Genomic DNA, 576716 nt, shown 5'->3' with positions numbered 1-576716 from the left:
AGGGTACACCCGTCAAGCCCTGTGACTCTCATGAAGCATCACCCCAACATAGCTGGAGGTGTGGAGAAGTCCCCGCATGGCAGGTTGGGGACACAGCACACTGACCTTCTCTCCAAACAATTCCTCACTACCAGCCTTTGGCCTCTGTGATGGCTTTGAACTACATTTTCCAGAATTCCCTTCCCTGTATGGTTCTGGGCTAGGGTTGGCCACATGACACAACTTGCACAAGATACAGACGGTGGAAATGAAGCAGCAGCCATCATTTCTGTGTCCTGAAGGCGCCCTGGCTGTGCATGTAGGCAGCTCTCCGATCTGCTCTCTCCCTAGCTGCCGCGGGGCGACAGCCACATGTGCAGCTTCTCCAGTTCCCAGGAGATCCCGGTTGGCTTCTCTGAGTCACGGGCCAAGAGGGCGTGCTGCTCCACAGCAGAGGGCGCCTGCTTTTCCTGCACTGAGCTGGAGCTGGGGAGCCAGACGCCTGGGCCCGTTTGGCAGGATTCAGGTTTCTTTCGGGGTCCCAGTGCATCCCGAGGGTTTCGTTTTCTCTTGGTTCTCATCCACGTCCACACTCCAACAACTGCCAGTCTGGCGGATCCTCCGCAACGTCAGGCACAACGGCAGATAAGGGGCAAGAGCGAGCGGAGGCTACCTCAGCAGCTCCCACAGCTGCATGACATCTAGCCCGCCACGCACCCCTAAATCCTTCACAGCAGTTCCGCTCCTCTGAACGACCCCTGACCAAGACACCTCCCAGTTAATTTCCCCTCCCCTCATGCAGCTTGAAGCAGGTGGGCAGTGGGCCAGTGCTGGTAGGACCTATATGTTCACACTCCCTTTTTGCAAGTCCTACCTCGTTGATCTAGCACCTCACTTCAGAATGTGGGTGCACATGACAACTAATGTTTGTTCTCGGCCTTTGGGGCTTCAGCTGAAACTCAGAGATGAAAGAATGTTAAACACAATTCTTCCCAGGTGCTAACTGATAGATGACAGATTAGATCTAGATTGATAGATACATACATATTCAATACATCCCTGGAGCTTCTCTATCATACTGTCCTGAGAACTCAGGCCATGGGGCTACGTAAAAGTCACAGAGAATAATGAGGTCCCTGCCATTACAAACTCCCTTGGTTCAGATCTTATTATGGGAAATATGAGACAAACCCATTTTAAGCTAATCTCCCCCTACATTGAGTAATATAATACTATAATACTAAGTATAAAAACATTCCAAACATGATTCAATTAAACTTTAAACATTGTTTTTAATTTTAAAAAATGGAATTCATTCTTGGAATGTTTTTTCCTACCAATATGTTAACATTTAGATATTCACCTTACTTTAAAAAATTATTTGTTTAATAAATTTGAGTACTTTTATAGATTAAATTGCATTTTCTTTTGGGGGATTTTGCTATTTAATTTTACATATCAATTTAATTTTAAGTACATAAGATGCTTATAGTATAACAGTATATAAAATGCTTCTTGTTTTGGAAATTAAGTAAATATTTAAAGATTATCTTGACAAAAGCATATGCCCAACAGAACAGCATTTCCCAAGTTGAGTTTTATAGAATAGAATATTAAAAAGTGTTAATTAAACCAATAAACAATTTTTCTTGGTCAAGTAGATTTGGAATAAATACATTGGGTTAAAAAAATTTCAAATTGGTTTCTTTACCTCAAAACTCATCAGTGAGTTTTGTATGCTGACATGCTTAACTTCACCAAAAAGAGGTATAAGATGCAGGATTTTCCAAATTTATTTACCAGTGGAAACATTTTTGGTAAAATATCTTGAGGAACCAGAATACTAAGGAACACCCTTTGGGAAAGTGTCACAGGGAAGTTATACAATATCTCAAAATAACTGATAACTTTTAAATATATTTCTATTATGTTATACATACAAGTTTTAAGTCATAAACTGGCTATAGGTCTTGACTATGATTTATTGAAATCACTATTTTATCATGACATCTCCATATTATTACTCCAGTCATACAGAATAGTAATAGTACCTAAGCACATTCTAAGATTATGCATAATTAACTAATGGGGGGGGGTGTTTCACTTCTCATAACACAGTAATTTGTACAGAGCTGACTGACAGTAATATGATTTTGGACTTTATTTACCAAATATTTCTCTCTAACCTAAATGACATTATAAGGCAGGAGTTCAACACTGACACGTAAAAAACAATAGTAATAATCCTATTTCTAGCTATAAGATGGAATAAACAACCTGAAAACCCTCCACTTTAAAAATGCTCTCAAATGCAGATGAAGTATAGCAAATATTCTGTAAGATGCACAGCTGAACTTACAATAAAGTAAAGGAACTCCTCAAGGGCTAGAAAAGAACAAGGAATTAGAAATCAGAAAGTTAAGGTCATCTGTGCTGGACCAGGAGTTGCTTCAACCAAACCAAGAGTCTTGGGTTATAATGTCTCACAGGCATAGACAATGAGACCTTAGCACCAGCAAGACTGAAAGTTAGAACTGAGACCCCAAAATGAAGCCAAGACTTTCAAACGACTACATTCCCAGTGAAAGGATGAATTGGGGGGCAGGGGGAAATTCATCCACTGGCCCAGAGAAACATCAAGGAAGCTTTTCATAATTGACCCGAGCTTTGACTTCAAAAAGACTATGCTGAGAATCTGCAACAATGGACATGCTTTCACTCCAGTTTTTGGGTTAAATTTATAGGTTCACATGATCCAGAAACCTTCATGCCAAGAAATTAAGATGAAAATGTTTCCAAAATGCTAACATCTTTAAGATGTCTGGCAGAAGCAAACTCAAAACTACCCTGAAGGAGTGCATCCCAAATTCAGGCCACAAGGAAATTCACAGATAACCCCACGAAAGATATGCACATAATCTAGAATTTAAAGATATGTGAGGAACTAATCCATTATGGGGGGGAAGGTCAACAAGCACAAAAAAACAGCATCATTAATCCCCCAAGAACTTTATTTATTTTTAAACAGCCTTATTGGAGTATAATTGCTTTACAATGGTGTTAGTTTCTGCTTTATAACAAAGAGAATCAGCTATACATATACATATATTCCCATATCTCCTCCCTCTTGCATCTCCCTCCCACCCTCCCTATCCCACCCCTCTAGGTGGTCACAAAGCACGGAGCTGATCTCCCTGTGCTCTGCGGCTGCTTCCCACTAGCTATCTATTTCACATTTGGTAGTGTATATATGTCCATGCCACTGTCTCACTTCATCCTAGCTTACCCTTCCCCCTCCCCGTGTCCTCAAGTCCATTCTCTACATCTGTGTCTTTATTCTGTCCTGCCTCTAGGTTCTTCAGGACCATTTTTTTTTTTTTTTTAGATTCCATATATATGTGTTAGCATACAGTATTCATTTTTCTCTTTCTGACTTACTTCACTCTGTATGACAGACTCTAGGTCCATCCACCTCACTACAAATAACTCAATTTCGTTTCTTTTTATGGCTGAGTAATATTCCATTGTATGTATGTGCCACAACTTCTTTATCCATTCATCTGTCGATGGACACTTAGGTTGCTTCCATGTCCTGGCTATTGTAAATAGAGCTGCAACGAACATTGTGGTACATGACTCTTTTTGAATTATGGTTTTCTCAGGGTATATGCCCAGTAGTGGGATTGCTGGGTCGTATGGTAGTTCTATTTTTAGTTTTTTAAGGAACCTCCATACTGTTCTCCATAGTGGCTGTATCAATTTACATTCCCACCAACAGTGCAAGAGGGTTCCCTTTTCTCCACACCCTCTCCAGTGTTTATTGTTTGTAGATTTTTTGATGATGGCCATTCTGACCAGTGTGAGATGATACCTCATTGTAGTTCTGATTTGCATTTCTCTAGTGATTAGTGATGTTGAGCATTCTTTCATGGGTTTGTTGGCTATCTGTATATCTTCTTTGGAAAAATGTCTATTTAGGTCTTCTGCACATTTTTGGATTGGGTTGTTTGTTTTTTTGATATTGAGCTGCATGAGCTACTTGTAAATTTTGGAGATTAATCCTCTGTCAGTTGCTTCATTTGCAAATATTTTCTCCCATTCTGAGGGTTGTCTTTTCATCTTGTTTATGGTTTCTTTTGCTGTGAAAAAGCTTTTAAGTTTCATTAGGCCCCTTTTGTTTATTTTTGTTTTTATTTCCATTTCTCTAGGAGGTGGGTCAAAACAGATCTTGTAGTGATTTTTGTCATAGAGTGTTCTGCCTATGTTTTCCTCTAAGAGTTTTATAGTGTCTGGCCTTATATTTAGGTCTTTAATCCATTTTGAGTTTATTTTTGTGTATGGTGTTAGGGAGTGTTCTAATTTCATTCTTTTACATGTAGCTGTCCAGTTTTCCCAGCACCACTTATTGAAGAGGCTGTCTTTTCTCCATTGTATATTCTTACCTCCTTTATCAAAAATAAGGTGACCATATTTGCATGGGTTTATCTCTGGGCTTTCTATCCTGTTCCATTTATCTATATTTCTGTTTTTGTGCCAGTACCATACTGTCTTGATGACTGTAGCTTTGTAGTATAGTCTGAAATCCAGAAGCCTGATTCCTCCAGCTCCGTTTTTCTTTCTCAAGATTGCTTTAGCTATTCGGGGTCTTTTGTGTTTCCATACAAATTGTGAAATTTTTTGTTCTAGTTCTATGAAAAATCTCATTGGTAGTTTGATAGGGATTGCAATGAATCTGTAGATTGCTTTGGGTAGTATAGTCATTTTCACAATGTTGATTTTTCGAATCCAAGAACATGGTATATCTCTCCATCTGTTTGTATCATCTTTAATTTCTTTCATCATTGTCTTATAGTTTTCTGCATACAGGTCTTTTGTCTCCTTAGGTAGGTTTATTCCTAGGTATTTTATTCTTTCTGTTGCAATGGTAAATGGGAGTGTTTCCTTAATTTCTCCTTCAGATTTTCCATCATTTGTCTATAGGAATGCAAGAGATTTCTGTGCATTAATTTTGTATCCTGCTACTTTACCAGATTCATTGATTAGCTCTAGTAGTTTTCTGGTAGCATCTTTAGGATTCTCTATGTATAGTATCATGTCATCTGCAAACAGTGACAGGTTTACTTCTTCTTTTCCTATTTGGATTCCTTTTCTTTCTTTTTCTTCTCTGACACAAATCAATCAACGTGATACCCCATATTAACAGACTGAAGGATAAAAACCATATGATCATCTCAATAGATGCAGAAAAAGCTTTCAACAAAATTCATCACCCATTTATGATAAAAAACCTCCAGAAAGTAGGCACAGAGGGAACTTACCTCAACATAATAAAGGCCAAATATGACAAACCCACAGCCAACATCATTCTCAATGGTGAAAAACTGAAACCATTTCCACTAAGATCAGGAACAAGACAAGGTTGCCTACTCTCACCACTATTATTCAACATAGTTTTGGAAGTTTTAGCCCCAAGAACTTTGGATGACAGAACAATTAGATAGAGATTCTATGAATGAGTATATTTAAAATCATTACTCATAAAAGGAGACAAAGACATAAGAACAACAAACAATGAAAAATAACAAACATTTAAAAAACTATCCAAATAGAGCTTTTAGAAATGAAAAACATAGTCATTTTGATTTAAAACTCAATGGATAGATTAGATAGCAAATTAGACACAGCTGAAGAAAGGAACTGGTGAATTGGGAGGTATTTCTATGAAAATTACCCAGAATGAATCACAGAGAGATAAAGAAATGGAAAATACTTTAATTTGAGTAACACTGAGGATAAAATGAGAAGATCCAACAAACTTCCAAAAGAAGGTTCAGAGAGAAATAATACAAAGGTGAGGAAGCAATATTTCCAGAATTGAAGAAAGATAGGAATTGTATAATTTAGGAATAACTTCAAATATCAAGCAAAATAAGTATATATCCACATTTAACACATTGTAGGGAAAGACTGAAAAATACTAAAGACAAAGAGAAAGTTTTTACATGAAGAATGGGGAAAGCACAGATTGTGCACAAAGAAACAGTAAATAAGTTGACAACCAACTTCTTAACTGCAGTAACAGAACCCAGAAAACAATGTGGTAAGTTTTCAGAGGGCTAAGAGAAAAAACTGTCATTTTAGAATTCTAAAACCAGCCAAACTATAACTGAAGAATGAGGACAAAAAAGGACATTTTCAGACAAACTAAGATAGACACTTTTTATTAGCAAAACTTCACTTGAAAAAAAATACAATTAAAGTGTTATTCAGCAAAGGAAGAAATTGAACATAGAAAGATTGAGATGCAAGAAAGCTGAGCAAAGATATTAGTAAATATGTGGGTATTTATAAAGAAACTAGTATAAAACAGTGATAATAATGACATATGGGGCGAAAATAAGGTAAAACTAAAATACTGGACATAAATATCATGAAAGATGAGAGGGGTAATTGAAGTTAAAACAGTCTAAGGTATTTATTAGTCAGGCATTAAGTTATTAGTCAGGAAGTATGTAAATATAATGCTTAACACGAATATTAAGTATCATGTTACATTGTTAACCAGTAAAGCAGTAAGGTAACCAATAACAAAAATAGGAATAAGATGCCTAGCTTCCAAAGAAATTGAGGTGTAGGGAGGAAGAAAATTAAGAAAACTAAATTAACCAATAAAGTGGAAGATACGAAAGTTAAAGCAAAGAAAAATAAAAGGGCAAGTAAAAAATAAAAGTAAATCTTTAATCACAATAGATATAGATCTACCAGGGAAAAGAAAGTTTCTCAGATAACTGTTTAAAAATCAAAACCTGGGGACTTCCCTGGAGGTCCAGTGGTTAAGACTTCGCCTTCCAAGTGAAGGCGAAGGGGGTGAGGGTTTAATCCCTGGTCGGGGAGCTAAGATCCCACATGCCTTGTGGCCAAGAAACCAAATATAAAACAGAAGCAATATTGTAACAAATTCAATAAAGACTTTAAAAAATGGTCCATATCAAAAAAAATTAAATTTTAAAAAATCAAAATCTGGCTAAATATGTTTTTATAATAGTTATGCTTAGAACATAATATTACAGAATGGTTAGAAATATAAGAATAAAGAAAGGATATACCATAAAAACACACACCACATGAAAGCTGGTACAGCTACATAAAATGAGACAAAACAAACTTCAAATCAAAAGGCATTCACAGGTGAAAATATGGTCGCTATACTGTGATAAAGAAAAAGTTTACCAGAAAGATACTATAATGATAGACTATATTTATTTAATAACATGGCTTCAAAATATATAGAATTATTTAAGTTACAGTGAGAGACAAACTAATTCACAAACATGTGGGTGAATCTAGCACATGTCTCTGAATGTTTGAGCAGAATAAAAAATGAAAAGATGTAGAAGATCTTTAGAGAAGGATGGAGAGGAAAGCTAGAGAACAACACAATTACCAAGAAAAAAATATGTATATATACATATATAGGTTTAGCTGAGGTCATGAGGGTGGTGCCCATGACACAACTAGTGTTCTATAAGAAGAGAAAGACACAGGGGGGAGAAGGGGAGGGTGGGACGAATTGAGAGAGTAGCACTGACAATATACACTACCATGTGTAAAAATAGATAGCTGGGGGAAGCTGCTGTATAGCACAGGGAGCTCAGCTCGCTGCTCTGTGATGAGCTAGAGGGGTGGGATGGGGAGTGGGGTGGGAGGGAGGCTCAAAAGGGAGGGGATATATGTGTACATATAGCTGACTCACTTTGTTCTACAGCAGAAACTAACACAACATTGTAAAGCAATTATACTCCAGTAAAAAAAAAAAAAAAGAAGAGAAGAGAAAGAGACCAGAGGCTTTTCTCTCTCTGCCGTGTGTGAACACAGCAAGAAGACAGCTGTCTGCAAAGCAGGACGAGAGCTCTTACCAGACACCAAATCTGCTAGCACCTTGATCTTGGACTTCCCAGCCTCCAGCACTGTGAGAAATAAATGTTGGTTCTTTAGGTACCCAGTCTATGGTATCTGTCACAGCAACCGGAGCTGGCTAAGACAGTAATATAACTAAGACATAAATGTACTGGGATTCTGAGGTTCTCTTCTGACTCTAAACAGCATGTGTCAGACTTTTATTAGAAGCATCACATTCTGTTCAGGATACCCAATTAGAGACAAGGAATGAGAACGCTGGAGAGCTACAGTAAAGGAAAAAAGGACACATCAAAGTTTTAGAACTACTTAAATTCAAACCAGTGGCCGTGAGCTTATACAGGTTTACAATTAAAGGGACTAAGATGAGCATTCATTTACACTTCAGAAAGAGGTAATAGGATATGGTAAGAGTATTCTCACTCAACAGTGAGTCTCACTGAGGTAAGCTCAAGTACAAGGGAGAGAATTTAAAGTAAGGTTACAGAAATGTCTCTCAGAAGCGAAGAGGTCATGTACAGTTGGATTCATGGTATCCTTGGAAACTGGGCCACTCTCTCCACCTCTCAGGAGCCCCATGGCTTTCAGCCACTTCCGGTCTGCATGCCTGCTCCCTTCTCCTCTCCCTGAAGACCACTTCCTACATGCATCCATCAGCCTGCCAGGGCCCCAAGACAGCCACTCCAGACGCTAAGTCTACATGGCCTGCACACTGGCGGCAGTCTCTCTCATTTTCATAATTTCAAGTTACAGAAAAGAGCCAAGCCATACAAGACCTATGTCCCCACACAGCACGGAGCCAGGAGCCTACTACCCCTCTGGATCATCCAAGGCCAGGAGAAGTGGCTGATTCTATGGGGACATGGCCTTTTAGAGCAGGAAAGCCTGTGGGCAGAGAAGCCATAACAGAACTACCCTATACAATGAGAACGACTCTACTCAATTTCCAACTGAGTAGAAGAAAACAAGGATGTAATTTGTAAGAGGAAACATTAAGGTTGATAAATAAGAGCTTATCAAGTGGAGGAACTGTGATCTCTTGGATATTCATTCAACAGGTGTTTATTAAACACCATGGGCCAGGAACTGAACCGGCCCATGTGAAACAAAGGTATGAAGCTCCATCTGCAAAGAACTCTCAAGGTAATGGAGTACGTTATTAAGAAAAGCTGTGCCGTTTGCTCCTCTAGAAAATTTAAAGAGTGAACCTTCTGGAGAACTTTGAATACAGTAGAGCCCAAGGCACTCAGACTATTCTTGGATGTCCTCTAGATGATATTCAGCCCTTGCTTGCACAATACTCTATGCGTTAGCTTTAGGTTTCTTGTTACTTCTGGGAATATCCACTTCATCTTAGGAAGTCTCTTGTAAAAGGCAGCTAGAAATGAGTCAATCACCTCTGCGTTTTGTTGTGTTTTTTTTAATCAAGTTCAGGTACTATCCAGTCAGTTTTCTCTTCCAGCATATAGAGACCCAGGATTTACCAGCACATGGAATCAGAAGTAGACAGTCAGGTGTCTCCAGCGTGAGGCTGCATTGTTACCACTATGGCCATGTGTTCTGCAGACACAGTGCTGCTGGGTTTACACAGTAGCCCCTTGCTCTGGGCTGCTCAGAGAACATCACAAACATATTAGTCCTGATGCACTACTACATTTCTACAAGGAAATAAAATACTATTCCCTGGTGGGAAAGTTAAAGCTCGGTAAGAGTACTTAACCCGCTGCACAGAATTAGCGATGAGAGAATCCTGAGCTCCTAATTCCCAGTCTCATGTGGGAAACAGAAAACCCACAGCCCAGCAGTTGGAACTCTCCAGGCACGATCCCAGAATCACCTGTTTCTAATTATCCCTGTTTGTGTGATGAGTTCCTGATTAGGGTCAGAGTCAGGAGAACAGAACCAGGAGCAAGCAGAAGTCATCAATTTCTTTTTCTTTAAAGGGCCTGCAGGGCACTCGGGGCCAGTCCTGCAGGACCCCCGGCGATGACAGTCCCTTCTCCATGGATAAGCGAGGCTGCCTTGGAGGCACCTCCGGACAGCATTAGCCAGAACCGGACTCACTTGGGCCTCAGGTTCTTGGCCATGGAAATCCCTCCAGGTGGCTTTTTTGCTTGTCATGTCTCTTTGATTGGCTGAGAGCAGTTAAGGGAGCTCAGTAGGGAAAGATAACCGGGGCTTAATACAAATTCACTAGGGCTTTGGGGCATCAGCCTGCTGAAGTGGGAAACCCAATCTAACCCCAGCCCGCACTGGCTCCCTTCCAGGGAGGTTTCGTTACCAAAAGCAGCAGAAGAGCCACTTTCTAACAGGGCTCCTATATAATCCAGCCCTGCCTGGGGGCCTGACGTCAGCGGTGTAAGGATCCCTGGACAGAGGCTTGGGTGAAGTACCACGTGCTTTTCCATGAGAAAGACCCTCCTCAGAGTCAGTGGTTTTGAGTATGACTTTATTTCCACTGTTCTGTTCCTAGAACTCGTCATTGTGAGGGATTTTTCCCCCAAAATAAATGGATCACACTGGATGCAGCATTACATGAAATGAAGTCCATCGACCTTTCTAATATTTTTTTCTAAGAACAGCTAACATGCATCTGTCCAACCACCTTTCTACCCAGGAAGGTCAGTAAAAGTGCCCTGAAACTCTACCATGTTGCGGTCCCACCGTACATTTTACACTTGTTACCTGTGGGACCTTGGGGAAATTACATAATTTATGTAAGCCTGTTTCCCCATCTGTAATGTAAGCAAGCATGACAACACTCCCTGTGTCGTGGTTGTAAAGATTAAACGAGAAAATGTAACCATTTGGCCACCATCATAGTAATAATTGTTTCAAGTGAAGAATCATCAACCAAGATGCTAAAATTAGTGGCTGAAAGTATAAGAAACAGGATATATACATAGTCTCAAAGAATCTACATCACATGCCTCCCGATAAACAGGACTGAGAACACATCAGCGCAACCGCCCACCAAAATCTCATAACCTGAGTCTAGTCATGTGGAAACACCAGACAAATCCAAACAAGAGATAGACTACATAGAACTGGCCTGTATTCTTCAAAAATGTCAAAGTTATAGGAGTAGGCAGAATAATTCTCTCACCCTCCCCCCCAAACTACCTGGAAATTGTGAACAGGTTACCTTGCATGGCCAAAGGGTCTTTCAAGGTGTAGAGATTATCCTGGATGAACTGGGTGGGCCCAATCTAATCACATGGGGCCTGAAAGCAGAGACTGCCCTCCCCAGCTGTGGTCAGATGTGACGAAAGATACATCAGTGGTGCAACCATTTGAGAGAGACTCAACCCAACTGGGCATTGCTGGCTTTGAAGACAAGGAAGGGACCACACCCCCAAGGAATGCAGGAAGCGTCTAGATGCTGGAAAAGGCGAGAAGACAAGTTATCCCTTAGAGCCTCCAGAAAGGAGCACAGCCCTGGTGACACCTTAATTTTAGCCCAGTGAGACCATGTCAGACTTCTGACCTACACAACTGTAAGACAATACACTTGTGTTGTTAAAGCCACTAATTTCATGGTAAACTGTTACAGCAGAGTGGAAAACTTAATACAGTCGTGAAAGAAAACAAAGAAGGAGGATCTGCTGCAGCATAAAGGAAACTAAAGAGGCATGAAAAACACATGCAATATATGATCCTGGATTGAATCCTGGACCAAAAATAGAATATTGGTTGTACAGTTGAAAACTCTGAGTGAGATCTGTAGTGTAGGTAGTATTATTGTATCAGTGTTAATTTTCTGATTGGGGTCATTGTGCTAATCATGGAAGAGAATGATCTTTTTTTAGGAAATACATACTGAAGAATTGAAAGGGGCATCATATCTGCAACTTATTATCAAGTGTTTCAGAAAAAAATATGTGTGTGTGAGATATAGATAGATGATACATAGATAATAGATAGATGATAGATAATAGGTAGGTTGATAGAGAGATAAAGATATATGGAGAGAGAGAGATAGATAGATTAGATAGATAGATATGTACAGAGAGAGAAAAAGAGACAAGTGTGATAAAATGTTAGCATTTGGTGAATTTGTGTTGTGAAGAGTATACAGAAATTCTTTGTACCATTACTACAACTTCTTTATATGTCTAAAATTTTTCAAAGTTAGAAATTTGAAATACTGAAAAGTGAAAAATGTATGTAATGTACTCAGCTCTCAGCTGGCACTCAGAATATTTCTAGTGAATCTAGACTTTTCTTATTCTTTCTGGGTCTAGCATCAGCGCCCTCCTTGTCCATGGTAGGAGAGAATGAATGGGGTTCAGTGGTTAGGAGCACAGACCCTGGAGCCAGATTAGGTTTGAATCCTGGCTTTGACACTGACTAGGTGTGTGACTTTGGACAAGTCACTTAACCACTCTGGTCCGCAATTTTCTCATGTATAAAAAGGGGGTAATACCTACACCAGGCTTGAATGATGTATATAAAGTACACAGAACAGTCCTAGGCACGTAGTAAGCTCTACATAAGTTGGGCTGCCACATAGCGGGGTCTGAGAGGGTATCAGAAGGACCCTTGTCTAAAGAGTCATCTGCAGACTTCTCCAGCCTGCAGTTGAGGTTCTACCACTAGAGTTTATCATTCCAGCTTAGAATTTATTTATTGCCTAAATTCACTGAGTCTTATCCATTATTTAGAGATTTGTATGTAAATATATCAGCCAGAGCTTTTACCAAGAGCAGATCCCTATGAAAATATCAATAGAAAGACAGCACACAACAAATAACAAGTGTTGGCAAGGATGCAGAGAAAACTAAACTCTCATGCACTAATGGTGGGAATGTAAATTGGTGCAGCCACTGTAGAAAACAGTATGGAAACTCCTCAAAAAATTAAAAATAGAACTACCATATGACCCAGCAATTCTGCTCCTGGGTATTTATCCAAAGAAAATGAAAACAATAATTTGAAAGGATATATGCACCACTATGCTCACTGCAGCATTATTTACAATAGCCAAGCTATGGAAGCAACCTAAGTGCCCATCAATAGATGAAGAGATAAAGAAGGTGTGGTGTGTGTATATATATATATGAATATATATATGACTATATATATATGAATATATATATGACTATATATATATGAATATTACTCAGCCATGAAATATTGCCATTTGCAACAACATGGATGGACCTAGAGGGTATTATACTTAGTGAAATAAATAAGAGAGAGAAAGACAAATACCACAAATACCATGTGATTTCACTTATATGTGGAATCTAAAAATCAAAACAAATGAACAAACATAACAAAACAGAAACAGAGTCATAGAGAACAAACAGGTGGATGCCAGAGAGGAGGGTTGTGGGGGGATGAGAGAAACAGGTGAGGGAGGTTAAGAGGTATGAGCTTCCAGTTGCAAAATAAATGAGCCAAGGGTATGAAATGTGCAGTGTGAAGCACAGAGTCAATAACTATGTAACATCTTTGTATGGTGACAGATTGTAACTAGACTTATCGTGAAATGTACAGAAATACTGAATCACTATGTCATATAACAGGAATGAACATAGTATTGAAGGTCAATTACACTTCAAAGGCATGCAAACAAACAGACCCACAGAAAAAGAGATCATATTTGTGGTTACCAGAAGTGAGGGGTGGGAGGAGGGGGAATTGGATGAAGGCCATCAAAAGGTACAAACTTCCAGTTATAAAATCAATAAGTACTAGGGATGTCATGTACAACATGATGAATATAATGAACACTGCTTGATGTTATATATGAAAGTTGTTAACAGGGTAAATCCTAAGAGTTCTCATCACAAGGAAAAAAATTTTTTCTATTTCTTTAATTTTATATCTATATGAGATGATGGATGCTCACTAAACTTACTGTGGTCATCATTTCACGATGTATGAAAGTCAAATCAGTATGCTGTACATCTTAAACTTATACAGTGCTGTATGTCAGTGATATCTCAACAAAATGGGAAGAAAAAAAAATGAAAGACAGCACAAAGGGACCAAACCTAAGGAGTATGTTTCACCTCAAAGAGAGTAACACTGAAAAGGTAAATGCCAGAATGAGAGATAAACTGATGACTATAAATCAATTCAATTTTATTATCTGAGGGCATAACACTCAGAGACGATCACATATAAAAGAACCAGAATCACACTGACATCAGACTTCTCAACAGCAACAATGAGTTCAAGAAGACAATGGAGTAACAGTTTTAAAGTGTTTGAAAGAAAAGAGCTTTGAACCTATTACCTTCTAATCATCTGACTTGTCATTTAAATGTAAAGGTGTAAAAAAAAAGTATTCTTAGAAATACACCACCTGAAAGATTTGTCACACACACAAAAAATCCATATTGAAAACATTTTCAGAGAAAGAACTCAAATATGAAAAGAAATAAGACCAAGAGAACCTGCAAAAATTATAGAGAGGAAGGATCATCAAAGTTTATTGATATCTTAAATATTTTAAATTAAGGCCAGGGCTAAATAAGAGAAAAAAAGAATATATATCCATTAAAAAAATGAAAATCCTAGTCAATACTTTCATGAGTAGCCTTTTAAAATAGGAATATAGAAGTTGGTTGCTTTAAGAAACCAATAGGGATAAACAGAAATATGATCTTAAGTTAAAGACAAACAACAGGAGAACAAAAATAGAATGCAAAATCCTTAAGGTGCAGAAGAAACGTCAATCCATTCAGTGGAAACTAGGAAGAGAAGAATATAGGAAAATAAATGAAAAATACAAGATAGCAAAAATAAATCTTATTGTAATAGTAACTATATTAAATCTAAATGAGTTAAACTACTGAATAAAAAAGACAGTCTTGGGACTTCCCTGGTGATCCAGTGGTAAAGAATCCACCTTACAATGCAGGGGACACGGGTTCGATCCCTGGTCAGGGAACTAAGATCCCACATGCCGTGGGGCAACTAAGCCCATGCGCCACAACTACTGAGCTTGTGCACCTCAACTAGAGAGCCCGGTAGAGCCCACGTGCCGCAAACTACAGAGCCCACGTGCGCTGGAGTCCATGCGCCACAACTGGAGGGGAGAAAACCCACACACTACAACTAGAGAGAAGCCCGCACACCACAACGAAAGATCCCACACACCTCAGCGAAGATCCCACATGCCACAACTAAGACCCGACGCAGCCAAAAAACAGTAAATTAAAAAATAAATAAATAATAAATAAATCTTAAAAAAAAAAAAGTCTTACTGACTTAAAAATCTAAGGTCCAACTACCCATTGCCTACATTGACAAGCTTAAAACAAAAAGTTTTTGTTTGTCACAGAAAGGTTGACAGTAAAATAATCACTCTTTATTGCTTTATATATAAATACTTTTTTAATGCTTATTTTAAACTTTTGTTCCATCTGTTCTAATAATTCTACTTCAGATGGTTATATGTAGCCCAGTTTTTTGAGGTGTTGTATTCCCCCGGTATCTAGTCATCTTAACTTCTAAGTTCATGTTTCCTGGAAATATCAACTACTCAGTAGGGTGATTTATGGTGGGGAGAGGGAATGGTTGTGGCCAAAGGTAGGCCCCCATCTGGGTGGAAGTAGACCTAGGCCCAGGAGAGAGGCCCAGGCACCAAAAAATCACTTGGATCACCTGTTTTCTACCACTCCCTGGGCAAATGCTCAGGTTAGGACTTCACTTGCAAATGGTAGGGAGAAGCAGTCTGAGGAGAATATGACTTCCCTGGGTGACTGTCTCTCACCCAGCCACACAATGGAATCACCTGGGGAGCCATTAAACATCCTAAAACCTTGGTCCTACACCCAGAGATTCTGACTGGTTCATTGGTCTGGGGTGAGGTCTGAGAGATGGGTTTGAAAGCTCCCTGGTGATTCTAAAGTACAGCCAAGGGTGAAAGCCATCCGCACGGGTGTCACCCACCAGTCCTGAGGGTATAGAGCAGCAGGTGGCCCAAGGCCTGAGGTCACTCCACACAGGTGTTCTCAAGCCCTCTCCCAGCAGAGTTCAGACCCTAACAGGTATCCTGCTAACACCTGCATCTGCTGCCTGGGCTGGTTCCCAGTTAAGGGATTGACAATGATGGTCCCAAAGTCATACTTTATCTTATCCTCTCCCTGATGTCCCAGCCACACCCCACTCCAGCCTAAGATACACTCATACCCACAGTCTCCCTCAAGGCTTTCTCTTGTCAGGGTTTTGTTTTTATTTTTGTAGTGTTTGTCATTGTTGTTGTTTAGTCCCTGGATTCCATGTTCTTCTATAGTTTCTTCAGAGTTGATTTTGGAGAAAGGAGCCAATAGCCCACGTAAGTTTGCCATCTGGCAAAATCCCAAAGTCTGAAGGCCAAAGGGTTGTTTGCTTGTGTGATTTTTTTAAAGACAAACGCACAGGGAGGGAGAACAGAAAAACTGCTGGAAACAGAAATATAAGAGATAACTGCCCTAGCACACCTGGAGAAGCCCAATCCTAAGGTAATGGCGGGAAAGCTAAAAACCAATGAGATTTGCACTGCAGGCACCTTAAAAGGCTCAGAATTTGTCAACACCAGAGTCCTCCAGAACTGGGGAGGGAAGGGGAGGTGGCTGAAATCCACAGAACTGGGTGAGAGCTGTTTGGGAAGCAGTCAGAGTCCTAGACCCGCTTCCCCAGTCTATATAGATGAGCAGCAGCCCCTTACCCATTCTGGTGGCACACCAGGCGCTCACTCTCTGTGGAGGAGAAAACCTGGCCTGGAAGCTGAGCAGCACAGTTTAGGACACAAGCTCTGTAACAAAACTCCGGGGATTAAGTGAGCCCATACAAACTCAGTGTTGCAAGTGAGTGTAATAGGAGTGCCAGCCCTCTCCCCGCTCAGTTCCAAAGCCAGACCTCTACTCTCCAGGCAAGAGACTAGCAACTTTCTCTCTAAGAAGTCTGACCCACCAAGAGGAAAGGTCTAGGCTCTGATTTCAGGTTCCCTAACAAACAGCCATCCTATAGTGAAGCTCAAAATTGACAAGCCCTACCCAAGCAGCTTTGCAATCCTCACTTTTCATCATGATCAGACAAGCCAGGACGACAGGACTTCCAAATAAAGTCTCTAATGCAGAAGATGGAGGCCACCAAATAAACAGGAGGCAGCCGCTTGAAAGAAACAAACAAAAGACAGGGAGAAGAAACTTTTTAAAATATAACTATCATTCATATACTCAGAGAAATAAGAAAAGATATTGCATCCAAGGCATAAGTCTGTATTTTTTCAAAGGAGGAAGAGGGCATTCCGAGAAAAAAAAAAAAATTAGAAATTAAAGCATAACCTGAAAAAAATAGCTTCAGAAAGAATAAAATACTTAGGAATTTTATTTCATTTTATTTATTATAGAACACTTAGGAGACAAAAGATTGTACACTGAAATCTATGAAACACTGGTGAAAGAAATTTTAAAAGACGTAAGTAAATGGAAGACATCTCATGTTCACGGACGAAGACTTAACATTGCTAAGATATACAGATGGTAAGACATACATCTACCCAAAATGATGTACAGATTCAACATAATCTCTATCAAAACCCCAACACTGATTTTTTCAGAAATAGAAACACCTGTTCTAAAATTCATATGGAATCTCAAGGGATCTAAAACAATAGCCAAAGCAATCTAGAAAAAGGACAAAGTGGGAGGAGTCACACTTCCTAATTTCAAAACTGATTACAAAGTTACAGTAATTAAAACAGTGTAGGAACTTCCCTGGTGGTGCAGTTGTTAAGAATCCTCCTGCCAATGCGGGGGACATGGGTTCAATCCCTGGTCTGGGAAGATCCCACATGCCGCGGAGCAACTAAGCCCGTGCGCCACAACTACTGAGCCTGCGCTCTACAGCCCACAAGCCACAACTACTGAGCCTGCCCTCTAGAGCCCACAAGCCACAACTACTGAGCCTGCGCTCTAGAGCCCGCGAGCCACAACAACTGAAGCCCGCGCACCTAGAGCCTGTGCTCGGCAACAAGAGAAGCCACCGCAATGAGAAGCCCGTGCACCACAACAAAGAGTAGCCCCCACTCGCTGCAACTAGAGAAAGCCCACATGCAGCAACAAAGACCTGATGCAGCCAAAAATAAATTGATTAATTAATTTTTAAAAAAGCAGTGTAGTACTAGCATAAGGACAAATACAACAATAGAATAGAAGAGAGCCCAGAAATAAACCCTCACATATATGATCAATTGATTTTCGACAAGGGTGCCAAGACCATTCAATGGGGAAAGGACAGTTTTTCAACAAATGGTGCTGGGTACACTGGCTATCCACATGCAAAAGGATGAAGTTGGACCCTTACCTAAAATCATGTGTAAAATTTATTCAAAACAGATCAAAGAACTAAATTTACAAGCTTTACAAAAACTGTAAAACTCTTAGAAGAAACCATAGGGAAAATTTTCATGGCACTGGATTTGGCAATGATTTCTTGGATATGACACCAAGAGCACAGGCAACAAAAGAAAAAGTAGATAAACTGGACTTCATCAAAATTAAACCTTTTGGGAATTCCCTGGCGGTCCAGTGGTTAGGACGTGGCGCTTTCACTGCCGTGGGCTGTGGGCCGTGGGCCGGAATTTGATCCCTGGTTGGGGAACTAAGATCCTGCAAGCCACACGGTGCTGCCAAAAACAAAAAAAATTAAAACCTTTTGTTCATCAAAGAATACTATCCACAGAGAAAAAAAGGAAACTCAAAGAACAGGAGAAAATATTTGCAAGTCATATATCTGAGAAGGGATTAACATCCAGAATATATCAATGACCCCTAAAACTCAAGAGCAATAACATAAACAATTTAATTGAAAAATGGGCAAATGACTGAATAGCCATTTCTCCAAAGAACATATAAAAATGGCCAATAAGCAAAGGAAAAGTTGTTCAACATCATTAATCATTAGGGAAATGGAAATCAAAATCACAGTGAGATACTACTTCACACCTATTAGGATGGTCATTATTTTTTTAATGGAAAATAACAAGGATTGGTGAGGAGGTAGAGAAATTAGGAACTTCATGCATTGCTGGTGGGAATGCAAAATAGTTCAGCCACTGTGGAAAACAGTTTGATGTTTCCTCAAAAAAGTTAAAAAAAAATGTTAAATGTAGAAAAGTTAAATATAGAATTACCATATGATTCAGCAATTCCATTCCTAGGTACATACCCAGAAGAATTGAAAGCAGGACTCAAACAGATAATTGTACACCATGTTCATAGCAGCATTATTTCCAATAGCCAACAGGTAGAAACAAAACAAACAACAGATGAATGGATAAGTGTAAAATATACATACAATGGGATATTATTCAGTCACAAAAAAGAATAAACTTATGATACATCCTGCAAAATGGATGAACCTTAAAAATGTTATGCTAAGTTAAATAAGCTAGACAACAAAGGACAACTGTTATATGATTTCATTTATATGAGGTACCTAGAATAGGCAAATTCATAGAGACAGAAAGTAGAGCGATGATTACCAGGGCCTGGGAGGAGGGGGAAATGAGGAGTTAATACTGTTTAATGGGTACAGAGTTTCTGTTTGAGATGATGAAAAAGTTCTGGAAATAGATAGTAGTGATGGTTGCACAACGTTGTAAGTGTACTTAACGCCACTGAGTTGTACACTTAAAAATGGCTAAAACGCTCAATTTTATGATATATATAGTTTACCACAATAAAAATAAATAAATAAAATCCCGACAGAAACCAGAATACTCAATAGAGGGCTGACAGATAAAATCAAGAAAATAGAACAAAAGAACAAAGACAAAACAGGCAAGAAAAAAAAAACAGGAAAAATGAGAATCAGAACAGAAGATCAATATCCAAACAATAGGAAATCCAGAAAACGAGAATAGGAAAAATGGTGTAAAGAGGGGGTGAAATCCAATGAAATCATTCAAGAAAATTTCCCTAAATTGACGGATATGAATTTCTACATTGAAAGCACCCACCAAATATCCAGCAAGCTGGCTACAGACAGACCACATCAAGGATTATCACAGTGAAAGTTCAGAACCAGGAGGCAAGGGATCAAGAAACTGAGCAACCTAGGGACTGAATCTCCTTGGAATCACCAGAATGATGACGAGAGTGATGAAGAGAGGGCTGCACTGTGGGATCCCATGCTCAGTCCCAGTGCCTAGGGAGTGCCTGGTACAGGCTGAATGCATGAATGGGCAAAGGAATATGTGCCATGAGGCACGTCAGAGTTCACAAGTCTTCACAGGAAGGCAAGATCACAAACATGGGGAGGACGGGTCATCTCAATAAACATTCTGAGTGACATTCAAAGTGGTCCTTGCATGACGAGTAGAATTTCAACAAGCACAGACTGAGCAGCAATATGAATTGAGAGGCATTTATTGGGCCAAAACAGAAGCAAGTCTGGGGTCCCTAATCAGCCCAGGATGACTGGAGTGGAGGGAGGGCAGAAGTGGGAGACATGGCTGGACAGGTGGCTTGGAGGTGATGGAGAAGAGAGAGTCCAGTCGAGGTGCCTGGGTCTATGCCAGTGCCCCACACTGGCATCTGAGCAAGAAAGCAGAACATATAAGCAAGGCAAGGATCCCCAGATTCTATCCAGTTCACTCAGATTCCAGATTTCAACATCCTGCCTTTCCTTATCGTGTGTGTCCACACACGTGTGTTTAATGACTATGAATTCAGTGCCACTTTGCACAGATTGCTGAATCAAGCACCATGCATGGATACCTGTGAGTAATAAATGATCCTTGCCCTCAAGATTCTAGTGGAGAAGACTCAGATTCTAGTGGAGAAGACAGGCATCCTTTTCAGTAACAACAGAATAAACCAGAGCTGAGAGGAGAGTGGAGAGCTGAAACAAAGTTAGCAGCCTCACATTCTCAAGACAAAACACATGATTAACAGCTCAGCATCCTCGGCATACAAGAGGTTGGACTCATTGATTCTTAGAAGCAGAAAACAGACTGGCTACACCAGAAAAGAAGCACTTAGTTGTAAATCCCTTACCAGTATCAGGGCTGTGCCAGGAATCATTCCTGGTTTCTGTTTTAAGATATTCATTCCATAAACTGGAAAAAAGGGGGGTCCTCCCCTCACCTTCCAGGCAAGGAACTAAATATTTCACCTTTTGCATCCCTCTTTACAGTGCTCAGCCCTCCAAATGTGTTCATTATGTGATAAACTCTGAGTGTTTCTGAAAAGACAGACAGACCATAAACAATCTCAGGCAATATGTTGAGCTAAAGATACTGCAGCCTCTTCACTGTGAATGATCAATTATAATCTATTAGTTCAACAATTCTCATCCCATCAAAATTAAAAAATTAAACAATTATACATGACTAATGAGCTACTCTGCTTCACTGGGTCATAATCTGCATTTTAAAGTATCTATATTCACAACTGCAGGGTAAACTGAACCTCACTGGTGTTATTGTTACTGACTTTCTGATAATTAATGGGAATTTTTCAAATTGTCTGAATCTCTATTTAAATGATTTATATAATGGACCTTCAGAGTTGCCGTTACAATCTATCACACTGTAATGAAGTAACTTAGGTGTGTTTATTACCAATTTACAGCGAATATGGCAGACTGGAGGTGATAAAACTTTTTTTTCCTCCTGCTTTCCTTGTAGTCCTAACATTCTGTGTTAGAACGTAACACATGACACATCTTAACACGTGAGACATTTGTAGTTTGAAGCCATAGATATTTTATTTGGGGTTCTGGCCAATCTCTGGTGATTTATGACATTATTTCATTACAAATTGCTGTAAGGACAACCATTGCTCAACCACGAGGTGTTGTGCATTTACTCATAAATTTTCAGGAATGAGACAGTGTGTGTGCCAGGAATGATGGAACACTGTTTACTTTTCCCTCCTCCAACTCTCTTAAAACAAAAGGATGTTTTAGGAAATGGGGTTTAGGAGTCCAGCCTGAGTCCAAGCTAGCATGTGCATATCTTAGGTGTAAGCCAAAGCAGAGACATCACGATCTCTGCTTAACTTTAACTAAAAGAGGAACAATATTCACCCCATCTCTCTATCAATATGGCAGGACATCTACAGTAACAAAGCAGAGTTCTTACAGAAATATAAGCTCCTCTAAGGCCAATAAAACCTTATTCAAATCTGTTATTCCCTAACTCTATTGAGTTCAATGCCTGGCAAATGGCAGTTGCTCAATAAACATAGAATTTTAGTTAATCTACATAAGTCTTTAAGTTGTGAAATACATATTTGAAAAATAAAATCAATGTCCAAGAAATCTTTATTTGAAGGGTGCATGCAATAGGGTGGTCTCTTGTAATTATAAGATATTTGTAATATGATTTGAGGTCTTGAGCATAATACCATTTTTCATTCTTGATCTTTTAATTATCTTTCACATTTCTTAAATATTATAAGTATGCAAAATGATGATTTTTTTCATCTGACTCATTTTGAAAGAACATAAAGGAAATAACCTTTTTAAAAAGAAAGAATGCTACGTAATAATTAACAAATGCAGGTATTTCCTAATTCAGCAAGTTCAAATGTATGAAAGTACAGATTTTTCCAGATATATAGGCATTCTCTATACCAATATTTCTATTTTTGTGCATTGTAATTTTTATAATAAAAATGTTTTAAGTGAGAACTATTGAGTTTTACTAGTTGGTCATGTTACACAAAGATTCACCCAGAATTATGAGACCCTCAAAGCATTTTTTTCATTGAACCTTTAAATTTCTTATAATATGTTCTCCCCTTTTGTGTTCATTTGTTTTCTTTCATCCAAAGCATTTTACGAGTTTTTTTTTATCAAGGCTTCAAATTTAAGTTTTCTTTGTGTGTCTGAAAATGTGTTTTTTTTCCGTATTAGATTTCTTTAGGAATAATTTGTATACAACAAACTGCATTCATTTAGATGTTTCATTATATGTAAATACTCATAACACTTCCACTACAGTCAAGGTACAGACATTTCCATCACCCCCAGAAGATTATCTGTGACCCTTTGCAGTCCACCCCTACCTCTGTCCCAGCTCTAGGAAACTACAGATCTACTTTATGTCACTATCAATTATTTTACAGTTTATATAAATGGAAAAATATAGTTCATACTCTTTGTATCTGACTTCCTTCATTCAGAATGATTTAAAGATCTATGTTGCTGTATGCTTCCATAGTTTGTTCCTCTGTACTGCTCAGCAAGACTCCACATATTGGATACACCACATATTATCTATTTACCAGTTGATGGATATTTTGGATTATTTCCAGGTTTTCGCTATTGTGATTAAAGCTACTATGAACATTTCTGCATAAATATTAGTATGTATATGTGTTTTCAGTTTTGGTTGGTAAATACCTAAGAGTGGAATGCCTGGATCTTATGGTGAGTATATGTATAACTTTGTTAAGAGACTAACAAACAGATTTCCAAAGTGGTTGTACCACTGTATTCTCAAAAGCAGTTCATAAGAGTTCTACTTGCTCTACATCCTTGACAACATTTGGTATTGCCAGTCTTTTAATTTCAGCACTTCTGTAAGTAAATAGTGGTTTCTCATTATAGTTTTTGTTTGGTTTGGTTTGTTTTTGCATTTCCCTGATGGCTAATCATGTTAAGCATCTTTTCATGTGTTCATTGACCATTCTTTATCTTCCTTTGAAAAGTATTTGTTCAAATATTTGTTTCTTTTGTATTGGGTTGTTTCTCTTTTTATTATTGAATTGTAAGAGTTCTTTATATATTCTGGATACAGCCTTTTGTCAGATATATGGGTAGCAAATATTCCATTCTCCAGCTTTTCTTTTTCTTAATGGTATCTTTTGAGAGAAGAAGTTTTTAATTTTGATAAAGTTCAATTTATCAATTTTTTTTCTTTCATGTTCATGTTTATCTGTGTCCTATCAGAGCAATTTTGTCTTTCCTAAGGTCAAAAAGGTTTTCTCTTATGTTTCCTTCTAGTTTTATTGTTTTAGCTTTCCTATTTTGTTTGTGTTTGTTTTGGGTTTTGTTTTTTACACGTATTCTGAAAAGATGATTTAACCAGCTGTAGGAATCTAGCATGGCAGCTGTTTTCTCTCAGCAATTTTAAGGTATTATTCCATCATCTGGTATCTCCTGTTACTAATGAAAAATCTGCTATCAGTCTAACTGCTGCTCCTTTTAAGTAATCTGTATTTCTCTCAGATCCTTATATTTCTTTATTCTTGCCACTCTGTAGTTTCACTAAGTTTATCTAGGTGTGAGGGGTTTTTTGCTCTGCTTAACAATTAGGATGCCTTTTTCATCCCAGGATTCGTGTCCACCTTTGATCCTAGAAAAGTCTTATCCATTACCTTTTTCAAATATTGCTTCTCTCCCATTTTTGCTATACTCTTTCAAGAATACCTACTAGTAACTACTTACAATTTCCCAACTTACCGTCCATGGCCCTCTTAAATTTCCTGCATCCCAGGTGATTTGCAAAGTTCTGCCTTCCATCTCACTTCCTTCAACTATGTCAAGTTCAATATCTCATTTATAGGGGTTGCTATTTTTTTATTTCAATGACTATATTTTCCATTTCCAAGATTTCTGACTCATTTTTATTTACATTCATCTATTCTTAATGTAGTTGCCTACTTAGTTCATGTTTTGTAGTTGTTTCATTTTACTAAACAACTGTAAATGGATTGATTTTACAGTAATTTTCAGATTCCTCTATTATTTAGTTTCTCAGGTATGAGTCCCTCCAATTTTGTTTGACAATTCATACTGCATGGGAGTTGCCTACCTAACAGCCACTCCCTCTCCCCTTCTCTGCTAATAAAACCCAATTTTATCTTGAGTGGCAATGTGTCCAGCCAATAGATCTAATTGGTCTAAGTCAGTTGTGAATATTTCTTTCCCTTTACCAGACATTCAATGTCCCAGTCTCCCCTGGAGCCAAGGCAAGCCATGTGACCCAGTTCTGCCTAAAAAGATATAATGGAAATTCTGCTCGGGCGCTTCTGGGAAGGCACGAATTGTGATATCTGGAGCTGCAGCAGCCATCTTACAACCGTAAAGCAAAACACCGCAAACCCAGTAGAAAGAAGAAAGACAGACCTTGGATCCTTGATGGCATCGTTGAGCTGCTAGACCATCCTGAGACAGCCTGACTCCAGTTCTCATTATTAAGAAAGATAATAAATGTCTATATGGTTTAGGGTACAATTACTTGCTGCTAAAATTATTCCAAACTGGTAGAGGAGGCTTTCCCCCTCCCCGTGGTGGTAGGATGCCTCAGCCTAGCTCCTAGGAGAGCTTCAGCTCAGAAGTACAGCCTCCCCTAGCTGGGTGTTCCTTGTTCCTGACGCCAAGCCAGGATAGAACTTGGTCCACCTCCCAGTCATGCAGGTACCTTGCTTCTGCCCTCTGCTGCAGGTGAGTAGCTTATTACCTGCTAAAACTCCAGATGGGTTGGTTGGAATGTTCTCAGCTTCCAGTCACAGGCATGGAAGCACACTGCCAGCATTGGTTTCATGACAGGAGGCTCAAGCAAGACTCACCACTCACCCATCTCTGTCCCCCTCTTACTTTTAAATCCTTGATCCCAAATTCACTTCCTTCATCCCCACCTCCCACAGGCCTCCAGCCTCAGCCAACCTCACTGCTTCCAGACACTGCTCCCTCCAGGTCCTGGGAGGTTTTCCTCCTTTCCTTTAGCTCAGCTATGCAGTTCTAACTTTTGTTTATAAGTCATCCATAATTTCTGTACGTGTGGAAAAGAAATTTCCACATCTACTCACTTTGCCACCTTGCCTAAAGTCCATCCCAGTGCATTTTTTAATTGTTGTATTGTTGTAAGAGAGTCTTACAAATAGGCTTACTCTTGTAAATATTTGGAAATGCAAAAAATATAAAAGTAAAAATGAACATTAACCTACCACCACTGTTAACATTTTGATACATTTCCCTCCAATATTTTTTCTGTGCATATTTGTGAACATATTGTTTTATAAGATTGTGGGACTAATGTAATACACAGGGTTATAACTTGCCTTTTTCTATTTAATATATTATGGACATTTTCATATATATATATATATATATATATAAAACATGTTTATAAAGTATATAGTATGTTTAAAACAAAACAAAACTCATAGATACCGAAAAAAGAATGGTGGCTGCCAGAGAGCTGGGCAAAATGGGTGAAGGGAGTTGATAGGTACAAACTTCCAGTTTTAAAATAAATAAGTCATGGGGATGTAATATTGAGCATGGTGACTAGAGTCAATAATATTGCAGCGCATCCTTGAAAGTTTCCCAAAGAGTAAATCTTAAAAGTTTTCAACACAAGAAAAAAATAATTTTTTGTAACTTTGTAGGGTGATGGATGGTAACTAGACTTATTGTGGTAATCATTTTGTAGTGTATACAAATATTGAATTATTATGTTGTACACCTGAAATTAATATAATGTTATATGTCAATCATACCTCAATAAAAAAATAATAAACCACATATAATGTTTATTAAATACATAAACTATGTAAATAATATTCTATTATAGATGTTTATATATCATATATAACATAGAGATCTACCATAATTTCCCTACTCCCTTATTATGGATATTTTGTTGTTTTTAATTTGAACCTACTATACATAATGTTGCATCATAAATATTTCAATATTTCCTTAGGAAAGAGTCCTAGAAATAGGATTACTGAGACAAAAGATATGAACATTTTAAAAATATATATACATACTGCCGAAGCGCTTTCCCAACACATGTTCATCCTCTCAGACTCTGAGTGTAAAACTGTTTTAATCTTGCCAATTTGAAAGATAAAAAAGTCTCAGTGTTCTTTTAATTTACATTTCTTTGATACTCATAAATTTGAACATTTTTCATATGTTAATTAGCCATTTGTCTTTCCTTCCAGTGCATTTTAAATAAGATTGTATTTACTTACAACTTTGCAAAAACAGTTATTTCACAAATCAAATCAAAATACCTGATTTTAATGTATAAACCCGCCTCGAAAGACATAATGGAGAATTGGGAGTCTGCGATTAGCAGATGCAAACTATTATATATAATGTAGAATTATATATAATATAGAATGGATAAACAACAAGGTCCTATTGTATAGCACAGGGAACTATATTCAATACCCTGTGATAAACCATAATGGAAAAGAATATGAGAAAGAATGTATATATGTATAACTGAGTCACTTTGCTGTACAGCAGAAATTAACACAACATTGTAAATCAACTATACTTTAAAAAAATAAATTTTTTAATATATTTTTAAAAAGAGATAATGGATATCTCTCTTGTACAAGTTGAAATGTTGTCTTCATTGTATTTCAGGTACAAATTATAATTGCCTTAGTCTTTAGGTAATTTACAATCATGGGTGTAGGAGTGGAAAGAAGACTTGCATATAAACACAAGTGACCAAATTTTATACACATATATATATATGGACTTATCTATATGTCTATATAGGTATAAATATACATACTTATATTAAGTGTATATTTATACACTTATAATTTGTATGTATAATTAACCACAGGTGGAGATGATTTTTGATCTGTAAACTTCAATATAATTATATATTTCCATAACCTCTCGTCATGGACAAACTTGTTTTGAAATCCATTAAAAATTGTAGTTGGGACTTCCCTGGTGGCACAGTGGTTAAGAATCCACCTGCCAATGCAGGGGACACGGGTTCGAGTCCTGTTCCGGGAAGATCCCACATGCCACGGAACAACTAAGCCCGCGTGCCACAACTACTGAAGCCCACGCACCTAGAGCCTGTGCTCCACAACAAGAGAAGCCACCGCAATGAGAAGCCTGTGCACCGCAACGAAGAGCAGTCCCCACTCACCGCAACTAGAGAAAGCCTGCGTGCAGCAACGAAGACCCAACATAGCCAAAAATAAATAAATTTTTTTAAATTGCAGTTGATATGCCCATTTGAGAATTTTACCAGCCACCATTTTGTCTCACAAACCACAAAAAACTTAACAAGTCTTATAATGAGCTAAAGACAAATGCTATGTGGTTGATTTAAAAGTCACCACTGCATACTCTCATTGAGAAAGCAATAGGCGTTAAACAGTGTTTATGGAAACTGAAATGCTAAAGTATTCAGGGAGTTTATTGGGGGAAGTAAGTCTGACTGCAGGTAGATTTTGAGCAGCATTGAGAAGATGGGGTACTCTTCTGAGGAGAGGAACAAGAAAGGCCTTATGTCTGGAAAGACAGTAGAGGGTGATTTAAGTTATGCGTGGGGCTTGGGAGACCCTGGGTCCAAATCCTGGCTCTGCCACACACTGGGATGTCCTTGCACACAGCACTAGACCCTCTGCCCTCATCGCCTCATAGTTTTACTTTCAGGATTTACTAGCAACTTGCCCAATGTCCATCCCACATAGGGTAGGTACTCAACAGATGTAGCTCTCATTATTATTACAATGGCAAAGCATGATAGCCAGGAGGCTGGACACAGTGACACTCAGGAGGAAACGTGGCGGGGATGGTGTGGAGCTGACGAGTGGGGTCTAGGGTCACAGGAGGGCAACTGGAGGTAGGGCCAAGGCTCGTGATCACAAAAGAGCTTTAGAGTGACCATGAGGCAGCTGAGTCCCTTCAAGGTCCATGGTGCATGATATGATGAAAACAAATCAAGAGACTCTCCTGTCGCTGTAATGAAAACAGCCTGCTGGGAAGTATTTTACTGCATAATGAAAAATCACCTGGCACCGCACAGGGGACTGTGACCTCACAGGAAAAACAGGACCCGAGTGCCCAGCTCCAGGTGGGGAGCCAAACTCAGCCTGCGGCAAATGGCTGCAGAACCAAGGTCTTTGCTAAGATGTGACTTCTATGGTGACTTACTTAGGTTTGAGGTAGGCTGCTAGGCAGAGACAGGACATAATAATAATGTTCTGCGTGCTCAGACCAGAGCTGTACATTTCTGGATTTGGTCCTACGCTTATCACAAATAATTAGGCATCATTGTCTCTGCATATGATCGTGACACTGGCTCTTCAGATGACATATTTCTACATGATGGTACCAGTCAACCTCTGCAGCATTTCCAAATTTCAAGGCAGCCTGTTTCTCTCATATTTTCTTAAGAAGGCTTATGAGGACTCACACATGAGTCTACTAAGTACCTAGAAGAATACTTTAAGTTAAAACACCTTCAATTATAATAGTTTTTTAGAAGTCTATGACACTCCCCCTGGTAAGCAGAGAAACCCTGCTATGTGGTCCCCCACCCAAGTCTGCTAATCATAACTTGCCTCCCATTTGCCACATCTAAGGGAAGGTCTTATATTAATTCAGAGTTAGGGAAAATGCTGTACCAGGTTTCGTTGGTTTATTATTTGAAATAATTTTTAAATCCCTTCTTTCCTCTTGTAGTCTGCTCCTTTCTGCTTTTGTACACACCAAAATACATAAACATTCATACTATGGGCTCATTTCTTAACATATAACTTTTTCTTCCTCAATAAAGACCTGGAAAAATTACACCAAAGAGTGAAGACAAAAATTTGATCTGAGGGGCTTCCCTGGTGGCGCAGTGGTTGGGGGTCTGCCTGCCAATGCAGGGGACGCAGGTTCGAGCCCTGGTCTGGGAGGATCCCACATGCCGCGGAGCGGCTAGGCCCGTGCGCCACAACTGCTGAGGCTGAGCGCTGGAGCCTTCGAGCCACAGCTACTGAAGCCCACGTGCCTGGAGCCCATGCTCCGCAACGGGAGAGGCCACCGCAATGAGAAGCCCGCACACAGCAGCGAAGACCCAATGCAGCCATAAATTAATTAATTTATTTATTTATTCTTTAAAAAAATTTTGATCTGATATTTCAACCACTATTCTAAATGCATCCCTTGATCATTACCAAACTATTTCACTAAAGAATCAACCCAAGGAAACCAGAGTTATTCCTTCCATCTTTTTTGAAAAAAGCTTAAATAATAATAGTTTCTTCAGGTGTTTCCTCATGTCTTCAGTATAAATTACAAATTCTCCATCAAGATAGTCTTGTAGGGCTTCCCTGGTGGCGCAGTAGTTGAGAATCTGCCTGCTAATGCAGGGGACACAGGTTCGTGCCCTGGTCTGGGAGGATCCCACATGCCGCGGAGCAACTAGGCCCGTGAGCCACAACTACTGAGCCTGCACGTCTGGAGCCTGTGCTCCGCAACACGAGAGGCCGCGATAGTGAGAGGCCCGCGCACCGCGATGAAGAGTGGCCCCCACTTGCCGCAACTGGAGAAAGCCCTCGCACAGAAACGAAGACCCAACACAGACAAAAATAAATAAATAAATAAATAAATAAAATTTATTAAAAAAAAAAAAAAAAGATAGTCTTGTATATCTCAGACCTGATTAAGTGGAAGGGCAGGATGTCTGTCTATCTCAAGACCGTCTTAATCATTTGTAGTTTGCATTTTTGTTAGTAAAACTTAGCTTAGATGTTTCTTAAATAGGGAGGAATCATTATGGGGTCTGGGAAGGAACTAGGTGTGAAATGTACAAAAGTTAAATCTTGGAACCTAACTTGCCTCACCAACAAGAAGGGATTAATAATAATACTTGCTTCATATGATTTTGTCAAGACTAATATTACATATATTATATGTTACATTTATTATATAATATACAATATTACATATTGTATAATACTGTTTTACATACAATATGTATTTAGATACATATATATATACACACATATGACAGAGAGGCTCATTGCCTAACACCCAGTAAGCATGTGATCACTGTTGTCCCCCTATTTTTTCATCATTGGGACATACTTTTCTGAAACAAGAACATGGAAGTTTTCATCAGAGGGCCCTGAAAATTCACCATCTCTATGGGCACCTACTAACACCACCCCCCATCCCCCATCTCCACTCCAGGACTCCTCCCTGAACCTCAGCTCTCCAACCTTGTAAGGACTCAGAGGCTTACAGGCAGAGGTACTTAATAAATATTTATTGATGATGAGCCAATATCTGTCATATCATAGCAGCTTTAAATAGACCTGCCTCACTCACAAAAACAAGGGCTAGAGTATGTAAAATAACTGTCAGAGGCTCTGACACCCCATCTCTGGATTTCAATCAGACCACCACCCACCCGGCACAAATTCTTTTCTGGTTGCATCTCACACCCATCTTGTGTGGTTCTCTGAGCATTCTTTGCGGATGTGCCCCAGTTCCCTATGCACAGTCAGGGTCTGCTTGTTTTCGTGGCCCATTTAGTACCTGCCACTCTCGCTCTACCTCAGACTTCTCCCTGCATATGATCCTGGTATTGCCCTCTAGTCTCAAACTGCTACCACACATAAGACCCCCCTCCTCCTACTCCCCCCTGCTGGGGAGGGAGACCAGACACTCAAGACACTGCAGGGCAGGTGTGGTTCAGCCAAGTAATACACAGTGTAACTTTTAGAAAGACTGAATGCAAGAGCACACCCCGGATGTGCCAGAACAAGGTCATCCTGTGGAGGAGCAAAGGGCTGGGGTCAGTACGCCAAACCAAAGTCACGGGTGGTTAAGTGAAGAGCTGGCACACGGGGCCAAGCGCCCAAAGATGGTCCCAAACTGGCAAGCGTCTTTAGTCAAAGCTACGTACTTGCTTTCCGCCAAAGATCTGGACCCCAGTCTACCCAAAGGTTTACCTTAGACAAGAAGAGGTTATCCCAGGGAGTTCAAGTACACCTGCAGGTGAGGAGGAAGGAGACAACGCAGGAAGGCGATGTCGGGCGGCGGCAACGTCGCGCGGCTAGAGACGTCACGCGGCTGGAGACGTCGTGCGGCTGGAGACGCGATGCCGCGCGGAAGGAGACGGCGCGAGAAGACGACCACGCGGAAGGAGACAGCGCAGGTGGAGACGGCGCTGCGCTGCGTCGCGCGAAACTAGGCAGAGGGGGCTGAGAGGTCCCAGGGGCTGGTGTCGGACGAGAACCTGGGCGCCGAGGCAGCCACCGACTGTTCGTTATCAGGCACAAGGCCGTAGTTAGAGAACCAAGGACAGAGCCAGGGCAGGTCTTCTCAGAGCCTCCCGCCCACGAAAGGACTGGTTCAGAGCTGAAGGCCGAGGCGAAGCTGCAGCTTCCGGGTTCCGCGCGTTGGAGCTGAACCAGGCGCCAGGCAGCGCCCTGCGTCCAGGCCAGGCCTGGCGTCGGCAGCTCGCGCGGTCCTCCCTAAACGGCTTCTTCTGATGCGCCTAGTGTCCGCCTGTCGGAGGAAGCAAAAGGTCGGGCAAGCTGAGTAAACGAGGCCCCAAGGCCTGGAAGCCCTGGGATTTCGGCCAGAGCAGGTGAGGAGAGGGTGAGGAGGGCTGGTGGGGAAAATCCAGGGAGCGTGCATGGGCCACCGCCGTCGGGGCGGCGGGCAGGCAGGTCTGTGTGGACCACACGACCTCAGGGCGGGCCGCTCCAGTTTTCACAGGCCTCTCGCAGGAGTCTGGACTGGCCAGAAACACCTCGGCAGCCTGGTCAGACACAAAACATGATCAGAGGTGGCGAGGGAAGTGGATCAGCCCCGAGCTCGCCAGGCTTGATGGTAGTGGAGACCATAAAACTCCCTTAGGGAACTTGTTCTTGTTTTCCCCCCTAAAGCCGTCCACACCCGGCGAGAATGGTGCTAAATAATGTGCTTTCAGGTGCCCGTTTTGGGGCAGATTGTAATAGCTGTGTGACCATTGCTGGCCCACACTTGGTCACTGCGTGCTCGCCACCTGCCTCAGGGGGTGCACCGCTCAGTGCGCGGTTCTTATTTGGCTCTTTATTCTTAGCTGTTCTTGACTCAGTGACCATCTGCTGCTCGATTTTCCACCGAGATGGGTGATGGCCACTGTTTGTTCAGTTACCCCCATCTCCTGGGCTTTGACAGTACAAAACTTGCATCTAGCCTTTTAACTAAAGTTAGATTCAGCTTGTGTCTTGGCTCTTTTAAGATTTTGACAAGTTGGCCGCCCTTGCTTGAACTTCTATCTCGGCAAACACAAGGTCTATGGGAAGTCTGGAGTTGTCACTTTTTTCCCCTGGGCAATCAACTCTACAATCACAAGGAGTGCTTCCTATTGCCATTACTGTAACTCTGGGGACACAGACACCATATAACTCTGCCAAGTTAAAAAAAAAAAAAAGAAGAAGAAAAACTCATAAATTAGGCTGCCAGGGTTTCAAGTGTGGCCTTCAGGAGCCCAGGACTGCTGAGCTACTAACATCTGAAATGCTTGGGTCTGAAAAGAGACGTAAGGTGTATTGGCATTATCAGCAAAAGCGCTTGAGCCAACTCTTTTCATATTCCTCAACCCAAATTCCTTTGAAAATGAAAGTAAAAATAAAGCGATACTCCTCATTTCCTCCAGACCTTGGAGTCTGGATTAAAGAAAATCTGCTGATTTTGCTGACCTTCACAAAGGTGCGATTGGGGTGAGGAGAGGGAGTTGTTGCATCTGGGGCTGGTGTGGGTCCTAATAGCTGAGCTTAGCTTGTGCTTTAGATATTTCCTTTCAAACTTGCTTTTTGCTGTTGCAGCTGGGCTTGTCAGTTTTCAGTACTAATGGGTTGTGATGGGGTGTCAGGGGAAGTCAACAATCAATGCTTGGGAAAAAAATGGTAGGGGGAGTGCGGGCGGGGGATATCACTGCTGACATGGCCAGGAACGGAAGTACAGTGGCATCTTTTGTAGAAAAATAGACAAGAAATCCTGTGCTCTGTTTTGCTTTTAAGATTAGTATAGATTTTTGTCCTTTGATGACTGGGCTGTCTGCTTTTCCCCACTTTAAACTTGCCCATCAAAAACATATATTCTGGTTTTTAAATAACCACTTTACAATATAGTTAAAATTGTAATTCATGTTGTGAGTTGTAGTTATTTCTTGCAGGGAGATAAAACAAGATAGGGAAATGTCTGCTGAAACAGAAGCATGAGAGAGATGGTGTGAAATGGCTGGGGCTACCTCGTGAAGGAGGCCTCTTTTAGGAAAAACTCATTTTGGCCCCAATGTTGTGTGACATGAGAATGCCATTACAGTAACACTCAGTGCGATGATGCTAATGTGAAAATATCAGTGCCTCACTGCAGTTTGCATCCAGGGCCAGACATCTCATTGAAAGTGGTTTTTTTTTTTTTTTACTAATAATTCAGTAGAACCCTATTATGACACTGGTGTCAGAATGCAAGAATAATATTTGCTTCATGGGTTGTTTTATTCAAGTCATACATCAGGGAGTATGTACGGGAAGTGATTTGATCAACAGTCAAGTGTAATATAATCTACGATAGCCAAGCACTTTCTAAACAAAGGTTTACTGTACTTGTTTACATGAATTATATTTATGCCAAGAATCTCAACGTGGTTACCAAGTGAAAATATTCCAAGTTGACCTTATATAACACATGAGTTCCTGCGAAGTTTTGTGTGATTCAGAGTAAAACCCAGTCACATCCTGATTTATTTACTTTGTAAATCCAATTCTACATGTCCCAGGTTTTCTTAAATTTCCTTTAAGTCCGTCTATATTCATCTTTCTTTTTAAAATTGAAAAATTTAGTTACAGGGAAAAGTGTGGACAGAAAGTGTCTAAAGTTGTAGTGAAATGAAAAGAACCTTTGCTAGTCTCATATCCCTACCCTGTACTGTGTTTTCTTCCTTCACCATACTTCACAATCTTACACAGTCCAATTATTACTTTCAACTTCAGCCCTTCTGTATCATCAGGAATTTAATAAGCATATAGTATTTTAATAATCAGAGAAAAATAACACACCCAGTTTAATCTTTAAAAAATTTTATTATCCACCAGGAAGGAGTAGATGTACTTTTCCTATTTCTCCTGCTAATTACAACTGAAAAGTCTGAATGGCAATATATATATATAACGTTAGTAAATATATATTTATTATTAATGTATTCATTATATATTATTTGTTAACTTATGTAAACATTAAATTTACGTATCATATATACATATATAAATCAAAATCAAAGACTCTGAAAAGTAGAGGGAAGGAGCCAGACTGACTAGGGACCTTGGGACTTGAGGATCCAGACAGTGGTGAGTTCCCTGGGTTTTCCTTTTGTCTTATATGTCACAGACCTGGAACTGGAGAAGCTGGCAACCCTGAAATGCCAACAGATGCTGACCAAAAAAGTCCCAACAAAAGCCTGCCCTCTCTAACCAAACGACCAAGAAGGAGGCAGCTTAACAAGACAGAAAACATTTGGACAATGACCTCTCCACTCCAGCCAAACACCACAGATAAAACTGTAGCCCCATTTACACCAGCAGAGGTTGAGTGGGAGCCTACACCTCCACCCTCATGAGGCTGTAAGGAGGAACCCAGCATTCCCATCAGGGAGCAATCAAAGACCAAATAAGGAGCCAGGACATGCATCCCCACCAGCTGATAGTCAGACCCACCTGCCCCATCGCCCATGGAGTGGTGTCAGTGTAGATCATGTGGGGAGCCAGAACTCCCACCTCTGCCCAGCAACATTGTGGCAGTGCCTCCACTTCCCTTGCCACAGCAGTGACAAAGAAAGCCAGCAAACGCAGAAGGTTTAAATAAGATCCAGAGTCTCATAGCATAATATGAATATGCCCAGCTTTCAATTGGAAATAACCCATCATCCCCCAAAATCAGGATGATCTCAAACTAAATGAAGAAAGACAATCAGTAATGCCAACAGCAAGATGATAAGAGATGTTGAATTATCTGACAACGATTTTATTTATTTATTTATTTTTGGCTGTGTTGGGTCTTCGTTTCTATACGAGGGCTTTCTCCAGTTGTGGCAAGCCGGGGCCACTCCTCATCGCGGTGCGCGGGCCTCTCACTATCGCGGCCTCTCTTGTTGCGGAGCACAGGCTCCAGACGCACAGGCTCAGTAGCTGTGGCTCACGGGCCCAGTCGCTCCGCGGCATGTGGGATCTAACCAGACCAGGGCTCGAACCCGTGTCCCCTGCATTGGCAGGCAGACCCCCAACCACTGCGCCACCAGGGAAGCCCCCTGACAACGATTTTAAAGCAGTTGTGACAGAAGTGCTTCAACAAGCAATTATAATCATGCTTGAAACAAATGAAAAAATAGAAAACCTCAATAAAGGTAACAAAGGAATACAACTCTATATTCATAAACTTAAAAACTTAAATGAAATGGACCACTTCCTCAAAAAAAAAACACACTATCAGAATTCACCCAAAATTAAATGATAATTTGAATAGCTGTATAACTATTCAGAAAATTGAATTCATAATGATTTAATTCCCAAAAAAGATATCTCTAGGCCCAGATGGTTTCATTGGAGAATTGTACTAAACATTTAAATGAGAACTAACACCAATTTTATATAATCTCTTCCAGAAAATAGAAGAGGAGGGAACACTTCTGTTTATCTTATGAAACTATTGTTACCCTAATACCAAAATGAGAAAAAGACAGTACAAATAAAGAGAATACTTCGGACCAGTATCCTTCATGAATAGAGATCTAAAAATCCTTAATAATATAATAGCAAATAGAATTCTGCAATATATTAAAAATTTTCATATACCATGACCAAGTGGGGTTTATCCTTGGAATGCAGGACTGGTTCAGTGTTCAAAAATCAATCAGTGTAATCCACCATATTAAACTAAGGAAGAAAAGGCACATGATCATATCAATCAATGCAGAAAAATCTTTTGAAAAAATTCCACACCCATTGATGATAAAATATCTTAGGGAAAAAACATCCCACTCATTCTTCCATGACCAAATAAACTCCTCCACTGACTGGTATAATCTTGGGCAAATTATTTACTCTTTCTAATTATTTAATCTCTCATCTAAAGAAAAGGGGGGATAATGATGATATCTAACTCATGGGGTTGTGTGAATTATTCTTATATATACTAATTAGTAGTAATTAGACAGAAGCAAGCTTGGTGAACAATGTTCTGTGAAATGGCTTCTTTCCTGGTTTTGTACACTCCGAGCATCAGAACTTAGCCTTCGAAGTTGGATAGACCCTCTTAGTTCAAGTGTCTACCTACTACAATGCCTAAAAGTGCTCTTTAATTCAGAACATTACCAGCATACCTTGGAGATATTACAGGTGCAGTTACAGACTACAGCAATAAAGCAAATATCACAATAAAGCAATCACATGAATTTTTTGGTTTCCCGGTGTATATAATAATGTTTATACTACACTGTAGTCTATAAAGTGTGCAATACCATTATGTCCAAAAAAAAATAATGTGCCTACCTTAATTAAAAATACTTTATTGCTAAAAAAAAAAAAAAATGCTAACCATCATCTAACAATGCAGGGTTGCCACAAACCTTCAATTTGTAAAAAACACAGTATCTGTGAAACACAGTAAAGCAAAACGTGACAAAACAAGGTATGCCTGTATATACAGCACAGAAATGTAAATTGTGGGTAAAGTGAAAATAAAATGAGTATCATGCGTATTTTACTATTCGGCTAATTTAGGCAACATTATATACAATAAAGTAGAAATGCTTTATAATGATGCTCTAGTATAAACTTCTAATCACTCCTCAATAAAGGATTGTTGAAAACCTTTAACCAACATAGGTAATATTAATAATAATAATAACAATGACAGTAATAAAAGGATCTCTCCTGGTCCACATTTCCCTTTTCCTCGTATTTTTTTCCAAATTCTGCTAATCCTCTGCTGTGTATCCAGTGCAGTTCCTTTCCATGTCAAGTTGTTCAGGGGTAGACTCTTCCTTGTCTCATTGCCCTTATTCCTATTTGCAAAAAATTCTTAGTCATTGCAGGTTAGCTTATTACACATGTATTTTTTTTAATTTATTTGTTTTATTTATTTATTATTTTTGGCTGTGTTGGGTCTCTGTTGCTGCACGTGAGCTTTCTCTAGTTGCAGTGAGCGGGGGCTACTCTTCGTTGCAGGGCGCAGGCTTCTCATTGCGGTGGCTTTTCTTGTTGCAGAGCACAGGCTCTAGGTGCGCAGGCTTCAGTAGTTGTGGCGCATGGGCTTCAGTAATTGTGGCGCACCGGCTTAGTTGCTCCGCGGCATGTGGGATCTTCCCGGACCAAAGCTCGAACCCGTGTCCCCTGCATTGGCAGGCGGATTCTTAACCACTGCGCCACCAGGGGAGCCCTACATGTGTATTTAAATACTGATTAACAATGCCGCCTCTCCACAGCCTGCGCTATCCTTCAATACACATCACAAATGCCTGTCTGTTATTACTTAATGATGGAAAATGGCTTCTCTCCTGTCCAGTTTGTGGTGCTCTGGGCCTGCTCTGAAACCTCAGTGCTCAGAGTTCTGTTCTACCGTCTCTGTGCTCTGGCCCTAGCTGCTCCACAACAGTGCAGCCTTAGGAGAAGCTGATTCTCCAGCTTTGGCAGAAAGAGAACCTTGTCATTTGGGGTCCAAGCTAAAAATGGAGCCCATTGCCCTAGCTGAACAGCAACATCTATATCTTGCATAATGTATATTATGATTAAATGCCTTCCCCTAGTTGCAGGAGTTCAGAAGATTTACTATTTAGTCATTTTGGTCTTATCATTGTGCAGACCATGAATGCTCAAAAAATACTGAATGAATAAATAAATCTCTCTTGGCACCGCAGGCCAAACTGACCTGAAAGAACACACACACACTCCAAACACATGAAAACGCTGGATAAACTATTTTTCTAATACATAGCCAAACTCAAAACCAAGAAAAGGAAATCCCCAGATGTCAGATATGAAGAACAACTCAAAGAAAAAGGAGGGAGTGGGAGCTGAAGCCAAACACATGACAGGAATATCGTATACAGATACAGCCTCGTAGGCTGGGGACTCCCGTTTTAGTGCCTGAATTGGGACAGGAGACAAAACCTTGGGCCCAGGAAAGGCAGGGAGGAGAAGCTAAGCTCCTGTATAAAACTGGGGGTGGTGAGGCTTTGCCTGAACTGTGACAGTGAATTTACAAACTCAGCGCATCGGTTTAGGGATTCAGCAAAGAAGATTGCCATCAGCTTAGGGCAGTCACTGGGAAAAGGTACCCTTAGCAAGTTGGAATGAGGTACCTTCTATGCGAATCTGCACTGTTTTCATGGTGAGAGAATCCCAGCTGAGAAATTCATACAATCACTAGTACAGCAATTCCATTTCTTGGTATTTATCCTAAAGAATTGTAAACAGGGTCTTGAAGAGATAATTGTATGCCCATGCTCATGGCAGCATTATCCACAATAGCCAAAATGTGGAAGCAATCCAAATGTCCATCAGCAGATGAACGGATAAACAAAATGTGGTATGTACATACAAAGAATATTAGTCCACCTCAAAAAGGAAGGAAATTTTTCCATATGCTATAACAGAGATGAAACTGGAGGACATTATGCTAAGTGAAATAAGCCAATCACAAAAAGACATATACTGTATGATTCCACTTACCTGAGGTACCTAGAGTAGTCAAACTCATAAAGACAGAAAGTAGAAAGTGGGGGGATGGAGGATGAGGGGAGAAGGATGTGGGGAGTCATTGTTTAATGAGCATAGAATTTTAGTTTTGCAAGATGAGAAAGTTCTGGATATTACTTGCACAGTACTGTGAATATACCTAACACTACTGAACGATACACTTAAAAAATGGTTAGGATGGTAAATTTTATGTTATGTGTATCTTACCACAATTTAAAAGTTTTTATGAAAACATGGTACATAACCACTGAAACCCTTTGGGCCCCAGCAGGGCAGTGGATAACAAGACTGTCTAGATGAGAGCACAGTCAGGCACCTGTGTCACCCCAGAAATGAGCTCACACTCAAAGATGGCAGACAGCGTGGGGAAACGAGTCACCATGGAATCGTGAGCAGAGGCAACAAATGGAAAATTTTTTTTCCAAGAGATGGAGACTGCAGAATCTGAGAGAATAAAGAACAAATATTTCTACCAAAGATATAAAAAATTATAAGCTATAATGAAAGAACAGAAAAGGGGATTGTGGGAGAAGGGAAGGAAGAGGTAGCATTAAAACATAAACTAAATAGGAATTCTGGAAATAAGAAGTATACTGTCATTATAATTTTCTTTAAAAAATCATTGGATTGATTAAATACTGGTCTAATTGATACTGCTACTGAATCCAGAGCAAGGGGAAAAAGCAACATGTTTTATTCAGACCTGAACCTTTAACAAGCCAATTGCATGATTTAAGAGCCATGATACAATACCTATTCTACATCCAGAACCAAACATCAGGCATCCCTTCTGTTCATTTTCAGGTAGTCAGACTTTGGGTCAGGCACTGTTCTAAGGCCTGGAGACATTATTATGAATAAGACAGACAAGGTTCTTCCTCTTCTGGTTCTTGCAATCTCATAGTTTGCTGTCTGGAAGACAATAATTAGGCATAAATATAATAATTTCAGATATTTTGATAAGTATAATGAAAAAGTTAGTACAGAACAATAACATAGGGAGTAATGGGGAGTGTCAGTGGGGCCACTTAAGATGGGGTGTTCAGAGAAGGCCTTTGTAAAGAGGTGGCATTTAACCTGAGCTTGGACAAGAAGGCACCAACCACACCAAGATCTGAGAAAAGAGTAACCTAAGGACAAAAAGGCTCTGAGACAAGGAAGAAGCAAAAGCCTCTGATGTCATTTAGGATAGACCTAGGTAGAAAGAAAGGCCAGTGATGTTTCCTGTCAAACACAGTAGATAAGATACCATGGTAGATACACCTGGTCATTTGCATTGCCAGAGCACCACTGGTCCCCTTAAAGTTCAAATTGTAACTGAGTTCTAGGATATAGTCTGTTTGGGAGAATCAAAGCCAGGCCCTGAGCTTCAGCCAGAATTATACTGCCAGGGACAGACATAGAGATATATTCTCTCAGAAGTCCATCGATGTCTTTTATACTTCATATTGCCCCCATCTAAGTGAACAAATGAATTGAGTGCATATTGTATGCTAAACATCTGGTACCCCTCAAGCTCCATCCATTTTCTAAACCAAAGGTGGCCACCTTTTTCTGTAAAGAGCCAGACTGTACATAGTTTAGGCTTTGAAGATCATACCATTTCTGTTGCAGCTGCACAACTCTGCCATTGCAGTACAAAAGCAGCCAAAGACAAGACATAGACAAACCAGGTAGCTGTGTTTAATAACGCTGCATTTATAAAAACAGGCAGTATTTTGCTAACCACTATTCTAAAACAGTGATCCCCAAAGTGAATTGAATCCAAGATGAGCTGTAGGGTGTGGAAAAAAGTATCACAACTTTTGTTTTTTATCACCAAAACAAGCCAGTAAGAAATTAATCTATTAATATTTAATATCAGGTTGACATTGGTGCCCTCATTCAGTCCAGTATCAGAGCATAAGAGGTCACATACAGGATGGAAGGAACTGCAAGGGAAGAAGGGGTGTCCCAAATGCAGCAGTGTTGACAGTGGGTCCTCACTCTTGCATTTGCTTTCAGTGTATTGTAATACATCACAGTTTGTATGTGACACCCACGATACAGGCAAGCAGCTTACAAGAGTTCTACAAAGAAACCTCAGAATGAAGACATTACCTATAACCCAAACACAAATTAATAACATGAAAATGGCAGAACCAACACTTCCCCATCTCCTAGTGTGAACATTTGCTAGTCACATACAAGACAAAAACAATGAAAAGTTAATCATATCTGGAAAGCAGTCTGGAAAAATATTCAAATCTGTATTAGTTATCTATTGCTGTGTAACGAATCACCCCAAAACTTAGTGACATGAGACAGTAATAAAAATTTAACATTTCATACAGTTTCCTTTGTTCAGAAATTTGGGGGCAGGTTACCTGGATGATTTTGGCTTAGGGTCTTACATGAGATGTTGGCCAGGGCTACGGTCATCTGAAGTCTTGACTGGGGCTGGAGGATCTACTTCCTCGATGGCTCACTCTTAGCTGGCTACTGAGTGCTGGCTGTTGGGAAGAAGTCTCAATTCCTCACCATATGGACCTCTCTGTTAGGTTTGAGTTTCCTCACAACTTAGCAGCTGACTCCCCGAACACTGAGTGATCTCAGAGAGCAAGGAAAAAGTGGCAAAATCTCTTATGGCATAGCGTCTGAAGCCACTCACCATCACTTGCACCGTATTCTACTGGTCTCGTAAACCAACCCCAATGTGCTGTAAGAGGGGACTGAACAGGTTTGAATACCAGGAGGCAAAGATCATGGGGGCCACTTTGGAGGCTGGCTACTATAGTCCACCCTCTGACTCCTAATAATTGTTATCCCTCCTACATGCAAAATATGCTCACTCCCTCTTCAGTGCCCCCAAAGTCTCATCATATCACAGCCTGAACTCAAAATCTAGAATCTCACCATTTATATCAGGTCCAGGTGCAAATAAGACTCCTCAAGGCCAATGAACTTTACCCCAGTGATATTTTCAGATTTTGAGATATTTTAATGAGAGCAAAAATGACATAACATTATGTTAAAATGTTAGACCAGGTTCTCCAGAGAAATAGAAGCAATAGGAGATGTATGTATAGATATACATATGGAATTTGTTGTTTGCTTTATTATAAGGAATTTGCTAATATAATTATAGAAGCTCAGAAGTCCCACGACCTGCCATCTGCAAGCTAGAGACCCAGGAAAGCCAGTGTATAAGTTTCAGCCCAAGTCTAAAGGCCTGAGAACCAGGAGAGTCGCTGGTGTAACTCCCGGTCTCAGGGCAGGAGAAGACCAATGTCCTAGCTCAATCAGTCAGGCAGAGAGAGCAAATTCTCCTTTACTTGGCCTTTTGCTCTATTCCAGCCTCAACAATTTTGATGCAGCCTACTCACATTCATCTTATAATTGAAAGTTCGTACCATTTAACCAACCTCTCCCTATTTCTCCCACCCAATTCAAATGTTTATCTCATCCAGAAACACCTTCACAGACACACCCAAAATAATGTTTAACCAGGTATCTGGGCATACCATGTCTCAGTCATGTTGATATACAAAATTAATCATCACAACCATTAAAATAAAATAAATTTATGTTTAAATATTATTTAATATTTTTCATCCCATTTGGTTTGTATTTTTGCTTATGTTACTGATATGCATAATGTAATTACATACAAGTGTGTGTATATATATGTCTATATATCACATACATGTACACCATGTGCTTACAACATTCTTTTTAATAAACAGAGGCACAGAATCAAAAAAAAGTTTGGAGACAAAGGGTCTGAAGAGGCTGAAACTGAAATAAAATCCTTGCCCATTGTTAGTTTCTATTTTCAGTAATCATTTGTCAGGGCATCTATCTGGTGGTTGGTAAATAGTATCAAAATATAGTTACCAGTTTGACTGCCTTAAGAGAAGTGGCAGAAAATGATGTGGTTTTGAGGGGAAGTAAGTGTAAAAATCACACTGAGCAAGATGAGGTGGTAGCTGTCTCAAGCATTTGGCCTGTTCTTGAAGACAAACAATATTTAGAGTCAAGGACAAACTTCAATTTTAAACGCCAATAAGTACCCGATCCATGTAAAGGTTAAAGCAATGAATACCTAAGAAAAGTACCTAGGGAAGATTTTAAGAGGGGAAAAGTTTATCCTTTGCTGTAAAAAAAAAATGTGTCTTGTTTTTAAAAGGGAGAGGGAATGTAGAGATTTGGTAGGAAGAAGGAAGGGAGGGAGGGACATTATTAGCATCTACCACCATGAGCTGCCAGCTCCTTACCCAAAATATTTTACTCTCTTCTCCCTTTGCTGCTGCCTTTCATTGAAACTGTCTGTTTACAGAATCAAACACCACAAGAACAAATACACTGCAATCCTTTGTCAGTAGGACCCTCCACTGTGGGAGCTCAACCAACACCTAGATGCAGTCATCATAGACCGCTGAGAGCCCTGTTCTCATGAACCTATTTATACCCAGTTAGCCACTGTGGACCAATGCAGAATGTCCCAATCAAATGTTCCTCCAGAGGCCGTCTTACCATAGCCTGGACACACAGCTAAGAGTACGTGTATGTATAGCGCACATTGTGCAGCTACATGTTAGCACCAAAATGTCTGCATAACTGAAAGAGGTCTTGGTTAAGTCAGTATTACTAAGATTTACAGTCTAGGCCATAAATAACATTAATTAAGTCCTTGTTTTGAGCTAAACACTCTGCATAAATGATTTAATACATTATGTCATTTCATCCTCACAGCAATCCTAGGAGGTAGATATTCCTACTATTCTTCATTTAACAGAAGAGGAAACCAAGGCTCAAGTAATTACCACAGGCCAAATAAATGACAGAGGCAAAGTTTGACTCCAGAGACTGCCCTCTCAAATACTATACCAGTAGTTCTCAAATGTTTATGTAAGAATCACATGAAATATTGCTTAAAGTGCAGATTCCTGGACCTCACCCCAAAGATTCTGACTCAGCAGCCCTGATGTTTGCCCTGGGAATATGCTTTTCTCCTAAAATACCCCAGGTGATGCTAATTTGAGAAGTTAGTGGCTTTCTGGGATACACATTGTACTATACATTGTATTATGTCTCTTAAATTGGTATTCTGCTATAACTAAATAAATTGAACTATATCTCAGAGGTTAGTGGTTACTTTATAAGTAACTATCTTCTCTGATGTTATGAATTAAGGGAGAAGCATACACACACACATATACATACACACACACACACATACATATATACACATACATTCAGATTTACAAAACTGAAAAACCAGAGGTTATGGTTTGCATTACAAAATTAATTTTCAGTTTACAAAAAGATTCTTTGCAGTGAGAAATTTCCAAATCAAGGTGCTACATAGCACTGCCTATAAGTTGAACTGTTTGGCCACTAAAACTGAAAAAAAATTAATGGCATAATTCCCAATGCATAGAAAAACAGACTAGTGAATATAATTTTAACTGTTTTAATTTTGTCTACCCTATATTTTTCTTAAACATCTAATGTTTGTACTACTAATCTGCTCTTGAGGGAGAGTTGACAACAAAGCAAATAAACATGTACCAAAAATGGTTAAAGACTCAGAAAGAACTAATTGTGTCACATTTGACAGCCTGCTCTTCTTTGAGGATTTTATGCTTGTGATTTTATATTGTACTTATATGGCATAGTCATACCTCCTGCTGGTAAAATTGTGCCTGGATCATGTGATATTGCTGAATATGTCTCCTTATCATGGGTTTGTGCTGGAAAGAGTATCAAGACCTCCAGGTACTCTGCCATCTGAATGGGGCTGTGAACAACTGGCCTAACTCCCTGTCAACATGATTCTGTTTATACCATTTCAATTATATATTTTTCAGGATCACATTTATTATGTAGTACAGTATGTGAAAGAAAGCCTTTTTTTTATAAATTTATTTTATTATTTATTTATTTATTTTTGGCTGCGTTGGGTCTTTGTTGCTGTGCACGGGCTTTCTCTAGTTGCGGCGAGCAGGGGCTACTCTTCGTTGTGGTGCGCGGGCTTCTCGTTGCAGTGGTTTCACTTGTTGCAGAGCACGGGCTCTAGGCGCACGGGCTTCAGTAGTTGTGGCACGTGGGCTCATTAGTTGTGGCTCACAGGCTCTAGAGCGCAGGCTCAATAGTTGTGGCGCACGGGCTTAGTTGCTCAGCCGCATGTGGGATCTTCCCGGACCAGGGCTCGAACCCGTGTCCCCTGCATTGGCAGGCGGATTCTTAACCACTGCGCCACCAGGGAAGTCCTAAGAAAGCCTTTTCTTATTGTTAAAATTGTTGTTCTCATAGTTATTTTCCCGTTGCAAAGCAGTAGTGATGCAACGCAGGAAGGCCACATCCCTAAGAGATGTGGAGAGGAGTCATGCAAGAGGACTCCTGCCCTGGGCTGCTGTGTGTCACCACCTCTGCTCTGCAGAGCAAGGACATCTCTCAGCAACAGAAGGGCAGTTAGTGGGAGGAGCCCGGGCAGGTGGGGAGGGTGCTTGCTGGAAACAAAGCCAGACCTCTGCTCCTGGCTGTTGTCGGAGTGAATGGAATGTAAAGAGGATCCAGTGATGACTAAATGCAGATTCTAGTTGGAAGTTAAGAAACGGAGCTTCACTTCTGGAGAGAGTCGACTTCAACCACCAATTGTGCATCAAGGACAATAGTCTAAGGAAATGGCTCAGGAGTGAAGAGTGGGCCTTGAGTGAAAGGAGCAGACACCTCCCAGAGGGCAAAGGAGGCACATGGCAGGTGAATGCAGGGCTGGATAAAGCCCATCGTGATCTCCATCATGTGGATGGAGATGGGCTGTCCCTAGGAGCCATAGTGCCCACTCCTCTTCCACTCCCGTGGAGCCCTGTGCATGTTAGACTCTGCCTCCCCTCCCACATGGGTGGATTACAAGTCTGTCCTCATGTTTCATTCTATGCATCCCAGACCAGTATGTCCAGAAAGAGGCTGGGTGGTTTGGATGGGCTTTTAGATGCCTTGACTTGATTAAGCCCATGGGTGCAAGCCCACATTCACCTCTAAGAACACCTGACAAAGCAGCCAGCCTACAAATGGAAATTGCCACAGGACAAACAGCACATGAAGCTGAGAGGATGCTAATAATGCAGGTTGGGTCAAAAGAGAAAGGAAGCTTTCCTGAGGAACATCAGCTTGAATTGGCAAAAGATAATGGACAAGTTTTTGGGGCAAGGTTCTGGAAGGAGAAGAGAGAGAGGCTGCCCCACTCTCATGCTTCCATGGATTTATACCCTCCCCTGATCAGCTAGGGCAGCACTGCCAGGTCCTGAGTAAACTGTATTAGATTTGTGTTGGAGAAAATATTCGTCAAAGTCTTTAAAGTGTTCTATGCACATGTGCCAATTTCATCCCTATTGCACCATTGTGGTTATGACTGCTGTAATTCCTCACTTAGAATAAGGATAGCTCACATTTATTGGACACTTTCTATGTGCCACACACCATGCTAACATCACGTACATTATTTCATCTAATTCTCACATCAGCCAACAAGGGAGACACTGCGATCTCTCTTTTACAGATAAGGAAGTTAAAAGTGAAAAAGGTAAAGTAATTTGCACTAACTCAGAATGAGCAGTCCTGGGGAGCGCAGTGGCCTGTAAGGGCCTTAGGAGCACCCTATTTTATAGCACAGCATAAGCGGTGCATATAAAAATGCCCCCCAAATCACTGAGATAAGCTTACATCATGCTCGTGGAAGCTATTCATGAAAACAGGTGTTTAACACATTTTAGAAAGGTTGCTATTCAAAATGATGAAAACAAACTAAATTTGGGTGCTCAGAGAAGTGGGGTTCAGTCAGCTGGAAAACAGAGTGGGGGGCAGCTCATCCCTGATGGTGCTGGATAAATGAGGTGTCACCATATTAGTAATAGGAGGAGGAGCAGCACGGAGGCGATTAATAATATTAGTCAAGCTGCAGTGGTTGGACAGACTGGGGCAGGAGAGAAAGAATTAGGGGAACATGTGGGAAGTTATCTGTGAAACAGCCTCAGAACTCCCACGCTTTCCCACCACCATCACCGATTGCTCAAGTGTAATGATGTATCCAGGTAACATATTTTTTCCTTACAACAAACACTTGGCTATTCTCTCATTTTGAACCCCCTGCTTCTGGGTTCCTTTGTACTTTGGCACTGGCAACATTAGGGAATATATATGTGCTGCAGCCCTTGTGCACAGTAAAAGGCTGTAGTGAAAGCAAATGGATTCTCCTCAGCTGGTATATTGATACCGTGCAGCAGAAAGCCAATAAGAGCATGACCTTGTTCCATACACAAATACGTTCTTTTAACAGGCTTTTCCTCTTAAGGCAGCAAGTCTGCACTGGCAGGGAGAAGAGAATGAATTTTCATTTTAAGAAATGTGTAAGATGGTACTCGTTTTCTCCAGCCTCTCTTTTCGCCTTTTATTTTCTTCATTTCATAAAACACATGTAAAAGTGTATCCTTTTTGCACATAATGATATTGGCTAAGCCATCTTGCTGAACAGTGTTCCTCCCCAGGCTGCTGCTTGGTTCTATCCGGTGCTGGAAATGGACCCCAGCCACAAAGATTCATGCCAACTCAGATTCTTATCACTCCCATTAAAGGCACCATATTTCTGCCTGTATTCCTGTCTTACCTCTTGACTATATTAGACTTGTGGAAGTATGGTTGGACAGAAAAACAATAAGATGCTACAGGTCAATAACTGCTTTCAAACCAAAGTTATAATTAAGAAAGCACAGGTTTGATTTTCCTGCTCCTACATAAGTTTTCTTTGGGGTTGTGCAAAGTTGAGACTGATTTGTGCCACAGCACACCATGAATAAAGCTTTCAAAGTAGAAGTGTAGCCACAAGTGTTGTGTTCAGTTTACATATATATTAATAGGTACTTAGCATACATGTGATTGTTCCTAAGGACTGCATAGGATCTAGCATCTCAACATTCTTCATTCTATACGTCCCAGACACCTACTACGTTCCGGGTGCTGAGCATTCAAAGATGAATAGTAGAAAAAAAACACCTGCAACCAAAGGGGCAGTGCCACGCAGTAAGGATTCATGAACACCATTTTTAAAACTGTTTCCACACTGTTCTAAGTTTCAAACTGAAAACTACCCCTTTCTCCCTCTACCCATGAATCAGTCAAGAACAAAAGGAAATATTTCTGAATTTTTTTCCTTGCTTTCCAAGCACCTTGGGAAGAGCCAGGCATGGAGCCAAAAAGGAGGGAGATGTTACCAAGGGAAAAAAACCACCCTGTTTGGCTTTGATGGGGAAAAAAAAAAAAAAAAAAAGGAAAGAAGCAACTGCATCATGTATGGAGGCTTGAATGATGTGTATAGGAAAAGGGTATTTTTATGGATAACTGCCATGGGCAAAACAGCAGATGTAATCAGAAGCACTACACACGTGGATGTTCCCCGCCTCTGGCAGAAGGGAACTCTTACAACAGCTTGGTTTCTAAGTTTTTTTTCTTCAATTCAGCAGAGGGTAGACAGCCTTACAATGCATAAAATATTCCAAACAACCTCCCTGTCCTCCAGGGGAAAAAAAAGAGGACTCATCACTAAGACAAACCATTAATTCCAAATTAATTCCAAACTAATAAAATTCTCTTATCTCCATCATACAGGTGAGTTGTGGTGTGAATATCCATACGGTTCCATACATATGAGCAGCCACAAATTGTCACTGCTATCCTCTCTCCCGGCCGAGGAGCACAGGAACGGAGTATTGGCTTTGGGAAACAAAAATGCCAAGATAAATTATCCCCTCATCTTCTCTCTACCCTCGCCGCCATTCCCCCATTTTGTTTTCCATCAGAGGCTGATTATGCCTAGATAAACCCACCCAAAGAATAAGCAGTAGCTAGGAGGCCGCCGCAGTTCTCGCCCTCTAGAGGGCGCTGTACACTCCAGACTCAGGAAGCCTAAGGAAGGTCACCTGCGCGGTGTCTGCTCTTCATATACAGTTTTCGGAAAGTCTGATAAGCAGTGAACAAGGCTGAACAGGCAGGAGTGGGAGAGGGAGCTGTGAGAGGAGGCAGGGCCTGGGCAGTGCAGAGGCCGAGGGAGGAGCGGTGCTCTCCTAGGGAGAGCTTCCGACGGCAGAAGATGATTGTGCTAATTGGCTCCGTGTTCTGCAGGGTACCTGGCATGCAGCAAGTGCACCATCACTATTAGCCATTGTTGTCAGATTATTTGGTCAAGGGAGAATTGGAAAATAGTTGCGTATGGATCTGTCTTAAAACATCCATTTGTGGGTTTAGTAAAGAAGTTTCCTGGTGGATTTGGTATCTTTTATCGGATCTTCCAATACTCGTAATTCTTCTTGGGCAGGGCTGTGTTTAATCGTACAGATTCTCCCACTTTCTGTTTTTGTCTTGGTTTCTTTTCTATTGTTTTCCATCACATAGGGCAGAACTGCAGCAGCCTCCTAGCTACTGCTTATTTCTTGGTAGAAATAAGGCTTGTGTGAAAAGTTAGTGAACCCCGCTTGGAAAAATAAAATATAAGTTAAGGCTAGGAAGTCAATTTCCAAAAATTGTGCTAAGACCCAACAACCAGGATATTCCATAGATTTTTGCTCCAGTTTGAGCCCACTGCAGACTATGAGAACCAGCCCAGGCTGGTTCCACCTCCCCTTAGAAAGGCGCTCTCAGCTTCCTGCTGCTTCATCTTCACCAATCCCTTAAGACTCCAGTCCTATCCCTCTGGTCTGAATCTAGTTCCCTCAGACTCATTTGCTCCCCACTTTACTGAGACGCTCAAGACCCTCCTACATGACTCTCCTTCAGTTCTTCTCTCTTCATCTTGACTATGCTATATCTCCCCTCTTTGGGTTTTTTCCTTCTCTTTTAGCAAAAGATGTGATTCCTCCTTTCCAAAGCTAACATCTCCTGCCTACTCAAACACCTTGAATCAACAATTATCCCCCCTTGCACTTTCTTCTGTTCTACTCTGCTTACAAACCTGTGGTATTCTCTCATCCTAATAATTGCAATAAATTATGAGGAAAAACTTTTAACCCTTCCAGGGACTTCCCTGGTGGTGCAGTGGTTAAGAATTTGCCTGCCAGTGCAGGGGACACGGGTTCCAGCCCTGGTCCGGGAAGATCCCCCATGCCGTGGAGCATCTAAGCCCATGCGCCACAACTACTGAAGCCCGCACGCCTAGAGCCCGTGCTGCACAAGAGAAGCCACCACAATGAGAAGCCCGTGCACCGCAAGGAAGAGTAGCCCCCGCTTGCTGCAACTAGAGAAAGACCGCGCGCAGCAGCGAAGACACAACGCAGCCAAAAATAGGTATAAATAAATAGATTTTTTAAAAGTTTTTTTTAATCCCTTTACCCATGCGCCTGTCTGTAACAAGGTTTACACAACTTGTAGCCAGAAGAGCCACCTGGACCCTTGTTAATTATGCAGATTCCCAGGCACTTTCCCCTAGATATCAACCCAGCAGGTCTGAGACAGGCATGGGAAGCTGTGTGATTGGGCAGGTTTGGGAAACACCTTCTGGCTCTCCCTTCTGTGTCCGCAGGCACTGAAATGTGCGACTACAGCTGTTACCTGCTTCCTCACCTCCCACTCACTCTTAAGCATATTGTAAAGCTCCCACCCTAACGGTAGCTCTCCTGTGGGAATTTTGTAATGGGACAGCATAGCCAAGTTGAACCACAAGTCCCCGAATTTCCTAACCTGCATGGTGCCAGGTGACGGCCGCTCGGAGAGATCTGCATGAAATTTGTGAGTTGGGAGTGAAGCCACAGGCTGATGTGCTGATGGAGGTCTGTGGGGGCCCAGAGCCTGCTGGCTCAGTGTGTTGGCACGAGGTGCGCTTGGGCCCAGAGCTTCGCCTCCTGTGGGATCCGCTTCAGCTTTTTTGAGTCCTGGGTTTACAGGTCCATGGCAAAGGACAGTAGTTTGTGCAGGTCACCTGTGTCATTCTTCAGAGTTGGAGGTGGTAAGAGACAGGTGCAGGTTGCAGTTTGTCCTTGTGGATTTAGTTTGTCCTCAGTTCCCCCTGCTCATATCCAATTTTTCTTCTCAACTTCTGGCCCCCACCAATAATGGCCCTGTCACCAGTGGCAAAGAGGAGTCTGGTAGCCTGTGATGTGCCATGGCAAAATAGTCACTAATTTGTCACCTGTAACAAGTGTCTAGAAAATAAGACTTTGCGTGATCAAGTAGGTACTGCTATAATTTTGGTGCAAATAAAGAGTATAATGGAGTTGGTTGCTTTTAAGAGTGCTAGAGAACTTAGCAAAAGAAAATGGTAAATTTGGGGCCTCTAATTCCAAGTTTTAGGCCTGTGGAAAGGACGACAAAGCTTCTAGGACTGCCCACAAGGAGCTCTTGTCTCCCGTAGCCAAGATTTCTGCAAAAAACAAACAAACAAACAAAAAAACCCCGAAGTCCAGTCCTAAGAATTGCTGAATGATAAAATGGAATTCACAAAACTTGCAGGATCTCTTATGTGAAAATCATAAAATCTCTTAATTTTAATTATGTTAAATTTAAAGTTAATTATGTTAAATTTAAATTTTGTGTGTGTTACCACAATAAAAATTTTTTGTAAAAAGAACTACATAATCGAATGGGTCCCTCTTCAAACTGTGATTCTCAAACTTTTTGAATTGGAGGAACCTTTTTAACTTTATGAATTTCACCCCTCATTTTCCTGCCAACACACACATAGAAACACATGATGGTGATTGTACTTTTAGTGTCTTTTGAAGGGGAAAATAAATAGGAAACGTAATATAAAAAAGAAAAGAAAATACTATCAGGGCATTTATTGGGACCCTGAAAACTTGAGACAGTTTCTGCCAAACCTTATTTGTCAGTGGAAGCAGCCCTTCTTTCTTGTCTGAGTTTTCTCTTTCTGAGCTCTTGCTGTGCCTGAGGAGCCTGCGATGGTCTCCACTGAGGCAGTGGCCTCACAGGGGATTGCTCATTCTCCCCAGGACCTACCCACATGCCTTTCATTGCTTCTTGACCAGACTCAAGTCCTGACCGGCCTCCACAGCTAAGTACCAAGTGTGACCCATTAGGAGGTGCCATACACACCAAAAGCACTGAAAGAGTTTGTAAACTTATATCAACATTCCTGGGAAATGTGTTTAGGAATGGATCCTACAGGTACTGGATCAGGGTAGAAGGAAACCACTGGATTGGGCCAAATTTGTTAATATGTGTGCACTGAGCAGAGACTCTGGATTCAGTGTGTTAATTCAAGCAGCTGGAAGTGGCTCTAAAAGTTTGTGTCATTGGTTTCCTGAAACATAGAAACAAATGCGTGAATGGAGTTGAAATGCCTGAACTAATAAACTTTAAAAGAAGACATCCGGAGACTACAGGGGATCAGAATTGTAGAGGAGATGTATTTCGTAAGACCTGTTCTCCCACTCCCTAACTGTGCTTGCTGGGAAGGTTCTGGGCCCACCCTTCACCAAGACTGTGAGAAACGAATTTCTGAGAAGCGCCCAGGCAGCCTTGAAGAGCTCTTTGGTGGTCCTTCTCTGCAGGCCAGGAATGACAATGGGAACTGCTGCCATCAAACTACCGAATTCATTGGGGTTAAGGGGTCCCAGGTGGCAAAAGGGCCTTAATCACAGAGACAAGATTGGACAGGTTGCCATAATGGGCAAGAGAGCCAAAGCAGTAATCAGAATAGTTGAATCATCAAAATCTTTGGTGTTGACTAATTGATCTTGGTATCCCTGGAACTGAAGTAGATGTATGACCTACTGGATCTCATGACAAGTCTGACTTGAATCATCATTTGAGCAGGTTCACCAGCCCAGAGCCCCTTGAATGAGTGGCTGGTTTCCCCTTGAGAAAGATCCCAGCTACAGTAGCTAATGATTAACTGATACATCTCCCAAAAGTCTGCCATGACTCCTAATTGTCAAAATTCTTGACTATGGACTACAGCCCTTAACACCATGGACCACCTACCCCTTGAAACTTCCAATTCTTTTTTTTTTTTTTCCACACACACACACACACACACACACTGTATTTTATTTTTACAAGAGATAGACTGACACCAAGCATTGTACATGGATGACCACAACAAAAGCAACAATGATTGCAATTACCAAACATGAAACACGCTCATACTATGTCATAATATTGACCTTCAGTCCAGTAATCCTCCACTGTAACAGCTCCTTTACTTTGCAGTGAAAATTGATTTGTATATTCTTTGCCTCTGAGTCCTTGTGGGATTTTTTTTTTTTAATTCAAACAAAGTCACAAAAATTATACTCATCCTCATCAGTTCACTCAGTCCCATGTAATTAATTTTTTTTTTCATCTTGATCTTTTGTTAGCACTTTTATGAGTTCATCAGTTTTTCATTAGAGTTCTGAAAATGCTTATTCATTCAGTTCAGCAGTACAGTCAGTTACCAGAAACCTGTACTTGTCAGAGTCTTTTCCATGAATTTCTTGAAGATGAAACCCTTCTATAGGAACATATTTGCAAAAGCATCAGAGTACACCCAGAACTGTCTGTAAATGACAAAAGACTTAAAAATGACCATGGTTAAAGATTTGATGAAAGTTCATAATAATGCAGTTGACACGATAATTAGTTATTTCTGAGATATACATTTTAAAGTAATAACTAGGATTATGACTTGTAACATTATACCAGAACATATAAGATTTTTAGAAATTTCATGTAATGTCTGAAACATTTATATTAACATATTTCCGTACAAATAACCCAATGAAAGTTTAGTATTAGTTGTTTTGTTTGTTTGTTTATACTGCAGGTTCTTATTAGTCATCAATTTTATACACATCAGTGTATACATGTCAATCCCAATCGCCCAATTCAGCACACCACCATCCCCACCCCACCGCAGTTTTCCCCCCTTGGTGTCCATATGTCTGTTCTCTACATCTGTGTCTCAACTTCTGCCCTGCAAACCAGCTCATCTGTACCATTTTTCTAGGTTCCACATACATGCATTAGTGTACGATATTTGTTTTTCTCTTTCTGACTTAACTTCACTCTGTATGACAGTCTCTAGATCCATCCATGTCTCAACAGATGACTCAATTTCGTTCCTTTTTATGGCTGAGTAATATTCCATTGTATATATGTACCACAACTTCTTTATCCATTCGTCTGTTGATGGGCATTTAGGTTGCTTCCATGACCTGGCTATTCTAAATAGTGCTGCAATGAACATTCGGGTGCATGTGTCTTTTTGAATTACAGTTTTCTCTGGGTTATATGCCCAGTAGTGGGATTGCTGGGTCATATGGTTCTTGATATCCCTGGTACCATACGTTTCTGCTCCTTCTGCTGAAACTCTATCCCAGGTTGTCCTTTCTAGTCTCTAAATATGAGCATCCCTATGTTTCTATCCTGGTCCCTTTTTTCATTTTCCTAAAACACTTACTTCATTAGTTCCAAATATTTGTATCTCCTCTACGTAGAGACTCCAAACTTGCCTTTCTGGTCCCAATTTTTTCCTCTGTGCATCACCCCTGCTTTTCAGTTAGCTAAACACCAAACATCTGGATATACTATTGCCACCTCAAAATCATTCCGTATCTGCTATGGACTGAATGTTTTTGTCCCCCCAAAGTTCATGTGTTGAAGTCCTAACCCCCAATGTGGTGATTTTAGGAGGTAGGGCCTCGGGAGGTAATTAGCTCATTTGGGCAGAGCCTTCATGAATGGGATTAGTGCCCTTATAACAAGGGCCCCAAAGAGCTCTGCTGCCCTCTTTCCACCATGTGAGGCTACAACAAGGAGGTGGCATTCAGCAACGGGGAAGGGGGCTTCACCAGATCCCGACCATGCTGGCACCCTAATCTTGGACTTCCAGAGTCCAGAACCATGAGAATTAAATCTCTGTTGTTTACAAACCACCTAGTCCATGGTATTTTGTTACAGCAGCCCAAAGTGACCAAGGCAGTATCATTTTTCCTCCTGTTGCCCTATCAGTAATACCATGATCTTCCCAGTCAGTCAGACTGGGAACATTAGGCACCCTTGGTCCCACCTTCTTCTTCCCTTCCCACATCTAATCAGTGACAAAATACTAGAAATCTTATTTCAGTCTCAACTTTCTATTACTAGAAACACAAGCCAAGCTCAAATCCATGTTATCACTGGAAAAAATATAACAGCCTTCCACTTCCATTCTCTCTCCCAACCATTCAGCCTACTCTTCTTAATGTATGTGCTGTTTCAGTGTGTGCAGTTTCACTATTCGAACACCCCCCATGATTCCTACTTGCCTACAAAATAAAGTCCAAGCTTCAGAATTTAATATTTTTGCCTTTTATTAACAGGCCCTCAACCTAAATTTTTCACATCATGACATTTGCAGGGCTTCTACATAACCAGTATTCCAACCAAACACTACCACTCCCTGAATAGGACCTGCACGTTCCCACCTCTACATCTTCACTCACAGCGTTCCCTCTGTCTGCCATGTCTGCCTCATCTCCACCTGTTCACTTATTCCACAGATACTACTGAACATCTCTCATGTGTAAGGCCTTGTGCATATCAGGGCATTACACTTCCCTTTTGTTGCTTAGAATCTAGCCTGTTGAAATCCTATGAATCCTACAAGGCTGGTCCATATTGCCACCACCTCCATCAACTCCTCCTTGGTCTCCTAGCCAGAGGTGACCACCTGACCATTGCACTGCTCACCTCACGCATGGTATTTATCAACGCCAGATGCTAGTTATTCATTCCTTAGGGCCTTTGTAATTGCTGTTCTTTCTTCCCCTTGTGCTCTTCCCAGACTCCTTATAGTCATCTCCTTTACTTCCTTCAGTCTCTGCTCAAATTTCACACCCTCAGAAAGTGTTCTCTAGCCACCCTACCTAAAATATCCTCCCTACTTCAGTTTTCTTTCTTGAAATTATCAGTACTTTAAGAGAGAGAGAGCATGTGTGTGTAGAGAGAGCATGTGTGTGTGTGTGTGTGTGTGTGTGTGTAATTTGTTGTTTGTGTATTGTACATGTACGTCTCCCCCAGTGGGCTATACGTTCTATAAAAACAGGGATATTGTGATATTTTATCCTAGAATTTTCCTTTCAAAACAGCAATCACCTTTCCCTAATCATCCCTCTTAACTTCACAAAGAACACACAACTACAGAATTGTAGTTTATATGTTCTTTGGGCTGGATCAAATTCTTAGATGAGACTTCCTTTCCCCAATAATTATATCCGCAATCAGAAAGGGAGACATTCATGAATTTATTCTCTCCTGTCCAGCTCATTACTTTTGATTTTTTTTCCTGGTTATATCTAAAACAACCACTGCCCTCTCCCTAAGCTTAGCAGAGTATAAAGTAAGAACTTGATAAATGTCTCTTGTATGAATTCCCCTCCCCAAGAAACAACCTCTTGTATATCTTCTCCACTGATCAGTATCCTCCAGGTGGTCTGAAATGTTGATGGGGCTAACCACTGACCACAGTTCTCTTTTGGGGCAGCTGCCTTCAACGGGGACTCCCACAGTCCCTTCCCACAGCACAGCCAAGGGACCCGGGAGCTGCAAAAGCAGAGAACCCTAGAAGCAGGAACAAAGATGCTCAGCCCCACATCTGCCTGGCTTCAAGTCGGAACCATCCCTTGGTGTCTCATTAGCTCTGGAAGGAAAAAACATTGGAAAGGGGCCTCTGCCACCTCCCTGGGTTCTCCAGGGCCTTTATCCTTTAATTTTGTGTGCCACTTGGAGTCAGTATTTTTTTAACCATCACTGACTGGGTAAGGGGGCTCTGTTGGAGCTTCAGTTGTCCTAGGGAGAAGTGATAGCTCGTTCTTCCACGATGCACCTGTCGGAGAACAGTGGATTGGTAGCAAAGGTGTTTTGTCCATTCCTTTTCCCTGGTATGATTGTGAGCACCAGCAGAAAAAGGAAGCCTTGACTTTTTTAATGCAATGGTATGGCCCCTACTGAAAGACCAAGCTCAGAAAAGCCCCTCATGCAGAGGAAGAAGCACCCCCAGCCTGACACTATTGGGACCCCCAGAGCAGAGCATGTCAAGACAATGGGCTCTGCCACCCAGGCTTTCCACCAAACAGCAAAGCCAGGACAATTCCTTTCCGTGACCCTGCAACGTCAATCATTTTCAACCCCTTTATTCGTGGTTCATCAGAAAGCCCTTTGTTATGTATTTGTGGTCTCCATGGGGTGTGGGTTTCCGTGGTATACACCTCTGTAGCCTTCATTACCAGTCTTCATCAGCCACGTAAGTCCCCTCCACTTCTCTAAGATTTGGGTCATATCTATGACTTAATTACCTAACCTCAATTCATTTAATTCACCACAGAATCAGGCCAACTGAAAACTGTCAACGCAAAGAAATTTTCTGCAGCTCCTCTGATGTATTTCTAAAGGGAATAACAGCCTGTCACTTTTAGACAAGTCGCCTGATTTCTTTGGGCCTGTATTCCCTCATGAATAAAATGAGGCAGGTGACTCTGACGCTGGCTGCATATTAGAATCATCTGGGGAACTTGCAAACCAACCATGGGGCCTGGGCCTCTCCTTCCCAGACCAATTAAGTTAGAATCTGTGGGGAGGGATGGAGGCCCAAGCCCCAGTATTTTTTAAAAGCCCCCCAGGGGAGCTTTTAACATGCAGTAAACATTGGGGAACATGCAGTCAACATTGGGGAACAACCACCAGATTGGATGATCCCTCGGAACGCTTCAGTGCCAACCTCACTTCACTCTGCAAGGCCCCATGATGCGCCATGAGCAGCTGTTTGGGTGACTGGGTGTGAGAACCGCGTCTAACAGTGGCTCGCTCTGGAGTGAAAGGAAGCCACAAGATTACTTACCCACACAGTGATGTCTGATAGTCCAAAGTAAAAGGCTCAGTTATGATCAGAATGGCCTCCTCAGAGGCTTAACGTGTCCGTGGGGAAGAAGGGCCCTAGGTCTTTAGGATTCTCCCTGGACCTTCATCTCGCCAAGCAGTGCCCAGAAGAGACAGTCATGGACCCAACGTGTAAGGCAGCCCTGCCTCTCATAGGTCACCTCACACCCTCACTACAAAGCCACCCTAAGTCCCGCCTCTTCTTATCTGCTCCCTCCCTGGTCTGTCTTATTCACTCATCCAACAAATATCTACTCTGTGCCAACTCACAAATCAGGCACTGTTCTGGGCCCTGGGGATATATTCGTAAAGAGAGCAGACAAGAAATAAAAGAGGGCTGGGTGAGGGTGAGGAGACGTGCCAGGGAAAGCAGGAGGGAGTTAGGGTGAAATAATAAAAGGTGGTCAGGCTAGGCATCATTGACAAGGTGAAATCTGCGCAAAAATGTGAAAGATGTAAACTACCCAATCAAAAAATGGGCAGAATAGATAGCTAGTGGGAAGCAGCCGCCTAGCACAGGGAGATCAGCTCAGTGCTTTGTGACCGCCTGGGGGGGTGGGATGGGGAGGGTGGGAGGGAAGGAGATGCAGGAGGGAGGAGATATGGGAACGTGTGTATATGTGTAGCTGATTCACTTTGTTATAAAGCAGAAACTAACACACCATTGTGAAGCAATTATACTTCAATAAAGATGTTAAAAAAAAAAAAAAAATGGGCAGAAGACCTAAATAGACATTTCTCCAAAGAAGATATAGAGACGGCCAATAGGCACATGAAAAGATGCTCAATATTGCTAATTATTAGAGAAATGCAAATCAAAACTACAATGAGGTATCACCGCACACTAGTTAGAATGACCATCATTAAAAAGTCTGCAAATAACAAATGCTGAGAGGGTGTGGAGAAAAGGGAACCCTCCTACACTGTTGGTGGAAATGTAAACTGGTGTAGCCACTATGGAAAACAGTATGGATGTTCCTTGAACACTAAAAATAGAGTTGCCATATGATCCAGCAATCCCACTCCTGGGCATATATCCAGAGAAAATTCTAATTCAAAAAGAAACATGCACCCCAGTGTTCATAGCAACACTATTTACAATAGCCAAAACGTGGAAGCAACCTCAATGTCCATCAACAGATAAATGGATAAAGAAGATATCATATATATATATATATATATATATATATATATATATATACACATGGAATAATAGCCATAAAAAGAAATGAAATAATGCCATTTGCAGCAATATGGATGGACCTAGAGATTATCATATTAAGTGAAGTAAGTCAGAGAAAGACAAATCTAATATGATATTCACTTATATGTGGAATTTTTTTAATGATACAAATGAACTTATTTACAAAACAGAAATACTGTCACACACATAGAAAACAAACTTATGGTTACCAAAGGGGACAGTGGGGCATGGTGGGGGGAGAGATAAATTAGTAGTTTGGGATTAACATAGACACAGTACTATATATAAAATAGATAAACAACAAGGACCTACTGTGTAGCACAGGGAACTCTATTCAATATCTTGTAATAACCTATGATGGAAAAGAATCTGAAAAAGAATATATATATGAACTGAATCACTTTGCTGTACACCTGAAACTAGCACAACATTGTAAATTAACTATACTTCAATTTTTTTTAATTGGTTATAAATAAAACTAAAAAAAAAAAAAACTCAAAAGATGTCACCTTTCCTCTTGACTCTGTTCTACAGCTCTGTTCCACACAGAATTATATATGGCGTCATAATGTGGTTATTCCATATGTTAGTCATTTCCTCCACTAAATTTTCTGAATCTTCCTTCTCAGGACAGACCATGTAGTAGGCACTGTGGAAAAAAGCAGAGATAAGGTAAAAGGAGTGTCTTCTCTTATTATCTGTAATACAGTCCACTTCTCTCTCATGCACACACCCTAAAGTTTCTCAGTTCCACTTTTAGGTCAAATGGGCTTAAGTGTATAAAATCATAGTATTTTAGAATAGAAAGAGCCCTTACAAATCATCCAATCCAAATCTCCTGTTTTACAGGCAGTAAGTCTGTGGCCTGAAGGTCAGGGGTTCTCCCAAGTGAGCGAGTGGCAGACATTCCCCCAAAGGTCACACTGCAGCTGAATGAGCTGTCACTGCCACTTAGGAGCACCAGGCAGGCCACCTGTGCCCCTTCAGTGACTACTTAAACACCTACCTACAGGGCCACTCGGATCCAGGGGCAACACAAATGGTCTCCCATACTCCCCTGTGCTCTCCACAGCACCACAGCTCCCTCCAATTCCCTTCAAATCCAGAAATTTGTCCAAATCAATTTATAGAGCAGAATTTTTCAGTGTGCTGTGTAATGAACCTCCCTGCCCCTTGGCTTCTCTCTCGAAGACGTAGAGTACCAGTCACCTTAAATGAGCGGTGAATTTATGATAAAACTGAAACCTGTCATAGTCTTTCCAGCCTTTGTTAACCCATGCTCTCTCTGATAAGCACAAAGTCACATACTCCTTCAGTGGTCATTAAAGTTGCAAAATAAACAAACCATGGCTAAACACAAAATGGTAATTTTGTAAATGAGTTTTTTATCTTGAAAGATGCTTTAACTTAAAAATCATGTAAATATTAATATGACACTGAACCTGCTTGCCTACTTGTTCCCTAGCTTGTGTAGGAGGAAAAAGTCAGATTTTTTTTTTCATTTTCCAAATATAAAATACCATAATATTGACAGTGCTTTTCCAAAACTACATAGAGTCTTATTATTCTGTGTTAACAGGAGACGGCAAAGCTGTATTTTAAACTATGATGACCTAAGAGTTAAATGATGCCAGAAAACATATCAGTTTTTGGAATGAGCACACAGCTTGGAACCAGGCACCATGTTTTTTAATTCAGATAATAGGGTTGCTTGGCAGGAACAGCTTTGCCAAATCTACCTGATTTGACTCTACAATCACAAGCTCTGAAACCTCAACTTAATTCCCAAAATTAGCGAGATCTTAAGGTCTGTCCTCAGCATCATCGTGACCTGAGTGGAATAAAGATGAATGGAAACTGAGGACCATGTGTGTAGCCTCAAAAAAGAAAAAGTTTATGTGCCTGCACTCTGCCAGAGGCTTATAATAGAACCTCAAATAATAGCCAAGCAAGGATATAGGCAGGGGCCTGCAGTTTCATCCCCTGGAGGAAGAAATCATAATATTGTCAAGTAGTGAGAAAAATAAAAAATTGAAAATGTTACCAACAAGAATGTTGCACTGAACAGCAGCCTGTATTACACTTGGTTGTCCTTTGTATTCAAAGATAATGTGCCCGACAGTGATTGTTCTCTGAGTCTTAGAATGTGGCTGAATACCAATGGGAAACTCAAGAGTCTTTTCCATGCTCCATAAATTTTTCCATGATTTGCTGCTGCCTTGTCACTGTTTGTTGCTTTGCCACTGTTTGTCCAAGGGGAAGGAGCTCTTGCCTTCCTGCCCACAGTAGGATGAGGGGCTCATGCCTGTGGTTTAATAGAAGTTGATGCTACAGAGACTAGCTTGGGGAGCAACTCTTGCTGTAGGAGAAACATAACTCCCCGCCCCGCCCCCAAAACCCAGGAAACAATGGACTAGGATAATGATGGTAAAACGGCATTGAGGAGAAAGCATGAGCCAAGCATCCAGTCCCACAGCCCTGCCCAAGTGAAATGCCTGTGCTTCAGAGAAGAGAGTCACCTCTGGCACAGCTGCCATTGTCAAGCACCTATACTAGATTTACATACCTTACCTGATTTAATTCTCACAACAACCATGTCATATGAGGATTATAATCTTCATTTACAAAGGAGGCTGAGGTCCAGAACAATTAAGGTATTTGTCAAAGATCAAAAGTTAATACGGAAGAATTCCAGTTTCCAGTCCAGCATATAAGTAACTTAAAGTCACCACTCTGTTCTGACAATTAAAAAGCTAAAATGAAAAATCAACACCTCTTCTAAGACCCATCAAAGAAATGAGGTTACACAGCAAACTGTTGCCCCCCAAATTGGTGAGACAGACAAGCAAATACCAAGACTCACAACTTAGAGCAGCAAACACCCGTGAGCAAAAATCTCCATGAAAACCAGAGCCAGGGCAGGAAAATCTGAGCTGTAATTGAGGAAGAGCTGGAAGCTCAGTGTGGACAAATCTTAAAGTTAAAAACTCCAGGAGGACCCAGTCATAAGGGTGAACATTTCTGAGTTTTACTTCCAGGAGCTGAACCAGATCCTCACGATGAATATCAAAGACAAATCCCCTTGTGCTTCCAGCAGGAAGAAGAGAAAAAGAACCATTTTGAAATACACCAGAGCATTCTATTCTTAACAAGACTTGCTCTCAGGAGACTATTTTACCAGCGCCTAAACCACTTGGGGGAAGGGAAATAGCCAACTCCAGCCTCCTATAGACATCCTGTCCCACTTAAGGGGGAAGAAAAAAACCTGAGATTTACTGGTGAAGTTCATGGGCCAGGGACAAAGATTCACCAAAAAACTGAGACCTAATCATAGGACTATAGAATGCTTCTGTCCCCCACACCTTACCACCACATTACTAAATGCCTATTTACCACAGTCCTTTATCCCAGTACATCATGTCTGCCTTTCAGCAAAAAACTACAAGGCACACTGAAAGGCAAAAGCACAGACTGAAGAGATTGAACAAGCCTCAGACCCAGAGTCTGATAAGAATGTTGGAATTATCAGACCAGGAATTTTTTAAAACTGTGATTAATATGCTAAGGGATTAAACATAAAATGTAGACAACATGAAAGGACAGATAGATAATGTAAACAGAGAAATGGAAATTCTAAGAAAGAATCAAAAAGATGCTGGAGATCAAAAACACTGTAATAGAAATGAAGAATGCCATTGATGGGCTGATTACTGGACTGCACACAGCTGAGGAAAAAATCTCTGAGCTTGAGGGTATGACAAGAGAAACGGAAAAGCAAAGAGAAAGAAATGAATAAAAACAACAGAATATCCAAAAACCATGGGACAACTACAAAAGGTATAATATATGCATAATGGGAACATCAGAAGGAGAAGGAGAAAGAAACAGAAGCAATATTTGAAGCAATAATGACCGAAAGTTTCCCCAAACTAATGTCAGACGCCAAAACACAGATCCAAGAATCTCAACGACACCTAGCAGAATAAATGGAAACACACACACACACACACACACACACACACACACCCCAAAACAAAAAACCTACACCTAGGTATATCATATTCAAAGTTGGGAAAAATCAAAGAAAAAGAAAAACTTTGAATGAAGCCCAAGGAAGAAAACACCAGAGGAGTAAAGATAAGAATTACATCTGACTTCTCAGAAACGAGGCAAGCAAGAAGGAAGTGAAGTGAAATATTTAAAGTGTTAAGAAAAAAATCCTACCACCTAGATTCTATTATCCGTGAATTTTTCCTTTAAAAGTGAAGGAGAAATACTTTCTCAAATAAAAATTGAGGAAATTTGTTGTCAGTAGACCCACCTTGCAAGAAATGTTTTTAAAAGTTTGTCAGAGAAGGAAAATGATGTAGGTCAGAAATTCACATCTATATAAAGAAAGGAAGAGCACTGGAGAATGAATGAGTAAAGGTAAAACAAAAACTTTTCTTTTTATTATTTGTAATTAATCTGACAAATAACAGTTTGTTCAGAATAACAGAAACAGTGTGCTAGATTACGTGTGCTTATGAATGAATGAAATGAGTGACAGCAATGATATAAGAGATGGGAGGGAGGATTTAGGAATATTTTGTTATTACGAGGTACTTGCACTACTCATGAAACAGTATAGTGTTATTTGAAAGTGACTTGGATTAGTGGTAACTGTATGTAACAAGCTTTAGAGAAACCACTAAAAAAGGTTTTTATAAAAGAAGTATAATTGCTATGCTTAGAAAGAAGCAAAAATGGGACCATATAAAATGCTCAATTAAAACCACAGAAGACAAAAAGTGTGGAAGTCAAATAAAGAAACAAAAGAACAAGGGGAAAAAATAGATGATAGTAACAAATATGGTAGATTAAAAAACAACTATGTCAATAATCACTTTAAATGTCAATGGTATGTATACCAATTAAAAGACAGAGATTGTCAGAATGGATCAAAAACCAAGACCCAAATATATCTTGTGTACAAAAAACCCACTTTAAATATAAAGACACATGTAGTATAAAAGTAAATGAATGGGGAAAGATATACCATGCCAACACCAATCAAAAGAAAATAGAAGCAGCTATATTAATTTCAAACAGAGCAGACTTCAGAGCAAGGAAAGTTATCAGGGGTAAAGAAGAGCATCACATGCAAATCAAAACTACAATGAGGTATCACCTCACACCAGTCAGAATGGCCATCATCAAAAAAGTCTACAAATAATAAATGCTGGAGAGGGTGTGGAGAAAAGGGAACCCTTCTACACTGTTGGTGGGAATGTAAATTGGTGCAGCCACTGTGGAAAACAGTATGGAGGTTCCTTAAAACACTAAAAATAGAGTTGCCACATGATCCAGCAATCCCACTCCTGGGGATGTATCCAGAGAAAACTCTAATTCAAAAAGAAACATGCACCCCAAAGTTTATAGCAACACTATTTACAATAGCCAAGACATAGAAACAGCCTAAATGTCCATCAACAGATGAATAGATAAAGATGTGGTATATATATATACAATGGAATATTACTCGGCCATAAAAAAGAATGAAACATTGACATTTGCAACAACATGGATGAACCTAGAGATGATCATACTAAGTGAAGTAAGTCAGGCAAAGAAAGACAAATATTATATCACTTACATGTGGAATCTAAAAAGAAAAGTCAACGTATTTTCAAAACAGAAACAGACGCATAGCAAACCAACTTATAGTTACCGAGGGGAACGGGGAGAAGGAGGGATAAATTAGAAGTATGGGAGTAATAGATACACACCACTATATATAACATAGGATTTACTGTAGAGCACATGGAACTATATTCAAAATCTTGTAATAACCTATAATGGAAAGGAATCTGAAGATGTACACCTGAAACTAACACAATATTATAAATCAACTATAGTTAAATACAGAAATAAATAAAAAGAAGAGCATTACATGATGATAAAGGAGTCAATTTTCCAAGAAGACATAACAATCCTTAATGTGTATGTATCTAACAGAGCATCAAAATACGTGAGGCAGGACTTCCCTGGTGGTGCAGTGGTTAAGAATCTGCCTGCCAATGCAGGGGACACAGGTTCCAGCCCTGGTCTGGGAAGATCCCACATGCTACAGAGCAACTAAGCCCATGAGCCACAACTACTGAGCCTGCGCTCTAGAGCCCGCGAGCCACAAATACTGAGCCCGTGTGCCACACTGCTGAAGCCTGTGTGCCTAGAGCCCGTGCTCCGCAACAAGAGAAGCCACCACAATGAGAAGCCCACGCACCGTAATGAAGAGTAGCCCCCACTCACCGCAACTAGAGAAAGCCCATGCACAGCAACAAAGACCCAACGCAGCCAAAAATAAATAAAAAACAAAACTTTAAGAAAAAAATGTGAGGCAAAAACTGATAGAATTGCAAAGAGAAATAGATGAATTCACTATTATATTTGGAGACATTACCACCTCTTTATCAGAAATACACCGATCTAGCAGGCAGAAAATCAATAAGGACATAGTTGAACTCCACAGCACCTTCAATCAACTGGGTATAATTGACACTACAGACTACTTAATCATTCAACAGCAGATTGCATGTTCTGCTCAAGATTACATGTAACATTTACCAGACAGACCACATACTGGGCCATAAAACACACCCTAGCAAATTTAGAAGAAGAAAAACCATACAGTGTATGCTCTCAGACCACATGCAATTAAACTAGAAGTCAATTTTTTAAAAGATAGGTGGAAAAATCCAAAATGCATGAAGAGTAAACAACATGACGAAATAACACATGCATCAAAAAAGAAATGTCAAGAGAAATTTTAAAATATTCTGAACTAAGTGAAAATGAAAATATAACTTATCAAAATGTGTGGGATGCAGTGAAAGCAGTGCTTAGAGGGAAATTTATACCACTGATTGAACTCATTAGAAACTAAAATCTAAAATCAACAATCCGAGACTTCCCTGGTGGCGCAGTGGTTAAGAATCCGCCTGCCAATGCAGGGGACACGGGTTTGAGCCCTGGTCCGGGAATATCCCACATGCCGCGGAGCACCTATGTCCGTGCGCCACAACTACTGAGCCTGCACTCTAGAGCCCGTGAGCCACAACTGCTGAGCCCACATGCCACAACTACCGAAGCCTGCATGCCTAGAGCCCTTGCTCCGCAACAAGAGAAGCCACCACAGTGAGAAGCCTGCGCACCACAATGAAGAGTAGCCCCCGCTCGCCACAACTAGAGGAAGCCTGCGCACAGCAATGAAGACCCAATGCAGCCAAAAATTAATTAAAATCAATAATCCAAGCTCCACCCTTAGTAAACTAGAAAAAAAAAAAACTAAATACGAAGTAAACAGGAGAAAAATAAGAATTAGAGCAGAAATCAATGAAACTGAAAACAGGAAATCAATAGAAAAAATCAACAAAGCAAAGGTGGTTCTTGGAAAAGATCAAAAAATTGATAATCTTCTAGCCAGGCTAACTAAGAAAGAGAAAGAGAAGACACAAATTACTAAATGAAAGGGAACATCACTACAGATTCCATGGACATTAAAAGGATAATGGAGGATTATTATGAACAACTCTATGCCCACAAATTTGATAACCTAGATGAAATGACCAACTCCTTGAAAGATACAATCTGCCAAAATTCACATAAGAAGAAATAATCTGTACAGACTTATGTCTATTTAAGAAATTAAATCAATAATTAAGAATCTTCCAAAACAGAAAGCACCAGGCTGGAATGGGTTCACCAGTGAATTCTACCGAACATTGAATATACCAGTTCTCAAAGTCTCAAAGCATAGATAATACTTCCTAATTCATTCTATGAATCCAGCATTACCCTAATACCAAAACCAGGCAAGGACATTACAAGAAAACTACAGACCAATATCTTTCATAAACATAGATGCAAAAATCATCAACAAAGTATTAGCAAATCTAATAACTGTATAAAAAGCACAACCAAGTGGAATTAATCCTAAGTATGCAATCAATTGAAAATCAATTAATATAATTCACATCAACCGACTATAAAAGAAAAACCACATGATCATATTAATAAATGCAGGAAAAGCACTTGACAAAATCCAACACCTATTTATGAAAAAAACTCTCGGTAAACCAAGAATAGAGGGGAACTTCCTCACCTTGATAAAGAATACCTACCAAAAAAAATATACAGCTAACATCATACTTAATGGTGAGAAAGTCAAAGATTTCCAACAAATACCAAAATAAGGTTAGGATGTCCCCTCTCACCACTGCTTTTCAACATCATACTGGAAATAGTAGCTAATGCAATGAGGCAAGGAAAGAAATAAAAGGTATACAAACAGAGAATGAAGGATTAAAGCCGACCTTGTTCACAGATGACATGATGATCTATGTAGAAAATCCTAAAGAATCAACAAAAAAATTCCTTGGACTAATAAGCGGTTATAGCAATGTTGTAAAATATAAGGTCAATACACAAAAACCAATCACTTTCCTATATACCAATAATGAACAAGTGAAATTTAAAATTAAAAACATAATACCACTTATATTAGCACCCCTCAAAAATGAAATACTTAGGTATAAGTCTAACAAAATATGTATAAGATCTATATAAGGAAAACTGCAAAAACTCTGATGAATTAAATCAAAGAGGAGCTAAATAAATGGAGAGATATTCCATGTTCATGAGGAAGACAATATTGTCAAGACAGTTCTTCCCAACTTGATCTATAGATTCAAGGCAGTCTAGAATCTGGCAGTTTATCTTGTGACAAATTTATTCTAAAGTTTAAATATAGAGGTAAAAGATCCAAAATAGCCAACACAATATTGAAAGAGAAGAACGAAGTTAAAGGACTGACACTATCTGACTTCAAGACTTACAGTAATCAAGACAGTGTGATATTGGCCAAAGAAGAGACAAATAGATTGGTGGAACAGAAGGGAGAGTGCAGAAATTAACCCACAGAAATATAGTCAACTAATATTTGACAAAAAAGCAAAGACAATGCAACAGAGCAAAGATAGTTATTTCAACAAATGGTGCTGGAAAAACTGGGTATCCACATGCAACAAAAAAAAATGAATCTAGACACAGACTTTACACCCTTCACAAAAATTAACTCAAAATGGAGCACAGATCTAAATGTAAAATGAAAAATTATAAAACTATTAGAAGCTAACATAAAAGAGATGACCTTGGGCATGGCGATAACTTTTTGGATGTAACACCAAAGGCAGCATCCAGGAAAGAAATAATTGATAAGCTGAACTTCATTAAATTAAAAATTTCCACTCTGTAGCAGACAATGTCAAGAGAATGAAAAGACAGGCCAAAGTCTGGGAGAAAATATTTGCAAAAGACACATCTGATAGAAGGACTGATTCAAAATAAAGAACTCTTGAAATTCAGCAAGAAGAAAATGAACAACCCAATTTAAAAATGGGCAAAAGACCTGAACAGACACCTCACCAAAGAAGATATACAGATGCCAAGGAAGTATATGAAAGATGTCCCGCATCATGTGTCATCAGGGGAATGTAAATTAAAACAAAAATGAGATACTGCTACACACCTATTAGAATGCCTAAAATCCAAAACACTGACAACACAAAATTCTGGCAAGAATGTAGAGCCCATGTTGGTGGGAATGCAAGATGGTACAGTCACTTTGGAAGACAGTTTGTCAGTTTCTAACAAAACTAAACATACTCTTACCCTGTCTTCTAATAATAATCTAATAATCATGCTCCTTGCTGTTTACACAAATGAACTGAACACTTTTCTCACAAAAACCTACATATGGATATTTACAGCAGCTTTATACATAATTGCCAAAACTTGGAAGTAACCAAGATGTCCTTTAGTAAGTGAATGGATAAATAAACTGTGGTACATCTGACAATGGAATATTATTCAGCACTAAAAAGAAATAAGCCATCTAGCTATAAAAAAAAGCGCACATTAATATATTCAGAAACAATCTGAAGAAGTTATGTAACTGTATGATTCCAACTATATAACATTCTAGAAAAGCAAAACTGTGGAGAGAGTAAAAAGATTAGTGGTTGCCAGAGGAGTGGTAATGGGGAGGAAATGTTGAACAGGTGGTATGGAACACAAAAGATTTTTAGGGCAGCGAAACTACTCTATATCATACTGTGCTGGTGGATATGTATCATTATTCATTTGTCAAAACCCATAGAATGTAAAATACCAAGAGTGAACCCTAATGTAAACTATGGACTTTGAGTGATAATGCTGTGTCGATATAGGTTCATTGATTGGGTCAAATGTACCACTGTGGTGTGAAGTGTGGATAGTAGGGGAAGCTGTGGATAGTGGGGACAAGGATATATGGGAAATCTTTGTACTTTCCACTCAGTTGTCTTGAGAACCTAAAGTAAAGTTTATTAATTTATTTTTTTTAAAATCTTTATTGGAGTATAATTGCTTTACAATGGTACGTTAGTTTCTGCTTTATAACAAAGTGAATCAGCCATACATATACATATATACCCATATCTCCTCCCTCTTTCGTCTCCCTCCCACCCTCCCCCTCCCACTGCTCTAGGTGGTCACAAAGCACCTAGCTGATCTCCCTGTGCTATGCGGCTGCTTCCCACTAGCTATCTATTTTACATTTGGTAGTATATATTAGTCCATGCCACTCTCTCACTTCGTCCCAGCTTACCCTTCCCCCTCCCCGTGTCCTCAAGTCCATTCTCTACATCTGTGTTTTTATTCCTGTCCTGCCCCTAGGTTCTTCAGAACCTTTTTTTTTTTTTAAGATTCCATATATATGTGTTAGCATACGGTATTCGTTTTTCTCTTTCTGACTTACTTCACTCTGTATGACAGACTCTAAGTCCATCCACCTCACTACAAATAACTCAATTTCGTTTCTTTGTATGGCTGAGTAATATTCCATTGTATATATGTGCCACATCTTCTTTATCCATTCATCTGTCGATGGACACTTAGATTGTTTCCATGTCCTGGCTATTGTAAATAGTGCTGCAATGAACATTGTAGTACATGACTCTTTTTGAATTATGGTTTTCTTAGGATATTTGCCCAGTAGTAGGATTGCTGGGTTCTATTTTTAGTTTTTGAGGAACCTCCATACTGTTCTCCATAGTGGCTGTATCAGTTTACATTCCCACCAACAGTGCAAGAGGGTTCCCTTTTCACCACACCCTCTCCAGCATTTATTGTTTGTAGATTTTTTGATGATGGCCATTCCGACTGGTGTGAGGTGATACCTCATTGTAGTTTTGATTTGTATTTCTCTAATGATTAGTGATGTTGAGCATTCTTTCATGTGTTTGTTGGCTGTCTGTATATCTTCTTTGGAAAAATGTCTATTTAGGTCTTCTGCCCATTTTTGGATTGGGTTGTCTGTTTTTTTGATATTGAGCTGCATGGGCTGCTTGTAAATTTTGGAGATTAATCCTTTGTCAGTTGCTTCATTTGCAAATATTTTCTCCCATTCTGAGGGTTGTCTTTTTGTCTTGTTTATGGTTTCCTTTGCAGTGCAAAAGCTTTTAAGTTTCATTAGGTCCCATTTTTTAATTTTTGTTTTTATTTCCATTTCTCTAGGAGGTGAGTCAAAAAGGATCTTGCTGTGATTTATGTCATAGAGTGTTCTGCCTGTGTTTTCCTCTAAGAGTTTTATAGTGTCTGGCCTTATTACATTTAGGTCTTTAATCCATTTTGAGTTTATTTTTCTGTATGGTGTTAAGGAGTGTTCTAATTTCATTCTTTTACATATAGCTGTCCAGTTTTCCCAGCACCACTTATTGAAGAGGCTGTCTTTTCTCCATTGTATATTCTTGCCTCCTTTGTCAAAAATAAGGTGACCATATGTGTGTGGGTTTATCTCTGGGCTTTCTATCCTGTTCCATTGATCTATATTTCTGTTTTTATGCCAGTACCATACTGTCTTGATGACTGTAGCTTTGTAGTATAGTCTGAAGTCAGGGAGCCTGATTCCTCCAGCTTTGTTTTTCTTTCTCAAGATTGCTTTGGCTATTCGGGGGTCTTTGTGTTTCCATACAAATTGTGCAATTTTTTGTTCTAGTTCTGTGAAAAAGTTTATTAATTTAAAAAATTAATAAGTGCTGGAGCTAGAATTTGATCTCAAGTAAATTTAACTGTAAAAGCTTTGCTTAATTTGGTGATGTAACAGGTCTCTAAGATTAAAGTAGCAGTTCCCAAGCAGCTGAATTGGGCCCTGTAACACTCCGTATTTCTTTGGCCCTTTCTTCTTAAGTTTTCCCAGTTTTAACTTTAAACAGTCATGGGAATTTTACTGTCACCCAAGACACACAGTGAGGAGTATACTACTACTACAAGGAAAAATCTTTAAGGAAATCCTTTAGTCACACTAATCAGTACTAAATTCTAATTTATCAGTTTTATACTGCTATCCAACAAACCACCCCAAAGCCTAGTGGTTCAAAACAACAGTTTATTATTCCACATGATTCTGTGGGTTGGCCAGGCAGATCTTCTCCTGCTGTCCTTTATGCCAACTCATACAACCATATTAGTTGATGGACCAGCTGTGCTCAGCCAAGATGGCTGAGATAGCTGAGCCTCTCTCATAGTCATTTATGCTGGGATTATTAACATGGTAGTCTCAGGATTACAAGAGAGCAAAAGTGGAGGCTACAAAGCCTCTAGGAGCCTAGGCTCAGAAGGCACTCAGTGTAAATTCTGCCTTATTCTATTGGTCAAATCAAGTCATAAGGCAAGCCCATAGTCGAAGGATGGAGAAATGTACTCCACGACTTGATTGAAGGAGTAGCAAAAGGACACAAATACAGGGGAGTGTAGTTCAGTAGGGGCTATTATTATAACAGTCTACCACATAATATATATTTTTATATATGGAAATATGTGAATATATGCACAAAATGATTTTTTTACATCTGAATTTGAAATCATGATATCTGCTTTACTAGTTTGTGTGTATAAATGTAGTTGAGTCATAATACTTTATGATAGTCAGCTAGTGAATGGCCTGTAGTATATTTGGCAAAAGTAATGAATTCTTAGTGATTTGAGATTTGCCTAGAGCTCCCGGCTATAAAATGTTTCCTGTGAAGTAAAATGATATTGCTGAGGAATTTTTGTGGAAATTATAGGGTTTATGGATTAGCAGAGTGAGAATTAATGAGGTTCCTCTGTCTTTACTGCAGCTTAAGAACTGGAATTCCTGTAAAGAAATTAGTTCTAAGAGTGAAGGCCTTTTTTAAATCATCCTGGCCAAGATGACATCATATTGAAAGCAAAAAGCTGTAAACGCTTAAATTTTGCTATTATAGAGATTATTTTTATTGCAATGTATAATTTTTATCAATTAAATTTTCACATGGATAACTTGGCAATAAAATTATTTATAATCTGAGAGTATGTCTCTAATCTTACTGTGTAATATATTTTTTACAAAGGTTTGAGTTGATGTAAGCTATAGTTTCCTATCTTTATTTCTCAGAGTCAGTTTTACTATTTAAATTGACATTTTTATACATTAGAATATAAAGTGTTATTTCTTAGATGTTTGTGAGTGAAATAAAATGTTATTTTTACTCTATTCAGAAATGTGTAAAATAAGTGATTATAAAAATATATCGTATTATCAATCATCTTTCATATATTAAGGGAGTTAATAACAAATTTGTTCTGCGGAATAGTGAATAAGATTGTTTTAGCTGGAGGACACTTAATTTTACATACAGAAGCAAGATCCAATCAAATTAGATGAGATAGGATCTCATGACTTAATTTATAGTACTATCCAAATTGTTCAATAGTCTTTATCAGGCTAAAAGATTCGACCCCATGGATGATGACATGAGACACAATGATATAGTCAGTTTCAGAATAAATTACACATACACGGAAAATTAAAAATCCGTGTGCAGAACACTTAAATGTATTAAAGATTTCAGTAATTCATCTTGTAAAATCTTTCTCCATCATCATTGCAAGTCTGACAGCCATTCTGCCAAAAAGCTTAAAATGTAAAATGATTATATGGGGTACCTAGAGTAGTCAAATTCACAGAGACGAAATAGTTTCCAGAGGAGGGAGGAAGGGGAGAAAAGGGAGTTACTGGAGATGGATGGTATGATCATTGCCCAGCCATGTGAATGTACTTAATGCCACTGAACTGTACACTTAGAAATGGTTAAAATGGTAAATTTTATGTTATATAGATATTTCACCATAATAAAAAAAAATGTAAAATGAAGTTAAAATACTGTAACTACAAAATAAGTACAAACACTTCAGAATATCTGTAGGTACAAAAGTAAGCAACTAGAATAACAATATAATCAACATCAACACGATATTAAGGGAAAATAATCATAAAAGTAAAAGAAAAAAATCACTTTTCAAAAATGGCAGCTACTACCACTATTTCAGATGAAACTCTTTAAAAGGATCAGTCACATTCAAGAGAAGTCTTTGCTGAAAGATGTAAGGAAAAGTGAGTTCACTTAGTCTGAAAAACAGCTCTCGTAGCTTGAAAGGTGAGTACGTGATAACGTTTTACATTTATCACTATTTAAATTTTTTTAATGTCAGGACTGGCTTAAACATTTCTGTGTCTAGGTATATTTACAGAGCTCAGTGCAAAATTAGTAACCTCCACCCAACATTTCAAAGACTTACAATTCCAATCTCCCTTCTTTTTTTAAATTCATTTTATTCAAGTATAGTTGATTTACAACGTTATGTTCATTTCTGCTGTACAGCAAAGTGTCCAATCTCCCTTCCTACTACATTTTCACATGCCCTGGCCTTCACCTGGCTGATCCCCAGACATTTTTCTAGGTCAGACTCTCTGAGTTTTCCCCCTTCCTTCTCCATTCCCTGACTACTGTCCTTGGAGTTTTCATAATTGCTCCAGTCTCCCCATCAACATTTATCTGATTACCTGCAGGTCTTTCCAACAAACCTGGAAGCTGTCGGAAGGCTCATCTCTGTATCCCCAGGCCCTAAACAGTGTGTGGCCCACAGTAGACAGATAATACTTGTTTATTGAATGAATAAATGAGGAAGGAAGAATTGAAGAAGAAAAGGAAGGATTGAAGGAAGAATTAAATGGATGGTACACCCTTTTCAAGCTTATGAAAAGGGCCCCATTTCAAGAACCAGCCTCAACCCCAAGAACACTGATCTTGGGACCCAACCATCTGATGAGAATGAAGCATGAAAAGCTACCATGAAGATGATGCAAACCAAGCCAGAGATAGCAGCAAGGGATGGGATGCAACTTTGGCCAGCACCTTATGAGATGATATTACACTTTCCAACTTTGCATTTCAGAAAGCAGTTTCCATTCCAGCAGGTTGTTGTTAACTCTTGCATTCAGAATAAAACATCTGAAGGAACTGTGAAGATCTGTGAAGAGTAGTGGCTCACCTGTTTGCTCCTGAAAAATGTTTTTCACCAGACTCATTATGTGTATGTATACATATGTATATCAACCAGATCAAAAAAATTTTTTAAATTTTTAATCTATTTAAACATTTTATAGTAAGTTAAGAAAAAACAGAAACATTGTAAGTACAAATTAAGTTGTACTTTACTGATTTGTGAGCCTGAATTGACTTCCTGCCCACACCTCTCCTTCCCTCATACCCTTCTTGGGTGGAATTAACCGCGATGGAAGAGAAGCGTCTGGTGACCACTGCGGCCCTGGGAAATGAAGCCCATGGTAGGTGCGGCAAGTTTCAGAGAAAAGGGGGCCATGCTCAAGCTCTATTCCTTCCACACGAAAGCCATTGCTTACTCAACCAACAGCCAAGGGCACTGACTATATCACACATGGGAGGGTGTATATTCCCAAGTGAACATTCAGTATTATAAATACTAAAATAAAATAAGACCCCAGATCTGCTCATTTTGGTGCCTCCTAAATTGGAAAATATTTGTCCTCCTGAACTCTTAACATTTTGAAAATCCCAGGAAAGGTAGAACTGCACCAGAAAGAAGCTGAAGGGAAAAAAAAAAAATCCCTACGAGCAAAGGCCAGCTCAGCTCAAACCCTAGATAGCTTCCCCCCTCCTAAGTGCATGTTATAGAAAATAAACAATATTTTCATTTAACAACAGATGGTTCAACACTCGTTGCTATGCCAGGACCTAGCACTGCATAAGTGGCTCTCCTTCTTGGAAACAGCATCTTCTCTTCCCAGTTGGACTCTAAGCCCCCAGAGGAAAGGGCTTACAAAATTCTGTGTCTTTACGGTGCCAGTACCCAGCTTAATAGCCTTCAGGAATAAGGGCTAACATGATATTGTGGGTGGTGAAAAATAACCCAGGGACAGAAGGAAGGGGGCAAGGAAGAGACTGTCAAGCTGCTAGCTTCTTTCATTTATGTTTATTATAACAACAGGCAGATTTAGTACCTACTATAAAATTAAGATGTTAATAAAAGCTATCATTTGCTCATTTTATACACTTATTTATTATTTATTATCTCTCATGGTTCTGTGGGGTGACTGGGCTCAGCTGGGTACTCTTTGCTTCAGGTCTTTCATGCAATTACAGTGAGAAAGCAGCTGGGGCTGAAGTCGTCAGAAGGTTCAACAGGACTGGACTTCCAAGATGGCTAATTCACTTGGCGGGCAGTTGATGTTATCTGTTGTCTGGGAACTCATAGCTGGGAGCAATTCCATGTTATCAAGCTGAGCACTACAGGTGACCTGGCCTCCACATGCTTCTTGAAGAATACAGCTGGGTTCTGAGAGAGAGTGTCCCAGGAAGGAGCATTCCAAGAGACCCAGGTATAGAAGCAGCAAGATTCTTATGATCTAGCCTTGGAAGTCATAGAATGTCACTTCAGCTCAGAGACTACACATGAGTGTGAATAAAGGAGGCATGGCTCCTGGGTGGGGGCATCTTTGGAGAAGGAAAACATTTATATAAATATGTATATAAATATCTCACAGCGTGCTTTACATATATTATTTCATTCACAGAAGCCCTGATGGGTAGATACAAGCATCCCTCATCTTACAGATGAGGCACTGGAAGCTCAGAGAAGCTAAGTCACTTGTCTGGACTTAACCCAGCAATAATCTTCCTTTTTGAATGGATTTCAGAGTGTGATCAGTGTGTGATCTGCTACTATTAAGTCTCACTCAGCTCTCTCTGCTGGTTCCTAGGTGCGAGGTTGTGTTCTCAGGAACACTGTTGGGAATATGAATGAGAAAGGAGATGAACCCTCTTCCTCCGAGGATTTTATCATCTAGTGGAGCCAGAAATCATTGCGGTAAGAGGAGCTGTTGCTGAGCAAAGAAATCTCAATTTTGACAGATGCTGCTCTGTCCAAACTGCTGCAGTTAAATATTGGGAACCCCCGAGGGAAGTTGCCCTGAAAACTCTCCTTGCTCCTTTTTATGTTCTCTAGAGAGACTAAAAAGGTGCGAACAAGGAAGACGGGAAAGGGGCAAAGACTGGAATGCCCAGCCGGTTGAGGAGCCTCTAAGAGACCGTGGAAAGGAAGGGTCCACCACCCTTGCCAGCTCAATTCCCTCACAGTAATGAAGGAACTTTGCTTGTTAAATGTGTCAACATTTAAACGCTATTGATTCCTCTCCAAGAGGCCATGCAGACAGGGTGTATACTTGTGTTTTTTGTGTTAAAGAGTGGGTTTAAAAGGCCTTTCTCCCTTTTCCACTGCAGTAGGTAAATAGCCATATAACCCTCAACCGCTTTTATCACATTGTTGATCACTTTCTCTACCTACAGGGCAATAATTTTCCACTCCGCAGCCCAATCAATATGCTATCTACCACTGTTCACTCCCCACTCTACCCTTCTCTTCACATTCACAGATATCAGATATTTTTTATATTACAACTTTTAAGTTTCAGACAATTTAAGTCTGTGGTAACTTCCAAAGCTATTAGTTTAGTTTCAGCTGAAGAAAGAAAAAAAAAAAAAAAAAAGCAAGTGTATATGCTCTAGCTCTCAACTGTTAAAAGCCCAAGAGTTTAGTTTTAAGAACTTGAGTCACAGCACACCTTATTTGTCCCCTTGTGTCTCGTTGCTGCAGCCCTAGGTGTTTTGTATAATGCATGAGTGAACCCCGCTTAGAAATAGAAATGCATTTTCAGTAAGCATTTATTATGTTGTTCTGCGCATACAGCTTTAAATTTGCCTGCTGCAGCTTGAAGCATTACACAAACTGTTGGTCCGCTGACTGCCTCTCTGGCAGCAGCACACACAGAAAATAGATTGCTACGGGTTTTTCCCCTCCTCCCCCTCTCCTCTCTCTCTCTCTCTCTTCCTCTCTCTTTTTTTAAACCAGTCGTGAACATTTTTTAATCTTGTGGCATTTTTAATCAACACGTATTTCCTTCCAGGACCTATGATCCTCTATTGATTCCCATTAAAATGCTTTTCTTTTCTGTGCCCCCTCTGCTGATCGAATTTCAGATCAGCCACAGGATATGCAACTAACCTTCCGGCACTACTGAACCCAACCGAGCGAGGGTGATCAAAAGGCTTGATGCATTCATTAAACATTCCCTTCGCCCGGGCTGGAGCTCTAATGGAAGCTATCTCTTTGCCTTGCAATTTTTTCCCCTTTTTGTCTCTCCCCCCACCTCCGAAAAATGTTTTTTGCCTTTGATCGCAGGGGAGGGGGGGGAGAACATGAGAACAAAAGAGACCTATCTTTTTCCCCGGGGCTGACGTCAGTTCGATTTTACTGACAACTATTCGAGCGTGTGTAGCAGTTGGAAGCGGCCCCTTGCCCGCCCCCGCCCCCCACACCTTCCACTTTGGGGAGAAAACAAGACTTTCAGCGGCTCCGGAGACGCGCCCTGAAAATGGCCCGCTCGGGCCCAGCGCTCGATGCCCTCCCGCCCGCTCGGCAAAGGGCATTCGAGGCTTATTTGTGTGGCACGATCTTTACTGGGGCGGAAAACACGCGGCGGGGGAGGAGCGGGAACTGGCCCGGGCCGGGCGGGGAGAGCAGGAATGTTCCCTCCCGGCCGCGGGAGGAGGACTCGTGCGGGGAACTGCGTCCCCGCCGGCACGGCCACGCGGGCTCCGGTTACCGGGCGGATCCCGGCGGCGGCGGGTGGGGCGACGGCCCGAGGGCCCCGGGCGTGCGGAGTCAGGGCGCAGGGACCCGCCACCCCCGCGGGCGCGCGTGCGCGGCGCTGCCCCCACGCCCGGGCCGCCGCGGCCTCGGCGGCGCCAGCTCCCGGATCGGCTAGCGCGGCGGCGGCGGCGGCGGGCTGCCGGCAAGACCCGGGCCGGAGCCGGCGCGGACTGGATCGGGCGGCGCGGCCGCCGCTGAGGTGGGGGCGGCGCGGGGCGGCGGGAAGAGCCGGAGAAGAGGCGCCGGCTCCCAGGCGCGCGGCGCGAGGAGGCTCGTCTCCGGGATCGCGCACGTGGCCTGCGGGCTGAGGTGCGGGGCGAGCGGGGTCCCGGAGAAATTCCCGGTCGGATCTCGGAGCAAACACACCCAGCGAGGGCGCAGCTCGTCCTACAGTAGCCAGGAGCCGAAGATCTATAACCGACCCAAACCATTTCTGGAAAAGTCATATTTTCCAGGCTTTCGAGGAAGAGTCATTACTTCTATTCTAAATCCGGAGGGGAATGTGCGTCCATTTCAGGGAGAAAGAAAGATGTGAAAAGTACACTGATTCCGGGGAGTATGGGTAATGGGCTTGGACCTGCGCCCGGTGACCACCTACACTGGTCCCTTCTCCTGAGCACACCTGTGACACTGGTTCATTAAGGTCACGCACCTCAGGCTCTTACTATCAACAAATTTGGCCGGACCAAAGGCGAATTTGAAAATGGGTCCCTTACATCAGGATCTTGACTTTTATTAAGGCAGAACATGCAGCAAATAAAAGTGCACCAGTGCCGGCTGGGCCCTGTTATTCTCGTGGCGCCTCGCACCTACCCCCACTTTTGCATTCACCGCAAGGGGCTGAGACGATGTGTTTACCCATCCACCTCCCCAGGGGCGGAAGACTCCTAGAGTGGATGCCAAGGCTAGTTCTGTGTATCTGCCCCAGCACTCCAGAGCATACCACCGGCGCTGAGTAAATGTTTTCCTGAATAAGTGCAAAATGGAGGTAACAGTAAAGCGCTGCGACGCACAGAGGAAAGAACAACTAATTTTGACTAAGGACAGGGGCCAGGGAAGGCTTCCTGAAAGAGGCGTTTGAGCTGGACTCTGAAGACCAACCACAGATGACAGTAGAGACCATTCCATGACGAGAGAGCGCCACCAGCACAGGAGGGCCGTGTAGTGGGTGGGGATGTGGTGGATCTGAACGGGGTAACTTGGAGGCATAGAAAAGGGAGCACCATGTCTAGAGCTGGAAAGCGCGGAATGTCTCACTGTAGAGGGAACAGCGGGCACAGACATTTTATTTAAGGGATCTAGAATAAGGACATGCAAATGTAAAATAAAATGAGGAGCATGGATATACAGGAAGGAAGGAGGGAGGGAGAGAGAGAGGGAGGAAAAGAAAGAAGGAAGGAAGGGGGAGGGAGGGAGGAAGATAAGGAAAGCAGTTTATGTGGGCATTTCAGAAAAATTATATGAAAACAAAAAGAAATGCCAAGAAAAACCCCTGGCTTGAGACTCTAGGGAAAAAAAATTTCTTTTAAACATAGCATTTGAGGGGAGTCCCTGTGGAAGAGGGAGAGAAAGGTTTTGATTAATGATCTTTGACCATTAGAGTGTTTCTCATCGGTGAAGGCATGAATTGGTTAAGAAAAAAAGGAAAAGCTATTAGACATCACTATTCAGAAAGAAATGGAACTCAAAACAAGAGATCAATGATACACTGAAAACAAGATAAATGTTGTTTATCATTTATATTGTAAATCATTAGGGAATTCTAACTAAATTGTGGCACAGTCAATAGAATATTATGCAGCCATTAAAAATGAAGTATATTTATTGGAAAGATGTTCCCAATACACTGTTATGTGAAGAAGCAAATTATAAGTCAGCACCTCTGGAAGGGTGTATCTAAAATGTTAGCAGGGTTCCCTCTAGATGTTGATTATTAATCATTTTTCACTTTCTTCAAAACTGTAAGCATTGTCTGAATCTTAACAATGAGCAATTATTACCTTTTTAATTAGAAAATAAACACATGATTAACTAAAGTTTTAATCTTTTAAAAATGTATATGGCTTTTTTCTTGTGAAACTAAAGTGACATCCGTGGCATTGGGAATCCTCATGGATGTCTTTGGAGTCAGGCTGACCTGAATGCTGCACAAGGCACCTTTTTTTCCCTGTGCCATCTGACTCAAGCTATTTCAAGACTTTTTTGGGCCTTGAACTATGAAGTGAAGATAATATCTCCCTAATAGTGTTGTGGTGAGGACTGAAAATAATATCTGTAAAGCCTGGCCCCCAGGAGGTGCTCAGTGAGTGGAAGCGTTCATGAAAGGGTAAAGGGCACAGGCTTAAGAAAATATTTTTCTTCTCAGATGCTCCCTCTGCCCACAAATATTCCTCCTTTCCCTCCCAGATGGTTAAGACTGTACTTCCTCGTCTATTTGCAGTTAGGAGTGGCCATGTGACAGACTCTGGCCAACAAAATGAACAGAAGGAACATGTGTCACCAGTGAGCACTTTGCCATGTTCTTTTTCCATCTGCCATGATAACCAGCAACTCCCAAGGAGGGGCTTCTCTGTCTGCCCCGATTCCAGAGTGAGGAGAAGCAGAGCTTCCCGCCCCTCCATAGACATGGAGCATGAGTGAGGATAAACCTTTGTTGTTGTCAGCCACTAAGATTTGGGGGCTGTTTGTCACAAAGCCTAGTTTAACTCATGCTGACTGACACAGCCACTGACTTGTTTTGTGACCTTGGGAAAGTTAGTTAACCTCTCTAGGTTTCCATTTCTTCCTCTGTAAAATGTGGATGTTAATATTCCCACTCCATAGGTTGATGGAGAGAACGAGTTAATGTGTAAAGCACTTGGCCCCTGTACCTGGCACCTGGGAAGTACACATTAAATGATAGGGACTATTGTAATCTCACCAGGAGGGCTTATCATCCCCATCTATGAAATGGGAGCAGGCGTCTATGCCGAGGGGATCAGTTGACGCTTGCACGTTGTCTTTCTACCATTGGATATGCTCTTACTGAAGCCATTCAAATAAAGATACGCATAAATAAGAGATAGAGTCGATGTAGGTAAGAAAACTCACTCAAATATTATTGATAATCTCCTTTCCATCCTTGGAAGAAATGCCAAATGGTAAGTCCTAGTAGAGTCTCAGCCACATGGCCACTAAGTCATGTCTCTCCCATGATAGCCAAGAGAGTCCTCTGGGGGTTAAGAACATCGAAAGTTTCCAGTGACTCTGGGTCACAGATAGAGTCACTCATGTGAATGTGATTTAGAGAAATGACTATAAAGATAGTGACGACCCCCCCGCCCCCAGTTTCTTATCCTCTCAGAGTCTTAAAAACACAATGGTCTCTAATGCAAGAGAGAAAAAAAGAAAGTTGTGTGTCTGGATTGTTCTGATGCTCTGCGTGCTTCCCAGCTTAGACCGGGGAGTGAGGAGAGCATGTGGCCGTAAAAAATATTTGCTTTTCAGAGCACAGAAAAGCTTTGTTTCCATTGCTACACAATCAGGAAGCCTCACGATTCTGACAGAAAATGAACAGTCCTCTGAGGGTTTTTGGGCACGAGGCCAGACACCTCAGAGGATCCAGAAGGAATGTGAAGAGTGGCTCTTCTCCCTGGGGGAGCTCAGCAGGGGGTCTTGTAGCACCTTCCCAGTTTGGAAAGGGATGTAAGCCCAGTGAAATTCTCAGGCAACATACAATGGAGCTTTTATTACCTGGATTCCAGTTACTCAAGGCTAACGTTGAATGAGGCACTCAGAAAACCTCTTCACTTGCTCTAAGAAAGAGTAGTGTGCCACAGTAGAGTAATGAAGAGTCCTGTCTTTCCGTTTGCAGGGTGCTTTATATTAAACCAAGTGGTTCCCCATACATTTACTCATTCCATCCTTACAATGAAAGGATCAACCAAACAATAGGGAAATGTTGCCCCTATTGTACCTCTACTTGACCAACTTGAAAAGCACGGTGTCTTTCTGGACTTTAAGTATTCCACCAACATAAAAGGCATGGCAGAAGTGGAGCCAAGGCAGGGAGTTAGTTCTGGGCCTGGGCGGCCTACCTGAAAAGATCATCGAGCAGATGGCACAAGGTTTAACTGTAATACAGGCCTGTGATTTCTATGTCCATCACAACCGACAAACAGCCGCCTCTCCATTTCCAAAGCCGTTACACTGATCCACTCACTGACCACACCCTTGGATTGCTTCCTACCTCCTGGTTCTGCAAACATCCTCCCATCCTCCGTATTGACGCCCAACGAATCTTCCTAAGCATCACTTTCATCATGTCACTGGCTCACACAAAAGTCTCGAGTACCTAAGTACAAGCTCCTCGACCCATAAGTGCAGGTCCTCTGTAGGCCCACCCTACTGAGTCGTTAGTTTAGTCAGAAGTCCATTCCCAAGTTGCTTCCACTCTGGCTAGTATGCCCTTCCTTCTCCTTGCCACAAATCAAAATCCTACACACAAGGCCAGCAGATGTCATAACCTCCATGAAAATGTCATCAGCACCTCCGGCTGACAAAAGTTCTTCCACATCCCAGAATTTCAGTAAGTTTTCTACAGTTCAGCACAGTCATCTTCAAAGTAGGTACACTTACTCCTCTGGGGCTGAGTAAGGCTTTCCAAAGGAGCATGCGGACAAGAATATTTTGAAGGAAAGCAACATACAGATCTTGAATTCAGTATCCGCTCTTTATTAAATATCCCCGCCCCCCTTTTGCAGTGGCCCTCCCCTCACTTTACAAAAGAAAGGTGCCCCTCTCACTCTTCCCAATCTTTCTAGGGTTCACTGCTCTGGAGTTTAACACAGCCCACCCCCCGCCCCAGCACCAAATAAAGGAAAAAATGAAAATGTTGGTGTTAGTGTAAGTGTAGGGGAGGTGAATGGCTCTAGGAACTGTGTACCAGTTTGTTAGCATTGCTGTAACAAACTACCACAAACCGGTGGCATGAACCGCAGAAATGTATTGCCTCGCAGTTCTGGAGGCTAGAAGTCCAAAATCTAGGTGTGGGCAGGTTTCCTTCCTTCTGAGGGCTGTGAGGGAAGGTTCTGTTCCAGGTCTCTCTACTTGGCTGGTGGATGGCCGGCTTCTCCCAGTGTCTTTACATCCTCCTCCCTCTGTGAATGTCTGTCTCTGTGTCCAAATTTCCCCTTTTTATAAGGACACCAATCATAGTGGATTAGGGTCCACTCTAATGACCTCATCTTAACTAATTATATCTGCAACAACATTATTTCCAAACACGATCACATTTGGAGGTACCAGTGGTTAGGATTTCATATGAACTTTGGTGGGTACACAACTTGACCCATAAGAGACTGGATAACAAATCCCTTGCAAGTCAGTCAGTTTTGCTTTCAAAACTGAGGGAAAAAATAGTGCAGTCGTCAGGTCATTAGAACTATCATTTGATAATGGATTATCATGTGATTTGGGGCAAATAAGTCAGGAGTTTCAAAAATTGAAGGACATTTTTATAACAAAACTCCATTCCCATCTCTTTATTTTTAAGAACAAGGATTCTTCGTCTCTAAAAAATGAAAAATAGAATGGTTGCTAAACACTTTGTTATTCTAACAATAAGTAAAATTTATCCATACTAATAATGTTTGAAAAAAGGACAGCATCATCTATCTTATTAAGAAGTGCAAACTTCCAGTAAAACTTTACTTTTCATGTTAGCATTTATGAGAATGTTCTATTCATTTAGGTTGTTTTGATCAATTGTGTAATACTAGTAATTGTAATGATAACTCAATCCAGAAATCACTTAGACCCTATGGTTACAGGAATTTTAAAGTGCATAAATTTTAACTTTTATACAAATGTTTGATAGATAGAAGTATGATAGGATACTCAGTAAAAGATGTTCAATCATAAACATATTACATTAGCATAAAATTTTGAAGGGGAAGTAGAATGGAAATAAAATTTCAAACATAGAAGGCATGGCAGAAGTGGAGGCAAGGCAGGGAGTTATATTTAATTTTTGCTTGCTAAAGACGAGCTTATTTGTGTATTTCTTAAATGAATGATGGTGGATAACAAACTATTACAGGATTTAGATTCCATTTGGATACATTTAAAACAATGATGTAACCATTTTATTCTAAAATGTCAATATTTATGATATGCTACAAATTATTTGCACCTGTTTAAATTTATGATAAAGTTATAAATATCAATTTTTAAATGTGTAAAGAAGAGCATAGTTTTCTAAACTATTTTAGGGTCCTTGAGCAAAACCTTTAAAGATTAACTCTTATACAGTGCCAAATTTTGTATTGTTCTTTAGGTGTCTTAGGGGATATTCAGAATGTGGTCTGCTGTAGCTCACTGTTAATCCAGGGAAATTAACTTGAGTTTGGGTCTTAACCTAGTGTTGCCACCATTTCCACCCACAGATGGAATGGTGGAATTGGATGCATGCTGGCAATCTTGGATTCCTTTCTGAGAGACGGCATGACGGCATGAAAAGTGCATGGTCTTCAACCACAATGAGATACCACTTTACACCCATTAGGATGGCTATTATCAGAGAGGAAGAAAGAAAGAGAGGGAGGGAGTGAGGAAAAGGAAAAGGAAAGAAAGGAAAGAAAAAAACGAAAGGAAAGTGTTGACGAGGATGTGGAGAAATTAGAAGTCTTGTGCAGTGCTGTTGGGAGTGTAAAATGGTGCAATCGCTGTGGAAAACAGTATGGCAATTCCTCAGAAAATTAAAAATAGGACTACCATATGATCTAGCAATTACACCTCTGGGTATATACCCAAAAGAATTGAAAGCAGGGATTCAAACAGATATTTGTATACCAATGTTCCTAGCATTCTTCACAATAGCCAGGAAGTGGAAGCAACACATATGCCTATCAACAGAAGAATAGATAGACAAAATGTAGTAGATACATACAAAGGAGTGTTTTCAGACTGAAAGAAAAAGAAGGAAATTCTGACACATTACAACATGGATGAACTTTGAAGTCATTACGCTACGTAAAATAAGCCAGTCACAAAATGACAAATATTGTGTGATTCCACTTATATGAAGTACTTAGAATAGTCAAATTCACAGAGACAGAAAGTAGAAGGATGGTTTCCAGGGGCTGGAGAGAGAGAAAAATGGGGAGTAATTGTTTGATATTAGTATTTTTATAGTATGTTATTGTTTAATGGGTACAGAGGTTCAGTTTTGCAAGATGGAAAGAGTTCTAGAGATGGATGGTGGTGATGGTTATATGATATTAATGTACTTAATGCCACTGAACTATACACTTAAAACTGGCTAAAATGATCAGTTTTATGTCATGTATATTTTACCACATTTTTTAAAATTACGTTCATTGGACTCAGAGGACCCTAAGTTCAAATGCAACATCTTCTAGGTGTGTGACCTTGAACAAGTTTATTAAACTTCCTGAGTCTCAGAAAGGATATAAAAATGCCGAAGTTGGAGGATTGTTATGAGAATTAAAACATAAACAGATTTGTAGTGACCCTGAGGTGTGCCACCGAGATCCCCTCTTCAGGACTGAGGTGTCATTGCCCCAGATGCTGGGGTGGTGACTGCTGTGGCCCACAGACGCAAACCCCTTCAAGCATCACCCCCGAAGGGAGCTGCCTCACCCAAAGTTTGTAACCCTTCTCGGGAGACAGCAGCTGATGCCCACTTACAATGTCTAGCCCTTCACCTCAATCTGGGAACACTCTGAAGGGTCATTGCAACCCCACAGCTTCCAGCAGGATCCAGTGAGGTTTCTTCTGAGCAAACACACGTTCTGCCTCTACCCAGTCCTGCTTCTCTCACCTTCTTACAGTCGTGGGACAGTAAGTCTCCTGCCTGCAGAGCTCCATCTCAGAGTCTGTTTCCAGGTAGCACTCCTCTGCCCAAAATTTCCTGAGAGCTTCCCATGTCCTCAGAATGAAACCTGAAATGCGTATCATTTGCCTGTCTCTCCTGCTGCTTCTCCCTCAGCCCATCCCAGCCACACTGGGCCTCGAGTGTACATGCCACACTCATCTCTCCCAGGCGCCTGTACACTTGCTGTTCTCTCTGCCTGGGACACCTGTCCTCCTGGCTGGCATAGCTCAGTCCACCCCTCCAGGTGATATCTTCAGAGAGGCCTGCCCTACAATATCCCCTGCATACACCCGAATCCCTCTCTATCCCTTTACCCTGCTTTGCTGTTCTTCATAGCATTTACCATAATGTGAAATGATATTATATACTCACTTGCTTATAAGCACTAGAATGTAGGTTCCCCAAAGACAGGGCCCGCCTCCTCCTTCAGGCCTGAGGTGTTCCCAGCAACCAGAATGCCTGGCACATAACAGGCACTTTGTGGAAAGCATTCATGGATTAGAGATAATGTACACTGAACGTATCACTCAGGGCATAGCGCAGGTCAGGGGCTCAACAGATGGTGCCTATTATTTTATTATATTTCTTGTCTGTCCAACTCAGACAGTGAATGTCAGATAGGGTCCTTCTTTTGTACACCTTTTTATAGTGCTAGGCACAAAATCACTCAATAAATAAATTCTTTTTAACTGGACTGGACTTGTTCTAAAGCCAATAGTGAGGGGGAACTGAGATTATTTTTGTCCAAGCTGGCTGGCTGGCTCTACTTCATTTGAATGGCCAAGATTCTAGCACATCATGTCAGGTCTTTATTAAAATTAATTATAATCAGACTCCATCCATCGCTTCCAAGGGAGAGAAGAAAGCAGCTTCCCACAAAAGTCGTCCTGGCCACTCTCGGAGGCAAGAGGGTTACTATGAGGCCCTATGTGACATCTCTTCACTCTAATCACCAAATGTCGTAAATATTATCCAATAATCTTCTAGAAACTACAAAAAAAGGAGGTAATAGATATGATCTCTGCCCCCAAATCACTTAAAATCGAAACTTGTCAGAGCAGAAGAGAGAGGCCCTGTTATTTTTCCCCTGTTCCCTATCCAGTCTCAGCAATGTCCCCTCCCCCCTGTGCTCCGCTCACCTCAAGGTCTGACAGGAACATACTGCCTGGCATTCCAACCTGTTTGACATCCCATGTTCTTGGCCGCATTATGAGAGTGCATTTTATGGATTATATGGCACACAGTGTCTCCTGCTTTGCCATATTCAGGGAGCAGCAAATACATATGTACAGTTTAAGTGCCCTGTTTCCTTGCTATACAGTTATCATATATCTCTGTACAGTGAAACCAGCCTTCAGAATGCTGTGTAGAAGGTGGTGATAATTCTTGGCTCTTCTCCTTTTTGCAGATGCAAAACAATCTAAGAAAGGGAAGCCATCCCTCACCACCAGGAGTGCATGTAAAGGAGGGCTGCCTGCCAGGCACGGTATTCAGGAAATTCAATTCATTTTGTAATTTAACCCCAGCGCAACACTCCAAGGCAGGTGGTGTTATCCTCCATTTACAGATGAAGGAAGAGGTTAGAGAGATTAAGTAATGTATAGTAGGTCACCCAGATGTTAAGTAATAAACCAGGATTTGAACTAAGCTTTCTCTGATTCCAAAGTCTCTTCTAAGACTATGCTATACCGCCGTGCACCCTTGGGCTGTTTACTGACATCTTTGGGCCCAAGCTTGGTTGTCCTCCTTAATAGCTCCCACTCTACCCTGGATACTATTTTTAAAAAACTATAAAAAGTTGCCCAACCGAATTAAAAATATTACAAAGCTACAACAGTTATAAAGTTAAAACAGAATAGTAAGCAGAGAAACAGTAGAGTTCAGAAATAAACTTAGGTATATGATAAAGGGAGCATTTCAAGTCATTTCAAATGGAAGAAAAATGGATTATTCTACAAATGGTATTGGGAAACCTGGTTAGCAAAACAATTAGTAGGTGCCCAATAAGTGACTGTAATTTGTACATTGTGCAGTTATGATATAACATGTTGTCCAGCTCCCGCGTGACTGCTGAGACAAGAGATTCGGGATAACTTTTTGAGTTCTGGAATTTTTAAGTCCCTGGTCTATACAGTATTCTGATCTTCTTAATCCCTCACACAATCTCCCACAATACTTTCAATTTACAGAGTGTTTTCACTACCCTATTAGTGCAGGGCAGGTGCTATTATTCCCACTTTCTATATAAAGGCACTGAGGCTCGGAGAGGTTAAGTTCACAGCTGGCATGGCGTGTGAAACTTAAACACCCGCTTACTGATTCTTTGTGTTACTGTCTTACTATCAGACTCAAAACACAGGCTCTCCATCACATTCACACCCACACAATTTAAACAATGAAAAACAACGTCACTACATTAACACAATAACTATGTTAATTTCTCTGGATTCCTGATCAGTCTTTGTCCATAATACACATATTTAACATAAGTGCAATATAGTTGAATTACAAGTTAGTGGCCCGTTTTTCCACTTCACATTGTATCCTAATTCGCCAATACTGTTCACAGTTTTGCAGCAAATGACTGATGTACATCTTGACTGTCTCTTACACGCTCCTTTTCTTTAAACTCATCTGTGTAAATCTCCATTTCTTTTTTTTAATTTATTTATTTTTATTTTTATTTATTTTTGGCTTCGTTGGGTCTTTGTTGCTGCGCGAGAGCTTTCTCAAGTTGTGGTGAGCGGGGGCTACTCTTCGTTGAGGTGCGCAGGCTTCTCATTGCGGTGGCTTCTCGTTGCGGAGCACGGGCTCTAGGCACACGGGCTTCTGTAGTTGTGGCTCGCGGGCTCTAGAGCGCAGGCTCAGTAGTTGTGGCGCACGGGCTTAGGCGCTCCGCGGCATGTGGGATCTTCCCGGACCAGGGCTGGAACCTGTATCCCCTGCATTGGCAGGCGGATTCTTAACCACTGCACCACCAGGGAAGCCCTAAATCTCCATTTCTAATCCAACTGCTCTTAAATGAATTTCTTTCACAGGAGTGAATGCATGCAGTTGTGTTCCTCAAACAGGCAGCCATTTGTCTCCCTTCCCTCAAGGAGAAGTCCTGTGTCTTTTCCGAGTCCATGGGTAACTCTACACGTACAGTGTGTTTGGTTTCCTCTGCTTTCAGAGTTTCTCTCCAGGAACTCTTCTTCTGAAGATTCTTGCCTGGGTGTAAGCAGCGGAAGGGGGCATCAGTTGCCTTCTCGGAGTTGATGACCATTGCATTCCTGTTAAGGATTCCCTCCCCACTCCTTTTTTAACCTGTGGCTTCCCAATTTAGCTTCCTCAGGACAGTCATCACTAAAACCATGATTCACCCCCATGGTTTCCTCCCTGGCCAGGGAGAAATTTCAAACTGAACATTTTCATCACCCTTATGCATACAGTATGATTCATGGAGAACAGACTCTGCTTAGAGAATTAAATAAGTCATTGTTTTCAATCATCCATGGTGGTTGTTTAAAGAGAGACACATCTCCCATACTTACTGTTCTATTCTCCCCATTTCAGGAGATGAAAATGACCTCATGGAAACACACTCTGACCTGACTGGTCTCTGTTTAAAAACAAGTATATAAAGAGAGACATGGAAAAAAAAATACATTTTTTGGTCAGTGCCTGTCCTAAATATTCCATAAGGTCAAGTTCAGTCTACTTAAAATAAGGAGTTATGAGGTCTTAACAAGGCACTGCTCGAATAGGCTGTCAACAAACACCTGTGGAATGTCTGTGCATGAGTCTGTTAGATCTCAGAAGGACATACACAGTCTCTGCCCTCAAGAGGTTGATTCTCTACACCCAGTTGTCTGGCAGACACACACACTGACAAAATCTGCCAAAAGAGGGTGAGATAATAAGAGGGTTGTAATATTTCTGCAAAAGGTTGATTTAGATCAGGGTTATAACTATGAAGTGCTTTTACTTAATTGAAATGGAGAGTATTAAGCTACAGAATAATAACAATAATAATAACTGGGAAAGATGCTATTATGATTTGGTTTTGCATTCAGACAGCTAATTGCAAAACATTTGTGCAAGAGGAAGAGTAAGATTTTTTTTTTTTTTCCCCTAAGAATGTATGCTATCTATCAACAAAGGCAACTATTTTCTTTTTCACCATTAAGGAGCCTTTCCTGGGGAAAGAAGCTCTAATTCCATTCTGGGAGCAAAGAAAGAAAATTTATGATTTAGTACATCCCAGGTTGATTGTAACTTTTCATGACTCAGCAAAGATGGGTTAGGAATGTCCAAACATATTTGAATGTTATACCTTTGTGAGGTATGGGCATTGCCAGTAGTTGAAAGTTATGGTAGCTGTGATTCAACAGGGGAACAGCAACCTCTATCTGAGAAAAATATAGTACTATAGTAACAAGCCAAATTGCTGGCGTTGTCAGTAGCTGTGATTTCACTTTATTGATTGTCTCCTGTGAAACATGAGGCTCTTTATTTGAATCATTTGTATAGGTGTCATATCAGGTTAATTGCAAAGCAGTTGGATTTAATAATAATATAACTGTGTATCCATGTCCATCGATTCCTAGAATCGTGAGATGTGAATTGCACTTGACTGTGAGGTCGTGCGATCCTATGCGATGGGATGAGCCAGTCCCAGGCTGATCATGTAAATTTCAGCTGCCCAGAGTGAGCTTTAACTTATATGCCAGTTTGGATTGTTACTGAAATGTTTTATAGGTCTGGAACATGATTGGTTATAAATTGGATGCCCTTGAATTGTTTTAAAAAGCATAGCTTTATGTTGAGTTAACAGCATAACGTTAAGATTGGTACCAATGTAAATACAGAGGATGAAGGCTTTCTGTTGGCCACGCTTTCTTGCAAATTTTCACAGTTGCTTAAATTATTTCACTCTTAGTTGGGCTGCTTTGTCTTTGTTAGTCCATTGAGTAAGGAATGTAAGGTGGTTCTCAACGTGGACAGAAGTTCCCTGAAAAGCAAGGACACATACCAGATAAACATATCAATGACCAAGTTCATCATTCCATAACAGCTAAAGAAACAACATCATTATATATTTGCATAATTTACATTTATGTTTAAAATTCATGGATATTTTCCACTTTTTCAGTCAAAGGACATTCGTTTCCAAGAGGGTTGAAACAGGGGAAAAAACAAGTTTTGTGGGAAAATATCACATCCATATGGTGAAGAAAAACTAAAGAAAACATTCAAGACAAATCTAAGCAGGAAAATTTAAGAGGTCTCAGAGATAGAAGGAAAAGGAGGAGGAGAAGGAAGAGGAGAATGAGGAAAGGAAGAGTTATAAAATGAGAAGATGGAGTACCACAGTAAATACGGGCTGGCCCAATAACAGCACTCAATAAAGGTTTTTGAATCAGTGACTCATTTAACCAAATTTTTAAAAAGTTGTGAAGAAAGTTAGTAATGAATCAAAATATATTGCCTAGATTGCTGTCTTTGATGAATCTAAAAAGGAGCAACAGACATTTTTGTTTAGGCCAAACTTTGCTACGTGAATTTATACTAAAATATTGTCTTCACCAGTTATATTTACATTGTCTATCATTTTAACTAGCACAATTGCCATAACATTTTCTCCATATCATTTGGCTTCATGGTCACTTTGGAGAGATCACTGGGAGAATCACTGACTTCTACAGTTCATCCAAACCCAGAATGTAAAATCATTCCCCTAAACCTAAATGCTTCTCACTTCCCTTCTGCTTTGGTTAAGCTGACTTTCTCACCAACTTAAAGACAATTTTTTTTGAGGGGTGGATAGGTACCAAATCCAAAATAAAACTAAATACACTTAATAAGCATATTTATCTAGTAAGATATAAGCTATGTTTATTAGTGCCCCACAGGTTGATCTTCCTATGAGCCCAAACCCTACAAGGTGGTTTTTAACCATTTTTCAAAAACATGTTTGAATGTGTTAATGGCTGAGATGCAGGCCCTGTCTAAACGCTAATGAATTATGTGACCATGTGTTCAGAGCTGCTCTGGCCCACAGTTGACAGCTGAGTCAACTGAAAGGAACAGCAGTGACAGGAGACAAGAAAAGAAGCTACTTTTATCTTTTACAGATCTTTATTTGGTATGAATACAGTGATAATATTGCAGACTTAGGAGGACTATAGGAACCTAGACAATTTTAAAGGGAGGTGTAAGTGAGATTACACACACTATCAAGAAGAAAACTTCATATTTATGAATAAAGTTAAGTGCATAGTGTTTTCTAGTGTAATGAGGATACCAGGAATCACTATCCTTCTGTTATGCCTACAGTTCCATCTATTTGGCCTTGTGATTTCACCATGTAGTCACCAGACACTGGATTTTCTTAATTAAAGCGAGACTCTTGTTAAGTGAAAACAGTAAAATGAAGAGATTCAAGTAAGAATCAACAAAAGAAAAATGACACTAAAACAATGAACCTTGCCTTACTATTCATATTTTTATGTAGCTCCTCATAAACACTCCTATTGTATAAAAAGTACAGCGATTTTCAACTATTAGGATGAATTTTGGACCCAAGACCGAAGAAAAGTTAAAAACGATAAAATGTTCTTCTCATTCTAAGGACATGCTTCCTCTGAATGGATTCATGTTTTTATATTTTATGTATTTCATAGGCACCTTTCTCTTTGTTCATAAACATTTTATTCATAGCCTGGAAAGACAAAAAACAAAAAGCAACAACAACAACAAAACCCTGACAATCCAATTTGCTTTTAGTTCTACCTACTCTGAGTCCCACCCTCCATTTTTCTACCTTATTTCTAGTGCCTTGTCATTATAATAGTGAAGGAAAACAAAAAGCCTACAGTGTTTGAGCAAAACCTCACCAAACTGCTTTGCCCTCCAAAACCTGTGTCCTGTGCCCCAGGGGCAGACACCAGCTGGAAAATGGGGCTGGGGAGGTGGAGCCGGGGAGGGGAGAATAGCAAAATGTGACCTGGCAGCACACTGCTGGGAAATGGTGCTCAGGGTCTCTCTTAAGCTAGACTTTCTATCTTATAAAAGATTTGAAATGTTTATACTGTCACAGAACAGATTAGAACCATGACTATTGTTTCACAATCTATGCAGCCGATTGCACGTACTGATTGCATGTTTCTTGTTCTATCACATTTCCAACAGTTGCAAATGTTTCTTCCCCTGGGACCGTCAGGATGTCATATTGGTTTACTGGGGGGTGGGGGTGGGATAAGGGAGGACCTTAGAGCATGGAGAGGTAGCTGTCGATTGGATGCTGGAAGATGACGCATACTTGCTGTTCCACCCACCCCCATTATGTGCTCTGATCAGGCACTGATTCACTTGACTCATCGCTTAGGCATCCCCTATTTCATTTCCATGCACTTGTCCATGCCCACACTGACCGTATTTCAAACCCCAAAGTGGGGCACCAGCTCTAGCAATTATGACCATACTTGCAGGACCATGGTCAGGTTTGAAATAAAAACTGCCTCAGAAGATCTAGACCATGAGACGGTCATATCCACTGCATTTCTTCCAGTTCATCCATCTATAAAAATCTACCCCATTTATTAGGGACTCATTTAAGTGCTCCTCATTCAAAAAAACTTTTTTTTAAACTATTCTAGTGTAATGTGACTCTTTCTGAATTAATAGTTTGTAAAATGTTGCCTTATATTTATTACAATGGTGATTTACATCTATAGAACATAACATTATAACCTCATCCATACTTTTTTAAAACATGTAATATAAGCCATGCATCTGTTATTCTGATAAAAATGTAAAAAAGGGGAGTTTTTTTCGAAGTATGCTACATGTGGGCTTCCCTGATGGCACAATGGTTAAGAATCCGCCTGCCAATGCAGGGGACACAGGTTCGAGCCCTGGACCGGGAAGATCTCACATGCCACGGAGCAACTAAGCCCATGCACAACAACTACTGAGCCTGCGCTCTAGAGCCCGCAAGCCACAACTACTGAGCCCGTGTGCCACAACTACTGAAGACCATGTACCTAGAGCCCGTGCTCCGCAGCAAGAGAAGCCACCACAATGAGAAGCCCGCGCACTGCAAGGAAGAGTAGCCCCCGCTCACCGCAACTAGAGAAAGCCCACGCACAGCAGCAAAGACCCAACGCAGCCGAAAATAAATAAATAATGTTTAAAAATAAATAAATGAATAAAGTATGCTACATGTATGTTATATATATAATAACATTAGAAAAGGCAATTAACACATAGCTTTCATGTTATGTGTAAATGTTAACCATTACTTAAGCACTATTCAAGCATGGCATGCTATATAGTGTTGGAATTTTTAGTTTTCTAAGGCTGTTTCTGTTTATAAACTACTTTGCCTACTCCCTTGGCCCTCCAAAAGAGACACATTTATAATCAATTTATTTAAGCAATTATAGATGAAGGTATAGATTGGGGAGGATCTACCTAAAGATCCTCTGTGACAAGTCTTAGAAATCTCAAGCCAAGATAGGAACATTAGTACTGCACCTATTGCCTGTGCCACTCTAAAGGCACAGTTATATTACCTTATAATTGATGCCTTGTATTTTATTTTCTTGCCTCCTTGTTTACTAACTCTATGTTTTCTAATAGAACTATGCAACTTTGGAGTTTGGGGATCAAATATCTGCCTCTCTTCCATTACCGCTGCTATCTAGATTGTCTATTGACATTTTCTACACCTGGTCATCTGGTCTTTACTTGAACGAATACAATGAACATACCATTTCTAATACTGATACTCACTTTATCAGAAAGGTTATTCTTACAGTGAAGTGAAATCTGATTCGTTGCCTCTTACTTCCTTTTTTTATTGAAGTATAGTTGATTTACAATGTTGTGCTAGTTTCAGATGTACAGCAAAGTGATTCAGAGTCTTTTCCACTATAAGTTATTATAAAATATTGACTATAGTTCCCTATGCTATATAGTGGGTCCTTGTTGTTTATCTGTTTTATAGATAGTAGTGTGTATATGTTAATCCATAACTCCTAATTTATCTCTCCCCCAAACCTGCCCCACTATCCCCTTTGGTAACCATAAGTTTGTTTTCTATGTCTGTGACTCTGTATCTGTTTTGTAAATGTGTCTCTTTTAGAGAAGGTTCAAAGAATGAAAGAATAATGTGGTTAAAGTACAGGCAATGAGGGGTAGGGAGGTAAGAGGTGAAGTTGGAGAGTTCAAACAGCACCAGAAACCTTGGAGGCCTGATAAGTTTTCTCCTCAAAACAATAAGAAGTCCCTGAAGAGTGTGGTAAACTGCATTCTCGGTCACCAAATATTCTGGCTTCACTTCCTCCAGTGTTTCTCCCTGTGAGAAGATTATGCATCCCTCCATACTGAGCTCAGAGGAGACTTTGTGACCTGCTCTGGCCAATGAAGTGTGGGCAGCAATGACATGTGTCCCTTCCAGGCAGAAGCTTTAAGAGCCAGCGTGCGGATCACACTTTCTCTTTGGTCATGGTCATTGCTACCATGGCCGGCAACGTTCCACAAAGAGGCTGCTCCATCAGCTTGAATCCCAAGGTGGAATTTCAGTGGAGCAAAGCCACAGACATGCTACGAATAAGCAGTAAGCTGCTGGTGTTGAAAACTAAAGAGATTTCTGGGGTTGTTTGTTACTACAGTATTACCTAGCTTATTCTGACAGATACAAAGGATTTGATGAGTCCTGAGGGAACATGACCAAATTCGTGTTTGGAAAAGATGAGCAACTACTATTCAGAAAGTAGATTACTGAAAAGAAACTAAAGTAGGTTCTGGAAAACAAATTAGGCAGTTATTACATTAATCCAAGTAATTGAACAATGGTGAACACAGAGATACAAAGACGTAGATATAGCCAAAAGCTATTTAGGAGGTAAAGTTTTCAGGGTTTTGGGATAGACTTGGATCCTTGGTGGAAGAGGGGAATGGAGAAATGGGGGTTTTGGGGAGGATGCCTAAGTTTCTGGCTATAGGCTTCAGATGAACACCGGTGACTTAAGATGAAATGGGTAAAACTAAAAGAGGACAATACTTGAGAGAAAAGATCACGAAGTTTAGAACATGCTGAATCTGGAGCGCCTTTGAGACAGCCAAAGGATGTTGAGTGGGCAGTTGGCTATAGGTCTGGGACCCAAAAGAAAGGTCAGGTTAGAGAGAGAAATTTAGGAATCACTGGTATATAGATGGTAACCATGGGTAGCAGTGAGTTTGCTAGGTAGAGAGTAAATAGTAAAAACCATAAGAGCAAGAGAGCAAAAGAGAAAAAGATTTTAGGCCTAAATGTTGAGAAGCTCCAAAACTTAACATCTGGGTGACAAACTTACGCTTATTAAGAAGGATTAACCGGAGAGGAGGGAAGAGAATCAGGAGGATATGGTGCCTCAGAAGCCAAAAGGAAAGAGTGTTTTTCAAAAAGTAGGGAGTGATTCAGTGTCAAGGCTGTTCAGAACTCAAGAAAGATGAGACCAAGAAATCTCCACTGGGTTGAGCAGGAGGAAGGTCACCGGGGGCCTTTGCCACAGCCAGTTGTTACCAAAATGGTGAGGTGCCACACAGTATCCCTGCTGGCTGTCACACAAGGACATGAGTGAGGCCAGCATCCCTACAGGAGGGACAAGCTCTATGTATCAGTCCTGCTGACAGGGTCTCACGAACATTCACTAACACGCTCCCTGTGCTACCCCGTAGTGTGTCCTGCCCCCTTTCTCCACCCTCTGCAGAGGTTAAGAAAAAAAGTATAGCTCCAAACCATGATAAAACCATTATTTAACATCATTTTGTGGGTATTTTGGAGAACAGGATTAACTACACATGCCATGCTATTCAGTTACAAAATTAAACATACTCTTAAAAAGTTTATTCACATTAATTTAATGTAATTAAAAGAAAATACGAAAACCCACATGCAGTGTTAAAACAAAAAACTTTCTGCTGATTAAAAAATACATATGTTCTTTTGAATTAGAGTAGTTTTTCTTTTTTGGCAGGGGGAGGGTGTAGGAGGTGGGGATAAAGAAAGAATCCTCCGTTCTTATTTTCTTTTGTTTAATTTATTTAAATTTATTTTTTATTGTAGTTAATTTACAGTGTTGTGTTAGTTTCAGGTGTGCAGCAAAGTGATTCAGTTATACATATATATCTGTTCTTTGTCAGATTCTTTTCCATTATAGGTTATTACAAGGTATTACATACAGTTCCCTATGCTAATCAGTAGGACCTTGTTGATTATCTATTTTATATATATATAGTAGTGTGTATCTGTTAATCCCAAACTCCTAATTTATCCTTCCCCCCAACCCTCTTCCCCTTTGGTAACCATTTCTTATTTTTCTTAATTTCTGGTCCAGATTGCTCCTACAAATATTGTGACTACATACTTCTAGCTTATTCATTTATAAAATAATCTAATTTTTTTTGTCTTTTGAACTGTCCCTCAGGCCCGGCCTTTTCTTTTCTCACCCATTTCTGCCACTTCTTGCTTCTGTCTTTCCCCCCCACCAATTCATTTTGCATAAGTGCCTACCTGCCAGAATCCTATTCTTAAAATCCCATTTTAATCATTTCTCTGCCATCAGAGAAATGTAAAGTCTCTGAAACTTTACGTCACGTGAAATGTAAAGTTCTCCACTTAGAACACAATCTGTCCTCATCTGACTACCCCCCACCCCAGGTACAACTTCTGCTCCACTAAGGCTCATCAGAACCAGGGCTCACACTCCTATTTGCCTTTTCTCTGTACTTTGGGACCGACCTCCCCTTTGGCTGAAATGCCCTCTGCTAGCCCCTTCACATAACCAGATCTGACCCATCTTTCGAGGCCCTGTAGGAAAAATCTGCACGTAGAAATTGCTTACCTTCTACAAGAAATTTGGTAGTAAAAAAATGAATTTTATGGAGATTTTACTATGCTCTTTACGTGAATTATGTCATGGAATACTCAGAATAGCCCCTTGAGATAGACAACATTTTGCATATGATGAAAGTAGGGATTAAGTTCATCCGTGGAAAAGCACTTAGCACAGTGTCTCCCCATGATAAGGATTCGGTAAATGCTGACTGTCATTATGCTTACTAGAGAGATTTAGTAATTCTTCCGGGTCACACAGCAGTAAGTGAAAGAGCTAGAACTCAAACTCTGGCTTTGCCGCCCACTCTTACTTTGACAAGAGCAGCAATACTCTGCACTGCTGCTACTTTGCCAACCTTCTTCAGCTGTTGCAGTCAACAGTGATTTCTGCTGCCTGAATTCCTTAGCAGTTGGAGTACCTGTACTAGGCTGGTTTGCACTTGATGGCTATCTTACTTGGACTTTTACTTTTTCTTCAGTATATGTCTTATCTCAAGACATAAAGATGTGTCTTAATGTTTACTAGAGTAAAGACTAGTGGTGTGCGGACAAATGTCTACCAATCAGCTCTCAAGGAGGGGAAGGGGCTGATTCATACTATTTGCTGATTTCAGTGGTATAAATACTGCTACAATGGTCAACTTAAAGATGCCAAAGTGAAGTCAACCAATTCATAAATTCTTGAAAGTTTAACAATTGGTTCCTGCAAATTGGTGAAAGCTGGCTACAGCATACCACTGGTACTAAAGATTAGATATTGTACTGTATTCTCTTGTTTTGCTTAGTGCCAAGCTTGGTGCTGAGCAAATAGGATGCATGACCACATTTTTGGAGCTTCTGGTTCAAGGCTGCAAATTGCATATAAACATTTACTCGGCCCACTTCCCAAAATCCCATTGAAATGATGATACACAAAAACTAATACTTCCATAATAGTGCTTAAACAAGAAAAGGTGCCAATAGTCAATTAGAAAATTTGACAAATTTATGAAAGACAAGAAAGCAGATGGATTCCTATTGATGGATAAGCCAAAGGAAACCACAAATTGAAACCAGCACCAGTGAGGCTGCTATGGAGATTGGAACCATTCTTCCCAGGAGGACTCTGAGCTCAGCAGTTATGGATAGCTTAAGTAGACAGTGGAGCAAATAATCAGGGCACTTCATTAAAGGCTAAGGAATACCTGAGTCAGTCTGCCCACTGCCTCTTGTACATATTGTGAGCATTGTGTCCCCAGCTACAGGTCTCAGAATTGCTTTTAAAACCAAGTACAATGTTTCTCTGGGAAGGAACCCCCCCCCCCCAGCCACGCCCCGCCACTCCGCAATGTGGATATTTGAGGCTGAAGAAATAAGATCAGAGGCTGTGAGATCTCTGACCTTCGAAAAGACTCAGAGGGAAAAACTGGGTATAATAAACAAAAATGTGTTTTAACGGCCAAGCTGTAGAGGAAGGGGAAGGAAATCTCCAAGTGGCACAAATGAAGAGAAACATCAAAGGCAAGGGGTTAAGTACAAGCTGTGCGGCCCACCTCCCTTGCAGCTGGGGGTGACCATGTGATACAGATCCAGCCAACAAGACGTAAGCAGAAGTGGGCTAGGGATTTCAGGGAAAGTTTGGTTTTCCTGATCTGGGAACCATTCCTTCCTCCTTGTTGCTTTCTTCTCCCTTTTCCTGCCTGAACTGTGGCCGTGAGGCCAGGAGTGGAATAGCCAGCTTGCCACCATAAAACAAGCAGAAGGATAAAAGCTACTCTTCAAGGGTGGAGGGGCAGGAAGATACAAGGAGCTTGAGAAAAAGGACATGGATGACAGTATTGCTTCCCTGCTCTGCCTATTTCCAACCTTCTTATATGTTAGAAAAATAAAACCCTTCCGAGTTAGGCCACTATAGTAAAGTTTGGTTGCATCCCTAAATGGTGTCTTGTATGTCTGGGATCTTGGATGGGAGAAAAACACCTTTGAGAAATGGAAACTCCAGGCCTGAGCTGAATTTATACTACTTGCTTGACTCAGGAATCCCAAGTTGAGAAATTAAATTTAAAAATCAAGCCAGGACATCTGAAACCTCTAGAGCCCTAGCAGTAAAAATGTACATTCACTCCATGGGAACACTTTCACATCTCCTGGGAAGGAAAAAAAAATTAAAGATAAGTTCATAGTCAAAAATTACAAGGTCTATGAAAGAATAAACTACCATGGGTGAGTCAACAAATATAGCAAAGGGAAGAATCAGCATTCAGAGAACTGCATCTAAAAGAACACTCTGAAAGAGACTATGAAATGCCTACAACATGACCAAAGATATAAACAAAGGCACAGGAACCATAATAAGAAAAAGAAGACTACATGAAAACAGAATAAACAACTTTATAAAAGAACCAAATTGAGTCTCTATAAATGAAAAACATAGTCACTAAAATTAAAAACTCAATGAAAAGGGTAATGAATAGTTAAGACAAAAATGAAGAAAGAATCCATAAACCAGAAGATAGATTTGAGGAAATTTCTCAGAATGTGGGACAGAAAAACTATGAAATTGTGGCTAAGAGCCGTGAAAAATAGATTGAGAAGTTTCAATATATATCAGTTAGACATTCCAGACAGAACAAAGAATAGAGAAAGGGGGGAAGAGATAATACTTAAGAAAATAACACCTGAGAATTTTCTAGAAATAAAGTAAAACATAAATGAGTCTTCAGATTTCAGAAGCATGCAAACATCCCAGCAGTATAATTTTTTAAATTCACAATTTGATATACAATACTATGGTGAAACTTCAGAATGTCAATGATGAGGAGAAAAATCTTAAAAGCAACCAAAGCAGATATCCTAAAAACAAAAAGCAAAAAAAAGTCCAATTAGACCATCATAAAAGTTGTCATCAGTCATCATAGATGTCTATGGGAAATAAATGGCATCTTTATGCTGCTAAGAGAAATAATTCTCATCCTAGAATTCTATACCCAGCTAAATTTTTATTTCAGACTGAGAGTGAAACAGACATTTCAAACCAACAAATATTGGGAGTTTATCACTCAATGACTCTTCCTAAAAGATCTACTATGGGGTTTACTTCAGTAAGATAAACAGCTGAATCCAGAAGGAAGAAGTGGAGAGCAAAACATAAGGATGAATAAAGAATTTGGTAAACACATTGTCAAAATTAAGTAATGATTTACTGTAAATAATAAAACTGAGGGCTAATGTGAGAGGACTTTAAAAAATAAGGTAATACTAAGATACCAGTCAACAATTACACAAGACATTGTAAAGGAAGATCTGAGTTAAATGGTCATGAAGCCCTGTATGCGTTTGAAGGAGAACAGACATGTTGATTAACTTTACATTCTGTTAAGAATTTCTAAGAATAAACAGTAAAGAAATAGAAATACAACTTTTAAACCAAAGAGGACAAAGAAGGAAATTAAAAGAAAAAGAGAACTTGAGATATTGACAATCCAATAAAAGGCAAGAAATGAAGGGGATGGGGAAAAAACCAGAAATACAAAATCTAAATAAATTCTAAATAGAAAATCTAAAAACAATGCTGAGTGATACATACATTATATGAATATAAATGTATATTTTAAAACATGAATCAATATAAAATATTGCTAACGGACAGATACATGAAGAAAAAATATAAAAACAAGGCTAGGAAAGACAGTCACCAATTTCAGAGTAGTGGCTACCTTTGGAGGGGAAGGGAGGAAACTGGGACTGAAAATGGGTACAAAGGCTTAAATGTATGTTCACATTTTTTCCCTATACTGTAAAGGAAGGAAGGAAGGAAGGGAGGGGGGAGGAAAAATGATGAGTCATTCAATCCAAGGGTAATTCTACACAAATAGGCAACACATGAAAACTGCCCCCTTAACAAATTAAAAAGTAGAACAGATATAGCATGAATAAATAGGAAATAAAACCTATGGAGGTTGATTTGATAACAGCTTGTCTTCGGTTACTGGTATTGGCATTAGTGTTCTATCTGCAAAGGTTTCTGGGAGAGAAAATGAATTTAATTTGCAAAAGAAAAGATTGATATTAGAGTGAAGGAAGGATTATGTGACTCTAAGGCTGTTTCAACCTTTAATAGATGTTAGTATATCCATTGTAGAAGAGTCTTGTTTCCTTAAAATATTTACAAATAAGAATGATTTGACTTAAAAAAAATCTCTTTCTGAAGGCAAAATGGTACACTAGATCACTGTTCTCCAACGTGTTGGTGTGCAAACATCTGGGTAAAAGAACTGCAAATGGTAAAAGCCCTCCTTGGGATGCTTCCAATTCATAAAGTCTCAAACTAAGGAAGTTCCTGGACCCACTGCTGTTTGCCACAATTCTGAAGAGGAGAAGAAGAGAAGGACAAGGAAAGGGAAGGGGAAAGGGAGGAGGAGGTGGGGAGATCAGAGGTAAAACTGCATAAACGACTCACCTCCTTTTACCTACTTGTTCCCTGTTTCTCACTCAGGCAAAGGGTTGGATGCAAAGAGAACTGGAATAAACTCCGAATGTGATCACTTTCTACATTTCCTCTTCCTGCAATTTTCCAGACAGCTGGCCTCCCTTACCTCAGCCAGAGTAGAGAGAAAGTAGGGTCTAATTACATCTCTTCCAATTCAAGCTGGCCATGGGGACAGTATCAGTGGGAACATTTGTTCATGGGTTTTATTGTTAAGTTTATGGCAGCTAAAAATATAGGCCCTGCCCTTCTGTCTTTTCTCACAGTGATGGCAAAGATTTTCACCCAGACACCAAGACCACCAGAAATGACATCCTGGGTCAGTCCTGCAGACCCTTCACCGCTTCTTGGAGGGTCCCGTGAATAATTTGAGGACTACCAGTTGATATAATCTCTGCCACCCCAGCCAGAAGGATGACTCTGAAATGTCATTTCCCCCACAATTCTCTTTTCTTCATTGAGGTATAATTTATATATTATGAAATGCACATATTTTAAATTAATTCTATTAACTTTGATAAAATTATGCTCCCATCCCAATCAAGGTACTGCATAAAATCACTTTTAAAGGAAAATTATTTTCTGGATGAAGCCAATAGCAATGAAACACAATAGCTTCTATTTCCAAATCTTACACTTGCAATTTTAGAAATAGTATCCAAGACTTGAAGATAATGAGATACAGTGTAGTAAAGAGTACATTTTACCCCATCTGTAAGAATAGTTCTATTTTCCATAGTCATTTAGATAAGAAACAGAAAATGCTATAAATCACTGTAAAGTGATTTGTACTTTAAAATACAAATCTTAACATTCGTATGCTGAAAAATGATTAATCATACTTTATATTCTTTTCATATTTTCTTACACTGCCACATGAATAAGCTGATATACCTTATCTTATTTCCTAGCTGAAACAATCTGGATTAACAGTCTAGGCTGAATTCCATGCTAGAAACGGGGATACAGAGCTACAAATGGTTCTCTTTAAGTCAAAGGAAAATAAGAACAAGTACAGGAACACCTTACTCTGGAGTTTCTTTATTTGGGTTTAAACCTCTCTTCACAGGCTTTTTTCAAGTCTTTGAAGCATTATTAAATGATCCTACTATTGATTTTCCGTGCCTCAGTCCTGGTGAAAATGGAGTGACTTGGACCACTAATGACTGAAGTCCACTCATCGTCTAAAGGACAATCACAAAGGCTGGAGCTCATTCCTGCAAGCATCCTCATAACTTAGAGATTTCAGCGCCTGGAAATAGGACAGGTGGGAAATAGGACACAGAATTCAACTCATCTCTCTTACTTAAATATAGCACTGCTGCTATTTCTGTTACTTATCTTGGGAAATTTTATAAGTATTGGTATATTTTGCTATTCAGCATGAAGCTGTATGCCTCATTTCTACCTTTGAAATCCAAATTTCCAAGTAATCACTTTTGGGAAAGCATTCCTCTATTTCCAGCTTCATTCTCCATGGGCCATTTATTTGTGATGCCGAGCCACTGAGTAACTTGAAGTTACAGTTAAGAATTTGTGATGCCAGTTTCCATCGTAAAAAGAAAAGAGTTTCAGACAAACAAACCAATTTTTTTTTAAATGGGTAAAAGAAATGAACAGGCATTTCACATAAGAGAGGGGAAAAATAATGGTCTCATAAGTTCAACCTCATAAATAATCAGGAAAATGCAAATTGAAACCACAGTGAGACACCATTTCAACACCCCTTCAGATCAGCAAAAAACTGTAGTCTGACAGTACCAAGTGTTGATGAGGATGTAAAACTACAGAAACTCTCGTACAAATTGGTGAGCCTATGCACATTATATTTATATTATGTGGATGTTATGTGACTGTATGTCATGTGACTGTTAGGTGATATTAAATTAGTGTTAGTTTTCTTAGGTATGGTAATTCTGAAGTATTTGGGAGTGAAATGTCAAGATGTCTACAAATATAAAATGGTTCAGTATAAAGGATGAGCAGAGAGAAAGCAAGTATGATCAAATGTCTTCTTAAAAGTAGGGGGCAGGCTCTGGGGGCAGAGTCTGTAAGTCTGAATTGTGGCTTGGCCACTTACTGATTGTAGTCTGGGTAATTAATCTCTCTGTACCTCAGTTTAATGATCTGTGAAATGGGAGTAATGCTGGTATATATTCACTAGAGATGTTGTGAGCATTAAATGAGGTAATTCATGTAAAGTACTTAGAGCAGTCGCTGCTTTGGCATAAGCCTTCAATAAATGTTACTACCTCTGTTGGCTCCATTTTGTAGATGATGTAAGTTGAGACTCAGAAAGGTGATGTAACTTGTTCAGTCACATAACTGGCTATTGGTGGTTGGAGCTAAAAGAGCTGGAGCTGTCAGGAAGCTCTCCTACTAGTAAACGGCAACACACACACAGCAGCCCTGTTTACAAGAGCAAAAATTTGAGACAACCCAAGTGCCCATCTACTGTAGAATAGATCACTAAATTGTGTTACATTTCCCTACTAGAACCCTATACAGCCAGGGAAACGAATAAGACAAATTAACATGAAGAGTATCAAAAAAGTGAAATAAGTTAAAAGCTTTTATTTTATCCTTAAAGATTTTAGCTGCTCCAGCAACAAAAGGACTGATTAACCCACTAAAACTACCATGAAGAAGATAAATCAAAAAATGCTTTGGTTTAGAAACACTTTGTACTTCATCACAGCATTTTCTGTAAGAGCAAGAAATTGTTATCTAAATGTTTAACAGGTGAGTAGTTATATAAACCAAAGCATTACTCCTACAATGAACTAATTTGCAGCCATTAAAGATGTGTCTTTAAATGAATATTTAGTGATATGGTGGAATGCTCACTATATAATGCTGAATTAAAAAATATAGAATTGCAAAGGGCAGACAGCAGAAGCAAGAAGAACTACAATCCTGCAGCCTGTGGAACAAAAACCACAATCACAGAAAGATAGACAAGATGAAAAGGCAGAGGGCTATGTACCAGATGAAGGAACAAGATAAAACCCCAGAAAAACAACTAAATAAAGTGGAGATAGGAAACCGTCCAGAAAAAGAATTCAGAATAATGATAGTGAAGATGACCCAGGACTTCGGAAAAAGAATGGAAGCAAAGATCGAGAAGATGCAGGAAATGTTTAACAAAGACCTAGAAGAATTAAAGAACAAATACCTAGAAAAATTAAAGAACAAACAGAGATGAACAATACAATAACTGAAATGAAAAATACACTAGAAGGAATCAATAGCAGAATAATTGAGGCAGAAGAACGGATAAGTGACCTGGAAGACAGAATGGTGGAATTCACTGCCGTGGAACAGAATAAAGAAGAAAAGAATGAAAAGAAATGAAGACAGCCTAAGAGACCTCTGGGACAATATTAAACTCAACAACATTCGCATTATAAGGGTCCCAGAAGGAGAAGAGAGAGAGAAAGGACCCAAGAAAATATTTGAAGAGATTATAGTCAAAAACTTGCCTAACATGGGAAACGAAATAGCCACCCAAGTCCAGGAAGCGCAGAGTCCCAGGCAGGATAAACCCAAGGAGAAACATGCCGAGACACATAGTAATCAAATTGACAAAAACTAAAGACAAAGAAAAATTAATGAAAGAAACAAGGGAAAAACAACAAATAACATACAAGGGAACTCCCATAAGGTTAACAGCTGATTTCTCAGCAGAAACTCTACCAGCCAGAAGGGAGTGGCACAATATATTTAAAGTGATGGAAGGGAAGAACCTACAACCAATATTACTCTACCCAGCAAGGATCTCATTCAGATTCTGTGGAGAAATCAGAAGCTTTACAGACAAGCAAAAGTTAAGAGAATTCAGCACCACCAAACCAGCTCTACAACAAATGCTAAAGGAACTTCTCTAAGTGGGAAACATAAGAGAAGAAAAGGACCTACAAAAAACAAACCCAAAACAATTAAGAACATTGTCACAGGAACATACATATCGATAATTACCTTAAACGTGAATGGATTAAATGCTCCAACAAACAGACACAGGTTTGCTGAATGGATACGAAAACAAGACCCATCTATATGCTGTCTACAAGAGACCCACTTCAGACCTAGGGACACATACAGACTGAAAGTGAAGGGATGGAAAAAGATATTCCATGCAAATGGAAATCAAAAGAAAGCTGGAGTAGCAATAATCATATCAGATAAAATAGACTTTAAAATAAAGAATGTTACAAGAGACAAGGAAGGACACTATATAATGATCAAGGGATCAATCCAAGAAGAAGATATAACAATTATAAATACTATATGCACCCAACATAGGAGCACCTCAATACATAAGGCAACTGCTAACAACCCTAAAAGAGGAAATCGACAGTAACACAATAATAGTGGGGGACTTCAACACCTCACTTACACCAATGGACAGATCATCCAAACAGAATATTAATAAGGAAACACAAGCTTTAAATGACACAATAGACCAGATAGATTTAATTGATATTTATAGGACATTCCATCCAAAAACAGCAGATTACACTTTCTTCTCAAGTGCACATGGAACATTCTCCAGGATAGATCACATCTTGGGTCAAAAATCAAGCTCAGTAAATTTAAGAAAACTGAAATTATATCAAGCATCTTTTCTGACCACAACGCTATGGGATTAGAAATCAATTAAAGGGAAAAAAACGTAAAAAACACAAACACATGGAGGCTAAACAATACGTTACTAAATAACCAAGAGACCACTGAAGAAATCAAAGAGGAAATCAAAAAATACCTAGAGACAAATGACAACGAAAACAGGACGATCCAAAACCTATGGGATGCAGCAAAAGCAGTTCTAAGAGGGAAGTTTATAGCAATACAAGCCTACCTCAAGAAACAAGAAAAACCTCAAATAAACAATCTAACCTTACACCTAAAGGAACTAGAGAAAGAAGAACAAACAAAACCAAAAGTTAGCAGAAGGAAAGAAATCATAAAGATAAGAGCAGAAATAAATGAAATAGAAACAAAGAAAACAACAGCAAAGATCAATAAAACTAAAAGCTGGTTCTTTGAGAAGATAAACAAAATTGATAAACCATTAGCCAGACTCATCAAGAAAAAGAGGGAGAGGACTCAAATCAATAAAATTAGAAATGAAAAAGGAGACGTTACAACAGACACTGCAGAAATACAAAGCATCCTCAGAGACTACTACAAGCAACTCTATGCCAATAAAATGGACAAACTGGAAGAAATGGACAAATTCTTAGAAAGGTATAACCTTCCAAGACTGAACCAGGAAGAAATAGAAAATATAAACAGACCAATCACAAGTAATGAAATTGAAACTGTGATTTAAAATCTTCCAACAAACAAAAGTCCAGGACCAGATGGCTTCACAGGTGAATTCTGTCAAACATTTAGAGAAGTACTAATACCCATCCTTCTGAAACTCTTCCAAAAAACTGCAGAGGAAGGAACACTCCCAAACTCATTCTATGAGGCCACCATCACCCCGATACCAAAACCAGACAAAGATACTACAAAAAAAGAAAATTACAGACCAATATCACTGATGAATATAGATGCAAAAATCCTCAACCAAATAATTGCAAACAGAATCCAACAACACATTAAAAGGATCATACACCATCATCAAGTGGAATTTATCTCAGGGATGCAAGGATTCTTCAATATACACAAATCGATCAATGTGATACACCATATTCACAAATTGAAGGAGAAAAACCATATGATCATCTCAATAGATGCAGAAAAAGCTTTTGACAAAATTCAACACGCATTTATGATAAACACTCTCCAGAAAGTGGGCATAGAGGGAACCTACCTCAACATAATAAAGGCCATATATGACAAACCCACAGCAACATCATCCTCAGTGGTGAAAAACTGAAAGCATTTCCTCTAAGATCAGGAACAAGACAAGGATGTCCACTCTCACCACTATTATTCAACATAGTTTTGGAAGTCCTAGCCATGGCCATCAGAGAAGAAAAAGAAATAAAAGGAATACGAATTGGAGAAGAAGAAGTAAAACTGTCACTGTTTGCACATGACATGATACTATACATAGAGAATCTGAAAGATGCCACCAGAAAACTACTAGAGCTAATCAATGAATTTGGTAAAGTTGCAGGATACAAAATTAATGCACAGAAATCTCTTGCATTCCTATATACTAATGATGAAAAATCTGAAAGGGAAATTAAGGAAACACTCCCATTTACCACTGCAACAAAAAGAATAAAATACCTAGGAATAAACCTACCAAGGGAGACAAAAGACCTGTATGCAGAAAACTATGACACTGATGAAAGAAATTAAAGATGATACAAACTGATGGAGAGATATACCATGTTCTTGGATTAGAAGAATCAATATTGTGAAAATGACTATACTACCCAAAGCAATCTACAGATTCAATGCAATCCCTATCAAATTACCAATGGCATTTTTTTTGCGGAACTAGAACAAAAAATCTTAAAATTTGTATGGAGACACAAAAGACCCCAAATAGTCAAAGCGGTCTTGAGGGAAAAAAACGGAGCTGGAGGAATCAGACTCCCTGACTTCAGACTATACTACAAAGCTACAGTCATCAAGACAATGTGGTACTGGCACAAAAACAGAAATATAGATCAATGGAATAGGTTAGAAAGCCCAGAGATAAACCCACGCACCTATGGTCAACTAATCTATGACAAAGGAGGCAAGGATATACAATGGAGAAAAGACAGTCTCTTCAATAAGTGGTGCTGGGAAAACTGGATAGCTACATGTAAAAGAATGAAATTAGAACACTCCCTAACACCATACACAAAAATAAACTCAAAATGGATTAGAGACCTAAATGTAAGAACGGACACTATAAAACTCTTAGAGGAAAACACAGGAAGAACACTCTTTGACATAAATCACAGCAAGATCTTTTTTGATCCACCTCCTAGAGTAATGGAAATAAAAACAAAAATAAACAAATGGGACCTAATGAAACTTAAAAGCTTTTGCACAGCAAAGGAAACCATAAACAAGACGAAAAAACAACCCTCAGAATGGGAGAAAATATTTGCAAACGAATCAACAGACAAAGGATTAATCTCCAAAATATATAAACAGCTCATATAGCTCGATATTAAAAAAACAAACAACCCCATCCAAAACTGGGTAGAAGAGCTAAATAGACATTTCTCCAAAGAAGACATACAGATAGCCAAGAAGCACATGAAAAGCTGCTCATCATCACTAACTATTAGAGAAATGCAAATCAAAACTACAATGAGGTATCACCTCACACCAGTTAGAATGGGCATCATCAGAAAATCTACAAACAACAAATGCTGGAGAGGGTGTGGAGAAAAGGGGACCCTCTTGCACTGTTGGTGGGAATGTAAATTGATACAGCCACTATGGAGAACAGTATGGAGGTTCCTTAAAAAACTAAAAATAGAATTACCATATGACCCAGCAATCCCACTACTGGGCATATACCCAGAGAAAACCATAATTCAGAAAGACACATGCACCCCAATGTTCATTGCAGCACTATTTACAATAGCCAGGTCATGGAAGCAACCTAAATGCCCATCGACAGACGAATGGATAAAGAAAAAGTAGTACATATATACACTGGAATATTACTCAGCCATAAAAAGGAACGAAATTGGGTCATTTGTAGGGACGTGGATGGATCTAGAGACTGTCATACAGAGTGAATTAAGTCAGAAAGAGAAAAACAAATATCGTATATTAACGCATGTATGTGGAACCTAGAAAAATGGTACAGATGAACCGGTTTGCAGGCAGAAATAGAGGCACAGATGTAGAGAACAAACGTATGGACACCTGAATTGGGAGACTGGGATTGACATGTATACACTGATGTGTATAAAATTGATGACTAATAAGAACCTGCTGTATAAAAATAAAATAAAATTCAAAAATTCAAAAAAAAAAGTTACATTTCACATGGGTCTTAAAAATATATATATATATGTAGAATCCCCAAACATTAAATATAAATATACAATTGACCCTTGAACAACTCTGGGGTTAGGGAGACAACCTGACCACCAACCCCCTGCAGTCGAAAATCCATATAACTTTATAGTTGGCCCTCTGTATCCTCAGTTCCACATCCATAGATTCAACCAACTACAGATAGCCTAGCACTGTAGTATTTATTGAAAACAATCTGCATATAAGTGGACACATGCAGTTCAAACTCATATTATTCAAGGGTCAAATATATATACATATATATTTGTATGCATATGTATATAATAATGTATATGTATACCATATATTTATATATATTCACATATGACATATAAAAATACATGTATCTCACAGAAGAGTAAGCATGGAACTTTATGCACCAAAACAAAGTTTTTTAAGTTAAAAGTGGGTTTCTTTGGATAGAGAGATGGGATACTCTCCTTTTTGTTCTCATCTGTAATCTTGATTTTCTTTTATTTCTACAGTGACAATGTAAAAGTGGTGACTCAGGAGAGTAATTAGGCAGCATCTAATAAAGTCATGGACTTTGTCCCTAGAATCCTGAAACATTTCCACTCCCGGGTGAAATTCTTCACACGTGCACAAGGAGACATATATAAGAAGGTCCATAGCAACATTGTTTACGACAGAGAAAAAGTAGAAACAACGGACATCTATCAACAGAAGCATAGGTATCTAGACGTGGATATCTAGGCAGCAGTTAAAAGGAAGGAGGCAGAGCTACTGTACTCAAGCTGGGTATATCACAAAAATACAATGTGGAGTGCCTTATCTGCAAATTGCAGAAATGTAGGTGCAGTATGATACCGTTTATATAAAGATTAAGAACATGCAAAATCACATTATATAATGTCTTATTTATGTGTATATACATATGTAGCAAAAAAGATTTTTAATGCATGGTCATGATAAATATCAGTTTATATGAGGAATGTGAGGGGACTGAGATGAAGAAGGGGGACACGTGGTATGAGGGGGCTTCAGTTACACCTGAAATGGTTTATCTCTTGGGCTGAGTAGTAGAATACAGACGTTTGTTATATAATTCTCTTTGGGTTTGTTGTATGCCTGAAATGTTTCACAATGAAATAGAACTCATATAATGAAGTAAAAATTTAAAGTCAAGTGTATCTCTAGAAATGAAATTAATTTCATTTCTGGAAGGTGCAATCATGGACTTTTGCACTAATTTCTTAAAATATTTTTACATCTTTATTTTTGGCAAAACTGACATTTCCAAACCAGAATATTTGTTTTCTGCTAAAATAGAAATGGCTTTTAATGAGCATATTTGATTATAATCATTACCCAATTTTGTTCAAAATGCAAACTATCTTCACTGGGGTAAAAATTAAAACATACGACTCCCTCCCTTAAAAATACATATTTAAAAGAGGGGGTTTAGAGAAAGGCAGTGAATCTGAAAAAAGTAGTAGTCCTTCGATTCTTTCCGCATATTCTAAATTTAGGGGGAACTCTATGCTCAGAGCAGCCCCTCGGTGTCTAAGCCGTGCTTCCAGCCTTGGCATGGCCGGTGATCCCAATCCTGGCCAATTTTGTCAGGAGGCAGACTTACACATTTGCACATGGTTACACAGTTTCGTCAGCGAAACAGATTTAAACTAGCTTTAAAAGAAGGAAAAGAAAACATTCGGTGCATTCCACGTTTTCCCTTAAGTATACTGTACCGTCCAGTCATGCTGCATTTTGCATTCCTCAGAGCCCCAAAAAGCTATTTAAACTTTGCACATAAATCACTCCATCCCTTGTGAAATACAGCTGTCTCCTGCAAGAGCACTACGGGGCGACCGGTCCCAAGTGGCTACACCCGGGGGTGAGGAGCCCAGCTCAAAGAGAATCAAAGGCAGGTGACTTGAAGGGACGCGCATCCTGCCTGGAAGGCTGGAGAGCCTCGGGGAAGTTCTCATTTTTTCTGTTCCGCCTCCACCACAGTCTTTGGGTTAAAAGCTCATGTGTTTAAAGCTGGTAAATTCTACCTCCTGACGACACGCTCTCAGCAGTTCCAGCAGGTGGGAAATGGAGGGTTACAAGGGCGGAAAGGATCATCAAAAAAGAGGACGGAAGAAGCAGAGCGAAGCTGGAAAAGGTGACGACCACCAAAAATTAACAGTGATATAAATGGGGGGAGGAAGGAGTATACTTCCAGCAAAGAGGCTTTCCTTGTACCAAAGAATCCACCGCGCGGTGCCTGTTAACTCACAGACGCGACTTGATTGACAACAGTTCTGTTTACACACCACACGGCCTCGGGGAGTCGTCCAGCGTTCGCAAGTCGGTGCCTGCGTTCTGTTCTAGATGCTTCCTCTGGAAAGGAGCGGCCCGCGCGGGGCGAGGCGGGGCGCTGGGAAGGCCGGGCTCTCCCCACCCGGTCCCCACTCGTTGGGGAGGAGGGAAGCCGGTTCCCGCACCAGCCTACCCAGGATCTGGCAGAGGAGGGCCGGGCGGTGCTCGGGACGAGTCTGTGAAAACACAGGGCATCTGCCTGGCACGTCCCAGGGCCTTCCTCCCAGCGCACCGACTCTTTCTGCACTGCTGATGAGGGTCCCTGAGAACAGAGGCAGTCTCCGACCCAAACCCTGCCCAAAGCCCGGCTCGGGCGCGCGGACACACACACACACACACACACGTGCGCGCACACTCACACCCACGCACTCACCTGCGCAAGCGCACTCACACACGCACCCACTGCGCAGGTAGGTATTGCCAACAGGGGCCCCTTCTTTCTATCGAAGGTGCTTTGTAGCTGAATTCAGCGGGAAGGAATCATCCCAAGGCAGCCCTTGCTCCAGGCCCTCCCTAAAGAAGTGAGAGAAGTCGCTTCTAGAAAACCCTGGAAGCTTCGACTTCCCAGGGCAAGGGAGGAAAGTCCACTTCACCTTTAGCTGGCCAAAAATCGTTCCTTCCTTTTTGGGCCTGGCTTCTCCTGTAACTAAAAGGGCTACATCTAACGTGAACTATCACTCAATTGCTTTCTCTTTTTGTGGAATAGTGGGATCTTAGGTTCAGAGTTAAATTCATCCCCTTTCATGACATGGCACCACGCTAGGCACCTGCACGGAAGTCAACTCACCTTGTCCTTACGCAAGGGTATAGGGTTGCTGTTAATATCTGCCTAGTAACGTAAGGAAAAAGGGTTTAGTAGGTCGTGCTATTTGTATAAAGTCATACAGACTAGTTCAGACTTGCAGGCCTAGCTTTTTAAACTCCAAGTTTCAATACTACGTAACTTAGAAGTGACTTCATCCTTGACCTATTATTTTTCTCTACAACCATCTCTCACGAGCTGTCTTTATTTCCTCCTTTCCTCCTTCTCTCGTCCTTGTCTTTCTTCTCCCGTCCCCGCCATGGTCACTTTTTTCTAGACTCTGGATGGCTGGAGAGGAGGAGGATTAAAGGGCTGTAAGCAGAGGAAATCCTATCCATCAGAAAAGGATGAGGGCAGAGCCGGGGACTTCTGGTCCTGCTGCCAAATTAATATGGTACGAGAACCAGCCGGGTCGGGTCTGGACACGCTTTTCTATTTTGCAGCTCACAGAATTTTTTTTGTCACTTCAACTTCAGTGATCTTTGGTGCCCCCGAAGGCAAGTAGCACACCTGAATCATAAAGCTTCAGATGAGTTGAGTTCAAAGTTTTATTTTCTCCTTTTAAAGCCCTCAATAAATTAGGGCAAAGGTAGTTTGGAATCCACCCTCCTGCCTTGGCGTTCCTCTGGGATTATTAAGGTTGGCTAAGCAATACGGTCTTGAGAAACCAGGTGTAACGAGACCTGGGCGGAGGGATCTGGGGGTTGTTTGTGGAACTTTCTCCCCTTCTGTGGCATATGCCAGAGTCTTTCTGGAGCAATCCTGCGAGCTGGCCGCCGTCGCTACGTGGTGCAGTCGTGGCGGACACACGAGTGAGGAAAGGGGTCACTGAATTCTGGGCTGCAGGCTCAGTACACCTCTTCACGCCCTCCACCCCCTGACCTTCTCCCCCATCATCTTTAGAAGCCTAGTTTGCTAATATTCAAAGAGAAGTAATGCTTCAGAGCTCTGCCACCGAGTTGACTCGAGTTCTGAGGGTTAAAGTGATATAATACAGTCAAAATGAACATTCTGTACAAATCTAAGTTGATCCTAAAGGAAGCAATTAATTCTCACTGTTCTCTGTTTCCCTTATCTTTATGTGGAATCATATTTTGTCCTCGCTGTCTAATGTTTTTACATTTCCAGCAAAATAATTGATTCTTTCTAAGGCTCTTTTTAAAATTATAGTGTCGGGGTAGTCAGCAATTCCTGTTTCTTCTCTGAGCATGTGTACCTGCAAATCTCCTCCTGCTGTAGCGACTAACGTGCTTTTTGAATCCAAGCCTGCAGAGATGCCATTTGCTATAATTTTCCAGGTTGTGCTGTTTCCTCAGGGAAAACTCAGAGACCCTGCGACATGTATGTACGTTGAGACAGGACGGGAACTTAGAGCAGCAGAAGGAATGTGGCATAAGGTGGCTTCATTCCAAGCCCCTAGGATGCCCCCTCAATCACGCCAAAATCCTGTTCTGGAAGATCCGCCCCACTCAAATCCGGTTCCCAGCAAAAACAAGTGACAAAAGTAGGTGGGAGTGGGAACTGTGGAAGGATCAGCCCCCCGTGGAATGAGCTTGCTGATCTTACAAATGCCTTCCTTTCGAATAGAGTGGAACTTAGAAAAACAGAGGCTCTCTTGCAGGAGGAAAACAAAACGAGAAAGTGAACTCCTTATCAAAGATAAAGGAAATCTTTTTCACTCTGCTTTGTACTGTGATCTAAACCTACTGGAAGTCAGACCCAAAAGAGCTACAACCCCAAATTGGCAAGAATATCATGCTGTCAGCTCCATGGGGTTTGAAAAAAGCTGAGAAGTGATTCCATTCCTCACGACCCTCCAGGACATTCTCCAGGGATCTTCATGGTGATACCAGCTGCTTCTCTACCTCTGGTTATTTACTAGAGGGTGTTCTGCATGGAGAAAAAGGACCCCTTTCTACTTTATTCCAGTGTAGTGGTCATTTTTATAGCCCTTTATCTCCGTGGTCCCCAAAGCATTTTACAGAGGAATCTAAATCTATTATTATGGGGAAAATACAGACTTTTAGGGAACTGAAATGAGAAAACCCTTTGGCTAGAATAACTTATCCTTTATTTCACACAGGCTCTCAGTAACATAGAACCTATCTAAGCGGTAAATAGATTCAAAGTCATAGAGAAAATGACCCAACGATTATTTTTTTGTTTTTACTCTTTGGTTATGTTCTTTGAGTCAATTTAGAAAGTTAATGATTTTCAAAGTGGGGTAGTCTTTTACTTAAACCTTTACAAATCAACATTGACACATGTCCTTAAATAAAATTAAAAACCAACTCCTAATCATTTAAATCATGGTGCAAAAAAAGAGTTTGTTATAACCAGCAGACCAAGGGACCATTTATAGAGTAAAAGGTAGATGAATTAGACGAAAGGGGAGGTATGGGAGATTAACCTAAATTACTGATTGTTCCTTTTCTCAAAATTCTTTTTGGCAAAGATTAAATTATACCAAATATCAATCAGTTTTTTGATGATAAGACTATCAAACTTGTTTCATTAAACACTCTACCTTCTCTTACAACTGTCTAAACAGGCTTTTCCCATTTAGCTCCCTATCAATCCAGAGTTATGATTATGCTGTAACTTGGGAGATCCCTCATATCAAATATTAATATTTGTATAGTTATTAAAGTATTTGATGATTTGTACAGGGACTCTCAAATTAAATATAGCATGTCATTTATAGTCTTTCCTTAGGAAATTATTTTCTAACCTTTGGTCTTTGCTGGAACAACTTGTAGGATGATTTATACTTTAAGTGGTATATATAATAATGAAATGCTTTTAAAAAGTACAGCATTTAAGCAAAATCTTTTACATTATGTAATGCAGTGGTTTTTCAGACTGCATTTACCCAAGGACTCTTTAAAAATATATATATATATATATATGGATTTATATATTTAAATATATATAAATATATATATAAAAATATATTTATATATTTAAATATTTATATATTTATATAAATTTATAAATTTATATAAATATATATATATATAAAATAGAAGCCAGTGGTTTTTCAGACTGCATTTACCCAAGGACTCTTTAAATATATATATATATATATATATATATATATATATATGGATTTATATATTTAAATATATATAAATATATATATAAATATATTTATATATTTAAATATATATAAATATATATATAAATATATTTATATATTTAAATATATATATATTTATATAAATTTATAAATTTATATAAATATATATATATATAAAATAAAAGCCAAATAAATAAAACAGATAGAAACAGAGTGTTGGGGGCAGGCAGTGGAGAAACAGGTTTTAATACTTTTAACCTTTTCAAGGGCCACAGAAGCACCTTTGAGGAACACTGGAGCTCTAGGGAAGTGTGAAAGCCAGTGTAGTATAAGTAGACTTATAAAAAAGAAAAAAATAAAGGGCACTGTTGGAGATGACATACCTCTTCCTTGCAGCTGTATGTATGTGTGTCTGTGTCTGTATGTGTGTTTGTGAAATCTCACTCAATTAATATCTGGCTCCTGTATTTATCATTCTTGCTCTCAGGCTGCAACTTTTGTGACATTTTATGATAGCCCAATTGGATTCTGTGTCTATGAGTTTCAAATTCTTACTTTTTTTTTTTTATCCTAGCAGTACAGAAAAGGTCAGAGGATATGTTAGGGCAAAATATATGTGACCTCCATGAAATTATTTACATAAATATTTCTATTTTATAGAATAACAGTAACATCTCAAGAAATGATTGTCAAATTATGATTAGGACTTTAGAGACTATTTCACCCCAAGATTCTGATTTTTTTTTTTTTTCAGTTGAGAGGACTGAGGTCCTGGAAGTTGAGAGACCTCACCATGGTTACAGGGGTAAATTCCAGATCCAGACACGATTTTCTTGCCCTTGAGTCACATGGTTTTTCAACTACTCTATGAGCTGCATTATATAAATTAATATGAAACTTTTACAATTTGAAAATATCAGAATTAACTGTTGACTGAAATCAGTTGAATATTTCTACATTTGTTTAGACTAATCCAGTCTGGTTCACGTTCAGTCACAGTCAAGAAACACAGCTTGTGTTAGATCAAAGATCATGGAAATATCCTTAAGCAACACATGTCTCCTGCAAAAGGATTTCAGGAGGTCGTACAGGGAGACAAAGCATACTAACATACACAAAGCATTCATGCCTTCCTTGGAAAGCAGAGGTTGCATAAGCATGTAACGGAGACAGATTAGCAAATCTGAGGCTGAGATTGGAAGGCTGAAACTTTGGTTTGGAAGAGTCTGGCCCTTTTCCACCATTGAGAGCTCCTTTCATGCCTAACTCCTTGAGCAGGAAGTGGGGAGAGATTGATCCAGAGGCTGACCTTCTCATAAACCCAGAGCATGAAATTTGGGGCTAGATGAGAAAGTCTGTGATTTTTGTCCTGTCTTGTGTATGTACTATCAAAATAAGTGAGGTTCGTGTGGTTTTTAACTAGTCTAGGGGTATTTGTGCATATGCCACATTTTCAAATTACATAATTGGACACTTTATTTAGAAGTCACATTTCTTTAAGCATGCCATTCTCTGCTTCAGGCTAAGTTGGAATTGTTTAAGTTCCTTTTGAGCTTTCAAGAGAAATAGTAGAGACGGATTTGCTATGAACCAAATAAATACACTAGGTTCCATTCTTGTTTTTTGGCAGCTATGTTTCTGCCAGTGAATATTAGCTCCTGTAATGTTAGCTATTGTGTGCCTAATTGTATATACAATTATATTACATGCATTTCAGTATTTATAAATGCAAATGCTTTAGAGTGAACAACTACCATAGGCTTCAATGGGACAGCTGGACAAGGGGGCGGGTCTGTAGGTGAGGTTGTTCAGCCAAGTATATCGAAGGCAATCCATAATGAATCTCCAGCTGGGGGCTTACCTGTTGTTTAGAATAGTTGGGTAAATGGAAGATTCTTGTCTTTTCAAAAGCATCTGGGGTACTTGAGGCAATGATAATGTTTGTTATCTGGTTTATTCAGATTACATTATCCAGGTTGGCCTTGATTTTTAAATCATATGCTCTATTCAGTATTTAAAGTTTCCTCAGAGCAAAGCTAAAAGGAAAAAGAAAAGTGCTTATTGTCTATGATTCAATACTTATGCACCCTATCTCACGGGATTAGTGTGAAAAGCAAATAAATTTGAAAACTGCGAGGGACGTTGCAAACTGTGAAGAATTCTTCACATCTGTTGATATAGATACATATTTGAATTACATCTCAGCACTGAAGTAAAGATAAAAAGTTCAGATGACCACTTCGACCCACTCCTATAAAAACATATGACACTTACTGGGTTTTCCTTTAACGGCTTTATTGCAGTATAATTTACATACCGTAGAATCCACTCACTGTAAGTATACAGCTTACTGAATTTTAGTAAATGGATGCAGTTGTGCAGCCATCACTAGAACCCAGTTTTAGAACATTGCCATGACCCCAAAAAGTTCCCTCCTGCCCATTAGCAGTTAATCCCTTTTCTAGCTCCCAGCCCCAAGAAATCACTGGTGTGCTTACTGTCTCTGTAAATTTGCCTTTTCTGGATATTTTATATAAATGGAGTCATACAAATATGGTCTTTTCCAACTGGCTTCTTTCATTTAGCATATGTTTTTGAGATTCATCCATGTTGTAACATGTATCAGTACTTGGGTCCTTTTTATTGCTGAGTAGAATTCCATTGTATGGGTATACCACATTTTATTTACCCATTCATCAGCTGACAGACATTTGGGTTGTTTCAAGTTTGGGGCTACTATGGAAAATACCACTATGAACATTCACATATATACCTTTGGACATATGTTTTCATTTCTCCTGAGTGGATTTACACGAGTGAATTGTTGTATTTCCTGGTAAGTTTGTATTTAGCTTGTTAGGAAAATGCCAATCTATTATCCAAAGTGGCTATATCATTTTATTTTTCCATCAGCAATGTATGGGGGTTTCAGGTTCTCCACATCCTTGTCAGCACTTTATATTGTCTTCTTTTTTATTATAGTCATCCTAGTGGGTGTGTAGTGATATCTCATTGCAGTTTGGATTTGCATTTCCCTAATTACTAATGATATTGAGCATCTTTCTGTGTGCTTATTAGACATTAGTACATCTTCCTTGTTGAAATGTCTATTCAGATCTTTTGCCCATTTTTAAAAACTAGGTTGATTGGTTTACTATTGAGTTGGATACCACTTGTTTTTTTACCATTAATTACCACTTCATCTTACACTCACTTGTGGCTCTTGTATTCTGCTGTCTTCCACTGTTACTAAACTTCTATACTGCTATTTAACTTTTCGTGTGAATGCATTTTTTTTCTCCAAACTTGTTTATTTTTCAGTTTTTAAATTGAGGTGTAATTGACATGTAACATCATTTTAGTTTCAGATGTACAACATAATGATTCGATATTTGTATATATTGCAAAATGGTCACCACAGTAAGTCTAGTTAACACCTGTTGCCATACATAGTTAGAAAAACCTTTTTTCTTGTGATGAGAACTTTTAAGATTTACTCTTTTAGCAACTTTCAAATATGCACTACAGTATTATTAACTATAGCCACCATACTGTACATTACATCCCCAGGACTTACTTATTTTATAAGTGAAAGTTTGTACTTTTTGACCTCCTTCATTTTACCACCTCCCACCCCCAGCCTCTGGCAACCACCAACCTGTTGTTCATATGAATGAGCTTTTTTTTTTTTTTTTAGATTCCATATATAAGTGAGATCATATGGTATTTGTCTTTCTCTGACTTATTTCACTTAGCATAATGCCCTCAAGGTCCATCCATGTTGTCACAAATGGCAAGATTTCCTTTTTATGGCTGAATAATATTCCATTATATGTATACATACACACTTTCTTTATCTATTCATCCATCAATGGACAGTTTCTCCAAACTTGATTTTTAAACTCTCTCAAGAAGATGAGCACTTTCACCTTCTGTACTTTTTTTTTTTTTTTTTTCACAAACCAGGCCTAGCAAAATACTCTGAAAATAATACATCCTCAATAAGTTTTTCTCACATATATGATAAAAAGCTCATCATCTTTATAGAAATAGCATCAGCATACCTGGTATCATAATTTGGTAAGTCGAATTGAATTTTGTTTCTTTATTACTTGTTTTGCACATCAGAGGTTTCAGTTTTTTTTTTTTTTTTGGTTTCAGTTTTAAAACCATTTTTGAAAGGAAGGAGTGCGTCAGAGTATAAACTTAGACAAATTTAATTATCAGAGGAAAATTAAAAGGGCTTCTGAGGAAACATTAAAATGTTACGGTAATTAATATGTTTAAATAAAATAAATTCAAAATTTTAGGTATTTTTTTCTGCAAATGTCCCTAAGTACCTTAACAAAAGTAGCAAAAACATAATCAATCACAAATAGTCAATGCTCTCAAGTGTACCCACAAGTAAGTAGAAAGCAACCAAATACCTCAACTATTGCCAGTACCGTGGACCCAAAATAAAAGATTTCAAGTTATAAATATAAACTTACTTATGTATAAGCCTGAATGTAAAACAAAAACAACTTCCCCTATAACTGGTAAATAACAGGGGGAAAAAAAAAACTTTTGAGCCTTGCCTGGAAGGATGCCAAAGATATACACTTGAGAATATTTTAAGGTAATTAGCATTTTTGTCTCTGTGTCAGTAAAAATAGGCTTTTGCCTGCTACTAATTTTCTTTGGGTTAGTGAGACCATTGTATGAATGAAGGGCTGTTAAAGGCCATTTATATTGTGCAAACAGAGGCACAAATTAGAGAGGGCATGTTAATAAGGAAAGGGGGCTTATGAGTGCTCAATTATGAGCCCAGAACCTGTTTCTATTTTAGGGGGATAGAAAACACATCAATCTTGCTTTTAGAATATTTTCAATTAAAATGAACAGCACATGGCACACGAAGAAGCAGAAAAGTCTGCGGCCATGTGGATTTTGAATAATTCTTACGTACCATCTTAGTATCAAAACTGAATACATATAATGGGCTGAAATATAATTTGAGATCCCAGAAGATGGAAGTCCTTGAGCTGCATAAGGAATTCTAAAGGAAAAGAAGTATAAAACTGGACCATCTGTTTCACTTTTCAGCATGCAACCTTTAGAGTAGAATATTTGGAGGAGGGTGCCGTTTAAAACCTGAACAGGGATGAAATGTAGTGCGTACACTCGCAAAATATCGTTAACCTCCCCTCTCCTAAGTATAATCAATAGCGTCTGCAAGCCGAGTTCTGCACGTTAAAAGCAAAGTACAGTGTTAGCTGCACAGAGGTTCACTTCTCCCCACACCACGACAATAGTGAGTAGGTTACTCTCCGGCCCTACTCAGCGCCTCCTGCCTAATTGGGGCGAGCAGGCGGAGGCATCCACTCTGCACAGGCAAGTGTTTGGGAAACCTAATTACAGTTTGCGTATGCAACTATATGCATAAGGGGCATATCAATTTTTGTCCCTGTTTTAGCCACTACTTCCGATTGCCTAATAACATGTTTTCTTATATATATTTATGAAAACATTTCAAGATGCCCCCAAAGCTAGCTTTTCCCCTATATAGAATACCTCTTTTGGAATTACAGTTAACAGGTCACCAGGGTTCACATAGTGGTCATGGAGTGGAAAACACTAAATAACAGAGCAAAGGGTGACAAGAATGAACGCCTTTGGTCTCAAAGTAGAGAAACCATTACCCCCCAAGGCTATTCAGTAAGTCCAATGCTGAACTTCTGCAAACCATGATTGTATTGGATTTTTGGCCTTTCTTTTTCAGGTGGCTCTAGTCCTCTCTCTTGAAACCTTTGTAACTATTAAGACTAAAGTGCCATTTAAAGAAAAAGAAAGGCAAAGAAATGAGCTAAAGGAAGCCATGGTGAGTTGTTTGTCAATGTATCCTTTCTTGAGCTCATTGGGGAAGCAGGCTTCACGATGGCGAGATCATAGGCTTTATTTTGAATTTGTCTGTTATAACCTTAAAGCTTTCTTCAAGGGAGATACATAGGGTTCATGCCTGATACACAATGTCTGTTGCTATGGAAAGGTTTGTACTTAATCATATTACAGTGTTCTGTTAGGAGCAGGGAAACCGGGATATCAGTTCATCTCTTTTTAAAAACCTTATGTTTTATGGGATAAAACAAAACAAAACAAAAACATGCACAGCACATACTTCTGACATTAGAGAACAATTTTAAAGGCTTTCTTTACATTGTGTGTATCAAGAAGTTATTCTGCATCCTAAGATCCATAGTAGGCTCTTGCTACAGGAGTTAGTAATAAATAATGTTATACATGGCAATTGCTCACAGTATATTATCTAATCTCCTCTGATGTTTCCATCTCTAAATTCATTTCCTTGTGGCATTTCTCATTTCTACCTGAATATCTGCTGTTGGGTCCACAAGACAGCTCTCCTTTTGGCAGGCTATCTAGTGCTCCATTCTTGGTGAACAGTTTCAACGTGGTACGATTGTACCATGAACGCTCACTGCCCATGAGTCTTCTGTTCAAAATGGAAAGGTGGAGGCTGCTCTAGTATTAAGATCTTGGCTTTTCTAGAAAAAAGCAACATTGCTTAAGCAATACAAAAATGTGCATTTTTCTTTGTATCAAAGATTGCAAAGTATTGTTTCATGTTTTAAAAGTAATATATTGTATGATGCTAACTCCTACACTTGTAGGAAAACATGTTGGTTCAGAGCATGGCGTCTAGAGCCAGACTGCTAGGGTGGGCATCCAGTACGCCATTTGTAGCCTGTGTGATCTTGGGCAGGCTTCTGAACCTCCCTTTGCCTGTTTCCACATCTATGTCACTGGGTTAATAATAGTATCTATTTCATGGGGTTGAAGATAGTTCTGGTTAAGCTTAAAATAGTGCCTGGCATGTAGTAAGTATGACGTAAGTGTTCGTTTATTATATTGGTGAATGTCTTCATCATCCTACAATTTTGAATCTCACCTTTTTCCATGAATATACAACCACTTCCCTTAACTCAGAAAATTTTTAAATGGTAGAATCTGGAGCAGTGTGCCAGGATGTTTGAAAAATATGTGGGATCGGGGGACTTTCCTGTGTCCCCAAAATAATACTAAGAATATAATTGACAGCTTCCCCATACCCATAAGGACAACTTTGCCTTTCAGTCTACAATAACTATGATTCCCTCTTTGCCCATTGTCCTGCTGAAAGCTCCTTTTTGGTTCTAGATAATATAAATTTAAAAACAGTTTCTCTAGAGGTATATGTGTTACATATATCCTTAGAATTTGTTCACATCACGGCTTTATTAACAATCTTTATATGTTATTAAATGTGGAAAGAGGTTTAAAATAACTTTGATAATTTAACCCTACATATGCAAGGCTTTACCACTATTCCAAGTAGAATAAATGTAGACATATAGAAAAAGACAAAGAGCTCATTTTGTGCATATTCAAACTGATGCCTGAGTTTTCAGCCCAGACCTGGAATTCATTGTCAGTACTTGGCATTTATCCACAACCAGCAGAACCACTGTTAGTAGGCCTGTTTTCTTTACTCAGAACATAATTTGGTACTGTCAAGTCAATCTAGCTACAAATGAATGGAATTTTTTATCTTTAAAGTTTTTTTTTCACATTTCATTTATATACTATCTCTAGTGAGGTCAAATCCCCCTGTAAATATTATCTAATTTATTTTCATAACATGTCTAAGAGATCAGGTTCATTTGTCTTTATTATTAGCATCTGGTTATCGGAGATTCACATTTACTTTGTTGGGAATCACCAGGAATAAATCTCATGTAGACACTAATGAAAAATATAATAGGAGATAAATACAGGTATGTCTGCAAACGAAGATATTTTCCCACCTTTGATATCTGTTGACTAAAAAGATAGAAAGTGGATCAACTTACAATGATTAAATAGTAATAAAAAGCAGCATTTAATCTAAATCTCTCCTTCCCATGATTACAGCATGCTAAATATTACTCAATACTAGAGAGTCTGCTGATGAGCTCTGTAAATGTTTTCCAATAAAATTAAATAGATAAGATTTGGAAAGCAAATGTTAATGTTTCTAAGCCTTTAAAAGTCTTCTTTTAAAACTTTCCTGAAAAATACAAGTCAAGACTATGTCACCGTGTCATCAGTCCAAGCAGGGTGAACATCATTGTTTGCACGGGGACAGACTAGGCAGAGGCAACCATCATGTTCGAGAAGTTCTTGTCATCTGTGATCCTTTATTGTTAATTCTCTTCATGTATTTTGCCTGCTGCTTTGTTTTGGCTGTCAAAATTTGTTACTGAGACAAGACTAAGATCATCCTACTCTGACAGCCGCAGATTGAGTCAGCATGACGCACCATGAGGTGAGTCTAATTGCTGTTAATATTGGAAGGATGAATAATCCTATTAAAAAGAAGAACAGTTATAAAAAAATAAATAAGTGGAGGCAAGTCTAAATTACATGAAAGAAGGACAGCTTGATGAGGGGAAACCCATTAACCTGAAAGGAAACAGTTCTTTGCTTCCAATTGAGCAGTTGTGAACAAGACCACATTCATACTAAATCAAAATGGAAACAATTTTTCTGATTCATTCATAGACTTAAATGCTAGGTTTCCTTATATGTGGAAAAAGAGACCCTACTGTGATTCTGAATTGTTAATAGAATATCAAAATGCCACATTAGGTAGGTTTATGGGAAAACCTTCACCTTGTTCCTTAGTTATTAATGAGTTAGAAGAGGTAACTCTTAGGTGGAGAGCGCAGTACTCTAAACCATTGCTTCCCAGACACGAATGTGCACTTGGCATCATCTGGGTTCTTGATAAAGTGCAGATTCTGATTCAGCAGCTCTGTGTCCAAGATGCTGCATTGGAGAAGCTCCCAGGAGACTCCCATGGAGCGGAATCAGGACCACTCTTGCAGAAGTCAGGCTCCAGACAACTATGTTAAAAAGAAATACAGTTTAACTTGCTTTGTCATCATTTCAGGAAATTGAAGGCATTGAGATAACAAGCCCCAAACCACTTGCTTTGTAAATGGAAATGGAGAGAAAGGGCCAATGCAAAGCATCAAGGACTCTTTTAAGGACAATCTGAATTACTGGTAAAGTTGAAGCTATAATGGAACAGTCTGGAAAGGCAGAACGTCTCCTGGTTCCTACTGGAGCTTCATTTGTTGCCTCCTTCAGTCCCTCCTTTCCCATGGTCATAGTCATTAGACGGCTACAGGAAATGCAGAAGTATTCCCGCTAAAGGATAGACTTCACTGCTTGAATTCATGATGCCTTACTAAGAGAGAGCACTATGCATTTCTTCCTTTCATCCTCCTATAAACCAAGGTGTTAAGAGAACACCACGAGGGTCTCACAGCATGCACATTTCACCCCTGCAGTCTCTGCCGAGGATATGCAGTTTACTGCTGGTTACGTTCTGGTAAGATCATCTGACACCCCCCAGCTCGAAGTCTAGTGTTGTAGGCTCTTGAATGCATTAATCTTAATCAAACCTCAAACAGCTGAATAAGAGGGAGAACACAGAATTACTTTGAATAACTAAGAGTGCATTTGAGTCAGGAGAGCTTTAAATGGGGAAAATGAGTTTCAGAAACTTGACTGCCTGTTAAATACACTTAATTTTGGGTGATCACAAACTTTCATTTATTACTTATCTAGTAAGTATGTAGGGACAGCACAAATCTGAAAAACAGATGGTAGGAAAGCAGATTACACCTATCTGAACAGTGTGTGCATGTATTAGTCTGCTCAGGCTGTTACAACAAAATATCATAAACAACAGACATTTAGTCTAAGATCAAGGTGCTACCAACTCAGATCCTAGTGTGCAGACAGCTACTAATCCCATCATGAGTACCCCACCCTCATGACTTCATCTAATCTCAGTTATCTCCGGAAGGCCTCATCGCCAAATGCCGTCACATTAGAATAGAGCTTCAACATATAAGTTTGGTCCACAGCAGTGCATTAAAGGCCAATGAAGATAGTCACTTTGCAATTATAATACAAGCACAAAGACGAAGACTTTTATTCTTACTTTTCAACTTATAATTATATATATATTCTTTACAATTGTCTCGAAAACCTTAAGTTTATATGTATATCATACTGATGTCAAGTCTGGAAATAAGGTTCCTGATGATAGTTTCATCACAGTATTGAAGCTTATTTGTTCTAAAATTAATTTATTCTCCTACCCGCATAGAACCTTTTAAAAATAGAGTTGTGACAAATATACTGACGACTAATTCACATAATCCTACCCTACAAGGACAAATTTGATCCAACTCTATGAGGGCAAATATACTTCTAGCGTGTTAGAAAAAATATCTTACACTTTCTAGTATATGCGATTAGAAAGTGAGCGTGGTGGACAAATGGGACACGGAAAGACTCCCTTCCTAGTACAAATTCATGGAAGTGACGGATAGAATGAAGCAACAAAACTCCCCGGATATCAGAAATAAACAGGAAACCAAAGCCAAAGCAATAAGTACAAGCTGATGCTACAGGGACCTATGGGGTTTTAGTCCTGGATAAAGACTCTTAGAGATGAGGATGGGACAGGAAATAAGGCCTTAGATTTACTGGGTTGGGAGGCTGAAGCCAGTCCCCTGCAGAAAGTCTAGAGCCTCAGAAAGAGAGCTAGCAAAACATACCGCTTGGCCTGTAGAAGGAGCAAGGAAGTTTGCTGTTATCGATCCCTAGAGTGAGCACGGGTCAAGGAAGGGACATCTTTTGAAAGAAACTAACACCAGCCTGGGTCACATATTGAGAGGTCTGAATTTATACTATTTGTTTAGAATGCTAGCCCTAAGTCCATTTTCTTGGAATGGACTCTCTAAGCCAATAAATTAACATAAAAATAGGGCCAGAGCCTTGAACACCTAGGAATCTGATAGAAGCAAGTGCAAAAGCACTCTGTGAGGTTACATTCACAACCTAGGGTTCAGAAGCTGTCTTAGTCTGTTCAGGCTGCCGTAACAAAAACCACAGACTGGGTGGTTTAAATAACAGAATATATATATATATTTTCTCAGTTCTGGAGGCTGGAAGTCCAAGATCAAGGTGTTGGCAGGTTTGGTTTTTCCTGAGGCCTTTCACCTTGGCTTGCAGACAGCTGCCTTCTTGCTGCATCTTCACGTGGCCTTTACTCCGTGTATGACATCCCTGGTGTCTCTTCCAATTCCTATAAGGAAACTAGTCATATTGGATTAGGACCCCATCCTTATGACCTTATTTAATGTTAATTAGCTCTTTAAAGGCCCTATGTCCAAATATAGTCCCACTGGGGGTTAGGGCTATAATGTATGAATTTAAGGGTGGGTACAGAATTCAGTTCATAACAGAAGCCTCTCTGAAAAACAGCTGAACCCACTGAAGATGAATTCACAACAACAACAAAACGTTATAAAGTACACAAGGAATACTACTCTAAAGGAGAGCCATCAGAGGCAAAAATCAAGAGAAGAAGCACCAAAACAACTATAGATGGCAGAACGAAATCAAAGACACTCTAAAATAAATAAAAGAGCAAAGAAATTTTAAAAAAAGAATTGAAAACATCATGAAACAATAGGACACCATGAAAATAAAGAACAGGCAAATTTGAAATGAAACAAATAGAATGTCTAGAAATGGAAATTATAGTCATTAAAATCTCACCAGATAAGTTAAACAGCATATTAGACACATCCAAAGAGAAAATTAACCAACTGGAAGATATATTTGAGGAAACCACTTAGAATGAAGTACAGAGAGAAAGAGATGGATGGTTCAGAGATGTGGAAGATAAAATGAGAAGGTCCAATGAATATGTATCATGAGACATAGGGAGAGAGTAAGAAATGGGAGACAGGCAACATTCAGAAAGAAAGACAGTAAAATTTTCTATAATGAAATGCAAGGGTCTAAAAATGGAAGTACACTGATTCCCAAGGAGGAAAAACAAAAGCAAGTATATATCTAGTTGGAGAAAAATCCAACAATTCTAAAGTTTCCCATGAAGGAAATCTCAATAAATAACAAAAAATTGGTTTCATATAGAACATATTCTCTGATCATAATGCAGTAAAATTAGAAATTACTAACAAAATAATGGCTGCTAGGAAAATGAAAATGACCATAGTATCAATAAAAAGGGTCTGGATAACACAAACTATATTAAAACATGAATTGAATCTTTTAAATGATTTCATTACCTCAATACATAGAAGAAAACAAATTTTTAAGGTATTTGGTATATACTTGTGCCTGATTATTTATAATTCTGGTTTCATGAGCAAGTAATTTTCCTTTGCCTCATGGCTATCCCTGAGACTATTTTGTTAGCCTCTGTTTGACCCTGACATTAGAGGACTATATTTTGTTGGAACTTTACAGAGTACTTTCACACACATCCTATCAGCATCTAATCTCTCCTTCTTGGTGATACAAGTCAGAGATGTATTTGCAACATCCTTAACTAGCATGCAAATCACTTACCAATATGCAAATGAACAAATACTACTGCAGTCAGAAATTTCTTGCCAAGTGATTTTACTTCCTTTCACAGCACATAGAGACCTCATCAAGTATGCCCAGTGAGCAGAGCTTTACAGAGGAAAATTACTGACATTAAGGACTGAGGAGCTTGAAGACAGTACTCTCCCACCAATAGTAAATATTAGATACAAGTTATAATAGATTTGTTGTTTAATTGATCTAATTCCAAATAGCCTTAAAATATTTTATAATGGAGCAGAGACAGTGTAAATAGAAAAACTTATTTTTCATTTAAAACCTGACTATGAAAATTAAATAGATCATTTTTGGAAAAAAAATTTTTGACTGACTTTTAAAACATGACCGCTTTGACTTTAGGCTCCCTTAAGACCTAAAATTCTGTTGAAGATTATGTTCATGTAATTTCTTTAATAAATCACCCATAGAGGCCTGCTTTGGGAGGTTTTTGTCTCTGAATGTGTTGCTAGTGAATTCTGATTGCTATTCCAGAGGGGCAGGGCACTGAGTCTTGAGAAACGTTGCACAGGCCCAGTAGCATTCAGAACCCCAGACACAACCAAATGGCAAAGCATTTGACATAAAATTCTCTCGGTGCTTATTTATTTATTTTTGGTATATGTTACTAAGATGTCTGCTCTCCTTTTCAGCTATGTTGTGCTGACCGTTCACTTTGACATGAACTCTTTCTATTCACTGGCTTCCACACGAAATCCAACCAGTCCAATAGTCTAAAAGATTTACTGAAGATTTGTGGTGGCATAATGTAGTGAAGAGTTACATCCCACACTGTGCTCACCTTCACCCCACAACCCCATGACCATGTCTTACCCCATCCCTGACCCTGGGTCCCCAGCCATCAGAAGTCCCGTTTCCTCACACAGTCTCCAGCACAGCCTCCACTGGAGCCTCGCTCTTTCCTCCAGGATTTTCTCAATGTAAACTCGTTTGCCACCTGCCCACCCCACCGCCCCGCTGCCTAGTAAGCAGGGTAATTCAGTCATCAAGTCCAAGTCCCCTAGCTTATCCAGAACCTAGTAAACTGACAGCTACAAGAATTTATCCTCAGAGAGAAATGAGGGATACAACCAACAAGAATTCCGTTACGTATAAACGTAAATGCTTTATTAAACTAGCGATACTGACATTTTTTTCCCCAAAAACACGTTTGTCTTATGAATAAATTAAAATGCAATATAAAGTAATTTTTAAAGAAATGCAGTCATCTAACAACAGGTTGGTTATATTTCCACATTATTACTAATATACCATAACTAAAATTTGAGTTTATTTTGGGGTAGACAGACACTTCTGGATTAAAGCCACATGGACCTGGCTTTTACAAAGGCTTTTACAAAGTCTAGATAGCCCTTGACTCAGACTTCAAATGCTTTTAATTCAGTTCTCATCCAAATTAATCTCAACAGGTGCTCAGTAAATATCGGTTTAATGAATGGAAGGGACTGTAAATACTACAGCTTCCAGATTCCTTGGGTCAAAAGTCTGCCTGTCTTCTGATATGTCTTCTCTTTTTTTCCCTTACTTAGTCAAAAACAAAAACAAAATACACTAGTCTCCCTTGCCCAAACCAAAAAAGAAACAAAAAAAGGAAAAATAAATGTTAATAAATTAGAATAAAATAAATTAATTAAATGTTATAACAAATATTCTTAAGATAGTAAATAAAATAATTTTTAAATAAACTTTACTTCATTCATATTTAAAAGTAAACTAAAAATGCTTACCTACCAACATATTTTAATTATATCAGATTTTAATTTAGTCACTTCATTACAATGCCTGCAATTTTATAGGCTCTTTAGTACAAGGGATAATTCATTTCTTAACATTAGTCAATTGATTAAAAAAATAAACCATTGAGCATCAAAAACAATCTGGAACCTGAAATAATGGTTTGCAAACATAGGTAGTTACTTCCACATAAAATCCTAGAATTGTGAGTTCATAGAATTTTAGAGGTTAAACTGTAGAATAATATGATTCTCAGAGATTTAGAAATATTAAAGAATTTCATTTACAAAAACCTGCCTTTAGCATTTAGGTTACTTCATCTAGCATCGATGTTCTAATTTTCCAGTGATAACACTTTGATGAGCATTAGTTAAATCAAGCAGGTTAAAACACTGCTACTGATAAACCATAAGCCCAGTGGTCTGAGCTTTAGACAATGCTCTTTCTATAAAATTGTGTATGGAATCTAACAGTGATTAACTTTTAAATCAATCCTATTTCCCTCAAAATATATAAAATTTCAGAAGATATGTGAGATAATTTGGGAAAGAGAGTATGGATAAAAAGAGGGAGTTTGAAATATGTTCCCCAAAGAGGGAATTGCAATAGAAATGATAAAGAAAAAATTTGGCAAAGTAATTAAGGAGAAAGTTCTGAGCCAGGCTTGAAATCCTCATGAATGTTCTATGCTTTATATTCTTAATTTATTTTATTCTAAAGATTTTATGAAAATGAAGATGGTCATCGTTATTCTTTGGCTTTTCATTGTTCTTTCCTAATGTTTTCCTTCTTTCTGAAACATAAATCTACCTTTGAGGTAATGATTATGTATTAAAGTTACATCAAACAACTATCTTAAGATTAAATCAAATAGAAGAATGCATTTTCTTTGGAAAATTGATTAAATCAAGGCTCCCTAGTGAGAGATATAAATAGAAATGATTTTAAATCAAATTCACTCTGGATAAGGCATCTACTGGTAAAATTAGGAATATCCTTTTAAAGCAGAATGTTTATTACACATTCTTGGAAAAACATTTTTAATACATATGAGAATGTGTTAATTTCCTTAATATCCAAATATTCTTACATATCAATAAAAAGTAAACAAGTTAACTTTAAAACAATAGATAAACAGTTTGCAGGGAAAAAAACTGATAAACATATACAAAGTTCAAGTTCAGTTATAGTTGAAGAAATGAAAATTTCTAAAATTGAAAAATGAATTTTATTTTTTCATATTGCCTGGGATGAAAATATTTGTTGTGGGTGTGGGAAACTGCAGTCTCAGATCCATCAGTAGGAGTGTAAATTGATACAAACTTTTTGGAGAGCAATTTGGCAGGATGTGTTAATTATTTTTTTTTTTAATTAATTAATTAATTAATTAATTTATGGCTGTGTTGGGTCTTCGTTTCTGTGCGAGGGCTTTCTCTAGTTGCGGCAAGCGGGGGCCACTCTTCATCGCGGTGCGCGGGCCTCTCACTGTCGCGGCCTCTCTTGCTGCGGAGCACAGGCTCCAGACGCGCACGCTCAGTAGTTGTGGCTCACGGGCCTAGTTGCTCCGTGGCCTGTGGGATCTTCCCGGACCGGGGCACGAACCCTTGTCCTCTGCATTGGCAGGCGGATTCCTAACCACTGCGCCACCAGGGAAGCCCCAGGATGTGTTAAATTTTAACACATGAGTTTTACTTTTAAATTTAAATAACACATCCTTTGATCTTACAATTCCATTTAGAAATTTACCCTATAGTTTTTTACACAGATGAACAACAATAATCATTGTCATGTTATTTGTAAATAGCCAAAAAAAACCCAAAAAAACAAAAAGCTGAAGATCCATCAATAAGGATCTACTTCTCCTAAAAGTTATGGCACATCTGTGCTTGCATGCAGATGTTTAAAGGGAGGAAATAGAGCTATATATGCTACTAGAAAGAAGTCCAAGATAAATCGTTCCATGTAGAAAAGAAAAGGCAAGTTAGAGAACATATATTGTAATCCCATTTGTCTGAAGTAAATATTTTATGTATATTCTCTGGAAAAAACACTGAGAAGTAGGAGTGTGAGAAGTACTTTTTCTTTGTACATTATTCTGTACTGTACCATGTCTTTTATTTTCTTTCTTTTTTGTTTTCTTGTTGTTCTATTTATTTGTTTGCTTGTTTGTTGCCATGAGCATGTATTATTTTTATAAAAACGTATAGCTAATGGTGAAAGTCATTTTTACCTATATTAAATATTTTGTTTAATGTCCCGAAATCGGCTGGGAGCCACAACATCTGGATTTTTTCCAAGAACAGGAACAAGATTAAGAATGTTATCAGCCCCTTTTCCTCTTGTCCCCCTCATAGCATCCCTGGTGGAGAGACTCTTCTTTAATTGTTGACTACAGAGAAAAAGGTGCCTCTGAGGCCAGAAGATGCTTAGGGACATGTGCACACCAGGTCGAAGGGGAAAGTGGGCTTTAAAAACAAGAGTTAAATGTGCTTTTGTAAAGAACCTATACTTATGTGTGGCCCTTCTTCACCTCCTCTCATACTGTCTCACTTAGCAGCTATTAATTACAAGTAAAGGAAAGTGGAGTGGAATTAAAGGCACGAAATGAAGCAAATATTTTGAAGCTCTCTTTGGTAGGAGAGATCCAATTCCAAATAACTCTTCCAATTCTAAATAGCAGCACCAAAAAGAACCAGGATTGCTTCACATCATGTAGACATCAGTTATGTGTGGAGAAAAAAAATAAAATATTCGTGCTACAGGAGAGTGACTTTTGCAGACTGAAAAGCAACTGTGATACACATACAAATGCTTATTTCAGTGAGATTTTCTGCCATTGGACTCAATGCACTGGGGGAAAAAAAATGGAAGGAGAGAAATAGGCTGTCCTAATAGCTGTTTTATTTATTTCTCTTATTTCCTCAAATTTTCTTGCAAACTCCTTTGCAGGTAAAAGTTTGTTTTATTAGGCAGTACCTTGGTTGAAGCTGCTTTTCAGAGGAGGAGGATGGATGAATCTGTCCTCTTCCTAATTGCTTTGTGAAGCCTTCCCTTCTCCCTAATCTCACTGTATTTTCTCAAGAAATGAGGCACTTACATATCCCAAGGGGTTAAATGGAGATTTCTGCTGCAGAGGGTAAAGTAGGGAGTTTGCTGCATTAATCATTGAATAACATCAATCAAGCATCCACTTGGGCAGTTAAATTTCTGTTGAACAAAGTACAGAAGTACCTGGGGAATGTCTCCCTCTTTGTAAATGGTATCATTAGACATCTGTCATGAAGGCCTTGTGAAAATAGATTTTGGGATGCAAACAAAGTCATTTCAATGATAACACAATTATAGGCACATAATGAGTAATATTCTATAAAAAATTATTGAATTAATAAATAAAATTGTAAAATAAATTATTGCACCAATTTCCTAAACAAACTATTAGTTACTTTCTTACTCCAAATTTGTGTGCTCATTGCAGCAAGAAGTACCTTCCTTAAGTGTCATTTTGATTTTTCAGACTCATTTTCAGAAACTGTAATAGGTCCAAATTTTTGCTCTCATAAAATCCATTTTGCTGACCCATGTTGAAATGTTTTTTAACAATTAGTTATCTTCTCCCTAATTTCCCTTTTTAAAAATTATTGTATATTTATATTATCTTTGCCAGCCTAGAACACACGTGAATCTGCCTCATAATTTGCTTTCTCCAGCCCAAATGCTACTTTTGCCATCTGCAATGCCTTTCACCCTCTCCTTTACCATTCCAGATCAATTCTATTCTGCTCTTATTGCCATTTGTCATTGCAGCCAGATTTGCAGGGTATAAGTACAGAGCAGTGTATTTACAATAATAAAGTTATGGAGCATTTTATTTCTGTTTTATACGGCTTCATGTCAACTCAATGCAGTCTTATTTATCTTTAGTGGAATATGAGCACATTGGAGGCAAAGTCCGCTTTCATGACTTTCTTACTCTTATCAAAATGTCTAACATATACGAGAGGCTTTATAGCCTAATGTCAAGGATCTGATAGCATCTCAGAAAAAGGTCAAAGTGACTTCATTTGAAAATAAAAAGAAATATCATATTGATGAGTCAGTAGTAAAAAAAAAAAGTGTCAAATATTTGCAAATCAATCTAAAACTATAATGAAATTCCAAATAAAGTCCCAGCTGTGGTAGATCTATGGGTTTTTTGTTTTGTTTTGTTGGAATATATTTCTAAAAGCATTCTAAGATTCATCATGGGAAATTTTTAAAAATTTATTAGGGAGAATATACCACATCAGTTATTTGCAAATATTTAAAAGCTAGAATGATTAAAGCTATGGCACTGGTAGAGAAATAGATATATAGATCAATAGAACATAACTGAGGGATCAAAATGATCCATGTACATAAGGGGAATTTAGTTTTCCCTGGAGATAATATTTTGTATCAGGGGATAAAGAATAACTTTTTCAACAACTGTTGAAATATTTGGTTATCCTCTTGGAAAAGTAAAAACTTAGATCTCTATCATATAGCAAAATAAGTACCAGATGGATTAACAGTTTCAAAGTAAGTTTAATGAAAACAAAACAACACATAAAAGTATTAGTGGATATTGTAGGCAAATATTTCTATATTATGTAAGAAGAGAGAACTTTCTGAAAAATGATACCAAAGAGAAAATAAAAAGAGAAATCCTAATAAAGTCTTAAAATCCTGCATAAAAATACCATAAACAATGTTTAACAGCAATGAACTGTCTGAAAAAAAATTAATGCTATGTAAGACAAAGGGTTAAATACTCAATGTATAAAGAGTCTTTTAAAATCAATATGAAAAAGAATGCCTTAATAGAAAAATGATCAAGGAACTTGAAAAAGCAACATATAAAAGAATAAACACTTCCTACTGTATAGCACAGGAAACTATACTCAATATCCTGAGATGAACAATAATATATATATATATATATATATACAACTGAATCACTATGCTGTACAGAAGAAATTAACACATTTTAAATCAACTATACTTCAATTTAAAAAAAGAACACAAATAGCAAACAAATTTTTAAAAATGTTTAACCATCCTAGTAATCAAAAAATGCAATCAGGGGCTTCCCTGGTGGCGCAGTGGTTGAGAATCTGCCTGCCAATGCAGAGGACACGGGTTCGAGCCCTGGTCTGGGAAGATCCCACATGCCGCGGAGCGACTGGGCCTGTGAGCCACAATTACTGAGCCTGCGCGTCTGGAGCCTGTGCTCCGCAACAAGAGAGGCCGCGATAGTGAGAGGCCCGCGCACCGCGATGAAGAGTGGCCCCCGCTCGCTGCAACTGGAGAAGGCCCTCGCATAGAAACGAAGACCCAGCGCAGCCATAAATAAATAAATAAATATTTTTTTAAAAAATCATTAAATTGTAACATCATAAACTCAGATGTAACATAAATTTAAAAGATAAGGAAATGCTTTTAATTAACTTTATGCTAATAAAATTGAAAATTTAGAAGAAAACATGCAAATTTCCAGGAAAAAATGTATATTAATTTTGCATCTATCTTGCTAAACTCTCTTATTAATTTTAATAATTTCTGTGTGGATAATTCTGGGTTTTTTACATAAAACAATCATGCAACATGTAAATTGTAACAGTATTTTTCTTCTCCCACTATCTCTTTGAATGTCTCTACAACTTTTTCTCTGGAATGCCTCTTAGAAGTATATTGAAACTTCTCATTCTGTCTTCCATGTCTCATAACCTCTCTTTATATTTCCATCTTGTTATCTCTGTGTTGCATTATGGGTGATTTATTCCGATCTATTTCTCAGTTGACTATTTTACATGATGATTCATTGAGTTTTTAATTTGAATGAATTAATCTTTTATTTCCAGGAGTCCAATTTTGTTCTGTTTCAAATCTCCTTATTCTCTGCTCATATTGTTCCTTTGTTTCATTATTTCAATTCCTTCTTTTACTTGTTTAATCATTTTAAACGTAACAATGTTTATAGTCCCTTTCAGAGTGTTCAGTATTCTGTGGTTCTTTGGGTACTAATTTTGTTAATTATTGAGACTTTTGATTGATCCTCATTTCCTCATATGGTTTATAATTTTATATTGTGAGCTCATCTTAAGCAGTGATGGTTCTTCTGTGTGAGTCCTACATACCCCAAATTATGGATTTGCCCCCTGTAATGAGGATTTACATTTGGTTCCTGGAGTTTTCATGGACCAAATTTGTGGGGTTTTTCCCAACTTTTTCATTAATCAGCTGAGAATTCTCATGCTGTAAGACCAGAATAAAATTAGATCCTACACTCAGGCTTGGGGTTTTAATTTCTTAGATGTTTCTTTTTCACTCATACTCACACTTGATTAGTACAAGATTCCTTGCTCTTTTTCATTGCTGGAGCTCTTTTTAGTGCCATTTTTATGGACTAAGCAACTTTGCAAGAGCCTGTCCTTAATTCAGCCTTTTAATTCCGGATATTCATCTTAAGTGGACCCAAGGCCATGTCTCTTGTCTCCATGTGAGGTTTATATTCCAACTCCATTCTCTAGGTGCTGGTTCTATCAGTCCAACCTTATAGCTTGAGCTACTAGAGGATTTTCCTTTCTTCCTTCCTGGCCCAATTATCTACTTTTAGAAACACAGTTTATTTGTTTATCAGTAATTTATTGTATTGATTATATTTTACCCCAAATATCTATGTGTTTATTACAGGAGTGTGTCTGCATCAGTCCCTCAGGTTGCTGAACCAGAAGTAGAAAAAAAGGCTTGATTTACACCCAAATTTACACCATATTTAAATAAATAGTCTCTGTTGAATGGGATTACAGGTGATTTTGATCTTCTATTAAAGTCTTACTTTTATTGTCTAGACTTTATACAATGACTATGCAATAGTTTTATTAGTTGAAAATATTATTAAATGATTTCAATTTTGAAAAGAAAGTTTAATGAAAGCTAGATTAGGGTATCATATTACTGTATAGTTCAGAAATTATTTTACTCTTTATCTATGTGAAGCAGGGAGAGAAGTCACACAAAATTCTAAAATTATCTTATGTCTGACTTCAGAATACATTACAAATGAAACATCACTATTTCAGGCTAAATGAGGAAAATGAATCTAAGTTAGTCTAAAGCCTGAATATTTTTAATGCTTTTTAAATTTCTTCAAGTAAATGCAATAAATGGAACAAGGAATGGTGTTATTAGGAAAGGTTCTATGTTTTATAACAAATATTAGTTGTTTTATGCTTTTAAGTAGAAAAATATTTCCCACTCCCATCTCTACTCCTCAATCCTTGTATTTACTAGTTACCATTAGAGTCATGTATCCTTGAGGTTGTTGGACTGATAACTTTAAATGTATTTATTTATTTATTTTTGTTGGGTCTTCGTTTCTGTGCGAGGGCTTTCTCTAGTTGCGGCGAGCGGGGGCCACTCTTCATCGCGGTGCGCGGGCCTCTCACTGTCGCGGCCTCTCTTGTTGCGGAGCACAGGCTCCAGACATGCAGGCTCAGTAGTTGTGGCTCACGGGCCTAGTTGCTCCGTGGCATGTGGGATCTTCCCAGACCAGGGCTCGAACCCGTGTCCCCTGCATTGGCAGGCAGATTCTCAACCACTGCGCCACCAGGGAAGCCCTGATAACTTTAAATGCCTATAGTTTCAATTTCCTAATGATATTTTTGTATGTTTGTTTCTGGGTATATCTGGGGATGTGGGATGTGTCCCAGAGTGTGAGGGCATGTATGTATGTTTGAGGGAGACTGTTGGGGGTGTCTGTGCCTGATGATTTTTACTTTCCCTTTTACTCTTTCAATGAATACACTTACTTTTAACCTTGTCCCCATTCAAATGATCTCTAATTCTAAATTATTGAGGCTCAAATAATGTTTTTCTCTAAATTATTTTCCAATATGTATGTACAGAAATTGTCTTAATTCAAGGGTTTTTAAAAATCTAAATCCTAAAGGAGTGGAAAATATAAAATATCCTCCACAAATGGCATATCAAAACATCACACAGTATAATATCTGAACATTTTGTTCACGGCCCCTGCTTCCTTCAGAAAGCCTTTACAATGAATTTTATTAAAACAAATTCTGTACAGAATAAAAGATTGCCAGTATAACAAAATGTGTTAGACAGTTTCTCACAACAGACTTTCAATGGAATATAAACCTCTAGATGTTATAGCTTTCCTAAGACCTTAGAAAAATTTTAAAGGTTTTCTTAGAGAAGGAAGGAAAAAAGAAAGAAGGAAGAGAGGAAGCAAGGAAGGAATGAAGGGGGGGGGGAGGAAGAGAATGGTAAAAAAACTAATAAAGTTTTACCAAGTATAAATATATTTGTTTATAAATGTAGCATTTCCCATTCCAAATCATCGGTGGTCATGAGCTAGAAGAAGTAAGGAAAATGGTTCCTATGTTGCGGGTTAGGTGTGCATGGAAGGGCTAACTACGGGAGACTAGAACAGCTAGGCAGTGTCTATTGTGACCCATCTGTTAAGTTGGATAGAAACTAACAGAACTAAATTCAGCCCAGGAAACTGGGAGAGGTGCAGCAGTTCAGGCTTCCCCTTGGTCCGGAGAGCATGGCCACTGGCCGTAGGACTTCCCTAACTAGCTAAACTAGCTGAAGATTCCTCCAGTTTAGAGTCAGACATACCTCTGTCCAATCCCAGATTCTCCCTTTACTGGTTTCATGAGTTTAAGCAAGTTATTTTACTTCACCTTTTTTTTCAGGATCCTTATCCATGTACCTACTTCCTAGGATCTTCATGAAGATCAAATGAGATGATGCCTGTGGAGCCCTTTGCACCATGCCCTGTCACACAGCAAGCACTCATTGTCACAGTTTGTACAGTTACTCTAGTACTTCTGGTAAGCAGTAGGTGTCAGGGAGTGTTCAGTAAGGAGGAAGCTGATATTTGGCAATCCAGGCAGTCAGACAGCATCAGATACAGTTGTCGATGGGTACCAAGCCCACAGCCATGAGCCAAGAGTGAAGGGATCAGACTTCAGTGCCAAGGGAGGATGGAAGGATAAAACTGCCATAGTGGTAGGAGGAAAGCAGAGCTCCCAGCTCAGGATAGAATAAGAGGCAGGATTCAATGGCTGGGACCCAATCCCAGGAAACAAGACAAGGATGTGGTTAGCAAAACTGTTGGACAAAATGAAGACTGATCTCAGCTACAAAGCACAGCATAGCCCTGGAGGACCAGGAGCAAAGGGGAATGGATGTCCAGTCTAAAACTTCTGACCATAGCTTTTGAAACCTGCCATACCCCTCACCCCGCCCCAATTAGCTAATGACTGGTCCTTGAGCCAGAGGGGGCTATACCTGCTGGAGAAGATTAATGGAATTTTTTCAGCTTTATTAATTAATTAATTTTTTATTGGCTTGCTTTTATTTGTTTTTATTGGAGTATAGTTGCTTTACAATGTTGTGTTTCTACTGTACAGCAAAGTGAATCAGCTATACATATACATATAATCCCCTCTTTTTTGGATTTCTTTCCCATTTAGGTCACGACATAGCATTTTTTCAGCTTTAGTTTTACTTATTTGTGAACATATATTTATGATTTGGAAGTCAAAACTGTATAGAAAGGTACACACGGCAAGTCTCACTTCCACTGTCTTCTCCATTCCATTCTCTTCCACCCCCTACAGATAACCACCCCCTACAGATAACCAACCCCTACAGATAGTTATCCTTTCAGTGTTTCTTTTTATAAATATAAACAAATACGTGTACATATTCTTACTCCCCTTGCCTGTTATACAAAAGGTAGCACACTGTATAACCTTGGGTTTTTTTACTTAACAAAATACCTTATAGACTTCTCCACACTGGAAGATGGAAAACTTTGTTCTATTTTATGGCTGCATAGTACTCCGCTGTGTGGATGCGCCACAGTTATTTTGAACAAATTTCCTATCATTGCTGAGTAATTGGGTTGTTTCTAATCTTTTGCTGTTAGAAACAGTGTCACAAGGCATGATCCTGGCTATATGTTATTTTGTACTTTTACAAGGTTATCAATAGGATGGATGATTAGAAGTGCAGTGGCTGCTCAAAGGTAAGTTCATTGATAATTTTGCTCATTATTACCAAATCTTTCCAAAAGAACTGTTCCATTTTTCACTAATACTAGCAATATATGAGAATTCCTGTTCCTCCACAGCCTCAGCACATTATGTTGTCAAACTTTTAGACTGTTGCCAAGCTGGTGGGAAGATTGTAATTTTGGAGTCTAATGAAAGGTGAATTGTACTTTCATAAAAGCCACACTAAGTAATGTTTTATTATTTGGAGTGGTCCTTCTTCCTTCCTTCTTTTCCTTTTTCCTTTAAATGCCATAGACCCAAATATTTTGTGTTTAGTTATGTGGGCTTAGTTATGTATTCCAAAACCTGAAGTGTTCTGTCTATGATGAATTAGACTGGCTGGTGTAGGTGAGAAAGATGAAGAATTTAAAATCCTGACTGGGGAATTCCCTGGCGGTCCAGTGGTTGGGACTCCGCGCTTTCACTGCTGAGGGCGTGGGTTCAATCCCTGGTCAGGGAACTAAGATCCCGAAAGCTGCACAGCACGGGAAAACAAACCAGAACAAAACTCCTGACTGATGTCTGGGTCCTGAACAGCACATGAACTTCTCCCTCCCCTTGGGTCATCCTGGCTCCTGGCCACCCTCCTGCCCCTGCACACCAATACAAGCTAGGTCCCCCCAACACTGGGCTGACCTCCCAGCCTTGGCTGAGCGGCATCTCTGCATGCATTCTCTCACAGCCTGCAGCCCTCTGGCTACTGCCTCACACATACTAGTACCTGTGGCACGTAGGAGGCAGTGGGAAGAATTCTGGAAGCCTTGCATGCAGTACAATTAGCAGACTAAGAACAAGAATAACCTTGAGAGTTGTGACACAGAGGCCTCAGCCAGGGTGACAGGTTTGTGGAGGAGCACATGTTATTTCCAATGCGTTTTATTTTCAGTGAGAGTGGGTCTGGAAAGATACATCTTTTTCTACCTTGTATTTTTCTAATTTGGACTCTAGGCATTAAAAATGGCTTTGAGTAAATTTCTGGAGCAGGCCTAAGGGTTTTTATGGACAAAGGGGACACTCTTGGTGCCCAGGGCTGGAAGAACAGATGCCAACAGAGAGTCCTGCGTGTGCTGGCACGCCTGCCTCTCCGTCCTGGAGGAGATGCTCCCACTTCTGCAAGGCCCCTGCTGCCAAACGCGGGGCCACCTTCACTGGGGAATTTTCATACGAGGCTGCCAGAAGCCAAATTAACACTCTTCTGAGACTGTGAAACAGATAAATATATTTCCCCCCAAACTCTGGAATATAAAACTATTCAAAACAAAGAAATAAAATCAGATTCTGCCAGAATAATACACGGCCAAGACTGTCATATCATAGCTAACATCTTATACTGGGACGAAAAAAATTAGAAGTTAAACCAAAGTATCTGGAAAAAACATCTCCACTCAGCTATGATTAGCCTCATTTTAGATCAATCATGCTAATAATTTTATTTTTTGTAGTACAAAGAAATATCTAGTATCTGTATCTAATAATTGTAATAATCTTGAGCTCTTCGGAATTATACTGACAAAGATTTTGCAGCAGTATATTTTAGTTATAGCACCTTTTAAAAAAATGCTAAGTCTACAGGTGGCCAAAAAGTCTTTTTTCATGCTAGTTAGAAGTTATATGTATGGTCCTCTCCACGAAAATCTTATTTCCCCCATGTTCTTCCAGATATCTCCTCCGATACTGCCGACTGAAAATTATTGAAACATCCATGATAGCTGTTCCTCCGTCTTTGACTCTTGTTACACGGAGTGGGGAACTTTTCTTTCATATTGTCCCAAGGCAAAACTCCCCATTTGTTAAGGAGGGACCCTGAGGAGGTCATGCCATGGGAAGTTCTCCATCTCCAGGAGAGAATGCTGATGCTCTGTCTTGTTGCAGGAGGGAGGTTGTCTCACTTTCTCTTTCCTGCACCAACCACCATGAAGTGCATCTGGATGAGCAGAGTGGCTGGCACTTGTCTTGCAATAATATGGTTCTACTGGGCGATCTTCTGAAATTGCTGCTCATATTCTGACATGGGAAGGATTCTGCTTAATTTCCTTAGAATAATGAATTGATTACTAAAGATACATTCTCATGCGTAGGGACTTCGTGACTGTTCAGGAAGTGTCAGAGGAGCTCAGGTATATCAGTCACATTGGTACCATGCTGGGGGAGGAGGTGATGTTGCCCTCTTATCACACTGACAGGTTGCAGAGGTCATTCATTCATTCCACAAACACTAATGGAAGACCAGGTCCTACATTAGGCCCTGGATATTAAAAAAAAAAATGTGGGGTGCCTTCCTGGAGCACTCAGTCTAGGGGTGGAGATGTAAAAATGCACAAAAATTTACAGTATAATATAATAAGGGCTAAAACAGCGATGTCCACAGTTGGTTTCGTAGCTCACAGGTGACTGTTCCACTAGGTGTGTGGGAACCGTGATCAGGAAGACTTCACAACGGGAGTGACATTTGGGCTGAACTTTGGAAGACCAGAGCTCTTGACCAAGCAGTGGGAAAGAGACTAGAAAGTAGCAAATGTAAAGGCAGAGAGGTGTGAGAGAGTCTGGTGGGGCAAGTGATTAGAAATGTAATCCATCAGGGACAACATCTCAGAGCAGGTGAGCAGTGAGCCAGACTCTGGAGGAAGTGGCTGGACATTGAGAGGAATTAAGCGCACAGAGAGAGGAATCAGCAAAAGTGTATCAGGGCAGAGAGGGTGCCATCTTGGCCAGGGCAGGGCTGTCCCCAGGGTCACCGTTCCCTGCGCTTCTCCCTTCCCTCTGGCTTTGATACCAGTGTTCTTCTGTAGTGGAGCCGGTTCACTGTGCTTCATTATCTCCTCCAAAGTAAAAGTGTTCCACATCATCCACTGTCCTCTCCAGCCACAGAATCATGGAATGATCTTTGGCCTGGAAACACACCCCCATTCTGCCTCCCCGTCCTTCTCCCTCTCCCCATCAGTGCCTACCTTGATCTGCCAAAGGTCAACCGTAACACAGCAATGACAAATCCTGGGATTCCAGCCTTTAGGAAATGCTTGAGGATCCGCAAGCCTGAGCTCTTAGGATGGAAAGCAAAACTTCTTCAATATTTAGATATGCTTTCCTTTTCATACTTTCAGCCCATTAATATGTTACATTGTTTCTGAGGGTAACAGAATTCTCCAGTAAACAGAATTTGTCCCTGCCATCTCAGCCTCCCATCCACCGCAGTCACTCCTCTTCCTCTCACCTTCCCTCTGGTACCCACATCCTGCTTCTCATCCCCTCTTCCGCATCAAAGCAGGCCTTCAGGCATAGATCCAGAGTATATTCACCATAAGGTGTAAATGACTGATAGAAGCTTAAGGTATTCCTCGTTATAAGCATGTTTGTATTTTGACAGGGCTCAAAGCCTTTAGAGAAAGGAACAAATCCATAAAGATTTAATGGAGAAATTTTAATTAGGCAACAGGAGGCATGTTTGGGGTTGAGGGGAATATACCTGGTTTTCCTGAAGTCACATGCCAGACAACTATTCTATTTAGAGATTCGAATACATACACACACACATACCCTACTTACCTGTTTAATTCCAGGTAATATGTTAAATGCTTCACAAATACTCTCTCATTTAATTCTTACACCCCAAATCCTGCAAAGCAGACATTTAGCGTTTCACATACATTCTGCCTCACGACAACAAGGTTAAGAAAATTGCCAAACATGCACAGCCCATAAATAAGGAACTGGGATGTGAATCCAGCTTCTTTCTACAGATCAGGAAGCCCCTCGAGGTAACACTCTTTTCATGTGGTGGGAAGCAGTCTTCCTGCTTGCCTCCTGGGTTGCTGAGTTAACGAACATATAGAGCTTTAAAAATCTTTTCCAATAAGTCATCTTAAAAAGCGCCCTTAATCATCTTTGTTTTTCTCTGAACTCCCCAGACTTTGTGTATGTCATCCTCATAATGATGTGCCCCGAATAAAACATAGTGGCCTGTTCTATTTTCATTTTTCAGCCTGTGCAGGATATAAAAAATAAACAGCATATGGTGAAAAGTTAATGTGATTAAAAAAAAATAAGTTCACTTAAAATAATCCACGGGCTTTTCTACATGGGTTCTTGGTCTGGTTTCAAAAACCACAGGAGTTTTACTATGCTTTAGAAAAGGGTGAATATTTGCATTGTTTCTGTTGGGGTCAGTGGAAAACCAATCTCATAGAATCGGCACTAATAATCATGTTGTTTATAAACAAGTGCCACGCTAAACTAGTACAGACCAAGACTACTGTGATGTGCTCCAGCATTAAACACACTCAAAGCAACACTGTAACTCTCTCTCCAGTTATAAATCTCATGCCAACACAATGTTTCTTTAGCCAACAAGAATAATGAAGTCTTACCTAGAGAATAAGATGGGACATCAGACAAATAGGTAGACCTGACCTTTTAAGAAAAACTTCCTATACCTTGAGGCAAATAAAAAATGAATTTAGGAATCCTGTCTTTATTTTAAAAGTGTAACTACATAAAAGGTCATTGTTGCTTAAGCTACATCAGTTCTCAGCACTGAAAGAAACAAGTAATTTGAAAAGGCACATAAATTTTATTGGCACATTTGTGTTCAGCCACAAAGTTCTCTCAACAATTAAGTGCAGAGCCCACTGTGGGTCCAGGATTGTTCTGAGCATTGTGGAAGATGGAAGAGAAACTGAAGATAGGGACTTTATCCTTCAGGAATTGATGATCCAGCTACAGAGGTGTTAGGTCCTTAATAAAATAAAGAATAGTATCAAACACTTCCCTTGTGCCAGGCACTGTGCTCAGAGATCTGCAGGGATTATTTCCTCTAGTCCTCAGAAGCCCAGAGAAGTAGGTACTATTATTTTACACAGGAGGAAATCAAGGCTTAAGAGGTTAACTGAACTCTCAAAGGGTTGTGAGAATTATATAAGAAACCATAACGCACTATATCAGTCTGGTGTAGATTTTGTTTCCTACTGAAAAAAAAGAAAAAAGAAAAGAAAAAAAACCCAAACCAAACAAAGCAAAAAAAAAAAAAAAAAAAAAATCAGTAGCTTAAACAGTTAGAGATTTATTTTTCTCTCTCATAAACCAAGTCCGGAGGTAGATAGTAACTAAGCCAGCACCACAGCTCTCCTTCAACACAGGGACACACCTACCTCCAAGGCATCTGGGAAATGTGCAGACATTTTTTTCTTACAAGTGGTCATGTGCCCCGTTGAAAAGTGGGGCTTCTCTTACTACAGGTGAGGAGAACAGATATTAGGTTAGGCAACTTGCATCTCTGCCACATGTTCGCAGAGTGCTGGGCCCAGGACAGACACAACAAAGGTTAAGTGATAATAATTATAAAACTCAAAGCAGCCCGGAAGTGGCTTGGTTTATTGATTAAGTACAACTATGTCTGCCCGAGGTTTTCCCTTTTCCAGACTCCTGCCCTATCCCTAAATAGGCATGTGAGTGAGAGGAAGGGAGTGCGTGCTGGGTGCTCCAAACGCTGCCTCCTGGGAGCACCGACTCCCAGGCCTGGCCTCTCCATTTCCTCCTCCAGACACTAGAGGTGGTTTGCCCCAACGTTTGCACCTGTGGAAAGGTGGCAGAAAGCCAGGTCATGACACAAAATAAGGACAATGCCCAGCCTTGGGCATTTCCCAACCTGGGCTCCTGCTTTCTTCCCATGCCCACTTTCAGGGACTGCAAACGACAGCTCTGGCCTCTCGCAAATGCAGAAGGAACAGGGCAGTCACACTGCGTTAACTCCAGGGGATAAGCAGCCACCCTGGACAGAGGTGTCCTTTAGATCAGTGACACCAAGCATGGCACTCCTTGGTGCTGTGCAGACAGGAGGCTCTGGGAAGGGGGCAAACTGTAACTTATGGGTTGAGTGTCAACTCATTTGGTTTATTTGTTTCAAAGAGTTTTCCATGGACCATCTCAATCTCACAAATTCCTAGGTAAGAGAGAAGGCTCTCACATTGCAAAATATTCGCACCGTGTGGATCTGAGGAGTTTCCCTCAGCTTCTTAAAACTTCTAAGTTGTTTTTAGGTTTAAGATTCTATGACGGACAGAGTTGGCTTATCATAACGGTTGGGGTGTGGTACAGAGAAAACTGGGTAGGATAGATGGATAGGGTGAAGTGAACAGGACGGTAGGGATAAAAACGGGAGTTTCCAGCTGGTTCATCATCGGTTTGGACCAGGAAGGGGGGCGATGGAAAAAGAAGTGAGAGGTAGGAACTTGATCCTTCCATTTGCTCACCCCCATATCTAATCTATTACCAAGTTCTGTGTTATTTCCTTGCCCTCCCTTCCATGGAGGGCCACTGCAAGCATGCACGATGCTTTGTGCAAATTAGAAAAAGACACCCCATCCTCCAGCTGACTCAGTCCTGTGCCAGGACTCAATGGGCAGCAAGTAAGGCTCTGGCTGAACTGCAACCCCCATTCACATCCTTGGTTGGAAGCCCTTGCTCAGTGAAGAATCTGCAGATTCTTAAGTGGTGGACTCAAGTGGTGGACTCTTCAGTGGTGGAATCAGTTCACTTACCTCCATCCCCACGGTCCCTCCTGCCTCCTTCCGGCTCCATCATCTCTCATCTCTCACGTGGACGCTCATGACGCTCCGTCATGACAGGTAACTGGGAGAGGGTGTACGAAGGGTCTCAAATTCAGGCTTGGTGTGGTTGCCAAGTAAGGTTATTCATACAAGGACTAGACGAAAAGGTGTTCATCCTATTATTTGTTTTTAGACTTGTGATCGATTTAACAGACCACCCAGCCTGTGGGGCACGGCACTGTGAATTAATCAAACATAGATGAATCTTAGAGTTATTCTGTGAAAAACACACTTGTATCACCTTCTATTTTTGAGGCCGAGTATGTTTTAAAGGAACCAGTGAACATTAAAATAGACTCATCTTACGATGCTCTTTTATTATCCCTTAGCATCGCAGAGTACCGGGAGGCGCCCCGCACGAGCGCGGCCGGCCAGGGCCGAGCCGCGGGAGCCTGGACTCCCGGGACCGGCCCCACGCGCACGCCCACCCGCCCTGGCCCCGCCTCTCTTCCCAGCAGCCCGTGGGTCCCGTGACCACTCCGGGCCCCGGCTCGGCCCCCGGCTCGGAGGCTGCAGCTACCTCGCGCGGCTCTCGGATCGCGAGCCCAGCGCAGGGGCCCCTCCTCCGCGGCCGCGGCGGCGCTCCTGCCCGTCTCCGCCCCCAGCCCCGCTGGCCTCCTGCTGTCTGCGACGCTCTTTCCCTTCCTTCCCGGGTTCATTTCTCCTCACTTTTCGGTGGTCAGTCCCAGCCACGTTTCCTCCGGGAAGCCTTCCCTCGGGCCCCAGTCTACGTCAGCTTCCTCGTTTATTTCCCGCATAGAACCCTGGCATCTTTCCTTCCGAGCACGTTATCTCTGTGCAATTTGACACTTATTGGTGGGATCATTTGATTAATGTTGAGCTGGTAGACGGCGCAGGAAGTTCCTCCCCACCCCCCACCCCCCCGCCTCCCTCAGTGTAGTGGCCGCAGAGCCTAGCACAGGGCCGGTGCAGAGTTAGGCAGGGCTCGGCAATGATTTGCTGGCTGGCTGGCTGGCTGGCTGGCTGAATGAATGAATGAATGGGGTTGAGCCAAGAAGCTACCTTCTCAGCAGCTCCTTGTGGGTTATGCTTTGGGAGGGAAACCTATATCCCACATGGTCCCTGAGAAAGCAGAGCAGGTCACAGCACCACAGAGAGACGTACAGCTTCAGAGGAGACGTCTGGGGGTCAGAGAAGGGGCCAGATATAGGCCCCTGAATTTTAAGTCCTATAGTAACATACTACAATGTGGAAATTTCCTTTAAGTAAGGGAGAGAAAAAAATATTTATGCTTAACCACTTGGGCATTTCTAGAGGAATGCATTGATAAGCAAATTCCCCAATGAAATTATATCATTTGGTATAACAGCAGCATATCACCAAGCCCTTTGGCCCTTAGAACAATCGGATGACTGTCAGTAATTTGCCCTTAAAGATGCCTACTGATTCCCTTAATGAATTAGGGACAAAGCAATCGAAGATAAGGAGGGTGAAATAAATATCACGAATGCACTACATTAATGCACATGAGGTATTGTTTGGAATTTATTGTGCTTGATAAGTAGTTTTATTTTAGAAGGTTATATGTACTATGAAGCAATCAATCACATATGACAAAGACTCAGAAGGCCTTCAGATAGGTCGCTAAAATCTTTCCATAAAATTGAGGTATTAACTCTCCAAATGATTTCCCTTATATTCTTGATTATTACAAAATGACCTCAAATATGTTTACTTCCCAAGTATTTATTTATGAGGAACTAGAGTGGTGTTATCAATAAAGTGCCTTTATCCAAGCAGCAGGTTATCAGTGACAGAAGCCATATAGATGAGTATATGTCACGATGTAATCATAGGTGCTCAATAAGTGATTCTGATGATGGCAAAATGAGGACAATCTTGGGAATCAAGTGAAAGAAATGCCATTGAACACACATTTGTCTAAAAGTTATAGAACATTTCTAAACTAGGCTGTAATAAAAAAAATTTTATTACACATCATTCAAAATATGGACAGTCCTGTATAAGATACATAGTACAGTGTTCCAAAATGTATTAAGGAAATAAATGTAATTTATTTCACTGCTGTCACTATGTTTCTAGGGACTTTGGCGAGAAATTATAGTAGCCTAATGGTAAACCTGACTTAGGGCTCTGGAAGTCTAGCTCCAACATTGGTGGGTTCCCAGCATCATGTCAAAGCCGTGCCAGACTGAGTATTAGGGCGAGGTGCCCGGCTGATGGCAGCCAACAGGGCAGACCTGCAGGGAATGTTGTTAGGTGGGGAAGCCTGAACTTACTTCTTTCCTGGCCAGATCCTCCAAGATGTTTCAGGGCAGCCCTAAGTATGTTTTAGATAATAGTTTATCTCCCCTGTTGAGGACAGGACGAAGGTAATATTTATCTTTTTATTCTCAGGGAATGTCACAAAGTAGATTCTAGATAAGTTTGTTGAAAAAAAAAAAGTGTAGTTTATCCCTATCCCCATCGAGGTTTACTATCCCCACTATAATATTCTTAGTAAATATAGTAGCGCTATTGTTAGGGTCCCCAGATTTATTTAAATTTTTTCTTGCCTAGATTTTTTTCAAATCCTAATTGTTTTGCATCCTAAACTTATGGGCCACTATTAAATTTGCATAGTTGTTTCAAGCCAAATGCTACATCCCGTATCTTGCGTTTACTTAGTTATTCACTGCCAACGTCTAAATCAGAGACGTGAAAAGGACAATTGTTTAGTGCTCTTTAAAGTCGCTGACCAAGATTAGTAGGGAAATCCCATTAGCTCCATTCATCGCATTTCTCATAAATCTAAAAGGAAAGCAAGTATCCAAAGCCTTATTCTTTAATAGTTCTTACTTGTAAAACCTTGACAGGGCTTTATTCTAAATTGCTTCCAAATGATGTAAAGAATACTGAGAAATATGATGGGTAGTGAATCGTGATAGTTTCAGTTATCGAATAAATAACCAGAACAGTAAAAGGGGACTAATCTTAAAGCAAACAGGATGATGGGCTACGATGAGGCAACAAGAACAGAACCGTGGCATTCTTAAACTACCATCTGGCTCAATCCTCTTTAAGTGGGCAAGTTTGAAGAGCCTTTTTATTCACTGCCCTAAAACTTATTCAAAGGGTATTGTATTTGAATATTAATTTTTCATATAGTTAAAAAAACCTCACCAAACCCAACCCCATTTTTGTAGCCAAAAAGTAATGTTTAACAAAGTAATGGGTGATCCTCTGGCCAAACACGAAGGCGTGGGGCAACCTTCGAGCCTTCGAGCGGCAGTTTGGCTGCAGGCGTGGCGAGGCCACTCTGCAGCTTTTGGGCCTTCACTTCCTGGGCTCCTTCGTGGCTAGAGTAACTTATTAAAGTTGTCACCACGGTTTGAAATTTAGGCAAGAGGTGTAAAAATAAAAAATTCCTTAGGAAAAGAGGACGCGGTGATTTCTAGTATTTTATTTTCCATTAAAAAAAATACTGTAGAATTGCCATATAGGATAATTGAGGCAACTGACACAATAGAAACCATAATTTATAGTTCAAGTCATGCTTTTGTGAAATTGTGAACCTATTTCATCACTTTCTAACAGACCCCTGACAACTGTGATTTCATTTAAGTCCTGGATTTTTAAATGAAACTGTTAAGAGGCTTTTATTTTGTTTTTCCGAGAAGGTGTGTTTGAGAAGCCTAAGTTGAATAAACAGGAGCCCACTACTTATCTTCAGCAAGAAGCTTTTAAAAAGGTATTTTAGCATTCTCTGTGGTTTAAGAGACAAAACCAAGTCCTGCTGGCTTTGTGTGTTGTGCTTCTCGTACAGACTGCAGTGCCTTCTGTCTGCTTTAGGGTGTGGCATCTGCCATTGGGGAGGAGAAACTGGCATGTGTCGCCTTTTATAGCAGACTGATTTCATTGTGCTGGGGGCCTCTATTTCATAGCCTCTTGGCTCCAATCTTCTAGTTGACTTGCTGAAGCAAAAGGAATTAAAAGAGATTTCAACCTACATACCTAATTTTTTTTTAAGTTTCATGATTTTTCTATATGAAAAAAAATTTTTTTAAAAGGGCCAGAGGTGAACTTGGTGACTCATTTTCCCTTTTTAGGATTAGCTGTGAAAATAAGCCACAAAATACAGCTACACTTGTACGAACTGACTTTGATATATTTTATCAGTTTGAAAAAATGCATTTTTATGATTATATGTATATATTTAGTTTGACTATAAATGTTTAAAAGCATACATATGTAATGGATTTTAGAATATATGTATAAACACATATACACAAAACACTTATATTTATATTTGCATATGAAAAACTTAAAAAATTCAACTTATGTGGTATAATCATATAATTAGTATGTATTTGAATATATAAAGGGAGAAAATGCAGGAGAAAATGTCAAAGAGGCACACTAACAAAGATGTAGTATCCTCTTGGCAAAAACTGATGAATGATTTGGCATGAATTTACCTTACGGTTCTGTTATTCTCTCTTACACATGATGATATAACTCCTGTTTTCCAGTTGTTTGCAATTTGTTGAATGCAAATTTGTGGTTTCTACACTCTATAATGACCCTTGGGTGTGCACCTGATTCCCCTTCCCCCAATCAGTCACCAGTTTTTCACATCTATCATTTTCTATTTAGTCATGTAACATATTTACACTCGGTCAAGCAAACAAAAATAACCACTGCAGTTGAAATAAACTAAAACAGCCTTTATGGAAAGCTGAAGAATGAGATGATTTTAGAAAGCTACATTCTACCAAAATCATATATATCATTTCAGCTAGCAGGACTTCTTGAAAGCTCTGGTTTCAAGTGCTTTCTCTCCGTGAAAACTGAGTCCACACTAGTACACTAGTACAACTGAGCTATTGTTCAGGTTAAGAAGTCCTGCTTTTGAAGATATTCAAGATGTTACCAGGTGACAAATTCACAATAATAAAAACATTTAAAGCATCAAAAAGTGATAGAACAATGGATAGTATTTAAAAAAAAAAAACAAAGCGTGAACGTTTTTGCTCTAGGATTAGATTTGACGGATTTATTATCATTATTGATCTTATGTTTATTAAATATAACATGTATTTCTTTCAGTTTTGTTTCACATCACTTAGAAATGAACCCATATCAAGAGGGTTAATTGTGCACATAACCTCTGAAATAGGGTGAAAGGCGTCATACAGATGTATGAAGAGATAAACCTTAGCTATTATGGCGCCAATAGTTAAATTTTCACGTGCAAGTTGTTGGGAGCATAAGGCATCACTCTACATATTTGAGGACGTTCCCTTCAGAGAGCAGACAGACAAGTGCATTGCAGGAAAAATGCTCCTTTGGGACTACTTCGTGTTTTCATTGATAAGCCTACGTACACATATAAGACGCCTTAAAAAGAAGTTATATCAACGTTATCTTTGGGCAGGTGCAGTCAATAATAAGCATATAGTGAGTACCTGCTGTGTACAGGGCACAGCGCTCCTGGAATGTGCTAACCTTCACTTAAACGCTTTCCTAATTTTGCAGTTTGAAGAAGTTGTGGGAAATACGCTGATGGCCCGAAATCAAGTGAGAGAGGCTAGCATTCTGAAAAATTACATAACTCTTGGGAGAGGCAGTACTTTTGCACAGATTGCCCAAATATTTTCTTTCTCCGCCGGCTCCTCGTAACCTTTGAGGCCAGCGGACAACTTTGTTCCTCAGTCCTTCTGCCTCTTTTGTCTGCTCGTCAGACTCGTTTTCCACCTTTGTATCGGGCCTTTTAGACGTGAAAACAAACACGCGAACGCCCGGTTGGCAAGGAGACGGAGGCACGAGGGGAAAGTGCAGGCTCCAGTTGCCCCACGCCGCCGCCGCGCTCCGGGCGCCTGCGGCGCCGCCCGAGCCCCCGGCCCGGGGCCGCCGGTGCCCGCGAGGGTGCGCCCGGGCGGGCGCAGGGCCCGGCGGGCGAGCGGCGGCGGCGGCGGCGGCCGCGACCCGGGCCGACTCCAGTCCGCGTTTTGCGAGTGCGCGCGAGTAATCAGAGAGAAGTGGATAATAGTTGCTCGGGCTCGCTCGGCTCCCTCTCATGCCATGCTGGGCCCGATAGGCTCAGTCAGTCGTGTATTTACCCATATCCGGGTTAGAGAGGAAAAGAGAAAAGTTTCATTTAAACCTGAACTAAAAACTTTCACCATGAAATCACACAGCGAGAACAGGCCCAGACCGTAAGGCGTGACTCCCGGTTCGGCTCCGGCGGGGCCTGTGGAGGGGGAGGGGGCTCGCTCGATTCCCGTCGGGGCGTGTGGATGCGCACAGGAGGGGCTGCTGACTAAAAAGTGGGTTTTATTGTCTCCCCCCCCCGCCCCCCGCCCGGCCTCGCCACGCCGCGGCGATCATGGCCGCGCGGGCAGCAGCGGCGGCGGCGGCGGCGGCGCGGGCGCGGGCTGGCAGCGGCGAGCGGCGGGCGCCCCCCGGGCCGCGGCCGGCGCCCGGGGCCCGGGACCTGGAGGCGGGGGCGCGCGGCGCGGCGGCGGCGGCGGCACCGGGACCCATGCTGGGGGGCGGCGGCGACGGCAGCGGCCTGAATAACGTGCACCACCACCCCCCGCACCCCCGTCACGAACTGAACATGGCCCATAACGCGAGCGCGGCGGCCACGGCCGCCGCCGCCGCCGCCAGCGCTAACAGCGCCAAGAGCGGCGGCTCCGAGACGGCTCTCAAGGAGGGTGGAAGCGCCGCCGCGCTCTCCTCCTCCTCCTCCTCCTCCGCGGCGGCGTCCTCCTCTTCCTCCTCGGCGGGCCCGGGCTCGGCCATGGAGACGGGGCTGCTCCCCAACCACAAACTGAAAACCGTTGGCGAAGCCCCCGCCGCACCGCCCCACCAGCAGCACCACCACCACCACCATGCCCACCACCTGCACCACCATGCCCACCACCTCCACCGCCACCACCACGCACTACAACAGCAGCTAAGCCAGTTCCAGCAGCAGCAGCAGCAGCAGCGGCAGCATCCCATTCCCAACAACAGCCTCAGCGGCGCGGGCAGTGGCACGGCTCAGCCCGGTCCCGACATGGAGCAGCCGCAACATGGAGGGGCCAAGGACAGTGCCGGGGGCAGCCAGGCCGACCCCCCGGGCCAGCCTCTGCTGAGCAAGCCGGGCGACGAGGACGACGCGCCGCCCAAGATGGGGGAGCCGGCGGGCAGCCGCTACGAGCAGCCGGGCCTGGGCGCCCTGGGCGCGCAGCAGCAGCCGGTCGCCGTGCCCGGGGGCGGCGGCGGCGTCGGCGGCGGCGGCGGCGGCGGCGGTGGCGGCGGCGGCCCGGCGGCCGTCTCGGAGTTTAATAATTACTATGGCAGCGCTGCCCCAGCTAGCGGCGGCCCCGGCGGCCGCGCTGGGCCTTGCTTTGATCAACATGGCGGACAACAAAGCCCCGGGATGGGGATGATGCACTCCGCCTCAGCTGCCGCCGGAGCCCCCAACAGCATGGACCCCCTGCAGAACTCCCACGAAGGGTACCCCAACAGCCAGTACAACCATTATCCGGGCTACAGCCGGCCCAGCGCGGGCGGCGGCGGCGGCGGCGGTGGAGGAGGAGGAGGAGGAGGAGGAGGCAGCGGGAGGAGGAGGAGGAGGAGGAGGAGCAGGAGCGGGAGCTGTGGCGGCGGCGGCCGCGGCGGCGGCGGCAGCAGCAGCAGGAGGCGGCGGCGGCGGCGGCTATGGGGGCTCGTCCTCGGGGTACGGGGTGCTGAGCTCCCCCCGGCAGCAGGGCGGCGGCATGATGATGGGCCCCGGGGGCGGCGGGGCCGCGAGCCTCAGCAAGGCGGCCGCCGGCGCGGCGGCGGGGGGCTTCCAGCGCTTCGCCGGGCAGAACCAGCACCCGTCGGGGGCCACCCCGACCCTCAACCAGCTGCTCACCTCGCCCAGCCCCATGATGAGGAGCTACGGCGGCAGCTACCCGGACTACAGCAGCCCCAGCGCGCCGCCGCCGCCGCCGCCGTCGCAGCCCCAGTCCCAGGCGGCGGCGGCGGGGGCGGCGGCGGGCGGCCAGCAGGCGGCCGCGGGCATGGGCTTGGGCAAGGACATGGGCGCCCAGTACGCCGCTGCCAGCCCGGGCTGGGCGGCCGCGCAACAAAGGAGCCACCCGGCGATGAGCCCCGGCACCCCCGGCCCGACCATGGGCAGATCCCAGGTAACCCCCGCGCCGGCCGGGCCTGCTTCCGCCGCGGCGGCCTCGCCGCGCGCCGCGAACCCTAGTTTCTTTCTTTCCGCGTACTTTTTCTGCGTCTTCTGCCGGGGGAGGCGGGGGCGAGGCGCCCAAAGCCATTTTAACTCGCGGCTGCCTCCCTCCGAGGCCGGGCGGCGCACAGGGTCGGACGGCGCGGCGCGGGGGCCGGGGCCTGGGGAGGGGGTCTCTCCGAGGCCCGGGACGCGCGCCGCGATTGCCGGTCGCCGGGCACCCGCCTCGCCACCCCGCCCCGGGCGCCGAGCCGCGCGTGCAGGAGTCGGGGCCCGCGCCGCGGGGAAGCCGTGCGGGCGCTGGGGACTGTTCGGGCAGCTCTTTCAACAAAATAGGCGCTCCCGGCCAGTAGGGTCTGGGGAGGAATATTGACCCCCTCGTCTCGGTTAGCGCCAACAATGAGCGAGAACTGGGAAAAGAATGAGGAACTTTGTCCTCCCTCCGGCCACACTGCGTTGCCTCTTAGCTCACAAGGTGAAGGCAGGAAAAATAGGTTAGCTTTGTGGCAGCCTGGTGCGTGTTTCGTAGTTGTGCCTAGCCATTCGGGGATATTCGGTGCGGGCTTTGAGTTAGAGCGTTTAGTAGCAGCAGTAGTACCCACATTTACAACGATGTGGAGCTCAAAAAATCCAAAAATATATCGATCCCTTCCTAAGAATAGCCGGGAAATCCATTATTTGGCTTGCAGGCTGCTTGAAAGGAGTCACCTTCAACAGACAGGCTGTGTTAAAGGAACACATTCCGGTTGAATTGAACTTATTTTGATCGTGGATTAGGCGTACATTTTATTCAGCGAACCCACGGAAGTAGCAAACCAGTGCAAATTGATCTTTTTGGATCGGATTTATTTGGATTTTTAATTTCCTGTCACCCAAGTCCTGCAGCGTTGTTAGGAAGTGTCCTGCACTCTTGCTGTTTCTTGCTCGTAGGCTGAGCCTAAAGACTTGATCTCCTTTGCAAGGTTTGGAATTTGAATTGTGGAGGTAAACTGGCTGTAATAGTCTCCAGACAGCTGCCTCTGAGTTGACATCTAATCTGCCATCTGATTGGCTCCCCTCTCACCATTGGGCATTTAGCACTGCTGATGTAAATAGAAGTGCTGAGCGGTACAGTCACAAAAATTCTTGCCACAAATAATAACTGAGCTCTATTACAAGCAGATGTAAGGTTGGATATTATTTAAAGCTTAAACTATTATACATCATAGTTATTAATAAGAGGATTAAATACATGCAAACATTATGCTGGTGTCCAGGATTGGGCATTTACAAAATTCAGCTCTTTGACAGTCTCAGCATGGCCATTCACTTTAATTGTAAGGTGAGGATATGGCAATTGAAAAATAACTAAACCAAGAATTTTACTAATTTTTGGATTTGTAAAGCTTTTATTAAAAGTATCCTTTATGGATTAAACCATGGAAAAAATTTGAATTATGTCATCACATGTGGTTTAATGTAAAATTAAAATTTATAGCATTAAAAATGTCAAGATTCTGATATCCAACATCTTTTAGTAGTATTTAATTAGCTTTATAACAAGAGTAAATCTATGTTTCTAGTAAGTTGTGTTTTAACAATTCTGATTGTTTTAAGCTGTTTGTAGATGAGGAGTTTTAGTTAGAATTGACATTATGTTTAAGAAAACATGAAGTGAGGAAACTATATAATAATTTTTGCAGACAGCAGTTAGTTAAAAGGGAAGAAATGGATGTTCTTGCAAAATTTTAAAAATCATTTTATATTTGCTTCTGCTTTGGAAGCAAATGCCCCAGGAATCTTTTTTTCCCCCCTTGATTATTTTTCCCCCTAGGTTAGGTAATGTGAACCTTATTTGAACTGCTCACACAGTGTTTTAGGGAAACTATATTACATGCAAGTTGTGCTGGGTATGTTTCTTCCAAATAATTTTTCTTTCATAGACATTACAATTTTTTAAACTTTCATAGCATTAAAATATGTTAGAAAGGAATAATGGCGGTTGTAATATATATTTTTACTCAGCTCATTTATTTTAGGAAGGTGTATTTTAGTAATAACCATACCTTAGATGAGAGACTTGTCAGAGTGAATGCAGTACTGAATTTAACAGATAATCATGTGAATCCCAGGCTGAGGACATTGGTGTCCACTCCTTTCTAATCTTTAGTTAGTTTAGTGGAATTTTACTTTTAATAATAATATGTTTTCCTATTCTTCATAGAAAACTTGGGATTTCAGTTTTTATTTTTTGATTTGTACAGGTAAAAACATACAAAAACCTTGTGTAAATAAACCCATGCAATTTTAAAAAGATTTGCTTTGTCAGCTTCCTTTTAAAGGGACAGTTTAGAATTCACATCTCTGTAAACTAGAAACCAGGATGATAGAGGCAGATGTAGGTCGGTATTGCTTTACGGTATTCTTTCGTAATGGAACCAATCATTTTAAGTATGTTGTTTTCTTGGAATGAGAGTGAATCCATTATGTCCTCAGTATGACCCTCGGGAATAGCTTTTTTATTTTTGAGGGGGAAGAAAAATGATGGGCATGTGACCTAGATTCACAGATTTCTTTTAGGTACCTTACCGTTTAACATGTGGAATGTGTCTCTTTTTTATATTTTTTCTTTTTGGAAGGCTGGTATTATTTAGTATTTGTTGTGACAATTATCCTAAGGAACAGTCGTTTGTCCAGAATATTAAATTACTACATAACTATAGGTCATAAAATACTATTAAGTTTTCTTGTGGCTTTTAACACATTTAGTTTCATTTTTGATTTTAGGAATGGTTTACATTGGGTGGCAAATGTTTTTGTAATTGAGAACAAAACATGTGCATATATTGTAACGGGAGGGTCTTTTTAAAAAGCGAAATAAGGCATTTTACGATACAGTTTGTTAGTGGGTTTCTGTGAGATAAAGTATTCAGATAAAGCAATCTCAAAAGAAATACTGAGGTCTGCTCACGTAACTAAGATTTTATGATGTCCACATTTGTGCTAAATTTCATTAATGCTATTTTAACTTTAGTTTTATATAATGTAATACAATGTAATTTAAAAAAAGCTTTATTTACCATTAAAAGAAAAGTGATTAGCTGACTTACAAAGCAGGAAGTTACAGGCTGGTTCCTGATTACCTTAAAATTTGTATAAGATACATTATAGCACTCCCCACTTCCCCCCCCCCCCCTCAGTGCAGTCTTACCCTATGTGATATGGTAAATCTTGTAAACAAATATTTGTGGCCTAAATTGATATATTTGCCAAGGTAGGGCTGGCCAGCTGCTCCATCGTCAGAAGAGGTGGAATTGACAACTGTTTCATAGAAAAGGCTTACCATTTTAAAAACAAAGAAAATATAACAAAAATGTCTATAGTTGTCTGATTTTCTGGATTATTTGGAATGAAATTATGCATAGCTTAAAATTGTTTTCATTGGTGATCTTGATTTCTGTGTACTTACTTTTGGCAATTTGTTGTTGTTGTTTTTTAATGGCAACTACTCTGTAAGACAGCTATCACTTAAATTTACGTTTATATTAACACAAAATCGATACGTTTATTCCAGGGAGCAACATATTACCTTGCATCTATGATGAGAAACCCTATTCCCTCGTTTTTCTTTGGTTTTGTTTTTTATCTGTATTTAGGAATGAATTTTTGGCAAAGCTTTTTATACTTGTTCCATTTTTTCCCCATGCCATGTTGTATCAGAAGTATTAGAATTGTGTTGTGGATATGGAAATATTCCAAATCACACTTAGACACTTGTAGTAATGAACAAGCCTCTAAATATCGTTTTTTTTTTCATTAGAACTGAGAGAGTAACATCTTCACTCTGGTATAAAAATAGTATTAATTCTGGCTTGAGAACCGATTTAAAAAAATGTAAGACAATGTAGAGGAAGTCTCTTAATATAAAACTCACTTGGTAGTTTTATTAGACATAGACACATTTTAAGGAAAACAGGTGTAACAATGTGGTTGAATTTTCGATTCTATTTCTTATTAATGGACTTTATTACTTTATAATTTGGAGCAGGGTGTATCTAAAACAATGACTTCTGATGTAATAGGAACTTACTAATTTCCCTAGGATAAATACCAGTGTGACAGGCAAACCAAAAAGATGATCATTTCATTTATTTAACCCCATCCTCTCCTAGGAAGAAAGTAGTTTCGTTTAAAGTTTTTGGGGGTTCTATGAAATTTTGCTACTTATGTTGAAAACTGACTTGGAAATGTAAATTTTGGATGTATTGGCATAGGAAAATGTATTAGCTTTTTGCCTAGTGTCCTAAATTGAGAGGTTTTTCTTCCTACTCTACAGGAGACTGATACTGCTCGGTTAATGGATCTGCGTGCTTTGATCCATATTTGAGGAAAAGGAACTAGAATTTCACTTGTGTCACTTTCATTTTGGGCTGTGTGTAGATGTATGAATTTGAGTCTTATATTTGTGTTTGAAAGAACTCTTGTGTGTTACTTAAAACAACAGATTTATGGAGGCTCAAAACGAGTATTAATAAACCTCAAGTTCCATGAATATTTTTGCAATATTTAGGTTTTCAAAATGGATGTTACAAAAATTTATGACATTTTACAACCTTCTTTATATACTTAAGGACCACATCCACATCCTAGGCCTTGTTGGAATTGGGTAGATTTTGATCATATGCCTTTTTCAGAGGTGTCCTTTCTTTATCAGGATATCGGCGCAGATTCTCTGTGGCTGTGTAAAGGAGAGCTGCGCAGTTCCTGTGTATGCATGCTTGAGGCTGAGGAACCCCAAGTCCTAGTTCCCTGTGGTGTTGGGGGAAACTACCAGGCAAAACTGCTCATCCACCAAGGGTATATTTATGTAGATGTAGAACTATTACACAGTATTGCTTTTTCCAGTTTGGAGGCTGTTTACGTAAGACTTAAGTGGCCCTTTTTGGTTTAATTGAGTGGTTGAGTGAATTAATTTTGATCTAAAATCTTGGTATATGTTAGTGACTTTTTCTCTTAGAAATCTGATGAAAAGAAAATGACTTAGGTATAATTACATAAGTATCATTTATTGTCCACTTATTTTGCCTTATGCCATTGGAGTGAATGGAATTGTTGATATACGCATACAATAGTTTTAACAATTCACGTTAATTGAATGACTGAGTGAATTTATCAAAGTAAAATATGTGTTTCCACAGTAAATTTTCAACAGATATGTTCTATTTCCAAGTCTTTAACTTGGAGTAATTCTAAGAAAACTGTTTCCTTAGATGTACTTAATTGAATAGGAAGGATCCAGTAGCCGGTTTTTTTTAAAACCACTTCTGAATGGGTCAGTGCCAAGGATATTAGAAGGCTACTGAGTTTGACAGGTGAACTAATGATGAAATTGATTTGTTTCTTGAATGATATTTATTGCTAGGAAAGAGACTAAAGCCTTAAAATCTTAAGTATATCTGATTTACCCGTAGACTCTTATTTTTGGTAGATGGCAGCAGAATCTGGAGTACATCTGTCACAGCAGGGCAGTCCTTTTGAATTGAACTAGATTTGGCCTCTTTAACTACATTCTGTAGGATGCACTTCTCAGTGTCTCCTTGGGCCTTGATGAAAGATGAAACTTGAGAATCAGACGAGAAGTCATTCCTTATTAGGTGACTCTGGAAGGGAAGCCATATTTGATGAAATCCAGGAGAAAATTCTAGGCCATGTTTTTTTTTTTCTTCTGTATGGGATGCTAAAAAAGTTATATATATGTGTATTTTTTTGATTGTGGCAAAATATACATAAAATAAAATTTACCAGTTTAGGTGTAAAGTTCAGTGGCGTTAAGTACATTCACATTGCTGTGCACCCCATCCATTTCCAGGACATTTTCATCCTCCCAAATTGAAATTAAAAAAAAAATGTTTTTCTTCCCTTTCTTTGTGTCAGAATTTAAAATCGTTAGTTATTAACATGTAAGTAAAATAAGCTTATTTTTATAACCATTAATCTTGCCACTTCATAGTTTATGAGTAAATCCTTCCTCAGAGGAACACTAATGGTGTTTTTGGTTTGTTTGTTTTTACTTCATTACTTCCAATTCTAACTTTAGGGTTGTCTTCCCAGGTTTTGTCAATTTGGAAATGTGCATTGTGTAGGTTAGTTGTTTCATTGTCAGTTATGTCATTAACAGCTGAAAAGCAGCTTTTTGAAGGCTTTCTGTTTAAAGGTTTGAGATACTTTGTTGAGAGAAGACTGGGACTTTGTTAGATAATAGGATATGGAAATGAACTGTTAGCATGATCATTTTCCCCTTATTTCTCTCATCTTTTGCATTGTTAGCCTCTTTAAAAAATTATTGGTTTTATCTTTCTACTATTAGTGGAAATCCATTGTAATGATAATTTTTTAAAAAAGTGTATTTTAAGTTTTGGGGCATCTCACCCCCCCAACCCAGAGCAAACAACCAATCCACGTGATGCTGTGTCCTTTTTCCTAGTGTTCTGTGCCCCAAATTTATGCTTCCCCCCTCATGTTTTTAATTTGTAGTCCTCTGCAAAACTGCAAAAATTCTTTGCAGGTGGAAAAATTCCTAAATTAAGATGATTGGTCTCTTAATTAAATTTTCGAGGCAGCTGCAAAGGGATACTTCTTGGAATCTGGTTAGTCTTTCTCGTGAACAGGCTTTTTGTGTGTAAAATATTGGGATCGTATTTTAGTTACTATTGATGCTGATATGCAGTCACATCTTTTTTTTTTTTCTTTTTAAGATTGATTGATTGATTGATTGATTGCTATGTTGGGTCTTCGTTTATGTGCGAGGGCTTTCTCTAGTTGCGGCAAGTGGGGGCCACTCTTCCTCACGGTGCGCGGGCCTCTCACTATCGCGGCCTCTCTTGTTGCGGAGCACAGGCTCCAGACGCACAGGCTCAGTAGTTGTGGCTCACGGGCCCAGTTGCTCCGTGGCATGTGGACTCTTCCCAGCCCAGGGCTCGAACCCGTGTCCCCTGCATTAGCAGGCAGATTCTCAGCCGCTGCGCCACCAGGGAAGCCCCAGTCACATCTTTATATGACCAGTTATGTACTTTAACACCAGGTTCCATAGAGGGCACAGAGAAAGTGAACTGTGGTTTAAGAGCTTGTGCCGGGAAGCAACAATTACTTCTAAAGGTGTAAGCATTTAGCATTTGTGTATGCTGTGAGGTGGATGTTAGGTAAATATCTACTCCAGACTATCAATTGGCAAATATTTATTGAGCACCCATTCTCTTAATCAGCCGTGTGCCAGACCCAGTTGATAGCCGGGGTGTTGGGGATCACTGCTGCTCCTGTGTGCAGTTCAGGCCAGAGACATCCTGCCAAAGCCTGCTCTCCCTGTACCTGGGCTTGGTATTTTTGGCATGGTGGTTGACTTAGAACTGGCTCATTTAAACAAAGTGCAAATAGCAACCATGTGGGTCAGCAGTCTTCTTGGGTAGGGGAGTAGATTTTGGCAAAACAAATAATTGTAGATTGTTGTGATATAGTTGAGGTGAGCTAGTGACTCTTCTGTTGCTACCAATCAATTGCTGGCTCGGTGCCAGAGCAAAATAGAGATCTACTACAGAAAATGATAACTAAAAGAAGGGAAATATGATCTCTTTGAAATTTATGTAGAGTGGTTCTTTTTCTTTTTCTCAGCTTTCTACATTATCCAGGCTCTTGGGGAAAAAAAGTTAAAACAGTCTGCTCAGATTTAGGAAGATACTTAGATTGCTAGAGTATTTTTGGTAACTGTTTAAATAATGTATGCTGGCTGAGGAGTAAATTCAGCTACTGCTTCTGGGTCCTGAAATAAACCTTGCAGAAAGCAAGGCATTGGTGATTAGTGGAGGATGTTCCAGAATTCTTAGTATCTCCTGTTTCTTTTTGTGATGAGCATCTGAGAAATGAAACCACTCACCATACTTCATAGTCTAATTTTGAAATGCTTGGTAATTCTAGAATTTGTCTAGAATTTGGCATATAATTTCTGAAATTTTAAGAAGCAAATTTTAAGATTCAGTGACCATGTATTTATATGTACAAGCTATAAACGCATTTTACTATCCTTTAACGTATCTGCTTCCTGTTTGTATTTTTAATAATAAGTTTACTTTACCCAATGAATTATAACTGACCTTGGAAATAGAAATGTAAAACATTGCTACTGCTGAGTAAGTATCTTTCTGAAGAAGCAGACAAATTCCTAAGGGAGCTGACATGCCTTGTTGTTTATTAGTTTATTTCTGTGATTATGAGAATTTATGAGAGAATATGAATATATTGCCAGGTGTCCTGATGTAAGGGAAAGATTGTGGGCTTGGAGTTGGGCAGACCCTTTGATTGATTTGTAGGCTTCAGTGCTCATTTTCCCTGAGATCTGGCAGGGGCTCAGCTTTCTTATCTGTACTGTGGCCTGCTGGGCGGGGTTGTCACTGAGGTCATCTCTGTAAATCCTGTAGCATCCTTACGTGGCACCTCTTCTTTCCCCACCTGTCTGTCCACTGGTGTAGTGAAGCGGGCCTGGGTTCTTCTTGTTGTCTGTCTGGCCCTGCTGCGCTTCAGGGTGTGGTTGAGGACAAGTCCCTGCCTCCATCAGATAGTGACCCCTGGTCCCTCCCAGCTACAGAATTCTGTGCAGCTTTGAATTTAAAAGAAAATATACTGCCTAATCAGTTATGCACCACTGAATATCTTATTAAACTACACTAGATCCCAGACATGTTCAGAGAATATCAACTGAGACCTGTGCAGATGTATAGATTTTGTGAATTCCACTGTAATTTCCCTCAGAAATGTAGTTATGTACTGATTGGGACTCTTGTAAACAGTTACATGAATTGGTTTTGGTTTACCAATAGAGCCTATGGGGGACTGATGCCATAGGAACTAAGCCGCTGACCCATTCAATATTCCATCCTATATATTAGTAAGTTCTGTTCTCGGGCCAAGAGTCATTCCTTTCTTTGGCCTCTTAGACCTTTCCACTTTCATGATCCTCAAAAACGACTGGCTTTTTAGGGGAGGTACTTTTTGCAAAGGAACAAAGTTTCAAAACTTTAAAAATAGGCTTCTTTGAGCTTCTGGGTGGTAGACTTTGGTCTCTCATTAGTTAAGTAACTTGCTTCTGTATCTGCTTCAACTTCACTGAATAAATGGTTCAGATTTGGTCCTTAGCAAGATTATAATTTACTCTGCATATCATGGAAGTTTAGGTCTGCTCTCAAACCGGCAAAACAGGGAATGTAAAACCTGAGAATGCCAAGGGCTTGTCTCAAATATGTAGAAAAGAACAGTTTTTCTTTTTTATGCTAAGATTTTAAAAAGTATCAGGGACAAAATTTAATTCTGTTATGAACAAATACTTACTGAGTGCCACTTGGTGCTAAGATACAAAGAGTAAATATAACATATGATCCATAATTTTCCCTGTTGAATTATCATAGACTCCTGGTGTTTTTACAAAGTGGAAATTAAATTGAATGGCTACATTATTCCTCTGCAGTTCTATGCAGAAAGACTATATCCATCAAAGTGCATCATCTAACAATCTGAAGAGTAGATGATAATGTATCGAAACTGAAAATTTCCTGATGAGTGTTGTTATATATTTCACTAATTTATGTGGAAGGTCAGGGTACTTGAAGGTTGTTCTTAGGTGCTGTAACGTTGATGAGAAAGTGATCTTAATTTGGATTTTATTTTGGGTATCATACAGTGCTTTTTCTCCTAAAGAAATGACTTTATAATATCAGTATCATGAAGGATTTAAAATTCAGTTCACTTACCTTCACTGTATTGAACAGCCTTCGGAATGTCAGGGCTTTGGGACTATAGATTTATGTCAGGGTAGCGAGACCTGGAGCATCAGGCAGATGTTTGTGGAGAGCCTACTGTGTGCTTGGCCGTTTGTTGGCTGATGGATCCCTTGATGAGAAGTCCTGCCCTTTGAGTAATTGACGGTGCAGAGACTAAGGACAGGTAGGCATGCTGCACGATACAGTGTAAACAGTTTAGGTGGGACAAGTTTAGATGTTAGAGGGACACCTCACGGAGACCGGGGTGGGGTAGGAGTAGGAAGGCTGTGTAGTACAGCAGGTCGAAAAAGCCAAGACCTGCTTGAGGAGCAGAAGTTGACCACGTGAAGAGGCTTGGGGATTAAAACAAGGGCAAAGGCAAGAGCTGAAGGTGTGCAGGTTAGAGAACCTGAAGGCTGGGCATTTACTACCTGTGTGACCCTGGGCAAGTCGCTTCCCCTCTCTGAGGTTTGTAGCTTCCTCATTTCAAAGGGATGGGAAAGAATGCTTAACTCATGGAATTCTTGTGAGAAGTAGATTTGATAAAGTACTGGTATACTACCTGGCAAGGAAGGGGATGTGTGATAAGGAATTGAAATGAGTTAGGTGTGATTCTGTATTAGTTAATTTAACAGCCTATTAGTCTTTCCTCTCAGAACAAACAGGTTAATATTCAAAGCTTATTTCGAATCCAGACAGTGTCAGTTTTTATTGCCCAGTATGTCTTTATCTTGCCAGGTGTTTAGGAAAAGTTATGGAGCAATTTATCACATTTCTAAAATGTCTCCTGTGTTTTCCAATTTCTTTTAACAGTCATGTTTTTTAACTGGTAAGGAAAAATAAATTCAGAAGATCGATAATTAGAACATTTAATTTCACCACCATCAACAAACATTAGTGACCTTGGTGTAGTGACCTACAGGGACACTGTATTAGGTAAAAAGATATCCAGAGAATATTGGAAAATTGTTAAACATCGTGGTGTTCATTGTTTAGCGCAGAGGAATATTCTTAGATTGCTAAGTGAACATTGGCAGTTAACATAAATATAGACAGTTTGTGGGATATTTTTATTTTACTTACGGTTCCATTTAATTAGAAATATGGATTGAATAACTCTGACCTCATAAGCAATCTGAAATTTGAGTTGAAGGAAATTGGTGGTAGCCAGACAGTTTGCAAGTTGATGAAATGGATCTTTTGCTTCCAATTAATTTTTGCCGTATACTAAACAAGTAGTTTATTATTGTTAACTGCTGGAAGTTTTTAAAATTGTAGTAATGTTTGTTGCGATGTTGCTGGGTTTGAAACCCTTCCTTTTCCCCACTCTTGGTGCCAACTCCCTTTCACTTCATTTGTCTGGATAGAGACAACTCAGGAAATGCCATGCCACCAGCAGGCAGAGGCGTGCTTTATGAACGGCTTGGTTTCTCCCCTGGTATCCATTGTGAGTGGCAAGACTGTCCTTTCTCCTCCACTGAGATGTTTGTCAGAAGTATGAGCACTTTAAAGCAGGAGTGTTTTACTTTTATTCAACCATTCATTAGTGAAAATAGAATGTGAAAAGCAATTTTGTGTTTTGTCTTTTACTGTGCATTAAGTTCCTGTAATTTTCCATATTGCTATATTATTAGTGAAGAGAGAGAGGAGAATGCAGGGAGAAGATGAATTTTATTTAAGACAGTTATACTCAGATAACTTGAAGGAATGTGCTTTTTTAGTGTAAATACCTTTTCTTGGTGTTTCACGGTTCTTTGAAAAACTAATGCAAAAAAGTTGTAATCAGCTATTAAGATATTTGAGCCAATTGGTTGTCAAAATGTTGAAGTTTTATTCTCGGTGCATCTAGAAATTTCATATAAACGCATTTTGTGAAGAGGGAGATGTGCTAGCCTGGCTAAACTGGTAAAGCTGAAATCTGAATTTGATTTGCATATGTGGTATTTTTTAGGGACTCTCAAAGTTTCACACATGAAATGAACTAGGTAGTGTGTATGGCATCACATGATCAAAATATTTTTCCCCTTGCTGCTGCCAGAAGCTATCTATTGCTTTTCAACAATCTTACTTGTTGGGCATCATGCCAAGATGTTTAAGACAACCCCTTACGTGAGCGGTTCCATTCTTAACTTCTTTGACTGAAGTGCCGTGACCTTCACATATGTAGATTAGCCATGTGCTCTGTGAATTGAAACTTGCTGCCTCAGGAAGAAAGGGTTTTTCTTTTTATTCCACTGGGAATTTGACAGCCATTCATCCCTGACCTGGGCAGAGGTAATGCAAGGAAATTGGATTCAAATGGAACGTGGACAGATAACACAGAGAGGCAGGCAAGCTTACCTCCTTGTCGGGGATGAAACTATCTGTGGTGTGGATAATGTGCTGATGTGAAGGATCTGAGAAGCAATAGGTACACGGGGCGGGGGCGACGGGGTAGGGAGAGAGAAAGCAGTGTAGGAGTTATGGAACAATGTCCTTTTAGAAAAGGAAAGCGTCATTATGGGCATTTCTAATTAGTTTTGACTCCACTCTTTCTCTCCTAACCTAAATTTTTGAAGTCTTTTTTGAATTTTTGTTTATTCTTTAATACTACTCGAGAATTAAATAATTTTAATATTGTGGGCAAGCATGGGCTTAAATACATTTAATTTAGACGAGTCTTTCAAAAGTAGAAGTCACTAAAAGGTTGGGGAGATGAATGTATCGCCCGTGTCTGGAGGAATCAGCGTGTTTGTCTTTGCATTACAGAATCTTGAGATGAATTGATAGTCATGGACCTAGCTTTACTCATGTGAGAGTCCTTACTCAGTTTTGTAGTGGTTAATAAAAGTAATGAACAGTGAATTTGGGGATTTTTATGAGACAAAACTAGATTTAAAGAATGTTTACCTTTGCTCTGTTAGTAAACATACTTGAAATTAAAGTAAAGTTCAGTATAAATAATAGTTGTGACACTTGATTAGGTTGCTGTGATAGAGTGTTGAGAAGGAAAGTTCTTATAAGAATCCTGCAACTGAAGTGGCACTCCAGCCAGTTTCTTAGAAGGAGGGGATGATGAGGGCAGTCTGAAATTTATGAGCGCTTTTGTGTGGCTTTCAGAGCCCAGCCTTTCCTGTGTACATTAGGGCTTGTGAAATATTATGGGTCAGAGCATCCGTTACGGGCTCTGTGGGAGGCCTTGTTGATGCCCAGCTCTCTCTCTGTGGGGTGCAGAAGAGGACGTCTGTGTGGGGAACATGCTTCATGGATACAGTAGACTAAGAGGGAAGGAAAATTATCCTTAACTTGAGGAAGACTTGTTTCTTTACCATATGAGGATTAACAAAAAAATTGGAAAAAGTACCTGGTCATGATCACACAGAACATGGGGCCCTTCCTGGATTTCTGTTAACGTAGCAGACGTTAGGCGTGATGGTCCACAGGCGGCAGGACTGATGCCTGACCGACATCTCTGCGTGCAGTTGGGAAGATGGAGCAGCACGTGCGCCCGCAGAATTACATTAACGCAGGGGTGGAGGAGAGGGGGAGCGGCCTGCCCCCCGAAGACGGAGTAATTCTGCCATTGGAGGAGTAGCAGGGCAGGCACGTGACTGAGGTCTGAGCGGACAAGTGCGAGTGGCCTTGCTGGGGAGCGGCCAGCTGGGTGCGGACGAGGCGGGAAAGTGGCAAGGTGGTAGTGAGTCAGCAACCAAACCTTGAGTGATTTCTCCTTTTTTTAAAGGGTGGCCTGTGTAAGACTGTAGCGTGGCGACACATGAAGCCCTTACGAATAAACTGCTTTCCATTCTCCGCCTCCCAAATAGAGAAATGCAGATTCAGAGAAAAATTTTTAGAAGAGTCCTAAATAATAGTGAGCTACTAAGATCACTCCTCTTACTGAACACCGACTCTGTGTGCCAGGCACACTGCACGGAGTAATTGCAGTCCTCTCAGCAGTCTTGCCAGACAAGTGTCCCTATTTCCTAGACAAGTAAACTGGTAGAATTAAGAAAGTTCTTCAATACCCAGGTCTGTCTGATGCTCAAGCCTACATCCTCTCCGCTAAAGGAGTGGTTCTCAAACCTGGTTGCCTGTCAGATTCACCCAGGGAGGTGGGCAGGGTCCCCAGGCCCCTCCCCCAGGATTCAGATGCTCAGGCTGTGGAATGGCCTGTATGCCCACCTTTCTGCCACCCACAGAGGTCGTTGACAAGCTAGAGGTAAAGTTTAAATAAATAGACTTTGTGTAATCATTAAGACATGTAGAATTACGTTCTTGTAATTGAGCTTTTGGTGTATTTTGGCCCCATAGTCATACCAGACAAAGGAGAGGAAAGAATCTGCTCCAAGGGCATGAAGGTGGCTATTGGATTTTTCTGATAGTGTCACTGAACATTAATTTACATCCGCCTGTTGGGGGAAACTCTGTCCCATGATCTGGGTCACTGCTTTAAGTTGAGTTGTCAAGGGAGGCTGTGAAACAGTCTGTTGATGTTTCAAGAGGAGCACAGGTTCTCTTCTGTTTGGGGTTATTATTTGCACGTGGCTGTAACTGAAGTTTCTGGGATGGGGAGGCGATGGACCGGCATGTAGAACAGTGTCTACTAATATGTGCTTAATATGTTTGGATGAGAGAATAGATGAATGTACTGGACAGCATCTCAAGGTCACTTGGTGTTAGGAGTCCAGAAATCTGTAAGTCCAAGAATGTAGAGGAGAGGACAAGTGACAATCAGGGACCAGAAGACTGGAGAGAAGGGAGGATACGGGCAACTGGAAGAGAGAATTTCGGAGTGAAAAATCAGCAAAATAAAAGTGAATGTCATTATGTGCCCAGAGTGAACTCCTGTGGTGGTAAAAGTTGTAAGACAAACCCCCAAATTAGCATATCTTAATCAGGGTGTTAATATACAGTTAAAAGAACAAATGTAAGGCAGAAAAATCCTCTAATTCTTTGGTGAGGTCATTTCATGACGTTATAGTCATGATTATTTCCTTTTTTGCTGTTGCCACATGGCGCTTCTGGAGTCGAGTCAGTGGTGTTGGGAAGATAGGAAGAGCACTCCATCACTGGAACTAGTCAAATTCCTCATTTTAATTTGCTACCTACTTAGCTGAGGAACTTCTAGGCTGGCCAGGCCAAAGGATGTTGGGATGGGTCCTGAGACCCTTTCAGTCTTTTCTCCTGCTGATTATGTCTAGTGGTAAGGTACAGTACTGGGAAATTTCCCTTTTATGTCCCCACCTATTTTTCTCTTTTAAAATTTGTCAATCAAACCAAATCTCACAGCTTGGAAAAAAGAATCAATTTGGCTCATAACCTTGTTTTAGACAAGTGATGTAAGTTAAATTCCATTTAACCAATGCTGCAGAAGTGTTTGAGCATTAGGAAAGTTCACAGTACTGGCTCTGTTCATGTCTCTTTCCTGGGTTTTGAGCTTGTGTTTTCCTCACCTCCTGCTTGATCCTAAATTTGAGGCTGAGAATATTTACAAATGACCTGCCTCTACAATGCTGTTTTTAGCTTAGAATTAAATGAAGGCTTTCCTGTCTCTTGTTTCCTATTTTCTAATGATATTTGATTTCATTTTATTCTTTATAATAATATATCACTACTAAAGTAATCATGGATTTACAGTTTTTGAAGTTAATGCTGACTATACCTAATCCATCTCAAGCAAATAAATTAACAGCCTATTTGTAGGAACCCACAGAAGGAGAAAAACGAAGCAAAACTGGTAGCCTGTTGTTTAGGCCTGTTGCCATGTGTTACAGGCACGTCCTTTTCTCTAAGACCCGACCTTTAATTTTGTTTGGTTCTTCAAACTTCTGAAGGGATGGGTGCAGCCACATTTTAATCTTGTTTGTTATGATATAAGGTATGTCTTGCCTAGAAAGCTAACACCTGTCTACCTGTGCTAGTCCTTTCAGAGAATTTCTGCAGGAATGTATCATTCACCTAGTGCTATGGTTTTCAACAGTGCAGCCTTAACATTCTGAAACAGCTGAGAAAGCCCTAAGAAAATACCTGTCAAAATGCTCATGAACTTAACTCTGTCAGAGAAGAATAAAGCCATTGCCTCCTTTTTCAGGCTTAGATGATAGTTACTTTGTTCCTCGTGGTAACTTTCCTTTTGGCCATATTATAAGTACAAAGTGGAGAAGTTGGTCGAGCAGCTGTGGGGAGCAGGTTCGAAGTGAGGCACCCGTGGAAGCAGACAGGTGAGATGCCACGAGTTCTGCCAAAACACAGGGAGGAAGCAAGCTGTGCTGGCTGGTCCCTTGTGACCTTCTGAGGGAATCGGGGGAGAAGCAGGTCAAGCCTTACGTGCCTTGCGTCTTTGAGAGCCTCGGACACCAGTCTGCAGGAGAGACAGTGAGTCAGTGATATGGGGACATTTTGAGGGATACTTTCCATGCCCCAAAAGACCCTGCGAAAGAAGAGTGGGAAGCCAGCGTTGGAGCAGGTGGAAGACCTAAGTGGATCGCCAGCTACCGTGCTACTTTATGTGCGTACTTGACTCGTTCGGCAAATAGCTATTGCTATCTATCTAGATACTGATAGCTATTTAGCACCTACTGTGTGACAATAGTGTTAGGTGCTAGGGATAAAACAATGAATAAAACCCAGGCCCTGCTTTCATAGGGTCTACCTTCCAGTGAAATTTAATCCTAGAGATAGCGGAACCACCCATCTACAGGGCGGCGGTAGCTTTTACGGTAGGATGGCCAGCAGCACAGGGGAGTGCAGAAGAATCGAACATTTTCATAGGAATGAGGCCATATAAGAATATATATAGGGGCTTCCCTGGTGGCACAGTGGTTGAGAATCTGCCTGCCAATGCAGGGGACACGGGTTCGAGCCCTGGTCTGGGAAGATCCCACATGCCGCGGAGCACCTGGGCCCGTGAGCCACAACTACTGAGCCTGCGCGTCTGGAGCCTGTGCTCCACAACAAGAGAGGCCGCGACAGTGAGAGGCCCGCGCACCGCAATGAAGAGTGGCCGCCGCTTGCTGCAACTAGAGAAAGCCCTCGCACAGAAACAAAGTACCAACACAGCCAAAAATAAATAAATAAATAAATAAATAAAGAATATATATAAAAGTCAGTTTGTAAAGGAGCCATCGTGGTTACTTCTATCGTCTCTTACAAATGCTTGGCACGCACCCCTCGTGTCACAGGGCAGTGATCAAACGTAGCGTTTTCACTGCCAGTGGTTGAAATGGCCCACGGCAGCCCCAGTGCTGTCCTCATTCCCTCCAAGCTGGGAGGAAGAGGTGGTGCAAACCCAGAGTTCTGGGTCTGACTCCACAGGGAGAAATCACATGGGATGGTAACTTTTTGAAGGTGTTCAGTTGCTTTTGAATCATCCTGTATATTTAGTAACAGGCTGTGGTTTTGGACGTGTTGGGTTTGAGATGTGTTCCAAACAGCTAAATGGAGATGCTTGTAGGCAGATGGAAAATAGGGATCTGGAGTAGAGGAGGGTGATCTGGGCCCCGAATATAAATGTGGGTTCTCAGCATGGGGTGTCAGTTGAGAGTGGGTTTCATGAGATTGCCCTTGGGAGCACGCGTGTGAAGAGAGGGGTGCTAAGGACTTTTAGGGGGCATTAGCATTGAAGGAGTGAAAAGGAGCCAGCCAAAGAGTTGTAAAAGGAGGTGGAAAATGTGGGGCAAGCTCCACAGAAGCCACGGAGGACAGAGGTTTCTGGAAGAAAGACCTGCACAGCTGTGGTAAGCACTGAGGAATGGTTAGGTAAGAGTGGGAGTTGGCATCTGGGTCATTTGGTCACTGGTGACCTTTGGAAGAGCGGTCAGGAAGGGGGCAAGCAGGAGGCTGAGGAGTGAATAGGAAATGAGAAAGAGGCTTTGAGATGGTTGGGAAAGGGGTGGGGTTGTTTTGTTTGTTTAAAAATTGGAAAAAAAATTAACTGGAAGAGAGGTAGAGAAGTCACATTTGCTGTGCTGCCTTCTTTGTGCCCAGGCACTGTGCTGGGTGCCCCCGAAATGTCAGTTGACCTTTTTCCTCTCCCAGTGGACCGGGCACTGCTCTGCTGGGGACAGGAGGGCCGTCCTCTTCCTTGTATCCCCAGTGCCCGATGCGTCCCCATTGGCGGGACTCAATGTTTGCTTATTGAGGGCCACACATGTTGCACGAGGCCTCGGATTTAATCCTTGCAACATGACTACGTGACAGATTTTGCCATCCTCATTTTATAGATTCTAAGGAAACGTCGAATCAGAGGGGCACGTGTACTTTGACCAAGGGCATCAAGTGTTGGCCCCAGGAGTTGAACCTGAGTCAAGTTCACGCGAAGCCCATGCTGCCCTGGTCTTTGTTAAGGGTGGAGGATATTTCATTAGATTTGTAGGCTGAGGGGAAGGAGCCGCATTTTTATAAAGATTATTTACAGACATTTTCAGAAAATAAGTTTTGTGATATATTGAACTACCAGTGTGTTTTGGGTGCTTTTGCCACCTTTGGTGCGCTGGGCTGTGAACATGAAGTAGTGAGTCAGCTGGTGTGATGGAGACATCTTTGATGTGTGGAGAGACCTCTTAAAACAGAGGTGATTGCATTTGGGAAATTAGCTGTGGCTTTGGCAGTCATCTTAGGCTAAGGCAGTGGTCAGAAGGAGTATAAGTTGTTCAACGTTTTCTCGTTATTCCCTCTGAAAACTTGTGTTTGAGAGCTGGCATTCAGGATTGGCCACTAAAAATTCTGAAACAGTTTGCTCTGTGTGTATAAGTTACTCTCTGATGTTAAAATTGTTACTGTAAGACAGGTATATGTTTTCTACCACATACTTGTGACACCATTCTTTAAGTTACAACTCACATACACATCCCCTTTTGAGTATTACAGATTATAGGTGAGAGTCCCGCCTGGTGCCTAAAACCTCAAAGGGAACCTCATTTGTTTTTCCATTGTACTGAAATATTAAGTATTGAATAATTAGTAATATATGCTTTCTTGAACAGTTACTAGGTGTCAAGCACTGTGCTAAGAACCGTATATGCATTATCTATGAATTTGGTAGTATTATTGTATACATTTTACAAATGCGTAAACGAAGGCACAATCTAGATAAGCTTAAGGCACATATCTAGGAAGTGGCACAGGCTCAGCGCGAACCCGGACATCTGTCTCCATTGCCTTCTCAGATACTGTGCTGTCTGTATTTGCGCTCAGCAGTTACTGGCATGCGTAGATTTAGGTGAGTGGCCTGAATTTATATTTTGGAAGCTGTCATTACAGTAGCAATTTTTTTCTTGCTTTTTGCTTTCACATCATTTGATATTCTATGAGGATATTGAAAAAGTTGATGAAGAAAGATACCTCCTTTCCATAGATCGGATATTATTTGGTTAGAGAGATAGAGAAAATAGAATCTTCCAAGAAGCCGCACAGTAAGTGGTAGGAGTCCCAGCCACTGGGTGAGACTGGAGGAGTTGTGTCCTTGGTGTCCGAGACTGGGACTCCCTCCTTTCCCTGTGGCAGACGTTTTTCTTATCCATGTCCCTTCTGCCCCACCAGAAAGGAAGCAGATTTGAACTCAAGGGTATTTCTTTTTTGATGAGAACGTGAAGGGGATCTTTATACTTGGTTTAGCTTTCATTACCATTCCCCCTTCCAAAGAGAAAACTCAGCATCAGGATACATAACATGACTGAAGGATCTTTTTTCCAGCAGACAGCCTTTTTAGCATTAAAAGTACTCTCTAGAACTGCTCTGTCCAGTTTGGTAGCCAGTAGCCACATGTGGCTATTAAAATTAGTTAAAATTAAATAAAATTAAAAATTTAGTTCTGCAGTTGGGCTAGTCACAGTTTAAGTGCTTAAAAGCAAATACAGGGGCTTCCCTGGTGGCGCAGTGGTTGAGAATCTGCCTGCCAATACAGGGGACACGGGTTCGAGCCCTGGTCCGGGAAGATCCCACATGCTGCGGAGTGACTAGGCCCGTGAGCCACAACTACTGAGCCTGCGCGTCTGGAGCCCGTGCTCCGCAACGGGAGAGGCCGCGACAGTGAGAGGCCCACACACTGCGATGAAGAGTGGCCCCCGCTCGCCGCAACTAGAGAAAGCCCTCGCACAGAAACGAAGACCCAACGCAGCCAAAAATAAATAAATAAATATATTTAAAAAAAAACCAATTTAAACATATGATCGCTGTGCACTGCTCTTAGTAAGTACGAAACATGAGCTATTTGAATTCTGGATGGCTATAAATAGGAAAGGGTCTTGAATAATCATTTTCGAAACTATCTTTGTCATCAACAGTACAGATGTATTGTGATGATCCAAAATTAAAAGGAATAATGAAAAGTCCGATGAAACAATATTATAAGAAAGAATTTCTTTCTCTGTTTTGGAGTGTTCTGCCCAGGCTTCTGCCAGGTTTTCTGAGGACCATGGGCACAGGGAGGGCATCTGTGTCATCCACTGTTTTTAATAGGAGAGAAGATGTTGCTGCTGTTTGTACCCAAGCATGCGGGGAGGCTTTTTAACTTGATTTTGTTTTATATCCACTGCAAATAAATGTAAGACTAGTTAGTGTTTTTTTCTTCTGCAACATTTGAAAGGAAGTACTTGATTTCTGTCTGTGTCGCAGTTTGAACTTTAACCGGTGGCCTGGTAGTTGGAACAGGTTATGCATTTTGCTGTGGAAAAAAATCAGATTGCTTTCTCAAGGTTGACTGAAATGTTTTAACTCTTCATAGCAAATGAGGCGTGAAACAAATTGTCAAAAGGATGGAGACAAAATTATCGCAGTACCGGGTGTTTAACTGGCTGGTGCTGCGCCACTGAAGGTGTGAGCTGGGCAGATAAATGTGTAAGCGGCACCTTTCTCTTTTTCTCCTACCCGATTTCTCGCAGCTTGTCTTCACTAAAGGACCTAAATCTGTGTCAGAAAGATCACAGCCCTTCTGGGAGTGTTAGATTATAGTGTTGCTAGGAGGAATAATTAAGAAGTACTATAGGCTATGGATTAGAAGAAATACACTTCCTGTTTCCAAACATTTTACTTCACATCATCATTAGATGAAGCAAAAATAAATCTTTAGTGTCTGAAAGCTTGATTATGTGTAAAGTATGTCAGTGGTTCTCTGTGCCCATATACTTCGCTATTCATGTGTTGTGCATTGCTGTACTCAGAATAACTAACACCCTTTTTAGGATTTAGGATTTTAAGATTTAGTTGTTTGAATAATAATGCTTGAACGGAAAGATAATGAAGTGTTTAAAACATGGACTTTTTACTTTTAGAATATCAATGTTAATTTAAGGAATGGCTAGAGGTTTAGTTTACTAGGCGGCACTTTATATTTTTGGCTACTCCTCCTTCACTTTTCATTTTGAAGCTCCTCTTTAGGTCCTTAGGATTTATTAAGAGATAGCAAATAGAAGGTTACAGCTCTCCTAGCTTACTGGGGCTTTTAATTTTGAACACAGATCATAGAATGGCTGCAATAGATGTTTCATACAAAGTGCGAGGGGAGAAGTATTAAATTAAGAGAAAGATCATGCATTGGCCTTGTTTTTCTGTGGCTAAGTATAAGTTATTTTTATATTTTTGAGTATTTTTAGCATCTTAAAAGCAAAGGGGTATATGAATATATGTGTACATATATGTTCATGAGTATGTGTCTTATGTATACTTACGTATGTGTGTATGTATTTGATATTGGGTTGGCCAAAAAGTTCGTTCGGTTAAGGAATACGTTGTTCAATAAAGTTCTTGGTGAAAATGAAAAAAGGTCTCTTATTTTTACTTGAAACCGAATGAACATTTTGGCCAACCCAATATAACTACAAATATGGACAACAGTGAAAAGTATAATCCTATCACACTGGCACAGCTGATAGTACTTTGGCATCTTTCCCTCTGCTTGTTACTTCTGATGGATATATATTTGAGTACGACCACTATTTTCATCCTCTGTTTTACTTACTGCCATGGTAGTATATATATGTAAGGGGTATTATCAATTGATTATGCAGCTTCCAAGCAACCGTGTTTCCTTTTTATCAGGCTAACTCCAATATGCAGAGATGATTGAGTTTTTTTGCTTGTGATTTTGTCCATTTATTAAAAGTCTTTCAGTGAAGATGTAAGAGCCAGCATTTTATTTATGGAATGTAGTCCACCTTTATAAATTTATATAATAGAAATGCATGTATATTTCCTGTGGGTTTTCACATATAGAGGAGTAGTAGGTCTTCAAAGATTGTAGTGGATGCAACTTACCTTTTTAAGAGGGAACCAAAATATTTTCCTTTCCCTTCCCTTTGATTGACTTTCATCTTTGAGCTAACTAGCAGTCTGTCTGTCTGTCTACCTATTTATCTATATCTACTGTCATCTGTCATCTTCATCCCTCTGTGTCATATCTGTCTCGTATTTACCTAGACTTATCTTTGCTTTTGTTTTTGCATTTCTTTATGAGCTGTCTACCTCCCACGTCAAGTGAATTCTCCAGTTGCTTTCACAGCGTGCTCTTTCTTGCTTTCATTTTGTCTTTTTCTTTTTTTTTCCTTTTCCTTTTCTTGATCAGTTCTTCCTGTCCCTCCTCAGCTCCTCACATTATAAGCTTCAAATTCCATATCCTGCCCTGAGTGGGCATTCATGTAAAATTTTTCCTGTGTCTGTTGTTACTTTTTGCCAATGTGTATTAAAGATCTGGCCCTTTTTATTTCTTAATGTCCCTGGTTTTTTTCCTCCTAAAACTGTAAATTTAAGATTAGGCAATATTACTAATTGCCAGTATTTATAAAGAGGCATGCAATTAGAACAAGAGTTTAACAAATGCAAACGTCTTGCTAAAGTTCTCTACTCGCTGACCTTTGACTGTTTAACCAATAATTGCATATTATAACTGTATTTGTTTGCTTTTGGAACCAACATCCCTCAACTTACCCTGAGTCTACGTCTTAGATGCTTTTTCTGGGGTGTGGTGTTGGCTCCTTGGATTTGAATCTGAAGGCAGATTTAGCATAAACACTTGACTCTCTCCTGTCTCTTGCTGGGCAGTACGCTTAGCGAGGAAGGGAGTGGATAGAATGAATAGTCCAGCAAGTAAGGGATTCGGTTTGAGCTCTGCCGCTCATAAGGTGATAAAGTACCTAAGTGCTGGGTGGTTAAATGAGGTAGTATACATAAAGCATATAGAAAGTGTCTTTAAGTGTTGGCTGTTCCTTATTACCGTTGCCATTATGGAGGAAGCAGGTCTATACTTAATCGAAGATTGGGCGTTGATTTGCCTGTAGGAATACTCTCTGCTCGTAGAGCTCTTACCAGAAAACTTTTTCTCTATCCAGTGGACACCTTTGCATAGAAAGAGTTTTTTTCTATCCACAGGCCACCGTTGGTTTTATTTTCTTTCTTTTTCACACCTGGATGGAAGAATAAAGTAGGAAAAAGAGTTACATACATTTTGCGACTTTGAAACCTTGTCATGCGATTGTTTTCCAGTTGGAAAGCTCATTCCTAATTTATATAATGGCTACTTTGCCTCTATCACATTCACTAAATTAAGTTTGATGCTGCACCCCAGAATCTTAACCATAAACCTTCTGTGCCCTTATCAGTAAAATGGGGATTATGTGAACTGCCGTGAGGTCCTCGGTAAATGATAAACGCATGTACAGTGTATCTCAATAAACCTTTAAAGCGTTTCTTTTTTTTTTTTTAAAGATTATGGTCTTCAAAAAGTGCTTGTAGTTTCTGAAGTTGAGACACTGTGCCTTAGTATGCCACTCAGCTGATGAACGGGCCCCGTCGATGGCTTTCATGATTTCACCAGAGCTGGCTTAGAGGTGTTCCTGCTCTCCAGTTGTCCTTTGTTCTAAAAACACATTTCCCATAAAAATGTATTTCACAAGTTTTTCTGCACCACATTTTCAACCAAAGTTTAAATGTGGATTGCTTGATTTTACTTAGTAATAACAACTTTGCGGATCACTTAATAATTTCCAAAGTGCTTTTCTTAACCTGGTTCTCACAGTAATCTTGTGAGGTTTGGTTAATATCCCTGTTTTATAGATGCAGAGGCTGAATCACAGTGACTTGGTTAAGGACGCACTTGGATCTCACCTAGATTTTGTGCCCCGATCTGAGCTTTGGCACTGCACACCATCACTGTGGTGTGTATGGTATTTGTTCGACTTAGGGACACACTCAGCGTTTAGAGCAGGGGTGGGCAAACTTTTCCTATAACGCGCCAGGTAGTAACTATTTCTGGCTTTATGGGCATGGTCTTTGACTTTCTGCTGAGGTCCCTCTAAAGTAGGCACAGACAGTCTGTGAATGAAGGGGGAGGTTGTGTGTCCGTAACAATATGGACACAGACATTTGAATTTCACGTAATTTTACATGTTGTAAAATATACTTCTTTTGATTTTTTTCCAACTGTTTAAAAATGTAGAAAGCATTCTTAGCACACTGGTCCTACAAAAACAGGTGGTGGACCAGATTTGGCCCATGGGCTGTAGTTTGCCAACCTCTGGTTTAGATCATGATAAGGACAAGGATACACTTTTCCATTTCAGATTCCATCCAGATCTGTCACCTTCCCCCCAGTTAGCCGTCTTTATTTACACAACTCTCTATTCCCTGGGATTTTGGCTCAAGCAGCAGTACTTAGCTGGCATGGAGCTGGGAAGATTTTATGTCTTTCAGATGAGACTGAGGTCCAGAGGGAGTAAAGGGATCACCCAGGGTTGGAAATCCCATTAGCAATAGAGCCTGTGCATATTAAACCAGGGTTCTTGATTCTCCATACAGTGGTTTATTTTGTTTTATTTTTTACTGGCTGTGATTTAATTGTGTTTCTTCATGTTCTAGGCAGTCTGTCAATTCCTTAATTTTCCCCCCAACATTTTGAGTTTTAGTCTGAAGTTATTTTTTTTTTTAATTACTAAAGTGTAGTGCATGAATACATTCTTATGTAGAAGATTCAGACACTGGCAACATGTACATTGAATGTTTAAATTTCCTTTTACTGCTTCTACTTCCCAAAAGTATACCCTCGTAAGTTCAGTGTATTTTTTCTAATCTATTTTTTCTTTAAAAATACTGCATATGGGCTTCCCTGGTGGCGCAGTGGTTGAGAATCCGCCTGCCAATGCAGGGGACACGGGTTCGAGCCCTGGTCCGGGAAGATCCCACATGCCGCGGAGCAACTGGGCCCGTGAGCCGCAACTACTGAGCCTGCGCATCTGGAGCCTGTGCTCCGCAACAAGAGAGGCCGCGATAGTGAGAGGCCCGCGCACCGCGATGAAGAGTGGCCTCCGCTTGCCGCAACAAGAGAAAGCCCTCGCACAGAAACGAAGACCCAACACAGCCATAAATAAATAAATAAATAAAAATTAAAATGGAGATTTCTTTAAAAAAATACTGCATATGAACATATACAATTATATAAACATAAACATCCATGTATAAATCATACTATACATATTCTTGGACTGGCCTTTTGCCCCATTGAAGCCTCTTTCAGACACATCACAGCGTGTCTGGGTAAGTGTGTGTGTGTGTGTGTGTGTGTGTAGAGGTTCTCTTATTGTTTAAGCAGTCACTGAAAAAAACAAAATATCGTTTCTGCTGTGGGCCACTGAGCCGTTTTGGAATGTCGCTGTCTGCTGAGGGAGTTGGCCAGGAGGATTTGCCTGGAAGGACCACGAAGGGTCTTTAGGCAGCAACCCTGCGTCACTTTCTCTTCTGACACCCTCAGATGCTGTCCTAAGCCTCCTGTGTCACTGTGTGCTGTCCATAACAAAAGTTTCGCACAAAGAGTGTGTTATAAAAATGCAACCTCTTCATCGCTCTGTTAACCCTTGATGCTTTAACTCTATTGTATTCCAAAGCTGAGGCAGAGGGAGACATTTCAAAGTAATAGAATTTAGTAATTGAAATTTCAAAAGTAATTGAGAGAAGATGAGAGCATTTCCTATTTGGAAGGCATCAGCTGGATTTTTTTCCTTAAGTTATTTTCATTGTATCTAGTTAGCTTCAGAAATAAGAGTGGGGAGAACAGAAAGCAGAACGTGTAATGGTGTGTACCGTGGATCTTGGAATACCTCGAAGTTCTCATTCCTTTTCAGGTACGCTACTAAATAGATATCCTACTCAGATGTAGGTCATAACTTTGTAATTAAAATCTCTAGAAAAAAAAGGGAGCCTTCATTGTGTTCTTGGCAGGCGATCACGTGGTGTTCTTGTGAGCGTGGGCTCTGGCCAAAATTGACTGTGACCCAGAGCAGCCCTGGTGCTGAAGTAAATACTTGGAATTCTCTGTAGTCCCCGTACCACAGATTGCCGTGGAGTCATACCTTTTCCCCTTTCATTCTCTTTCATACTTGATTTTTTTTCAGTTTAGCTGAAATTAAAAAATACACCAAAGTACGCTGAATCTCCGTGGTTAATGAAAATTGAAAATAAAAACATCTGTGTTGTTTATTAATAAGGATTTATTCATTAGTTGTGCCAATTCTTTATTTGTTGATCTGGTTTTAAAATATAAATGAATATCCCTCTTGTTTTTGCTTGATAAAAGAAACTTGAAAATAAAATTTAGAGCTACTAACATCTCTGATTAAAAAAAGTGTGAATGGTTTTAATTTCCTTGGACTTTGGGGAGACTGTTTTGAAGTTTGTACACAGAAGTTTGTTTTATCTGTGTGACTAATTAAAGTTAATCAAAGTCACATGGCTGAGCAGATCTCTGAACTATTACTTTTTGGAGATTTTTATTCATTGTATCTGATTTACTCAGTTGATTTGCTGTTATTCTGTTAAAAGTAAAACACCAGTAACCTAATGTAAGAAAGCATTGGCCATCTTATTTTTGGGCTCCTTTACGTTGTTTATTCTGTGCACCAAGCTGGTGCATAAAGGCTCAGTGTGTTTTGGCTCTGGACTGCTGAATAGCGTCATGTCATGACTGACCTCCTGACTGTAGAGAAATCAGCACGAGACCCACAGTGAGTCTTTTGGTCTTTGCTTCATAGGCTTTGTGAAAGATGTGGCCGTTTTGTACGCAAGATGTTGTAATGGGGTATTGACATTTTATTGACCCAGAAACCTGTGTATAAATTCAGCTGCCTTTCTTCTTAGAAAGAAATTTTACAGTTGTAAAATTTTAGCCCTATTCTAATTTTGAAATCTAGATGAAACATAATCCCTGGAGTGCTCTTTCACTGTTGCAGTATAATCTTTTCATATGATACCTGATTTAGTTGGAAACAAATTAGTAACTATGCATGCTTAAAGGAAGCAATTTAATAAACAGGATTTTAGAGAAACCTAATCAGAATTGTAAAATGATACTAGCGAATCAATTGCATTATACAGAATTACTAGGTTAGATGCAGCTTTTAGATAAGTGTGGGCAAATCTGAGGCTTCTGTACCACCATCGTCAAGAGCATTTAAAAATTTGCCTCTCACTTAAAAAAAGAGGGAGGAGGAGAACTCTCCTTTCCCCTAAATTTATTGGTTCATGCAAAAATGGTTCACAAATAACCATCTCAGATCACTTGGGCTGAGGCCAACGAGACAATACATCTGGCTACAGCTGTGACACGGTCTCTCAAATTAAGTTCAGCGTGCTGGGCAAGGCTTGCCGTTTGGAGTTGGGCAGGGTGTATTATGTGGTAAGGTAACATGAAAAAGATAAAGAGGTACAGTCCTAAACCTGAGGATTTAAGCGGTCATCTGGGAAACCTGTATGGCTCAAAGCCAAGGAATCAGATTTAGGAGTGAGGTGAAGACTGGCAGGTGCCACAGGCTCTAACCCAGAGACATTTGGCTACCCTTACATATGAGGTATAGGCAATGAGGAGTAAACAACTCCCATTTTAAATCATTTACATCCCTTGTCAGCATATATGTATATACTATTAATAGTTGCCATTAGTTTTAACCACTTATTTCTAATTCGCAATTTTGTACACATTTTCTTACATTGGTATCACTGCTAGTACTTGTTTTTTGAGTTAGACTTTACGTCGACCTTTCAATCATATTTTAATTGTCTTATTCAGTCTACAGGCATGTATTGTGCTGGGCTCTGGGCATAAAAATTTAGTACCTACTTGCAAACTATTCTGTTTTATAGATGAGGAAATTGAGGCCTAGAGAAATTGAGTGACTTGCCTCATTTCAGGTCCTCTCGCTGGTGAACGAGAATTGGATTCCTGTTCCAGTTCTGTCTAGATTACAGTGTGAGGGGTGTTTTCTTTTATCTTTGTAAACTCGAAGTTCTCTTAGACTATGGAAGAGACTGTTTTTATTCTTTCTGATGATTTCAAAACAAACTTGATGGGGAAGTTGATCCTTGAATCCAGGTTTGAAGGATGAGTAGGAGTTTGCCCAGAAATCAGGGAAGTAAAGAGCCCCCAATAACTTCTGGGACTGTATGTTTTAGGGCTTCCTGTCAGTGAAATCATACAGCACCAACACAAATATTTTGAGCAGTAGCAGGTCCTGCCTGGGAGTAGGTTAGGAGCAGCAGTCTGCTTGAACGTGGAAGTGAGGAGGAGCTATGTGGAAAACATTCTTCTCACTAAGCTGTGGATTAGTATTCTTTTGCTGCATAACAAATTGAATGGCTTAAAACAACACATTTATTATCTCAGAGTTTCTGTGGGTAGGGAGTCCAGGCATGACTTAGCTGTGTCCTCTATTCAGGGTCTCAGGTAGTCAGCTGGGCTGCATTCTCATCTGGAGGCTTGGCTGGGGAAGGCTCCTTCAGACTGTTGGCAGAATTCATTTCCTCGTGGCTGTGGAATTCAGAGCAGCTTGCTTCCCAGTGCCACCACAGAGAGAGTCTCTGCTCCTGGGAGTCTCTTACTTCTGGGGAGGCCTGGACCTTCTTTTAAAGGGCCCGTATGATCATCATGTCAGGCCCATGGGATTATTCTCAATCTTGATTAACTCAAAGTCAACTGATTAGGGATTTTAATTACCTCTGCAAAATCCCTTCACCTTTGCTATAATCTCTGGGTTAGATGCAGGTCACAGGTCTTGCCCATACTCCAGAGGAGGGGATTGCACAGGAGTATGGATACTGGGGCGGGGGGGTGGGGCAGGAATCCCAGGGAGCCCTCTCAGAATTCAGGTTGTATGCTAAAAATCAATAAAAGTAGCAGTGGTGTGTCTTAGTCTGTGGTACTAAACTACTGTAGAGTGAGTGGCTTAAACAACAGAAATTTATTTCTCACGGTTCTGGAGTTCTGATGTCTAAGATCAAGGTGCCAGCAAGATAGGTTCCATTCTGAGGTGTCTTCTCTTTGCTTGTACACCTTGCTGTGTGCTCTCATGACCTCTTTGTGTGTGCCTGGGGACAGAGACAGAATGCCCTGGGCTTTCATCTTGTTACGAGGACACCAATTCTGTGAGATTGGGACCTACCCTTATGACCTCATTTAACCTTTGTTACCTGCTTATAGGCCCCATGTCCAGATAGTTACACTAGGGGGTTAGAGCTTCAGCGTAATTTGGGGGGACACAATTCAGGTTAAAAGAATTTTCTTTTCACAGTTCTTTCATATCAAGGAATATTAATCGGAGTAGCTTGGAGGGGAATCTAATGGCTGTTCTAGTCTTCTTCCCCAAAGAGCACCAGTCAGACCTGGGGAAGTCCTGGCTCCATCATATTGTAGGGTGATCTTGGGCAAGTTACCTTATCTAGGAGTTGGTTTCCTTCAACTAAAATTGGTTTGTAGTATTAACTACTTTGCGGGATTTTTGTTAGGATTGGTCATGTTGTTTGTGAAGCACCTAGCACAGTGCTCAGCTCGTAGTAGGCACTCATTAAATGGTGGCTGTTATTATCATATTTGTGCCTTGATATTTCTGTATATTTTCTTCATCTTTTATTATCTACCTTAAATGATAAATTTCCCATGAATCCTTCCATTTCTTGCAACTGGAAGTTACTACCGTCAGCTGAACTCTCATAGGACTTTCTTTTCCTCTGTCCTGTGGCATTTACAAGTGTATTTATACCTTGTATTATTTATATACATCTTTTATCTCCTCTGTTATGATGTATGTTTCTTAAAGTCAAGGACTGTCTTACACATCTACTTATCTTTCATGGTGCCTTACACATTAATGTTTTTTCAGTTTAAATAATGTTAAATGAATGAGTGGATATGGTCTCTGACTAATTTCTTGCCTCTTTTATCTAACTCTTTGTTTCTTAACCGTTTCTAACTCATGCCTCCTTTTGATAAGCATAAATTTCCTGACACCTCTTCCAGCATTCAGATATATCCTCTCAAAAGACCAAGTCCCTACTCCCTACCTCCCTTGGAAAGACGGCTAGATTTTTCCTGCAAATCTTCAACGATTAATATAGATATATATTTAAAATTAATTAATTAATTAATTAATTAATTTTTGGCTGTGTGGGTCTTCATTTCTGTGCGAGGGCTTTCTCTAGTTGCGAGCGGGGGCCACTCTTCATCGCGGTGCGCGGGCCTTTCACTGTCGCGGCCTCTCTTGTTGCGGAGCACAGGCTCCAGACGCGCAGGCTCAGTAGTTGTGGCTCACAGGCCCAGTTGCTCCACGGCATGTGGGATCTTCCCAGACCAGGGCTCGAACCCTTGTCCCCTGCATTGGCAGGCAGATTCTCAACCACTGCGCCACCAGGGAGGCCCCAATGATTAATATTATTTTTACCAAACTTTACTTTTACATAGTACGTTATATAGATAATACTTCCCTCCCTTTCCAAATGGAACATTATAATCCTGAATATACATTTTCAACTGCACCTTCCCGTCAGCTTCATTCTTGTTTATATAGCATTCGTCCATTTTCACTTCTGTGAGTTACTGCTCTAAACCATTCCTGACATACTGTAGAATCCTGTCATAGGTAGTAGTGATGCTAGCATTAAATGTTTAGGTGAAGTCTCCACCCTCTTTGCACAGGCTTAAGAGAGTCTCTGTGTTGTCCCCCACCTCCCACCCCATTTCAGTTCTTTTGTAATGAAGGGTGTTAAACTGATACGTATTTGAATTTGTGAATCTTATTTTCCAAAACAGTTACATTGTGTGCAGCTTAAGGAGTGATCCTAGGCATCCATTATGCTTTCATAATGCCTTTCTTTCCAGAATTAAAGCACATTGTAGACATGACCTTGGCAACACTTAGGGCATTCCTAAGAGCTAAGTAAAAATTAGAGACCATTGCTCTTATTCTGCCGGGGAGTAAAATGTGGCCGAGAGGTCAAGGAGGGGCCTGCCCTTCTAAGGCCCCCTGCCCCTCCCCTGGTGTGTGTGCTGGAAAGACTTTGCCTTTACGTTCTCCAACCATGAATTTGTTCTTTCAGCCGGCAATGGGAGAGTGGGTACAGTGTGCCAATTAGCTCTCTTTACCAAGCCAGCAAATAAAACACACGTCGGTCACAAGATAATAGAGCATATTTATGAGGTGATCTTCCTTTTGAAAGGAAATCTGTGGCTGTACATAGGAATCAAAAGTCACTGTACTGAAAGGGAAGTAAATTACCTCTGGTCTCCTGAGGAGGCCTCTTTTAAATTCAAAGTGACCCTTTTAAAGAGGCCTTATTTGGAATTGGATTGCATTGAATGGGGATTGTTTTAAATGAGTCCCCATCTATACTATGGAAATTATTTTATGCCTTTGAAAACAACTTGGTGCCACGTGGTCCACCTTGCTTTTATGGAACGTTGAGGATGTGGGAGATGTACCTGTGAGCTTGGAGGGTGCACGATTTAGGGTGCTTTTGCAGAATTGGGCATTCTTTCTGAAAAGGAAAGTTAATGGTAAAGAAAAATAGAATCTTTGTCAGGTTTCATGCTCACATGGGTCTGTTTGAAAATATGACAAAGGTAATGTGGTCTCACTTTTAGTGACACTCAATAACTTAAAAATTCCCTCTTTCCTCCCTTGTTCTGTACGTGTCTTTTCCTTTTCTTTTACAGGGAAAGTATTTTTTAGCCTAAATTTTATTAATTAATGGTGATGACAGGTTTTTAGGTGAAGACCCATCAATTACCAATAGACTACTAAATATTAAATAGTGAGCAATAACTTAAATATAAAAAGTGTGTAACAATACTAGATACTGTTTTTGAAAGACCGAATGAATGCATGCTTTTGTGTGTTTTGCATATGCTTAAAATATATTTTGGTATTAGTCATAGACTCCTAAAATTTCTGGTCGTGCCTTTTTTATTAGAAAGTGTGAGAAAGGCAGAGTATGGGAAATTGCAATGGTTAGCAGTAGACAAGTAGTCTGCCAGACTAATTTAGTGCTGTTCTTTATCTGTCTGTCTATATCAAGATACATATTTTATAACATAGGTTAAAATTTAACTCTAGTGGTGAACCTGTGCTTTTACATTCTAGTTATTATTTTAAGATAGTAAAAATCCTTCATGCCCTGAACCCTAGATTTGTATGTTAATTAATTTAGCAGAAGGGTATTGATATAGTGTAATTAGCATGAAACACTTTCAACTTTCTTTCAGGCTGAAGGGGGTAATGTAACTTCTTTGGTTTTCCTCTTTTATCCCTTTCTCCCCTCACCCATTTTTAAAATAGCAGTGCTTTTCATACTGTCAGAATTTCATGTTGTGACACCCTACTCAGAAGTTATGACAGCAGGGTAATGACAGCAACTGCCTCCTGAGAATCAATCAGGCAATTAATTTTGTAAATGAAATGCTGATTATACAAAGCTTCACATGAGAGGCCCAGTGATTAAAATCAATTTAACAAATTGTTTCAGGTGGGGCTTGATTAATAATTTGCCATAAATGCTAAGGATATATGACCAGCATACCTTGTTGTTACTCTTACTATCCAGCTGTATATAAAAATATCTTGTCGTTGCTCTGACTACCCGACTGTATATAAATATCTACAGGTAAGCTAAGCACTGTGTTGTCCTCTCACACTTCCTACAATGGAAAGCTTGCATGCACACACACACTCACGCACGCTCTTTGGTTGTCTACCTACATAGACCCAGCTAACAACGAAAATGGAATGCATTATTACATTTTTTATATCATGCTAGTTTATGTTTTCCTGTTCTACTTAACAAAACGAAACAAAACAAAACAGAAAACTTGCCCAGACGGCTTTGGGTATGACCAAGTTAAATAGGTTTTTTTTTTTTTTCTGTGTAGGATGTTTTAGACTTCTCTTATGCTGACATATATTATGTATCTTAAAGAGTGGTATGTACTTTATAGACATCTTTCACTCTTAATTACAGTAACAGCTATAAACATAGTTTGGGAAATGATGTTCTAAGGCTGTTAAGAATGGTGACAGTGTAGCCTGGATATAAAAATGCCTGTTTGGAGCATTATAATCTGAATCCAGGAGAAGTCACGCTTGGAATAGGAGATACAGTTGGATGTCTTTCTCACATTCATATATCAAACATTTATTAAGTGCCCATTGCAAGCCAGACTCGGGATCGGGTTTCATAGTTTTTATTACTTGTCATTGACACATCTAGGAAGGCAGTACAATATTATTTAGGAGAGGATAGCTCGGAGAGGTAAGGGTTAAGGTGCACTTGAATTCTTTTATTTTGGTTTTTTATTAATGAAATAACAGCAACAGTAATTGTTCACCGTGTATAAGTTGGGTCTCTGAGGAGAATTGGGATGAGGAAGACACCATTTCTGCCCTTAAGGAGCTTGTTGAGGAGGGAGACTGACATAAGCAAAGAGTTGCAGTTGGTTGTAATAAATGTTGAACATCTGTTAAATAAGAGAGTCTCAATAGATGGTGGGAGCCCTGAGAAGGCAGAATACTTTATCTGGTGGTACTTTATCTGGTGGAGTAGGAAGAGTTTCTCCAGCTTACAGGTGGCCAAGTTATGTGGGGTGAAGGGCTTTCTAGATGGGGATGTTCCTTAGTGCAGGGGCCTGGAGGTGTGTAAGAGGGCTGTCCAGGTTTAGTGTGGGTGAAGACTTGACAGGTGGCAGGTGTGTCACCTTAAGGCGAGTGTTGATTGTTTGGATGTTGAACTTCTCGGGTTTGAATTCTTTAGACTCCTTTATAGCACTCTCTCTACCCTTTGACCTTCAGGGCAGTTTATTGATAAGATTTCTGGTCAAAGAATGAGACAGAAAGGAGAAATATCCCTAACGGTTCACATTCCTTTTGACATTTTACCATGACATTGGAAGTTCTGGTGGATGATTCTAGAACTATAGAATGCTAGTACGGGAAGAGACTTACTGTAAGAGTTCATTTCTCAGTCCCTCACTTTACATGTGAGGAGTCATGAGGCTCAGAGGAGTGAAATTATACAGTAGTAATCACCTCTGACATGATAATTGAGCACTTAACTATGTGCCAGCCACTGTTCTGTGTGTTTTGTGTCTACCATGTTATTTAAGACTTACAACCATGCTCTGAGGTGGGTACTGTTATTATCCTAACTTTTCAGAGGAGGAAGCTGAAGTTAAGAGAATTTATGAGATCTGCCTAAGATCACACAGTACGTGGTGAGCCAGGCTGTAGGCCAGGCGGCCTTAACGCCAGAGTCTGTGTACTTGACCTCGCTCCACTGTACCGAGCTTCTTAAGGTCCTAAGGCTGGATAGTTGGAGAGTTAGGCTCCCTCTGCAGAGCGAGCACTTAAACTGTTAATTAGTTGTCAGTCTCTGAACCCTGTTTCCTGCAACTGAAGCCTTTGTCGACCACAGTTTTGGGATATTTCTCTTTTTTATTTATACTAAGATTTAAAAATCCCAGATATGTTTTCATTTGGGTAGTTGCTTTCCTTATTTTAAACCTGAGAACTTGATGGAGGCACTGCTAGGGGAGCTGGTCTGCTTATACCCTTTGTAGAGAAGAGGCAGGAGCAGGGTGACATGTGAAAAGTGGTGGTTATAAAAGCACTTTCTGAAACTTATAAAAACAAACAAGGAAGGGTTCTGGGTTAAAAGATGGCACAGCTCGCATCTTTCAGGGTTGGGCTGAGATCTTTTAAAAAGCCTTGTAAGAAACCTGAGGGGGCAGAAGCCTCATTACATCTTGAGGATTGAGGCTGATAACCTGCAAAGGCGATTTGTGAGAAAGGGTCTCTACCAGAGCAGGGTTTTAACCTGGGGGATCCTTTTTTATTTCTTTAGATTAAGTTTTTTTGTGGAATGGAAGCTTCCTGAGAATTTTTAGGAAAAAGTATTTAAAAGTTTGCATTCATTATGTGTTTTGCCAACTTGAGTACTTTTAGGAATAGTGCAGCAACCTCTACCCCTTCCCAGCTCCACCTTATCACGCCCTCTTCTTTCTTCCATCCGTCGTGCTCTCTCTCCTAGTTTTTTGACATTTCCTTTGCCCTGTAGTCCTCCCCACACCGCCCGCCCCTGAGCCTGCCAGAGACCCCTGACATTGCACAGCCATTGGTGTCTCTTGGTTCTGAGCAGCTGCAGACCTCCTTGCAGACCCCTTGTGAGGGGTAGTGATTATTTTGTTTGGTTTTCAGTTATCCTTGTCTTTCCTTTTTGCCCCCTCTCCTGTTTTAGCTTTTATTTTGAAGCAATTTCAAATTTATAGGAAAGTTACAAGAATGGTACAGAGAAATCCCATATACCTTTTACTCTTATACATCAAATTTCAACATTTTGCTATTTATTTTATCTGTTAATCTACCCGCCTCCCTATCTGTCTGCAGTGTTATTTTCCCAGAATCATTTGAGAGTAGGTTGCATACATAGTGCCCCTTTTACTCCTTAGTGTCTCTGAGCCCTGTGTATTTCCTAGGAACGAGGTTTTTCTTTCATATACCCCAGTGCAATCATCACTGTTCCGATGCTTAACTTTGAAGCAGTGCTTTAACCTACAGTCCATATTTTAATTTTGTCTACTCTCCTGATAGCGTCTGTATAGTAATCTTCTTTCCTTTGTTACAGTACCCTGTCTAGGCCTTATATGTTGTGTTTAGCTGCCTTGTCTTTTTCAGTATATAAGATTTGACTATATATGAGTCATGTTAACTTTTTTCTTTGAATAATCGCATTACAGTAAGAGTCAGTATATGCTTTCACTTCATTATGGCTCTGATAAAGTAGATCTTAAATAGGGCCACGTCTCTGAAAAGCACATTTACACCAGGGGGCTGTAGCCTGTGTATCTGCACAGCAGGCATTCTCTGTCCAGCGGTAGGTAAGTCAATTGCTAACATTCATCATATTTTAATGCATTTTCTTTAATGCCAGTTTAAAGTTGTTACTTTACAAAAATTAATAAAATACTTTGAAAGAGGCACGATGGCAACCATGGAGATTGCTGGAGAAATCAGTACCTTGTCTGTCTGTCTTTAGGTTCGGCTCTGACATGTCTGTGGCATTGTTTATCCATGCAAACCACACATCAGATATCTTTAGAATGATTGTCTTTTTGAGGGCAGTATTATCTTCACTTGAAAGATGGGAAAACGAAGGCTTGGGGCACTGGCTAATTCACCCAGCATATTTCATGGCCAGTCAGAAGCAGGAGAGGGATATGAACTCAGGTCTACCCAATGTCAAACTTTATGTATTTCCATTGTACTGCAGAGAGCAAATTGGATTCTGTTTGCAAAATCTGATAATTCGTAGTGGCTGCATGCCACTCCACAGGGTGAAAGGTTCTGAGGCTTACTGGACTTTGGGAAAATGAATGCTAGGATTGATGAGCAATGCTTGTCTTATGCACATTAGGGGAGGAGTAGAGGGTATCCATGCCTCATAGTGATTATTCTGGAGTAATACCTCCATATAATAATGATGATGATAAAATCTATCCCTGTTAAAAGGCTGTCGTGTCGAAACTTGACTGTATTATCTCTAATTCTCTAACAACTCTATAGTGATAGTGGTAGTATTCTTGGTATGTAGCTGAGTTAACTGAGATGCAGAGAAGTTAAGAGGTGAATTGTTTTAGCATCACACAGCTTTAAAAGTGGTGGGGTTGACATTTGACTTATTCTCACAAAAGCTTCCTTTGTTGATTTGAATCTATTTATATGGGAAATATACCATATTATTTCCATTTCTTAAATAAGAGCCTGCTACTAGGTTGTCAGTAGTGATACATGGATATGAACAGTATTGCGTACTTAGAGATGTAAATTTTAGAAATTGTCAACACCATGATAATAGTTTTACAGTTGTTTTGGATGGTGAGAATAACAAATCTGAGGAAAACAGAAATATATTCAATTACTATTTTGATATTCCTTTTAGATCTAATTTACTCTTGAAACAAAAAAATACGTATACACTTTGATTTGTTCATAAAATTACTATGTTTGCTAAATTACATTTAAAAGTATAGTTTAGGGCTTCCCTGGTGGCAGTGGTTGGGAGTTGCCTGCCAATGCAGGGGATACAGGTTCGAGCCCTGGTCCGGGAAGATTCCGCATGCCGTGGAACAACTAAGCCTGTGCGCCACAACTACTGAGCCTGCACTCTAGAGCCTGCGAGCCACAACTACTGAGCCTGCGAGCCACAACTACTGAGCCCGTGTGCCACAACTACTGAAGCCCATGTGCCTAGAGCCCATGCTCCGCAACAAGAGAAGCCACCGCAATGAGAAGCCCGTGCGCCTCAACGAAGAGTAGCCCCCGCTCGCTGCAACTAGGGAAAGCCTGTGCGCAGCAACGAAGACCCAACAAGCCAAAAAAAAAAAGTGTAGTTTAGTCAGACAGTAATTTACTCATTGAATTGACTTACAAGTTGCTGAGCTTGGGGGATTAGGCAAATAATAGGTTTTGCCAATTTATAAAAATCAGGTAAAAACCAGGAAACCAAAACAGCCTTATATTCTTTTGTACCTAGACGATAGCTACAAATGGGTTTAATATTTGTCTTCTTCACTTCCTGTTCCTTTTCCTGTGGGACAATCTAGTTGGGGATATTTATCAGGTAGTCACAGATATTCTTACGGACTTTGATGAGTGCTATGAAGGAAAAGCACAGTGGTTTTGGAGAGGATCCTGCCTCAGTCTGGAGCTCAGGGAGGGTTTCTCTGAGGACAGGGCTGTAGCGCTGAGTTCTGCAGGAGAGCAGAGCTCCTTCTTCGTGAGGGAACAGCATAGTTGAAGGCCCAGTGGTGGGAAAGTATGTGGATTTTCTAGAGGCCCACAGAGGCCAGTATGGTTGGAGGGGGAGATTTCCTGTTGGCCACGGTGATGTGTCCAGCTGACCAGACTTGGTGAGCGGTCGGCTGTGGTGGAGAGGAGAGAGGGGAGTCAGGAACATCCCTGGACCCTGTTTTGTGCATCTGGATGGGGGTGTCTTTCACTGAGATCACAAACGGAAGGGGAGGATCCTAGGTATCCAGGCAGGAATGTTGGGTGGCAGTTGGAAATAGAATTCTGAAGCTGAGAGAAACCAGCCAAGGGTGACACCTTTGGGGGGGCACAGACATGAGGAGGTAATGGAAGCTGTGGCTTATGTGAACTTGGGAAAAGTGAAGCTTTGTCTGCCGTGATGCATGATTCTTTGCCTCTTGTACCTATTGGCCATCAGAGGCCTACAGTCTGATAGAGCCCTGCTGTTTAACCAGCGATGCGGTGTTGAGGAAGTCATTGCTCTTTCTGTTCAGCAAATGTTAATCATGCCAGGCATTCTACTGAGTGCTAGGTATGCAAAGATGAATAAGGCAGAGTTTCCACCTTTAATTAACAGTATGCTGGGGAGACAAGAAAATAAATGGATTAAATTACTGAGTGATTGTTTGCTGTGACTTCAATTTGCTAATTTGTTGAAAGGAAAAGAAAAAAGGTTTAGGAACCTCCCACTGTGTGATAAATCCTGTGGTACCTCATTTAATCAGTCCCCCAGCAACACCAGAGGTGAACACAACCGTGCTGTGTTAAATGTGAGCCTAATTTTACGTAGCTAATAAGTAGTATAGGCAGGATTCACACCCAGGTTTGTCTGAGTCTAAGCCACCTCCCTTTCCATTGTACCTTTTTGTCTCAAATTCTAAGTGTTTTTTCTAAACTTTGGACTATCTATTTTATATATTAGGAAAGATGGAGGAATTTGAAGTGGGCAGGAGGTTGTCATCCAAAGGCAGATACGGACTTGGGCGTGCATCATGAGCATAGTGAGTGAATCGGAAGAGTGCTGTGGATGAGTGGAGTGGAAAGGGTTTTCCTAAGGTTTCTAATGAAGACCTTCTTCCAAGAACTCTGATGCCTGGATTTATGTCAGGCCTTATGAATGGCACTAGTAGTTAGCCAAGGCTCTGTCCTCTCCCTTGACCTCTTCAGTATTTTTATCAGTGCCATGGAGGGAGGCATGAATGAAATGGCATGCTGATTTAATTGGTGGTTGACGTCAAGATAGGAAATGCAGTTAATATGTTAGATGTCAGGCCAGAATAATGACCAGAAACAAGCAAAATGAAAATAAGCAGAGATAAAAATTTCTGCCACTTGAGTCAGCTCACCAACTGTATAATAGGAGATGGGGGAGGTAGGGTTCCGTCACAGCTGATGGGGCGGATCAAGGGCGTGATGGGTCTGTCAAATAATGCAGGTCTGAGGCCAGATTTGTACTAATGTAGGATCTGGAGAAGAAGCAGAGTCCTCCGCATGATATGTTTTGTGTTAAGAGGACTAAAAACTGGCATATTTCGCTCAGAAAAGGGAAATAGATATAGCTATCTTCAAATATTCTACGAAAGGATCAAAGTGACAAAACCAATGGGTGTAAATTACAAGTAACAGATTTTTGTTATATAGAAGGAAGAAATTCATAACATTCATGGTTGCAGACACTTTTAGGGGATTCATACGTACATCATGTATGGACCTATGAGGTTCTTTTCAGTTCTCAGATTCTGTGTTTCATTGATAAATCCTTTTATCAGGGTGCCTTAAGAATTGTGTGATCAAATGATAATGTATTAAAGTGCTTTGGAAATCATGGTAGATGTTGGTCATTATATGATTATGCAGGTCAGGAGGGTCTTTGGATGGGTTTCTAGAGGATATTACACGAACCTCTGACACTATATGCTAAATTTGAGATGTATATACATCCGGGATGTATTTTTTTTAAAAAAAGAGTGTCCTTAAGAGTTTAAGAATCACAGCATCTGATTGCTACTTTCTATGGGTAGTTTATGGAAGTTAGTTTATATACATAGGTAACAACATATTAATATTTTATTTCTAATTTTAATAATTCTGAAAAGTAAAAATCCAGTGATATTTTAGATTTTTAGATTAGGGATAACAGTTAAAATGTGGTTAGGAAAAAATATTGTGCCTTCTACTCCTGTTTTGTTTAATGATGTATATGTGAAAAACAAACTTCTTTATTTAAAACTGTAAATCAAAACATGTTTATTTCAGATAAAAACTGCTCTAATAAAAGTTGTCTATAATCCCACCTTTACAAAAAAAAATTTTTATCATCCCCTTGCCCCCTTCCTTCAGATTTCATTTTGTGGCTCCACAAATATGTATGTTCCCTGTAACTTGCCTTAAGGAAACCAAACGAAAAACAGAAATATTGACAATGGTCCTCTTTCCAAGTCAGTATGTGAGTATTTCGGTTCCTCCCTGCCCCTCCTCTCATGTTGTGAATGGCATCATGGTTAGAGGGCATCAGTAATTTGATAGTTCTTAGAGCCAAGAACAAAACAGCCTTTCCTGCCTTGTCTGATGTCTTGGAATTCCAGTTCTTGATCCTTCCTGTACCGTTGTAGAATGTGGCAAATATTCCTGACTGACCAGAGGAGAACCTACAGTGTATTGATAACCAAAGTTGAAGTTTCAGTGTTTTAGTTCGAGTCTTAATAAACAGGCACTATTTTGCCATTAATAGAAGTAAAAAAAAAAAAGTGGTTTTAGATGCTGGGTTGCATTTTTTTTCTACTTGATTCCCACGATTGTACACAGAGGCGTGATACAGCAGAAGGAAATGTGGACCTGAGTAAGGAGGCCTGCACTAGTACTGCAGCCCTGGGCCAGTCCCCGCAGCTCCAAGCCTCCATTACGTCATCTTCGGTAATTGGATTCTGTGGTAGTAGTGACAGTGGTAACTGAGAATCTTGGTATTTTCTGGCTTGAAGGGAATATGAATGAAGTGAGGGGAGACTATTTAGTGCCCCGCGCCTGTTTTTGACTTAAACGGATTTTAATGCCATTAGGAGAAGAACTTGACTACTAATGTTGCATTATATATTATCTTTGACTTTACATGCATCTTCTGCATGTGTGTACAGATATTGGTTAGTGAGTTTCACTTTTTATTTTCGAGAACACTTTATGTGATCAGTCCTCATTCCCAGGCAGTTATGAGGCACCATGATCATCCTGAGTCATTTGTGCTATATGCTGAGTGAGACATAAAAAAGTACAAAGCATGGATGTTGCCATTTTAGTCTCCTTGGGAGTTAAGAAGTAACACATAAAAATGAAAAAAACGGTACATGAGTTAAATATCAATATAAGGCAACCCAGAAGTCGGTTACAGCCTGCATAGGAGAGATTCTGGCAGGCCCCACAGATAGTGTTACTGGGGTGTGGTGAAGGGGAAAGCTCTCTGGTCCTTGATCCGGGGCTTGAGTGCGCTTGGGTGTAGACAGGCAAAGAGAAGAGCAAGAGCGTCCTCCTGCTTGTGTGTGCTGGAAGTGCGAGTGTAGGTGCGGGGATGGAGGCGGCCAAACATGGGACAGCTGTGTCCCGTCCACCCCCGTCCCCCAGCAAGCCATGGTAGTGTTTGTAGGATGCCTGGGAAAAAACAGGCATTTCATAGTTATATTTAGACATCATCACAGAAAAGTCAACATAGATTGCTTCGCGATATGACAGCCACTACTTACAGGTCACTCTGGCTGGCCCTGATCGTTATCAGCTGAGTTTTCACACAGCTGTAATTCATGCACATCACTCTTAAACATTTGACATTGTTTTATACGTACTTTTCCATGTCCCTGTCCATTCCACTATGCTGATATATTATGGCTCATTCTCATATTCTATAAACCTTGAATAGTTGGGTTGTTTCAGTTTTCTTCTTTGAACAACTAGTCGCTCTGAGATCCTTTTAGTTCTCACTAATTCAATTTTCATTATAATTGTGAGGCAGGTATTCTTTCTCGCATTTAGTGAGTGAGAAAACTAAGAAATAAGCACCAATATTCAGAGTCACACAGTGGTAGTAAGTGTTGGGATAAGGGTGTGGACCCTCTCTGAGTCCAGAGTCCATGCTTTCCCCACAGGACAGACCGTGCTTTCTCCCTTCAGTATTAGAAATCATGTAGCTGCAGACAAATTTGGATAAATAGCACCCCTGCCCCATTCAAGAGGGTATTATAGTTGGAACAAGATATAATTTTTGAAGCTTTTGATTAAAGCTTCTTGTCATAATGGGCTTCCCTGGTGGCGCAGTGGTTAAGAATCTGCCTGCCAATGCAGGGGACACGGGTTCAATCCCTAGCCTGGGAAGATCCCACATTCCGTGGAGCAGCTAAGCCCGTGAGCCACAACTACTGAGCCCACGTGCTACAACTACTGAGCCCGTGTGCCACAACTGCTGAAGCCAATGTGCCTAGAGCCCGTGCTCCGCAACAAGAGAAGCCACCGCAATGAGAAGCCTGAGCACCGCAACGAAGAGTAGCCCCTGCTCGCCACAACTAGAGAAAGCCCACGTGCAGCAATGAAGACCCAACAGAGCCCAAAAATAAATAAATAAAATAAAAATTAAAAGAAAAAAAAGGTTCTTGTCACATTATCCTTCAGAAAGAGTTTACCACTGCTTTATACATACTAGTTCAAATACTCATTTATTCACATTGGGTTTTATTATTTTTGTCATTTATTATTTTTGTCATTTCATACGTAATGGAATATTACTTCAAAAGTTTTCTTTAGTTGCTGGTAAGACAGAACATTTTCCCAAATAATGATTCAAAAGGGGGAGAGTTTTTCTTTCCTTGAGCTCTTGTTTAATCCAGATATATAGATATGATTATAGATCAAGAACATGTGATAGTTCTTCTTTCTGTGGGTTTTTCAATGCCTTTCTTCAACTTGTGGTTTAAGGAATTTGGCTGAAAAAATTGTGAAATATTATATTCAAAGAAACTACTAATAAGATATCCCCTTAACTTGATATTTAGGAGTGAATACAGTTACGTAGATATCTTTATTATAAATACTTGTGTACGCATACTCTGAAAGAGTGATAATGGGGGAATATCTAAGTATAAAAAGCATCAAGTATATCTAAAGGATGCTAAAAATATATAGGGACTTGTTCTTTAACTTGGATAATCTTTAAAGGGTAGGTGGATTTCCAGGCCAGCCTCTGAAAACCTATTTAACCTATAATACAGCCTAACTGTGCTACCTAATATGTCTAGAATCTATATTCAAGTATATATTTAAAAAATATACTTCGTACTCCTTCTTATTTAGTCGTCCCAGGGATGGGAAACCTTCTGAGACTTTAGAGGATGTAGGCAGCAGTGGCAGCTTGCCAGAAGGAGATCCAGGAAAGGGTGTGTGTGTGTGTGTGTGTGTGTGTGTGTGTGTGTGTGTGTGTGTGAGAGAGAGAGGGAGAGAGGGAGGGGGAGGGGGAGGGAGAGAGAGAGAGTTATAACTCATACATACATAACTACATATCTAAAAACTTATTTGAATAAGGAAGAGTTACAAGAAAGTCTTATCAAGTAATAAAATTCATTAGAAGCTGAGTAACTAAACATAGACTAGTTATGTTAACACCTCTTTGAAAATGGGCTGGACACCATTGTGACTCTAAAAGCACTTGTCTTATTTTATGGAATTGAAGTCCAAATTGCAGCAGTTGTGGAATGGTAACTAGAAAGGAAAAATGTGCTTGGAATAACATATTTAGAGAAATATTTGAGGACAATTCTTAATGTGGTTGTCTCTGATATAACACAAATTATATGTGAGAATTGAAAATGGTGATACTGTAGAATCAATAGAAGGGTAGATGATAAAAATACAAAGTTGTTTTGGGTTAGATGTAACTATGAGAAGTGAATTGTTTTTTGGAAAAGTCTTAGATTTGATCTGGGTTTTGGTTTCTTTAAGGAGAGAGTAGTAAAAAGCAGGGGTTGAGATCCTGCAGTGGTACATATTTAGTGTTAAAAATAGCCATAGTACACAGTGGGATGAATTTGGATTGTGGTTGAATATTTAATAATAGGCCATAAGTAGAGAAGGTTAAAATTAAATAATTTGCACTGTGTAAGTATCTTGTTTTCATATCTGAATCTCACTGAAAGGCATTTGATGCATTTTGAGAGGTAGAGATAATCTGTATTTCATGCTTTTGATTTTCAGAAATCTCAGGGTTAAGCTAACATTTTGACATGGGTGCAAATTAACTGAATTTTAAGTAGGGCTGTGAGAGTTTATGGCAGTGATGAGAAAGATACTACAAAACAGTTTCAGTCACTGATAAGATGAATTTGCTGCACTGTTATCTATAGCATTAAAATATAGACATTCCAATCATTTTCCCATTTTAAATTTCTGCTTTAATTAAACCAGTTTGGGTCGTGCACTATTTAAAGTCAAGTAAGCAGACCTTTCCTATGCCCTGGCTAATTCAGATTGAATGTGAAGATAGGGCTGCCTCGGGCCTCATATTGGAAATTTAGCCTGAAATCTGATTTACTCTCTGTGGGCCATTCATTCACTCTGAGGATTCTAGCATCACCAGCTCAGCCTTGATTTTCACACTTTCATAGAAAGTTTTATTTTATCTTTTGAAAGAAAGTGTGGAAAATCATTACATTTTGCTTTTCTTAGGCATAAGTTCTAATTTAAATCATTCTGAGAAAACTTAATTCTTAGTTTTCAATTTTAGTTTCATTACGTGAGGTCACCATGTATGTTTGTATGTTGAATTGTGAAGTCAGCACACAGTTTGTGTAACATCAGTATATTGTTTGAGCAATTTCTGTCATAGTAAGTAAACGTTTTTCTTGACTGGTGAAAGTAGCACAGTTAAAATTCCATGAAATTGTGAATTTTGAGCAGAACTGTTTGGCCTACACATATCTTCATTCAGGTGAGATCAGTTCCTGGCAAATTCCTATGAACCCCTCAGGACTAAGCTCAGGTATTTCTGTAGGTAGGCTTTGTTAAAACTCACACCCACTGGCATGCTCTCTCCTCACGGTCCCTTCAGGATGTCTGCTGGGTTGCTCTGGCGTCTTTGTTCGGGCTGTTCATCTCTCCAGGACAGCCGCCGACACTTGTGCACTGTTTGCTTCCAGTGCCCTGCGTAGTGCACACGGTAGATGCTTAGTAAATGTGTGATGAGTGGATTACTCAAGTCACTGAAATGAGCACCAGGGTACCCCTAAGAAGGAGGGAGGGCAGAGACTGCGGGCAGCCTTGGGGGATGTGTAGGAGGAGGGAGGACTGGGGGTTCTTGTAGCTTTCCCACCTTGGGTTTGGGGTCTACACTCCTGGCTCCCCCTCACCTCCTATTCATGCTCAGCTCCCGGTCTTCCAGGAGCTGCCCTCACCTCTGCAACAAGACTGCCCTCGCCCAGCTCAGCAGTCACCTCCCAGTCATGAGGCGTAGCCAGAGCTTTAGCCCTCACCTGTTGGACTCCTGGGCTGCAGTTGGCATGTTGCTACACCTGCTCCCTTCTCCTCCAGAGCACCATGCTCTCTACAACCTCTAACTACATTTTCTGACCATTCTTTTGGCCTCGTTGCGGCCTCCTTTTCCCATCTTCCTTCTACCCATTGTTCTCTTTTCATACATTCTTCCTGGGTAGAGTCCTTGAGTTTTATGTGCTTCATATTGATTAATTCATCCAGTATTTATTGAGGATTTTCTGTGTGCCAGGTGCCTGTTTGACTTGTGTCCTGGAGATATAATGTGAGTGAGTAAAACAGAAATCGCTGCCCTCCAGGAGCATATATTCTCTGTATGCTGACTTCCCTATTTATGATTCTAGGTCAGACCTTACTCCCCAAGCTGGAAACTCACGGTGGCTCTTCCTTCTGGATATTTTCACCTGGATTTCCTTATAGGAACCTCGATTTTAATATGCAGAATAGTGAAGGCTTCCGCCCCCTGGGGAGGGTTGATCTGCTTCTACTGCTGCATGCTGTCTCACCTGGCGTCTTATCATCTGTTAAGCCACCCTTGACACCTGTCTTCCATCACTCACAAGTCGTGCTGTGTTTCCATTCTCTTACTTGAATCTGGGCTTGCTTTTTGCCCAGCACTGCTACCAGCCCAGGACCTCAGCTCGCCTGCCTCTGTGGCAGCCCACCCTGGCTCCAGGCAGCTGCCAAGAGAGTGGTCCTTCCAGAAGGCGGATCTGACTCTAGCTCTCTGTTAAAATCACCCGGTGGTTTATCCCCAAGGTACAATCTGAAGCCTTTAAAATGGCATGTAAGGCTCACCCATCTACTGGCTTCTGCCTGCTCCAGCTGCTGCTTTGCTTCGTCTGGATCTAAACTGTGTATGTTTCCTCACACGTGCCAGGCAGCTCAGCTCCCTTGAGCCTGTGCTTTATGCTGTTTCTTCTGCTCTGTGGTACTCTGTGCCCTGGCCCTCCCCACCTTGAATGTGGCTTCTTCCATTTACCCTGCTAATCTTCAAGCCTTCCTGAGAGTCCCCGTGTACTCAGTGTGAACATAGAGTCTGGCACACAGTAGGCATCAGTATATGGTTTTGGAAGGAAGGAAGGAGGTATCTGTAGGCCTTTGTAGCACCGCGGTGAGGGACTTCCGCCACCACCGCTTTGCTCCTTTGAAGCACCCAGGGCATGAAAGCGCAGACTGAGGCTCCAGTTCGGCTCTCCTGAATGGCCTTGGCCCTGAGGCCCATGGGCTGACTCACCAAGCCAAAAATAAAACTCAAAGTCTAGTTTTGAACTGGTTATGTTTGGTAAGACGCTTACTTGCATAGAGAAGGTGCCTTGTGACTCAGTCTGGGTGCTTATTCATGTGCACTAGTGATCTTTGAACATTTTTACCCTAGACTTTCTGTGTTATCTAAAATCTATCCTTTCACTTTCTAATGAGCACTCAGATGCGTTAATGTTTGATCAGGACTTGCAGACTCAGGTCTAAAATAAAGTAATTGTTCTAAGAATACTTTGAAGTCAGAAAGGGTTCCTAACCACTCGCTGTGCTTTGCCTTTGTTACTAGTAAGCTGAAAGGAGCTGGGTGAGGTTAACTCTCATGCCCGTTTCCTAGACGCATAGTAGAATTTTAGATGGATGCAAAATCTTTCCTTATATTGTTTGCTCCAGATCCCTCTTAATTATTAAAGCCTTGCTAAAAGTAAAAAAAATTAAATGTCTTATATCCACCTAGGTTTTTTTCTTAATGTTTTTCTGGGTTTTATTTGTCAGGTCATCGTTTTTAATATTTTCAAAAGAAAGGATAGTTGCGTTTTTAATGTATATGTTAGCATAGCAAACTTTCTGCCTTTGTAATAATGACTTAATAAGCCTACTTCTTCATGTATTTCTTCACAGGGCAGCCCGATGGATCCCATGGTGATGAAGAGACCTCAGCTGTATGGGATGGGCAGTAACCCTCATTCTCAGCCACAGCAGAGCAGCCCTTACCCGGCAGGTTCCTACGGCCCCCCAGGCCCACAGCGGTATCCAATTGGCATTCAAGGTCGGACCCCAGGGGCCATGGGAGGAATGCAGTACTCACAGCAGCAGGTTTGTGCTAGTTTTTACTCCACTTCCCCACACAATTGGTCCTAGTTTTGTCTTTGTCTTTTACTGTCTACCGAAGATTAGTTTTGAGAGTATTGGGGGGCATTTCACTGATTTTTCTCTACTCTTTAAAAAATTTTCATAGTTTCTTGAAATAATCACAGGTACAATTTTTCCCCCCTCTCTTTTAAAGAAAGAAAAGTGACCTTCTTAGAGCAAAGTGGACAGAATTCCTGTTTGGTAGAAAGCCTGTGTTACCAGCTATATTTGAAAGATTGACTGTGTCATCATTTTGCAGCAAATTATATAGATCTAAGCCCCAAAGTGAACTTGGTGTTCTAATATTTCTGATGTCAGACAGTGTCAGATTTTGAGCTGTGAATAAACTTCTTAGGGTGAAGTTTTAAGTCATTTAAAGGTCTTTCTCATAAAGATGGCATCAGCTTAAAATTTTTTTAGTCTCCCCAAAAGTTATTTTGCTTTTATTTCTTGACGTATTTCTTATAAGAGAATTTGATGTGTATCAGTTTTCTTAGGTTTGATGGGTTTTGTGTTTTTACATAAACAAAAAAGAGTTTTTCTACTTTTAAAAAAATATATTCTTCTCCTTTTTCTCTAGAATCAAGTAGTTGGAGTTACCTTAAATGACCATCTACCTTCTGGCAGTAGTAAGCCTGTACAGTCTCTTGGATACTGGAGAGTATATCCCTGTAATGTTGCCATGAGGAGATTCAGACTTGTTTTAGGGTATTTAGTTTCTAGGAGCACCAGAAAGGCTGATTTATAAATTCCCACACCATGCCTTTAACCTGGTGGTGCATCGGGCTGATACCCTGGTTGTTTTCCTGCCCCCAGATAGGTTATTCCACAGTGTTGCCAAGCAACCCGTTCCAGAGTTTCACAGTACTTCCTCTCAGGAAATTCTTCCCGATGTTTGACCAAAAATCACTGTGGAAAAAAGATTGGATAGAACTTTTGTTCTCTCTAAAGTGAATGTGGAGAATGATATATCATACTTTATATGCTCCATAGCTGTGTCCTGAAAGTTCACAGATAAATGGCACTTGAGCCCTGTCTTTTTAGAGACTGAAAATGGTCTTTCCTCTTTATCTTAGTTTGTCCTTTGGCGATATTTTTACTAAGGCAGTTGTAAGGAAAGATAGAAGCCGCTCAGCCTTTGAATCCCAGCTGTTGGTTCTTTAAATGGCCTTCGTTATTGTCAGAAGTTCTCACCCCTTGTTTACTAAAGATTGGCCACTCAGAATTTTAGCAGTCAGTTGCATACTTAATTGTATTGTAATTTTATTCAACATTACTCCTTTCTTCCAGTAATACTTTGCTGCCTAGGGTAAAATTCTTTAGTTGAGGCTGCTAATTATGAGAGGGAGATAATTTGTAAATGATTGAAAAGTAAGATGAGAGTTGTGATTTTTTTTTTTCCCTCTCTCTTTCTCTCTTCCTTTTATTTTATTTTATTTATTTTTAGGTTTTAAAGCTAATTTTCCCTTAGTTGAGGGGAAGAAGGCCCAGGCAGCCAGCTGAATAAAGTCCTGATTCTACTCTACAGCTGATTTCATTTGGGGGCTGACAGTTCTGTATGATACTCTGGCCACAGGAAGAGAGTAGAGACAGAAGGGCAGTGAGAAATAGCAGGACGGGTGGAGGGAAGTAGATGCCGCCACTCCCTGTTCCTGCACCTTCCTTTGCACCATGTTTTCCTGAAGGGAAATTTGAGAGTCATTTCAAAAGGAGCTGTTCATGGCAAGCTACTGGATGAACCTTTACCTTTTTCTCTGAATGAGTTAAAGTCTTTTTCGAAGTTTAAGACGTTGGTTTACTTTGCAGTCCCAAAGTGGGAATCTAACAAATGGAGATGTGTGAAGAATGATTACCTAGGAATATTTTTTTCATTATTTTCTTCCCACATATGTAAGGCTAAAAGTAGAGGACATACACAGTTACATAGAATAACCTTAGTTTTCTTGTTTTATTTAATCCTGGTGGATTTTACATACTTTCAAAATCCAGTAACTCTCGGATTTATTTGAAGGGACAAATTGATAAAGGTTACCCACCAAGTATTTTAGCAAATTTTTAATTAAGATTTTAGATTAGGTATTTTACTGTTAACCCCCCAAAATGCCTAATTCTGATTAAGCACAGATCTTTCTGATAATGAAAGAAAAATAAGGTATCTGGTAAGAAATTGAATGCCCTGGCTGTCAAACTTCCATACTGAGTTAATCATAATCAAACGTTCTAAATAATCTTTATTGCTTTTTTACTTTTTCATTTAGTTATAATACGACCTTGAAGTATTGTTTTTTGTTTTGAAACCTAAAAGGCTAAAAAGAACTGCTAATGCATTTTTGAATGTGTGTAACATTTTAAAGGGGACACACAGCATAGTACCAAGTTCATGTGATCAGTTAGGTGTAGGCTAATTAATAGCTTTGGAAAGGAAAAAAAATAATGCGGGTTTTGGTAAAGGTTATTAGAACACATTTATTTTGTTAGCTTTAGTCTGTGTCCTTTGGTGAGGAATTTTCGGTGAGTTGCTTCATTTGCGGATTTTGGATGATTATAAATTTGGTCCACAAACAAGGTCCTGGCACAGTGATTGGCTGCCAGTCCTATCCATCTTCTCTTAGTGCTGATGTAATTGGCTAAGCATTGTTGTGGTCATGGCTGCTAATGTTCTTCAGGGAAAAAGTTGGAAGATAATAATGACATTGAGTTTTTATTGAGTGGCCATCACCACCTAGGCATGACTTGACTTTGGATGGCCTCCAAAGCTTTCTGTGCTTGGTTTGTGAACCTCTAATGAGCTGAATCCAGTTCATTTAATATTGCTCATATATTTCTGCAAAGGATTAAAATGTAGGAATTCAAGTTTGTATATTGAGTTGCCCACTTACTAGCTGAGTGGTAAGTTGTCTTTGGCTCAGGGGTCACAGTTTGATTCCTGGCTGGCGTTCTACTCCTGTGACAGGAATTTTAAATGAGTATTCTGTTAGAAAGAACCACAGTGCTTATATGAAATTTAACATGCATAGTATCACTGCTTACTTTTTGTCTCGGAGAGTTAGGGGGAACTGGCCACTGAGTGTTTGATTTTAGTATTAACCTGGGGATTCTTGATTTGTATGGTGATAATTTTATTTTTGAAATATACTCATGACTGGGTCTTTGAAGCATGATGTGATAATAGTACGTCATTTTGGTATTTATTAACTGGAACTAGACTTGTGGTCTTTCACTTGCTGATTCTCTCACATCATCAGGCAAATACATGGTAAACAGATTAGTTTTGCACGATGTCCTAAAAACTAGTCTACTTGGGTTTTTATTGAGCTGAGAGGGGAAATGAATTTTCTGTGCCTCTGTGGAGAATGTTCTGCCTCTAGGCTCCTGGAATTCAAACCTGGGGATGGTTAACAGAAGTACACTGGTTGATTTCATCTAATACGGAGCTACACAGAGGATGTATAATCTTTAAGGTTACTAGAATCTGACTCTGACTTTTTTAGATTTTGTTTTTTTAAACTTAGACACCAATGTATCCTTTGCTTGATCAGGGATGTGGGTGAGCAAATGTTTTATTTCAGTTTTCTTGTCCTTTGTGATCATAAATCTATACATAGGCCTATGCTGACTTGCTTTAAAAAAGATTTGTCATATAAAAGAAATAACACCGAGAAGAAATAGGTTACAGAAGCGAAGTTATATTTATCTGTGTCAAGGTGATTTCAATTATGTGGTCTGAGATTTTTCTCGAGTTATCAAGGGTTATTGGACTGATATTTTAACTCTCCATATCTTGTTGCAGATGTTTGTATAACCTGATACCTGTTGGAATTATAGAACCAGGGAAGGAGAAAAAGGGCGAAGTGAGAGATGTATAAGTTCATGAGTGCCTTTGCAATGGGAAAACATGACTTTTTAGTTTTTAAAAACATCTGTATTGCGAAGACCTTTACAACAACAAGAATATGGAATATAATTATTGCTTTGAAAGATATCATGGCAAAATTAAATAGAACTTGTTATTTTTGTTAAGGTGACCCATCTGAACTTATCACTTTCAATCTAAATAACAACTGAATTCAACACTGAGGTTGTTTTGAAAAAGACTTTAAAAATGAATAGGTGTTTTAATTTGTGCCTTTATCTTCTACACCCTTTGGATGTGTCTATTTTGCTGTGTGCTTTTTGAGTAAAATATTTATTTCAGAACATAAGCATTTTATTTGGTACCATCTTAACAGCCAAAACACTTCTTCCAATGCACATATTTATTTTGGCAGCAGATGTTTCTAAAAGGAGACAAACATTACAATTGTTTGGCTAAAATAAATGTTTTCTTTGGGGTTATTAAGGAGCCAAGTGAATTCTAGGATTCCCACCTGTGTTACTTTATATGGTTAGTCTATTCTGGAAAAAAAAAATTGCTTTTTAAAATACAGTTAAAATTATGTTTCGATATAGTTTTAACAATGTTTCTGAAAAGTAAGGAAGAATGGAGTGAGAAGGACTGGTTAAAAGAGTTTTTTGACATGAAATGTTTGTTTAGACTGAATCCTAAGTGTGAATTCAATAGTCAGGGCTTAATTTTAGTTTTCTCTAAAAAAGAGCTGAGCCTTCCTATTTAAGGAGCATAATAGGGTGTGATAGGATGAGAAAGGAAGGCTTAACATAATGGAGAGGAATGGGTGCCTAGTGTCTGTTTTACATTCAGAGTCTTAAGTTTTTGATAGTTTATATTCACTCAGAGACACCTACCTGTACTAAATAATATACTAAACATGTATTTTACATGTATATAGATATTATACACATATAAACAAACAAATCAATAAGATGAAGGTAAGCTTTTTGGCCAATAACATAGTGAATGCTTTGAGATTTCTTTTGCTGTGTTATTCATAGCATTTTTATATACGCATGTTCTGTTCTAAGAGACTTGGAGCCAAGCTGCTCTGCTTGTATACCTGAAACGTTTGGAGTTTTTTCAGCTGGTTGCAGATTTGTATAAATAATGGCCTTTTGTTGGCCACATTTTGTCTTGATTTCCTCACTTGTTCTTCATCAGTGAATATGAAGGTGTATAAGCTTTACACCTCACATTTCTGCTTCCAAGTAGATAGCAGATGCTACTGTCTTTGATGCCAAAGTTCCCTGTAGATGGAGTTTTGTACCAAGAAAATATTTTTGAAAAGATCTGTAGATATGGTAATTTTTAGTTGTGCTTTAAAATTTAAATTTCTGGACTATTTAACTGGTTTTATTTACTTCTTATATTGTAGTTGAATTTCAACATATTTTGAAGCATTCAGTGTGACATTCTTAACAGAGGTGTGTTAGAAGAGATCACATTTTAGGTTAAATATCGAGTTTTAAATCTTTAGCCTTTTTTCTTAAAAATGAGGTAAGACCAGGTTTTATACTTGAAAGTTTAATGAGAAAATGTGAAATGATCTCTCGTAGTTTGGAAAGCTACTTTTTTTTTTTTTTAATTTTATTTATTTATTTTATTTTTGGCTGCGTTGGGTCTTCGTTGCTAAGTGCGGGCTTTCTCTAATTGTGGCGAACGGGGGCTACTCTTCGTTGTGGTGCACGGGCTTCTCATTGCAGTGGCTTCTCTTGTTGCGGAGCATGGGCTCTAGGCGCGCGGGCTTCAGTAGTTGTGGCACGCGGGCTCTAGAGCGCAGGCTCAGTAATTGTGGCGCATGGACTTAGTTGCTCCGTGGCATGTGGGATCTTCCCAGACCAGGGCTCGAACCTGCATCCCCTGCATTGGCAGGCGGATTCTTAACCACTGCGCCACTAGGGAAGTCCTGGAAAGCTACTTTTATATTAGGAAGTTTATGCTGATGTATGTATGTATGTGTGTGTGTGTGTGTGTGTGTGTGTGAATATATATAATTATTATTATTTTTTAATCTGGACATTTACATTGCCCTAGAAATTCTAAAGGTTACATACAGTGTACAGTGCCTATTCTCTGCTGGTAGCTTATTCTGTTTTGTCATTTACATATGAGTTCTATGTATTTTACATATATAGACATTCAACCTAAAATATCTGTTAAGCTTTTCTATTATATTTTTATTTTTGAAATGTAAAACTCAAGTATATGTTTTAGGTAGCATTATAATCACTTGAATATATTTTAAATAAATTTGGTTTATTTGCGTTCATCAAAGAAACATTTAGTGTGACATTTATGTTAAAATTTAAACCATTCAGTTAAAGCTAACAGTTGATAACAGTAAAAATCAACCAACCACATTCCTTCACAGCTCCCTGAAAAACAAACAGTAAAAACAAAAATACCAGAAGATAAATTGAAAGTTAAACTAAGTGGCGTAGCTTAGGCCAGTGGTTCTCAAACTTTGCCAAAGGTTAGACTCTCCTGCAGTGCTTTGGTGCCTCCCAGATGGATGCCCATATCAATGGCATCTGAATGTAAAAGCGTCCCTCTTTCTAAGCTCCACAGGTGACTCTCCTGTGCAGCTAGGGTTAACAACCAGGTGTCGGAGATAGACACAGAGGCAGCTTCCCGACCTGCAGCCGTACACCCTGGGCGCTTGCTCTCCAGCCCTCCTCCGGTGAGTTAGAAGCTCACCACGGCTTAAAGGGAAGAAATGTGGCCAGATCCAGGAGTTGGGACAGTTCAGTCCTTGTCGGTTAATGCTTCATCTATGTGCAATATTGGAAAAATCTGTATCTCACTCTGCTCATCTGCTAAATGAGTTTGACTGTAAGATCTCCCAGCTTGGATTTTTCCCTTTAAGATAATAGTAAGTTAATGTCTTTTTATTTTAGTTTTAGAGTTTAGAGTCTTGTCATTTCAAATACAGTCTTGTGAAATTTAAGGGTTAACGCTTGACAGGTTGTATTCGTACAGCTACTAACCCAAATTCTTTAAAATTCTTTCTAAAGGGGAAAGAGGTTAGCTCAAAGATTAGCAAATTGTTGTAATCAGTACAATAAATTATCTTCTAACTTTTTTTTTCCAATAAATTTATTTATTTATTTTTGGCTGCGTCGGGTCTTCGTTGCTGAGCGCGGGTTTTCTCTAGTTGCAGCGAGCGGGGGCTACTCTTCATGGTGGTGCGCGGGCTTCTCATTGCGGTGGCTCCTCTTGTTGCAGAGCACGGGCTCTAGGTGCACGGGCTCAGTAGTTGTGGCTCGCAGGCTCTAGAGCACAGGCTCAGTAGTTGTGGTGCACGGGCTTAGTTGCTCCGCGGCATGTGGGATCTTCCTGGCCCAGGGCTCGAACCCGTGTCCCCTGCGTTGCAGGGGGATTCTCAACCACTGCGCCACCAGGGAAGTCCCCTAACTTACTATTTATAAAGTGAAAATTTTCTCAGAGAACCTCTTTTTCCTGAATACCTGATGTGTGTTAGATATGTAGAATGTTATTTTTTTTCTTAATATGTAGAAAATCTTAAGTTTGAGGTGCTAACTTTACTTGGAGTCACAAAAAGAATCAAAGAGAGCAAGTAATTACACATTTTACACATTATTACTTTCTAAGTAGTTCTGAAAATAGTATACACTGTACAACATTGGGATAAACTGTGTACAGTGAATTCTTAATGGAAATAATAAGTTTTAAAAGATTTGTCCTGTGCCGTTACTTCAACTCCTCTTTTACCTCCACAAAGAAGAGTTGGATGCTTTGTTTTTGTATTTTAAAACAGGTTTTTTCCTAAGGGTAAAAGAAGTCTCTTCTTTTATGTTAGTGGAAGAAAGTTAAATTCTTTCTGGTAGTAAGTTGTTTATGGCAGTTTGATTATTTTTATATGCAACAAATCTATTAAGGCCATTTGCCCTAATAGTTTTGAAAATAGCTATAAAAGTTAAAACTGTAGTTGTGAATGGAATTCGAAAAACACTTTAGTGGAGAGGGAGAAGAGAAAGAAGGTAGGTGGGAGCATGAAGGGAAGAGGGGATTACAAGGAGAAAAAGCAGGAAGCCTCAGCAGCCTTGCTTTTCTCAGTGGGGCTGTGTGGACGCCTCACTAGCACTGGGGACCTTGCTCAGTCCAGGTTTCTGTGACCTCAAGAGGAACTCCCTACGTGGAGCCAGGTGTTAGAAAGTTCCTGGAAATTCTGGAGCTGAGACTTGAGTGTGGTTAGTGTGTGTGTATAACATGACATCCCTTGCCTACTAACAAAGTCCGAAACCCAAGGTTAGTAACTGTCTACAGCAGCAGGCATTACGCAGCTTCCCATTTCCTACAAAAAAGTGTGTTTAATCTAGAAAACAGATTGTTCCAAAGATTTAAGCAAATTGGTCTCCCTTTATTGGTATTAAGTCATTAAGAGTATACTTTTTTTTTCTTTTAAATAACTACCAAACAGACCAATGGAATTGGCTCTTCAGGGTTAGTCAAAGGCACTGCCTTTGTTCTAGACAACATCAAACATTCAGAAACAAAAAGTAAGATGAATATCAATAGCAAAAAAGAAAAAAAAAAGCCCCCAAAAACAAACAAACCAACCCAGAAAGTACTGGAATAAAAATGCAAAAAAATCTATCATTGCTGAGGTAATTAAGTTTTACTTAATGGTCCTGAGACTGAAAAAATCTAGTTCTACCTGGATGGTTGTAGGAGCTGGTCCCAAGGAGGGCTGGGGAGATGTCTGCTGGGAAGGGAACACCAATTTGAGATGTTTCCACAGAAAAGACAGCCAAGCAGGGACGGTTTCCCAACACTGAAAGTAAAAAGTTCCTTTTTAATCAATATCATCATCATCATTGCTGCCAGAGAGAACTGGGGAAGAGGTAAGGGTCAGAATAATTGTTGGTCTGTGGGCTTCAGAATATTTCCTTAAAACAGTCAGCCAGAAAGGAGACTTCCCTTTCCTTTAATTACTATGTTACCTTGAAATTTCCAATAAAATCTTGAGATAGCCCAATAATCTAGGTATCTTAGGCGTTTTACATCTTTGGAGGGTCTCCTCAGTGTTTTGGGCTTCATACAGAAACATGACTTTCCTTCTCTACTTCCTACCTGTATGTCCCTTGCCACTTGTCAGGGTCTCAGAGATGAGAGGATCTTATTCCCCGGTAGTTGGCCAAATTCTGATAGTTGGAGAGAAGAGGAGAGACCAGAATTCCCTTCCAAGTGCACTGGGCTGCCGGAGAGAGAGCTCTCTTCCTTGTCCACTGTTGTCTGCGGCTGAGTTCTCCCCTGTTCTTCTTCCTCGTTGGCTTAAAAAATAAAGGGTGGAAGGAGTGATAACGTGTGACATCACTGGCCCTGTCTTCACGACATCAGGTGTATCACAGTACCTGTAGAGAACATCCCAGAATGACAGTTAAAGGACATTTTACTACACACATGCAGCAGGTCACAAGAGTAATAAAGTACGGAATGAACAATGAAGCAGAGGGATCCGGGGGGATTCCAGTTCTGACCACTGCTGCTAAAAGCTGCAGAAATGGGGCAACGAGCAACATGGCAGCGTGTGTAGTTCCAAGTCAGGTTCGGCTATGGTCAGTCTAACTGGAAGAATTTAAGTCATCTGAATGCATCCTAGCTGCAAGGGAGGCTATGAATTTGAGTTCTGAATTCATAACTGGCGGGGGTGGGGGACGGGGTGCTTTTGGTTACTAAATCTTTGTAGAGAACACTTGACGGTTCCCAAGTTTCTCCTGTGTAAAAAACACCTGCTCCGTTTCCTCCTCCAGTTTTCCTCACTCCATAAATGGCAGCTTCATGCTTCTGCTTTGCTTGCCCAGGCCCAGACCTCACAGTCATCCTCTCTTTCTCAGCCTTTCAATCTGTTAAATAATCCCATTGCCCCTTTTTTTCAAAATAGATCCCGAAACTGAGTACTTCTCACCACCTTGACGGATACCACCCTGGCCAAGCCCCCATCTCCCATGTAGATTATCACAGTGGACTCCAGAATGGTCCTTTTAGAGGGTGTACGTCAGGCCCTGGCCTTGCCTCTTTGAGTCCCCCCTTCACTCAGGGTCCCCGGGGCTCCACCACTAACCCTCACCCCTCAAAATACCGTCTTTCTTCCTCTGTGCCTTCGTGTCTGTCCTTGCTGTGCCTCTGAGGCTTTGGCCAGGTCTTTGTAAGTCTTGCTTTGTAAGTCTTACTACTTCTAGCTTTCTGTTCAAAGGAGTGTTAATTTGAGGTGCCACCTCCGACTTCCTCAAGCAGAAGCACACACCTCCTGCCCGGGCACTCTTCCTTCCTCTGCTGCGCTTACCGCCTGCCTGGGCTTGCTCCTGTTCAGACATAAGCTCCGGGCAGCAGGCACTTGGTCTTGCCCCGCTGCAGCCCATCATCTAGAGCAGTACGTGACACTTCACGAACATTTTCAAACAAGCGAAGGAAAGAATTTGCAGAATTGTAGACTCTGGCCAGTGAGATCCATGGACCCCAGTGCAGAGAGGTCCGAGTGTGTTAGCGGCGCGTCTGGCATCTGTGCTCGGCCGAGGGCAGGCTCTTTCACCGTTGCCTCCTTAGATTCCAGTTGAACTCAGCGCCCAGCTCCTTTGCTGACCTGTAGGAAGCCTGCTGACGTCTCTGAGCTGTACTTTTAACCCTGTTTTTAGACCTCTGAGGAGTTTCTGGTACCTGAGGTGGTTACAGCAGGCTGGTTTTCCGCTGTTGCTTATTTCAGCGTGTGTAGTGCAGGGGCCTGTATTCCTTCTGGCTGGTGCTAACCCCATTGCCGAGGTTGGAGACAGCTGCTCCCTGACTGCCTGGCCGGTGGTGCTTCTCTGGATTTGCTTGTATTTAGTGTAGCGCTCTAAGTAGGGAGAGGGGCTAAGATTCTAGCTCAGAGCTGAATCAGATTTGGTGCCAGTGTGCTGCGAGCTCAGCTCTCTGTCCTAACACCGGTCATCTGACGTCGCTTACTGTAGACCACCCCTGCCCTCCACCCCCCAGTAGTTAGGAGGCCGTTTATAGAAAGACGGTTTTCCGGTAGGGATTTACTGCCGGAGGGAAGAGAATTCCTTCCCAGTGGAGGCAGAGCTCTGCCGTGTGTGGTGGAAGTATGGGGGCTGTGAAATGATGGGGGAACATTTTACATCCATGCTCATACTGGAATTGTGTAAAAGTCAGTGTTTATTTATGGAGAAAACCGTTAAGTGTGACATTTTAGTTCTCTGTAAGTGGAATTGATAAGTTGAGCTCACTATTCTGAGTAGGCATGCTTTATGGGGCCAGAGCACTTCTCTGAAGCTTAGCTTTTAGAAAGGGTATATTGCGGACAGAGATTTGGAACTGTAGCCTTTACACCCACACTGCACTGTAGCTTGTTTCCAGAAGTGGAGGTCATGGCTACACCTAGGATGAAAGTACACCTAGGAGTAGAGAAAGGTGATTTAGCTTGAATCTTAAAAAATTACTGCCGTGTGGTTTATTCCCGTTGAGGATGTATGGTAGGTAAGTACTTCTCACTTTCCAGGAAGGACAGGAATTACCGGCCCCCTCCTCCCCCTACAGTGTCCTTGTCGTCTTCCTGGGCCCGTTTTCCTAGTACTCTTATGAGAGGCGGTCACTAGATGACAAAGTACAGTCGTGGTGCCAGGTGTTATACTAAGTACTTTTGCATTACACTCATTTAATTCTTGCCACGCTATTTATCTCCATTTTAAATTATTATTAATAATAATAGCTAGCGTTTGTTAGGGCTTATTCTCTGTCAGGCACTGTTTTTCTTGCTTTACGTGGATTAACTCAGTCCTCACGATGGCCTTCTGAGGTAGGCGTTAGGATCCTCACTTTATAGATGAGGAAAGTGAGGCGAGAGAGGTTAATCAGGTTGTTCAAATTTACACGCTTACTAAGTGGCAGAGCAAGGACTTCAGATTCTTGGCACTTTAACTCGGGGCCCGTGCGAGCACTACGTTTTATGATTCTGGTAAAATTGGAACGCTTCTCATCACTGAGACTAGGATTCATTTGAGTTCTTAAATAATAAGACTGATTATAATTAAGGTAGCCTCATTTTGACATTGCATATTAGTTTCATGGAAAGTCCTCTGTGACTTTTACCAAGTTGAAAACCGAATGTTACCATGTTTATCACGCTTAGAGTTTTTTTTTAATTGAGGTGAAATTCACATAACATAAAATTAACCACTTAAAAGTGTACAATTCAGTGACATTTAGTACATTCACAGTATTGCGTAACTATCACCTCTATCTAGTTCCAAAATTTCTTTGTCACCACCAAATGAGACCCCTGTACCCGTTAAGCACTCACTTCCTAGTTCCTCCTCCCCCTAGGTCCGCTCCCCCTGGCAACCACTAATCTGCTTTCTGTCTCTATGGATTTACCTATTCTGGATATTTCATATAAATGGAATCATATAATATGGGACCTTTTGTGTCTGGCTGCTTTCAGGGTTCATCCCTGTGGTAGCATATATCAGTGCTTCATTCCTTTTTTTTGTCTGAACATTATTCCATTATGTGGATAATACCACATTTTATTTATCCATTCATCTGTTGATGGACGTTGGGTCATTTCCACTTTTTAGCTATTGTGATATGGAAATATATAAAGAAGCTAAGTTTTGAATAAAAACTTAAACATTGTTCATTTCCCCCTTAAATGAGTTTACTAGTTGACTTTTATGTTCGTCTCTGACCTCTGCTTTTATAAATAGGAGTGTAAAAAACTGCACCTCTCATCAGTTTTTCTGATTATTGCCAGTTTTATCTGTTATTATTGCCCCTGATAACATATTTTAGGGCATCTTTTCCTTTTTTTTTTTTTTTTATTAGTATTCATTACATTGTTTTTAATATTAATGACAAGATGTGAGCCTGGCATTATATGATTATTAAAAATTAGTTACATGGAAATCCAGAGCCACACACGAATTAAGTCAAATGATTTCTTTTCAAGGTAAAGATGTAAGGGATGACTTAGCTTGTTTTAAGTTGATTACCTTATTCTTATAATTCTGAGTAAGGAAGGTCGCAAATCCTTCCTTACTAGTGGCTCACCTGCCATTTGGGAACCTGAATTTGAACTTACGTTTTGATTGCTTTGCCGAATATGCACACTTTAATCATTCCTACAGATAACATATGGTTGCAATATCCAGCAAGTTAATTATAAAGATTAGATTAAAAAGGACACCAGTGTCAGTGTCAGTATTCGCAAATTTTCCCTTGTTGCCATTACTGTCATACTTTGCTTAGTTTGGTTCTGGCGCATGGACCACAGGGGTCAGTCTGATTGGCTGGGCGATGCAGCTGAGCCCAACAGTCTCTTCTTAATGAATTATCATATTCATTCTGAAGGATCTTTCCTCTTTGTATTTAAAAAAGAGAGCGTACTTTAAAAAATATCACAGATATTTAATGTTGGTTGGACATCTGGCTACAGATGACCAGTATTAAAGAGGGTCTGCGGTATGTTCCTCACTCAGTATAAAGGACTTGCCACTGAGAGGCTCACAGTCTAGTGGAGGAGACATGTAAATTGAAAAGTTAAAAAAAGTTTCCTCAGTATGTGTACGCAGTTTAAAAAATAGTATTACAAGGCTTCTTGAGAAAAATACCAGTTCCTACTCCATCTTTCCTTGCCCGTGAGTTCCATTTCCTGAAGGCATCCATTTTCAACTCATAATAATTTATTCTGGTACTTAAATCCATTTCTAAATGACATGATTATGTTGCTATTTTTTTTTTTCAAATTTAGACTGTATCTATTAATTCTACTATGTAAAAGTTAACTCTTTTTACGCTGTCCTGCCTTACAGTTCCTTTTCCCTTTCTTGTCCCATTAAGGCTAAATCAACATTCAGTGTTTACATTAATAGGGCTGTATAAAGTAACTGTCTTTAGTTGAGACATGAACTATGAATATATTTCTTTAATATACAACTTTTTGTTTTCTTGGTGTTGATAATTGCCTCACTGTTTTACTTTTGAAAAATGTAAATATCACCACTTTATCTTCATCCTCTGATAGAACTGTACAGGCCCTCTCAATAAGGTGGAACCCATCAATTAATCAGCTCTAGTCAATGTTTTTCATGTTCTTGGATGCCCACCCTCTGTTGAATAGCTGTTTTATGTTTGGAGAAATGCCCACGTTTAAAAGCTCTGCCTCTGCAGTTCAGAACTCAAATTCATAGGCTCCCTTGCAGCTAGGATGCATTCAGATGACTTAAATTCTTTCAGTTAGGCTGACCACGGCAGATTTTGATCTGGAATGAAACATGTTGCATGTTTCCAAATTTCTGTGGCTTTCGGCAAGCAGTGGTTGAGTCCCCAGTAAGAACTGGAATCCCTCTTCCTCTTTTTCTGCATTCTGAACTCCGTTACTCTCGTGTCTTGCTGCATATGTGTAGTAAAATTTCCCTTAACCATCATTTTAGAATTACTTTGGCTTCAAACTCAATTTTCTGAATCTATGTCTTCATGTATTCCCTCATTTTAGTGGGGTATATTCTCTAGTAGCTCCTTAAGAAGGGTGCAGGAGAGGAAGGTTTCCCTGCATGTCAGAAAGATGTCATTTCTACCATTACACTTGATTAGTTGTTTGGTTGAGTATAGAATTCTAGATTGGAAATAATTTTCCTTCAGAAGTTACTGTTCGATTGTTCTCTAAGCTTCTGTTGAGAAATCCAGTGCCTCATCCTTTTTATGCCACCTATTTTTTCCTCTCTGGTGACTTTAGAAGCTTTTTATTTCTCTGATTCTAAAATATTGATGAACCTTGCAGGTGGTATTTTTCTGGGCCAATCCAGTGTGAAACTCAATTGTGGGAATTTTTTGGAAGGGAGGGCTGTCATTTCTTTGATAATTTCCTCATCTTGATTTTTCTCCTCTCGTACTACCTGGAACTATTATTAGTCCGATGTTAGAAGTTCTGGACTTGTTTGTTTGTTTATTATTTAATTCTTTATTCTTTAAACCTTTTGTTCTATCCTTTTTTCATCCCTTTGTCTTTTTTATTCCATTTCCTGGTAGATAGTTTGTTTTCCAGCTCTTCTGGTGAATTTTTTGTTTCTGCTCTCATAGTTTCACTTTCCGTGAACTTGTTTTTGTCTAAATTGCCTTTTAAAAAATACTATCTTATTCTTTTTCTCATGGATACGGTAGTTTATCTCGCTGATGATCATTTTAGGATCTTTGTTTTTGAAGATTTGCTCCACAGTGTTCTCCTTCTGCTTCCTTTGAGTCCTTACTCTCCCCTCACCCTTTACTGTCTCATGTTGGAGGCTTTCTTGAAATGTCTGTTGTAACAGTTTGGTGCACATGGACAGAAAGCTAAAAACTGACAGAAAGCTCTGTGTACTCCGACAGGCATGTCCACTGCTGGGCCTGCGTGATGGGGAGGGGATCAGACCATTTTGTTTGAGACCCCTCAAATGTTATCTGTGTTCTCCCTTCCCCACAGTTACTCATCCAGAGAGGAAGTCAGGGCATCTGGAAGCTGAATATATGTGTGTACGTGTATGTGCATATGTGTGCGTGCGTGCGTGTGTGTGTGTGTGTGTGTGTGTGTGTGTTTCCATTTAATGCTCTCTTTTCCAGCCCCTCTCTACTGCCAACCCCTCCAGATGGTAATCCTCTTGACTTCTGACAGGATTGGGGTGGGGATTAGGAAGGGGGGCTCTGAATAACTACTAACATATTTCACCCACCCCCTGCCACCCTCTGATTCCTGAGTCTTTGGGGTTCTGAGCTTTAATTAGTTTGCTTCTTATCCTCTCACCTAGAACAAATTAAAACTTTAATTATCACTTGTCTATCTGCTTTACTCCTTCCAAAAATTTTTGACCTCCCTTATCTGCTATCATCTCATCTTCGGTTTTCTTTGTCCTTGTGGGTTTATAGTTTAAAACAGTTCCTTTACTTTTATTTGAATGGGGTTCTATGAGGGAGTAGAGATAAACATGATTATTTAATCTGACATGTTTACTGGAAATCTCTACAGAGACATCTTTAATAAAGCAGTTTTTTTTCTTACCAATCTGTTGGGAACTTAAGAGGTTTTCACAGTGTGCTACCTGGTAATACCCTAGACTTTCCAGTGGCTCAAGGAATTCGAAGACCAAGAGTCAGCCTATGAATAAATGAACTGAACAGCACAACTGGAGTGTCCTCTGGTTGGCAGGGCGCCTGGCCTGAGGAGGCTGTGTGAGGCGGGGGTGGCCTTTGTTTAGAGTAGCCAGGAAAAGCCTCCTGGAATTCAGGAAGTGCTGCTCAGGGGAAAATGACCTCCCCAGCTGTGTTTAGGATGGAGCCAAGGGGAGGTCGGAAGTAGGAAGGCCAATAAGGCTCTCTTACCAGCCAGAGGAGAGATCAGTGTCCCGTCAGGATCAAAGTTCCCCACTGAAGAGGAACCGGGAGGGAGAGTCTAGTTGAGAGAGGTGATACAACGGGGGAAAAAAAAGTTGGAGGTTAATGGCATTGGCATATGAGAGCAGACATTTTAATGACATTTAGGTCGAAGATGATCCTCATGTTTTCAGTTTTAAGGATGTGCTGGATGTGGCTACATTCTGTAATAAAATGATTTAATGCAAATCTACAAGTAGGTGTAACATTTTTCTGGTTGCCTTTTGCTTTTAAGAGGAAAAAAAAGGGCAAGTTAAGTAAGCTTCTGTAAGCTTACATTTAAATAGAAAGGAGTTCCTGACTGTCGCCCTGGGCCTGCTGTCCGCGCACGCACCCTGGGAGCCGGCGGAGGACCCAGTCCATCCAGCAGTCAGAGAGCAGCGGCTGTGCTTCCGGCCGCGCTTACCCGCCTCCGCCCCGTCCTGTCACCGCACACCTCTGCTTTCAAGGTTGAGCGTGAGAATCATGACAGAGAGGTCTGAGAACCTTCAGTTCTCCAAGAAACATGAAATGATGTTCATCTACGGCAGAAAATTTTACTCGTGTCGATGTTTACATGGAATTTTTAACAATAAAGGCTGAAACCAAAAGAAAGCTCTGATTAATACTTATTTATCCAGAAAATTACATTAACCATAGCAGCATAATCCTTGAGCGCTTCAGCATTCAGCTGTTGTGTGATCTTTGCTGCACTGGAGTTCTGTCTGAGGGGGCAGCTTCATGGTATCTGAATGTGTGGCCCAGCGCCAAGACCAGTGGGAAACTAAGAACAACAACGGCAAACTGTTAAGAGTAATTACAACAAAAGTCAAGATTGTAGCCTTACGTGTCAGGAATAAATAAGAGTCCAATTTATTTGGCCAGTGTTTGATGTTCACATTGCCGTTTATGTAACTGTACATATGGTCTTTCAAAGTGATTGTGCTTTTTCACAATGAAGTACCTGCCCACTTTTATCAGCTTTCACGAATGTTATCTTTTTATGCCTCCATCACAATTAAAACACTGATCGGTAATCGGAATACTTCAGGAAAAAAATCTGATGTAGTAAAACACTGATCGGTAATCAGAATACTTCAGGAAAAAAATCTGATGTAATAAAACACTGATCGGTAATCAGAATACTTCAGGAAAAAAATCTGATGTATCGACCACCATCCTGGCTGGAGGTGGCGGTTATTCTTCCCGGAACATTTTGGTGCGCTGGTGTTGGCCTCATCCTCAGGCCCCCTGAAGTTAAAAATACCTGGTGTGTGGTCTTGCCAGCTGGCCAGAGGCCAGGCTTTTTATAGCGTTGTCTGGCCTGGGAATGGAACTTAGCACTAAGGGGCGGTGCAGGAGTGGCCCTGTGGGTAGGGTCTTCTCTGGCTTGGGGGGCCCTGCTGCCACCCTGTCCTAACTCTGTCACCCTAAATAAAATACAAGAGTAATCTGATGCCAGTCCCCACTTCCCCGTATCTTTTGGTAAGATGTTTGTTAAACTAACCAAGGAGACAACTTGAAGTAAATTTTCCCATTATTTTTGCAGCCTGTTGTACCATCTGCTAGGGAGAAACTTTGCTGCCTAAGTACATATACTTGTACTAATTAATTGAGCACCAGGTTCCTAGCGAAACATGTTTATTAAATGTCAACAACTTGGGGACATTTAGTCTTCATTTTTGGTCTTCTGCGTCCAGAAGCATTTCTCCTAAATTATGTCCAGAATTTCCTTGGGATTATGCATGCTGCTTTTTATTCTAAATTGTTGCTTTGTTTTTTCTGAAGTTTTCATTTGTTTCCGCGGTTCTTCCCCTTCCTCCCAACAATACCTAGAAAATTATTTTTATCTTCTTTTCCCCCTACCGTCTTTCCTGGGTCCTGTTTCATACACTAAAACCATAGGATTAAAGTTAAAAAAATGCCATTCACACTTTGTATAGTTATTAAATTTGGTGAAGTGAGGTATGATGATACAGAATTTTCATTAGAAATAATTTTCAAGCCATGCACTTCAGTCAGTCATTACCTGTGACCCACTGCTAAGACTTCAGTTAACATTCTGCTATTTAATATTTTTAATTCATAGAACCTTCTGCATTTATATCGTTTAGAAGAGTCAAATTTAAACACCTCTTTGCGTAAACTCTTCCTTTCATTGTATGCTCTTCTGTCCTGAAGAGCAGACAATCACATTAATTCTCTCCCTCCTCTCTTACCACTTGATGGAAGGGGGGAAAGAAGAAGAAGACAAATATTTGTGTGGGTGTGGGGAGGGATGAGGTTTTTTGTCTTGTTGTTGTTTTTTTTTTTTTTAAAGCTCTTAAGGAGCGTGATTGGTAAGCCAATTTTAACCGTTTGTGTGGACCCTGAGGAAGGGAAACCGTGTCATTGGCCCTGACGCTGATGATTGAAGGACAGTTGTTCACTTTCTCTTGCGGATTAAAAATGCATGAGAGTACTTCTTGACACTGAGTTTGCTAAAATATCACTGCTGTCTTTTTTTGTAATACTCCTGTGGATGTTTTTGTACGAAGTGGCGTCTGTCAGAACTTGAAGTATCTTTGCAGAGCTGTTTTTGAACAGGTAGCACTGAACAGGTTTTAGCACCTACCTAGTTCCTCGACACAGGGCTGCCTATCACTGGGAGAGAATGTCTTGCTTGCATGTCTCTGAGTTGAAGGGCAGAGAACTCTGCCAGTTTACATACTGCACTGTATGTAACTGCCACGTTCCCATTTCAAATCATTTCTTTTTTTGAAAATAGAAAAAATGGGACACAGTCGTGGAAAACCTTCAGAATGCTGGAACAATTTATGATTAGATTGGAGAGGCTTGTTTTTGCTGGTCAATATGAACTTAGGTATTTTGATTATGATAGTTCTGGTGATTTTGAACTCCCAACATTCTTATTCAGGACTGAATTTTCACCACAAGACACTGCATAAATATTTTTCTTTTGGAGGAACTGTTTCTAAAGTACAAGTGGCTTTTGTAAATTCATATCGTGAATTCTTAATTTTGTAGGATGGGAAATCCATAAAAGCAATCCTATTTTTAATGTCCTTTATATTCATAATTTCAAGAGGTTCAGTAGGCTGAATGAATTAAGACCATTTCCAGTCTTGTTGCTGCATATGGTATTAGTGTTCAGTAAATGAGGTACATATAACTACAAATGGATATGTTTTATTTCCGGGGAAACGACGAACTTCAAATTTGGGGTGAATGGGGCAGTAGTTTTAATTTCCTGACTACAAATTACTTTTGTAGAAGATTAAAACATTTTTTGAAATGCTTACTGCAGAAAATAAATGGCTAAAAATCCTCTGAAATCTCACATCTCGGAGATCAGTCTGGTATATGTACTTTTTTTTAATTTCTTAATTTATTTATTTTTGGCTGTGTTGGGTCTTGTTGCTGCGTGCGGGCTTTTCTCTAGTTGTGGCGAGCCGGGGCTGCTCTTCATTGAGGTACGTGGGCTTCTCATTGCGGTGGCTTCTCTCGTTTGTGGAGCATGGGCTGTAGGCGTGCGGGCTTCAGTAGTTGTGGCGCGCGGGCTCAGTCGTTGTGGCTCGCAGGCTCTAGAGCGCAGGCTCAGTCGTTGTGGCGCACGGGCTCAGTTGCTCCGCGGTGCGTGGGATCTTCCCGGACCAGGGCTCGAACCCGTGTCCCCTGCGTTGGCAGGCGGATTCTTAACCACTGCGCCACCAGGGTAAGTACCTGGTATATGTACTTCTAAGTAAAGTTTTAAAAGGGTAGAATATTATACATATTCTTCTACCACGTGCTTGCCTTGCTTAATATATCTTAGACATTTTCTACCTGTTTCCGTTATCCATATATTTTTTTTAAAATTAATTAATTAATTTATTTTTGGCTGTGTTGGGTCTTCGTTTCTGTGCGAGGGCTTTCTCTAGTTGCAGCAAGCGGGGGCCACTCTTCATTGCAGTGCGCGGGCCTCTCACTATCGCGGCCTCTCTTGTTGCGGAGCACAGGCTCCAGACGCGCAGGCTCAGTAGTTGTGGCTCACGGGCCTAGTTGCTCTGCGGCATGTGGGATCTTCCCAGACCAGGGCTCGAACCCGTGTCCGCTGCATTGGCAGGCGGATTCTTAACCACTGCGCCACCAGGGAAGCCCCGTTATCCATATTTAGATAATGCTGCACAGTATTCCTTAGAATAGATATATCTTCATTTATTTAACCATATTTCTGATTGAGGAATATTTGGGTTGATTCCGATATTTAGCTATGACAAATGATGTTGCAAAGAATGCTCTCTTACAGTTGTATGCTTGTGAGATTATTTCTTTAAGATAAATTTCTAGAAGTAAAATTGGAGGGTCAGAGAGTCAGGGTTACTTTTCTTGTAATAGTAGGATAACAGTCAAAACCCAAGAATTCAACTTTGGCTGGTCGTCTGCTTTTTAAAAAAGTATTCTTTTACTATATCATCAAAACTTAGGACTCTAGGGAAACTGCATTTGGAAGAGGAAAATCTCTCAGGATTAATTTTTATTTGGAAATGGAATTTTTGTTATTTAACTTTCTCAGATAGTCTTTGATCTGCAATTCAACAGCCTTTCTTTACAGGAAATGAGTTTTAGAATATTGAAATTTTGCTTGCATTTTGTAACAGATGACTCGTAAAATGATATGTATAGTCTGTTTGGTGTGAACATTGTTTCCTCCTGTTTTATGATCTGCACCAAATACTGTAATGTTAGGAAACTTCTTTGAGCTTATTCGTTGCCTTTGAGGTTTTTTTCGATTCTATAGTCAAAATGATAGCTAAAGTCTAGAAAGTGGATAATGTTTCTTGGTCAGTAATTTATTGAACACTGTTCTGTGCAAAGTGTTCAACAAAGTGTGAGAAAGTTTCTGTCCTTAGGCAGGTGGGGATTTGATTGGAGTTACAAGACATAAAAGCCTAAAAGGATGAAAAGTAATGTGAGGTGGAATAGGCTAGATGGAAACACTATAATAAACCCTGAGACTAAACGTACAGCATTTTTAATAATCACAAAGTGGCTCCTCATTGTAATTAGTACAGTTCCACAGATAAATACTTAACGTACAAGAAGTTTAAGTGATTTTTTTCCTCTCTGAAAATTAAAGTTAGACCTAGTATTTCACAATTCTTCTGTGTAGAAAGAATTGTGTAGTTCAGTTACCCCTTAAGGCACATGACAGATAAGTAGTTTTGCTGGTCGTTGCAACTGTTCTTTTTTTTTTTTTTTTTTTTTTTTTTTTAATGATCTGGGGCTCAGTAGACATGTTTGAAAGCCACTGACCTGGTTGAAGATGTTAAACTTGCTTATCGTCCCTTCTTTGAAGCCACACTGAATTAAAAATTAAAAAGGAAAATGGTTATTTATTTATTTTTTATGACAAGAGAAATGATAGGTGTCTTCTGTAAAATGTCCAGGTAATGTGAAAAATATAAAGACATAGCAATTCTGCGGTAATCCTTCCACCCACAGATAACGGGTTAACAAGGCGTTGTATGAATCTCTACAACTTTGCATATTTGTTTAACAAATACTTATTAACAACACTGGGCACTATTTTGTACACATTCTGTGTGGTCATATAGTTTATTACCATGTTGGAGTTGGAATGGACAGGCCCTGGTGTTTGAGTGCTCCTGTTACACACGGAACGAGTCAGTTACTTTGGGCTCTGTGTTTGCCAGAGCCCAGCAGCAGGGGCTGTTCCCAGGCCTTCAGAACCTGGAATGGGGATACAGAACTTTTGACTCTGAGGAGGAGGAGTTACCCCCTCTTTGTTATTAAGGGGGGTTCAGCTTGTTCTTTGTTATTTTGCAGCTTCTGTTTTCCAGTTTGCTTTTGGCACTCCCGTATTTCAGTAGTATATGTAAGAAATAACAATAAAGAGTATTTTTTAAAGAAGAATATATTTTGGAAGGGATTTTTCTTCTTTTGACAGTGAATTAGTCTCCTTCTGAGGCTCTGGATCTAGGTTATTGCAGGGTTTGCCTTCTCTAAGCTGGAACTGTCCAACTGTTATGCTGTTTCAGACCTGGCCCATCTCTCACTTTCAAGCTCCAGAGATAATTTATAGCTGTAGGGTGTTAGGAGTGGGTTTGAATTGGGCCTGCACAGTGTAACATGAAATTTTGCAAAGATTGCTAAAAATTACTATTTCAGCATTCAAATGACCAAGTACAGTAAACGTCTTACACAGTTAATTTATTTGAATATTTATTGATTGAGTGCTTCATGTAGAATACTAAAATAATGAAAAAAACCCCAGCACATGTTCAGAGCTGATTTGGCTTTTTTAAAAAAGTCTGGGCTTGAATATAGCTATCTAAATGATCTTTAGCAAAATTGTCAGTAAATGGATCCCTGTGGTCTGGGATCAGCTGCTTATTCTTTAAGGGTATTACAGAGGTATTGTTATCTTTTAGTATTAGGTCGGTCTAGAAAAGGGACATTTTCAGTTGTACAGATACTTGTTATTTACGTTTTTCCTTTCTAATTGGGGAAAGTTATATTTCTGCTCTTTATCTCTGGAATAAGCATATAGGGACTTTGAATCAGGATATTTTGTTTGTTCAATCTGTAGTAGCTTTCATAAATTTGTTTCTGTGTTTAAGTCTCCTTTAACTTAAAAAAAAATTGAGAGCCAGTAATTGGACTTCGTTAATATAATGTTTTCATAAAAATTAGTCTCCTAAGACTGTGACTCTTTTCCAACCAGAAGGATGTGATTTTTCCCTCTCAGAACCAAAAATTTTACCATTAGCAGATGTTTTTCCAAAACTGACCACAAGGAAACCTGTCAAGACTAACTCAGGATTATACAGAAGATTACACTATGATTTAATTACAACAGTTGACTCTCTGGCTCTATTAATAGCTAATGACTTATATTTTCCTGTGCCTGTGAGCTGTGCTTTACTGTGTTATAGAGCTTTCAGATATAATCATTAGTGTACCCAGAGACAAGACTTCCCAGAGATAAGATTCTTTCTTTTCATTTATGATTTAGTTTTTATACTTAATGTTTCTTCCTCCCCATTTAATTGGGGAGCAGAGGAAGAGAAGTTTACCAAACAAATTTAGGCTTGAAAACCCAAACCTCCTTATGCCTTTGTGAGCTTGCTGTAAAATGCAGGGGATCCTGTTACAATGCTGATAGGAGGGATAGTGTCCAGAAACTTTTAGTGTTACCTTGAGGAATGTACCATGCACATCATTTGCACGTAGGCAATCTATTTGACAGGTGGAATTACCAGGACCATGGTATAGAGTGGTACTTTATAATCTTATAGAGTTTAAAGACTGGATTAGGAATTAGAACTTCAGAATTCCAGGCTTAGCTCTGTGCTTTAAGTCCTAATTAACCCACTGGAATTATAGTCCTTAAATCAGCCTGTGTTGTAATGTGTTGTGAGACTAGATGAAAGTCTATGTGAAAGTGATTTGAAATACTTTGATATATTCTTTAAGACAGTCTTGTCATTTTAAAATTCAGAGTCCTGAGAGTGTCTAAGGATGACCTTTATTTCTGCCCTGGGCATAATAATGGGCCCTGACGGTAGATCCCTAAGTTGGTCAATTTGGGGCCCAAGCTTCCTTTCCAGGGAGGCCTTGGTTTACGTCCAGGTCACCCTGTGGGTGGAGGTAGGGCACAGCTGGAGCCTGTTGGAAGCCTGCTTCTTTCTTCTTCCACTTGGGCATTTTGTGGTGGAAGGAATGTCTGACTTCTTGTTTCTCCTCATTTGCCAGCACAGTTGTTCTTGTTTTATATTGTGTCACTGAAAAACTTTTTTTTTTTTTTTTTGGTGAAAAACGTTGTTATGAATGTTTTCACAAAACATATGGTTCTTCAGTGAGTTTTGAATTGACATTAACAATTTTCTTTTATGAACCAAAGGTAGCTTATAACTAGTACCCTATTCTCCCTCTTTCTTCTTTTCTTTCTTTTTTTGTCGGCTAAGGATTGAACACGATTGCCATAATGAGCTAAAATGAACTTGAAACGGCTGTTTTCTTTGGGTTTGAGTCATTATTGATTTTTATTTGGGGATTCTCCATGGAATTCAGAAAATTAAGAATCCTTACCACCCATACCTGAGGCAGTTGAAGGACCCTTTGAGAGGGTAGGAGGCAGGGGTCTGGGCGGATGGGGCAGCAGAGCGCGCTTGAAGACTTGAGTGTCTGGTTCATTTGTCCAGGCTTATTAAATAGCCGCTTCAGACCCAAGGCAGGTGTTGGGAGAGATGTCAGAATGGACCAGATTGTCTCAGGATTGAGAAACTCTAGGCTATGCTATTCCCTGTGCTTTAGATCTTACTGATATAAATGGTTGAGGAGTCACTCCCCCTCCTCCCTTCGAGCTGGTTAATGTGGAGTGCTTTCAGACTCTGGAAATCAGCTAATGCAGTGCAGTCTGGCTGCTGTGTTGAGTGTGCTGGGCATGGATGAAATGTTGAAAGATTTGGGAAGGTTTTATTATATTGAGGGTTCATTTCTTTTGTGAAAATGTTACAACACATTAACTGCTATAATTACCATAAATAATTAAAACAAAAACATGATCACTAGAATAAATGAACAAAATGTGTTAGGTGGTAACATGGGCTTCTGTTTCTTTCACTGCTTTGTCCTGTTAACTTCCAGTTCACCGCTAGACGGTTTTTGTCCATTTGGGCCACTTTGATAAGGCTTTTGTGATAAACTACTAGCTCAGGGCAGGAGGGGGTTGGGTGGATGCTTCTCATATGGAATGGAATTATGTGTTAAAGTTGAAATCCATGCTGTAGGGGCTGCCCTCGTGGCGCAGTGGTTAGGAGTCTGCCTGCCAATGCAGGGGACACGGGTTCGAGCCCTGGTCCTGGAAGATCCCACATGCTGCGGAGCAGCTAAGCCCGTGCGCCACAACTACTAAGTCTGCGCTCTAGAGCCTGCAAGCCATAACTACTGAGCCCACGTGCCACAACTACTGAAGCCCGTGTGCCTAGAGCCCGTGCTCTGCAACAAGAGAAGCCACCGCAATGAGAAGCCCGCACACCGCAACGAAGAGTAGCCCCCGCTCACCACAACTAGAGAAAGCCTGTGCCCAGCTACAAAGACCCAGTGCAGCCAAAAATAATAATAAATAAATAAATTTATAAAAAAAAATCCATGCTGTAATAACACTACCAGTGTCAGCTTAATTTAACATGAAGGGATGAATGAATATAGGTCAGAGAGACTGGGAATAATGTTCAATTTTGGAAGAACAAGTTTATAATATTATCTAAGTTATATTAAGAATTAGCAGTAAGTTTTCAAGGGGAGTGCATGATACTTTAAAAGCAAGTTAATGAGGAAATTGCTCTTTGATTTTCAAAAGCTGGGCATTCAACAGAATTTACACTGAGAGTGAACTTTAGCTACAAAAACATTAATGTATACAAGTGCATCCAAGTTTACCTTCTGTAGAATATAGGCTATTTCTTTTGTGGAAGTGTATGTTAAAATAGAAGCATGAGATTGTAGCACGCAAAGTATAGCAGACCTGTATCTTCACTTCTGTGTGTTTCATTTGTCCTTGTTTAACTGGTATTTATTTCACAAATGCATAATCATTTGATCGAACTACAAGTTTACTATTATTTTTAGTTCCTCTGTTTTGACAAATATCACATATTTTAGGCAGTGTTTCTGATAAAAGTTGTAAAATAATCTTTTATAATTATATTAAGAGGAAATATTAATAATCAAGCCAAGCAATAAGTTAGCTATATGAAAACGATGAAGCTTTAAGTTCATCAAAACAGTTCATTGTTTTGAATGGAGCCCTAAACCTGCGGGGGTGTGTGTGTGTGTGTGTGTGTGTGTGTGTATTGTTTAAAATACCACAGTTAGAGATGGGAGTATGTAATCCACTGATTTATATCAGAGAAATTAAAATTGACTATAATATAGGAAGTAGCTGACTGCTCTCTTATTCATGGGATCCTTAGAGATGCTGTAGTACTCTTATGAAAAAGAGTTGCTGAAAATACCAGTATGAAAGTAAAGACTGTAGTGGTTTGTTCTCTGTTACCAAATTCATAAGGAAAAATTTTGGTTATGCAACCTACTGTTTTCATGTAGTGTGATTATAACTGTGTTCATGTAAACTGGTGGCCAGTAGTGGAAAAGATAGTGGGTTCAGGAGTCATTCTGCACCTCAGTTTCCTTGTAGGGTTGTTATGAGGATTAAACATGTTCATATATTATTGAGTTCTTTGAACAGTGCTCGGCATAGGGTAAACACTCAGTATGTGTTGACCTAATGTTAACCCAAGTGAACTTACTGTAGATACCATATGGAAAGATGTGTGTATGCTTAAACAAATCCATTCAAATTCAGTTGACCCTTGAACAACACGGATTTGAAATCCCAGGTCCATGTACATGCAGATTTTTTTCACTAAATATGTACTATGGTACTGTGCGCTTCACGGTTGGTTGAACCCTTGGATGCAGAGCTGCGGATTCAGAGGGCTGACTGTAAGTTACACATGGAGTTTTGATGCGCCAACCCTCGTGTTGCTCAAAGGTCACCTGTATCTGAATGCACAGAACCATATATACATGTGTATATGATGATCTTATAACCTACGCTTTTCAGGACACATTGTATGATGTTAATATAAACACTTAACATCCCCCAGTATATGCCATATGCTATTTCTAGCATTTTATCATGCATAACTCATTAAACTTCACAGCAATTCTTTGAGGTATATACTGTCTCATTTTACAGATGACGAAACTAAGGCACGGAGAGATTAATAAGTAACTTTCCCCGTACCTGCAGTGAAGAAGCTGGAATTCATTCCACTCAGCGCTACTCCAGACTCTTCACCACTAAGCCATGCTGCCCCCTCAGCATCACACACGGGGTTTTGTGTGTAGATTGGATTCTTACATTTGGCTCACTCTCTCACAGCCATAGGGGTGTGTGTGTGTGTGTGTGTGTGTGTGTGTCTGTACATACACACATATATGTCATAGCCCATATGTACACATATATGCACACACACATATCTATATCATAGCTCATTTGTTGCGTTGTATATATATTATGTGTGTTTCTATGTGTGTGTGTGTATTCTCACACACGAAAATAAATGTCAGCTCTTCAAAATGCTTAGGTCTAGTAAACCCCATTGCTTAAAAATACACTGCTTTGCTTAAATGTAAAATGTATCAATCATTTTGTGGAAACTATGGCATAAAATGTAAAGGGAAGGGCTTCCCTGGTGGCGCAGTGGTTGAGAATCTGCCTGCCAATGCAGGGGACACGGGTTCAATCCCTGGTCCGGGAAGATCCCGCATGCCGCGGAGCGGCTGGGCCCGTGAGCCAAAATTACTGAGCCTGCGCATCTGGAGCCTGTGCTCCGCAACAGGAGAGGCCGCGATAGTGAGAGGCCCGCGCACCGCGATGAAGAGTGGACCCCGCTTGCCACGACTGGAAAAAGCCCTCGCACAGAAACGAAGACCCAACACAGCCATAAATAAAAATAAATAAATAAATAATTAAAAAAAAATAAAAATAAAAAAAATGTAAAGGGAAGACACTTGGGGGAAAAGCTAGAAAAATGATTGATGCATTATCTAAACTGAGCAGTTGAGAGACTGAAGTACTGGTGATGTAAGGTTAGGGTGGCGTCTCTGACTTCACTAATTCATTCCAAGGTTGTAATGACCCAGAAAGGCCTATGGTTGAATTTACGGGTATCCTGTGGTGACAGCTGTGATTGAGGGAAACTTACATTTCCCACTATGGAAAAGTATTACAACAACTAGAACATCAACTTAGTAAGGTTTGTACAGCTTGTTAAGTGCTTTTAAACCAGTAATCTCACTTGAACCTCATAAGAGCCCTGTTAAGTAGTACCTGGAGTATTACTATTCTCCAGATGAGGAAATGGAGGTTTAGGTTAAGTAACATTCCCAAGGTTATACAGTTTTGAAGTGTCAAAAGTTGAACCTAGGTTTTCTGAAGACAAAAGTATGTTGTTTTCCTGCCACGCACATTTTGGAGAATGTCAGAACCCTGCCCTCCCCATGTAGAGGCAGTTTGTAGGCCCTCTGAAGCTTAAATACCAGGCATAAGCCACTTGAAATTAAAGGACAGGTGGCCCAGTGGATAGAAGGAGAGGCCCTGGTGTGGCCATGGCCTGGGTCCAGATTTCTGGTGTAGGGCTCCGCCAAGCTCTCCTGCTCGCGAGCACTGTTATTTATTTGCGCCCCTGGGCTCAGTTTCAGGGAGGGCTTTTTTCTGAAATTTCTGTTTAACTGGAAATTGAAGGTGGAGCTGGAGATGAGAGAGGGGCTAAAGAGCCATGACCAAGGTGCTGGTCACCTGTTCTGGAACTGCTTTCATTTTCATTTTTCTTTTTTAGTTTGGCTTGAAGAGAAAAAGAGGCCAATAGCTTTCTAATCCTTAATCATTACTGTAGTCAGTTTTGCGTTTGAAATATAAATGAATCAACAGTGTCTAATTTATTCCTTTCTCTGTTATCCTTTAAACTTTTTGGCCTTAAACCTGATGTGATGATGTGCCGGAGATCAGTACTGCTATTGATGCCGTTGGCATTGCCACCCATTGCCTGACTTATTTTGGCCGTAATGGGATTCAGAGCAGGGAAGCGCTATCCTTCCCTTAAGAGTTAGTATTGTTTGGTGACTTAAGTAATATTTAGATTTTAGTTTTTCGGTTGTTTTTTCTTAAACATTCCAGTGTTTAACTGGCATGTTGTAGTGCAAACGTGAAAGGGAAACTGTTGAAAATGTATTTTATAATTTATACACCAGCGTTTTATATGGAGCCATGCGTATGGCAGCTTTTCTGTTTGTGTTAACTGGGACTAAAGCTTTTCTAGATTAAAAACTGTAGGTTGCAAAACATGTGGTTTTTTCCATGTGCAGTTATTTCTTTATCACTGAGTCGTCCTTCCAAGCCTGGTCTAAATGTGCTTGAAAATTACCATCTGCTCCCTGCAGTTTGCGGAGGGCACAGAAAGACTAAGGTGGAAAGCTGTCACTTCTAATATTTTCATTCAGACTTTCGCACCCTTCTTGTCTAGTTGTATAATTGCATGCAGCAGGAGTTGTTGTTTCAACCGTTTGGTGCTATTCTACTTTTTAAAGGGTGGGGGGGGGCACAGAGAAAGACTGTTTTTTAACACAGTACTGATGCAGATTTGAGAATCTGATAAACCGTAAAAGGATTGAGAATTTAACCTCTCTGCTCAGTGAGTTAGTGGCTAAGTGCATTGCATAAGTGAGATGAATGTGAATAAAAACACTTATGGATACATTTTCTTATGCAGAATTTGCTTTCTTACCAATTTTTAATGCTATATTCTCAAATTTCATTTTCTGAAGTTGGTATAGCATAGATTTAATGATTTAATAGTTCTTTTATAATCTTATTTAATGCTCAGAGTTTATTATAGATAATATTGGAAGGATTTTAGATTGCTTGCATAATTTATTTTTTAATGTCCCTTTTTTTAATCTTAAAAATTGATCGATTTTGGTTTTGATTGGGATGAACAGCCACAATAGGATTTGGAAGTGAAACATGACGGAAGCCTGTTAGTGTAAACTGCCAATAATTTCTAATAGTCAGGAACAAGAAGACCATTAAAAAAATGGGATTTATGCCAATAAAAAGGTAGTAAGATAAAATGATAGTATTGCTGTAGTCCAGAGCTGTAAATTTTGCTCTTCCTGCAAGTTAATTATCTAACATCTGTGCCAAGATGAAGACAATAGTTTTACCCTTTCATTTTCTTGGGAATTATTGTAAGGGAAAAAAAGAACTTCAGTCTTCAGTTGGCAAAATGATAGTTTTAACTTCCATTTAATGGAGTCTTCAGTCACTCCCACAAAACATATTTAGTTAAGATGTCAATAACTGATTTTTGAGGAACAGCATTCTGTATTTCTCATAATTAGAATAGAGAACTTAAAACAGAAATCCTCTTTTTTTTCCCCTGCTATTTTGTTTCTAGACTGTGACAGTCTGAGTCGCTTTAGAAAAAAGCCTTTGGTCTATTTAAGACACCCCCTTTGTGCCAAGGTATTTGCCTTTTGTGCAACCAACATTTTATAATTTCTCTAATGTAACAAAAACTTGGTTTGGAAAAAGATATACATTCTAGGCCCTTAGAGAACACTTGAAGAGCCATAGAGCAGGTATGTCAACAACCTCATACAGTGTGTTAATTAGTATCATAGAGGTTTATAAAAAGAGCTATGGGAATCAGAGGTGAGGGAGATATTGATTCTATGAAAGCTAGAGTGGGAAGGCTTTACAAGAAAGGAAGGTAACATTTGAAGCAGGTTTAGTGAGAATAACAGGAGTGTGTGTGTGTATGTGTTTCATATTCTTGACAGTGGAAATGTTTTATAATCCTAAACTTGATTGGTATGTTGATGAAGAGTAATCTGATTCTCACAGGGCTAAAGATGTTGGAGAATGTGACAGAAGTTTGGATTGGGAAAGTAGATTAGAGAAAGGCTGTGAATATGAGTGGTATTATGCACCATTCCAAGGAATTTGAACTTTACCATGTCTAAATAAGAGAGCTTTCTCTTTTTGTAGGAAGTTTTACCTGGGGAGTAACTATAAATCTGTGTCTAGAAAGGTGATTGCTGGTGGTGTGGAGGGTAGACTAGACAGGGAGCCTGGAAGAAGGGTGAATGATAAGGAAGTTACCCTACTTAGGGCTTGAGGGGTAGGGGCTGCTTAAGATGTATTTAATAGGTTGAACACATGGATCTTAGTAACTGAGTATCAGGTAAGGCAAGGGAAAGGTTCTCCAGTGTGTAGCTTGGGCACCCACGTAGGTGTCAGTATAGAGATAAAGGAATCCGGGAGGAGGAGCAGATCTGAGGGAAGATATCAACTTTGGTTTTATGGAGGGAGTGTGCAGGAAACAGAAGTGTTCAGTGGGCATTTGGAAATATGGGTCAGGGGGTTGTGGATGTTGAAGAAATTTGAGGTTCCATTCTAAAGTTAATGTGTGGCTCAGTGCTTCTGAGCCCTGGCATTCCTTTAGAATCAAGTGGGGAATTTTAACAAGTGTCCATGGTGAATACTTCCCCAGAGAGTTTATTTTACTTGATCTGGAGTGGGTCCTAGACCCTGTGTAACCTGGGTTGAGAATCGCAATGGTAGGTCCATTGTAGAAACCATAGGAAAAGAGGTGCATTGCCAAAGGAATAGAAGAGGGAAGGGGACTGAGGACAAACCAAGGGGAAAACAAGCACTTAAGAGGTGAGTGGCAAAGGAGGAGACCGAAGGTACAGTACAGAAGACAAAGCGGTGAGAAGAGTATCAGTGTTATGAAAGAGATGGGTATCTGTTACAGAGTAGTACAGAGTGGCCAGCAATACCACATGCTGCAGAAGGGTCAAGAAGAAACAAGGATCATGAAGTGGCTAGAGATTTTTTCCTGTGATTTAGTAAAAGCTAAATTGCGGTGGTTTGAGGAGTGAATGAAGAAAGGGGCAGTGAATGTAGACTGTTCTTTGAGTCAGCATGTTTTGTTCTGTAAGATCCATGAGTGCTTCTGCATTATTGCAGGCCCACTCTGTGTCTACCTGGGTGCTGGACCCTGGCAGGGTGAAGTTGTGACTAAATTACTTCCCAACCTTGATGAGCTTATTATAGCCTTGTAAGGTGATGATTTTAATCAGATCATCAGCCAAGTTTTATAAGATGAATAAGAGTCATTAAAAAAAAAGAAAAGTAGGACTTGTGTCTTAGGCAGAAAGAATAGCACACGGGTGGGTGGGAGGTGGTGCGTGGTGCCAGCCAGTCTTGCTTGCTGTAGGGACCTTTGCTTAGTTGCTTGTGGGTAGCTTGCTTGGGATGATACTGGAGGGGTGCTGGGTCATGGAGAACTCTTAATGCCAAGTTGGGAAGCTTGACGTGATCCTTTAAAGCAATATGGAGACTTTCTAGTTCTAAGGAGTAGGAGGGGGTGGCCCTTTGAATTTAGCGTTTTAGGTAAGCCATTTTCTGCCTGCTGCTTTGTGGGAAAGAAGGATTTAAAGGAAAAAAATCTGGAGACAGGGAATGATCTGTTCTGAGTTTTGCCACACAAAGACCAAAATAAAGTAGGGTCCCAGTGGATTAGTATAGTGGTGGTAAGGATAAAAAGGAAAGGGGTGGGACTGAGTGTTTTTGTCTCCCCATAATTCATATGTTGAAACCACTGTGATGTTATTAGGAGGTGGGACCTTTGGGAGGTGATTAGGTCATGAGGGCAGAGCCCTCATGAATGGGGTTAGTGCCCTTATAAAAAAAGACCCCAGAAGGGCAGAGTCAAGATGGCCGTGTGGGAAGACACCGAGTCAGCGTCTCCCCACAACTAGGGCACCTGCCAGCCACTGGTAGGGGATCCTGACGCCCAGGGAGACAGGAAGAACCCCCAAGTGAACCGCCACCCCACGCAGCTTGTGGGATCTTGGTTCACGAGCTTGGGGTCGGGCCGAAGCTCCTGTGGTGGGAGCTCCAAGTCCGAACCACTGGACTAACAGAGAATCTCAGACGCCAGGGAATATTCATCGGAGTGAGGTCTCACAGAGGTCCTCATCTCTACCCAGCAGCCTACAAACTCCAGTGTTGGAAGCGTCAGGCCAAACAAGCAGTAAGACAGGAACACAATCCCACTCATAAAAAGAAAAAAAAAATTGAGACAGCAAAAAATTATGTCACAGGTGAAGGAGAAAGGTAAAAACCTACAAGACCAAAGAAATGAAGAGGAAATAGGCGATCTACCTGAAAAAGAATTCGGAGTAATGATCGTAAAGATGATCCAGAATCTTGGAAATAGAATGGAGTCATGGAGTGAGAAAATACAAGAAATGTTTAACAAACATCTAGAAGAACTAAAGAACAAACGAACAGAGATGAACAACACAATAACTGAAATGAAAAATACACTAGAAGGAATCAATAACAGAATAACTGAGGCAGAAGAACGAATAAGTGAGCCGGAAGACAAAATGGTGGAAATAACTGCTGAGGAGGAGAATAAAGAAAAAAGAATGAAAACAATTGAAGACAATCTCAGAGACCTCTGGGACAACACTAAACACAGCAACATTCGAATTATAGGGGTCCCAGAAGGAAAAGAGAAAAAGAAAGGGTCTGAGAAAATATTTAAAGAGATTATAGTCAAAAACTTCCCTAATATGGGAAAGGAGATAGTCACCCAAGTCAAGGAAGCACAGAGAGTCCCATACAGGATAAACCCTAGGAAAAACACACCAAGACACATACTAATCAAATTAACAAAAAAGAAATTCAAAGAAAAAATATTAAAAGCAGCAAGGGAAAAACAAAAAAATAACATACAAGGGGAATCCCCATAAGGTTATCAGCTGATTTTTCAACAGAAACTCTGCAGGCCAGAAGGGAGTGGCAGGATATACTTGAAGTGATGAAAGAGAAAAACCTACAACCAAGATTACTCTTCCCAGCAAGGATCTCCTTCAGATTTGATGGAGAAATCAAAAGCTTTTCAGACAAGCAAAAGCTAAGAGAATTCAGTACCACCAAACCAGCTTTACAACAAATGCTAAAGAAACTTCTCTAGGCGGGAAACACAACAGAAGAAAAAGACCCACAAAAACAAACCCCAAACCGTTAAGAAAATGGTAATAGGAACATACATATTGATAATAACCTTGAATGTAAATGGATTAAATGCCCCAACCAAAAGACACAGACTGGCTGAATGGATCCAAAAACAAGACCCATGTATATGCTGTCTACAAGAGACCCACTTCAGACCTAGGGACACATACAGACTGAAAGTGAAGGGATGGAAAAAGATATTCCTTGCAAATGGAAATCAAAAGAAAGGTGGAGTAGCAACACTTGTATTAGATAAAATAGACTTTGAAATAAAGACTGTTACAAGAGATAAGGAGGAACACTACATAATGATCAAAGGATCAATCCAAGAAGAAGATATAACAATTATAAATGTTTATGCACCCAACATAGGAGCACCTCAATACATAAGGCAAATGCTAACAACCATGAAAGGAGAAATCGACAGTAACACAATAATAGTAGGGGACTTTAACACCCCACTTAAACCAATGGACAGATCATCCAAACAGAAAATAAATAAGGAAACACAAGCTTTAAATGACACAATAGACCAGATAGATTTAATTCATATTTGTAGAACATTCCACCCAAAAGTGGCAGAATATACTTCCTTCTCAAGTGCACATGGAACATCCTCCAGGATAGATCACATCTTGGGTCACAAATCAAGCCTCAGTAAATTTAAGAAAGTTGAAATCATATCAAGCATCTTTTCTGACCACAGTGCTATGAGATTGGAAATCAATTACAGGAAAAGAATGTAAAAAACACAAGTATATGGAGGCTAAACAGTGCGCTACTAAATAACCAAGAGATCACTGAAGAAATCAAAGTAGAAATAAAAAAATACATAGAAATAACTGAAGTGAAAACACGAAGACCCAAAACCTGTGGGATGCAGCAAAAGCAGTTCTAAGAGGGAAGTTTATAGCAATTCAGTCTCACCTCAAGAAACAAGAAAAATCTCAAATAAACAATCTAACACTACACTTAAAACAACTAGAGAAAGAAGAACAAAGAAAACCGGAAGTCAGTAGAAGGAAAGAAATCATAAAGATCAGAGCAGAAATAAATGAAATAGAAACGAAGAAAACAATAGCAAAGGTCAATAAAACTAAAAGCTGGTTCTTTGAGAAGATAAACAAAATAGATAAACCCTTAACCAGACTCATCAAGAAAAAAAGGGAGAGCTCACAAATCAATAAAATTAGAAATGAAAAAGGAGAAATCACAACTGACATTGCAGAAATACAAAGGATTATAAGAGACTACTACAAACAACTATATGCCAATAAAATGGACAACCACGACGAAATGGGCAAATTCTTGGAAAAGTACAATTTTCCAAGACTGAACCAGGAAGAATTAGAAAATATAAACAGACCTATCACAAGTAATGAAATTGAAACCGTAATTAAAAATCTTCCAGCAAACAAAAGTCCAGGACCAGATGGCTTCACAGGTGAATTCTATCAAACATTTAGAGAAGAGCTAACACCGATTCTTCTCAAACTCTTCCAAAAAATTGCAGAGGGAGAAACACTCCCAAATTCATTCTACGAAGCCACTATCACCCTGATACCAAAATCAGAAAAAGATATCACAAAAAAAGAAAGTTATGGACCTATATCACTGATGAACATAGATGCAAAAATCCTGAACAAAATACTAGCAAACAGAATCCAACAGCACATTAAAAGGATCATACACCATGATCAAGTGGTATTTATCACAGGGATGTAAGGATTCTTCAATATATGCAAATCAATCAATGTGATACACCACATTAACAAATTAAGGAATAAGAACCATATGATCATCTCAATAGATACAGACAAAGCTTTTGACAAAATTCAACACCGATTTATCATAAAAACACTCCAGATAAGGGGCATAGAGGGAACCTACCTCAACATAATAAATGCCATATATGACAAACCCACAGCAAGCATCATACTCAGTGGTGAAAAACTGAAAGCATTTCCACTAAGATCAGGAACAAGACAAGGATGTCCACTTTCACCACTCTTATTCAACATAGTTTTGGAAGACCTAGCCATGGCAATCAGAGAAGAAAAAGAAATAAAAGGAGTACAAGTTGGAAAAGAAGTAAAACTGTCACTGTTTGCAGACGACATGATACCATACATAGAAAACCCTAATGTGCCACCAGAAAACTACTAGAGCTAATTAATGAATTTGGTAAGGTTGCAGGATACAAAATTAATGCACAGAAATCTCTTGCATTCCTATACACTAATGATGAAAAATCTGAAAGAGAAATTCAGGAAACAGTCCCATTTACCATTGCAAAAAAAGAATAAAATACCTAGGAATAAACGTGCCTGCCTAAGGAGGCGAAAGGCTTGTACTCAGAAAACTATAAAACACTGATGAAAGAAATCAAAGATGACATAAACAGATGGAGAAATATACCATGTTCTTGGATTGGAAGGATCAATATCGTGAAAATGACTATACTACCCAAAGCAATTTACAGATTCAATGCAATCCCTATCAAACTACCAATGGCATTCTTCACATCATTAGAACAAAAATTTTACAATTCGTATGAAAACGCAAAAGACCCCGAATAGCCAAAGCAATCTTGAGAAAGAAAAATGGAGCTGGAGGAATCAGGCTGCCCGACTTCAAACTATACCACAAAGCTACAGTAGTCGGGACAGTATAGTCCTGGCACAAAAACAGAAATATAGATCAGTGGAGCAGGATAGAAAGCCCAGAGATAAACTCACACACATACGGTCACCTAATTTACCACAAAGGAGGCAAGAGCATACAGTGGAGAAAAGCCAGCGTCTTCAATAAGTGGTGCTGGGAAAACTGGACAGCTGCATTTGAAAGAATGAAATTAGAACACTCCCTAACACCATATGCAAAAATAAACTCCAAATGGATTAAAGACTGAAATGTAAGACCAGACACTATAAAACTCTTAGAGCAAAACATAGGAAAAACACTCTTTGACATAAACTACAGCAAGATCTTTTTTGACCCACCTCCTAGAGTAACGGAAATAAAAACCAAAATAAACAGATGGGACCAGCAAAGGAAACCATAAGCCAGACAAAAAGGCAACCCTCAGAATGGGAGAAAATATTTGCAAATGAAACAACAGACAAAGGATTAATCTCCAAAATATACAAATAGCTCATGCAGCTCAATATCAAAAAAAAAACAAACAATCCAGTTAAAAAATGGGCAGAAGACCGAAATAGACATTTCACCAGGGAAGACATACAGATGGCCAAGAGGCACATGAAAAGCTGCTCAACATCACTAATTATTAGAGAATTGCAAATCAAAACTACAATGAGGTATCACCTCATGTCGGTCAGAATGGCCATCATCAAAAAATCTAGAAACCATAAATGCTGGCAAGGGTGTGGTGAAAAGGGAAGCCTCCTGCACTGTTGGTGGGAATGTAAATTGATACAGCCACTATGGAGAACAGTATGGAGGTTCTTAAAAAACTAAAAATAGAACTACCATATGACCCAGCAATCCCACTACTGGGCATGTACCCTGAGAAAACCACAATTCAAAAAGAGTCATGTACCACAATGTTCATTGCAGCACTATTTGCAATACCCAGGACATGGAACCAAACTAAATGTCCATCGACATATGAATGGATAAAGAAGATGTGGCACATATATCCAATGGAATATTACTCAGCCATAAAAAGAAACGAAATTGAGTTATTTGTAGTGAGGTGGATGGACCTAGCGTCTGTCATACAGAGTGAAGTAAGTCAGAAAGAGAAAAACGAACACCGTATGGTAACACATACACATGGAATCGAAAAAAAAAAAAAGGTTCTGAAAAACCTAGGGGCAGGACAGGAATAAAGATGCAGACGTAGAGAATGGACTTGAGGACACGGGGATGGGGAAGGGTAAGCTGGGACGAAGTGAGCGAGTGGCATGGACATATATACGCTACCAAATGTAAAATAGATAGCTAGTGGGAAGCAGCCGCATAGCACAGGGAGATCAGCTCCGTGCTTTGCGATGACCTAGAGGGGTGGGATAGGGAGGGTGGGAGGGGATATGGGGACATGTGTATGCATATGGCTGATTCACTTTGTTGTACAGCAGAAACGAACACAGTATTGTGAAGCAATTATACTCCAATAAAGATCTATTTAAAAAAAAAAAAAAAAAAGACCCCAGAGAGCTCCTTTGTCCTTTTTACCATGCGAGGACACAGCGAAAAGGTGGCTGTCTATGAACCAGGAAGTGGGCTCTCACCAGATATCAAATGTGCCGGTGCTTTGGCTTGACTGTGAGAAATAACTTACTGTTGTTTATAAGCCACCTGGTTTATGGTATTTCTGTTATAGCTTGAAGAGGTTAAGACAAAATCTGTATGGAAGGTAAACTAGGTAGGGCATCGAGATTGATTATATTGAGGTACGAAGGTGCAGGATGTTAGAGGAGGGAGTGTTAGATGATCCAGGTTCCCTGGTTTGAGTGGAAGAGAAGATTTTGGGGCCATTAACCCAGAGCCTGAATACAGAAGGAGAGTCAAGTTTTGAGGAGGAGGCTGATGAGTCTGATTTTAGATATATTGAGTTTGGGATGATTGTATTCATTGTATATAGCGAGGATAGTAGAGAGAGTATTTTGGATTTCTTTTTTCCTTTAAGAATCTTAAATGTATTCATTCCGCTTTCATAAACTTTCCTCTGAAATATATTTTACAGATGGGAAAGTTGAAGCAATTAAAATATTAAGTGACTTACCAAAAGTATAAAACAGGAAGTGGAACCTAGGTTTATGAATACCCCAGTTTTGTGATATAATTACATATAGTAATTACCAAAAGTGTGTTTTAAATTGTTAATGGATAAGTGAATCATTTTGACCTCATGATTCTGCACACAGCCCCTGAGTGCTTTGGTTGGTCACTGAACCTCTCTGAGCCCTGGGCGCTTCATCTGCAGAATTGGATGCATGGGGCATGAAGAGGGGAGAAGAGATTCTGTGACCTCTTAGTTCCTGTCAAGCTCAAACATTCTGTGTTTCTAGATCTTCAGTTCCATCATCTTGAATTTTTCTTTGAAGTAACTAAAAAAATAGTGTTCCACCCCAACAGATGATTTATTTTCTATCCTCTTTTTCTTCAAGTAGAGAGTGGAAAAATTATGTCTGTAGAACACAGTAGTCTAGAAATGTCTTGTGAGAACTAGTTCTATATTTTCTTAAAATTAATCTTTTCCCTCATAGCAAAGCCTCATGTACTTAAAGTAATTGAAAGGGCTGCAGGGTGTACTGGGAATTGTAGTTTTCCACTTCTTTGTGTTCTGAAGATTAATAATCTTGCAGCCCTCTGAGGGAGATAAGGAGAGGACGCTCTCTGACAAATTGTTATCTTGTCTTTCAGAAGTGTGCTCTGAGCAGTGAGTATACCCTCAACACCTCCCCTGGGCTTTTAGCTTAATTCTAAGTAATGGTAATATAGAAAGGATGGCTTTTAAATTTGTTTGGCGTATGATACTGTACATCTTTTCCACTGGTGTCTTTAATCTTTTAGCCTAGTTTTAAAAAAGTTTTTATTTGTATCAAGGTTATAGATGTAAATGGTTTACAAAGTCAGTGGTTCTACAATATTTGCCATCAGAAACAGTAGTAGCTGCCCTCCTTCCCCCATTTCCCTTCCCCAGAGGCAGCTACTTTGAACTCTGCTAGCTGATTGTTCCAGGATGCCTCCATATTTTTGAATAATGTACTTGAATTGCTACTTTCAGTTTTAAGATTTATCTGTTGATTTCTCCTGCAAGCTGACCATTTAATTCCCTTTTCTTACCATGTCCTCACCACAAGCATGAATCCTTCATATCAGCTCATCCTGCCAATATGGATGTGTTATGATTTTGATTTGATCACTGTTCTATTTACGTTATTGAGACGGGGGAAACTGTTCAGAAATGAGCTGTGTAGTAAACTACTGTTTTCCTTTTCTACACAGTTCTTTGTTTTTCTTAGAGTTAATAATTGATTTTTCTTTAATTTTCTACATGCACTTATCACTCCATTTAAAAGTTTTTATCAGTTACAGTTGTCCATTTTTGTTGTAAGATGTTCAGATCCAACAGGTATATTATCAGTTTTATCTCCTAGAGATATCTCTGCTAGAACCTCTACCTTATACCAATCTCTCAGGGTACCCTCTATGTCTAACGCACACGTGTTATCCAGGGTCTCCCTTTACTGTCATCGTGGAGTTTCCCTCCACCTCTTTGGGTCTTTGGCTTCCTAGATTCTGCATCTTTCTCATTTTGGTGAAGCCCATCCTCCAGCAGCTTTCTCGAGATGGTTCAGGCAAGTAAAATTTTAAGATCTTGCATTCTGAAAATGTCTTCATTTTACCCTCATACATGTCTTAAAGATTGACTGAGAGTAGAATTCTGGAAATCATTTTCCTTCAGAATTTTGAAACAGTTGCTCACCTGTCATTTAGCTCCCAGTGCTGTGGTTCTGAAGTCTGAAGCCATTCTTCTTGCTTCCTGATCCTCTGTAGATACTCTCTCCACTCCCTGATGTCTGTGGGGCCTTCTTTTCCCCCAGTGTCCTTAAGTTTCATCTGGGTCCCTTTTTATCCACTGCCCTGTGCATTCTTTCAGTCATGGAAAATTGAATTACTTCTTTATCTCCCTTCCCCTCCTTTTTATTCTTCTCCCTTTCTAGAACTTTTTTCATCTGATACTGGACTTATTGGACTTCTTACTTTCTTATCTTTTCTACTATTTTCTATATCATTTTCTTTTTGTTACCATTTCTGGAAGAGTTCTTCATTCCTTTATATTTTTAATTTCCAAGGCTCTTTCTAGTCCTCTCAGAGTCCCTCCCTTCCTCCCTCCCTTTTTCCTCCTGTTTCCTATTTCTTCCTTTTCATTTCCTAATTCTTTTTTGTTTTGTTTTAATAGAATCCTGTTCTTGTTTCATGGTGTTTTCTTTTATCTCTTTGAGATATTAATGATTGTACTCTGTTTTGCAGCATTTCATTGTCTTCTAGTTCATCTTTTTTTTTTTTTTTTTTGCTTGTTTTGGTCTCTAGTTCATGTCGAAGGTTTTCCTCAGCTATCAGTAATCCTTGGTTGTCTGAATGCCTTGGCAGGGCTTGCTAACCATAAGTTCTACTGTGGGGTGCCTGGGTGGGCTGTTGAGGGGAATTTGGGACACCCCTTCTCCTACCCCAGTACATAGTTAGATCTTTCCTATTGGTCTGGCCTCAAATTTACCAAGGGAAGAGTACTGTTTGGCAGGGTTGTATGAGGGTATCTCAACATTCAGTAGATATTGCTGTAGTACTGCTCCAGCAGTGGTTCTGGAACCACTCTTTGTCCTCTTCTGGGAGTACTCTGGGCTTCTGTTAGGTTGAGGGAAGTGCTGTGCTTATTGGGAGAGGTGCTGCTGCTTAGTCAACTTTTAAGTATTCCTCCTTGTTTTAGGCACCGGCTCACTCCCCCTCTTGCCCTGCCCCCGTCCCCCCAGCACACCACCCCTTTGCTCTCAGAGGTATCTGGTACCACCAGTTTCTGAGCCTTGTGAAGATTCTGCCTTGTCAACTGTGTTGGCTAAGTTAGTTACTACTTGTCCATCTGTTTTTGCCTTCACAATTTTGTTGCTGTTCCTATTCTTGTGAATTTGTTTTATAAAAACAAACGAACAAAAAAACAAATGAAAAGCAAACTGTACTGTTGATTTTGTTTTTAGGAGAGGATGACACTAGATGTTAGCATTGAATCTGCCATGTTTATCCAGAATCTCTCTGTAGGTTATAAATATGTACATTTAATTTGTAGGTCTGACCCAAGTGTGCTACTTTATAAGTATCTTTGTAATTTATGTGAATATGTACATAACTGTGGGTTACAGTCTGTCCAATACATAAACAGAATTGTCATAGACATTAAAATGTAATTAACAGCTACAAGAACTGTCTACACTCTGTGATCTCTTGTGAGTGGTTTATTTGCAAGTTAAATGCAGTTGATTTTGCAAGCATCATGGAAGTCACTTCATTTAAATGTGGTTTCGTGCATTTTATTTTCTGTACAGACATCTGAAAATGACTTGTGACCATGGTCTTCCCCTGTACATGAATAGCCCATTCAGTGTGGCCTGGCACAGTCCTCACTTGCTATAATGATATTTGTTTCTGATGTACCTGGGTGCTACCATTGTATCATTATAACATTAGGATAAATATTTAGGGTCTAAACATAATATGATGAAGAAATGACTTTAGAAAACAGAAATGCTGCAAAGCTTTAAGGCAAAACAAAACAAAATAATAAATTAAATATTCACACACCAAACCATTCAGGACTGTAAATGATGTCTCTTTAGAAATAGAATCTAGAGACAACTTTTTTTTTTTTTTTTTAATAAATTTATTTATTTATTTATTTTTGGCTGTGTTGGGTCTTCGTTTCTGTGCGAGGGCTTTCTCCAGTTGCGGCGAGCGGGGGCCACTCTTCATCGCGGTGCGCGGGCCTCTCACTGTCGCGGCCTCTCTTGTTGCGGAGCACAGGCTCCAGGCGCACAGGCTCAGTAGTTGTGGCTCACGGGCTTAGTTGCTCCGCGGCATGTGGGATCTGCCCGGACCAGGGCTCGAACCCGTGTCCCCTGCATTGGCAGGCGGACTCTTAACCACTGTGCCACCAGGGAAGCCCTAGAGACAACTTTTAATTTCACTTTTTAAGTATGGTATTTTCTGTTTTATCAGTGTGAAATTGAAAGGTTTTTGATGAGGAATTCAGCAAAATCATTATAAAAGAGATGATGGACTGGTGAAGACTAGTGATTATTGGAATATCAAATTTTACTCAGGGTATCTAATTTTAACTGGTTGAGGGAGAGACATATGATGGTTTATAAAACTTTTCTGATTTAAACAATAAATTTAGCCTTTTCTCCTTGAATGCATTAAATTATCTATGTTATCAATTGAGATTTTTAATTTTATTTTAATTGATGTACTTTGTATATACTGTGTATGTATTTTTTTCAAGAAGAATTTGAAGATTTGGAAATCCATATTCAAATTTGTTTCAGAGTGGCCAAATTCTCAGATTTAATAATTTTAGCTTTTTTTCTGAATGATAATTCTTACAAAGGTAAGAGACTAAAAAAATATCTTTGTGTTTTTCTTATAGGTCATCTTCTTTCTTTGGTATAATTCATTCATCTTCCATTGCTTCAGCATCTGGCTATAAAAAGTGAATAATAGTATTTATTTGAAATTTGTACCTACATTTTTGGATGAAAAATCTCTATTATTAGAAGATAAACATTGAGGAGCACAACTGTCCTATAAATATTAATGAAATTTTATACTCAAATTAATTTTTAAGCTGTTACTCTGCACGAATTTGATTTATCTGAAAATAGAAAATTAAAGAAGGAAAGTGATGTATATTAACTACTCCAAGGGGTTGGGGCATATAAAGATCTAATTTTATGCTATTTTTCCTTGCATTAATTTAGTAGGCTTGCAGGCATGCCAAGAGTCAGATAATATGTGAAGAGATGGATTTGTCTAGAGTGAAGTATAAAGTGAATTTCTTTGTGCCCATTGAAATTCTTAAAAAAAAAAAAAAGTGATGCATTCCTATGGGGGAAAATTGATTCTGAGAACTAGTAGTAAACTCATACTTAAGAGCTTTAGACATCTGTTAAAAATGCATATTTAAATATCTTTTCCAATATTCATTGTACAAGATAGAGCAGTTGATAATTATAGATATTACTGATTTCCCTGGTGAATGTTCCCTACACAGCAGGGACCAGTGGGAGTGGGACAGCAGGGGAGGGCAGCCAGTCAGGTTGTTGTCTGCTTTTTCCAGTCATCTTGCTGGTCTGGTTGGGTCAGGACTCTGCTTCTCCTGTCACTCCTACTTGCTTTCTTCATTCCAGACAGTCCTAGCTCTGTAACATCCTGGATTACAGTGTCTGAAGAAGTTGAAAAGCCAGTGGCTGAAATGCCTACTCCTGGCCTTGCCTTGTAAATGGAGATGACCATCCTGCATTCTGTTGGGTGATAATGGGAGAGGCTGGAGAGAGCTCCCGGTTTCACTGGGAATTTCAGTAAATCTCCCTTCTTTCTCCCAACTACATGCATTTATCATATGGTAGCAAGTCCCCGTTCTGAGCCCCACTCCTGGCTTGCGTTAAGAGACAGGACTCTGGCAGGGAGTTCCAGCTGGCATTCTAATGGTTGTTTATAGCTAGACCCTGCCTGACCCTGAACGCAGTGCATCCAGCCTGGTGCCAGAGGCCAAGGACACCTGGAAATGTCCTAACTTCAGGGCTTAGGATAACATGGAGTAAATATATTTGCCATTAAACAAATTATCTAGGTTAAATTTCATTCATTGTCTTTTATATATCTGTAGTTTAAAAGGTTTCCTGTGCTTTAGTGGCTATGTATTGAAGAGCTTGCTTTGAACTAAATTCTGTCAAAGACTGTGTGGTAACTTAGAAGTTATGATGGGAAAAGTGTGGATTCTGTGTTTTGCCGGGAAAAATAGAAATACTTTTCAAGCAGTACTTAAAATGGTAGTGTATATCTTCATAAACTTCGTATCTTCAAATTCTGTCAAAGACTGTGTGGTAACTTAGAAGTTATGATGGGAAAAGTGTGGATTCTGTGTTTTGCCGGGAAAAATAGAAATACTTTTCAAGCAGTACTTAAAATGGTAGTGTATATCTTCATAAACTGGGAAAAGAGCTGCTAAGTATATTATATTTGAACATTTTACATATGTTTAAATATTTTAAAAAATTGTGTCACATTGGACTCTAGACCCAGAGTTAGAATATTTTACTAAACATCACTTTTTTTTTTTTTAAACATCACTTTCTTGTGACAATGTTTAGTGATGATTCTCTATTCAAAAATTCCCTAATAGCATCTCACAAACAACCATAATAAGTCTGAACCTGTTTTATATTTGTGATTTTCATTCTTGTTTTGTGATACCTAGGACCTCTGGGTTTCCTAGCATTATATCTGAAAGGGCTTTAGTGCTTATCTCATTAAGTTTTGTAACTCTAATTTAAGTGGTTTTTTTCACTTGTCATTAATCTGGAAAAAAGAAAGACACCCATTGATGAAGATGTATAAGCAGATTTGAAACTAAGCCCGCTTTCATAGTTTCTTCTGTATTGTGCAGTCTTTGTTTCTTATAAATACCCATATAAACTATAGTCTGTGGGGTAGAAAAGTGAAACTTCTGGAGAGCAGGGCTTAGTCATCTCCTGTGTTTATCAGCACCTAGCTGGTGTAGTGCCCGACATGTAGGAGATGATAAATGTTTGTTAAGTGAAGCTGTAACAGAATGTCGAGGGAACCCCACTGAATGGTCTTGCTTACTTATGTAATGGACAGTATAAAAAATGGTCCTCGATAGACTAGAAATCAAAGTTCTTGCATAATCCTCTTGAACACTGTATAAGGTGTAGTGGAGAAGGCCTGACAGAGATGGGGAACTAAGATTTTCTTAGAGCGGGTAAGTTGCTCAAGGTCACCTAATTACGGGACAGAGCCACCATTAGAGTCCTGCTCTGACTGACTCCAGCCACACTGTTGTCAGTAACTACTTTATCCTGCTTTTGTGAATTTGTAAGTGCTGTGTGGAAGGACGTGTTCTGGTTTGAGAGTATCTTTTTCTTCTTACATGCTCTCTCTGTAGGGAGAGCCAGCATGTCTGCAATCTCCCCTCTGTGGCATGAGGTTATGGGAGCCTCACCATGGAGGGGTCGTGTCCTATGTATGATGATGCCAGTACCTTCCAGGGCCACTTGAGACTGACAGGGCTCAATAGGAGTTACAGGAGCAGTCACTTCTTTTTTCCCCTCTTGAGGAATCACTGTGTGCTTTTTTTCTGATGGCTTCTTGGTGTTTGAATAGTTTATGTATTCTTAAAGGCTCAATTTTTTCTTTCTGTTTTTATTCATGTTTTTAGATTTGAAAAAATAACAAATGAATAAATGCTTCTATAATATGGTATCAAGACATATATGATCCCAGAGTGCTGTATTAGGGGGAGGGTGGAGTGGGGTCTGTGGAATAAAATAAACCTGGATCTAAGCAACGGGTGCGTGATCTAGAGCAAGCTGCTTAAATAGTCAATGCCCTCCTCATTAAAAGAGAGTTGTAATTACTAAATGAGATTTTGTGTGTAAAAGCTGGTAGTCTCGGACCCGGCACTAAGGGCCTAAGAAACGTTCCTTCCTCCATTTCATCCTTTCTTGGAGTCATAGCTGATCTGATTAACCCATAGTTCTTAGTCTGTCTTGTTTCATGGCTTGATAAACACTCCTTGATCATTTTCATTCAGCAAGATAGAGCCTTCTCAGAGACTGGTAAGGGGAAATAGGTATTTAGGAAATAACAAGACCACTTAATGCTTCCTCCCTAACTGTGACGGTCTCACTGTTGATGTTCCATGAACCTGCTGCTGTGGTTATCCTTACACATTCTCTTGTTTCTTGGCTCTTTGTTTTTCTACATGCTGTTTCTTGACTGGAACTCCCACCCATCTACCCAGCTATACTGTGTGATGGGTGGGCTCCTCCTGCTCCAGGACTTCTCTGCTCAGTGAAGCCTTTACTTTCCCTTCTTCTGCCACTCTTCCCATGACTGCAGGCTGAGCTCCAGTGTGGCCATGTTCACACCTGGCATTTAGTGTTTCTTTTTTTTTCTCCTCCCTCTGTGATACTTTATTCCCCACCCCCAACTTTATTGAGGAATAATTGACAGATAGAATTGTATTTACCTAAAGTGTTCAGTCTGATGGTTTGTTATACATTGTGGAATAATTACCAAGATCAAAATAATTAACACATTCATCACCCTCACATAGTTAACTTTTTTTTTTTTTCCGTGAGGACATTTGAGATCTATTCTCAGCAGCTTTCAACTCTACAAAACCGTATTATTAACTACAGTTACCATGCTGAGCATGAGCTCCTCGGAATTCTTTCTTATAACTGAAAGTGTGTACACTTTGTGTATTTCCTCTTTTCTCCCTACCCTAACCCCTAGCGATCACCATTCTGTTCTGTTTCTGTGAAGTTGGCTTTTTTTGTTTTTTCTTTTTTTTAAGGTTCCACATAAGTGATATCATATAGTATTTGTCTTTGTCTTCCAGGTTCATCCATGTTGTCACAAATGGCAGGATTTCCTTCTTTTTAATGGCCGAATAATATTACTCTGTGTGTGTGTGATTTTCTTTATCCATTCATTCATCAAAGGACATTTAGGCTGTTTCCATGTCTCGACTATTGTGAATAAAACTGCAGTGGACATGGGGGTGCAGATCCTCTTCAAGATCCTGATTTCATTTTCTTCACATGTGTACCCAGCAGAGGAATTGATGTATTATATGGTAGTTCTATTTTTAACTTTTTGAGGAAAACTCCATACTGTTTTCCATAATGGCTGTACTAATTTACATTCCTGCCAGCAGTTACCAGGGTTCCCTTTTCTCAGTATCCTTGCCAACATTTGATATCTTTTTTTTTTCTTCAAATAATAGCCATCCTAACAATTATGAGGTGATATTGTGGTTTCGATTTGCATTTCCCTGCTGATTGGTGATGTTGAGCACCTTTTCACCTACTTATTGGCCATTTGTATGTCTTCTTTGGGAACATGTCTATTCGGGTCCTTTGCACCTTTTAAAAATTGGATTATTTGCTTTTTTGCTGTTGAGTTGAATGAGACCTTTACATATTTTGGATATTAACCCCTTATCAAATATATGGTTTGCAAATGTTTTCTCTCATTTTGTAGGTTGCCTTTCCAATTTATTGTTTTGTTTTGTTTTTTTGCTCTGCAGAAGCCCTTTAGTTTGATGGAGTCTCACTTATTTATTTTTGACTTTGTTGCCTTTGCTTTTGGTGTCTTAGCCAAGAAATCATTGTCAAAACCAGTGTCAAGGAGCTTTTCCCCCTTTGTTTTCTTCTAGGAGTTTCATGGTATCAGGTCTTACATTTAAGTCTTTAATCCATTTTGAGTTAATTTTTGTGTTTGGTATAAGGTACAGGTCCACTTTCATCTTTTGCACATGGATATCCAGTTTTCCCAACACCATTTACTGAAGAAACTATCCTTTCCCCATTGTGTGTTCTTGACATTCTTGTCAAAAATTAATTGACTGTATATGCATGGGTTTATTTCTGGGCTCTATATTCTATTCTACTGGTCTATGTGCCTGTTTTTATGGCAATACCATGCTGTTTTGATTACTACAGCTTTGCAGCATAGTTTGAAATCAGGAAATATGATGCTTCCAGCTTCGTTTTTCTTTCTCAAGATTGCTTTGGCTGTTTGAGGTGTTTTGTGGTTGCATACAAAGTATAGGGTAGTTTTTTTCTATTTCTGTGGAAAATGCCATTGAAATTTTGTTTCCGTCTAACTGCATCACAAGCCAGGGTGCATGGCTTTTCTTGTTTTTGTTCCTGACACCTCACACAATGCCTTACAAATAGGAGGGCTTCAGGGAAAGTGTGTTGAATAAATGGGGCCAGAGCACACATTTTGGTATTCATGTAAAATTAACTTGTAGATTAATGGTTAGAAAATTCTGGGTTAGGCCACTTGTATAAAATTTTCTATCACTATAATTGTATAATGGTTCAACTCACGATACTGATATATAAGTTCAAGGTAAGTAGTTTCTTTTCTCTTAGAAAACATCCTTCTTGTGAAGAAATTATACTTTGAGGGGAAGGTAACTAATACTAGTCTATTTTTACTGCTTTAAACGTAAATTTAGACATGTATATTTTTGTGAACTTTGGTGTAAAATTTAGAGACTGATTTTTGAAAGGGAGAAACAGTATTTCCCAGGGTAGGTGAAAATATGTCATTGAAGATCCAGAACCATTTATTTGAAATCTATAAACCATCTGCTTTGGTAGAGTCTGTGTCTTTACAGTTGGTTTGTAGATTAGAGCTATAATATGCAATGCAAATTATTTAGCAGATGAAGTGGAATCTTGTACAGTGCTTTACTGTAATACTTCAAGCACTTTGAGGATTTTTCTTTTTCTTTTTTTAAAAATAAATAAATTTATTTATTTATTTAATTTATTTTGGCTCTGTTGGGTCTTCGTTGCTGCACACGGGCTTTCTCTAGTTGCAGCGAGTGGAGGCTACTCTTCGTTGCAGTGCGCGGGCTTTTCATTGCAGTGGCTTCTCTTGTTGTGGAGCACGAGCTCTAGGCGCGTGAGCTTCAGTAGTTGTGGCTCGTGGGCTTTAGAGCACAGGCTCAGTAGTTGTGGCGCACGGGCTTAGTTGCTCTGCGGCATGTGGGATCTTCCTGGCCCAGGACTTGAACCCGAGTCCCCTGCTTTGGCAGGCGGATTCTTAACCACTGCGCCACCAGGGAAGCCCGAGGATTCTTCTTAATTTAGATGTGTTTGCCTGATTGTATCCTGAAGGATAAACCTGGTTTTCCATCCTCTTGTCTGTGTACAGCCCCTTTGTTGATAGTCTTAGGCCTCAGTTAGCTTCAGCTATCCCCTTGAGGCCATGACTCCTAGCTCTCACCTACTCCCATCTCCAAGCTTGCCTTTTCAACTGCCTGCTAAGAAGTTTCCCAAGTCTCCTCAGAAACAGCTATTCCTCCACCTGTTTATCTATTTCTCTAACAAAACCATGGTATTCTCAGTCCCATGGGGGCAATACCAAAGAGTCATATTTCATTTTGCCCTGGATTCCTATATTGGTTAACTTCTAAAGTTGAGTTCATTTTAATGTATTACAGTAGGGGCCCTGGCCCCAGGTATTCTAGATTTCTAGTCTGGCTTATTTATTTATTAGGTGTGTGATGTTCAAATCACTCACCTAGGTAGCCTTGGTCTCCTTATCTATAAAGTGAGGATGATGCCCTCTACCTCATCAGGTTGTTGAGAGAGTGAAGCGACATGGCCCAGGGCCTAGCATATAGGTCCAGTGACCAGCATATAGTAGACCTTCAGATTGGAATTCCATCTCCCACCCCTGTCACTTGTTAGATAATTCTTTGAGACTTATTCCGCGCACAGGAACTCTCTGTGCTGGCCCACCCCTCATCTTCTTCCGTCCTTGTCTCTCATTCCCCTTCTTACACACACCCTGCCTTCTTAGATATGCCCCGCACTTTATTTATTTATTATTTATTTATTTGGCTGCACTGTGTCTTAGTTGTGGCCTGTGGGATGTTTAGTTGAAGCATGCAGGATCTAGTTTCCTGACCAGGGATTGAACCTTGGCCCCCTGCATTGGGAGCCTTAACCACTGGACCAATAGGGAAGTCCCTGCCCTGTACCTTTTATTGTGCCATTATTTTTTTTTTGAATTTCTTTATTTATTTTTTACACAGAAGGTTCTTATTAGTGTATACATGTCAATCCCAATCTCCCAGTTCATCCCACCCCCCACCCACCCCATTTTCCCCCCTTGGTGTCCATACGTTTGTTCTCTACATCTCTGTCTCTATTTCTGCCTTGCAGACTGGTTCATCTGTACCATTTTTCTAGATTCCACATATATGCGTTAATATACGATATTTGTTTTTCTCTTTCTGACTTAACTTCACTCTGTATGACAGTCTCTAGGTCCATCCACATCTCTACAAATGACCCAATTTCGTTCCTTTTTATGGCTGAGTAATATTCCATTGTGTATATGTACCACATCTTTTTTATCCATTTGTCTGTTGATGGGCATTTAGGTTGCTTCCATGACCTGGCTATTGTAAATAGTGCTGCAATGAACATTGGGGTGCATGTGTCTTTTTGAATTATGGTTTTCTCTGGGTATATGCCCAGTAGTGAGATTGTTGGGTCCTATGGTAATTCTATTTTTAGTTTTTTAAGGAACCTCCATACTGTTCTCTATAGTGGCTGTATCAATTTACATTCCTACCAACAGTGCAAGAGGGTTCCCTTTTTTCCACACCCTCTCCAGCATTTGTTGTTTGTAGATTTTCTGATGAAGCTCATTTTAACTGGTGTGAGGTGATACCTCATTGTAGTTTTGATTTGCATTTCTTTAATAATTAGTGATGTTGAGCAGCTTTTCATGTGCCCATTGGCCATCTGTATGTCTTCTTTGGAGAAATGTCTATTTAGGTCTTCTGCCCATTTCTTGCTTGAGTTGTTTGTTTTTTTAATATTGAGCTGCATGAGCTGTTTATATATTTTGGAGATTAATCCTTTGTCTGTTGATTCGTTTGCATATATTTTCTCCTGTTCTGAGGGTTGTCTTTTTGTCTTGTTTATAGTTTCCTTTGCTGTGCAAAAGCTTTTGAGTTTCATTAGGTCCCATTTATTTATTTTTGTTTTTATTTCCATTACTCTAGGAGGTGCGTCAAAAAAGATCTTGCTGTGATTTATGTCAGAGTGTTCTTCCTATGTTTTCCTCTAAGAGTTTTATAGTATCTGGCCTTACATTTAAGGTCTTTAATCCATTTTGAGTTTATTTTTGTGTATGGTGTTAGGGAGTGTTCTAATTTCATTCTTTTACATGTAGCTGTCCAGTTTTCCCAGCACCACTTATTGAAGAGGCTGTCTTTTCTCCACTGTATATCCTTGCCTCTTTTGTCATAGATTAGTTGACCATAGGCGCATGAGTTTATCTCTGGGCTTTCTATCCTGTTCCATTTTTCTATATTTCTGTTTTTGTGCCAGTACCATATTGTCTTGATTACTGTAGCTTTGTAGTATAGTCTGAAGTCAGGGCGTCTGATTCCTCCAACTCCATTTTTCTTTCTCAAGATTGCTTTAGCTATTCAGGGTCTTTTGTGTCTCCATACAAATTTTAAAATTTTTTGGTTCTAGTTCTGTAAAAAATGCCATTGGTAATTTGATAGGGATTGCATTGAATCTGTAGATTGCTGTGGGTAGTATAGTCATTTTCACAATATTGATTCTTCCAATCCAAGAGCATGGTATATCTCTCCATCTGTTTGTGTCATCTTGGATTTCTTTCATCAGTGTCTTATAGTTTTCTGAGTACAGGTCTTTTACCTCCTTAGGTAGGTTTATTCCTAGGTATTTTATTCTTTGTGTTGCATTGGTGAATGGGATTGTTTCCTTAATTTCTCTTTTTGATCTTTCGTTGTCAGTGTATAGGAATGCAAGAGATTTGTGTGCATTAATTTTGTATCCTGCAACTTTACCAAATTCATTGATTAACTCTTGTAGTTTTCTGATGGCGTCTTTAGGATTCTCTGTATAGTATCATGCTATCTGCAAACAATGACAGTTTTACTTCTTCTTTTCCTATTTGTATTCCTCTTATTTCTTTTTCTTCTCTGATGGCCATGGCTAGGACTTCCAAAACTATGTTGAATAATAGTGGTGAGAGTGGACATCCTTGACTTGTTCTTGATCTTAGAGGAGATGCTTTCAGTTTTTCACCATTGAGAATGATGTTTGCTGTGGGTTTGTCATATATGGCCTTTATTATGTTGAGGTAGGTTCCCTCTGTGCCCAGTTTCTGGAGAGTTTTTATCATAAATCGCTGTTGAATTTTGTCAAAAGCTTTTCTGCATCTATTGAGATGATAATATGGTTTTTATTCTTCAGTTTGTTAATATGGTGTATCACATTGATTGATTTGCATATATTGAAGAATCCTTGCATCCCTGGGATAAATCCCACTTGATCATGGTGTATGATCCTTTTAATGTGTTGTTGGATTTTGTTTGCTAGTATTTTGTTGAGGATTTTTGCATCTATATTCATCAGTGATATTGGTCTGTAATTTTCTTTTTTTGTAGTATCTTTGTCTGGTTTTGGTATCAGGGTGATGTTGGCCTCATAGAATGAGTTTGGGAGTGTTCTTTCCTCTGCAGTTTTTTGGAAGAATTTGAGAAGGATGGGTGTTAGCTCTTCTCTAAATGTTTGATAGAATTCACCTGTGAAGCCATCTGGTCCTGGACTTTTGTTTGTTGGAAGATTTTAAATCACAGTTTCAATTTCATTACTTATGAGTGGTCTGTTCATATTTTCTATTTCTTCCCGTTTCAGTCTTGGAAAGTTATACCTTTCTAAGAATTTGTCCATTTCTTCCAGGTTGTCCATTTTATTGGCATAAAGTTGCTTGTAGTAGTCTCTTAGGATGCTTTGTATTTCTGCGGTGTTTGTTGTAACTTCTCCTTTTTCATTTCTCATTTTATTGATTTGAGTCCTCTCTCTCTTTTTCTTGATGAGTCTGGCTAAAGGTTTATCAATTTTGTTTATGTTCTCAAAGAGCCAGCTTTTAGTTTTATTGATCTTTGCTATTGTTTCCTTTGTTTCTATTTCATTTACTTCTGCTCTGATCTTTATGATTTCTTTCCTTCTACTAACTTTGGGTTTTGTTTGTTCTTCTTTCTCTAGTTCCTTTACATGTAAGGTTAGATTGATTATTTGAGATGTTTCTTGTTTCTTGAGGTAGGCTTGTATTGCTATAAACTTCCCTCTTAGAACTGCTTTTGCTGCATCTCGTAGGTTTTGGATCGTCATTTCGTTGTCTGTGCCATTATTTTTGATTTGGAAGTTCTGATTTCTTTACCTGTTTATCTCTGTCTGCTGAACCTTGGGCCATTCCTCAAAGTTCAGTTCCATTCTCCTTTGTGGAGCATGTTTTTGTTTCCAGAATATGCCATAAGTGTGTTTCATCATGGTCATAGATACTGAATCTTGACGTACAGTACTTTGAGTACTGGTCCTTTCTCCTTTGGTTCCTTAAGAGCAGGAGCCACATCTTGACTTAATTGCTGTGGCATAATGTATAATAGCCTGCGTGTAGTAACTGGTCAGTTAAATATTTGAATTTAATTGACATATAATATTTTATTTTACCTGCTAAAATTGACCATGTACTTTGAAAGACCATCTTTAAATTACCTATTTGAGTGTATAGATCGAGTGGTATCTAGTTAATATTTGAGACTGATAAGCATTTATTCATTGTTATTGTTCCCTCATTCCATCATTGCATTGACATTAAGTACCACTGCACTTCAGTATGTCATGTAGCAGAAAACACATTATGTAGAGGAAAGAATTCTTTAGTCTTTTAGGAAATGGTTGTGAGTATGTATGTACTGCATGATCAGATTTCAGAACTTTAGAAATTGTTAATTGAGTGCCATAAACTTTCTTCATATCTGTGTCCATCTTTCAGTCTAGTTAGTGACATCTATACTTTATTCCCTAGGAAAGTATAGAACCATTTGCCATTTCTTCAAAATTAATTGTGTTTATAATTCTCAATGTTAAAAGCTGAGTGAAGTGATAAAGAGATATATGACCATTCAGAACTATGTTCTGGATTAATGTTTTTGTTATTTCTATTTCATACCCTGCATTTTAGTGTGAGAATAATGGAACCTTTAAAATTATTATAGTTTTTCTCCTGCCAACTTCTCCTCACAAAGTAGAGACACCAGACTTTGCCCAAATTTCAACAGTATCATGCTTTTGCCAGGAAGCTATTGTTTAAAATGATTTCCTTAGGGGAAAAAAAAATCACAAAGAAAGCTGTACTTATTGAGAATGTTTTCTTTTTCTTAGTAGAAGGATGGCTTACTGCCACGTTTTGTTGTTGTTTAATATTATAGAGGTTTTACTGCAGCTCTGTTGGTGATTACAAGAGTGCTACATTTTGGCTAACAAATAGAGTAAATGTGATGAAAATCCCCTATTTTGTACGTTTCTCCGAATAACATGTTTATATAACATGCTAAATACTTCTGTTGAAAAAATTGCTTTTCTGAAAGGAGGTTGCAAATTCCTTTTTAGGTTTTTAGTGTTACTGAAGTGTATCGTTGACTATTCCGAATTATATGGGTATTTAAAAAGCATTCTTAAAATTTTTATTTGCACACACTATCCTTTTTGAAGTCGTGGCTCTGAAAAAATTGAGAATTGTATCTCTGGATAATAATGTTGATTTTCTTATTGTACCTACGGGCCACTGAATGGAGTTATTTAAAGGTTTTATATTTTTTTGGAGTAGATAGCACTAATGTGACCATGCAGACAAATCACATGCACAAACTAGTACGTTTGTGTTTCTGTTTATAAAATGACATTGTGGTGGCGGTCTGACTCTGAACCGAGGCCCTCCTAGCCTCACCCCTTCTGTGGACTTCATGCTGAGTCCTGCCTTCCCTTTGTGGTCTCTGGCCTGCCTCGTATCCTCCAGACCCTGCCACATCTAGCTGTTTCATGTAGCTTCTGCTGTTCCATGTTGGTCCAATGACTCTACCCTGGACTATGGGCTGCTCAGTTTGAGACTCTGATTTCTGATTGCCAGGTGGGCATCTCCGCCTGGATGTATCCCTGGAAACTCCGTTCTGAGTATCCCATTGACTTGTCTTTTCCTGAGTCCATTTGTCCCATAAAATCATGGTACAGCTCATTCATTTAAGTCATCCCTCTAGAAGTCATGCTTGCTGTTCCTCCCTCACTACCCGCATCCAGCTGATCACTCATTCCTGCAACTTACGTCACACCTTTTCTGTTCTCTCTCTTCGTGGCCTTCTTCACCTTAGTTGAGTTCTTTGCCATCACTGGTGTGGGCAGTTGCTCTTGCCTGTCACCCAGTGTCTTTGCCAGTTGTCTCTCTCCTGCTTCTCGGTCATTCTTACTTTGAGGTCCTGGGACCCCTGAGTGTTCACAGATGGACTTCAGAAGGGTGTGGGTTCTTTGAAATTCAATATTAAGATTTCTATGTGTGTGTGTAGGTGCAATTTCTGGTCATTATATTCTCAAAGGATCTATGAATCTGGAATGGTTAAGAACAATTTTTGTGTAATTATTTCTTCATGTGGAATCTTCACAGTAATCTCTCTAAAAATAAAATGTAAATCTGATAAGTTGCTCTCCGGCTTACAGTTCTTTAGTGAAATCCTGTTTTATGTAAAATCCAAACTTGTTAGCCTAATGGCATGGCCCTTCTGAACTTTCCCACCTTATCTTCTACCAGCCCTCCCTCCTGTGTCTGTGCATCAGTCTACTGAAGTATTTGCAGTTTGAGTATATACCATGCTTTGTTTCCCACTGTTCCTTCTGTCCGAGATTACCCATTCCGCCTTCCCCCTTCCCCCTTCCCTCTTCCCTGGTTGCTTTAGGTGTCACTTTCTCTGTGAGTGAAGTCTTCCTTGCTCACTGGCCCCCAACTACATTTAGGCAACTTCTGTTTCAATTAAAACTTCTTTCTGTATATTAAAATTATTGGTTTATATTGAACATGTCCACTACTGAACTTGTAATCTTCATGTAGTACATTAGAACTTCCTGCCTCTGAAATCTCATTACATGTGACTTGTGAACCTTCTCACATAACCATATTTATTTTTGACTTTTGATTAGTTAGCTAAAATCTTATGAAGGACTTGGTTCTTTTCTTGTTCTTGACTTAAGCAACTGCCCTTCATCATGTGTATCATGACAGCTGTGTATCATGTTGTGTCTTCTCTTTCTGCTCTGCTGTGCTACACATTTTGAAGTTCTCTTGTACCTTCTCTACTTATCTTTTCTACCATTTCAGAAATTGCTTCTATCAGCCAGAATTCTTGGTTGTAAGCAGTGAAAACCAAGTTTGGCATATCCACGCAGAAAAGGAAGTATTGACAGGCTAGTGGGCAGCTGGAGAATTGCCAGAAAGGATGAAGAACTGGGCCAGCAAGAAGGGAAGGCACATGGGCCACCACACTGTGAGGACAATGCCAAGGCCAGGTCATGAGGACAGAGAAGGCATCCACAGTCACTTAGCAGACGGCACTACAGTGTTTCCTTCACCGTCACCCCCACTGGTATCTTGGAAACATGCACCTGTGACACACACCTGAAATTGAGTATTGCTGTTCTTCTTTGTTTGTGTTACTAGCTATTGAGTCAAAGAGCAGAGCATGTGCATCTGATTGGCTGATCCTGGGTCACATGCCAATACCCTAGTTGCCAGTGAGTTTGGTAAAGCCAGTGTCTGGCATTTTCAGCCTCTCTATTAGGAGGCAGAGTCTATCTCTACAATCCTGACTAATTACAGCGTCTGTTTTTTTCCCACACCACTAAGCAATTCTCAGATACCAGTTGGGTGTCGTACAGTTTAACTCAATTCTGACACTGTCTACCTGGACATAGCATTAGATCCCACAGGTTAAGGGCTCAGTCCTACAATACAGCCCCCAATCCCCACTTCAGATGGCAGTCACAAATCCAGGTTGTCATCTGTGCTTCAATTGACTGGCTATAGATCCAGAAGTTCCACCAGCCCTTTCCTCGGGTTCCATTAATTTGCTAGCGCAGCTCACAGAACTCAGAGAAGCATTTCACGTACCAGATTACTGGTTTGTTATAAAAAGATGTAACTCAGGAATAGCCAGATGGAAGAGATGAGTAGGGCAAGGGCGGGGAGCTTCCCTGCTCTCTGAGTGCTCCACTCTCCCAGCACTTCCACATGTTCAGCCACCTGGAAGCTCTCTGAACCTGCCCTTTTGAGTTTTATGGAGGCTTCGTTACATAAGCACGATTGATTAAATCATTGCTCATTGGCGACTGATTCAACCTCCAAACACTGTCCCCTCCCAGAAATCAAGGGCTAGGACTGAAAGGTTGACCCTCTAATCACTTGGTTGGTCCTCCTGGCAACCAGCCCCCATCCTTAGGTGAGTTTTGAAAGTGTCATTAACATAACAAAAGACACCTTTTAGGCTCTCAACATTTAGGAAATTCCAAGGGTTTTTGGAGCTCAGTGCCAGAAATGGGGACAAAGACCAAATATGTATTTCTCACTCTAAATCACCATATCACAGCCTCCTATCACACTCAGTGAGGAATTATCCAAATACCAGAAGTGTTCATAGCCTGGGCAACCAAACGGACGGACAGATGTTTACCACACTGCTGCTTTACCACTCGGACTAGATGTACTTCAGGGAGTTTTTATTGGTGAGATATGTGTTATTATCTTGTGACTGTTTACAAAGTGGTTGACCATTTCGGAAGTTTTCACGTCAGCATCTCATTCAGTGAGGTGGGGGGAGTATTGTAGTACTATTACCTAAGGAACCTGGTGGGCGAAGAAGTAATGCAGTCTGACAAAGGACATGTAGCTGTTCAGGGCAGAACTGGAGCTTGACCTTGCACTTCCGACTTCAGGGTCCGCGCAGCCTGTTCCCACTGCACCAGCCCGCAAGACACAGTGCCCTGGTGCAGTGCCGAGAGGGGCTCAGGGAGGTGTGTTCACAATGGAGCCTCTTCCAAGGACAGCGACGCGCACTAGCAACTCTGGTTCTGCGAGGGCCACGTTAGCATTTTCTATTCTCGTTCTGTCTACTTGTGCTGTTCAGTGTTGTAACATCTCTCTGGTTGACTGAAGCCATATGTCATTCAAATGGAACCTGGACTTCGGCATTGGCCTGGCAACCCCTTGGCTGTGGAGTACAGCAATAAAAATTATGAAAACTGTATCTGTTCATTAAGCCAGTGGAATTTACAGGCACTTCTGTGGCTGTGCCCCACACCTGTGCACTCTGGCAAATGATAGTACAGCAGGTTAAGCCTTCACACTCTTTTTCCTCTCTGTGAATCGTGTATTTGCTTCCCTTTTGTGGATTGTTGTAGAAGCCAGGTAGATGAGCACTTTAAAGGATTATAACATGGGCAAATATATTTTGGGAATGACTACCTCAAAACAAGTAGTATGAGAAGTGTTCAAGTTGATTTTTTTTCATATCGTATTAAATACTTCTGCTTATATCATATTAAACACTTCTTAAATTCTTAAGAATTTTAAGAATATTAGGTAATTTTTCTGTTATAGGGACAGAGGGTTTGTATCTTACTGTTTTTTATAAAGTAGGACATCAATTCTTGCTGTGAGTTAAGATATTAACTTGATACATGCATGTATACGCATGCGAGGTGGAGGGTATATATGTTAAGCTTAATGTTCCTGTGTTTTAGAGTAGGGAATCTCTCATATCTTGTAGGAAAAGCTGAGTCAACTCTTTCACAATGATGGGAGGAAAACAAAGCAAAAACAGCAGCAACAAAAATCTCAAACCCTCTCTGCATCAGTAGATGGCAAAGTATCACCAGAGTGGAAGAACCCTTCCAACATTGGAAGGGTCCCCCTTGGTGTATTTGAGGCGTGAGGTGGGGGCCAGGTGGTAAGAGAGTGCAGGTTATTGTCGCCAAGGGGAGAGGAGGCTGAGAGGGCAAGTCTGGGAATTAGAAGAAGTATATTTTCTGGGGAGGGGGACATCATAAAGTGAAGAATAACCCTGTCATTAGTCAGGAGAGTCAGAGGGAAAGAGGGATGTGATTGGAGAGAGAAGGGAGGGGGTAGAAACTGGACTGCTGGTAATGAAGGATAAAGGGAGAAAACCAGGGAGAATGTCATATGATTGTGTAGAAGCTTACTCCAGAGCCTTTGCAGGGGAGTTGATAAGTTGGTGTAGTGTTTAAATTGTCAAACATAATGCTTTATATAGAATAAGAAAATTTTGTAATTATTTAATAAATATCTTGTGTAAGATTTGCATAAGAAAAAATACTGATGGCTTTTGGTGGGTGGTAGTTACTAAGCTTTTATTATTTTAGAAAATACTCGTTAATTTTGTATAGGAAACATATTTTACTTTGACAACAGTTTGTGTAGTTGTTTTCTCATATTTCTAATGTAGAGAAAAAGGCCAAAGAGAAGCGTTTGGAAGCCTGATAGATAGAGACGGTCTTGTTGGCTCGGTAGAGGTTAGAAGGGATTTAAAATGCAGGAGCCCGTGTGCCTGTGCAGCTGCGCTGTTGCAGTGTGTTGCCCTGGGCCTGCCGGACTTTCCACAGCTCTGCCAGGTGACTAACTTGTAACTGGGCCCGAGTGAGCCACCCCTAACCCCCAACTGCTCCCCTCTCGCCTCCCTCCCAACCCTCACCTTGGCTGTGAGGTCCGGAACAGCCTCTCTGTGGGCCCTCCTGTGACCGCAGCAGGCTGATTTCAGTTATTTAGTACCAGGGTAACCCTATAGTTGCTTACCTGGATCCAGATTGAGGTCTGATATGTGGTATTTGAAAATTTGGATGTATCAGATTTGAAATTCATGATATGCCAAAAGAAATTGGAAGAAATTAGATAATTTTTAGTAGTTTTGTTTTTCAAATAAACAAATATGTATGTATATAGGTAGTGTCACCTATACCATATTCAGGTGCTTTCTCTTACTGTGTGCACGTGTGGTATCTCGTCTTCAGCTCTGTATCACTCACTTTTCAGGGAGTCTGAGGATTGCATGGGTTTGTGGACCTCAGTGTTTGACTACTTTCATCACCCATTATTGGAATTTTAGTCTAAGTAGTACCCATTAGGGCATGCTCAGTGTTTGTTCATGTTGATTAAAGGGGAGCAATTATAGCAATGATTTCCAAATGGTAGGTATTCTTTAAAAATTATTGCATGGTTTTGGAATGCAGTATTTGATTTCAGAGAGCAGAAAGTTTACCTCCTTACCAATGGCTTATTTGGGTTACCATGAAAAAGATGTGTTCTTGGCCAGTAATGTAAGGAGGCGTCCTGAAGGTGTGTGTGACAAGGGGGAAAGCCTTCATGGGCTTAAAATTTTTCCAAGGACAATTCGCAATTGATATTTGAGAGTTAACTGTAACCCATTAGCTTGGGTGGTAACTCATAAGTTTATGTTTTAAAATGAAGTGTACTAATTTATTGCAGAGTCAACCATTCATACAGCCTGTGTTGGTTTTTGTTTTTTGGTTTTTTTGGTTTGTTTCTTTGTTTAAGCATCTGCTGTGTGCATAATGTGGCCTGGGCATTAATCAAAATTCTTCTCTATCATTACCTCACACTGCACTGAACTGTTTATTCCTCATACCCTTAATGTGTTCCTGTCTTCCCCACCCGGGTTTCTGTTACTCAACAGGGATTCCTCTTTTTTCTCTTCTCTGCCAGTTGAGAGTCAAGTCTTCCCTCCAGGCCTAGGGCCAGTACTTCTGGTCTGAGCAGCATTTCCTAACGCTCTAGGGCTCGTTTCCGCAACTCTTCAAATGGAATTTACCTGCTTCCTTCTCTCCTGTCCTTCTGTTACTGCTCAAAATCTTCCTGTTTATTCTGAACTGTAAACATGTATTATCTCTCTTTTCTGCTTGTAAGCTGCTATGTGCAGGGATTTTGTCTTATTCGTATTTCTGTCTTCTGTAGCGACTAGGATGATTCTTTCGATACTTTATTGCTTAATAAAATGTTGAATCAGTACATGTGATATAATGGAATGTATAGAGAAGTTCAAAATCCATTTGTGAAAACAAAGCACAGATACAGATACTGACTTTAAGGGAGCCTTGCCATATCTTTCTCTTTCAATACTGCAGTCTGTTTGAATCAGGAGACCAGCCATCTATCACTGATTCTGTCACCAATTGGCCACATACTCTTAGAACCTTCACAGAGAAGGTTCTCTGTGAAAGGAGACTAACTCTACCCTTTTTCATAGAATTATCACAGAGTTAAATGAGATCATCTGTGTGAAAGAAGTTTAAAAGTGCTTTGTACATATGAAGTATTGATATTGTCATGAATTGGGGGGGTGGTTAGCTGATAACAATGAACAATTTTTATGATGACATCTTTCTGGTAGTTACTGTAGTAAATTGTTTTGGAGAAAAGAATCAGAGCTGATTAGTCTTATACTCTAATTTGTGGTATAGGGTATTTCATATTGAGGTCTCGGGGTAGAGAACAAAGTAAGGTTATGATAAAAGAGTACAGGGGAAACGTGACAAGAGGGAGAGTTCCATAGCTTAATTTCTGTATTTTCTAAAGGTGCAAACTCAATGAACACAACTGCCTTCAGTTTCTTTTGTTTTCCAGTGTTGGTTGTTCAGGGAACATTTGCGAGACACCTTCAGGCTCCCTGTTCTTGTAGCGTCTTACCCAGTGCCTCTCTACCTATAATGTCTTTCTTGTGAGCGTTCACTTTTTCGATTATATGTTAACTTTCCTTATTCTTCTTAACATTACTGCAAATTTCAGGTAGTCATAGTCATACTTTTTTAAAAACTTACTTTGTTTTTAGTTTATTTATTTTTGTCTGTGTTGGGTCTTCGTTGCTGTGCACGGGCTTTCTCTAGTTGCGGTGGGCAGGGACTACTCTTCATTGCAGTGCGCGGGCTTCTCATTGCAGTGGCTTTCTTGTTGCGGAGCAGGGGCTCTAGGTGTGTGGGCTTCAGTAGTTGTGGCACGTGGGCTCAGTAGTTGTGGCACTCGGGCTCTAGAGTGCAGGCTCAGTAGTTGTGGCTCGTGGGCTGTAGAGCACAGGCTCAGTAGTTGTGGAGCACGGGCTTAGTTGCTGCGCAGCATGTGGGATCTTCCCAGACCAGGGCTCGAACCTGTGTCCCCTGCACTGGCAGGCGGATTCTTAACCACTGCGCCACCAGGGAAGTCCCATGGTTACAGTTTTTTTCCAGGTATTTCTCCCAGAGAGATTATTTGCCTGAATATTCATATAAACCTGACAAAACACTTATTGCTAGGGAGCCTCAATTGCCCCAGGGACGTAGTGGTCAGGATTTCCACAGTTAAGGTCCTCCCTGCTCTCCCCACCCCTAGACAAATATATTGCCTTGTCCCTATGAGGTTTTACTTTTCTTCTTTTGGGATCTATGTGGAAAATCAGAAGAAGTCATAGCCCTTTCTCTTTACTCTTTATATTTAAAAATTTACTCCCATCTCATTTTCCTTGCTTCGCCTCCTTTGGAATTCAATCCATTCCATGCTTTTAATCTCATTTCTTTCCTCCATCGGTAATACGTTTGATATGTACCATCTCTGGCACTGGCCTATTGTTCACCATCGCACGCCCTCATTCTCCCGGTTCTCTGCTCAGGACCATTACCTGGCTGCTCCAGCCTCCTGTCTCTCCTTCACCCATTCTTGCTGATTCCTTCCAGGAGCTGCTGTCTCCTCTCTGAGCAGTAGGCCCTGTCGGTGGCTTGTTACCCTGCTCTGTTGGAGTTTGCCTTCTCTCTCTTTGACGGTTGTCTCCAGTTGAACTGCTCCAGCTGTTCAACCTACTCAAGTCAGCAGTGGTTTTGTTCTCTGGCAGTGGCATTGAGTATCGATGGCAGCTGCAGGTCAGGGGAAAGGAACTTTAAGAACCAATATCCATGGACCCCGATTGATTCTGATACAATATCACTTGGAACAGCTTTCCCTGAGATGCTCTGAAAGAAATCATCCTCGAATGCAGTGTTTTTTAAACCATTCATTGTAATCTGTTAGTGGGAGCATGAAAGCAATGTATTAAGCTGCAACCAGAAATTTTTAAAAAGGGAATTTGAATATAAACAAAATATGAATGCATCACATGTTAGTAAGGATGTCATGTGTGTTCAAGGTTGTGATATAAAACATAATTCTTCTTTTGATTTGGAATCAAAACATTTGAAAGCCATTGCTCTGATTAACCTTCAGTATTTTTCGCTCCTTTGATTCCTCACCCCTTTTCTTTCTAATGGAAATTTAAGATTTTTTTTTTTTTGTAGTTGAGATAAAGTAGAATTAGAGTATGGCCTATTTGCAGGACAACTTGATGGAAAATTGAAAGCACAGTTACTTGATTTACCAGTTGCAGGGCAGGTCACTTACCCTCCACATCAGCTCCACGTCAGGGTGTGGCCAGCTAAGCAGCCTGTGTCCCAGCAGAAGCCCCCTGAAGAAGCCTGCAGTGAAGGCGCACCACCTGGAGGCTCTCCTGAAGGTGGAGAGTTTCATTCAGGAGGATTAGAACCTGTTCAGGGTGGCACGTCCAGACCCTAACAATTGATTTGTCTGGGACGTATGGGGTAATCATAGTCTGCTAAGGGGGTGCAGGGATTTCTAGGTTTATTAGGCTCCCACCAGTCTGGGGAGTGGAGGATGTTGGAAAGAGATTTTAGGAAACACCAAATGGCTAGATACTAGTGTTGTTACTTCTTTTCTCTGGCAGTAAGAAATAGCTGTAGGTTTTAAGAGATTGTGATGATTATTGAATGTAATATCTCTGGTTAGAAAATGACCATTCTTCACTAATTCCTCATACCTGGTCTTGATTCGGGGAGGCTTCCTGACCTCAGTGTTGCTGTGCTACTCTGATGGACTTCCTCTGGTCTTCTAAGCAACGTTCTTGAAAGGAAACTAAATATGTCAAATGAATAGTTGGAAATCGCCCCCCTCCCCCAATAATATGTATAACGCATCTTTTAAATTTAAAGGATTTATTAAAATGAAAATTATTTTGGTATGCTGTTTGAAGTCTGGCTTTTTCCTTCTAAAGGTAATGAAGAAATTGGTTTTTTGTAGTTAAAGTAAGATTAGAATATGGTCTAATGAGACACATTTTGACCCAGTTATCTTTATTTGCCATTGGATTGGAGGACTGTATCTTAGGACAGTTATTTTGTACCCCTTCATGTTTTAGCAAAATAGTTAAATGGCTTTTGTATTATCCCAAAGTCTACTGACTTCCCTGCAGAGGTGCTTAGAATGGACAGTCTGAGAACACATCTGTGATCAAGTATAGTTTTGTGAGGGATAATTATAATTTTGATTATTTGTTGTGTTTCAAAATGAATGGGTTATAGAATGTCTAATTTTAATGATTTAAAATAAATTATTAAATATAAATAGAAGAGACGGTAGAGAAAGAAGTGAAACATTTAATTTGTTGGTAATTCTATATTAGGTAAAGCTTCCTCTGTCCACCCCCAAGTGTCTATCTGTTAATGATTTTAAAATGTCAACATCCTATATTTTTTCCTGACCAATCTTTTGGGACTATTTGGTACGTGTGTTCCATCTGATGAAATAAAAAAAAAATTGCAGATCTCAAGGGAAATAATTAAATGATTTTCTCTTCTTATATAAACATTTGCTTTGAAATATATTTATATTTCAAGGGCTTTGATATTTTTATCTAAAGCATCATTTCCTCATACTGTCTCAACCTCAAAATGAAACTCCTCTTTAAACTGTTACCCAGTATCACAAGTTTATCATATAGGTTTAATTTATGTGCCAAATGACTAAAAATGAAGGGCCTCCCCCCCTCCTCGCTTTTGCCTTGAGTATAAGATATCTGTGTTGGTAGAAATTTTATATCCTAATTCTTTCTAATTTCAGTGTTTAAAACAAAAAAATGTGTGTACATTTCTCATTTGTGGCCATGGTGTTTTTACTCACCTAGCTCCGTTTTTTCAACCCCTTCCCACTCCAGCTGCTTCCCTTAGGTTCTTTGGGCTCCCCAATACTCTTGTCTGTTCTTAGATTGCTCTCTGCTAGAACAGAGCAGGGTGTCCAGAGTGTCCTTTGCTCTTCCTGTCCCAGCCTGAGTGTCCTCCATGCTTCGCTTACATGCTACTCCGCAGTCCTTCCATTCAATGACTGAGCGCCCTGGGAGAGCGGAATGAGCCCTGGGTGGGGAGGGGGTGTGCGCAGAGAGTTGAGTTCCGATTGAGACTCCAGCTGGGTGAAATTGCGCGGGTTTCCTAACCCTTGACCCTACCTTCTTGATCTTAATAGGGACAGGGTTGAACCAGTGATCTCTGAAATCTCTACCAGTTCTAATAGCGGATGATAAAATAATTTACAATAAAGTGTAATTAGGCTTAGCCTTCTGAGGATGGGGGAGTGAGTGTGTATTTTCAGTTTAAAACAATAGCTTATTGATCCAAATATGTGATTGTGTGTGTTGCATATATTTTTGAGCATTTCCACCCGGCCCCCCAACTCAGACTATGATCCAGGGAATAAAATGCAAGGAGTCAGTTTTTCAGCCACTAATGTGCATATATATTTCCTCTAGTCTTACCTTTGCAGGTGGGGTTCAGGGGAGATATCACTGATTTGTGAGAGAGGGTGGGTTACTGGTAGGAATACCTCCCAGTGCAAAAGGACTCCTTTATTTTCACTCCTCATTATTTGTTATGAGTTCATTCTGAAAGGGCAAAAAATAAAATGACCAGCTAATTATGGTAATTTGAAGGCTGTTGTGTCCCTGGGTAGCACAGGACAAAGCCTGCAGCTGTCTCCCCACCCTCCGAGTCAGTGTCAGTGCCTTACTCAGGGGGGATGCCGGTAAAGGTCCCCATACTGGTTCGTCCCCTGGGAGTGTCTATTCTTAGATTCTTCAGTCTACTGAATTCTCAAAGTCTCAGAGGAAGCCAGGTTTGGGTTTTGTCCGTGTTACATGGAGAAGTCTGACCCATTTGCATTACCATCGCTACTATTTTTCTTCATTCATACGGTTTTCACCATATACATTATTTACGTTTAGGGGTGGATAGATAAATGAGTACAAGTTTCTTCTTTAAAAGGTATCTTATAGAACACTTAGACTGTATATTTTTAAAGGATCACATTTTAACACAATATAGTTTTTGAAATATCCATTTTTGAGGGGCTTGGTGGTTTTTTTTACTCACATTTTTATAAACTCAGTTACTAAAATCATTCCCTCCGTCCTCCCTCCCTCTCTCTTTTTTTTTTTTTTGTGAACAGGAGAGAGAGGATATAGAAGCAACTAGGCACCTTACCCTCAAAGGATGAACTTTAGACTCTTGGAAAAGTGTAATCACATAGTTCCCCGCTTTGACTCTTTAATTAAAGAAAGAAAAAAGAAACAACTTCAAAACTGCATTAACAAATCTCACACACACAGTCGCGCGCACACACGCACACGGAATTTAAATGCATGGTATAAAATCCCCAAGGTAGAAAGATCCTGCCGTGAATGGTCTCTCTCCTCATGTCCCCCCACCATCAAGTTCCCCTCCATAGAAGATACCAGTTGCTTGTCTCTCCATTGGCTATTTTAAAATTCTAGTCTGATTCTGTTAAATCCCTGTTTTCTCTGTTTTCCCCCACTCCATAGTTATCTGCAGTAGAACAGTCTTTTCAATCTAGCATTCACTGCACATGTTCCAGTCATGCGGTTACAAAGTTGACCCTGCAGCCTCAGCAAAGGTTATCTCTTTAAAATTCTCTGAAACGCCCTTTTGGCACATCCATTTTGGCAGCTGGGTTTATGTGGGAGAGTGGCAAAGCTCTTGGCTCCTCTTTCTGTGCTTTATGAAATCTGGCCAGGAGGGCAGCTAGGCAAGAAGTTCCCATCAGTTGCACTGCTGAGTATTTTCCATTTTTTACCTGTAGTAAACAATAGTGTTCTTACCATGTGTGTGTAGACCAAGTGGGTGGTTTTTAAAAACATGAACGTACTGTAGCCTCACACTTATTTTAAAGTCCTATTAGAAAACTCCTGTTCTAATATGTGTGTGAGGTACTGTTGTACTGTTCGGACTTTTGATTTTGTAATCTTTTTATATATTTTTTAAAGAATTGAAACAACTCAAAGATTATATTCACCAGTTAGAACTACCTGTTGCAGCTTGGCCAGTAATATAACAAGAAAGATGGAAACTCCAAGTTGCTTTTCAGTGAGATGTATTCATTACATACAACATCACGTGCCTGTTTTCTTGGTAAAGTGCTTTCTTGAATGGAGACAACTGAGTCCCTGTGAGGCAGCTCAGGCCTTTTCTTCCTCCCTCCCTCCCTCCCTCTTTCCTTCCTTCCTTTTTAAAAATTTTTTTTTATTTTTAAGTCGCTTTTTCTAAGAAAATGTTGCTTCTGTTAGCAGAGTTGACCTATTTATTTCTATAGATGGCCTTCAGAGCCCTTCTTTTCTTTCTGTACATACAGTGAGCTCCACAGAAGTAGGGCTTCATGCAAACCATGTTGATGCATTTCCATAGTTATGATTCTCTAATTTAAAAATGACTGCGTGTGTTTGGTATGGAAAATACTTATTTTTCATTTTGTTTTAAGTGTAAATACTAGTAACCTAGATGTCAAAGCTTCTGCGTTAGAAATGAGCAAGGCTCCTTTTACTATTAAGTTTTTTTCTTGCTTGTATTATTGTATTAGTAAGGCTTGCAGACTCATAGGTGAATTTTTCTCCCCATGATGATTTATGAAAGATTTTAGACCACTTGCTTTGGTATGCTGGTTCTGGTTGCTTCAAGAACAGGTAGTAAGAATTCATCTTTTACTCTTAGGTAGACCCCTCACCCATTCATATACATTGGAAATATGCTCTTTTTCTAGCTAAAATTTTTAGAATGAGATTTATCATCATGTACATTGCATGCATACTTTCCTTCTGAAGCTGCAGGTTTTTTTTTCTTGTTATGCTTCTATTTTGTCAAAGAAGTGCACTGTAGACCTCATAGATCTGTGATATCAAATGCCTTCGATGGATCCTTGGGAAGAAAGTGTTTTAAAGTGCATAATTAGGGCACTTGAGCATAAAACTACAATTATACACTTGTGTGTTAATTTTGTGTACAGTAAGACTTTAGTTCAACACTGGTTGTAAATGAGAGGAAGCATTTTACTGCCAGTGAATGCCTGCATTTTATGAATACTTAAAATCTCCTCTAATTGGCTGACCTGGAAAAAAAGGTGAAAACATCTGTAGTTAAGAGGTAGAGCAGAATACAAAATGTGTACTAGAGGTTTCTTTTTAAAAGTAAGTAGAAAAGTGATTTTACTTTTGTGTACAGCCATGGTTGCTGTGCCTTTGGAATCATTTATGCTGTTTTAGCTGCTCTTCCACAGTAAAGACTAACAGTGAAAGCAGTTTAGATAAGGCGGTGAAAATAATCAAGGCACTGACTGGGGGCAGAAAGCAGTTGACAAGGAATCTCTGATCTGGTAGAATAAAGGCCTTGGCTGGCATTGATTGACCGTGCATGTGTTAATCAAGTTCCATGTACTAGCATTAGGGGGCACTCCTTGAAGTTTGGAGTTAATTTTATGGAAACTAAAGGATGTACCACTTTACAAAATGGATAGTAATGTTCCAGAACTTGTTACCCTCTAGAGACTAGAAATATAAATTAATTTAAGAAGGGTATAAATAAATTTGTGGGTAATAGAATGACAGTGATTATGAAGAGGAAATAAAGACTGTTCAGGACATATCACCGACTTTTGGAGATTGAGGTCATGAAAGGCACTACCATTTAGTTCCCACAGCCATGTAGAGTATTCACTCTGCAGAACGTTGGTCTGACATAGTATTCGCTTAAGCTGTGATTTGCTAAATATAGAGCAGTTGGACTTAGAATAAGCAGTGAAATTTTGTAGGCAATTAATAATTATAAAGAAATCCAAGAGAGATTATATGTATATTATTTTCACTGTTTATGATCTTATAAACATAAAGTGTGTACCTGATAAGGAAGTTTTAGAAAGCAAAATTTGTCGTGAGAAAAGATTTATTGCTGATGACAAATGAGAACTTTTCAATTTAGTTTCACAAATCAAAAAGTAAAGCTATTTTCTGTTATGAATTAAAAAAATTTTTTTAAGCTAAGGGAGTGGGCTAAAGTAGCCCAGATATGTTGGTTATTTTTCAGCCTGTTAAACAACAGCAGTGTTTATGGCCCGGAAGTTATCTGTTAGGTACAAGGGCATAGACAAAAATGGAAGTGGGCTCCGTAGCAACGAGAGCTGAGTAACTAGCTTGTTTGTGTGGTTGGTCACCAGGCCTGTTCTGGAGTTTAGACGCTGCTTGACCCTTGACTTCTTTGCTGACTCCTCCAAGCCCACGTTGTCTTTTTTCTGTTACTCAAGGGAAGCTGGACAAAATTTGAAGGAACTTACGGCTTTAGTATACAGTGCATACAGTAAGCACTCAGTATACATTCGTTGATTGTTGCTCAGTTTTCAAGCATGAAGAAGTAATTTCAGGAAGTTACGGAGTTTTTTTCCCCCCCCCTTAGACAAGCTTAAGGACAAGATTTATTTTTCTTTTTAAAATAAGAAAGTGAATTTAAAAAACACCTAAATTGTTTAAAAGTCTCAGTTGGGAACTTAGCTTAAGGGACTATAGATTGTGGAGCATTTGTAGGATTTTGACCTTGTAAACTTTATTTATTACCTTCTAACACATTATTTTTGACTGGACATGTTGACATAATAAAATTTCCTCCTGCAGTTGGTTCAGCCACACATCGACTTAGCATCTGAATTCCTTGCTGTGGGGAATTTTCAGTCTGTCTCTTATGCATGAAAAATAGCATTTACTCTTTCTGTAAAATCAGAAGCCAGCAGAATATGCCACAGTAATGACTAAAATGTAGCTGTTGTGAACTCATTTTTCCTATGCTTTTTGTCTTCCTTTTTTGGTAGAATTTATCTGGAAGGACTCAAATTTATGATGAAAAACAAACAAATAAAAATTAAGCTTTCTGCTGTTAAATATAAATTGTTATAATATACTTTTTGATAATTCTTAGAAAGACAGCAATAATTAATCCAAAATAAATTGCATTTAGTTATAGATTCATGAAAAACTCAGAGTTGGTTTAAGAAATGATACATAACATTTGATGTATATTCTTCTGGGGTATTAATTCTTTACTCAACACGCATACACAGATTTTCATATTAAAAAATATATATATGGTTTTGTAACCTGCTACCCCTTAAGTCCCACCTCAAAAATCCAGGGACAGACTTTCTTGCTATTCAATACATATTATCTACAATTAGAATCATTCATTTTAATGACTCTGTGATATTTTATTGAATAAAATATCATTACCCTGCCCCTTTTAAACCAATCTCTATGGAGGCACATTTAACCGTTTAGGCTGCTTCCCTGTTTTTGAGTGGGGGTGGTATCAGGGGCGTGCAGTGACCTCCTTGCTACACATATCTTTGCACACTTGTTTTATATTTTTCCTTAAGATAAATTCCCAAAAGCAGAATTCTGGGTTGAAGGGATATTGTTCCTATACATATTGTGACTTGCGTTAAATATTTGAATTTACATACTCATTATGATTGTTTCAGTATTAATTGCTGTGTAATATTTTGGAATTATGTAAATTGAAAGTATGAAAACTCCCTGTTAAGCACCTAGAAACAGTTACTATTTTATTATCAAATAGGAAACTTCCATCTAGGTGTAAGTAAGGCCGTAATGGTTTGACATAAATACATTAGAAAAAAATGTGAGGTCAAAAGTTTAGATACCTTCTTCGTTATTAAGTGTATATACATACTTTTAAAGTTATAATATACATACAATGAAATGCTCAGATCTTAAGTGTACAGTTCGATGAGTTTTGACAAATAAGGTACACCTATGAACCAACCATCCCAGTTAAGATACAGAATATTTTCATCACCCCAGAAGTTTCCTCACCCCTGTTTCTTGCCAGCCCCCATATCCCACAAGCACTGTTTTGATTACTATCACTATAAATTAGTTTTGCCTGTTTTTGAACTTCATATAAACAGATTATACAGTGGGTTGAATGTGTGTTGTATTCGTTTAATACAGTTCTAGAGGGAAGTGTAGATATCAAACCAAACTGTTCTTCTTAGAACAAAAGGATCTGAAGCTGATACGAAAATTATATACTAGAGTAAGAACAACAGGTCTTTCAAAAGAAGGAAGTTGGACCCTTACCTTACACTATGTGCAAAAATTAACTCAAAATGGGTCAGACCTAAAAACATAAGAGCTAAAGCTGTAAAGCTCTTAGAAGGAAACCTAGGGGAAAGCTTCATGACATTAAATTTGGCGGTGATTTATTGGACATGGAAACCAAATGCACAGACAACAAAAGAAAAGATAGATAAATTGGAGTATATCAAAATTTAAAACTTTTGTGCATCAAAGGACACTATCACGAGAACAAAAAGGCCACCCACAAAAGAGGAGAAAATATTTGCAAATCATATATCATATAAGGGATTAATACACAGAATATATAAAGCATTCCTACAACTCAACAACAAAAACCTAACAACCCAATTAAAAAATGGGCAAAAGACTTTAATACATTTTTCCAAGTAAGATAAACAAATGACTGATAAGCATGCAAAAGATGCTCAACATCACTAATCATTAGGGAAATGAAAATCAAACCCATAATGAGTGTGATACCACTTCACACCCATTAGGATGGCTATTACAAAAACAAACAGAAAATAGCAGGTGTTGTCAAGGATGTGGAGAAATTAGAACCCTTGTGCACAGCTGGCAGGAATTAAAAAATGGTATTGCTGCTGTGAAAAACAGTATGGCGGTTTCTCAAAAAATTAAACATAGAACTACCGTATGATCCAGCAGTTCCACTTATGGGCTGGGTATATTTCCAAAAGAAGTGAAAGAAAAGGCTTGAACAGATATTTGTATGCCTATTTTCGTAGCAGTATTATTCACAGTAACCAAAAGGTAGAAACAACCCACCCATTGCCCACGATGGGACAAAATATTGTGTATACTTAAAATGGAAATATTTTTAGCCTTAGAAAGGAATGAAATTCTGATTCATGCTGTAACATGGATGAACCTTGAAGGCATTAGGCTAAGTGAAATAAGCCCGACACAAAAGGACAAATGGTGTATGATTATACTTATATGAGGTAACTAGAATACCCAAATTCATGGAGACAGAAAGCAGAATAGTCGTTCCCAGGGGCTGTGGTGGGGGATAGGAATGGGGAGTTACTGTTTAATGGAAATAGAATTTCATTTTGGGATGGTGAGGTTCTGAAGATGGATAGTTGTGATGGTTGCACAACAATGTGAATCTACTTAATGCCACTAAACTGTACACTTTATGGTTAGAATTCCACGTATGACTATAGCAAAATCTATTTTTCCCATTTACTTACTGTGTTGGAATTAGATTGCTTCCTCTTTCTGGCTCTTGTAAATAGTGTTGGATGGAATATTCTTCCTGGGACACATGTGAGTGTTTCATGGGTATGTATTTACAAGGGGAGTTGCTGGGTCATAGGGCAGTGCACCTTGAAACTTAGTGGAGAAACTGCTTTCTCAAACTTCTTTAGATAGGAAAAGGATGAGACTATAAACCTGATCATTTCTTCAGTTTTGAAGTATGAGCTGAGCAAAGAGTTCAAGGTAAAGTAAAATGAAAAATGGGGCCTGGAATTTTGCACATTTAACATGACACAGAGATTTGAAAGTTAACACTCACGTCCTTTATCAGAGTAGTTTCCTAAAATAAATACTTAAAGTAAATGAATCATTTTTAGCTATAGTTTCCCTCTCCAGTAATGTTTGCAAGCATTCACGTTTCTTTGAAAATTGGAATAAAACTTTTTGTTACTGTGTGTGCTCATGTTCCCCTTGAAGATCCTCTTTATTTAGAAATGAGAGAAAATTTTGTTTTTCTTACTTTTAAATAACAAATCGAAAATCCCTGATCTTAGGCATTTTCTGGAGATTTCCATTTGGTTTAGTTTAGTGATCAATGTCCAGCGCATTTGCTGGGCAGTAATGACCTCGAGGGTTAGCCGGTAATAGCCGAGGGTACTCTGCTGCTGTCAATGTGAGGTTTGGGGTTTTTGGCTATTGGTTGAAGCTGAATCAAAGACTTGGATGGTATAAGTCATTTCAGTTTTATAATGTGTTCCATCATTAGTTTAAAGTTTTATATAATAATAACTTGATTTAATAATCCATCGAACAACATTCATTATCCATCCAACAAACATTTCAGTGGCAGGCCCTCTTCCAGGAGGCATACCATGGGTGTAGGAGTGTGTAGTCTAGTGATGGGGACAAACAGTAAACACATGAACACATAATTAAAGGGTTAACTGACTAAATCTAATTATCTCCCCTGTGGTAAAATCAAATCAGAAATGGCATGAGAATGATGGTGGGTTAGGCCGGTTAGGGAAGGGGTGGTATGTGAGACAGAAGTGCTTTGTATCCTGAATTCTCAGCACTTGGTTCCTGAAACTCAGTAACTCTTGGTTAAATTTCAACAGTTTGGTAACTGTTGAACTGTTGAACAGTTGAATTCAACAGTTTGGTAATCTTATTTACCCTGAATATGGTTAAGAACTAAGAGATAAACAAAAAGACTCTTAGTAGCCAAAATTGATTTCACAAAACTTGAGACAATAAAAGCTCATACGCTTCCCTCATGGCTTAGTCCTTTGGGTCTTCGTAACAGTGTAGTGGGTTTCTCAGTCCTCAGCAGATGCTGTTAAAGATGGAGGTCGGAGTGAGGAGCAGTGGCTGAGGGCCTTGATGGCATGTGAGAAGCCGGCAGTGCGAGACCACAGTTACTCTGGGGTTTGTGCAGACAACTTTCGGCAGTGGGCTCTGGGGCATTCCATGTATTATGGCTCCACCCTTCCATTTATGTTTCTTAATAATGATTGTTTGGTTTAAGATGTCAGAAAATCATATAATAGAACTTTGAAAGCCCTACCTCTAAATTGATTAAAGCAAAAACATTATTGACCATTAAAGAATTGACATTAGTTCCTGACAGCTGAGGTGTATTGTATTTAGAAATTGCTTTTTAAAGATAACACTTAGTTAATAATTAATATTTTAGAGGTAGCACTACAACTTAGTTTAATAAGTAATAATAGAATCTGTGTAGAATTCCAGGTAGGATTATAATATTGCTGGTTATAATATTAATAGGAATTAATAGAGGAGGTAGCCCCATTTTGCAGATGGAGATGTAAGACATATCATTATGTGATTGATCATATTTACACAACTGAGGTACAGGAGGGCTTGGATTTAGATTTCATACGTTTCTAGTACAGAGATTCTTTAGGTGGACTAGAATTTACTAATCTCTGTTTTGTCATGGCTCCCACGTAAGGACAATAGACCAAATGCAGTTGATTGGCTCCAGGCCCTGTCAGTTATCCCAGGGTCTCAGAAGGTTAGTTAGCCAGTTAGTACCAAATAATTAGACCATGTATTTTAAAGGACAACAAGTAGGTTTTTAATTGTGGAAGACAGTGATGAAATCTCCCAAGCAGATGCTTTTGATGGTTCCCCCTCTGACGTTTGCTCTGTTCTGCAGATTGTTGCTATGGATCCATTGAAGATTTGCTTACACTCCCACCCATCCTACCTGCCTCCCCTGCATCCGACTTGCTTCCCCACTTTTCGGAGTTGGAATAGATAGTACAAGAATCTAGTAAGTTCATGGCTGCTCTAGTGTTAGGAGACTCCTGCAATATGTCCTCTTGTTGTCTTGCTTAGAAAATAGAACCCCCCCCCCCACTTCCATATTGTGTGTAAGGGTTTCTGTAAACCAGAAAGTCAACATATTAAAGTGCAAGTCACAGGGGAGTTGCTGGCTGTGTTGACTGAGCTTTACAGTCATTTTAACACTGGCAAAGTGTTATCCTAACTGCTTCAAATCAAACTGCAAAGATGCTTGTGTGAAATGCAGTATTAGATATCAAATCAAACATATGGGTGTTGAACGGAAGGGTATGTGTTGTGGTAGTATATGGTATTCTAGCATGTGGAGTTGTATTTTATGGAAATTCTTTGGCTTGGCTTATGTCAGGGACATACATTCATTATGAGATATCAAGCTGTAAAATAAATAAAAGCAAAGAATTCAACTGTGCTGTTGAATGGTTTTCAATACAGACTTGTCTGTTCTACTAGCTTAGGGTCTGCGAAATGAGAGGCATTTGTAAGCCATCGTGGCCAAATGTTTTGTCAGCGTTGCTGGCAGCTTGAAAATAATCTAGATCGGGTCAAAAGGAATATGAACTTTAGCTTTCTGCATTTTTTTCCTTTTACTTCATTGAATATGTTGCCAATTACTGTGCTAATTGATCTTAGAGGCAAAGTGTTTAATATTTTCCTCCTCACTCTTTTTTTCCTCATTCAGTATTCTATAGTCAATTTGTTTTTTAAGTGTATACGTGGGACTGATGACTGAATTCTTAAGTATGTGTGCTTGTGGGGATCAAGTTCTTGGAGTTCTCAAATGGACCATATTGTGGTATTAACAGTGACTTCACCATTCTCCTTCCAGGAGTGCTTTTTGCCGTCCTGATATCTTGTTTTTCTTTTCCTCTCCTGTTCTTTCTCTCAATTAGGAAAAAAAAAATGTCAATAGATTTCTCACTTGAAAGAACATCAGAAAATGTCATCAGTGGTGTATTTACTGAATGAGGAAGGACTTTTCTTTGAACAGTGATTTCAAGATTTTTTAGGCTCATGTAAATTAGAAATGGAGAAGACTGACTTCAGGTCATTTTGTCTGTAACTCGGGTATTGGTAGCACAGTACACTTTGCTTTATATCAGTAGCTGTTTTATCAACTAGGAAAATACTATTCTTGTATAGCTATGACTATCTTTCCATGAAGAACTCATGTTGATAGTTATATTGTTTGATATACATAGTATTGTTTTCTAAATGGGTTTCATTTTATTATAAAGCAACGTTGTTTCTTTTTAGCCAAAATAGTATCAGGTAATGGAATTGCTGCTGTAACTGGTATCTGCTAAAATGTAATTGAGGCATTCTGACCTTAGTTGAAACAAACATGTCCCCAAACCACAAGCATCCTACAAAGTATTAGTGAGCTGGGACTGAAGTTCATTTTCATCTGAGTGTCGCATGAGAATGGATTAGCATAATGCTGCTTTGACTTTCTAGCAGAAACAATTTTTTGACGTCAGTATTAGGAACTCCCCCCGACCCCGCCACTGGATTTTTGTGAAATTATCAATTTTTGATGTCTGATAATTTAACTCTGCTTCAAAAAATACTTTGTCTTTTGTCTTCATTGATAGTATGTGAGTAGAAGGCAGTATGCCAATTTATCTAATGGAGAGAATATTAAAAATATCGAATTCAATTGCTTAGCAAAGAACCCACTTCCTGTTGCTGAATTGAAACCATATTTGATTTCGCTGAATGGCACGTCTTGACTTTCTCACTTGCCCTGCTTGACTTCGTGACAGGTGCCGCCTCAGTATGGCCAGCCAGGTGTGAGCGGTTACTGCCAGCAGGGCCAGCAGACTTACTACAGCCAGCAGCCGCAGGCGCAGTATCTGCCGTCCCAGCCCCAGCAGAGGTACCAGCCGCAGCAGGTGAGCACAGCCCTGGTCCCCAGGCCTCTGTTCTGAGATGTCTTCCTGGCCCATTTAAAACATTTCTGTTCTCAGTGGGAAAAATGGAAGTTTTGAGAAAATGCAGAACTATAATCTAAACTCTTTGTTTACAAATGGATGTTTGAGATTGAAGGGTGGGAAGAATGACTAGTTTAATAGCTTCTTACATTACTCGTTAGTGACAGCAGAAAATGTCACTCATTTCATGTTCTTTGTCATTTGTGTTCTGAATCTTTCCAGAAAGTACTCTGTCACTTCGTTGAGGCTTATTCAGGAAAATGGTTTTATCGATCATTTAATCTTTCTCGTTGGCACGTACGTGGTGTTTTTATGTTGAGCCTTCTTTTGATTTGTTTTTGTTTTAGTGGTAAGTGCTACTGGGTCAAAACATTGTTGCCTTTGGCAGTGTTATTCTTCCTAAACTAGCTTATAGACAGATAATCACTTCAATTACAATGTATTAAAATACTAAAGGGAATCATGTACCTTTAAGTATGTTAAACACTTTCTAGTTAAATTAGCCTCATTAAATACTCTTTTAGGTTATTGGACTATGTATTTCAGCTTACATGATTTGTAGGAAAATAGTACATATGCATTTGGTACAGTGATTCAGTTTCATCTTGTTTTAGAGATTGTCGCTGAGTGATATTAAAAGGTATCATGAGCTCAGGACCTGTACTCTAAATTCAAATAGAGCTTTCATAGCACTTTCAGTCATAAGCATCAAAATGTAACTTTGCATTTTATATTTTCCTCTCTTCTTTCGTTTTTGTGGGTTGGGGTGGTGAAGAGAGGGGAAGACAGTGACATTGACTATTCAGTTTTTAAAGTGCTACGTACACAGCTTGGAGAGATTGTTGATGCTAAGCAAAATATATAAATATATGAAGCTTAATTTTAATAAATTCAGCCGATTTCTTAAGTATTTTCTTGGGTTCTTTGAAGTCTTTTCCCATGTGACTTTTATTCGAGTTCCAAAAAGAGTTTATGACTTCAAAGAAAACATGTTAAAACAACAGCTGAGATTGAAGATCTGTAGAATCTTTTTTGCATATATGTTTTCAAAATTTTGGTTATATAAAGCAATTTATAGAGGTAGGAATGTACATTACTTCAAAGTTATTTAGTCTGGTCTTTTATTAAAATGTGGGAAAATTAAATAACCTTTCAATACCATTTCTTTTTAAGTGAGAGAGACTGATATCTGGGTTTATGATATATAAAGTTACAGGCTTTTTCATGAGCTTTCAGAGCCTTATTGAGCTTCTCTGTAGACAGAATGTTTTGTCATGTCATCAGAGTTTAAGAAGGACTCAACAGAGAGATTATGTTACTCATTTTCCTTCAGTGAGCTAAAATGAATCTCTGATTGTAAAACCAATTTGATTAAGGATTCTGAGTGCCTGTCATTTCCTTCAAGACCAAGTTCAAAATTTACTTCCTTTATGAAGCATTCACTGATGACTTCTTCCACATGGCAATTAGTTATTAATATCCTTCATATTTAAATATTTAAAGCATACTACAGGTAAAATCTTATTTTAATGAATACTATTTTAATGTGCTTAGTTTAGGTCTATTTTATGCTTTGAACGATACTGCTGTTATTTTATTGACTTGAATACAATAAATTATATGTCAGGAAATACTATATAAAAATGATTCCTTAATGTGAATACTGTCATTTTTTGTATATTCTGAGGAAAAACAAATATTTCTCAAAGTATATTGGAAATTTTTTCTTGTTTTCATACTCCCTAACTATAGAATGTCTAAATATTTTTTTTTTTTTTTAAACATCTTTATTGAAGTATAATTGCCTTACAATGGTGTGTTAGCTAAATATTTTTTAAGTTTCAGTAAACTCTTCTGGGACAAAGAAGTGGAAATCAGAGACATTTAGGTAGCCTGAGACATTTAGGTAGCCTAATTAGAGGGTCTGGTTTGACAGGAACAGTTTTAGTTTTTAGGGAATTTGATGTTCAGACAGATTTGGAAAGTTTATCTAGGAAATGAAATCTAGCATTTTAGATATAGTTAGCACCTCCAAAACCAGAATAATCCCCCCAAATCTATCCCAAAACAAAGTAAAAATAACCACTAGAATATTTTCAAAATCAAGCCAAATTTTAATAAGACTTTATAATACTGAATTCACATGCATTTAAAAAACAAAGGAGCTCAACTGTATTTAATATAAGAAGCCAGTGTTTTGTAACAGACAGAACATTCCTTCCTATAGACTTTGCTTTTGTTCCCAGATATAGCATGCACAGTCTGTTGATTTTTGTATTAGGAGATAATCAGCAAGTATAACGTTGTGTCTTTTGTTAATGTGATTGATACAAAAGGTAATTTTAGCGTTCCATTAAGATACCTCACTTTGTATCTTTAACATTTTTTAATGTGTAATGTTTTGGATAATCAATACATTCATATGTTTCAAAAATTAAAAAGTACGAGGAAAGGATACAGATTCCATTCTCCACAATAGTTCCTCTTGCCTAGCTCACCACCCACCTCACCCTTTGCTAGATAACCACTTCATTAGTTTATTGTATGTTTCTTTATATAAAGAAGCAAAATACCATATTTTAATTGTTGGCTCTATTTTTACATAAATGTTGGTACACTGTAACATACTGTAAACATTCTTCTGTCCTCTGTCATTCCCCTTTCCCTACCCACTTAAATATATTTTCTGTGCTTCTTTCCACAGGAGTACATAAAGCAATCCTCCATTCTTTTTTATAGCTTCATTCCATTTTATGGACATATCATAATGTATTTAACCAGTTCTCTTTTGATGGGCATTTAGATTATTTTTAGTTATTTGCAATTCAAACAATACTGCCATGATGCTCTGTATATGTGTCATTTCATAAATGTCCAAGTGTATCTGTAGGATAAATTCCTGGCTGTGTCAGTGGGTATATGCAGTTGTAATTCTGGTAAATATTGCTAGATTGTTCCTCTTAGGGGTTGTGCCAGTTTATACTCCCACCATTGATGTGTGAGAGTACCTACCATGTGCCAGTAGCATGGTTTTAAGAAGCTTCTGGATTTTTACCAATCTGATAATGTAGTTTTAATTTACATTTTTCTTGTTATGAGTGATTTTGAACATCTTATATATTTAAAAATGTTTACGTTTCCTTTTTTCCTGGACTGTCAATTCATATCTTTTTATCTTGAATTTTTCTATTCAGTTGTTTGTCTCTTAAAAATTGATTTATATAATAAAAACTAGGTATATTAGGGAGACTAGACCTCTGTCCATGATATGAATTACTCACTTCCCATCTTATCGTTTGTCTTTTGACATTAATTGTGGTACCTTTTTTTGTCATGCAGAAGGGCTTTTTGAATTTAAAAAAATGTTTATGTAGTCAGAATTAGCAGTCTTTTCTTTTATGATATCTGGATTTTATTTTTAGTGAGATTATGAGCCTTCCATACTCTGAAGTTACAAAGGAACTGTCCCCTGTTATTTTGTAGTATTTTCATAGAGTGATTTCTACATTTCACTTATCCTAATCTATGGAGAGAGGTATGATCCAACATAATTTTTTTTTTCTCTAGATGACCACTTGGTTAAGTAACTTTTCTTGTATTAGGTCTTGCCAGAGACCTAGCCTATTGGTTAGGATAAAGATATTTTATTTTAAGGAATTGACTCCGTTATGGAAGCTGGAAAGTCCAAAATCTGGTGTGGACCAGCAGGCTGACACCCAGGAGAGCTGATGGCGAAGATGAAGCCTGAAGGCAGTCTGCTGGAGAACTCCCTCTTGCTTGGGGGGCTGGTCTTTTTGTTCTATTTCGGCCTTCAACTGATTGGATGAGGCCCACCCACATTATGGAGGGTAATCTACTTTACTCAAGGTCACTGATTTAAATGTTAATTTCATCACCAAATACTGTCTAACTTGACACATAAAATTAACCATTACTGTTATCTTTCCCTTTAAACTTTTAAAATTTTCCTTTAGGTATAGTGTTTGAGGTTATTCTGGGACTTTTATTCTTTTCCATTGGTCCTCTGTTAGTGCACCAGTACTGTACTGTTTTTCTCATTTTTTGATATCTGGTAGGGTTAATACATCTTCATTACTCTTCTCAGAGCTCTCTTGGCAATTTGTGTTTGCTTATTTTTCATATAAACTTTTCATTTCTTACCATGCTTTTTCCTAAGAATTTTGTCTTTTTTGTTGTTATTATAATGGGATTTTTTTTTCATTGTACCTCTTTTGTTTTTTGTGAAATAGGTGATACTTATAAAATAATAAGAGTTAAAAAAAAAAGTACCTCATTTGAACAATTAACAACACACTTGTAGTAAAACGAGCTGGGTTTACTTGGCTTGGGTTGCTACGGGCCAGGGAGAGCACGCTCCTGGAGCCTCACGGAATGTGTGGACTTGGGAGGTTTATAGGGTTGGGGTGTGTGCTGGATGGTTCTAAGAGGTATTAGGGGAGTGAGGGTCAGTCTGGACTGGCTACGTTAAAGAAGCTGTGAGCATTTGGTGATTAAGTGTCTTAATTTTGAGCCATGAGGCAAGACTTAAGTGTGTCCGTGCTTTGTCATTGGTAAAGAAGCACCAGTCACTTAGAGAAAGACAATGTTAGTAAGAAGAGGCAGATGTTTAGTCATTTTTGTTGTCAAAAAGTGGCCTTGTCCAAATCTGCTTTCAGCACTGCTTATGTGCTATGGGTGGTGCTCTGGTCTGCTTGTTCTCAGGGCTGATTTTCCTTTTCTTCTCACATTCCTACCCCACTGTCCCTCCTCTTCCTGAATGACTTCTCTCTCCATTTCTTCTTTTGTTTAGATAGTTTTAAATTTCTTTTATAATATTCTTCAAAAAGAACTGTTATACTTTTTGGTTAGAATTATTCCTATATACCTTATATTTTTGTTGGTATTGTAAACATAGATTTTATATTTTTATTATATTACATTTTCTCATTGTTTCAAGTATATACAAATATAATGAACTTGGTGTATTAAATTTTATTGTACATTGACCCTTTTAAGTTCTTGTGAATTCTACTAACTCTAATCATTTATAGACTCTCTTAGGTTTTCCAAATTTTTTTTTTAATTGCTTAAAAAAAAAAAACACTCCCATCTCCCCTCCTTTTGTCCTTCAGACAGCTTCTTCAATGCATTATTTGAAAGGACTGTTTTTGTATTATCTCTGATTTAAAAGAAGGCTTTCAGCATTTCATCATTAAATATAATGTTTACTCTTTCTTTCTTGTCTTTTCTTTGTAGCTGCCCATTGTTGGATAAGGAAGTTCCCTTCTTTTTCTAGTTTGCTAAGAATTTATCATGAATGGATGCTGAATTTTATCTTATGTGTTTTTTTTGTGTCTTTTGGGAAGATCACTTTGTTTTTCCTCTTATAATCTGTTATTGGGGTATATTACATTTTTTTTAAGTATTATGCCAAACACGCATTCTAGAATAAACCTAGCCTCGTGATATATTCTCTTTTTGCACATCACTGAATTCAGTTTGCTGACATTTATTTAGGTTTCTTGAATCACTGTTCATAAAAGGGATTGGACTGTAATTATCCTCGTGTGGTTTTGGTATCTGTATTATGAAGTTTTGCAGAATGAGTTAGACACTAGTCCCCGCCCCCGCCACTTTTTTTTATTTTTGGCCACACTGCTGCGTGACTTGCGGAATCTCAGTTCCCCCACCAGGGATTGAACCCAGGCCACGGCAGTGAAAGCCCAGGATCCTAACCATTAGGCCACCAGGGAACTCCCATACTAGTCCCTTTTTAAACTTACTGGAAGACTTTCTATTAAAGTTTGGAATTACCTGCTTTTGGAGTATTTGGTAGAAGCATCTGTAAAGTCATAAAGGACTGTGTAGCCCTTGATGTTTTAGCTTTTGTCCCATTCCTGATTTTTGACTTTTGATCTTATTTCTTTTGTGAATATAGGCATATCAAGTTATTGAATTCTTCTTGAGTCAGCTTTTTACTTATATATATTCCTATATACGTATCCATTTCATCAAGGTTTTCAAGTTTATTAACCTGAAGTTCATAATAGTCTTTATTTCTTTAATTTTTATAACATCCAGAGTTAAGCATTTTAATTAATAATGTTATTCCTTCTTTTATTGATTAATGTTGCCAGTGGTTTGTCTTTCCAAAACAAGTTTGGTCACTGTCCTCATTATTACATGTTCTTTTTTATAAGTTTAATTAAATTCTGTTCTTACTTTGATTATATCTTGCTTTTTGTCTGATAAAGCCAAATAAATATAAGACTAAAACATTTCCTCCTAAGTACTACTTTGGCTAAATCTCTCAAATTTTGATATGCATTATTTTTGTTCTCTTTTAGTTCTAAGAACTTTCTTACTTCCCTTCATTCATTTTTTTAAAGACAGTTTTATTGAGGCTTGGGTTTGTGATCCGTTCCCTCAGAAGGATTGGTGTATGCTTTTGCCAGCTGCTTGTGGGCACTAGTCATCAGGAATCATATTTCATATTTTAGTTTGTAAAGTTTTATTATTTAGAAAGTTCTTAATAGGCTGACAAACAGGATGATAGAATGAGCATTCACATGCCACCATAAGTTCTTTTCATTTACTAACCTAGCCATATTCGGATATCCCCAGTTGTCATCAGAATGCCTTATTTATAGTTCATTTGTTTCAAGCAGAATTCAAACAAGGTTACTACATTGATTTGGTCCTTAAGTCTTTTTATCTGGAACAGTTCTCTTTTACCCCACCCCCATTCATGCCTTTGGCATATTGAAAAAACTGAGTCAGTTGTCCTATGAAATGGCTTTGTCTGATTATTTTCCCTTGATGTGGCTTAATTTGTTCATCTAGCCCCTCTATTTCCTGTAAATTGCAAGTTTGATCCAAAGGCTTGAAGTTAAACATTTTTGTTTGTGATTGTTGTAAATCATGTCCCCAACGTTTAGGTCACTGCTTCTGTTTAGTGGAGGGGTCTGTGACCCTCCCTTTGAGTGAAGAAGCCTCCAAATGGTTCCAGCCCCAGGCCGTCTGGTGACCATCAGCTGTCTTCCAGCTGAGGCTGTAGAGACATTGTGATGAAGATAGGCTTTCCCTTTTGTACTCTGTCCGAATTCCTCACCCACAGAATCTGTGAGCATAATACATGCTGGTGGCTTTAGGCCACTAAGTTTGGGGTGGCTTGTTACACATCATTACTGACTGATGTGGTTTGTATACTTCATAGGTGATGAAGTGAGGGTGTTACATCAGGATGTTAACATCCTAATATTTCGTTGTCCTACAACAAGTGGTATTAAGATTGATCAGTGCGTTCAGGTCATATGGCCTCTGGGACCATTTTAAATAGAATTCTCTTCTTGAGGTTTTACAGAGCACACCATTAAGTGTTAATTTTGACCAGAAACTCTGGTGATGGTTAGCCTGTGGTTGCTAATTCTCAAAGGAGTCATTTCTTAATTCCTCCCACCTCTCAGTATCAAGTTCAAGACAGGTATTTTTCCTTTCTCTTTAGCAAGTTTTCATGCTCTTAAATGATGGATATAGCCCTTCTTAGTCCCTAATTTATTTGAGAGGTATTGTCTCATATTTTACTCCCTTTTGGTAGGCCCTAGATTCCTCCTTTCCCCTGTTCCCTGTATAGTCATCAAATGGAAAGTTAAAACCCATAACAGAAGTCAGTTTCTATTGCTCTCTTACTTTCCATGTTCTTGGTTTACTTTCTGTGTTCTTCGTTTCAGTCACATTCACGCCAAGTTTGTGATCCATTTAAAAAGGCATGTTATCAAGTATTTTAGATATTTCAATTATAGGCACTTAGAGTATCCAATCTGCCATACTCCTGGAACTGGTACTGTCTTCTATTTTCTAGTTGTTTATTTGATATATTTTATACAGTTTAAAACTATATAAACATGTAATATAATAGATAATTTAGAACATACAGTACATTCCTATTTTATAATGAAACTTTTTAAAAATAAATTTATTTGTTTATTTGTTTATATTTTTGGCCGTGTTGGGTCTTCATTGCTGCGCGCGGGATTTCTCTAGTTGTGGCGAGAGGGGGCTACTCTTCGTTGCAGTGTGTGGGCTTCTCATTGCAGTGGCTTCTCTTTGTTGTGGAGCACGGGCTCTAGGCACGCAGGCTTCAGTAGCTGTGGCACACGGGCTCAGTAGTTGTGGGTCATGGTCTCTAGAACACAGGCTCAGTAGTTGTGGCGCATGGGCTTAGTTGCTCTGCGGCATGTGGGATCTTCCCGGACCAGGACTCAAACCCGTGTCTCCTGCATTGGCAGGCGGATTCTTAACCACTGCACCACCAGGGAAGTCCCTATAATGAAACTTTTCTACTGCCTCCTTTATTCTTTTGAAATAAATTCATAGATACTATGTTACCTACACAAAATTCATAGATACTGTATGTTACTACACAACATTTTAGACAGTTCTTAATAATGCACTAACTGTACATGAAAAAGTGAAAGGAAAGTGTTATATAATAAAATATTGTATATTTAACTAAATAAATGCTCGGGCATGACTCCATTGAAGGCTTGTGAAACGAATGCTTGCGTGCATACATGGGATCAATGTGGGCCTGGCAGCTACCCAGTGAGGCTGATGCAGGAGTGTGGTATCAGCCTCTCAGATGTCTTAGGCAGGGTTGTCAGTGCAGATGTCATCTTTTAAGATTATGAGCAGCTCTTGGTCAGAGTCCGACCAAAACAAAATACAATCTTCCCTCAGTATACATGGTAGTTTTATTCCTAGAAAATTCAGTATATTAATAAAGTTGTTTTAACAATATTTTGTTCTTACATGCAGAATGGAGTTGGGTTCTAGGCTTAGACAAATAGTTAGCTTTTTGTTTGTTTTTAAATCTAAATGAATGCTGGGACTTGTGAAATGAATGTGTGATGTGGTATGATGATCTGTTGGATCAATCTCTTATACATCATAGGACAATCTAGCATTCCTACCTTACACCCTTAAATTTCATTGCATTTCCTTATCCTTGTGACAACTAACTGCCCCCTTGAAATCTTATCAATATGAGTAACTTAGGCTTCCTTATTTTTTCCTGAAATAAAATTCATACATAATGAGTTACCTATATACAAAGTTTCAAACATCAGTATAATGCCATAAATGTAATAGAAAGGACAGAAAGTTTATAATAAAATATTGTTCAGATGTGTCTACATTAGAAGACTTGTGAAATAGTCAGAGGCTTGCATCTGTGTGTGTAATAACGATGAACTCCACTGGTACAAATGAGAGTGATAGAGTTATATTGTGTGAACAGCTCAAAATTGTGAACAGCGTTTGAATCCATGCGATTTATTACCATATAACAGCAATTATATACAATGAAAATATTGAACATTTTAAATAACATGCTCACAGAATTGTTTAACAGAAAAAGTAAGGTACCCCAAAGTGTGGAGATATCCTAAGTTTGTAAATAAAGTGTACACACACACACACACACACACACACACACACACACACACAGTAAAAATCAGTAAGTAACAATAGGCCTGGTTTATTCTTCCTATTGTAAACCAAGAGATTAACTAATACAACAGGGAAATGAACTGTCCAGTCACCAAACATTTTATTTACTCAACATGCTGACATTTCCTTCTTTTAAAAGGTGTTAATTTTAAAATTCTTTTAAAATTAATTCTTGTTTAAAAAAAAAAGCTATTTGAAGAGGTTGCTTCCATTTGGAAGCATTTTTGTATCCTAGCTTACTTGCTCAAACTCCTTCACCTGAGATTTAATAATTCACTACAGTAGAGAAAACCTCCCTTAATGCCGTAAGTTTTCATTGTTTTATTGTTTGTTTTAAAGTTTCCATTTTGTCATTCTTGGGTCACAAAGTATTATCATATGTAGGTTTGTTTCCTGGTTCACTGCAATGAGAGCAAACTCTCGTTACCTTCCTCTCCTCCTTGCACCTATAGACTCGTCGTCTTTTTCCTTTTACCTCTCAACTCCTGTCCTACTTCAGTTCCACTCTCATGAGATGCTGGAGAAGAGATCATGTTTCTCTTGTGGCACACGTTTCTCCCAGACCTTCTACCCACTGCTCCTAACGGAAGCAGCTGCTAGGTGTCAAGGGCAGTGTTCCAAGAATCGAGTAACCTGAAGGGAGTTGCCTGGTATGGAAACCAGACTGTCTGTCAATACCCTTTCCTTTGACATTGGTCTTGTGCTGATTCAGCTTCCCTTCCAGGACTGTGACAGTTGGCCGCCTTGCAGAACACTCTGTTTTCATGGCTTTAAACGACACTGTTGTTTCCATAGCTAGAAAAAAATCTTTCTTTCCTTAGAGAAAATTTGTAGGAGGTAACTCCATTCAAGTAAGTCTCAGTTTAAAGAGGATACATCAGGATCTTAAAACAGCAACAGCAACAACAAAACTCTAGTTTAAAGCAGTGAGAGAATTTCAGACTTTGCCTTTTTAGGTATAGTTTTTTTCCAGCCGATAGAATTATCTCAGATTCTTGAGAGAAATATTGGGTATTATGAATGTATACTTCTCAAGGTACAACTTTTATCTTTTTAATATTTTTTTTAACCTCAGGCTTATTGGAAAAAGTTGCAGAAGACAGGAAAAGCAAAACATAAACTACTTATTGAATCCCTTTGTGCTTGGGAATGTTCTATATGTTGGGAATCCAGTGATTAATAAGACATTGTGTCTGAAGTGAGGGAATTCCCAGTTGAATAGAAGGGTCAACATGGGCAGATGACAGTACAGTAGGAGAGGTGTGTTTTCGAGCTATGACTAGATACTAGTAAAAGTGTCCCAGAGGAGGTCTTGAAGAATGAGTAAGAGTTTGCTGGTGAGAGAAAAAAATGATCTTGGGGGAGGACTAACTCTTTGTTAGTGAGAACAGAGGTAATGCCCAGCCCTGAATGATACTGAACTAGACTCTTAAGTTTGGTTCAATAGTCAAGGTCATTTAGAAGGAACATATTAATTATGCTTGGAACTGGTGAATTTCATTGCTTTTCCTCAATGATTAAGAATGAAGTAAAAGGTTATTTTTCAATAATTTTTTAAAGCAGAAAATAGTTCTAGCTCAGCAGTTCACTTGTAACAGTGGATCGCTCAATAGTTAAGCCAACTGGAAGTCTAAGTCTGTTTACATGTGCGTTGGTAGAAACAAGTGTTTAAATTATATTTTCTAAAATACCACTTTATTTGGACATCTTTGTGGACAGAATTTTTCAAAAGGAGATCCAGTAAACAAAGTATTTGGAAAATGGGCATCATTTTGAAAGGAAGGTGATAGCATTGGAAATGAGGGTAAAATACTTCAGAATTAATAACTTGCCACTGAAGTCTCTGAAGGAGTTCAGATGTTACATAAAGTGTATTGACGGTGGTACCTTGTGGCACGGACATTTCTTTATTGTTATTGTTAATTATTTATTCTAATCTTTGTTTCTTATTATTTATATAACAGAATGTTAATTTATAAGCCACTCGTATTCTGCAGCTTTTAGAGGAAATTCGGCATAGAAGGCCTGTGTTAAGTTACTGAAGTGCTCATATCATTTGCTTTATAAGATTCTGTTGTCAGAGCAGACAAGGACATTTATAGTTTGCTGCCATTAATTGCCCAGCATTTAGATATTAACACAGGAGTCTGTTAATTAACTTGATAATAAAAACTTTTGGAATGTCAGTTGATAAAAGGTATTATTTGTTTTAAAGGAGATTGCTAGTGAAGCCTGAGGTTTCCTTTGCATTTGACTCTCTTTCCTTCTTGCTGACCAGGCTTGCAGTTGTCTTAGGCTTTGAACCAGGGCTGGGGATTTCCTTTTATGTTTAAAGAGCTTGTGAGCATCTGAGGAGAAAACATTTAAGTTGCTTTCAGGTCTGAGCAAGGCCCACTCCTAGACTGATTTCTGCTTGTTCGCTTGGGTAACCAACCACGTAACTGCTTCTAGACTTGGGTTGGAGACGCTCCTGGGAGCTCAGGTGGTGCTCAGGGCCTGCTTGGCAAGGCTCTTGGCTGGGGGGGGAGGGTAGGGGTCAGAGGTTAGGAGGACAGGAATGAGAAAGTGGCAGCTTTTCCTCTCCTACTTTTTTCTCCCTTGGGAGACAGAGCAGTATATTAAAAATGCAGCACTAATTTTGAATATACTATAGATGTTAATTTGCTGCCGTAAAAGTTTCAGTTCATGTAGAATGGTCAGTTCCGTGTGTATATTTGTGTGTGTGTTTTGTTTTCGTTCTTGTTATTCCTGAAAGCTTCTGAAATAAGCAAATAGAAAAAACTACTGGAGAATGAAGAAAAACTTTTTGATAATGTTAAAATTTGATATGAATGTTTTGTTTTTAATTGCTATAAAAATCAGGGTGGTCCTATGCAACTATGCCTGCCTGAGTCTTTGCTTTTATTTTATTAAAAGTGGAGAAAAGAAGGAGAAAAGTCTTACATCTTGCACAGATTGTTTTCCAGTAATAAAGCATTTTTGGCTCTCTGATGGAAAACTTTCAATAGTTATTCTTTTTATGTTTTGGCTTGTAACTGGGACTCTTAACTGCATTGGATTATAATTTGATAATGCTGTTCATATTCATGTTCAGAATATTTTTAAAATTATTTTTTTCCTTTCAAGTCCCAGAATTAAAGGGAAACGAAGCCAGGAAGTGAGGAATTATATAGCAATAACAAGATTTTCAATACTTAATTTACTTTTGGAAAGGTGATGGAAGCTTCCTCCTGAGAAGAGGAAAGCCCCAGACAGGCCTGGGGTGTGCGTGCAGCCTGGCTCCGGGTTAGGCTGTGCTCCAGCCTGTCTCGCAGGCTGCTCGTCAGAGTAGCAGGCTTCCTTAGAAATGTGCAGAAGATCACATCAGCTGGCTGGGACTGTCTGCTGTGGTGATAGAAGAGGAAAACCTTACACCGTTTAAGATAACGTTTTATGAAAAGCTGAAGAAAAATCTCAAACACAAGAGCAGGATTTGATCTAAAAATCATTTAAGCTCCACACCATTCCCTGTTTCTAACGTAGCTGTAATAGTGGGTGAGCTTTTTTAAGTTTTTTTCCTCACTTTTTTCTTTCCCCTCTCCCCCATCTCCATCTCCGTCTCCAGTAGAGATGGAACCATGGGATTGAACTGGATGCCCGGACACTTGGGTACGCTCGGGACTAGTTCTCTAGCTCTTTATCCTAGTTGCCCAGACTCAGCGAGCAGGTGGAGGAGGAAACCTTTCCTCTGTAGAGGGGGATATCGTGAGGAACTGGCACTCACACCTGATGTGGTTCTCTTCGTACCCCTTCAACTTTCTCTCTTCTCTGACGCCCCATTGGGATTGAGGGATGAAGTTGAGGATAGAATAGGTTATGCAGTTAGAAGCATCATCGAGGCTCTTTATATTTATTCATACAATTCTTTTTTTTGATATTTAAATTCTGACACTAGGGAGATTGAGGAATTTTTATTTTTCCTGGACTGTTTTTTGCTACTCTCAGCTGTCTTCCTTTGTCTTTAAATGCTCATTTCAATTTGTTGAAGTATAGAAAATAAAGTAAAACATAACTTACATATATAACATTAAAATTCTTCCTTCATCGATTTCTTTGATTTTTAAAAATTCTTAGAGTAACAAGCTCTATGTGTATGTGTTCCAGAAGATGATTATCTGCAGATGTTTGAAACATAGGGTTACTTTTAGAATTGCATTGCTAGTGTGGGCAGTGACCACCTTTTTTCCTGGACGGATAGCAGAACCAGCTCCAGTTCACTGACTGATTTTCCTTAGAGTGCTAGACTTTGGGGAGAGGAGTGGATGCACGTCTCTTTGCATTAGCCTTGGGAGGTGAAGGAAAGATGGAGATCGAAGTAGGGTAAGGCGAAGCCATTGGAGAAGTGTACGGCTGTGGTTTCCCAAAAAGAAAAAAAAGGGATTGTCTGCATCAGAATCACCTGGAATGTTTGCTCAAGTAAGTTCTCTTACTCAAAAACTGTTTGGGGGGGTGGGGAGTACCTGGGGATCTGCATTTAACTCCAACCGGCAATTCTGATGCCTTCCAAAGTTTGAGAGGCACTGGAGAGCAGAAATACTAACCAGTGCTTTCCAATCTTGTACTCTAGCATGGTGGATGGATGTTACCTCATATATTATGTTAATAATGACCCTCAGAGGTCATACAGCAAGTTATGCCTGAATGTGGTGGGGCTTGGTTTTGATCCCAACTCTGTTTTATTTTATTTATTTTTTATTGAAGTATAGTTGAATTACAGTGTGTTAATTACTGCTGTACAGGAAAGTGACTCAGTTATACAAATATATACATTCTTTTTCATATTCTTTTCCATTATGGCTTATCACAGGATGTTGAATATAGTTCCCTAGGGTTTACTGTCTTCTTTATTGTTGTTTACAGTAGAGATGCATTTTGTTTCAGAGATAGGCTGATATTCAGGCCTTAAGGCCGCTGATACGGGCCTTTGCAGTTGTTAACCCAGGGTTTTTCCAATTTTAGTGAGCACTAGAATCTCCTGGAAGGCCTGTTAAAACACACGTTGTTGAACTGTACACCCAGAGTTTCTGACTCTGTAGTTTGGACTTTGGGCGAGTTTCTCAACCTCTGTGCCTCAGTTTCTTCATCTGAAAATAGTACTTATTTCGTGGAGTTGATGTCGAGACCATAAGCGTTTATTCAGTGAGTAAAGTACTCTCAAGAGTGCCTGGTGAAGAGTAAATGTTACATAATTGTTAGCTGCTGCTGTCAGCAACATCGTGGTCACAGGATGAAGTCCCAGTGGTTCAGTGAAAATTTTGATTCTTATTCTTAAATGTGGTTTTAGATAATGTAAATAACAATAGCTGACATTTATTGAACATTTAAATGCGTCATGCACAGTGCTCATTGCTTAGTCCCTCCTTTAAACATTAATATAACTTTTGGAGATAAGTTCCTGTATCTTGTTTTTATGGATGAGGAAATTCTTTAAGTGATAAGTTACAGAGCTGGGTTTTCTTTTTGCTCTGTATATTATTATTATTATTATTATTATTATATACACTATTTTTCCCTATAAAAAGCACAGCTGAACATTTACTGTGGCTCATTTGCTTTGTGAGTTTAATAAAATTAATCTATTAAAAATCTTAATTACTTTAGTCCTTAGCTCTATGAGTATCTTCATATTTCTCTTTAGTATTTTAGGAGAAGTGAAATTTAGGTAACCATGTAGCTTCCCTTGTCACTCTGGACCCCTTGTTAGTTTAGGAAGAAGTTCTTGCAAAAACCAAAGTAAAATAAAGGATTTTCTTAAGTCTTGAATGCCAGAGTAGTGGCCTCCAGGGTCCTAACTTGATTAACGTAGGAGAGGCAGCTGCTATTGCTGGTGGGCCTCTCTCTAATCTCCAGTCCTCTCATGGTTTCTCTTCACTGCAGGCGTAGGGGCAGCTGCAGCCTCAGGTATACTGGTAAGTCCTGTGTCATAGTGACATTCTTGTTGATGGCAGGCTACAGTGGTAGCGAGGGGTCTATTATCAATATTAATGAGACTCATCAGAAAGAAAATAACAAAGTAGTTTGGATAAGCCTGTTCTTTTTCTAGAATGGTTTTTTTTTAATGGAAATAATTATTCCTTTCAGTTAATAGAAAATAAACAATATTCTGAATCTAGCCTTTGGACTCATCAGTATATCTAGTGTATTACAGATAATAAGGCTTTAATATAAGCTTAGAGTCTGCCTATGGAATCAGTAGCAGTAAAAAAAACCATATGAGCTTTGGTCCTGTGATTTTTTAATCTAATATAAAAGATTTTTGGCGCAAGGGTGAAGGAAGATGCAGGGGAAAGTACTGATAGAATTAAAGTGACTTACCATTATCCTAAAAGATAGCAATCGTGATATATAAAAAACCCCATTCAGCCCCTATTCTTGAAGGACCATGTGCCTAAGCTACAGAGGCACTGGGAGGGAGGGAGGCGCTGCACCCTGAACCTTCTCAGCGCTGCTCAATCTGATATAGTTTCCAGAGTAGGAAACGACTCAGGAAAATTTGTTCAGGGTTGCACAGCTAGTGAATAGCCCAGAAGTTGGAATTTGAGCTTGGGTTGGTTTGACTCAAGTGTTTTGTGGTCTCTGGCGAGATCTGTGGCTGGAAAAGGCATCTTGGAGTCAGTGAAATTGGACACTGGGCCTTTAAGAGGCTGAGCCAAAGTAAGTGTAAGAGTGTCAGATTTAGGCAAGGAGGGCATCTTGATTAGGAGATGAGGTCCAGAAAGGGTCAGAGTCAATATAAGGAGGTTTTACCTGCGAATCTAGGGGAAAATGAAACTGGGAAGGTTAATTATTAGATTAAGATTATGGAGGGATTTTTTTTTTTAATGCTTTTAAGGATTTATTTTTATTTATTAATTTTTAAAATTTATTTATTTTATTTATTTTTGGCTGCGTTGGGTCTTCATTGCTGCAAGCGGGCTTTCTCTAGTTGCGGCGAGCGGGGGTGGGGGGCTACTCTTCGTTGCGGTGCGTGGTCTTCTCATTGCGGTGGCTTCTCTTGTTGTGGAGCAGGGGCTCTAGGCGTGCGGGCTTCAGGAGTTGTGGCTCGTGGGCTCCAGAGCACAGGCTCAGTAGTTGTGGAGCACGGGCTTAGTTGCTGCGCAGCATGTGGGATCTTCCCAGACCAGGGCTCGAACCCGTATCCCCTGCATTGGCAGGCGGATTCTTAACCACTGCGCCACCAGCGAAGTCCGATTTTTTTTTTTTAAGACAGTTAAGTGTTAGGATTAAATAGTACAGCAAACAAAGATAAAATGGGGAGAGGTTAAGAAACTGTGAAAGAGTAAATGGTCAATGCATAGTGGGCTTTCTTGGGAGATTGAGGATTGAAGGCAAGGGACCAATTCAGAAGTTTTGTGGTCTTGCAGGTGTAAGCCGGAGTCAGTACCACAGCCTCAGTCCCAGTTCTGGATTCCTGAATTCGTCTTTCATACCATTAACTCCATTTTACTTTAAATGGACATTTTCAAACAATGAACAGAAGTAGACAAAAATATAACGAGCCCCACACACCCATCCCTCAGCCTTCAACGATTATATGGCCAGTGTTGTTGTGTGTACACTTGCTCTTCCTTCACCCCCCCCAATCCCCGCCCTCAATATTATTTTGAAGTAAATCCCAGATATTGTATCATTTAATCTGTCAATATTTCAGTATATAGCTCTAAAAAATAAAGGGCTTAAAAAGAGAAGCACAAACATAATACAGTTATCACATTTAAAGAATATTTTTTCATACCAATTATCCAGTGTTCAAATTTCCAGTAGTTTCATAAATGGATTACATGTTTCTGTTTAATTTACATTGTGGGGTAGTTTGAGTCAAGATCCAAATAAAATCCACTCTCATAATTGGTTGATACCTTTTCATCTCTATGGTTTTCCTCTTTCTTCATCTCTCCCTCTCTTCCTCTCTCCTTTCCTTTTTGCTGTTACAACTTATTTGTTGAAGAAACTAGGTCATTTTTCTAGTAGAGGTTCCCACAGTTTGAGATTTGCTGATTGATTTGCTATGGTTTAATGTATTCCTCAGCCCTTTTTAATTTCCTATAAATTGGTAGTTAGATATACAGGCTTTATCAAACTCGTTATCAGATTTTTTTTTTTTTTTCTGCAAGAATATCTCATTGCTGTTTTGATCATTAGGAGGTAAAGGATGTCTTGATTTTTCTTGTTTTTGATGGCACCACTGATGCTCACAATAGTCTTTTTCCTCCCTCTCAATTTTTGTTTGTTTTTTTTACTACATTCTTTTATAGTCATCTTTTTGCCTTAAGACTGCCAGTAACAAACAGCAAAATGTGTTTTGTAGCATATTGCTACCAGGCAGTGTAGCTGTTACCATGATAAATATTCTTGGACATGAGCCCAAGTTTTGTTCAGTTTTATGTTTGTCCTCATACATTTATTTTGTATTGCTGTGTCTAATTCTAAGTGTAAGCTCTTGGAAGGCATTCAGTCAGTAATTCACCAGGCCTTTGAGTACCTGTTGGTGCTCAGCGCTGGGCACCCAAGAGGAAGTAAGAGTCCAGTTCAGGAGATACACAAACAAATAGTTTAAGAATTTATAATGCTGTATTTTAAGAATACATCTGAAGTTGACGTGAGGTAGTTGTTTGGGGGAATGGAGGAGCTAATTTCTAGCAGGATCTTGAAGACAGCAATGCTTCGCAGACACAGAAGGAAGGGCATCCACCTGGACTGAGAGCTGCACGTGCAGACAGGTAGGTGGCCCTGTGGAAGCCTGTGAGCAGTCAAGTGCGTGAAGCTGAGGACTTGCGGTGGGCCCGGGGGAAGGCCAAGATGAAGCTGGGGTGGCAGCTGGAGGTTGTTTGATGAGCTTTTCTGTGCCAGAGCAAGGACTGTGGACCTCATTCTGTAGGCACCGCGGAAGAGTCCTTTCCAGGCAGTAGCACACCATGGCCATTTGTATTTTAGCAAGTCTGCTCTGGTGGCGTGGCGGGCAAGAGGCTGTAGTGTAAAGGAGCTGACAGCTGGAGGGAAGATGAAGGGGATGGACCTGACAGTGATTTTAGGTTTGCTCATGTGTCAGATCTATATGGATGGTGAAAGAGGTAGGGGGTGTGGAATGGCTCTGAGAAGTCCATGTGGCTGGTGATGCCCTTGACCAGGTGGCCCTTGAAGGAAGGGGATCAGATTTGAGGAGGACAGTTAAGAGAGTCGTTTCTTGACATACAAGGGACTCCTTGAGTACAAGGGACTCCTTCATAATGCAGTGAAAATATATGGGACTTGAAGTAGAGAGATTCGGGAATCATCACCATCCAGGAGTCTGCGTGGAGTCCTTGGAGGGAAAGAGAGGAACCAGCAGAGGATCCTTAAGCGAACATAATCTGAGGAGGCAAGATGGGTCTCTTTATCTTGTTTTCCATCAGCCTGTGGACCTTAAATGACTATTTGATGATGACGAGTTGTAGGTAGAGTGGCCTTGTATTCAGATTTCTGGGAGTTTGAAGTTTTAATACTTTTTAATTCATAATATTATAATTGAATGTTTTGGAAGTATCCTACATACAAAATATTTAAGATTCATAATTTTTGAAAAGGGAATTTAGGAGAATAGGTGGAAGCTAGCATAATACCTTAAAAACTTAAAATTACGTCAAATCCTTATGATAGTGCTTGAAGCTTCCAGTTGTCTGTAGAGTACAGTTAAGGTGGAAATGAAGATTTGTCCATCACGTTGAGATGCTAGCAATGTGCTCAGACACTAGCTGTGCAAATTGCTTAAGATTTTGTTTCCTCATGGTAAAGAACAAGATGCTAGATAATAGGGACCATCTCCTGGGGTTATTGGAAAGGTAGAGTGTGCACAGCACCTGTCACGGAGCCCTGCCTGCAGTGTCGGCTGTCCTAGTTAGTACTGTTTCCATTAGGGCGTTCCTGAGGAGGCAGGCGGGTGATTGGTCCATTCTCGAAGTGGATACTTTATAGGTTTATATTGTTTTCTTTTTGGAAAGGATATTTTAAATTTATGTATCTACAAACTAAAACAGGTCAGTAGCACGGGAAGTTTCTCGGGCAGAGTGATGAGTTCATGTGACTGGCAGCCCTGTGTGGCCAGCAGGCATTTTCTCTGTGGAGTTGATCGCACTCTCCTCTCCACTACAGTGTCTTACGTGCCAGGACCCTATCTGTTTCCCGTTAGTATTTGGGGTTGATGATAGGAGTTTCCAAAGCAGGAAGAGAAAAGGAGCGAGAAATTATTCTGACCTAGATATTGTGAGATGTTATGAGGCTACTCAAATCCTTGTCACCCCACTTTAGATTATTGCAGTTGTAATAAGTACCATCATCCTTCTCTTTCTAGTACATCTGTACTTCATGTGATTATTGGAAAAACCTTTCTTAAATAACGTGAGAATCATCACATTCTAGATCTGGAAGCCACAGTGGCTCCCTGTTGCCTTTGTTTCACATCTGAAGCTCTCTCTGCAGGACTCTAAAGACAGCCAGTGTTTGCTAGCTTCTTGGCTTATCCTGCCCAGCCTCTTAGTACCACAGCTGTTTGTCTGTCTAAATTGTTTTTTTCTGTTACAATCTACCAGTCCTCCCACCTCTCCCCTGGTCTGAGTTGGCTGCCTTTTGTGCTGTGGGTGGGCAAACCCTGACGCGAAGGTAAACATCTTGAGCCAGGTGATGGAGTGCGAGTGTTAATTGACACTTCTTTGGCTGAGAGCACTTTGCCAGCCTCCATCAAAATTGTAAATGTACCAACCCTTTGGCAGAAGTTCCCCTCGTGGAGAGTTATGCTACAGAAATATTTCAGCTGAAGATGTATGCACAAGGATGTTTATTATAGTGCTGTATGAAGTAGGGAAAGACTGGGAACAACCTAAATGTCCATCAATAGGGGACTGGTTAAATAAGTCCCAGAACTGACTAATACAATACTGCATAGCAAAAAAAAAGAGAATAAGGTAGATGTTTAGGTGCAGATATAGAAGGAGATATATAATGTATTGTTAAGGGACCACAAAATAGACTGTGTACAGCAAATACGCTCCAGTTGTTTTTAAAGGAAAAAGGATTTGAATTCACATTTATACTTGGTTGTGCATTGAATGATTGTGGAAAGATAAATAACCTATTAGCAGTAAGCTTTGTGGAGGGGATCCTGGCAAGTAGGAGACAGTCTTTCTTTTCATTGTTTATCTCTTTGTATCTTTTGAACTCATACCATGGGAATATTTTTCCTTTTCAAATTTTTTATAAGTGTCCTTGACGTTACTTACTTACTTATTTATTTTGGCTGCGTTGGGTCTTTGTTGCTGCGTGTGGGCTTTCTCTAGTTGAGGCGAGCGGGGGCTACTCTTTCTTTGTTGCGGTGCGCGGGCTAGTTTTGATCTTATCCTTCCTCACAATAGCACAGTATAACTAGTGTTTCCTTCCTGGTCGTCCTTCACACTGTAAGATGTTAAGCACCCAGTGAAGGGACTGGTCCATACAAGGTATTCAATAAATGTTTAGACATTTTTAAAAATAAATTTAGTTATTTATATTTATTTTTGGCTGCGTTGGGTCTTCATTGCTGCATGCGGGCTTTCTCTAGTTGCGGCGAGCGGGGGCTACTCTTCGTTGCGGTGCGCAGGCTTCTCATTGCGGTGGTTTCTCTTGTTGCGGAGCATGGGCTCTAGGCACGTGGGCTTCAGTAGTTGTGGCACACGGGCTCAGTAGTTGTGGCTCGTGGGCTCAATAGTTGTGGCTTGCAGGCTCTAGAGCGCAGGCTCAGCAGATGTGGCACGCGGGCTTAGTTGCTCCGCGGCATGTGCGATCTTCCCGGACCAGGGATCAAACCCGTGTGCCCTGCATTGGCAGGCGGATTCTTAACCACTGTGCCACCAGGGAAGTCCCTAGACATTTGTTAAAAGTAATATCTAAGTGAAAACTTCTGAAACAAATGTGTACATGCCCCTATCTCAAGCTCTTTTCACACTTTTTTTTGTTTTGTGAGTCAGCCTCCGTTTTACCTTTGATCTATAACATAAAGATGGTTAAAACCAGAATCAGTCAGTGGTGAAAAGCTTGTGAGTGAGATGAAGAAAAATAATACTGATAAAGGACTCTGAAAGGATAAACCACACTTCCCTTGTGTGGCTCCTTTGCGTTGTAGCATTATCACAGTGTGATGCTCTCTTAAATAGTCACAGCTGTGTATTTGTCACAGTGACAATCTGTGCATGTGAACTAGTGTGCAAGCTAGTGTGCAGTGGTTTAAACTTTTGAATATCAGAGACTGCAGTGATGTGTTAAACATGAAGGCTGTGCTTAGTTGTTGTTTATAAAATATGGTGCTGAACGAATTTCTTATTTTCTAATACAGACATTGCCCTCTGATTGTCTGTTAAATTACTTATTCCTACTTACTTTTCCTGAGATGAAAATAAGTACCTACCAGAAAATAAACATAGCTCTGAAGGGGAAAAAGCTCAGGTTTGTTATGATATATAACTTTTATATCTTTATTAAAGCTGCCAAATGTAGACTTTATAGTCCCAGTGTAAGTTATATATAGATGATGGTTGTTTTAGGTTAAAACTTGGTACCTTTTCTGTGTTCTCTCAGTTAAATTAATCCTTATGTTCAAACATAAATTGAAGCAGAACAAGTTCCATTTTCAGTGATTCTCACTAAATTTTGTTTTGGTTTTATTTCCAGCTGTGTTTAATAACTGAAAGCCTCTTGTGGTTAAGAATAGTGTTTGAGATTTTGGTGGAATCTAACTATTTAAAAATTTTAAGCCTTAAAAAATGAAATGTAAAGTCATAGTAAAATTTCCTGATGGCTTTCATAGTCTTAGTTCAGTGTTGCTTATTTTAGAGGGGACAGTATCCACATTAAAATGTGTATTTACTGTAGTTGTAACGGTCTTTTTCAGCTCGTTTAAAAATCAGTTCATTTAGCTACAAAGAGAAAACCAAAGGAAATTTAACAGGCTTATAAGCATAGGGCATGTGAGCCTCTTCCTGTTTCTTAACAGTTTACTAAAACAAGTGTCTAAGCACCGCCCGTAAACCTTGTGTGCACATGTGTGTGTTTGAGGCACAGGTGGGGATCTGCTCGTTTGTTTGCCCATTGCGAGGCTGTTCTGCTCCTTCATGGGGGGGGGTTTTGTAACACGGTGAAGGTCCCTGAATGGAGGCCTTGTTCCTGGCTTGATTTTGAAGTCCTCGCTGTTAATCTAAAGGAACCTGCAGGACATGCTGCTGGAAGTCCGTGTGACAAGTGAAAGTCTGGGATCCAGAGCAAGTAGTGTGTGTGTGTGTGTGTGTGTGTGTGTGTGTGTGTGTGTGAGAGAGAGAGAGAGAGAGAGAGAGGGAGATTTTGCCCCCCCCCCCCAGTCTAATTGTCACCCTCTGCCAGCAGCCAGACTGAGGAGCTACCCTTTTAAATATCCCTGGGCTGCCTGTGCTCGGAGACCTCACCTAAATGTTATCAGGTAAAAACCTGGACAGCTGGGTGTAATTCTCTCACTAAAGTATAGTGCTGACTGGGCATTCTGCACTGCTGTTAGAGGTTAGATACCTTGATTGGTTGTTTGGGGGTTTATGTAAAAGGAAGAAGAGTTGCTTGGGAAACGCTGGACTGTTGGCATGCTGTTTGCTTCAGAGCCTGTTTAAAGGCAGGTCGCACCAACACTTGGCTAGTTAAGTCTAGTTTGTACAGCTTGTGTACTTTCAGTACCAGCTATTGGTCCAAAGTTTCTTGGCTTAAGAAGCTGTGTCATTTTAAGTGTATACTGTATGAGAAAGGGGTGGGGCAGCAGAAGCTTTTTATAGGGTTTCAACTCATTAAGTTTTAAAGTAATATTTTGAGAATTTAACAGGGGAAGTAGAACTTGTATATTATATTTCTTTAATTCTAACACATATTTAAACTGACAGGGAAGAAGGAGAGAATTTTATTTTTAAGTGATATTTTCCATTCTTTTTTTTTCTTCCCGATCAGAAACTGGTTCTTCAACTTTCAGTGCCAATTAAGACATGCTATAATAAGCATTTTACACTCTGTCCTGCTGTTTGACTTCGGGTGTAAATGGGGGTAGAATGTTTAGTAACTGAGCATACATAGTTAAACAGCTAGAGATCGGACATACAGTAAGTTTGTTGTGGTATTTGGTTTATATTTCAGCATAATATTGAAACCATGCAGAATTCCTCCTGGACCAAGTGTTCAACAGGAGGCCAGAAAGGCCATGTTACTGATAAGTTTCTCTACTTCAGTAGGTTTTTTTTAGTGTGTTTTGTTCCCCACTGCTGTTTTATTCTTCATTGTGGTTCTTTGGTAACTGTGCCACGTGAACATGAAATTCTATACGTGAGTGTTTATTGGTTTTGTAGAAACCCCAGGATACTGTCAGCTTAATAACTGTGTTGTTTTTTTTTTTTTTTTTTTTTTTTTTTTTAACTGTGTTGTTTTGTGGGTTGCTGAGAGGGCATATTAAAAGTCAGTTGATAATAAAGTTTTCATTAATTATTTTAGCATTTTCAAGGTAATATTAAAGATGGTTCAACCAAAATCAGAATTAAACAACAACATGAGCTTTTGGTTTGCTCTGGTTTAAGAGAGTTTGGTTATAGCTGGCTTTCTTTCCCTTCTTTTACTTGACTGTCACCTTCCTGCAGAACTCAAATATGGTCTTTAGGTTGTATGGTTGCATAATAAATTTAATTGTTAATTATATGTATTTTTGCTCTTGATGAGTCACTACCTTTTTGTATTTTATTTTTGCTTTTGAGAAAGTGTTACAGAAATGATAATTATAACATAGATGTCTGCTTAAATGTAAGATGAGTTGGTACTTTGTGATAAGCCTTTGCTTCATCTTGATTACCAAAGAAGCTTATAACTCATTGAAATATTTCTTTATATTTGTGTTTGTTTAGGATATGTCTCAGGAAGGCTATGGAACTAGGTCTCAACCTCCTCTGGCTCCTGGAAAACCTAACCATGAAGACTTGAACTTAATACAACAAGAAAGACCATCAAGTTTACCAGTAAGACTGTTAATGTACTGATTTGGAAAGTCAATGAGTTACAGATTTCTAAAAAGAGCGTTTGTTTTTGTTTATTCTACTTTATATTGAGACTTGGGGGAGAAGCTTATGGATTTCAGATATATTTGTGATTTATTAATTTTTATTTTACAGTTTCCTTCTCGAAGGAGCTGTGTAGTCCTGAATAAGTCTGTGTCATTTGTAGGTGTCTCCGAGTCCAGTGTTGTAGGTATCTCTAAGTCCAATTGGAAGCTTTTATTTGGCTGATAGGTTTTGTGGCAGAAAGGTGTTTCTGTTGTACAGTTGTGCTTTGCATAGCCTGTTGCTTTCTGGTAGTGATTCAGAACAGAGGTATCTATATAGGAGTTACATGTAAAGGAAATTCCCATTTGGCAAAGAATGAGATAAAGCATCCAGTGGTAGTTTGAATTTCTTCTGGGACTTCATGTAACGAGAAGTCACCCAATCTTTTTTCACCCAAAAGAAAGTATTTGAGTTTAAAATCGGAAAATACAGCTTATAAGTATTTCCATTAGCAAATTATTGGGTATATATTGACTAGAGTAGTAGCTAAATTATAGGTTACATGTTAATGCCCTTAAATAGTTCATCTGTGCTTAATCTTCTTTTTTTTATCCCCCCATGGGCAACCTCATTTAAATGAGATATTCCTTATAAATTCAAAGAATATATTTGTGCAAACAAATTTTTATATATATTTTCTTGTTAAAATATTTTGATTTGAAGACATTGTTATTGCTTAATCTCTATTAAGAAGTCGTATTTAAGACAGGAACTCAGACTAGCCATGATTTTAATTTGAATCTCAAACATGTTTACATTAAGTAAGATTTATTATGTTACTTCTAAACATCTGAGAACCGGCATTTGTAAAGAATGTTATACATGACATTTGGCACATACCATACCCATTTTTAAGTTATATGTAGCTGTAGAGTAGAAGGTAAGTGATGGCTACAGGATGTGTAATATCTCTGAATCTGATGCACATGTATTTGAAACCCTAATTTTTACAGCTTTTATTTCTATGGTGGGAAATGGGTAAAATTTACTGTGGTCATTTTTTAGTCACATTGGAATATTTATTATCTAGTTATTTGGTTTTTGAAGGAATGAAAAAGGTAATGGACTCTGTGTTCTAAGCTGTAAGCATTTTTCTTCAGATAATTCACAGCTTGGTGAGCATGGTGTGTGTGTGTGTGTGTGTGTGTGTGTGTGCGCGCGCACGCGCGCGCGTGCGTGCACCTGCATCTGCAAATGCACGTGAATGCTGTTGATAAATGGAACATTTGCTGAACATTTGGAAATTGACTTGTGGTTTTAGGAAATTTAAATTGACTCATGGGAAGGTGGGCAGTGGTTGACAGTGAATTCTACTTTTTTACCACAGGATTTTTAGTGTTTTAGGTAAGCCCAACTTTTTAGGTTTGTCATTGGCTGGTGATGTGTACTGTTTTACAGGTTGGAGAATTTGTTATAGATTGATACCGATTTTCTACATAGCTATAAGAATAGTTTGCAGCGTACTGCTTTTTTCATATCCATTTGAACTTCTGTGTCACCTACTAGGCTGTGCTTCTTTTCATTGCTCTGCTTTGGAATCAATGGTTGACATTCAGCTAACTGTACAGCATAATTGTGGGGGAATGAAGTGTGGTAGTCCCAGAAAACTGAAGAGTTCTGCTTTGGGATGGTGCAAAGTTGATTACTGGAAAAGGAGCTCAGAGTATTTTAGGAAGTGAACCAATATATTCTTCAACAGTTTAAGTCTTTTGGATTGTTCTATTTGTATACATATAATGGCTAACTTTCTTCTTTAATGTTTATCTTACTTCCTTCCCTAGGGGATTTAAGGTTGCTCATAATATAAATTTTCTTACGAAGCTATTAAAAAAAGAAACGCCCTAATTGGTGGTTTCTTTTTGTTTTTGTAACTCACAGATAAATAGCATGCTGATTTTAATTTGAATTTCAAACATGTTTACATTAAGTAAGATTTATTATGTTACTTCTAAACATTTGAGAACCGGCATTTGTAAAGAATGTTATACATGACATTTGGCGCATACCATACCCATATACTCAATAACATTTCAATAATCTTTTTTTAGAGAGGAAGGTTTCCAGGTTTTATGTTGAGTGCGTAGAAGCATCAGTTACTGAATAAAGGACAAATTGTAGATTGGTTGGTTGTACCTACCTAAACCTCCTGCCCCCAATCTGTTAAGATGAAAATTGGCTTTGTTTAAATAAATTTTAGTGCTCCACTTTGCTTTCAACAGGTTTTGTTTGTGTAGAAAGTTTTTCTGTATAGAGTTTACAAATATATTTTTATTTATATAGACACTGCATCAATATGTTATATAAAACAAAGGTAATTACAGTTTTGGGGAGAGATTTGTTGGTATTCTGTATGGCTCTAATATGTATTTTTACTCTAACTTGGATAAATTGATTGTACAAGTACCATGAAACTGTATTTGTTATCACATCTGAATTTATTAGGTCTTTCGTAGATTTCTGCTGTGTTTTTTCCTTTTCAAGTGTTAGTGATACAAATTTTGTCCTTTTTACTTAAGGTTAAAGGCAATCCATCATATTTGTAATCTCTTGTTTTGTAATTTTGAACCAAGGAAATTGTGGGTCTTATCTGTACGTTTAAAAATATATGGTAAAAATGATTCTAATGTATAATCAAGTCTTTATCCATTATGTATGTGACTATAAGAAGGAAACTTCCTAAGTGGTTGTTTCTTAATTTTTTGCTTAAGTTGAGTTAGATTGATAGAGTTTGTAATGTTTTTCTGCATGTGGGGGATTTTCTGTAGTGTATTTTTGTTATACAGTTAACTTTCCATTACAAGAAATCAAGGCATTTTCTTTTTTTTTTTTTTTTTAAACATCTTTATTGAAGTATAATTGCCTTACAATGGTGTGTTAGCTTCTGCTTTATAACAAAGTGAATCAGTTATACATATACAACATGTTCCCATTTCTCTTCCCTCTTGCATCTCCCTCCCTCCCACCCTCCCCGTCCCACCCCTCTAGGTGGTCACAAAGCACCGAGCTGATCTCCCTGTGCTATGCGGCTGCTTCCCACTAGTTATAAGGCATTTTCTTATGCTAGATCTAGAATTTGATTCTCTCAGCAAGTTGTCCTCTCACCATTGTTTAAATTGATATTTGTCTATATTTGCATTTCCTTAAGTTCTTGGTGATCTTCAGTAGCTAATGCAGTTGTGTTTTCCATCTGACCGAGCTCTTCAGGTCATCCACATAAAGCCAATGACTGATAACTTAATATTTGTCGTCTTGTTGTCTTGGTGCCATGACCAGTAATATTTACTTTTCATTTAATGCACTCAGACCTAAGCTCAGAACAAATCTTCCTTAATAATGTCTACTGCTTTCTATACCTCTTAATCATATAGCCTTCTCCCTGTTGAGGTTCATTAGCTTACATATCCTTGGTGTTACCATTACTAACAAATCTTAGCATATAGCATGTGATATAAAAATTAGCTTGAAGAACTGACTCTGTCTCCTTGGAATATTATCACTTAAAATTTGAGCACATTCTATAGTTTTTTTCTATCTCTAATATTGATATGAAGTGAAGCCATCATTAAGTAAAATATACAGTGGAAGGTCTAAACAAATGCTATAGCTTATCAACTCCTTTATATTATAAACATTGAGTATATCTCAGTTTACACTCTAACCCCCAAAATATGATTTAATACATTTTTTGTTGAGTCTTTTTTAACTTTTTCATCTCTTATGGCATTTACTAGTCATCCTTTTATTGCAGTTACTTTTATAGTTGTCTTGCCTCTCCCTCTCACCCTCAACAGACTAGGATCTTTTCACAGTATTTATTATGTTTTATTCAGTAATTATTTTCCTAATAGAATTTATGTAAGAATTTTTAAGTACATTCTTCCCCTAATTGCAGAATTTTCTTTTAATTGCTTACAGGATCTTTTCCAAGGTATTGAATGGACATCAGGAGAGCCTATGTTCTCCATATGCTACTGATACTAAAGGATCATAGGAATGTGGTATCTGTATTGGCAGGGTGGTTTTATTCTTAAAACTATTTTCTTTTATTATAAAATGACATTTGAGTTTTACTTTGGTAACCTTAAGCTTCAAGAGAAGAAAAAGTGGGCACTTTTGTATAATCAATCTAAAAGTAGTGTGAAACATTCTTTTCTTAGTAATGTATATTTTTTAAGAAAAATATTTATTTATTTAGGCTGCGCTGGGTCTTAGTTGTGGCACGCAGGATCTTCACTGTGGCATGCGGGATCTTTTAGTTGCGGCATGCGTGCTCACAGTTGTGGCACGCGTGCGGGATCTAGTTTCGCAACCAGGGGTCGAACCTGGGCCCCCTGTATTGGGAGCACAGAGTCTTATGCGCTGGACCACCATAATGTATATTTTTAATTGTAAAAGTAAATAAATTGACAAACAGTAATCATGATTTCAGTGAATACAGTAAATACATGTTTATACATATTATAAACATGTATAAAAAAGTAAACAAAAAAAGGGTTTGAATTTCTATTTTCCTTGTTCTAAGCAAATAGTGCTTTCTCCTCCAGGGATCTGAAGAGTTGCTGATACTCCTCAGTTTAGAAATAACTTATTTGTTTTTTTCTTCAGAGAGACCTGCCACTGGTTTGTATTTCAGATAGCAGGTCCATTATTCTGTTTACCTAAGATACAGAGTATGATCAGTCATATTCTAAAGGCCTTTGCGAAGGCCCATCAGGTCATTAAAAACCTCTTTCTGACCCTTTCTTTCTTAAATAGGAAACATTTAAAGAGGTTGACATGAAAAGGGTTTGATCTGTCCAAGTTTAGTAAAAACCCTAAATGTCCTGTGGAATAGTGTTTATGGCACTTTTGTTGAGTTTGCAATTAGAAGGAAGTATTGAGGTTTAGATAAAACGTATTCTTTTTCCCCTTTGTGAAAGGAAGGAGGTAGTATATGCTGGTTGTTCTTTGAAATAGAGGGTGTTAAACAGGATATTGGAAGCCTGAAAGAGAATGGTTGAGAAACTGTTATTACCAAGAATATTCTTTGGGGGTTAGGTATTAGCAACAGAGCATGCAATGATTTCCCTTTACTGAAAAAGAATACTTCTGTGTGTGTGTTTGTTTTATTAATCTTTAATGACACATGTTGGGTTAGGGGTAAATGGTCATGTACTTTGGAAGCATGTATGAAAAATGATATGTTAATAGGGACATTTTAAGTGTGTGGATTTGATAATATAGTTCCTCTGAACCGTTAGAAACTATTGGAAAAGCTAGGTGGAGCAGTTTTTAACTGGGTTTTGCATTTACCAAGTTCTCAAGCCATCTAAGAATACAAATTGTTAAGATGATCTTAACCTGTTAGTTGTCAGGTTTTTGCAAAAGTTAAAATCTACCAGGTAAGAATTAGATGTTTGGCTGCTGAATGAACTTTATCCAAACTTTTTTTTATTTGTATCTTGAGCTTGAATTAAGTGGTTGTCATTAAAAGGTTAAGAGTGTAACTGTCTTCTGTTGATTGATCGTTCTCAAATCATCCTGAACATTTAAAAAATTCTAAGTTAATAAAAGAGAAATTTAATCTGTTGTCCCCTTCTCTCAGTGTTCAAGCGGTGATAATCCCCGTGTGCAGCTGAAGACATCAGCTGTCTGTTATCAGTGTTTCCTAAATGTTATTAGGGTATGTTGAGTCTTGAAGTCATGGAAGTCTTAAAAAGTGGGCACCCGGTGAATGGAGCAGGAGGTTCTCTGAAGGATGTGCCTTGTCAGCGAGAGCATCTGCAGACACAGTTAACCATTTGCATAATTTTGAAACTGAAGGTACAGACACACTTTGATATCTTGGAGAAGTGTTAAATGGAGCGTACAACATTCCGTTTCTTACCTAGGATTTACCGTAATTTGCAAATGTAATTTTAGTCTCTGGTCTATTCTATATGGAGACGACAGTTCTTTTTGGATTCAGTTTGAGAGAAATATGAAAAGACCTTACTTGAAAGTCCTAATTTAGGAAAAGTGATAGTGACTCTGGCAGATGTTTATTTTCCAACATGGATTATTTCTTTAAGATGTGAAATTCTGTAATTTTATCCCCCAGAGTATTTTTGTGATATTTTGAAAATAGAGGAACTACTTGAACCTTGAGCAAGGTAAGAAGTCGTAGGAAGTGGGAAGGTATGTTTCTCCCTCTTTCAAAACAAGCTTCCACTTAAATGTTTGTTCTGTAAATGAATGTTCAATAAAACCTTACCAGTTTGGAAAAAAAACAAAAAACAAAAAAAAAAAACCTTACCAGTTTGGATTTCTTCCAGGTTGCAGCAGGCTAAATATATGGAAAGCTTGAATAAATTAATATTTAAAAAGAACTATAGTTTGTTTTTAAATAACTCGAATGTTTGTGTGCAGAGTGTTTCTAAATTGAGATCTTTCAGTCCTTTTGAAATAAATGGATAATTCTAAATTCATCATAGCTGAGATATTTGCTTAGTGGTGATGCATTATTTTCAAAAATTCATTTAATTTTTAAAAGCACATTTTAACTAAGCATACCTCCTGCAGACCTTTTTACATAATATTCTGAAGCTTTCCATTTAAAATATGGGGGAAATGAATTTTAACCCATTTTATGGGACTGTCAATTCCAAAAAAAAAATAATGAAGGAGTACTATAAAAAATAGACACTAGATAAAATTGGAGATGAAGAGAGGCTGAAACATAACTGATTTTCAGGATATTGGTTTTGATAATAGAAGGATAACTATGATCTATAGTTGATAAATGAGGCTCATTAAGTAAGCAATGACAAATGCAGATATTCCTGGCTAATAGGAAAGTCAGCATACAAATTTTGCTGTAACAAACGGGAGACTGGAAGGTTTTGACCAGCCTTTCGGCTCTTCAGATGACCTGTGTGAGGCCACGGAGCCTCCTCTGTGGCCTCACAGGCTGGGGTGCACGTAACTCTCAGGTCTGAATGCAAATAGCCGCAGAACCATGCCTGGACATAAGCCTCTTTTACCAGAGGGGCCGTCTCTGAGCACAAGGGGTGCGCAGCAGTGCTGGGCTTTAGTACAAACCACAAAGAGCAGTGTGTGTGAGGGATTCTCACATGTGGGCATGGGGGCTCCAGTAGGACAGTTATCAGCGGCATAGCTCCTTCGAGTTTTAATTTTAATTTTAATTTTTTATGCTAGAATGAAAAAACGAGTGATGTTCAAGAGGTGCCTTTTCATATTTTAACCTGCCGTTTCTATTTCTACAAATGGCAGTTCTTGGCATGTTGAGCCAGAAAGCCTCCTCCTTTTCTTCCTAGTGCTTGTCCTATTCACTGGTATCTAGAAGGGGTAGCGAGCTTCCTCCCGATGTATAAGGCATAGCCATTGTAAGACGTTGAGTTGAATGCATTTTACTTTACATTAGCCAAGTTAGCTGGGAAGTAAATTTTAGTTTGCAGATTTCCACTTTGTATGTAACTGAAGGCACACATCTGTAGTATGTTGCAAGAGATATATAACCAACAGGAGCTCATAGTAGCATTTGTGGACTGGTTAATTGCTTTTATTTTTCTTTTGAACTGGAAGGAACTATTTTGAATATTAACTGTCAGTTTAGGAGAGGAAATAAATACATGTAGAGAAGGTTCTTACCTGAGAGCAAAAATTTCTATTTTTCCTTCACAGTGTAAAATTTTAGAGGTGTCTCTCTCTTTCTCATCTTTTTTCTTTGCCTTTGCTAAATTGTAAAATAACTGAATGGTCTTGTTTTCCTTTGTTTGGGTCAAGAAATTTTAGCTGAAAATTGTTACTGTGTGAAAGAAGATTATTGACTCAACAAGCCTTCAATTTTCCGTGAATAACACTCCCACCCCCTAGCTTCAGGAACATGCCGTGCATGCATTCTATTTTAAAATACAGACTGTAATTTAAAACAGGCAGTTTGATGCCCCACTGAACTTTGTTTAAGCCTGGAATAAAAGAGGGGAAAAAAGCTTTAAGCCACAAAAAAGTGACTAAGCTTTCTCAACCACTTTTCTTCATAATGCATTCTATTAAAAAAAAAAGTTTCCAGGTACTATTGTTGTCTCTTCCCATATGACCTGCATTTTATCCAATGTTAGATTGTGGTGTGTGCGTTTTTTCCCTTTATTTCATTACCGGGCTGTCATTGACTTTTTAAAGTGTTCAGAGTGGTGTTCGTTTGCAGTGGGATCTGCGTGCTGTGTGCCTCTGTGCATGTTGTCCACATTCAGCGTGTGTGAGAACATTAATTCTAAAATTAAACCCATAGTTTTTAGTATTCACTTATTGATAGCTAATTTTCTAGAGTTCTCTTGTTTTAAATAGTACCTGATTATTAGACTGGACTTATATAAGTAGTTAACTATAACATTTTTTACTATCAGATCATTATAAAAATGACTCATTAGAAGCATTTTATATCACTTGCCTTTTTCTCCCCCTTCTCACAGAAATGAAAGTGAACAGCTTATAATGACTTGTATGGAAGGAATGATGACTTTGTTTTGATAAAATGATATATATTGACCTGGAGACCTGTTGTAATGATGATGGTGTATGGCAGGCAGGACTAAGTCTCAGCCAAGGTTCTGGTCTTGAGCAATTCATGTCACTTCTCAGGACGTGTGTGTCCTTGTCTGAAAAATGAATGTTAGAGCATGTTCCGACTCCTAGATTTTACATTAAAGGCTTTCTTTGTTAGTGTGTAAGAAAAGCACTGATAAAATGAACTCTTTGCTTTCAGGAAGAGGTTGAATGAGAGAAGTGCAGCCATCTTGAAATCTTCAGTAATGGCTTGTGTATGCCCTTGGTGGCCCCTCTCCCATATTCTTAGGAGCCATTTGCTTTTGAACATATTTAAGGATTTGGGGTTGCCTAATTGAGTGCCTAGCCTTATTCTTTAGGTCATGCCGGAGCCGTGGGCCTTCTTGTGGACTCCGTCTCTAACATCTCAGGGATTGCAGAGGTTCCCCTCTCTCCCCATGTGATCAGTTTGGGAGTCTGATGTATATGAGTCAGGGAAGTCTGGGGAGAAGAAAAGTCCATGTGAGAACTTGAAAAGTACATATTCCAGGTATCTTTATGACCTCCTGCTAAAGTGGGGGGTAGAAAAGACAAACAAATAAGGAAGCTGCAGGACAATGAAATCTTGTCTTTGTAATGCACAGTCTAATGCCTTTTCCTACTGGACCAGTGGGAACCCAGCAGGGACAGTTTTCTGAACCAAGATGATCAGGTGTGAGTGGATTTTAATTTCATGCTGGTGGAAGGAAGGCCCTGATGGTCTATACCTGAGGTCTCTATTTACTTCTGACACTCCAGGTTTACATTTGTATATTGTAAAGTAATTGAGTAATAATTCTTTGCTTTTTAAACTGAAATTTACCACCAGTGGAAATATTAGCAACCCAGGGACATAAAAACCACCATTTCTTTTTAATGAACCCAAACCAGTTTTAATGCCCCCTGCATTTCTGCAGTTTGTTTCTGTGTGCCTTTTGTTTTAAGTCTTTGGAGCTCGCTGTCTTGATTTTGGGTAGAATGCTATGTGACAAGTCTTACTTTTACTTGTTATTTTACTTCTCTTACTATCAAAGCACAAAATGGTGTTCATTGAGGCGGTGGCATAGACTATACCTGATCCACAGGTAAATGTCTTCTCTCAAAGTAGGCCAGAATGAGTGAACCTGGAGGCCACTGAGTGACAGGGACAGTACAGCAGTATCCTGCCCCCATCTGAAACCTGCCCTGATACCAATACTCTTTCTTCTTTTTCAGAGTTTTCTAATGTAAGTAGGGATCTTCATTAGTCTTTATTTTCCCCATGGGTTTGGGTGGTTGAGTGCAGTGAGCCACTTAGTACCTTCTGACACTAAAAATATGTGGTTGGTCTTTTGTAAGTATCTGTATCTGGAGAAAATTTGGCTTCAAAATAATAATATATTTATTATATATATAATAATTTATTTGGTACCATTATAAAATGTCTTGTTTTCTATAAATAAAATTTTCAGTTAATTTATACTAGAAACTGCTAGTAAAAGAGGAATAAATATGCCCAGAGTACGATTTTTAGTGAATATCCTAGGTAAAGTACATGAACTTTAAAGACAGGACTTCCTGACATCTGTTTTGCCTGCTCAAAGCCACATCCCACCCCATTCTTCTATTTTTGAACGTCTGGGACTTTTAGGTTACCAAGACAAGTGAATTGTACCATGCCTTTTAGTTCTGAAAAGCTTTCATTTTTCAAAATGCCTTTATTACTGCTGGAGACAGGGAGACAAGTTTAGAGCTATTGTATTATCTCAATAATGAGGTTGAGTCAGATTATTAAAAAGTGATAGCAGTGAGAACGCAGAAGGAGGAAGTTGTGGAAATAAAGGGAGGGATGAATGGTAGACGCTTTTAAGTTTTTAAACTAAATGACCAGGAGGTATGGTGGTGTTGGTGACAAACACAGGGAAATGGTGGTGGGGAGTTGGTTTGGGGAGAAAAGAATACCCAGAGATTTTATGAGATTAAAAGGCAAGTCCTGAATAACTGTGCTGGAATTCTAAAACTCCTAAAAGGAAGCAATTCATCTTTGCTACCAAAGCCTTATTTTTTGTATAGTTATTTACATGAGTTAAAATATTGTCATAAATAGGAATTGATGTTAAAAGAATGATTGCATTGGCTATAACTTTACATTTCATTTAAATTCTTGGAGATGATTTGAAGAATATCATAGCAGAGTTTGTATAAACAACTTAGCAGATCATTCCCGAGAGTTTCTAACTCTAATTGGAATAAGACAAGAGTACAGTCTCAAGAAATAGAAGAAATTTTATTATTATTTTTTTTCAATTGGCATTCGTGGCTGGTCTCATTTTCTTTGCTTTTAAGGTAGTGCAGTAAGTTTATATCCTAAAATGTTCCTTTCCTTGGGTAGGGACGGGTTACTCTATATTGTGTTGTTTGGTTTACTTTTGAATGATTTAGACTTTGTTCTTGTTGTACCAATTCGTTTTGGAGGAACATTCCTTAGTTATCTCATAATTTCTTCTTTTCTGAAACTTATTTTGAGTATATGGGTTTGTGAGCCTAGTATACAAATTTATGTCTTGTGTGGGGGGGGGGGTTTTTTTTTTTTCCTTCTTTTACGGTGACTGTGGGAGGGGGCAGGGAACCTAGTTTTGACATGCTGTTTTTGAAAGATGTTCTCTTTTATTTTAGAAATGGTTTACCCCTTTGAGCACCATGAATTTCTGTGATACATTTGAATCCCAGCAGAGGAAATGGGACCTCAGGGAGATTACCGTCCACTCTGAAGGGATACTCTTGTTTGTTTGTTTGTTTTTAAATCAAGCCCCTCCCCACTTTTTTCTTCCATTTTTAAAGTGCAGTCATTTCACTTCCTACATGCAGAGCAAAAGTTTAATATAAATGAGTTCTTAAAATGTGTGTATTTTTACGTATTTAATTTGATTCAGATTTTTAAAAATTCTGTTTCCCAGATGTGAAAATAGAGACTCAAAAATGTCAGGAAACTTGCCTCAAAGTTCAACAGCAGTGGAGTTACAGTGAGTCTGTAGCTCATTCCATTATAGCAGCTGCCTGCATAGACCTGTTCCTGCATACACCTCAGTGTCCTTGTAAACTTTGGTTGTTAAACCTAAAGTCCTTCTTTTTTTTAAAAAAATAAAACTGTTCTACCAATTTTGATTAAAATCATGAGTGGCCTTGAATAAATATGAATGTGTTCAAATTTCCCCAAGTGTTCTTACTTTTCATAGTTACTACATTTAGGCTTTTCTGAGCTAGCATGCCTAAATGTTGATATCCTCTATAAAGGCACAAGATTTCACTTTATACAGAAAATTTCAATTACATTTAACAATCATTTATTGATTGCCTCCTTTGTTTAAAATTTTATATTAGCTGTAATAAAATAAAAATAAAATTTTAATTATTTCACTAGCTTATTAGTGTTTGTTCTTTCCTATAACAATTCAGCAATAAGAGGTCAACAAGAAAACACATCTGTGTTCAGGATGCCTGTTATTTAAAATACTTTAACATATTATCTCATTTTACCTTCAGAGAACCATCTATAGAATCTGCAGAATTCATACTTTCAGCATGTGTTATTTCAAGGGAATGATTTGTCATTTTCTGGAAGTCTTAAATATTTGAAAGTATAAGAGCAGTGATGGCTATATCAAAATTATATTCACCTTTTATACAAGACATTCAAGTGGCTTTTAATCACATATTGTCAGTGCTAGTGGTTTTAGAAGAAGGGGAACACTGTTTGCCAGCACTTTTGTGATCACTTGGCTTGAGAGAGTAACGATCACGCTGGCTTTCTTGAGTGCCTTCATGAGGAATGTTATTATTTTTACTACTTTTTTCCTGACTTAATTTGCGCTTTCTATTTTTATAGGGACGAAGACAAAATAATAAAGTTCTAGTCATCTTTGACTAGACTTTGGCCCTGTTTTGAGGTATCAGATTTTGAAAAGTGTACCTAATTATGCATGTTATGGTTGACACAGCACGTTCACACTTGCCATCAATTCAGTGTGACTGCCTGGTACTTCCCTTGACCCCTTTGCATCACCAGAGATATAACACATATAAAACCTCTTGTATAGTACTTGCGACCTATGTAGGTGCTCAATAAATGTCAATTTCTTAGCCTTTGTTTGCCCTCCTTCTGCTTTGAAATCGCATTTAGCTGCCGAGGCCTGTTAAGGTTGCTGGTCCACCAAACTTCCCTGAGTTTCAGCATCCTTTCCTATGGGTGTAGGGAACCAGAACAGGGACATTGGAGAGGCACAGAGGTTGTGGCAGCAGATGCTCGGCTAAAACTTTATCTCATCGACTCCTTTCCTGTCACTCCATTGTTGAACCCCAGTACTACTGGCCTCTTTGGACAGAGATGTTGGTGTGAACACCGCTGGGATTCTTCTGCATCCATTTTGATTTTATATTCTTCGTTTTTATTTACCACATAACAGAAGAACACCGATATGAGAAAACTATATTAACATACACTGTAATTTAAAACAATTTCCCCAGTATTGTGCTGTAATTTTTGGTTTAAGTACTGCAGACTGAATTATTGGGGAAGGGCTAGGATGGGGATGAAGAGGCAAAATCCTCTAGGGTTCATCTCATGGCTAACTACTTAGGAAAAATTAGAGATGAATAGTTTAGACAATTGAAGTATATTGATAATTCAAAAATGTAATGGTGGTCACTGGTTTTATACGGTTTTTTTAAGTTAACTATAACAATATAGTTAACTAAACAGCTGCAGTGATTGGAGTTTACTTTTTCCGTGCTCCTTCCAGCTTGTGGTACTATCAGTGAGTAATAAAATCACCTGAAAGAAGAGAGAGAAAAGAAAAAGAAGGCATAAGCAAAGGCATGGGTAGAAATCTACTTAGCTAGCAGTGAAGTCTGCTTTTTAAAACTCTTTAGATTTCACAAAGGATTTTCAGATTTCTGAGACATAACTGTATGAACCCTAGTAGTCATCCAGGAAAAACCAGGTGTGACAGATGACACATCTTTAGTGGGTGACTGCAGGTAAAATAACAAGATATCCTTTTAAGTCAAATATATGCACACACCCTATCTCTCTATCTATCTAGACATGCCTAAATAATTATATTGATGTAGGAAATAATACCTTTTTGAATTCTGCCTTTTTTCATCTCAACTGATTTCAGCTATGTTAAATAAATATGTTGTTTTGAGTCAGGTGGTATTTTGTAGGGGAGAAACACCCGGTTTTTTAGTGTTGCTCTTTTAGACAGTTGTATTAATTGATGTTTAAAGTACATATCCTAAATAGGGCACTTCTGCAAATGGTTAATTCATAAGTCAACTATATTTAGGCAGCAATGGAAGCTAGTGAAAAGGTACCTGGACAAATCATAGAGGAAATGAATATGACTTTACAGTTGTAAATAGATTAGATATTTTCCTTTTTCCAACATTTTATTGACTGTCTTGTCATATCCTTTGTGTATTATACTGACCATCACCAGTTTTACTTCTGAATTTACCTATAAACATTACAAACATAGTTTCTTATTAAAATATATAAAGTTTAATGTAATTAATACATTTTTTGGCCTTTGACTGAATTTTTTTATACTGTGGCATTCCAATATAAAGTATGACCCAGATACTGTATAACTTAATGGCCAAATTTAAGAATATGGATTTTTTTCATCTACAAAAGTGTTTTAAAAAAGAGCTTGGATGTCTTTCAACATGTGTCCCTATGAATTATAAATAAATTTGTTTACTTTTAAATATACCAATGGCCACTTTTAACTCAAAGAGTCCTGTTGTGACAGAAGGTTTTCATTTCCTCTGATATTTTTATATAGAATTTATAACCTGGCTGCTTCTAAAAAGGGTTTGAGCTGACCTACAGTAAAACATTTGTATAAACTGAGACTACTCAAAGCGGAATACAAATCTTTAAAAAACGTTTTTAAAAGGTAGACACAAGCAAACCATGATAATGCAGTACCAGAAATAACGATTAAATTTAAGGCTGCATTCCTTACTATCAAGATAGGAGGGAGAAATGAGGTTATGTAATTATTAAATAATGCAAAAAACATTTATTAAAGAAGGAATATCACTTTTCCCCTATTATTTTGTAAAAGGAAATATTCTATAAAGGAACATATACTCCTGAGGAAATAATGAATAATGATGCCAAATTATGGGTTTTCTGGGTTTTTATAATGTTAAAGAAGTTTTTTCATGTTACTTGGGATGATTATCCAGGGCCTAAATTAGGCATCCTGTTACACAAATGAATGATTGGCTATTTTTTTCTATAACTTGCTCAAATGTCACAATTATAAATTCAGCAATTTTGTCCAAATGAGTAGCTTATTGAACCATTTTCATTTCACAGTAATTTTTAAAAATAATTATTTTGCAAGCATATTATATATTGTAGGATGAAAGTCATTTAGTAAGCAAATAGTTCAGTTGTAAAGAGAGTATATTTTATCAATTTATTATTATATTTTTGTTTTGAGGAATAAATGACATTTTGTTTTGTAATTTGGCATTTTCCTGTTGTTTGTTTTCATGGGAGAAGATTGCTAATCTTTGGGTTATAAGATTTGGATTTAAGTTTAATTGGTGAGATTGGTGATGGCCTAAATTTTACAATGCAAACATTAACACTAAATGACTTAATAATTATAGCCACTCCAATTTATCTCTTGTGGCAAAATTTATGCGATTTGTTTTTCTTGTACCTCTTGGCTTGAGTACATTATAAAATTGGAGATGTGTTTTTCAGGAGAAAAAGGATAAATCCATAATCTGTCTAGTTCTTCAGAGTGTTAGTGGGGAGGAACACTAAAGGTGGTGTGATATATCTATATATCCTACCCCAAGCCCTCAGGACTAGCCATGGAAAAAACTTAGACTTAAGCTATATTTTGGTGGTTGTACCTTATGCTTTAGAGAGAGTGGGTGTGGGCCAGTGACCCAATAGGGGGTAAGGATCTTGACACCAGCCTTGATTTGAGTCCACAGCTATCTTTCCCTTTTGGCCATTCATCAACCTTTTCAGGGAAGGGGAACAGGGTGTGGCCTTCAAATCTGTTGAAAAGGGGCAGCTGTGTTGTGATCCTGTTGTTGTTAGGGAATGGGACTTTTTTGAGCCCTAAACCATACAACAGAATTTAACAAAAAGAAAATTTAACATATATTTATTCTTATAAAACAACAATAGCATTATAATATAACTACCTCTGTTCATCTGTTGGCCAGTCTAGTCATTTACAACTTCCTTCAAGTAAAAGCAAGTCCTAGTAGTTTGGTAGTTCCGCCTTGTAGAGAATCTTCAAAAAGACTTTAACTCCAGCGTTTGGTATTTCATTACCTGTAGGAAAATTACTCGCTCAGGATTTTGTGGCTCTCTCAACTATAAGGGCTTGTGCTTTTAAAAACTGTTCAGCTGCAAAATCATGAAACAACACTGTATGTCAGCTTTATTTATGGTATTTTTCTTTTTACGACACAAAAACCTGTAAATTGGCAAATTGTTTTTCAGGATTTTCCCTTCAGAGGGCTTAAAAAAATATCTTGAGTATGCTGGGATTAGATTGGGTGGCTGGGAAAAAAGCTCCAAGAGTTAGGGTAGCTGTTCTCCAGTAGCTGAAGTGCACAAATCAGTTTTGCTCCCTTAGCTGGCTGCTCGTGCTTAAAACAATTTTTGACAAATGCTGGAGTTTTCACAAACGTAGGAGTAGCAGTTATGGAGGTGGTTTGCACGTCCCTTGGAACCGCCGTGCACACTTCAGTCACTCTTAATTTGAATGAGAAAGGGGATGGTAGAAGCTATTTTTATTTTCTCATGGGAGCAAGAGAAAAGGAAGGCAGAAGTCTGTACCATGTAATTTTAAAAAAGGAAAAAATCAAATTCCATTGAGATTCTTTCTTGTTTACTTTTTGTTTTACTCTTGCTGTCTCCCAGTGTGTTTGACTAATGTAAGTCTTCCCCCGGGAATATGAGAATATATGGTACAGTCCGCCTCATAACCTTCCTGGATATTTTTATAATTTATCATCAGCTGACACCGCCTGGGTAGAATATTCTTACCACTCCCTCTGGCTGCTGGAAGTCTGAAATTACATCTTTGTCTTTGAAGTCAGGCATACTGTTAGCGTTGCTATGGCGACAGGGTGGGTAATGGCGTCCACAGACAGGAGATTGGTATTTAGCGTTTAAATGCTGCTGTACACAAGGCCTTGATTTTTAGAGTGGTTACTGAACTATCCCCTTTTAGTAAATGTTTAAAAATTACATTTTTACATGGTCTTACTAGATTAATAGTCATGGTTTATTTCATTTTAACTGCAAGGATAAAAGCATTATTCCATTAAATGGGTAGCTTTTTTTCTCTTTTGGTTTATGCATTATTAACACTGGCTTTCCTGTTTTGCTTGTAACATTTTATAGGCTTTTTCAAACATGCAGTCAGATTTGCTCTGTTGCTTCTTTATTTTTTGGACTTAACCCATTGTGGGACTGACCTTGCAAGATTTCAGAGAAGACAAAGTTCTAAGAAGGAACTAAGCTTTTAAAATATTAAAAATGAATGACATATTTTTTTAAACTCTGAATATGACAGTGATAATTGATCAGTCTTTCGCTGTGAATTGCAGCAGTAACTTTATTTTAAATGTTTCTTTTGTTTCAGGTTTCTGTTTAGTCCCTCTCTTATACTATACCCTCACATAGGGATATTAAAGGAGAGACTCTTCACAGTTGTGGGGAACTGTAGGACATTTTGTAAAGGTTCTAGTGAATGTAACTTTTGAAGTTTTAATAAGTAATATTCTCTCACTTATTAAATGTGTTTGGTCTGAAACCAGCTACTTATATTTACATATGATTTGTTGATTCTTGATTATTTTGTCATTAGAATAATGGTGAATCTTAAAAGTTCACATAATATATACATGTCCCTCCCTATCTGATATATGAATTGCTTCTAAAATATAATTTTGAATGCCTTTTGCAGTGGAACTTACCACTTCATAAAGTATTTTATTTCTGGTAATTGTTAGGAAATTCTTCCTTATATTAACTTGAAATGTTTTCTTGTATTTGTATTCTACTTCTGCGTTCTTAAATCTAAATCTGTCTTCTATATCATGGCTATTCAAATATTTGAAGATAGTTTTTACTTTACCTGAGTTTTCACGAGACTAACTAGTTGCTTTAAGTATTTCACCAATTATGTGGTTTCAAGTCCCTCTACTACCATGTTCTTAACTCTTTGATAAACTTCATTTTTGGGTAAGCACCTTCAAATACAAATCCACAACTAAACTGAATACTCCAAAGTTATGGCCAGTATAGACCCAGCCTGCCACCCGCTTTGTTCTGGACTGTCATGATACTAGGGGGCCAGGTTTTATAACAGCTGCATCCCATTCTGGCACTCTGATGTGAACTACTTCTAAGGCTTATGTCTCATCTGTCCTGTACCTGAACCCAAGTACAGTTTTCACATTTACCCTTTCTGAATGTGGTCTTGTTTGGGTCCATTGTTCAAGCCTGCTAATGTGTGTTTGGATCCTGTTATCATCCATTGTATTTAGTGTAATTTCTACTTTTTTTGTCATCTGTAAATTTTATCTCATGACAGGTCTTAATATAAAAAGTTAAACAGACCAAATGCAGAACTTTTTGACATTCTGGTTTTGCCATTCATCCAAGTATAATAAATCTGGAGCTGCTATATGTTGTAGGTCATACCCTACATGTTAACCACAATACTATCCTAAGAGACTTGGTCAGTGGCTAGGTGGGTATCCAGGACAATTAGGACTCTATTCCTATTACGTATGCTCTAGTACTATTTTTCAAAATTGTTGTGGATTATACATGACTTTTACAATGAAATAATACATATAAAAGCTTTATAATATTGAAAGTTATACATAATATGCTACTGAGATAATTTTATTTTCATCAATCCTAAGTTTTCTGTATGAGAGAAGAAAATCTATCAATACTTTGTAGACCAGTTAATATTGCTGCATCCGATTATATGCATTGGCTTCTTCTCTATATCCAGGAGGAATATTCAAGATAAACATGAAGAAAAGGTAGAACAACCTGTGTTCATCCCCAGAAGGGCCTAGAAACAGATCCCTGAATGTCATGCGTCCAAGGCAGAAGATAGTCTCCCTGGTCTTGGGACCTTAGAAATGAAGCCGTCCCATTTGAGGGGCCTAAGATTTCAGGTAATGAGACACAGAAGCCATGGCCTATCCCGTCAGGATGGTCACTGGAGAGAGCAGGTAGCGGATGCAAGGGCCTCCTCTACTTCTTCCATATTTCTTCATATTCAGCTGTGTTATCTGACACATGCCTCAAGCTTTACTTTTCATCCACAGCTGTCCAGGACTGAGGGGGTTCTGGGTACTAGGGAAGTTAAAACTGGTGTAGCCTTTTCCAAGCATCCAAACCTTGAGGAAGACATGCACTGAGAGCCTGGTATTGGGGAAGAGACCAGGGCACCCACTTCTGTAGTACAGGGGGCTTTGCCTCCTTGCTCACCACTGCCTGTGCAAGGGGAGAGGGAAGGGTGAGCCTAGTGGGTGAGTAACAAAAATAAACATTCATTTTTGAATGTGTCCCAGGCCCTTTCATGTATTCGTGGCGGGTAGGTACACAGTTTCTGCTTAGACTTGTAATAAGCCATCTGCTGCCTCCCCAACTCACACCCACACCTTCTGTCTCTGCCGAAGCCAGTGCTCAAATTCTAGAGATAGGCACCTGGGAGGCAGAACGCTTACAAATGAAAAGTCTGGGGGCTTCCCTGGTGGCGCAGTGGTTGAGAATCTGCCCGCCAATGCAGGGGACACGGGTTCGAGCCCTGGTCTGGGAAGATCCCACATGCCACGGAGCAACTGGGCCCGTGAGCCACAATTACTGAGCCTGCGCGTCTGGAGCCTGTGCTCCACAACAAGAGGCCACGATGGTGAGAGGCCCGCGCAGCGCGATGAAGAGTGGTCCCCACTTGCCACAACTAGAGAAAGCCCTCGCAGAGAAACGAAGAGCCAACACAGTCATAAATAAATAAATAAATAAATAAATAAATAAATAAATTAAAAAAAAAAAAAAAAAAGAACGTGAATTTCTTAAAAAAAGAGTCTGACAGTAAGTTTCATAGGCTGGAAAACAAAAGTTGCTCCAGACCAGTGCTGGTTCGCTGGTGGGAAGTGATCCTCTAGAGGTGGTCTCTAGGGGCAGCATTCTCTCCTCCATCATTCAGTAGGCGCTGTTATGACTGGTGACCATTTAAGCTTCTCCAATTGACGGGCAGTTTGGGCTTGAATTTGGAGTGAGGCATGGGCAGATTCTCACTCCACTGAAACACTTGATGAGATTTTCATTAAATGAATCTCCCCCAAAAGGAAAAGTGTGAGTGAGTTTGGGGTCTGAATATTGCCCTCTTTACAGCATTTGTAGCAGAAAGTTATAAGAACTTTTAGGTATTCGAGATCAGCACTGTCCAATAGAACTTTCTGCAGTGTTGGAAATATTCCATACCTGTGCTGTCCAATAAGTTAGCCACTAGCCATATGTTGCTATGCAGCACTTGAAATACGGCTAGTGTGAGTAATTGAATTTTAAATTTTAATTAAATTTAAATAACCACACGTGGCTAATAGCTACCATATTAGGCAGAGCAGTTTTAGATTGTGGATGCTGTGTTGTCATGTTTTTACTACAAAGTGGATTTTGATGAAAATAACAATGTGCTTATTTACATTAAGCCTTTCAGGTTCTTGGCATATAAATCATTGATGTGCAGTGCATTCCGAACTAGCATTTAAGCTTAACTCATTCATACATGTGTATAGATCACAGGTATATATATATATATATATATATATATATATATATATATGTGTGTGTATATATATATATATATTTATATATATAAAATATAAATATATAAATGTATATATATTTTAGATGTAGAGTTTATCTGTTGCATGGTTTTGGCATATAGGTTGAAAATCAAGATTTCAGGAGTAAGGACAATTGGACATTAGTGAATGAATGCTGTGCACTTGAGTACTGTTTTAGAAGTTAGAAAGCTGAAGTGCCTACATGTCTTTCGACTTGCCTGTTTCTCTGAGTTTTCAATTATCTATATTTACTGGAAATAGTTATTACAGAGGTGGTTACATTAAGGATGTTTTCTGGGTGCACCCTCCTCCCTCCCACATACACACCAGTATCAAGGTTAGCTTCGGCTGTGAGGAGTCTGGGCCCCTGGGCACAGACTTTAGGTCGAGCAGTGGTGTGACGCACGGGGAGCGGAGCGTATCACGTGGAGTTCCAGGATTCTGGTTGCCCGCACGCACCATTGTGCAGGTCTGAGCTGGGATGTGGAGTGTAAAATATCTTAAGGCCTATCACTGGGCATCTTTCTCATAACTTGGATGTCATGTGTGACACATAGGTTAGGGTTGAGCCTGTGGTGTTGTAAATAATTTCCCTTGAATGTGTACAGATAGTGTCTACTGATACTTAGGATTGTTTTCCTTCTGTTTAATTGTAAAGGGCAATGAGGTGTTTTCTTCCATGAGTCTCGGATAATTTTATATTTAGAGCATGAGAGTAGGTGGCAACTTCAGGGCAGGATAGGAAATGTTCAGACTCTTGATTTTTTAAATCTAATTTCCTCATTTGCCAGGTGATGATGGAGATGATGATGCCAGTGAAACCTGGATGTCGAGCCCATATCACAGCCACTTCCAAGTCCCCCAAACAGCTGGATTTTTGTATCTGTTAGAGAATTTGTGTGTAACAATGCCTTCGCCTTAGATTTAAAAGCAACTACTTCATTCCCTTTTTAAGTGCTCTGCATGTTTAGAACTTTCATAAAAATTATATTTCACATCCAAAATAATGTAGTTGAGTAGTTTGAATAATATGTTCCAGGATTTCCAATTCACTTGTCACCGCCTTCAGAATTCAACTTTTGCTTGTTGTCTACATTCATTTCACTAAACACTGCATTTTAGCAGTCATGGCACAGTCAATGTGATGTGTCTTTTTCCTGATATCAAAGGGTTAAAATATCGACTTTTTTTTTTTCATCGTGGTTATCTGACACCTGGGAGCATCTTTTTGTTTTTAAACTGTTTACCTGCCCCCACCCTCCACCAAGAGGAGGAAAACCCCAGGAATGAATAATAATAATTTCTCAATATTTGTTTGATTCTGTGGCGTACTGTACACTTCAGCATCAGAAGTCGATGGATGGGTTATTATTGCTAGTTGTTCTTACTCATTCAGTCTATAAACCTAATTTGTTTTATTTATGATGGGAGAAGGGGAATTTATGAATTCATTTTACTAAGCAATTCTTGAGTCTTTGTAGTATGCCATTATGATGGATACATTCCTGTTTTGAAGAAAAATGAAGAAATACAGAGTCCCTGAGATTACGAAGCACCTTTCGGCAAGCATGTTTTGTTGTGATATACGTACATTTACCCATCTTGTTGTGGGGTATTTAAATGTTCTCCAGATGTCTTCAGTATTTCTTTTGAATAATCAGTATTTTTTATTACAGTTTGGATTTCTCTTTCCTGTTTTGACAAATAATAGTTCTCTCTCCCCCCGCCCCCACCTTTTGGAAAAGTCAGTAATCTGGGTAATTTCTATTAAGGAAGCTCTATTAAACCCAAGGAGCGATTGCAGTCCAGTTAATGAAGCAAAGCACGAAAGAAGATGAGGACAGGAGCGATAGGGAGATAGTTCACTAATGAAGCAAAGTAGTTTGAAAGGTAAGGAAAAATAAAGAAAGCCCCCTTGCCTTTCTTCCAGCCTGGTTCTTATCTGGAATTTTTACTTAGATAAAATCATAAACTACTTATATGTGCCTCAAACGAAACACAAAACCCCAAACACAGTTTAATTATCAAATTTTTGTTAATAAGGTTATGGGAAGGTTATTAAACAAGTCTGTGAGACTTGCATAGGAAAGATGCTCTGCAAAAATGGAATTCTTTCTTCTACTAATAAGAATACTTGGCTTGTGTTCTTTTTAATGGTTGAGTGTCATATTCTGCTTTTTTAGTCTAGTCTGTGAAGGGTGAAAGCAAGAAAATGACCATTACTTCACTTAGCTGGAAAGGTCTTACCTAATTTGAATTGTTTGTTGTTACAGGGTGTAGGGTTTCATTCTTAAAACCTCTTCAAAGAGTGGATGTATATTGTCTTATTATCAAGACATTTTCAGTAAAATTTTATCAATTTACTGAAATTTTACAAGAAGTCTTTCAAAAGAAACTGTAACAGTTGTAGAGTTGAGTTGTTGACTACATTGTCTGAGTCAGTCCTTTTAAATATATCATCAGTTTTAAAAATATGGATCCTTCCTCACGTTCCCCCAGTAAGTAAATAATATTTAAAGCTTTAGATTTCTCCTGCTGTAGTTTTCTTTGTAAATAGTTTAGTTGGGTGAAATCTGTAAGAGCACTGCTCAAAGTGAGAAGTGATTCAAGGGATATGTGTGAGGCATTTGGCTATTAAGGTTTTGTTTCTGCTGAGAAAGCACCAAGGTATGAGTTTAGAATGGGGGTGGGGAGAGTGTGACTAATGCTTTCTGCTTGTGATAGCTCTTTGTTGATCTAAAGGGCATTTAAAGAGAGCTAGGTCACTCTAGTTGTTAGAAGAGCATTTTGTTTTCTCAAATCAGGATGGAAACAGTCTACCTTTTGAATGAGTTGGAATTGCATCGACTTCCTTGGCCCCACCCGGGCCCTTCTTTAATCTGTTACTGGCACGTGAGAAGTCTGCACACCACGCCTCTTTCTCTGGTTTGCTCTGTGGCTGCCCACATTTCCCGGTTAAATTTTCATTCCGAATTGTCTTTGAAGATCATCCGCTTCTTGATTTAACCGAGAACATTATGTTCGTCTTAAACTACTGTTGAGATTTTTTTAAAAGCAGTGTTTCCATTTAACTTTACAATTCCTAAATTTCTTTGCTTAAAAATAAAACAGTAATTTTTGTTTTCCGATGGAGGAGTTGGGCCTTCTACATGTGTGATGTGGCATCTGTTTGTATGACAGATGTCCTTTACTGACTCGCTGTAAGTTCCCTGTGCATTGATATAATGGAATTATTGTTCTTAAAATAATTTATCCTAATTTGTAGTAAACAAAAATTTTCATTTGGTAATTATATTCAATCAGCAAGAAATAATATGCATAAACCTTGTTTTATTGACAAAATGTTGCCCTTAAAAGTACTATTTTTGTTTATGAGCAGTTGTGTTTAGTTTGTGTGGGTTTGGTGCACATTCCTTTGAGTCGGCGTCCATAGGGCAGCTATTGACTAAAGCCTTACAAATTAGAGCAACGATTTCACTTCTAGTCTTTGCATTTATTTTTATGTACTTCCAGGGCAGAGAACCCCAAATTACTCTCGGGGGCGGGGGGGGAAAGCCTGGTAAACTAGGATAGCATTTGGATTTAGCAAAGTTACAGGGTTTTAGAGTTATAGGCACACAAGACTGTCCTGTATTTTTTTAAGGCTTGAATTTAGAGGTGATTTTGTTCAGTGAAAAAGCGGAATTATTCCCTGAGCATTTTATGAAAAAGAGCACCAGTAATTCTAGAGAGCAGACCTCACTGTGTTTTCTTGTACATAGTGTGGGGTGCCACTCTGAAAAACCATGGCAAAATGGGCCACCTTTTTACTTTGTTAAAGAGGAACAAAGAGTTGTAACATGGAACATTGACTTCTCAATTTGAAGTTTTCTGTGTTCTCACAGGAAAGGTGAGAAATCGCCCTCCTGGAAGTCCAGGAAAGAGGCCCCAAGCCCCTCAGCTCTTGCAGGGGTGTCTTGGTCTCTAAGAGAGGACAGAGCCCGGCGCAGGAGGCGTGTGGGCCTGTGCACGCTGCGTGGCTGAGCGCCCCTGCGGTGGGGCGGCTTCATCGAGACCAGGAACTTTCTACGTTCAGTCGTCCTCCTTTCAGTGTCAGATTTCAAGCCAAACCACATTTTGAAAGTGTGATGCTATTCCGTACAACGGAGGTGTGTGTTTTGGAGACTGAAATGAAAGAAGTGACCAGCGAGGCCCTTTGGGAGGTGGTGAACGCTGACCTGGAAAATTGTGACTTCGGCTCTTCCATGTGGAGCTGAGGTGACTTCTTTGCACAGCCTCAGGTCCAGCCCTTCAGCTGCTTGCTGGCTGTTGCCAGTTGGCACGTATTGCACCTCCGAGCCTGTGTCCTCGTCTGGGGTAACGGGCTTGGAGCCGTTCCAGGAGCTCGTGTGCTGGGCCCTTCACCTGCTCCTGCTCCCTATCTCAGGGCCACCCTTTGAGCGGCCTCTTGACAGAAGCCTGGTGGTCAGCAGCGTTCCTGGAAATACTTGAAATTAGGCGTGAAGGGCAAGGTCACTGTATGCATAGCTCTTATCTCCTGTTGAATGTGAAATCCATACACGGGTAATATTCGCTGGTTGTTTGTTGAACTAGAAATAAATGGGCACGCGAGGCTGAAGAACAGCTCCCTGTCTGATCTTATACGGCTGAGGTTTTGTTGACTGAGGAATACATTTTTGAAAAGAAAATTTATTTTATTTCTATATATTCCAAAATAAAGTAGGAAATATCATGTGGGGGGAGCAGCCTGCCAGTTTTTTTCCTTATAAAAAATAAGTCAACAGTTTTTACTAAAAGGGATGGATATACTGATTTATTTCCTAGAGTAATTTTATACACACACACACACACACAAATACTCTTTTCAGAATACTACAAAAGGTTAAATGGCAATTCAGCAGTAAATCCAAATTTCCTTTCCCCTCCTTAATTAAACAGTTCTTTCTAAAATTTCAAAATAAAACCAGGGTAAAATGCACCTCAGTGTTTCTTAATTTTGTTTTTATTTTTTACTTTCAGAAGGTAGTGTTTCAGAAATCTGTGCCTGTGTCAGTTTCTTTAGTTTATGGTTGGCATAACTTATTTTGAAAGGTTCTGTTTGTCTTAGTGTGTTTAAAAACCACCCTTTGTTTTACTTACAGTTTATTTAACTGTGTTAAATTCTTGCATGCAAAAAGGAATGTGGAGTTAGATTAGAAAATAAGATAGAAGCCTACAGCTCAGTGATGAAAGTTTTCTTTGTTGAAAAATAGCTTTACTGGTTATTTTAATGATGTAGGTAATATATATATATATATGCATTATAAAGTTGAGATGACTATTTTCTATATCTTAGATTCTTTTTCTCTGTGTACATTCATGGTAATTAATTTCTTTTAGAGAACAGGGTCCTATCATCTATGTACTGTTTTATATATAACCTGCTTAGAAAACGTAACATAATTTCTTGTCAAATATAGTTATGTACCATCATTTTAAATGATTGCATAGCATCCATATGGAATGATGAATGAGCACATTTAAGAAAATATGAAGCCTAATTCCTATACACTAATGATGAAAAACCTGAAAGTGAAATTAAGAAAACACTCCCATTTACCATTGCAACAAAAAGAATAATATATCTAGGAATAAACCTACCTAAGGAGACAAAAGACCTGTATGCAGAAAATTATAAGACACTGATGAAAGAAATTAAAGATGATACAAATAGATGGAGAGATATGCCATGTTCTTGGATTGGAAGAATCAATATTGTGAAAATGACTCTACTACCCAAAGCAATCTACAGATTCAGTGCAATCCCTATCAAACTACCAGTGGCATTTTTCACAGAACTGGAACAAAACAATTCACAATTTGTATGGAAACACAAAAGACCCCGAATAGCCAAAGCAATCTTGAGAAAGAAAAACGGAGCTGGAGGAATCAGGCTCCTGGACTTCAGCCTGTACCACAAAGCTACAGTCATCAAGACAGTATGGAACTGGCACAAAAACAGAAATATAGATCAATGGAACAGGATAGAAAGCCCACGCTTTAGAGATAAACCCACGCACATATGGTCACCTTATCTTTGATAAAGGAGGCAAGAATGTACAGTGGAGAAAAGACAGCCTCTTCAGTAAGTGGTGCTGGGAAAACTGGACAGCTCCATGTAAAAGAATGAAATTAGAACACTCCCAAACACCATACACAAAAATAAATTCAAAATGGATTAAAGACCTAAATGTAAGGCCAGACACTATCAAACTCTTAGAGGAAAACATAGGCAAGAACACTCTATGACATAAATCACAGCAAGATCCTTTTTGACCCACCTCCTAGAGAAATGGAAATAAAAACAAAAATAAACAAATGGGACCTAATGAAACTGAAAAGCTTTTGCACAGCAAAGGAAACGATAAACAAGACGAAAAGACAACCCTCAGATTGGGAGAAAATATTTGCAAATGAAGCAACTGACAAAGGATTAATCTCCAAAATATACAAGCAGCTCATGCAGCTCAGTATCAAAAAAACAAACAACCCAATCCCAAAAAAGGGCAGAGGATCTAAATAGACATTTCTCCAAAGAAGATATACAGATTGCCAACAAACCCATGAAAGAATGCTCAACATCATTAATCATTAGAGAAATGCAAATCAAAACTGCAATGAGATATCACCTCACACCGGTCAGGATGGCCATTATCAAAAAATCTACACACAAGAAATGCTGGAGAAGGTGTGGAGAAAAGGGAACCCTCTTGCACTGTTGGTGGGAATGTAAATTGATACAGCCACTATGGAGAACAGTATGGAGGTTCCTTAAAAAACTACAAATAGAACTACCATATGACCCAGCAATCCCACTACTGGCCATATACCCTGAGAAAACCATAATTCAAAAAGAGTCATGTACCCCAATGTTCATTGCAGCTCTATTTACAATAGCCAGGGCATGGAAGCAACCTAAGTGCCCATCGACAGATGAATGGGTAAAGAAGACGTGGCACGTATATACAATGGAATATTACTCAGCCATAGAAAGAAACGAAATTGGGTCATTTGTAGAGATGTGGATGGACCTAGAGACTGTCATACAGAGTGAAGTAAGTCAGAAAGAGAAGAACAAATACCATATGCTAACACATATATATGGAATCTAAAAAAAAAAAGTCATGAAGAACCTAGGGGCAAGACGGGAATAAAGACACTGACCTACTAGAGAATGAACTTGAGGATACGGGGAGGGGGAAGGGTAAGCTGGGACAAAGCGAGAGAGTGGCATGGACATATATACACTACCAAACGTAAAATAGATAGCTAGTGGGAAGCAGCCGCACAGCACAGGGAGATTAGCTCGGTGCTTTGTGACCACCTAGAGGGGTGGGATAGGGAGGGTGGGAGGGAGCGAGACGCAAGAGGGAAGAGATATGGGGACATATGTATATGTATAACTGATTCACTTTGTTATAAAGCAGAAACTAACACACCATTGTAAAGCAATTATACTCCAATAAAGATGTTTAAAAAAAAAATGAAGCCTAAATATACTGTATAATTAAGCATTGCATATTTGAGTTGTCTTCCTTGTTATACTGATCTTTAGTGTTTAAAATGATACTTAGACTTTTTTAAAAATTCTGAGCGGTATTTACTAACAATGATCAGATGCTACTTTAAATCAAGACCATGGAAGAGTTTGTTGTATAAACAAACAGAATTCCTCGAAACAGACTTTTCCTTTCGATGTATTTATTTGAGATTCTCCTTGTTTACAGGAATTGTATCATGTTTATTTTGAAAAGAGAGAAATTTAATGTGCTTATGAGGGTAGCAGTCTGAGAGGGATGACAGATAATCTGTAGCATGAACTACGCATGACGCAAGTCTGGGTTCTGAGACAGTTTTCTGTTCCCTCTGTCTTCAGAATAAACCTGTGCTTGCCAAGCGGGGAAAGAAGCTCTCATTGATAACACTTGAATGAGAACTTCTTGCGTACCATGCTTTTGTTGCCATTTCAGAATCTCTTCTGTCTTGGGGAGAAGTCGTAGCGATTCTGCATTCTGGCTTACTGTTGTGGGAGCCCTCTGTGTCCCATTCTCTCCCTCCAAGCCTGGCCTTGTCTTGGACCCAGCTGCATGCCTTATTAACTCGTCTTGTAACCTTTGGCTCCTCAGGGCTAGGAGCTGTGAAGGCTCCCTGTGACATCAGTAGTAGGCGACTTGCACGGATGTACTGCATATGCTGAATCAGCTTTTTTTTTTTTTTTTTTTTTTGTTCCCTTCCCAATGAGAAAAGCAGGCACTAAGTCTCATTTTGAGAATTTATTGCTATCTGTTGGGGACACTTTAGAGACCACTCTGCTTATTTGACTAATAAGCCAAATGGAAGCTAATAGTCTGTTTTGACCATTGAAGCTTAAAATCCTACTAATTTCTTCCCCTGACAAAAAAAATCTCTTCATGCTTATATGCTGAGACTGCAGACTGGCTCATTTGATACTTTGTGTAGGGAAAATTAGGATAGGATTATTTGTGTGATTTATGGTTTTCAATTCTTTTTTGATAGCGTAACCATATGTGTATACTCAGGTCATAGAAGGTTGTGTGTATGTGTTTGTGTGTTTCTGTGCTTGTAAAAACTGTAAATTTGGAGTTAATGATTTTGCAAGAAAGAAGATATGTTTTTAAACAGCTTAACCTCAATTGAAGTATGATTCTCATATTTGAAAAGGCTTATTTTTCATATTTTAGGAAAACTTACTAAGGTTTATGTGGTCTGTAAATGTTTTGTTTCAGATATTTGGAGAGAATCATTCTTTAGTTCTTTTTTATTTTAGCCTGTAGGAATTGAAAAATATACGAACAATCAAAATATTAACATGGATGAGGTGCTAAATAGTAACAAGTACCAGAGGACATAAGAATGTATTAATCTCAAAGCTGCGTGATGATTTTCGTGTTGTGAAAGGTTAGCTTTTAAATTGCAATACTTAATTACTTTTCAAATGAATATTTCATAACAGTTAGTTTTTCATTGAATATACATCTACATACGTATTCTATTCCCCATGTGGTAGACATTGGTTAGCAGCAGTTTGAAATTCAGTTATCCACCACCCCCCGCCTTTTTTTTGCACGGAGCAGCTGTGATTGAGTTTCTTATTTTAAAAAAAAATTATGGTTCAAAGTAATAAAATTCAGCAGTGCTTTCACACGTTGAATGTGACTGCATGGTTTATTTTCTAAATTTTTTCTAGGCTTGTCCCTGTTAAGAATATGACACCCACCGGTGTTTTCCACCTTCACACAGGCACTCCTGTTCATCTCGATGAGGCTATCTTTCTTACTCAGTCTCCCTTCTACTTTATCTTAGTCGTGTGGAAAGTGTTTGTCATTTAAGAAAAATTACTGTTGATTATTCCCTGTCTGTTTTTCTAGGAATAAACTAAATTTGCACTTCTATTCATGAATATATATTAATAGTTGTAGAAAGCTTAGAATACTTAACATTAAGTTTAAAAACTTAGTGGTTTCAATGTAGGGAAAAAGCTTTGTTATATAAATATGGATAACTTTATAGCTTGCTAATTATCTTTGGGGGGAATTTGTGAACAGTAAAAAATGTTTTTGTTGTTAGCTTGATTATCCAGAAGTCATATTTAAATGTACATTCGGAGTTTATTGCAGATTATGCAAAAATTCAGTAATCTTTACTAAGGTCTGAGAATTTTCAGATTAGGCTTATTTAATTTCGTCTTTAAGATGTTAAGTGGTTATATAGCTTTTGTGTTTTAATTACTGAGATGTAGTCTATGTAAAGTCTTACATGCTTTGCTTTTATTTTATTTACTGCTTGCTGATGCAGTACTAGCAGAACTAGATGGTACCTCTGATTGGCCTCAGCAGAGAGACCACAACTTCTCATAGTATCTGAGATATTTAGGGTATGCTGCCCATTTTCTGTCCAGTAAATGGAATGAGTCTCCATTTGTATATACTGTTAATATTCAACAGGTAGACCTACAGCCAAACGAATTGTAGTTAACCATTTCTTGCTTAACTGGAAATTCATGTTAAGACTTCAGAGTGGGCAAATAATATTTTGTTATTTATTGGTATATTGCTGTACACAATACACCAAGACTTTAAAATCTTGTTAGTCTTCTTATTTTGATAGTGTAAATGCTTAGAAGGAGTAGTTTCAACTTGTGGAAAAAGTTATTAGAGCACAAATATAGGTAACTTTTAATAGCCTCTTTTTCTAGCTCTTTTAATAACTTAGTCCATTTCCTTTTTCTCTGTATTTGCTCTTTGTTAATGGTGATGATGTTGTCCGACTTTTAAATTAGAGATTTCATCTCAACCATCATTAGAGATACATAAACCTATTCTTTTGCGGGACTTTGAAAGGGTCATAGTATTCTTTTTTTTTAATTTTTATTTATTTTTGGCTGCATTAGGTCTTTGTTGCTGTGGGCGGGCTTTCTCTAGTTTCGGCGAGCGGGGGCTGCTCTTCGTTGAGGTGCACGGGCTCTAGGCGCGCAGGCTTCAGTAATTGTGACACGAGGGCTCAGTAGTTGTGGCTCGCAGGCTCTAGAGCCACAGGCTCAGTAGTTGTGGCGCACGGACTTAGTTGCTCTGTGGCATGTGGGGTCTTCCCGGACCAGGGCTCGAACCCGTGTCCCCTGCATTGGCAGGCTGATTCTTAACCACTGCGCCACCAGGGAAGCCCAGGGTCATAGTATTCTTGCTATTTTTCAAAATATACCTTACATTTGAACATTTGAAGATAAGCGTTACTGAATACAAATTAGTTTCGTACGTACATATGTACATGTATATACACATACACTTTTTAGATAAGAATAGTCACAGTATTAAGACAAGAATCACCATAGGAAATACCATTAAACAGGTATGAAAAAGTCATGAAGGTAAGTCAGCTGTCATCAGTGAGGTTAATGATTAATTTGGAAATGGGATTTTTTTTTTTTTTCTTCCTCTTGATGCTTCCCTCTTTTCATTGGTTTTCACTGCTCTCTGAATGATGAATAAGAAAAAGAAAGAGAGAGGAGGAGAGAAAGAATGTGTATATTTGTGCGATTGGTGCATAAAATTTATTTTAATGCTTTAAAATATAGTAATATTAATTTACCTTATGTATTTCATTTGAAATAAAAATTTCTAATCTGCCATTATGGGTTAAAGCATATGTTGTATTTGTTATTATTATCATAGTGAAAATCTAAATTTTAGACTTTTCTGAATGTGTTTAATATTATTTGAATTGATCAGTGAGTTGAAATTATCTTTTCTTATAACATCAACTTATAACATCAACTTGAAACATAAATATTGTATGAACCTCATTTTGGGGGACTTGCGGTTATTTTGACAGTGATGGAGGTAAGATTCACAAAGAACTTTGATTCATTCAATAGGGAGCTCAGTTACAAAATTTATTTTTCAGTTAAGTAAATCTTTGCAGTAGATATATGCAGAATTCACATGCGTGTAGATTTTTGCGCGCTGAATTTGTTTCCTCTTCATTATGTCCTAGGAAAGGATTGTCCTTTCTTTCACCTTAGGTCACCAGTGACCTTTCCCAGTCCCTGTCTGTTCACGCTCTTTGCCCGCTGGGTCGGAGTGCGGGGCTGCCGGTGTGCCACAGAGCCCGTCTTTCCCGTGTTGTTAGCTAGATGCCCTTAAACACCGTATCTGGATGTTGTCCATAACCTGGAAATGATTCTGTTAAACTGTTGTTATTGGTAATGCTGCTTGGTAGCCAGTATTTTAATTTCAGTTACTGAGTATTGTAAGTTGAAACAAATATTTGAATATTTTGCTCATTTTGCCCTTACAGTACAAACATTTTACAAAAATGAGAGTAAAATGGGAAATTGAGAATGATAATATTAGTGATGAGAAATGTGTCTGAAAAATGTAATACAAAGATGTGAAACATTTGGAGAGGATAAATGTAGAGAATATTTTGTCCTAACTGATTATTCATTGCCCCTTAGCAAAAAAGTAAATCCTCCTTGGAGATTATGTTTTAGAAGGAAAAGTATAAATTAATCATTTCTTCTCTTCTCCCACGTCATTTTCATGCTCATCCTCATCTTCATCACCATAACTCTGTCTGGTGTAGAAGCCCCACTGGGATTACCTTTGCTCTTGGGTCTTGTACATGTTTTTAGAAATCTCCTGTGTGAGTGTAGGATTACCTCTAATCTCAAAACTCTTGTCACCTCCAGTGGTTGTAAGAATAGAGTCTGCTGCGGTTAGTTGGATCTGCATTTGAATCTCACTACCACCACGTCTGGCCCTGTGATCTGAGCAATTTCTTGGACTTTTCACCTGTTTTTGTTTTGCTGAAAATGGGAATGAGTTCTTTTTCACAAGGTTACTGTCAGGATTACTTAAGATCATGTAAGTACAGCCAGCACCTCAGTAAGTGGTAGCTCATTTTTGTTGTTAATGGTTAATTCTGGCTTGAGGTTCTTTGCTGCCTGCTTGGAGTGAAGGAATGGGAACAGATCTCTTACAACTTGTGAGTAGAACCCGGACACACAGAGTAGGGCCCCTCAGCCTGCAGCCAGCTAGCTGACTTTTGCTCCAGAGGGAAGCACTGTTGTAAAGAATGGTTAGCTTCCGGTAACACTGGTTCTGTTTGTGAGTTGAAATTTTTCTTGGGCTGAGAAATTTAACTTCAGTTTAGTGTGCTTCTGGAATGCATTCCAGGTTCCAAACAACTTGACTTAGAGATGAACTTTAGTGTAACTTATTTGTAAATTATTTCAATAATGGTCACCAAGTAAAAACATACCCTGCTATTAATATCTCAGTTGATTTTATTTGTGTTTGTGTGTGTTTGTGTCAACAGAATTATCCAGTAAATATTCAATATGAATGTAAATCTCTATTCAAAATAAGTTTGTTGGTGTAGGCTAAAACTGTATCCCCTTCCAGCCCAAGGGTGGGTGGTGGTTAGATTTGTACTGTTCATGTCTTGCTCAAGCTGCCTGCCTGTCCTTTGTTGGACCTGGTTCTCTCTCAGCCTTGTGTTGACCGTCCTGCCTACTCCTGGATCTCTAGTGGAGAAAGATAATTTTGCCCCAGTGTGTGTCTTGTGTGGAAGTGTAGATGGCTGATTTTCTCTGGGTGCTGACTTTTCTCTCTGCTGCTGGTTTCCTTAGCTGGGGAAGCTCTGACGCTAGTCATACAAACAAACGACAGACTGCTGTGTCCTCTTTCACCCTCATGTATCCTAAAATTCACTGCGGATGACATTTGTAGAAATTTACTTCTAATTAAGAATTATTATCACAGAGTAAAAACAGAAATTTTGGGGGGATTTTTGGGCTTAGGATTCAAATAGTTTGAATTCAGACATTCCTGTTTCTGCTTCTACTTGCCTGTGATCTTGAAAAAATTATGACTTCTCTGAAATTGCAATGTCTTCGGTAAAATGAGCCTCCTATCCTTATTGATAGTAGATTACATGAGCTACCTAATGTAAAGAGCTAACAGATTCCTTCCTACATACAGTAGGACTTAGTTTATTCCCATGTCATTTAGCCTCAAGCTCCATATCTTTAAAACGGGGAGAATAACATGTAGCATAATTTAACACAGAGTTAATTGAGAAAAGGGGGTGTGTGTATCCAGAGAAAATTTCTGGATGAGATATATCAATCAGTAAACAATCAAAGAGCTTGGGAATGTGTTAGTTTCCTATTACCATGTAATAAATTACCAGTAATTTAGAGGCTTAAAACAATGCCATTTATTATGTCATGGTTTCCATGGGTCAGCAATCTGGGCACGGTGTAGCCAAGTCCTCTGCTCAGGGTATCAGTTGGGGCCAGGGTATCATCTGAGGTGTGGGGTTCTCTTCCAAGCTCATGTGGTTGTTGGCAGAATTTATTTCCTGCAGCTGTAGAACTTAGGGCAGCTTGCTTCTTCAAGGCCAGCTGGAGGGAGTTGCTGACCCTATTAAAAGGGCTCTCCTGATTAGGTCAGGCCCACCCAAGATAATCTCCCTTTTGATTAACTCAATCAATTAGTGACCTTAATTTCATCTGCAAAGTCCCTGACCTTTGCCATATAATGTAACTTAATCATGGGTTTAACATCCCAACATATTCACAGGCCCTTGCTGTGCTCATGGGGAGAGGATTATACAGGGTATGTACATCAGGGGCCAGGCATCTTGGGAGCCATCTGAGAATTCTGCCTACCACCAAGTGGGAATGGATTGGGAAAGATTTACATTCCTTAGTTCGTAGAGCTCTGAACTTTAAAAATTTTTAAATAGTAACAATTCAAAAGCCCAAGACAATTTTTTAAAATTCACTTGACAGGAGAGTGCCTCGAGAACTTCTAAGTAAAAATTATGAAATTGAAATTCTAGAAGGAATTTTAGCTCATATCTATGAAGTCAGCAATAGCAGGTCTGAAATTTTATTGAGCACTTAACAGTCTCTGAGGGACTGACAACCAGAAATAAGAAGTTAATGGTCCAGTGGAGCCCGGTGGTTTGCTCAGTGTCACAGCACCAGTGAGTGAGGGCTGGCAGTGAGCTGCCCATTTTACCTGGTGCCCTCACCTTTGTCTCTCTGAGTATAAAATTATACAAATCTACACTATTAAAAAATTTTCCTTAGTAACCAGTGGAAGATGAACGTTTAGTAAGCAGGTAAACCTAAACTTGAGTACTGTAGTTTGAAGTCAGTCCGCTAAGCTGAGAGGCTTACCCACTGTTTGTTAAAATAGGAGGCTGTCTCTGCCACATCTTTTCAGGTAGACCCTTGCTCTCTCCTTAGTAACCCTTTAGGACTCAGGTGAGCAATTGAATTATAACAGTCTCTTCATGTTCAACTGGATCTAGCCAGAGGAACCTAGAGAGATCAGACATGGAATTGGCTGTGGTTCAGAGATACTTCTCTTTAAAACAATCTTCTATCAAAGCACCCACCAAAAAGGTTATCCTAGGAATTCTGGTAAAAATAATTCTGTTAAAAAGACACTTTAAACTTACAGGAGTTTTTTGGTATTTTGATTCTTTTGAAGGAAATAAATAGAAAAATCATGGAAGTAAGTCATAGTTCATGTGCTTGGCATCTCTTCATATTGCATTGTTGTAGTCTCACATTATATCATATAAGTGAGAAGTGCCAGTCTAAGGTGTGCTGTGCAGTAGCCTTTGGATACATGTGGCTGTTGAGCACTTGAAGTGCGGCTAGTACAATTGAGGAGCTGAATTTGAAATTTTATTTAATTTTAATGAATTTAAAGTTAAATAGATACACGTGGTTAGTGGTTGTCATAATGACAGCACAGAATATAGAACGTTTGTCTTGTCATAGCAAGTTCATTTGAGCAGTGCTGGTGTAAGTGAATGTAGTTTATAAGTTCATGTAATAAAGAGCCAACTAAATGAGTTTTAATATCCATTCTGGTTCTCAAATTCTGTGCTTTATTGTTTCCTATAAATTACTTTAAAATGCATTTTAATAAGATATGCAGGTTTATTTTATTAGTGAGTGTCTAAGTTGCTCATCTTCCTGCATATATATTTTTACTTTTATGCAGTGAAACCAATTTTTATGTTGTTTTAAAAGGAACTTAGTTTTTTTTAAGCATCACAGAATTCCCACTATTAAATAAAGAAGCTAGAGGCACATGAAATTCATAAAGAATATTCCATTTAGTTTATATTTTTAACTCTCCAAAACCATTCCTCGAATGCGCCTGCCCCCCGCCCCCATGAACACATTTATTTTGGGTTCAGTTTGATTTACTAATTTATCTCAATAGCTATAGCATCAGATTTATTTAAAAATTCCCTCATAACTATTTCGTGACAATTCTTTACTCTGATTATGAATAGAAAGCAAGAAAATATTGAGATGTATATCTGTGGTTATAATGAAAACATGTGTTGTGGTTCTGTGTCTTTTTGTTTTATTTCCAACTCCCAGACTTCTTGGCTATTCTGGTTAGTTTTTACATGGCTTAAACAGAGGTTTTCTGTGTATCTCAAAAGTTTTCCTTATGGAACGTTTTTCTACAACAGTTTGCTCGATTAATTTAGATGTGGTTTCCCAAAGGGCACCTGACTTGAAAAAATTATTTTATTCATTCAGAGGTTGACAATGCCCAGATTTTAGGAGAACAAAAAAACCCCAGAGAGTGTGGGGAGGAGTGAAATAAAAACTGTAGTTTTGAATTTTGAGTTTTCACTGTGGGTATATTTCAAAGCTATCTATGTACATTTTACTTTTAATATTCTGGATAAAGATGTGCAATCTAAACAAGTTCAGATTGACTACAGTTCACGGTTTTAAAGCATTTAAACTCTTTGGGGAGCTTTAGTTTTATAAACCTTGTAATAACAAAGTCATATGAGTCCTACAATCATTATTCATACTTCTTAGTTTCTCACAAGGGAAGCATTATTGACTCTTCTTTCTGCAGAGCATACCTCATTTTAAAACACATTGAATTATGGTTATCAAATAGTGTTATAGTAAATACTCGTTTGGTTAATGTACATGAAAGGCTAATCGTGTGGAGATAGAGAGCAAAGTGTTGCAATTTTGCCTAAGATTGGAGAGGGTAAAAGTTAAATTGTTCCTTGAAAACGTAAAAACACAGAACAGAAAACAACCCTCAATACTGTTTTCTGCCACCTTCTTCACACAAGACATATTATTATGTCAGTGAAATTCAGATAACTAAAAAGCCAAGTGAAAGCCGGTATAAAACTCTCCTATCTTTTCGTTTACCTTTTGTTAGATATTGGCAGGTTTGTTACAACTCAGTGGGTGGCGTCACCTGGAACGTAGAATGTATTGGCTGTGATTTGTTGTGTTGTTTTAGCTGTAGCTTCAGGGTTTCAAATATACATTTTTACTTATCACAGCCTATCTTCAACTTTTATTATACCACTTCACAGATAGTACAAGAACCTTACAGCAATGTACTGTTTTCTCCCCTTGGGCCTTTTTGCTATTATTATCACAGGTTTAATTAACCACTTATACATTTTATTTACCCACCATTTGATGGATATTTGGGTTGTTTCACTTTTTGGTTATTATGAATACTTCTGCCAGGAACAGTCACGTGTGAGTCTTTCTGTAGACATAATGTTTTCATTTCTCTTGAGTAGTTACCTACTAGTGGAATTTTGCTAGGACATGTGGTAAATTTCTGTTAAACAATTTAAGAAAGTGCTAAGCTGCTTTCCGAAGTGGCTGTACCATCTTACATTCCTGCCAGCAATGTTCCTCTCCACACCCTCACCAATATTTATCTTCTTTCTCTTCTTTGTTAGCCATTCTTGTGGATGTGACTGGGGTTTTAATTTGCATTTCCCTAATAGCTAATGATATTGAACATCTTTTCATGTGGCATTCACCATTTGTATACCTTCTTTAGGGGAAATGTCTATTCAAATCTTCTGTCCATTTTTAAATTGAAATATTTTCTCTTCTTCTTATTGAGTTTTTAAGAGTTCTGTATATATCCTGCCTACAAATTCTTTATCAGATATAATTGGCAGATATTTTCTCATAGTCTGTGGCTTATCTTTTCACTTTCTTAAAGGTATCTTTTGAAGCCTTACTCCCCCAAAGCCTTTAATTTTACTGAAGTTCAGTTTATCATTTTTAAAACCACATCTGATTTTTGTGTGAAGTGTATGATTGCTTCATTTTTGAAAGATATTTTCACTGAATATAGAATTTTAGTTTGACAGTATTTTTCTTTCAGTACTCTAAAGATTTTGCTCCATTGTCTTCTGGTTTTCTGTTTCTGACAAGAAGTCTGTCTTGTTCTTTGCGTAATGTGTTATGTGCACCCACCGCCCTTAAAATTATCACTGGTTTTAGGCAATTTGATCATTATATGCCTGTAGTCATATGTATAGCTGTGTGGCTATAGTTTTCTTTGTCTTTTGCTTGGAGTTCATTGACTGTTTTGGATCTGTGTATTTATAGATCATCAAATTTGGAAATTTTTCAGCCATTTTTTTTTCTTCAAAACTGATATTGAGAGAATATTATTTCTTCCATAAATTTTGTTATTGCCTTTGAGTTTTACTGTGTAAACGTGTGCTAGACATCATTTTAGTGTTGTTTTGAAAGAAACATGGAAGTCCCAGTATATGGTACAGAATCCATTTCTTCACCATGAAGAACCTTTGTTCTTCTGCAATACAAATTATTAAAGACTGTGTGTCATTATGTAAAAAGTTATTTTCACTGTGCTACTTTATTAGATGGATCTTTACTTAAAAACCTATTTAGTTCCATGGTAGGAGTATCTTCATTAATATAATCCAAAAAAGAATTTAATTTGAGAGTTTTGTTAGTTTAAAAAAGAACTATTTCCTTTGGAGAATCATAAGTTCTACCTTGCAGTAGGATATATTTAAATGTGATATATTACTTTTTCCAGCTACATATTTTTTTCCAGGCTTCCTTATTATAGCAGAATCAAACTGTTATTCTGTTTGTTCCAGATCTCTTTCCATTTTTTATCCAGATGGCAGCTGACTCAAGTGTACATGATAGTACGTTTACATTTTTGAGTTAAAAGTAATAAACCTGTTTTTTTGTTTGATTTTTGTTCTGTTTGTTTTTTTTTGGTGTGTTTTGGTTTTGTTTTGTTTTTTGCTGTTGAATTGCTTAATGAATGAAAGAAGATTTAAATGTCTTCGGTGCTTATGTCTCCGTTTGTAAAATGAATAATCCTGAAAGTACTAGTAGTGTAGATAATGCTACCTGATTGTGATTTAAGAATTTTACTTTCTGTCATCAGTTTGCATATTTTTCTGCTTACAGTGTCATTGAAAATTCTCAATTTACAGAGATTCCACCTTTGCAAAGATAAGTATATAGTGTATCATGTTATAATAAAATACCCATCTAAAGTAACTGCTGAAATGCCTAGTTGGAAACTTTTATCCTTTCTAGGTCAAGTTCCCGTGTTTCCCGTGTACAGAATAAGGCAAACTGACTCAGCCGTAAACTCTCCATATCCTGCCATGGGGAGAAATTACCCACCCCAGTGACAGGTGTGGGAGGCTGGGAGGACAGGACGCTGCTGCTCATTTTCTTTGCTGCTGAGGGTATTAGAAATGACTACTTGCTCTACCTGAATTTGCACCTGGTAATGGTCCAGGAACATTAGAGGTTTGCATGAAATACACACATGAATTATTTTTAGTCAGTTCGTTCTTCCTTTTAAATGCTGAATGCAAGGTGGCTTTTCTTTCTTTTTTTTTTTAAACCACACAATTTAAAAGACTCTAAAGAAAGTGTCTTTAAAAGTTTAGTATTTCTCATTAAACATTCATCAAAATTTCTAATAAGGCTTAGATCCATAATTATAGTGTTATAATTTGATTAGTATATCTGGAAAAGAATTGAGTTCCTTTCTATGTGCCAGGCAGTGTGCTGACTATTGGGGATACAGAGTTGAAATTCATGGTGCCTTCTCCTGAGGGGGTGTCTGATCGAGTGGCAGAGGCACTGCATGAAGCGGTGCCATGGAATGAACTCTTGTGTTGTCAGCTGAGGCCCTGTAGGAGACCCAGTGAGGGTTGCAGCTGAGGGAAGACCTTTCAGGCCGTGGAGAGGGTCTGTCCTGTGCAGCCGTGTGGAGACTGTACATTGCAGAGGGGGCAGTCGTTTTCCATGTGCCAGGAGCTGAGATTTTAGCTTGAAGCATTGAAGAGCCTTCGACATACAAAGTAGTGCATAGATCTTGGTGGGTGTTTTTGGAGATAACCCCTTTCAATCATTTTCATTCACTGCAAGAAACAATTTCATGGTAAATCTACTCAGTATTTATTTTGATACTTGCATTTTGGTATAGATCTCTGTCATCCTGGCAGTTGTGTGAAACCACTGTTCTTTTTTTTAAAAAATACATTTATTTATTTATTTGTTTTTATTTTTGGCTGCGTTGGGTCTTCATCGCTGTGTGCGGCTTTCTCTAGTTGCGGCGAGCGGGAGCTACTCTTTGCGGTGCGCGGGCTTCTCATTGCGGTGGCTTCTCTTGTTGCGGAGCACGGGCTCTAGGCTCGTGGGCTTCAGTAGTTGTGGCACGCAGGCTCTAGGTGCGCGGGCTTCAGTAGTTGTGGTGCACGGGCTTAGTTGCTCCGCGGCATGTGGGATCTTCCCGGACCAGGGCTCGAACCCGTGAACCCTGCATTGGCAGGCGGATTCTTAACCACTGCGCCACCAGGGAAGCCCCACTGTTCTTGTTTAATTCATGACTTGGCGAGAAAAACAAAAGGTGTCGTATTTCTTGAGACTTCTAGCAAGCATCATCCCTTGTCTAATTCTACGTGTGATACCAGTGCTGTCCCGACTGTGAGAAGGCACCGTGAGTCTCTTTCTCTAAGATTGCCCGCACGCTCACATTAGCTGTGGATGCACAGGGCAGATGAGGTTTGGTTTGGTTTTATTGAGGGGTGGTAGTAAAGCAGGGAATGGGAGGTAATTAATGGCCTAGTTAACTGAAATTGGGAAATGGAGAGTGTCTGCCTTTCTTCATGTCTAGTGTATAGAATCAAACATGGGAAAACAAAAAATGGGTTAAAGGCACATAGTCCCTTTTTAAGTTTTCAAAACTAGATAAAATTTAGAAAAGTGTAATTCATCGGTGATACTAAAACATCAAACGAAACTGTCTTTTTTATATAAAATATTGGTATGTCTATATATCCTTAAATGCGCATTCATACAATCATTATTATATGTTATTTTTTAAATTCCTCAATTTGGTATTTTTTGATGACCTTTGAGTAGATGAGGATTATAGCTTGCTTTCCACCATCCTCCCAATGTAATTATATCTCAACTTTTGGTTAAGCCTATATTACTATTTTCATTATTGTATCATTTAAAGTATTGTTCATATTAATGTAAGTAGTATACAGTACTATAATTACACTTCCTTTCTTGGGTAACTTTTAGTTTTGCCTGGAGTTAAAATTTGCCTCATTTTTTTCTCATGGTTTGTTTTCTTTGAACTTCCCACTAGCTCTTCCCACACCCTTCAACAGCTCAGCATTAAGACAGTTTTTCATACTGTCCTACCTATCAGATACTTTGTTTCAATGCTATTTTTTTCCTCTTAAGAGACATACTTTCTGAATTTCCAGAGTCTCCTATCCCAATTTGGAGTGGTGGTTATTTTTAGATGTATACAGCTGTATCCTGGGGTGTCGCTTCATTATTTTTCTGACTCTTAGCCTCTTATTTACGGATCTTCTGTTTCCTAAATCACTTATTTGATTGTGCACAATCTTCAGTAGCTTCATGAGAAAGTGTGCTTGGGAGGTAAATTGTTTAGACCTTGTATTTTTCAGATACCTTCAGTATACGCTCACATTTACATAGCTTGGCTAGGCTAGACAGAATAATCTATGATGGAAATAATTTTCTCTAAGAATTAAAAAAATAAAACCTTCCAACTTCTGATATTCTTGCCTTCAAACATTTCGTGTTGCTGTTGAGAAATTAGATGCCGTTTTGCTGAGTGGTCCTTTCTTAATATGTGACCTACTCCCCCATCCCTTCTAGGAGCTATTAGGATTTTTCACCCATGTTCTAAGATAATGAAGTGGGTTTCTTTGGATTTTTTGTTGTTGTTGTTCTTCAGCAACACAGTTGTTGAATTGTGTGCTGGGCACTAAGTTTATACTAGTCTTCATTTCTGGGCAATTACGAGATTTATTTGATAATTTCTTTCTCTCCCTTTATCTACTCCTATTCTGAAACTCCTGTTGGTTGGATTTGGAAACTGGATCGATCTTTTCTTTCCTCTACTAATTTTTCCATTCCTTTATTATTTTCTAAGTGATAATGTTGACTTTATCTTACAACCTGATTATTATTTTATTTTTCTTTTTATATTTTTTATTTCAAAGCGTTTATACTCTGTTCCTTTTTATAGCATCCTTTATTTGCTTCATGGATGCAATATCTTTTTTTCCTCTTTGAAACAGAATGTTATTTTTAAAAAATGTTTCTTCTATTCCTTGCGTCGTCTCTGTTTCTTCTGAGTTATTCTTTTTACTTTTTATAATCTCTCTTATGCCAGAGGCTTTGCTCAAGAGTGTTCTTATACGAGTGTGAAGCACTGAACTACTGATGGGAAGCTCTCCATGTGAGCCGGACTTGTGGACTGACAGGCGTTTCTTTAGGGCCATCATGTTGTCAGCCAGCTTTCTCACTGGGGACTTCCTCAGGTTGATGTCTGAAAATCTTTTTCTCTGGAGTTCGTAGTTTATTTTTTTCCAGAGGAGGTACCTGTAGCCGCCTTCTGCTAGGAGAGATGGTGAGTGATGTTTACGCTTGGCTGCTGACATTCTGGAGCTGGATTAGGGAAGGGGGTTTCAGGTCTCAGTGCTCACTACTTATCTCATTACAGCCTGTTGCCATCTCCTGGGCTGTCTCCTCCCTGGGAGCCCTGAACATTTCTGGTTCCATGTCTACAGAGAATCCCCCTTATCTAATAGGGATGGTAGTGGTCTGATGCTTTGGTTTTACAGACTTTCATTTAATTCCCTTGATTTTAGTCTGGCGATCCCCAGCTCTTGAGCTTTCCAGGTTATGCAGGCTGTCTTGGTTTGTTCCTTATTGATATCCTGTGTCTTGTGCCCCTCAGACATTTAGGATTGGCCTTCCTTCTCTCTGAGTTGTTTCTCATCCTTCCATTTCCTTTTACATCTGCATATATTCTTAGTAGTATTGTTTCAGTTAACAGATAACCTCAAAACCTCATTTTATTAAAGCAATCATTTTATTATCTCTCCCTGTTTCTTTGGGTCAGGAATTCAGGAAAGGTGAGGTTTTGGCCAGCCATCTCTCACACGGTTGCAGACAAGACATTGTCTGGAGTTGGGAGGAGGGCAGAGAGCAGCTGGCAATTGGCTGGTCATCTCTTCTTGATGTATCAGAGCAAAAGCTTAGAGACAGAAAACAGTGTAGCATGGTCTTGTGCTGCAGCGGTAGTACGGCCTAGCTCCAGAAATAGGAGTAAGCCATGGGAGATGGACCCATTAGCTTCATAATCACCGGAACTAATTCTCTTTTCAGCTTTCCCTTGGGTCTTTTCAAATTTCTACTTAAATCTTTTCTCAAAATACAATTTTCAGATCCTTATTTTTATCCCACAGGGCTCTTATTCTGCTGTTTTAAAGGTACCTGAACATGACTGTGGAAGAAAAGGACTTCTGGATACATGCGCCAAAGCAGTTATTTTCCAAATAGGGATTTGGATCTCCTTGGACCTGTTTGGTGTCTGCTGGCATTTTAGGAATTTTCGAGGGGTGTGTCATAATGATGTGACGTTACTGGAAAGTAAAGTGAGGAAAAGCAGCTCTCTCTGAATGCTTTGGAGAAGGTTCCAGGGAGGGAAGCCGTGGGTGGTGCAGGTGCTAGGTGGAAGCGGCTGTGGCTGAATCTCCAGCACAGATCTGGAAAGAAATCAGAAGATTTCGCTCGGCTAAACAGAGTGTATTTCAGAAACTGTTTTTGCAAGTAAAGACTTTCATTTCCAGATAAACACGGGAGATTATTATTAAACACTGCTTTATTTTTTAAAAAGTTCTTATGGAAAGAAAGCTTCAGTGTATTTTAAACATTTTGAGATGCTTTCAGGCTGTGGCTCTTAAGAGCAGCCCATGACATAGTTTATTGATAGCAGTCTTTGAAGGAAAAAAGGGTAAAGAGTAGCGAGAATATTGTGTTCTGTAAAAATTACTAAAATGATTTTAAATCGATAGTAGTTTTTGGATTGTCCCTTTCTAAAATCAATGTAATAATATCCCCAGCTTTGAGAAACTTAGCTGGCAGAGTCTTCTTTAGTGTTTGTGTATAGAGTGTAAAGAAAGGTTTTTAATTCAGAGAAAATGTTCATGTTCAAAAGACAGTACATGAATCTGGAAGAAGGAAATCTTTAAATTTGAATTGTAAGGCCGTCTGCTCATATTTAATTGACCCATGTTTAAACATGGGTTGCAATGGATCATTTGCTATTTAACGGGCATTAACAACCTCAGTTAGCTCCTGTTTTTATATTACCTTGGCTGTTTATTTTTTGTTAATTTACTTTAGTATTCAGCTTCCTATAGACAAAGTTTTTCTTTTTATAAGTATAAAAAACTACTGTGTCTTGAATCTTTCTTTTTATTAAAACTTTTATACAAATATTGGGTTTAATTGCATATGCTTTTTATATAGTCCGAGAACCATATTGATAATAAAGCTTAAACATCTGCACATTGTTGCAAAACTTAATTCTGCAAGAAAACTCACACTGAAGTGTCATGATACTGTCCAAATCGTCTTTAGAAAGTTGATTGTGCCCTGCCTTTCACCTTGGATCAGCCTGCAGGAACTGATAGGCTCACTGAAGCAAAGCCAAAACAGAACCTTCCCAACTTTCATTTTGAGAGATGTTCCGTTGTACGAGGTAATTTTCACTAATATTCTTACCTCCTGCTATTTTTCTGTCAATTTTTATCAATTTCTACCAAATTTCCTTTGCTTGGAAGGCTTTTGTCTTGTTTTAAATTAATTAATTAATTAATTAATTAACTAACTAACTAACTTATTTTTGGCTTCATTGGGTCTTCATTGCTGCGTGCGGGCTTTCTCTAGTTGAGGCGAGCGGGGGCTACTCTTCGTTGCGGTGCGTGGGCTTCTCATTGCGGTGGCTTCTCTTGTTGCGGAGCACGGGCTCTAGGCGCACGGGCTTCAGTAGTTGTGGCACTCGGGCTCAGTAGTTGTGGCTCGTGGGCTCTAGAGCACAGGCTCAGTAGTTGTGGTGCACAGGCTTAGTTGCTCTGCGGCATGTGGGATCTTCCCAGACCAGGGCTCGAACCTGTGTCCCCTGCATTGGCAGGCAGATTCTTAACCACTGTGCCACCAGGGAAGCCCTCTCATTCTTTTTTTAAATTTTATTTTTAATAAGGCGTGCCCAGGCTAGGAATGAGTATTACGGCACCATTCCATGGCAGTTTAAATTAGGAAGAACACATTTTTATAGCTCTCTTAATAGTCCTTCAGAACTTAGTACACATTTAATTTCTAAGGGTATTTTCTTAATGCCATATAATAAGGAAACAGAACGTAGGGGTTAAAAACTTGGCTGAGCACCTACTATATTCTACGTTATTTTAAAAAGATCTCATTGCAGCAGCCTAGCAAAGCAGGTTGAAATTGTCTCCTTTTTCAGGTGAAGAAACTGCTGCTCAGAGGCCTAGGGCCCTGTTCATACATCTCATAGTAGCAGAGCCAGGATTTGAAATCAGAGTTCAGGGTCCCTCCCAGTCTACATGGATAAATGATACGTGCTCCAGGTTTCATGTGAACCATTTTTTAACCAGCTGCAGATGGCTATGAGGTTCTGGGTTATTTTGCACATTAAAAAAAATATTTTTTTTGGTAAAGCAATTATACTCCAATAAAGATGTTAAAAAAATTTTTTTTTTTTTTATTTTGCACATTTTATCTGAGGTTGCTTATGCTTCTCTAGAAAGAACAGGTCTTCCTTCTGGTGTCGGGTAGCCTAAGAGACTGACCATGAGAACCAGCTACCTTATGATCCCTGTTTTAAGTTTTTGAAGGTTATTGAAGTTTGTATTCTTGAGTATTTAACAATTTAATAATCTTGCGTATTAAACAAAGCCAGGAAGCCTTGTTTGATATTTTATGCAGTACTACATCTGAAGTATATTTGGATTTTTGTTTAGATTGGCAGAAAAAGCAAACAAACAGGGAAGGTGGAAGTATTTGTATTTCTGAGTTTATGAGCACCTAAATGCTAGCTGTGAACAGGACACTGCTACTGTCCTTGGCCGGTTGACTCATCATTACGTTAGCACCTCTGTTCTAAGAAGGTGGATCCTGCAAAAGCTAGTGACAATTGGGTGAGATGACGCTGGCTCCCGGGGTCCCTCTTGAATTCCTCCTGAAGGGAGAGGAGCTTTGGCACCAGGTAGCAGTACACCTTACCAACAGAGACCTGTCTCCTGGAGTGTTTGAGGATGGGAAGGGTGTCTCTAAGTATTTACGAGGTGTTCACATGAATGAAAATGTGTCCATAGGTGTTTAGCTTTAGCTTTTTTTTAATATTTTATTTTGTGTGTGTTTTGTGCAGGACTTCATTTGGGAAAGCCATTTGGTACAGTGGCAGTTCCCGTTGCCCCTTTCTAATTTTGCATGTTCAAGGGAAAAAAATCTGACTAAACAAAAATGTTATATATTAGCATCTCATCATGTTTTAAATGCTCCTTCCAACTTGTTTAAAATCATTAAAAGATCATAATTATAAAAAATGAAAATCCAATTACTTTTGTTTCATTTTCACAGCCATAGGATATAGAATATGGTTAGTTTGTTGTCAGCGATTCTCCAGCTTTGTTCTAAATATGTTTTCCATTTTGGTGTGCCTCTTTGTGCTTCCTCTGTTTGTTTTCCATATCAGAAAATGAGCCCGGTGAACAGAAGGACAGAAGGCCAGCACCAGGGCCTTGCCTTCTGGAGCGGGAGGTTTTCAGCGTGGGCTCCCATCTGTTGGGCCTGTTCACTGATAAAAGCTTGCAGGAGCTGCCCTGGCTCCCCAGACGTGTCCTGTTCTGCTCACATGCCACTGGACCTTGGAGAGTCGGCTCAGCTGTAGAGAAGTCCCGTTGGGCTTCTAGGCACCACAGTGATGCAGTGGCACAAAGGTTGGCAAGCAGGTATGGGACTTGAGTGAGCCACCAGCTACAGAAAGGATTGTGGGTGCAGCGACGCAGTGTCTTTCTTCTGGGGGCCAAGTTTATGTTTTGGATTTAAAAAGAAAACTAACCATGATCAAGAAAACAGTATTCAGTGAACTAAAAGGCACACCTTATTAATAGGTCTAAAATTCAAATGCCTCCTGTAGAGGATTGAGATTTACTCAGTGGTGGGTATTCTAACTGTAACAAGGGATAAGGGAAATTTCTTTTTATCAGATTTTTAGCAGAAGTATTCTGTTGGACACACAGTGTAGTGATTCTGGCACACAAACATTTCCTATTTTGCGAGATGTTTGTATTACTCCATTTTATATTAGTTTGTAGATAGGCGTGTTGCTTGGATATAAAATATTTTAGATCTTTAGGGTCTTAATATTGTATTTTAAAAAATTCTCTAAAATACTTTTTCTTCCAAGTGGCCATCATGAAGTTGTATATCTAATGACAATACCAAGGCTGCTTTTGTACAGCTGTCTTAACTTTCAAAATTTTCTGAGTGCGGTAGAAATAATACTTGTTCTGTCGACAAGCATTGATTGGAACCATTGCTGTTTCATAAAGGGTAGAAACAAAAAGTGTTGTTTTTTTTGAAACAGTCTAGTGACTTGTGATGATTAACTTTTGAATTTCTGTTGATAAACATATGGACAATACATTCTAAAATTTATAAAAATCAAATGCAAATTTTGAAAGTTATCTCTTTGTTAAATATTTCCTGTACCAAATCATTACTGAATAGCTAATGTTATTATTGAATGACACTTACTCAAATTATAAAATCAATATTTATTGAATGTCCCAGGCTGACAAAAGGCCACTGTACCATGATAACAAAGATAACAAAGGAATGTGAAGTTTGTTGTGTAGAAAAAGAGATACACATTTCCACTTTGGGGAAATTTTTGTTCATGGATTTCTGTGTTTGCTTTCTCCAGAAGTATTATTTGATAATATTTGACACAGTGACAGTGGAAGTAGTGACTTATTTTAATTATTTTTTTCCTTTATGAGTCATTCGACTTAAGGGATTGAACGGCTCATTTGTTTAAAGTAACGTCAATACCGGCACTCTGCTCATCATGTATGTTGGTCCACGTTCTCTTTTGTAGCTAGCTATTTATTTATGTATGTATGTATGTATGTATATATGTATGTATTTATTTTTGGCTGCGTTGGGTCTTCGTTGCTGCACGTGGGCTTTCTGTAGTTGCGACGAGTGGGCTTCTCATTGCGGTGGCTTCTCTCGTTGCGGAACACGGGCTCTAGGCGCGCGGGCTTCAGTAGTTGTGGCACACGGGCTCAGTAGTCGGGGCTCGCGGGCTCTAGAGCGTGGGCTCAGTAGTTGTGGTTCGCGGGCTCTAGAGCGCAGGCTCAGTAGTTGTGGCGCACGGGCTTAGTTGCTCTGCGGCACGTGGGATCTTCCCGGACCAGGGCTCGAACCCACGTCCCCTGCGTTGGCAGGCAGACTCTTAACCACGTTCTCTTTTAATAACAGATCTGACTTACACATAGGTGATAGGTGGGCTTAATGCAGAATGCTCCAGTGGCTTAAACATGTGATTATAGCAGTTTGACTCCAAAGAATGCCATTTGATTGTGAGGTACATTTATTGATTTACTCCCTCCAAAGGAGGAAATGATATTTAAACAAACACACAAACAAACAAAAATATAGTAATAAAATGCTTTTCCCAAGTAAAAACTCACACTCATACTTGGATAATCAAAAACAGCTTTTGTTGTTGTCCTTTAAAATTTTTTAAAGTCATTGAGTAAGGATAGCTACATGCCTGTTATTTCTAACAACTACTGTCATTGTTAGCTATTTGGGGTCACCTTACGTGCTCTATTTCTAATCCTCAGACCAGTCCCTCCCACTTCAGTGAAGTTTAGTGACCTGACCAAGACCATACGGCTGTTGAGAGATAGAAAATTGCTTCCAGGATTTGTCCTCCACCATTTCCTCTTGTTACAAGACATTGCTACCCTCTCCTCTCTGTGCCCTGGATTTCTCTCTCTCTGTCTCTGTCTCTGTGTCTCCTTGGAGAGGTTCTTTACCCTGAGCACCAAGCCCCCACCTGGCCAGCCATGTGTGGGTGAACCAAGCGGCAGAGAAGTCAGGGCACACGGACTTTTCAGTGAGTGCTCCCTGAGACACCCCTCTGCTGGGCAGGATTGTGAACGGGAGGTCGCTGAACTTCGCAGTTGAGTCGCTCTCCAAAGAGAGCCCAGGAAGTACCAGAGGAGGGGGCAGTACCCTGTTCTCCCGGGCTTGGGGCTTCTAAGCGCACCCGTTGTCTATTGAGGTAGTAGGAAGCCAGTGCCTCCCAGGATGGGCGGAGATGTTTTACAAAAAAGTTCCTGAAAAATTAATTTCATTTTCCTTTCTCCTTTAATTTTTTCTTACCACAAAGAACTCTGGGTGCACCTAAGGTACAAAAAGGGCCAAGAAAAAGGAAGAGATTGTAAATAGCTAACCTAAACCCTATTCTGCAGATGGATTTAGGAACCAGCTGATGAGGTGCTTTACGGACAGAGATTGTCTTAAATTAAGTAGCAGAGTTTTGGTAACTCTTCACACAGGCTGCATTACAAGGGTTAAGTGTTTGTTGATAAGTAATATATGATCCTGTAGTGTGGTGCGTCTGCCTTGTGCTGAGCCTAGGGCGCTGTACTAGGAACTGAACAGCTTGAGAGTCTCCTTTATAACCTTTCTGAGCCTCAGTTTTCACTTTTGTGGCTAGTGCATAGTTCTTGTGAAAATGTGCTCAGTGACAGAGTGCTGGAGGATGAAATTATAGTTAATGCTGCACTAGCTACTATTAAGCTGTCACCAGATTAGCTGGACAACCTGCTTGCAATCTAGTAATCTGTAACCGTGTCATGGATGTGTGAGTAGAGCTGCCAGATAAAACACAGGACAAATTTGAATTTCAGATAAGCAATGAATAATTTTTTAGCGTAAGTAGGTACTATATATTGCGTGGGACACGTTACACAGAACATACTATTATGTCTGGCAATCCCGTATGGAAGAAGAATTCACTCTGGCAATGAGAAGAGGCCTCTCCGTGAGTTCAGCTGCTGAAAACCTCTGGACCACCCATCAGTTGGAATTCTTCATTTTTAGCTCCCCTGCATCTTTAAGCTTTTCTAAAGTCAGGACTAAATCCTTTAACCCTGCATCAAACTCAAGTACTGTGCGAATAATAGGAATACCTTCTATCCACAAAAATCTTAATTTTCATTAATTTTGTCCAGAAGCTTGGTTGATGTTGAGTAGTCTAAGCAGAATCTGGATGCCATTACTGTTCTCTGCTAGTGGTACAAAACCCAAGAGGAACATCTGCACGGCCGAGCTGTAACCCAGGTACAGATTTCCTCTTCCTGCGGTGAGAAGTGTCTTGATGAGATTCTGGGACAACCAGAAGGGGCTGAGTGTTCTAAGAATTCCCCAAAGCCTCAGAAAGGTGATCTTACAAACCCATCACCAACAACTCACCACCTTCATGGTACCTGGTTAGAGACAGGAGGATGAAATGAAAGAGTGCTGAACTTTAGGAGCCAATGCCCAAGCCTTCACTGTCAGAGCTGGACTTAATTTTTTATTTCTCTGGCCCTCAGTTTGTTCACTGTAAAATGGGGTAATATCTGCCCTCCAAGGATTGTTTGGGGAGTCAAAGTAAATGATAAATCAAAATAAAGTATTGAAAGTGTTTTATAAATTGTAGTGTATTTTACAGATAGAGGGTATTAAGGCTATGAGTTTTTTAGCAACTGTGAATTTTAAGCCTTAGTAGTGCTTCATATTGAATTAGATTTTTTCCTGCATAGTTGTTAATAAATTTTGTGAATTGGAATTGTGGTTTCACAATGGCTTCCTGATGTGTGTGTGTGTGTGGTTTCAAGTGGCTTCCTGGTGTGTGTGTGTGTGTGTGTGTGTGTGTGTTTTAATCCACACTTTTACTTGAAGTGGCCATGTTAGTATATAACCCTGACAATTTATTATAATGACTTAAGAATCACAGTGAAAATACGATGGCATGTGATGCTGGGGGCAGAAAGCAACGTGTCATTAATAGAGAGCATGCAACATGGTAACGTTGGCCCAGTAGACATGGTCATTAGCATTACTTAAGGGAGATAAATTTTCAATAATCTCAGTCTCCAGGGAATTTTTTATAATTAATTAATTAATTAATTTATGGCTGAGTTGGGTCTTTGTTGCTGCACACGGGCTTTCTCTAGTTGCGGCGAGAGGGGGCTACTCTTCGTTGTGGTGCGCGGGCTTCTCATTGCAGTGGCTTCTCTTGTGGAGCACGGGCTCTAGGTGTGTAGCCTTCAGTAGTTGTGGTATGCGGACTCAGTAGCTGTGGCTTGCGGGCTCTAGAGCGCAGGCTCAGTAGTTGTGGTGCACGGGCTTAGTTGCTCCGTGGCATGTGGGATCTTCCCGGACCAGGGCTTGAACCCCTGTCCCCTGCATTGGCAGGAGGACTCTAAACCACTGCACCACCAGGGAAGCCCCCAGGGAATTATTTTTGAATCTGTTGTTTTCACAAGCACATGTGAATTGATGTGTGCTATGGGAAACACGAAAATAGGTATAAAATTGATGTTCTTAAGAGTTGTGATTTACTGTGTATATTACACCAGTCATTTATTTAATTTTATTTTTTTAATTAATTAATTTATTTATTTTTGGCTGTGTTGGGTCTTCGTTTCTGTGCGAGGGCTTTCTCTAGTTGCGGGAAGCGGGGGCCAGTCTTCATCGCGGTGCGCGGGCCTCTCACTATCGTGGCCTCTCTTGTTGCGGAGCACAGGCTCCGGACGCGCAGGTTCAGTAGTTGTGGCTCACGGGCCTAGTTGCTCCGTGGCATGTGGGATCTTCCCAGACCAGGGCTCGAACCCGTGTCCCCTGCATTGGCAGGCAGATTCTCAACCACTGCGCCACCAGCGAAGCCCCTACACCAGTCATTTATATGAACATGATTTTTTTCCCTTTTTGACAAAATTTAGGGGTTGAATTTGACGTACACCTCAAAATCATAGAGGTTTATGTTTGTATTACAGCTTCCTCTAATGTTCTGTGTTAAGAATCCTACAATGTGTCTTACAGCACTTCAATCTATTTCCTGTTCTGTGTACGTCTGGGGATTGTAATGATAACATTTGGCACGCCTTTTACTTTATTATGAAGATACAGTTCTTTATTGTTGTCATCGTCACTAACTCTTACCTTTGTACAGCATTTAGAGGTTTTGCCTTGTTATCTGATTAAATATTTACAATTACCAAGAAGTAAATATGGCAAGCATTTTTATCCTTATTCTATGTAAGAGGTAACAGATGTAGAAAATATTTTATTACAAAGTTCAGATGGTAATTGGAAGAGCTGAGATTTAAACACATGTATTTTAACTTCTTTTTTTACTGTTATTTTCAGTGTACCGTCTACTCCCACAAGAACCTCTCCCCCATCAGTTCTAGAAATTTACATTTAAGTTTACATTAGCACAAAGGAATGCATTTTAATATTTAAAGATTCTCTTATTGAAAATTGATATGAAGTTATTTGATTCTAAATATACTATTTCTGAAAGACTTAGAAGACGGAAATTATACAAAATAAACTGTAAGCCTAAAAACATCATTATCCCAGGAAATCATTTATCTGAAAATGAATACTAGTAAAGTCACCATAATTTTAGTATAATGGGTGTGAATAAATTCATATATGGGAAAACATTTGGGGGTATATTCCTACTTTTTTAGTCTAATGCTTAAAGCAGCCATGTCATCTTGGAAGTTGTTACTTTGGTAATCCTGTTGGTCTCAAAACATAGAGAGTGTGGATTATAGGTCCATTGTAGTGTAATTGTTACAACTCTGCTTCTCGCTGTGGACAGAAAGCAACTCTGAATGTGCTTGTGATGTGAGCGTGTAGTTTACTGGACGTAGCTTTTCTCTTTTGACTCCCTCTCCGTTTTTTTCTCTTTTGAAAGACGGCAGGAAAAGTTCAGAGAGGTTGAGGGAGTTTGAAATGATGGGGTACAGAGCTGTCCAACCCCAGAGTCAGTCCTTATACCCAACTTCCCCTCGTCCTGAGCATAGTGGGTTGCTCTCCCGTTCTCAGTTGTTGAGTTAGGAAACATGGTAGAAGCAGCACTGCATGTGAAAATTTGGTCTGTGTAAACAGTAAGGTAAAAAAGTAACCACTGCGTTTTCTCGGGTTCTGTGATAAAATGGTTAACTCCAAGCCATATTTAGTCTGCTTGGAAAAGAGAAAAAAGACATTCTTTTCCTTCAACTATGATTGTCTCTGGCTCTTCAGAGATTTCTGTGCACTTTCAGCAGGCTTGAGTGTTGTGAGAATATGTTCTAAGTTATTCAGCAGAGCTGTTGGAAGAAATTTGGGGTGGGAGAAGGAAAAATGTTCATATGTCCAGTCTTCGGTGATGCCCTCAACCTCGTGTGGCACATCCACAATGTTCCTGGGCCAGTAACTTCCAACCCAGGAGGCCACAGAGGTAGCACAGAGGCCCCAAAGTATGCAGTTGTGTGGAGACTGAATGCATAGTGAACTCCTGTGTTTACATGTACCGTGTGCTGTTGGAATGTAGGAAGCTGCTGTCTTCATCAGTGCATTAGGGTTGCCATGAGGAACTTCATTTTATCCATTTACCCTTGGGACATGTAATCAGGTAAAGCCCAACCATGCAACCAACTAGCTGTGTGACATTGGAGAGGACTCTTGATTTCTCTAAGTTACCATGTCCTCATCTATAAAGTAAATATAACCATACCTGTCTAACAGTGCTTTTATATCAGAGGAGCCCACGTCTGAGCCTGGCCACCAAGAGCCCAGTCATTTCTGTTACACTGTGATTCTCATCACTGTCGTCACCATCATTCTTGGCTCAGTCACAGATACTACAGAGTTGCTCCCTTGCGGAGGTTCAGAACGCTGTTCCTCTGTCTTCTGTTTCTGCCACTGGTTTCACACGCTGATGCTGGAAAGCAAAAAGCCGGAGGAGCGCACAGGCACCGGGACGTCTGGTGGTGATGTGCGTGTGTTGGGTGCTGTGTTGTCTGAGGTTGTGAGCGTACAGGTGCCCCTGAGCCACATCGGAGGACGGTCTTCTCAGCAAACGTTTATGACCTGCTTTTCAGTGCGGTGCTAGGAACAGAGTCGTGCAAAGACCAGCACAGTTGCTGCTCTCAGGGAGCCTGTTTTAGTGGAAGATGGTGATCAGTAAACAAATAGATGTACAGAAAATGGCAGAGAGTGATGAATGCTGTGCATAGAATTAGATGTGACCATGTGAAAGTGAGGGAGCAGGGGGCTAGTTTGTGTTGTATGGTCAGGGAAGACCTCTCAGAGGAAATAAGCCTCTAAGCTAAAAATCCGAAGGACGAGGAGCTGGCCGTGCAAAGATCTGAAGTGACAGCATTCCAGGAAGAGGGAGTAAGTAGCTAAGGAGAAGGCTGTGACACTGGAATGGGTGGGACATAACTGGAGACAGGTCACAGGGGAATGGAGAGAGAGGCAGGGCCAGAATCATGTGCTTTAACTAGTTCTTACAGAGTCGAAGTTTGAGATTTTCTATATTATGTTGCTGAATAGGACTCCAGAAAAATCACTGTGAACCAGAATGTTCGGCTGCTTTGCCCCTGAAAACTTCTCTTAGTTATCAAATGGAGATATGTTTTGTGTCTGTTTGTGATGGGGATATGAGTATATTAAAGTACATGAAAAATGTCCTATATACTGTGAACCAAATACACATTGAAAGTATAGTGCAACGTCATACTTCAGAGTAGTAAAATAATTTTAGAATTTTTGTCCTAAGTTTGCTTTTGTGTATGATTATTTTCTTGGTATTTAGCACTCTATATAGATATGGAATGATGGTCTTAAGTTTTCCCGCCATTGTAAACATACTGGGGAGAAGGGTGATTTCTCCAGTAATTATGATGGATTTGCACTCTTTCCAAACACCTATTTTTAATAAGGCGTGCCCAGGCTAGGAATGAGTATTACGGCACCATTCCATGGCAGTTTAAATTAGGAAGAACACATTTTTATAGCTCTCTTAATAGTCCTTCAGAACTTAGTACACATTTAATTTCTAAGGGTATTTTCTTAATGCCATATAATAAGGAAACAGAACGTAGGGGTTAAAAACTTGGCTGAGCACCTACTATATTCTACGTTATTTTAAAAAGATCTCATTGCAGCAGCCTAGCAAAGCAGGTTGAAATTGTCTCCTTTTTCAGGTGAAGAAACTGCTGCTCAGAGGCCTAGGGCCCTGTTCATACATCTCATAGTAGCAGAGCCAGGATTTGAAATCAGAGTTCAGGGTCCCTCCCAGTCTACATGGATAAATGATACGTGCTCCAGGTTTCATGTGAACCATTTTTTAACCAGCTGCAGATGGCTATGAGGTTCTGGGTTATTTTGCACATTAAAAAAAATATTTTTTTTGGTAAAGCAATTATGCTCCAATAAAGATGTTAAAAAAATTTTTTTTTTTTTTATTTTGCACATTTTATCTGAGGTTGCTTATGCTTCTCTAGAAAGAACAGGTCTTCCTTCTGGTGTCGGGTAGCCTAAGAGACTGACCATGAGAACCAGCTACCTTATGATCCCTGTTTTAAGTTTTTGAAGGTTATTGAAGTTTGTATTCTTGAGTATTTAACAATTTAATAATCTTGCGTATTAAACAAAGCCAGGAAGCCTTGTTTGATATTTTACGCAGTACTACATCTGAAGTATATTTGGATTTTTGTTTAGATTGGCAGAAAAGCAAACAAACAGGGAAGGTGGAAGTATTTGTATTTCTGAGTTTATGAGCACCTAAATGCTAGCTGTGAACAGGACACTGCTACTGTCCTTGGCCGGTTGACTCATCATTACGTTAGCACCTCTGTTCTAAGAAGGTGGATCCTGCAAAAGCTAGTGACAATTGGGTGAGATGACGCTGGCTCCCGGGGTCCCTCTTGAATTCCTCCTGAAGGGAGAGGAGCTTTGGCACCAGGTAGCAGTACACCTTACCAACAGAGACCTGTCTCCTGGAGTGTTTGAGGATGGGAAGGGTGTCTCTAAGTATTTACGAGGTGTTCACATGAATGAAAATGTGTCCATAGAATTCCTGCTCTGCTGTATATCATCTGTGATGGTACAGCAGAAATGTTAGCTTTTATTTATAGCTAGAACTTAGAAAAGCTCCATTTTAGTTTCCTGACTGCCAAGTCAAAATGAGAAATAGATTTCATAATTGTGATACACTTAATACCTTGGGGCAAATGTTTAACTTTGAAAAGTTAGATGTGTAACTTTTTGAAAGTTTAGTATTTTATGTTCCTTTTGAAGATCTCTGTACTTCTATTTTTGAAGGAAACTTCAGCCAAAGGCATCTTTACATTCTTTATTCCTTCTACTTAAAAAAAGTTGTTCAGAGGCTTCTCCTTTAACCTTAGATTCTGAAACCTCCTAATCTCTAGGAGGGCTAAAAAATTCCATACGTTAAGTTTATTATACAAAGTTGGCACTTGTAATGAACAAATCTTTGCATTTATAAGAAGGATACAGATGTACTCTATTAATCCACCATATTGCTGTGTAACCAGAAGCATTTGCTGGCTCCTGAGGTCTCCTCATTCTTGATACTTTTTATGGTTGTGTTAAATTTGTCTTTTGGAAATAACTTTGAAACATATTAAGCTCATTTGTTAGAATTGTGAAACAGTTGTTGGAGTGTTTTAATTTGTTCTGCGTGAAAATGTTCATTTGATCATTCATCTAGTTCACCTGCTACAAGTAGAGCAAACAGTAATGAACAGGAAACAAGTCTGTTACTGTATAATTTAGTGGGGCAGAACAATTTGCAGGTAAAATGCAAGTCGATAAAATGTTGCATTAGGAAGAAACTTGGGATTACCTAGAAACAGGGTGTTAATCTTTTATTAAATCAGAGAAGGCATGTATGTAAACGAAGAACTGAAGGGCAAGAGTAGCCAAGCACCGGAATGAGAAGAGGACTCTGGGAGAGGGAGCAGCTGAGACCAGGTGTGTGCAAGTATGGGATGATCGAGGAATTCCAGGTAGTACAGTGTCCACTGGGGAAAGAAGCTAGGAAGTGGAAGGCTGGTACTAAATGTCAAGGCTGGGGAGATAAACTAGGACAGCCCCACAGGGGGCTTTTAAATTCATGTTAGTTTAGGCTTGATCCAGAGAGCAAGGGGAAACTATTGACAAGGGATTTTATCTTAATCTGGGACATAACCTGAGTACACTTGAATTTCTGACCGCAGTGTAGAGCATGCATTAGAGGGACTGTCTGTGTATGGCAGTCATGGCCTTGCAGGTTACGCAGCATTGAATTTTAGGGAGCGTAATGTTGCGGTCCCATCCTCTGTTCTTAGTGCACAACCCAGGCGATGTTACACAACAGCGCTGGAGAAGTTGGAGACATTCGGAATTGAGACTCTGGTGGTCTGGGTTTAGGCAGTGACCTTGGAGTTGAAGAGAAACAGAATTAGGGGTTCTTGAGGAAGAAGAGCCACAGGTCTTAGAATGGATTGGCTGTAAAGGCGAAGGAGGTGGGGACAAGTTAGGGAGATACCTAGTTTGCAGACTTGGCTTATCTGAGTGGATAAGGGAAGGAGCACATCCATTTATTGTTTCTACCCCTTTTCACAAAGGAATCGACCATCCTGCAGTAAAGGGATAAGGGCAGCTTCGTTAAGTAAACTTGCAGCTTCTTTGGCTCTGCCTTTTATAGTCCAAATTCATCTAAGGGCTGTTGATCAACATTAGGGCACATCCCATGATGGTTTTCATTGAAATGTCTCAAGCTTGGAAAATTAAATATATACCACCCCTCCAAAAAGAGCTTAAAGCTCTATATTGTTTTGTAAACTATATGTTTGCTAAGTGTTTATTAGGTGTGATCATTTTACAGCTCCTAGAATGTTAAGTGAAGCCGTTTTGTTTCTCTTGTGAGCAAATATTAGAAACAGAGATCTAAGTGATAAAATACCGTAATTTTGCTTGACTTTATGAAGTGTAATTTCTTGACATAAAGGCTCAAAGGAACACTGAGACCAAGTAAGGATTTTGTAATTTTAAAACATAAGTTGTAATTTAAAAGTGAAAAATTGTTTCTTTTGTAAACCCACAGATGATAGTTACTTTAAATTTAGAAATGTATTCAGAATAGTTGTAAAGATGAATTTGGCTTTGTGCCCTAAGCACCTTTGTATTAATGTTAGAATAATTCTGTGTGGTTGAGTTAGGAGCAGTCTTTGAGAAGGCACACACTTTTGTACTATATTGCATACTAATTTTGTTAATCTTCATCGGTGGATACTAAAAAGAATCTAATTGTTTCCCAGAATAGGAGAGAAATATCTTTAGAACAGTAACATTTCTCCTTACCTATTTTTCCTGTATATTTTTAAAATTTAGGGTCATTTTTGACACAAGATTCATTTTCACCAAAAATGGCATTTGAAAAGTCTTGATTCTCAAGGAAGTCCACTTTACCAGCTTCCAAGAAGAATCAATAATTAGTTAATTTAAACTTTAAAGATGAAATCCCAACACCTTACGTTTTATGAGCAGATGACTTTAACATAATGTATTTTGAGTTCATAGACTAACAAAATAATTTCAAATCTTTTAAATTGCTTTGTAAAAGTGTGGTCAGCATTTCAACCTTTTCCCAAATTCTCTTTCCTCTGCTACCTCCTAACTCCCAGAATTGAGCTCTGGGCTTGTTTTTACATCGCTAGCTTTAACTTTGTTTCTTATGCCACGGATCTAAGTGTTATAGCTACCCTGCTACTTAAAGAGGCTTACTTACTGAAGTTTCCCCTCTCTGGTCCTCCTGTCTGCCCTTCCTTTTCCTTCTATTCTCCCTTCCCCTTGTGCCCTCCCCCACCACCCCTGCCCCACCCCAAAATATCCAAACAAAAGAGAGTCCTTTGCCCTTGGTAGTCTATAGAAAGTTCACAGATATACTGTGTTACTATTATAGAAATTCGTAGCACATATTAGCTCAAAAAAGGTTCTTACCTCAGAGACCTGATTTGAAGACCATTTGGAACCATCTCTGGGCTCTACCACTGATACGCAGTTTTACACCATCCCTTCATTAATGTTATGTCAGAAACTCAGTGTATTGCAAGCCATTTTATTAAAACAAATGCTGGTGCGGAGAGTAGCTCCATGTAATGTGGCTGATGTGGAATATTGTCTAATAGTCTCTTCTCCACCCACACCCCACCTCCACCCCTGGCATCAAAGTTGTCATTCTGAACAGAAAAAAATACATTTAAGGAATTGTAGCATAAGGTCAAATTTATGTTATTTTATAAAAATACTACTATAGTATAGAGGTAGTATGTCATTGGAAAGGAGTACCAGTTTCAGTTCTGATTAAGCAGTCCTTTGGACATGCCTAGGAGCGCATTCTTAGAAACTAAGCTCGTTACCAACAAATACACAGTTTTTATTTATTTCAGTTATTAATTGTTAAGAAATGTCTTCAAGTTTTTTTTTTTTTAACATTGGAAAGATATCAACAAGAAGTGTGTAATCAGAATGAAAAATATTTTAACTTGTTCAGATCTCTCAGAGCAGCTATAATATTTTCCATAGACTAAAGAGGAGCCTTGCTGTTCTCTCTTCCGTGAAGAGCCTTTTTAAGCCGCAGTTTCTCGATGGAATGTTTTTATTTCAGAAAATGGAAAAGAGATGTTAATATGCATGTTATCAAAGAATTTGTGTTTTATTACAAGTGAATTTAAATACATCAGTACCAAAAATTTTATTTACTGCCTTTCTCTATTGCCTTGTCTTTATTGATAGCTCCGTTGCATATTTCAAAGGGTATTGTTATTTCTCAGAATTTATGAAAGTAAGGAATCCACAGATCCAGGAAGCACAGTGTATTTCCAAGTTTAAATAAGAAATATATGCCTGTCTGAACTGTAGAACACCAAAGACATAGAGAATGCCTTACAAGCAGCTGGAGAAAAAGAACAGGTCACCTATAAAGAAATAGAATGGTAGCAAATTTCTGTAGTTCTGTGGAATCCAGAAGAAGTAGGAAAATGTCTACAAAATGTGTATTTAGCAAAATTATTTTAAGTACTATTCAAGAATTGCGATAAAAATGAAAATATTTAGAGATAGACAACAACTGAGGGAGTTTATCACTGAAAGACCTTTACAGTTCCTCTAAGGAACTTCTGTAGGATGTAATTCAAAAGAGAGAAAAATTGTCCCAGAAGGAATGCCTGAGACGCAAGATGGAATAATAAACAGATAGAAGGCACAAATATAGAGCCAAATAATAATTGTCTAATTTATGGAATTAAAAGTAAACGAACTGGGCTTCCCTGGTGGCGCAGTGGTTGAGAATCTGCCTGCCAATGCAGGGGACGCGGGTTCAAGCCCTGGTCTGGGAAGATCCCACATGCCACGGAGCAACTGGGCCCGTGAGCCACAACTACTGAGCCTGCGTGTCTGGAGCCTGTGCTCCACAACAAGAGAGGCCGCGACAATGAGAGGCCCGTGCACAGCGACGAAGAGTGGCCCCCGCTTGCCGCAACTAGAGAAAGCCCTCGCATAGAAACGAAGACCCAACACAGCCAAAAATAAATAAATAAATTTATTTAAAAAGTAAAAGAATTGAAATGTTATTCAACAAGAGAATGTAAGCTGGAAAGAGGGAGATTGCAACTACAGTCCTTTTACTGTCCAGAAAATAAAGAGATTTTGTGTAGTTAAATATGTGGTAAAATGTTGAGGGAAACCACTGAAAGAATAAAAAGAGTGAAAAATATTACAGAACAGTGCACTGGGCTGGGGGTGGGGAAGATGGGGTCCTACTGGCCTGATAGTAAACTTACAACAACAAAATAAACCATTTTTAACTATAGCGACTGAGGGCTTTTAAAAAGATCATTAGCCTTATTTCTGATTATGAAAATTTATAAACAATGCAGTCATGTTTTTAATCTTAAATAGCTTAAATTTGTTTACAGTATTGATCAATTTAGGAAACCCATCCAAGCTCATTCCAGATTAATGGAGACTGAAGTTACTGAGGCTTTACTATTCTATATAAGATGTAATTATGAGTCCTAAAGGGATTGCTGACATTCATAGGATTGCTAGGTGCTTAGCTTATGAAATGAGTATTTTAGATGAAAATAGGAACGCAGGTAGCTTATACGTTATGTCAGTGTTCAGTAATTGTGACTGCAGACGCCACTTACGTTTTTCTGTTTATTCTCTCTGTCTCCTACTTTGAAAATCTAATAATTGCTCTCATTTATTGAGCACCATTTTGGTCTGGACATTTTGCTACTTGTTTTACTTATTTATCATTTGTAGTCCTTATGGTAGCGCTGCAAACACAGGTATTATTTTATCCATTTCAGACATTAGAGACTAGATGTTGCAAGCAGTTACCCTGACCAGGGCTCCTCAGCTGACCAGCGGCAGAGGCAGAATCCAAACCCAAGTTGGCTTCACTTTAAAGTCTTGATACTCTTAATACAACAGGTCCCCCTAACTCTTCATGTGTTTTTAAATAAATGAATAGCAGTAATGCTTTCTGATTGTTGTTTTTGTTAACCTGTGGATTGTCTCTCTTTCTGAGAGGCAGTTGTTTTGTTAAAAAGAACAATAGGGGAAGACTGTATGGAGAGATGTTTTGAGTACCCTCATGTATGCTGTGGTAGAGCCAGATTCCTAGATCTTGCATTTTATGGCAGAACAACCAAAGAGCTTTGCTCCAGAGACTTAGAAGCCCTGGCTAGCGGAACTGGTAGCAGTTATATTTCCCTGCCATGGAGAAATGTGACCCAGGTGTCTTTCAGTCACCATCACTTGTGTTCAGACCTGAAGCATTCGTGAGATGCACTTTTACTTCTGATCCTTTAAGCTGTACCATCAATGCCCACGTGAGATGCCACTGATTGGTTTCCCATCTAGGGGACAAAAATATTGGGTCTATATAGCCACTGTGTTGCTTGGAGGATACTGTTTGAAGGAGGATACTGTTCGAAGGAGGATACTGTTCACCAGGATACTGATTCTCAAAGAGCTAGAATTTGGGGTGAAGGGAAGGTAGTGGCATCTGAAACATCAAAAATTCCGGTAATTCGAACCTGCAAAGTCTGAGGACACTGTAGTGTAAGATCCCCACAGCCTCATTAGACCCGTGGTTGCCCTTGGAGCCACAGTCTCCCACTCAGAACGAACTGCTTTCTATGCCCACTTGTTTCTCTTCACTGCTTTGCGCACAAGTGCAAAGGTTTAATTTTGTAAAAGCTCCCAGTAATCATAGGTCTGGTGATACCGCATTGGTATGAAAAAAAGAATACAAGATAGCTCATAAATACATATTGTTGATATTGATTACAACTTTAAAAAAACTTATTATGGCTACTAGAAAATTTAAAATTATCTATGTGGATCATATTTGTGACTATTCATATTTCTTTTGGATAGTGCAGGTCTGTAACATTGTCCATCTAAATACCTTTATCTTTGGCAGTGATTCTCAAACCTTAGTTGAAAATTAAAATGACCTGGATGCTTTAAAAACTCATCAAACCCAGGTCACCCTTCAGTCAGTTAACAGTGGAATCTCTGGAAATGAGATCCAGACGTCAGTAAAGTATATCGTGTAACTTTTAAAGGCTCCTATAAATCCATGGCTCCTAAAAATCCAATTTTTAACACTTTTAGTTAAATTCATTAATTGAACAACCCTTGCTGTTTTTCTCATATTTAACTTAGGCTCATTGTGTTACAATTTAACTTTATTTCTTCTTTGTGTATTCTATGGAGTAAGAAATAATACATGAATATATTTGAAAGAGACAAAGTATTTAATTCTAAGAAGTGAAAGCTGTGAGAGATGCAGGGTTTCAAGTTATTCTGTAGAAAGCAGGTTCTAGGGGAAAGGGTTGTAAGCTAAGATGGGCTGGGAAGAGGCTAGTTAATTTAGTTTAGAGTTGGCCTCCAAAAAAATGCGTCCAGAAGTAAACTTTTCAAGAAGTAAGCTTTCAAGAATGTGGGGCATTCCATGTTGGGTAGTGGTGTGTACCAGCACCACCTGACAGAGGTTTTCCTTGTCAGCAGCTCACGGTCATTTCTTGATTCCCAGAGGGAGTTGGTCCAGGTTGAAAAACTCTAGACAGGCAGTTATGGGAATACTGGAGTGGCATAATAAAGCAGATTAGGAGGGCTCCACTTTTAGCAGACAAGTGGAGTAGAAACCAGGAACAAAGTCACTTACATAGAGAATACATGATAGGGATGCCACCTACATTTTGGTAGATAGAAAGGTATTTGGGAGGCTAAGGGCAACCTGTATGGACAAGCTGCTGACACACAACTGGCCTTGGTGGTCATTGGTTGACTCTAACCTAAAGATTCTTCAGTCTGTAGCTGGCTCTCACCAAATATTGAGGCATTATTGGAATGGCATAGTATAGTATAGTACAAAGAGCACTGACAGGGTCAAGAGACCTGGGTTTTAGTCTGATTTTCTCAAACGACTATGTTTGTGGCCTTAGACAAGTCATTTAACCTGTCGGGCTTCCACTTTGCCTCATCTATGAAATAAGAAATACTCGCTTAGTATCCAGTATTTCTTTCAGATCTGTGAATATCCCTGCAAAATACCAACGAACGCAATGAATGTGCTCAGGTAATATGTACGGTAGAAAGATTGTGTTTTCAAATAAGGTATGAAGTTTTTGAGCTAGTCATCTGATGGGTCTGACATTGCCTACAGCATACTATACCTTGTAGAGGTAGTCAGTGCCTCCAAAGCTTGATCTCAGCTGAAGTTGCTTGTCTTCTGAGATGATCCCAGGAACTAGCAACTCTAGTCCCTAATATTTAGATTCCATACTTTCTGTAGTATATTGACTCAGCATTATTCATTTCGTAGGAATGATGGCAGAAAAAGAATTCAATATCAGAACTATTGCACCCTGAATTGAGGTCTCAGTTGAGCCTAATGATAGAAAATAAATGCTAGGAGTACTATTACTGCTTTATATCTACTTCATTTGGTTGGGCAAGAGGCATTTACCGGATTATGTAACTATCACTGAAGACAGGATCCGTCATGAGCCAAGAATTTCAGTGTGTTTTTTGCTCAAAGTGAGCCTGGTGTCCAACACTCACATTAAATACCATGTGAAGTTTTTGGGTGAGAGTGAATCGAAGGTTGAGGGGCACTTGCATACAATCTCATGAACTTATTTTCTTCTGTGCTTACTGGGAACTGATTGCACCATAGCAAAATTAGATGTCAGCACAAAGGCAACTCAGAGGTATACCTGACCAGAGTAGAAGTGACAAGCGAAAATCCGTTAAAGGAGCCAGCCACATGGGTATATTCAGTAACACAGGCCAGCACTGTAGGAATCTTATACTCAACACCTTGCTTGAGATCAGCGCTTTGACTTTGTGCATTGCTCATACACGTACAAAAAACCTATGGGCATCATGATATTTTTGATATTGAATATTTGCTGGATGTTTTGGTTTGTTTTTGAAGGCTACTTTCTTTTGGTGTCATTCCCCCAAGGATGAGACTTAGTAAAAAAACAACTTTGTTTTTTTCACTGCTGAATCTAAAGGAGACCAGATCTTACAAGCTGTTGAGAGAACGTGTGACTAAGCCTTGGCCAGTCATAAGCTCTTGCTTGATTAAACCACACAGAAGTTGAGAGTCCAGCAATATTGGAAGCACTGTGTGTCCATTATTGTAAATGCTGGTGGTGACATTCTGGGAAAATAATTTCTGTTGACCTATCTCCCTCGTTTCTTACCTCTTTTCCAATCCTGGTCCTCCACAGTCGATTCTGTTAACTATCCTAATATTATTTCGTGAAATTCCCTCCTGGGATAAATTAGATAAACTCAGTTTCATTTCTTTTTAAGAACTTTGATTAGTATAATTAGTAAACTAGCTACCGTATAAGTTTTAAACTAAGGGGAGGTATGCTATGAATCACTGGTAACTTGGGTCCTGCTAGATTAAGTGATAAGAGGTGGTCTTTACTTGTAGTTGCATTGTTACAGAATATAAGCTTTTTTTTTTTTTTTGTCTTACCAGTTACAGCTACTGGGCTTTATAGATGTAAAACTTCATATGAGAGCTTCTAGATTTCTAACAATACAGTGTGGGGTGATGTTATCAACTCCATTGAATTAAACAGCTTTTTGATAGAAGGGTGATCATCTAGCTTTTAGTTAAATATGAACCTTTAGGTGGTATCACAAGTGCAACAGTTAAGTCTCCTTTGTAAACTAAAGGGTGATAAACCAAATGTTTATTTCATTTATTTTTATTCATTAGAATTTGTCAGTTACCTTCTGTGTACTAAATACTGTGCTGTCTCTGTATTATTCCAGGAATAAAAAGATGAATAGCAAAATATGTTATTCTGTATCTTCTAGGGACTTTCGCAGGCTTTAGCCTGCGTAGAAAACAAATAATCAGATACAAACAAATAATTTGTAGAAAACAATCAGATCATAATTCAGTATTTTGAGAAGGAGTTGGCTAACCTGACTGAGATATAGGACTGGGAAAGAAGAGGTGACATTTGATATCAAGTACCTCTTATATATCCAGCATATTTCACACAATGCTTGCTACATACGTGGGAGGCACTTAGGAAATGTTTGTTGAATTAAGTTTGAACTGTGCCCTGAAGAATAAATAGCTGGTGAGAGCCTGAATTAAAGAGAAAGATGACAGTATGATTTCCGATTGGAACAGTCTCAGGAGACACGGATAAATTCCAAAGTTTTGAGCTCAGGCAAACTGGTAGTTTGTCATTAATTGAACAAAGAAAATACAGAAGTTGGTTTGATATCAGTGGTATGATAACAGAAAATTAGTTTAGCTTTTGACTGGCTAAATTCAAGGTTTTTGAGTGACATTCTCACGAGACTGTTCAGTATGCAGTTGGAGAGGGTCTGGTCAGTCCTGGAGCTCAAGTAGAAAAAATGAAGGTAAAGATTTAGGATTCATCAAAATGTTTGATATTGGAAGCCATGGGAGTGAGTGAGATTGCTCAGGGAAAGTGATAAGAACGTCTGTGATAGATGTATGAGGAAGAGAGTATTTTCAAATTGACATTTCTGGAGCTGATTAGATTTATTTTAAAAGGGACCCACCCTTGATAGAACCAAGGACCTCAACAGCCTCTTTGTAATGGAAGCATTTGGTTCTCTGGATTTAGAATTTAGCAAGTGCTGACTATCTAACATTGCATTTGCTGTCATTCTGTCTTCCCTTCACTACTTTCATCCCTGGCATGATAGTGAAATTGTAGGAAATGCTCTACTGTCCTTATTGTGCCCGTCACAGCATTACTCCTGTCCTACCACTACATACGTCCCACCCCTCAGAAAGAAAGGCAAATTACGACAGGATTCCTGCATCTTCATTGCCCTTAACATAGCAAAAATGATCTCAGACTGATCCAAGCCTCTTGATAGAGCTGTAAGAGACATTCACTGGAGACTTCTCACAGATGGAAACACTTTTCCAGTTTGGTATAGGGAAGGGTCACCAGAAGTGGTTTCTTCATTTCTGTCTCTCAGAAGACATTTGACTAATTTATATACTTGAGCACTTGGCTGCTGTTCTTACATTATTAGAAACATTTCAGTGTTAATCTTTATAGATCCTCTTTTAATGTTTGGTACTGTATTTCCATATCAGTAAAGGAATCACTGATATGCTTTATGCAGTGATGTCTTTAGTTTAAAAAAAAAGTCCACCTCAGTATAAATTTAAACTACATCATCTAATCCCAGATAGTTTTGTTGTTATTTTTCCAAGATAACTAGACCTAGCCAGTATGGCTGTTGAGCACTTGAACTGTGGCTAGTCCAAAATGATATGTGCTGCAACTGTAAATTATGCATCAAGCTTTGAAGACAACATAAAAAAGGTAAAATATCTCACTTATTTTTATATTGAGTACATGTTGAAATGATAATATTTTGGATTTATTGAGTCAGACAAAATATATTATTAAATTACTTTCACCATTTTTCTCTTCTTAATGTGGCTCCTCAAAAATTTTAAATTACATATGTGGTTGCATTATATTTCTACTGGACAGTGTGACTCTAGACTAATCTACACCAAATACAACCTCCACCCCACCCCACCCCTGCGCATACCCCAAAGGAATTGCTCCTGGCTTGTGGATTAGTCAGTGATTGATTGCTCTTGTTTCTAATGTCCCTGCCCAGTGTGGAAGCCTATGGTAATCTAGCAACAATTCTGGTGATTTTTAAAACCACGTTTGTTGATTGCAGAGAATTTTGCAAAGGGCAAATTGGGGAAATAATTTACATTTATTGAGCTACTGAAAAATAATACTTGCAACCAGAAAAACCGTCTATTGGGGACCACAGGAAGTTGTTTTTTGTTTGTTTGGGCTGTAATTTCTATAACTATTGGATTTTATAAAGTATGTTTTTACTTTCTTTTTTGTTCCAAAAGGGATTTAGTCAATTTTATAATGTAAGTAATTGGTTAGCACCGTTTTAGGAATCTATCAGTAGAAAGATGGTATTTATTTTAGGAATTTCTCATGCTAGCCGAAACTCCAGTAAAATAAAAATTTCCTCTAGGTGATTGCTTCTTACTCCTTTTTTGATCTCTCTCCTGAAACCAGACCTCATTCATCTGGAAACAAAGCTCTATCAATCTGACAGAGGACAATCCATAGGTAAAGAGCACCTCACATTTAGGAATGCCTCACCTTCTCAGATTATGCTTTGAAACTGAAGTGAACTGAAAGTAAACATAGCCCCAGCTCCTTCTGTGTGGTGCAAATGTCTATGGCCTAAACTTGTAAAATGGAAACTTACTTTTTTTAGTAGGGAAAAAATGTTCAAAAATAAGCTGTAAATTTTAAAAACGACCCCTTTTTATGATGGTAAAGAAAACTGTCTACTTCCTGGACATACCCCAATACAGTTATTTAATGATTGCCTGTCTGCATATGAGAAAGAGAAACTTCAGGTCTCAACCTTACTCCTGTTTACTAATCTGAGGATTTGTATAGCTAGAGTATGAGAATGTCTGATTTCTAGCTTTTATCTGTCTTTTTAAATTTTTGCTTAATTTAGTTACCTAAATGTGTGTAGCACACTTCCTAGGAGTTTTATGGGTAGCACACTTTCTAGGGGTTTTATGGGTAGTAGAACATACATAGGTACACAGTGGATGGACCTTGCCTTCAGAGATCTAGAGGAAAATAGACTTGTATGATTACATATAAAATTATATCAGTCCAATCCAGTACTGTACAAAGTGCAGTAATTCTAATGAAAGGGATCAATAAGGTCTTATTGGAAGAAAGCATGGCGATTTCAAAAGGGCAAAATTGTAGGGAAGGTAAAGGGCTCAGTATGAATACAGGCCTGGAAAAAAAAAATATGGTAGGTTCAGCACGCAAGTTACCAAAGGTGATTAAAGGAACGAGTACAGGGAGATGAAACTGAATGGCAGATAAGAAACAGATTACCCCGGGCCCTTATCCCAAGGTACGGAGTCTGGACCCAATTCTCTTGATATTCTAAAGGGTTTTGAACAGAGTGACATATTCAAATCTATGTTTGCTGAAGACAACACTGGGGCACTGTGAAAGATGATGGGTGGGAAAGAGCCTGGTGTCAAGGAAACCAGTTTCACAGTATTCTAGGTTTTAAAGGGAGAGATGAGGCACTCAACTAAGGCAGTGGTGACAGGAATAGAGGCTACGATGGATTTGAAAATCCCGATGTGGGGAGTGATTGGATGACGATCAAAGTGAACTTTTAGTCAGGTGCTATTTAATTCTCATAACAACTATCTGCTGTCATTATTATACTCACTTTACACAGGAGGAAGGTGAGGCACAGAGACGCTGAGAAACATGCCTAAGGATACAAAGCCAGTGTTTGGAGGAATTAAAATCAGTCCCGGGTAGTCTTGCCTGAGCCCAGACTCTTAATTTCTATTTCTCCCTGGTTGTGGAGAAAAAGCAACTCTGAAGTCCTAACATTTCTAGCCTATGGCTGTTATACTTCCATCAGAGGAGGGAGGCACTTGTCTTTTACACGTCAATGCCCATGAAGGTTCTGTTTAGGCTGCTCTGTTCTCATCTTATTCTGCATGCTTTTCTATATATAATAAGCTCAGTCATCCGCTCCCATGAACTCAGCTATCATCTAATTGCCCATGACTTCAAGTTCTTTAGTCTTTAGTGCAGGTACCCTGACCTGTACTTCCTGCTGCCAGCTGGCTGGCTGTCTCCTCCCGGGGTGTACCACAAGCATGTGAAAATAAACAGCGCCAAACCAGACTCATTAGTTGCTAGTTAATGACATAGCCTTGCTATCATTCAGCCCAGCAAGTTGAAAACTGGGGTGTCATCTTGACTACTGTCACACGTAACCATCATATCTGATTAGAACTCTCTGAAAATCTCATTAGGTCCCTTTAAGCATTTTTTTTTTCCTGCCTTTTTCTTCTGATGTGCGAGCAGGCAAGCAGAAATACGTATATACATAAATAGCTTCCTACCTACCAACCACCTGACATAATTTGGAAAACTAAAAAGCAGCCAAAGACCAGAAAGTAGCTGTGAAAATGGGACAGGAGAGAGAGAGTAATTTCAGGAAGAAGGGAATAGTGCACGTATAACTAAGGAAATGTTAACTATTTATGGTTTTAAAAAACTTTGAAATAAAATTGAAAACCATTTAGCAAAGTATGTTTTAGGAAAATGAATATTAAGAAAATAAATGGAATGAATATAAATGTTTTGAACATTCCCTCTCTGATGAGGAATTTACCTAAAATGGGTTTGAATAGTTCTTTGTATTCTTGTCTTTTATCTTGTAGATAGCAGTGTGTTTTTTTTGTTTTTGTTTTTTAATTTATTTAATTATTTGGCTGTGTTGGGTCTTCGTTTCTGTTTGGTGCGCGGGCCTCTCACTGTCGTGGCCTCTCTTGTTGCGGAGCACAGGCTCCAGACGCGCAGGCTCAGTAGTTGTGGCTCACGGGCCCAGTTGCTCCGCGGCATGTGGGATCTTCCCAGACCAGGGCTTGAACCCGTGTCCCCTGCATTGGCAGGCAGATTCTCAACCACTGCGCCACCAGGGAAGCCCATAGCAGTGTTTTATATGTTACTCTTTTACACCCTGCTAAAAGTTCAGCACTTCATAAGGGATATAATTTAAAGTTAAAAAATAAAACGTTCATGGGCACATCTTTTTATTGGTAAAATGTTGTTATAACCATGTAATTGTAAATTGAGACCCAAAAAAAAAGATATGGAATCCAAAATAAATTTAATGAGCATCATCTTTTTTTATTACCCCAAACTTTAAAATTTGAATAAGGGCTTATAAGTGCTTGAAGTCTTAGCTATGTGCCACCATGCATGTTTTTCTGTTACTGTTACTAGGTAGGGTTAAATGAGAAATGGTTTCATATAAACAACAATGAAATCTAATTTTAGCCATTTCTCTTACTCAATTTGAAATTCATAATCCTACACAGTAGGGATTTAAAACTCTATTTAAAGTTTCCTCAAAATTAATCTTGTTCCTCTAATTTTGTTTTCTTTTTTCCTCAAACCATTGTTACCTCCCGCCACATAACTCGTTTATACCTCAAGAATTTTCTTCCCACTAATGGTATGTCAGTTTATGCTGTATATATTTTCCTTTAATGATCTACGTGATTCCTTTATTTTCTTCCAAAAAGAAATAATATGGCATTTGTGGCTATAAATTATACATAAACCTTAATGAGTGACAGAATGCTGCTTACTTGCAGAATTTGCTAATTAAATCACATATACATTCGGAAAACTAAAACTTTAAACATTGGCCCTCAAAGGCATGGATGTTACGGCTGATGTTTCAGACGCGGCGACCACTGGCCGCCGCTGAGCGGGAGCCGCTTCCTGCGCGGCCCTTCCTCGAGCCCGCTCCCGCCGCGGCGCTCCCGGCTCCGGCCCTAGCGTGCCTCCGCCTGCTGCTCCTCCTGCCTTGCCCGTCGGCTTCAGAGTCCATCATTCACCACTCTAATGATCTACCTCTTTTTATTCATTGCCAGAGACTGGCTTCGGAGAGTATCAGATACTTGAAGCAGCGAGAACCCCTTTCTAGCCACGAGCCCCAGTATTACTGTTTTCATTTTTCTATGCATTAAAAACAACTCTGCGTTTGTTTCTTTCGCTTTCATAACCAAGGTACGTTGAACAGTTGACACATCCAGAGGTTTGCTTCGGCCCTCAATTAGGGGAAAAAAAACAAAAACAGACAAACGTTTAGGAAGAAAGTAAAAAGGAACCCGAAAGGGTGGCGAGGTGGGGGCGGGGGAGATGAGTGACTTAAGCCAGTTCAGAAATTCCCTTGGTGCCTGGAGCCCCAGGAACCCCGAGTCTCCGCTCCGAGGCGCTGCGGCGAGGCTCTGCGGAGGAGCCGGTGAGGGAGCGGGCAGGGCTGCCGGGGCGAGGTTGTGCAACAAAGCTCTCGGAGGCGAGCTCCCAGCAGGCACCGCGCCCCGCCCACCACTCCAGGTTTCCCGGCAGGCAGCCTTCGCCCCGCCCTCCCCGCCACCCCTCCCCCGCACGTAGCCTGTGAGCCTGTGAGCCTGTGCGTTGGGCGGGGGCGGAGTGGGGGGGTGTCTTACAGCTTGCCTAGCCAGGGCCCCTGCCTCTGTGGCCATGTTGCCCGGGACTGGACGGCCCCGGGTCCTCTCTTGGGGGGCGCTGGGAGGGGGAGCCCGTGGCGCCTCCTGTGGAGCTTTCTGCAAGCCGGAAAATTGGCACCTAGGCAGGAGGTGCCTAGTGCCCTGTCCAACGTAGTTCTGTAAAGTTTCCGCTGACACAGCTTAACATTTAAACGAAACGCACCGGCCGGACTGACGCAGGCAGAAGAGCGTTTTTTGTGTGCCGCTTCTAGCCACAGTTCCACACGAAATTGCTTCCTTTGCTCCCTAACCTCCTCGTCCTCCTCCAGTTTGGCTTGCCCAAATCGGTGTGCTTTAATTTTTCCCCAACTTTGGCGCGTCTCTCTTTTCACTCTTTTCCCTCCCCCGCCCCAAAAGGAACACCACCACCCAACTACCAGGACTGGATGAGTTGCAGCTCGTTTTGCATGATTAAAACGAGTGCCTGATGGTGGAAAAGCACCAAAGGCGCTGAGGAGGAAGGTCCCAGCGCTGCCCAGGCCTCTAAACGCAGGGTGGGGCCGGTGTTCAAAACCCACTTGACAAAAACAGGGCGGGGCTGGCAGGCGAGGGGCGGGGTCAGAGCTCGGAGCCCAGGCTGCCGAACGTTGGGCGGGGCCCGTGCCAGTGGACAGCCGCGGGGTGGAGCCTGAAGCCCAGGCCTATGAGAACTCAGCTGGGCCGGAGGGTGAGGGGCGGGGCGGCCGCCGCAGTTGGCTGCTCCGCTGCTGCCCGGAGTCAGCCTGACCCAGGCTGGAGCTGCTTAGAAGGCACTTGGCTTCCATTTGTGTAATAACGGCTATCTGGGGCCAAGTACAAGCTCGTCCACCTTGTTTGGCGGGAAAACCAACTCAGCATTTATTTAAAAGCTGGGAGAGGGGTGGGGGAGGGATGGACTGGGAGTTTGGGGTTAGTGGATGCAGACTATTATGTATAGAATGGATAAGCAACAAGGTCCTGCTGTAGAGCACAGGGAACTATATTCAATATCCTGAGATAAACCATAATGGAAAAGAATATAAAAAAGAATGTATATATATATATATATATGTGTGTGTGTGTAACTGAGTCACATTGCTGTATAGCAGAAATTAACACAACGTTGTAAATCAAATATACGTCAATAAAATTTTTTAAAAGCTGAGGAAACTCTTGACATATATATACTAATATGTATAGAATAGATAATAAAAACCTGCTGTATAAAAAATAAATAAAATCAAATTCAAAACAGAAAAGAAAAAGCTGAGAAGACTCTAAGCTTGTAAAGTTTTATCTCCTGCCTGTGTTTTCCTGCTCATAGGCTTTTTGGAATATTCCCTTTCTGCTGTTTAGCCTTTCTCTGTTGTGAAGACTTAGGGATCTTTGAGTGTTCTCATTGGTCACCTTCTCTAGGAGTCTGAAGTAGAATGTTGCAATTGAGACATCTTTGACGTTTTCAAGTAAGCTAAACGACACATAAAACTATAGTAAAATAGATTAACATATGCATTTAATCCAACTAGTAGTAATCAACTGTGGCCAATTGGTTTTTAAATTTTTTATTCTACTCCACGGACTATGTAATTTCTAAAGTTTATTTACGTTGATACTGTTTACATAAATAGCTTACTATGTGGTATGTTTCTTCTATCATATTCAAGTCAACTTAATCTTGGAATTCTGGAAATTTGATGGTCTATTATGGGAATGTCGTTTTGAGTTAGTTTATCAATACTGATGTAGAGGCAGAATCTAGGAAATGTCGTGAAGAATATAAGAGAAATGGCCTTGAATAGGAGTTCTGAATATTAACATTCTTCTATTTGCTTTTATGGGTTATAATGTTATTATGTTTATTGTGGCAGATGAATATGCATAATATTTTCACTTGTGATGTGTATACAAACAAGAGATTTTGTAGAAAATAATAGATTCTAGCAGGGACGTTCCTAACCTTGATCATGGTTGCTTGCGTAGGACACTTGCCAGTTCCCTTTTAAATTAAATTAAATCAAATATTATTTGAGTGTTTTGTTAAAAGGGGAGGGTCATGTACCAGTTTATGGTTTTGTACACCTCCTCACATTTTAGTGAGTATGGAGCAAATGCAGTGTTAGGATAAGCCTTCATTGGTGATCGTCAGTGGGCCAAGATAGCAGCTCTTTTTAGATTTTGAGCTACTGTCTTGTGTAATAGTGGTTAAGTTGGTTCTGGTAAGTGAGTTTTGGGTTGACAAGCTTTTTGACTCTCTAGCTTTGTGAGTATTGAATTAATGGAAAGGCTTAATTTTCTGTGTATCTCAGAAATGATATATAATTGCAAAAGAAAACAGAACAAACTTTTCACAGAAGTTGATGGAATTTGAAAAAAGTATAACATGAATTGAATAAAAAACAATTTCACTTCTTTCACATCCTCCCAGCAGCATATTCCATGGTTACATGAATACCCCCTAATTCCATCAGTGAAAAGACATCTGAAATTATAGGTACATCAAACTTTATTTAGGAGTCACTATTCTCTTGTTAATCATAAAGTCTCGGATTCAGAAATCCTAACCCAAATAAGTGTCAGCACAAAAGACATACCTATTTGAATAGTCATTTATGCCATTTATGCCCACTCTCTCCAAGGGCCGTTTCTGTTTGCTCCAAGCATTTGCCTGGTTTACAGCAAATTGTGAAATTATACTTTGCCTACCTAATAGTCCTAGTGAGTACGAGATTCCTACACTCCCCCAGGTTTTTCAGAGGGAGTCTTGAAGTAAATAATAGATTTAAGTGAGATTTCAAGCAAATGTCTGATTTGACTAATCTTGCATTTAGGTAATAGATAAGGCTAAGATATACACATATGAACATGCATACACCTGCATATATATATATGTTAACAGGCTTTAGCTATCTCAGAGGTTATTTTTACTTTTGGCTTTTACCCATTCCCCCATTTTGTAAAATAAGTGAATTTGTATTAATTATAATTGGTAACAACTCTCCCTGTTAAAAAATAAAATAAAATATGGCATTGAGCTCACATTTTGTATGAGTAGGTTTATCTCCCTGTGCAGAGTTGTCACTGAGCTTGGGAGCTTTCTTGAAGGAAAATTTGTCTTACAGCATTTTACTTCAGCAGTACTAAACCACTGCTTTGTGGAACCTTGGTTCTGTAGCCCTTCCACCGTGAACATGATGATAATGCAGTGTAACTGCTTCAGCACCTGAGGTAGCTTTCATTCCAAACACTGTTTTTATTCCTGTTAATAAACTCAATATTTGAATCAAGGCTTTTCTTCCTGTGCTTATGCTTTTGAATATCAGTAGCTGGGATTTCCCATGTCTAGACCAGAGTTTCTAACCTTGGTACCATTGACAATTTTGGGCCTGATAAGTCATTGTTGTAAAAAGGCTACTCTGTGCGTTGTAGTACCCACGAGATACCAGGAGCAAACCCCATCCTAACCCCCAACTGTGATGACTAAAAGTGTCACTAGACATTGTCAAATATCTCCTGACTTATTGGAGGTGGGGAGGGGCACAGAATTTTTCCTGGTTGAGAATCACTGGTCTAGACAAAAATTAAATCCATTGGAGATCCTTGGCCAAAATTGTTTATAAACTCTTGGTGAAACATGACATGAATGTTACTGCCAAGTAGCTAGTTTTTTAAAATTTTATTTTAAGTTTGGTTGTACATTTTTAATTTCAGAAACCTCATTTTTGCTTAAAAAGCTATAAAGAGGGACTTCCCTGGTGGCACAGTGGTTAAGAATCCGCCTGCCAATGCAGGGGACGCGGGTTCGATTCCTGGTCCGGGAAGATCCCACATGCCGCGGAGCAACTAAGCCCGTGTGCCACAACTACCGAGCCTGTGCTCTAGAGCCCGCGAGCCACAACTACTGAGCCCGCACGCCTAGAGCCCATGCTCTGCAACAAGAGAAGCCACCGCAATGTGAAGCCCACTCACCTCAACGAAGAATTGCCCCAGCTCGCTGCAACTAGAGAAAGCCCACGGGCAGCAACGAAGACCCAATGTAGCCAAAAATAAATTAAATAAATTTTTTTAAAAAGCTGTAAAGACTTTGCATGAACAAAACTGAGTCTACTTAATATAACAGTATTGAAAGGGCCTACTGAGAGTAAATATTTCATACATTAAAAATCAAGGTTTTTAACCTTGAGACTGTAGTTCAAGCTTTTTGCTACTTTATATGTAGAAAATAGTTTCATGGTATAAGCTCAGTAACTCTGAATTTTCTCATACATCTCTTAGAGTTATTACGGCCGGATTACCAAATAAGTGTAAATATGTGGTCCTTTAACAGGTTTTTTTTTAAGATTTGAATTTTAAAAACTGAACTTCAAAATTTCTGAGCTATAGGTTATGAAGAGGTGCCATACTTCATATCTGAAGGTTGTATTGTATTTTCTTGTCAGAACTTGTACATACTACTTTAACTTTAGTGTTGGCTGTAATTTTGATTTTTAAGTTGATTTTGCTGGTTTTCCTGTTGGAATTCAATTTTATGCGTAATTGTATTAAATATCAAAGATTTTCATTAGACACAATCCTTTTTTAGTTTCAAAAAAGACCCTAAAGTTGTTTTCTACCTTACCAAAAAATTTCAGAAACCTCAAATCCCCCCTACCAGAAGAAAAATCTAGCAATTCCCAAATCATTCAGAAATCTCTAGAAATTATCATCTGAAAATTTCAGTCCTATGATCTAGAACACTTTATCAAAAAAGAAAAAAGGCACACTCTACAATGAAAATCAAAGGCGTTTTGAGGATGACAAACTGGAATATTATTTTACTTTAGTTCTTGTCTGTATATTTGGAAATGGTAATATTCGCTGAGTACCATGGATTACTGTTTTGTGAAATGCAAAACCCAATGATATGCGAAGAATAGTACTCCCGTAGAACCTTAGAACCTTTTTAATAGAACTTTCCCATCACCCCAGAAGTTTCCTTTGCCCCTTTGTCGTCAGCTCCTCCCTCCACACCCAGCTCCTCGCAACCACTGATCTGTTGTCTTTCCTGACAGTTTTGCCTTTTCTGGAATGTCTTAGGAATGGAATCATACAGTCGGTAGCCTTTTGAGTCTGGCTTTAGCTTCTTTTACTTAGCACAATACATTTGAGATGCATTCGTGTTGTTGCTTATATCAGTAATCAATTCCTTTTTTATTGGTGAGTAGTTTTCCATTGTATGGATGTAGTCCATTGTTTTGTATCCGTTCACCAATTGATAGACATTTTGATTGTTTGCAGTTTTTGACAATTTTGAGTAAAGCCTCTATAAACATTCTCATACAGGTTTTCAGGTGAACATGTTTTCATTTCTCTTGAGTAAATACATAAAAGTGAGATTTCTGGATCATGTGGTAAGGCTACTTTTATTTTATTATCTTGCCACAGTAGATTACTTTAAAAAATCAGTTCTCGTGTTTGAATCCCATGTTTTTAAACAAATTACTCATATTTTCTTTTGCCATAAGGTACTGCTGTCTGTGGTAGAGCCGGAGGGTTCCTCCTTGATAACTTACTCTTCAGGGGAGCATTGTAATCATCCATCAGCACTATTTCAGAGAGTGACTCTATTATTTCATGTCAAGGTGTGCCCCTTGACATGAAGTAGCGACGTGAGTGTCACTAACAAGTGTGGTGCCTTCCTTCTCCTTCGGGTCAGTCTTTGTTCCGAAGAGGTGCCTTTTCAGGTTTCTGTTAGTTGTTTCCAGTGTGACCTGAGCCTCATGTGTCCTCAGGCATCCAGCTCTTCAGCGAGCAGATGAAGGTTTGTAATTATCTCCCTGACATTTTTCTGTACCGAAATGCCCATGTCCTGAATTACCAGTATTTTTCGATTGTTCACAACTAGAGATTCTTTAGAGACAAGGCCTGTATGGCCCTTTATTATAGAAGATTAATATTGAACAATTTTGAACTCAAAAAGGCATTAAAATAAACTCAGTAGCAAAGCTTTTTCACACAACTAACACTCATTTTTGAAGGCTTCCTCTTTTTCTGGTACAGTTTTTTTTAGGCAACATGCTTATTTTGGAGAGAGGAAGACTGGGCAGACTGGAATAGTGGTGTGCTGTCAGTTAGTTGCCTTGAAAACTTGAAGACTTTCATATATTTACATTAGGTGGAGCATGTTTTAAAATCTTGTTAGATCTACAGCTGCGACATGGAGCTGTGTCCAATTGTGGTTTATAAACATGTATTCATATTTTCATTGTGTTACAGTCCTCAACACATTCATTCATACCTACTTATTTATTTGTTCAACAATTATTTATTGGGCTCCTACTCCGTGTCAGGCATTTTTCTAGGTAAGAAACATACAACAGTGAATGACACTTGCAAGGTCCCTACTCTTGTGAAGTTTACATTTTAGTAAAGGGATAAATAAGCAAATTTCAGGTGGTAATACCAGCAAGGCAGAGGGGCTCTTTGAGGAGGCGACCTTTAAACTGAGGTGTGAGTGATTTGAAGGGACCAGTAAATAGAAAGATCTGGTAGCAGAGTGTTCCAGGAGGAGGGGACAGCAAGTGCAAAGGCTACGAGCTAAGAGAGGGCCATTTTCAAAAACAAAGGAAGCCAGTGTAGCTGAAACATCGTGCATGGAGGGAGAGTGGTGGGACTGGGGATCAGTGAGGCAGGCAGGAGCCACTCAGTTTAGCTTCTTGTGGACCACCATGAGGAACTGAGATAGCATTTTATGGTCTTGGGAAGTTTCAAACAAGGAGTGGAAATGGAGGAGGGACTTGCCTGTGTAGATACTCTTAAGTGCTTTCAGAACTGCCTTTAATATCGTAGTGTTCTTGCCTGGAACTCTGCCAGTAGATGTATGGCACCTCGAGTTATTTTATTTAGAGCCTTAGTTAGTTTTTGCTATGCAACAGACCAGCCCATAGCTTAGTGCTCAGAGCAACCAACACTTAACGTAGCTCATGATCCTTCAGTTTGACAGTCTGGCCCGGGTATTTTTCCTGGTTTCTGCCGGGCTCATTCTCCCGTCTTCAGTTAGCTATACTGATCTGCTAAATGGCTCCGCTTCTCGAAGTTGACTGGCTCTTGGCTAGGATGATGTGGTAACAGAACCATACGTCTCTTATCCTCCAACAAACTAGTATGGGCTTGTTCACGTGGTGGCTGGTTGACTTTCAAGAGGCTGGTTAAAAGGGTGCATTGCCTCTCGAGTCTTAGACTTGGAAGTGGTGCACTATGCTTTCTCTTGCTGCATTCTGTTGATCCAAGCAAATCACATGTCCAGCCCAGATTAAAGGATTAGAGAAACAGGCCCCACCTGCATAGTGGTGGCTATTTTTGCACACTGTTCTATACTCATGGTCTGTTTTCTCTGAGCCACATCATGAGTTTGTGATTGCTTTGTGAATCTTAAGTGAAGGTATCCTCAGCCAGTTAGAGAACATAATTAGAAACAGGAGTGTTAGCACAGTGCTCACAACCTTTGTTTTACATTTAACAGCCTAGGATATGAAGATACAGCTCACGTTCTAGTACAGAAGATAATGTGAGCATAACACTTGCAGTGAAAAGTGTAATTGTAACATATCCATTGTTTGTCTTGAAATTGTATTACACTATATTAAGTACAACAGAAATGGTTTTTGGTGTGTAGATAATAATTAATACTTATTAATATTCATCCGTTCCCTATATAGGTACAGGTTTTTAGTTAATTTTAAATACATTCAGAGAGTGGATGTTCTACTCAGAGAACTTAACAGTAGAAGGCATCATTGTGTGTTCTGTTACCAGCTAACCAAACACCTAGCAGTTTCTGCAAGCTGTGTCCTTGAGCTGTCATGTGGCCCGTACATGCTAAAAAGAAGAATGAGGAGAATAATAAGTAAGAGAAGAATGCTGCCAGGGTTTTACATGGTTTTTTTAAGTGTTCGTTATTTAAATGGATTACAAAAAAGTAAACAATAATGATAGTAGTGGTAATAATAAACAATAGTAATATTAAAAAGACAAAACAACTTCCTTGCTTGCTAAAATTAAAACTTTGCAACCCAGGGTGAGCTGTCTTGTGTGCTTATGTGAGAGGGAGAGGGAGAGAGGTGGGGGACGGAGAGCTTTTCTTCCTACAGTCTACATTTCATAAATCCTGTGACGTGGTTTTGGAGAACAATGTGTTTATTAATGTCTGCTTCTCCTTAATGTATAATAGGTAAAAGTATGCATAATCGTTCTAGTTGGTGTATTGGTCTTTTCGGACCAACCAAAAAAGAGACACAGCAATCTTTGTAAGTAGAATAGTATCTTTATCCCTTGAACGTCAATCTAGGCAAAAATTAGTTTTTCTAAAAGCACCTGAATTCTTAGTAATTTACTTGTGGACAAATATTGTGATTGCAGATTCCATCAGATTCTTCTCCTCCTCTCACTCCCATCTGCCTTTGGGTTGAATACCTCACAGATAATTTTGCTTTTCCCATCCCTACCTGGAATTGGAGGCAAACTTGATATCATTTTAATGTTTTATTATGGTGAAGATATGGTATGTATGATCACTGGAGAAAATAATGGATCATTTTGCATCACAGTTATTCAAATGGAAAATTAAAACTGCGTGTCCTCCTGCCCTTGTTATTTCAAAATAAATTATAGATGGATCAAATATTTAAATGTAAAAAATAAAAAGTGAAACGTATTAAAAGAAAACATGAATGAATATTATAAAATCCAGGACTGGACAAGACAATTTCCAGCGTGGCACATATTCTAGAAGGCATGGAGGGAACAAATGGATAGATTTGATTATTTATAATGTCAACTTTCTGTTTTTAATCCTACTTTAAAATTTTAACATGTTAAAAGCATTTCCCTAATTTATAAAATATTTCTTGAAAACTGAGTTCATGATTATGCAATGGTCAATCATATATCATACTTTGTTTAACCATTCCCTATTTTTATACTTTTTTCTAATTTGTCATCATTTCAAATAATGATGTAGTATTCATACTTAATATATAAACACTTGATCACAAATCAGATCACAAAGATTTCTCTAGCAAATAGATTGCTGGGTAAATGGATACGAATATGTTTGAGGCTATTGATGTATAATGGAAAACTGTTTTCTGGGAGGGCTGTTCTTATTTACATACCCATCACAAGTGTTGAGGGGTCTGGTTGTACACACAAGCGCTGACTACTGTACTTTTAAGCTTTGCCAACTTGAAAGATAAGACTTTTACTTACATTTCTATGATTATTATTGACATTGAACAATTTATAATGTCATCATTGGCTTATTTTATTAACTAATTACTTTTAATTGAACAAGAAAAACACATGCATTGGTGAAAAAATTCTTACATTGTGAGACAAAATACAATGAAAGATAAGCCTCTCCCTTGAGGCAATCGCTGATGTATTTCTTGCATATCTTTACAGGATAGTCTAAGTGTATCAATCATATTAACCGACTCCCACTTTTATTTTTAACACAGATGTTAGCTTACTATGTACACTATTCTGATTCTTTTCACTTCGTGTGATATCATAGAAATTTTTCCTTATCTACACAGATAGACACACCTCCTTTTTAACAGTATTATAATATTCTACTGCTTAGCTGTATGAGGACTTATTAAACACCCCCTTGTTGATGGACATTTGGTTGGTGGTTGTTTTCAGCTTTTTAGTGTTGCAAACAACTCTGGTAAACAACTTCGTAAATCTTTATTTTTGCACTTGAATATCAGTGGAATTGTTGGGTTAATACCTAATCACATGCGTATACATTTTGGTGGATACTGCCAAATTGCATTTTATTCCAGTATATGTTCTTATCAGTGCAAGGCCATGATTTGAGTGATTTCCCACATCTTTGTCAATATTATAATTATCTAAGTTTTTAATCTTCGGTAATCCATGGTGAGAAAAATAGAATAATGTTGGAAGTTTTGACTTGCATTCCTTTAATTATGAGTAAGAATCTTTGCATGTAATTATAAATCATCATTATTTGTTACTTTATTTCTTTTTGTGACAGTGTGATCCCGATTTTAGAATCTTTATTAAAATGGGACATAGTTTTGTCAATTTTTTTTTTTTACATATATGTTTTTATTCTTTTTCAAATTCTTTTCCCATTTAGGTTATTACAGAATACTGAGCAGAGTTCCCTGTGCTATATAGTAGGTCCTTGTTGGTTATCTGTTTTAAATATAGCAGTGTGTACATGAAAATGCTGCTGAATATTTGTGTTTTCTGCTTTAGAGATGAAAGTAAAAAGGTCTTTGAAAGTGATTCAAGAAAGGGGAAGGTACAACCACTGTTACTTCCAAATTCATGAATTCACATTTTCCCAATTTTCTTAATAGAATGATTGGAAATTGAAGTGTTTTATTTTAATTTTGGCAGAGGGAGGGCTTGTTAGGGTAATTGGGAGAGAGAGAAGCCAATTGAAGGTTTTTTGCTTGATTAGAATGAAAGAACTGTGAATGGTGTAGCTGCTTCTGAACTTGGCGGATTGAATTTCCACAGTGGTTTTAGAAATTCTCTACAAATGGAATCCTTTTAGGCATGTAAAGTGTTGATTGTAGCATCATGTGAAAGAAGCATGGTTTAATGGTAAGGGCTGGACTTATCCTGGACTTGGGAAGTCTCTGCTTAGGAAGTCTCTGCTTTGTTAGCCCACACAAATCCCTTTACACCTTATACCTCAGGACCCCTTGACAGGTTCTCTCTCCCAGTGATGGCAGGTATCCTTCTCATCAGTATATTCAGTCATCTTTACATTTGTTACAGCATCTGTGTGGAGAAGGAGAACATTGGGTATCATGTCCTAATTTTAATTTAGATAAACCTGTGACCTTTTTTCTTGATGATTTTACAATATTGCCAGTTTTAAATCTCCCTAAACTGAAGATTAAAAAGAAAAATGACACCATGAGTAATCTTGTCTATTCATTTCTGGATTGAATTTATTTTTTAAATGAATGTTTAAATACATTTTACCCAATTAATAATAACTTAGTGAAACTCACCACTTTTTATCTCATACAGTACTGAGCACATGTCTTACATGTAGTAAATATCCTGAAAGTCTTTGTTAATGAGTCAGGTAAATGCAGACTATCAGCACTTTATCCTCCCACTACATTATTAAATCTTTACACTGAGAATGTACTAATTTTTTCCAGTTGTAAATTCTTGTTTTGACTTAAAATTGAGACTACATCATAGTAGTCTCAATTTGCTGATGTTGGTTGTCTAATAACTAAAATCCCATCAGATAAGCACAAATCTACTTCTAGCTTATTTATAGGAATTATAGATGTTGGGCTTATGAAATAGAAAATACTTCTCCTCCTCCTGTTTTCAAAAGATTCAAATTTATGATAAAAGAACAAAAAAGCTTAGCTGATTTCTGTTGCTAGTTAAGTTTAATGACTACCACCTGAAAATCATGTGTGACAGTTGAAATACTCCCTTACTCCCACTAGAGGGGGATTCCTTCCAACTTAGGTAAAAATGCTATTAGATACAACATGAAAACCTCTGTGTGACATTGATCTTTCTTTTTTATTAAATTGAAGTTAATCTCATGTTTTAAAAATCAGCTGTCCTTCTGTAGGTATTGCAATTAAAATCTTACGGAAATAGAAATTATAAAGGACACTGAACTAGAGTGCACATGTATTTAAACCATAGTGCTTTTGAACAAACCGTAAATTTTTAAAAGTTGCTTTAATTAAACTGGTTAATACTTGGGAATTTCAAAACATCACTTTGAGCCCTCCTGGAGATAAAATCTAGGGTAGAAGATGAGGCTGACCTTTTGAGATCCACCTCCTTACTCCAATCCCCAAGGTCTGTCTTCGTCTCTGTCTGCTGGCATACCACATGGAGAGTTCCTAAATTCCACTTGAAAGTTTTGGTTTGCTATCATCTCAAGTTGTCCAATTATATTAAAGCCATATCTTTAAATAGATTTCTATTTGCCATTGAATTTTCTTACTACTTTGACTTTTCGTACTGTGTTAAGCAAATGCAGAACTCACTCTGGAGATGATCTTTGCAGATTTAAACATATAATATGTTTTAAAAACACTTCTATACATATTAAAATATCATATCAAGGGTGAATGTACCTAACACTGAGGTATGCAGGTATGAAGTATGTGTATAATTCAAGAGTAAATGTCATATTGTGTTTATAGTAGCTAAGATTTGGTGAATTTGTTGCTTGTGCTTTTCCTTAACTAAAGTTTCTGATGTTGATTAGAAGTTTTAATGTAAAAATATTTGAGGTTAGTAACCTAGTGTTGTGAAAGGCAGGACTTAGGAAATTCAAACATATGTAAATTGCAAATAACTGGGTTCTTTTTTTTTTTTTTTTCCTTAAAGACTATAAGAAGATCTTGTTTCTAAATCTAACAGTTAGCTTTTAGTGTAAACAGAAATGCTGTCAGTGACTCTTATAATGATCTTGTGCTGTAGTTAGCCAACATTTCAGTCTTTAGCCTAAAATCACATTTGGTGTCAGCAACACATGGTTTTCATCCAAACTAGGCTGCTCGTCTTCTCAGTACCAATCATGCGTTTCTCTTGCTTTGTGCACCAATCTCTGTCAGGTACCAGGTGGTGGGGGAGCGTCACTTTCAGTAGAGCAGTTGGAGAGTACAGTTTGTTTCCTCATTTCTTCTGTGACCCCTTTACTTTCATACTGGATGACAGTCTTATTGCAGTGATCTTCCTTTCTGTATTTTCTTCCCCCCAAGGGAAAAATCCAATGTTTTTTTTTATAGCAAGATACACTGGATAGCCTGTATGTTTTCTACTTAAGTGTCTACCACAAATGCCTGATTTTAAGGTGTTTAAAACTAACAGTGAGGGACTTCCCTGGTGGTCCAGCGATTGGGACTTCGCCTTCCAATGCAGGGGGTGCAGGTTCGATCCCTGGTCAGGGAGCTGGGTTCCCACATGCCTAGAAGCCAAGAAGCCAGGAAGCCAAGATGTGGAGCAGAGGCACTATTGTAACAAATTCAATAGAGACTTAGAAAATGGTCCACATAAAAAAAAAAAAGAAACACTAACAGTGAAGCCAGGTAGTCTGACATTACTGCCCCACCTCCACTGTCTTCCCCAGACACTTAAAAAATAATTCTTATTTGTTCTGTTGCTTTCTTTCCTTGCTCTTTTCCATCATATACTGGTACTTTGTAGTAGTCAAACTTAAATGCTTTATACAGCAGACTGAATAATTAGGTTTAAAAAACAGTAATTATCAATACACGTCTTGTTCCACACAGCTTTTAAAATTCATGTTAATGAGCTCTGTCTTCTAATGCATAAGACTGACAGGCAATTTTGAAGTTTTGCCATCATTTCTCAACTTGTTGCTTAGACTCTGTCTGCCTTTTCCTGAGTATTGCTTTCAGGAAGTCTTGCTCTGCAGCATTCCCGAGATTCAGGACTACCCACTCTGATGTGAATGAGACAAGAAATTACTAGCAGCTTCACAAGCATGATGAAATTGCTTTATGGAGCATAGCTTTCCCCTCACTGACAGTAAAAGTTCAAAAAGTATACGCAGCATCTTGTGATTTAAGTGAGAAGCATGATTCTCCTAACTTCCCAGATCATTTTGAAGAACTTATACCACCACTTCAACATGATAGCAAATATATTAATTTGATAGGTGCTCACCCTGTTATAAAGCTGGAAGCCAGGGCAGTGACCTGGATTTATACCCACTCATGAAGAGACTCACAGATCTCTCTTTCTTGACACCTGACATAAATTGAATGCCAGCTTTCTCAAAATTCTTAGTTCTGGGCCACGCCTGTGCTCTGGTGTCTACGGTTAGACTCAAAGGAGGTTTTTGATAGTGCCTAAATTATTTTTTTCCTTATGATTTCAGGTTGAAGTCTTGACCTCGGAGGATACTGCCTTTGGACTCAAGGTGTGTAGTCTGATGCAGCTTGTTGTATAGGTTTCATCAGCTCCCCTAAGTGGATTGGAAGACTCAACAGAGAGGGCTTGTGTTTTTCTAATCAGATGGAGAGGCCCTAAAGTCTTCCAGAGTTTCAGATTTCCCTGTTATTGGGATTAGGATTAGATTATGGTAGTATTTTCTTTTCCTTCTTTCTTTGTTGTGGAGAATATGAGACATAGTATAGGAGACCAAGAGTTTCATTTAGTAGTAAATGACTTTCAAATTTGAATGAGCCATGGAATAGAATTTACTGAAATTCCCACACCCCCAGGTTGGGGACTGTGAAATTCAACCACTGAGTGGTATCAGAGTGCTGTGTTTAGTTCATAATTCTAACTTCATTCATTCATTTATTTATTATCCCTGCTTCAGATATGTATTGGACCCTTGTGTTCCAGTCACGACTAGATTAAATCTCAGCTCCTGCCCTTGGGCTGCTCACAGTCAGTTTGTAGGTATCGGCCTATAAACAGATAAATTAGCCTGTGGTGTGGTTGTCCCCGTGCTGAGTTCCGCCAAGGATGTGGAGTGTGGTGGAGTTGAGTGGGAAGGCGTTCTCGGAGGTTGATCCCTGGGCAGAGCTTGAGGGCTTGGCTTGTATTTAGGCAAGAGAGGACAGGAGAAATGAGAGCTGTTTTCAGGTCAGAGGAGAACCATGAAAAAACTCAGAGGGAACTAAAAGTAGTTAAATTCTGCCTCTGTGGCAAGCTCTAGGGTTGAAAAGGTTAAAGATTTGAATTTTATCCTACAGAAAATGCGTAGCTATTAAAAGATTTAAAGTCAAGTAGTGGTTAGATTTGCAACCTAGATAGATGATTTTGGCCACTTTGTGGAGGATGGATTTGCCAGAGACCAGTGAAGGGGTTGACTAGGTCAGGTGAAAGATGATGTGGGCCAGAGCTGGCATAGTGGAAGAGGAAAGAGATCCTTAAGAAGTAAGTCTGCAGGACCTGATGATCACAGATATGCAGGGTAAGGAAGGCAGAGGAGCTGAGGGTGAGATCAAGGAATAGATTGGTTACACTGAAATACAGAGCACAGACGGAGGAGTCACAGATTTTTAGAATCATAGTCTTCCAGACCTGTAGTTCTTTTTATTAGATTTACTTGCCTTTTGTACATATTTGCTAGTAATTCTTTTTTTTTTTTTTTAAATAACATGTATTTTAAAGTATTTGTTTTTATTTATTTATTTATGGCTGTGTTGGGTCTTCGTTTCTGTGCAAGGGCTTTCTCTAGTTGTGGCAAGTGGGGGCCACTCTTCATCGCGGTGCGCGGGCCTCTCACTATCGCGGCCTCTCTTGTTGCGGAGCACAGACTCCAGACACGCAGGCTCAGTAGTTGTGGCTCACGGGCCCAGCCGCTCCGCGGCATGTGGGATCTTCCCAGACCAGGGCTCGAACCCGTGTCCCCTGCATTGGCAGGCAGATTCTCAACCACTGCGCCACCAGGGAAGCCCATTTGCTAGTAATTCTTAAACCATGTAACTAAACTGGTGAGAAGTACTCACTAGGGGAGCCTGACTTTACTCTCATATAGTTGTATAGAAGGACAGCCTAGGTGCCATCAATTACTTTGAAAATCACAAGTTTCGGAGGGTAGTTGGTGAAAACTTGAGAGCGTAAGGTACGGGTACTCTTACCTGACTCCTACTTTCCCTTCTAGATGCTAGGCATTTTGTTAGTACAATCAAATTAGTTGTGCTGCAAGTACAGGTGGATGACATTGTAATACTACCAAAATCAAAACTGTTTGGAGGTTATAAGCTTAGCAAGGTATTACATTGTAAATAAATATAAATTAAAAGTAAAAAGACATTAACACTTTATAAATACTTAAATATTTGGTAAACTAACTCAAGTTTTATATCCTTAATTTGTTTTTTTTGCCTCTATATCTACCAAAAATTACTAAAAGAAAGCTAATTATAAATAGAGCTAATTTGGTATTTGCAGTATTTAACATATGGTCGTCTTCTGAATTTTTCATTGTTTATTAAATACCCAGCATGCATGCAGAATATTCCCTGCATATTTAATAAACCTGTAGGGTCAGTTCTTATGAACTCATCTCCACAATCCTTCATACTTATACTGAGTATGCAGCAGGATTGTGGAAGATTATTGTACCAGCAGCTCTCATGGCTTGCCCCACTCTGTAAAGGCTTTGCATTTGTTTTATGGCTAAACTAGCAGATTGCTTTTGTAGCCTTAAATTCAATTTGTAGGAACACAAATTTGAAATTTTTTTCCCATGATTGAATGATTTTTAAAGAATTAGATGCTTTTCACTTTTGCATATCTACTCAAAAGTGTTTATACATGTAACTATTATCTGTAAGTCAGCAAATATGTTTTTATCTTGTTTCTTAAAAGGTCTAGGTGTTCAGTATTGGTCAGGTTTTTGAACACTTATTCGCAATTGATCTTTGTTCCTGTTTTGTGTACGCTGGGAAAAATAACTCAAATCTGACTCACTGGTAACACCTCAGTGGCATCATCTTGCTGGATGTGGAGTATGTGTCTATCCCATATACGTCTCTGATCCTTTTAGTGATCTTTAATGTGCCTTTGATCTTTCTTTACTTTCTTTTTTGGACACTATCTAATTACTCATTTCTTGTATGCTTCGTTTTCTCCCAAGTCGAACTAAAATCTACAAACTTAATATTTACTTAATATCTACAAGCATGAATTCGTCAGTCTCAGTGGAAAATGACTTAACTGTGTTGGGACCCAGAGGTGCAAACAACCTATTTCTGTTGATGAGTGTGGTGAAACTATAACCCAGGAAAACAATTTTGCAGTCATTCAGAACTGTCATGCCTATTGTGGCTGTTTTAACATTAATTTTTTTAAAGCTAATCTAATAGGAAGGAAGTATCTACGCTCTTTCTTCTTCTCCACAAATCTTAATTTTGCACAAATCCTGATTCATTGTTTTATTAGGCTTATCTCAGGCAAAGGTAACTTAGAATTTGAAGAATTTGAACATTTCAACTGATTTCTAGTGGTTCTGAGTTTTGTAACTTCGGCGGTTGTTTCTGTACAGGTCTAGTAAGATGCTTAATTAATTTAAAATTATGTATACTTCTCACAAACAAGAATTTCAGTGAATAGAAGAGGTGTTTCAAAATAAAAAAATGAGCAAAGATATTTGGAAAGGAAAGTTCTGCAAACTATAGACTGCGGATCTTGACTTCAGCTGTGATCAGGACTTGAATGTATTAAAAAGTTTATAATTCTGTAGAATAATAAATCAGGAATCTCCGGGGCAGCCAACATGGGTTGGTTCTTTTTACAAGATAAGTACACCTTCTATGTCATTAATATACTAGGTAAAGCTGGTAGTGATAATGAGACGATAAATCAGCTAAGCAGATATATATATAATTATATTGTTAAACATAGAAAAAGGCTAAAAATTTGACTTCGTTGCTTATGAGTCCTACAAAGAAATTTATAGTAGGGTAGTAAAAGAGAAATGAGTGAAATATCTCTGGGTTGTTAAAAAAGAAAAACTATGTAAACATAACTTTTCCATACATTTCTTAAGAGATCTTATCAAAATCTAAATAAATCACTTAAAAATTTCATGACCACAAATCTTTTGCCCTCTCATTTGTTGTATATAGCTAAGTCAACAATTACAAAGAAGCAAGATTCATTTCACTATTAACTTAAACATCTTTGCTAATCTAAGTTCTGCAGTTACACTCATTGAATTCATTCTGTCATTCTAATGCATTTCATTTAAACAAATACCTGTGGAATAAACATACATGTTTATTTATGTGTTGGGAATGCAGTGGTAAGAATAATAAACCGTTGCTTCTGTGGACCTTACATCCTTTTTTTTTTAAATTATAATAATATTTATTATTATTTTTTTGGCAGCGTTGGGTCTTCATTGCTGCGCACAGGCTTTCTCTAGTTGCGGCGAGTGGGGACTACTCTTCGTTGAGTTGTGTGGGCTTCTCATTGTGGTGTCTTCTCTTGTTGCCGAGCACAGGCTCTAAGCGCGAGGTCAGGCTTCAGTAGTTGTGGCTCGTGGGCTCTAGAGCACAAGCTCCGTAGTTGTGGCACACGGGCTCAGTAGTTGTGGTTCACGGGCTCTAGAGCACAAGTTCAGTAGTTGTAGCACGTGGGCTCAGTAGTTGTGGCTTGCGGGCTCTAGAGCACAGGCTCAGTAGTTGTGGCGCACGGGCTTAATTGCTCCACGGCATGTGGGATCTTCCCGGACCAGGGCTCGAACCCGTGTCCCCTGCATTGGCAGCAGGTGGATTCTTAACCACTGCACCACCAGGGAAGTCCCAGACCTTATATTCTTGACACAACTTTTGGAATGATCTTATTCCAGGCAGAAATTCCAGAAGAGATGCAAATTTATATTCTCCTTTTGTATATAATTTTTTGCTACTCTATGGTATAATTGCTTTAATTGAATCTACTTGTTGTATTCTACAAAATGGAATAGAATTCCAGTTTGACTTATAAAACTTAAAAATGACAAAGGGATTAGTCATCTGTAAACAAAATTTGAAAATAAAAGTGAAATTTATTTTGTCTTTTTAAATATAAGGTACTTTTAATTGTGGAAAATTGTCTAGGTGGAGGATCATATTTGGCAGTGACTTCAGTTACCTTTGGACTTATTCCTTTATTTTGACATCTGACCGTTATGAAAATCATCTGTATTTTCCTCCTCCATATACAAGTAAAAGTTATGTTGCAGTCTGTGTCTGTCTAACTGCTTGTCATAAGGTCTAAGAGGGAAATAGAACACAGCATTGGTAGCGCATCTCTGAATGGGCTCCCTTTACTAAGTAACCAAAAAAGTGACCTTGGGGAAAAGTGGGAGGAGGTTCATTTGCTGTTTTTCTTTTCTGATCACTTCAACTTACGGGAGTCAGGCCTAATCAGTTCTCACTGCATATTCTGGTCATCTAGAACTGTGCTGTCTAATAATGGTAGTTACTACCATGTGTGGCTATTTAAATTTAAATTAATTCAAATTAAATTTAAAATTTATTTCTTCAATTGCACTAGCTAGCTACATTTCAATAGCTACATGCTGTTAGCAGCTACCATATTGGCATAGTGCATGTACTTGAAGTGCATTTCCAACTTGAAAGAAAGTTCTGTTGGCCAGAGCTGGTCTAGAAAATAAAAGTTCCAAGTATTCATAAGACACAGACATTGTAACATAATACATTTCACAATTAGAATAGAAATTTTTTTAATTGATAGAAAATCCTGAGGATTAGAGCCGGTTAGTAGAGAACAGAAGGAATTTGCTCTTTTGGTAAAGTAGCATAAAGCAGAGGGGATGTTCTGTTCAGTAAAAAATATATATAAAAAATATAATAAAGTTGGCATTTCCCATTGGATTTTGAGAGTAGAAAGGTTTTAAACTGGGTCATGAAATTAGGCATCCTTCTGGTTCTGACTGTTGTAATGTGTCATTAATTCATTGATTTACCTGGGGTTATGCCTGGGGGCTAGGAGTATAGTATTTCAGATTTAGAATGTTTAGCTTCACGTAATAAGAGATTCTACCTGTTCAAATATCCTTTCTTTATTAATGTAACCACATGAAAGCATACATTAATATGTTTGTGTTTTTTCCTTCTTCTTGTGAAGCCATGTTAACTTCGGTTCTTCTAAACTCTTTCTATCTTCTTACCAGGGTGTGTTTTCTAGTGAATTTACTTGGCTAACTCTCTAAGAAGGGTGTGAATATAAGTTAGGTATAAAAGTATATTTAGGGTAACAATGTCGTTGAAATGAAACCAGCAAACATTTTCTTTTTGAAGTTCATAATCATATCAACTCATATTACTTTTTATAATATAAAGGATTTATTTTTGCATTTACAATTTTTTATTTAATCAAAATCTACTAGAAATCCTTAGAGGAATAAAGGACCAAGCTTATTCTTTACTGTTTCAGCCATTGAATCTAAGTTAAAATGAGAATATATATATTGGTAAAGCAAAAGAATTTTCTGTTTCTCTGTAGAAGAAAGACTGGAGGAGGAAAAACAAAATCCATAGCAGTTCTCAAGTCTGGATTTGGGAACCCATGTTGAGTCCTTCCCTTCTTTTGTTAGAGAATTTCCCAGCCTCTCAGTCTGCCACCTGCTGGTGGTTCAAACACTTACACGTTTGATTTTTAAATAAATCTGCTTTTTTCTTATTTAGGAAAGCTTTGGGGGAAATGTTCTATTTACACTCACCTGAAATATTTTGGTGCAGTTTTACTTGTCATGTTTAATTTTATTTTTAAAAGCTATTTTAGCTTCTTTTTCAACTCTGTCTTTAGAGGATTATGTGAATATAAAATTTAGAAAAGACAGAACATTATTAAGGCCAAAGCATATGCCACTAAGAGATAAAGACAGACTTATGAAGGTCTTGAGGTCTTGAGTGCCATGAAGGGGGTTACTTGGCAGTTGTTGTGGGGGGGCAGGAGGGTCTTCCCTAATTTCTGAATTTGGATGAAACATGGAACAGCAGGCCTGCCCTGCTCTTTTGTAGTTAAGACTACTTAAGTGGAAGTGAGCAGACCTAGAGTTTACTTTAAATCATAGTATAAGATTGGAAAATTGATTCCTTGCTCTCATTAAGGTTCTTTTCAGCCCTAAAATGCCACAGGTCTTCTGTATTCATTAGGTCAGACCTTCAATTCTGTGCTCATTTACTCTTCTTCTGATTTCTCCCTGCGAGTGCTTACTAGTTTAAGCTATTTTCATTGTGTTGGGGGAAATACAAATATTTTTGTCCATAAACAAACATTCCCAATGAAATAAAGCCAGGCAAAGATTTAAAAAAGAGAAAGTATAGGAATTTTATTTTCTGCCATCTTTAATCTCCTGTCCTAACTTCCTTTGGAGCCTCCTTGACTAATTCTAGAGCCTTAGATTCATGGGTCGGTTATCTGTTCATCATTTTCTCAAAGAGGAAAAGTACTCCAAAATATTAATTTATTTTCACAATGACTAAGGCTGAGGGAGGTAACGTGACTGGTTTTAAGCCCTATTTAGTGGCAAAGTAGGGAAAAAATTCAAGTTTCTGCCTCCCAGGCCAGTGCCCTTTATACAGAATTACAGCAATGCTTATTTTTAGTCTTCCCAGTACTGGAACTGTAGATTAGATTGAGTCTTACAGTATTGACATTTTTACAGCTTAAATTGCCAACAGTGTTGGCAATTTCATATGACTCAATCCAATGTATTAGGGCTCTCCTATGTCATTTTAGATCTGCATTCAGCAGTGAAAACACTGTTTTTCTTTAAAAGCTGTTTATCCCAATTGCAGTGTGTATGTGCATACTAGTTGAAATATCAGGTGATCACAAGATGTTTGTGGAATTTAATTGGCATGAAAGGACTCTAAGCCACATAGCCCAATGAAGAATGTGTGATGTTTCCAGAATAGGCTCTGACAGTATATAAAAAATCAGAAATATTCATCATGACCACGTGGGTTCTTGGTGTGGTAGGAGCTCCATTTCTTCTAGACCAAATGCTCTGTCAGGTGATGGTAGAGGGCAGACTCTTTGGATGGACTTACTGACTGTACGGCGTGGGTCACTAGATCTACTAAGTATATTTGTACAAAAATGTTTGCCCTGATGGTGGTGAATATAGGAATGTGAGTGGAGGCTAGCGGAATTCATGCCTGCTTTTGTCAGACTTACATTGGCTTTTAAGAAAAGATGTTAGGAATTAAGCACGGCCCCAGGTGCTGTGGATCTCAAAAGTGATCTTTTTAAGGGAGGGAGGAGTTATGCTCGAATGAAAGCTTATTTACTTGCATATTCTGGCATTTGATTGACTCTGTTTTTCTGCTGGGACATTATTTTGGCACTCTTTTTTTTGAGGACTTAATTTCTAGTAATAATAAAAATGTGCATATATTCTCCTTATCCCCACCCTGAAACACCTGTTCATTGGGATGTGTACAAATAATTAGAGACATGTCTCTGGGCTTGCCTAGAAAATTCCTTAGCATAGAGTTACTGTGACCATATTAATAATCATCAAGCTGCTTAAGATTTTGTTGGGAAGAAGCAAAGAAATTATTCTAGGGGAGATGGGGGATGATTTTGATTGCATGTGTTTTAAGTTCTCTCCTATGCCAAATTTTAAAGCCAGTTTTGTTTCTTCAGATGGTGAAAACCCTCCTCCTCCCTTAAATCTGGCTTTTACCCAAGTCATGTCAGTTTTTGCAAGTCAGTTGAGAATGTCAAAGTGACTGGTGTTGAAAGAGCCAATATGTTGGAAGATGTTTAAAGCCAAGTAGAACATTTATATGAATTAAAGAATATATTAGGATATGATTTTTAAAACTCATATTTGAAAAAAAACCTGTTGAATTAATACTTGCATACCAGATGTATCACTGATAAATACTTGTAACAGATACTCCCCAATAAGCAATAAAATTACCATTTTACAACTGAAGTAATCTATCCTGTGGGTACATTTGCAAAGATATGCCAACGAAAATACATGCAGAGTTCTTGAAGTAATAATGCAAATAAAACATTTCGTATTATAATTTTAAAACAACAGGATTAGGAAACAAAAAGTCTGGGAGACTATTTGTTGTGTCTAAATTCTGCTTTTACTCTGGTCTTCTGACAGTTGGCTTTTTGATATTGTACAATTGCCTTAGTGTCTTTGTGTGTACTGAAGGACTGAATTGTCTGACAGAGTTGTGGTTGAAAATCGTACAAATTCTAAATAATAAAAGTAATAAGTATATCTTGTTTGCTTCATTGCAATAATTGCCTATTTTCATACTTTCCTGAATTCTGCTGGTGTCGTGGCTACCATTGAATCACAAAGTAGAGGGTTTTGCCATGTATAATTTATTCATTTGTGCACAGCCAAAGCATCCGTGCAGTGTGCAGTGATTGTGTGGCCCTGTGTGCCAGGTCACCGGGACTTGCTGCTGTGATTCGCTGCCCACTTTGCCCAGCGAGTGGGCACTGGCCTCCAGCTGAGCGGGAAAGCCTTCTCTCCAGGCCAGAGCATACCTCAGGGGTGGATTTCCTTTGGTCTTAGATGGAAATGTGAAAAGGAGTGATGAAGGTGAGGAAGGGAAAAGTACAAGGAATAGTAGGTCTCATGCTCTATGTGATCGAGATAGAGTAATTAAATCCTACAGGAAATTTCATTTACTTCTAGCTACACATTGCAATTTAAGGCGCTCAATTGGCTGCTTCCTAAGAAGCTACATACATTTTTATAAGAAATTCCTCTTAACTTCCCTCCACTCTTCCCAAATTAAATTTTCATTTCAGGATGACTTTTTTGTGTCTCACTGAAGCGGGGGAGAGGAGGTGAAGAATGGAGTAGCAAATGAATACATATTATTTAAAATGAGAATTCAGGACTTCCCTGGTGGCACAGTGGTTAAGAATCTACCTGCCAATGCAGGGGACACAGGTTCGAGCCCTGGTCTGGGAAGATCCCACATGCCGCACAGCAACTAAGCCCGTGCGCCACGACTACTGAGCCTGTGCGCCTAGAGCCTGTGAGCCACTACTACTGAGCCCACGCACCTAGAGCCCGTGTTCCACAACAAGAGAAGCCACCGCAATGAGAAGCCCACGCACAGCAATGAAGAGTAGCCCCCGCTCGCCGCAACTAGAGAAAGCTCACGCACAGCAACGAAGACCCAACACAGCCAATAAATAAATAAATAAAATAAAACGAGAATAAAATGAGAATTGGATATAGGCCTAGATTGGATATTACACATTAAATATCATGGTAAAATCCATAAGCTTATAAAAGTATTCAAACAAATTTCCTGAACATTTGTCAGAATTTTAAAATATGTATGTTTATTTATTGCATCTTAAATTTGTAATTATGTTCTTCTAAGTTTCTCACATTATATCCCTATTTTTGTCTCATTTAATTTTTAATCCCCTTATCAAGATGTAAGCATAGTTTCTTTATTCGTGGTAATGTGTTAACCTGTATTTAATATTGTCATAGTTTTAAAAAAGTTATTATATACAATTGCAGTATAAGAACAACAGATATTCAATTAAAAAGTATTTCCTGTGACAAATGAGTATTTTGGAAAGAAGCTGGGAAATCCTGATTTTTAGGATGCAGAAGATATCTTCACCGTGTAGACATTTGAAGGGCTTCAATTTTGATAGTAAATAAAAAATTTATTAAAAATTTAATATTTTGTTTTACCTTATGTGAGTCATGAAGTAGAACTAATGACATCATTCATGAAATGACTTTGTTTTTTGATTGACAGTGGAATTTTTCATTTTGCGCTATTTAATAGTATGTGCAAACATCTGGAATCACAAGTATTATAAAGACATGCAGGTGCATGTTGTAAATAGTTCCCGCTTGTGCACATGTATGTGTACATTCTTTTCTTTTACATAGAATGTATGGAGAAGTTGACCTCCCTAAAGGATAAGTTTGAAAAGGAAGGAAATGGAGATCTGCCAGGCTTGTTGGCTAGAGTCATGGACAAGAGCAAGGCCTGTCTGAACTGCCACTCAGTTTTTATTCTGCGAGTTTGCAGGGTTGGTGATTAGAGTGGCTTTCGCCCAATTATGCTGTGATTATTCTGCTGCACTGTAATTGACTGGGGAGATATGCTAATACCTGTCATTTGGGATGATAAAAGATGAGCGGGGGACGCAATGCATTATTTAGCTGGCTGTGTGATAGATGAGGGGTGCGCAGAGTGCTTTAATTGCTGAGAAGAGAGGTTAAGCTGAACGAACGGATGAATTAGAAATGAGTTTTTTTATGGCTTGTGGAAAAGTGAAATAAAGGAAAATGTGCCTTAAACTAAAGCAGCAGATAGAAATGAGCACAACGAAACTAGATCCAGGCAGCTTGCTTTATCAATTTAAATATTAACGAAAAATGTTTAGAGTTCAGTATATAATAATTGGAAGGAGAATATACAATAGATTCTCATATTAAGCAAAAAAAAAATTGTTAAAGGAATTGTTTTTATTTGAGATGACAGTATTTGTGATTTGTAACCTCTTAAATTCATACTGTATGTTAGATTATACTGAAACGTAATATGCAACTATTCTGAATTGCATGCTTTGTGTCTTTTGAATGTTAGCTTAGAGGTATCTAGATTTCTTGTGCCTGTGTATCTTTCAGTAAATGCAGGCAGAGGAAGGCAAGAAAGAAAAAAAAAAAAAAAGAATGTTTATATATATACCAGGAAAATGTAATGATATAATTGGTGAGAGAGAGTGTATAGCTAATTCTTAAGTGACAGGATTGAAGGCAGCCAGTGGTACAGTTTTTACATGCTGCACACTTAGGTATTGGTATTTTTATGGAAAATAAATTCATGAAAGTGTGGTATTTTCCCTTTCGTATTGTTTCCTTTTGTCACACCCATGTCTAATCTCATATCTGTATTTCACAAAAGTATTTTAAAATACTCCATTGTAACCTGCATGGTTATTTATATGATTTGATGTTAGTGTTTTGCGTTATTTTATTTTTGTGCATTTAGTAAGTAGGTAATTATTTTGAGAACGCAGTCAGACTAGCAGTTTGTGGAAACAGACTGTTAGAAGCTGAAGGCTGAGGCCTTGCCCACGTTGTCGGCTTTCAGGCACATTCTACTGCACCAGATAACGATGTAGGAGAGTGTTGTCCCCAGCTGTCCTATTTTGTCTTGTAGATGAAACAATGAGAATACAGGTTGAATAGCAGAAGTTCTGTTTTTTGTAAAATGAAGAAAATGACGCTTATATATTGTTGAATTATCTCCAGACCGTCCAGCTTCTCAGAGCCTGTGTGACTCGGCTAATAGAGCAGAATTTATCAGGGAATAGCTTTCAACCAGGTTATTGAATGGTAATGGATCTGTCTAGAACAAAGCATGCCTATTGGAATGGATGTCAGCTGTAGACAGATGCTACACTCTGCTACTCCAGTAAGTTTTGTTGGAGCTGATGGCTTTCCCCAAGTGTAACTGACACCTCTTTTGCACATTCCTTCGGAAACTCAGTGAAGTTTCCTTATGGATGTTTTAAATCAGTGTCCTTCTTGGAATTCCCAAGTAGACTCTTGTAACTACCTAACTCTTTCAGACGGATGTAATATTTAGGGCTGCTTCTATAGACCATCTTGTAAGGCTAAGTGGAAGTTATAAAGGAAAAGATGCAGTTAGCATCAAAGAACTTAAAATTAAATGGACAAAGGTAGGACAAACACAGCAACTTATGAACAAACAACAGCAGCGAAGGCCAGTTTTTACAAGCTTTAGTTACACTAATTTAAAATTTCATGTTTTAGTTAATATCACCTTCAGCTGACTCCGTAATGAAGGATGACAGCAGCACTTTGGAGATGTGGTGTCTTGGTTTTTTTTCTTGTCAATAGTATAAAAAGTTGTATACAAACCTATTTAATTTTGTACATCTTTTTAAAAAGTTACTAGCAGTTTAGTACTTTTCCTTCCTGGTAGGCAATTATTCAGTCCTGAGACATTGTGCCTGAATCTTGGCTATAATTATCATCACTTGAATGTGAAAATGATTCTTTCTTTAAGGTCCTCAGTTTGAAAGGTTTTGCTTTGTTTAAATGTGGTCAGAAAAAAACAAATCATGTTTGTGGCTTTTGTTGTTGCTGTTTACTTGATGTAAAGTGTCTCACTGTAAATTTGATGATAGCACGAAATTGTTCTTTTTTACACAATTGGATGTCTGGGAACTGTGATGTCACCATTCTTTACCTTAGATTTAAGTTCTTCCCCTTGGAAATGCTCTATCTTGAAACAGAATTGTAACATGAGACAGCATAAAGCTTTCTTAAATTTCCTTAGCATCCTTTAATACACTTACTGCCCAGTTGAAGGTTTTTTTTTTTTAATGGTGATGAGTTATAATGTTTTTTTTTAAGTAATGTGGTTGTATTATTTTATAAAATTTAAAATGCGACTAAAATTATTGCCACAGGGGACATTATTATATAGTTCATTTCTCTCATGTTATAAAGGTAGCAAGTGAAGCTCATGCGAGGACAACAGACCCACTAGACCTAGTATCTCCTTGCTCCTAATCTGGGGCTTTTTCTTTTATGCCTGTGGAGATGGTTCCTGCCTAATGAGCAAGGTATGTGGAAAATAGCTGTACACACTGAGCTGTGCAGGGGAAGAGAACCACCACATAAGCCTACTTACTAGACGTTACCAGTACAGGTATGGGTGCTCGAGTTGGTTAAAACAAATCATTGAAAAATGATACATACGTTACACATTTTATTTTAACACGAAATGTATTTATATGTACCTCCCTCTCCATCCATCTTACGGTTGTCTCAGCCATACCTAATTCTACAGCGATTTTTTAGCAGTTTGTTCAGCTTTAGTAGAGTAGGATTTTTCCACCTCCCCTCTTTTCACATTCATCCATTACTTGGTTCCATTTCTCATTAAGTTTTACAGCTAGAGGAGCGTGTAGCATAAGTATGCTTAGAGGAGGGAGCACAGGTAACTGCTGGGAAGCGGGCCCCTCAGCTGCCATGAGTAGGGAAGCAGGATCCGGGCCTTCTAGAGAATAGCGTCCTCTTCTCTGATTTTGAGCAGACGTCAGGAGGCAGTGAAGGCTTTGTTAGTGTACCCAGCGAGTACGTCAAGTTTCTGCTGTGTGGACCTGCAAGCTGTACACTGCTTCCCCTTTGCTGTCTTTTTTACAACTCCTAGTTCATTTCCTTAAGAAGTAACAAGTAATTACTTTTCCTTCTGCATCCAGCCAGGTCCTCAATACTGTGCCACTAGAAAAGATAGAGGTCATTAATCAATTTACTAGAGAATAATCGTGAGTTTACCTATCTTATTTTATGGTTTTGATTTTTTTCTTGCCAGTAAGGTAGTGTTTTTTTGTTCCTGTCTTTGTCGTGTAAATTCACCTGCAGAACTTGCGCAAAGTACCCTTGAGAATAAATGTTCAAAATTTTTGCTTTAAAAAGAAAATATAAAAGTGAATAATTACCTTAAGTCTCAAGCCTTTAGTGCTCAATGTAATATCTACTTGCAATTCTTTGTCTTCCTTAGATTTATTATACTACTCTTGATGAGGATAGAAAACTAACCTTTAAAAAAGGCAGAATTCAAAAATTCTTACATGTGCCCTCTGGTTAGATTGGAAAGGAAAGGAAAATTGCTAACGTATTCCTTTTCTACTGCTGAGTAACAAATTACCACAGATTTAGCAGCTTAAGACAACCACACCCATTAACTATCTCACAGTTTTCATGGGTCAGCAGTCCAGTTCTGGGGTCCTCCGCTCAGGGTCTCACAAGGTGGAGGTTGAGGCATTGTTGGGGCTGAGGTCTCATCTGAGGTACAGGTCCTCCTCCAGGCCCACTGATTGTTGACAGAATTCACTTCCTTGTGGCTCTAGTTCTGAGGTCCCCGGTTTCTTGCTGGACATCAGTCATGAGCCATTTCCCCATCACGTGGCCCTCTCCGCAACATTTTACTGGCAGGAGAGTTGCTTCAAATCTCTCCCACCTCTCTTAAGGGGTCACCTGATTAAGTCAGGCCCACCGAGGATAATCTTTAGTAATTGAGAGTCAACTGCTTAGGGACCTTAGTTACATCTGCAAAATCCCTTCTGCCCTATAAAGTAACATAGTCACTGGAGTGTTATTTTTCACATTCACAGTCTCACTTGCACTCCAGGGGAAGAAATTATGCAGAGTACGTACACTAGGAGCTAGGAATCTTGGGGGCCATCCTAGAATTCTGCCTACCACAGGTACTGATTCACATACGCTGTCAGATTTTAGGGATGAAAAGGTTTTGTCTGCATGTACTCAAAGTATCCTTATCTTGAATTTCAAAAAATGCAGTTCTGAGGAAATGAAAGTGGGGTATAATAGAACATATTTGACTGACAGCATTGAAAATAAATGATAAGCACCTTTAACAGAGTGATCCATCGTAACAGCAGTTTTATTTCTCGTATTGTTAGCTCCTGAGGCTTTGCTCTACAGCCAGAGAAGTAATCTCTTACTCTGGACTCTTACTGTGCAGCTGATGTGCTTCTGGGGCAGGTGGAGAATGCTCCGCATTGCTGTTTCCAGTGCTTCTGTTGCAAGGTTTTGATTATTTCAATTTCTCCTTCCAGTGGATATGTTTGGTTATGATCTTCGGGATCTTCACAGGTGTGCCAATTACAGAAAACCAAGTCTGGTGATTCTGGTTAGTTTCATAGACTTGCAATGCTAAGAAAAAAATTCTCTTACTATTAAAAAAAACACATTTTGACATTCAAATTTGACTAATCATTTTTGGAGTATATAAGGAGAAACGTGGCTTATGAAAGTCAAGTTTTATTTTAATTTTTAAAGAATTATTGTATTTTTTCCTATAAATTCTGTGGATCAGGCCCAGATATAATGTATAAAAAATACAAACTACCTTTTTTCTTTTTTTAAAAAAATCCATCTTACTTATCCTCTTAAAATTATATACCCACATAAAGATATTTTGAATTTATCTTTGGCCATACCTTCCTCCTTTCAGAATTACTTTAGAGAAAAATAGTATATTTTAAATAGGAATTCTTTTCATTTGATTAGAGTCCTTTTGATAGAGGAATTTCCTTGAGCCAAAAATTTAAACTGGCAGATGTGAAGCAAATCTAATGATGTTTAAAAGTTACTTTAAAGTTTCTTTGAAAATGCAACAAATACTTTAGTTTTAAAAAGTAACAAATATTTACTGCACTTAATTCTAGAATCAAATAAAAGTTTAGAAGGATTAATTTTAGATGGGGCTGATGATGCCAGCAACATGCTCCATACCTAGAATAGGATGATTTTCTAATATTACAGAGGAATTACTAATGTTGGCGTAAAAATTACTAATTTTGCATCTTTTGCAGAACCTTTTGAGTTTCAGTGGAGTATTTTATGGATTCATACATTTTGGGGAATATGCGTGGCCACAAGATGAGCTATACAGCACTTAAGAAAAGCAGTGGCCACAAGATGAGCTATACAGCGCTTAAGAAAAGCAGTGGCGTAGCATGACAAGACAGGTACTACTTAAAGATAAGCTAAAGTGGCGATCCCTGGGATCCCTGTGCACCAGCCCCTTTACATCCCCTCCAGTAGCACTGGGGAGTTACGATGCACTCAGATGCCTCCCTGAATGACACCAAGCTTTTCTCTAAAGTTTTGTCAACAACTGTTCCTTGACCTACTTTATGCTGATCCTTGTGCTAGGCTGTTCATTTCCCACCACTCTGAAGGCCACCCATTTTGATGGCATGATATTTAAGAGGAGCAGGCCTTGTGATCAGAGAGGAGAAGCTGTGGCACATGGATTCTTGTCTCATTCCTTCTTTGTTGGGCATCCAGGATGTGAGAGTTGGTTCCAGCCTTCATTGACTCTCCCGAGCAGTTGGAGAAATGGGGCGGTAAAGCACATGACAAGCGCTAACTGGTTTTGACACAACAGGGCTCCACGAGTGGGAAAGTACAGTGCGATTGAGGATGCTATGGCCTTGAGGGACATTTGACTTGGTGCCATTGGGGAAGCATCACAGACAGGCAGGAATGAGTAGACAGATTTGGCTGGGGCTAATGACTTTTGTAGGAGAGAAGTTGGAGGGCGTTGAGTATCTTGCCTAGATGTGTCATCATGTTTCAGCATGATGAGATAACGAAAGGTGCTACAGCTTAGAAATGGGGTTTTGGGTTTTTTTGTTTTTTTTTTTTTTAAAGAAAAAATAGAGGGAGGTTCATTTGTCAACAGTATCTCTTGGCATAAGAAAGACTGGATTTGGAGAAGATGTATTGATTAATTTTATATCTTTAGCTTTTTAGAATCAAATAAGAAACTATGAAAGTACTTGGAAAATAGTAAATTGCTGTATAAATGAAAGTTTTACATTATCATTTATAGCAGCTTGTTATATAATACATTTACGTGGTGTCAGGAATAAAAGAAACTGGTAAAATTATTCCATTAGCTAGAAAATGGTTTGGATAGAATAATCAGCCCAGCTAAGTCATTGCTTTTTAAAGAAATAGTTTGAGATACATATTTGTTCTTTGCTTTACTGCCTAAAACCTTCATTACATAGTGAATTTGTTTGCAAATGTTCAGTCGTGTACTATAAAATGTGAGATTTGTTGAAGATAGAGTCTGATTAATGTAATGGAAATTAGTCAATTGGTAAGTGAAAGAAATCTTTATTCTTGAATTTTACAAAAAGTTTTACGTGATTAGAGTGTTGGCAGGCTCTGAGGCTCACTTACTCAACGTTTATGAATTGCTTTCAGTGGACAGGGCCCTGTGGAAAGCCTGGGGTATACTGAAGAGCAAGATACAAGTTGATTTCCTTCCACCCCAACTGCTGCCTGGCTGGAAGTGGTAGCCTTGAAATCTGCTTCCTATCTTGGAAAGATTTTATGAGAGAGAGCAACCTCTTTCGAGTATTAGTGGTTCTGAATTTGACTACATATTTCCAAATTCACAAAATGCTTTGTAGGAGTTTAAATGAGATATAATGCATTTGGTTTTAGGGAGAACAGTGAGGGGAGAAATTTATTTCAGTGCTTGTTGCTTAATCAACATCTACACTGCCACTTCACATCAGCGTCTGTCCTTTCCAAGTGAATTAGGTCTTGTGGGCAGCACGTCAAGAGGATGTGTATTATTCCTGGCAGGGCACTTGAATTTCTAATTACCAGATTCCTGACTTAATTGCAATTACCTGGACACCCAGGCAGGGTGAACTTTTGGAAAAGAATGTAATTAGTGAAACAGGAACTTTGCTGCCAACTCCTTGTCTAGATACTAACACTAAACAGAACACTGATAAGTTCACATCTGTAAAGACAACCCATCAGTTGATGAAAACAGTTCTTAAAGTAAGTTATGTATAGTACATCTCAGCTTTGGATTCAGAAACAAATGTGATGTTAAAACAGAGAATATTCAATTTTTGCTTTATATTAGTGTAGAGTATGCATATGTATGTATATCTTTTAAGATTGGGTAAGCATCTGGAGGAAAAGAATTATTTACCGAATACTCTACTTCTATAAGAACACAGGCGTTACATACTTTGACTAATAAGTGTAAAACCCCAAGGTCTGTGGTCATTGGAAGAAAAAAAATCATTTTCCAATATTTAGTGGCTTCAATAGTAATTTTTCTTAATACTTTTCATTAAAAACAAATTTGCACACACAAAAGTTTCAACCTGGTTACAAACACAGATTTAAATTTATTTTAAAAGCACTTTATTATCTTTAAAGCAAAATCTGAAATATTTATTTCTTCCATTTCTCTCATTTTCTCATCACTTTCAGTAGCCCCAACATGCTGTCTTAGCACAGATTCACAATCTTGAGATGGTAATAAATACCTACGTACTGCGTATTGTACACATTTTTGATTCAGTCCTTAACCCCCTGCTAATTCGCTCTTCCCAGCTTCTCTGAGCTGTGTCCTTCCTTTCCATCTCAACAAATCCCTTGTCCACACCAAGGTTAATTTTGTCCATCTGTGGTTAGTTAACTCATAAATGATCTTTCACAGCTTCTTCCCCATGGAGCTGCTGGTCTTTTTCATTCTTAGCCTTCTTGAACAATGTTACAGGGGGTGCACCCCTGCCCCTGTGCTGTGGCAGCCTCTGGACAGCAGAGGGGTGGGCTGCGTCTCTCCTCCCATGGCTCTTTACTCAGGCTATTCCCCAGCTGAGATCATCGTATTTATTTTTACCATAGTTTAATTCCTTCTAATTATCTAACAATATTAAGAACATCTCCTATTTTGTATCTTTTTGCATACATTTTATCATTTTTATTTTTGCAGCACTAAATTAAGAGCATAGACTCCGGAGCCTGGCTGCATTTGAACTTACATTGTTAGCTCTTTGAATAATAAGAATATATAATAGTAAAATGTTAAATGGGAATTATAATAGTAAATACCTCAAAAGATTGAGTGAATTAGTCATGAAAGGCACTTGCAGTACTGCTTGGCACATAACAAGCGCTGTGTGTTTGCTGCTGCTATTATTTGAGTCTCACATCAACCCTGCAAGGGAGCTGTGCCAGGTCTCCGTTTCGTAGTGAATAACAGGACAGCACTAAGGGGTTAAGTCACCTGCTTCACATCACACAGCTGGTGGTGGACCTGGGCACTGGGCTCATGTATTTTATCTCCTAGTTATTATGACTTTTTCCATCCATCTATCAAGGGTTTCCAGATTTAAAAAAAAAAAAAAATACAGATCACCCAGTTAAATGGATAAAATTTTAGTATAAGTATGTCCCAAATATTGCAGGGTACATACTTAATACTAACAAATTATTTGTTGTTTATCTAAAATACAAATTTAACTTGGTTTCTGTATCTTATCTGGTGATCCTAATTCATCCATACAGAGTGTCAACTCTGTGCCAGTCCTTAAATGATAGTCCAGAAATTTAAAGGATAGTTGACTAAACCCTTTCTGTACTTTTTCATAATATATAAAATTTGTATTTGGTTTTCACACAGTCCAGTTAAGGACAATTAAATTGAAGTGTCTATGCTATAGTCTTCCCAAGCCAGCATCATGTTGTAGGTGGAAAAATATTTTTATGAGAGAGACACCATAGTAAATTCTTCCAGCAGCTAATAAACACTGAGTTTGCAGTAGGGAGAGAAAGACAGTAAATATGAAAGGAGCTAAAGATAGTCCCTGTTTACTCTCATTTTCTGGAGATATCCAAAGGTTTGACAAAGCAGTCGTGATAAGCTGAATCTCCTTTTCCAAATACATCACTACAGCATTAGATGGTTGTTTTTGCTTTCCGTTGCTATTGTGCTTACCTCCATTTCTGTTTTCCCTTCTGCTAATTGTTGTGAATTACTGTAGACATGCGTTTGGTTTTAAAGCTTTTAAAACTTCTCATAAAAAGTATGTGAAGTGAGGGTACCGTAAGAAATTAGTAACAGTGGTCTAGTCAGGACTCTCTCATCCTGTTCCTTCTGTGATGTTTTGTGGTTTTATGCAGAGCATCTGTTAATCTGATAATGTTTTAAAATACATTTTAAAGAAATAAGTCTCATTTCAGAAGGAGAATGGATGGGACCAACCAGACCATTGCTGCTCTAGGGTTTGAAGGATATAGAGAATTTTCCGTATGGCGGCTCTTCCGTTTTTCAGTCTTCACAGATTTTGCACTGAAATGCTCTCAGACAGAATATCTACCATTTACTGAACAACAAGTAAATACGAGATACTTTGAAAAGTACTTTACATGTACTTCTTCTTTTAATACAGTACCTTAAGAGGCAGGTGGTATAATGCCACTTTTACAAATGAAGAAATAGGCTCAGAGGTTAGGTAGCTGATACCAGCGGGCATGTAATAAAAAGCCAGTACTTTTTCCATGCCACCAAGATGCTTATCTTCAGGGCCATTTTATTCTCCGTCAGAGATTTTTTAGATGATCGGTCTATACAAACTGGATTTATTAATTCTGTATTACTACTCTGAGAGTTGAGTCTGTGAAAGAACAATATATTAACTTATCAGATGTTAGTGAGTTAAAATAAAATGTGTAAAAAATGTAAAACTTTCATTAAATGTACTTCTAATAAGTCAAATTTCCTAATTTGTAATGGTTGTTTATGTATGGAATTAATGCTAGTGGGTAGGCCTAACAATCTATTCCTTGTAGAACTTTCACATGACCAGGGTGTTAACCAGAGGATTGTAGTTCTTCATGATTCATCACAGGGTGACATTACTTTAGCAAATGTGCTTAAGTCCAGGTCTGATTCTCTATTCTGCAAGGCTCAGAAAGCAGTTTTATCAGGAGGATACCAAGAGATGGTTGAACTGTCTCTCTGGAGAAGACTCACTGACCACCCTAGTTGGCAAGGCAGTGGTCTACCTGGTGGCAGATCTACACAGAAAGATGTCACTTTGTGACTATGACATCAGAATGTGGGATGGTTAAATAACTTGAAGGTTTTGTAGTATCAGACTAAGATAGCCATATACATCCATTTCCACAATAGGCATCCCATGCTGTTTTCCATGCTTCATTATTATATAATAATCTTCGTTATCTGTTGGCCTGGATTCCTTCTCCCATTGTCAGCTTTTTCTTGTAGAACCTCTGTGATTTTTCTTTTTCTGTGCTTCTACTGCTTGTCAGCCTCTCATTTGATCAGTAAAGTTTTTTTTGAGTTAGATCAGTTTAACTTGTCTGATTAAAGGAAGGTATCTCTAAGCCTGGACGTTTACCTTGCTCTTTAAGGTAACTTTACACATTTGTATGCTCAACAGTATTAACTGTTCTTCTTGTATTTATAACACTGAGAATCTAAAGCCCATTTCTTAAGAAAGCTTGTTTAGCAGTGTCCATTTGTAATACTAAAGAGCAAAATAAAACATTTAGAGCCTGTATTGTTTTTCTAATGATGTAGAAATGTTCTTTGTAGCATTTCTTCTGTGTTTTGAGTATATTGTTGTTCACAGTGAAGACTTTTGTTTTAATTTTTACTCTCCCAGATCTCTCATTCCTGAGTCCCTGTAACCCAATCCAAAGTTAGTCAAGTGGAAAACGTTCAATGCTGGCTGGAATCATAGCAGAGTCTTCCAGATGCTTCCTTAGCTACTGTTGGCCTGAAGAGTGTCACGCCCCACTGTCCCTGCATCCTCACCTGCCTAGTCCCAATGAAACGTACTTGAGAGATAGGACCCTGGCATAATCCAGCCTCTCAGGTCAAGTCTCTGCCTTTTGAGTGTAATCCCCGATCCTTCTTTAGAACCTTGTCTTTCTCTTCTTTCCTCTCCTCTTCTTCCTCTTTTATCTTGAAGTCTCACTCTCCTTCTCTCTCCCACCACCCACCTTTTTTGGTGTCTTCTCCCTTTCCTTCCTGTTCTGTACAAATAAACATTAGAAGGAATTACATGTCTTTTTTTTTTTTTATTGAGAACTGAATTCAGTTCTGAATAAGTACTCTATCATCAAGTCCAACTACAGCTTTTGCACCAACTTTTTTTTTTTTTTTTTTTTTTAAATTTATTTTTGGCTGTGTTGAATCTTCGTTTCTGTGCGAGGGCTTTCTCTAGTTGCGGCCAGCGGGGGCCACTCTTCATCGCGGTGCGCGGGCCTCTCACTATCGCGGCCTCTCTTGTTGCGGAGCACAGGCTCCAGACGCGCAGGCTTAGTAGTTGTGGCTCACGGGCCCAGCCGCTCCGCGGCATGTGGGATCTTCCCAGACCAGGGCTCGAACCCGTGTCCCCTGCATTAGCAGGCGGATTCTCAACCACTGCGCCACCAGGGAAGCCCCCCTGCACCAACTTTAACATATTCTCTACTGACTGAGGTAGTTTGTTTAAACTAACAAAGAAATTATTATTTGCAAGTAGTTCTGTTTACATATGTGAAAAGTATAAAGTAGTGTTTAAGCAGAAAGATTATTAAAGCAGGATTTTGTCATATTTGGGGAAATTTATGTCTCTGAGTCACTATCTTATCCATTGTAACCATGCTAGTTAAAGTCATGAGGAGTATAAGTTAAAAGAAATTCAAATTAATGAAAACTTAAAGGAAAATCTCAGACAAATGGAAAATGCTCTCAAATATACTACTACTAAAGGTAGTAAAAATAAAACAGTTCTTTTAAGCTAGAACTGCTTTGGCTTTGGGCATTACTGATTCTGTACCTTAATTGGGATGTATCCTTCCATACCTGTATACCTGTGAATTGGTTAATGTAAATTGTGGTGATTTTTGGTTTATACTTCCTTTCATTTAAATTCAAAAACCATCTTTAATTGATGAAATGTGTCTTTATGGTGCAGTTATTTCCAAATACTTCGAGCTCTGCTTGTGTCAATCCTTGACTTGTGGGCATGTCGGTCTTTGACCCAGAACTGGTAAATGAACCCTGCAGGGAAGTCATTAGAGAAGTGGAACAATTGTGGTGATGGGGTCAGGGGTCAAACCATTACCTACCCATCGGAACTTCCATTTAAATTGGACTCTTGCTTTCCTGAAAGCAGGTCATATATTCAGGGAGAATACTGAAAAAAGAGCTCAGCGCATGTCAGTGCTGACCTATCAGGATGAGATAGGACTTCAGAGATGGGTAGTTTGGGTTTGTTTTGGTTTGTTGCTTTTTTCTCCTGTGTCATGACAAATGACTGTGTGGTTGTTGTCTAGAAGTCAGTTTTTTCGATGTAAATGTCATGGAAGTATAAGTACAAGGAAGTACAAAATTACAAGTGTGCAGCTTGATGTGTTTCCTAAGTGAACGCACGCATACAATCGATACCCCGTGCAAAAAAACCCGCCAGAACCCTGGAAATGCTCTTCCATCCCTCAGCCCCCACCAAGGCGGACCCCTGTCTGAATGAAAGTCGGTGATATCTCAGAGTCCGTGGCGCTAACGGTAATCCATTCTTTACTTAGTTTCGCTACAGAAAATGATCTTATTTCTCCACTTTAAAATGTTAAAAGTTTTGTGTGAAGAAAACACAAACCTTATTCAAGGAGTTTATATCAACATCAGTTTTTACTTTTTCATATGACTATTAAAGGAAATTTTAGAAATGATGGGTGTCATGGAAGAGAGTATTCTTTCCTTTGCACTGAAAAATCAGTAGTTCAACAGTTACCCTGTAAGAACGTCAGAGAAAAGGGAAATTATAGTTCAACTCGTTTCAGTTTTGTTTTTACTATTCTTCCTTATATATTTTCTTGTATATATACATTTTCTGAGGACTATAGATAATCTCAGAATTTTAAATTGTCCTCTGACAAATAATGCATATTAGTTTTAAAGTAGCTTCTATTAAATATCTAAATGAAGAAAGTCTTAATTCTAATGACATTTTTAGGCCAGAACACCATCTTGTATGCATGATGTTATTGTGGTCTTTAACAGGTAGCTTATGTCTGGATTCAGGGTCATCTTTTATTCCAAAAAATGAATCACGTTTAGTCCACTTGTTAGAACACTGGTGGTGGTGTTTTGCCACTCCCTTAGTCCAGTAGAGGGTCCGGGAGCTAATTGCAGCGGGGAAGATTTTCATTTTCCATCAAAGCAAAACTAAGAGGTTTTTGCTGGGAGAGGGAGAAGATGCACTTGGATTGTTAAATGATTTTCATCCTAGAAACACTGATAAGAGTACTTTTTTCTTCTACTCTGGCTTTTTTCTTTTCCTTTGTTTGACGTAGGAATAGGAATAACCAGGAGGAGGAACGAGGAGAGAAACATGGAAACGTGGGCATAGCTTGGGCTTTGAAGTCAGAGAGCTGGGCTGGACTCATGGCCCAGGCACCTCACCCTCGGAGCCTATTTCCTCATGTGTAAAATGCAGTTGGTTGTCCCCGCCTGATTTGACTGCTGTCAGGATTAAATGACAAAAGGGTTTGGATAAAAATATATAATAAAAATAGCTGTAGTTTATCATATTCTCACTATATGCCAAGCACCATTCTGTGTGCTTTCTTTTGTATCATTATAACCATAAATTTAACGACACTTTTACCAGTTTATCAGTGAAGAAATTGAGGCCTCAATTTGAGAGTCTAAGTAATATGTGTAAGGCTGAATGACTAGTAATTAGAAATAAGAAGTGAACCAGGGTCAGACCACAAAGCCCAAGCTCCTAACTGCTGGTTCTTCCCAGCTCCTCTTTTACCAGATAAGTAGTGGCCGTCTGTGGTGCCGGCAAGGTCGCCATGGTGGTGCACCTAGCACTCACTTCTGGAGGGAAATAGTTGGGTTGAAATCGGGCTGATGCACTTTGCTAAGACAGAGTTTCCCTGCTCCCCCGAGCCCTGAGAAAGGGCTACAGTTTTCTTCCACTAAGGCACCATGGTTCCATGGGGCTGCACCTGCCCAGAAGGCTACTTTATTTTTGCTTCTCACAAAGGTTCTTCGTATCTAAATGTATATGTAGAGTTTTCCCTGCTGTTTAGCCTACCAATTTAAGGTTAAAATCTTAAACAATATTTATTATTAGCCGTGTCTGCCCAAAGCTTTCTCTACTTTGTTTGCTTTATTTTGCACAGGTAGTCATCGTTCTATTCATTCACTCATCCAGGAACTACTTAAACACTTAGTATGCATATTATACTGTGCTTTGTATTCTCCTGCCCTTTGTTACTTTCTCCCATTTTCTTTTGGTCTCTCCTTCGCCCTTTTCTTCCTGTCTTTCTGTTCTACTAGATGTAATTGTGTATCACATGTGGCCAGCTTTTCCAAAAGTTCAGTTAATTCCACTGTTCTCAGGAATTTAAATTCTGTTTGCACTGTACCCCACACGTTTAAGACCTAAAACAATTATAGATACTTCGGAACTCAGAACTCTATAAAATATTTACCATATCAGATTGCACTGGGGATCCATTGCAGGTTGAGAACTGTGCTAGATCACAGATGGTATACTTCATGGATTATGATTTCACAAAACAGTCTGTCTTCACAGTTTGCTTCTCTTCTGTTTCACTCTTGTGAATCCTGTGGGTGTAGTCGCCAGACAGAATGAAAAAATCGGATGCTTTATCAGTTTCAGTGATAAAATACATTTACCTTCTTACCGTTTGGATCCCCTCTGAATGTAGTCATGAGTTCCTTTGCTGTGTTGGAGGCGGGCATCCTGCCCAGGCAGGTCACAAGGTAAGAGGATGTGTATATTCTGTCTTTCTGTGGCCATGGGAGGCTCTTGCCCTCTGAGGTGCCACTTTATAGCCTCTTGGTTTATGGGCCTGTGCGTGTCAGCTAGTGTGATTCACCCACAAGGAGATGGAGTGAACAAGAAATTAGAGAACGAGAGAAAACATTCTGTGAGGCTCACCAAAGAGTACAAATTAGAAAATGAAAGATTTGTTTTAAATCACCGAAGGATCTATTAAACTGTCCTACTATTGTGAATCCTGGGACCTCTCTGCTACATGGTTTTGCATGTTGTTCTTCCTTTTATCACTGACAAAGTCATATCCTTGTCACTAAGTGAAACAAGAACTGAGATTTTGAGATAGAAGCAGGTACCTAGATACATAGCGTGAAATAATAACTTAGAAAATACGCTCAAGTAGATATACGCGCGCTCTCGTGAGCAGTAACGCGTGCGCGCGCACACGCTCTGTCCTTTGAAATCTTGAGTGAGGTTAGCAATGTCAGCAGTAATGTTTTAACGAAGATACTTAGAAACCTGCATTCTAATGTAGTCTGTGTCTATAGAACCTGTGCATAGTTTTGATAAAAATAATTTAGCCTCTCTGGACCTCAGTTTCACATTTTAAAAACGCAGGATAGGAGTAAATGTTTACTATGGCTTTGTTTAGTTCTGAAAATTCTGTGCAGCTCATAACAATCCATCTTAAGCGTTTCTCTTCCAAGGGAGTCAAACTTCGCTCTCCCCACGTTTTATTATTTATCTTATAACACATTTGTACCTGAAATACTGGATATGAGCCCTAACAACTCTTAAGAATTGGTGAAGTCTAGTTTGGTTAATACTAGCCTGAGTTAGCTGTTGAAGTCTAAAAATAGGTCCTTTTATTTTTTTATATACTATTCATGTCCTAAGTGTGTCAGGTTTGGGACCCTTGTTTTTACTATTTATTACTGTTGACAGAATATTCAGTAGTAAGTTCCTGAGAACTCTTTACTGCCTAATATTGTCAACCGTGGGCTACGTGGTTATAAAGCTACGAATCGAAAAATGTAATATGATGTTGGCCATCCACTGCAAGTTTAACACCACACACAGATTTCTTATACAGGCTACAGTTAATGCAGTAACTTAGCTGCTTCAGAAATATTCTCTAGAAAAGCCCACCTTTCCCCACCAATGTAAAGTAAGGCCTGTTTTGGTTTCTTACCACTGTTGGACATTTCAACTCCTCTCTTTTCAGCATTTATTTATGTTCCTTGTACCAGTGATGTTATGCTAGTCAAGGGCAATCCTCTGTGAATGCTAAGAACATAGACCAATTGCCAGTATCTAAAGCAAACATGGAGAATTTTCTCTGTGAAGAATTCACCATCAGCTTGACACTAATAATCACGAGTGGTAGGTAATGAGAGGCTGCAAGCCAGTGAAAAGTAGTTCTGCAAACATACCTTTCTTTGTAACACACCCGCACTTAGTAGCCCAGTTTCTATAACTGACTAAGTAACTGCACAAATTGGTATTCCAGCACCCTAGCCTCTGAGAACAACTTTCTACTCTTGGAAACTTTAATTATTTATTATTTATTTAAGGGGGTGATGTGGGACACTTAGAATTTTTAAAATTTACAATTACATAAAAACTTCACAAATTATAAAACTGAAAATCAGCTGGGGAAAAGATGTTCATTTTTTTGATAGAGGATGACAGGTCAGTTGGTGCCTTATTTATTTTTGTATACACATTATGCTTAGAGATGTGCTGTTTTGGGGCTTCCCTGGTGGCGCAGTGGTTAAGAATCCTCCTGCCAATTCAGGGGACATGGGTTCGAGCCCTGATCCGGGAAGATCCCACGTGCTGTGGAGCAACTAAGCCCGTGCGCCACAACTACTGAGCCCAAGTGCTGCAACTACTGAAGCCCGCACGCCTAGAGCCCGTGCTCCACAACAAGGGAAGCCACCGCAATGAGAAGCCCGCGCATCACAACGAAGAGTAGCCCCTGCTCGCCGCGACTAGAGAAAGCCCGCACGCAGCAATGAAGACCCAACGCAGCCAAAAATAAATAAATAAAAATTTAAAAAAAAAAGAGATATGCTATTTTGCTCTTCTTAAGAAAAAAGACTAGAAGGAAATATGGCAAAATGTTAGAATTTGGTTAGCTCTAAATAGTGGCACTACTGAGGATTTTTATTTTCTATTTTGTTTTCTGATATATTTCTCCTTTGTTTATATTACTTAAAGATACTTATTTTATTTTTCCTTTTAAAGAAAATAAATGACACCATGAAGTATATTTTTGTTGTTGTTGCTGAAGAAAAATATGTCTTCATTTTGAGTTAGTAAATGGAATCAAGTTTATCAGATTTTTTTCTCATTTGAATTAATATGTGTATTGGGATAATTGGAAGTGTGATGTTCTCAGCCCTTCTTAGAATACAAGGACTTAAAATTAAGAAAGAATTGAGATTTGCATCTCACTTTTTAAATATTACAAAACTAAATCTTCTGTTCTAATAAGAGGCATTGATAAGACCTCTTAAGATGTAGATTTGCCTTATGCAAAGGGTAATGTTTATCTTTAGAGACCCAGTAATGCATTCCTATTTTTTAATTGCTAAAAATCAACATCTCTGTCATTAGTAGATTTGTACCTCCTTTTTTTGTTACTAGTTAAAAATCCTCAGTAAAATAAAGTTAACACTAAATGTCACCTCATAATTGCAGTAATGATCACACAGCTGTGCTTCCCTCAGTTTGTAACACATGTCAGCATCAGTTTAGGAGCTCAGCTTCACTTCCTGCCCAGATAGGATTCTGCAGACTGTTATTGTGGTGAGAAAGCAGAGCATGCTGTTGGTCACTGCTGGGCTGCGAAGGCCAGGAGTGAAGGTGTTCCAGCTCTCGGAAATGCCAAGCTAAGCTCTGCCATTGGCCGTGCTTCTGTCCTTTCTATATTTATTTACTTGCTTACTTATTTTCTTACTTACTTTTCAAGTATTTTTCTTTGCTAGATTAAGAACCATTTTATTTATGAGTATCTGAATTTTCAAGGAGGAACTCTTACACTTAAATGAACCTGTAAGAAGCCCACAGAAAAGCAAGTGCCTGCAGCGCTAATAATGAGAACTGACAAGGCAATCCTGCTGGGTTTATTTATGACCTTCTGCCTTTGTTAGCTCTTGTGAGAAATTCCTTTCTAACCATAACAATATTGTTGGAGTTTGGCACTGTACAGAGAAATCCTACCGAGCCCCGAGGCCCACAAACTGGCACTCATTCAGCTCATAACAGATTGCTATGCTTGTTGTAGTTTTACATTTTTCCTTCACTCCTCTTTTATTTAATTCATAAGTAGTTTTCACCAATCTTTATATACATGCTTTAAAAATATATTGCTTTTATTCTCAGAGCCAAAATCCATCTTTTCCTTTATACGATGTCTTATCTACTTAGCAGCGTTGAAGAAAATTCAGAAGAGAACAGCATACAGAAAGGCAAGAAGAGACAGGTATATATGCAACACTAGGACAAATCACAGAAAGTCATGTCACATTCTACAAACTGGTGGACCATTGTGGCACTCCTAAACAGTCACATGTGCTTACTCATTCTAGAAGTTAAAGTGAGCTCAGTAGAACAAATTTAACTCCGGTTATAATTTTATGATACTCGGCTTATTATTTAAACTCCATTTCGATACTTTAAGACCGTGTTTAGCTTGCTTGCTTTCTTTTACAATTTCCAAATGAAATGGGAGATTTAAAAGCATCAATTCACAAAGAGAATTGTGTTTAAAATTGTAGTTTTCTTTGGAAGTAAAAGGAAATCAATAATGTTGAACACGTAACTCTTACAACGAGACCCTTGACGGCAGTGTTCTGGATGGAGTTATGTAGACCATAGAAGACAGAGAAACCTGAAGCAGTGGTATTCAGTGTTTCCTATTAACTGGTCCTATTTCTTCAGTGTTGCCAACAATGATAGATTTACAATTGTATTAGATTCTGTCTAAAATATTGATAGACATGTGACTTCTGTTTCTTCTGAGACTCCTTGGGTTCAAGATGCCAGCTTCTGTGGGGAACCAGCTCTGTGGGACCCATTTAACTAAAAGTGCCTGTGTCTGCGTATGTTGAGTGTTCATCACTTTTAGCGGTTGCGTTGTCAGGCTGGGGCCTGCTGTATCATAAGGCCATACTATTAAAATCAATATTTATATTTTTGCTTTGTTCTGTTTGCCTAAAATTTGATTTTTAAAGTTTTCCCCCGCCATCTTACTCAAGTATGTACAAACAGACTTGCTAATGAAGACCATGAGGAAAATTTTATTAAAATACCTTAGCCTGTGATAAAATGTGAAAAGTATGCATATGAGCATAAGTTTTATTTGTCCAACTTAGTCTTGTTATTTCATTACCATATACTTTTGCATTAAGTTTTAACATCTATTCTGAAAATACTAATATGATTTAGTGCTACTACTGTTCAGCTGTTTCCCATCTTTTAAATGGACTTTTGTTAAAGACTGTTGAAATCTGTAGGTTTGCCTTTTGTTTTATTTCTTTCACAAAAAACTTCAGCATTTATTGAAATAACTGCTCAAGTACAAGGAAGAAAGAGAAAATCCTCCCAGATCCAATCACATAAAATAACCACTGTTAAAATGTTATTGAGCATCAAGGGTTAAAAATATATATATGCACACACACATATTTTACATGTATACATAAATGTATATGTTTGTGAAATATTTTCTGCTGTTTTACATAAATTAGATACTGGTAGTTGTTTTTCTGCTGTTATTACTGATTTTCACTCAACAGTCTTTTCAAAAAAACTTACATTATTTAAAATATATATTTCTAATAATTATTATGTATTTTTAGATAGCCCACTAGTAAATTGATATTTAGGTGGTTTCTAGTTTTTTGCCGTTTTGACATCTAGTTTTCTAGATGTGAACAAGAAATATTGTTTTAAATTTATCTGAATACTATGTGACATAATAAAAATCAGACTCTGATGGCTAATATTTATTAAATGGATTCTTGATTAAACTCATGTAGTTCTTTCGGCCTCTTTGAGTCAGATCCATTTTATAGGTGAAGAAACTGAGGCTTTGGGATATTAATTCACTTGCCTAATTCACACCACTAAGAACTGATGGCGCAGATTTGAACCAAGACTTCACAACCTGGGCTGATTACCTTTTCCAGTCAGTGCCCCCTTTCTTGTGCAGTGTTTATAATTGGTGATACTACATTTTATAGAAATGCCAAAGGCTGTTTACTTAGTTATGTTAACAATTAATATTATACTATTTTCCTAACACGCACATTATGATCTGTTAAGTATTTGTTAAAGAACAGAAGGATACCTTCATGCCACTGCTGTTTACTCATCCGTCTTATAAGTGAGATATTTTTCTAGAAGTCATCTGTTAATTCTTTATTCTGCATTTTACATTATAAACAGGGCTTTTTAAAAAGCGTACATACTTGAAATGTGTGTATGGTTATATGTGTATGTATGCATTTATATACATACATAGCAACTATTTATTGAACATTTACTATATGCTTAATACTTATTTTTCATAATTATATTTAATCCTTACCATGGCATTATTAATGTTTCCCCCCTATTTTAGATGGTGAATGTGAGGCTCAGTGAAGTTAAGTAACTTGCCCAGGATTAGGTGAAGAAACGATGGAGCCGGGACTTGATTTCAAACTGCTCTTACTCCAGAATTTATGCTTTTAACCGCTACGCTATTACTGTATACCTACATTACAGTAAATATTTAATGAGCACTTATCTGGCGCCAGGCAGCATGCTTAGTGCTTTATGCAGAGCATTTACCTCATTTAGCCCCACCCAGCACTGTGAGGTCATTACTTCTGTTGTCCCTGTACTGCGTGCGGATGAGAGGTGGCGGCTGATGGGACTCAGTCGTCTGCCTGAGTCCTCTGAGTCAGTGAGAGAGCAGCTAGCGTTGGGAGCAGCTGTGTGGTTCCAGAGCCCGATTCCTTGCAAGCTCCCACCCCCAATAGAATACAAATATTCAAGAGAAAACTAACATCTAATAAATGCATTTTAAAAGCAAGTCATTAGAGGAGGGGAATAAGATGTAGAGATTCAGAAGGAGGCTTCATAGCACTTTCCAGGGATTTTTAGGTTGATGAAGAGTTTAAGTCCAATTCTATTTCAAAACCTGTGATTTACTGGGATAAAGAGCAATTCAGCAATGTGATGGGCTTGCGAGTCGGGTTATTTGGGTGTCTCCCTTGTTCAAAGGTTTTAGAAGACTAAGGGAATGTGAATTTTACCCTTCTGCCTTTCAGAATCCTGTATCTTAATATGTTTACGCCTTCTCTGATGACCACTTAGAGTGGTCATCAGAGAAAACTCTATTCTTCTTGTTGGCCTGGGAACATGCTCTGAGCAACAGGATAATTACCTGTACGTGTGAGGTACAGTAATACCCTTGCCTAGCATACAAATGGCTCTGTTGGCAGGTTGAGTGTGGAACATGCTGGACTTCAAGACCTAACTCAGGCCCTTCTTTACTGATACTATCATCATCATCATCGTTATTATTATCGGTATTAGAAGTTTCTGTCTGAAACCCTGAAAAGGTTTATAACCACTGCCTTTCAAGAAGTAGTTTTGACGTAATATATTATAAAATGGTTATGTGCTCTTAGGAAGATTTGTTATGTAAAACTGCCCTTTAGTGCCAGCACTTGAGGTGTTGAGTGACCAGCTGCCCCTGCACAAAGCTGAAAACAACCTCTCATCTGAGTGAGTCTGTAAACCATAACTGAAAATGAGAAAAATGCATGTTTTTAAGTTTGACTTTGGGGGGAGTGTTGCATGTATTGAATTTCACTTTAAAATAGAAAAATAGCCTTTACACAGCATTTCCATCTGTAATCTAGTCAGGCTGATCATGTAAAAAAAAAAAAAAAAAAAATTCTGGATTCTCTACTTTTTTCTAAAAAATTCAGGCGTCTTAAAAATGATCCCTATGGAAATATAAAAACACTTTCTGTTATTGAAGCTATTAGACTCTTTCTGTATTTAACAAGAATTTAAAACTTCCTTCAAGTTTTTAATACTGAAGAAATGAAACAACGCTTGTTTTTACATTTTTTGACATGAATACAAAGGGTGATATGAATTTAAGGAAGGGGTTTGTGAGTTGAATTAATAAGGCCTTAGTATTTATTTCATTGTTACTATACTTCTGACTTATTCTTTAAAACGAGTGATTTGAATCCTGTATCTAATATATAAATTAGCCTCAGGAAATAATATCTTATGTTTTAAAAGTGATATTCTTCACAATTTCCATATCATTTGCTTTATTCATTATATTGACTCATTGAGAAAATAAACATTATAATCCCCATTTTGCAACTGAATAAAAGTTTAGATTGTCTTGTTCATAGCTGATCAGTGGTGGCACCAAGCTTTAAACTCCTCTTACAGCCAGCACTCTTTCTTCTACAGCATAATGGTCTCTCTTCTGTGGTAATACTTTTGCACTTGTGATTCTTAAATAGTGAGTCATGACGGGTGTTTTTCTTAACCACTTTCCAGTACTCAAATATTTGTTATAACTTCATTGATAGGATTATTGTTGAAAACCTGTGTTCATAAACAGTGCAGGCGGTCTTTGTCTTACTCATTAAAGAGCTTATGAATGATGGAGTGGACACCTGAAAAACAAAAACAAAACAAAAAAACCTACCTCTTCTACACATAATTTCCCTTCTCTTTTGTTGCTACTGTCTGGGTTTCCGTTTTTTTAACCGGCTTCCTAACTCTTGCTCGACTTGGTTCCCCTAGGGCCTGCAGAGCCTTCACTGGTACCCGCTGGGATCAGGAAACATGGGGAGGGCACATTTCCCTGCCTCTTCTTCACTCTTCAGCCACTTCCTTCCAGTAACACTGCTGTCTTGCACTGTATCCCCAGTGACACACGGTTCGGGCTCTCTAACCCACTGCCTCTGCCTTATGGTTAATAATGATAATAGCTTACACTTACGGAGATCCTACTGGGCTAATTCTTTTACGTATAACGTCTCATTTGATTCTCACAACAACTCTTTTTTGACAGGTACTAGTATTTCCCCCGTTTTATAGATGAGGAGAGTGAGGCACAGAAAGGTTAAGTATGTTGCCCACGGTCAGGGTCAGTGTCAAAGCCGAAGTTTGAATGTAAGTGGTCCTACTCCAGAGTTTGCCTTGTAGCAGATGCTAACAATTCATTAAAACTCAACACGGGAAGTTCTGTAGTTGATAAATATGATGTGGGATCATAGAGGAAGGAGCTGTGTAGCTCATTCTGGCGCGGTAGATGTCGGGGGAGACTTTACCAGGATGGTAACGGACGGCTCTTGGAGGGAAGTAGGGCTTAACTGAGTGGACAGTGCAGAGGTTCGTTTCGGGTTAGACCACGTCCTGCCCTCTAGTCCGTAGACGGTGCTCCTCCCACTCTCGTTACCTCTTCTGATCTTTGCTTACTGCTGCTGCTCTAGACTTTGAATTTCCACTACCAGGTTAACAGTCCACTACTTTCTTTTTGTTCCATCTCTTCTGTATTAGTTCAGTATTGCTACGTTGAGATTTTTGGTCAGTTTTCTATCAGTATTGTTTGTGAGCTTCCTATTAACATTTTTAGTTCTAGCTCATTCAGTCTCATTGCTGTATGGTGTCCCATTTTCTGAATATATCTCTTGATTTTGTATTGCTGGAAGATCAGATTGTCTCCTTTTTTTTTTTTTTTTTTTTTTACTATTACAGTAATGAAACAATGCTACTATGCTTGTATATATGTGCATGTGCCAGTGTATAAACCTAGGAGTGGACATTCTGGGTCATAAGATAAATGCATCTTTCGCTTTACAAGATGCTTACTAATTGTTGTCCGAAGTGGTTATACTAAGTTATATTCTACTAGCTGTGTCTGGAAAAGCAAAGAGTGCGTATTTTTCTCTCTCCCGTATTTTATGATCATGAAATCTCAATTGGAGGTACTACTACCATTTAGTGTGGATAAGAGTATCACCTAATCATCATAAAGGAACTTAAGTTGCACCAAAAAATATATATAAGACAATTGTCTTGACCATGTAAAAATGAATGGAGACAGGACATCTCCTCCTACATAAGAATTCCAGATAATAAATGTAAAAGGAATGAAGGAAATAGAAAATCAACACTATTAGAACACTAGAGTAATGCTGCAGGCAAGATCGACTGATAAATGCTAAAATTAGCAGGCAGAACTTTAAGGTGAAACAGATATGTGCATAGTTGCAAATATATCCCCCCAAATATGTACTAATTACTGTGTGGTTTTAACATACATGCACTAATTCTTTGTTAAGCCTCCTCCAAGAGGTGGAACTTAATTGCCCTCCCTTGGGTGTGGCTGGGTTCAGTGACTCCCTCCTCATGAACAGAGTGTGGAAAGGGCAAAAGAGCAACTTGACAGTGAAGGAACATGGCACACGGCACTTTAACCACGTGATCCAAGTTAACATCACCTGTACTAAGTCGTGTTGATATCACACCCCTATATGTTGCTTTGCGAAGGAGGTTTCACTTCTGTGGTATTCTTCCCCGAAATCTATAACCCCAGCCTAACCATGAGAAAGCACTAAACAGATGCAAATTGAAGGACATTCTACAAAATACCTCAGGAGTGCTCTTCAAGTGTGTCGTGGTTGTGAAAAACAAGGAAAGGTTTGAGAAATTGTCACGGATTGGAGGAGACAAGGTGAATAAATGTGACATGTATCCTGGATTGGGTCCTGGAACAGAAGACGGACATTACTGGCAAGGCTGGTAAAATGCAAATTAAGTCTGTAGTTTCATTAATAGTATTGTACCGATGTCAAGTTCATAGTTTTGATAAGCATGCCATGGTTACTGTGTAAAATGTTAACTTTAAGGGAAACTGAGTGAAAGAACAGTCAGTACTGTCTTTGCCACTTTTGGGTAAGTCTAAAGTCACTTCAAAACAAAAGGTTTTAAAAATCCAGTGAAGGATGTAGAACAAGTATGTATGTTCATAGGGCTCACGTGACTGCGGAAAATGTCAAAAAACGAAGTTTTAGTATTATTCTATGACAGAGCTTCCCTTTATTCCACGTAGACTCGGTACAATTTGTGAGTTGTGTTTTTTTCTTTTTAAGTTGCTAATTTATTTGCAGTTCCTATACGTCTTACTGTTTTAAAGTATTTCATTGCTATATACTGAAGAAATAGATGTCTCCTGAGGGTTCATGCCTTTTTGTTTCTAAGTTTTATATTCAGAATTTCTATATGCTAAGCATTGTACTTCTAGGTAAACAATAGTGGGTCTTTTTTGTTTTGTTTTTTTACCATGAGAGATGCAAAAAAGTTGGTGTTGATTGCTTTTCTGCCATAAAGATTTATGATGTACTTTTAGCAATAAGACCTCATATCAGTAGACAAACTCTAAATCTTCCATATTTACGTATCTTGTTAGTTTGTCAATTTGCTTTCAAAGCACGTGGGTCATTCATACTTGTAGTTTCATACCTGGCATTGATACTTGTAAAGCACCAACCCATAAACCCACGTCCCTGCCCCTGCATGTCATGAGCGGATTTTCCTCCTTTGTAACTAAATGTCTTCAGAGTCACCGGTTTGGAATAGAATATATAGTTAAAGAACATAATCTGTTAAATTATGTTACTCATATTAGTTTTTAGACACTGTTGTGCTGTTTTAAGGATAAAGGCTGTTACCCTTCAATTCATTTTATCCGTTAATTCTTACATATAAATGAAAGGAATCGGATGCCTGTAGACTTGTGAAATTATTGCAGTTAGAAAGCACACTAATATTTAACCTGGACTATAGTTATTTAGGCACTTTTTGTTCATTTACTTGTTAAATTTTATATAGTGCTAAAAATATATCGATTTTTTAAAAAGTTTTACAAATTTATTTTTGAATGGTACCTGTAATTTTAATCACGTTTAAAGCATTCTTTGCTCATAAACATTTGAAAACAAGGGGGGTTTTTTTGGCTTTAAAACGTTTAACAATTCTCATTTGGCACCCACTGTATTTTTTTGTGTGTTTGTTTGATAATATTAAAACTAGCCTTTTAGACCTCTGTTGGCCCCCTAGTTCCTAAAACTGTAAGCCCATATTCCTTGGCGTGGGCATATGAAGTCATTCACAACTGCCTCTTCAGCCTCATCCTCTCTCGCTCTGCTTTTCCAGCCTCCCTCGCTCTGCTTTTCCAGCCTCCCTGATCTCCTCACCCTTCCCAAGGGGCATGGCCTCCCTTAGTTCTTTTTGCCTTCACACATTGTTCTCTCTGCCCTCCACTTGTCCACAGGGCACACCTTCACTCCTAGTCTGGACCTGTGTCAGACAGCAGCCCCTGGGCAGATGTGCGCTGGCTGAAGACGTACCGTTCTTTATTCCACAACACTTGTTTAATTCGCTTTTTCTTAGAATTTCTGTTTAGCTGTTTGTCTCTTTTCATTGAGACTCCATGAAAGGAGGACATTTAAGTGTACAAGATCACCTATACAGGCCAACTTAAACATAAAATGTCATCCACATGTAAAAACTGTCTTCCACCTTCTTTCCCCTACTGCCTCCCACCTACCCACCCCGCAGCTCCATCTGCTAACCTTAGAGAGGGCATGCCTGCCTAAGGGTAAGACTCAGTACCAATATCTCTCCCCAAATTATTCAGTATTCTCACTTTATTATATAGTTTTAGTTTCCCCCAGTAGTCTGTCATTTGTATTAATTAGTATATTCTTTAAGATGCCATTGCCCTTAGAATAACAAAGGGCCAGCAGTTATTCATATGTGAGTCTTTTTTAGTGTTTTCAGCACTGATTTGGGCCTTGACTTGAGGTCGGGCAGGGTCCTGGCTATTTTGGACAATGAAATCAGTTAAAAAACATTTTGCCTGGTAGGAACAACGGACTGGAGCTCACAAGGTGCTGTAGTCTCCTCATGAAAGAAAATGTACATAACATCTGTGCTATGGAGAATGGTAGTCACAGTGGGTATCGCTAAACATCAAATCAGGATCATGAGCGTCGTCATTATCACCTGAAAGGGTAGCCTAGGATCGTAACCGACAGTGTTAATCCCAAATTCCATACAACCAAAAGATAACTGTAAAATAAATTTTCTTACCAAATTATTTTGAAGTTCAAGACTGCCCATACTGTGGTTACGGGTCTATGTGTTGTTATTCCTGGCCTACATAATGTCTGCCGTTAATAGTGGAAGAGCAGAGACTCTCCCTGGGCAGAGTTCAAAAACAGAATAATTTAGGGTCCCCCTGAGGCCTGTGCAATGGAGAAAAATTCCCTTACATGATGCATATTTCATACTTACATTGTTCACCACTTCTAAATTTAGAATGGCAGCACATTTCATATCAGGGGTTCTAACCCAAGGACCTTTGAGGATAGCTTTTATTTTGGGTGTGAGTTTTTTAAAAATCAAAGGAAATATAACCATTATAAAATTTTTTGCTTATGATAGTATGCTCAACTCTGAGTCCTGCTTTTGTAAAGTATCAGTTTAGCTGATTATCCTTATATATGTCCCTTTAAATTGAGAGTAACCCATAATGGAATCTTTGCTTGAGAAAGAATGCAAATGCATCAGGTGAAAGTAATTTCCCCAAAAAACGGTTCTTGGCTACCTCCCTTAAAATGAATTCTGACTCATTAATTTTCCTTGTGTTATCCCTGGCTTTAGATATGAATTTGTCATTTGTTGAGCTTGTGACTATTTTAAAAGTAAGATCAAATATTTTTTTTCCAGTTGACCTTATACATATTAAGGCTAAGAATTGTATATATTGTCACATATAACGAAGAGATAAATATTTGTTATTTGGACATGTTTAACAAGAAAGTGAGATATATATAACTTTGTAAGAAGATGCTTTGCAGGCCTAAAAATTAGTGCTTGGAAGGATTTTCTTTGTGGATTCTGTCTTTCTGTGCCTTTGCATTTTTTAATTCATTTAGACAGGAAGTCTAAGCTTTTAACTCATTTGCTGTCTAGACAAATGAAAGCAGCAGGGACTTTGGTGGGCGTCTTTGAAATACACTGTTACATGGGTTTGTGCTGAAAAGAAGCCTACAAACATCATGGAAATTGAACAGTCACTGTGAGGTTTTTCCTTTTGTGTATATATGTCAGTCAAATTACTGGCTCAGTTCTAATATCAACTTCAAGGTGTATTTGTATCCCATGTCTAAAATGATAGTTCTAAAATAAGGTTGGAGGGTATAAAGTGATTTTACAGTGTGTTTCCAAAGAGCTAAGCATCTAATGAGGCTGGATGCTTGGCCTCCAGGATGCTAATTGGAAACAGAGGGCTGAGAATTCATTGCTAGATTTTAATAGCGATCTCAATCGTTTTCACTAGAGCATTTATGGTAAATATTCAGAAACGTTTGCACGTGCTGACTTACTTTGTACAGTATTTGCAGCTGTATTTTACTGTAGAGCTTATAAATTCAGTGACATTCACCAGTGACCAGTCAAATCCTCCTCTCTTAACACCAGACCTGGCGTGAGGAGTCACTGCCCTTAAGAAAGTTAGGGTCTAGTTGGAGAGAGAAAAAGAAAAACTGCATGCCAGGATTTGATACTCAGTATTCTAAAAAGGAGAAGAGACACTATTTCTGCTTTTGAAGATCACTGAGAGACTTTCTAAAAGACCATTGAGCTGGCATTTTAACCTCTGCTTCAAACCCATGGGAAGTCACAATGAGAAATCATTAACTGTATCCTATTAAAATCCTTAAACAAGAGACCTGAACTCGTCTCATTGATTGAAATATCTTCTCTGTTTCTAATTCAGTGTTTATCCTCATCCTCTCTCTTGGGGCACTTCTGAGCAAGAGATGCCCAGTGTGTGTGACGCTTTGCAGTTTTCTACCAGTAGCTGATCTAATACCGTCCACTAATTGTATTGAGAACCATAGCTGAGAGTATTTTGGAGTTGATTTGCTTTTTTAAAAAACCCACTTATTTAATTAAACAAGGGAGTAAAATTTTCTAACTTATTCCCAGTTCAAGACAGTAAGACATCACCAGCATTGACTGAATTTATCCTTTAGTAAACTAACTTATTAGATAAATTGATTACTATCAAAACCAAAGATGTCTCTAGATGTAGTAAGTCATAATATATGAACGTAAAGTATTTTGGGGGAGGATCATATATAGTATGCAGACATATTTATACTTAATGTTATATGTCTATTTTATATATTTGCAGATCTCTAAAAATTCCTCCTGTGCTCCTTCCTGGCATGCTCTTATATACATTCCTCTGTCACTGCCCTCCCCCACCCTATCCCATCATGTCAATCGGAACATATTTGCGCTCTATGTTAATTCATAAGTGTTTCTCTTGTCGGAGTCTGATAGGATTGTTATTGCTCCCCAGTGGCATTTCGTTCTAAGCACAGTGAAATCTCTTGTACTTGTCACTTGGGTTAGAATGAAAATTTTACATGGGCGGAGGGTGGAAGGATGATGGTTACAGAGGGGAAAGTCTTTGCAGGGAACTTGCATTTAAATTAAGTTTTAAAGTAAAACAAGCTTTTCCAAAAAAAGGCATTGATTTTCTAAATATAAACTAACCACTGATAGTAGGGGTTGTATTTTTCTGGGTGTGCTGGAAAGTATTCAGCATTCCGAGTGATGTCAGATATTGAAAACCCAACTTGATAGCAAGATTTTGCCAAATCGAATTGTCATGGCAAAATATTGAATTTACTATGCATGAGCCCACGAAGTCATTGCCTTACCCGTCATTCCATCAATAAAGAGGAAGGACGTAAGGAATGCTGTGGGGCAGGGGGACTCCGGCCCCTTAAAAGAGTCCTCCCTGCAATTACCTTACCTGCCAGCTTTCCGGCAAGATAAATGGAAGCACTGTAGCTTGAAGGTGCCTTGGTTAGAATGAGATGCAGTAAGGTCTCTCTGTTCTTCACAGGCATATAGATCTGATAGTACTTACAAAAGAAGAATAGAGTTGGTGCCCTGCTGACTAAATTGTCCTCTAGAGGGGTATTCGTTACAGAGCTTCTTTGTTAACTAGGCTGAATGTTTAAACCACTGTTGAACTTCTTTTATTAACGTTTTAAGATAGCTATACATATGGATACCCTAAGTATCTGCAGGGCGGGAATATTTCTCTATAATTTACATATAAAAGTTACGTGTGTGTATAACAGTAATATAGAAATTATATCTTTTTATTACTCTTCTGTTACACTGAGGTGTAGTCAGCACTGAAATTCTGATGACTTGTGAACATTAAGAAAGCCACCGTTTTTATATTTTTCTCTTGATATTTCTTCGATCAGCTTGTTGAATAACAGAAATGTTTTTCCATGCCGTTGCAGCTTGAATGAAGCTCTCTTAACACCCATCCGTGTCACTTTTTCAACCATAACATGGAATTTTAAGGGAGGACAGGGAAGGAATTTATAGGTAGTGCAGAGAATTTTAAAATTTTCGAAGTAACAGTTTGTTTTTTTATGAAGAAAGATTTGCATAAAATTATTTAACTTCAAATAGTGATTTTTTAAAAAATTGAATCTATGTTGTTTTTTCTGTTGAATTCTGTATTGTAGTATAATAGAAGATAATGATTTTATATCTAGTTATCCACCAATTTTTTTTTCTTTAAAGAAATCATGAAAAGCATATTTCCTCCCAACTGATTCTTATGTGAGAGACCCTTATTTATGCATGATACACATTTGTTAGGTATTAGAGAGTATATCTGTACACGGAGCCCACCCCCCATTCTTAACCAGGGGCTGATACCGTTAAAGAGGAAAATTCTATGTGGCTCCCACTCAGGTTTTCCAGGCGGGTATAGATGTGGAGTCGGTCCCTGTTCCTGGTGAAGCTTGTATAATTCCTGACACACGGGTCACCGTGCATTTCAGCTGAGACCTGTCCTTCTTTTGTTTCCCCCAAGGAAGAGGCAAAGGCATTAGAGGCTATACTAGATACCGCAGGTCGGCACACTTTTTCTGTAAGGGCCAGATAGTAAATATTTTAGGCTTTGAGGGCTACCGTCTCTATCAAGGTCTCCGCTGTGGCCCCAAAGCAACCATAGACAATACTTAAAAGGAACGGCTGTGACTGTGTTCCAGTAAGATGTTATGTACACCGAAATTTGAATTTCAGATATTTTTCATATATCACAAAAATGTTACTCTTGATTTTTTTCAGTCACTTAAAAATGTTTGGCTTACAGGTGAAGCCGGAATAGGTAGGGTCTGATTTTAGCCCTCAGGCCATAGCTTGCCATGTCCTGGAGCCCACAGGTGTGTCCCTTCGCACTTCTGTGAATTGGTTACATCAGGTTAGGAAGGGAATGCCTTGGGGGCAGGTACTTTAAGAATTACCCAGGACCCAGCCACTCTTCTAGAACCCCCGCCCTCCCTGGCTCTGAGACGGTGGGGTGGGGGGCAGACGTCAGGCAACTCTGCATTCAGCCTGGGGTGGGAGGAATGGGTGGAATCCTGTCCTGTTGTCCCTTTCAGCATTCAGCACCTCTGCATGTGTGCATGTGCACACATCTATTAGCTTAAGTTTTGTTTCCAGGAACTCAGATAATTGCCTTGATTGCTGAAGTGTGAATACTTTCTACATTGTATGTAGCATATTACTTGCTTAATAATCTTCCTCTGTTTCTACCTGTCTTCACAAAAAATTCTGAAAGTCTGAATCGAACTATTGTTGAACCCAGTAATCAAGTTGAATACAGTGTTTTACCAGCTGAACATGTGCAAAATCATGCATCTCATGTGCCCTAAGTAGAGATGTTTATATATTTTTTTCTCTGAATTCTGAAAATGTGGTTCAGTTTGCCCCATTTTATTTTGGAGATGATACTTTTTCTAGGAGGTGATATTTTCAATCACCTGCTACTATTAATGTTTCTGACTTATAAGCTCAGTTATATGACATTGAAGATTACTCTATTTTACTTAAATGTTATTCTTCTTAGCATAAGAAATTTTTGTTTTTCTGTAACATTCATTTTTTTGTGAGATTTTCATCAGCTCTTCTTTAGAACGTGTTTTTTAATCATTGGCAATTTTGCTGTTAATAGAAGAGAAGTTAATTATATAACAGATGGTTAACAGATAAACTTTCCAGGAGTCTAGGATCCTGATTCTGTGTTTGCTTTGTGACATTTTGGGGTACCCTGAAGAGCTCTCACCAGCTCTGCTTTACCTGGCCCCCTTTGTACTTCCTGGTCTAGTTTCATTCTTCAAATCCTAAGCATCTTGCTCCACCAGTTTCCAAAGCCCTAGTTTTAGCAGTCCCAGTAGTAAGCAATGAGGTAAAATTAAACATTAATAAAACTGCATGAGTGGAAGATGTCAATTAGTGTTGAATATGCTTTGCAGACAGTAGCATAACCTGGTATTTCTGATCCCATTCTGCAGTACTTAGTCCTAGATTATCAAGACAAATATCTTTTATCCTGCCTCTCAGTCTTTAGGGCTCATTCAGCACCTAGCTCCGGGTCTCACCTGGGTTTGCAGACTTGGTGATCTGGCAGCCCAGCCATTGCGGCAGGCCTGCACTGATGTACTGACTCCTGCTGGTGGGGGCCGTGGCACGTGCCCTAGTGCCACAGCCATGAGGACGACAGAGCAAAGGCTCTGTCCTCTCACTCTGATGAGGGTGTGGAGGACAGTTTCCTCCTTCCTCTTCTCTCAGCCTCCCTTCACAATCTTTAGCAGATGCCGCCTGTCCTCGGTGGTGTTAACTGGTAACAATGACCTTGACTCTCTGATCTTTGGTTTCTATGTCTGTCAAATGGGGATTTTAATAACTGCCTAGAGGTTGTTGTGATAAAATTACCGGACCTTAAAGATTGTTTGTTTAGCTTAAAACTGTATAAAAAGTAGGTTATAACATTAGGACTCATTTCTGCCAACATAACTTCAAAGGGATTTATTGTCACAATATGAGATAAAAATAACACATCACTCTTTTACTATAAGAGCACTTTTGCAATTACCTAAAATGTAAGAATTTCTCACCACAAGGTTTGGTTACAATTTTGACTATTACATTAGAAGATCATAGTCTGAAATTCAGACAGTCCTCCAATGTTGATCTCTAAATAGGAGGATCCAAAGCCTATAGTTTTCAGCTTACTGAAGTAATCATTTACGAATCAGGCATTCCATTCAGATGGTACATCACCGCATAGAGTGCTTTTCCTGTGACTCTTTGACAGGTTTGTTGGACTAGATGCTGACAGCTTAAAGGAAAGCTATAGGATCGTTTAATGAAAGGGAGGCACAACTTTACTCACTTTTTAGCGATAGATCAGATCCTATGGGTTCAACTGACAAGAGACCTCATTAAAGTCTTCTAATAACAAGTGGCCATGCTCTGGATTTTGGGCGTTATCTAGAAAAACTTTGAAGGGGGCATTGTTAGGATTTTCAAATAGTATTTTGAACAGGTATTGGTCCAACTATGTGTTACTCTTTAAATGCATGCTATTTCTTTCTTTCTTAGGACCTGTCTGGCTCCATTGATGACCTCCCCACGGGAACGGAAGCAACTTTGAGCTCAGCAGTGAGTGCATCCGGGTCCACGAGCAGCCAAGGGGATCAGAGCAACCCAGCTCAGTCGCCTTTCTCTCCACACGCATCTCCCCATCTCTCCAGCATCCCTGGGGGCCCATCGCCTTCTCCTGTCGGCTCTCCTGTAGGAAGCAACCAGTCACGATCTGGCCCAATTTCTCCTGCAAGTATTCCAGGTACTCATTTCTTAATGATTATTATTTTACTCTGTAGTAAATACAGACCTAGTGTTCATCAATAACAACATGCATACCATTATTTTTTTTACTATTTAAAATCCTAATGATGGGACCACGTATTAGGAGCGTAACTATGAATTATCACCAAAGCATACAAGCATCCCAGTTCCTAAATATACTCGACTAATGACTGTAAACACCTAATTAATAAAATCACCAATTACTTTGATATTTTCAGTTTGCACATTTATCCTAGCTTATGCCAGAAAATTATTTATTCTCTTAGCATATGTTTTGTAATGATTCTGTTAAATAAGCTCCTCTGTTGATAAGTGCCACTAAAGTGAGATTATTGGTAGTACTAGCCTTAGTTCTTAGGGTTCTATTTAATTTATACCATGGCAGTTATTTTCTAAAATATTTTTAGTGTTTATACTTATTGTCTTAATTTGCCAGCACACATTCAAGACCTTGTTATTTGTACAAATTCTTGCCTTCTAGTTTTGATATAAGAAGTGCATGTTCCAATTAACCTCTTGCATTCAGCTATTTCAGTAGTCATACTACTTCTGTATCTTTTGCTTCCTTTATTATGTGCTTGGGGTTATGTATTTGTTTATTTATTTGTCAGTTGCCTCATCCTATCCCAGCTGTCTTTCTTATATCAAACATCATTCATTCAAACCCACCAAGCAACTAGCTTTCCTTTATCTGCAAAGTAGATGCAATTTTTTTTCTGTGTAAATTTTGCTAGCATGATGCAGGTGGCTGCCAGACAAGTACTTTTTACTAATCTATCAGAATTGATATTGAATTGCCGATAAATTTCCTGATAGTTTGTTCTGTTATCTTAAAAGCATGGGTGGCAGTTTTACCCCTTTTTACTATTTTGCTCCTTTTATATTTTAAATACATGTTTTATATGTATAAACATATGTATGAACATATGAAAAATGCTAATTATGAAACATAACTCAAATGAGTACTCATGACTCACGATCCAATTTAAGAACTGGAGTATTGCCAGTGTTGTTTCTGTCTGTGTGTTCCTTCCTTTTCTTCAGCCCTGTAACTCTCCCCAGCCTCAGATATTCTCTGAATGTATTTTAAATCATTCTTTTTGGATTATTTGGAGTTTTTAAAGAATTTTATTACGAACATTCATAGAGTACGTATTGTTAGTTTTATTTAGTTTTGAGCTTTATAGAAATGTATCATATTAAAGTGACTGTATAATTTATCAACCAAGCTGAGACACTTTTGAGCATATAAGGGTTGCTATTAATAATTGAAGTAGAACAGGTATAAACCAGGAAGATTCTGGGCAAATCATGAAGTATGGTCACCCCAACAATACAATATGTGGCCTTCTCCACTTAGCTTTTTTGACTAAATGTTATGTGCCTAAGATCCATATTTTAAATTACCTATAATTTTGATACATTTTATTGATGGCATCTTGATGTTACCTTTCTTCCAAAAATATTTGTCCTCATAATGATTGTAATAAAACCTGGCTTTACCTGCTTTTAATATTTTTAAGCTATGACTACTATGTATTTCAGAATTCCTTAGGCAATTTTTGGTATTGAGACGGTTTTTGAGGTATCACCTACCTAAACATTGGAAAGTTATATGTAAAATACTAAGTTTGTCCAAGAACTCACTTCATTTTTCTGAATTGCATCAAAAGGACTTTTCTTAATAACATAAATGAAAACTTTTCTGAGGCATCAAGATATTTTAGTTTTTCATTTAAAATTCCTAGCATGGGTAGTTCACAATCTGATGATTTTCATACATATACTTATCATTCCAGATGGGGATTTTGAAACTTTTATTTCACTGTTTGGATTTTGGTGCTGTATAGAACACACATAACCCAACAAAAGAGCTCAATTTGGTTACGTGATATCACATTAGAGGTAGATGTAATTGGTCTAAGAGTCTGGTACTTAGTTGTGTTTTGCACAGGGTAAGGTTGGTCAGTGAATTACGATTCTGATGACCTCTATCAGCCCTGTCACAAATGAGGCCTGCCCTTCACAGTACCTTCAGGGGAGGACCTGAATGTGATTTTTCTCTGCTGACTTCTTGGGGAAGTGAGTTTTTAATAGAAAGCTTTCAGCTTTCTTGGAAATGACGTTTAAGGCTAATAGTTTGTTTTTTAAACTTGTGTCAGAAATTCTAACTGCCCAGGGCCTGGGCCTACGTTTCATTTCATCATACTGCAACCTATATTACTCTACACGATGCTTGATACAACTATTCAGTGAAATTTAGTACAGGGATAAAATTACATAGTAAAAGTTCCACTTGTGTTCAGAGGCACGCTATTCAGATAAATCCAGAATTATCTTTGCTGAGTGTAAAGCTGTAGAGTAATAGAATTATATAAAACGTGGCAAATAGAACATTTCTTTAATGTCAGTGTTATTCTAAGAGGAATAAACTCTTAGCAAATCTGGTGAGCAGTTTTGGCATTTATTCACCTTTCTCCCAGGTGTGGAATGACAAATAACATTTGAGCTGGATGGACTTTCATAATCATCTGATCCCACCTGCTCGTTTTATTGCCACTTACCAGCTGTGTAACCTTGGACAAGCCTCTAAGCCTCCTTATGCCTCAGTTTCTGCATCTGTAAAGATAATAACCACATCTCATAGGATTACTGTAAAGATTAAATGTGTTAATATATATAAAGCAGGCACGTGGTAAGCATTCAGTGCATGTTAATGATTGTTGTGATTACGGTTATTGTTATTATTCACACTGAGATGTAGAGACTTGTCCATGATCATTACTGTCCAGAACAGCACAGGCGGTTTTGGCTACAAGTCTTCTGATTCTTAATCCAGTAGCGTTCTTGTACCATTCAGAAGACACGTATATAAAGTGTCCAGTGATGATTTGCTGTGTTTACTGAGGTTATTCGATAGGACCGCTAGAACTAGCCATGGAAGCGTGATGTATTTTCACAAAGTTGAAACCATTTTTCTCCTGACCTGAAAAAACAGATAGGTCAGCGGTCGCTATTCTGGGAGGCTGGGTCTGAGAAGGTTAAGAGGGGACGGAAGACAAGCGTTGAAACCCCTGCTTCGCTCAGATCGTAGGCAGGTAGACTTCTGCGTGAGGTGATAGGCAGGCAATGTAGCATAAAATTTACCAATAGATGCAGTTCAGAATCCTGGGTTATTTCTCACACTTTCTGTATGTATTGAGACAACATGAGTCCCACCCTCTCCGTGTTCCCAGCCAGGGCTGCCACATGCACTTGAGTAGACGGCTCACTGGACCAGGGACATGGGCCGGGGGAGTAAATGGCAGTGAAATGCCGGCTGCTCTCCTGGGGGAAGGGGCGCCCTTTGTAATTCATACAGCGGAGCCATGGAGCTGTCAGCACCCTTGTCCTGGACCTCTTGGTAGTCATCCTCGTGGCTTGAGTCCGGATACCACCTGTTTCTCTACTCTGTTCCCCAGCTAAGCTCAGGGACATTCAAACATACATTTTTGGTAGACGCTCATCAAACATTTTATGTGGTGTTATTTTACGGGGGGGATTTGTTAAAAAATCATGCAGGTTTTATTGAAAAAAATTTTGGTCTTCCTCTTTCCCTCCATTTAGCCTATCTCCCCTTCTTTTAAAAAGTTCTTTTAAATACATTTTTGTGAACTTTGTCATAAATAATAAAACCACACTTTAGAGACGATCGTAACGTTGATTATTTGGGGGGTTGTTATTTAACTAAATGCAGACACCCTTCCTTAGAGAGTAAATGAGCCCTTAGGCTGACTGAGTAATCTCACCTCCTCCTTTTCCCATCTCTAGCCCTTATGTTAAATTTCGTTGGTCTGTACATTAGAGTCTGAGATCATTTCCGATCTACCTACGTTTGCTTCTGAGTCTGAACCAATGAAATACAAATGTCCGGTAAAGATTACGTGGTTTCTCACCCAGGGCATGATACTCAGACTGCTTTTTGGGGGGAACATCTGTTTGGAATTTCCCTTTATTTTTCTGTCTGTAGCCTTTTGCTTTCTTTTCTCCCCCTTCCTTCCTCTCATTCCCAGCACTAACGTGTTTTTCCTGCCCTTACTTCTCTCCCATTAACTCCTGTTATATCTTGCTACTGCCTCTCCACGCGTCACACAGATTGGCTCGTTCACTCATTGTCTCTCCAGCAAGGCACTGTTAAAATGAGCAGCTGTTGTGTAGCTGACAGCTGGGGTGAGGCAAAGCCAAAATGTTGTGAGGACTCTTCCTGGTGTTGCTTTCCCAGGGTTTGTTGAAAAAGTGCAATCGTCTTTCTCCATCTCTGCTCTGGTAAATAAAATTGACAGCTAATGAGAAGTATCCCAGAGGTAGATGAACAAAAGCCCACTAAAGCATCCCGAACGGCTGAATCTGTTTCTTGCCTGTTAAACCTTTTCTCCACCCACTGCAAATTTGCCCTCCTATCATGCTGCCTCACAAACATGGTGAGTGTCATGGGAACAACTACTGTGATACACCGGCACAACATCAGCCCTGGCACATCCCTCCCTAACTCAGTGGGGCTTTTCCTTCCTGCGTTCTTTTGAAAAGCAGGATGGAGATTTTCTGTGGTAAGTAGCCACATGGATTCCCTCCCTTTGTTTGCACATTACTGGGCTCCAGCATTGCAGCTGTCTATGGTTAGAAGGGAAAGGATTCAGCCTGGTTGTTTAATCTAAACAAGCATTTGAGAACAGAAATGTATATGTTGTACGTTCAGTGCCATTATACATTTTCCGGGTTTTTACTTAATGTTTCATTTCTCTCTCCTCTTCATGTTGATATATTTATATTTAGAAACAGAAATGAAATATCCCCATCTTTCTAATTGTTAGTGTGCATGTATGTACACATTTAAATAAAGCAAATCTAATGTAGGGCGCAGTTGATTCCAAAATGTATGATATTAAACATTTTGTTTCCCTTCTCATAAATGATCCCATTGCATTGCTTCCTGGGTTACAGCCTAGAGTTATTGACCTTGATTTAAGGAGAATAAACTATTGGGTCTTGAATGTATTGTGTAGGTCTTACACTGGGCCTGATTCGTCCTAACACATAGTGGAAGCTGACACAGCACAACGGCAGAATGCACTGCTGTTGCCAAAGGATTTAGTGGATGTTAATTTCACTTGTCTTGCCTCCAGAACCAACCACTGCAGTTTACTAACAAAGCAAAAATGTAAATAAGCCGAACTGTTTTTATTTTTATTTTATTGGCCGAAGGCTTTTGTCAGCTTTTTCCTCCATGTGCTATAAGCAGCAACAGTGTTTAAATATTAGGAAGGGTGAACAGTGGGGGTTGCTGATAGGCAGGCGGATATTAACTGTTCATAGCCTAATAAACAGTTCTGTTTATAAAAACTTTAGATGTTCAGGCTGTTGAGGATAGTTCATCGGTTTTATTATCAAAGATCTAAGGATAGAACCTGTAAATTCCTGAACAGATTTTTCCCCACTCTTTTTTTTAGCATTTGGCATTTGTGCCAAATCCAGTTTTAGGTGGAGCTAAAGTCACTTTCATCTGACAGCCGAAGGGCTATTGATTATTGTAGACTAGGACCAAAGATAGAAAATTAGGTATTCACATTAGTGTCATGATGAAGAGACATTTCTTTCCAACCATTCTTTTTCTGGCATAGTATTACGTGTTTATTATGAGAAGACCAATCAAAGTCAACATTTTCCTAGCTGTCATAGACAGAAATAAAATAAAGTTTCATCAGATATGAGAGTAAAACTCCCTCCTTTTAAGTTTTATGTGCTTTGCTGTTGGAGGTGTCTCACCTCCTACCTTGCCCCTCCCCAGATTGACTGCTGGCCAAAGGAGAGCACGAGGCCGTGGGCCAGGGTGTTCTAAGAGCTGAGAGATGTAAAGGAAGAAGAAGGGCAAGGGGAGAGTGGTCTTTCATCAGTCTTTTAAGAGCTGCCCTCCTTGCTCCAATCTTTTTCCATTCATGCCTCCCGCCCCCAGAAGCACTCCTTTCCCTCCCTCTCCAGCCAGCTGGAGCCTCCCCCATGAGAATCTCTGCCCATGTGCCTCCCTGGGTGGAGCTGCTCTGTCCCTCTTTACTTACATAGACTCATACCTGGCAGATAAGTTGCTGTCCTTTGAAAAGGACCACAGGTTTCAAGAGCCTGCAGAAATGGCTTTGCCAGAGATAGCCCTTCCACTTTCATAAAGCACCAGTTACTTTATGGTTAAGCCTGACTCTCTGAAGCTTTATCATGTCAGTTCCCAGATGGTGAGCAATGCATCCAGCGTACCAACTAACCATAATGAATTTGTGCCCCTCAGGAAAATCTTAGACACTAAAAGAATGAATTCCAAAAAAGGTAGCACATGTTAGATTAAATACGGAAAATAACTCTTTGGACAGCGTGGTGGTATATTTAGAGTTCTTCTGTATAAGTGCTCACCTGGTTTACCCTCTGCTTTGAAAGTGAGAGCTAAGTAGATTTCTGTAGGAGCTGATATAGCTGCAGATACAAACAAGAAGATATTCTGGTCAAAAAAGCTAATTTTCTTGCTTAATTTGACATTCAGACAAGCAAATTCTGGAAGGATGCTATAATGGGAAAGAGAAAAATGAATTGCAGTTAGGAGTTAGTCATAGGCTGGAGTGAACAGGAAGGATTTTAGTGAGAGGAAATGATAGTTCCTGGTCTAATTTGTCAAGATTAGTACCTGAAAAATGAACACCGGAGGGTGTAAATCAGTGTCTCTCTCTTTTTTAATCCATTCCCCTGGGATTCTTAGAACTCTTAGGGCTCACGCTCAACCCATCCTAAATAAGTAAATTTTTCACTTTTTAATTTATCCTTGCTTAATAAAACTCAGGGTCAAATTATGAGCTAATTTCTATATGTAAGGGGTTCTAAACCAGTTTCCTTTCATGATAACAGTAGAATCTCTAAAATTTTTTATTGAAAGTCTGCACAGTCACCCTACCTGGTAATCTTATTTTGAAACATCTATCAAGTGTTCTTTTTTGGCTTCTCTCGAAGTAGAAATCCTGCAACAGCTTGTTGCAAGGAAGGTGCATGCTGCTTATTGGCAAGCTGTGCAGGAAAAAAAAAAATTCTTAAACACAAAATGCCATTGATATATTCGTGTTTTTAATCTGTGGCAGCCCAGAAAACATCGATTCAGCAGTTCTACAAACCAAAGAGAACTTCAGCCAGTATTTTTTTTCCCTTACAAAGTAAAATATTTGTGTGTTATACAAAGCAGTAATTTCAGATCCTTTCCAAATGATGCTTAGCAGAACTTAAGAAAGCAACAATATATTTTGTCTTTTAGAGAGATGCCATTGCAGCTCTCTGTGGCTTGGTTACTGGTTATTAGAGCCTCCCCCTTTAAGATACTAATTTAAAATTCAGCCAGGATCCTGGCTGTACCTTGGTCTCCTGCTGTTTCAAAAGGGCAGGTTCCCCACTGCTGACCTGCAGCCAGATCCTTGCATTTGAAGCAGCTGCTCCAGGATCCTTAGCTACCCTGCCCTTTAGAGGTCCCTCCTGACCCAAGTCAGGTATCCTGATAACTGGGGAATGAGTATGTCTCCTTCTTTTCCAAAAGTAGAAATCGTTCCAGTTCTTCCATCCCAACAAATTTCAAAGTAAGCCTTTTATCCTCCTCTCACATTCAGAAATGAGAGCGTGGGGATTTTCTCAAAATACACAGTCCCACTTGCTTTTGCTCCCCCTCTTAGTTAAAATTAAGTCAGGCAGTTCAGTTTAAACTCTCCTCTCGTTTTCCATTCCCTTTCTTTGATCTTCTGCATATGAAAATGTAGGAAAGCCTGTGTCACCAAGGTAATATCTTGTGCCTCATCCTGCTCTGTAAGATCAGCAGTAACGAATGCGCTGGCGTGCTGGATCCAGCGGTCCAGTCCCACTTCTCCACGATTTTTTTTTTTTTTTTTTTTACATTATTCACTGAAGAAGCACTTCAAACACCTTGTTCACTGTTTGTTTTCATTTCTTGAGCTGAGTGGACTGTCAGTGTTCTCGACTTGTGCTTAACTGAGTATTGTTGCTTCTTGAACCAGCATCACGCTGCCACCGTTGGAACGCTGTTGGCATCGACCTGCTGTATTTTCTGTCTTCACTGGGAATGAGGAATCGGAAGGGAGGGGCACAGAAGAAACTCTTAGGGACTAATTTTAGCCTAGAAGTAAAAGTTTCGAAAGTCATTTAGCTACATTTTGGAAAATGGTGATAAAGCATATAGTTCTTACAGTCAAGATGTTCCTAAAGTTGATTCCACAAACTTTTGATGTGTTACTCTGTTTTCTAAAGGGAAGAAATAGTAGTTGTGAAAGGAACAAAACCATTTTACAAGGAGTGTCATGTTTATTTCCCTATTTTCTGATAATCCTGGGGCCAGGATTATTATGATGCGTTGATTGATTATGGCCGTTATGTCTCCTACTAATCAGTTTCATCACTTATTCTCAGTTCACACACTTGCACCTTTGATTCCTCTTCCATAACAGGGTGATACGGGTTGTCATTGGCTAATGAAGAACAGAATTGGTTTCGGCAAGAGACAAACAGAATGCTGACACCAATCCTAAAGTGCATTAATCTTTAATAATCCACATCTGCATGTTTATAAATGATATAACCAGGGATTGTTAATGTTGATACTCTCCCTTCCAAACAGAAAGTGACATAGGAGTTTGTACTTGCAAACGGCATTAAATGCATATAGCTGAATGCCAAGAATGTGACCTTGCTGAGGATGCCAAATGGATTAATTCATTGAATTTTTTTTTTTTTTAAGTAGCATGTTGCACTTTCACTATTGGGTAAATCAGGTGATATCCTGAGGAAAGCCCATTAGCCCAACTGCTCATTTTCTTCTTTCATTCATTAATTCAGCAAAGTGCTGAATGCATCCTATGCTGTGGGCATGTTTCTAGAACTGGAGAAAATACACTGCATAAAGGGACCTGTCCTCATGAAACTTAAGTTCTCATGAGAAAGACAAGAAATACACAAATAGTATTGGGTTAGCCAAAAGGCTCATTCGTTTTTTTCTGTAAGATGGCTCTAGTAACACTCAATTGTCTTTAACTTCATTCGAAACAATTTTGTTAGGTTGTATGTGACAGCTGTCATATCAGCGTGAACTTAAAAAAAGACTTACCAAAATTGGTGAATTTTTGTGTAGCCATTTTAATATTGAAGATGGAAGAAAAAAGCAACATTTTTGGCATATTATGCTTTATTATATCAAGAAAGGTAAAAACGCAAATGAAACGCAAAAAAAGATTTGCGCAGTGTAGGGAGAAGGTGCTGTGACCGATCAAACATGTCAGAAGTGGTTTGCGAAGTTTCGTGCTGGAGATTTCTCCCTGGACGATGCTGCACTGTCGGGTAGACCAGTTGAAGTTGACAGCGATCAAATCGAGACATTAATTGAGAACAATCAACGCTATACCATGCAGGAGATAGCCGACATACTCAAAGTACACAAATGAAGCGTTGAAAATCATTTGCACTAGCTTGGTTACGTTCATTGCTTTGATGTTTGGGTTAAGCGTAAGTTAAGCAAAAAAAACCCTCTTGACTGTATTTCCGCATGCGATTCTCTACTTAAACGTAATGAAAACGTTCCGTTTTTTTGTTTGTTTTTTTTTTTTGACTTGCAACATCACCCATTTATTATCTCACAGATCTGTAGGTCGTAAGTCTGGCACTGTGTGGTTGGATTCTCCGCTGAGGGTCTTAAAACATCAAAGTGTTGACAGGGCTGTGTAGCTTTCCAGAAGCTCTGGGGAAGAATCTGCTTCTAAGTTCACTAAGGTTGTCAGAATTCAGTTTCTTGTGGTTGTAGGACTGAGGTCCCTGTGTCCTTGACACATGGCCCCAGCCATCTTCTGGCCAGCAACATTAAATCATTCTCTCTCTTAAGATTTCTCTGATTTTCCCTCTGCCTTGCTCTTCAGCTTTTAAGGGCTCATGTGACTACACTTTGTCTATGCAGAAATTCAGGATAATCTGCCTATTTTAAGATCTGTTGATTGTTAACCTAATTTAGGAACTGCAAAGTTCCCTTTGTCATGTAAGGTACTGTATTCACAATCATCCTGGGGATTTAGGCATGGGATTTTTTTGTTGGAGGTTGGGACATAATTCTCTCTGGCACAGTGTCTTACAAAGAGCAAAGGATATCGTGATGAAAACGTTCCGTTTTTAAAACAAATTGTGACAGGCGATGAAAAGTGGATACTGTACAACAATGTGGAACAGAAGAGATCATGGGGCAAGCGAAATGAACCACCACCAACCACACCAAAGGCTGGTCTTCATCCAAAGAATTTGATGTTGTGTATATGGTGGGATTGGAAGGGAGTCCTCTATTATGAGCTCCTTCCGGAAAACCAAACGATTGATTCCAACAAGTACTGCTCCCGGTTAGACCAACTGAAAGCAGCACTTGATGAAAAGCATCCAGAATTAGTCAACAGGAAACGCATAATCTTCCATCAGGATAATGCAAGACCACATGTTTCTCTGATGACCAGACAAAAACTGTTAACAGCTTGGCTGGGAAGTTCTGATTCCTCCGCCATATTCACCAGACATTGTACCTACAGATTTCCATTTATTTCGGTCTTTACAAAATTCTCTTAATAGAAAAAATTTCCATTCCCTGGAAGACTGTAAAAGGCAGCTGGAAGAGTTCTTTGCTCAAAAAGATAAAAAGTTTGGGGAAGATGGAATTATGAAGTTGCCTGAAAAATGGCAGAAGGTAGTGGAACGAAACAGTGAATACTTTGTTCAATAAAGTTCTTGGTGAAAATGAAAAATGTGTCCTTTATTTTTACTTAAAAACCGAAGGCACTTTTTGGCCAATCCAATATATAGCTTACTATTAGGGGGGAAAATCAGATTGCTTCTTTAGATGACAATAATTAGGGAATGTATCTCTACGAAATTAATATTCGAGGGCTTCCCTGGTGGCGCAGTGGTTAAGAATCCGTCTGCCAATGCAGGGGACATGGGTTCAAGCCCTGATCCGGGAAGATCCCACATGCCACGGAGCAACTAAGCCCGTGTGCCACAACTACTGAGCCCACATGCCACAACTACTGAAGCCCTTGTGCCTAGAGCCTGTGCTCCACAACAAGAGAAGCCACCGCAATGAGAAGCCCGCGCACCGCAATGAAGAGTAGCCCCTGCTCCCGCAACTGTAGAAAGCCCGTGGACAGCAACGAACATCCAACGCAGCCAAAATAAATAAATAAAATAAGTTAAAAAAAAAAAAAAAGAAATTAATACTTGAACAAGAGGCTCAGTGAATGAAGGTGAAAAGCAAGCCATGTGAATATCTGGGAGTGAGGTATCCAGGCAGAGCAAAGAGCAAGTACAAAGGCCCTGAATCAGTAATGTGTTTGGTGTGCTGGGCAGGGGACACAGAGAGGTAGGCAGTTAGATTAGAGAGCGACCCAGGACCAGCTTATATAGGGCTTTGTAGGTTATGATTGGAATTTAGGAATTTAAGTGTGATGGTAGAGAAGGCAGAGGATGGCGTGATCCATTGCAGGCTGTAAAAGGATCATTGTGGCTGCTGAGTGACCTGTAGAGGGGACGGGTAGAAGCAGTGAGACTGGTTAGGAGGCCACTGCAGTAGCCTAGGGGAAGCTTGGTCATGGCTGGATGTGTGGGTAGCAGTAGCGGGGGCAGAAGGTTTTTGGCCCAAGAGATTGGTAAATGGTGGTTCTATATGGTGGAAGACAAAGGAAGGAACAAGTGTTTGAAGGGGGAATCTAGAGTTTGATTTTGAAGATGTTACATTTGACATGCCTGTTAGGCATCCGAAGGGAGATTTTGAATAGGCAGCTGGTTATACGAAGACTCTGGATTCAGGGTAGAGATCTAGGCTGGAGAAAACAGTTTATGAGTCATTAGAGTTCTAGATGAGATCACCTAGGACACCTGGCCTACATCACAGTCGCCTGGAGGGCTTGTGAAAGCACAGGTGACCGGACCCCACACCAAGTTTCTGAGTCAGCAGGTTTGGGGTGGAGCTGGAGAATTTGCGTTTCCAACAAGTTCCTAACTGAAGCTGAAGTTGCGATCTGGGAACTGCTGACCCGGGGAATGAGTAAAGGTCAGTGGTTCTCAACTCTGGCTATACAGGACATCCTGGGAGAGGCTGGTACTAGGCCAGACCCCAGAGATGCCACCTTAATTGTTCTAACTGGAATACTCCATGAACTTTTTTTTTAAAGCTCTCCAGGTGATTATTACGTGTAGCCAAGGTTGAGAAATACTGAGAGAAGAATTCTGAGGACTGAATCCTAGGGCACTCCAAAATGTAGAGACCATGAAGAGGAAAAGGAACAGCCAGTGGCGGGATTGGAAAATAGGGAGAGTGTGGTGCTCTAGAAGCAATGCAAAGAAAGAGTTTCTGGAATATGCAAGAGACCAGCTGTGTCCATTACAGCCCAACACTTCCCTTGAAGTGTTCCGAAGGCATGTTTTAAAAGGAAGCTAGTGTTCCCAGTTATGGTCATGTATGTATTGGTCATAGAAAAGCTTAGGGATAAATGGCTCATTTTTTGAGGGCTGCGTATTGCTTTTTTATTTTTTTTTAACTTTCTATAACTAGGGTCTGATTCAGTTGAAGTTGTAATGTCATGGGAAAAAAATTATTGTGATAAAATAATTGTTATATTCTCAGGCTTAATTCAGTTAGTAATAGAATTCCTTATTTTCACAATTGTTCCCCTAATTCTGTTTCACACAAAATCCAAGAATCATGTCATTTAAATCCTACTAGGAAAAAAAGGCAAAAACATGTATTTTTAGAGAGCTGAACCCTAGTGCATACTTTTTTTTATGTTGCGTCATTGCTTTTTACTAGAAGTGGACACAGGGAACTAGTTTAGCATTCCCTGTTTCAATTCTACTAAGAGTGATTTTGTGTCAGATCTTTGTTCCTAGAGTTGAATTCCTTTTGCCTGGAATATCCATCCTGCCCCTTACCAGCTGGCAAACTCCTACTTATCCTTCAAGACCCAACTTCATTGTCTTTCCCTTTGCAAAGTCATACCTATCCCTCCATGCCAAAGAGAGTCCTACTGTCTAGGGTCCTCCAAATAGCCCCGGAGCCTCTTGAGGGCAGTGATCATTGCTTCCTTATTATCCTCCGTGCCAAGAACAGTGCCTGACAAGTAAGAGGCACTCCAAAAATGTTGGCCAAATTAAAGAGCTCACAGTTGTCTTGGAAGAAACAGGAATTCAAGAAAAGAAAGTACTAAAATTTATAACTTATATAACCTTTCTTCCTATAGGCTGGGAACCATCTTTCTGCATCTGTGTTTCACAGTTTATGGGATCATTCTACTTCCCTCCCTCTGGAAAGAGATTCCACTGTAATAAGATTATTCTACTTTCTTTCCCCTCAAAAACAGAACGTGAATTAGTGGTCCCAAGATTTGTCAGTTTAAACCAGACCTCTCCATATGTAGACCCTGCCTGATTCTAATCCATCATACAGAGAAATTGTGTCACATAAGTATTGTGGCAAAATTCTGGGATTGTCTGATATCCAGTTTTTTTCATCATCTCATTGTTTTTAATAAATATCTATTATTAATAACTAACTGTATCTTCAAAGAAAATGGCCAATTAGAAACAGATTGGCTACGGGGAGAGTTTTGTCATTACCCAGATAATATTCCCGTTTCCCAAGTAGCCATTATCAGCGTTGGCTGGATAAACATGGAGGTTGAAATATTAGCTAGTGACTAGAATTTGGCCTTCAGCAACACATGAATAATAGGCTCCAGATATTTGAAAGTGACAAGTAGAAGAAGATTAAAAAAAGTCTGTTCGTGAAAAAGATACATTTCAAAAGCATATCTGAACATTTACTTAAAACCTGAAATAAAAGAGAGATTAAAAAATACATGAGGAGGGCTTCCATGGTGGCGCAGTGGTTAAGAATCCGCCTGCCAATGCAGGGAACACGGGTTCGAGCCCTGGTCCGGGAAGGTCCCACATGCCGCGGAGCAACTACGCCCGTGCGCCACAACTACTGAGCCTGCACTCTAGAGCCCATGAGCCACAACTACTGAAGCCCGCGTGCCTAGAGCCCGTGCTCCACAGCAAGAGAAACCCGCGCACCACAACGAAGAGTAGTCCCCGCTCGCCGCAACTGGAGAAAGCCTGTGCACAGCAACGAAGACCCATCGCAGCCAAAAATAAGTAAATTAATAAATTTTAAAAATACATGAGGGTATGATCCAGAACGTCTTCCTTTGTCTCTGTGTTGCCACAGTCGACATCCTGCTCTCTCAGAATGGCCCCTGCATCAGGCTCTGCGTGACCTGGGCTTGCCCACGAGGCCCCTTTGCAGTCACCCCTAGAGTGTTGCTTTGCCGGTAGCCCTGGCCATCCTTTGTTCCTAAGAGGCATAGCCCTGAGCACATCATTGCTGCCTTCCCCACTTGGCTACCGCTAGTACCTTTAAATTAAAATACTAAAGTAGTGTAAAGTGTTGGCTGTGCCTCTTAGAACCGGTCCCAGCCTTTTTGGCACCAGGGACCGGTTTCATGGAAGACAGTTCTTCCACAGAGGGGGGTGAGGGGGGGAGATGGTTCAGGCAGTAATGCGAGCAGGGGCCCCCTCCCTGCAGGGCATAAGGACACTCCTCTGTGGGTCTCTATAGTAGCTGCACAGCAGCTCCGTGCGGGTGAGTGTCGGCGTGTGGTACTTTCCACAGCTACTTATGTTTACACTTGAGAGTCGTCCTGACTTGCTGGGACCCAGGATGAGAAATTTGTGACAAGAGGGGATGGAGGTGAGTGAAACTGTTATTAAAGGAAAGAAAGTGCCTTGGCTTTAAAAAGGCCTGTCTCTATCAGGCAGTATAGAGCAGCGATCAAGTGGAAAAAAGGGAGCAGGCAGGCGCCTCATCTAATCTTTCTCCTGGGGGCCCAGGTGGACAAATTGGCAACCCTGTTCACAGCATTTTTTTTCCCTCTCCCCTTTGTACCGTAAGAACTGCTAATCGGATCCATGCTGCTGCAACTGTGGTTAGTTATTAACGAAATAAAAGCAGATTTCTTTAAAAGAACGGGTGGGGGAAACGACTATACAAAATTGCAAGGTTGTTAGAACCTTAAATGCACAGCAGTCGATTTTTTCCCTTATTCTGAATTATAGGATGAATACAAGTCTTCCATCTGTCACTATACCCATTTCTTCAGAAGGCAGCCAAATATTAAGCTTCTCAAACAGAAAAGGAGTCTCAGAAAGAGGAAAAATATTGAGGAGGCATAAGAATGGGTAAGAGTAGGGGGAAATTAAGTTCTGTTTTTATTAATTTGTTCTCATGAAATAGAAACTGCCTGCTCTATGGTTTCCCCTCCCCTGCCTCTTACCTAACGTCAAAGCAAGGATTAGAACCGATTTGGCTGGTAGCTATGCTGCATTTTATGTCTGGTGTTCTGCATGAGTAAAGTTCAGAACCTACCTATTTCTTATAGATGACAGAGTGCTATGGATCTAGACTTCCTGGTGGAGGACAGGCCAGCTATGTTATATCCGAACACAAATCTACTTCTCTTTCCTCAAAGATTTTTCTGTACCCAAAGACTTTTGGATTGTATACCTTAGCTTTAAAGCTGTTGAAGAGGATGTATATTTATGAGGATGCTGAACACAGACACTGAGCAGATTTTCAGTATGAGAGTTTATATATTTTCGTGCATTTCTGTTGTTCATAAGGGATACCTCCTGAGATCCTCAAGTTTCCCAAAGATGGAAGTGGCTCCTGCTTTCAACCAAATCACATCTTTGGTCATATTACCTATTTCCTATACATGTCTTCACACTGAAAGTTAACTAAAGTGGATAAACTTTCTCTAAGGTTTTGTCTTTTATTTAGTGGCTTTTTTTCTTTTCTCACAAAGGAACGGTTGTTTATTTCACTTCGCCAGAGTTGGTAGGGGAGTAAAGAAGGTCTGAACTGAACAGCACTGGGAACGGGGGGCAGCCAGATTAAGCCACATTGCTCGGGCCCTCGCCAGCTGTAGGACAGGACTGAGAGTCACACCTCAGTAAAATCAGGCACCACACCTCTCCCACCCCTTCTAGGTCTCTTAGGAACAGTCCAAGCTAAGAATGGTATATGTTAATGCTGCAAATCTCCTCCTGTAGGTAAGTGTTTTAGGGCTCTGATTTATCTTGAATCAAAGATTTTAGAGATCCAAAGAGTAAAGTTTAGAAGTCTGTTTTGCCTTGTATTCCCTGACTTGACTTGTCGTGCACTTTGTGAGAGAGTTAGTTTCTTGCCTCAAGTTTTCTATAGGAAAGTGTCTACCCAAAAGGACTTTAATGAGTGTCAGGTAATGAGGCTATCGGACTGGCTTCCATGTGAAAGACATTAGGTAACTTTAGTACTTAGTAACAGAGGGCAATTGGAAAAATTCTGGTTTGAATCCAGTTGGCTAGGTGAGATAATAATGTATTATAACAAGTTACAAAATAAAAACAAGCAAACAAACAAAAACCCCAAAGAGTTTGTAGTACAGCCCTGTGAAGGCGTAATTCTTACGTAGAATGCATCATATTTGCTTTGTTTTTCACTTGTCAAGTGATCAGCCTTTGCAGCTACTCTAAGTTGGACTTCAGCAGTAAGGTTAACAGGAAAACTCATAACCCTGAGACTACAGTGGGGGAAATAGTTGGAAACTTAATCCAGCTGGTGTTTGTTTGCTTAGAGTGAAGATACGTGGCTCTTGTAAGGGTTCTGTCATGTTCGGGGCATCTTGGGAATTTCCTCATTACCCTAATGCCTTAGAAGTGTACAAGTTGAGTATGCCTTTGCAGTACTAATTTATATTTTTAGGACCCAGTGACACATCAACAGTTTGCAGTATCTTGGGTAAGGACTGATGAAAATCTAACCGTATTTTGAATGAACTTTTGAGCCATGAGACATAGAAAGGTTTGTCATCCAAGGTTCATGCTAACTCTTTAAAGTTGGGGGACCAGGTTGCTGTGGTTCTGTGTTTCCATTTGGAGGGTACAGGTAGGTGAAAACGTTACTTTCTGGTTTATACTGCTCTAATTTGAGACTGAGTTGGTTCACAGTAAAGAATTGTGTTGACAGCCTGTTCACAGCTGCCTTCCCACCTTCCGTACCCTGATACAGCACCTCCTGGTAAAAGAGCGAGATCCTATTTAAAACACACCAAACAATAGTAAGTGCTGTGAGTCCCTAGTCAAGCCCTTCAGTAAACTCTTCACTGTAAGCACTAAGCTGCACCCTGAGCAGATTCCATATTTTTAATGTCTGCTTTGGAGCACACTGGAGTTGATGGCAGCCAGCTGGCTTTGTGAATCTGAGTAAGAAAGATTTTTTTTCCCTTTATTGAAGCAAATGAAATAGAAGACACTGACAGAGCGATGCTATACTCAAAATAATTTGTGGATTTTCTAACATCTAAATAAATGCCTAAGACTAGGATATTCGATGAATTTATGGATTATTGAAAACTCATTTTTCACTCACACCATTGCTCTTAGGCATTATGCAGGTATTTAAGTTTACTAAAGAGATGACCAATGAAATCCTCGCTGCTTGCATTGCAGAGCTGCACTATCTAATCACACTCTGGTTTGGATACTATCTTAGGTAAGATGTTCGGTGATTTCCATAGATATGGAGCCCACCGTGCAATCCACCATTGCCGTCTCTTAACAAAATCATGTTTGTCTTTTACCGTGGCAGAAGAAAAGATCCTAACCAGTACTTCGTGTTTTAGAAATGAAAGGAATAGCTTCTACTATGGAAAGAAGTTACAGTGTTCTTACCAGGGACTGGCAGAATATAAGAAATATATCATCCAGGGCTTCCCTGGTGGCGCAGTGGTTAAGAATCTGCCTGCCAACGCAGGGGACACGGGTTCAAGCCCTGGTCCGGGAAGATCCCACATGCCGCGGAGCAGCTAAGCCCGTGTGCCACAACTACTGAGCCCGTGCACCACAACTGCTGAGCCTGCGTGCCACAACTACTGAAGCCCACATGCCTAGAGCCCGTGCTCTGCAACAGGAGAAGCCACCGCAATGAGAAGCCCACGCACCACAACGAAGAGTAACCCCCGCTCGCCGCAACTAGAGAAAGCCCGCGCACAGCAACGAAGACCCAATGCAGCCAAAAATAAAAATAATTAAGAATTAGAAAAGAAATATATCATACAGAAAATCTGTAAAGTCAGACTGTGGGAGAGAGTCTCATGTTCTGCTTGAGAGAGAGCTGACTTCCATAACATGAAGAAAGTATGAGGATATATTAGAAAAAAGCAACCCAGTGTCTTAGTTTGGGATGCGCAGAACTGAGTAATAGAGGGAAGTACAAAATGAAAGTTGGTCAGGGCTGTGATGCATTGGTGATTGGTAGCAGTAGTTTCTACAATGTGTTGTTTTTTATTTTTAAACTCCTCACTAAAGTTAGTGACACCACCAAGAATTCTTGAAGAGCAGAAGAATAATTCAGGTGCTAATTGCTAAAAACTATGTAATATATATTGATTTCTGTAGCAGCATTCCAGGGAAAGAACTTAGTCATAGTAGAATTATTCACCAAGTGACTGGAAACAGTCCTCGTTTCTTCTCAGTATTCGACAATGGCCACAGCTGCCCTACATTTTCTAACAAGCCTGTCTCACCCTTGTTAATTTCAAGAAAAATTTATGAATAGGATCCAAGACTTTGTCACTGAACACCTCATGATCCCCACATACCCTAAAGACCCTTACTGAGGAGGATTGGCCAACAAAATCCTTCAGGTTTCTATGATTCAATGTGTCGTTTCATGTTAATTTTAAGAAGCCAATCCTCTTGAACTACTAATGGAGGAATATCATTTAGGACATTGCCTTGTATATGGGAAGTACAGAGTGGTTTTTTATGTCATTTTTTACATTCACGTAAAACCATCCCCAATTTATATAAGAACTTGTTAAGACAAATAAATATGCATTCCAGATGTTGCTCTGTCTTTATCCACTCTTGCCCAATGTCAGCTAATGTAGTAAAATTGGAGGGAGAGAATGGATTCCTGGGAGTAAATTTGAGATCAGCTAGTGTCTGTCATTAAAACTCCAGATTTGCCATGTTGATTAGTTATATCACTATTCCATCTTGGATAACTAAATCCATCTTAGGTTGGTTGATTTTTTTTTTTTTTTTTTTTTTTTTTTTTTAGCTACAACAGTGTGAAGGGAAGAAATGCTTTTTCTCTGGCCAGTACAACTTTTGAAAAATGGGATTTCTGGGTATTTCTTTGTCTGTTAGTATTATTTAGAGATAGCACAATGTTACTTTTAAAAGGGTGAATGATTTGTTTGCTAGAGGCTGTTGTAGTTCAGAGTTACTGTGTTTGTTCTTATTGAGTTTCTATAGTTGTATGCTGTAGTAATTTAGAAAGGAATTAACCAAGGGAAATTTTAGTCTAAGTAAATGATTAATGTAGAAATCCTACTCATCTCATGTTTATTCTCTGCTACCCCAACACAACAGTGGTGGAGTATAACTTAAACATGATTACATCTGATCAATAGTTCTGATTTGTTTATTTGTTTTGGTCTGGCCAAAAAAAGTTGGAAGAATAAAACTACAAGGAACCACTTCTCTAAAAATATATCTGCTAAATGCACTTGCCGTTTAAGTCTTAGACCTGCATTTGCATTAAGTGCTGGGGAATCCAGTGCATCCTATACTAGATCTAATTTGAAGAGGACGTAAATCAAATTCTGTTACTGACATTTATTTATGGAGGCCTCTTTACTAAGTATGGAGAGTGTACCAGCTTTTTAAGTCATTGCTGTTGTTAATAAATACCATTCGATATTTACTGACTTTTTGAGCAGGTGTTCCTGAATGTTTTTTTAATGATATTATTGTTTAGAATAGGGGTCAGCAACTACCACCTTTGGGCCAAATCCAGCTCGCCACCTGTTTTTGTATGTAAAGATTTATTTATGCTCCTCTGTTTATATGTTGTCTATGGCTGCTTTTGTACTACAACAGCTGAGTTGCATAGTTGAGACAGAGAACATATAGCCTGCAAAACCTGGAATTTATTACTATCTGGCAATCTACAGGAAAAAGTTTGCCTATTCCTGATCTAGAATAATAAGATAAAACTACATGATTACTGATAGCTTATAAAGATCTAATTAACTGTTAGTCTGCACTTGATTTCTGGAGTAATCAATCACACACTTATTTATTCAACAAATATTTATTGAATGCTTACTATATGTCTGGTTCAGGGGATATAGTAGGGAAAAAATAGAATTCTCCATACTCGTGGAATTTACATTCTGGTGAGATGAGACAAACAATACAGAGAAGTAAAATAAGAACTATGGGGATTGTCAAGACTGTGTTGCCTGTAAGAAACAGAACTTAGCACTTGTGAGTACTGACCGCCCCACCATCTTGGTCTATGAAGTATATGAAGATGTAATATATTCATGTCTCAGTCCATCCACTGTAAGTTACACATTACTAGATGTGTGCTAATTTACCAAAAGTATACATATTAGCCTGTTCTCCCAATTTGTTACATACTAAAATCGTAATGTTTTGTTCATAAAATTGTTTAATTGATGATTGTCTTGATCCAGTTCTTAAAAGCTATTTTTAATTAGAAAAATTCCCCTCAAAACCTATCCTAGTGTTAAAATTCTAAGGAAAATATTAGCAAAGAAAATACAGTAGTACATTAGGAAAATAATGCCCCATGACTAAATGAGATTTATTCCAGGAATGCAAGGTTAGTTCAATATTAACAACTCCATTAATATGATATGCCATATAAACAAATATAAAGAAAAATATTATTTCCTTTAATAAAATTCAGTACCCAATCATGATAAAAAACACTCAAGGAAATAGCAGTTGAAGGACGCTTTCTCAACATGGTAAAATGCACATGCCTTAGTTTTAAAGTCAATATCTTATGTGGTGAGGGGAATCATTAGAGACATTTCCACTAAGATAGAAACAAGGCACGATGACCACTGTCTCCACAGCTATTCAACAGTGTTCTAGAAACATTAGCCAGTGCAGTTAGACAAGAGAACTCAAAGGCATAAGAATGAGCATAGAAGTAAAACTGTCCTCTATATAGATGATACAATAGTAAACCTAGAAAACCCCAGAGAATCAATGATAAATTAATTCAGACTATTAAAGAATTCAGTGCAGTAGCAGGATATAAAGTGAACATACAAAAAGCAGTAGCCTATACACAAGCAATAAACAGAAGACCTACTGGTAGGAAAAAAAAAAATCCTGTTTGTAATAGCAACAAAGAAGGTGAAATGCACAGGAATAAATTTAACATAAAATGTGCTGCAAAACTTCTATGTACCTGAAAGAAACTAAAGAAGACTTGAACAAATGAAAGCCATCTCCTGTTCTTGAATATGATGAACCCAACAGTCATCAGTTCTCCTTATGTTAATTTAGAATATTGGTGTAATCCCAGTAAACATATCAACAAGTTATTTTATATAGTTGGATAGGTTGATACTAAACTTCAGATAGAAAAAACAAACATGCTAAAAAAATATTGAAAAAGGAAAAGCAGGGATGGGAGTTGGGGGAGGACAAACCTCACTAGACATTAAAACATGCTGTAAGAGTAGACTTTAAAAGGTTCTCATCACAAAAGATAAAATTAGATCCATATCTCTTACCACACAAACAAAAAAATTCCCAGTAGATTAAGATGAAAACACATGTGTACGTGAAAAAATCTGAGTTCCTCTTTAACTTTGGTGCAGAGAAAAGCTTTCTCACTATGACTTAGAACCCAAAGACAATAAAAATAAAAATGGATGAGGCACTTCCCTGGTGGCGCAATGGTTAAGAATCCACCTGGGGGCTTCCCTGGCGGCACAGTGGTTGAGAATCTGCCTGCCAATGCAGGGGACACGGGTTCGAGCCCTGGTCTGGGAGGATCCCACATGCCGCGGAGCAACTAGGCCCGTGAGCCACAACTGCTGAGCCTGCGCGTCTGGAGCCTGTGCTCCGCAACAAGAGAGGCCGCGCTAGTGAGAGGCCCGCGCACCACGGTGAAGAGTGGCCCCCGCTTGCCGCAACTAGAGAAAGCCCTCGCACAGAAACGAAGACCCAACTCAGCCAAAAATAAATAAATAAATAATAAAAATAAAGGAATTCCTTTAAAAAAAAAAAAGAATCCACCTGCCAATGCAGGGGACATGGGTTCGAGCCCTGGTCAAGAAAGATCCCACATGCCGCGGAGCAACTAAGCCAGTGAGCCACAACTGCTGAGCCTGCGTGCCTAGAGCCCGTGCTCCACAACCAAGAGAAGCCGCCGCGATGAGAAGCCCGTGCCCCACAACAAAGAGTAGCCCCTGCTCGCCGCAACTAGAGAAAGCCCACATGCAGCAACAAAGACCCAATGCAGCCAAAGATAAATAAATTAATGGAAAAAAAAAAAGGATGAGTTTGATTCCCTTTTTAAAAATTCCATTATAAAAGATACCATAAACAAAAGACAGCTGACAGACTCGGAGACAATATTCACAACTCATACCACAAAGGGCTAACATCCCTGATTTATAAAGAACTATTAAAAATTTCAGGACAAAGGACTAAAAACCCAGGTAGAAAAATGGGGGGAAGACAAGAACAACAGATTCACAAAATATAAAAATAGCCCTCAACCATGAAAAAGTGGTCAAACTCAGAATTAGAGAAATGCAGATGCAAAAATCTCAGATACCATGTCTCACATAAAGACTGGCAAACATTTTTTAAATGACAGCATATTCTGTTAGCGAAGTTATGGAGAGACAAGCCCTTCAAACATTGCTGATGAGAATGTAAGTCTTTTTGTACATAGGTACATATGTCTTTTTATATAACTGACTCTTCGAACCATAGAAATATTTCACAGACCAACAAATAGCAAAACAATTAAAGCGTCATGGAGGGAAATTTGAAAATACATAACCTCTTGACCCAACGATCCCTCTACAAGGAATTTACCCTAAAGATAGGCCTCCAACAGTACAGAAATGCATATGCAAAAGATTGGAAACAACCTAAATGCCTGTACATGGGAAAGTGGTTGAGTAAACTATGGAACACTCACAGAAAGGAGAGCTATATACCTATTTTTTAAATAAGGAAAATGCTATAAATTGATAGGAAGTACTCTCGGGACATGCTGTCAAGTGAAAAAGCAAAGCTTGAAAGATAACCTAGGATATGCAACTTTTCACATAAGGAAGAAGATAATATAAGGGAATATACAGCTATCTTCTCATTTATGCAAAAAAAAATATGTGAAAGATAAAGATAAACCAAAAACTAAAGGGATTGGTTATTTATAGAGGGCAGATGGGAAAAGGGGTAGGAAGAAGGAGAAATGGGAAGAAGGTAGCAGGGATGAGGAGGGAGTGACTCCTGGGCATATGTCTTTTTGTGTAGCTCTGACTCTTAGAACCATAGAAGTATTTCACATACCCCCCAAATTTGAAAACAGTTAAAACCAATCAGTATGCGAAGGGAACTCAGAATGATATACGAGCCCTAACAAATGACTCGGTGTTTTTCATAAGGATACAGTCTAGTAATTCTGAAATTACTTTGTGTATGTAACAGAATTGAACAATGTGTAAATTGATTTAGATAATGAGAACTGCTTTTCTTACTGTTGGAGAAAGAACTTATAAATAAGGACAGGGAGAAGGGTAAAATGTACCCTCTAGTTTTGGATTGGAGTTAGAGGTATTTGCATAAACTCATGATTACATACACACACAAATAAATACTAAGATACAGAGTATATATGTATGCATTAGTGTACATACATGTTTCCTACCTCTGTTCACTGAGAGGGCCTAGAAGCAATAAGTCCCCGGGAATAATGAGCAGACCCAATGCCCAGATCTTAGTCTCTGAACACCATCCTCCAATAAAAAGAGATGAACCTGGAAAATCTTGTGGTTCCAAAAATAAGGATTTGAGGGCTTCCCTGGTGGCACAGTGGTTGAGAATCCGCCTGCCAATGCAGGGAACACGGGTTCGAGCCCTGGTCTGGGAAGATCCCACATGCCGCGGAGCAACTAGGCCCGTGAGCCACAACTACTGAGCCTGTGCGTCTGGAGCCTGTGCTCCGCAACAAGAGAGGCCGCGATAGTGAGAGGCCCGCGCATCGCGATGAAGAGTGGCCCCCGCTTGCCGCAACTAGAGAAAGCCCTCTCACAGAAACGAAGACCTAACACAGCCAAAAATAAATAATAAATAAATAATAATAAACAAAAATAAGGATTTGAAAAAAATAAAATAAGGATTTGGAACAATTTGAGCAACAAAATAATGGCAAGGTTGGATTTTAATCCACAAGTGTGTGAGTTTTCTGTTCTGTATGACAAATTGTCACAAATTTAGCAGCTTAAAACAGCACACATTTATTATCTCCCATTTTCTCTAGCCAGGAGTCCAGTCCCAGCCTCACTGGGTCCTCTTCTCAGGGTCACAAGGCTGTAGTCAGAGTGTTGGATGGTCTCGTTTTCATCTGGAGGCTCAACTAGCGAATAGTCTGCTTCCGATCTCATTCAGATTGTTAGAAGAATTCATTTCCAGTGGTTGTAGAAGTGAGGCCCTCAGGCTCCAGAGGCTGCCTCTCCTTGCCCTGTGGCTCCGCTCACGTCGTAGAAGCTTTACTTCTTCAAGGCCACCAGGAGCATCCTTCAGCTCAGAGAAGCCTAAGTCCTCTTTTAACATCAGGCCTACACAGCGCTACCTCCCTTTTGATTTGTTCAAAGTCAGCCGGTTAGGGACTTTAATTACATCTGTAAAATCCCTTTAACTTTGCCATATAAAATAATTTTAGGAATGATAGCCCATCGCTTTTGTTATATTCTTTGGCTAGAAGCCAAGTCACAGGTTCTGCCCTCAGTGAAGAGGTGGAGATTACAGAAGAGTGTGACTCATTGGAAGTCATTCTGTAGTGTGTCTGCCACATTGAGTCTGTATGGATACAAACAGTCTAATAAATACGTAAACAAGTAGAGAAGAAGAGATAGTTCTTCCTTGTAATAGATTCCCATTAACAAATGTGGAAGGAAAGAGGGAAATAAAGAATCACCGTTAGCAAAACACCACTGTAATAAATGTTGCAGACAAGATTCTCTAATGGATGCTAAAATTAGTGGATGGAAGTTTGAGGAGACACAGGATTTGCATAGTCTCAAATATCTCCTAAGATACTTATCAATTACCAAGGGCAGAATAGTAACTTTTTATTGGAGCTTGGTGGACAACAGCTTTGCCGAGTAATCAAGGTAAAGGTTACCACAAATGAAACATCAATGTCATGAACCCCTTGGTAGAATGAACTGGGAAGGGCATGACACTTTTGTGGTACCAAAATGCACTACCTCGTTTCAGTCATGACACAATAACAGACTAAGCCAAATTGAAGAACATTCTACAAAATGACTGATCAGTACTCTTCAAAAGCATCAAGGTCATAAAATATAAGGAAAGACTGATTAGACTGAAGGAGACTAAGGAGAAATAACAACTAAATGCGATATGAGACCCTAGAATGGAAAAAGAGAAGACGTTAAGTGGAAAAATTGGTGAAATTCAAATATCTTTAATTAATAATCTTGTACTATCTTGTTCCTCTTGATAATTATATAAAGGTTCTATAAGATATGAACACAAGGGGAGGTGGACTAAGGAATATAAGGCAGCTCCTTGTATAGCTTTATAACTTTTCTCTGAGTCTAAAATTCATTAAACATAGAGCTCTTTTGTAAAAAGTTATAATGTAGACTTGTGCTTACAATTTTAAGTCAGCAAAAGTAGAAATTCAGGTGACTTATTGATGTTTCATTTCTTAGTTTGTTGCACCAAAATTTAGGACAATATTGTGTACATAGTCACTGAAGAATGAACACATCAGTGTGAAGTGGTGGAATTTATTCTATCTCACAGGATAGTTTTTTTTCCAGTCCCCCCCCCCCCATTGTGCTTACATCATTATAGACACAGACTAAGGGGAAAACGGGGCTTTCTTTAAAAACTCAGTTTTAATGTTAAAGCCTTCTTGCGAATTTGGTTTATTTACTATATATGGCAACGTTCCCTTTTAAAATAATTACCAAAAGGTTTTACTTACATCAAACGTGTCATATAAAAATCCATGGTTTTGGAGGTGTTCAGTCAATTCAGTTGGTTCAAAGGGCTCTAAATTTTCTTCTTTATATGGACAGTGGACAGAAATGAATCTTCTATATTATGTTTCTCAGACGTGTTTTCTGATTCATCATCTGCTGTGATGGTGCTTATACCTGTGCTAATGGGGGATGAAGTTATTTCTTAGTAACTATGCAACTACTGATAGAAAGATAGGGGTTGAAAGCAAATGGAGAATTTTAAACAGTTTGGGCAAGTCTGTCTTTACCATGAAAAGGCTCTTGTTTGTTTCTTTAAAGGGTGGATTTAGTAAATGAGTAGATAGCTCACTGCTTTAGAGATATCTCTCTTAGAATTGCACCAGACAACCAGTGGTGCTGCTTGGATATGGAAGTATTTTATGAATTCATGAGAGTTCTTACAGCCTTTTTTATTTTTACTTGAAATATTGTATGTAAGAGCAGTGCCTGGGGCGTGCATAGTGTAAGTAGTGGTGTCCTGTATTAACGTAGAATTACTGTTTGTTTTTACTGTCATGAGTCTATGAATCCAGTCTGTCAGGCAGAAACAATCATTATAATGTAAGCGCTTACTGTCTTACTGCAGCTGATTCCCCAGTGACATTTTAGAAAGTCAGTATTTGGCTGCAGAGTGCTTTTAAGTTTCTGAATGGACTGGAGCTTGGGGGCCTTAGGGTATTTCATAGGAACCACATGACCCTGAGTGGACACACAGCAACTTTTGTGTATCTGTAGCCAAGCTGATGGCAGTGTTTACCCTTGAAGTTGTTTTCACCCAAAATGTAAGTGTTTTTTACTTTATATTTAATTATTTGGTACTAATACTAATTTATTACAGATGTCTAAGAGTAAATGATGAATGGTTAAACAAATTCTTTGCTGTTTGTCTAGGTCTTTTATCATACTAGTTGTGGCTCTAACTCCTACTGGTTTCACAGCACATTTTTCAGTGTCTATAAACTCAGCTCTTAATTTTCACTTTATCTGAGAATGAAAGTGGCAGTTGTACCCAGCAGCATTCAAATACATTCATACGTTTTACATTCTTTTCTAAAAGTGAGAAACTAAACTCCCAAAAACAGTTTGAGAATTTCTTATAGTTGTATTTTAACAACTCTTCATACCTATTATCTAGATAGAAATTCATCTTCCTGCCTCTCTGGCTGTCACAGATACAGCTGTTATTAGAGTTAGTAATGAGGGGTGGTCCTCAGAGACCATTCTCTTCCTGGTCTGTACTCAGTCTGCCTGGCCTAATAGAGACTCCATCAGGTTAAAAACACAAGAAGGGATTGTTTTTTTGTGTAAAACACCAGGCTCTGTATCACGACCTTTGCCGAGGTGAATTGGTGGTAATCTTCAGTACATTAATTTCCCTCTCTACTCAATAACTGTGATTCCTCTTAGCAATATACAGAACTGTGCAAGAAGTGGGTCCTATGGTGTCAAAGCAGTTCACCTGATCTAGCGTGATCACAGACTACCATACCAGAGGGCTATGTAGGGATATATATATGCAGGTATATATGGATATGTATGTATATGTGTGTGTGTGTGTGTGTGTGTGTGTGTGTGTTTCTGTCTTTCCAATTTATTTTAGTAAAAGGGGAGGTTAGAAGATAAAAATAGCATGGTCCTCATATGCTTTGTGTATCTGTAGCCGTGTTGATGGCAGTGTTTACCCTTCAAGTTGTCACCCAGAATGTAGGTGTTTTTTACTTTATTTATTTGGTACTAATACTAATTTACTACAGATGTCCAAGAGTAAATGAATGGTTAAACAGTGCTTTGAGGATTATGCTAAATTCAACTGCCATTTTTATTCTATAATACTTTTAGTCTCAGAAATGTATCTAAACTTCTGAGGCAGAAAGTGAGTTGAGATTGTCAAGTGCCTCTGATGATTCTTAAATTTCAAAATCCTGTCTCTAGCCTTCACATGATTCACTGTCTCTCTTTAATTAATAAAACAGTAAATATCTTTTGCTTTAATTCATATTCTCAGATTAAGGACCATTAAATAACAAAGATTTATTAAATATTTGTTATGCTAATGGAGGGATTAAAGGAGTAAAAGACATGATTCCTGGCTCTAGGAGCTTACATTATAATTTGAAAGACAAACAGCAGAAATTAAATAAATGGAAATCAAATAGATGGTAAATATTGCTTTATTAGCAATAAAGATCAAAAGAGATACAGAATAATATTTCTTCTTTAATGATAATGTACACTATATTTTATAGTAGTGTGTTTTTTAATTGAGTTTTTCCTCTAAGTTTTTGTTAAATCTCTGACTTATTATAAAGATTTTTTAGAAGTCACTTGATATTACTATATTGAATAAATATTACCAATGAAAAATTGTTGGCCACTATTCATGCCTTCCCACTTAGAGACTAGTCTAAACTCAGGAGGATGAGTTTAATTCATCAGTCTTGGATTTTGTTAAATGCATTGTCGAAGTGTGTGTCAGGAGATTTCAGCTACAGATTGATTTGTCTGTGAATTTGGGAACTCATACAGTAAGAAACTGAACTTTTCAGGAGGTAATTCGATAAATATGTTTATGCCTGTTTCCTCATTGTTTTACCAAAAGAAGTGTAAAAATATCACTCTTTGAGCTATATGTTTTTCTTTGTGAAGCCATACTTTTGTGAACATGGAGATTAAATTTAACTGTGTCTTGGTTTTGCACAATTGCAACATTAATGCAGAGGGTTCCCTATCCCCACTTCCCCTCCTGTGTTTTACAGGCAGTCAGATGCCTCCTCAGCCACCTGGGAGCCAGTCAGAATCCAGTTCTCATCCTGCCTTGAGCCAGTCACCAATGCCACAGGAAAGAGGTTGGTCTTCAATTCTTATCTTACATACCTTTGTGTTTTGAGTATATAAGGCTTATATGAATTTGCTTACCTGTGCACCTCCTTCTAAATAATTTTTAAAAGGATATTATGTTTCCTTATCAGATGAAAGTAATCAATAAGAACCTACATGTAACAATAAATATTGAAAAGAAGGATGCTTTCTTGCAGATTGGGTGGTTTTACCAAAGTGCAGTTCAAGACCCAAAGAATATATATGTCCACATAGAACCATGAAGTATACTTTATACATGACTATAGTCTGATATTTGATCTAGCTGTGTAAAAATGACTGTTAATGATTCAATTTGGATATTGGTCCTAATGAGGTAAAAAAGTATTGTAAGTATGTGTGTCTGTTTAGCTGGTTTGATCAGTTACTTGTCCCATGATATTTAACAGTAAAACTTTAAACACATAGTAAGACCTTGTATCGTAGAATTATAGGATCTTAGAACTGGAGCTGACCTGAAAGATGATAGAGTCTGTTCACCTCAATTTATGAATAAAGAATATGAGGACCGCAGAGGTTCTGTATGACCTTCCCATTCTCAGAAACAAGTTAGTGCCAGAGCCAGAGAAAAGAATGTGAGCTACTCCTGAAGCCCTTGAACAATCAGGTTGTCCCACATCTGCAAACTCTTTGACCTTTCACTCAGTTCTGCATGTTGACCCCCATATGTTATTGCCTTGATAGAAGCCTTAGGCCTTCCTTTGTTTGCTTCTGTCTTCTCTCTCCCCTTTAGAAGTACAGCTACTTTTGTTGATGGTGGAGGTGGTGACTTTAATCCAGATTAGCGTAGACCGGGGTGTAGACCGGGCCTTATAAGCCTGCTGCACTATTTAGTGCTTTGCCGAGTCGCTTCCCACTGCCTGTGGGTCAAGGCTCATCTGCCCCACCCCATGGAGACGCCACTTTCCTTCACTCCCCTTCCTCTTTCACACCCGCCCCGAAGACAGAAATTGCTGGCTTGGTAACTGATACTTAAAGGCTTCTGACCCCTAATGTTTATAATTATTACTGTATGGGTTGTAAAGATGATGATTTGTTTCTAATTAGAATTATAAGTATAAAGTTTCAGTTATTTTACATATTAAAAACTCAGCAATGTGTTATTTAGAAAGTAATACCAGTGAAAAGATGAATTAGCCTTATCTATATATCATTCGTGTTAAAATGAATGTTTAGTAAGAATAAAATGAAATTTTAATTTCTAATACCTTTACATATTTAACTTTTATTATAATTTAATGTATAATTAATACTTTAATTCCCTTATCAAAATACTACAATATGTCTTAATAATGGAATAGTTCATGGTTTTTAAACTTTACGGTGCACAAGAATCATCTGGAGAACTTGTCACACGAGATTGCTAGGCCACACCCCCAGGTTTCTGATTCAGTAGGTGTGAGGTGTGACGCGCTCACAGTCTGCATTCCTGGCAAGTTCCCAGGTATCACTGATGCTGGTGATCTGAGGACCACACTTGGGCATAACCCCTGCCTCATAACGATGCTATAATATGTTTTCGTAGTTGTGTTATGTGTGTATTTGTTTCTCTAAACTTTCCACTGCGGCCTCCTATAAATCAGTCTTGCATCTCACATCCTCTCTATCAATTGCTTGTTCTGTGTTAACTCCTCATATGACTCTGGTTGTCTGGAAGACATTACAGACGTTCATGGAGAGAGCACTAAAGCCAAGGCAGGGGGAATTCTCCCCAAACTCCTTTTCTTGGCCGTGGGTTGTACCCACCTTGTGTGGCTCGGTCAAGAAAGTGAAGAAAAAAGGATAAAAGAAACTATCCTACACTGAAAGCCCACTCAGGCCAGACCCAGAGCTAAAATGAAGATTTTTGTTATTTAATCTTCACCATGTCCCTGAAACATCATTCCTACTGCGAGAATTCTGCTAATTTTGCAAGGATCAAAAGATAAGAGATACCTTATTTGGAAGTCCTACAGTTCTAACCTTTACTGCTAAGAACTAAAAAAGAGAACCCCCTTCCACATCCTCCAGTGTCTTTCCAACCCCTTCCTCCAGGTAAATGTTTAAGGAATTTTAAAATGTAGAAAACCAAATGTGAAGGATGAGATAACAGGAAATGTAGTTAAATCAAACTTTTAACTTCATACATTTGCAAGGCAAAATTGAGGATGTTCCCCTGGTGTCACTGTATGGGAACCACTATATTGATATGTTTTGGGGTTTTTTTTCCCCCTCTTATGTATAGTGTGGTCTTGGTAACTAGTAGTGGATACATAACAATCTGGCTAATATAATGACCATTTCCTTCAAATAGCAAAAATGAGTTTCACGATTTGCTAAAACTGAATTGATTTTCATGAACGTATTCCTCAAACTTCCCCTGAGCCTGTGCTGCATGCACCATGTGCATCCCTTGCGTGCCTTTTGTTGGTTGGACAACCCCTGAGAAGGAAAACTTATTTAAAAATGACTGTCGCATGATGCTTTGCCATGCGTGAGTTAAATTTCCTCTAAAATTGGGTAGCAAGTACTTTTTTCAAAAATGGCTTTGTTATTTGTTAAAATCTAGGAAGAAACGTCAGCTCCTACCTAATGACGCTTGATCAGATGTTTTCATGGCAAACGACACGAATATTTTAATGATTTGGTACAATAATGAAAACCTTTTCCTTGTTTTACCATCATTTGGTATGTACCAACAGTATATATAGTGCAAAATAAATCTAAGAAAACTGTTGCTAGAAAATTCCCCAATGTTGATTCCCATGTATTGAAAAGTAATTTAACTTCATTTATACCTTTACAGTTTGTATATCTGCCCCCCCCCCTTATTTAAGGAAGTAATGAAAGAAGCAGAGAGGAAAAAAAATACATTGGTGAGTTAGCATCTTATTTTTAAAAATGTATCCTTTCTCAGAAACCATGGACCTTGATAGACAAGATAAGAACATAGCTTCTGTACCGCTGAGTGCTAAAGTAACCAAGTTAAACACTTCCCTTTACACTTACTTTGTTTTAACAAGTAAGATTATAAGAGAGTAAGATTCCACAATTATACACATTTTCTTTAATGTACCCACAGGAGATAGATCTTCTTTAATGGCAGAGAATCTAGAAACACACTTGCCCAGAGACAACTGCACAAAACAGGAGATGCAGCCTACTTTCCTTTGGAGGTGCAGTTTTCTGGGTCGTCTCCAAAGTCCTCGTGGGGGACAGCAGTGCTGACAAACTGCCCTGGAGCTAGGTTCCTGCAGGCTCAAGAAGCTGATCTCTTGCTCTGCTGTCATTCCTTTGTGTTTGGTCTTTGTATCCCCATTCAGGAAGAACATTTTTTAATAAACTACATACCCCGTTTAGGAGCATTTTGCAAATCTGAGGCTGTCCTGGGGTCTGAAGGACCCAGGGGTCTGAAGGACTTTTAGCTGCAAAAGTCCGCTTCAGTGCTGAGGGCAAAGCCAATTGTATGTGTCACTATGTGCTGGAAGAAGCAAAGAAACCACCTTTTAAGGCTTTCAACCCGGGTCTCACCTGAGTCATCTGTGCCGATGCTTACGCTTATTATCAATATTTGCACAGTGCTTTGCAATATATAACTTTTGGATACAAGGTTGCATTTGAGCCATATAACATATCCACGGGATGCTCTGATCCCCATTTTACAAATGAGGAAGCAGAGATTTAATTAACTGTCCAAGGTCACAAAACCAGTTAGCGATAAGTCTGCACTGGCAACAGCAAGGCCACACCGTCTTCCCGAGGTTGAGCGCAGAGTCCGTGCCCTGTCCAGATCCCAGGCCCTGCAGTGTCCACCCGCCTCTTCAGTTCAGTACCCTCTTCACCTGGCGGTTCTGGTGTCGAGTGTGTCAGAGGACATCAGTCACAAATTCATTTCCCCACATTGTACGTAGGTGAAAATAACTTGAGTTTCTGTAGTTTTCTGTCCTCCATCTATGAAGGTATATGTGGATATGGCCATCATAAGTTACAAAAAGGAGGGAGACACTTGGGATGTTTATTGGCCGCTTTATTCTTCTGTAGTAGTGTCACTACATTTCATATACCTTCCAATATAAAACTTGATTTAGTACTCTCCTGTTTACATATTATGTGGTGCTTCTTACTAACTGAATAAAGAAAATTAGTTCAGATTCTTTGGTTTTAACTTCTTCATTACTGATATAAGTTTTGGTTTGCTTTTTTTTTAAAAGGTCAAAACTTCAGTTTAGTATTCTGTAACACATTTGCCATTGGTTTTTATCTTAAACCACATCTTTTCTCTGTAGACCTCATATAACAACATACAGAATTGCTATTAAAGCATCTCACCCAGAAAATCAAATACAGTACTGTGAATTATATGAACTAAGGCAATGGAGGAACAGTTAAGATAACCCTAAAATACTGAAATATATTTTACAAGAAAATTGTGGCTAACATGTTTAGATTAGCTTTATCCTTCTTATTCTTTAGCATATATATCTTAAAATTCGAAAAGAGCAATAGGAAATGGCTTATTAGTGGGTTGTCCTGTTTTCTAAGAGCACTTGGAGGGAGTGTGGAATAGTCATCTGAGTAGATAAATAAGCATAATTATTATTAACATCAAAATGATCACATTTTTAACCCCTGTAAAATGTTAAGCTTCATGAAACTAGCAAATGCCCTTCTGGTTTATTGGATTAGCAATTAGGTGAAAACGTTTCGAGAAGGCTTATTTATTTGGACAGATGTAGAGAGGTTCAGAATTAATTTTTTGAAAAGCTTTTAATTGAATTCCCTTTTAATTTTCACAGTGGTGTCTAGTTAAATATTCATGTTAATGCTAGTGGTTTTCTGAAGGTCTGAACTAGATCTGGATTCTCAAAATCAACATAGGTTATTTAACCCTTTTCATCTAGTGTGCCAGCAGGGACTTCCTTAGTGTAATCCCATAGTATTTGAATAATTAGAAGGTAGTAATGAGGATTTAATTAGTCCTTGAGATATGCTGAAAGCAGAACCGCTAAGAACTTTCCCTCTTGGACATGGATTGCAAGGAGAACTGATGCTGCTACCGAACTGTGATGTACTAGAAAATGTATTCTATCACTGGAGGCGCTTCTTTGGCACCATTCCGTGACCGTCAGATCTGTACGGAGGGCATCCTGGGTGAAATCTTCCAGAATTACTGAGTTCCCCAACCCCCAACCTTTATTCTTGTCCAGCCACGTGACAACCTTTTCTTCCTCTCTCAACTGTTTAAACAGAGTTGTAGTCAAAGTATACAGGCTTCCTGTAGCTAATTGAGAATCAACTCTTACTGTATCAGTGGTGCCCAAATTAGACAAACTAGACAAGTTGTGTATCTACTCTATAGTTGCAGGACAAGGAAAAAATAACAAAAGTTTGCAGTTTCACATATCTCAAGTATTTAATGCAGCCAAACTTAGTCCTTGACAGCTGTACGTCGGGTGAATCACAAAATTCTCATCTTTGGAATCTGTTATTCACAGTGATATTTATCAGTAGCTCCAGTTTTATAAATACAAACAGTGCCATTATCCAGAAAAAGGGTGTAGCAGATGGGGTGAGCGCAGGCATTTTAGATGTTCTTTTTGTGTGCTGCCGTGAGAAGGTGAATCAGAATCTGTGTACTTCAAAAGTATAATGTTTCAAATGTACATATTTTATGTAGATTGATTGAGTAGAATATGTCTTCATTATTCTTATTTTTTTTTTCTTCTGTTATTAATCCCAAATGTTAACTGCCTTGGCATAATTTTATTCCCTCTTTAATGAGGTATGTTAGCTTCTTTTCAGCATCTGAATAGAATTCCTTATTAAATTTCTAGGCACATTCTATTTGCTTAGGGCAAATCTCTCTCTTACTTTTTAATGCCAAGGGCAAGAAAGAGATCTCTTAAAATAAATCCAGTGTCTTACTGTAGCTTAGACTGAACTCTTGAGGGCCAGAACTGAATCATGTTTATGCCCTGCATCTCTGTGTCTACAACAGCACCTCCTATATAATAGATGTTCACCAAAGATTGAGCTGGACAACAGAAAGTAATTCAGCCTTCGCAGCCATTTAGAAGTGTCAGATCTTTTCAGAGCACAGAACAACCAAAGAACAAAATATTTCTTGTTCTGAAATTAAGAAAGCTTACCATATTGATATGTCTTCTTTCAGTTTTCCCATTATAGGTCATTTGCTGTAGCGTAGAGTGTTTCTCTCTCTTGCACCAGATTAAAGCTACCACTTCTGTCTTCCATTCTTCCCAGGCATATTTCTACAACCGTACAGACACGATGTCAGTCTGAGCTGGAGTGCTCGCACCTGGAGCCTTGCACTAAGTGAATTGTCCAGGGACCAGCCATGCTCTTTATAACCCAGGAATATTTAGATGGAAATAAGTAAAACTTTGGAAAAAATTTTAATGCTACTAGCTTACTTCCTAGTGATATCTACACCAAAAACCAGTTTTGAAATTTTAAAAATTATTTTTGATCATCTTAATTGACCTAACTCAATTGTCGAGAACAGATTAGCCAGTAAGTATAGAAATGAAGGAGACCACTGAGATAATTGTTAAGGACTTGGAAGTAGGATTTTTTTTTTTTTTTCTGTTTCTGCAAACTACAGAAATTATTTTGTTGCTCTTTCTATGAGATTCTCAGTTTTAAGTATGACAGTCAATCTGCAGATGCTGAGATGTTTCATAGGGTAGGTATAATGGTTGTCCGAAAATGATCTCCTAATCTACCTTTCTAATTGCTCTTGCATATAAAGGTGTTCTTACCATTTATATTATGAGCATACTAAATATACAAAGATGCTGCCTTTCAGGACAAGGGTATTGTCAAAGAGAAAATAGATGTCTTTCCTCAAGCATTGTCGCGTAAACATAGTAGATCAACGTGTTAAGGCATTAATGATAGTCTGCCCCCACCCCCAGATGCAATTAATTTAGCCTCTGCTCTTAATTGAGGATCCTTTTTTATAATCAGTGACAGATGAAAATAAACTCAAATGGGAGGTACTATACAAGAGAGAATATCTACAAAGCTGTTTCTAATTTCTTCAGCCCCAGAACCCTACCTCTGGGCTGGATTGTGGACCAAGCCAAACTAGTCAGTAATGAAGGGAATAACAGTATAGGAATTGTATTAGGGTTAGTGTTGAATTCCTATTCAGTCTACTGTCCAGAGATCTGTTCACCAAAGAGCTCAGAAAACAAGTATCACATGCAATAAAAGTCGATTTATATTCATTGAAGAATCATCAGTCTCAATTTTAGAATATTTTAAAAGAAGCAAAGTTTTGTTACTTTTGTATGTGCAGTAATTTTATTTTTTAAATTGCCAGTTAAAGCTTGCTTTTAATAGTTAACACCCGTTTGTAATTGGCTCATTATTCTTCAATGAAAGTATTTGAGAACATCTGGATCTTAGGTAAATTCAGCATTGTGTATTGCGTGTACTTATTTCTAACAATATGTTTTCTCCTGTGCTTTTTGGGTCTGTTACCTCAGTGAAAGACTGCTGTCTGCCTCGTTTCTCAAGCCAGAAAGCTAGAAGGCATCCTTGATGTCTTTTTCTCTCCCATCTGCCCTACACTAGTCATCCCATTCTGCGACCTCCACCCCTGGGTTGTTTCTCACAGGTCCCCCTTTCTGGGCTTTCACTGTCACGACCCCTGCCCAGGCCACCGAGGCGTCATCAACACCTCCCACCACTCTTCCTGTCTCAGCTTTGCTCCCTTCCATTCCACTTCCATGCTGCATCCAGAATGGTCTTTCCAGAAGACTGGTGAGATCATGTCATTCCCTTCATAAAAGCCTTGAAGAGCTTGCCGTTGCCTTCGGAGAAAGGCTTTATTGATGCACTCGGTTACTAGGCCCCTTCTCATCCCTCTCAGCCTCCCTTTCTGGTCTCGCTCTCGTCACACCACTGCCTCACAGTCTCCGGCTACACTGAGTCTCTTCTGGGATCTTCACGTAAGCTCCTCTCCAACCCTTTTGCCACCCACCCACTCCTCAACCCACCCCCAGCCCGACGTGGGGTTCCCTTGCCCATCTTTACTAATCCTTCATGTCCTCAAAACAGCCTGGCACCTGTTAGGTCCCTGAGTCCAGTCTGTGTTTACTGAGAGAACAAAGAAGGAAGCATGACTTGCTCCGGTGCTGCCCCACAGGCCGGGCACCATCCCACCCAGGCTGGCGGTACTCAGGACCCCTTGCTGGGGTTACCAGTGGAGTTCTCTCCCAGCGAGAGCTCTGTGAGGACGGGGACCACGTGGCCTCGTTCAGTGTCATAGCTCCAGTGCCTCTTACAGTACATTCTTTTCCTCATCTTAATCTTTAGGCGGTTTGGAACCAAAAAATTTGCGTTTAGGTGCAGACTTATTGCTAACTGGTTTTGTGACCTTGGACAGTTAATTAAATCTCTGCTTCCTCATTTGTAAAATGGGGATCAGAGCATCCTGTGGATATGTTATATGGCTCAAATGCAACCTTGTATCCAAAAGTTATATATTGCAAAGCACTGTGCAAATATTGATAATAAGCGTAAGCATCGGCACAGATGACTCAGGTGAGACCTGGGTTGAAAGCCTTAAAAGGTGGTTTCTTTGCTTCTTCCAGCACATAGTGACACATACAATTGGCTTTGCCCTCAGCACTGAAGCGGACTTTTGCAGCTAAAACTCCAAAGAATTGTACAAGGGAAGGCCGGATATTTTGCCCCCGTCTACCATCTGGGTAATCAGTCTGATCCCTCCCCTGACTCTAATTTTCCTGATGATGGATGATGTCCGTAGCCGAGAGGGCTTTGTGGGCGTGGATGGGGAGAACTTAGATGCTGTCGTCTGTGCCTCCGAATATAGGGCGCTGTAGTGGCAGGGAAGGAAGAGGGAGCGATTCTGCTAGTTAACCTGAGAGCACAGCTGGGAGAACACTGGGGGGCCCGGGTTACAGCCTTGAATGGGTCATTAGTTTCTGTCTTCCTCAGAGCAGTTCATGTTGTGAAGAGAAGCAGGCAGGCAAATAAACACTGAAGATATTAAAATGTAACAAGAATATTCTTTAAAATCTATTTTTCTCTCCAAATGGGAATCTGACACCTATTTGTGATGAGAAATCACTCTGTGTTTATAGTCAGAGGCTCCCTGCTAAGGTGGTACAGCGTGTGACCATTATTTCACACATGTGGAGAAACATCTTTTATTGAACTGCCTTGAAGAAACAAGGCAGTTATTCTGTGAATTTTTAACAGATGCCAACATGACAATAAATTGTCCATGTGCCAAAGGAAAGACGCGCCTTGCTTCTTGGTGGCTTATGGAACCCTGGGTGTTTTGTGGGTGTCCTGACGGCGCTGGAGCTCTGCCAGCCAAAGAGGCACCTCTGAGGAAGGAATCACATTTGTGTGTGGTTGGTAGTGCGCTCGCCTGCTCTCCTGCAGTACCCTGAGCACTCTGGCTCGCTCTTTGCTGTGCTCTCTTTCATGGGTGGCATGAACCATGATTTGGGCCTTGTGCTCAACGTTGCTTTTTCTAAGAGGATTTAAGGTCTCCAGTGATTACGTTGCAGAGTTCGTTGTCTTGCACGAAGCGGGAAAGGATATACAGTTGGAGGCTCAGGTCCATGTTAAAATGCCTTCCAGTTTAATTTTCTGAAATCCCCTGTATTTGCTCCGTTATTTATTTGACTTTCTTTCTAAATCAGTTTTGTAACACCCTTCAACTCAGGGATGCACTTTCACTGGATGGTCCTTTAACCCAGTGGTGACTCTTCTGGAGTTGCGATAACCTGTCATTGCTTATTTGGATTCATGGAGCTTTTTCCTCCGTATTTTCCTATGTAGCATGTCCTCCAGATGTGCCTTAAGGCCTGAGTGTAATTTCATTCTATGTTTGAGAATTTTTAAAGCACTTCTATAGATAAGCTGTATCTCTGTCTTGTCCAGTGAAGAGCTTTTCTTCATTCATACTGCGTAGAAGCATTCTGTATTCATTTCATCCCTTATATGGAAGATGTGATTCGTTTACAATGACTACATAAATCAGTTGCTTGAAGAAAATTGTTTGATCTGCTAAGGTTTAGATAGTCACAGTGGATTTTTCTTTTCTCTGAGAATCTTCTTTTTTTCAAATAAGAGAATCATATAGCATTTTTTAAAATATTAAGTGGAAAAATACCCACTTTAATAAACCACAGATAGTATGGTGTTGAAGAAAATATTTAAAAGGTCTTGGAAGCTCACCTATCTGATAATAATATAGATAGACATTTTAGAAATGCCAGTTCTCTGTTAGGTCAGTTTTCTAAGATTTCAAGATAGCAGTGTGTTTTCTTAAAAACATATTAAGAAAAAGAAAAGCACCTTTGGCTTAATTAGTCTTTAATACTGGCCTCTGTATAAAGATTGAAGTAGCATTTTCCCTCGACTTAACATGACTTACACTGCCATGCAATATTTAGAATAGATTGTTTGTCTAGGAATTTTCCATTGATTAATAATATAAATATTTGTAGGGGAATGACCCTAATGAAAACCAGTCTCAACCTGCAGACTGAATGACTCCAGATTAGGTCCTGCCTTAAGCTATTGGATACATGGAAAATGGCATTCAGAAAATTATCAAACCGTGGGGACCTCCCTGGTGGTCCAGTGGTTAAGACTCCGTGCTTCCAGCGTAGGGAGCGCGGGTTTGATCCCTGGTCAGGGAACGAGGATCCCACATGCTGTGTGGCACAGCCAGAAAGTTAAAAAAAAAAAAAAAAAGGTCAAGTTGTAATTAAATATCTAAGTGAACCCACGTGCCTTTGGAATAAACTTTAGGACAAGTTGTAAGCCTCTTACTAGGTGGTGGAAACGAGCCTGGCCAAGATGGGACCTTTATCACATGAGCTCCAGAGCTCCTTGACAAGCCCCCAGCAGAAGAGCAGTACGCCCTGATGCTTGGGCAAGGTCTCGGGGGTTTTCCTTTATAACCAGAAAGAGAATAGTCTTATTTCAGACTCTGTGGTCTCCCTTCAAACCCCACAAAAAACCCTAATGGATTGATTCACCCTTGAATAAATGTTTATCAAGCTAGTGATTATCATAGGTGCTCGTGATCCAGCAACAAGCAAAAATCAAGATCCTTTGCTTTTTATATTGAGTCTATTCAGGCACTTGACAGGACTCTGATATCTGTTTCTATGTATCCGTCTATCTTTCTTCTCTTCCTTCTCCCCCCTCCTTCTGCTCCCCTGTCCCACTCTCCCTCTCTTAATAGGCAAACTCTGGGGACTCTGCAGGATTGGGAAGGATGTACACTGAGTCTTATGCCGCTCACAGCCAAGCAGTACTAGAGTGGTTGCTTGAGTGGCCTGAAACTGACAAGCTTCAGTTCTCTGAGCCAAGTAACATGGGCAGCCAGTTATTTCTGGAACTAGCTGTCAGGGAAAGGGCACTGGTTTCTGGATAGTCCGCTGAGTGAGGAAGGCTACCCATCGGCTCTAACTGGCTCTGGTGGAGGAGGTACAGAGCTGGCAGGCAGCACAGTGACACAGAGCTGTGTGCTACCTGGGGAGAGGCACCAAGCCATTTGCCAGGAGGCCACAGGGTGTGGCATTTACCACTCGGTGAATTCACCACGGTCCAGGGATGTGCAGCACTTTCTGACTTTGCCGCCGTGAATGGTTTGAAGGGGAGCCTGGCAAGGGAGGCTACTTTGAAAACTTGGAGTCATTCAGATGGGAAATAAATTGTGGGTTGTATTAGAAATAATATGAATAATACTACCTGTCACTTACTGAGCCTCTGCTCTATGTGCAGGCACTGAGCTGTACGCTTTACATAATATTTTCTCATTTACTCTTATGAGGTAGGCTCCGTTGTCATCCACCTTTTCAGAGAAGGAAACTGAGGCTTCACTGTTAACTAACTTGCCTGAAGTCACCTAACCATAAGTGGTGAAGCCAAAATCTGAATTTGCAGTGACCGTGGAGATGGACAGAGCGAATGCACATGGCAGATATTTAGGTGATAGAAATAACGGTGCTTCTGGCCCACTAGGCCGTTAGCTGTCAGTGGTTCTTTTTTTGAGGGAGGGGGGAATCTCTCCCCTTCTTTTCTTTTCTTTCTTTTAAAATTTATTTATTTTATTTATTTACTTTTGGCTGCATTGGGTCTTCGTTCCTGCACGCAGGCTTTCTCTAGTTGCGGTGGGCAGGGGCTACTCTTCGTTGTGGTGCGCAGACTTCTCATTGCGGTGGCTTCTCTTGTTGCGGAGCACGGGCTCTAGGCACACGGGCTTCAGTAGTTGTGGCTCGTGGGCTCAGTAGTTGTGGCTCACGGGCTTAGTTGCTCCACGGCATGTGGGATCCTCCCGAACCAGGGCTCGAACCCTTGTCCCCGGCATTGGCCGGCGGATTCTTAACCATTGCGCCACCAGGGAAGCCCTCAGTTGTTCTTTTTTTGAATAGCTGTTCTCCTTTCCCCAGAAATGATTACTTGAATATAGTCACTCTGAAACAAGGAGCCAGACCATCACAGTTATTAAGCTGTTTTCCCAAAGTAACAGTAAATGGGTTCTGAATGAAGATGTTTTCTTATTCATTAAAAACCTGTACTGTTTGGTTCCAGTTCTCTGCCAGTCACTTTGCATGGTCCTGAGGAGACAGATACGAAGAAGAGTGTGTTTTTTAAAGCCTCAGTGCTCACAGTCTGTGGGGAGATAGTCACCCCAGCAAATAATGATGGCAGTGTGACAACTGCTGTGTCTCAGCTAACATACAGCATATGAAAGTGTCTGCTTTTCTGGAAGGCCAGGGGACGCCATGGAAGCAGCAGGAGACAGAGCCAGGAAGGATAGGAGCACGTCAGTGTCGTGGAGGCAGACGGCCCTCTGGGCACACTGTGAACCAGTGTTCGGTAGAGGACGCAATCTAGCATTCTGTTTCCAAACTGCGCCGCTCAGTCGTGGGTTTTTTTCACTGAAAAAAATACATAAAATATCAGAGAACATTGCATATAATCAGGGTAGAAATTGTTTTGTGAAGAGTACAGTGTGTGTGTGAATACTGAATGTGAATATATAAACACGTGTATACACACATATACACACTGAATCATGGTATACAATGTATTTCTTTACTATGGATTGTGGTTAAAAAAAAAGAGTTTGAAAGTGGTTTCAGTGAATTAACCTCTGTGAGCCTCAGTGTCTTCATAGTTGTTCTGAAGTTTAAAAGGACAAGTAATGAACAAAGCCATTAGCACATAATATCTGCTCATTAAATGTCAACTGTTGTTATTAGATCAGTGAATAGCCCATTACCAGGAACATGAGAGGCAGTCAATAAATAATGTTAAGTGAGTGAATGCGTGAAGATTTACAGGTCGAAAGCAACCTGGTGCCTGCAGGGAGGTAAAAGTGGGAGTGATCGAATCAGAGTGGGGTCGTCATGATGACCATGTAGCCATGATGGGACTGGAGAAATAGGTCAGGTCACATTTTGAAGAGACTTGATTGCTGGGCTGATAATTTTGGCTTCATTCTGTTAAGCAATCAAGAGTCATTGACTAGTCTTTTTTGAACAAACACTGTTGAACGTCCCTGGAGAGGATGAGAAAGGTCGGAAGTCAGAGCATAAAGTGGAGGCCCTGCCTTGGATGCAAGGAAGAGATTTCCTTCTTCTGAAAGTAGGAAAATCCATAAAGATGGGACATGGGTGTCAGTGTCCATAGGTGAGAGGGCAGGCCGTTGTAGTGGGGTCATGCTGCCTTTTCCTGTGGTTTCTTTACATTTAGCAGCAGAATTAGGGGAAGACTTCAAGAAAGGGATTGTAAATGCTAAACTAACCATTCACAAGACCTGACCAAACAAAAGGGTGCCCAGTGACCACTAGGATTCAGCTGAATGCAGGAACTTTGGCTTCCAAGAATATACGTTATGACATCCACTTCACTAGTCAGACATAGTCTTAGTCTTATTCGGATCTAGTTTGATTTACCTACGTCCTACCTTCAGCTAAGGTCTCAGCTTAAATAGGACTTCTTTGGGGAAACTTCATTGTCCCTAGTCTAAATTGGATCCTCCTCTTATACCCTCAGAGTTCCTGTACTTCTGTTTTTTTATACTTATACTTAACTTTTAGTTGTTTGTTAGATGGCTGTCTCTGCCACTAGAATGTGAGGACCACGAGGGCAGACACTGTTTTGCTCATTGTTTACATCCTCAGCACCTAGGATGCTGCCTGGAATCTCGTTCGGTTGCTCTGTGATTTTAGTTTATCATTTTTCCCTGTTGATAGGTTTTCTTTTCTTTTTTTTTTTTTAAGAATTTTTTTTTTTTTTGATGTGGACCATTTTTTAAGTCTTTATTGAATTTGTTACAATATTGCTTCTGTTTTATATTTTGGTTTTTTGGCCGCGAGGCATGTGGGATCTTAGCTTCTCCACCAGGGATCGAACCCGCACCCCCTGCATTAGAAGGCGAAGTCTTAACCACTGGACTACCAGGGAAGTCCCCAGGTTTTATTTTCTACTCAACTAAATTGTAATTCTTCAAGGACAAGGATCACATCTTTTACTTTTTTTTAAAAAAATGCTCTCTTATTCTTACCACAGCTCCATGAATGCCAGAGTAAAATTGGGGCATGCTGATAGAAGATTTGTGTATCATTATTGTGGATTGAGTTACCAGTATGATAGCTTAGATCAGAACTCACACAGTGAATGAAGAGCTTGTAGCATCACTAAAAAGGCAATAGTGATGCCTTTGTATAGCATTTTCGTGGTGTTTTTCAGTTTAGAAAAGCACAGTCACATACGTTTTTCTTATTTGACTCTCAGAATGATCTTGGGAGCCAGGACAGGAAGTGCATTCACGATTTCATACAAGAGAACCCGTGGGCCCACACAGTGGATGGTGGAGGCAGCCTCTAACCCACATGTGATTCCAAACAGATGGGGTGTGTGTGTGTGTGTGTGTGTGTGTGTGTGTGTGTGTGTCCTATTACTACATTACCTTCTCTCTCAGAATAGAGCTTGCACCTCTTCATCTGGAGTTTGGTTGTACAAGTGTTCGTGATTGCATACCCGTGTAAAGAAAGACTCAGAAATAGTAAATCCATTTATATAAGCCTTCTATGCATTTATTTTATGGATGAAGAGTACAGATCATTTTCATATAGTTCCTAAGAGGTTTTTTTTCAGTAAGTTCTTTTATATAATGTAAATAATAATTATCTAAATTAGTACTTTTTCCCAAAGTTTGAATTTTCCATGTTAGATTATTTACCTAGGGCATATAATTCCATAATACATCTAGAAATTCAACATACTTTTATAATATATGGGAAATTCACTTTATACTTTCTAAATGTTCCTTTCTAGATAGTTAGGTTTTCTAAACTCAGATGGTTTATAACTAGAAAAATTTCACAACTTAAAAAAAAAAACAGCTTCATTCTCTCAGCTGTCAGTTTTTCTGTTCATAAAGTGTGTTACAAGCTGCCATTTTATAATAACTTTCTAAAGCAAGCAAAATACAATCAAATATGTCACCATAAATAGAAAATTCTTGTCTGAAATTTGATATTTGGAAACATTGTAGCATTTATTTCATTCAAAATTAAGGTTAAAATAAAACAAAATGAAGAATATCCCCCAAATAAATATACATGCAAATTTTAGACCTGAATTAGATTTTTCACACAAAAAAAGTTTAAGCCAGAATCATAGAGAACTAACTAGAGCTAGAAGTGCCGCTACAAATATCGTATGTCTTCCCTCTCACCATTTGACAGGTGAGGAAACTGAGGGCCAAGAGGCTAGGTTAATTACTGTATTCTGCACAGCAAATGTGGAAGGCCCACGACTGACATCCTAGTCAGTTCCCTTGCTGTCACAGCATGCTGCCTCTCTCGCTTTCCTTTTTCGAATATATGATAAGAGTAATAGCTGGTGATTATTGAAAGTTCACTGGGTGCCAGGCACTACTATGAATTTTTTACATGTATCTTCTCATTTAATCCCCGCAGCAACCCTATGAGGTGGATACAGTTGGCCCTATTATATAGGTGAGGAAACAGATAATGCACATGCAGGTCTCTATCTTTAGGACGAAAAGTAGAAATACTTCTTTTTTCATTAACGTCTGTCTTCTAATTTTTCATTAGTTTGTTTAGATTAGGATGATATTCAATAACCTTTTAAAAATATGATTGTATCCATAATGGAAGCCTTTTTAGTAGGATTATTGCTGGCATTTCATTGTGATTATATATTATGTGTCACTTTACCTACCTCCTAACTGGTCTCCTAACTTTTAGCCTCACTCTCCTTCAGTCCTTTCTTCTTGCTGCATATTATGGCAGAATTAGCTTTTGAGAATTCAAGTCAGATCATATTGCTTTCCTGCTAAGACTGTGTGTGGCCTTTGCCAGTGTCAATCACACTGAAGGACCAGATTTTCATAGGATTGCAGGTGCAAGAGTTTTGGTGAACTGTACAGCTATTTGGTAATAACAGCTGAATCTGCAGGATGAAATGCTCCCTAGTCAAGGCATAGAGAGGCCAACAGAAAAATGGGCAAATGATATAAATAGTTGTAGAAAAGGAGTCCAATCTGCTGTAAAACAAAATGTTCAGCTTTACTCATGATAAAAGGAATACACAATCTAACACAAACCAATTGTAAAATGTCCCTGAAAGGATACATTAAAAAACCATTTGCCTTTGACCAGGGGAACTCAGTGGTAGGAGGTGGGATATATTTTTTTTTTAAGCTTTTGGAATTTGTAGACAGTTACACAAGTACTGGAGTACTGTAGATCCCACATATTTAAATAAAAAAACAAATGTAGAAATAAAAACCAGCTTGTTCATGCTAGTTGGAAACTACACCTGAATACGTGGGATGTTCAGGAGTTAAAAGATACTCGTGGCAGTTTATAAACCAGAAAGTTACCATCATACTGTCTTCCTTCTGTGTATACATTTCAGATTATAGAACATTTTCATGTGCTGTCTCAGTTCTTCTTGCAGCAACCTCATCTGCATTTTAAGGTGAGGAAACTGAGCCTCAGATAAATTATGATTCACCTAAGGTCACAGAGCTAGTTTTGATCAGTTCACACACTGCAGTATATTTATTTACATATCTGTCTACTCTACCGGATTCTGAGCTAGCGACACAAACAAAGCTATAATGTAGGCCTTCTATTCCCAGTTGACTGCCTTTCGATGCTTGTAGTTCAGAAAAGAGTCAGTGAAATTATGTCACCTCCTTTCATTGTCTTGGGGAATACATGGAAAGAGATGAGTCTCACCAAAAATATAAAACAAGATTTCAGAAACCTCTTGTAAGTGGTGCCATTGCAAAAGCATACAGAGAAAAAAAATAGCTTTCCAATTTTAATTTCTGTGGAAGGAGGTGGATTCCATACTCCACAGAACCTTGTTGTTGGAATTTGATGTTGCTACACATTCCATTTGGATTAGCTTTAACATTCTACCTCTTTTGGAGCCTTTTGACAAACTTGATTTTCTGCAAAATTCCAGTGATGAGTTGAGACCGTTCAAGTGGATCATGGCATATATGTACATATTTTTAAGGATTGACTAAAGAGTCAGAAATAAATAACTTGCCCAGATAAGAAATCTTAGAAGTCATTTGAACAAACCTTAAGCTTATAGTAAGTGTCCAAGAGGCAGCAATAACTTAAGGATGTGCTGTGTTACCAGCAGTTCTAAATCCTTCAGCATGGACACTTTCTTGGTGGAAGTGAAATTTAATGCTAAAAAAAGGACATGTATTATTTTCCTTAACTAATGAAGAAGAAAACAGCCATTCTCGAAGGAAGAAAAACGTATACAATCTGTATGGAATTTAACACTTTTTTTTATTAAACGGGACTCTATATGAAACTCTTGAGAATTTTATAGTCAGGCTTAGATAAATATTTCATGTTACATCTTAAGATGCAATCATTTATAGTAATTTTAGCACTCTGATTTCTGTTTGTTTTCAGATTTGAAAAAGCAAACATTTTCTATGATGATTTATATCTGGGAGCCGCCAATTGAGCCCAATTTCACATGACTTTATCTTTATAAATAAATGAAATAGGATAATATGGAACAGCTCTACTTAACTTGTATTTTATGTCTGTCTCTTTAGACAGAAGCAGTGTTAGAAGATCTCTTTTTTTTCTTACTGAAATGTAAACCATGGCCTTTGTAAATGCCCTACTCTGTTTAACCCCCTAAATTTAAGCTGACCTTGGATCCAGGCATCATCTTCCCCTCCGGCTGCCTCAGGAGACTCTCTTTCTCAAGCTACTGCTCTCAGTTCTCCTCTGGAGCAGGTGGAAACCTGCCCCCTCTCTGCACTCACCCTGTACTAAAGCCTTCAGCTGACACCTGTGAACTCTCACCAACTCTAACTCCTGGGTTCTGGGAGTTGTTTTTCAAACTGCCCTTTGTTAGTTTTCTGGTTTGATGAGTTATCTTTTTCTTAGATACATGTCTTGATTTGGGGTATTCTTTGTCTAAATGCGTAATCACAGTTCATTCTATGTACTTGCTTATATTTGGCTGAACTACTGATCATGGCGATGTACCTTGACTTTATAGTCCTGCACAATTGAAGGATGTATTTTCTTTATCCATTTGTCCAACTACCTGCTAAGCACCTACTGTGCTGTGCTCAGCACTCTGAGAACAGGAGGAATTTAATACTCATTCTTTCAGCACATAGTTTTTGATACCTACTACGTGCCAGACGCCCTGCTGGGCACTGAGAATGCAGCAGAGAGCACATACGTGATCCTTGCCTTCATGGGGCTTATGTTTTAGTGGGGAAGAGAGAGCTTAAGTGAGTCAGAAATAAAGTAAGATGATTACATGTTATGCAGAGCACTGTGAGGGAAAGAGTGGCGCCGTCAGGGTGGTCAGGGAAGGTGGACCTGGAGGGTAGGAGGGAACCGGCGGTAGAACGCTCTCGGAAGAGGGAACGGGAGACAGTAGGCTCTATCAAGGGAAAGAGCTTGACGTTATCTTCTAGGAAGCATGAGAAGGCCAGTGGACTTCAGGGTAGTGAGAAGGAGAGAAAGCTATAGGAAGTGGGGTTAAAGTGAGAAAGGCAACCCCAGACCACAAAAGAGCCCACAGACCATAGTCAGATGCTGGCATTTTGTTCCAGGTCTAATGAGAAGCCTGGTGGCAGGGTGGTTATACAGAGAAGATACGCTCTGATTTCCTTTTTTATTCCTGAAAAATCATTCTGGCGGCTTTGTGAAAGTGAACCAAAAGGCACAAAAACAGGGGGCAGGGCTGAGAGGGGTGAGCCAGACCATGACCATGTGGGAGAGAAGATGGTAGCTGGGCGGCTTGGCTTTTGTAGATGAGGAAATGGAGAAGAGGAGTGACCCAAGATACATTTCGGAAGTAGAGGCAACAGACGTGCCAATGGATCCATCACACCATAGGACATCGGGGCGGGAGGAAGGAATCGTGGGTGGCACACCGGCGTGAGTGGTGGTGGTGTTGTTGGCAATGGGGAGACCGCGGGCAGAACTTTACGGGAGGAAGTCAGGGTCTGTTTGGAATACCAGAGTACACTTCAGACCCTCCACTTGTGTACAGTTCCCCCCGAGGGGTAGTATGAATCAGGTGGTAAGTCTGCAGGACTCTAGGAGTCACGGTGAACAATTGTGGCCCCAGGAGATCAGAGGGGAGAAAAACAGTTATGTGCAGGGGAGAGCTGGGTGCTGGCCTGGGCTTGAGAGAGGGGTGGGATGTTTGAGTGAGCGGGGACACGTGGCCCAGAGATCGGGAAGTGAGCCAAGGCTCTGAGGGGCGTGCACATGTCCAGCCAGGCAAGAATGGAGGTTAGGAGAGGGTAAGGTTATTGGCCTGTTCACCCTCTTCTCCTTTTCCCTAGTTCATGTCCACAGTCCATTGGGTTCCCAGGAACTCTAATGAGAGTTCAGAGTGAGGACTAGGGTAGCCCCCTGAGCCCTCTCACATCCTCCACACTGGGTTTGAGATGTCTTTAGATGTTCTTTAGGGGGATCCCACAGCACCAGTCTTCTCCCATCTACCTTTGGCACAATTCACTTTTGTCACCTGCATTTATGTATTTCCATTTATTTCTCACTTAGGTTTTATGGCAGGCACACAAAGAAACCCTCAGATGTCTCAATATGGACCTCAACAGACAGGACCATCCATGTCGCCTCATCCTTCTCCTGGAGGCCAGATGCATCCTGGAATCAGTAGCTTTCAGCAGAGTAACTCAAGTGGGACTTACGGTCCACAGATGAGCCAGTATGGACCACAAGGTAAAAAAGTTTCTCCAAAATGCACTGCAGTAGGTTGTAGAAATTTTGTTAATATGTTAGTCCTTCAAGACCTTAACATTATAAACATCTTTTAAGATCCAGTTATTTGTTACCTGACAGATTTGTGAGGTTAATGCAAACCCACAGTCCTCCAGTTGCCCGTAGTGATGGGAAGAATAATTACAGCGACTATTCATTAAGCATTCATGCATCAGACACTGCAGTAAGTGCCCTTCATACGTGTGCTGTTAGTAATGAAGGAGTAAAGCCTGTTTCTGAAACGTAGCTCTAAGTGCTTGTCCTCAAAAAGTTTCTGATTTAAAACCTAGGTTTCATTATGTTGTATTCTAACTTTGGCCCCTCCCTCTCTGTAATTATGTTTGTAACAATATTCTCACTACTCAGAAGGATTTCATGTGTCTCCAGATGAAATCTCTCATCTCTCTTCATCTAGTCTGTCTCCAAAGTGCTCTATCAGGTAAATAACAGTTCTGATTTTCACAGTCATTACCAGTTTTACTCTTAGAAGGCAGGACAAAGCCTGAAATGGACATGTCTTTCAAAAAGGAAAGAGTAGAAAAATAAGTGGAACTTGCCCCAAATACACCATTTTCATTCTGCCTTCCTGGACATTGATGTCTGTTTTGTCTTACACATGCAGAATCCTTTTATCAGGGTTTTTAACCTGATATATATATATATATATATATATATTTTTTTTTTTTTTCTAAGTCACTTTTGGCAGTAAGGCATTTGAAATTAGCACCTTCTTTATATTTTGTTTCTTTAAATTAGACATTAATGGATAATTTAGAGAGAATGAGCTAATCCGGCACAATTCCCAGAGCTTCCTCATTTCTGAAAATACCGGAATATTCTGAGTGAAGACAATGCCCAGTAGGAAACCGTAGTAAAATGTTCGCTGCCTCCACAACAAAGTCGGATCCCCTGACTTAATAAAGCCTTAATATTTCTGAGAGCTTTTCTGTCCGTCTGGAAAACGTGCTGTGTTGAGGACCTCTGAGCCTCTCCGGCCATCGAATAAGTGCCTGCCAGGCCACACGATTCTTCGAGGAGGCCAGGCACCTTCTCGGCTTTTTACCCGGTGTTTCTCCGAAGAGCTTTCCTTACTTCACGGTTTGAAAATTGTCTTGTTTTCTGAAGATCTCTTTTGGAAGGATTTTAAGCACCTTCAGTACTATCAGTGTAGCACCATCGCCTTGCCTTATGCTGCCCTGTCATTTTACATTCCTGTTGTTGGGGAAAATATATTAAAACACCCAAAACAGAATTTTTCCATGGCCCCTTCCTGCCTCTGTCCATGTGCATGTAGTCAGAGTGGATACAGACGTGGGTTTTGCTTGATTCCCTTCACACCGTGTCATAAATGGATTTCTGTGCTGTGAATTCCAGTGAGCTCTAGGAATTTAAGGTCCCAGTTGACAGTAAGTGTCTGCCCAGCTCCCCATCAGCCCCAGGTAGTTGTGACATGTGGCAGTTTGTTGCTGAGCTGAGGCAGGACGTGTCCCTCAGCTGTGAAAGCGCCTACTTGCCCGCTGCACCCACTCAGTGGGTATCTTCAAAACTGGGGGGCTTTGGCTATCAGGAAAGGAAGAAAACTTTAGTGAAAGCTGGAAAGGCAGTTTATAAGTTGTGATATGCACAGAAAATATGGACTTTTGCTCAGAATGTAACTGTGGAGACAAGGTCAGGACCTTATTCTCAGAGTTAGGGGTGGCCGGAGGCCTGGGATTTAACCACTACCACTCACTAGGGCTTCCTGTAATCTTCAAAACTGGTTTCTCTACTCATAAATAATTCACTCTTGCAGTCTCGTCCTCTGCTGCTCTCAAATAAGGGAAAGGGGAGCCTTGGACTATCTGATGAGTCTTTTATGAACGGCCGTGAAAGCGCTTATGCTTTAGGAGTTAGGCAATAACACAAAAGGTAATTTCTACAGAATGGCTTTATTTTCTGAAAAAAACCCTCAGTTTTTTGGAATCGTTGAATGTTAAGATTCTTTTTTTTTTAATTTATTTGGCTGCATTGGGTCTTAGTTGCGGCACACAGGATCTTCGTTGTGGCACACACGGGCTCTTCGTCGCACCGCGCAGGCTTCTCTCTAGTTGTGGCGTGTGGGCTCTAGAGCATGGGCTCAGTAGTTGCAGCGTGCTGGCTTAGTTGCCCCGCGGCACGTGGGATCTTAGTTCCCCAACCAGGGATCGAACCCACCGCCCCTGCTTTAGGGAAGTGGATTCTTAACCAGCGGACCACCAGGGAAGTCCCAAGATTCTTGATTTAGGAGCACTGCACCTGTGAGGGTTCTCACCCAAACTTGTGTGCCCTTGGGAAGTTGCTTACTCTCTGGGATTTACTTTTCCTATAGAAAATGACAAAATTAGATTGTGCTACCTTGGAAGTTGCTTCTAATTCTGATATTCTGAGTCTAAATTTTGCTTCAACTCCAGGGCCTTTTATGTTAATGCGGCCCACTGGATCCACTGTGTAATATTTTGGTTATGTAGACAAGAAGGTTTTTGTTTTGGGTTTTTTTTAAGGCATAAATACTGAGTTTAGGTTGACATTAGAGATAATTTAAAATAAGGCTGACAATTTCCATACACAGCACTTTCGAACTTTGAAAAGAAGTGCCTGCGCATTTGTGCTCTCGGCAATTCTCCTTCCAGGAGGCTTCTCTGGCACGTTCCACTCTGAGGCGTGTCCCCCTCCTGGGTTCCTTGACTGGCTCCCAATGCCGTGGGCTGCAAATCAGTGTCCCAGTGCTCTGTGTGCAGATCAGAATCGTTTGCTTTCCTCCTTGTATTCTCCTCTCCTCCGCAAACGGTAAATGACAGAAAATTACGCTTGTAACCTGTATCACTCAATTCAGTAAATGTTCTTACCTTTACATTTCTCTCTTGGTTGATCCTTTTAAACAGAGACCCAAGTGAAGTATTCTTTTTTTCTTTCTCTTAATTAACTACTCAAATTATTAGTAAAATATTCAGCTTACATCTTCGTGTTACACGTTTTGATGTCTGGGAAGAATCGCTTGTGCAGCGACCCACAGGGTCATCAGTCACATCTTCTATGTCTGTTACTAACTAGATGGCTTTCTTCTGGGCTGGTTTCGTTTTTAAGAGATCTCAGGGGAAAATATTTTACAATCTCTTTTTGCTAATAACCTTTTTGTTGTCAAGAGCAGCTTCTTCAAAATTATTAGTAACAACCACCAGCATTTATTAAACACTACTGGGTCCTGGTCTTGGTGTTTTTCATATATTAACTCATTTAATCCTCACAACATGCTGTGTTACAGGTACTGTTATTACTCCACTTGACAGACAAAGAGACTGAGGCGTGCACCACATACACACCTTTGCCCCGGGCACACAGTGGTCACGCCAGGATTCAAATTCAGACATACTTTCCCATTTTTATTAATTAACAGGAAGCCCGTGACGTTATCCCATTTTGCAAAGGAGCAGGTTACGTAATTTACGCACAATCCCACAGCTGGTAAGGGCAGAGCCAGGGTTCACACCGAGGGAGACTTCAGAGGCCACTCACAGAGCCACTGGTGAGTCGCTTCCCAGGCCTGAGATGCACTCCTTCCTTGCCGTTCCTTCAGTGAGCCGAGAGAGAAGCAAAAGGCAAACCACTAGCCTTCAAGGAGCAAGGAACATTTGGGGCATACAGGCGTGGAAATACATTAGAAATACTAGAGATTAAGAAAAAAAAAAACTATTAAGAAATTTTTAGAAGTGTATATGAATACTGTAAAATCTGAATTATTAAACGTACTAATGGGGCTTCCCCCTTTGGCTCGCATTTCTCTCTGCACCGCGTTTTCTCGACGCTGCTATTTTGAGCTCCTACGCCGGGCTGGGTGACAAAGGCGCAGCCGCCGGCGATTTCTACCCGCGGCTCGGCCACCCGGCCGGCCCCCTCGGCACCCACAGAATCCCCGAGGCCCAAAGCACCTCCCGAAAGGTTGCGCGAAGAGCGGAGGCTTTCCTCGCCTCGAAGCGCGCTGGCTCCTCGACGTTCTCCCAACAGCTGCTAGGTCATCATCGAGGCCGCGATGCCCCCTCCCGTACAAAAGGCGACCTTGAGCGCCGGTAACAGGAAATTCCCAGTCAGTTTTGGACAAATATCAAAATACCCGAATGGGATGAAGCCAATCTAAATGTGTAAAAATGTTGAATTGCAGTGTATTTGATGAAATAGTACTTTTCTACCTTCAAGCAAGCACATGTAAAATAACTACCCTTACAAACTGTTCGCAGTAGAAAGGGCCATAGAGACTTGCTCTAATAAATAGAAAGCAATTATGTAATTGACATGTTAATTATTAATAAATGAATTTGTGTGGGGAAAAAAGGGAGCGGAAATCAATTTCATCTTCACAGCCTTTCTGTTTCCTAAGGAGAGACACTGTCTTGTTTGTGTGTTCTCTAGAACAGTGTCTGTCACAGACTGTCCACAAGTATTTTTTGCATGTTTGTCACTAATTGCAAAAAGTGAGGGTCTAGCCGTAGTTTTGCGAGGAATTAGGAGTATTACCTTGGGCAACTAACAGTGATTCTGAGCCTAGATTCCCCTCCAGTTATCACTCCCTTGTATGTTAGTGTCTGGGCCACCACTTACAGCTACACACGTTGTACATTGACTCAGCCTTGGTTTTATGCCTTAATTTGTATAATGTGTCTTAGGAAGCAGGGAACTTCTAAGTAGGTGAGTCTGAAGAACGTTTTATTCCTAAATTACTCGGTCAAAGAGGCTTTTCAGAAGGGTTTAAAATGTTTTTCTCTAAAATAAATAAGATGCCGTCGGAACTCTTCCTTCTCCTTCATTCATTAAAATGTTTCTCACAAATTCAGGAAAGGCACACTTTAAATGATACCTAGTTGAAATGAATGCAGTTCCAAAATAGTGAATTGCACATTAATAATCTTACAGCTGTTTCAGTTCAAGAGGAACAACATATAAATGTCACCAGTCGGCAGCCCACTGGCTACTTGAAGAGTGCCTTATAGGCCCATGACGACCTTGGTGTCACCATGACCCAAGATTTCAATCTCTGCTCTTACTCTCAAATTAAACTAAATTCAGCCTCTCTTCTACAGAAGTGAGATGTGTCTGCCACATGGATTCATTTTTTCTCCCCGTGGACAGGGCTGCAAATTGCAGGTCTTGTTCTCTGGCTTTCCAAAGCCTGGTTTCTGTGCAGATCACTTCCCCTTCGGTTTCACTCATTTTTTTTTTTTTCTTAAAACAATTTGTAATATACTTGATATGTTCACTGCTTCCTATTACCTTTATTTTATGGTTAAATGGACACTGCTAGGCAAAAGTATTAATTCCATATTCTGTACGGCTTTGTTAAAAAATTTTAAATCTTTATCTTGCTCACAGTAGCAAAAACAGATTGTAGTAGATCATTTTACAGCAAAAGGTGGTTAATGCCATGTTCTTTTGATGCTCAGATTTAGCCTTCAAGTTAAAAGGTTTAAGCATGGATTTTCTTAGCAGACTGATAATCATCGTGATTTTATCAAAACCTGGGAATTAGGGAAGAAGTAAGGAAAACAAAGTACAAATCAACTTTAAGAAAGAAAAAGAGGGCTTCCCTGGTGGCACAGTGGTTGAGAGTCTGCCTGCCAGTGCAGGGGACACGGGTTCGAGCCCTGGTCTGGGAAGATCCCACATGCCGCGGAGCAACTAAGCCCGTGAGCCACAATTACTGAGCCTGCGCGTCTGGAGCCTGTGCTCCGCAACAAGAGACACCGCGATAGTGAGAGGGCCCGCGCACCGCGATGAAGAGTGGCCCCCGCTTGCCACAACTAGAGAAAGCCCTCGCACAGAAACGAAGACCCAACACAGCCAAAAATAAAAAAATAAATAAATAACTTAATTAATTTTTTAAAAAAGAAAAAACATCAAGCAACGTTAATTTTGACTAGTGTGAAGCTAATTATTTTACGTTGCTTATTAAAATCAGCAGCACACAGAGTATCAGCATCCCCTCCCCTCACTGAATGACTAAGCACCTCGTGGGGCGTGGTCATCCGGTGGACTTGTACGGCAGGCCTGGATCATGACAGTTGTGGATGGCAGTGTAGAAACGCCGGATGTGGACGTGCAGCTTTACTTTACATCTCAGCAACGTGCCTTTTCCTGAGGCTCACAGCTCTGCCGTTTTTTCAAATGTTTGTTTGAAAAGAAGTGACCGGTTTTCAAATCTATAAGAGTTGGCACCACGGGTCCTTTCAGAAGGCTTCCTGCACCTGCCGTCAGGTGAAGCAGATCAGAGCTCTCCCTCCAGGGGGCGCCGTTCCCATGCAGTCTGTGGGTGTGCACAGGGCACCGCAGCTCTGAGCCTAGGGAGGACGCAGGTGCTCAGGCACCTGTGACAACAGTGACTGAGAATCCTTCGTTCCTTACCGTAGGGATTTTACTGTTTTATGCCACATTTGGCTATTGAATTAAGATAATACAATTTTACATTTTTTAGGTTAGTACTTACTTTTTCTTATACTTTGTTTGAAAAATAAATTTAATATCTGTGCATCTTGAAAGTAAAATTAGGCATATGATACAATATGTAATAAAAAGAATTTCACTGATTGAAAAGTTATCTTACATTAATATTGGAACAGTTTCTGTCTATTCCTCGACAGATTCTAACCATTGTCAGTGTCCAACAATAGTTACTGTTAATATTGTTTTCCTCACAGCAATCACACGAGATAGAGAATCTCGTATGACGCCCTTTTTGCAGATGAGGAAACTGAACATCGTAGTGACCGGCGGCTTTCTGAAGGCCACACACACGCAGACATTTATGCCCCTGCTCCTTGAGGGCCTGTGCTCTCAAGACTCACTGCTCTCAAGTTAGATTAGCATCGGACTTACCCATATGTCCCCCAAGCCTGTGTGTGACATCAGCCTTGGCGGCGGTGGTTTCTCCAAAGATCCGCTTCTACACAGAGGCAGCCAGCACGCACACAGCTCCCTTCCCCGCGTGGCTCTCCTCTGTCCCTGGCTCAGGGACCTGCCCTCTCCACTCTGTGTAAGTTCTCCCTGCTTTGTTCTCCTTCAGAGCGCTTGACACCACACTACATGGTCTAGGTTTGTTTATTAGCCTGTCTCCTGCCACCAGAATGTAAGCTCTTTGCCTTTGCTCATTGCTGAATCCCCATCCATTAGCACAGAGCTGGCATATTAGAGGCTCTTAAGAACTATTTCCTAAGTGGATGAAGACAGAGAGTGTTCCAGAGACACTGGTATGCCTTCTTGACCCTGCGTTGATGCTTGATGGGTATTGGGTTGACTACTCAATGCTTAAGAATTATCTCTGGGAGATGGCACTAAGGATCATGGTTGTCTGTTTTTCTCTGTGCTTTTATATTTTCTATATTGCGCTTGCATCACTGTATAATTAAATTTTTAAAGGAGTTAAATTTTGTAACATATATGGGGAAAAAACTACCAAAAGTAACAAATGTGGGAAGAAAACTACCAAAACTACCAAAAAAACTACCAAAAGTACTGAAGTCACACTGTAAGGTAATGGGTCTTTTCTCCTCTTTTACAAGCTTTATGTAATATTATTATTATTTTTACATTTTTAAGACTTTTTTAAATACATGTTGACCTAGGAAAAATATGGTGTCTTATACATCAGTTCAAAAGATAAATTATCTCTATTCCCACAAATAGTAGGATTTAATGCAACTTGGGGTAAGTTCACTTTCATTTTGAATCTGCATTTGTGGTCTTCTTTACTCAGTCAGTTTCTCTCCTAAAGCAGTGGCTGAAAGTACAGCATTGTGAGATCAGTCTGAGAGAAAGGTAGCGTGGGAAGAAGGTTTTTTAAATGTAACTTTTTTTGCATAGCAAGGATCTTACATACATGAAAAATACTCTCAAAATAATTTGTCATTAGAGAAATGAAAATTAAAGCCACAACAGTATCCGCTACACACCTACTGGCATGGCTAATATTTTTTAAAAATTGGCAATATCCAGGATGTACAGTAGAGCAATTAGAACTCTCATAGGTATTGTAGTGGAGTTTCTTACAAAGTTAAAAATGCACTTATCATACAACCTAGCACTCTCATCCCTAGAGTTTACCAAGAGAGATGAAACGTATATCCACTCAGAGACCTGTGTGCAAATGTCAGCAGCTTTATTCGTGATTGCCAGAAACTGGAAACAGCCCAGATGTTCACAGAATAGAATAGTACTCAACAATAAAAGGGAAAAAACTACTGATATGCGCAACATTGTGGATGAATTTGAAAAGCATGGTGCTAAGTGAAAGGAACCAGACACAGTACACTGTGACTCTATTTATATGACATCCTGGGGAAGGCAAAACTGTAGGAACAGAAATCAGATCAGCGGTTGCCAGGAGTGGGGATGAGATTGACCACAAAATGGCAACTTTTTGTCGTGATGGAAATATCCCATGTCTTAACTGTGCTGGTGGTTATAGGGCATATATGGTTGCTAATGCATATAAATTCTACCTCAATAAACATGACTTAATATTATGTAGTAGATGGCTATGTGAAGTGATGATTACTGGCCAAATTTAGCCCTAATTCACAAATATGTTTATCATAGTATATAGCTAATTATCCATTTATTTTTTTCCCACTCAGGGTCAGCTGTCTATTCTATGATTTGTGCACCATTTTACCCTCCACAGCAAAGGGGAATAATATAGGACTTTGTGTGTAGTAGTTGTTCATAAGTAATTGTTGTATGGTTGAAACTGAGAAGTAAAATAAGCGGAAGCATTTAATGATTCAATAAAAGCAGTAAGCTTGGAATATTAATTATAACTAGCAAATTTGAAAATTTAGAGTCAGGTACAGAATTATTTGTGATCCTCTAAAATAACGATGGTGACTTGAGTAGAGTCGAGCTCCTGCTTCCTCTATCTGGTGCTTGAATACAACTCCTGGTGGGTTGAAATCTGAATTCATTTGGTGACCAATTTTCCAAAGCTGGTGTGCCAAGATGAACCCACTTGAAAACTGTGGGCTCTCGTACTTGGCTGCAAGACCCGTCCAGCTGAGGTGGGCTGGCCCAGCATCTGCAGCCTTCATTGTGCTTAATGCTGGAACCATCTGTTTTCTGTCAAAGCTAGTGCCAACAAATTACTAATCTATTAGAGAAACATGGAAATAAGATTGCACTTCTCATTCCTGGCTTTTCCTCTCATATTTTGCTTGGCTTACATATTTGGTTTTTGTTTATTTTGGGGAGAAAGATATGTTATCGAGTAGGCAAAGTGGGGGGGAGTGTGAATCATTTTTCACTCCTTCCACACATTTTCAAAAGATGATGGAGAAAAAATCATATTAATGCTTATTGATAATACTATTATTGTTGACAATCATGGTGATAGCTATCATTTTTTAGGTAGTTCTATGCTTGGCACTGAACTAGTCACTTTCTACCTATTCCCCGTTATTATTGTTACTTTACCTGGCAAAACTGATGTTCCGAGAGGTTAAGCAACTTGTCCAAGGTCATGCCCCTAGGAAGTGTCAGACCAAGTATTCAAAACCAGTTTCTAGAGCCTATGCTTTATCCGTTGCTGCCTCTTAAGCCATTTAAAGCCTTTAGAAACCATTTTTGTCCAGGCATGTGAGTTTAATGAGGAAAGTCTTGAAAGTTTCAGGGAGAAGAAAAGGGGACTTTGTATTTCTCCTACCAAATAGAGGCCTCTATAATGAGAACATATTCCCTTGACATGTGCTTTTGAGTGCCAGTTCGTGAAATCAGCCTAACTGATTGAGGAAAAATAAGATTGGGAGCCCAGCACTCAATGGGCCTTTCTAAGGACAAGTGCACGCATGCGTGTATGGGCGGGCATGGTGGTTGTGCCCTGACACATACTCCGCCCGATTACAGAGTGCTTCCTGCTGTGCAACGAAGACCAGCTGCTGAATTGAGCAAAGCGATTGAAACCCAGCTCTTGTCTTTTTAGTACATAAAATGAATGAAAAAGCTAGAAGTCAGGTAGAGGGTTACTGAACATCTCAGTTGTTTCTTTCCTTTGTGTTCATTAAAATACAGCCCCTGACTGCCAGTTAAACCCAAGGTGCAGGAACCCAGAGTGACAGTATTTCTCTGTTCCAAGTATGAACGGCATTCTACTTCAACTATAAGCAGAATTCCACAAAATCAGGGACCTTACTCTCATATAAAACTGCATTGTGGGCATAGTCTGCAACAACCAGGTAAATGCTTGTTTTATAAAACAAGATTAAAGTGTCATTTCATTTCCTTCAAAAGCAAAGGGTACATATGTTTTCACTGAATAAAGTTTCTTACCAAATGAGTCACTTATCAGGTGTTGAGGGGGGTGGAAACTAGCTGCAGAGCAATAGCAAGAATATGTGAATTGATTTCATTTGTGTTCACAGTGTAAGTGAGTTTGTTTCTTTTTAATAAAAGCAAGAGCCAGAAAGGCACGCTGGATCTCACTGATGTTATCAGATAATCTGGAAGTGAAGGGCTGTGAGGTCAGTGGGGCGGGGCGGGGGGAGTCTTCAACCTGCTGCAGAGAAGAGTTCGGAGGACTGTGCTCTGGGAAGGCGTGGGAAGAGGCAGGACCCAGCATCCTGCCCATTGCTCTGCGTCCCTCCCAACCAGGATGAGCGTAAGGTGCCCTTTCCGCGGAGACGGTGTGATGGGAAAACAGACGGGGACCTTCTGTGTGGTCCCGTGGGACGGGAGATTCAGCGCAACCTCAGAACTTTTTGTAAAGAACTTTGCTAAACAGTGAATGTTTACCTTTTACTTGAAAACAGTATCAGTTTGATTACATCTGCAAAGGCAGAGTATCTTCATGCAAAGGCGGTTTAAATTTGAGGTGCTGGCATAAAAGACTAACTCACAATGCAACTCGGAGGCACCTGAGGTGATTTATGTTGAACCAACCTCTCCTGTCCCTTCCTTCCCTTCCCTTTTGTTTTCCTATCCATTCCACCTTCTCCCTCGCTCTGTTGTTCCTCGCCTGCCTTTCTTTGGCTTCCAGGGATATTCGGGGAAAAGCAGCTGCTGGCTGTAACAAGTCACTTTCTGTGTTGGTGGAGCACTTTCTTAAGGAGCTTGTCCCAAGACCGGTCTGTGGCAGGGCTCAGTAGATGATGGCCACTCTGGCCGGCCGTTGTGTTTGTAACGCAGGGGCTCCCGTTTGTGTGTGTGTTGCTTCCAGCCACGTCAGGGCTGCAGTGGCAGTTTAGTTTTGACAGACACCATCTAGCCCACAAAGCCTAAAGTATTTAGTCTCCAGCCCTTTACAGAAGGTGTGCCCGGCCCGTGGTCTGTGTGAACAGTGACCTTCACACCGTCTCCAGTGAGTAATACACTTCATAGACAGCCACGTGAGAGACCTCACGTGAGGCACCTAACAGAGCAAATACCAGTCAGTGCTGAATAGTCTGGGCTTCTTGCAGATTTGTAGGTGGTCTGCACTTGAGAAGACCTGCTTTCACGACTGTGATGATAATGTGACGTAAGTGTGGTTTTCCTTAAGTATTTGAGAGGCCGGTCAGGGGTGTGGCTCGTGGACAGCCCGGGTGCAGACTGTGGCTCTGAGGCATTTTAGCCACGTGACCTTGGGACAGGCCACTCCACATCCCGCACCTCAGGCTCCTTCTCCCTAAAGTGAGGATGGTAAGGACAGGGACCTCTTAGGCTTGATGTAAGCATTGAAGGACATAATGCAGAGAACTCGAAACTGAGCTTAGCACACAGTAAATACCAATTGCTGGCTTTTATTGTTGTTACTAATCCAGTCCAATTTCTGCTGGAAAATCTGGAGAAGCTCCTTCTCGCCTTCAGAATAGGTCCCGGGCTTGGAAGCCTGATATACGGGGGCCTCTTCCCTCTGTCCCCTTCTCACGGCCACGCGAAGCTCAGCAGTGACTTGCTCTTGAGTTTGCCCTTTCGCTGTCTCTGCCGTTGTCCACGGCCTCTTCCACAGGCGCTCCCTGCCCTCTTCTGCCTTAATCACCATCCAACAGTAACCCCCTACCATTTTTGCACTCACGTTTGAGATACTTTACATGTTATGTCATTTAATCCTAACGACAACTCTTCAAGTAGACAGTATTGAAGAGGGTTATCTCTGTTTTACAGAGAAGAGAATGAAACAAAGAAAGGTTAAAACAACTTAGCTAAGGTCACATGGTCAGTATATATATGGAGGCTTCCCTCAGCCCCAGTTCTCCCAGATCCCAAAGCCTGCCCCACACGGACGCCTGGGTTGCGACCCAAGGTGGTTTTTCAAAGACTTTCACTCAACCCCCGACCGTGGACAGCCCCCCGCATCCCCACCCGACACAGACTTATTCTTCTTTCTCTTACGCTTTTCACAGTGCATTATCTTTTTGTTTTTGTGTTTGTATTTTTTCTCATCTTACCCCTGCTACTCCACCTTATACACACACACACACACACACACATGCACATGCACACACACACACACACACACACACACACACACTTAGGTCGTGAGCTTCTTGAGTACAGGAATTGCATTGTATTTAACTTTACATCCCCTGTGCCTAGAACAGTTATGTTATATAGATGAGGAGATTCTTCCAGAAAGTAGTAAGGGCAGCTGGAGAAACACTAATCCATATTGTACAGACACTTATCCTTTTGCATATATTTCATTTCAACAGTAACTTATTGGGAGGCAGCGTATTTTATTGGTTAATTACATGGGTTCCATAATCATTTTGCTTGAGCTTGAATCCTAACCTACTAGCTGTTGACTTTCTTCATTTGTAAGTGGAGTCATGGTCGTATCTACATTTCATATAATTATTGGAGAAAAGAATGAAATCATTGATGCAAAGCCCTTAGCCCAATGTCTCATACATAGTATGGTTCAGCAATTATTATTAATGAAGTGGCATTATATATGCCTTCAATTTACTTGAATGTAGTTTATGTGCACTCAATCAAAATAAAAGGTGTGGAAGGAGAGAGAAAACAAAACTACTGAACTAGTCCAGGCCATTCCACCCCGTGAGCACGTGCCCCACGTGAGCAGAGATGGGAGGCGAGACTGTGGACGCTTATCTCGGTCTGGGACCCTGCCTGCTTCCCACAGTGCCACCATCTCGCTGGGCTGAGTGCCATGCCGGTGCTTGAAACGTATTTCATAAGACGTGGCATCAAGTGCAAACCGGCCACTTTATCTGGTGCTCAAACAAAAAAAGTCTTCCAGACACCAGAGAAAAGCCGACTGTGCTGGATTAATGTCGCATTTCCACATGACACCTCCTGTGGGGTTTTGAAGGGTAATTTTGACCACATGTGCTTGTTTTCTTACACCTCCTGAACCCTTTATCGTAACTGTCCAGCGTGGTAGTGATGTAGTGGTGCAGTCTCAGATTGGTGTTCACCTGCGGACTTGGGGCTGAAATACTTACTGCAGTTAAATTTTGGCAAGAGTACGAGGTGCTGGATGTGCTAAAGCACCACTCAGCGCTACCGTCCCGTGTCCATTCATGGATGGTCTCAGTGATCAGCCTGGGTTTCCCTCCGTGTTACAGTGCTCCTGTGTGGCTCTTTGCCTTTGCAATGTGCAGAGAGAGCGTATTTTGAGACTGCCAACCTCATCAGCGCCAATAGGGGAAAGGGTTAATGAGGATAATGACTAATATTCTGTGTTGATCACATTGTTGGACACAAAGTGTTTCCAGTGAATGTTTTCACAAGTTCAAATATTAAGTAAAAGGCTTTAATTTGTGTTTGATTTTTGTTTAGGTAACTACTCCAGACCCCCAACATATAGTGGGGTGCCCAGTGCAAGCTACAGCGGCCCAGGGCCCGGCATGGGCATCAATGCCAACAGCCAGATGCATGGACAAGGGCCAAGCCAGCCGTGTGGTGCTATGCCCCTGGGACGAATGCCATCAGCTGGGATGCAGAACAGACCCTTTCCTGGAAATATGAGCAGCATGACCCCTAGTTCTCCTGGCATGTCTCAGCAGGGAGGGCCAGGAATGGGGCCACCAATGCCAACCGTGAACCGTAAGGCACAGGAGGCAGCTGCCGCAGTGATGCAGGCCGCTGCGAACTCGGCACAAAGCAGGTATGCCGTCGGGCGGGCGGTCTGTGTGTGGATGTGTGCACACATGTGGAGCCCAGAGCTGCGTCATCCCCGGCTCACACGGGGGTGGAGAGCAGCAGAGGGTCCCTTGGCTTGGCCATTCCTTTTGTGTTAAATATATTCTGTACCATAAAGGTCAGAGAAGTGAATAATAGATCATGTTGTATGAGACATGGAAGAAGGAATCATTGGTGGGCAAGTCAGCTGTGGGAGGTTATTTGAAACGGCTGTGAATAGTCACTGCACCAAGCAACCTAGAGCCAGTGGCATGGCGAGTGTCTTTGTGGTTCCACTTAACACAGTGAGGTTTAGGCAGGAAATTCTAGAGCCTAAAAGCTGGCTAAAATCTAAAACATTCAAAAAGAACTTCTCCCTTTTTTTCTTTTTTTTTACCTTACCATAAAAATCTTTATTAAAATAGAAACTTTGTATGTGTACATATGTGTATTGTGTGTGTTTGTCTAAATGTATATGTGTGAGATTTATTACTTCATGTTCTTATGTTGTATTTTATTTTTCTGGGCATAGCTCTCTCTCTGTCCAAACCAAAAGGTGGTTGATAAAACAAGGATTATATTTCCGAAACTTTAAGTTGATAGAGCAAAGGCTCTAGCCTCAACTACTTACTTGTTTTTAATCCTGAATTTTAAAATTAATTCTTGAAGTAAATACTTGACCTGTATAAAAATAACTGAAATTAAAATTTAGGAGGCAAAGTGAATATGTTTTAAAAGACTCACATGTAAAAATGTTTGAATTATGTTTAACGTATGTCAAGGTATGTTTTAAAACAAAGGACACTGAAAGATATGTATGAACATACGGTATCTTCAGAAGAAATGAGAGAAGATTCTGAGTTTGTCAAAGGGAAATAAGAGCTGTGTGTGTGTGTGTGTGTGTGTGTGTGTGTGTGTGTGTGTGTGTGTTTAAATGTATCCCTTTGTTGCTTTTCCTCTGAAGTTGCTATTTGGGAATTTTAGGGACCCTTCCAGTCTCACTGTTTGCTCCACATAATAAAATGAAAGTCAGTCATATTCTCTCTCCCCCTCTCCCTCTCCCCCTCTCCCCGTCTCCCTCTCCCTCTCCCCCTCTCCCCCTCCCTCTCTCCCTCCCCCCCACCCTCTCAACCACGTTACAATTATTTAGGATCTTCTGAACCCCAGCACTATACCTCTGAACTGAACCTATGCAGGCTGTAGAGAAAATGTTTTAATAAACCTGTCCGTGAGGACTGGTTTGGCTGGTCCAGTTAAGTTCTAATTTAGGTTTAAATGAATTGTCCATTGTCACAACTCAAAAAGCACAAGTTATTTCCTTTTTAAGGAGAAAAGTACTTGATTGCATTTGACATGAAGCCTTGGATAGTGATCTGGGAAGAAGATAACTGTAGAGATGAAGGCATAATTGTTTGATTAAAAAGCCTTGCTGTGCTCCCTTTCTGAATCAGTTTATATATAATTTTATATAAGTTAATGTATAAGTACACATCCATGCATTTTCATTTTCTATTTCTAATCGGTAGACCATTCCAAAGCCTCACCTTCACACTCTGCCCATCAGAGCTCTCCAGGAGTTTAAATGGAGACTGTTTATTTTTTGGCTTTTACCAAAGTCAAAGCTGTGCTTCAGAACTGTAAAACTGAGACTGGATCTGAGAATCTTACTTTTCTCTCTCCTTTGCCCTGTCCCCCCACCCCCTGTTTTTTGAAGGATTGTTCTCCAGCTCCACTGCCAGGCAGCTGCATGGTACAGAGTATTTTATGCCACATTCTGTAACCTCCACACCTATGTGTGGAAATAACATAGTGGACAGGGGGATTCCTACTTGTCTACAGAACAAATCCAAAGAAGTTGTTCTTCTGTTCTACTTTAGGCCACCATACATTAGGTCGCCTGCTTATCCCAGCCAGTCTGGGGCTGGCGGACGCCCCATGTTTTCTTCCCAGCACCCCAACTATGGCACCTCTCAGGCTCCCATGATGAACCAGCCTGACCAGTACGGGTAGGTAGCAACATGCCCTGACTTGCTGCGGGTCCTGGGCATTTTTTTAAACTGTTAATGAACATGCCATCTGGCTGCGAAAGGAACACCCAAAGTAAGAGAGTGAAAGACCTAAAAGGAAATCCATCTCAGAGGGGGCTGTCTTTTGTTTATTTTTGTTTGTTTTGGGTTTTTTGTTTGTTTTGTTCTGTTTTCGTTTTTCATTCTCACCAGCAGTACTGTGGTAGTTTGGTGGAGACCTGCATGCCGTCCCCCAGATCCTGTCTTTGCATGGCTTCGGCATGGCTTCTTTCCTTCGTGCCTGAGACGGAAACAAAAACTTTTATCTACGTAAAAGTAATGAAGTCACCTACTCCGGCGTCATGTCCCCCACTGTTGTCGTTGTGTCGTCTAGGACTTGTGTAGCACCGTTATCATGACTGTGTTATTGTCATTCCTGCCACTACAGGGACCTGCTTCCACGCTCGCCCTGAATTCAGAGTGCGGTGGCCCCATGGAGCCCCACTGCAGGAGGCAGGGCTTAGGTTCTTAATAGGACTTGCGAGGGGCCTCGTGGCATCACCACTGAGCAGACATCTGCGCCAACGATTTCTATCATTTCCTTCTCCCAAGGAGGTTTAGAATATTAAAGTCACCAGGAGAATACAACCGAATAATGCAACACAGAATTTTTTTTCTAAACACAGTGTTGCCATATTATTATCAATTTCGACACAGGAATTACATACAGCAACAAAAAGTATCTCTCTTCTTTCCCACTACAAAACTATAATATCAGCCTGTCACTGTCTTTAGGTTAGTAAATACTCAAAGTATATTATTATTGAGTGTTATCTAAGCAAAAATATTTTTACTGATATCATTTAGCATGTAGTAATACTAAGATTATCTCACGTAGATTGAATAGTGTTAAGGAGTTAGTTTCAGCAGAAAGATACAACAATTTTGTAAAATAAAACCGGAAACAATCAACTAGCTTTGTTTAAAGACTAAACTTACAGAACTGTGTTTTCACTACTTGTTATGAATGCATGACACAGAGAGCTTTTTTATAGCTTTATATTCAATATACATTTATTTAGGCAACAAGAGCAAATGATAATTTTGCAATTGAGAGTTCTAAATCCTGTAAACATGGTCCTAAATGTGGGCCAACAAATAAAGAATTCTGTAAACATAATCCTAAAAGTGAAATAAGCATAGAATGAGGTAAACATACTTATTCTGGAGAAATCGTCTTTCCTCTTTTTTCCTTTCTTGTGCTACTTTCAAGGTCACTTCATGAGTTAGTAGGAAGATAACAGTGGGGGGAGAAAAGCATTTATCATCAGCTGCTAATCCATAGGATCTGTCCTTTACCAACTCAGGAGTCCTATTTAGACCCACAAAGCTAGTTTGGCTGTGCCTTGCCAAGCCACATTAAGCAGCTGTGTAAAATGAATTTAAATGGCATGCATCAGAGTAAAATGTCTTCCACTGGGGCAGAAAATCAATGTTAGCTAACCAGCACGGGAAGATCAAATCTGCATTTCAGCCAGCAGCATCCAGATAGCTTCCTTAGAATACGCCACCTCCTCCTTAATTAAAAATAAGAAAAAGGAAGATGTTGGAGTGATTCTTTGTAAATCGTATGAAGCACAGTTGGCAGAGGCTCATCTTTGCAGCCCCATCTGTGTTAGCTTTGAATTTTGCCGTTTGCGTTTACACTATTCTTTCTAAAAAAGAAAGAAAAAGTTTTATTTCTATTTTAAAGCTTCCTTCCTTTGCACTTTGCAATATACATAACCTGTTGTGCCCTTTTTTTTAAAAAAAAAAAGTAGAAGCTTGAATGTGAGAAAACATGTATAGTACATGTTTCACTGCTACGGGTTAGGAAATTTGATTTTCAACATGTTTTTGCTTTACTTAACAGCTCATTGCAGCAAACTTGTGTTTTTGCTTTTGTTCTTGTTTTCTTTCCCCGTTGATAGCTCTGTCAGGTTAAAGTTAGGTTGGCAACTTGAAAAGCCAGTCCACTAAATGGCAGTCTCTCAGGAAGAAGTGGCCCAAGCCTTTCAGAAACACAATATTCACAGAGTTGGTTATAATGACTTCTTTCTCAAGTCAGAATCCCAAAGGGCCTAGAGCCTAAGAAAGAATCTGAAAAAGACAAATTAGTGATGAAGGGAGGGAGGGAGTGTGTGTGTGTGTGTGTGTATGTGTGTGTGTGCGTGTGTGCGCAATTAGAGACAGAAAGCTAACTGCAGAAATGAAGGATTATGGCAATTATGCTTCAGGCTTTTTCAGCTAGTTGGATGTAAAATAATATAGAGGAAAAAACACACAGATTAAACTTGTTAGAAGCTGTTTTACTAATTCCTTTTTTAAGAGTGACATTGTGAGAGTAAAGCTGCTGCGGTGAATAAGTTAAGGAACATATGGATGAATTGTTTTTTCTTTGTCACCTTTTGAGTAAAGGACTCCCTCGTTTTGATTTTCAGACAATTTACAATAGAATGTGATGAATCGTACTGTTCAGGTACTAGATTAGCTGAGTAAGACTATACAATAATTTGAAATAAGCAATTTATGTGTAATATCTGTCCAGGACCTCCCCCCATACACATTTGATATACTTTTTTACTCAGAAGATGCCTTTCTGTGTTCAGTTTTAAAGCATTTCTAGATCATGTTCTATTCTTTTGAAGTAATGAGAAACAGAGAGTGGGAAATACTAGTTGTCTTACTAAAAGCCTAGTCAGGGCTGGCGGATGACGTTCATCTTCAGTCCAGTTCTGATGGCTGTCTGCAGCACCGTGTCGGAAGGACTCTGAGACGCTGTCGGAGCACAGACGAGCCAAGGTTGGCCAGAAGTTTAGGAAAGACTTTGGCCTACTGCTTCTAAAGAAGCATTTCCATGAATCCCAGGCTATAACATAGTCCTTCATAGTTTTTGGATGATTGACCTCTATGCTCAACACACACGTAAAATAAATTTCCCTTGGTCATTTAGTGTGTTTTGCATTCATTCTTTCATTCTAGGTGGCAGTCACCTGGTATTGTCCGACAATTGACATCTCTACCCAATGTAGCTGATCTGTGGATTTGGATATTTCAGCGTTATCCAGATTTTTTTTTTCTTGGAAATGAGCTCCAAGGATAATGCATGACTTCAGTGAACTTACGGAAGGCCTGGCAAGCCCTAGACCTTTAAGCCAGGGTAGATTTTGATTCCTTGAAATGAGCCACCCCCTATATCTCAACTTTAATCAAGTCTTCGGTGACTTGAGATGGTTTGTGTCAAAGTCCTGGCACAGATCTTTAGGATAATAATATTTTCACCAGGATAGGTTCCAAGAGGATATAGAATTTCAGTTGTACAATAATAGAATTTTAGAGCTGGAAAGATTTTAGATGGCATCCAGTCTGTACCCCTCAATTTTATGATGAAGGAAACCAAGATCTACAAAGTTACCTGCCATGGGTTATTCAGTTAGTTACAGGCGGGGCAAAGTCGACCCCAGGGCCCTGTCTCCTAGGCCTTTTGCTCTTCCTTCTACTTAGTGCTGTCTCTGTAGATTTTCCTTTTTAAAAAAATCTCTTAATTTTACTTCCCCCTCATGTCTAACGGCAAATCTATTGATACTAGTAGAAAGCAAACATTAATCAGTGTCTTATTGGAGATCCTATTTCTTGCATCGAAGTCTGGATTGTTTTTCTTTAGCTCAGCCTTTGTTGCATCTGAAAGGAAGGGAGCGCTTTGCTGCTTTCCACTCAGACTCCCTGCACATCATGAGTCGTTTGTTTCTGGAACCACACACCTTATGAAGTGAAGCGACAGTTTACTTGATGGCACACAGTTGGGTTTGAATTTCTGTCCTTTTCACCCTTCAATTGCCCACCAGTGGCGCTTTAACATGTTGCATTCTTGAGACTGGAGTGTAGCTGTTAAAATTAGGATTCTGAGTCGTGCAAGAGTAGAAACAGAAGTTGGCATTTTTACCCAGATAAATGCATACACCTATGAGATGCTGATACAAGCAATATCTGTCATCGTCTTCTGTCCCTGAAAGACTCCCCATTGAACCAACTTAATATCAGACAGAGGAAGACTCTCAGACTTCTTAAGTTTTTTAAAAAAAAAAAAAAAAAAAGAGCAAAAATGAGTCAATTTGAAAAGTCTCATTTCTCCTGCCGAGGAGGGAATTTTTATACTGAATATCACAACCCTGAGTCTGGAGACTTACATCTCAAGTCATACCAAAAGCTAGGATAACTGAAATTCGTTTTTAAATATTTTTGTTTTTAGTAAAGTAGGAGATTAGGGATTTTAATTAATATTATTTTCCAATCTTAGCCACTCTTTAACAGGGTGAATAAATTTCATGAAGTCTTAACCATAAGGTAGCTTGACCAGTAGCAGCCTAACAATTGATGTTGACGTGGCTGAATGTTTTGTGAGAGTCTGAGCAGTGGTTCCTCTGCTTGGGAACAGCTGGCTGCACGTACAGACCCTGGTGGATTGGGCCTACGTAGACACTTAGACCTGTGTCTTATGTGCACCATCCTCCCCTCCCCCCCCCCCCCACAGCTTCCAGCAACTCTTCTTTAGTGGGGTGTATTTATAATTCATTTCCCCTGTTGCTATTTGCCAGCAAGGCACTTTTTCTCTGTTTTTTTCCTCTGAAGCCAGTATGACTCAGTCTGCTGCTGGGCTAGGAGGCACTGATGTGGAAACACAGTAATGGAGATAGTGCATTAACACATCAAAGAGAAGGGGGCGAAAATGCATGTGTGTGCAGCCTCAGTTATAGTGGGTCCATGGGCTTAAAGAGCTGTGAGTGATCTGTGTTGACTAAGAATGTAGCCCTTTGGATTTTGGACAATTAGGTATTAAAATAATAGCTATGATTTGAAAAGTCATGTTATTGAAAGACAAAGCGAAAAGATTTCAAAGGCTTAAATAGAGTTTTAATTTTTACAATTAAATGTTAGCCTTTGTTTTAACATCTAAACACTATGCTTTAATTTTGAGCTCCTTTTTTGCCTTCAAAATTTAGAATTTGAATGCATATTGCTGTGTTGGTATTTTAAGATTATGATTTCAACCAAATCTTTCAGAGTTCCGGAATTATTGTAGCAGCCATAAAGTACATTTATTAGTCTTCAAATCAAAAAGTAGTAAAACACTAATTTTTAAAATACCAAGAGAGTTTTTTTTTTTAAAGTTTAATGAGATCCAAAGTTTAATGAGATCCAAGGAATCAAAGTATGAAATGTACAGCAAACCTTTAATGGACTAGAGTCTGTGAAGTTCCTTAAACCGCTGGTTGTCATCTAGAGAGATTTTTAAATATACACACACACCCTCACCCCAGCCTCACGCCAGGTGAGGCTCGTGAGCCTGTATTTTTTTATAAAGCCACTGGGTGATCCTGGTGTAGAAGGCCAGCACTAATCTGGGGATTGCATTAGGGATTCCTGCTGCTGAGGAGCACTGGTGAAAAACACAGAGGGAAGAGGCAGGAAAGCCCAGGCTCGGAGAGCCCATGCTTTGTACCTGATAGACGCTGACTGAAGAAAATACCGGACTAGAGCTAGGGACACTGGATAGAATTAGAAGGAACTGATGTTTAAACAGACCTGATACCGTGACTCAGGCTTTGGCGACCTTTTGTCTCACTTTCTACCTCTGAGCATCCTCTCAGATATCAGTATCTTCCTGATACTCTGAGATATTCCAAGTTCCCCTCCATTCCTAGAACTGCCTTCTTTATTCAGAATGTCTTCTATCCACGTCCCAGTCTGCACCTCTCCCAGCTGGGTGCCGTCCTTACGCCTAAGAGAGCTCTCAATGTTGTGTGTATCGGGTTGGAGCTCTGATTAACCGGACGAGTCTTCCATCAGTGGAGTGTGTGCCCAGGTTTACTCATCCAGGCCACTTGTCTTCCTTTCTAACCTCACGGGCCCACTAACATCTCTTCCCCCACATACCACATACTCACACCGGACAAACGGGGAACATCACATCTAGAATCAGCATTACAGTCCACCCATCACTGGAAAAAATCAGCAGCACAGCACAGCCAATCCCAGCTCTTCAGAGTTGTTAAAGGTAGGAGTGCTGAGATCACATTTGTCTCAGGTAGTACCATTGGCCTCAGCACCAACCTGCAAGGCTTTCAGGTTGAAACCAGGAAGTGTCAAGTTGTTCTCGGTCTGAAGTCTCATAACCTCAGCAGGGTTTGGGGCTGAAGGCAGCAAGAACAGTTTGTAAGTGATGAAGAGGCTGTGATCTGGGTCTTGGTCTCTCCCAGTCTGGGGTTGGGGAGGTGTCATGGGTGACCGTGTGAAGATCATAGGTGGGGGGCTGCATTGTCCGACTGCCCAGAGGGCCTCTTAGCAGGTAGCATTAAGCCTGTGGGAGCAACTCCCTGAGGCTCTCCTAATCTTGACCTTCATTCTTATTTTGAACTCCATTTCCATTGCATAGATTAAAAAACAAAACCAAACCGTAAGCTTTTGTCCCTTGCTTTGAAAGTTAACTCCTACTGGATTGCCTTTGATTGCTAAATACCTACCAGTGCGAACTTGCTGGATCCTGCCCCTCCTGCTTCTCAGGGCAGAGCACCTGGTGTGGACGTAAAGAACTATAGTTTTGCTCAGCTATCAGGCCTTTCTTGCAACATTTTTTACCCTAATTTTGAACGGTGTTTTGCTGAAATAAATTAAGTAACTTTGTGGCCCAAGGCCACCTTTAGCTCAGAAAATCTTTAAGAATTTTAGGAGGATTTTTTTTGTAAGTTGGAAATAACCATATTGATATATTTCCTGGCACTGCGGCCCTGGACAAGTGCATTCCTTGTTAGAGGGTTTGACCGAATGTTGCTGTGGTAAAGTGTATGAGATGCGGATCTCAGGACCCAAATTCCATTTTTCTTTTTTTAGCCGACAGACTGGTCCATTAAGATACAAGAAGTCTGAATGCACGTGAGATCTGTGCCTTCTCAATTGTCCCCTCCTAAAACAGCCCTGGGGTCGGCTCGTTGCTGCCTGCTACTTGGCTCCTCAGTATCTGCCACACCCATTTGCTGCCTGCGTCGTCGTCGGGGTGCCCAAACCTCCAAGGAGACCCATTCCCCTGTCAGTTCGCTCTCCCTTACGGCTTGTACCCAGGAAGGGAGTGTCCTGGTGCAAAGGTGGAAACTCCTATCGATGAGAAGGAATAGCCTTCTTCGTAAATCATTCGAGGTCTTAATGGTATTATGATCTCAAGATAAACTTTCTTAAAGATCTTTAATATAACTCAGTTAGAAAGGGGCACTTTTTTCTTTCTAAGGGGGACGTCAGAGGCAACTAGTTTTTCTTTCACAAGGTTCAACAGATCTCATTTTTGCCAGACAAGGGAACTGTGCCAGTTACGTCTTGTTAGAGGCCAGTCGGAAGCCACAGGTGCCAGCACCCACCCCACAAAGTGCTGGGGTCACCTCTTGCAGGGAAAAGACAGGTTTGGGGCCCAGCGCTGCCCCTGTGGCTTTCGTAACGCCCTGCCCTTGAAGGAAGTGCTGATGTCAAAACCTCTGAATGTAGCACCTTCAAAAGGGAGTTTTTTAGTTCATTTTTGTGTGATTGCCAGTAAACAGTTCATAATAACAGAACAATGGGTTTAACAAACCAAAATCAACTTTGAGATGAAGAGAACATTCTTAGTTATCAATTACCGAAATTCAAGGAGCCAGATAGTTTTTGCACTTTCTTCACACTCCGACAAGGAGGTCTCTCGCTTCAGAAGCCTAGAGCTCTGTTTGTTCTCCTGGCTGCTTTGAGAGAGAAGGTGAAGATCAGTCAGCTGCTTTAGGAACAACTAAAACGGGTTACCTGCACTGAAGCGAAAAGGAAGTCCTGAATCTTGAAATTGCACGACAGGTGCCGTTTTAGAGTGCGTGCCAGGAGCAGAACCGATGGCAGGTTGGAGCCCTTTGTGAAGTCTGCAGGAAATGGTTAACAAAGAGGGAAACAAGGTTTCTGATGTTACAGGGTTTCAGGAGATTCAGGATGGAATATGCAGGATTCCTCCGTGCTTGGTGGAAACAGCTTCACTGAGATGCAGGGGTGAAAATACAGCTCTCTGGAGCTCTCTGGAGAAAGGTGGAGACAACCAGGAGGAATGCTTTAGGCTCAGAGGGAGGCCCTGTGGGCAACGCCACGTTATATAGGCCCATGGCGGAGACACGCGTGGGAGAAGTTACGCTCTGAAGAGTTACCTGCAAATATACACTCACTAAAGACAGTTCTGGAGAATTTGCTAACAAAGTCATTACTCCCCTCTATTGAAAGGGTCTTTTTCATAGAGATGTTGAATGTTATTACATTCCTCTTTGCCCATGCTTAAAGAAAAAAAAAAAAAAAGAAAGAAAACTTAAATGTATCAATTACCAAAGGGTGTGGGGGGTTATTAATTTATAGCTGGGACGTGACTGGTAATTGTTGCTCTAGCTGATTTGTTGCTGTCATCATACCCACTTCAGCTCTCCTTAAAGGAACAGGCTGCCTTGAAAACAGGTGATGGTCACAACAGGGAAGATCTTAGAAAACAGACCAAGAAGTATTGTAAAGGGCGTTCCTGCCTAGGGAGGAGGGCTGACGGAAAGGACTCGCCCTCCGCTTCCCAGACTCCGGTCTCCAGCCGCCTCCGCGACGTGGCCTCCTGGCAGCTGAGACCCCACGTGTCCCGAGCGCAGCTCGCGTCTCTCGCGGGTCTCCCCTCGCAGCAGCGGCCCCTCACCTGCCCCTTGTGCAGCCGGGCAGACCAGGGGACGTCGGGCCACCTTTTCTTTCCCCACAATGTCTGACTCATCACCGAGTGCTGCCGGTCTACCTCTGAGGGAGCGCTCAGCGCCCCGTCACTCCCACCCCGGTTCCGCGCGCCACCTTCTCTCACCTGGACTCGCGTGACAGCCACACACCTGTTGCCCTGCGTTCGTTCTTCCTGCCTCTGGTGTGACCTCCCCGCCGCCCCCCAGCCAGAGGACCTTGCCTTTGAAATACACATCCTTTTCTGCCATTTCTCCTGCTTAAACCCCTAGTCTCTGCCGGCTCCTCTTAGGGTACAGGCGAAACCCCAGGGAACCGTACGCCCCACGTGACCTGGCCCCGCCCTCTCCCTCTCATCTCTTAATCTCTCCTCTCCTCCCCTCCTCAGCTGACTGAGTCCCTTTCCATCCCTCAGATCTCACCTGAGGAGGGGGGTCAGAGGGGCCAGCATCCCTTCCTCAGGGAGCGTGCTCTGACCTCCTCATTATAAGCACCCCCAGTGTGTGCACCTCTCCTTTATCCGCACGGCGAGGTTGCAGTTGGACACTCCCTGCTCTCGTTACTTGACTCGTGTTTGCTTTTGTCTGGGCCTGCTGGTGGGCTCCTTCCTCCCCTTCCCCTCCCACACCCATCATGAACACATGACTAACTGTCAGCTACACCGAAGGTATTTCTGACTAATTTTGTTATTATAGCATGCCTTCCTGAGTGAAAGGGGTGCGATCGTTTTTTAAAAAGTAGTGTGTGGCTGTGCATCTTTCTAGGAATCTACAGATTTTTAAGTCATTGGCACTTGCATTTGTTCTTTGTCTTTGGTTTAATGATATAAGCACCACTTCACCTTCACAGGGTTGATTTCTAGCCAAAGCAACTGGCTTGTTGAGATTATAACATTGTTTCCCCACTAGAACTGCAGTTGCATTTGCTGTCACAGGTGTACTGATGGATTAGCCACACCGAAAATGGGCTGCAGTTCGGACAGCTTTCACTTCTGTTTTGATTGTGTTGTTTTGGGGGCAAAGCTAGTGATTTTCATTCTTCAGATATTAGATTTTAAATAATCTTGACTGAATGTGTCCCTCTTGGTACTGCTTTGGAAGAGCTGCTGTGTAACGTAGGTTGAAAGTCTGTTTCACCAGTGATCTGGACACGTACGTGCAAATTATTTGTTTATAAAACCGATTATTTGTGTTTACTAAAATAGGGCATCCTGTGTAATGTTATGTATACGATTGGAGCTCTCCGAGGTTAGACTGCTGGAATTGGGCTTTTCAGAGTTTCAAGTTCCTGGTTCTGATAACTACTGGGCTTAAGTGGGAAAGTACCCCAAGTTTTAGTGTTAGTCTCATTTATTTTGTCGGTAAGCAGTCTTTTCTGGCTTCATAACTTAAACTACATCCATAGTGACAGTACGTATAGAGAAAGATACATATGTTTGGCAGTCATACCGTTGTCCAATAAAGCATGCACCGCTTTATGTTCCTTTTGAGTATAACTCAAGAATGATATTTTCAGTGCTAGGATTCTTCAGAGTGGAGCTTCTCTCCGTGTGTCTTTGCCACTAGGACTTTATATAAAATGGCTTCACTCACGTGGTGTCTATTTCCAAAGCATTTCTTCTGTCTGTCCCTACCCTCCTCCAAAGAGCTGTATCAGAAATCCATTCATTTTCAAAATAAACATTTCACACTTTCCAGTCTATCCCTACTGAGAAAAAATAGTGGTGATTGCTAAAACAATATGGCCTAAATATTCTTTTAAAGCACAAAAATCATATCCAGACTTCATTTTACTTTAAAGTTTATTGTAGTTGACTTAAAAACACGATATTTAGAAATGTGTGGTTACTCTGTATTGGATTTCATACTGACATTTTTACCTGCTAAATTCAAACTGTGGTGGGAAGCTGTATCCTCCTTTCTGTTTTCACGGTGAACCATTGGAAATGGTCACTTTAAAATTGGTATTTGCTTCTGGGTTTTTTCCCCCAAAGCCAGCCCCTTTATCGGCAGATTAATGTGTAATGTTTGAGAAATCTCCAAAGTGAATAAAAGGATGAGCTATGAGAAACCACTTGTGTGTGTGTAGACCGAGGAGTGCTGGAGGGAAGTGCGCTTGCCAGCTCCACTTCTGAATCATTCTCGTTGTAATAACCTGCTTTTTGTCATGGAATGACAGATCTTAAACACGTAGGTCTAGCCCCAACTGAAGACCAATTTCAAGTGCCTCTGGTTACTCTGCAAGTCCGGACGTTTACATAGCAACCGCCTACGTCACACCTCGAGACTCCCGAGCCAGCGCAGGGCCGCGTGGTAATAAGCGCCTTGTGATTTGTGGCACCGCCCAACACGGTCGGTTCCACAGGGCGCAGTCCAGTAGCTGCCTCAGCAGCATAACAGCAACAAAACGTTATTTTCCAATGTTTATCACCCCTACCCCCAGACGTTATTGGGCATTCATTGCCACAGCCATTGCGGGTTAGGAATCCGTGCCATCAGGAGAGCGGTCATTCGTAACAAAAACCGTCTGAGCCCATAGACCCGCTAGAAACAACATCCCAGCAGTTCACAGACCCAAAGATCAAGGTAGGGCACTTTGCTCTTCCAGGTACAACTTCACGTTTTGGTAGGGTTTTACGTTGAAAATATTTCCCTCATGTCAGTTTGTATTTTTGCCTGTTTTTGTTTTGTTGCTCTTGTTTCCTTTTGAAAACAAGGAACTGGTGACTTGTTTCTTTGCTCTCCTAATTCCATTTGGAGCATTCCAAACGTTGCTGTGGTCAGAAAGAGAGCTGGTAGTCGGTGAGCACTGCCTCTGGAAAGCGACCAACATCTTCTGAGGCTGCTGTGGTCCTAGTAATGGTAGTCAGCCCAACCAAATCAGCTCTCTGTTGTGAGCCCTGGAAATGCTCTTATGTCAGCGACACCACAGTAAGTTGGAGTGCCCGGCCTAGTCAGGGAGGCAACCATCTTATGTTTCCTTCCAAAAAACAAATTGTCTCGATTTCCAAAATTCAACAGAGGGCATTGAAAGCTCTTTTTTAGTATCAAGCCCATTTTGCTTGTTCAAAATTACCAATAGTCTTGGCAGTCATTTCCAAAGCAGTAATGAATAGGATTTCTTCTGTGGCGATGACAGACTGGCTCTCTCCCCCATTTAGACAGGTGGCCAAGTGCTATGCTCGTGGCCGCACGTGCCCTGCTCTCCTGGGAAGGCCCGTTTCCCTCTCAGCTCCTTCCTTGCTTGGGTACTACGCAAGAGGCCCGTAGTACCCAGGATAAACTCCCTCCTCAAGGCCGGTGTCCAGGGGGCTGGTCTGTCCACTTCCACTACCTCTCACTGTGTCCACCTCACTGAGTGAGCCCTCCAGGAAGCCCAGAGGAAGGCACTGCTCTGATTTGTCACTTTCTACACCAAAAGGAGGAGTATGGTAGACAAAAGGAAAGAACACAACAGGCTGCTTTGTCTCATCAAGAGTTAGCGTTGTTACAGGGCCCTTAGAGAGAAAGTATATAGCATACTGGGCTGAAAGCAGGCTTGGGGACTTCTGTTTCTGCCACTTACTGTGTGTCTTCAGGCAAGTTATTTAGTCTCTCTGATCCTTATTTTCTTTCTCTGTATGTGAACATAGTGCCACCTCCCTTCCTCCAGGAACTTAAAAAATTAAATGTGTAAAGTACCTAGAAATCATGCCACGCATATTTGTAAGTACTTGATAAGTTATTGATGTTATTATCATTATCATTGCCTCCATGTTCAGATGTAAAAACTGAGGCTAAGAGAGCCAAAGTGATTTTCCCCCTGGATCCCAGTGACAGTGGAAGGTGTCACTAGTGACAGAGTCCAGAGCCCTGGCTTTCCAACCAGACTCTTAAAACTATAGGCATAGTTTAATTGAGGAACGTTGTAACCAGCAACTGACATCCACCACATGGACCTTTAAATCTTTAACTTTTTGTTATTTTAAGTATATTTTTTAAAACCTCTGTTATGTGCACTTTGATCATCTTACAGTGATTGAAGATGAACTGTGCAGACTTGGGGGAGAAATAATAGATTAGAGTTGGGCCTTTGAGGTTACTTAATTGAACCATCTGCCTGATGGATTTTATACTCTGATTCTCTTTTTCCACCTTAGTTATAGACAAGTGTGCTTAAGGAACTGTTAGTTTTATATACACGTTAGTTTCACCACATGTGAAACTGAATTTGGTGGAAGTTTGAAAAGGGGACCATCTTTCAAAATGCCTATGCACAATGATAATGTTCTCTATCAATTCGTTCATTTAACAAAGACTTTTTAGTAGCTGTAATGTGCTCATTTGTACTTCTCAGGAGGCGTATACACCTATAAGAGCCAAAACATGATCACAAATTATTTTAATATACAAAGGAAAATGCAGAAGCTATAAAGCTATAAAAAGCTATATAGGCACAGAGTCTGGAGAAGGCAGAGCTTCCAGGTCGGAGAATAAGGGCGGCCTCCATAGAGGAGGCTGCCCATAAAGCTGGATCTTGAAGGACAGGTCAGAGCAATCACTGGCTTGGAAGTAGTCTCCACAACACACAGCCTGTTCATAAGTTAAGGATGCTCTTCATGTGATTTATCAGCTAAGAAATTAAGAGGACAGTCCCCACAGGTGCTACTTGTTTTCCTTTGAAACAGTTACACGCATGCTAAATCGTCTTTTTGAATGAAACACCTCAGAAGAGAACCTAAGATAGTGAAGTCAATGCCAACAGTCTACATTGCTGATGTTTAAGACCCTAACCATATAGGGGTATGTTCATAGCTGCTGGGCAGCGTAGTATAAGTATTTGATGACCTAGGGGTTAATCGGAAGCCATTGGGTGATCTTGGGCGCACCCTAATGAACTGCCGTCTAGTCCCACCAGCGTTAGTTATTCGAAGCGGGGGTAGGTGAGCTGTGGTTCAGGGCAGAAGTAAGACTCCCTCCCTCCCAGAGCTTCACTCACAACAGTAGCCTCTCAGACTTCTGGGACATTCTTTCCAAACCGTCGTAAGTGTTAGTTTGTACAGAACTTCTCTGAATGGTTGGTAAAATATTTAAAAGAAAGAAAAGACCACTCAAATCTTTGGTACTTTGAATTTTCAGATAGACCATGTTTGAACTTCTACCAAGCAGAAAGTTAAATCCACTGAAAATAGCTACACAAAAAGAATAGTATTTTTTTAATGACTTATGTTAATTTCTTAAAGAATCTCTTAAAATTTTTTTTTACTATTATGCATTAAGAGCCACCAAATGACAGTTTAATGGAGGTGGAGCGGTTGTAATTATAATTAGTTTGGAACAGATAAACAACGTGTCTGGGGATTTTTACCTCTCCTATCAGCTCTACTCCTAAGAGTAAACGTTAGTCGCCAAAACTTTGATAAGTTTTTAAATGTATACTATTTACATAAGAAAAGCTTGACTACAACAGTGGAGTCTTTTCAAGATTTTGCCACATTGCCATCATCTTTCTTTTTGCATTGTAATTTTCCTGGGACAATTAAACCTCTTCTCCCCACCTTTCCCTGTCTCATTCCAGCCGTTAGAGACATGACATTATGTGACAGTTGTCTCCTTCAGATCAAAGAATACCCTTTTCCTCTTTGCAAGAGTGAAGAGAAGTTTGTCTTTCCCAGAGCAGAGCGTAGGCACAAAACTAACAAAACTAAGTCACCAGAAAAATGAGTCTGCACAGCAGTGGGGGAGGGGTGCCTGGGACACGTACAGCCAGTCTAAAAGCTCCCCTGTCTCCTGTCACAGGAGACGTCCTACAAAAGAAGTGGAAGTCTGATGTTTACCGTGTAATTTTAATATAGGAAAATTGATGTGTTTTTAATAGTACCTAATCGCAGAATGTTGAAGGGAGCTTTGGAAATGCTTTCTCCAGTATTCATTATATCAGAAAAGTTAGGTCAAAGAAAAATGTTTTTAAACAACATTTTCACACTGCCCATTCGTTTTTTGTTTCTCGACGTTTGGTTTTCGATGCGAGGCTATTAAGTAGTGTTAATAAAGAGTCAAATCTTTTTAAATGTTAGAAATTAATTTTGCTTGCTTTTGTAATTCCTGTTCTTATTTCAAGTTCCCCTTTTCCTGCTTATATTCCTCTATATAAATTATAACCTGGAACACCGGACATGGTTATCTGTGGAACTTACATTGTTTGGAATTTTTACATAGTGTATTAAATGATTACTTAGCGGTAGAGTTCAGCCTCCCGGTCCAAGAAATTATTTTAAGGGAACAAGAACAATAATGGCCCCACCCCTTGCATAAATGACTGCCATTATGAGAAATGACTGCCGGGGTAAACTGCTGCTACTGTGCGTGGTCAGGATACGTATGCATGTGCTTTCTCTTCATATAGGCAAGGCGGCTTTCCTGGCATGAATCAGAGTGGACTCATGGCTTCCAGCTCTCCCTACAGCCAGCCCATGAACAACAGCTCTGGGCTGATGAACACCCAAGCGCCCCCCTACAGCCTGACGCCCAACATGGTGAACAGCTCGACAGGTAACCTTGGCAGCTCTGTGCCTCTGAGGGCTGCCCTCCCCCTTCCCTCTTCTCCTCGTAGGCTGGTACCCCTGAGAGTATAAAAGCAACCCAAGCAGTCGGATCATTTGGTGAAAAGGGGGAACATACTACTTCTCTGCTGCTTGGATACTTGCTCAATCTATTAAGACTTGAGGATTACATTACATTTTATGTAAATTATTTTTATTCATTCTGTGTTTGTGTAACATGTGGACATATTTCAAGTGTCATTGGAGATGGCTTGCAAAGTATATACACTAAGCTCTTTTTGTCTTTGGGCATTATTAGGAGTATTGGAAGATTCCATGACAAAGTCTGTAGTCTCCATTTGATAGTGGTAGAGATAAACATTTAAAATTCATGTTTCAGAGGAAATGATTGAAGGGCAGGACAAGGGGGTGTTTGAAATAGTTTTTTTTCATTTAGGGAAACTCACCTTTAAATTTACACATGAAAATAGTTGTTTTTATAGGTGCTATTTATAGACTGTCTCTGTTGAGAAATTATACATTTTTAAATGAATTGTTTTAAATTTTTCATGATGTTTAATTTTTTCAGCACACTTTATGATCTCAACAGTTGCATTCTTAACCAAATCCCATCTGATTAGTGGAGTAAGAGTATGCTGTCAGTTTGTGGAAATAACAAAAATGTCTAAAACTGTGCGAATGTTCCACGTTCTTAGGCCCCCAAGGTCCTGAACCCCTTTACAAGCCCCCTATCTAGTGATGGTGAGCACCGCTCTTTAAATGAGAAAACGATGACGTATTTCACCTGACCTGTTAACTTTTTCTGGCACCGACGTTTTGGGTAGGATTCCCTCCTTTAGTTACTACAGAGCTTTGCATAGCCAGCTGTGCGTCCTGCAGTGCTTTATGATGTGTTAGAAAAACACTGTGGAGTCAGAGGCTGGGCTCCTTCTTATTACCTTTTTTCATTTCCTCTGCCTTTCGCTGCCTTTCTGACCTCTCCATCTTTGAAAGACGCCCCAGGAGCTGTTGTTTCTTTGTCAGGAAGGACAGACAGCTAGAGGCTGGGCTTACATCCCATCTGAGCTTCTAGGGTTGTTGGTTTCTAGGGTCTAATTTAATAGTGCCATTCCCTGATTACTTCTCTTTAAAAGTTTATGGAAGAGGAAAAAATAGAAACTACTGGTGAAAATGAAGCTTTTTAAATAAATAAATCCAACAGCCCTTCCTGATGTTAAACAGGCATTCATCCCAGCAGGTAGATGTTTTTGTTTTTGTTGTTTTAAATTTATTTATTTTATTTATTTTTGGCTGCATTGGGTCTTCGTTGCTGCGGGCGGGCTTCTCCAGCTGCGATGAGCGGGGGCCACTCCCAGCTGCAGTGCGCGGGCTTCTCACTGCAGTGCCCGCCCCCCCATCCCAACCCTGTTGCGGAGCACGGGCTCCAGGCACGCGGGCCTCAGCAGTTGTGGCACACGGGCCCAGCAGTTGTGGCTCACTTGCTCAGCAGTTGTGGCTTGCAGGCTCTAGAGTGCAGGCTCAGCAGCTGGGGCGCACAGGCTTAGTTGCTCTGCAGCATGTGGGATCCTCCCAGACCAGGACTTGAGCCCGCGTCCCCTGCATTGGCAGGCAGATTCTCAACCCCTGCGCCACCAGGGAAGCCCCGAGGTGGATGTTTTTACATTTGAAATGAAAGATAAAAAGCTTGAACTATTAGCTAGAAGCTTCCCTTTCCCTTCCCAGCACTGTCCGAGGTAGTGGTGTATTTGGGTTATGACATTATGTGTTTTGTCTGGCTTGCTGAAATAAAATTACTTCAGAGCATTGAAACTACACAATAAATTTTCACCCACTATTAGCAATACTCATTTTTCCCTTTTTTTCCTTTGGACCCCAGAGCCACAAAAAATAACCAACAACAAATAGATGCCCTGCCTAAGAAGATTTATGTATTCCTGAGGAATAACCAATTTAATGGAGATTCACAGAGAGGGTTTCTTTTTATTATTATTATTCAGATAATTCAGCTATTTGTTATTTCATACAGAGGAAATGTTCAATGAAAGGCCATTTATCCTCACAGTCTTTTGTATGGGCTACTAGTAGTATACTTTTTTCTTTATTGCATTGTGTGTTTTGAAGTATTGAATTTTTAATAATTTAAACATTTATCAGATTTTCCTCTACCCATTTATGTGATTTGATTCCAGCTTTATTAAGTCAAATGCTACCTGATAGAAAGTAATCATCCAGCATATCCAAGGAATATTGATGATTTAGCATTTACTGTGTCTCTATTGATAGATACGTGTGAATCTGCTATAACCGTGTTACAATCTCTGAGGGAAACAGGAATGACAAAGGAACCCAGAATGTGACAGCGTGGCTCCTGATAGGAGTGTTGGTCTGAAGGTGTGCACTTGACTTTTCTAGAGATGGCTTGAATCATCACCACCTCAGATTACTTGGTTTGGGCCCATGGAGATAAATTACCAGTGACAACAGCAAAGCATTTTCTCCAACAAAGGACACCTTTGGAGAAGGTGCAGATGATACAAGTGATGGCCAGTGGGGTTTTGTGCACCTCAGTTAGCAGCTTTGTGTAGCCGGCATTCCAGCATCCCCTTTGCTGAGTTCAGACAGTTGTGCTGTAGACAGTGTGCAGGGCCAAAACCAGTCCTCCTGCGTAGTGACAAGTTATTACAAGCCTCAGTGAGCAAGTAATTATTTAAATGGAGTCAGTGTGACTGTGAAGGTGGCACCTCTTTCTTCACTTCAGATGTGGGGAGAAGTGGGATGGTGAGCAGTGGGGATTGTTTCCCTCTAAAGAAGCTTTTGTAAAATATGTAGTTGGACTAAAAGATTAGAATTATGTATTCCTATGGGAAAAATTATAAATTATGTATAACCTCGTTAAATATACCCTTATATAATACTTGTGTTGTTACATTGTACTTATTTATGTTTCGTTTTATAATATTCATTAGTCGTATACTTACCTGCATGTAAACTGTCACCTTCAAGAAGATATCTAAATGATAGAAAATATATCTACCGTCTGTGATTCTAAGTTTGCCTCACCAGAAGTCACTGTACACAGTATAGGGCATTTCCATCTGAATAACTTACAGCTAGTAAATGAGCAGCCATATGCCACTGTGGCCAGGCACTGTCCCCTTGGAGGTATGTCAGCATAGGGAAATTTCAGGGGATTCTTTCAAGGCTTTGCTGATCCAGCCAGAGACAAGTGTTTCTCCTGAACTTTTCTCATACCCTTTGTATGTGTTAAGAGTATTCTTTATATATTTGCCACATATAAAAATAGTCGTGACTATCTACGAATGTATACACGTAGATAGACCCTTTGTGTTTTCAAAAACAAGGAATAAAATATTTTACAGAGTATGGTATATTATTTACCATGAACAGAAAAGATCTGTTTGTGTGTTTCCGGTCCTATTTTACCATCTTCTGGGAATGATTTTGCAGCCTTGCAGGGAGACTAAGTAAAGGTAGCTGGGAGAGTAGGAATGGACGTTTAAGATCCGTCTTACTTGCACCATATGTTCTTTATGTTCTTTTTGAATATATTAAATCCAGGTGGAATAACTGCCTTAGGACCTTGACCCACACTTACTCCAAGAAGTCATTCAGCTCTAAATTCCAATGGTAAAGCCAGAGGCTACTACTTGAAATGTATTTGCAGTACTCACACAGCACTTTCTTCAGTCAGAGGTTCTTTACTGCCCCTTTTTATGTCTGAACTTTACATGCTGGATTACTGATGTCAAGAGGAGGAATAACAGTGACGTGATTTAATAAATCCTTATAATATTGGTGGTCTTTCTCTTCTGGGAAAGAAGAAAAAAATAGTGCCCCTGGAGTAACAGTGCCCTGGGAAGCATATGGCTCTTTGCAGTATTCACTGAGAATTCTGGTAAGAAGTCAAAAATTAGCATTTTAACAAAAGGAATAGTAAAAGCCACAGTAAGGAAAGACCTTATGATCCGTTTAGTAAAATAAAACTTACATCGTAAGGCAGGAGTACTAAGTAAAGCTATTAGTCTATATTCTATCCTTATTTATCTCTCAAAATAATATAGCATTGTAATTTTTAAATTTTATTTATTTATTTGTTTGTTTATTTTTGGCTGTGTTGGGTCTTCGTTGCTGCACGCGGGCTTTCTCTAGTTGCAGCAAGCAGGGGCTACTCTTCGTTGCGGTGTGCGGGCTTCTCATTGCGGTGGCTTCTCTTGTTGCGGAGCACGGGCTTTAGGCACACGGGCTTCAGTAGTTGTGGTACACGGGCTCTAGAGCGCAGGCTCAGTAGCTGTGGTGCACGGGCTTAGTTGTTCCGCAGCATGTGGGATCTTCCCAGACCAGGACTCGAACCCGTGTTCCCTGCATTGGCGGACGGATTCTTAACCACTGCACCACCAGGGAAGTCCCAGCAATGTAATTTTCGAAATATGTTTGCATACCCTGAATGCCCATTTTAAAATATATAATAGAAAATGAAGAAGTTTGGGGAATTTCAAACCAATATACATGCTTATATTTATCTAAGTGTGATTTTTAAATCACTGTGAATTGTCATTAATTATCATAATACAATATTGGCCTAGTTCTTTATGCTAAAAAAATCGCCTTTTATGTACATTAACACATTTAATGCATGAAGAAGGAATTAGAAAGAAATTACTATGTTTCAAAAATAATATTCAGGCATAATTTATTATAAATGCTACCAAACTATCTGTTACAACCTTAGGAGGAGCAGGACTTAAGCTGTGTGTCCATGGCTTTGCCACTTTCTCTGGAATTGTGGCTGTCGTCCCTTTGAACCCACTCGGGGAAAAACTGGCAAGGACATGTGGGCTTTCATAAAGAAGCCCCTCTTTCCGTACTCATCCTGCTTTCTTTCCCCTTCTCTTCTTCTACAAAGGGGGTTTCTTAATGTATAGATTTACTGATTCCTATCTCGCTAGACGCAAGAGGTGAAACTGCACGAAAGCAATCCACTCCTTTGCACGAGGCTGTCTTCTTGGTGTAATATCTCTCAGCTGCTTTTTTGAGGTTTCACACGTTCACAAAAATAACAGCATTTTTAGCTGATCCCAATAGATTTTTCTCTGCAGCTGCATCACTTGAAAAAGCTTTTTGTTCCAGTTCTTAAAGTCTAAGTATTGAAAGTAATTTGGAAAAAAAAAAAAAAAAAAGAAAGAAAAACATCCCAATTATGATTTGTGTGTGTGGTGATGACTTCAAGGGCTGACTGGGCTGCGAATGGGCTTTGAAAAACAAGCCAATGTGCCCGTGGAAAATACAGGCATTTCAGCGCATCATTGAGTGTGCTGATGTAAACTCACAGGCACGTGCCTGGGTAGGCTTTTTTGGCAGGACCTCTGGTCTCAACCTGCAGTGATGCTAACGATATTAGCAAATTAGCACCACAAAGCTTGCCAGCTAATTCGCCAGAGCCCTGCTCACTCTCTCACTGCTGTAATTAAAACTAATTATTTTCTAAAACATAGTAATACATGAATATGTGCAATAATCATTTTGTAGTGGGCAATCTGTGGAGCCTTTTTTTAAAGCTTTTTTTTTTTTTTTTGCACATTATGCTGCATGTGCACTGCCGTGGTTGGGCCAGCACGTTGATTTGCAGAATGTAAAATGGGTCCTGTTCATAAAACCTCAAGGTTTATTTTATTTTGAAATGGGAATGTTTTCGGTTTTTCACTCATTTACAAGGCTCGTGATTCTCTCCCCTCTCCCTTTTCTCCTTCCACCTCTCCTCCCTCTGCCTCCTCACACAGCTGTGTGGTGTGACACTCAACAGCCCAGTGCTGTGCAGATGGTTTGCACAGTGGGGTTCTGTAGAAATTCAGCTGTTATTCCCTGGATATCTACACTGATTCCCTACTGTAGCCTTGTTCTTCCTTTAAAAGGAAATCTAAATCCATATTCTTGACTTGAAAATAACTAGTAGTATTTGCAGTAAATGCCTGTAAATCCGTTGTTCTTTGGTGAACCTTTCATTCTAAAGCCTAAATGAACTTGATTGAATTTCTGAGCCAGGAGCTAGAAAATGAGTTTTGCCTGGGATCGTAGGGTTGACTTGAGCTGGTGCGGGTGTCTAACCTGGGCATTTGAGCTGAGGCTGAGGACTGATCCATGTATGCACTGCACCAGAATGAAAGGAAACCAGCCCCACTGCAAAATAATTAGAAATCGTCTCCTTCAAAAATTACTTTTGATTATTGTTTTTGAAGTCATCTGTTACAACCATCTTCCATTATTGTAGCCTAGGCCACATGTAATAGGTGCGATTTTCAAATGAAACAATATAAAGTGGTAAATGATTTTACAAACTATGGATTATGTGAATTTAGGAAGTTAAGAAAGCAATAAATCCTCTAGTCAACCAGTGAAAATAGACATATCCAGCATTTGAACCCCTCATGAGCAATTTAGACACTGGGCATATTTCTACTTGCACCTACTCTATTAAAGCTGTAATAATTTTGAAAAACTAATATTGATAAAAGTTGACTTTCAGTGGCTTAGGTCTTGAGTAAATGATTGCTTTTTTTCCCCCTAAGATAAAAAAGGATTGCCAGAATGTCATGCTACTTAGATTTCAGAAATGAGTATTCTCTGAGTTACAATTTCTTTCTCCTTTTTTCTTTCCTTCCTTGGAGGGAAATTCGGGTGCCCCATCACTCAGTAGCTTGTGTTAGCGGGAGCACAGCCTGACACATCACATGTATAATCCCAAACTCTTTCTCCTGTTTTCGATTAGCATCTATGGGTCTTGCAGATATGATGTCTCCTGGTGAATCCAAACTGCCCCTGCCTCTCAAAGCAGATGGTAAAGAAGAAGGCACTGCACAGCCGGAGAGCAAGTCGAAGGTATTCCTCTCTCCCCTGCACGCGGTGTGGGGTCTGCTCGCTGCAGCTGCCGTGTGGGCTCTCTCCTCACTTTTTTTCATTTGGTTTCTTCTCTTACGCATGCCTCCATCTTGTGCGAAACGTTTGCAGTCTTCTTTCCCCGCCCCCCTCATGGTGTGGATCTGAAAGTTACTAGTTCTTATGGCATTTAACTCGTGGCTGGGGGAGAGGGGTGGAGGGACAGGACCCACCCAGAGAAATGCTTCGGGGGTGGGGAGAAGGAAGGGATCTTGCCTGGTTGGTACTTGAAGCCATTTTCTCTGCCTTCAGTTTATAGCTTCCTGTTTTGGCCGCCTCAGCAACAACAACATACTTAATATTTTGCTTTCCTACCTTATTTGATAAATAAGGTGAACAGCTTTTTTTTTTTTTTTTTTTCCTTTCTTTCTTTCATAAGGGGTAACCCATGCTTAGCATCCCATGTAAGCTTGAAGTAAGCATGGTGGCTTAGTGGTCTTATCCAGCATCCAGCAAACTTACCAAGTTATACTAATTAAGAATGTTGTTTTAATACTTTTATATGTGTGTGTGGTTTTGTGTGTTTGTTTGTACATGTCTTTATATATATATATATCTATTATATATAAAAATTAGTCTGTTAAACTGGATGTGCTTTTTGTTATTTTAAATAAAGTTTGCCCTACCTTTGTCATTTTTTTTTTTTTTTTTTATTCCTCTACCACAGGATAGCTACAGCTCTCAGGGTATTTCTCAGCCCCCAACCCCCGGCAACCTGCCAGTCCCTTCCCCAATGTCCCCCAGCTCTGCTAGCATCTCCTCATTTCATGGAGATGAAAGTGATAGCATTAGCAGCCCAGGCTGGCCAAAGACTCCATCAAGCCCTGTAAGTGGCTCTGGTTTTTTGTTTTTTTTTTGTTTTTTTGGGGTTTTTTGATAATTAATTCTATTTTAATGCTTGCTTATTTATTTGTTTTATAAGACTTTTTCTTCATAATTTATCCATGAAAGGGTTTTCTTTATAGTAGTAACAAAATGAGTAAAGTTTGTATGCATCATACATAAGTTGATCGCTGGTAATGAAACCACTGATATAAAGAAGCGTCTCTATACGAAGCATGTGATTGTGTTACTGGGTCCAAACTCCTTCACACAATGACTTTGTTTAAATGTCTAATCCATTGTGCGCTTATAGAAGATCTTTAAAATGAGTTAACTGTCCATTTACATGGGAACTAATAGCAGCCATGGAGTATATGATAAGTTTGGCCTTTGGCCTAAATCTTTCATCGGCTATTGTGTCTGAAACATCTTATTTCAAAACTGCCTATCTTGAAAATATAAATATTACACTCTGGGCACAGTTTAGCATATCATCAGCCAGGCTTTGTTTCAATCTACTTGTCAGAAATTAACAGAAAAGTTGTTGAAATGTTAGTGCATGTGAATATTTGGAATGCTACTCTTAGATTAATGTGTGCCTACATTAGAATCAGTTGAGATAGAAAAATTATATCCTGCACAAGCCTGCTCATAATCTTGAAATTAAGTGTTGATTTCATACGATATTTAAAAAAACAAAAATGGAAATGTGCATATAAGGGAATTTTTTTAGCCTTAATATTCTTCTGTCTGTAGAGCTAGGCCTTTATTTTCCTACTAAAGAAATTAATTCTGTGCCATTAAAAAAGAAGAAGAATGGCACTGTAGTAACCTTTATTTTACATTCATATAAGGAATCAAAAGATCTTTAAAAAAAAAAAATCTTAACATGCAATTACTTGCCAAGCAGGCTTAATTAATGCGCTAATTTTTGCAAGACAATGTATTGAAGAGCACAGCTCAGGAAAAGCAAGTTGGAGGGAAGAAGACCCTAACTGCAGAATCTGGCAATCTAGTCAAAACCCCAAAAGGAGGCTGCTATTAATTATCCATTCGCTGGTTTAAACAGATAGAGCTGAAGGTCTGAAGACTTGGTAGTTCCAGTAAATGTTTGTAAAATTCATGTGGAGCTCTAGTATAACCAGCATTTTCCTTTTCAGAGGAAGAAAGGGCAATATTCGCTGTTACCTCCTTTGTAGACATATGTTTCGCTTTTTCAACAACTGAGATGAAATGAAAAATGCTTCTAATATGGATTAAGTAGAACTAATGGAAGAGAGAGTGCAGCTCCTTAATTCTGATATCTTTGTGTTATTTGCTTTGAGTCTCAGAAGGCAGCCAACATTGGGGGGCGGGCGGGCGGTCCCATAATCTGGTGTTTTGTTTTGTTTTAATCATAGAAAAAGTGTTTTTGAATCAGTGATACTCTCAAGTTAACAGATAGAACCCCAGCTATAACTTTTCAAAAACATTTTGTTTATTGGCTCAGAGGGGAAGATTTCAGAGGTTGAAAATACCTTTAAAACCTTAAGATAATAATTAAGAATAATAATTTATTAAAGACTACTAATAGACCATATTATAGGTTTAAAATTTCCATCTTGCTGATTTCTGAATTATAAAGAATGATTGAGATATTTGTTTCAAGTTCCTAGTCACATTATCTCTATCCAATAAGTCCTGTAGGAAACTATTATCAAAACCCTCCTTTCTACTTAAATACGAGAAAAAAGAAAACTGAATTGTTGAGTTCATTAATACTTCTACATACATTATCTCTCCCTGTACCATAACCATTTTTTTGTTTAAGAATTTACAAGCAAACTTCTGCCTCCAGTCTTAGAACAAGGGAACAGCAGAAGATGTGGTCTGAGGTAGTGGGAGGTGTTAGAGATCGCTCTGTATTGAAAAAACAGCACCACCCTCTAATGAGATGCTCATTCAAGAAAGGAACTAAAAGAGATTGTTATGAAGGACCCTAAGATTATCTCTGCTATCAAATCACTGCAGATATATATTGAAGAGTATTTAACCTCTCTTTCTGAGATACAACTTTATAATTTGTACTTAAAATTGCTCCTAACGGTGTTTCTAATAAAGCCTATCTAATAGCAGGCCTGAAATGGACTAAATAGCAAAGATGTTCTATGCTTTGACAGTGTGCCATGGACCAGCACTGTTTTGTTACAAAACATTCTAAAATAAAAATAAACATTTGCACATACACATGCATATACACATATTACCAGGCATATGGTAAAGACTGCTGAAATGTAAATCTGCTTCAAAGACTTGAGGAAAAGTGTACTTATAGACTTAATTAAGTTATATGCAAGGAAAACATTTGTGGCACCATAATAATGTCTTGCTGTAATTTTTCAGCTATCTCCATTTCTTTTTCTTGCCTCCACGACTGTTTCATGCAGTAGGATACAATTTTTACAACACCAAAGCAATATGAGGTGGTGCTAGTGGCCTGAAAAAGCTAACCAGCTTTCTTCAGGGCTAGTTTTTTTGCCCATTGTCAGTGGGTAGAGTGTAAATGACATTTATCCAAAGGTCACATCATAATTAACGTCTCTGAACAAAAAAAGTATGTTTTCAGCCTGATCAGTGATAAAGTGTATTGTCTTTATTTCCTAGGGCTTTTGTTTCTCTTAATGTCCTTTTTCTCTATTTGGGCACCCAAATACTAACTTTGGGAATGGGCTAGTGTGCAGCCCTGGAAGCTGGGAATGGAGATGTTACTTGCCCACCAATCCCTTCTCAGCTTTCAGTCTTATTAGATTGTGTCCACATTCACTTAGCACTTCACTTACTGAAAGCCTGTTCATAGAATATTTTAATCAGCTGTTAATTCTTACTTGGATGGTGCTAGACTTTTCAGACCTTGTTCATTTGAGTATTCACTCAGAACAAATAATGTACTGAGTACCTTCAGTGTGCTGTCACTGTTGGTGATTCAAGATCAACCCAGTTCCTGCCTCGTGGAACGTAAAGTCTCGTCAGGAGAGTGGAGGGCAGACAGCTAATCCTGCGCAAAACATAGGCCTTTATGCACTGTGAGGCCAGGTGCCACCAAGGACAAACAAAGCCTGCGATGATGATTCAGACCAGGGAGCCGGCATCAGGGGAGGCCTCTTCTAGGACCTAACACAAAACTGAGGCTTGACCACTTTCTTTCCATACAGATGCATTTTTTTACATTATGGCACCATAAAATGCATTTTTGAAGATCTAAAAACTACGAAAAGTAAAACAATTCTATTAAAAACTGTTATCTTCATTAAGGTTTTCTAATTTTATGAGAACAAACTGAGATATGTAGAAGTTAATTAAACTTAAGTTCACTTAACAAAGAAAGGTAAGAAAAGTTAAAATATGGATAGTCAAGCTAAGTAAATCATTACTTTAGGCCGGTTTCAGGTTACGAGAATCCACTCCTTTCATAGATAGGAACAAACACTTCACAGTCTCACTGCTTGGGTCACGATTAACTTTCTCCTGGAGCCCTTCCACAGTTTGGGTTTAGAGAGGACCTGGCCCGGAACAGCAGCTGGATCTTTTACTCGGGATGTTGGCGGAGCACCTAGAAGTGATTGTAAACTGAAACGACTGATTTTATATCTCTTATTTTTAAATGGAATCTCAGACTTCTCCTCTCAGTTCTTCACAGAGGAAATGCAAGGGGGAGGTTCATGGTGGTGGTTTTAATTGATTTTAGGTGATAATGGTTTTTTCCTCTGGTTCTTCTTTCAAATTTTTATTTTTTTAAAAAAAGGATTGGGTCCATTGTTTTCAGCTTACCTCCCAATAAAGACAAAGTTTCAAAATGATGATTTGGAAACCACCTGTTCGTAACTACCTCATTAACGATGACAAAGTTTCTGAAACGTTCCCAGTATGAGAACGCGGTGTAAAATGTGTTAAGAACAGTTTCTTTTCCTAGTCAGATATTCCTTGGGTGTGAGAATATGGTAAATAAATTTTAAAAACTTATTTGGATATGGAGTATGTCCCCTAATCGTGTATGTACATGAGTTTACAGACATGCATGGGAACGTGGATACACACTTTAAGTTCTCATCTACAGTAACTTTTACGTGACTTGCCCTTTAGTTTCAGCATCAGTTTAAATTCTAAAAGATCACATTATTTTTTTTATCCTACCACTCTACTTTTTTTATTTACATCAACTGTATTACCCAGTTTTATATATTTTATGTAAAGATTTTATGCTTCAATAACTCTAAAGCTGAAGGCTTAAAGTTTTAGCCAGAACAGCTTGGGAAAATTACATGTTAATTGGAGGGACCTCTGCCACTCACCAACTTGATTAGTTTCATTCTCAAGCATCCTTTCTCAGGCCCTACCACCACCACTGCCCCCATTTCAGCAGTATGTTTAAAATTATCTTGAGCTAAATATAATGAAAAAGAGTTAAGAAAAACTCCATCTAAAATAAGAGCTGTACACGGCAAATGACAACCTAGTAAATAAACATGACTAAATGAAGTATATTATTATTCCAAGGAAATCTTTATCGAGACTTTGCAAGTGGTTTTGCACAATAATCCCGGAGTTGCAGATATTACAAGTGCACAAATATTGTTACAAATACAGAGACATAAAAGAAAGGAAAAATATACAGTTGGGCTTTTTATGAAATCTGAGTTTCAGATATTACAAGTGCACAAATATTGTTACAAATACAGAGACATAAAAGAAAGGAAAAATATACAGTTGGGCTTTTTATGAAACAGCAACTTTTGACATTTTAGAATCAAATACATAGTTAGAAAAATAAAAGACCAAGAATTAGAGCATCAATATAAACCAAATGGGCACATGAAAGTAAACGTGTATATTTATCCATAGCTATGCTGGGAGTATGAAATAAATAGCACATGTCTTTGTGATTAACACATGGTTGCTTAAGAAATGTATTAAAATAACTAAACAGCCCCTTAACCTTGGCAGAGAAGTTCAAGAAATCTTAAGTCGGGAAAGCAGGTCGTTATGAGCGAATGCCAGAGCTTTAGCTGGCCATTAGTTTACAAAGCTCTCGAGTGTAGAGCCCACACACCACTGGGTCCTGTGACATGTGACCTACCTTATATTTTTCAGCAAGTACCACGTGTTTGCTCTTCCTCCATATGATTTAGTTTTAATGAAGACACACATTGGCTATCCATATTTTGACAAGGAAATGTAGGAGTCCATGTAGTTTTTTAGGGCTCTATAACATTACGTGTGAAATTTTAAATTCACTGTGATCATTCAATGAGCTAGCACCCTATTGTTTTTAAAAATGACGCGAGGCGTCATTGGAATCTTGCCTTCTGGGATTCAACGCTTATATCGATAAAGTAAAAAAGGTTTTTGTTCCTTTCTTTTTGTTTTTCACGTATGTAAAAGGGGGAGTTTGGGCCCTTTGTGTAAAGTCAAAGTAAATTCTTAATTAAGACAATGTATACTTTGTGCCTGAACTAGTAGCCTTCATTCCTAATTGTTGTGTGATAGCAGTAGTTTTTAAATTTCTTCTCTTCTTGTATTTGGTAGCTCATTACTTTTTTCTCACCTTCTTCCCTTTCCCTCTGCCCACCCATGCCCCATCTCCAAATGCTCCTTCTGGGCTCTAGAAGTCCAGCTCATCCACCACCACTGGGGAAAAGATCACAAAGGTGTATGAATTGGGGAATGAGCCAGAGAGAAAGCTGTGGGTAGACCGATACCTCACCTTCATGGAGGAGAGAGGCTCCCCGGTCTCAAGTCTGCCTGCGGTGGGCAAGAAGCCCTTGGACCTGTTCCGACTCTATGTCTGCGTTAAAGAGATTGGAGGTTTGGCACAGGTGAGAATGAATGAATGAATGAGGAGATGCTATAGATAAGCTCTTACAGCAGCTTTCTTTGAATATACAGACTCGAATTTTTTTCTCACAAAGAAAAAGCGAAGCCCCTGGGAAGGTCGCCTTTACCGGGATCCATGTTCATGTGCTGCAGGGGGAGAGTGCTGGGGCCAGGGACCTGGATCCGCTGCCCACTCGCAGAGTGACCTCAGTCATTTATATGGATCTCAATCCTCATCTGTAAGATGAGACATTTGGGCTAGATTTTGCTTTCGGGTCCCTGACAGCTCCAGAATTCTACTGAATCTGTCAGAGTTTCATAGAAAATAAAAATGTTTTGCAAATGACTAAATTGTCTAGATTAGACATAAATCAAGTTCACTGTTTCCCTCTATCCAGAGCAATTTAGCAAGAAAACTAAGTCATACTTCTAAGACCACGTCCACTGTACCTGGGCGACAAGAAGACCAGTGCTGTCCCTTTTTCACAGGGCTGGGACTGGCATGGGCACAAGTGGCACCCGGAGTGCAGAATTCCAGGAGGCGCTCATTTTGGGGTTGTGCAGATGCCTCCTCTGCACTTCCCCTTTCAGTTTTGTACCCTAGAGGCCACACTTTCCTCACCCTAGTCTCAGCCCAGTTTTTAGCATTGGGTCTGGTTTGTGTGTCCATGTCCCGAAGTAGAATGGGGGAAAGTGTCTTAAGGGGTGAGTGCCCACTGCGTTCTGGGCACTGTGCTTTTTCTTGTCACTTTTTTTCTCAATACCCATGAAATGCAAGGTCATCAGCCCTGAAGAAGAGATGTAACAAGATGAAGTACAGTCGTCCCTTGGGATCCATGGGGGATTGGTTCCAGGACCCCGACGAATACCACAGTCCTCAGAGCTCGAGTGCCTTGTTTATATAACCTACACACAACCTCCCGTATACTTTAAATCATCTCTAGATTACTTATAATATCCAATAAAATGTAATGCTACATAAATAGTTGCCGGTACAAATGCAAGTTTTGATTTTTGGAACTTTCTGGACTTTTTTTTTTTTTTTTTTTGATACTTTGAATCTGAAGTTGGCTGAATTCACAAATGCATCACCCAGGGACACGGAAGGCCGACTGTACAATGTTGTGGCCCAGGGATTCTCAGGCTAGGTGGTGAGGCCAGGTCTGTCTGATAGCAAAACGCAAGCCCTTTCATCTGCCCGTAGTTCTCAGACCTAGCTGTTCATTAGCATCACCTGGGAGGATTTAAAACCTGTCAATACCTGGGCTCCCACCCAGATCAGTGAAAGTAGCTGCTCGGGCCTCAGGTGGTGCAGGGCCTCACTATCCAAAGGCAGGTCATCTAATCCACAGGTATCACTGAGGGCCCACCCTGGTCTCGGTGCCACACAGCTCTTGGGGATGCAGGAGAGGCCTTTGTCCTCAGCCCTCCCTGAGGTGCCTCCTCCCACCCGAGACCTGAGGCCTACAACTGAAGCAATCAGAGCTTGACTCCAGACTGCCTGATCAGATGGTGAATCACAGGATGCAGACCAGGTGTGAGTGGTGGTCAGTGAAGGGAGAGGTCAGGATACACACCTCTCTCCTGCGCTTAAACCCTCTGACCTTTCCCCTCTGTACCTGGACACCCCTGACCTTTCCCCTCTGAGCATAGACCCCCCCGACCTTTCCTCTCTGCACCTAGACACCCCTGACATTTCTCCTATGGGCATAGACTCCCCTGACCATTCTTTCATTACACCTAGACCCCCTGACAGATTTTTTTAGAATCCCCAGGACGCTAAACAATCGGGTTTCACCCGTCACAGAAGCGTAGGGATTGTCTGGACACCTCACTCTGTCAGTAGTGTGTACTCCCAGGTTGGGTCTGTGAGCAGGACTCTGCTGGCTTAGCTAATGAAGCTGCTTGAATGTAGCCGTGATTCACAGTGGGGAGCTCCTTGGCAGCGTTGTTGCTCACACCCTGTCTTGCGCTCTACCTGGTGGCCATCAGGTGTGGTTGGAATAGGTGCTGCAGCCACAGATAGATCAGCTCATTCAGGGTGCTCTGCTTCAGTAAGCGCATTCAGTAAGCGCTCTGCTTACTGTTTGGGAAGCAATTGCAAGCCTGCTTGTTGCAGCCTGGCGTTAAGTAACAAAAATGGCATTAAGCGTTCCCAAGAGTATTCCGTGGTTTATCATGCACCATTTAGTACTAAGTAAATGGACATGAAGAGCTTTGTGAGAAAGTCTGAATCCAAAAATTGAACATTTCATTAAAACTCACCGTCCCCTTAACCTATGCTACTTAACACAGGAAACGTCTAAAGGCAAAATATTCCCCAAGTATTGGCAGGCCTTCACGTTTCCTTCGTGTGTCGATGTCGTGTAGCTGTGTTCCCATGTGGGAATCAAAAGGTTAAAATAATTCCTCAAATCCTTTTATAACGTTTGAGGATTTCCTTCGTTTTTTCTCTTCTCTTTTTGCAGTTGTGTTCCCTCCACCCGAAGTGTGAGTGGGAACACTGGGTAGTCCTGTGCAGCCCTTCCCAAGCCCACAGGTGCTGCCATGTCGGCGACCTGGTGGCTCCACAGCTCAGACAGGGCTGCTGGCTTCGGCCAGGCTTTTAAGTTGGGGTCATTTGGTTGGGGCCTTATTCACCCAACACCACAAGAAAGCCTCGTGAGAGGCTGGGCGCAGACCGAAATTATAGGCTCATCTTTCCGGAAGCTTGCGGCTGTTGGAAGAAGATATTGTTTTTCATATTAAGGCTCAAACACTTAAATTGCAAAATAGTTCTGTTATTGCTTCTTATATTAGTTTTTAGACATCTTTTTTTTTTTTTTTTTTTTTTTTTAAGATAAGAGGTGGTATGGGGATGAGTGTGAGCGAGGGTGTACATTTGCTCTGAGATAAACTGCTGGGCCCGGACGGCACCAGCTCTGGAAGAGCGTGAGGCATTAGAAGATGCACCAGGCAGAAGAATCTCCACGAGCAATGCTTTTCATGTAGCTATCAGCAGGTTCCTTAATGGTTTTATAACTGTAAATGCTGTCTGTGCACTACTGAGTGGGAGTAATGAGCATTAGTTAAAAGAGGCAAGTGAAGAAAAAAAAAAAGTAAACCAAGACATTAAGTGCTTTTTTTTGTCTCCTGGCTTTAAACAAGCCACTTTGCTGCAAACCAATGATCCTGCCTTTTTTTTTTTTTTTTTTTTGCCCAGGTTAATAAAAACAAGAAGTGGCGTGAGCTGGCAACCAACCTAAATGTTGGCACTTCAAGCAGTGCAGCGAGCTCCCTGAAAAAGCAGTATATTCAGTACCTGTTTGCCTTTGAGTGCAAGACTGAGCGAGGGGAGGAGCCCCCGCCGGAAGTCTTCAGCACGGGAGACACCAAGAAGCAGCCCAAGCTCCAGCCGCCCTCTCCTGGTAAGTGGTGGTGCTGCAGCGGTAGCGGCGGGCGAGCCGGGGACCCCGCCCCCATGGAGCCCCTCCCAGGCTCTAAGAAGGCCGCTCAGAGTAAAGCAAGCAGAGCAAACTGGGATCTTAGAGAGCCAGGGGTGTTCTGTTCTGTCTTGTCTATTTAGTTAGACCCCGTTGGCAGTGCTTAAGGGAAGAAAGAATAAAATTTGGGGTATTGTCTTTGAAGGCACTGTTCTTTTGCTTTACCTTTTTTAGTCAAAGTAGACTCTGGAATTCTGAGTTTTATACCTTTATTCCTTATACAGTTATTTTAAAATATTCCATCTAACCGTCAAAATAAGTCTCCCCAATAACCTGTGCTAATACTGGAAACGCCGCCCTGCAGATTTAAGAGCCAGCTTCTACCAGCTCTGCCTCTGTCAGAGACAGTCCGATTTGTACGTTAACAAAATGGAATTTGGACTTAGTTTTTAATGTCCCCTGCCAAGCAAGTTTTTGCTTGTAGGGAATTCAGCAAACTGTCATGATAAAGGTCTATATAGCCCTATTTCTGAGAAAGAGTAGTCCAGTTAACTTTGACCCCAAGGTCAGGAATCTTAAAATACTGCTTAGGAATAATGGTGATTCACTTAAATTCTCATAAGCAAAATCATATTGATGATACCTGCCTTCTCTCCTATCTCTTCACCCAACTGTTGGAGATCCTGCCACTCTTTCAGCTCTCCCGCTAGCTTTTGTTCTGCCTGTTAGTGTTTCAAATTTGATATTACTGAATCATTATATTCTGATAAATACGATATTAGAGATGGGAAGAAACTTGCATCATCCTTAGTTCTGGGTGGTGACCTCACTCAAGTTAAATTTGATCATTCTGTTGTCTGTTTCTGGCCGTGTCCAAGCCCTGGGACGGTCCACGCTTAGTCACACTGTCCTACATACAAGATGGGGCTGATTGTACCTGTCCTACATACAAGATGGGGCTGATTGTACCTGCCACTTCCCCCAGCAGAGGCTTTTCTGCAGTCAAATGATCATAGCTCATTGCCAGTATTTCTTGAGCACTTACAGTGCGCCAGACGCTCTTCTAAGTGCTTTATCATTTAATCTTCATATTAGCCCTGTGATAAAGATACTGTTCTAAAATCCCTGAGAAAACTGAGGCACATAAAATCTAAGCAGACTGATATACACTAATTTGTATGAAATAGATAACTAATAGGAACTTGCTATATAAAAAATAAATAAAATAAAATTCAAAAATTCAATAAATAAATAAATAAATAATCTAAGCAGACTGGCCCATTGTTGCTAGTGAGTGGAAGAACCGACCTTTGATCCCAGACATCTGGCTCTAGCATTAGAGAGCTAGACGTACCTACTACACCTGTGTTTAAAGTAGCATTGCAATAGGTAAACTGTTTACACATAGGATGTGGTATCTGTGAGCCAAAGAAAGGAGTTGTTTCTCCTTTAATTATTCCCTCTAGCTGGTATCTGGATGGCGATGCTAGTATCTAAGGCCACTTAGAGATCTCAAATAAATACTTTTTAGGCCCAAGGTGCACTTGTAATGAGCATACCTAGATATAGATCTGTTGTTTCTAAATACAAATAGAGAAGTCCTGCTCTCTAACCCCCACCCTTAAAGATTCACAGCCTTTGCCGGTTATGGTGTACTTTAAAAACTGTGAAATCTAATTTCGAAAATCTCACAACATTAACAAGCTGCCTATGAACAGCTCTGAAACTATTTTTCCAAAATAAAAACCCGGTGGGGTGTAGGGACCAAAGTGGCAATGTCTGCAAAGATCTAAAGGTATATTTTATTTGCCAGGGAAGAACTCATGTCACTGAATGGTCTGCACTTCTGTATGGAGAATAGCTCTCCCAGTGTGCATCTGCTTCAGTACAAGAAATCCTGCTGAGGTATAGATGGTTCAGAAAGTACAGGGCCTGTTCTCTTAACAGTCAGCTCTTTCCTTTCCCCCCCCTTTTTTTTTAAACTACCGTTTTTATGGCAACATTATCGCTTTAACTGCACAAAAGAGCTTGGGTTGCAGATGCACTTCTGATAATACGTTCTTCTTAGTGGTCCAAGTGGATCCCAAGTCCTGTGAAACAGGAAGCAGGGGAGGAAAGCTTCCTGAGTTTAGCCATTCAGCCGGTGCAAGGCCTGGAAGGCATCGGGCAGGGTGCACGGGGCCAGTCTGCTTGGCTCACGTGTTCTGCACGCCGCTCCGCGAGAGAGACGGACACACGGACTGGGCAGTAGGGCAGTGAGTGGCATCCGCCTCTCAACCAAAAGCCAGGCGTTTCCTCCAGCATCTGTGGATTGTGGCCTCTTTGATTCCAGACCTATCATTAAGGAAAATGCCTCTGAAACATTTTTATTGTCAGAGAAGGGAAACAAATTGTTCCCAGGTATTTGCCACGTCAGGGCCTCATATACTACAAAAATTTTTTAAACTAATTTTCAACCAAAGTTTTTGTTCTTCGAAGTCGGTTTTTCCCATAAGAACATAACTGTAGTTTATTCCTTGCCAGTACATCCAGGCAAACAACTAAAAGATTCCTAAGAAACATTCTAGATGGTTTTTTCAGATGGTCATTCTGAACCAACTTAAATCCTAAGTGCTAATGACTTAGCATTCTAAGTCATCCCTCTGTATTCCAGTTTTGATTTGATGCAGCTGATACGGATCTGAAATTCAACCCTGTCAGCCCCTGAGAGGTATCGCCCCTTAGCCCTGGGGGCTGCACCAGGATCTTCACTGTTGAGTGGCTGTGTGGTTTCTCATGCCAGAGATCCAGGTTGTGTCTTCCGGGGACTAGAGCCAGTGAGCCAAAGGAAGGCTCCTGAATGAAACCTGAGCAAGGACTGGGGGGGGGGGGGGTATGGTTGCATCTCTGAGGTGCCGGTGGGGCTCTTGTTATAACAGACTGTAGAAGTTTGTGGAGTTCTAATGAACAGCCACAGGAATCGCCTCCCCAGGTGGCCTGGGCCGCCTGTAAGCCAGAGTGGGGGAGGGGAGGGGAGGGGACCCGCCTGGGAGGAGTGGGGGGAGGTGGCAGGAAGCTCCACTTTCAATTAGTAAGTCTGTAACCAAAAACCCATCCATCTTTGCTGGCAGGTGGCTGACTGCATTTCTATTATTAGCTGACGGGTGATGTCACAGAACCTGTCATGGATCCAACTAGGGAATCCTCAGTGGAAGATAAATGAGAAAGGGGCTCGGGTTATAAACAGAGGTGCCCTCTGGGTGACCTCTGGTCACTGTAGACCTGAGACATATCAGCTATTGCTCTTCTCCCCACCCTACTTCCCGTAACCCCAGCCAGAACTGGGGCACCGGGTTCATGCTGTGTAAATTATCTTCCCAGCTAGGAGTCTGGCTGTACAGTCTCAAGTGTGTGGATGCACTTAACCTTCAGTAACCTTTGCATTGTTTACTTTCGAGTATACATCTGTAACTTCTGGCACAAGGTAGGGATATCCCGGAGAGCCAGCCTCCTGGCTGCCTTCTTTTTTTTTTTTTTTTTTCTAAAAGGAAAGGAGAACACACTGGCAAGAGGGGAGAATTTTTCCTATTTTTTTTTCTTATTAGCTGTAAATGTGAATACTTGTAAATAAGGGTCATTCTGAAATCACAGCCTTGTGAGCCATGTTCCAAGGAAGATGTACAGGCTGCTGTGCAATCTGCTTCTTGATTTAAGAAACCAGTTACTTCTCCTGCCAGCTCTATGGCGCAGTCATACGTGTAGGGTTATCTTTATACTTTTGTAAAGGACTCTACTTTCTTCTTTTATTATATCTCCTTTTTAAATATGCATTTCCAGGGTTTTACCAAAATTTGGTTTGTAAGCATGAGTTGGTCAGTTTTTATTTTAAGGTATCTACATCTAAGAAGATACCTACTTTTGAAGTTAGTCTTCCTGGCGCCTGTGAGAACGTCCCTGAGTCACTCCAGCCCTAGGCACCCAGGGGAGATGTTACGGAACACGATCCCCGTTGGCTAGCGTAGTCGTCAGTGTTCATTCCCGACATGGCCAGGACCCAGGACCGGGCAGACCTGGCCTCGCTAGCAAAGTCTGGGCTCAGTGGAGGCTTTCTGAGGAGAAGCGACAGGCTCACTGCTGTTTCTCACGCGTTTGTAGCACACTGCATAGTCTCCAGTGATTTGTTCAACTCCATTTCCTCTAAAGTGTGGGTGGTGGTAGCTGTGGGGAGCCTTTGGAACTTCATAGGAGAGGAGCTATGGATAATAATATATGCAACATTATTGTTTACAAGCAGCCATTAATAATGTTTGTTAGGGTTACCGTTCTGAAAATAGTCACTGTAAACTGTATGGGGGCAGGGATTCTTGTCTTTTTCCATCTTTGGTGCATCCAGCTGTAGAAAACAGCCTACAATATAGCAAACACTTTACTCATTCGATCAGTGGTTGTTTAATTAATAGGTGAAACCAGTATCTGTTGAACACCTAACATGCTAAAGACTGTGATCAATGATAAAGCAAGAGCCCTTAAAATATTATGTTTTAAGGTGGGGTTAATTATTTGCAAGAATCCCACTTAAGTTTTGAAAAGATCTGCTCAGTTCTGAGCTCTGTTATTATAATGTAATTACAGTTAAAGCCAAGTCTTGTAACTCTGATACTGACATTAAAGAGCTCCAAACCAATATGACTTGTGTTCTGTAAATAACAAATATGATTTCATAGCTCTAAAGATGACTATTAACGACAGCATAGACATATCCAGACATTGAGAAGGCACTGAAAGGATATAAAGCTCTGTATTAATTTGTATCATTGCTTTACAACGTAAACACTTCTCATTGCCTAAGACCCAGATAATTTTTCTAATTTGTTTCTATAACAGCACAATAGTCCATCAAATTGATATACCAAAATTTTCATCCCATTTTTCCTTATTCTCAGATATTCAGATTACCTCCATTATAAACAACACTGAAATAAACATTTTTCTGCTGAAAGCCTTCTTCTTTATGTTAGATGATTTTCTTGGGATAAGGCAATTACCCAGTCAAAAGGTATAAATATATTTTATGGCTCACATCTGAAGTGTGTTGCCAAATAGTTTACAAAGAAAGCTTTTACTAATTTTCACTGTAAACAATGTAAGAGCAATTAATTTTACTGCATTGTTACCAGCGATGGATATTGTTACTATTTCTACATAAGATGATGTCTTATTTTCTTTCTTTTTTTCTTTTTAATAACTATCAAGGATGAGCTTACTTGATAACCTCTAGATTTCCCCCCATTTTCTCTTGGTACTACTACTATCAGCTAACTCAGGATCCTTGCAAGGTCCACAGACTCCCCAGTCAACTGGCAGTAATTCCCTGGCAGAGGTTCCAGGTGACCTGAAGCCACCTACTCCGGCCTCCACCCCTCATGGACAGATGACCCCAATGCAAGGTGGAAGGTATGTTGAAACATCTCTGTGAGCCATACAAAATCAGATTTGTCTATCTTTTCATTTTTCTGAAGCAAACTTTTTATAGAGAGAGGCAATTGTGTTCTCTAGTGAGTTTTGTTATTTTTTAAATTTATTTATTTATTTATTTATTTATTTATTTATTTATTTATTTATTTATTTATTTATTTATTTATGGCTGTGTTGGGTCTTCGTTTCTGTGCGAGGGCTTTCTCTAGTTGCGGCAAGCGGGGGCCACTCTTCATCGCGGTGCGCGGGCCTCTCCCTATCGCGGCCTCTCTTGTTGCGGAGCACAGGCTCCAGACGCGCAGGCTCAGTAATTGTGACTCACGGGCCCAGCTGCTCCGCGGCATGTGGGATCTTCCCAGACCAGGGCTCGAACCCGTGTCCCCTGCATTGGCAGGCGGATTCTCAACCACTGTGCCACCAGGGAAGCCCTGTAGTGAGTTTTTAAATATTAACTACCACTGGTTTTATTCATGTGATTTACTCTGGATGGTTTTTGCAGGTACAGATTTCAAGCTTGGCTTGTTTTCTCAGTAAGTGTTTGGAGGTGACTAATGCTCTGTCGTTAAGCTTTCATGTCTCTCATCTTATCAGAAGCAGTACAGTCAGTGTGCACGACCCATTCTCAGACGCAAGTGATTCATCGTTCCCAAAACGCAACTCCATGACTCCGAGCGCCCCATACCAGCAGGGCATGAGCATGCCAGAAGTGATGGGCAGGATGCCCTACGAGCCCAATAAGGACCCCTTCGGAGGAATGAGGAAAGGTAAATGCCGAGGGGCCTCTGTGCAGGGTTGGTCCAGAGGGTGTTCTTCTGTCTGCCATCCCGTGACTGATTCACTGATCCATTCGAGACATATTTGAGTCCCAGCTCCCCAGCCTACTAAATTTCTGGCCTTGGGCACAGTACTTAGCGTCTCTGTGCCTCTGTTTCCTCATCTAGAAATTGGGATAATAATGGGTCACAAGGATTAATTGAGTTAATGCACATAAACACAGCCCTTAGAAGAGTGACTGGTATGTACTGTAAGCAAACGTGCTCCCAGCGCAGCCTGGAGTTGGTGTCATGGTCGTCATGGCATGACCTGGGCATGGGGCTGAGTGCCAGGTAGAATGCTGGTAAACCAGACTCCTTGTGGAGTTGACGGTCTACAAACAACAAACAAAAAGTAAGTTAAACCACATATATATGATTAAGGATGGTGGTTGATGGAAGGAAGGAAACAAACAGGCAAGAAAGGACACAAAGAGCAATGATGTTGGGTGCAGGTCATGGAAGGAGGGGCATCTCCTAAGGAGGGTGGCGGGGAGGAGAGGGCTCTGAAGAGCTGTCAGTTATCTGCTGAGACCTGGGGGACGGGAGTGAGTCGGGGAGGAGCCAGGAGTTGGGGAGGCCGAGGCAGGAGCGGGGCTGGTGTGTTTGAGGAGGTGCAAGGCTCCTGGGGCACAGAGAGCAGGGGGCAGGCTAAGCACGTCGAGGCCGACGGGGCAGAGCCTTTGTGCCTTCCTAGGCATGTTGACGAGTTTGGGGTTTTATGCTGAAGGGTGTTATGCAGGAAGTGAGGTGACTGGGCTTTTTGTTAAAAATAAATAAATAACTGGACATTTATGGAGAACATATTGGAGAGAGGTGAGGGTGGAGATGGGGAGACCACTGTCATAATCCAGGGAGAGGTGATGGGTTGGAGTCAGACCCCAGCAGGGAGCGAGAAGTGGAACCACCCGGTATGTATGTCGGGGGGTAGAAACAACAGGGTGTGCTGATGGACTGAACGTGGGGAGAAGAACCAAGTGATGGTGACTGAGAGGGTGAGGATGTTACCACCTGAGTGTGGGCAGTTGGGAAAGAGAGGGAAATAAGGTTGGCTGTTACTACGTGTGGTGTGGACATCTGGGAAATGAACAAGCTAGAGAAGGAAATCCCGAGTTGACTTGTGGATAAGTCAGGGCGATAAGTGGTGGAGTGTATGTCTGGAGCTGGGCAGAGCGTTGGAATTAGGTGTAATCTTGGAGAACTAAGCAGAGAAGTGGTATCGACAACTGTAGGATGGACGAGGTCACCGAGAGTTCTCACTGACATTAGCAGACACCCAGGGTGGGTTTCTTCTTCGTGGGTACCAGCCCCCAGCACTCCCGTAGCCATCTAAGCCTGTTTTAGCTCCTCCAGTGGCAACCATGCGCCAAATGTTGTTGGCACTCCTCCAGATGCAGTCGAGTCCTGTGAAATTGAGGCATGATATGAATATTTTTTGAAAAGCGTACAGAAAAATGGTGAATAATATTTTTATGGAAGTACTTATTCTGGGATCCCTTAAATAATAGCACTTTTGCTGTATTTAGATGTTTGGGGTACATGATTTTCTTGATACTGTCTTGAGTAGAGAGAAACATAAAGCCCAAAGGCTTGGCTTTCACAAGTATTACAGAGCAATGCAAAATAAAAATGAATTATCTCAAATTTTTAAATGTTGGGCATAGTACCATTTAATTAACAAATGAGATTGTATTTCATATGTATTTCAGATATCTGTTACACAAAGCAAGATAATCTATAATTTTTCCTTTCAAAAAGTTTACGAGCTGCTTATTCCAAGTAAAGATTTTGCAGAACATGCAGTAAATCCATAAGCTCATAAATTCGAAAGCTTTGTGAATGTTGGCGTTAGCTGTTTTCCTTAGTGGTATGAGATGCTAGAAGGAACATGTTGTTAGTGCTGTTGGTGGATATATAACATTTTTAGACTCTGAAAATATGACACTAACATGGAAAAAATAATTAAGTTTTGGAATCTGGTTTCAAAAGTTATTGTGAACTATTCCAACATCCTATCTATACGCTACGTTAGACAGAAAGAGTTCTGTTTCTCTTGTTTCCGTATGCCGATAATTTTTTCATAATGAAAATAAACGTGGGAGTGGGGGGCGACTGTGGGTTACCTGGCTAAATACTAGGTAGCTCTACAATGTGTTTTCATCAACTGTGTAAATGGTACAGTGGCTCAGCGGGAAGCTCTGCCTCGCATTTCCCCAGTCTATTTCAGCTCACCTGCTACCTTACGGTACTGGTATATTTAGTATCAAATTAAAGCAGATAAACAGAAAACCCACAGGAAGCATATTTTCTTACAGCCCTACCCCCTTTATAATAAAGTTTTCCATTCCTCGGTTCACCATACTGTGGCGGGGAGCTTGGTGGTGCCCTGATTTTCTGTTGAGCGACCAACATCAGTGGCTGTCACGCTCCCTGTTGTTGGTGTTGGTATTGTCGCTCCTGCTGCTGAGCTGTAGCGTGGTGGTGGAGTAGATGCAAGAGCCCAGTCTAAGACTCAGCAGCCCTGAGTAGCCTCGGCCCCGCCTGTCCACCTGCCTGCCTTCCCCACCTGCTCACTTAATTCATCACTGATTGAGGGACTGATTGATTAACTGCTTGTAAGTGAACAATAAGTGAATATTTATATATTCTTTAACTTAACAGTGTATTTATTTTTATTTATATTTGGCTGAGTTGGGTCTTCGGTGCTGCACGCGGGCTTTCTCTAGTTGGCGGAGAGAGGCCAGCGGGGGCTGCTCTTTGTTGCGGTGCGCGGGCTTCTCACTGCGGTGGCTTCTTTTGTTGCAGAGCACGGGCTGTAGGTGCGCGGGCTTCAGTAGTTGTGGCTCGCAGGCTCAGTAGTTGTGGCTTGTGGGCTCTAGAGCGCAGGCTCAGTAGTTGGGGCTCGTGGGCTCTGGAGCGCAGGCTCAGTAGTTGGGGCTCGTGGGCTCTGGAGCGCAGGCTCAGTAGTTGGGGCTCGTGGGCTCTGGAGCGCAGGCTCAGTAGTTGGGGCGCACGGGCTTAGTTGCTCCGCGGCATGTGGGATCTTCCCGGACCAGGGCTCGAACCCCGTGTCCCCTGCATTGACAGGCAGATTCTTAACCGCTGCGCCACCAGGGAAGCCCAAACAGTGTGTGTTGAATATTTATTAGCATCTACACATACAGTCCTACTTATTCTTTTTAATGCTCTAGCAATGGATGGTTTGTTTCATAATATTTTGCTATTATAAATAATGATGCAGTGATTATTGAAGTATGGCTGTTTTTTCACACTTGTAAGAGTGTTTCTGTGGAATAGATTCCTAGAAGTAGAATAACTGCATCAAAGGATAAGGATTCTTTTTTCATTTACTGAGTATCTTTTACTATTGTAACAAACTATCCCAAAACTTAGTAGCTTTAACAACAACACTGGATTCTGTCTCACAGTCCTGTGATGGGCGGGGTGGCCCTTGGCTCCACACGTGCTCAGCTGGGACTCTGAGGCGCCTGCTGTCAGCTGAAGCCTGACGGAGAGCTCTGCTGAGCTGGGGTGTCATTTGAATGGCTGTGTCTCCTGGAGGCTCTACTGGGAACTCCTGGAGCTGTTGGCGGGGGCCTCCTCCGTGGGGCCTTTCCACGGGGCCTCTCCGTGGAGCTCCTTGGGCGCCTCGTGACACGGTAGACGGGTTCCAGAAGGAGCACTCCAAAAGTGCAGCCTCACTTGCAACCGCTCACAACCCTCTGCTGCATCACGTTTGCCGGTGCCCAGCCTCCTAGTGGGTGGGACTTCACAAGCTATGAACAGAACACCCAGAGGTGTGCTTCTTTAGGGAGTCACCAAAACATAGCCTATCATAGCAGGTATTGGCAAGTTATACCAATTTAATACTCTTAACATGAGCGTGTGGGTCCTCCCATACTAAGAATGATTATTATCAGTCATTTTAACATTTGCCAATCAGATTGGGAGAGGGGGAAAGCCTCACAGTTGTTTTAACGTGGATTTCCTTAATTATAAATGAGGTCACACATCTTTTCGTATATTGATCGGCCATTTATTTGTCGTTTCCTGTGAATGTCCATCAACGTGTTCACCCATTTTTTAATTTGATTGTCTTTTTTCTTATTGGTTTTTAAGAACTCTTTATGTTAGGGAATTAAGTTATTTAACTTTAGTTATCCCCCTTACTTCTGTCTGTCTCTGTTTTTACATCTGTAAAATGGAAAGTAACCTCAAAACTGGGTCTACTGCAGGTTGATTTAAGATCTGGTAAGATATAAAGTATGTGAAATCACCTTACAAAGCAAAACACATTCTACCAGTGTCTACCAGGCTTCATTATTTGCACCTCTCTACCAGCCAAACAAATTTTATCAGCTCACAAAATTTTAATCGGCTTTTATCTCATGGAACATAAAAGTAACCTTCCGGTGGTGGTAGTACTGTGTATCAATTAAGATTCGCATTAAAATGTTTAATTTGCCTACAGGCTAGTTTCTGGGCTTGACCCAATTTCTTCAGGCTCTGAGCTAATGCTAATTTGCATATTTGACCTAATTGGCACTCTACCCCTTGTTAGAAATAGTTGTATCTCACCCCTTCTTGAGCTGTTCTTAACTCCCTAGTGATTTTCTTCATCCTGATTTTAGAGTGAGTCAGCGCATGGGTGGTTATGTTAAGGTTTTCACTTTTTTTTTTTTTTTTTTTTTTTCCTAAAAGGGAAGGGAAGTAACTTCATCTCTTCCTTACAACCATTCCATGAGATGATATTACCAACCACATTTTATAGACAAGGAATTAAACTTAGAAGTTCAGCAGCTTACCCAAATAAGTATGGATCTGGGCCTGTGTTCGTTTCCTGTATTACTGCATAACACAAACCTGTGGCTTAAAACAGCATACACGTGTGCCCTCGCAGTTTCTATGGGTTCTCAGCTCAGGGTCTCACAGCAGAAATCAAGCTGTCAGCCGGGTCTCCATTTCTTCTGAGCTTGTTCAGGTTGTTGGTGGAATTGGTTTCCTCGCAGTTGTCGGACTGAGGTCCCGTTTACTTGTTGACCGTCGTCTGGGGCCTTCTCTGCTCCTAGAGGCTTCCGTCGTTCCTAACACATGGGCCTCTCAGGCCAGCGGGAGAGTGTCTCCGACTTGCTCGTCTCTCACCTCTAGGTGCTGATTTAAAGGGCCCACGTAGGTGCTCTCCCTTTTGGTTAGCTCAGCCAGCTGATTAGTGACTTTAATTACGTCTGCGAAATCCCTTTTGCCCTGTGATGTAGCATAATCCTGGGAGTGACATCCTATCACATTCGTAGGTTCTACCCACACTCAGAGGGAAAGACTCATTACAAGGTGTGTACGGGGGCAGGGAAGGGGGACCTCAGGGCCCATCTTAGAATCCTGCCCCAACAGGGCCCATCTTGACTCCAGACCTTATGCTCTTTCATCGGTATTGTTGTCTGTCATATTAAGCTCTTTCATCGGTATTGTTGTCTGTCATATTAAGGATAACAGCAGTGACTGGAAAGGGATGTTTGGGCCCTTTGGCTCTTGAAAGTGCTTGATTTTTTGTCTGTTGCTGAAACTATTGCAGTGCCTGGCAGTAGTGAGCCGTTCCTGACGCAAGGACAGATGCCCACCAGCAGCATGCAGGACATGTACAACCAGAGCCCGTCTGGAGCGATGTCCAGTCTAGGCATGGGGCAGCGGCAGCAGTTTCCCTATGGAGCCAGTTACGATCGAAGGTGAGTGTTTCCTAAGATGAAGGTGAGATGACTTACTAGAAACTGCGCCCTCCTCACACACACATTTCTGAGCCTGGGTAGCCGATGGAGTTTCAAAGGATTGTGCACGTCAGATGGCTGCCTTCAGTCGACGACCGTAACAGGACTGGGGAGAAGGCCCTTGTCCCCAGGCCACCAAGTACCGCTGTATTTTTATCAGCGAGTGCCCAAAAGCACAAATTAGAAATAGGCCGGGGCTGGGCTGACCAGGGCAAGAGTCTCCTCCCTCAGGATGCGAGAGCCAGGGCTGTCACCACACCGAGACCGCCGCCTCGAGCTTCCACGCCTGGCTCCTCCTGTGACCTCAGCGCCTGCCTTTCTCCCAGAGGCCGAGGTCTGGGCAGTGGTGCCACACAGGGCTGCCAGCAGGCTCAGTGGTAGTGGTTCTCGGTAAGGTCTTCCAGGTGTTGTTTTTTCAGTTGTTTCCACTGTCCCCTGTGAACATTTTAAACAGGGAGGAAATACTTTGTTCCTTAATAAACATCTCTGAGAAAAGCCAGGGCATCTTTTTTTTTTTTTTTCAGGACAGCATCTTGATATTAAAATGGCAAGTAAGGTTGCATTACTGGCCCAGATTATTTTAATAAGATAGAAGGAAAGTCATTGAAATGTCTCTGAGAGGAAGCTGCTTCCTAAAATAGTGGCTTAGGGTGGACTTCCTTTTATGAAGAAGGCCCCTGACCTTGGTCCTTACCACGGAAGCCCCTTCCCTTGGTTGGCATGTTCGTTACCTCGCTGACGGAGAAGTGCTCAGAAACAAAGCCTTCAATTTAACATTTTTAAAGAAAACCAGTGGACGTACAATAGAGGGCTCCTCTTCTAACTGTCGCTGCACCGGCAGATCTCAGGACAGGCAATGGTTTCCATCTTTTTCCTTGGAATCCCATGTGGCGAGGCCTCCATCCACACTGCTCCCCTTTCCTCAGCACACATGCCGGGGTTGTAGGTTGAGTAGTGAGGTGTCCCTGGTTTAACACAAAGGAAAAAAGATTTGAAAAATCACTGTTTTACCAAATAAGGTTTCTTTCTAGCATTCTCTATGAGCCTGGTTCTTGAGTTACACAGCCTCACGTGCTCAAAGCCATGTGGTACTTTCTAATAGTGACTCGGGAATCTCGACTTCTCATTCTGACCTCCTAGTGAAGGTTTATTTGTGAAATCTGCCTTAGTCAGTTAACATTGTGTGATGTCTAGTGTCCTGGATCAGGGTTTTACTAAGATTTGGTTTGTTTTTGAGGGTCCGGGAAAAGCTTTTGGTGAGGGTAGGGGTGAGGGGTAGGCTGATGAGCTTCAGTGGAGAACAGTCATCCTGGGACATATATTCTTAAAGGAACCCAAGCAAATATGCTTTTCTATTTCTTCTAGAATGCTTTCTGGAATAGTGCATGGCCTAGGTTTAATAGTCATTTTGGCTCTACCACATTAGGATTTACCTCATTAAGTTTTCTCTTCTGGAAAGTGTTACTTGTTCAGCTGAAATTTTATCCATGTCAATTATATTTTTTTCCTCCTAACTGTAAGCTCCCTTCTAGATATCCATGTCATTAGCAAAAACTTCCCATGTATCTGTTTTACGTGTGATATTCTAAAAATTTATTTATTTTCCTTCTTATTCTCACTCCTTGACCAGTTTAGGAGTATATTCAGTCCAAGTCTTCTCTTCCTTACAAGACTCAGTATACTAACTACACCAGCTTCATTTTTAAGTTTTCAATTTATCGCTCTTTTAAACGTGCTGTTTTTATGGTATTTATAATTTCTCAATATGAAATAAATGTATTGTTCATTCCCATTTTAAGATTTAATAGAAGTACTTAAATCATCCGTGTTATTCTTTCTTGTAGCCTTTTAGGGTCATAGGACTTTGAAATTTTGAGTAGTTTTATCTATACTTAGTATCATTTGGATTGATTTTGAAGCATCCCTTTAAAAACTTGCACATTTTATGTTCATGATGAGAAAGTAAGACATGTAAACATTTTCCACCATTATATGCCAATGTTCTGGTTCTCCTAGAAATACTGCTTTGATTCTTCGGTTCTCCTGTTATTTCTTGCCCTCGTTAATACCTCACATCAGCGTGTGCCGTGCCCTCCCCGTCCCTCAGTGGATGGGCGGGGCCTCTCTTCAAAGGCGGAGGGTGTCGGCCCGTCCAGTGGGGCTCCTCCCACCCACCGGCCAGGGATTGGCAGCGTCCCCACAGTGGGTGCTGCCACCCCTTCTGCTGGGAGCTGAACTGCTGCTGCTACTCAACAGTGCCTGTCGGGAGGGTGCCGTGGAGTTTCCAGAAATGGACTCTTCCTTCCTCCCTTGGCCTGAGGTCCATGGTAAATGAAGTTTTCTTTGACTGCCTCATTCTAGGCATGAACCTTACGGGCAGCAGTACCCAGGCCAAGGCCCTCCCTCAGGACAGCCGCCATATGGAGGACACCAGCCGGGCCTGTATCCACAGCAGACGGTGAGTTGGCGAGCGGCATGCATCTCTGTGCTTTCTGTTTAAAATTCAAACTCGTACTACTTCGGGACAGTTTTAGGAAGTATAACAAAAGTGACATATAACAATCAGGTTATGTTTGTTTATGCTAAGAAAATATTCTTAGGATTTTGAAATCAGCAAATTAGAAATAGCTCTTGAAAATATAACATGTTGTAGGAAGTTAAGGACATTCATCCTTGTAAATAATAAGCCCAAGTTCAAGTATGTTTTAGACATGTGTGTGTTCTGTGTACTATTGTGTCAAAGGACATTTTAGCACAGAAATTTGTCAATATGTTTTAAAGAGGATATGTAGGGAAAACAACTTAAAATATTACATACTAATAGTGAAAGTTGATTTGTTTTTAAGAGTAAGATATTAATGACCGCATATTTTCACTTTATAGGATAGGTGTTAGGTTCATGCTGTTTACACAGCGCTGCAGCTCAGAGATGGTGAAGTATGTGAGGTAACCTTGCAGTTATCACGACTAATGCAGAGGATTGCACAACATGCCGTGGCTTTTCAGACACAGGAATTTGCTGTTTCTAAACAACTTTTCAGGTCTAAGACCTCTTGTAAAATAGAAGGGATTTTAAACATTTATTTAATTTTATTGGAGCATGTTTATACAGTGAATTGTATTATCAAACCAACTGATCGTAAACAGTTTTCAAGTCAAGTGAAAGAACGCTAATTAACACATGAGCACCTCCCTCCCTCCCTCTCATCAGGAGCTTCAGAGCCCTGATCAAGTGCTGGAACCCCCGGCGTCCCTGGGGAGGAGAGTTAGGAGCAGGGGCTGCACCAGCCCTGTCCTCGTAGGCTTTCATGGAGAATGTGACCCAGACAAGCTGGAAGTTGGGACGGGGCCATGGAATGTCAGGTGTCAGGGGGCACAGGTCCAGTCTGAGGAGCCAGGTTCTGTGTGCAAGTTTTTCTGTAAAGTTAGGCCCAAGGAATCTGTCTAACCCAGGACCCCTTCAGGCTGGCCCTCAAAGTGCTCAGTCCATTCCGATGAGGTCTCTCTCTACCTACGGCAGTCACCCTAGTGCATCTCCAAGCCCCTGTTCGGCACTGCCTCTGTGGTGGTCACCAAAACCATACTCTCCCCAGATTGCAGCCCTGGAAAATACCAGGCGAGAAGGCTTTTTTTTTTTTCCCCACAGAAAATTTGAAGCACATGAAAACAAACTGCGAAAGCTCCTGCAGAGTACGTGACATGGTTTATGTAATACTGAATATAGTGCGTAAATTGTTAGTCCGTAGATGTTGTGGGAGCTTCCCATATTCATTTTGAAATGAACATTCCACCAGGTAATAACTGTTTTGCATAATTTAAGTGTGTGATTATACCTGTAAAAGCACATCAGTATGATTCGTCTTTATGTGAATTTTCAGAATTACAAGCGCCATATGGATGGCATGTATGGGCCTCCAGCCAAACGCCACGAGGGAGACATGTACAACATGCAGTATGGCAACCAGCAGCAAGAGATGTATAACCAGTACGGAAGTTCCTACTCCGGACCCGACAGGAGGCCCATCCAGGGACAGTACCCGTACCCCTATACCAGAGAGAGGATGCAAGGCCCGGGGCAGATACAGGCGCACGGCATCCCGCCTCAGATGATGGGCGGCCCGATGCAGTCGTCCTCCAGCGAAGGGCCTCAGCAGAGTATGTGGGCGACACGCAACGATATGCCTTATCCCTACCAGAGCAGGCAAGGCCCCGGCGGCCCTGCACAGACACCTCCTTACCCAGGCATGAACCGCACGGACGACATGATGGTACCTGATCAAAGGATAAACCACGAGAGCCAGTGGCCTTCTCACGTCAGCCAGCGTCAGCCTTACATGTCCTCTTCAGCCTCCATGCAGCCCATCACGCGCCCGCCTCAGACATCCTACCAGACGCCACCATCGCTGCCAAACCACATCTCCAGGGCGCCCAGCCCCGCCTCCTTCCAGCGCTCCCTGGAGAGCCGCATGTCTCCCAGCAAGTCCCCCTTCCTGCCCTCCATGAAGATGCAGAAGGTCATGCCCACCGTCCCCACGGCCCAGGTCACGGGGCCGCCCCCCCAGCCGCCCCCAATCAGAAGGGAGATTACCTTTCCGCCTGGCTCTGTGGAAGCATCACAGCCCGTCTTGAAACAAAGGCGGAAGATTACCTCAAAAGATATCGGTAAGCACTCCCAAGGCTCTGCTCCTGAAATGAATTCCTGTTGTGATCTAGAATTTTAATTTTAGGTTAGACGTAGTTGCTTAATCTCAAAGGGATGCCATTCTGTGACTACAGACTGTCAGGACGTGTTTTTGTGCAGGAGCAACAGTTGGAAGCCGCTCGTGTGAATTAAGCAGTAGTGCCGGAGAAGAGCGAGAGTTAAAATGGCGTTTTCACGTGTGAGTGTTATTTGTGTGAGAGGGTAGAGCTCCAGGTGAGAGACCAGGGATTCCTCGGTGACCGTGTACTGTGTTTTGGGCTTAAAGATTTGATCTTAACCAAACACTTAATCTCTGCCATGTGTGCTTAATAGAGCAGCTGCCAGGCTGATGAAACACTAGGGCGGCCTGAGAAGATTTGACGGCAGGTCACTCTGTAATTTTGGCAACAACATACAAGACAGTGAGTTTCCCCAGGAACTGAACAGAAAACTGACTGTGCTATGTAGATAGATACATGATGTGCAATATGGAACTTCATAGGACACGATATATAGAATTGTTGTAATCCGTGCAGCACTGCTGATAGCGGCCGAGGAACTCTTTCCGTTGAACGCTGATGTCACTTATTCATCCTATTCGGAATGTTCTGAATACTCAGTAGAGATTCGGAGTATCTGGGAGTACACAGAGTTTTTCTGCATTATTTTTGAAGTACTTTTTAACACAGCAAAGGAAATTAATAGAGTTCAGTTGTATAAAAATTTTTTTCCAAAAATCTCAGAATCACTTGGCTTGAAATCGTTTGCAGTGATTAGAAAATTAAAGCTATCAAGGATGTTTTCAATCACTGGACATTAAGGATGTATATAGGGGGTGGGGAGTAAGGAGTTCTACATAGAGAGGGCACTGGAGGCGAGAGAGATATAGACCCTGGGCACCACGTTACGTATGGAAATATATATGTAAAAATATACGCATGTGTTTGTGTGTTTATGTGTGTGTGTATAGATGTTTAAATAAATATATATATTTAAATTTTTAAAAAATTTCTTAGTCCATGTTATACCAACCTAGGGAAACTTATGTTCCTTATTTTAAAATGAAAGCTTGCCTTTTCTACTGCAAAAGCATTATGTGCCTATCTTAGAAAATTTGAAAACTCGATGAAATTAAAATAAAGGTGGAAACCCACGGCCCCACACAGGAGCTTGCTGTTGGCGTCTGGCCTGCCTGCTCCTGTGGGGAGTTCCGACTGCTGGAACCACGTGCTGCCGCCGGTTTCCTGAGATGGCTTCCCTTGAAATTTCAGACACATGATGGGGGTCTCCTCCCAGCCCCATCTTTTGACAGATCTTAACAGATCTTTCCTCTTGTCGCTCTGGCTCAAGCCAACCTCCTGAAAAACCTGAACCGTCAAAGTGCTAATACTTGTCCGCAGCACATTGTGCGGGCAGGAGCTCAGACAGAAGACGGCACGGGAGAATGAAGGCTTTGTATCTGAGAAGGTGCTGTTTGGGAATTAAATTTTGCTTATATTCTGCGTATTCACCAGCCTTCGGAAGATGCCACCTTGAGACATTTGTGAACGGAGCAGAAGAAGACATACAGAAAGGCTCATTCATGCTCACCCACTCCCACCTCTGTTTAACCTGCAAAGCAAAAAGCTCTTCAGCCACAGAAGTTTCTTAGTGCAGCTGTCACCTCCACCTAAGAATCTGAAATGACCATGTTTAACTGTCCCTCAGAACATTTGTTTAAAATCAATATTTAACTTAACACTCTGCTTCTTTTTCTTATTCTTTTGTTATTTTCTATTCTTTCATGCGTAGAGTTAGTATTAATCATATCCTTGTTCTTTCCCCCGTTTTTAGTTACTCCTGAGGCCTGGCGTGTGATGATGTCCCTTAAGTCAGGTCTTCTGGCTGAAAGTACTTGGGCTTTGGACACTATTAATATTCTTCTATATGATGACAGCACTGTCGCTACTTTCAACCTCTCCCAGGTAAGCCAGCACCAATCCAGCTGAGGACCAAATTAGAATAAGAAAGTGAAGTAGTGCATAATGCTTAAGCTGTAATGCCTAAGGTAATTAGCACTCGCCAGCTAACATTTTTTTATCATTGCAGCTGTTATAAACCATCATCAATCAATGTATAGTTGTCTGAGAATTTTGTCTGGAATAATAATTTATTTCAGTCTTTAGTATAAATATACACATACCTATGTTTCTCATAAGAAAATAGTGACCTTGTGTGCACATGTGTGTATGTATATGGAATAGACAATAGTGGTAAAATTAAATTGTTGTTTAGAATGAATATTAGCAGGCCAATGGGAGTTAATCCAAATGTAACATAAAGTTATGGCTGTAGTCAGTGTTGGATGAGACATTACCATGTAGTAGATAGCAGTGAGACATTACCCTATTTTCCAGGGGAACCTAACATCTTTCTTTTAATTAAAAAGAAATGTGAAATTTAAAAAGAATTTTTATATTATAGAAAATGTATAGTATTGGGTTGACCAAAAGGTTCGCTTGGGTTTTGTCTGTTATGGAAACCCGAACGAACTTTTTGGCCAAACCAATATACAGAGAAGTCGAGAAAACAGTTTAAGAAACCCCCTTGTACCCATCATTCTGCTGCAATAGTAATGAGGTCATGGCCAAACTTGTTTCTCGGTCTATTCCCTCCCGTCTCTGCCTCCCTCAAGGTTATTTTGAAGCAGTCATTTACAAGCCTACTACTTTTTTAAAAAAAACCCTCCTTTGTTCTGTTCTAGTCTTCAAGTAGCTGCCAGCGTAATAGCTAGAAGAGAGCAAGGGAGCTGAGGATTAGGAAAAAGGCCCAAGAGTCAGCTGGACTACAGACTTTTTAAGAAATATTTAGAAACAAAAATCAGAAAAGGTTATTTTCCCTTCTGTGTAGGAACAACTCTGCTTTTGCCGAAAAAAGCCAAAACATCTAATTGCCTTGCTTCTACTGAACTAGGACCAGAATCTTCCACTTCCTCTTTCTTCTCTCATTTAAGTCCTCATTAGAGCCCTTTCTGAAGGGCAATTCTTCAGTTGATAGCAAGTACATTAATAAGGTCATAAACATTGCGTGAAATCCATTTTAACAGAAAATAAGTATTAAAAGAATATATACTACCTTTGCTAGAGCAATAAATTTTCATCCTTATGCTAGGTGAACTAACTGGTCTTGAGCACACTTTTTCATAACCAGAATTGCGTCAGCAATTCTCCCGCTTCCCTTGCCCTGGGAAGAAACTAAGCTTTAAGTTGGGGGCCAGGTGGGAAGGGGGGGTGACATCCAAACCTCCACCTGAAAAATTGTGCCTTCATCCCCTAAAAGCAAGTACTATCTGGTTGGCCCTTGGGTTTCCCCTTACTTCTTTTTCCTTTTTTTTTTTTAATAGATTTTCTTTTTTAATAATTTTTTTTCTTTTTTTTTTAAATTTATTTACTTATTTTATTGATTTTTGGCTGTGTTGGGTCCTCGCTTCTGTGCGAGGGCTTTCCCTCGTTGCAGCAAGCGGGGGCCACTCTTCATGGCGGTGCGCGGGCCTCTCACTATCGCGGCCTCTCTTGTTGCGGAGCACAGGCTCCAGACGCGCAGGCTCAGTAGTTGTGGCTCACGGGCCCAGCTGCTCCGCGGCATGTGGGATCCTCCCAGACCAGGGCTCGAACCCGCGTCCCCTGCATCGGCAGGCAGATTCTCAACCACTGCGCCACCAGGGAAGCCCCCCCCTTACTTCTTAATAATTGTTTCAAACCCACTTTCAGGAAACTTACAGCAGGATATGAAATTATGGTTGATTTCCATAACATCTGTCATTAAGAAATCCTCATTCACTTACTTACCCTTTATCATCCCTAAATGCAGCGGCATGGTGTCGAGGGGATCAGGCCAGTTGCTAACCATGGAGTATGTTGGTTTTCTTGAAATAAACATTTGCTTAAAGGAAACAAAGACGGTTCTCATAGTGGCTTTTGTCTTTCAGCTGGAGTTGTGAATAGCTGAAATATAAAAGTGCATTCTGTGAAACATTCTCATTCATTTATCAGGGACTAAATTGATTTGTGTTTATGAGCTACTACATTGCTGAAATTATCTTCTCCCCCAAATATATGGAGAATGTAAATTAGAATAACCTTTGGCACCTAAGACAAAAATAACCATAAAATCCTAAGAATTATAACCATAAAAATCCAGGCAAGCAAAGTTTCAGATAAATAAGAGGACAGACTCAGTTTGGATACATGAGTCTAGAAAATCCACGTTCCCACTCTCCTAGTCATGATTGCATTGTGTCTAAGTCAGAAACAAAGGTAAAGAACAGCAGAGCACACTCCCTCACTGATAATATCAGAAATGTGAAAATAACAAGTAAGTTTTCATGTTGATACTGTAAGAAAGTAAACAGCAAATAAGAAAGATGGTAAATGTTGGTTTGATCAATAATGAAAAATTCAGGAAGATAGTTCTAGCTGACATATGGTTTCTCTTTCCTGGCCTAGCCAAAAAGGAATTAAAACATGGAAATAATCATAGCAAATGCATTGCTAGCTATCAGGATTTTCACCCTCTCAGTCGCACCTGAGGTTATGACATGGTACCTCTTCTCTTTCTCGTCTCTCTAGTTGTCCGGATTTCTCGAACTTTTAGTAGAGTACTTTAGGAAATGCCTGATTGACATTTTTGGGATTCTTATGGAATATGAAGTGGGAGACCCCAGCCAAAAAGCACTTGATCACAATGTGGTAAAGAGAGATGACAGCCAGTCCTCGGCCGACGATTCCGGGAAAGAGGAAGAAGATGCGGAATGTATTGATGAGGAGGAGGACGAGGAGGAAGACGAGGAGGAAGACGGTGGGAAGGCGGAGATTGAGGACAGGAGCAGCACGGCTTTGGCCTCCCCCGATGCCACCGCGGATCCAAAGGAGAAGCCCAGGCAAGCCAGTAAGTTCGACAAGCTGCCAATCAAGATAGTCAAAAAGAACAACCTGTTTGTCGTCGACCGGTCTGACAAGCTGGGTCGTGTGCAGGAGTTCAGCAGTGGACTTCTGCACTGGCAGCTCGGCGGTGGGGACACCACCGAGCACATCCAGACGCACTTTGAGAGCAAGACGGAAATCCCTCCTCGCAGGCGTCCACCTCCCCCTTTAAGCTCCACAGGCAGAAAGAAAGAGCAGGAAGGCAAAGGGGATTCTGAAGAGCAGCAAGAGAAGAGCATCATTGCAACCATTGATGATGTCCTGTCTGCTCGGCCAGGGGCTCTTCCTGAAGACACAAACCCTGGTGCCCAAACCGAAAGCAGTAAGTTTCCCTTTGGAATCCATCAAGCCAAAAGCCACCGCAATATCAAGCTGCTGGAGGACGAGCCGAGGAGCCGGGACGAGGCTCCGCTCTGCACCGTCGCGCACTGGCAGGACTCGCTGGCTAAGCGCTGCATCTGCGTGTCCAACATCGTCCGGAGCTTGTCCTTTGTGCCTGGGAATGACGCCGAAATGTCCAAACATCCAGGCTTGGTGCTGATCCTGGGGAAGCTGATTCTCCTTCACCACGAGCATCCCGAGAGAAAACGAGCGCCGCAGACCTACGAGAAGGAGGAAGACGAGGACAAAGGGGTGGCCTGCAGCAAAGATGAGTGGTGGTGGGACTGCCTCGAGGTCTTAAGGGATAACACGTTGGTCACCTTGGCCAACATTTCTGGGCAGCTAGACTTGTCTGCTTACACGGAAAGCATCTGCTTGCCAATACTGGATGGCTTGCTGCACTGGATGGTGTGCCCGTCAGCAGAGGCACAAGACCCCTTTCCCACTGTGGGACCCAACTCTGTCCTGTCGCCTCAGAGACTTGTGCTGGAGACGCTCTGTAAACTCAGCATCCAGGACAACAATGTGGACCTGATCTTGGCTACGCCTCCGTTTAGTCGTCAGGAGAAATTCTATGCCACGTTAGTTAGGTACGTTGGGGATCGCAAAAACCCAGTCTGTCGAGAAATGTCCATGGCGCTTTTATCGAACCTTGCCCAAGGGGACGCGCTGGCTGCAAGGGCAATAGCTGTGCAGAAAGGAAGCATCGGGAACTTGATAAGCTTCCTAGAGGATGGGGTCACGATGGCCCAGTATCAGCAGAGCCAGCATAACCTCATGCACATGCAGCCCCCGCCTCTAGAGCCCCCTAGCGTGGACATGATGTGCAGGGCGGCCAAGGCTCTGCTGGCCATGGCCAGAGTGGACGAGAACCGCTCAGAGTTCCTTCTGCACGAGGGTCGATTGCTGGATATCTCGATATCAGCCGTCCTGAACTCTCTGGTTGCGTCTGTCATCTGTGATGTACTGTTTCAGATTGGGCAGTTATGACATCAGTGAGAAGGCAGCATGTGTGAGTGAAGACTAGAGGCTCCCGTATAACTGGCTGTTTTCTGTTCTTGTTTCTCCAGTGTAGGAAGATGGAAAGAAAATCTTTGCTCCTCTGCCCCATCCACTATTTACCAATTGGGAATTAAAGAGATCATTAATTCGAACAGTTATGAAATTAATATTTGCCGTCTGTGTGTATAAGTACATCCTTTTGGGGGTTTTTTTATTTTGTTGTTTTTTTTTTTTTTTTTTAACCAAAGTTGCTGTCTAGTGCATTCAAAGGTCACTTTTTGTTTTTCACCAATTTTCTTTTTAATGTGCTTTTCCATGTCTTACTGCATTTTTTGGGAAGCGAATTGACTTTAAAGAAAAAAGTTACGGTAAAAGATGCTAAGATGGGAAAATTTCACCACACTGAGGCAAAAAGGTGAAAAATTATCGATTTCCTAGCTGTGTTATTCTTCAAAGAATGAAAAAATAAAAACTGTATCCCATCGCCCAAAGCTCTGTGCAATAGAAACTTCTAGAGATGTAGGTATAGGGGCTCACGGAGGTGTGTCAGTCAGCAGTCAAAGTATGAAATGATACTGGTTTCTCCACAGGAAAATGGTTACATTAGGCTAGGAGCAAAAACAATGTTTCTTTAAGTTAAGATTGAAAACACATACCTGACAACGATCAACAGAAATTGCTTCCTCACCACTACCGTCATGTCTGCTGTCTGTTGTTTGACCTTCCACATGACAGTTCTTCACAATTCCTTTAATCATTTTTTAAATATTTTTTTTACTGCCTATGGGCTGTGATGTATATAGAAGTTGTACATTAAACATACCCTCATTTTTTCTTTTCTTTTTCTTTTCCTTTTTTTTTTTTTTAGTACAGAGTTTTTAGTTTCTTTTTCATGATGTGGTAACTACGAAGTGTTGGTAGATTTAAATAATTTTTTATTTTTATTTTATATATTTTTTCATTAGGGCCATATCTCCAAAAAAAAAGAAAAAATACAAAAAACAAAAACAAACAAAAAAACAAAAAACAAAAAAAAGAGGGTAATGTACAAGTTTCTGTATGTATAAAGTCATGCTCTATTTCGGGAGAGCAGCTGATCACAATTTGCTTCATGAATCAAGGTGTGGAAATGGTTGCATATGGATTGATTTAGACAATGGTTACCAGTACAGACAAAAAGAAAAAAATACAACTAAAAGGAAGAAACACAACTTCAAAGATTTTTCAGTGAAGAGAATCCACATTTGTATTTCAAGATAATGTAGTTTAAAAAAAAAGAAAAAAACTTGATGTAAATTCCTCCTTTTCCTCTGGCTTAATGAATATCATTTATTCAGTATAAAATCTTTATATGTTCCACATGTTAAGAATAAATGTACATTAAATCTTGTTAAGCACTGTGATGGGTGTTCTTGAATACTGTTCTAGTTTCCTTAAAGTGGTTTCATAGTAACCAAGTAACAAGAAATAGGGGAAAAACAGCCGTGTAACTAACATAGCCCCTCATTAAGAAACCCTGAGGTCGGGAGGGACCTTTAAGGGTTACCTACTTGAGAGTGGGGAGCAACAGTTTGATTTTCTCAAAGTATTTAGCTAATTAGTCTTTGTTTGAAGCAATCAACTCTAACAACATTGAGGTATGAGAATTTTCAGTGTGTATGGCAGGTGGCTGCCGGCCCTTGAGGTGAGATCCCAGGAGCTCACTGGCCTGCCAGTGTAACACCTTGCCTTTTTCTATCCCTATCTTAATTTCGATCAGAGTTCAATCTATTCCATGTTTCTCTTGTGTGCCTCAAAGTTATTTTGCATTAGTTTACTCCACCGTGTATAATATTTATATTGTGCAATGTTAAAAAGAATATGTTATATTGTATGTGGTGTACATAGTGCAAAGTGATTATTTCTATTTCAGGGCATATTAATATCCTCATATTCCTTCCTACCCGGTGCACAGCAGCTTTTTAATACTTGTCACTTCTAATTTAAACTTCTTCTTCCTGGGTCGTTGACTGCTATTGTGTAACAATCAATTTCTTTGAAACGGCTGCAGAGTTCAGCTGTTAGTGGACACCATTCTGACTCTACCTCTTCACACCACCTTACAATCTCAGCAGACACAGAAATTCCAAGTCCATTCGCCAGACCTGTTACCCGGGCGCACATTACTCATGGTAATACACGGAAGAGTTAGACGAGAGCACTCAGGTATCATCAGAGTGTGAAACAGGGCTCCAGTGTTACAAGAAAAAATTTTTTCTGCAAGCATTCTCATCATCTGGCAACTCCCACATTACTTAGTCTTCTTATATAATAAGGCAGCCAAATATAGGTTGAATTTAAAACCCATTTATAATTCTACTTTAAATACATCTGCTTGCTAAGAACAGATTCTAGTGCTCCAACCTTCAAATATGGAGATGTGTAAGAGGGGATTCAATATTATTCTAATTTCTCTCTTACAGAGTATGAATAAAAGGTATACACAAACTTTGAAGTTTGTCAATCAAAAGAGTAAAATCATTACAAAAGACTGTTTTTGTCATGGTTGCTATCAATACCTAGAGTCTGAGCAACAAGATTTTACATACGATACACAGCATAATCTCTATAATAATCCAGGAAGATTTTAGCATCCTTTCTACATTTTCACCCCAGAATGAAGACTACAGAAGCCCATGAAGAACTTACAGCCTGCCTGAGATCATCTTGCCTACAAACTGAGTTATTGCTTTGTCCTAAAAATGAGTTGGTTTTTTTTTCCTATGAGGCTTTTCAGAAATTTACAGGATGCCCATACTTTAAATGTGTACCAAAAAAAAAAAAAAAAAAAAAAATTGAAATAAAGGTGCAAAGAAAGTTTAGTATTTTGGAATGGTGCTATAAAGTTGAATCTGTTGGTATTTGAGTGAATTTTTTAATGTCACATAAGATATTACTGGGTGGCATGTGTGCAGAAATAACTATTCAAATGTTTTGTTTGAGATTGAGAATGATATAGAATCAGTTTTTATTGGTGAATGTGGCCTATTCAAAAACTAGTTAGGCAGTTTTTTTAAAGTTATAACGGAGAACGATTTTTTTTAAGGGGGTATAAGCAGTTTGGTGATAAAGAATGTAAGCTATTAACTACCTCTTTTACGAAAAGAAAATGGCTTTAGCCCTGAAATCATCCATTTAAAACCTGCTGGAAATATTTCATTTTTTATCAAACACCATGTACAGATTCCCATATCTGTTCACCTGCAAGGAAGCAAAGAAAGTATTATAAATGAGCCAAAGTGACAATTCAAACAGCCCATTTTCTTCTTGCTGAGTTTTGTTTCACTTCTTTATCTGGGGAGCTGAGCGCAGCTGCCTGATATGCCCGCACTCCACCATCCCGTCAGCTCCCTTGGAGAACCTCAGAGTCAAATGAGCTTTTAAAAATGCCATTACATATTTTTGGTGATAGTATATAACCTGCTAAGATGTCACGTTATTCATTAATTCAGCAGAAACGCACTGACCACATGCTGCGTGCCAAGCTCTGTTCTAGGTGCTGAAGGGTCACTCATGAGCAAAGACCCTGATTCAGTTATGTTTTGGTCATTCTTGTCAGACAATTACAGAAATAAACTCATCTTCCAAAATACAGCTTTTATGCATTGAGAACACTGAGTACATTTTGTTGACTAAGAAGTGAAGTGAGGCTCTAGCTGTGGGAATTGGGGTCTGGTATAAGAAGAGTTCTGGACTAAAATCAGAACTCAGTCAACTCTCAGCTGGGGCCTGACCCACATGCTTGTGAGCTCTAGAAAACGCAGTGGGACAGCGCGTCTCTGAGGCCCCTTCCAGCCCTACAGTGTGACTCTAAAGCGTCTGGTTCCCTTCCTGATTCTCTGCACATGAGGGTGCTTGTACGTTCCCAAGTGGAGGGGAAAAAGCCAGAGTCAGTAGCCTGGCACCCAGTGATCCCAGCTTACGTGATCAGCCCTTGGAAGTTCAGGAATCGACTAAAACTATATAAGAAAACCTTATTTAAGGGCTTTTTTGTTCTTAAGTTCCACAAACCGCCACACGTGCCCATGCCCATCTCCAGTCACTGTGTTTCATGCTTCTATCTGCTGATTTCCAGTCCTACATTTGTTTTATGATGATCCAAGTCGTGCAATCCCCTCAAATGCCAAAGTCAAGTTAATTCACTTGGGATTTAAATATATGAAACCCTGAGGGGAAGTTGGGGGAAGAACATCAAATGTGTCCCAAAGTATGAGACTCATTTTTCTTCCTGAATCTGATTTCAAGGACTTTTTCAAGTTTTACCCCAGCTTTTTCTAAAGTATATTCTAAGAAACAGAGGAGATCTAAAAAAAACAAAGAAACCACTCCTCACATGTTCTCCTCTTGGGCATCTGTAATCCATAGTATCACGTTAAAGACTGAGAAATCCTACAAAAAAGAAATCTGTTTATCCCAAGTACCGAATATTTCCTGACTTAATCAACCTCGGAAATTTTTTTTTTTCAATTCATATAAACATGCTGCAGAGCTTTGGGAAATAACTGCATTAGCTGAGGATCATGCTTGACTTCTAAACGTCCATGTCCCTTGCTTATCCTCAGCGTATTCTTATTTCTTAAACTGAAATTGAGATGTCCTCATTGAAGGAGACGTCACGGAATCTTCTCTTGCTATCTCCGTGACCTTCAGCAAGGTACTTACATTCTTTGAAACTCACTTCCTCACCTGTAATGTGGGTGTAACACCTACCTCAAGATTGGTGAGGATTAAATTAGATAATTGTATAAAGGTCTTGTAACCTAAGCGGTCACTGTATATTAATCCCAAACATACATAAACCAGAAAGCGTATTTCACATAATTTAAAAATCTGGTCTAAGAGAATCTTTCCATTTTCATAGTCAGTCACACAGTTTGTGTGACTTGTTTTGGGTTTTCTAGTAAAAGCCATAAAAGCTTAGTCTATTGATTGGCTGTGTTTAGTGCCAAGGGTGATTCTGCATAATTTCTCTACTGAATGTCAGTTTTGGCTGTCAGATATCCAGAGGTGGTAGGAGACCTCACCTTTCATTCTGCAGGCCTTGGGGGAAGAAGCACATCTCTGGAATACAGTGCAGTCATGCAGTAAACTTGTCCTGTCCTTCTAAAAAAAAAAGTGGCTCATAACATATTTCAGGCGTCAAATATCACAGGTGGCCCAATCACAGTGTTTTCTTTGCTATTCCTTTTCATCTGATGTGCACAGCAGAGAGCCTCCCTAGAGAAAAAGGACTGCAGTCTTCACACTTAGCTGGAGATGGGCCATATATCTGTGGGATATAGAAGTGGAATTAAGGATGTTCTTCATTTCCGTGTACGCTTAAGGTCAGGTAAATAAATGAAGCCTGAGCTTTGATCTTCTGCATAAATTTGGTATTTAGCTGGCCCTGGATCTGTATGTTCAACAAACTAGATTTTCCCAAAGACTTATGGAACCTAAACTTGGCTTCAGCTCCTTGAAGATATCCTTGTCCAAACAAAAGCGATTCCTTCAGGCAAGAACCAGCAGCATTTATAACACTGCTTACTGGTAAGTGGTAATTACTTCACATTTGGATGTTTTTTGCACTTGAAAGAATTTCATAGCTATTAGTTGTTCTTTATAGAAGCCTTAGTATAGAACCTTATAACATCCGTTCTCGCAGAACAGAATCAGAGGCTGACACACAAAGTAGCTGGAACAAAACCTTTCCAAGAATGTATATTTGCCTCAGAAATGTTTTCAGCTTTATGCCAAATCCAGAGGAGACACGGACTTTTAAAACAGAAGCCATGAAGTATGTTAGCCACAGATTGAAGCAGGGGGATGGGGGTGTCTTTTGTAAAGTCTCATGACCAAGACACAATGTCATAGGCTCACTTTACATCTGTGCCTCTGTTCAAGGGAACACAGTCTAAACTCAAACCGAAATCAGCAACTTCTGGGCAATGCTCTGTCCTTGAATGACAGGTCCTTCCAACAGTCTCTCTCTGCTGTCATCTTCATAGTCCTCAAGCGCTTCATCTGTATGTTTCGTGTTGAGATACGAACATAATTATCACCCACTCCCTGGTGTAAGCAGCCCATGTTACAGGTCTCAGTCCTCCAAGCCTGCCTTGGGCCTCCCTTCTCACCTCCAAGGTTGTGTGAACTCCTGTGAGAAACTCAGGATGACGTCCCTACTGGACACAAGATACTCTGCCAAGGACAGATTCCCAAGACATGTCAGATTTTCAAATACATCATAACACTTGGAATGTAAATTTCCTCAAAAGTACTGTTGGGCCCATGGGCTTTTCATAGATGATACTTTATGAGAAATTCGAATGAACCAAACCCCAGGTGGCTTTAAGTCGAAATCCACAGTCATCCAGGGAATGGGCCTGTCCAGTAGGATCTGGCACAACATTCAGCTTTGTGGTTTCTTAGGTTGGCTTGGGGGCTGTTGGAGTTTTCTACCAATCAGTGACCTTTTTGGTGCCCCTGCCAGACAACATTGAGGGTTTTAATTTCATAATATTTTTTTCTTTCCTGTTTGACTTTTCAGTCACCCGTCGTGACTCAAAAGAGGACACCTGAGGAATGAAAAGTGACAGGGGACATATGGGGAGGACACCAGTTGCTTATGTTTGGATCATAGCTTTAAAAATGCTGGTCTGATACAAGCAGTTATTTGTTCCCAAGGGGGGGAAAATGACATGACATCTTCTGCACGTTTAAGATGAATATACTTTTAACATGATAAAAAAATTACCCATAAGTGCAATGCTTGTTTTGTTGGTTCAGTGTATTTTTCACCAAATGGTGTGAACATATGGCCAGTACTTCTCTTGGCCATAAGATCTGAAGGGAGAAGACTCCTGATGGCGAGGAGCCATGGTGATTTATCGAGATGAGTTTCAATTCCAGAGGGGAGCTTTTAGTGAAGGCCTCTCTCAGCCAACTCTTGATGTGCAATCCCCTCTGCCCACATTTAACATTTGATGTCTGCTTTGGTGGGTAATCGGAATGCATCTGGAAAAAGAAGGGTTTTGTTAATTAGTGGAATTGCATCTTGGTGGGCCTTGTTTTTGGAAATTAAATTCGATATTAGTTTGGGGGCTCAGAGTACTGAGCAATCAAATCTTGATACAAACTGGCATCTGCCACCCACCCAGAATCTGTCTTTAAGGGCCGATGTTAAATAGTGAGATTCCTAAGTGCCTGTAGATCGTTTTTGAGTTCTCATGCTTGTCCAGGGAATTGAACTTACGTTTTTGGAGAACTCTCCTCAAAGCCTCCTGCCTGGCTTCCTTTATGGAGGTGGAGGTGAGAAGTCTGTTTACTCTGTTCTCAGAAGCATATAGGAAACCGAGCTTTGGTGCAGCCCTGCCAGGGGACTTCACAGGGCTCCCATCATCCTCGGGAGAGGCCTGCCTTCCCAGCTCGGCTGCTGATGAGCCCCCCATGCCCTCCAGCCCTCCTCACCTCCAGGACGGAGGGCTTCTCACCCTCCCACCCTGCAAGGGCACGGGGGTGGACACAACCCAGCCCAGTACTGGCCACGGGGGAGCCAGAGCCAGCCACGTGCTGCCTCAGGCCCGGCGGGGTCTTCCCAAAGAGCAGGGTTCCTTGTGTTCTGCCACAACCCGGTCTGAATTTGCCTACCTCCACGCCTCTGCCATTCCCTTCAGCATAACGTAGCGGGCAAAGCCTGAGCCTGCCATCTAGCACATATTAGGCATTTAATAATCATAGCGCTTTCTCATTGCATCACATGCCTAAAGGGGGCCACAAGCTAGCAAGTAAGAACCATTCAGTGTGATGTGTGTTGCAGAGTCGTGGGCAGAGGATACAGCGGAGGAACCCAGCGGGGCTTGGAGCCAGCAACCTGAGAAGGCTTCCTGTAGGAAAACTGCCTGAGTTGGAGCAGGGCTAAGAAAAGGTGTTCTTTTCCAGGCGCCGGGCTCATCATATAGGAAAGAGTCATGAAAGATCCCTGGGCATTCTGGGACCTAAAAGAAATCCAGAATTGTTCAACTGCAGGTTTTGAAGAGACCTGAGGGAGAGGAGGGGTGGGCGTGCCAAGGATGAGACTGGAGAGGTAAGCGAGTACAGGACCACGAGAGCCCTGCATCCCCCTGAGAAAGCTGGCCTTACTGGGCTGCGGAAAGACTTAAACCTCGGGAACAGTGTAATGAGAGCCTCAGCTTAGAATCTGAGGCGTGAGACCGGCGGGTGAAAACCATGAGGGGTTTTGCAGTATTCCAGCAAGGAGTGCTGAGGGCTGGGTGAGAGCAGCTACAGGAAACTAACGCAGGGGCTTCTTGAGTGTGTGGTGCTTACAGAGCACCCTCGGGTAGCTAGTTAGCGGGCAGTCGCACGTGGGGTCTGGAAGCCAGCGCCTGAGTAGAGGCGGGAGTGAAGGTGTGTGCGTGTCATCTGCATAGAAGCGGAGAGTGTGCTGACTGGGAAGACGTGAGGGCCCGGCTCAGGATTCAGAACCAGAGCGTTGAAGGGAGAAACTGGGGAGGAAGAGGAGAGGCCCGGGAGAAGCAGAATCCCGACGTGGAGGACACCGGGAGGGCGTGTGAGAGCCAAGGGCAGAGTCCCGGCTGCGGACCACCCGCCAGCAGGAGATGCTCTGTGTCCACGCGCTCCAGCGAGGGGGAGGTCACGGGCATGGGGAGGCTGTTTCGCCGTCCGGCAGGGGGATGTGCTGCACCCCTTCAGACCTCCCCCAGCCCCCCAAGGCTGGGCCCGGGCCCCCGTTTAAGATGCTCCTCAGAAGACTGGTGAGGGCGCAGCTCGTCGCCGTCGACCCGGGAAGTCCTGCCTGACCAGCAGTCGGGCCTCTTGGCGGGCAGGCAGAAATAATTCTACTCCGCTGTGCGAAAATGGTCAGATCAAGGAGACCAACTGGCCAATGAGCAGTGTTCTCGCCGTGGGAGGTGGCCGCTGGCGTCTGCGTCCGCGCAGTGGAGCCCGCGTGGGGGCCGCACGAGGGGCCGCACGCGCCCCGGAGCGCCGCCCGCTCCGCACGGTCGCCGGCCCAGCGGCGGTGGAAACCGGACCCCTTAGGCTCTGGCACGTCGGTCTTGAGTCAGGGGATAGATCTAGAAGCTGGGCCACTTAAGCCGGATCCACAGTGGCCTGCGTCCTGGGGTCCTGGAGTCCCCTCAGGCGGCCCCGACGACGGCCGGGATCCGAGGTGAGCGAGGAGGCGCCACATGGCGCTCCCCCTCCACGGCCCGCCTCCTCCCGCCGGCCCTGGTCCTCGCCACGTCCCCAGTCCCGGCCACCAGCGCCTCAGGACCAGCCTTTCGAAGCCGCCGGAACATTCCGAGGTGAGCGCCTAGGCTTACAGCCCCTGCTTCCTCCGCGTGCGGCGCAGCCACCTGGGGAGGGCGCTCCAGAACGGCCTGCGGACGCTGCTCAGCGGGCCCGGCCCGGTGCGCGGCCTGGCGTCCCCCGCCAGCGCCCCGGGAGAGCCCCGCGCCGCCGGCTCGGCCCCGCGAGCGTTCACTTCCGCGCCGGAAGCCCCGCGACGGCAGGAGATGGGGCCGCCCTTCGCGTCTCTCCCCGCGCGTCTCCTCCCAGCCCGCGAGGGCCTCCCCTTCCCCGGGCTGCTCGCCTCCTGCCCCGCCTGGCCTCGGCACCTGCAGCCCCCGCCCCTGCCTTACCGCGTGGGCGCCGTCCTGCCCTCCTTCCCGGGCTGCTCGCCCCGCTGGGAATCTCAGCTTCTCGTCCCTTCTTCCCTCTGGGTCGTTTTGTTATTTCCCTGCCTTTTCGTTGGAATATTTATCTTCGTTTCTGTTTGATTTTGTAGAACACATTCAAGTTATCCATTTTCTCGCGGGAATGTTCCTTCAGCCCTGACGGCTGCGTGGTGAGGATTGTTTCTTTTCCTCCCTCCCGGGACCGCGGATGCTCCGGGGCGAGGGGAGCTCTCTTTTCGTTTGAAAGTGGTTTCATTTTTACCCCCCTGTTCTTCTCTTTGCTAGTGATCTTTCGTTTTCTTGCATTACTGTCAGGGATTACGGCTTATGTAAATTTCTATATCGGAGCATTTTTCTTCTATTATTTCTTCTTCTCTGCTCCATTATTTCCTTCTGGAAGCCCTGTTGTGCAGATCTCCCCAACAGATACTCTTGTGATCTTCCTTTTTATCTTCCTTGTTATTCATCGTTTTCACCTCTTTATATTTTCTTCTGAGGGCTCAGAGAATTTCTCGAGGTATTAGTTTGGCTTTCTGTAACATCCAGTACACTGTTCACTGCTTCTGTGGAGCTAAGAAACAATGAGTAATTAATGTTTTACTTCTAAAAACAGTATTTTAAACATTTGAGATGGTTCTCTTTTCATAGATGCAATTTCCTCCCTAGTCTCTTTGAGAATATAAAGTTTTCTTCTTTCTGGGAGAAGATCAATTTCACAGGAAAATGCTTGTTCACATAAGCCCCCTTATTGTAGGTTTCTGAATCTTTTTATAAGTTCAACTATTTTTCTCCATAATTTATTGGATTTGAGGTGGATTTTGTTAGAAATTGTATTAAAAGATTTCAGTCTCACACAAAGGAGTAAAGAGGAAACTTTATGTTTTCTGTAATTGAATTTTGTTTCACTGGAAGCTCTGTGAGCCATAAAGGAGAGGGTTGAAGCTATGTTGGAAAGAACACAGCCATAAAAGTCTGCTGAGCTCCGAGTGCGGCACTCAGGGTGCTTCTGGAGGCCGTTTGTGGACATTGGCCTTTTGCCAGTAACTTCAGGGCTTGTCCTGCCACCCTACACTAGGGTGAGGGGGTAGGGGTACGGGGGTCACAAGAAATAGGAAGGGAGCTTCATGGAGGTGGCTGGGCAGTGTGGTAATGTGTGTCTGGGTGTCTGGGTGTGTCTGCACGTGTGTCTGTGTGTCTGTGTGTATTGGCCGGAGTGCTGCAACCTTTCTCTAACTGCTGCCACCACCTCCATGAGAGGCCCTTACAGAAATATCCCCATTTTACTAATCATATTGTCCCTTGCAGATCGGCCCTGGGGATGGATGCCAACTCGGGGCTCTCCACCACCGTTTCCTAGAGCCTTTCCGTCGGCCCCCATGCCCAGCCCTGGCCAGTTCCTGGGAAAACAGTGGTTCCACTCCAGCAGCCTCAGGTAGAAGATTATGTCCCGGCTCTTACTTTTCCCTTTTGGAATTTGTGGGAGCTTACTTCCGTTTTTATTAAGAAAAATTTTATTCCATATCTTTTTAAATGACTTTTTGTTTCTAAATAATTACAGATTTACAGGAAGTTGCACAAACAGTACGGAGAGGTCCCGTGTACCCTTCACCAGTTTCCCCAGTGGTTACATCTTAGATAACCATATTCAGTATCAAAACCAGGAACTTGACGTTGGTACAATGTGTGTGTATATGCCATACTTTTAAATATTCAAAGGTGATGAAAATATCCGTTTCACCCCCAGGTGCCTCCCCCTTAGTCAGTCCGCAGCGCCCTCAGTGACTGAGGGCGCTGGGCCTCTGAACCCTCCCCGGGCTCGAGGTTGCCTCCTGTGTCACTAGATGGTGAGCCTGAAAGCCGGCCCGGCTCCCTGTCCTCACGGCCCTTTACCTTCGCTTCACCACACACGCTCACACTCCAGGGCCAGGCTTGGTGTCTGGAGCCCCCAGCCAGCACGGGGCACCAGCCCTCACTCCTCCCTCACAGAGGTCCCCCCACGGTCCTCCCTCACAAATGACCTCGGTCCATTAGAGGTGTTCAGTAATAGGAAACCTAAGCGGGCTGGGTCCTGGCTTTCCTCTGGCTCGCCCAGGTCTCTCCTGAGCCCCCGGGGCCCCACTTTCTCGTCAGTGGACGCCGTGTCCTGAGTGTGCCCACGGCCGCCCAGCACCACATTGGCACCTGTCTCCAGACCTGAGTCCCAGGGGCGGGAGCTGAGAGTCATTCCACACAAGGCCTGGTCCCTGGGGGTCAAAGGTAAGCTCTCAGAGGAAACAGGAAGGTCCTCCAAGGAAATCCTGCAAAAGGAGTATAGTTAAGAGAGTGGGAAGACCCCAGTTCATAGCTGTATGTATTCTCATGAGCTTATTGTTCGTTTATTGAGTTTACTGTTACAGAGGAAAAAAAGCAACATTTCCTCTTTCTTAAAAGGTGTCCTGTGGCCATTGGTAAGCTGGGGTTTCCCTGGCTTTCCGCAGAACAAAGAGCCCTCCTTCCAGCGCCTGGAAGTGAGCAGGATCTGTCTTCTAGAGAAGGACCAGTCTCTGGGCCCAGCCCGAGGATGTGGTGGCCACTATGGCCAGGCCCTGCTCTGAGACGGCAGGGCGCAAATGCAGACGTGTCACCAGGGGAGGACACCGTGGAGGGCGATGATGACGCAGCGAGGTTTCTTTTGAGAGGGATGGTCTGGAGTGACCACAGGTAATGAACAGCGCCAAGCCTTCCCAAGGAGGCCCCTGTGAATAACACTCACTGCTATGTGGAGGGAGGTGATGGGTGCAACTCTGTGCGGTAAACAGAGTCTCGTCAGCATTCCATGACTCGTGAGTCTGCAGTAACCCAAAGGAACCAGAAATGTTAATAATACCAGTAGCAGGAAAACCTCAGTAATGAACCTGGAACTAGGAAGTCTGCCCCAGCACTGGAGAGGGTAGAGGTGGGACACCTAACCCTTGGATACTCTTGCCAGCGTTCCGTGCTTCCCCCACCAGGCCATCGATGCTTCCAGCAGCTCTGGGAGGGAGCTGTGGGCCCAGCCAGGGCCCTTGGTTGCCAGTGGCAGAAACCAACATGGGCTAATTCAAGCAGAGATGCGATTTATTAGAAGGATATCAAGTGGCTCACAGAATCAACAGAAAGAAAACCAGGCTCAGCAAAAGGGCAGAGACCACAGTAGGGTGGCAGCTGAGAACACGCCAGCCATGCCCCTGGACCAGTGCCCACTCAGTGCTTCCTGCCGGAATCGTGCCAAGGCAGTGGAGGGACACTGGCAAGGGGACGGGCTGCGTCGTGGCGGAGTGGACTGTGAAAGCTGTGGGCCCCTCCGTGTGGCTCTCCTGTCCACGGGGCTCATGCGGTTCGGCAGATGGGGAGGGGACACGCTGTGCTCCAGGTGAAGTGTGGCCAGAAGGAGTTCTTTCTCTGCCGACGCTTCAGACAGCTCCTCGGGTTAACAGGGCTTCTGTGGGCGCGGGTGCTTCACTGGGAGGGCGGCGTGGGTGGTCATGGGGGCTCAGGGGCGCTCCTGGATGGGGCTCAGGACTCGAGGTAGGTGCAGAGTGCATGGATGACAGAACAAATGGGGCCCCCTAATAAGGGGGAGAAAGCAAGTTATTTGGGGAAGACTCAGGGAGTCCTAAAGAATAGAACTCTGACAGCGGGTGAAGACGTGGTCCGAAGGACTTGCAGGGACAGACAGGTGTCGGAGTGTCGTGCGGACGAGGACGTTTTTGACCAAGTGAAGCAGGCAGGCAGTGGTTAGAGCGCGGTGACGGGCCGTCACTTGCGTTCCCTGACAGCTTTCACGGCTTCTAATCATCCTGCCCCTGCGGTTACCCCTCGGGAGCAAGCTGGTCCTCCGGCCGAGCCTTCCCAGCCAGCAGACTAAGTGAGGAAAGGAGAGCCACGATGTTCAACGTGCCTCTAAGACTCATCAGAGCAATTAGAAGTTTCCAGAATTGCCTGGAGAAGAGAAGGCCAGCCAGGTGAGGACGGGGAAGGAGGTGCCGAGGGTGCAGTCTGGGGTGGCTGTGAGGGACGAGGAAGCAAGGGCAGCGATACCAGCCGCAAGGATGGGGGAGGCGGGGAAAGGCCCTCCCTCCGGCGTCCCTGGAGGGGGCCCGCTGCTCAGGAGCCGGCAGACCCTGGTGGCACGCCCCCCCGGGGGGCTTGGCTATTCAAGTTAAAGGCCAAAGCAGCGTCCCATCGGGGCCTGCAGCCGGCTGAGTCTGGGGAGGCCTTGGGATTTCCAGGCCCCATCACAGCGTTCGCAAGGCCCCTCACCCCCGCCGCCCAAGGGGAGCAGCGCCTTTGGGGAGCGGGGGCCTCCGTGGTGGCTGGGCTGGGTGGGTGAGGGGGCAGGTGGCGCCGGCCTTCAGCCCTCGTGCCGTCAAGGGGTTAAGACTCGTGCACTTCCGCCCATTGCAGAACGGGGACTGATAAAATCTCATGTATGAAATCAAAGAGGAACCTGTTTTTAAAAGACGTGAAAAAGAGAGAGCTCAGAGGAGAGGCCAGAGCCCTGCGCACTGGGACATATGGCACTTGTCAATCAAACGCAGAGCGACCTTCAAAGAGCCGGCAGAAGGCAGCCCCATGCCAGCCGCCCTGTGTGCGCTGCCTGCTGGCGCCTCTGTCCCGCAGGCCCCGCAGACGCTCCAATCCAGGGACGAATTAGCCTTCCAGAGGGCAATCAAGGGCCCTCTGCTGGAACTTGGTTAGCAACTGAGCCCTTAGGTGGCTTCACGTGGACGCCGCTAGACGTGGGCAAAAGCCGGGGAGGCGATGGCTCCCCTCAGGGCCGGCCAGGCTGCCGCTTCCTCCAGGCGGCTTTCCTCCCCTTCCCGCTGCCCTCTCTCCCTGACGGCACCCCTCAGGCTTCGCCACATGGTCCAGGTGTGCGTTTGTGTCGGTGACCGTCTCCGGAGGGGGGCCAGGGCGGGGACGGTGCCCTCGCTGCGAACTTCAGGGCCTGGCGGCGCCTGGCAGGGAGCGCGCGCGGCTCCAGCGGGCGATGGCACGGGTTTTGTCCCCGCTGGACTAACCGGGAGGAGTTCCTTTGAGGAACATACTTCTAATAGGGCAGACGGGTTTCTCGCCTCCTGTTTTCAGCGTGGTTTAGATTTAGGAAGAATTTGGTCCCTGAATGTTCCTTTTCTACCTCTTCTCGGTGTGGTCTTCCTCCACCTGCCGGGGGTCCGCACCACTTGGCGTCACGTGGAAGCGCCAACCCCTGCCGCTTCTTTACCTCAAACGCTCCTGGTCTGCACCTGTCCTCGGACCGGTGCCCCCTGCCCTACCGCTCGGAGAGGGGTGGCCCCCGTTGGCCTGGGTGTGTGTAACGCCATTGCAGGGCTCCCGGGTCTTCTGTGCTGCCGTCTTTGCCCCAAGTCTCCATCCGGTGCCCCATGAGCCCATCCTCCGCCCTTGCTCCCGGCTCAGGGCTCCTGCTCGGTTTTTCCACCTAGACTGGTGGGGAGGCCCTGGGAACTGGGAGCTGGCCCTTCAGTGTCAGGAAGGGAGGGCAAGTCTTACCCAGCAGGGGGAGGAGGAAACCAAGTGGAAAGTACTTCCCACCCACTTCTCCCTCGTCTGAATCTGGGGCAGGGAATTGGGATGTTGGAAAAGTGAAACTCTAGATAGTTCCAGGAACAAGAAGGTGTGGAAACAAGGCAGAGGCACCGGGTGCCAGAAACCACCCGAATGAACCAAACTCCAGTCAGGGTCTATTTATTACTTGAACCAGGTACAAACTGAGGCCTGCAGGCTGCCCTTGGTCTTCAACACCATTGTCTTATTCTGCAGGGTCTGCCGACAGGCTGAACTCCTGGGTGCAGGACCCAGAGCCACTGGGTGGGTGCTGGGCACGGTGGGGCTCCGGGCGTGAAGGACAGCCTTGACTGAGCCCCTGACCCCGCAGCTGCTGGCTAATGGGGAGCGGCAGCAGTTAGCACATAACCTCACGAGTACTTATTTCCTTCGCTCCCTGCAGCCTCCCTTCCATAATCCCATCTTCCTTCTGTGCCCTTTTCTTAAAATAAAAGGTTAAAAAATGTGTCCATTGTAGAAAATTTGAAAAGTATGGGAGCATAGAGATAAAAATTTTAAATGAAAATTACCTCTAATTCTGGCACTCAGAAATATCTACTTGAATAAAGTGTTGAATTTTATAAGCAAATTTTAAAATTTATTATATCATGAGCCTTTTCATGTCAGTAATTTTTCTAAAATTTGAATCTTAGTGGCTGCCTAGGGCTCCATTTATTTCACCAATCCCCTGTTGTTGGACATTTATGTCTTTTTCCAAATTTTCACCACCATAAAAAATGCTGCAATGAACATCCTAGAAGATAAATCTTTGTGACTATCTCTAATTAATTCATTAAGATAAATTTCTAGAATAAATACCTGTAAAAACAATGTATCAAGTGGGATGATGCTATTTAAAGCTATTTGGACACATCACCAAGGTACACTCCGGGGAAATCACATCTTGGAAAATCCCAATGGACATGTACAAAGGGTCCAGTTCCTTGAACCCAGCCAGCACTATCTTTTTTCCCCGAAAATTTGATAGACAAAAAAGACCTTTTATTGTTTTGTTTTCATTTCTTCGTCAACAAGATTGAATACTTTAAAATATGTTCTTAACTCACTTATATTTTGTCTTTTGGAAAATTTCTATTTGTATCCTTTGTCAATTTCTCCACAAGATTATTAATCTTTTATAAAATTGTTTCTGACTTCAGTCTCCTTATCTGCAAAAAGAATCACTTGGACCAAATGACCTCTTGACCCCAAGGTCATTTCAAAGAGCTCAAATCTTCCCCTCTGCTGTCACCCTCCCCTCATCAGCAGCCTGCCCAGGTCTCTAAACCTATTAGCATAGCTCCAGGAAAACTTGAATTTCAAATGTCTGCCTGGGTTGAGTTTCACAGTTGAATAATCAAGTCAGGTGGCTAATCAGACCCACAGGTGTGAGTGGGAGCCAGTCCCTCCCTGAGGAAAGGACCAGGCTGAGGTCTCTGCCTTTCACACCAGGAAGCTGTGTGTGGGCAGTTCTAACTTGTGCAGAAATGCCTATTCGGGGCCAGCCTCCCCCACTTACTGGTTGAGGAAATGATGATGTATCCATGCATGGGACTTGGATGTAGATGTAAATTTTGTGACGTGGAAGAATTTATTTTTAAATAAGAAAAGTAGATTCCAGAAGAATGAAAACCCTTTCATACGTGCTCACGTGCACACTCAGAGAACGTGCTCTGGAAGCATATTCTGCAGTATATTAACAATTTCCATCACTAGGAGTTGGGGCTACCAGTTTTTACTTGGTTCTTTTAATTTGTACTTTTTGACACAAATGTGAATATCGCTCGGTGAGCAAGCCCACTCCTCTCTCTCTCTTTTCCTTTCACATGTTGCCTAAAGTGGACACTGAGGCAGCTGCCCACTGAAGTCACGTCCCCAGGGCCAGTGTGTCATCAGCTTCAGGTGGCTCTGGGCGGAACCTCATTACACTGTCTGCCAGGTCCTGTCAGGCCTTGTCGGCCCCGGAAGGCTGGCCCGCAGAGGCCCCACTCCCGTACATGGCCTGGGGTTTCTTCAGGAAGAATGTTCTCCCACTGGCCTTTTGTGGCTCTCTGGGCGTGGGGCCACAGCCTCCTGAAATAGGGGGTCCTCGGGGGCATGGGAGCAGAATTCAGTGCCCTGCTCTTCAGCCTGCACTCCCGGGCCAGCAGGAAAACATGGTCCGGGAATTTACCACTTACCTGCCTGGCATACTCTCCCCACCCCCTCGCACACGCGTGTGCACATGCATGCTTCTCTCGGCAGACTCAGGCGACCTCTCAGGCCTGGGGTCTCTCGCTGGCTCTCCCAGGCTGGTTTCCCAAGGACCTAAAACAGCTGTTTTGTTGCAACAGGTGAAGTCAAGGCTGCAGCCGGGTCAAGGAGCGCTGCTAGTGAAAGAGAAAAATCTAGGCACTCCTGCAATGCTGTCCATCCTCCTGCATGCCCAGAAGTGGAGTGGACTGGCAAACACGCATTAGCTTCAGGCTGCCGTCAGCTGAAGACGTGGGGATCGAGCACCTTTGTAAGTACGCGAGTCAGGGCTCACAAGTGCAGGTCTGCTCAGGGCTGGCCGCCGCTGGCTGGTGGCCACTGCCCTGCGGCCTCGGTTCCCAGACAAGCCTCCTTAATGCAGGACCTGGGGTGGGATGCCTCAGCTCAGGCTCAGGGTCATAGCAGACAGAATGCCCCTTTCAGACACCAAGAGGCAGCTCCCCAAATTCAGAGTGTGGGAAGAGAGCTGCAGGCCGGGGCTGGGGGAGCAGGGAGAGCTCGGGCCTCCAGGAAAGAGAGTGACGGGTAGTTTTACAAACACATATCACTATCAAGGTTCAGAACTGTTAACACCTGGGATTCTTGTGCTGGCTCAGAGAAAGCCCCTTTTTTTTTTAAGTCCTTTTTAATAATTGTTTAAATTTAAGAAAACCCAGTTTTCCAGGTCTACGTGGATAAACTGGGGTGGGGGGGGGGGGCGGGTGTTGGAGTCAGAAAGACCTTGAGCAAATTAAACTTTCACCTCCAGTGTGCTTGTTTGTGAATGGGAACTCTCATATGGGTCTCAGATTAAATGGGGTGATGTTTGTGGGTCCTTTGCTCAGTGCCTGGAATGGCAAGAGCTCAGCAAACAGTCACTCTCTCCTCCTGTTGCCTGGGGATCAGAACCAGGGAAAACCCAGGGGGGCCCAGTGTCGAGGTCAGGTGGACAGGGCAGGACTGAGCACCTGCCAGGGCAGCCCCGGGTGGTGACAGAGAGTGGAGATCAGCCCCTGGTCTAGCGGGAGTGTGTTCAATGAGAAATAGGGCAGTTAGTCAAATAATGAGAATCATGACAAAATTAGAGACTAACAGACAGAGTGATCTGGGAGTCCAAGGAAGGAGAGTCAGTCATTTACTATTTATACATTTATGATATATGTATTATATATCACATATTACATACATATATGCCTGGAATACGATAGATGATAGATAGACAGACAGATGAAAGATGTTTGTTGTGAACCAGGAGCTGTGTTTATAGTGTGAACAGACCAACTTGGATACTGCCCTCAGGGCTTCTCAGTGAAGTGGGGGAGACAATGAACAAGAAAAGTGAAAAAACAATTACACATGGGAGCCCATACGATAAAGGGACAATACTGAGGTGACACAACAGAGGATAAACAGGAGGTTCCCATGTCGGTGTATCAGAGAGGGCTTCTCTGAGGAGGTGACATAGTCAAGCCCAGAGGGCACCATGGGACAAGTGGGAAGCAGCCCCAAGCGTGTGGGAAGCAGTTCACCAGTCAGAGACCACAGGGCAAGAGCTGGCCAGGGGCCCGGAGCAGGGCTGGAGAGGCCGTGGGCCGAGAAGAGCATCATCCCCCTCAGGAACCTGCAAGCCTTGGGGGGTCCAGACAGAAGTCTTAGGGCAAAGGGGTCAGAGGTCTGCACCAGGGAATGCTCACTCATTCGCTGTCTTTATCTGTAGCTGCTCTTTCATCCAGGGCCACTGCAAGAGCAGATACACGGGACCGCGTTTGTCCCACGTCACCACCAGGCGGGTGCTGCCGCCGTGCCCTTCGGAGCTGGAGCCTCCCACGCCAGGCCAGGAGATGCCACCATCCGGAAGATGTAGCTCAGACGCCACCTGACAAGGATCTCCTCCTTGTCCTCCTTCCCTTAACTCCGCCTATCCTTCGGCTTCACGGCTGCCGGCCTCCTGGTACGCAACCCCTCTCCTTCCCCCATGCGCCTCTCCTTTGGGAACGTGGCCAGTTATCTGCAGCCCCTGAGTCTTCGTCCGGGAACGTTACGCGTATTCAACTCTCTGGCTCTCCTTGAACATCCGTCCCTACAACCCTTTTTTCCTGCCTCCCTGGGCCTGCTGCCCATTTGTCTGGTCTCCACGGCGAAGGGCACCTCTAATAGATGCACAGTTCCTATGAGGTCAGACCCCTGCCTCTTGTCACCTCCCTGCCTGCACCTACCCCCATCTCACTGGCAGCCTCCTCTTCCTGCAAATCACCCACATACATCGATGGTCTAGTTTCATCTCCTAAAATTCCTTTCCCTCCTATTCTCTTG

General features: G+C 40.1%; 1 protein-coding gene and 1 long non-coding RNA gene across 2 annotated transcripts; one reads left to right on the top strand and one right to left on the bottom strand.

The window, feature by feature from the left end:
• Nucleotides 1–146011: 146011 nt before the first annotated feature.
• LOC137769055 (uncharacterized) lies at nucleotides 146012–148727 on the bottom strand. Its single transcript, XR_011074913.1, has 3 exons — nucleotides 148609–148727; nucleotides 147871–148117; nucleotides 146012–146068 (listed from the first exon to the last, which is right to left on the bottom strand). It is a non-coding gene; the product is annotated as an uncharacterized lncRNA (long non-coding RNA).
• Nucleotides 148728–154288: 5561 nt separating this feature from the next.
• Nucleotides 154289–559337, top strand: ARID1B (AT-rich interaction domain 1B). Its single transcript, XM_068550751.1, is given in 22 exon segments — nucleotides 154289–155505; nucleotides 155507–156083; nucleotides 203394–203588; nucleotides 280427–280555; nucleotides 305047–305157; nucleotides 391210–391251; nucleotides 435582–435825; nucleotides 464860–464949; nucleotides 485101–485280; nucleotides 499093–499420; nucleotides 516618–516763; nucleotides 523559–523668; nucleotides 524393–524551; nucleotides 530190–530399; nucleotides 533600–533804; nucleotides 539114–539252; nucleotides 539865–540037; nucleotides 545655–545805; nucleotides 548206–548302; nucleotides 549723–550506; nucleotides 552359–552489; nucleotides 555133–559337. Coding segments are annotated over 22 exon segments (7143 nt in total). The 3' UTR covers nucleotides 556858–559337.
• The last annotated feature ends 17379 nt before the right edge of the window (nucleotides 559338–576716 follow it).

Source organism: Eschrichtius robustus, chromosome 9 (assembly GCF_028021215.1).
Source record: "Eschrichtius robustus isolate mEscRob2 chromosome 9, mEscRob2.pri, whole genome shotgun sequence".
In the NCBI taxonomy this organism is placed as follows: Eukaryota; Metazoa; Chordata; class Mammalia; order Artiodactyla; family Eschrichtiidae; genus Eschrichtius; species Eschrichtius robustus.
This window is presented reverse-complemented; position numbering and strand designations above follow the sequence as displayed.